This window comes from Lagenorhynchus albirostris, chromosome 11 (genome assembly GCF_949774975.1).
Source record: "Lagenorhynchus albirostris chromosome 11, mLagAlb1.1, whole genome shotgun sequence".
Taxonomy (NCBI): domain Eukaryota; kingdom Metazoa; phylum Chordata; class Mammalia; order Artiodactyla; family Delphinidae; genus Lagenorhynchus; species Lagenorhynchus albirostris.
The window spans coordinates 40,340,766-40,917,481 of record NC_083105.1 but is presented as its reverse complement, the minus strand read 5'-3'; the positions used below and the strand labels follow the sequence as shown (position 1 = coordinate 40,917,481).

General features: G+C 36.9%; 1 protein-coding gene and 1 non-coding gene across 5 annotated transcripts; both read left to right on the top strand.

Moving 5' to 3' along the window:
* The first annotated feature begins 46,858 nt into the window (after positions 1-46,858).
* Positions 46,859-46,965, top strand: LOC132530078 (U6 spliceosomal RNA). Its single transcript, XR_009543642.1, has one exon. It is a non-coding gene; the product is annotated as a U6 spliceosomal RNA (small nuclear RNA).
* A 74,401-nt stretch (positions 46,966-121,366) lies between these two features.
* Positions 121,367-485,869, top strand: NAV3 (neuron navigator 3). 4 transcript variants are annotated; one of them, XM_060164530.1, is made up of 41 exons: positions 121,367-121,609; positions 232,662-232,779; positions 233,408-233,460; positions 260,962-261,034; positions 264,881-265,064; positions 287,450-287,518; positions 290,682-290,821; positions 301,188-302,214; positions 316,230-316,345; positions 332,523-332,631; positions 333,298-333,681; positions 343,988-344,107; positions 394,230-394,362; positions 395,018-395,288; positions 396,206-396,914; positions 398,951-399,439; positions 403,424-403,465; positions 404,865-405,025; positions 410,109-410,297; positions 413,198-413,250; positions 418,895-418,918; positions 421,103-421,180; positions 430,219-430,302; positions 444,530-444,641; positions 450,303-450,424; positions 451,386-451,406; positions 452,086-452,258; positions 452,534-452,599; positions 453,828-453,981; positions 455,445-455,619; positions 460,512-460,609; positions 463,121-463,216; positions 463,494-463,662; positions 464,810-465,045; positions 471,329-471,483; positions 472,529-472,600; positions 473,185-473,381; positions 474,321-474,439; positions 478,467-478,670; positions 483,263-483,394; positions 484,940-485,869. In XM_060164530.1, exons 1-40 carry the CDS (start codon positions 121,367-121,369, stop codon positions 483,380-483,382), a joined length of 7,158 nt encoding a protein of 2,385 aa, XP_060020513.1. In that variant the 3' UTR covers positions 483,383-483,394; positions 484,940-485,869. The 4 variants fall into 4 exon arrangements, with proteins under 4 accessions (XP_060020513.1, XP_060020511.1, XP_060020515.1 ...); XM_060164528.1 differs by having other exon boundaries at positions 483,263-485,869; XM_060164532.1 differs by lacking the exon at positions 452,534-452,599 and having other exon boundaries at positions 483,263-485,869.
* Positions 485,870-576,716: the final 90,847 nt, after the last annotated feature.

Sequence of the window (576,716 nt, the reverse complement as noted above, 5' to 3'; positions counted from 1 at the left end):
TTAATTCTGCCTGGTCTCTTGACCCACAGGAATTGTGAAATAATAAACGTGTAATTTTGAGCTGCTAAGCTTGTGGTAATCTGTTGAACAGCAATAGATGATTAATACATCAGGCTAGCCTTTGGCAAAATTGGGAGATTAAATAAGTAGAACCAATTTGTCTGTACTTACATGCTGTCTCCCATCTTCCCCTGGGACTGTTCTACCTCAGGCACTGTTCTCCATGGCTGGTGTGCTCTCAGTAACGAATGCTGTGACAGCCGCCTCATCCCTGCAGTGAATTTTGTTCTAGAATAGCCACATCCTGGACTTGGAACTGTAGGTGTTTGGTAGAAAGTAGGTGATGCTCATGGACCTCTTGTACCTTTCACAGAATGAGAACCACTAAAGAGGATTTTCAGATGATTCCATGTCTACTCTTGGGCATAAGACATTATCCCATCTATCAAAGGGCTCAATATTTGATGGAGTAAATGAGGGCTTGAGCACCATCCATGCTTTCTGAATTTTCTGTAGGAACTGTGGCCAGTACAGAAAGACCCTTAACTGAGTGCTTCCTGGTTTTAGAGACTTTCGCTGTCTTCCTAACAAGTGGCACTGGCTCCATCCTAAGTAGGGATTTCTAGTAAGTCACAGCCCTTTCCCTGAAGATATTTTTTAAATTCCCAAACGTACCTAAAGTAACCTTTCTCTGTTGTTGCTAAGTAAGAATCTTCTGGTTCTCCAGTATGTACATGATGTGATGCTCTTGTTCTTTTTCCTTTGTGACATGTGGCAAAAGACTCTGAGCTCTTTGCGTGCAGGGGCCATTCCTCTTTCTTCCTGCTGGAGTCACAAGGTGACTCTCCTTGTGCCTGAGACATGATAGGTGCGAATACATTTGCTGAGTGAGTAAATAACGACATGGAGTGATGTATGCATAGGCTTCGTACACTCATCTGTTCGCCTGTTTATAATCTAATGCTGCTTGAACACAAACATACTGGAAGCAGTTGTGCTTTATCACTAACTCATGTACATTGTGTAATTATTTCCAACTACTGCCAATTCAAAATCAGGATATATTTAGCTCACTAGCTTCATCTTTGGCGATACAATCGAAAGCCTCTTGCTGGTATCCTCCGTCAGCTGAGCTCTTCGCCTTATTACAGAGCGGCATTTCTCTGCTTCTGACCCAGTTTCCTTCTCGCAGGGGAGTCAGCACATCTTGGTATCCTATGTAATTCTCCTGGCTTGCAAGAGCCTGGGTTGTGTAATTAGCTCCCACAACCCTCTTACCTTCCAGTCACCTCTCTCTCCAGGCTTCCTTGAGCCCATTACTCTCCCAGCCCTCTTTGTGCCTCTAGATGCACCATTACTGTGTCATCATCCGTATCTTCTTCCTTCTCCCTACAACTGCCCTCAGGCTTGTCTTGGGGCATCTCCCGACAGCGATGAGCAGGTTGAAATGGCTTCAACTAACTGACCAAACATGGTAGCTAAAATCAGGGACATTGGAGTCAGACTGTCCTAGATATAAATCCAGATTCCTTGTGAGTTATAACCATGACCAAGTTGCTTAATCTTACTTTCTCAGTCTACTTGTCTGTAAAAGGAAGATGATGATTCTTTGTGTTTTGGCCCCAAGTTCCACTTCTCACTTTAAGCTGGCAGAAATGCCCTTTTAATTTCATATTTTCATTGTTTCAGAATTGTGTACACTCATGGGTTTGCATTTCACTTTGACTCGTTCCCTTAATCACTCATGCATTAAATAAAATTTTAGTAAGTGCCTACATATAGCAGATCTTATGACAAACACCATGGATAAAAGGAGTAATGAGATGTTATTCCTGCCCTCAAAGTACTTACAGACTAGAATGAAAGGAATAAAATCATATACAGAGGCATAAGTTAAGAAATAAAATATGTGTCAAGAGCTTGAGAAGAAAGAGATGGGAACAGTAAGCTATGGATTAAGGGCTTCCCAAAAGAGATGATAGATAGTTGAACTGGACCTTGAAAGATGAGACGGAATTTATAAGTTAAAAAGCAGTAGAGATGAGAGTATAGTTACAGAAAACAGAATTTGCTTTAAGTTACTAATTTTTCTAGCTTCTTAAATTAGGAGCCTGAGAAATCATTTTTTCTAATATAAGCATTTGAATGTATAAATTTCCCTCTATCACTATTTGGGGTGCATCTCACAAATTTTTCTATGTTGTATTTTCATTATTCTTGAGTTCAAATTATTTTCTATTTCCAATCATGATTTCTTCTTTGTCTCATATTTTTTCTTTTGTTGTTTGTTTTTTTTAGTAGAGTGTTGTTTAATTTCCAAATTTGAGTGGCTTTGCTTTGTATTTTATTGTTATTAATTCCTTAAATTCAAGTATTTTAGTGGCCAGAGAACATATTTTGTAAGATTTAAATTTTGTTATGACCCAGCATATGGTTTACCCTGGTGAATGTTCCATGTATACATGGAACGGAATATTTAGTTATTGGGCATAATGTTACATAAACTTCATGTAAGTCAAGTTAGTTGATAATACTTATTCTTCTTATATCCTGTTGATTTTTCTAGTTCTATCCATTGCCATAAAGAGGGCTATTAATATCTCCAACTGTGATTGTGAATTTATTAATTTTTCCCTTTATTTTTCAATTGCTTTATGAATTTTGAAGTTCTGTTGTTAGGTGCATTCACATTTAGGATTTTTCTGTCTTTTCGATGAATTGACCCATTCATTAGTACAAAACGTTCTCCTTTAACTCCAGTAATATGTCTTGAAACTTTATGTCTTGAATATTACTTTGTCTGACATCAGATAGTCATACCTGCTTTCTGTTTGCATAGTATGTGCCTACTGTTTGCATAGTATAATTTTTTCATTTCTTTTCCTTTTTTTTTAACTTTGTACCTCTGTGTTTTTCTATTTAAAGTGCATCTCTTGCAGAGAATATAATTAAATCTTGCCTTTTAATCCTGTCTGGTAATTTCTGCCTTTTATTGGAGTATTAGTATATTTATACTTATTATATTTATTCTTATGCTTGGCGGTAAGTTTACTATCTTAATTCATTTTCTAGTTGTCACATGTATTTTCCCCCTCTGTTATCTTCCTGTTTTCATTCAGATTAATCAAATTTAAAATTTTTCTACCATTATAATTTGTTTACTGGCTTTTTGATTATAGCATTCTGGGTTGTTTTCTAGTGGTTGCCCTGGGGATTGCAAATATTCATCCTTAACTGTCGCGGTCTACTTGTGGTTAATATTATATCACTTCACATAAAATATAAAAACCATAAAGAAGTACATTTATATTTACTGTTGTTCTTTGTGCTATTGTTGTCATATATTTTAGTTTTATAAACATAAAAAAATTTCACTATAAATATTAGTTTTGCTTTAAAATAAACATATGCCTTTCAAATAAATTAACAGGAAGAAAGTAGATAGTATTTTATATTTTCCTGTATATCAGAAATTTTCATTTCTTTTTATTCCTACCTGGTATTACTTCCCTTCAGCCTGAAGAAGTTTCTTTAAAATTTTTTTGCAAAATTGCAATTTTTTTGCAAAATTACTTCCCTTCAGCCTGAAGAAGTTTCTTTAAATTTTTTTTGCAAAACTGGTCTGCTAGTGACCAGTTTCCTCCAGTTTTGTTTATGTGAAAAAAAAAAACACCTTTATTTTTCCTTTTTTAAAATAATTTTTTTATTTTACAGGTTTATTCATGCATACCTAAAAGTCATTCTTTAAGCTGTAGAGTTTGATAAGTTTTGATCAATATGTATAGTCCTGTGTCCACCATAGTAATCTAGATATTCCTTATAATCTAGAACATTCCCTATTCCCTCAGAGTTTTCTCATGCATCTTTGATCCCCTTCTCCCTTCCTAGCCTCTGGCAACACTGATCTGTTTCCTGTCTCTAAAGTTTTTCTTATTCCACAATGTTATATAAATGGAATTATATAGTATTTAAGATTGTGTCTCCCTTTACTTAACATATTTTTAAGGTTCATCCATGTATTGCATATATCAATAATTTATTTACTTTTATTGTGCAAGAGTATTCTATTTTATGGATTTACCACAATTTATCCATTCATCAGCTGTGGGTGTATGAGTCATCTCTGATTTTTAGCTATTCTGAATAAAGCTGCCTTGAACATTTGCATACAGATTGTTTTGTAGAGGAGTATTTACATTTATCTTGGTAAACATCTAGGAGTAAGTTCACTGGGTCATATGGCAAGTTATGTTTAACTTTATAAGAAACTATGAAAATTTTGCAAAATATTTGTAACATTTTCCATTTCCATGAGCAAACTATGAGGGATCAGATTCCTTAGGGAACAAGTCTAGTTGGCCTGGTTTCAGCCATATGTGCACACCTTGGTCAGGAGAGAGTAGAATTCCCTTTTGGACAATTCCACAAAGTTAAAAATCATTGAGAAAGCAGTAATTTCTAAATGAAATAAGATCCTGACAATAGAAAAATGGTTGCTGAATGGATGAAAATAGTGATATTTTCTGCAGTGTAAATCACTTAAAAATGCTGCAGAAGCAGTAAGACAGTTGGACCACAGGATTTGATTTTAATACTACTAGTCTTGCCAGTGATCATTTGCATGACCTTCTATACAACACTGGACTTCTCTGTGTGACGTTTCTCTCAATTGCAATGCTAGAGGAATGGAATGGATGATCTTGGTGACATCCCTGCCATTTTGAGTTTAATCTAAGCCATAGTAGATCAATTAAACATGTATTGAATGAACACATTTAAAAGAATGTTCAGAGGATCTTTTCTATTCTGTTTTCTTGCGTCTTTTTCATTGTTCCTTTTAAGTTGGATAAAGACTTTTTTTCTCTGTTAATTTTAATAATATTTAAAGCTATTAAAAAGCCTTAAGATTAGAGACTTGTTTCTCTGTGTGTGTGTGTGTCTATATATGTGTATGCGTGTGTAGCACTTAAAAATAATTGGGAAGTGATTCACATAGATTGGATTAGTAGCAATAGTGCCAATCTGAGTTTTCAGATATTTACAATATCCATCTTATTTCTGATTTTAAGTTGCATATTTTCACATGTATTTCTTTCTTCAGTTGGAATAAGTTTTTGATATGTTTATCCATTTTGATTGTATTTTCCCCATCAAAGCTATTAGCATAAAGGTTGTTCTCACAGTCCATGATATCTATAACTGAGAAAGTACAATTCTTTTATAAAGGACAGGAAAATTATTATTGAACAACCTCTAGCTTTTATGATTCATACTTCAAATCAAAGAAGATTACCCTGTTGTGTAGCTGAGATATGATTTAATAAAAAGCTAATGAAATTTCAGGTAGACTTATTACTGTGCAGACTCCAGAAAGCCTGGTTAATCATTTTGGCGAACTCAATTAACATGAACAGATCTCCATTATGAATGGTGAAAAAATAATATTAAAACTTTAATGAGTAAATTAAACTTCTAGAAGTACATACTATATTTCCGATAGTTGTTCATAGACTTTGAGATCGTTCTTTCATTTCCATGTAAAAAGACTTTCTTCAAATTAGGGACAAACTCAACCTGTTGATCTGTGTCCTCCATCCCTTACTGAGACCTGTTTGAAGCTCGACTTTTAATGTGCATAGTCTAATATCTGCCAAGTGGTAAGTTATTGTGATTGTCTTCCCTGGCCCCGATCACTCTTCTCACACTGGAAATCAAAAGATAAAACAGACCAGGATTAGAATATCTGGGGGAAAAGGTGTGCTTTTTTTGCATGCTGATAGTATGCAGGTCTATGCATGTTTTGCCTGCTTTCATTTATCTACTAAATTCCTACTCTTTTTCAAGGGACCAGCTTGAATTCTACCTTTTTTCTTTTTTTTTTTTTAACATCTTTATTGGAGTAAAATTGCTTTACAGTGTTGTGTTAGTTTCCACTCTATAACAAAGCGAATCAGCCATATGCATACATATATCCCCATATCCCCTCCCTCTTGTGCCTCCCTCTCACCCTCCCTATCCCACCCCTCTAGGTGGTCACAGAGCACCGAGTTGATCTCCCTATGCTATGTGGCTGCTTCCCACTAGCTATTTCACATTTGGTAGTGCACATATGTCAATACTACTCTGTCACTTCGTCCCTGCTTACCCTTCCCCCCACATCGTGTCCTGTACCTTTTTTCTTTTACTACTAAGCAGTTTTAACTTTCTTTTCTTCTATGTTTCAAAGCATTTTCAGTTACAATGACTGGGTGCCTACTGTGTGTCTGCTCTGTAAGGTATTTTGTTTGTAAACATCCAGTGCCTTTAAGAGACATGCAATAGAATGGAAGGGAAACAGTATAAATATAAATTCAGTAAAGTATTTTAGGTGCCATAAGATAGTTGCTAGGTACAGCAAGGGATTATATCAAACGTAGTGTTTTAAAAAGTCCTTTATGTATGAAAAGGACTTTCTGCTGAATTACAATAAAATTGTGAGTTAGGTATATCCACACTTGATCATTTAAAACCTGAGATACTGAGAATTTGGAACATGCCCATTGTCATGGTCTGGAATGGACAAGGTGGTGGCTCAGCCATTCACAGTGGTCAACCAAGTAGGCCTGTCAGCAAGGAATACTGTGAGGAATTACATACCCATTTCTTAGCTCCCTGGAATCATAAATTTAAACACATCTTAGTATACTTCCCTCATGCCCTTCTGCTGTATAAAACTTAATGCTATTAGTTGCCCATTCTTGATGTTTTATTTCAGGGTTTTATTTACTTAAAATACATTATTTATCTGACGTACAAAAAAAAAGTATATATATGTATCACTGAATCACTTTGCTGTACAGCAGAAATTAACACAACACTGTAAATCAACTATACTTCAATAAAATAAATATTTTTAAAAAGTGGAAAGAAAGGATTTTGAATATAAGCACTCTTTCTACTGCACTTGTTTCCTACTCTCCTGTTAAATTGCAACCTTCTCAATACTGATTTTGTATTTCCATCAGTTAGCATTGTGCCTGACATGGAGTAAACAATAAATGCTTGTTTAATTAAAAGGTGTGTGTTTTCCTTCCATATATATTTTCCAGCTATCTTTTAAATCTGTCTCTGTTCAATTTGTTAATGTTAAAGACTGAGCCAAACTCAATATACCCAGTTATACAACATGACCCCAGAAGAACTATCTGGAATCTTGAGCTCTTCTAATGTGGACCTCATATGAGCATCAGCAGAGACAAATCTCAGCTTGCATTACTTTTTTCTTTTTAAATTTTTATTAGAGTATAGTTGATTTATATTGTGTTAGTTTCAGGTATACAGCAAAGTGAATCAGTTATACATATACATATATCGACTCTTTTTTTTTAGATTGTTTTCCCATATAGGCCATTACAGAGTACTGAGTAGAGTTCCCTATGATATACAGTAGGTTCTTATTAGTTATCTATTTTTTAATTTTTTATTATTTTAAAATTTTTATTGGAGTATAGTTGCTTTACAGCACTGTGTTAGTTTCTGCTGCACAGTGAATTAGCTATATGTATACATATATCCTCTCTTTTTTGGATTTCCTTCCCATTTGGGTCACCAGAGAGCACTGAGTAGAGTTCCCTGTGCTATACTGCAGGTTCTCATTAGTGATCTGTTTTATACATAGTATTGTATATGTGTCAATCCCAATCTCCCAATTCATCCCACCCCCCGTTTTCCCCCCTTGGTGTCCATATGTTTGTTCTCTACGTCTGTGTCTCTATTTCTGCTTTGCAAATAGATTCATCTGCAACATTTTTCTAGATTCCACGTATATGCGTTAATTATCTATTTTATATGTAGTAGTGTGTATATGTCAATCCCAATTTATCCCTACCCCCCATCCCCTGGTAACCATGTTTGTTTTCTACTGTTTTCTACAGCCAGGACTCACTTCCGTTTTGTAACTAAGTTAATTTGTACCCTTTTTTTTTTTTTTTTTTTGCGGTACGCGGGCCTCTCACTATTGTGGCCTCTCCCGTTGCGGAGCACAGGCTCCGGACGCGCAGGCTCAGCAGCTATGGCTCACAGGCCTAGCCGCTCCGTGGCATGTGGGATCTTCCCAGACCGGGACATGAACCTGTGTCCCCTGCATCGGCAGGCGGACTCTCAACCACTGCGCCAACAGGGAAGCCCGTACCCTTTTTTTTAAGATTCCACATAAAAGCTATATCATATGATATTTGTATTTCTGTGTCTGACTTAACTTCACTAAGTATGACAATCTTTAGGTCCATCTATGTTGCTGCAAGTGGCATTATTTTGTTCTTTTTTATGGCTGAGTAATATTCCATTGTATATATGTACCACATCTTCTTTATCCATTCCTCTGTTGATGGACATTTAGGTTACTTCCATGTCCTGGCTATTGTAAATAGTGCTGTAGTGAACCCTCCTGCACTGTTGGTGGGAATGTAAATTGATACAGCCACTATGGAGAACATTATGGAGGTTCCTTAAAAAACTAAAAAAAGAAGTACAGTATGACCCAGCAATCCTACTCCTGGGCATATATGAGAGAAAACCATAATTTGAAAAGATACATGCACCCCAACATTACTTTTTAAAGTAATTACTTTTCATAGTAGTGTATATCTTAGAAAGCTGCATTTTGAAAGCCAATAGTTATTAAATGGATCCTAACCGGAAAAAAAATCAGTAGATGATTATTCTTGTTAGGGTGTACACCTTCTTCTTTTAAATATCCTAATGTATTTCAAATATAAACTCTCTCCAGAACACTGAAAAATCACTTCAGAAACAAAATGCTTTTGCATGGACTCTCTTGATTATGAAGCAAAAATTGTAAGTCTGAACATAGACTTAGTTCGTAAATCTAAAACTTTTGAGTTTTCCTGGACTTGATTCTGGGCAACTGTTACCTATTTGGAACTCTTGTCAAATAATTAACAATTTGGATGCCCTACAGTTTATTGAGTCTCACGGATTAAAAGCAGAAGTAGAAGACTGTTCAAGTTTGAATCTGCCAGTGTTCTACGTGAGGTTGAAACTCACTTGTCTTCTTTGTACCAATTTTTACATCTGGTAAATGGATGTTAATGTGATTTATCTTGCTTTCCCCACATAGGTACCAGTAGAAATTACTTACAAGTGCTTAGAAATATATTACACAACCAAAGTTTAATGAACAAATTAATAGAGATGTTATTCTGTAACTGTTCATGAACAAAGTCCTGGAAGAATATCTCTGACATGCACATAGACAAGAACTTGTATTCTTTGTTCCAGCTCTCTTGAATCTTCATAGAATTCCACTAACATATTAGAGAGACAGCACTTCAAGTTACTTCTATTTCTAGAAACAATTCGAGTGTTTTCCTTGTTCTAGCTCTTGGCAGTGGATTAAATGAACTAATCTAATATACTTGGCAAAATTTCTTTGAGTCGGGTTTTCTGTTTTTGGCAGCTACCTTTAAACATAGTTTAAAAAATTGTTTCTAAGAATTTTTAAGTTATTCAATTTTTGTTGGTCAGAACTTTTGTACCATATTTCTTGATTCCATTTCAAACCAATGACCTTATAAAACAACAAACCCTCTTCAAATACTGTGTCACTTTGCACTTCTCAAAGAAATAAAGTAACTAGACATTGTGCATTTTGGAAATAATTGCTAATTGAACTGTCTCAATATACAACAAAACTCTCTGAGTGCTTTGCATTTTGTGAAACATCAAACCCACTTAGAATCCCCCAGTCATCTGCAGACCCTCTGTGACTTTGCATTAGAATTACTAGTGGGAGCCTCAGAGACTCATGTGGTCTTCACTCTTGTTAATGTGACCTAACCCCATGCTGTGGACTGGAGTAGGCTTTTTTTGTTTGCTTGTTCTTTTGTTTGCTTTTTTTTAATTTTTATTTTTCTATTTTTTGCTGTGACCTCTGCCTGCCTTTTGCTGTCTGTGCATCACTAGTCACGTGGGGCACTTCCAGTCTTTGCTGTTAGTGTTAACATGTTACGATTTTCTTTCCCTGACTGTAAGGGAATCAGTGAAAGCAGAAAGCGTATCGTGATAATTTTCTTTTCTCGTCTCTTTACTTTTAAAATCTGGGAGAAGGGGCAAGAACTTTGAACTGATTTTGAAATTGTAGCTTAAAAACTGGGGGAAATTACAAATAGGATCTGATCTCTGGCTGTGGCATGGAGTGTGGTGTCAAGGGTAGCTAAAGGGCAGGCACTCCTGATGTCCTGTCAGTCTTGTTTAAGCTGCCTGTAGAAAGTTGTCCAGGATGTCAGTGGGACAGGGGATCTCTGAGGGAGGGAGGTGTCCACAGACTGGAAGCTTTTAGCTGGAATCCTCATAGCTGTGAATCTAGTGATAATTTTTTATCACCATCCCCTGGGAGACGAAAGACGGCAGCTGTCCTTTCAAGCCCTTGATGCCTGTCTGTTGCTTCTCTCTCTCTTTCTCTCCCAGGGGTCCAAAGCTGTCCTGTAAGTCCTTGAACCTTTCTTCTCACAGAGGGAGGAAACTGCAGAGTGAAAACTATATTTGCTTGTAGTAAATCAGATGTAGTTACTTGGTTATACCCAGTGAGATGCAGGCATGCAATGTTTGACAATCTGCTTGGGGATGCTACTGTCATTCCTTTTTACCAGTTCTAGGCTCTCATCTTGAACACTACTCGTGGACCAAGCTCTTTTTGAGCTATAGGTTTTGGGAAAAGATGTCTTCATTTCCAGTCTTAGATATCCTCTTGTAGCTTGAGATAAAAGCCACTATCCCAATAGCCACTAATCAGCCACTAAATCAGCTCTCAGGAAATTTTCTGATTAGTCTTCTGGTACTAAGCCTCTATGCCAATAAATAGAGCGGAGGTTCTTTCCCCCTTCAACATGATCTTCCTGTTTTTTTATTCATTGCCTCCTGTGTTTGATTTTATCCTTTCTCTGGTGGGCTGTTTGTAGAGCTCTCTATTTCCAGTGAACCCATTCTGCCTCCTCTCTCTCTTTATTTTATTTTTTTCAAACCCCACAACTCCATATAAAAGCTTTTAGTTCTTCTGACTTAGGGCTGTCTGCATCTATCCTTCAACCCCCCTGTCATTTAAACCACCTGTAACTTGAGCATGTTAGAGGCAAACAGTGGTTTTAGCTGTCTTGTATTATTTTCTATTATTGCATTTTATCATGTCTAGCTTTGGTACACACCTTAATCCACAGTCTCCTTTTCAGAGAGATAGAGATACGTTTTTATGAAAATAAGCAGCAGAGACTAAGGGGAAGCCAAGAAGAAAAAAATGCTGGACCAATGAAAGATACTGCAGCTTAAGTAGAAGGGAGATACCATTGTATGTTTATTATATAATGTTTTCCCCTTTTGAATTTGCTCCACTTGTAAGAATACTCACTGTTTCCAGAAAGTACCAGTTTAAATGTACACAGGCTCCCTCCAAAGTGAAATATATTTAAAGCCCTATCTTTACATCAAAGCTTAGGAAACAGGAAGATGCCAGTCTCTGATAAGTATAGGGACAACAAATGTTGGGGTCCAAAACGTGTCCCCAGTGAAAGGCCACTTCTAATTAGAATTGAGACTTCAGTAAGATAAGTATTAATCTGATGTCCTAGCCAGAATATGTTTACAGTGGACCAAAGGTGCTTACAATCTTAGTTTTGCCTGTTGGGTTCTTATTAACTCTTGGTTGTAGTAAGTCCACAACCATGGACATTTCTTTTCAAATGGGGCTTAATTAACTCATATAAAGTGCCAAGCAATTCAATAGCTGTTTTTTTTCAACACAGTGAACAAGTGACTCAGTCCTGTGGGACTGTTTCTGTGATGGTTCTTCCAGAGTTCATGGCCACTTGGGGCTGTGGGCCCAGATCCGTTTAGTTCAGATATTGACTGTCCTACCACCCTCTGGAGTCAGGTCACCATGGACTCTAGGTCAGGCCCAGTGTTCTTCCACTGAGGCAGCACTGAGACTAAGAAATGGCCCTTTTGGTTGGTTACAGTTGACTTAAGCGCCATACCTATGCATGCCAGCTCTGTGTGTTCACTCATTCATTTAGGTGGAAGAAAACAACAAGCAATTGATCTCATCTTAAAGAGGGAGATTGATGTGTGTATGCATTGGTTTCTGATTTTTTTTCCAGCATTTGCTTTTCTATCCAGTTATAAAATTATCTTTACTGACAAAAATATGGTGTGTTCAGAAATTATCTATGCTATGTATACCCTGAGAAAACCATAATTCAAAAAGAGTCATGTACCACAATGTTCATTGCAGCTCTATTTTCAGTAGTCAGGACATGGAAGCAACCTAAGTGTCCATCTACAGGTGAATGGATAAAGAAGATGTGGCACATATATACAATGGAATATTTACTCAGCCATAAAAAGAAACAAAATTGAGTTATTTGTAGTGAGGTGGATGGACCTAGAGTCTGTCATACAGAGTGAAGTAAGTCAGAAAGAGAAAAACAAATACTGTATGCTAACACGTATGTACGGAATCTAAAAAAAAAAAAAAAAAAAAAAAGGTTCTGAAGAACCTAGGGGCAGGACAGGAATAAAAACGCAGACGTAGAGAATGGACTTGAGGACACGGGGAGGGGGAAGGGTAAGCTGGGACGAAGTGAGAGAGTGGCATGGACATATATACACTACCAAATGTAAAATAGCTAGCTAGTGGGAAGCAGCCACATAGCACAGGGAGATCAGCTTGGTGCTTTGTGACCACCTGGAGGGGTGGGATAGGGAGGGTGGGAGGGAGATGCAAGAGGGAGGGGATATAGGGATATATGTATATGTATAGCTGATTCACTGTTTTAAAGCAGAAACTAACACACCATTGTAAAGCAATTATACTCCAATAAAGATGTTAAAAAAAGAAATTATCTATGCTATATATCTGTACCTATCTACTCCTGTAGTGATACAGTTTTAAAATTTGACTTATAATGAATATTCAGTTTTATATACTGTTTAAAACTTACAGAGTGAACAGTTTTTGCATTGTGAAATAGTATTCCAAAGCTTGATTTTAATAATACATCTATTCTTAATTACATATTTAAGTGAAAGTCAGTGAACTGAGAAGTAAAAATGGTGTTGAGTAACCTATAGAGTACATGAAGCTCATGAAATGTTGAGTGGAAGCATTCATGCTTATTCTATTTTATACTCTTTATCATGTTTTAAAGTTTCCTTTAATGAACTTCCTTCCTGATCTTTTTCTTTATGACCTTTTGATGTCTTTATTTCCCCTGTTGCATCCTTGCTTTTTATCTCTCTCTAATCTAAGGTTAATTATGGAAATGTACAAGCCAGAAATGGGAATAAAACAAATGTATATCCTATCTTGTGGTGGGTAACAGCATGGGCTTTATAGTCAGAAAATCTGGATCTGAATCCTGTCTCTAACATTTATCAGTTCAGTGGATATTGTGGACTAAGTAATTAATCATTTAGATTCATTTTCATCATTTCTAAAGTGGGGAAAATAATATTTCCTAGCAAAATTAAGTGCCCAGTAAGCATTAGTTGCTGTTATTGTTATATAATTTTTAAAAAAATAAATTTATTTATTTATTTTTGGGTGCGTTGGGTCTTCGTTGCTGAGTGTGGGCTTTCTCTAGATGCAGTGATCAGGGGCTACTCTTCGTTGCGGTGTGCAGGCTTCTCGTTGCGGTGGCTTCTCTTGTTGTGGAGCCCAGGCTCTAGGCGCGTAGCCTTCAGTAGTTGCAGCACGCAGGCTCCGTAGTTGTGGCTCTCAGGCTCTAGAGCGCAGGCTCAGTAGCTGTGGCGCACGGGCTTAGTTACTCTGCGGCATGTGGGATCTTCCCAGACCAGGGCTCGAACCCGTGTCCCCTGCATTGGCAGGAGGATTCTTAACCACTGCACCATCAGGGAAGTCCCAGTATATTTTTATAATATTATTACATTGAGGAAATACTTTATCTTTTTCTGCATGGTAAAAAATATTCTATTTTATGGAGATAAGAAAGATAACATTTTCTCAGTTTTCTTCTGGGAATATAGTTTATTATATGTATAATGCATGGCTTGTGACAGGCATTTGGTGAAATTCCAAAGAAATTGATGTTACAGACTCTACTTCTCAAAATCTTTCTCAGAGATCGAGGGTATAAGGCATAGAGATGTCAAGTATGTATAATGTAGAAACTTGAGAAATGAAGCTATGAAGTAATATCCAAAATAATACCACACGAATGGATAGAGAAGCAGATCCATTGCAACTCTAGCCTATACTCAGGTTTATCCTGGGAAATTCATTAGCTGAGGCTATTATTTTGTTGTTTTTTCAGTTTGCTAGCTACATGCTTAACTGTAATGAGCCCTGTGCACAATCTCTGATTAACAGATCTAGTTCCTGATCTTCTTGACTTTATTCAGCTTTTTGTCCTACAGCCTAACAGATCTCTTTAGAATTGAAGGGACAGCCCCGACCTATGGGTGAGATTATGTTCTTATTTTATTTCTCCAATATAGATTTGAACACCACCTTAGAACCACCTTAGAACATTGGTTTCTTTAGGGATTTCTGTAATAGGATCTAGTAAAAGACATCTGCCCATTAGACATCGAAAAATTAAAATATGTTAGATTCAATAGCATTTGTCTATGGTTTTGTTTATAATAAAATTTCTAAACATCCATGAATTCCATTTTTAATTAAAATTTTTGCTTTCAAATCTCATGTGCTAGCTGGAAGGAAATTTGCAAAGACACTCCTTTTATAAAGTATCCCTTTACAATTTGGGAATGTTTGCCTTTTAAATTGACTGTAGAAAGTGAGTTTATATAAAAGTTATTAAAAGTTCCACTTGGCATAAAGAGTTAAATATGTTTAATGTGTATAACATATTTTTCAGATTCACAAAGTATCTTAAGAATGTATTTACTTTTCATAATTTTTTAACCCACAAGAATTTAATTTAGATTAATACTAGGGTATTAAGTGCCATATAAGTATAGATAAATGGCAGGTCATATTTGGCTCTAGCACTGAAATTATAACAGTGAGAATTATAAAACGTTAGTTATAATCCTATCTGTCAACAGGATTGTTTTGGTATTCCAGCAATTGTGATGTTAAATTCATAGGACAAAAGGGAGTATTTCATAAGAAGTATGATTTGACAATTAAACTTGAATAAAACACTTCTTTTTTGAGGAATAATTGACATATAACATTATATTAGTTTCAGGTGTACAACATTAATGTGTGAATATTTGTATATATTCTGAAATGATACCCACAGTAAATCTAGTTAACATGCGTCACCATACATTGTTATAAATTTTTTTCTTGTGATGAGAACTTTTAAGACTTACTTTCTTAGAAACTTTCAAATGTGCAGTACAATACTTTAACTATAGTCACCATGCTAAAAATGTATCGTGTCTATCATACCATAGAAAATGACCTCTTTAGTCGGTTAATATTCATTAATATATAGTTGGTGTATAGTGGAATCAAATGTTAAGTAAAAAAATACATATTTCAGGTATTAGACTTTGAAACTTTGATTTCTATGTTTGTTTTATATCTACATCTATTTTTATTGCTTTTTTAATATGAATGTCCAATATTTTAAAAAATGTCCAAAACAACAAATGTTTATGTATATATACACACTTGTGTATGTATGTAATAGATTATTAAAATAGCATTTTCAAAATCTGTAGCTGATAAAATATGTTTACCCCAAAAGAATTTTGAAGGATTATTAAATTACTCTGCTGTAGATGTTATTGAAATGAACTCTACCATTACTGAGGACACTAGTTTTAGATATTTTAAACCATTGATAAGTTTTGAAGTAAAGTCTGTTTTTCAATGCCTTTTGTTACTGTATGCAGGGTATCTCATTAAGTAGGCGCATATGGGCTGAGTAGCAAAGCTTTGCTGACTCGGTCATTTTTTTACTTCTTGTGTATTTTTTCTGTGTAGTGTGCCATTTTGTTGAATGGTGAAAAAGTTATGGTAGCCTTCAGTCATTTTTGTAGGATGCCATTTATTTACATCATGAGAAAATGAGGTCTTTATAAAATTATACCTTAGGTTTATTTATAGGTACCATTTCATACCTACAGTGCAAATTCTCAGAGCTGTGTAGAGCTGAGGCCATTATCAAGATTTAGAGGCAAAAGAAAAATCATTGTACTTTACAAGTACAGTATATTTATATTTACAATGTACAAAACCTGTAACTGTAACTCTGAACCTCTTAGAATTTGTCAAATTCTTAAAATGAAATTTAGTCTCATTTTTCCAAGTTGCTTTCTAATCTATATACATCTTGAGGTCATCAGTATTTTTTTCTAAATAAGAGGTTAAATTAACTATTATAATATCTCTTTTTTAAGATAAGTTTTGGAGTTCAAGAAATCTAATTGAATTTCTCAAAAGGAAATAATGAGATTTTCTTTTCTTTACACATCTGGGCAATTGCATCTAGAGGAATAGCAGAAATTATGACCTTTAGTTTTCCTGCACATTTTTCAGTCATGACATAGAAATTTATAAGCACCTTATCAAAGAAACTGAAATCATTTTTCATTCAGGGTCATATAGTAACAAAGCAAGTTACCAATGAATAAGTCTAAATTCTCAATTTTTCTCTTGGACAAAAATCGTGGATAGAATCCTAGACTAGAGTTCCGCGTATCTAATTTCAATCTAAACTATGCTATTTATTCCCTCTTAACATTTATAAGCCTCAACTTTCTTATCTGTCAAAAGGGAGGTACAATTCCCACCACACCAGATTTTGATGAATATTAAATGGGATATGCATGAAGCACATTCCATCTGGGAAGCAAATTATACACCTCATATTGACAGCAGAAATCCTATAGAATATGGCTTTCGGGAAACTGCCTGTAATGTTTATTATAAGGGAGCACTGTGGTAAAGAGAGTAAAACAACTGTGTTTCGCAGCTTGCTGAAAATTAAACATATGTCTGTGCGTCAGTGTGTGCATATGTGTATATGAAGGGAATTATTGAACATCTCTGATTTTTTTTACGCTTCTTTTTCATTGTAGTAAAAACACATAACATGGAATCTACTCTCTTAAATTTTTAAGTGTGCAGTACAGTATTAACTATATGCACATTGTTGTACAGCAGATCTCTAGAACGTTCTCATCTTAAATGACTGAAACTCTATGCTTATTGAACAGTGACTTCCCATTTCCTTCCCCACCAGCCTCTGTCAAGCACCATCCCATTTCCTGCTTCTATGAGTTTGACTACCTTAGGTACCTCATATAAGGGGAATCATACAGTATTTGTCCTTCTGTGACTGGTTTATTTCATTTAGCATAATGTCCTCAAGGTTAATACATGTTATAGCATATGACAAGATTTCCTTCCTTTTTAAGGATGAATGATATTCCATTACCTGTATATATAACATTGTCTTTATTCATTCATCCATCAGTGAACATCTAGATTGTTTCAACCTCTTGGCTATTGTGAGTAATACTGTAATAAACATGGCAGTGTAAATATCTCTTTGAGAGCTGTTTTCAGCTATCTTTTAAAATAAATACCCAGAAGTGGGATTAATGGGTCATGTGGTAGTTCTATTTTTAATTTTTTAAAGAACCTCCATGCTGATTTCCATACTGATTGTACCATTTTGTATTACCACAAAGAGTTCACAAAGCTTCCAATTTCTGCATGTCCTTATCAACATTAATTAGTTTCTGTTTTTATTCCCTGCAGTGGCCATCCTAACAGATATGAGATGATAACTCATTGTGGTTTTGATTTGTATTTTCCTGATGATTAGTGATGTTGAGCATCTTTTCATTTACATGTTGGCCATTTGTATGTCTTCTTTGGAGAAATACCTATTCAAGTTCTTTGCCACTTTTTAATAGGGTCATTTATTTGCTATTGATTTGTAGGTATTCCTTACATGCTTTGGATATTAAAACCCTTAGCAGATACAGGGTTTACAAATATTTTGTCGCATTTCATAGTTTTCTTTTATACTCTGTTGATTGTTTCCTTTGCCGTGCAGAAGCTTTTTAGTTTAACATAGTCCCAGTTGTCTAGTTTTGCTTTAATTGCTTGTGCTTTTGGTATCTAGCCAATAAATCATTGCAATGTTATGTTCAGACTAATCTTATGAAGCTTTTCTTTTATGTTTTATTCTAGGAGTTTTATAGTTTTAGGTTTAAATCATTTATCCATTGTGAGTTGATTTTTGTGTATGGTATAAGATAAGGGTTCACTTTCATTCTCATGCATGTGAATATCCAGTTTTCCCATTACCATATGTTGAAGAGACTGTCCTTTCCCCACTGTGTAGTCTTGGCACCCTTGTCAAAGGTCATTTGACCAAATATACATAGGAATATTTCTGGGCTTTCTACTCTGTTTCACCAGTTTATATGCCAGTACCACACTCTTTTGATTACTACAGCTTTGTAATATGTTTTGATGTCAGAGGGTATGAGGCTTCCAGCTTTGTTCTTTTGTCTAAAGGATGTTTTGACTATTCAGGGTCCTATGTGGTTCTGTATTAATTTTAGATTGTTTTTTCTATTTCTCCAAAAATGCCATTGAGATTTTGATAGGGATTGCGTTGACTCTGTAGATCACCTTGGAAATTTTAACAATATTAAGTCTTCCAATACCTGAACATGGAATGTCTTTCCGTTTATGTGTCATCTTTAATTTCTTTCATCAGTGTTTTGTAGTTTTCAAAAGTGTATGTTCTTTTGCCTCCTTGGTTAAGTTTATTCCCAAGTATTTTATTCTTTTTGGTAGTCTGTTCCTAAGTATTTTATTCTTTTTAGTGCTGTTGTGTATGGGATTGTTTTCTTAATTTGATTTTCATAATATTTGTTATTAGCATATAAATGTGCAACTGATTACTATATGTTGATTATGCATCCTACAGCTTTACAGAATTTGTTTTTTCATTAAAAGAGTCTGTGTGTATGTGAATCTTTTTTTCTACATTTGAGATCATGTCATTTGCAAACAGAGGTAATTTGACTTCTTCATTTCTAATTTGGATACCAGTTTTTTCTTTTTCTTACCTAATTGCTCTGGCTGGGACATCTAGACTATGTTGAATAGAGATGAGAGTGGGTATCAGTGACTTGTTCCCGATTTTAGAGGAAAAGCTGTCAGTTTTTCACCACCGAGCATAAGCTGTGGGTTTTCATATATGGCCTTTATTATGTTGAGGCAATTTCTTTCTAGTCCTAGTTTGTTGAGTTTTTTTTATCGTGAAAGGTGTTGAATTTTGTCAAACACTTTTTCTGCTTCTCATGAGATGATCATGTGATTTTTATTATTTGTTCTGTTAATATGGTATATTACATTGATTGATTTCCATTGTTGAACCATCTTTGCCTCCTAGGGGTAAATTCCACTTGTTCAGGGTGTCTGATTCTTACAATGTGCTGTTGAATTTGGTTTGCTAGTATTTTTTTGGAGGATTTTTGCAAGTATATTCATCAGGTATATTGACCTGTAGCTTTCTTTTCTTATAGTATCTTTGCTTGGCTTTGGTATCAGGTTAATTCTGTCCTCATAAAATGAATCTGGAACTGTTCCCTTCTCTTCAATTTTTGGAAAGAGTTTGAGAAGAATTCGTATTAATTCTTCCTTAAATGTTTGGTAAAATTGACCAGTGAAGCCATTTGGTCTTGGATTTTTCTTTGATGAAAGGTTTTTGATTACTGACTCAGTCTTACTAGTTGTAAGTCTGTTCAGATTTTCCATTTCTTCTAGGTTATTCAGTTTTTTTAACATGTAGTTCAGAGTATTCTTGTATAATTCTTTTTATTTCTGTGGCATCAGATATATATAATATCTCCTTGTTCATTTATGATTTTGTTTACTTGTATCTTCCCTTTTTGTCCAGTTAGTCAGGGTAAAGATTTGTTAATTATATTATCTTAAAAAAAATCAACTCCTAGTTTTGTTGGTTTTTCTATTCGCTGTTTTGTTTATTTCTGCTGTAATATTATTATTTCCTTTCTTCTGCTAACTTTGGACTTAATGTGTTCTTCTTTTTCTGTTTCCTTGAGGTGAAAAATTAGGTTGTTTATTTGAGATCTCTCCTCTTAAATGTAGGCATTTACCACTCTAAACTATCCAATTTGTGGATTTTTTTTTTGCTGCATATCATAAATTTTGGTATTTTGTGTTTTCATTTGTCTCAATATATTTTCTAATTTCCCTTTTGGTTTCTTTTTTGGTCCATTGGTTGTTCAAGAGTGTGCTATTTCATTTCAACAAATTTGTGAATTTTCCAGTTTTCCTTCTATAATTGGTTTCTAGTTTCACTCCAATGTAGTCAGAAAAGATATTTGGTATAATTTTAATCTTCTTAAATCTGTAAGACTGGTTTGTGATCTAACACATCATTTATCCTGGAGAATATTTCCTGTGCACTTTAGAAGAATTTGTATTTGTATTTATAATTTTTGTATCTTCCTTACAAATTGACTCTTTTAAAAAATATTTATTTATTTATGGCTGCATTGGGTCTTTGTTGCTGCGCATGGGCTTTCTCTAGTTGTGATAAGCGGGGGCTACCCTTTGTTGCGGTGCACGGGCTTCTCATTGTGGTGGCTTCTCTTTGTTGTGGAGCATGGGCTCTAGGCACACGGGCTTCAGTAGTTGTGGCACACAGGCTCAGTAGTTGTGGCTTGCAGGCTCTAGAGCGCAGGCTCAGTAGTTGTGGCGCATGGGCTTAGTTGCTCTGCAGAATGTGGGATCTTGCTGGCCCAGGGCTCTAGTCCCCTGCATTGGCAGGAGGATTCTTAACCACTGTGCCAGCAGGGAAGTCCCTAACTTGACTCTTTTATTATTTTATAATGTTCTTCTTTGTTTTGTGACAGTTTTTAAATTTAAAGTTTATTTTGCCTTATATAAGTGGACTACCCCTGCTTTCTTTTGATTACCATTTGCATAGATTATGTTTTTCCTTCTTTCCCTTTTAGCCTACGTGTGTTCTTAAGTCTGCAGTGGGTCTCTTGTAGAGAGCAAATAATTAGATTTAAAAAAATCAGTTTAGTCATTCTATGTCTTTTGACTGGAAAGTTTATACATTTAAAGTAATTAATGATAGTTACGGATTTGCTATTGCCATTTTTGAATAGATTTCTGCCCAGTAGTTGTTTTGTCCATTTTATCTTCTCCTGCTGTCTTTTTCCTTTTTGGTTTGTTGATTTTCTTTTAAAGTGATATGCTTTGATTCTATTCTCTTTTTCTTTTGTGTATCTCCTATAAATATTTTCTTTGCAGTTTCCATGGGGTTACGTAAAACATAGTTATGACAATCTTTTTTAAACTTATAACAACTTAACTTCAATCACATACTAAACTCTGTTGTTTTACTTCTTACCCCACCTATACTGGTTATTGATGTCACAAATTATATCTTTATGTATTATTTATTTATTAACATAATTTTATTATTGTAGTTACCTTTTATACTTTTGTCTTTTAACTTCTATACGAGAGTTAGAAGTTATTTATGCACCACTGTTATAGTGTTACAGAATTCTGTATTTGTGAGCCCAGAAATGTGGTTTGAATCTGATTTAGAGATAAATTCGATTTTTTGTTTTTGTTTTTGGTAATAGGATCATGGTCCACATCCAGATCCAGTGGATCCACTCTAACTTGGGGAACAAGGGACAGTCATTTAACGTCTCTAAAACCCTAATCTCCTATTTGCAAAATTTGGATACTAGTTGAATATTCATCAGTTACTTTTGTAAGTCCATTGTAAGGGTGTAAAACATGAAACTAATCTTATTGTATGTCATGACTATATTCTGAACACATGGATTTTTACCCCAGCCTAATTGATCCAATTGGCTCATTTTGACAGTAGCTACTTTGCCCTGTGTTAGCATAATAAAGAAATTTGAGTTTACTGCAAATTCTGAGTAATTAAAATTTTAAAATTTCCTTTTTATATTTGTATTAATTCCCTCACATATGTGAATGTGTCCATATCCATTTCAGATATTAGAAATCCTATAATTCAATAATTTAGGTAGATATTTTACGCTTAAATTAGTGCTAGTTGTAAGTAAGAAACATGGGTGTAAGAACATGAAGCATTGAATGGAGAGTAAAGAGAGTAGCTTTAGTTGTTGATCTTTTTAAAATCAGTAATCCTTATTATGCATCCTTTATATTGAAATTAAGATGTTACATTAAAGGGCTTCCCTGGTGGCACAGTGGTTGAGAGTCCGCCTGCCGATGCAGGGGACGCGGGTTTGTGCCCCAGTCCGGGAAAGATCTCACATGCCGCGGAGCGGCTGGGCCCGTGAGCCATGGCCGCTGAGCCTGCGCGTCCGGAGCCTGTGCTCCGCAACGGGAGAGTCCACAACAGTGAGAGGCCCGCGTACCGCAAAAAAAAAAAAAAAAAAAAAAAAGATGTTACATTAAAGATCTGAAATGCTGAAAGTCATGTCAGCCCATGAACAGCCATTTTTGGAAAGTGCTCTGTAAGAAGGTAGCAATTTACATAGCACATTTTTAAGCCACGCAGAGCAGTTCATGACCATTATCTGATTCATGGGAGGTAAAATCTCAAAGTCTATTAATTAAAGGAAAAGAGGCTTTTCTGATTCAGGAGAGCCAACCCTAACCAGATCTGGAAACCACTGCACTGCTCAGGCTTTCTGTGGGCAAGAAATTCAAGAATAAAACACTTGGAAGAACTGTGATTTTCACTCTGTGCCAACAGTTGCCATAAACCATGTGCTCTGTGTGTTTAAATGGAACTAAAACTCAATTTTCTGCTGGACAAATGTTTGCACTGAAAAAAGCACTGGTGGAGCTCACAAACAACCCTTTCAACATGATGCACATTTTTGTTTATTCTCTTGTTTTATTGTGAAAGTGAGATTTCTATACAAAATGAAAGACATGAAAATGACTCCAGTTGTGTATGTTAACTATTTTTCTACACTGCGAACTGGGCTGTGACTGACATACTTCATTTGATAGGAATGATAAACACCCTTTGTTGAGGAAAAAGGGGGTTTAAGACTTCCTGTAATTAATATACTTGTATCCTTTCAAGCAAAGTACATGCTGTGTATTTCTATGTTAAAGTACCAGGTAGTGTAAAAAGTGTTGTTGATGTGGTATGTGGTAGCTGAAGCCTTTTGTTTAAACCTTTGCTTCTATAAAGCATTATACTGGTAATGCTGTTTAGCAATAACTTTTGATTACTAAAGGGCGGTGAGACTTTTTTTCATGGGCAGTATTCATATTACACATAAATTGCACAAATGGAAAAAATGAAAAATATTCTGCTATAGTCTGGGAGAAATTTTGTTAAATAATGTTATTATATGGGTCGTTGAGTTCTTTTAGAGTCTTTTGAAGAGCGTCCAGGCTGTTTCCATGCTTTGTTTATATGGGGAAATGGTTTAAATAAAAAAATCTGAACTATTCTTGAATTAAGCCAAATATTTATCTTATGGCATTATTGATAGAAATTTTGTCATGTTCCTTGGAAATCATGCAATGTTTACGGGGATAGCAATTTTCTAGCCAAAACCTTACTCATGAAGTTCAGCTCTCCGACTTCTCAAGCGATTGCTCTTTTTCTCCTTCTTTGCCATGCATATTTGGCATGAGCCTCAATGAATCTAAGTCCAGATGAATGTGTGCAGAGTTTCTTTCTGTTTCTAACTCTGTATAGGGGTACGGCTGTAGCTTTTGTGTGACAAGCTTTAGTGATTTTAAATTGTTCTTCTGCGTTTCAGAATCTTAGTGTTTTTCTAGTTTGTGATTAACTTTCTGTAAAAAACATAAGCTGTTTCATATATTTATTGTTCTTCATTCTTCAACAAATATTTGATTGTCTGTCTACTATGTGCCAAACACTGAGTGGGTTACTAGGATGTGACAATGGCATGGTCTCTGCCCTCTTGGGAGATTGCGTGATCTACCAAAACATTTCCTCTCAGTCCCCTTTCCAACCCTGCCTCTAACTGAAGTGCCTATCAATACAGTAAACACTGTATGCATTAACCTTTCACTTTTGCAGAATCGCACCACTTAATTGTTACACTTAATGCTACTGAAAAGTATTGAACATATTTGGCTGCATAGGATGGTAATGTGTGAGGGGTTATGAGATGTTCCTTGAGGAGGCCAGCAGGCTTCAGAGGCCCTGTGGAGTCGTTGAGCAGATATTGAGCAAGTCGCACTGTGTGCCCAGCAATCTGTCCGCTGTTGGGAGGTCAGTGATAAACCAAATAGAGATCATCTTTTTCCACTTAATGTACATACATTTCAAAACTTAAATTACGACAGATACTGTGAAGGTTTTGAATCTTCTGGCTTATGTATCTTCTCCCTGCAGGAAATCCAGGTACAAAGCCAAATTTTAATTCCTTGGATGCTTAATGATCATAGAAATGGAGGATTAATGGGCAGATCCTGATCACTAGCCAGCTGATGCCCTTTCTGTGTCTTCATGCAGATTTAGGGGCTTATCTTCTTGGCAATTCTGACATTTGGTACATTTGTATCTATTACGACAGTTCCTATGATATTTTTTCATATCTACCTTCTGCAGCTTATACAGTAAATGCTTTCAATATAGTGAAATTTATCATGTTAAATTCCCAATGTTTGGTCCCTCATATGTACATGATTTGAAGTAGTGAATACATTTATCCATTCATTTATTCTTTGAATATGAGAGTACATTTGAGTCTCTGTCTCTTAAGTTTTTCTATTCATTATTTTTAAATATGCCAAATAAATTATTACTTTTCTGTATCCATCAAATGTAGATAATAAACACACACACATATATGTATATTTATGTATCTCATTAGCTTATTGTGTAACCAAATGAGATTGTGTATAACATATTTTAAATTATTCCAGGCATTCATGTAAGAGCTCAAGAAATGTTAGATATTATTGACACTAAATAATACCACATTCTAAATCTAATAAAGAAAAATAAAAGCACATTTATCTTAAAATTGCTTCTTTCATCTATAATCCAGGCTGAGACCACATACGTGGGTACTTATGTATTTGTCTACAGTCCTGTTATTTGGTTCTACCTTATCCAATTTTATTTTTGAGTGCAGACATTCAAAAAATTCATGGTACCTGCAAATAAATTAACTCAAAGTTCTGGCAGGAATTTTAAAATTATCTTTTCTGATATGATCATATTATGAACGTATAACAGTAACTACAGAAAAAATTAAAAATATATTTAGACTGCTTTGGGGGAGAATCAAGATACTGAGCATTAAATAATGTTTGCAGTAAATTCTTTCTGTCCATACTAGAGGATTCAGCAATACACCGCGTTTACCACCAGAAGGTGCTAGAGGGAAATGAAACCAGCTCTATGGATGCTTTGCACTGGTTTTTTTCCCATTTGCTTGGTGGTGTTCTTTCTCTCTAAATAATTTCCTCCGTTCAGTGACAGGTTTTCATATGGTTTCAATATTATATCTACAGAGTTTCAGGGATTTGTCCATGTGCAAAAAACAAAAGCAGATTTTTAATCTGTTTATTCACCAATAAATAACTAGAAAAGGTTTTAGAAAAAAAAATTGCATGAATTGTTTGAGAACATAACAGTCATGTAATTGAAGATAAATATTTTATGCTTCTGTGTAAAAATTCATCTTTTCAATCAAGTTTATAAGTAAACCATATGTTCTAATTTCAGATCTTTCAAAGGTCAATTTACACTCACTTCAAAATAAGATAGAATTGAAAATGGTATTTTTAAAATAAATTTATTATTTATTTATGGCTGTGTTGGGTTTTCGTTGCTGAGTGTGGGCTTTCTCTAGTTGTGGCGAGCAGAGGCTACTCTTCATTGAAGTGTGCGGGATTCTCGTTGCGGTGGCTTCTCTTGTTGTGGAACATGGGCTCTAGGCACACGGGCTTCAGTAGTTGTGGCACGTGGGCTCAGTAGTTGTGGCTCGCGGGCTCTAGATTACAGGCTCAGGAGTTGTGGCACACGGGCTCAGTTGCTCCGTGGCATGTGGGATCTTTCTGGACCCGTGTCCCATGCATTGGCAGGAGGATTCTTAACCACTGTGCCACCAGGGAAGCCCAAGAATGGTATTGTTGAATGCATAATTCTAAAGTACATTTTCTAATCTTGTAAGTAAATTGATTAACTGTAAAGACTTCACTGACTTCCAAGTTTCCTAGATATAAAGTAGTACCAGGTATCCACGTGTATTTTATTCAGATAGCTTATTTCAAGATAGTTTAAGCATCTAGGAGATGCTGGCATTAAGAAAAAATTCCATCGAGGATTTCCCTTTTCTTTCCCATTAGGAACTAAAACATGCTCCTCAGATTCCTAAATCCAGTGCTTATTTTCATTACTTCTATAAAGGCATAGAAAGAGGATAAAATAGTAAAAGGACAATAATACTATCCTAGGAACTGTTTCTGTCTTTCAGTGCTAAAAGTCTTCCAGCTATATAGATACTTTCTAAAGTCCTTTTGTAATATTAATGTAACTGATGAAAATTTATTCATTCATCATTTTAGCAAGAAAAACTATGCAATTTCCCTGAATATTCTTAGGATATTTGCCATCTACATTTTCATTTAACATGTGTTTAGAAAAAACAAACAAAAAAAAAACTTGCATCTGTAAGCCAGATAATTTCTCCAGGTTTTTAAAAAAATTTCATGGGTTCAGTAGAAATATGGCAGTCTTAAGCACAATGCTGCCAACTGGTAAAATGGGGCTAAAATCAGAGAAAGGAGAAGCTGCAGAGAGCTTGCCTACAAAAACGTACAAAATATGAAAACAAAAACATGTCAACTCTCCTATCCTCATATACCCTATTGTATTAGTTTCCTATTGCTGCTCTAACAAATTACCACAAACTGATGGCTTAAAACCCTAAAGTATTTTATCTTACAGTTCTGGAGGTCAGAAGTCCAAAATGGGTCTCACTGGGATAAAATTAAGAATGCAAGGCTGCATTCTTTCTGGAGGCTCTGGAGAGAATTTTCCTGGCCTTTTACACCTTCTAGAAGCTGTCCCCTTTCCTTGGTTTGTGTTTTCCTTCTATCTTCAAAGCCAGCAATGGCTGATGGAGTCTTTCCTTTCCTACTTTGCTCTGACTATGACTCTTGTGCTGCATCTTCCACATTTAAAAGACCCTGTGCTTACACTGGGCCCTGCCAGATAATCCAGAATAATTTCTTTATTTCAGGGTCAACTGATTAGCAGTCTTAATTACCCCTTCCCTTGTAATATAACATATTCAGAGTTTCCAGGGATTAGAATGTGAACATCTTTGGGGAGGCGGGGGTCATTTTTCTGCCTACCACATCTATCTTCTGTGCATTTTTTACTGAATTGAAATACTATGTGTATAATTTAGCATTTTCTCGCATCAGCAGTTTTTAGCATACGTCCTTTCACAGCCACACAATACTACGATGGAAGAATTTACTGTACTCACCTAATGTCGGCAGTTTCACTTACTCAAAAAATATTTATTGTGTTCCAGTTATGTTAGAGGTATTCTGCGAAGAAGTGAGGCTTTAGTCATAAATAAGACAAAGCTTCTGCCTTTCAGGAACTTATGGGAAAATGGAAAAGAAAGGAAAGAAAGGGATTAACCAGAGAATTAGTTCATTAAAATTGTGACCTGGGCATGAAAATGAAAAACAGGGTGCCATAAAAATGGGAAGAATATTCTTGGGCGCACTTTCCCTGATAAGTGACATTTAAGTTGACTGGAACGCTGGAATGGTTTATACGTGTTAGGAAGTGAGGAGGAGGGTTTGAGGCAAAAGGAGGAGCACGGGTAAAGACCCCACGTCAGGAAGCTACTTAGCAAATTGGAGGAATCTGAAGAAGTCAGAGAAATCTCCTCCTTGGTGAGGTGAGCAGAAGAATGGCTTAAGATAAAAGTGGAGAGGTGGGCAGGGTCCAGATCATGCAAGACGTCACACTGCCGGGGTGAGCATATTGGGCTTTGTGTTAAAGACAGAGGAAAGGTATGGAACCCTTTTAATCAAAGGAGAAATACAATAAGATTGCATTCAAAATGATCCCCCTGGCTGCAGCCATTCATGAATGAAGGGAACAGAGATGGAACTGGAGAAGGGAGGCTGTGTTGAGAAATGTCCACAAGTTGATGATGAAGTGAATAGTGAGGGTGGCAGGAGCCATGGGGAGGTTGTCTCTGTTCATAAGAGCAAGTATAGGCAGAGAAAGAGCAGTTGTAGTAGGAAGATTGAGTTCAGCCTTGGGTATATTGAGTTTGAGAGACCTTTGAGTCATCAACGTGGGGTTTCAAGGGGGGAGTTTAATAATTTTTTCAAGGTCTGAGAGTTCACTCTGGGCTGGAGCTGTATCTGTGGGCATCTTTAGTCTGTATAAAGCAACAGTAAACATGGGACTGAAGTAAAGAGGAGGGGAAAAGGGAGCCATTTCCTGTTTCAGCTCTTAAGAGGAACAGTTAAAATATTGCATAAATCTTTGACCTTTTTTTTTTTTTTTCTGATATCATTTAGAAGTACCATTACCAAGTTTAGGTATAAATATTTTAATACTGAAATGAAACTTACATGGCACATAGACAAAACTAGGGAAGGGCTTTCCAGGGAGAGAGAACAGCGTGAGCAAGGGCCAGGAGGCATGAAGATATGTGCTGTTCAGCATAGTCTGGAAGTGTCAGTATGAGGAACGGGGTAAGAAATAATGCTGAAATATTAAGCAAGGGCCAGGTCGTAATGGGTTTTCTTTGTCATGGCAAGAAGAATTTGATTTATTTATACATGACTCATGTTTGTTTATTACTTACAACGAAGCTGAGACTGTTGTAAGAATTTTACCCTTATTAAATCAACAAGTCTATGAAGTAATCACTGTCCTTAGTCTCGCTTTTTATTTTAGACAAGTAAGGCACTGAGACAGTAAGTAACTTGCCCTAGTTATACAGCTAGGGAGATGTGCTGGAACTCGAGTCCAGACAGTCTATATTACACAGCGGGATAAATGCTGTTGCTCGGCGTCCTTCTAATTATTCCTTTTGTGGGAAGCCACTCCCCTATTCATTCCATCAATCGTCTGCGTTCCCACTGGCTATCAGAGTAGGCAAGAAACCCAAACTGGCCTCATCAGTATCTTTCCTTAGGATTAAAAGTGGGAATAAAAGGGTACAAATCCTTATTCCTCTGGGAGCATAGCTGGTGGAATGTACGCTCCAGATTGCAGGTGACTATGATTCCAGCCTCGTGGGCATCGTCAGTGAAGTTCATAAACCTAACACACCAAGAGAAGCAGAGAAGAGATCTAGTGAGTCTTTTGGAGGTATTCCAATACCTGATTCATTCCAGTCTGTCGGGGGCAAGCATCCCATTTTGGCAGTTTGGTCACAGAAACCAAGGAATGCCTAAGGTTGTCTGAGTTGGTTACTCTAGCTTGTGATCAAAAGCGTTCTATTGCATTTTAGCACACAGTGGCATGGTTAGATTTGTGTATAGGAAAACACTCACTTGCAACAGTATGGAAAATGCAAGACTAGAGACAGAAAGAATATAGCTTGATTATTTCTGTAACCCAGATACACATTGCTTAAAAATGGACTAAACCATTACCACTGAGGATAGAGGGGAGACAATGATATAAAGCACAGTAATTTAGTCACACCTATTGAATTGTTTTATTAGTTGGGGAAGGATGAGGGAGAGGGAGAAAATATCCAGGTCTCCAGCTTGAGTAGTAAGTTGAATACTGCAGTGGTATCGTTTAAGGCAGTAATAGCTTGAGGGCAGAGGAAACAGTGAGTCCAGTTTTGTAAATGATGTCCAGAGCACATTTGTATATGTTTACTTGAAGAGAGGCTTTGGCTTCATATATATATATATATATATATATATATATATATATATAGGTTTGGAAATCATCAGTATGTTGGTTTTAGAATGTAAGATGTCATTATTGATCCTTGCTAAAACAGTTTTAGCAGCAAGAAAGGCATAGAAGCCTGATTTCATAATTGGAAAGGGAAGGGAAGTCTTCTGCTTAAACATGGAAGATTGAGTTCACATGTTTATTTTCTCAAATCTCACTAAAATGTTAGCAAAGAATAAAAACCTAACAGGAAAGAGATGGGAGAGGATATGAATAAGCTCTATGGCACGTTGAAGAGTGAAGTGCAAAGGAAACATGGTTAGTAGAGTACAGAAAGCTGAAATATAACTACCTGAAGAAGGAAGAGCCAACGAGAAATAGAGTTTTGCCTCCAGACCCTGGAGGAATCGGAGATGACAAGAATCACTGAAATGGGGGATGAATGATAGCTGAAATTCCTAATGAGCTATTTAGTCTCCCAGATTCCCTCTGCAGCCATGTGACAATTCCTCCTCAATCCTGAAATAAGGCAGGAGGTTTACTCCCTGGTGAAACTGAACAGAAATAGTATCAGACACACTGTTGTATCTGATACAATAATTTCAGACACAACAGAAAGCCTGAAAACGAGATAAGTAATTGGCAATGTAGGTTCTAAATAGAGAAACCATGAAATCCTTCCTTTTACAGAATGCTGCATCCAAGCTTTTAGCTCCCTTAGTGGGAGAATGATAGATTTCTTTCTCAAGAAATGAGAGTGGGGGAAAAAAAAATCAGGAAAAATAGCTCAGAAAAAAATGAAAACATTTATAATACATATAGCAAAAGAAAACTTAAAGAGCAATCATTGATAAGCTCAGAGGGGAAAAAAGATACATGAAATAAGAATAGGATGAGATATTTAAAACAGAACATTTAGTGAACAAACAAGATTTTTAGAAATGAAAAAGTATAACTCCAAGAAATTTTTAAAAAAATAATGTAAGGTTTGGCAGTTAAAAGTGAGGAAGACAGTAACAGCTAAAAAAGACACAGAGAACCATAATAGGAAAGGAAAGTAAACCAAGAAGTCTAGTATCCTAATTAATATACTCAGTCAATGTTTATTGAGCATCATTATGTACCATCTATTGTTCTAGACGCTGGGCTATTGCAGTGAATAAAATAAAATTCTATGATCGTGAGTTCCAATGAGACAGAATTGAGAAGATATAAGTAAAAAAAATTAGGAGTGAAATAATACATAGATAATCTGGCTTGAGTTATTGAGGTTCCAGATTGAAAGTGCCCATTGAATTATACAGTATAATGAATTTTTTAAAAAAAGAAAAAGAAAGGCACATCATGATGAGATTTTGAACAGTCATGATAAAGAGAAAAATGTAAAAGCTTTCAGAAAAGAAGGTAACTTTCAAAAAAGAATAAAGAATTGTGTCCATCTAGAGGGCTGGGAAGGTGGGAGAGAGGGAGACGCAAGAGGGAGGAGATATGGGGATATATGTATATGTATAGCTGATTCATTTTGTTATAAAGCAGAAACTAACACACCATTGTAAAGCAATTATACTCCAATAAAGATGTTAAAAAAAATGAATAAAGAAGACCTTTCTTGAAAGGGGTGCTAGAAGCCAGAAAAAAATGGAACAATTCCTGCGGTACTTGAAGGAAAATGTTTGCCAACCTAGATTTTGATATTTAGCTAATCTCTGAATAATATGAGGATTAAAACAAAAGAAAAAGAAAGGTATTTGAGCAAATACATGGCATTGAAATTTTTACCACTCACCTCATTTATGGTCCGTCAAATCAAGGGAATAAATCAAGAATGGTGATTACGTGAGATTCAGGAATGAAGAGATCTAACCCAGAAGAGAGGTGAACGTAATTCCTAGAAAAATGAAGTTGCAGGCAAGGGTGACACCTGTATACCAGACCTACAGAGCAACCAGTGATGACTGTTGGAGTATAGGGGAGGGCTCCAGGGGAAGGTCTTTCAGAGGAAATGAAAAGTTAAAATGATGGATTAGCCTACGTGCTCCCCCATAAAGGTTCACAGAAGAATTTAGTGGCAGGAACATAGAAAACTATGCAGATATTTTAAAAGAGGCAATTAATTCCAAGGAAAAAAATTATAATAAAGTAAACGATTTTATGATGCAGTGCATGACCCAGCAGTAAACAAAGTTACTTAGTTACTGTAATGTAAACACCAAACAGTGATTTCTATCCAAATTGCGATGAGAGAAAGCTCATTAGGGAGTAAACTCATAGGAGAAAGAAAAATCCTCATCTTCCGTGTAAGAATTCAAGGGATTCTTGAACTTTGAAATAATAGGAACTAGCACAGCTATTGTTTGTATCTTTGAGATAAATTACAGAAAAATTAACTAAGAGTTAAAATGATCGCCTTTCAAGGAGTTGAACTCCATGTTGACACAGAGGACTGCTGTTCTTATTAAAATCTTCCCAGCATTATTTAACTTTAAAAAAAGTTTGCATATAACATTTTGAATATAAAATTATATTTAGATTCTATTAATTAAAAAAGAGGAGGAATGTTTGAGGAAGAGTCTGAAATGTGCAGTTGTCGCTAGAATTAATCCATAAGGGGCAGAATAAAGAGAAGTGAGGATCTATTGCTGCCTTTAGCAGCTTTAGCGTGGGAGAGGTTTGAATCGGTTTATAGGATACAGAGAATGAAATAGTAGAGAGGAAGAGTTTGAAAACCAGGCAAAAAAAGATGAGAACCCACAAATGAAATCCCCCAAATAGTAAAGTTTGCATTGGGACCACTGCAGTGGACTGGAGTCCCTGCAAGTTAATATTCTTCTCCCTCATTAGGGATCCCTGGTGCCTTTCCCACCCAAAATTCAATAGCCTACTTTGCAGCTCTTGTGCAGGGGTGATGAAGTAGGGTTGTATCAGTTGATGAGCGTTTACCAAAAAAGGTTATGGCGTTGAAATGGAATGAAGACAGATGAAGAGGAATTTAGGAAAGGAGCTGGACATTAACTGAACCTGAGAAGAATTTGACTGAAAGAGAACATTCATCTATGCAGGGAGATTTGAAGGAAGGCTCTTCTCATTGTTTCTGAAGTTGCCTCCATGGGTTAGTGGAACCAAGCTACAGGACCTCAACATTGTGTCTCCGTTGCTTGATTATTTTGGTGACATACTCCTCAAACTGGATAGAATTCAGTCCTTCCTACAGATAATCATTACAAATATGTTTGGCGATTACTGCTGACATTAATGAGAGGTTATTGCTGCCATATTTTCATTGCTTCATATGGAATGTATCATCTAATCCTTGTCACAGCTCTACGAGGTACACAGAGTTCAATTAGCAAACTGTCACCAAGCCAGTGAATGGAGGAGCTGATATTTAAATCTAAGTAGCCTGACTCCTGATCACGTGTGGTTAGTTATTATCCTATGTTAGCTCTAACTAGATTGTGGACAGAGGAATAGCAAGTGCACAGGTTGAATAAAGGGAGGGTATTTGGGGAATTGAAAGTAATTAAGCAGAGCCAGAGCATAGGATCTAGGATGCACATATAAAGGGGGCATGTGGGAAACTGGTAGAAAAAAAATCTGTAGACATCGGAGAAACTAGTTCATGAAGAACCTTTTTGTCATATTGAAGACCTCTGGGCTTTAGCCTGATAGCTAGAAGGAGCCATTGAAGGATTTTAAGTAAGAAAATGATGTGATTAGATTTATTTTAGAAAGGGCCCTCTGACATTATAGAAGATTGTTGGAAAAGTCTGAAGAGGGGATATAGGGATGAGAGCATTTAAGAAACTGATGTTGATAGAGGTAAAAAGTAGGCACAGAGAAGAGGGGACAAATAGGACAGGCATTAAGGAAGTACATTTAATCAGTCTTAGTGAAAGATTGGAAGAGGGGATGAAGGGTATGATTCCTTTGTTTTTGCCTTGAGTAACTAGGTAGGTGAAGCACCATTCACCTATATAAGAAAACCAGGAAGAAGAGCATGGGGGAGAGAAGGAAAATATGTCTTCAGTTTGAGATATAGCAATTCTGTGTGACCTGGGAAGCTTCTAGATGGAAATGTGCAGTGGTTGGTTGCTTGAGTGTGTGTGTGTGTATGTGTGTGTGTGAGAGAGAGAGAGAGAGAGAGAGAGAGAGAGAGAGAGAGAATGAATATGAATGAATGGATGTGTAACCTGTGTATTTGAGCCTGGGTTTAACCTGTATAAATCACCTGCACATATTGGACATGGTTGTAACTGTCTCAGGGACATAAGCAAAGTTACAAAACATCATATAGGGGACTTCCCTGGTGACACAGTGGTTAAGAATCCGCCTGCCAATGCAGGGGACATGGGTTCGAGCCCTGGTCCGGGAAGAACCCACATGCTGCAGAGCAACTAAGCCCATGAGCCACAACTACTGAGCCTACACTCTAGAGCCCGCGAGCCACAACTACGGAGCCTGCGTGCCACAGTTACTGAAGCTCACGCGCCCTAGAGCCCGTGCTCCACAACAAGAGAAGCCACCGCAGTGAGAAGCCTGCGCACCACAACGAAGAGTAGCCCCTGCTCGCCACAACTAGAGAAAAGCCCACGCACAGCAAGAAAGGCCCAACTCAGCCAAAACAAACAAACAAAAAAACATCATCTGGGATCATTTGACAGATGTAAACTAAATAGTAAAGAGGAAATGTAGTTATAATTGGGGGAAAATCACATTTAAATGATAGCTAGAAACAAAGACCACAGAGGAGATAGAAGGGGAGCCAAGTTCTGAGGGAAACCAACAAATAATGGTTTCATGAAAGCTTGAGAATAGTGAGTAGAATTTCAAGGAGAGAGTGATCAAATTTTACTGAAAGGCCACTAGACCTTTTGGCACTTAGCAAGCCATTACTGACTTGGTTTAGATTAGATTCATTGAGGAAGTTGGGTTAAGAGCTTGTTTTCAGTTTATAGATAAAAGAGAGGTGAGGAAATAAATCCAACTTGTGTAGACTAGACATTTCCCAAAGCTAGGAGATAACGTGAGGAAAAATAGGGTAAAAGATTTTTTTTAAGATGAGAGAGACTCAAGGAAAAGAGTCAGAAAAGAGAGGTGAATTTGAAGATTCTGAGCAAAAAAGGAATCGTGGAGGAACATTTCAGTGGGAAAAGATAGCGTCCAGTGTACAAAAGGGGCCATTTGACTTAGAAAACAGTTGAGATATCTTCGTTCACTAATGCTGTAAGGATGAAAGTAGGAACGTGATGGAGAAGGTCTAGCAATCTGTCAACTTGATAGACTCTACTTTTTTACATCCTATCCTGTCTTCCATGAACCAGTCGTTTTTCCTTTCTTGGATTCCCGTTGTATTTGTGGTCTTTTCATTTGCATACTTAAATTGGTTCTGATATTTAATAACTTAATTGCATACTTAAATTTCCAGTGCATGTGGGGAGACTCTCCTCAACTCCAACAAGCAATTCTTCGACACCAGCAGGGTGTCCATGAATTCAACTCAATTCTGACGGTTTACCCAGAGATAGCATCGATTCCACAGGTTTAAGGGTCCAGTTCTACAAGACTGCATCCCCATTTCAGACGTTGCAAGCCCAGGTTGTTATCTTTCCTTCCGAGCTACTGGCTATAAATCAGAGGTTCTCATAACATCCTTCTTGGGTTTAATTAATTTGCTAAAGCAGCTAATAGAACTCAGAGAAATATTTTGCTTACTAGATTACCACCTTATTATAAAAGGATATAACTCAGGAACAGCTAGGTGGAAGAGAGGCATAGGGCATAGTATGGGGAAAGGGCACAGAGCTTCCATGCCTTCTCTAGGTGGGCACTCTCCCGCATCTCCATAGTGTTCACCAGCCCAGAAACTCTCCGAACCTCATCCTTTTGGTTTTATGGAGGCTTCATTATATAAGGCATGATTGGTTAAATCGTTGGCCACTGGTGATTAATTCAACCCCCAGGTCCTCTCCAGAGGTCAGGGAGTGGGACTGAAAGTTCCAACATTCTAATCACGTGGTTAGCTCCATTGGCAACCAGCCTCATCCTTAGGTCATCCAAATGACCAAATACATATTCCTTATAAATCACAATATCACAATACTTTTTTATCTTGGAACCAGAGACCATGTCCCTTTGTCCTTCTAATTCCTCAGATTCAATATGTATGCTAGCCATGTGATAATCTTTAATCTTTGGCTGATACCTTGATCTGTACATGAGAAATACCTGGCATAAAAAAACCCCTGAGTTTTGAAGCATTGGCTGATGACCTTTATAGAAGTCAGAGTCACAGCAACTAAATTTGAGGTTTTTGATTTGCGTATTTGGATATAATTTTGCAGTCTGAGCAGATGATCTACAACCTGGCCTCAGAGATCTGCCTGCAGTAAATTGTAAGATGTGCCTTCTTTTTTTTTAACCTCCAAAAGTGGAAGGGATGAGTCAGCCCATCTGGGATTTTAAACAGCCAGTTCCAGGGACACTGCACAGCCCAAAGCCATGCCTCCAGCAAAGCACTATTAAAAATATTCTCTGCTAGGCAAGACCGCCTAATGTGTCAACCTTGACTGCTTCCTGTAAGTAAAAGGAAATATTTAGAAGTAAAAACAACAGAATTACTATTGAAGGCAATCATAAGGTTACTTCCTTCATTTGCCTTTGAAAATATGGTGTGTGTTTTATTCCCTGATAGCCTTGATGTTTTACATGAACAGTCAGATGTAACTCATTTTACCAAGGACGGATGAAGTTGAATCAATTTTCTCTCTGAAAAAGCTAATAATGTGTAAATTGATATATAAATGTTGGTGATATATACTGTATGTGCACTGGAATGATAGTATAAGCTTTTTTCTGCACAGATATCAAGAATGTGATATTATTCACATAATTGCCAAGATTTAGACACAACAGGACAAAGAGATATTTTAAAGAAAAAAAATGAGGAATCATACAAATTTTGACAGGGTCTTTTAATGTCTGATAAGATATGTATTGAAAATTAGTATACTGAACATTGTTTATAATATTAATAATAGGGCACTAGAAAATGAGAGTTACCTTTGACTATAAACCCTTTGTTCAGTTATTCTTAAATAGGATTTTAATGTCAGTACCAGTATGTGCAAAATATTAATAATAAATGAATTAACATAAAGGAAAGTGCAGGTCACTGTTCACAGTAGGAGCTCAACAATGGTTAGCTGAATTTGAATGATATAAAGATAAGAGGGAAAACATGTTAAACCCTCCTGTAAACAGCAGATGACCCCTGGCAGGAGTCCCTTCTTTTTCTTAGCTTGATTAAAGACTTTCTTACTATTTAGGGTGATTATTTTTCTTCTTTAAATTTTCCAATATTCCTTTAAATTTTCTGCCCTGTTAGATATTTTATTATTATCATCAGAAATATATATATATATTTTAATCTTGGAAAGACAAATTACTTCCTTATATGCAGTTTTACTTTAAAGTAATGGTGCATGAAATACCTGTTATTTGAATCTGCTGTTATAACTCCAGACACAGCCTTTCATAAAATGAAGCGCCATGTGCAATAAATGAGCGCATATACCACTACATAAGCTTAAAAATAAAACAAAATCTTTACAAAGAGTTACCAAAGTCACAACAACATTTTTTAACACCCTCATTCGTACGTTTAATTGGTATGCCTGTATCCTTCCGATGTCTACACTTCCCATCTGCTACTCAAGGACAGATTCACGGGGGGAGGACTACAACAAGGCATGAATACTGGAACCTTTGGGTCCTGGGGGGCCACCAATGTCATTACTGTTCTAAAGAAATTAAATTCAAGATGTACTGTGTATTCTCATGGCTCTCAGAGACATTGTCGGTCACCATAAGAATTTTGATGTTTGCCCACGATGGGTGAACCCATTGCATGGATTTAGGTAAATGAGTGAAATTGTCAGGCAGGTCTCTTGGGCAGCACTGTGGAGGACGGATTTCGGAAGAACAAGATTAGTGTTAATGAGGCCAGTTCAAAAGTAGTGCAGTAATATTGAGGTAAGAAGCGATTTGAGCCTAAAATTATGCTACTTCTATTTTTTTCCCTAAAATTTCGTTTGGCCTCCATTGAACTCTGGGAGTGGGTGAAGAAATAAAGATATGGAGAAAAAGAGAAATTCAGTATGATTCTGTGCATGGTTACACCATTCATTCAGATGAGGAAGGCAGAGGAAAAAAGATGTGTTGAGGTTGATGTGTCTTTGGAGGTACAGGGAGAAATATGTACTGGTCACATGGTATCCGGAATGGAGATGAAGATTTAGGAGTCATTAGGGTGCACCTGGTTTTTGAAGCCTTAGGAGAGATTGAGCTCATCCAAGGAATGCGTAGAACAGTGTTTCTTAAAGAGGAGGGAAGAATAGCAGAATCCACTAAGGGTCGTTTGCAAACTCTACGTTCTGCTTCCCAACATCGCAGGGGTGGAGAAGGAAGCATGTATACTTTGAAAAAACTCCCAGGTACTTCTTTGATATGCCGTCCTCTCCCAAGGGATGTGGACACTGATACAGTTTTAAAAGTTCTCCAGGAGATTCTGATGTACACCCAGGACTAAGAACCACTAAAGGCAAGTGAAAGGGGAAGAAGGGTGAGCATTCCATCTAGGAGAAACAGAACTCAAATGAACAAGGCCAGACCTGATAATGTTCTCTAAAGGTGACAAGAACAACTACAGAATGTTAGCAACTGTCACAAATTAAAGGATAACTTTATATATGTAATTTCTGTGAAGGACTCATAGCCATTTATCGGGCTCTTCAACTACTAGTATGCCATCTGCCTTGTAAGAATTCAACAGCCACTGCTTTTCTAGAGATAACCGGTATTTCCAAGTGTTTCGCATTCATTTGGTGACTGAATCTGACCACATTCTAGAAACTTTCAAACATGCTTTCATGTGTTTTTCTAGTTACCTTTTGAGTGACAGTGAATTTCACTAGCTTTTCCCTTGCTCCCTCTTCTCTCTTTACTCCCCTTGATGTCCCACCCCATCCATCTTAATTTTGGCATCCTGTAAGAATATACGTCCTGTCTCCAACTTATTCTTCCTCATTGGGTTCCTGGATGTTTAACTTTAGCTTCTTTCTGTTTGTTCCATAGTGAATCTCTCAAGATATACAGTCTAGTCCATATCCAGTTGGATTCTGATGGCAAATCAAATATAAATGTGAATTATGGAATTTTTTCTTGGTATTTTAAAATCTCTCCTAATGTCCATCTTGTCATCTCTTTTTATCTCTTTATCTTTTTAATTGATCAGTTGGTAGAGTGAAAATGCCAAGTCTCACTGCTTCCGCCTTAATTTTTCTGCACTTCAGTTCCTATTCTGTAAAATGGAGACAATTGCAGTAGCTTCCTCATGGGGCAATTACGAGGCGTATAGAAGGCTTTAGTTGTTATCATTACTTCCTAATGACACCTCCTTTTCTCCCCAAAGTTTATAAATGAGTTTACCAAGATATAATTAATGGAAGCCAGACCCAAAAGTGCACAAGTGCACACACATCCACAGAAGCACACAGGCACACGTACATATGTCTTGATTTGGATGGTGGTTACACAGGCATATACATTTGCCAAAGTTTTTCAAGCTGTATACTTAAGATGTATACATTTTCTAGATGTAAATCATACCTCAATAAAATTACTGGGCGGAAAAGGTGTAATGAGAAGCAGAGCAGTAGAGCAGTTAAGATTGTGGGTTCTGGAACTGGATTTTGGTTTAAACCCTGGCTCCAGTACTAACTGTTGGTGTGATCTGAGGCAAGAGATTGGCCTCTATTTCAGTTTCCTCATTAGTTAGATCTGGATAAAAGGACCTATCTCATAGAGTTGTTATGAGGACTAAAGGAAGTAATCTAAAATAGTACTTGGCACATCTTAAATAGCATATAAATGTTAGCTACTGTTTTCTCATATGTTTTCTTAAAATAATGGCGTTACATATTTCTAGGGTATGTGTCTTCTTTGTATATCCCATATCTTTACTTAGGTAGTGTCTTTTTCATGCAGAGAAAAAGGTTTTATACTTTTTTATTACCTCTGTGTATGTCCAGCATTTAGCCTGATGCTACATTTAATAGGAGCAAAATCAACAGTTATTGAACATTCACCAAGAAGGTCATACCAGATCAAAAGACAGTTTTTATTGTAAAAACTGATTAAATTGGGTATTCCTAACTAGTAGTGAAAATTGTGTCTGACTGATTTAAACCAAATCTACCCAAAGAATAATTATTCCTTTAGCAGCAAATTTTAAAATGGTATGAAAATAAGTTTGTGAGAAGTAAACGGATTTTCTTTTAACCTCAACTATTCTACTCAACCTTTCAGATCCCAGAAAATTACAGTAATAATAAATTGGAATAATGTCAGATGATGGAAAATTCAAATCCACATGGATAATTGTCTCTTCTAAGTAGAGAGTGGCTATGGTTCTGGAGCTTTAAACATTTAAATCTAAAAGACAAATGTCCTCGTGTTTTAAAATGATTCACACAGTGACCTTTTTCATTATGCATTTGAATTGTTTAAATCAAATTTTAATATGAAGTACAAAATCTGTTTGATTTAACAGTCATTTGTATGAGTTAAAAGAATGTCATCAGTGCCTTAAAAGAAAATTACAAAGTTTATTTTTTTAATTAAATTGATGGTAACCGTATTATTAACTAACAACATTTTCTATTTGTTCAGTTACACAGTAAAGAGAAAAAAAGATCCCACTTGATTCCCAGTTCTTGGATTAGAACTGATAATTACTATTTATTGCATACCAATTATTTTTCAATTCCTATACTTGGTGGATTTTACAGGTTTTATTAAAACTGTTGCAATGTAATAATTATCCCCCTGTAGACATGAGAAAACTAACAATATAGCACTCAATTTAAAGCTTAAACATGCTTCACTGAATGTGTGGATATTTTCCTCTTTAATGTGAAGTTTCTAATATGTGGAAAACTGGTACGTAGAACCGGAATGCTTTAAAAAGTGTGAAAATAACCGTCTAGAAAGTGATAAGGTGATATGTAACCAAAAAATGGGCCATTACAGAAGTCAAAAACATATATTATTGGTTGGATGAAATCTGATTTTGCAAAAATAAAAAAGGGGGGGGGCTTCCCTGGTGGTGCAGTGGTTGAGAGTCCGCCTGCCGATGCAGAGGACGCGGGTTCGTGTCCCGGTCCGGGAGGATCTCACGTGCCGCGGAGCGGCTGGGCCCGTGAGCTATGGCCGCTGAGCCTGCGCGTCCGGAGCCTGTTTACCTCAATAGGAGAGGCCACAAGGGTGAGAGGCCCGCGTACCGCAAAAAAAAAAAAGGGGGGGGGGATGTTTATGACATATATGGGGTGAAGGGGAGAGTTATTCTTTTACAAATTAATTTTGAAATAGTATGTTGAATAGTTCAGTTTGAAAAAATAACAATGAAATTAGGACTCATCATACATTAATAAAGGTATATTTCCAGTTAAAGGGAGTGTTTTACCCATGGTACTGTGCTGATGAATCCCATTCTGTGGTCAAGACCACATCTGAAGTACTGAATCCATTTCTTGGGGTCATTTTCTAAGAGGATAACTGGAAGGGTAAGAGGTTTTTCATGTTTTCCAGTGAGGATAAGCTGCTCTGATTACCCTGGAAAGGAGAAGCTTGCCAGTAGACTACATGATGGCGGAAGAGGAACAAATGGGTGAATAATACTGGGAGGTGGAAGAGAAGCATCATTTTCTGTTAGCGCTATGCAACCATGGTGTAAGGTGGTTTGCAAGGAAGTTAACTTGCAAATACTGTGACTACTTCAGCAGAAGCCAGGTGACCCCGTGTCAGGGAATGTGATGACCGAGGATTCCTCCTTGGGAGAAAGGGAGTGGAGGACTCCTAAGCAACTTTCTGACCCTTAGCCTTTCAGACCAACAGAAGTGCACAGAAGTTTGCCAGGTAGATTGTATGTTATCAGTTTAGGAGAATCCGATATTTAAAAAAAAAAAATCATTTATGGGGAAAGTAGTTTTTGAAATGTTATTTTTTCCTGGGTATAAAGAATTGGAACTAATATTTCTTGATTTTAGAAATACCAACAACAAAATTTAATTGGCAAAGATAGTAAGAGAAAGAAAAAAATGAGAATAAAAAGGAGAGACAGAGAAAAACAAAATCCTTATAAAGTGTGATACATTTAGCACTTTTTCTTTACCTGCCCCCATCAATTTAGTCATTATTTTCCATTGTTTTACATATACATACAATAATCTGAGGTTTAGGAATTATGTTGTTGTTACAAGCTATTAATTTTTACATTATATATTTGTATTCTATAAACAGATATTTTAAATTTTTGTGTTGTCAGTTTTTTTTTTTTTACTATATTTACTACAATTAAGCAACTTTTATTTAACTGGTTTTTATTCTCCCTGCCAGTATTATATGCCATCACTTCCTTATTTAAGATCTCTTAAATTTGACTTACTACTCAGTCACCTAGAGTATGTATTCAAATAGCTTGTGTAATAAATAGGAAGTTTGAATTACTGAAGAAGTCTTTCTCTTGCCTTTATATATGACTAAAAATGTGGCTAAATATAAAATTATTGGTTGGTCATTAAAACTGTAGGCAGTGCTCAGTATTTTTTTAGGAATTCAGTTTTGCAGATGGGTATGATAACAAATTGATGTCTTTCTTTTTTCATTAATAACATTATTTTCCCGACTTCATGATTTTTTGACATTAGTTTATCATTGTACCAAAAAAGAAAAAATTAACAAGTGTATGGCTCTTCTTAGGCAGAAGGGTTAAAAAGCCTCTTATTTAGTTAATTTGAATTTGTTAAGAACACAGTGAACTTCTTTTGATCTTCATATAGTTTCACCAAGTTTTCTTTCATAATTACCACTCATTCTTCAGTAAATATTGAGACTTTTATTGCTTATTTTTCTGGTTTCCACATTCAGTATACCTAAAATCTTTTATTAATGATCTGTTCTGCTACCCCTATAAAAATTTTCTTCTGAGGTAAGTTTAGCTCTTTGCTCTTTTTCACTCTGCTTATGAGTTTTTCAAGTTTGACCTCTATGTTACAGTTTTAACCATCATATCAGTTGTGTCCTTAATCCCGCTGGTACAATGTTAATATATATGTAGCCTGTCCTGATTGAAGTGATTTGTCTCAGCATATTGCTTTTGCTGGTGGCAGTGTAAATGATACACCATCATTATAAAATTAAGCGTATACCTCTCAAATGACACAGCACTTCACTCCTAGGTATTTATCCTAGGAATCAGAAACACAAGACTTTGAGTTTTGAGTTGAGACAGAAAGCTATAGGAGTAAGTGAGAAGCCTCGTGTATTGTGAAAGGACTTTTCTGTTTAACAAGTGGAAGCATATATAAGACACATTATTTTTCCTCAGCCTAATTTCAGGGAGCTTGTAGAATATAGCACTTCTTAAAATTTTATATAGGCTCTTTGCCATACTTAGTTTTTGATTGTGGTGGGGTTTTTTTTTCAGTGTTTTTCATAGTATATTAATTTTAAAAAAAAGAAGTCAGGGGAAGGTGTGTCAGGAAACTAATATAATAATATTTATTTTATGTAAAATTAAAAAATCATAATGGGCTTTTTGGGAAGATATGAACTTAAGAATGTAGTGGTTCTAAAATAGGTCATGAGAATATCCTTGGATACTAAGTAGCTCCATCTTTCTGTGTAAGAGTTGCATTTCAAGGGGTGAACAATAACTGTATTTCTGTGTCTTATTTTGTACAGTGAGGTGTTAAATAAGTGGGATGAGGAACTCCCTATTTTATTTAAAAAAATTTATAATCTGGGACTAAGGTGTTGCTTTTGGTTAAAAGCTAGTGTTACAGTAATTTTTGCTGATTTTAATATTAATCATTAGACTTTGTCAAATGAGTTAGTAACTAAAACCAACACATTGTTCATGATATTACATCATTCATTCTGCATGAAACTGAGGCTGTCTCTTGTCCTCTTATTATCCCAGTAAGAATTTACACCACTTAGCCAGGTATTAATCATTGGCTCTTGTGAAAGCTGGGAATGTTTGAGTCAGTTGGATGATTGCGAGAAACAAAAACAGTGATAAAGGAGCAAAAAGCCTTTGATGGAACAAATTGCCTATGAGAAGAATGGGGATAAGCTCAGGAGCCTTGGAAGGTAGAGCTCAGTGAAAGGATACATGCAGAAGAAGCCAGCCACATCGTCAGGTGGCGAGGAAGGAGACTGCAAGGTGTTGTTTCTAGGGGCTGTCATCTTCTCTGTAAATTTAGAAGCAAGGCCATCTTCTCAGTAAATATTCCTGGAATGACTTGAGGGTACTGAGAGAAGGAAGAAAGACTGAAAAGTTTTGATGGTAAAGTTTGGGGTCAACTGTGGAGGAGAATGCACTAAGGAGTCATTCGGGAGAGAATTAAAGGCTTGCTGAGCAATAGAGAGGTCTTGGTGTGGTTACCTGTGTATTCTGAGTCAATTACAATGGCTTTACAACCTTTCTGGTAGTCCTTGACAGAGGGGGACAAAGGAAAATAAAATAACTGGGACAACAGTGAACTCTCAAGTGGATAGGAGACCAAGGAATTATATGGGAAAATGGAACAGGGGTCAGGAAGGCCTGATACTGAAAACAGACTAGAAATCCGTGTAGCTCCACAAGATTAGCTAAATACTTAAGGTCAAGATATAAGAACATAATCTAGGAGGCATTAGTAAAGAGTGGTAACCTGTTGCCCAGTTGGCAAGCTGATAATGACAGCAGTAGAAGAGCAGTCAAAAGAAAATCTATCAGGTTATCCTGTCCCATTACTCCTGTTAGTTGAGGGCTACTCTGTGTTGTGTGTTTTGCTTAAATCCAGGTTGGCAAACATTTTCTTACAGGGCTAGATAGTATATATGCCTTAGACAATATGAAAATGCATTTAACCTGAAAACCACAGGTGGTTGCCCAGGGACACTTGTGTGAAATCCCCATTAGAAGTCAAGGTAAAAAAAGTATCAGTATAAACAGTGTTGCAGTCCTTGTAAAAATGAACTTCCTAGCCTCCTGGATGTTGAAGAGCTTGTTTTCAATCTACCTACAGGTATCTATGTCTGTATATATGTATGTGTGTGTGTATATAGGTATTTGATACTATATACCTAATACTGTTTTAGTCCCTATGAGAAACATACAGAAATTACAGAAATAATCTGTCTTCCAAGAAATGCCAATCTATTTGGAGAAGGAAATGGGAAAAGGAAGACTGGAGGAATGAAAATACTTATAAAATATCATATAGTTGGACAGTGAGTTACTGCTACAAAGGTGACTTAATGACTTTGAGTACAGAATTGCCTGTATACCAAGCAGGAAGATTTCTCTGCCTTTGGACTTGAGGTTTGAGTCAGTAGCCAACTGGGAACTCTCTTCTCACATGTAGCATTTCAGCTACTCTCGTGCTTTGGAAAGATGAAATGACTCATTTTTCCAAGATTATTATTTCTATTGCTTAGTTCTGCTAAATGTCATAGTCTGAATAGTTATTAAAAGTTGGAAAAATAATTAAATGGACACTTTTCAGACTCAATCACATTTTGACTGGTATGATAATGGTCTCCCAAAATATTTGATGCCTTGAAAGTAGTGTCCTGCTGTATTTGATATAGACTCCTTTTTCTTCTTTTTAAATATTTTCTTGAATTATAAAATAAATTTATGTGGTAATAGATTAAGTCTGTTAATTCTATTTTGGGCAGTTATACCTAAGAAAAATAAAGACCAGTGGATAAATCCTATTTAGTGTTTGACACATTAAAGTGGTCATTGAAAATTGTTAAACCATATTTGGAAAGTAATCAGAAAGCAGCATGTAAAAAAAAAACAGGATTATAAATTTGTTTCACTTTGATATCATAGAACAGTATGTTGGAAGGGCCTAGTGCTATCACTTCCTAACAGTAATTTTACAGTAAAATACAATCTGGGATTCTAGATGGAAAATTACATCATCAGTTGTTCAGTGGCATGGTGGTGTCTTTGTAAATCTGCCCGAGCAATTTGGTTACTGCAGTCAATTTGTGTTTTACTTTGCTCATTGTCAAATTCAAGATTTCTGTTGTTCTAGTTGAGCAAAAATTTTTGTATATCACGATTTCAAGATGGTGGGTAAGATTCAAGTTGGCCTTTTAAGTTAAGATACATGTGATGTTAAGCCATCCCACAGTGTTGACAATAAACTTTCAATGACATAAAGTGAAGTGGGAAACATTCTCCCACCCTAATCTTACCCAGGGCTATTGAAAAGAGATGTTCTTCTTTAATGATGACAGGCACGATGAAGGAAAACTTGGTATGAACTACAGTTCTAAAGAGAGTGATTCTAACCAGACTGTACTGATGGGCATCAGATGAACAGAGAAGGAAATATAATTGTAAACGGAAAAGGTGGGACTTTTTGTTTCTAACGATTCTGTTATGTTGAGGGATATTTGAGGATCTGACCACGAAGGATTCAGCCCTGAGACTGGATTTAACATTTTAAAACATTTTTAACTATTAAAACTTAGATGAAGTCATAAAAGGTATGTAATTAACTTTTGCAGATGATAGCAATATGGGAGGGAGCATTAATATGATGGATGAGAACATCAGTGTACAAGGTTAATAGCTTCAACTGATGGATTGCATCAAATTATGGGATTAAATTTGAATGTAAATATTTATTGTAAAAACCAGTTTGGACAGTTTTAAGGTAGTGGAAACACAGCTTGATAGCAAATGATGCTTTTTAAAAAAGTGAATCTGGGTATTTTTATATGACTATAAGATTAATATGAGCCAGTAGTACGAAGCAGCTGATAAAAAATAAAAACCTTAGGCACGATAGAAGCATAGTAAAGATCAAGAGAAGTCCTAGACAGTGCTCGCTTCAGCAGCACGTATACTAAAAATTGGAATGATACAGAGAAGATTGGCATGGCCCTGAGCAAGGATGACATGCACATTCGTGTAGTGTTCCATATTTTTACCTCACACCAGTCAGAATGGCTATCATTAAAATGTCTACAAATAATAAATTCTGGAGAGGGTGTGGAGAAAAAGGAACCCTCCTACACTGTTGGTGGGGATATATTTTGGTGCAGCCGCTATGAGAAACAGTATGGAGGTTCCTCAAAAAACTAAAAATAGAGTTGCCATATGATCTAGCAATCCCACTCCTGGACATATATCTGGAGAAAACTCTAATTCAAAAAGACACATGCACCCCAATGTTCATAGCAGCGCTATTTACAATAGCCAAGACGTGGAAGCAACCTAAGTATCCATTGACAGATGAATGGATAAAGAAGGTGTGGTATACATGTACAATGGGATACTACTAAAAGAATGCACTAATTCCATTAAAAAGAATGAACTACCCATCTGCAGCAACGTAGATGGACCTAGAGATTATCACACTGAGTGAAATAAGTCAGAAAGAGACAAATATTGTATGATATCACTAATATGTGGAATCTAAAATACGACACAAATGAACTTGTTTACGAAACAAACAGACTCACAGACGCAGAAGACAGACTTATGATTACCAAAAAGGAAAGGGGGTGAGGGAGGGATAAATTAGGAGTTTGTGATTAACAGATATCACTACTATATATAAAGTAGATAAACAATAAGGACCTACTGTATAGCACAGGAAACTATATTCAATGTCCTGTAATAAACCATAATGGAAGAGAATATGAAAAAGAATATATATCTATATCTATCTTCCTATCTATTAATCTATTTATCTACCTACCTACCTATAGTATAACTGAATCACTTTGCTCTACACCAAAAACTAACACAACATTGTAAATGAATTATACTTCAAAAAAATAAACAGATTAAAAAAAAATTCCTAGACACTTTGCACACTGTGATGTGCAGGCCGCATCCAGAGGGTTGTGCTGCTGTCTGTGAGCCATGATTTAAGAAGAGTGCTTAATATGTCAGAGTGGGTCCAAACGAGGCTGGAGGCTGACCAGTTTTCTTCAGATATTCAAATTGCCGATGGAAAAGATGCTGGAATTATTTTCTTTCAAGTAAAAGCTTCAAGAAGCAGACTTGATTCTCCTGGGAAGGCATGGGCCGCCACTGCCAGAGAGATATAATAAAGAGGAATCTTTGGTTCGGTAGAGACTAAAAGGAATAACTTCTATTTTCCTTTTAAAAGTCGAAGATGCCATGATTATGGCATTATTGATGCCATAATAAATAATGCCGTGATTATTGAATATAAATCTAAGATTTGGGAAAGCAAAAAGAAAGACAATCCTGGGTAAGAACTGAGATAGGCTGTGACTGGAGGGTCTCACTCTTGATTAGCTTCTGGGCCTATTTTAAAGCATGTTGTTTGGACCTCGGCTCTCCATTTAAAGCCTGAATTGGACTTAATTGTGATACAGTGTCAAGTGATAAAGGAGCATATCACAAGGCGTATACTGTTAGCGTTAAAAAGGGAAAGTCAGAAATAGCTTCACGTGGATTTTTTTCCCAAATCAAGCAACGCAATGAAGTACAACAAAAAAGGCAGAACGCCGAACTCACAAGAAATGATGGTCTATCCCTTTTGAAGGTTTTCATGAACTATATATAACAGGATTATAGTTTTTTACACTGTAGTTCACTTAGAATTGAAAATGAAGGTGCCTTCGGCTACCTGACTGCCTTTATAATTCTTAGTGATTCCTACAGTCTCATGGCAAATTGTAAGAATTTTCTTTTTCTCCTTCTTGTTTATTTTCAGGGAGATGGGTTCTGTTCTTTAGAGTTTCACAAAGATGTAGTAGATCTTAGTTTGAACAAATTGATCCTCTTATTTCTTCAGAATCTGTTATGTGTATGAAAGTCTAATTTGGTGTGGGTCAGGGCAAAGGAAACATAACGACACTGGGTAACAAAAGAGACAAAAAAGGATGACTGATGTGTTAACACCCTTATAAGCCTCTCTACTTCAAAAATACGAGTCTTGGATAAAGCTATTGTTGAAAGAATGCTTTTTTCTCCCTCAAGTCCAATATCCAGACACACACAAGTATACGCATACTGTTTTTATAATCTAGAAGTGTTATAGGAATCTGAGAATACATTTTCTATTATTAAATGACACATTGTTCAAGTCAAGGTTTTGTTTTGTTTTTTTCTTTCACAACCGAGTTTATAGTCAATTGTCCTGTGACATTAACACATTGTAGGTATTCTTAGTTTGTTATTAAAGAAAATATTGGGAATATTAGACATCTTCAGGGAAATTTTTTAAAAATATTACTAGATGGGTGAACATTTATCCTTTCCAAGAATAGAAAATTTGTGACTCATTTTTATCTTTGGTTTTCCACTGTAAAGAATGGGTGTCAGCTTCCTATGTAATTTTGATTTGTTTATCCAGCAGTTTTGTTTGTCTGTGCAGTTTTCTATGTGCCAATTGTGGTCAATATTTGGTTTCCATAAAAGGTATGAGTTTTCTTTGAGGCTATCTTTCTTGCCATTGCCAAACCCACAACTGATGCACCATTACTTTGACTTTTGTTCTTAATTTAAACTTGGCACAGGTCCTGTCTTTGGTGTAAAACATGAAGCAAACTCCATTTTGACCTGGAGTCTGGGGAGGAAACTATTTGCTTGACATTCTCTAAAGAGACATATAGACAGGATGTTTGTGTTGCTCTTATAGGGATAGAAGTGCTACCTGAATGTGCCAGTACCCACAAGTTCAGGGTTGGCACTGCTATTAAAAAAACTCTAGCCAAGTCCGTTTTTCTCAGTTTATAGGTAAAGGCAGGTAAAGACACATCAAAATGTCTCTGTTTAATGGAATGCAAAGCAATCCATTTTAAAAGGCCGGAACAGGATTTAGATCCAGACTGCCTGAGTTTGAATTCTGACTCTACCACTTATATGCCCAGGCAAGTTATTTAACCTGAGTCTGTTGTCTCAACTGTAAAAATGAGACATCAGAAGTTTCAACCTCATGGAGCTCTTGGAAGGATTAAGGTAAGTGACTTAGAACAGGGATTGACACAGAGTAGCCTCTTCCTTCTTCTCCTCATCTCTCAGAATTGAATATGCAAGTTACATTCCTTTTTGGCAAGAGTATGGGATTTAGGGTCTTCAGAGAGTTACCTTTTGACATTCTGGCCTCATTGTCACCCTGCTCTAACTTACCTAATCAATGACTTAGTCTTTACTTCTTATCTAGCAAACTGAATGGTAACCCTGTGACCTGAAGGTGCTAATACATCTCTAAGATGTGAACCATTCAGTCATATTTTATGAATAATTTAGGTCTCGTAAGCTCAGTTCATCCATACTTTGGAAATTTTTCAATCTTCTGTAAGAGCTACGTGGGGCTAGAAATTGAAACCACATAAAACAGTAAAAAAGAATTCCGACCAACTTTTACCTGTCAAATAAAGCCATTTATTCATATTTATTGAGTGTCTAGGACCTTCACAGTGGAGAAAACTACTTAATCATTCTCATGAGCTCCCTGCCTTGCACATTGTAGACACCTAATAAAATGGTTTTTTCAATTGAAGTTTATGACCAAGCTTTTCACAGTGAAGATTCCTTTTCAAATATTCTCTAAATCTCTTCTTTTAAAAGTAGATACCCAGTCAGAAGTGGAGAAGTAGCAATTGCTGAGCTTAGCAGTAGCCAAAAGCAAACTTCATCCCTAAGTCTAATGACAGCTTCTTGGATGCAGCTCATGTGTGTTTCTCTTCTCTCTCTTTTTAAAGACAATCCCTAGGTTTGGATCTACTGCTGATTTTGCAGTTTTTACTGGTTAGGTCATATTGAGAATGATGATAGCATTAAAAATGAAATGTTGTATTCTTTTTTAATCCTTTGCCCCAGATTAGTTGAAAAGGGAGAGAGAAGAGGGGGAGATCCATTACTATTGTTCTGCAACACTGAACTAATTGCTTCTTAAGAAATAGCATGAAAGTTGTACACATTATATAAAAAATTATTGTCTAAAGTGAAATTATTTTACAGATGAAGATAATGAGTGCTTATTGAGGTAATAATGCATCGAATTATATTCAAAGAAGAATTAAATAAAAGCTGTTCCGTCATTCTACACATGGTTCACTAACAGAAATTCAAGATTTTTCACATTGGTAAGACAGCCACTTTTAGTGCCACTAAATTTTGTGCCGCTTTTAGCGCCACATAATTAACTGTGATTTTTGAGTCTTCACATATGGAAAAAAATTAGGCTAGTACACTTGTTTGTTTCAGAAACAGTTAATAATTTTTAGTTTATCACGGAAATGATATATATTTCTGAATGAGCTTCTCCAGAGGCATGTCACAGGCATCTCATCATTCAGCCTTTCTGTCAGTTTTAGCCATTTAGAGCCGCTATTTTGGCCATTAACTCTCAGGTCCTTCACTCTCCTCAAGCTGATCTTGACACAGGATTAGGAATACCAAAGCTTCCAGTCACAAGGAACCAGTGTCAAAGAGATTAACTGAATTATCTGTTGGCTTAATTCCCCATTCATGCTCACATGGGAAGGGAATAACTATATGTGAGAGTTCTTTTACAGCTATACTCCAATACAGGCAATGGCTGTTACCACTTCCTTATTTTGGATCATTACGGTGACCTTCATGGCTCCTAAAGAACTCCTTTACCTAGTCTTTCTCTTCCATGGTCTCAATTCGTAGCATACAAATGTAGTTCTCTGTTTCTGTACAGCCCAGACTTTGAGGTTAATTGAATATCTAATTCTTACCTACTAAAATTGGGTAGCTGCAGAAAGCAAGCTTCTTAATCAAAATTTCGTGTTTCTTCCTGCTACTAAAATAGGCAGGAAGGCAGGCCTGTTAACCGGTATTAGTGAGACTTTATGAGAATCTCAGGAAAATGTTAATGTGCTTTTGGCTGTGCTTCCAATGAATTAGCTGTTTATGTGAAACTTTGCCTGTATTGCTCATGAGACCAATGATGCTATGAGGTTTTTTCCCTCTGCCTTGGAAAAAAGTGTGGCCAGAGTCGTGTTCCTTATGATATTGTTACTTTGCTCCTGATTTTGCCCTAAACTCAAAGACGTAATCAGGTAGTGTTGGGTGAAAATTGTTGGCATGAATAGAGAATCTTTTATCAAAAGATTTAAATATGATATCCTGAACGATAAGTTTCTTTCCTGAATTAAAAAACAAAAACCCAATAACTTAATTTTCCTTTATTTCTCAGTTAGCTGTGAAGGTAAGCTACAGGTAACCTTTTCATACAGATGTGTACCTCACCATCTTGGTATTTCTAAGCCTCTTTTTCCTGAAATCTGTTTTACTCAGACTTTTTTTTTTTTTCCTAATAGACTATTTGTGGAATTGATACAGATCTCTTATATCACAATTAATAATTTCCAGTTTATTTATTTCTAATAAGGCTCTTCTTTTATTATTATTTTTTTTAATTGGAGTATAGTTGCTTTACAATGTTGTGTTAGTTTCTGTTGTACAACAAAGTGAATCAGCTATATGTTACATACATCCCCTCCCTCTTGGACCTCCATCCCACCCCTCTAGGTCACCACAGAGCACCTAGCTGAGCTCCCTGTGCTATACAGCAGGTTCCCACTATCTATCTATTTTACACATGGTAGTGTATACATGTCAATCCTAATCTCCCAATTCATCCCCCCTCCCCCTCCCCCTCCCCTCTGTGTCCACACGTCCGTTCTCTAAGTCTGCGTCTCTATTCCTGCCTTGCAAATAGGAAATACATGACTTTAATTTAATACAGGCTACATATATTTTGGCCTGTTTGCTCATCCATATCTACCATCTACCAACTATGTACTGGGCATGTGAAGGGTACAAAGCCCTCTGCCTTTATTTGGTGGGAGTTACAGTCTCCTTTTTGAGAAGATATTGGAGAGTAACATTAATGGGTTAAAATTATGTCAAATTAGAAATCCTTTTAAGACATATTTAAGGATAAAAATTACTTTAAAGATCTTAATACACTATAGGAAAGCACAGGAAAAATCCTAAAATACTAACTTAGAATGGGCTTGGGAATAGAAATATCAACTTTGGAATCCTAGCACTGTTACTTAACAGGCACAGATTACACTTGCCTTTTTGCATTCTCATTTTGTTTTCCCTAAAAAATAGAGGTAATAAAAGTATCATCTTTATAGAGGTGTGTGAGAACTATGTGATATAATATGCACAACTACTGCCACCCAGTAGGTTCTTAATGCATTTTGCCTTTATTTTTATTACCAATGTTATTGAAAACAAGAGTTTATGGAAATTAAGTAGACTTATAAAAATTAGAACATTATAGGATAGAATAATCTTTCAGAATGTTGGCTTATATGTCTTTTTAAGTTTATGTATGTCATACTTATTTGACTGTCAAATTTATTTTTAAACTTTCAATTCCCTCTTATCTCCAGGAAGCATGTATTTTTATTTTTCCACGCAGTATGTTGTCCTCCTTATTATTCTGGACATGGAAATAAAGGAGTGCTTGGAAATGTCTAGATTGTCTTGGCCATTCTCTTGTTACATTCAGTGATGTCAGTAAGACAGGCTCCTTCAGGAGCTGTGTACTTTATGAGTCTGCAGTGTCATATAAAAAAGAAATATCCATAACTCTATATTTTATGGCTGGAGGTTATATAAAGATTCTTGGTCGACTTTCTTTTGAGATTGAGTATTTCAGTAATGGTTTAAAATTGACATTCTGAATTATTATGTAATTATTTTGCATTATTCTTATTTTCTTATTTGAAAGTAAAGAGCTCCTAATAACCAAAATATAGATGTACTTTGGACATCTTTGACATATACAGTGTCCACCAAATCTTTCCACCTATCGTTAATAGGTACATTTCAGCTACACTGTTTTTTTTAAGGCTAATTCTTTTTTACTTTATCTTATTTTTTTTATCATCTTTATTGGAGTATAATTGCTTTACAATGGTGTGTTAGTTTCTGCTTAATAACAAAGTGAATCAGCTATACATATACATATATCCCCATATCTCCTCCTTCTTGCGTCTCCCTCCCACCCTCCCTATCACACTCCTTTAGGTGTTCACAAAGCACCCTCCCTGTGCTATGAGGCTGCTTCCCACTTGCTATCCGTTTTACATTTGCTAGTGTATATATGTCCATGCCCTCTCACTTTGTCCCAGCTTACCCTTCCCCCTCCCTGTGTCCTCAAGTCCATTCTCTACGTCTGCATCTTTATTCCTGCCTTGCCCCTAGGTTTTTCAGAACCTTTTTTTTTTTTTAGATTCCATATGTATGTCTTAGCACATGGTATTTGTTTTCTCTTTCTGACTTACTTCACTCTTTATGACACTCTAAGTCCATCCACCTCACTACAAATAACTCAATTTCATTTCTTTTTATGGCTGAGTAATAAGGCAAGAATATACAATGGAGAAAAGACAGCCTCTTCAATAAGTGGTGCTGGGAAAACAGGACAGCTACATGTAAAAGAAAGAAATTAGAACACTCCACAACACCATACACAAAAATAAACTCAAAATGGATTAAAGACCTAAATGTAAGGCCAGACACTATAAAACCCTTAGAGGAAAACATAGGCAGAACACTCTGTGACATAAATCACAGCAAGATTCTTTTTGACCCATCTCCTAGAGAAATGGAAATAAAACTAAAATAAACAAATGGGACCTAATGAAACTTAAAAGCTTTTGCACAGCAAAGGAAACCATAAACAAGATGAAAAGACACCCCTCAGAATGGGAGAAAATATTTGCAAATGAAGCAGCTGACAAAGGATTAATCTCCAAAATTTACAAGCAGCTCATGCAGCTCAATATCAAAAAAACAAACAACCCCATCCAAAAATGGGCAGAAGACCTAAATAGACATTTCCCCAAAGAAGGTACACAAATTGCCAACAAACACATGAAAGGATGCTCAACATCACTAATCATTAGAGAAATGCAAATCAAAACTACCATGAGGTATCACCTCATACTGGTCAGAATGGCCATCATCAAAAAATCTACAAACAATAAATGCTGGAGAGGGTGTGGAGAAAAGGGAACCCTCTTGCACTGATTGTGGGAATGTAAATTGATACAGCCACTATGGAGAACAGTATGGAGATTCCTTAAAAAACTACAAATAGAACTACCTACCATATGACCCAGCAATCCCACTACTGGGCATATACCCTGAGAAAACCATAATTCAAAAAGAGTCATGTACCACAGTGTTCATTGCAGCTCTATTTTCAATAGTCAGGACATGGAAGCAACCTAAGTGTCCATCAACAGATGAATGGATAAAGAAGATGTGGCACATATATACAGCTACACTACTTATTTCACTGTTCCCTGCCATTTAAGAAAAAATGACATTTAGTAGTTTTATGTCATTCCTGAAAAGATTCTTCTTTGTTATTTAACTTGCTAGAAACTCCTAACTTCACTCTTAGCTTAAGAGTTCAGTTACTACTTCCTTAAGACTAAAACCTCCCAGTTTGCAATGTATTGGACACACCGTTTACGTCTATTAGGTGGCCTTTCCTAGTTTATACTAAGTAACAAAGTTAGAGCTTTATTTCTTGCTCATGTTCAGTATTGTATGAGGCTCCCATTCATGTACCTTCATGGTGGGACACAAGCTGAGGGGCAACCCTTTCCTGGGCCATGCCAAGATGGTGACAGATTGGAAAAAGAGATTGTGAGACTACATGCTGGCTCTTAACAGCTTCTGCTCGTATGAGGCCTGTGTCTCATATCTTTTCCACTCATATTTCATGAGCCAAAGTCAGTCACATGGCCAAGCCTGATGATAATGTGATGGAAAATATTGTTTCCTGCAGCAGTGGGCCTGGTTTGTAGGGGAGGGGAGCAGCAAAAATGTTTAGACAAAATTATAGTCCACCACACTACCTCAGTATTGCTCTCTTGACATGTTGAAATGTGCCTTCCTCGCTATAATTCGAAAATACCACGTATTCACTTTTTAAACATATATTGAGCATTAACTATTATATATTCCCCATAGTCAGTGATTGTACAGACTTTAATATTAAGGACCATAAACTGAAAGAAGAGTCTACTGATGTGCTTAGCTCTTGTCCTCCTGATATTTCTATACATATTCAATAATTTTCATAATGTTTTCCATGATACTCTTTTCACTCACCTTTTGTGATGCCAAAAGGTGACTTGGAGTTTTTAAAGAGAGATGGGATTGGAATTCTACCTCAGTGATTCATTAGCAATGTGATCTTAGTTATTAATTCTCCTTGATCTCCCTTTTCCTGAATACTCTGGGATTATACAAAACATGTGGATCACCTGGTCAATCACCTTGATGCATTATAAATTTTCAAGCAAGTCATATCTTGTATCACTTCCACCATAACCCTCTAGGAACTCTCATTTCACTCAGAATTAAAACAGAAGCCCATTTTGTGTTCTACAAACTTCACGATGATCTGTCCCCATGGTTCTCACCCTTGCTTACTTTGCTCCAACTATGTTGGGCTTCTTGATAATCCAAAACACAGAAAGCACAGTCCAGGCTTGGCACTTCTGCTACTGATGTTCCCACTGGAATGTTATTTCTTTAAATATCTACAAGGCTTGTGTCATCATTTATTTCTGCTTAAATGTCATCTCATTAGAAAGACCTCTGGCCACTGTGTTTAAGATATCACCTCTTCTATCACTCTGTAACTTTTTATCTTGACATATGTTTTCTATTTTGATTTATCATCACTAGACATATATATATGTATGTGTTTGTTTACTGGTTTATGATTTTTTCGTCCCTCTAGAATTTAAACTTCATAAGAACAGAGACTATTTTGTATACTGTACATTCTACCACCTACAATGCTTCCTGGCCCATAGTAGGTGATTAGTAATTGATGAGTAAATAAATTTAACTTATATCATTCAGGAGAATAAATAATAAGGTTAAACAGAGAAAAAAAGACAGGTTCCTCGTATCTTCTATTTATTACTCAATACCAGAAAAGGTGACTGAGACATAATTACGGAATATCTATATTTATCTTCCAAGTCGCTACCCAATTTTTTTTTTGAATTTTATTTTATTTTTTTATACAGCAGGTTCTTATTAGTCATACATTTTATACACATCAGTGTATACATGTCAATCCAATTCTCCCAATTCATCACACCACCACCCCCACCTGGCACTGCTTTCCCCCCCTTGGTGTCCATACATTTGTTCTCTACATCTGTGTCTCAATTTCTGCCCTGCAAACCAGTTCATCTGTACCATTTTTCTAGGTTGCACATATATGCGTTAATATGCGATATTTGTTTTTCTCCTTCTGACTTCACTCTGTATGACAGTCTCTAGATCCACCCATGTCTCTACAAATGTCCTAATTTCTTTCCTTTTTATGGCTGAGTAATATTCCATTGTATATATGTACCACATCTTCTTTATCTATTCGTCTGCTGATGGGTATTTAGGTTGCTGCCATGACCTGGCTATTGTAAATAGTGCTGCAATGAACATTGGGGTCCATGTGTCTTTTTGAATTATGCTTTTCTCTGGGTATATGCCCAGTAGTGGGATTGCTGGGTCATATGGTAATTCTATTTTTAGTTTTTTAAGGAACCTCCATACTGTTCTCCATAGTGGCTGTATCAATTTACATTCCCACAATCAGTGCAAGAGTGTTCCCTTTTCTCCACACCCTCTCCAGCATTTATTGTTTGTAGATTTTTTGATGATGGCCATTCTGACTGGTGTGAGGTGATACCTCATTGTAGTTTTGATTTGCGTTTCTCTAATAATTAATGATGTTGAGCAACTTTTCATGTGTGTCTTGGCCATCTGTGTGTCCTCTTTGGAGAAATGTCTGTTTAGGTCTTCTGCCTATTTTTTGATTGGGTTGTTTGTTTTTTTAATATTGAGCTGCATGAGCTGTTTATATATTTTGGAGATTAATCCTTTGTTGATTCGTTTGCGGATATTTTCTCCCATTCTGAGCGTTGTCTTTTCGTCTTCTTTGTAGCTTCCTTGGCTGTGCAAAAGCTTTTAAGTTTCATTAGGTCCAATTTGTTTATTTTTGTTTTTATTTCCATTACTCTAGGATGTGGATCAAAAAAAATCTTGCTATGATTTATATCAAAGAGTGCTCTTCCTATGTTTTCCTCTAAGAGTTCTATAGTGTCCGGTCTTACATTTAGTTCTCTAATCCATTTTGAGTTTACTTTTGTGTATGGTGTCAGGGAGTGTTCTAATCTCATACTTTTAAATGTACCTGTCCAGTTTTCCCAGCACCACTTATTGAAGAGGCTGTCTTTTCTCCATTGTATATCCTTGCCTCTTTTGTCATAGATTAGTTGACCATAGGTGTGTGGGTTTATCTCTGGGCTTTCTATCCTGTTCCATTGAGCTATATTTCTGTTTTTGTGCCAGGACCAGATTGTCTTGATTATTGTAGCTTTGTAGTATAGTCTGAAGTCAGGGAGTCTGATTCCTCCAGCCCTGTTTTTTTCCCTCCAGGCTGATTTGGCTATTCGGGGTCTTTTGTGTCTCCATACAAATTTTCTGTTCTAGTTCTGTAAAAAATGCCATTGGTGATAGGGATTGCATTGAATCTGTAGATTGCTTTGGGTAGTATAGTCATTTTCACAATATTGATTCTTCCAATCCAAGAACATCGTATATCTCTCCATCTGTTGGTATCATCTTTAATTTCTTTCAACAGTGTCTTATAGTTTTCTGCATACAGGTCTTTTTGTCTCCCTATGTAGGTTTATTCCTAGGTATTTTATTCTTTTTGTTGAAATGGTAAATGGGAGTGTTTCCTTAATTTCTCTTTCAGATTTTTCATCATTAATGTATAGGAATGCAAGAGATCTCTGTGCATTAATTTTGTATCCTGCTACTTTACCAAATTCATTGATTAGCTCTAGTAGTTTTCTGGTGGCATCTTTAGGATTCTCTATGTATAGTATCATGTCACCTGCAAACAGTGACAATTTTACTTCTTCTTTTACAATTTGTATTCCTTTTATTTCTTTTTCTTCTCTGATTGCTGTGGCTGGGACTTCCAAAATTGTGTTGAATAATAGTGGCAAGAGTGGACAACCTTGTCTTGTTCCTCATCTTAGAGGAAATGCTTTCAAATTTTTCACTATTGAGAATGATGTTTGCTGTCGGTCTGTCGTATATGGCATTTACTGTTTACTGAACCTACCTACTGTTGAGATAGGTACACTCTATGCCCACTTTCTGGAGAGTGTTTATCGTAAATGGGTGTTGAATTTTATCAAAAGCTTTTTCTGCATCTATTGAGATGATCATATGGTTTTTATTCTTCAATTTGTTAATATGGTGTATCACACTGACTGATTTGTGTATATTGAAGAATCCTTGCATCCCTGGGATAAATCCCACTTTATCATGGTGTATGATCCTTTTAATGTGTTGTTTGCTAGTATTTTGTTGAGGATTTTTGCATCTATATTCATCAGTGATAATAATCTTTAATTTTCTTTTTTTTATAGTATCTTTGTCTGGTTTTGTTATCAGGGTGATGGTGGCCTCATAGAATGAGTTTGGGAGTGTTCCTTCCTCTGCAATTTTTTGGAAGAGGTTCAGACGGATGGATGTTAGCTCTTCTCTAAATGTTTGATAGAATTCACCTGTGAAGCCATCTGGCCCTGGACTTTTGTTTGTTGGAAGATTTTTAATCACAGTTTCAATTTCAGTGCTTGTGATTGGTCTGTTCATGTTTTCTATTTCTTCCTGGTTCAGTCTTGGAAGGTTATACCTCTCTAAGAATTTGTCCATTTCTTCCAGGTTGTCCATTTTATTGGCATAGAGTTGCTTGTAGTAGTCTCAGGATGCTTTGTATTTCTGCTGTGTCTGTTGTAACTTCTCCTTTTTCATTTCTAATTTTATTGATTTGAGTCCTCTCCCTCTTTTTCTTGATGAGTCTGGCTAATGGTTTATCAATTCTGTTTATGTTCTCAAATAACCAGTTTTTAGTTTTTTGAACTTTGCTATTGTTTCCTTTGTTTCTATTTCATTTACTTCTGCTCTGATCTTTATGATTTCTTTCCTTCTACTAACTTTGGGTTTTGTTTGTTATTCTTTCTCTAGTTCCTTTAGGTGTAACGTTAGATTTTTTATTTGAGATTTTTCTTGTTTCTTGTTTCTTGAAGTAGGCTTGTATAGCTATATACTTCCCTCTTAGAACTGCTTTTGCTGCATCCCATACGTTTTGGATTGTCGTGTTTTCATTGTCATTTTTCTCTAGGTATTTTTTGATTTCCTCTTTGATTTCTTCAGTGATCTTTTGGTTATTTAGTAACGTATTGTTTAGCCTCCATCTGTTTGTGTTTTTTATGTTTTTTTCCCTGTAATTGATTTCTTGTCTCATAGAGTTGTGGTGAGAAAAGATGCTTTATATGATTTCAATTTTCCTAATTTTATTGAGGCTTGATTTGTAACCCAGGATGTGATCTATCCTGGAAAATGTTCCGTGTGCACTTGAGAAGAAAGTGTAATCTGCTGTTTTTGGATGGAATTTCCTTTAAGTATCAATTAAATCTCTCTGGTCTATTGTGTCATTTAAAGCTTATTTTTCCTTATTAATTTTCTGTTTGGATGATCTATCCATTGGTGTAAGTGAGGTGTTAAAGTCCCCCACTATTATTGTGTTACTGTCGATTTCCTCTTTTACAGCTGTTAGCAGTTGCCTTATGCATTGAGGTGCTCCTATGTTGGGTACATATATATTTATAATTGTTATATCTTCTTCTTGGATTGATCCCTTGATCATTATGTAGTGTCCTTCCTTGTCTCTTGTGACATTCTTTATTTTAAAGTCTACTTTATCTGATATGAGTATTGGTACTCCAGCTTTCTTTTGATTTACATTTGCATGGAATATCTTTTTCCATCCCCTCACTTTCTGTCAGAATGTGTCACTAGGTCTGAAGTGCGCCTCTTGTAGACAGCATATATATGGGTCTTGTTTTTGTATTCATTCAGTGAGCCTATGTCTTTTGGTTGGAGCATTTAATCCATTCATGTTTAAGGTAATTATCAATATGTATGTTCCTATTACAATTTTCTTAAGTGTTTTGGGTTACTTTTTGTAGGTCCTTTTCTTCTCTTGTTTTTCCCACTTAGAGAAGTTCCTTTAGCATTTGTTGTAGAGCTGGTTTGGTGGTGCTGAATTCTCTTAGCTTTTGCTTGTCTGTAAAGCTTTTGATTTCTCTGTGGAATCTGAATGAGGTCCTTGCTGGGTAGAGTAATCTTGGTTGTAGGGTCTTCCCTTTCATCACTTTAAGTATATCATGCCACTCCCTTCTGGCTTGTAGAGTTTCTGCTGTGAAATCAGCTGTTAACCTTAAGGGCGTTCCCTTGTATGTTATTTGTCATTTTTCCTTTGTTACTTTCAATAATTTTTCTTTGTCTTTAATTTTTGCCAATTTGATTACTATGTGTCTTGGCATGTTTCTCCTTGGGCTTATCCTGTATGGGACTCTGCACTTCCTAGACTTGGGTGGCTGTTTCCTTTCCCACGTTAGGGAAGTTTTTGACTATAATTTCTTCAAATATTTCCTCTGGTCCTTTCTCTCTCTCTTCTCCTTCTGGGACCCCTATAATTCAAATGTTGTTGCATTTAATCTTGTCCCAGAGATCTCTTAGGCTCTATTCATTTCTTTTCCTTCTTTTTTCTTTATTCTGTTCCACAGCAGTGAATCCCACCATTCTGTCTTCCAGGTCACTTATCTGTTCTTCTGCCTCAGTTACTCTGCTATTGATTCCTTCTAGTGTATTTTTCATTTCAGTTATTGTATTGTTCATCTCTGTTTGCTTGTACTTTAATTCTTCTAGATCTTTGTTAAACATTTCTTTCATCTTCTCGATCTTTGCCTCCATTCTTTTTCCAAGGTGCTGGGTCATCTTCACTGTCATTATTCTGAATTCTTTTTCTGGAAGGTTGCCTATCTCCACTTCATTTAGTTGTTTTTCTGGGGTTTTATCTTGTTCCTTCATCTGGTACATAGCCATCTGCCTTTTCATCTTGTCTGTCTTTCGGTGAATGTGGTTTTTGTTCCACAGGCTGTAGGACAGTAGTTCTTCTTGCTTCTGCTGTCTGCCCTCTGGTGGATGAGGCTGTCTGAGAGGGTTGTGCAAGTTTCCTGATGGGAGGGACTGGTGGTGGGTAGAGCTGGCTGTTGCTTTGGTGGGCAGAACTCAGTAAAACTTTTATCTGCTTGACTGCTGATGGGTGGTGCTGGGTTCCCTCCCTGTTAGTTGTTTGGCCTGAGGCAACCCAACACTGGAGCCTACCCGGGCTCTTTGCTGGGGTAATGGCAGACTCTGGGAGGGCTCACGCCAAGGAGTACTTCTCAGAACTTCTGCTGCCAGTATCCTTGCCCTTGAGGTGAGACAGAGCCACCCCCCGCCTCTGCAGGAGACCCTCCAACACCAGCAGGTAGGTCTGGTTCAGTCTCCTGTGGGGTCACTATTCCTTCCCCTGGGTCCTGATGCACACAGTACTTTGTGTGTGCCCTCCAAGAGTGGAGTCTCTGTTTCCCCCAGTCCTGTCGAAGTCCTGCAATCAAATCCTGCTAGCCTTCAAAGTCTGATTCTCTAGGAATTCCTCCTCCCATTGCTGGACCCCCAGATTAGGAAACCTGATGTGGGGCTCAAGACCTTCACTCCAGTGGGTGCACTTCTGTGGTATAAGTGTTCTCCAGTTTGTGAGTCACCCACCCAGCAGTTACGGGATTTGATTTTATTGTGATTGCACCCCTCCTGCCGTCTCACTGTGGTTTCTCCTTTGTCTTTGGATGTGGGGTATCTTTTTTGGTAAGTTCCAGTATCTTCCTGTCGATGATTGTTCAGCAGTCAGTTGTGATTCTGGTATTCTTGCAAGAGGGAATGAGAGCATGTCCTTCTACTCCACCATCTTGAACCAATCCTCACTACCCAATTGAATGCAATCTTAATAGCTATAAACTGCTAACTATAAAATATACATGATTATATTACTTTTTAAGATAATTTTTTAAAATGTTATTTCTTATAGGTGGAAACTGGTTTATTTGAAATGTAAACTGCACTTAAGCAGTTGGGCTAAAGACGGTAGTAAAATTGCTTCCTTTCTTGGAAAATAGGTAAAAGAAAAAAAATCAAGCAGTACTTTGAATTTAGAGCAGTGAATTTAATAATGAAGTTAAATTTCACAATATCTGAAAAATTTAAGAACCTAAGCCATTTTACTTAAGGAGCTAAGACTTTTCATTTAAGCCAAGGTGTAATTTCAATATATCATCAGTATAAAATTGTTAATAAGATAATTTATATTTTTAATATTAATTCTTTGAAATCTGATGTGTATTTAGACTTACCACATTTCTCAGGTTGGATTGGCCACATTTCTGGTGGTTAGTTGCCATTTGTGGCTGATAGCTACCATATTGGATCTTACAGTTCCAATCTAACCGGTCATACCAATACAGGAGGATTCTAGCGAGGGCTACTCTTCGTTGCCATGCGCAGGCATCTCAATGCGGTGGCTTCTCTTGTTGTGGAGCACAGGCTCTAGGTGCACGGGCTTCAGTAGTTGTGCCACGTGGGCTCAATAGTTGTGGCTCGCGGACTCTAGAGCGCAGGCTCAGTAGTTGTGATGCACAGGCCTAGTTGCTCCAGGGCATATGGGACCTTCCTGGACCAGGGCTTGAACCCGTGTCCCCTGCATTGGCAGGCAGATTCTTAACCACTGCACCACCAGGGAAGCCCCTCATTGCATCTGTATTTCACTGCTATCATATTATTTTTTTTCAAGTTTAATAGACAAAAAACAGCATTTCATTATTTTTAATTTATTTTTGATTCGCAGGAATATTTATCATAACTAATAGTTATTGAGAGCCACCTGTGTGCTAGGATTGTAGTAGTTGCTTTATTAATGTTATCTAGCTCTTCACAAAGATATGAAGATGTGTTAAAGGGTAAAGGGGTCCCAGAAGGTTTCCAAAATTTGCCAGACTCACACAGCTTTAAGTGGCGGAGCTGGGATCTCAGATCTTTGTTTTTGACTGACTTAGGAATTTATGTAGGGCCAGTGGTCTTGAGATTCCAGGGAGCTATAAATTGAACTTTATTTCATAGGCAATGAAACTATGTTAATTGAAATGAGTGTGAAACTCTAAATATAGTCCTCTGATTCTTAGGTAACTCCTCAAATAAAATCATCTCTGGTGCCCAATATAGCTGAAGTTAACCTGAGAAATGGGCTCTAAATGGATCAAATGTCATTATTTTGGTTATCTGCTATGTTTGTTCAAATGAGCAAGTATTAATTAACTCTGTTGTAGATATTCACCACTCTACTAACAAATATGCAGTAGTTAAATAAGGTTGCTTATTGATGAAGACCGTCTGATTTTAAAAATATTTCCAGATTATATTTCATTTTGATTCTAGAGGAATCGAGGACTTTTTCCTAGTAGTCCGTCTGCCCTGTACGGCTGTTTTTCTGGATTCTAAAGCACTGTCACATAACTTCTGCTTGAAGTTATGCCTCAGTATGCAGAGGGTTCCTGTTTGCAGCAGAAGCCCAAAGAATGAATTGAAAGTGTCCTCTTTGTTTGTATATATTAATGTATAAGTGCTTCTTTCCCAGGATCAGTTTTACATCCAAGGGAGCTGGAACCTTTTTAGTGGTGATTTGAACCTCCTAGACTGTTGAACATTGTGAACATCAGAAGATCTCTGGTATAGAATATGTTTAATATTTTGAATCTCCATTAGCACCAATATGAAATCCAGATATGGCAGGAAATATCCATGTGTGTGAGGAAAGCAGCATCTTTTGAGTCACTGAGTAGCCATGTAAAAGACGTTTTGAATCTTACTCTAAAATAATTTTCCTTTTGTCAGGATTTTAGTTACACATTCAGGTGGAGATCATTTTTATGCTGAGGAAATACCTTGGCCTTGGTCCCACTGTCCTGAACGGAATAGGAATGGGCAGATGGATTTCTGGGAACCACAGAGCAGCATGCAAGTTTGCTTTGGAGACAGGGTTTCTTGCCATGCGTGTGAATTTCAAAGTGAAATGTTAACCTGCCTTAGCATCTCTAAGCCTTCATTGTTGGTTTTGGCTATTGTTTAGTGACACTTGTACTACCAGCAGTTGGAGAGTTTGCAAAGGCGTCTGTAGCCTTGTTTTTAATATTACTCTAGCTGTCAGTAAGTAGAACTTCAAAGCCATCATTTTGAAGAAGTTGCATTGAAAATGAACTCCATTTTAGATGAAATTCCTGGTCAAAGCAAGAGAAACATTATCATAAAAGTTTTATGACTTTTTCAGTGTTGACTTACAGGGTAGGATTCAGTATGAACCCAGGACAACATGGAGCATACAGAGACTGGAAGGAAGGTAGAAGGTCACAGCCCTGGGCCACTAGGATGCCAAAACTTCTACCAAGCTCAAACGTGATTCAAGAAACTGTGTGTACTAGGAGTTAGGACCATAGTTAGTTCTTAGTGATAAGGTTTTTCCAGGCAAATGGATTTCTAGGAAACAAAGTTAAGTAATGTTAAGCTCTGACCACTTTAAAAGCAAAAGAAAACTCACCCTCCTACTGCTATCTTTCTGACTGAGGCCTTAAAGCTTACCCCAGGTTTCAGGTCAGGCTACTTAGCATTAGCAAAGATGCGAGAAACTAGAGCATTCTGGAAGAGGCCATATCCTCCACAAAGATTCTGTGGGCTTCCCCAGGAAGCGAGAATTTCTAGTTACATCTCTGCAAGGGGTCCGTTTTTTTTGTTTTGTTTTTTTGATTGAGCATATCAGCAGGAAGTAAAGGTATACAGCAAGTAGCAGGTATTTGACAGTGTAGGCTGGAGATGGGGGACATATTAAAAGCAAGGTACTAATCCACAAAGAGTGCTTCACATACATTAGAGGGGTTTCTGAGTGCCCATCACTAAATGTTCTTGTCCCAGAAAAGTCCGAAATCTCAGGCATGGTCATGAATCAGGGAAACTTCAGGGGAAATGTGGCAGTAGCCCAAGTCTTTTTGCAACTATAATAGGGAATATCAGGAAGACTATCTCCCTATGCACGGATACTGGTTGATACAAGAAAAGAGAGGGGCGATCCAGGACCCTGTATGTATGAGGAGCACCGTATCCTGGCAGCTGACCATAGGACTGACTGTAGGAGAGTACTGATAATCTAAACCAAGGTTGATCCAGGCACACAACCTGAAAGTCAGTGGTCGTAGTGACCCCTGCTGTGATTGGTTGGCATGGACATAAAGAATACACTGGCTCTCTACTAGACCTAGTAGGAAGAGACCAGGCGTATCTATAGATCACCCCCTAAGGTAGATCCTAAAAACAATATAAATAAGAAAAACAGTTTACCATTAAAAAAAAAAAAAACCAATCAGAGATTATATTAGTACAGTGCTTAACACGTTCACTAGCTCAACTTTCCCTCCTTTCACTCTACTGGTCTCTGCTAGGTTGTTACATGTTAAGAGAACAATATATAGTGACACTGTTAATAATTCCATTTGAATTCAAATTTACTTCAAAATCAAATATATATCTTTAAAAATAAAGAGATGGCATATTTGAGGACATCTTAGGCTGATGATGATAATGATGTTTTTGTCCAGAATACTTAGACTTTTACCTGCATAACGGTGGAATTACATGAAGGTAGTGATGGAACTGGATGATTCAGAGGAGAGAAGAGTGAAGGAAACAGAATAAACCACAGATTCTAGAAACTACAGTGCACAGTTTCCCCTGTTACTGTAGTAGGAGCGCTCACGGTCATTGCACAAAGCCATGTGGCTTAGTTAGCTTAACAGAATAATGGAAGAACAACAATCTTAGAAGGTTTCTAAAATTCTGTTTCAATTTTTTCCCAAAATTGACAGCTTATGTGCATATTAATATTTTTAACTCATAAATCTCCATCAGCTTCATACTTTTATTTTGAGAAACCCTAAGCAATGCCTTGCTGAAACCCGGAGTTACATAGAGAACTACTTTGAAACCACTTTGGGGATTCCACTGTCCCTCCCCAAGGAAGGGGAGATGGAAGACTGTTATAATTCTGTAGCATCCTGAAGATCATCTGTTTCACTGTGCTACGCTGTGTGCAACTATCAAATCCCAACCTCCCTGATGTTTGTGTTCTTTGAACTCTCTTATCATGGAAATGTTCAAAAGATGACTATTCCACATATGAACAGGGATAACTGCTACAAAGTTCGTAGTTGACAGAGCTCTTCCTCCTTAAAATTCCACCCATCTCTTCAAGTTCTTTATTGTTAAATGGACAATTTTATGCGAATTGATTATTCCCCACTGTGACACGACCGTTCTTACTTTCAGTGCCATAAATCTTCAGAACCTATTTATATTGAAACAACATACATATTGCCTCTACAGTTCCATGATGCCCTTTATTAAATGCTCATTGGATTATTCACGACACTGTATTATCCATTGTTTCTCCCATGAATACTGGCCTCTGGTGGCTCCCTCAGAGGTTGTTCCTATAAACACTAATAACCGTGAATGGACCTCTTACTCAGAATGTAGAGGGAAATGCAAACCATAATTTGTTTCCTAGTCATGTTAAATTTAGAATTTAGAGTGTGAACTGAGAATAACACATCCATCTTTCAATTATATCTTTTCATGAACTCTTTTGGCCATAATAAGTGCATCCTTAGATTGTAATCTTTTTTTTTTTTTTTTTTTGCGGTACGCGGGCCTCTCACTGCTGTGGCCTCTCCCGTTGTGGAGCACAGGCTCCGGACGCTCAGGCTCAGCGGCCATGGCTCACGGGCCCAGCCGCTCCGCGGCATGTGGGATCCTCCCGGACCGGGGCACGAACCCGTGTCCCCTGCATCGGCAGGCAGACTCTCAACCACTGCGCCACCAGGGAAACCCCGATTGTGATCATTTTGAATGTTAACCGTGCCCCTGTGTTCTACACAAGTCCACCCATAGGTCAGGGGTGAGGGGACCTTGGGTAGAGAGAGAGAAGTTGCCTCTTCATACAAGGAATATCTCTCCCTTGGCCATACAGCTGGCGACCGACCTGGGGAAGCACATCAGTAGGAAGTAAGAGAGGATATTGATCCCAAGGACTCATTAGCATTAGGGAAAAACGGTCTTGAAAGGCCTTTGAGAAGATAGATATGGCCACTACTAGAGGACTGTCTGACAATTAGCAAATGGGGAGGGATGGCAGCTCTGCATGCAGTAGGCAATGAGTCCACAGGATAGAGTGCCTGCTGCTACCCCCTGCTACCCTTAAGTGCTATAGACTAGCAGCATCACCACAGTTGGAACATGGGCAAACTGATGCATGGGCCCACGAAGCTCAAGGCTGGTGGTAGACCTTTGGTTGCCCAGAACCTGAACTCGCCCTCTGTCCAACATGAATAAACATTGTTCAGGATCATTTATGTTTGCACCATTTTTGCAACCTAACCTTGTACAACCTTATGGAAGAAATAGTACACTGACCAGTGGGAGGGATCCTTTTCCAGGCTGCTCTCCTGGAACTAGAACAAGGTCACTAAGCCCTGAAATAGGTGTGAATCCCTAAACTAATCGGAACAACTGGTTCACCCCATACTTGGGATAAAGCATTGGAGAAGACCTCAAATAGAGGAAAACAGGAATAGGTCCAATACAGTTCTGGCCTGAATTCGAGGGTACCACACCCAGATAGCACTGCAGACCCTGGTACACTCCAGGCACCAGAGAAGGGCTTCTTTAGAAAATTTCAGTGAAGTGGTGTAATGTTTTAGTTATGCAAGAGGAATAAGTTCTAGAAATTTGCTGTACAACATAGCACCTATAGTTAATAATACTGTATTGCACACTTAAAAATTTGTCAAGGGCTTCCCTGGTGGCACAGTGGTTGAGAGTCCGCCTGCCAATGCAGGGGACGCGGGTTCGTGCCCCGGTCCGGGAGGATCCCGCATGCCATGGAGCGGCTAGGCCCGTGAGTCATGGCCGCTGAGCCTGCGCGTCCGGAGCCTGTGCTCCGCAACGGGAGAGGCCGCAGCAGTGAGAGGCCCGTGTAACGCAAAAACAAACAAAAAAACAAAACAAAATTTGTCAAGAGGATAGACCTCATGTTAAGTGTTCTTACCACGCACACACAAAACAGGAAGGAAACTTTCAGAAGTGATGGATATATCTGTTACTTTGTGTTGATGGCTTTCTGGCTTTATGCATATGTCCAAACTCATGAAACTGTAAATCAGATATGTGTAGTTTTTTGTATATCAGTTATACGTCAATAAAGTTATTTTAAGAAGAAAGGAAACTTTCAAAGAAGGCACTTCAAGTGTGGGAGCCCCTGAAGACTGGGGCCCAGGACAGGGGCCTCACCTGCCTGGTTGTAAAAGGTGGCACTGCCCATTAGAGCTGTTTAATTGTGTAAAAAGTTTTCTTCTTGGTTCTAAGTCATCTTTTCTTGTCCTTCTCAATTTCTTCCAGTCTTCCCACAAGTGGATGAATGCCTTCTGAAGTATAACAACATTGTAGATGCCATTCCTTTATGTGTGTGACCGTCTGTGTATGGTTACTGTCCTTCCTAATTAAGCTGTACATAACTGTCGTCTGCATTGTTTATATGTTTGTTTGGCATTCATATCCTTAGTAATACAATCTGTTCAAAATCAATAAAATCACCCCAATTGTCACTCATCAAATGCTAATATTACCACATAGGCAATCATAGTTATTTTGGTACATGTTTTAAGGCCCATACAGAGGACTCTGGGCATTTTGTAATTGGGGCCAGTCATTGGTTATTTTGAAAGGAAGATAGAAATGAGCTATTCTTATATATTTAGGAGTTTATAAAGACAAATTTAATCCTGAAGTGTTTTAAGATCACTTTACTCAAGTTGCAAAGGAGAGTTTAACCTCATTTAAGTTGGTATTTAGTTGATTTGAACATGAAATTAATTTTCTTTGTTACTTCATGAGATTTAAAAAAGGAGACTTTTATTAAATTGGTTTTATACTGTTTTTAAACCCAATAAAACTGCCTTGTTGTTAGCTGTTGGGAAGGAAGAAATTTTTTTCTACTCTTCTAGGTTCTTCTGGCTGGTCTAAGAATTAAATGGACATGAGACAGATTAATAAGAGAACATCAATCAAAAGTTTAATAACATGTACACACGGGAGAGACACAGGAAAACTAACTTGGCAAAATGGCCAGAGCCCTCACCTTAAATACCATCTTCAGCTAAAGCCAAAAGAGAAAGTTGGAGGTAGTGGTTTGGGACTTCAAAGGACAGGAAGGCAATTCACATGGAGATGGAAAAGCAAATATTTGGTAAACAAACGTTGGCTGGTCCGCGCAGAGACAACGGGACACAGAGGGGAATTCTAACAAACAGACTATGCTAGATTCCTCCTGGTATACCACACCTAGTTCATACTATAGTTATCTACGGTGTTAGTTCCTTTCCTGGAATAAATCCTCTATCGACATTCTTTTAGGCAGTTAGGGAGAAGGCCAAAGGTTCTTCCTGATTCTCTTGGGCCTTGATGATTTTCAGCTCGAAATAATCCACATGCCAAAGAGACCCATTTTGGGTGGTAAATTCTGCTCTCCTACATGGCTTTATTGCATTTTGTTCTGCTTTAACTATTTTACCATCTTATAGGAGGTCTGTAGCTCTGAATTAGCTAACAGACCTCTCCTTTATAAATGGAGTGAGTAGGTACATAAATTTCTGCATATTCATGTCAATATATAAGTGACATTTGTGAAAGCAAGTCTGGGTCATTGTTTTGGAAGCTATCCCAGTTCACATAACATATATACCTCATCCAGGAAGTATCTGCGTATGCATCAGCAAGCCAGTCTTCCCCATGCCCTCTTGTAAAATCTCTTAATGGTATGTTGTCAATTATGCTAGGTTAAGAAACCTGCTTAAAAGTTTTCATGAACATAAAACGTTATGAAGGCTATTAAATTAAAAAATGTGTTTGGAAGGTGGAAATCCCCAGAAATCCTAATCTTTCAAACTTTCTTCTTGATTCACATCTTGTTGGAAGAGGCTAGTATGTTCATACCCGGAGCTGAAGGAAGACTTTTGACAACAGTCTTGCTGCCAGACCTGAATTCTTCAGTCTCCAAAGTTCTTTGACCTTTCTGAGACCCTCAGCCACAAATCTCTTTTCCAGCCACTTTGGCCTCAGCTCTGTGCTCTTGTGCCTCTCTAAATGTCAGTGTCAGCTGCTTACCCCATGACTCCAATTGTTCACTGATCAGACTACCAAGAACAGATTGTAGACGGGTCTATGGTATCTATGTATCATACAGATTGCTTAGGCTATGAAGGTAAATGATCTATTTCAAGGAGGTGCCTTTGAAGATCACATTCCACTGGAGGAGAGGTCCCATTACAAAAGAAGGTGATAGGTGCTGCAGAGACTTTTGAAAATATAGAAGCAGCAGCAGCTGACTGTGTTTCAGGCATTCAGTTAAGATGATTCTTAAGCTAAGTCAGGAAGCCAGAGAAGAAAAGGGCCATGCAAATACAAGGAGTAACATGACCAAAGGCTGCAGTTCTGAAAGAACATGGGGTACGGGAGGAAGAGTATGGCTGGAGTCTAGAGTTCACGTGAGAGATGGTCAAAGCTGATGCTGAAAAGGTAGAGCCAGTACCGTGGAAGAAAAGGAAATTCAAGATAGGCACACAGACTGAGAATAGAAGGAAGGCCAACAATGAAACCTGAAGAAACTGACTACATAAGAAGAGGACACCAACATCAAAGAATGACAGAAGAAGAAGAACCAAGAGAAGATTATAACACAGAAATAAGAAGAGGAAACTGTAATGAAGGAGGAAAGAATCATTGGTGAACTCTGAAGGAGGGACATGAAACCAAATGAGAAGTGTGCAATGATTATTGAATGTCAGAGCTAGATCTGTTTCAGCTGACTGGTTGGGAAAGAAAAATGGCCATAGTTTGAGAAATTTAAGGGACATGAGAAAGAAGAGATGTTGAGTGGTCAAATTTGTTGAAGGAGAAAAGAGAGCAGGGAATTGGGAACTGGAGTCTCATCCAGACAGGCTACTTTTTTGCTCCCAGATCGAAAAACTTAGATCACATTTATCCCACAAGGGAGAAGAGCTAGAGGAAAGGAAGATGGTGAAGTTATAGGAAATAGAAGAGATTGTAATTACTTTTAAAGGAGGTGTGGAAAATCTGTCAATTCCTTTTGCACATCAACACCACCTTTTTCTCTCCATTTCCTTTCCAAGTGAAACTTAACTCCCCCTTTGGCATGACTGTAATCCACCAACAAAGGTATTCTTTTTATCTCAGTCTCGGAACCTGGCTCAGCACTTTCCTTAGTGGCTGGCCCTTTCATTCCCCAGTTATCATGGCCTCATACATATTCATCGAATCGCTGTCTAATATGGATAATGGCCAAGAGAATGTTTTTAACATTGAAAGAGGATGGTTTTCGTGTAAAAAACATATTGATATAGTTGAAGAAAGTAAAAAATAGGATAGCCACATGGCCTCAGGACAAGTCCCTTAACCCTCTGAGCTTCAGTCTCCTCCTGCTTTTTTAAAAAATATATACTTTTAGAGAAGTTTCAGGTTTATAATAAAATTGAGGGAGGCACAGAGATTGCCCATATACCCCCGACCCATAGTCTCTCTCATTATCAGCATCACTCTTGAGAATGGTACATTTTTTACTAAGGATGAACCTACATTAGCACATCATAATCACCCAAAGTCCTTAGTTTACCAAAGGGTTGCCTCTTGGTGTTGTACATCCACTGGGTCTGGAAAAATGTATAATGACATATATCCATCACTATACTATCATACAGAGTGTTTTCATTGCCCTAAAATTCCTCTGTGCTTTGCCTGTTCATCTCCCCTCCCTTCAACCCCCTGAAACCACTTATCTTTTTATTGTCTTCATAATTTTTCCTTTTCTGAACTGTCATATAGTTGGAATCATACAATATACAGCATTCTTAGATGGCCTTCTTTCACTTAGTAATATGCGCATAAGTTTCCTTCATGTCTTTCATGGCTTGATAGCTCATTTTCTCTTCTTTTTTTTTTGGAATATAGTTGCTTTACAATGTTGTGTTAGTTTCTGCTCTACAGCAACGTGAATCAGTTATATGTATACATATATCCACTCTTTTTTAGATTTCCTTCCCATTTAGGTCACCACAGAGGATAGCTAATTTTCTTAAAATGCTGAATAATATTCCATTGTCTGAATGTACCACAGTTTGTTTATCCATTCATCCACTGAAGTACATCTTGGTTGCTTCCAACTTTTGGCAATTGTGAATTAAACTGTTGCAAAAATTCCACGCACAGGTTTTTGCGTGGACATAAGTTTTCGATTCCTTTGGGTAAATACCAAGGAGAATGATTGGTGATAGTATGGTAATAGTATGTTTAGTTTTATAAGAAACTACCAAACTGTCTTCCACAGTGGCTGTACCATTTTGTATTTGAATCAGTAGTGCATGAGAGTTTCTGTTGTGGCATATCCTCACCAACATTTGGTGGTGGTAGTGTTTCAGATTTTGGTCATTCTAATAGATATGTAGTAGTATCTCATTTTAATTTGCATTTTCCTGATGACATATGATGTGGAGCATCTTTTCATATACTTACTTGCCCTCCATATATTTTCTTTGATGAGGTATCTATTAAGGTCTTTGGCCCTTTTTTTTTTCCTTTATGGCTTTTGTTTTAAAGTCTATTTTGTCCGATATGAGTATTTCCATTTGTGTGAAATATCTTTTTCTATCCCCTCACTTTGAGGTTGTGTGTGTCTTTCATCCTGAAGTGAGCCTCTTGTAAGCAGCATATTGTAGGTTCTTGGTTTTTTTTGTTGTTTTTTTTTGTCCAATCTGTGTATTTTGGCCCATTTTTTAAAAATTGGATGGTTTGTTTTCTTATTGTTGAGTTTTGAGAGTTCTTTGTATATTTCGGATATCAGTCCTTTATCAGGTGTGTCTTTTGCAGTAATTTTCCCCTGTCTGTGGCTTGTCTTCTTCATGGAGTAGCCTTTAATTTTAATGAAGTCCAGCTTATCAATGATTTCTTTTATGAGCCATGTCTTTGTATCTAAAAAATGCATCACCATACTCAAGGTCATGTAGGTTTTCTCCTATGTTATCTTCTAGGAATTTTATAGTTTCGTATTTCACATCTATGACTGTGACCCATTTTGAGTTAATTTTAGTGACGGGCATAAGGTCTGTCTCCTCTTATGTTTAAAAATGATAATTTTGTATATCTTCTATCTAAGATGTATTCTAGCTAAAAATTCAAGGATACTAAAATTAAGCAATTAAGAATTTTATGAAAAGGGATGAAATAACTAGTAGGAAGTATGGTGGAAAGTCAAGGGGTCACAGGGATAGGTTCCAATCTTGGCTTCTGGTATGGTAGTTTTGTATCTCTACCTAAGTTACTTGAACTAAGTCTCAATTTTGACATCTTCATAATGGGTAGGTATAATTTCCTACAGGACTGTTGTGAGAACCACATGAGATGATCTGGATAAAATAACCAGCACAGTTGTGGCACATGATGTGTGCCTAGTGAATATTTGTGATTCTCTTCTTCCTAAAGTTAATTTTGCTCAATGGTAATGCCTTTTCTCAAGAACATATTAATAGCAGACATTGAATGAAAATTTACTATGAACAAGGCATTGTTTTAAGTCTTTTACACGACTTAATGTATCTAATCTTCTTTAAAAACCTTTTGAGGTAGGTAGGTATTATTTTCATTGCCATCTTATAGTTGAGGAAACAGGCGTAGAGAGGTTAAATAATTTGCTAGGGTCACTCATAAAGTAAAGAACTAAACCCAAATTGAAATCCAGGCAGGTCAGCTCCAGAACCTGGTTTTAAACTACTACATATAGTTGCTGTTTATTTATGAAATAATTCTTAGTCAAATATGTGTTTGATATAAATTACATTTGATATAAGGCTCAGTTATATATGGCTTCCAAGCTTTCAAATATAATTTCTAATATAACTTCAGACATATGTAAAATGCCCAGTTTGTCAGTAATAACTAACAGAAGAGCACAGATCCCAGAGCAGTCATGCCATCTGTCAGAAGCATTTTCTGATAGTGCAGTAGTTACTGTATTTGAAAAGAGGAATGTTGATCTGTTTTGTATGGTTAGCCAGATAACTCCTTTGACATCTGAGACTTTTTCTGTACATTTCCTTGCCCTAAAAGAATAAACAGTAAATTCATCAAAGAAAAGTCACAGGAATGTTTGAAGAGACAATTCTGATCATGGGTTAGTAAACAGGAATTACTACACTTTCGTAAATTAGTAAAGTAAAGCTTGAATCATTAGAGTAATTTAGTAATGATCTCAACTTAAATGGTTTACTTTTGTAATTAAGTTAATGTCTTTGATGCTAGTGTTTGAAATATACTGCCATTATAGAAAGTCAGATGTCTCAATAAGGAATTGATTTTAAAAAGTTATAATGATGACTATTAGACATTAATTGAGCATATCCTATACTGATATTTTTTCAGTTAACCTGGCAGTGAATGTTATTAATTTTTAAAAAACTGTCAGTTCCTGTTTTGAGATGGTAACTTCTTATCAGTATATCTAGTGAAATGAATGTTTGACCAATAACTGGGATATTCAGGTTAATTTTTTTTTTTAATGGAGTTAAGGAAATAAGAAGGAGAAATTTGTTTTTAAAGAAGATGATGGGTTTGAATTTGGGTATGTTTTATTGGATGCCAGTAGGAATATGAAAACACAAGACACAAGAAACTTGTTCATGCTAGAGTTCTAGATTTTATTTTTTAGTTTAAAAACCTTTTTTTTGTCATTGGAAGTATTAAGAGGCTGGTGGCGAGGGTCTTTCTTTAGTTTATAAGAAAGAATATTGGCACTGAGGACAACATTCATAGGAGTGGAAAAATCAGAAATGAGAAAGCTAAATCTCTGTAGGAGGAGCGTAGATTGTCAGTTTGCAGTCTCAGAGATGGAGCAATTCTAAATGAAAAGAGGTTCTCTCCTGAAGTAGCCTTGGACTTGGATGTCACTGGGATTGAGCATGTCAAGGAACTGAGCCAGTCAATAAATTGTCCTCCCAAGTAACCAGGTGAGTGTTGTTTAGTGAGGACTTTTGCCTGAACTACTTAAGAGCTCTTGAAAAATAGACCTAGAAAGTTGAATTTGACTTAGAAGTGGCTTGTCTCAACAGTTGCCAAGAGCTTCAGGTCTGAGTAGTTAATGAGAACCTAGCAATCACACCTATACCACAGCTTCTGGAGCCTGCCCACCCTTCCTTGCTTTTATGTGAAGTCTAAGACTTTACCATTTGGATTTAGGTTAGCCCAGGATATGATCAAGTATGAAAAATTAATACTATATATTCAACATTGGTACCTACTAATAATACTGAATATGTATCATTCTTTTATGATGGACCAGACACTGTGCTAAGGGCTTTGCATAATGATCTCCTTTAGACCTTACCTCAACCCTGAACTGGATATCATTAACTCCATTTACAGATGAGAATACTGGGACTTGGAGAGGTTGTGTGATTTGCTCCAGGTGACAGCACTAACAAGGGGCAAAACCAGTATTGAAACTTGGGTCTGTCTGATCTCTAAGTTATACTGATTCTGTGAAGGCTTTTCAAAAACTTTGTATGCTTTGTACTCTGAGCGACAGACAATAAAACACAAAGATGATTTCAAAATAAAAGAAGAGATTAATTTTGAAATCTTTTAATTAGGAAAAAGCAATGACTTATCACCAAACTAAGTATTTTTATTCATAAATTTTTGACTGTACTTGTCAATCCTTTTATGAATAGTATATGTCTTTCTGTAAGGAAATCTCAGAATCAGATCCTTGCTGAAGCTAATGATAAATAGTGTTAACACTGAAATTGACTTCACTGAGTAAAATTAGTAAGGAGATGCTAGCAATTTTCATATTAAAAGCTGCACTGAGTTTTTTTTTTTTTGGCTATCCTTTTATCTTAAATATAAGTTCTTCTTGGTTTGATAGGTTCTATTTCAGTGGGTAAACTCACAGTCACATGAGAAGCTGTTTTAAAAGGAAAATCCTTGATGGTTCAAGCAGTTGGAATCTGTGTTGAATTCTTAACTGAGGTTTAGGATGACTGTTGATGGGCAAAATGTGCTTGTGGGACACACATGTTACATGATAGCACCCAGACCTGACTTAATGAACTAAACAGATTGCTGGTCTTTCCTACCAGCTGTTCCAGCATTTTTTAGTTGTTTGCATTATGACTTTTCATGAACAACAGATAAATCTGGGCATTTCAATAGCATATACATTATGTGAAGAAACTGTAATGGTAAAAAAATAGGCTAGTTTCTGACACTGTATCATTCCAATATTTAATCATCCTAAATGGCAGAAACAGATGAGTTCTTCTATTGGCTACAAAGCCATCCAATGTCATAGACATGACATCATTATGGGATATATAGCTGGTTGGCATGCACTTCAGTAATAAATAATCAGAGATTGTTTTCCCCCAAAGTGTTGATTATTTACTGTATCACGTTATCAGAACTCCTTTTGCCCAAAACCATCAGCTTTTTATTGTTTTCTCTAGTGATGATCCTCAGGGATAAGAATGTACTGAAATTATTGTAGACAAAAGCAGAAAGACTGTGATTGTTACCACTAAGATTGCAAAAGAAAAGCAATATAAACAATAACATCTTCCATTGGAATATTCTACTTGATGTCCCTATTAGTTGACTTTGGATTTTGCAAGGTGTTCTATGTATTTTAAAGAAAATTGACTGCAGGTCATTCTGTTTATTCTGTTTATTCACAGATATTTATCGAATACTTACTAAGTTCTAGTAAGTAGTACTTACTTACACATGTTGGAAATATATAATCTCTGGCTTGGTGAAGTGGAAAAATAATTATTGTCCCAATGGAGTTTAAAATCTAGTAGGGGAGTCAGACAATAAGTATGTTAGACGGTGTATCTAACATAATATGTTAGATGGTGATAAGAACTATGGGGAAATATAAGGCGGAAAAGGCAAATAGAGAATGCTGTTGGGGAGTCTGAGGAGGTGCAATTTTAATAGATTAATTATCAAAGATTAACTCTCAGATATGTCTTTTGACAACTTTATATGCTGTTTTTCCCAGTGTACATAATATGTAACTTTGATATGTTTACTTAATTATGTCATCACACTATATGCTATTTTTATATTTACGTCAACCGACCCCTGCTGTTTTGTTAATGAACAAAAAATAAGTAGGATTTGGCAGATTCACAAGCTGCTGTTCTATCTTAGGAACTGGTAGGCATTAGATATGGTTATTTTGCAGTACTTTGTATTATGTTGCCAAAAACTCTGTTAGGTTTTTGTTGTCCTTACCTTGCCTGTTAAGCTCACGATCAGGGTTGGTCATGGGTTAAAAATGCTTGAGTTCACACGACATTTTTACATTAATATTACTGAATTAATGTGAATGAAATAATTTTCTTGCGAATTACGTAGCAGTTTCTAGTTGCGATTTTCATGCTCAAGTGAACAGTGATGCATAGCTGCCTGCCCAGCTATAGAGACTAGAAAGAATGAACATATCATCTTTTACTCAGATGCTCGGATGGTTATATTCTCACACACTGGGAAAGGCATAACAGGAAGTGTCTGCAGTTATCCAATCACCGCCCTCCTTTGCTCCACTTCCGTGAAGAGGGAGGGTAGATTTTGTTAGCTTTCATAAGTAGATGCTGGTCATAGTCTTATTTTTCTGTATAATCACGGCTCAATCAGCAATGTATAACAGTGTATTCAACGGACTTCTCAGAGCATATTATTTTGATGTCACTGCTCCAAATGTTTAGCAAAAGCTGGAATGAGAAAAAGAGTACTTATGGAGGATTCCTTGAAGGAGGCGCAGATCATCCACCCCTCTAGACTAGTAATTACAGACTTAAAGGACTAGAGAAGCCAAGAAAGTAACAAAATTGAATGAAGGCAAATATGTGACCTGTGGCCTCCTGGAGGGTCACATGCCCATCTAGGGACAGTTATTCCTCACTCCACAAAACACTTTTTGAAGGTTGATTTCTGCAAGTAGATGACCGTGCCTTTAAATGACCAAAATCTTCCTCTGATTACAATAGGCTGGTATCTGATTAAGATACCTAAACCACATTTTTTCCAATCTCTGTTAAAATATAATTCTGAATTCTAATGTGTTGTGAATATAACAGTCTACATTGAGGAAGTTAAAAAATAAAGATTTATGAAGCCTGCCATTCTATTTACTATATTTATATATCACAGAGTACTCCTATGGGGATCCCTGGGAGAAATTTCTGTCTGATCTTAGTACCAGGATTAGTTGAGCTTATACTGTGAACAAATGAATGATTTTATCTTATGAATAAAATAAGTAAATTTGTACCATTATATAGAAGGAACTGGTGGCTTTAGACATGGATATTCCACTTAAAAGAGTCTATTTGTCAATTTCAGCTGTCTCTCGCAAAATGTAAATTCATCACCAAGCTCTAGCCAGTGGATCTCATCTTGCAAGGTGTACTTGTCTGTCACCTTCACTCCTGACTTTATCTTACCTTTCTTATTCTCATTTTCCCTCTGATCTATTTCCTCATCTATTTATTTAAAAATTTATATTTTTTATTGTATATAACTATATAGACCACCTTCGAACTTTGGGAACAGGTAAGATTAAAAATAAATGAATAATCAACTTCCAAAATCTATATTGGTTGACATTTTTCTTATCACAATAGCATTGCATACTAGTATATCATCAGGTCAGTCACAAATGCCAATATTTTTGTTACCAAACATAATTAAATAATAATAGCAAAATATTTACATTTTGATATGTATTGATAATTACTAGATGGTCCTTATAATGATATCTTAAAGAAGACCATCGTTCACTTTCTTAAGTTTGATAAAAGAGGTAAATTTACATCTAATGCTGGGAGTAGCATGTCAACGCAAGTTTGTCCTTGTGTGTATACATGACTGCCACTAGCCCATGTGGTACCTTTCTATGGTTTAAAAAAGGACATTATGGGCTTCCCTGGTGGCGCAGTGGTTGAGAGTCCGCCTGCCGATGCAGGGGACACGGGTTCGTGCCCCGGTCCGGGAAGATCTCACATGCCGCGGAGCGGCTGGGCCCGTGAGCCATGGCCGCTGAGCCTGCGCGTCCGGAGCCTGTGCTCCGCAATGGCAGAGGCCACAACAGTGAGAGGCCCGCGTACCGCCAAAAAAAAACAAAATAAAAAGGACATTATGTCCTCTTAGAGGATACAATCTAAGGTCAGGTCTCATACTTTTGTCCTCAAGGTGTGGCAAGGATTTTGGTCCCCATCTCTCTCAGACCAGGAGTTATTTGGGAAAGCCTTAACCTACCAGGCCATTCATGGAAACCTTACTAGTGTGTTACATGTGAGTTTCATCTGCCACATGTGTCTGGCCAAGGAAAACTAGATTGAGATCTGATGGGGGTAAATTCTAGGTTGGTGACATTTTATAAACACGTGAACAAAAATAAGCACTTCTAATCTCACAGAAAAGAAAGATATGACAACAGGGTGCATATGTGTCATATAACAGATTAGTAACTTTTTGATATGTATTGAACTCTTCCTGCATTTAATAGCTAAATACTTTTTGGTAGGTCATAGACCTCTTGAGAATCTGATGAAAGCTATGATGTCTCTACAGAAAAACACACAAAGGCATAGGTGTATATATATATATATTTTTTTAATTGAATTTATACAGGTTACCAGATGTTCAGAAACAAACCCCAACTATTGATTTTGGAGAGCTCATTCATTCTCAGTCCTTTGTTCAGAAGGATGATGATAACCTCCTTATGAAGGTACTGCACCTCTCTGACACCATATCTCAAAATCATCAATCCCTAAGCTCATCAAAGCCATGCTCTGGGATTGCACCACTGATAAATATGGCCTCTGAACAAGTCTAAACAGGAGCAGTTTTATGCTACTCACACAGTGATTAATAGAAATGAATGTGAAGATTTCCTTGTCCATGTAATCCAGTAGTTCAGATTCCACTTAGCGTATTCTGATGCTTAAGCGTATGTTTAGGAAAACAAGGATTAAGTAAATCACTGTACATTTATTCAGTGAACTATTATATAGTCACTTAAAAGAATGAAAAGAATTAGTAACCATCTAGGGAAAAATGCTTGGTGTATACTGTTAAGATAATAAAGTAGACTATGTAAGTGCTTAATCAGTATGATGCAACATTTTTTTCTTAAAAAAAGTATTAAAGAAACTAGAAGATACTACACCAAAAATATTAGCGATTCTTTGATAAAATTATAGATCATTATTTTTTTGTTACACCATTTTATTTTCCACATTATTATAATGAACATGTATTATTTTATATGAAATGGGAAAAATTTTTTAAATTATAAAAGCAGTTTGCTGGAGAAAGGAAATTGTATATATTAGTAAAGTATAAAATTGTCATCTTCAAGCAAAAAGAGTTCTCAATCCTCACTAACAAATGTGTATATAATTACATAGCATCAACTGTTGTCTTTGGGACAAAGAAAGATCAATTTAATGATTATTGAGATTGAATGTCTCAAATGACTAAGTTAAGCTGTGATGTATATTGGAATTTGTAATTTTCTCAAATTATTAATAAAAACACACATTAATAGGCTTTGAAAATGTAAATTAAAAAAGAGGTCTGTTTGATACTAGCCTGTGCCACTTTGCATATGTGAGAATAAATTATTGGAGTCTATACTTATACATTGCTTTGTAATGACACTTTTGTGGCAGTTGGTCACATTACTTATTTCTGCTACAAGTGTCAATTTTGGATAAATGTTATAAAGCAACTGAGATTTGTGGTTTTGAGTTGAAATTTTGTCACGACACTGAAAAATCTCACCCAGAGGGTATGAATTAAACTTTTGGCTTCTACCCATGAGTAGGGCGAAACTAAAACTAAAATAATATCTCAAGGGGTATAAAACCAACCATTCCAGTAAAATGGACATACAGGCAATGCCTTGTTTTATTGTGCTTCGTTTATTGCTCTGCGCAGATACTGCATTTTTTTGCAAATTGTACGTTTGTGGCACCCTTGTGTTGAGCAAGTCTACAGGCACCATTTTTCCAATAGCATTTCCTCACTTCATGTCTCCATGTCACATTTTGGTAATTCTCACAGTATTTCAAACTCTTTCATTATTATTGTTTGTTACCGTGATCTATGATCAGTGATTTTTGATGTTATGATTGCAAAAATATTATAACTCACTGAAGGCTCAGATGATAGCAATTTTTAGCAATAAAGTATTTTTCTATTAAAGTATGTACATTGTTATTTTAGCCATAATGCTATTGAACACTTAATAGACTGTAGTACAGTGTAAACATGACTTCTCTACGCACTGGGAAACCAAAAAATTTGTGTGATTCACTATACTGTGATATTCAGTTTATCATGGTGGTCTGGAATTGAACCCATGATATATCTCCAAGGTGCCTGTACTCTGAAATTGAAGTTCTATATAGCCTGTATATACTCAGACCATCCAGGACTGCTGAAAAAGAGAATTTACAACAATCTTAAACTGCTTGTTGGAAAGAACTAATATATACAGCTGGGCCACCATGTTGCACAACTCAGTGAAGTTCAATGTGAATAAAGTATGAAAAGTAGCTTCCAGAATTGGGCAAACACTGGGTGGACTTAAACAGTCAAGGAAGACTTTACTATTCATGACTATTAGAGGTCAAGACTATTGCAGTAAGATTCAAGGTTATACAGTAGAAGAGAGAGATTGTTTTAATTCTGATGAACCAAAAGGCAGTAGATTTTTTTTTTTTTTAAACCCCACATTTGTTTATTTATTTATTTTTTTTTGCTGTGTTGGGTCTTCGTTCCTGTGTGAGGGCTTTCTCTAGTTGTGGCAAGTGGGGGCCACTCTTCATCGCGGTGCGCGGGCCTCTCACTATCACGGCCTCTCTTGTTGCGGAGCACAGGCTCCAGACGCGCAGGCTCAGTAGTTGTGGCTCACGGGCCCAGTTGCTCCGCGGCATGTGGGACCCTCCCAGACCAGGGCTTGAACCCGTGTCCCCTGCATTAGCAGGCAGATTCTCAACCACTGAGCCACCAGGGAAGCCCTGCAGTAGAAATTTTAAATGCTGGGATGAGCTAGTGGAATGTGGGACATTTGTGGGGAGGTTGGTCAATGTGTTTGCAATATGGCAGTTTACCTAATCTAGGCTCCTACCCTCCCACTGAGAGTGGAAGATTGAGGCTCAATCTTTCTTGATGATAAAATTTCAAAGGGATGTTTCCCAGGTCCTTGAGAAAGACTTTCCTAGGTAGTAGTGTGAGCTAGAGGCTGGGAAAAGATTTATATCTCAAAGGGGCAGAGAAAGAATTTACAAATTCAATTTTTTTAAAAGCAAATCCTCTAAGAAAAGAGAAGGCAGAGACCAAAAGTCAGGAAGAAACCTGTCTAAAGTTTAGTGATGCTGAGGGGATTCTTAAGGCCATCTTTGTTACATTCATTTTCCTTGGAGGCAGCATGGAGATAGAGAATCCTAACCATAAGAGGTAGGTTTTGTCCTTGGCTCTGCTTAGGTGTATTTTGGGGATGTTAGTTTTTCTCTATGAGTTTTCTATACTGTGTAACAATTACCACACTTAGTGGCTTAAAACAACACACATTTATTTATCTCACAGTTTCTGTGGGTCGGAGATTTGCTTAGGCTCTGTTGCAATCAGTGTGTTGACCACAACTGTGTTTTCTTATAGAAGCTCAACTATGGAAACATCTGCTTCCTCCACTGGCATGGTTCTTGGCAGCATTCCTTTCTCTTTGGCTGTAGAATTCATGGCATTTTGCTTCTTCAAAGTGAAAAAGGGGAGACAGGGATCCTAGAGCAAGTTGGCTAGCAAGGGAAGTTTTGCATAACATAGTGTAATCCTGGAAATGACATCTCATCACCTTTGCTGTAGTCTATTGGTTAGAATCCTCACATCAATGGAAGGCTTTTACATAGAGATGTAAATACCAGGAGGCTTCTGTAACAATCTATGCGCCACATCTTTCATTTGCAAAATTTAAGCAATTTCACTAATAATAGTTTCCTTCGATGTGTAGGAGTCCTCAAGTTGCTTCTAGAGAGGTTTGGTGATGGAGGTGATGTCTTCATGTTACAGAGCTCTGGTTCCCTATATCTACTTTAACCTAAACAAACGTGTTGAGGTTCCTTATGAAATTTGTCTCTTTCTTCTCTTTTTTCTTTCCTTTTTTTTTTTGATGAAGTTTTTCTGTTTCCTTCAAAATATGATAAAAAATGCACCACACCAGATAATAATTTTGATCACACTAGCTGGAAAAGCTATGATTCAAATAAAATTTAAAATGAAAACTTTTCTCATGAATTAAAGCTTAGCTTTATGAATTTGACCAGTCATGTAGTTATGATGTGACTTGTCCTAGAGAGAATTTAAAGATCCCCTAGCTTGAGCAAACAGCCTATAAGCTGGCAGCTTATTTTGCACAGAGTTTTTATCCTCTGCGTATCCTTGCATCTTTCATAGCTGTACCTTCTCAAAGAAATTACCCCACTCGAAATAGGAAAGTAAGAAAGTTCTAGCAGAGCTAAAAGTAGTATCCAGATGAAAAAGGACCAAGTCATATGTTGCTCTCATTCTAGACTGTTTATTGTTTAGTTGAGCTTTCCACATTTGAGAACATACTTTAATTTTTCCCCACTTTTTATTTGCAAAGTTCTCTTTTCTTAGTGTGAAAATGGAGCATATGCTGATACAATATCCCAGGCTGTGTTTACAGACTCTCTGGAGGTAATGTGGAGGTGGGAGGGAGCATGGGAAGAAGCAGTTCCTTAGCAGTTGTTTTTCTCATTATGTTGTTAAGCAACCCATCACAAGTTATCCTTGGAACATATTTTTTACATTCACTTATACCACTGACTCTATATATGATTATTTATTTTTCAATTTATAATATTAAGGTGCCATTTTAAAAGGTGCTGTATTAACTCCAGTTTGGACTATAGATTCCAGCTGCTTCTTCATGTTTTACTTATTAAGACTGTTGGAACCAATCCTTGCCTTTGTACTTATAAAGTGTAAGCACATGACCTTTCCGGGCCTGGTGGGAGAACCTCCCCAGACGGAGCACATGGAGCCTGCAGTTGTGAAGAAAAAGGAGCTAGTGCAGGTCTGGTGGCCTTGTTCTCAGGTGGCCTGGGCCTGCAGCGGCTTGAAGCAGGATTGCGGTTCCCAGCCAGAGATTGAAGTCAGGCTGCAGCAGGGAGAGCGCTGAATCCTAGCCACGAGTTGCCAGTGACAAGGCCCTGGCCCGTACGGCTTTGCAGAAAATGAATTTCCACGAAGAAATGGAAAGTAGTGAAACAAGTAAAGTGTTTATTAGGAGGAAAAGGGGTACGTGTAGATAGGCACACGGGTGGACTCAGAGAAAGAGTTGCATTGTGGTGGTAGTTTGAATCATGTATATGGGGCATTTCTTCCGGGTTTCCTTTGGCCAATCATCTTGCTTTGCCTGGTTCTGTTTCCGTATTTGGTTTACCTCAGGGTCCTCTCGTGTGTGCGTGCATCTCTTAGCTAAGATGCATTCTAATGAAGAGGCCTGTGGGTAGGTTGACATTATATTACTCCCTTTTTTGACCTCCAAGAAGCCTTTCTGCACATGTAGAGTGGGGAAGGTCTCCTTAACCTTGAGAATGAGAAATCTATGGTCTCTTGCCTGGGCAGGGCTCAGCTTCACTCTCACTCCTGCTATTTAGGAGTATCTGTCCACAGGGGACAAACTCCAGCTGCTCAGCCTGGGGCCTGTCTATCTCCTGCCTCAGCCTCTGATTGCTAGTCTGTCAACCACATTGCCTTCTCTCAAGAAGTGCTGGGAATGTGATCAGGCAGAAGCACACTTAAGTGAATGCAACAGTGGAAACTACCAAGGAAGAGTATGGTACACAGAGAAGAGTATGGAGAAGAGTAGACCATAATGTGAGCTTCCAAGGAACTCGGCATCTTGTTGATATGGAGGGACGTGGATTATGTAGAGAGTAAATAAAGTGTTACGGGAATTAAAATAAGGGGCCAATTTTTTTTTTTAAGTGGGGGAATGGGGCAGGATTCATGGAAAGGATACGTTTGATCTGGATCACATGGAATGAATAGGACTGAAAATGGAGCTTATAAGGGTGAGAATGTTTTACATTAGAGGAAACTGCATTAATAAAAGGATGGCCATCTATGGCTTGAGGTGTATAGCTTATTTGTAGATACATGCATTTCAATTTGCCTGGAGTTCAGGTTCCATGTGGCTGAGCTAGAGAGGTAGGGGCAAAGGGAGAGGTGACTCTGGAAAGGCAAATAGAAGCAAATCATAGGGGGCGCGGGGGTGGGCTCAATGACCAGGTTAAGACTTGTTGATTTTTTTCATGGGTGTGTGTGTTGGGAGCAGACTAGAGTTATAGTATAGTGATTCAAACCACAGACTTTGGGATCAGAGTAACTTGGGTTTCCATCCTGACTCTGCCATCCACAAGCTATGTGAACTTGTATAATACATAATGTTTCTGACCTTCAGTTTTCTCATCAATAAATGAGGAGCAATAATGCAAATTTATTTGAAGCATTCTGAGGATCAAATAAGATTATGTACCTAAAGTGCTTAGGCTGGTACCTGCCACTCAGCAACATTCTGTGAGCGGCAGCTATGATCATGCTAAAGAGAAGGATGGAAATACCACTAACTTCAACACAATTATTCTCTTCAGTTGTTGGTGGAGATGTAACATTCCCTCTCTCCCAGATAAGTAGAAGCTGTCCCTGCTGTATTGAGCTTATTGCCAAGTGGATTAGAACACTGGACTGAGCAGGGAGTCCAGTGATCTCATGGAGAGAAACGTAAACCAAAGTCATATAGAAGAGTGTACAACAGAATTATCAATGAAGACAGGAAGGATCTAGAGATGAGGCAACAGAAAGCACAGGGAAACTAAAGGAGATGGAAATCCTGTGAATTCAGAATGAATTCCCTGAGGTATCAAGGCTGGGAGAGATTTTTTTAGGAGCCTGCAACTATGAGTTGTTCAAAGAGGAATCTATTATGGTACTTCCTTGGTCTGGATAGAAGGGAGTGATGGTTCTTTATCCTTTCTATTAACCTTTGATTATCATTCTGAATAACACTAGGAACTTAAAACTGATAGACTTACTAAGATACACATCATGAATGGAGGTTCAAACTACATACTGACTAAAGTCAGAATCTGAAAGTATTGGTAGTTGAGCAGATACAGCTGTCAGAAGTTAGGCTACGCAGGGACCACAAAACTAGGACAATGTTACCTAAAGGAAGGATGATATAACTAATATCCCATCATCAAAAGCAGGAAGTTACCTGCTAAAGGCATGTCAAGGTTAGCGGTGCAGTGAGAGTCAGTAGTAGAACTCAGCCTATGGCCGGAATCAGTTTGGTCAATGAAGCAGTTCCTTGAACTAGTATCTTGTATTTTCCATTTCTTGTATGGCTGGAGGAGCAATATGTTGGAAGGATCAATTTGGGTACATTTGACATTGGGAGATGTGTCTGTCAGTGATCTTAGTACCAAGCTTCAGAAGCTAACTCACAAAAATAAAATGGAAATTAATACGGATAATGTAAGTTCAGTGAATTAGTGAGAAGGATACTGCAAGTTCAGTGGATCAGTGGGAACCTGGAGGTCCAGACTTGGAAAATGGACAGGAGCTATAGGCACAGTACAGGTTGAAGAGCAGGAACCACAGTGAAGGTCACGTGGTCTTCATGCCTCCACTCTGAACTCCAGTTATTCCCATGTTAATTGTTGTATCACTTACTCAACACTGAAAAACCTCAGAGAGCCTCAGACTGACCGGGACTCTGCCCGTGCCTGGCCTCTTTCTGTCCTGAACAGGGTCGTGAAGATATTTACTACTTTGACGTCCTTAGTGAGAAGTAGTCACTATTTCCTAAGGCAACGTGCAATGGGGGAGGATGGAGATCCCCTAAACAGAGATGGATGCTAATCGGAAAAGGGTTTGCATGTTACACAGATGCCTTCCTAGGAGGCACTGAGGTAAAGAAGTAGGAAGAGGGGGAAGGGAGCTAAAGAGGGTAAAGGGAGACAGACAGAGGAGGGTCAGAGTGTTCTTCTTGTACTGGCTGTTTCTTAAGTAACTAATTCAAAATCATCAGTATGCCAAAGTGGCATTTTGGGGGCAGCCTACCCTGAACGCCATCAGCAATAATGGTAGGCTCCTATGGTAGCTTCAAGATGCCTTTTATCAGGGGGCAATTTTCTAAGTACATACTTTGGAAACCCAAGAAACCTGTGGCCATTCCTCCTTCCAAATCCTTTAGTAACAGAGCTTACGTATACTGAGTTGAGGAGAAGTTTGTCATGTTAAACCTTTAAGTCAAGGCTTAGCAGGAGCTGAATGATCTCTTTTGATGAGTGCAGATTTATAAGAATTTTAGCTTGGGGTTTGAGATCAAATTCTCTCACCTAAGCTGTGGGAGCCCATGAAATCTTTCCAATAAAAATGATTGCAGTTGAGAGTTTTGCCAAATAGGGCCTCTTAAAAAGAGTCCCTATTTAAGTCATTTCTCAGACATAATTGAAAGTGGCTATTTTGTTATGCTCCTAACTGCTGTGTGGTACCACTTATTTCTTTTCGAGAAGTATGATAGAGAATAAGATAATTCTGATGATGGTGAAATACGAAAACACTGATATTATTTTATTGGGTTTTTTTTCCCTGAGTTAAAACTTTATATTTTTGGATTGTTCATCATATACCCCTTTGCCTGCTATCATTTCCAAATGGTGACTATTATCCATGTGTTTTAATATTCTTCATATGTCATTTTAATGTTGTTCATATGTTAAAACTGAAGGGACTGCTTTTTTTTTTTGGTCTTTGTAATACTAGGATAATTTAAAGAGAATGTTTTTGAAACATCATTCTATTTTTTTGTGAAGTGGGCCAAATAAAATATTTTTGTTCATTTGGGCAGCATGTCAACAGCCACGTAGTTCAAATAATAAGTATAATTTCTTTGAACATTTTGAAGCAGTTCAGATGGAGGCAGCATACAAGGTGGATCCTTGGAAAAGCCCCTGTTAAAAGATCCTATTTAAAAAAAAAAAAAAGATCCTATTAAAGCTGATGTTGAGAGTTGGGGTTACAGATGGAAGGACTATATAGAAGAAATCCCTGAATCTCTAACTCTTCCCTTTTTCCTATCCCCATATCACCAGCTTTCATCATTTCTGACTGCTCAGGGTCTCTCTTTCTGAATGCTACGAGCAATGGTATTAAGGTCTTAGAATCACATTGTTCTTCTATAGGATGTCTTGGCCTTCTGTCTCTTAGCACATATTATCCTCAGTTCCATCATGCCATTTCTCTGCTCAAACTGTTATTCCCCATTATATCAGAATACCCAAGAAGAGCTTTGATGTTGAAGAACTATTTATTACTTTAAGTTGATGGAAAAGTACTCCCTTTATCCTCTCGTCTTATTGGACAATGTCATCCTGAGGTTGAAGAGCTGGTGAACACCAGGCACAACTGTGGAGAAACAGAGTTCTTGTTTGTGCGGCTCACCCGTCCTACCTGTCCTTTAAACCAGCAGCACTTGCTTAGATGCCCAGAAGGTAGCTTCGGTACAAACACTGATGTGACCTGCGAATTTTACTGGCATTGTTTCTTTTAGGATGTATTCATTGTCTAATGGATTAGAATTCATAAGCCTCCACCTCGTAGCGATTCTTTGAACTAAGTTAAGCAGTTTTTAAAAATAATCTTCTTTGTTATTTAGCAATTTTTTGGGAAACTGTTCATTTTATGTAAATGTGATTTACCAAGATGGTTGGGTAGATCATCATACAGTTAATATGGAGTGTGCAGTTTGATAGTTCTACAGATATACACATTTTAAAATTGTTCATGGACTTTTCTTGATAATGATTAGATCTAGATTTAAATGACAACGTGTTTGAAAATATTTTCAGTATTATTAAAATATTTCATTAGCCCTGTTAGCTTGAGAACAAAAAAAAGGAGAGAGAGAGAGAGATGACTGAGAGACGGTATATTATACAGTTCAAGATGCTAGAGCTAGATTCCTAGTGTTCCAGTCCTAACTTCACGAATTATTAACTCCGTGATCTTGGGCAAGACATTTCACATTGCTGTGCCTTGCTGTTTTCATCAAGTATGCATAATCCTCATGGGATTGTAGTGAGTATCAATAGACCCAAATAATGTCTTTACTGTGGATTTTATGGAAGTGTATCACGTGCATATACGCAACTTTCTTACTGTTAAGAGTTATTCAGAATGATGTTGAGACGTTTGTAGTAAAATTAGAAATCCTGGATGTTAAAAAGAAATGCAGCAGGTAAAAATGTGCTGCGTTCATTTCTCAGTCTGTGATGGTTTGGGCCTTAAGTTAATGCCGAGTGTGGTCAGTGGAGGCAGAAAGCCTGGCAGGCACGGAAGGATAGTCCTGAGATGGGCTCCCATGTGTGAGCTTGGCCAGGTTTCTTAACCCCTCTGTACCCCTGTTGTCCCATCTATAAAAATGCCAACTTGGACTACCTGATCTCTAAGGTGTCTTTTGGCTGTAAAAGTCTATGAATCTTTCAATATACTTTGACTTAATGCATTTTACACATGGAATGTTCTTGAAAGCATTTAGCCTTTTTCTTAAAAAAAACAAACAAACAAAGGCTTTTTCAGGTGTTTCCTCTTCCTCCTCCTCCTTCCTGCCCGCCTCTCCTTCTTCCTTCTATTATGTAGAAGAGATACCAGGCCTGACTACTGCTTTCAGGATGGTTAAATGATAGGATTTCCATTTCTAAGACATAGTAATTGAGATTACATGAGATTAACTTCTTCTAGTAGATTGAAACATTTGGTTTATTGAAACCAAATAAAAAAATAAAACTAAACTTGATTTTGTCTCCTAACCGAACTTCTCTTCTCTGTTTCCTGGCTCCCCAAACTCAATCCCTCCCCTGCTTTCCCTCACCTTGTGCATGGTATCCCTTTCTACTCCATCTTCCCCAGCCAGAGAAATGGAAGCCACAGTAGAAGTGTCCCTCTAACCTCCTACCCCATCCACAGTAATCCAGTAGCCAAGTCATGACTCTTCTATTTAACATACGTACTAGTCCATCCTCTGCTTTCCATTTCCTTTTGCCACTGCCTCACTTCAGACTCTAATCATTTCTTGCTTGGATTATGCTAACGAACCTATTTTCCTTATTCTGATCTCAAATCCTTCCAATAAATTTTCCCCTTCTCTCCCAGAGTGGGATTTCCTGGAAATTATGTCTGATTGTCAAATCCCTCCCCTAATAAATATCTCCATTTTCTTACCAGCTCTCCATCAACTGCCTCCTGCCTACATTGCCACTTAGTTTATTAGTCATTAATTCCTCTGTCCCCTGACCCTCTACCCTCTAGCTGTTATTGAACTACTTTCTTTTCCTTAGTACTTTTCTTCTGGTACCCACTGCCTAGCTTTATCCTCCTGTTCCCACTGTCTGGAATACCTTACTGTTCTTCATCTGCCCACTCACTCGCATCAGCAGTAACAAGCCTCTCTTTGGTGCCCCTACTGTCATTTGCAATATAAATAACCATAAAAGAAATGATAGCAAATTTTCTCATACTACAAACTACAACTGTGATGCACAGTGGACACGTGCTTTCTTTTTTTTTTTTTTTGCGGTACGCGGGCCTCTCACTGTTGTGGCCTCTCCCGTTGCGGAGCACAGGCTCTGGACGCGCAGGCTCAGCGGCCATGGCTCACGAGCCCAGCCGCTCCGCGGCATGTGGGATCTTCCCGGACCGGGGCACGAACCCGTGTCCCCTGCATCGGCAGGCGGACTCTCAACCAGGGAAGCCCGACACGTGCTTTCTTAAACTGAGCTGGTGTCCTTCACAAAGGCCTACATCTTCTGACTTATCAGAAAAAAATAGATAAGATATATGCAACTGGCTCTTTAGGTGGTGCTCGGCATCTCTAGGAGAAAACATTCAATGTTGGATTCAGGCCTCTGCCCCATTTTAGGCTTTTTTCCTAGATTGGTCTGGGTATAAGGTGTTGAGGAATAAATGACTTGCATAGTCTTATGGGTAAAGAGTTGAGGTTCTTGGGTTCTGAAACTTCTGTTTCCTCTGACCCCTGGGTTGATTACCCTTGTCCACCTGGTGGCTGGTCTTGGCAGGTGGGGACAGCTATTAGTGTAGTTTCCAGTCTGGCTTCGTGGCTTGGGCAGGGCCGACCTTTGCCCCCCAGTTGACCAGGCTTTGCTTGTTTCAGAGATTTTCTGGCCTTTGAGGCTCTGCACCATCCTCTGTATGGTTTGAGATCGTGGACATTTATCTCAGCCTATAAGATTCACTACCCAGGGGGCCCCTCAGCAGGCCCAGTGACTCTCAACTCACTGTCTAACGATGTAAGAACATTTCAGGAGTGAAAACTAGAGCCTCTCTGCTGGACCACTCCACTCAGGCAACCTCTGCAGACTAGGTCCTCCTTACCTTACTGCTTTCCTCCACTTACCTCATGTTTTTAAAGTCATTTCTCTCCACCACCCCCTTCTCCCCTTATACCCTTTTAGGGTATAATTTCAAAAGAAGAGGAAAAGGAAGGAAGAGAAAAAGGCAAGAACCTTGACCTCAGTTTGGTGTTTTCTTAGTTCCTGTAAGACAGTAAGAATGGTTTCCTTTTGTTATTCTTTCCTTCTGACTCATCCTTATGGGTGGGTCCTAATGATAAAAGAGTATTTTCCTGGCATGTGGAACAGGTTCTCTGATGAGATTGAACCCACTTAGCTCTTAGAAACTTATGATGGGTGCTTTAAACATACCGTCTCATTTAGTCTTCATAAGTCCCTTATGACATAGGTGCTGTTATCATTTCTATTTTCAGAAGAGTTGCTGAGGCTCACAAAGGGTAGTGAGTAGCCCATGGCTTACCACAGGCATGCGGCAGAACCTAACATCTGGTATGTACTGCTGTAAAAGCCACCTAAGCACAAAGCATCTTACATTTTTTTTTCATCAACATCATCTAACATTAGTATCATTCTCACTTTGTATGCTACTGCCAGACTTATTTTCTTCCAATTCCTCCAATTTTTTTTTTTCTTTTCCATCTGCTTGGAATTCCTTATCCTCCTACAAGCAGCAAATATAAAGCTCAGTTCACAAATGCAGGTGCCAAGCAATAAAAGTCTTGGTTTCATAATTCAATTTGTTACTTTAACCAATTAAACCTCCTGTTAGGCTGGCAAAATATTTAATCTTCAGCCTTTTTTAGGGCCCCCTCATACACCCACCTACATGGTACCCAAATATCATGTAGGGCTAAGGCTTTGGACATGGATCGTGGTGGCCATGACAATACACCTCTCAGACCATAAGCTACAGGGAGCATCACTGAACCAAGTCCCCTGCTGCTGTGCCCTGAACTCCATCAGCACGTTGACACAGGCTTCTCGGGGGACTGCTCACAACCAGTTACTAAGCACAGCAGGGATCTTAAGGCAGGCCTGTTTCATGGGATTCCTTTGATGGGCAACTCTGGTTCAAGGACTCTCCACAACCTTGCTGAACTGTCCTTCGATTGCCCAGCAGCCTGAGGCACTTTCACTCCCAAATGTCCTTCCCTCTCTCCTCCATTGGGATCAGACTGGTACAATCTGAAGGCAGGCACAAGCTTTTAAGTCTCCCTCCCTATTTTCTTTCATAGATGTTTCCCATAGTAAAATCTTAGCACATTTAATCCTGTCTCGGTGTCTGTTTCTAAAAACTCCCTCACTAATATATAGGGGATTTGGACATCACCAAATCATCACTTCCCACCAGTTACTACCAAGAGGCATTTCTCTCAGTGGACATGTTACTGTGGCCCTTCAAATCTGCTGTCTCTTAGCTGGTTCATTCCATGATTCCAGTGCAAGGGTCTTCAGAGAGGCAACCTATGGCCCTATGTGCCTAGTTACCCTAAGAAGCTAAAACCTTTCTTGGGCCTTGCAGATGTCAATTGCAATTGTATGGTCCACCCATACACCAAATGAGACTGACCTCTATGAACTTAATTTCTACTGAGAAAGCACAGACAATAATGAAATGAAATGAATAAATGAGTGAATAAGTAAAATAATTATAGCTGATAGTTAATCTTGTGAAGGAAAAAAACAACAAAAGAGGTATAATAAAAAGAATCAGGCAACATTATATTGAAATCAGGAAGGTTTCATTGAGAAGGTGGTATTTTGTCTAAGACTGAAAGAGAAGTGATAATTTCTTAATGTCTTCTGTTTAAGGTGTTAAGGTAGTTAAGTTGTAGCTTCCAATTTATAATATAGAAGAAAAGCACTGAACTTAAGGTCAGGAATCTGTTTATAGCCAAGTTTTCCTCTCAAACTATCAAGTAAAATCTTGGGCAAATAAGTAAATGTCTTAGGGACTCCATTTTCTTATTGTTATTTAAATTAGGTGGTTTTTAAGATCACTTTACTTCTAATGGTCCCCAAATTGAAATCAAGCTACCACCTAACTATCGAAGGAGAAGACTGATCTTGCCAGCTATCTATCTAAAACCATGTCATTTTAACATCAACCTTTATATTTTTCAGAGCACAGTGCAGCAAAGTCAGAGATATTTGGGTTTCAGTACTGGTTTGCTTTCACCTAAGATGTGTGACCTTGGTACAAGTTTTCAACTTCTTCTTACTATAAAATGAAAATAATAGTGCTTTTCCATATTGTGTGTCAGAATGGAGATTATGTGTGTACAATGCCTAGCACAGATAAACAGTATCTCTTGTTTTTTATTTCATTTACAAAATATTCATGGAATATACATTATTGTCCTATTTTTACAAATTAGAAAACTGAGGCACAGAGAACACAACTTACCCAGGTCATATCAGAGCTAATAAGAGTATTAATCAAGGTCTTAGGAACCCGATTTGTTTTTTCTATAACCTATTATTTACATGTGGTGTTCTTTAAAAGCATCTTTTGTGGGTTCTCAATATATATGTGTTTGTGCATGTTAAACTGATTCAAAAATTATGATGTGACTATTTCATTATATACTTAGAGTAAGTAAATCTGTAACTAACACGTTTGCTGATTTAATTTTCTGTACCTAAGGATTAAACAGAATTTTTACAAAGTAGAAAGTTGTTTAAAGATAACGTATTCAAATACCTTCATTTGATAAATGAGGAAGAAACTAAGTTCAGGATAGGTAACACACACTGCATGTTTAACAAATTTGCTTTAGTAAAGGCAATTTGAAGTTAAGCATTTCCATTGATCTCTCTCTTTTAAAACTCATTGTTACTGTGATATATAAATACATTTAGTCTTACATAACTTTTATATATGTATATAGTTAGTTATATAACTGTATGTAGAAATTATGGAAAATCAGTGCATTTAATAGCTGTGTGACAGACAAATTATTTAACATCTTGAACCTCATTTTCCTCACCCGAGGAATAAGAATACAAGTAAAACCTTGTTTATAAGGCTTCGTGAGGATTAAATGAGATAATGTATGGTGCTTGAATATGTAAATTTTAATTTTATAATTTTTAATGCTAAATGATAATAAAATATCATAACTGTTATGAATACAGTTTTTGATGGTTACTATTTATAAAATGGAGCATTTGACCCCGAAAGTCATTGGTGTGATATTAGCCTTAGTTTTCTAATATTTCCTAACAAAGAAAATAGGCATTTTTCTTGTCATTTTTAAGTATAGTAGGTACTACTATGGTCTACAAACAATTTATGATTTTATTTAGAAGTGATTATGTAACTCTGCTTTTAAAATTAGAATTAACAGCAGACTTTGGCATCTGTGGAGGTGGCCTACGTATCTGAGTTTATATCAGAATGAGTTGTCAAGAATTAATTGGGGGAATATTTTTAAGACCTGCTTTTTAGGGCTTCCCTGGTGCCACAGTGCTTGAGAGTCCGCCTGTCGATGCAGGGGACACAGGTTCGTGTTGGGGGGGACTTCCTTTCCTCTGACCTCATGTTGCTATGAGGAAATTCTTGAGGGCAAGATTCATATAGGATTTGACTTTGTTTTTCAATGTTTATATACTATAAATAGGTATCAGTGAACAAATTAATGAATTAATGAAATGGAACTTCTCTTTGATCCAAATAAGTAACTTAGAATTACTTCATTGGAGGAGAAATACCTTATCAATTAGCTTTTAGTACATAACAAAACACCCCCAGACCACCATTCATTAACAAATTGTTCTGTGGCTCAAATGGAATGTTTTTTGTCTGCTCCGTGTGTTTTGGCTGTGTTCAAGCATCTGCAGTGAGTTGGCTGGTCCCTCATGGCCTCGCTCACATGTCTGTTGGTTGGTACTGGCTCTCAGCAGGACCACATGTCTATACAAGGCTAGCTTGGGCCAGAGCAACAAGAGATGGGGCACACCCCAGTGTGTAAGTACCGTTCAGGCATCTGTTTGTATAGTGTTTGCTCTTCTTCCATTGGCCAAAGCACATGTGGGAGGAGTCAGTGTGAGAGGAGATAACACAAGGGTTTGGATAGCAGGAAATATGATTATTGGGGCTCTTTCTTGTAACAGGCTACTACAAATATAACTTTTGAGCCTCCCTTGCTTTATTGGATTTTTAATTTATGTTTAATGCTTTGCTTAGCTTTCCTGTTAATGAAGTAAAATGGATAGATCATTGAACGTGATTTTAAAGTCAACATGATCCTTTATTAAGAATTATTGCCTCATTATAATTTTTTTTTTTTTTTTTTTATTGTGGTACGCGGGCCTCTCACTGTTGTGGCCTCTCCCGTTGCGGAGCACATGCTCCGGACGCGCAGGCTCAGCGGCCATGGCTCACGGGCCCAGCCGCTCCGCGGCATGTGGGATCCTCCCGGACCGGGGCACGAACCTTTGTCCCCTGCATCGGCAGGTGGACTCTCAACCACTGCGCCACCAGGGAAGCCCCTCATTATAATTTTTAAGTCAGAATGTGACTGAGCCAAAGTTTAGTTGCTATGACTGGCGATAAATACTAAGAAAATTTATTCCTCCCCCAGTGATGATGATGCTAATGATGGTGACAGCAGCTAACAATAAATGAGCTCTTAATATATGTCACACACAATGTTAAATTCTTCACATACATTCTCCTATTTTAGCCTTATCATAGACTATTATTTTTCATTAAAAAAATCAAACAGGAAAGTGAAATACTAGGAGGCTAATAAGTTCTCCCAGAGTTATATACTAGTAAGCGGTAGAGGTGACAATTGACATTTGTTGGTCTGACCTTAGAACACAGACTTCTGTTTTATACTATACAGTGTCACAAATTTTATATGTGTATACATATATACATGGGTTTGTATACATATATATTTTAAATATGAAATGAATGTATGTAATTACAGTGCTTTACGTTATCTGTACTTAGTTATAATGCTGTTATATTATTTGATTCTTCCAGAATCTCAACAGTAATCTCAGTGAGTCAATGTCCCAAAAAATTAATGACACAAGTAGAATACTGTGTTAAAAGGCATCATTCTCACCATCATATGTACTTGCTTTCTGAGAGGTATAACAGTTAAAACATGTCAAACCATGGGTTTGGATAATAGTTTAATAGTAGGAGACTTGGACTTTCATGGAACATCAACAGTAGTGTCAGGAGATGGCTTTTGAGGCCTTGAACTTGGCAGCCACTGCAAAGATTCAATTTGGCCAGCAAAACATAGGTAAAGGCCAAAAGGGAAGAGGGTAAGCAGGAAGGGACTGGCTGTATTTATGGGTGGGCTTTAGAAATGAAACTCTCCCAAAGCAGAAATCGAACATGGAAGTCAACTGCCATAGCTAATAAACTGAGGTATTTAAATCTACAAATCACACGTGTTTGCTCTCGTGGTGTAAAGTAAATGGGTTCTAGTGAGTGTATAATGGAATGTTCTTGGGGCTCATATTTTTCTTGAGAGAATGTGAAAATTTTGATGGTTACTATTTATAAAATGGAGCATTTGACCCCGAAAGTCATTGGTGTGATATTAGCCTTAGTTTTCTAATATTTCCTAACAAAGAAAATAGGCATTTTTCTTGTCATTTTTAAGTATAGTAGGTACTACTATGGTCTACAAACAATTTATGATTTTATTTAGAAGTGATTATGTAACTCTGCTTTTAAAATTAGAATTAACAGCAGACTTTGGCATCTGTGGAGGTGGCCTACGTATCTGAGTTTATATCAGAATGAGTTGTCAAGAATTAATTGGGGGAATATTTTTAAGACCTGCTTTTTAGGGCTTCCCTGGTGCCACAGTGCTTGAGAGTCCGCCTGTCGATGCAGGGGACACAGGTTCGTGCCCCGGTCCGGGAAGATCCCACATGCCGCGGAGCGGCTGGGCCCGTGAGCCATGGCCGCTGAGCCTGCGCGTCGGGAGCCTGTGCTCCACAATGGGAGAGGCCACAACAGTGAGGAGCCCGCGTACCGCAAAAAAAAAAAAAAAAAAAAGACCTGCTTTTTAATGGACACAGATGTGTGAGATAAAACACATAATAGAAAATTCCTCATTTATTTCTATACTTATTCACCCAGGATACTCCTCATGATTTTTTAAAACATTGCAATTATTCACAGTGGATTCTATGATTTTATTAAAGAAGCAATTAGGGCAAAACATGACAACAGTCTTTTCTTACCAAAAATGATATGTTTCTTTGCTTTGCCTACCTGAGCATTAGAATCTGAAAAAGATTAGTTTTGAATTCAGATTCTAATTCATCTAGATTTACCTTGGGTACAATATTGAATCTCACAGAGTTTTAGTTCCCTACAACAAAGAACTGCTATTATAACCTAGCTCAAAGTATGGCAGTCAGGATTCAATGAGCTAAGTATATGACAGCAACGTGGCAGAGTGGCTGCTGCATAGACATCACTCAGTAACTATTCGTTCCTTTCCTCCATTTACATGACTACATACTGTGCTGTGTGTGTGTGTGTGTGTGTGTGTATTTACATATATGTATATATATATAATGTGTATATATATGTGTATATATATAACAGATATGTAATACTGTATATGTAATTTATATCATTACATAGCATGCATTAAAAATACTGTCATTGTGAACAAAAACTAAACCTTACCTCAAAGTGGTTTTAGAGATGTAATGGATTTTAAAAATTAATTATACATGAATTTTAATTTCTTCTCCTATTTTTAAAATTCACATCCTCAACATTTATTTGCAGCTCTCTCACACAAACATACATGCTGAGGAAGAGAAGGATATTTGTTTTTCCCGTGATTTTAGAATTTCTGTTTTGACACTGTGTACTTACGGTATTGATTTTCAGAGCCTCAGAACGCATTAATATGTTTTTTTGCATTCTTTCTTCCTTTGATGAATAAAAATGGAACTTGGGGGATATTTTATTTCACTAAAACTCAGAAAAAGTAGTGTGCTCCATCCAAATTGGAAAACTTAGTATAGAAAACTTAAATTTTTGTTTCTTGGGTTTTTTGCTTAATGATAAGTCAACCTGGAATGCTTGCTGTGACTTGCTTCCCAAGACTTCAGTTTAATGCCTGGAAAAACTAAGAGCTGCCCCTCATGTCCAAAATTCTTCATTCTTCAGCCCTTTGGGGGTAACTCCCTTAGCCCATCAGAGATGTTCATCTTCACTCTTTCATGATTTCTAAGTGAAAAGGTCTTGTCTTAGCTTCCTTTTCAGTTAGTAAGCTACTGAGGGAGAGACGACATTCCTTACATCTCTCTCTGCTCTTCATAGCACTTTTGCTTATAGCTGCTGCTGACTCAATATTTGATAAATGAATGAATGGTCATGTAGTCTCTCACGGGCTCCATGTTGAACATCCTAGAATTGTACATATAAATATAAAAGTGGGCTAAACCACTCTTTAAAAGAATACATCATTTAAAAGAAGCCTTTGGCATTAAAGTGTTTCCATGAATATAAGAATATGAGAAACACAGTAACGGACTCTAGGAAAACCATACCTAAGAGATTTGAGAAGTTAGGTATGTCATGAATTTCGTATTAGATTAACTGTGTGGTTTACATTTATAGCTCAGTCAAGCTTATCTCTGATTTTTAGGAAGGAAAGATGGAAAAAGAAGAAATGCTTTGGCTATTATTCCCAGGGATTCAAAAGGAAAACAGTTTCTCCTGAGAGAGTCAAATAATTGTTTTCTGTAAGTGGATACTAGGGTAATATAAATGTGTTTCAAGTAACTGTGTTAATGAAGCCCCAAAAAAGCTTTAAAAATTACATTCTTCTTGTGTGCCTAGTACTTTGAAAACTCCTTCAGACAATTTAAAGGGTACATTTATTATGCAACATCCTATATTCGATGATATTTTAATGACAATGTCACATTGTCTAGCTTTCTTCCTTGGTATATTGTTTACATTTTAGCCAGTGAACTGAGGAATGAGTTACTATCTTTCTTGTTTTTTTGTTTTCTTTAGTTATGAAAAAATGCAGAATAAAAAAGTACTTTGCTGATATGGGTTGTTTATTCTTTATGTTTGAACTCTGTCCTTTAAATTGGGTTAAGTTGCTAATTTCAAATTCATAGCAAAACCACCGTTGTGTGGCTTTTTCCATGGTGAATTACAAATCATTTTGGCTTTAATGTTTGGCAGATATGTACTTGGTCTGTGTATCAGATCTGCCTTTGGTTGGGTTCCTGGTTGCTCCAGTGCAGCAAAAATTGAATTGCAAAATATTTTTATTGGCTTGTCACCTTTGTTGTTGTAAAAATACTAAATCAAGTATCTATTAAAACCAGATTCTCAAATGCCTGACTATTCAAACTGTTCTGCTCAGGATTGATCCGGGTTTTGCCTTCTTCTTCAGTTTAATTCCAAATTCTGTTGGTCAGTTTTCTGAACTTATCAGAACAGTTATTCTGAACTTATAAATGTCATTTTACACATTTTTTTTGGTACAAGATCCATTATATGTTTTAGTGAATAATTGATTGTTATTACTTGTGAGTAACTGATTGTTTTAAAGTGATATTATATGATTCCATTTATAGACTGATAACTGTTTTAGAAAAAGAAAATACTTTAAAACTTAGCGTAATGTTGCAGACCAACAAGGCTAAGCAGATTTTTCTTTCCAGGGTTAAATACTTTAGGGCAATTATTTAAAATAGAGCTAAGACATTTGACATTCGTCAACAAATATGTTTCTTAAAAATTTTTTTAATTCTTTTCATTCCTTAACAAATATTTCTGCCAAGCCATTATGAATAAAAGTAGGCCAATATTCAAATTGTCTTTTTTTTTTAAATTGCCACTTAAAAGATTTATGTTAAATCAGCTTTATTAAGCTTTCTTATTTTAATACAAAAATACTTGCTCATTTTAAAATATGCAGTGAATGATAAAAATAAACAAATAGCTTTATATCAGATTCCCCTGCTGTGACTACTGATAATAAATATTGAAGGCAGTTAGATTTCTTAAAGGGAAAAATTGAACCTTTTCAATTAAAAAGATTTCTCTCAAATGGGATGTAAATGTGCATAGTAGATAAATTTTTAAAACTTAAAGAATAAAAGTGTTAATTAGTATTGTAGTTATTAGGTGGTAGTGTCTCTGTCCAGTTCTTCAGCGTCTACTCCTATAGTCCATGAATATCTACTGATCATCACCCATTCTTCCATTCTTTCAGTATCATTTAAGAGCATGATAATCTGCATAGTATTTGGCCTTGTTTTCTAATATATGGGAAAGCTAATTATAGTAATTCATAATTAAGAGAATATATGATAAAACAGGTATTAAGAGAACCCTTTCCTGACAACCTCCATCCCCAAGCCTCAGTCAGATTATTTAGTTATATGTTCTCAAGGAATGTTTCTTTTTTTCAAAATACTTTTATTGATTTGATGCTAAGCCTTCTTTAGTTTGATAATATAATTCTTCTCATTTGTTGTGAGGGGCTCACCAAATTTTTCCAGAACTTAACACAGTGCCCTGCACATAGTGGGTGCTTAACAAATATTTGTTGACGGAATGACTGAATATGAAATATAGTATAAACACTCAGAGAAGTGAAAGTTAACTTGGGGTTGGAATTAACAAGGAAGGTCTAAATCAGTAAATGACATGTGAATTGCCTTTCTAAGAAGAGAAGGACATGGGTAGGTGGAAAGAAGAAAGAAAGGCGTTCACTGGAAATGCTGTAAAATAAGAGAAGATAACATAGCACAAAATTAACCATTTTGAAGTGGCATCAGTGGCATTTAGTACACTCACAATGTTGTGCAACCACCAACTCAATCTAGTTCCTTAAAACTTTTATCACCTCAAAAGGAAACCCTGTACTCATTAAGCAGCTGCTCATTTCCTCTCCTCTTCTTAGCCCCTGGCAACCACCAGTTTGATTTCTGTCTCTATGTATTTACCTATTCCGGATATTTCGTACAAATTGGAGTCGTATGACATATAACCTTTGTATCTGGCTTCTTTCACTTAGTACAATGTTTTCAAGGTTCATTCCCATTGTAGCATATATCAGTACTTCATTCCTTTTACAGGCTACATCTTTCATTATATGTATATCTACAATTTGTTTATCCATTCATCCATCTATGGGCCTTTGGCCTGTTTCCACCTCTTGGCTATTATGAGTAATGCTGCTATGAACATGAATGCACCTGTAATTTTTAGTATATTTTTTTCATGCTTTGAATTTTCTTTTTTATTTATTTTTACTGAAGTATAATTGACTTACTATATTATATTAGTTTCAGGTGTACAGCATAGTGCTTTGTACACTATGCTGTACAAAAATGTGTTTTTATACATTATGAAATGATTACCCTAAGTTTTGTTACCATCTGTCACCATATGAAGTTCTTTATAATGTTATTGACTATATTCCCTATGCTGTACATTACATCTCTGTGACTTATTTATTTTGTAACTGGAAATTTGAACCTCTTAATCTCCCTCACCTACTTCTCTTCTCTTCCCACCCCTCTCCCCTCTGGCAACCACCTGTTTTCTTTGAATCTATGATTCTGTGTCTGTTTTCTTAAGTTTGCTCATTTGTTTTGTTTTCTAGGTTCCAAGTATAAGTGAAATCATACAGTATTTGTCTTTCTCTGTCTGACTTATATCACTTAGCATAATGCCCTCCAAGTCCATCCATATTGTTGCAAATGGCAAAATTTCATTATTTTTTATGCCTGAGTAGTATTCCTCTGTGTGTGTGTGTTGTGTGTATGTGCACCACATCTTCTTTATACATTCATCTGTTAATGGACACTTAGGTTAATTTCATATCTTGGCTCTTGTAAGTAATGCTGCAGTGAACATAGGGCTGCATATATCTTTTCTAATTAGTGGTTTTGTCTTCTTCAGATAAATACCCAAAGTGGAATTGCTGGGTCGTATAGTGGTTCTATTTCTAATTCTTTGAGGAATATCCAGACTGTTTTCTACAGTGGTTGTACCAATCTATATTCCCACCAACAATGCACAAGAGTTCCCTTTATTCTACATCCTTACCAAAACTTGTTATTTGTATACTTTTTATTTTATTTTATTTGCGGTACGCAGGCCTCTCACTGTTGTGGCCTCTCCCGTTGCGGAGCACAGGCTCTGGACGCGCAGGCTCAGCGGGCATGGCTCACGGGCCCAGCCGCTCCGCGGCATGTGGGATCTTCCCAGACCGGGGCACGAACCCGTGTCCCCTGCATCGACAGGCGGACTCTCAACCACTGCGCCACCAGGGAAGCCCTGTATACTTTTTGATAATAGCCTTTTTGAAAGGTGTGAGGTGATATCGCATTGTTGTTTTGATTTGCATTTCCCTGATGATTAGTGATGTTCTGCATATTTTCATGTGCCTATTAGCCATTGGTATATCTTCTCTGGAAAAATGTCTATTTAGGTTCTCTGCCAATTTTTTAAATCAGATTGTTCATTTTTTTGATATTGAGTTGTAGGAGTTCTTTGTATATTTTGGATATTAACCCATTATCAGATATATTATTTGTCAGTATCTTCTCTCATTCAGTGGGTTGCCTGAGGAGACAGATCCAAAAAATATTGCCAAGATTCTACTAGGAATCTCACAGCTTCTGGTATTACATTTGTCCTTGAGCCATTTTGAGTTTATTTTTTCATATGGTGTAAGGTCCAGTTAACTTCTATTGTATGTAGCTCTCCAGCTCTATTTATTGAAGAAACTTTTTCCCCGTTGTATATTCTTTTTCTTTTTTTTTAAACTTATTTATTTTATTTTTGGCTGCGTTGGGTCTTTGTTGCTGTGCGTGGGCTTTTCTCTAGTTGCGGTGAGTGGGGGCTACTCTTCGTTGCAGTGTGCGGGCTTCTCATTGCGGTGGCTTCTCTTGTTGCGGAGCTCAGGCTTGACTCTAGGCGTGTGGGCTTCAGTAGTTATGGCTCACGGGCTCTAGAAGCACAGACTCAGTAGTTGTGGTGCATGGGCTTAGTTGTTCTGCGGCATGTGGGATCTTCCCGGACCAGGGCTCGAACCCGTGTCCCCCGCACTGGCAGGCAGATTCTTAACCACTGCGCCACCAGGGAAGTCCCCATTGTATATTCTTGCCTCCTTTATCATAGATTAATTGCCCCTATAAGTGTGGGTTTATCTCTGGGCTCTCTATTCAGTTCCACTGACCTATGTATCTGTTTATGTTCCAGTACCATATTGTTTTGATTACTGTTGCTTTGTAGCATAATTTGAAATCAGGGAGAGTGATACCTCCAGCTTTGTCCTTCTTTCTCAGGATTGCTTTGGCTATTTGGAGTCTTTTGTGTTTCCATACAAATTTTAGAATTATTTGTTTTTAATTCTTTAGGTTATCTATTCAGGAATAAGATTGCTGGATCATATTTTTATGACATTATGCTGATTTTAGGGCATATTATGACCAAATATTTGATATCCTAAGATAAGATCATTTTTTGAATATTATGACTATTCATTTTGCTAATTTTTGCATTAATGGAAAAATTATTTTCAAGTTTATGATTATTTTATTCACAAACATATCTTATTAAAATTATTTTCTACTGTATGTGAGTTTAAAATCAAAGTTTACTTTTTGGTTTGTTTTAACCCTTAAGCCTTTTATCTTCTTACTACTCAGATGAATAACCTGGTAAGGTGATTCTTGACTTTGGAGATGCTGATTAATTTCAGAGCCTTGATTCCATCATCACATTTTTATTTACACTTAACCTTGACATTTCTTTATAATATTCTGCAAATTGGTAAGCATAAGCATAGAAAATTTTATTCCATTCTTCTAGGATTTCTTCATTCAGTGAGACATGTATTTTCCTCTGTTTTCTTTTACTGCCCTAGCCTGAAATAACAGCCCCACATCCTGTTGCCAAACTCCATGCCATTCAAATTCTTTAATTGTAACAAACTTCAGCTTCAGTTCTATTCCTTTAACTTACCTTGTACTCTCCTTGGACTGGAGATACCTGGATAGCCTATTCTGACGGGAATTTAAGTGATTGGCTAAATATGAAGATAAATAACTTAAATAATGAAATGCTATTTAATAAATGATTCTTTTCTACCCACCCTGACTTCCATGATTATTTCAGAGATCAGAGCTTAGTCCCTATGAAGTATAGAGAAACTTTTTTTTTTCCTAATGTAACAAAAATCACATTTGCTCATTGAGCAAAACTCAGGGATTGACATAGACAGTCTTCATAAATAAAAAGTCACCAAACTCTTAAGGGTCCTGGAATTCTCTCAGCCATTGGTTCCTGGGCAGAGTTTACATACAAGCAAGGAGCCTGTGTGCAATGGACATCTTTTGTTTTCACCTGCCAACATTCATTACTCATTCTTTTGCTAACAGCACACTCATTTTACTTTGGGGAACCAGCCATCAAAGACATTGGATACTGTCTACGATATATCAAGGTACTCTACTTTTGCTGGCCAAGGACTAGGGATGTGACCCAAGTTTTGTGAATCAAGTCTTTTTTTCCCCGGAATGCAGTCCTTGAACAGAGTAACAAAAAGTCTGAACTTGATCTTAGGAAGCCCTGAAGAAAGTACCCATCAGTTCCTGCCACTCAGATCACCAGACCTGATTGATTTGTTTTGTTTTATTTTTTTCTCAGTTCTGTTTGTATCTCCTCTGCATCCTCCTTCCAATGGTTATATTCATACATGGAGAGGCTATCCCAAATCCTAAAGCTATCCTACAGAAAACAGCCTGGGAGAAAGATGAACCCATCGAAATAAAAGGGCTTAGGGAAGACAGAATTAAATGTGTATCTAAGAGATTGTTCATAGGGAATTATGAAGGATAGGACTAGTCACCAGCCACAGGGCCGGTACTAGATTGGTTCACAGGACTGACAGCAATTACTCAAAAAATTGGAGTCTGGCACTAATCCAAACTATTTCAGGAAAGGTGGCAAATTCTAGAACTTCAGTGTCTTCATTTCCTTCAGTTATTTTTTTTTTTCTGGCATCTAGTATAAATACATCTAAGTTATTCTCAAAAGTAAACCCTCTTTCTTGCTCTTGCCTGTGTTGCACACTACAAAACAGTGGTTCACAGAGTGCGGTCTCCAGATCAGCAGCATTTAGGAACTTGTTAGAGAAACAAATTCTCAGGCCCCACCCCCAGATTTATCATTTCAGAGACTCTAGGGGTGGGGCCCGGCCAGCTGTGTTTTAGCAAGCCCTACTGGTTCCGAAGCCCACTACCATTAAAGGACCACTGACCTAATACCATGCCAGAGTTTGGTGGACACTCACAAGTCCAGTATCCCGGGGGAATTAATGTGTCATTGTTCAGGGAGACTCATGGCCCTTCATAGGTTGAGGAAAAACTGACTGGGGGAGAACATTTCCTGCCCTGTGATAAATTTCTCAAGAATCCTTTGGGATGATGTGGTCTCCAAATCAGGCATTCTGCTTTCTCTGCCATGGCCTGGCATTGAACTCTACTTCCACCAAACTCTACACCATGCAAATCGGAAGAGAAATAAATAAAGCAACACCAAAGCGATGGAGATCTTTATTTGAAATGTTATACCAAGAAAACAACAGGGAGAAAAGGTTGAATTCAAAGCGAATGAGTGGGTTAGAGCCAATAAAAACAACTGATTGTGGTAAGCAGAGGCAGTTACTGAAACAGGGAAAACACTGGATCCTGTGGAAAGTACTAAAGAAGTGCGGAGAAGCAGTTTGTAAACTGAGAAAGTGAGTCCTCATGAGCACAGGCCTACTTTCCTCCTTAATTAGACTGGAATTACTCATTAGTGGGACTCACCTGTGATTAAACCCAACAAAACACAGTCCGCTACTTGATGTGCAAGCTTGAAAACAAGTTAAGACTGTTTTAAGATGGTTCATGGTTTTAAAATGTTGATTAGAAAGTTGCTTCTGCTGGGGCTATTAATCAGTGCGGTTGGAATGTGAGTCCCCAACTTAGGGAGAGGAAGAGATGTTTTGTTTTTTTAATTTTCCCAAAGTATTTAGATGTATGCAGCAAGATGTGCTGATTTTGCTATCATTTAAGTTGGCACTGTTAATGGAGGGGATCCTTGAAGCCTGCAGGGGTGGAAACTGACATGAACATCAGAGCATGGCAATGTAATTGACAAGGTGGTGAGTGCTGATGGTGGAACGGGGGATACACGTTTCTTGAATTTTAGTTCTGGCTCTATTCACTACCAGTCAGATGTTCTTCGTTATTTCAAAGTAAAGCTTGAGGCTGAATAAATAAATAATACAAAAGGCAAATAATTTGTAGACAGTAATTTTAGTAATAACTTACTATTTAGTTCAGTGCAGTTTTTTATTTATGGCATGACAGTTACTTATATTGTTTATATTGAAGCAATTAAGGATCTCCCTTGATCTGGAGGATACTAGAGTGGGCAGAGATACAATTACTTTAAAAATCCAAGTGGTGAAACTTGAACATCTTGTTCTGTGAAGATGCTGCTATGTTATTATGTTACTATTTTCTCATTACTAGAATTACAGCATATGCATTTTCAGGAGCACATAGTAAATACTGACCTTTCATTTTAAATATTTGGGTAGGCTAACGATCTCTACTATGAGTTGATAGGTTAAATATGGTACATTAAAGCAATCCTGATACACCCCTTGATGTATGGCTTTTTAAATTATCATGTATATCATCTCCAGTAAGTTGTAGCTTTTAAAATTACGTTGTAGTCTCATAAAATTATCGCTTTATATTAGAACATCTTAGTTCTAATATAAAGTGTGGTCATGGCTTCCTGAGATGTCATAATTCATCAAATCTTTTTTCCCCTACATCTCATCTCCACATCCTTTCTGAACTGTACACTGTAATTTTTAGATTGCCAAGTATGACCTATCAAAACTAGAACTTGGGTGTGGTACTTAGTAATTTTTGGATATTCCAATAAAATAATAATCTGATGTCTAAGGAGAACTGGATACTTTTCTATCGATATTTTATGGTATTTTGGAACCTCTTAATATATGAGTATGCACTAGCAGAGGTGGGGAATTGAAATACATTATATTATGTGTCAAGCTAGTCTCATATGTCAAATGATTTGAGAGGACAGGGAATAAGAGCCAGGAGTACTGAGGAAATATAAGATAGAATTTCAAAGGCAGGAAGAAACTTGATGGGAGAGTAATTAAGAATGAATTGGTGGAGGTTTGTGTATAATTACAAGGCATGTTTGGGGGAAATGAACACAGTATTCTTTGGAAGGGGTTAAGAATGAAGACTGTTAAAAAATGCTAGAAGCAGGAAGTCTGGAAACATAGGCTGTTTTTAATGATGTTTTGTACTGTAATATCCATGTACCATCTAATGTATTCATCTATATTTTCAGACTTGATGACCACCCTCCACTATGATCAATATGTAAATAAGTGGTTTTAGCTCAGTCAGAGAAGAAGGTGCATTTGTACAGAGAGAAGGAATTTGTCAGCCTTCTGAAAAGTAAACACACTGGAAAACCACTGTTTTCACTTTCTGGGTAGAATTGGTACTAGGTCAGTATTTTCAGATCAGCTCTAAGATAATGGCATTTATATCCCTTTGCTCCCTTTCCTGTGAGTTTATCATCCAGGACTACCTAGAAGTTCTTTATCCAATGTGAGCACAAATGACTAGAAAAAATGAAAGGTGAAGCCACCAGGTAGCCTGTGACATGCAGTGTTACTGCCTCTCTCTTAAATGGTGCCCAGCTATGGACCCTACAGTCTTTGTGCCTAGTCAGCTTTGAATTTTACTTACAAACACGGTATCTTTTTCCATTTAGCTTTATGTTTACTTCGTTTTATTATTTGCCACTCCTCTCCCCACTTCCCTAAGCCAGAATTGGAGGAGAAAAATTTATATCAGTAGGCAAATAGTTTAAGTTATTTGAAGTAAATAATGTGGGTTTGGGGCTTTATGTTTCAGCTCACTTCTAAACATCTTTATGATCTCTAACCTATGGAGGGAATTTTCACTGTTTTCCAGTGAACGTTTAATGCTAAAAGTTCAGAGAGAATAATAAAGTGCCGTCTATATGGTAACAATTCTATGAATTCTTGCTGATTGACAAACTGAATTTTGTGACTCTGTGTCTGCACAGCTGGTATCTTACATGCTTCCGTCAAATTGTGGTTGCTCCTGTTGATTTCAATTTTTTCATTCTCTTTTCCAATTTATTATACTCTTTCCATCTTCTGGTTGGCTAGTTATTGATGCTTAAACCTAGTTTACTGTGTACACGTTGGTGATCAGTTTTTGGAAGGATGCTTGTAGGAGCTCAGATACTGAGAAAGAAAATATACCAATAAAATGTAAACTGGAGAGAAAGAAAGTGGGCAACCAAACTTTAAAGCTTATCTAAATGGAGCTCACTGTTTTAAGATTGTGAGCCTGGAATGACTGTACCTACTTTAAGGTTTACTAATAATTTTACCCTTTTAGTGAATATTCTGTGAAGGAATAATAAGCCCTGTTCTTTGCCATAGATGCGTTGTTTAAGTCAGATCTTTTGGAGAAAAACTCAAGAGGAGAAGCTGCTGAGTTTACCTGAGTTTTGTTTTTTTTTTACTTTAAAGTTTCCTTGACGGCACTGCTTGTTGATTAAAATGCTTTGAAAAGTTCTTCCAGTGATTCTGTCAAGAACACACTCTACTTTTTTACTGCAGAGGCAAATGTTAACCTCTCTTCAGGATTTTCTCCTTTTCAACTCTTAACATTGCCAGATGTGCAATTAAATGGTCACTTCACCTTTATTATAGTTTTCGTGGCATGTTATTGTCATTATTTTTCTTGTTTATGTACACTATAGCAGTTATGGTCTCCATATGCTTGTTTTGTAAGATAGCTTTTAAAACCCAGCTGAGAGATGCAAGCTGGTGGGGAAAAAATCACCACTGGTCTCTCATTTATCTCCTTTTAACCCTCAGAGGTAAATTCATCTGGGTAAATGTGTGTCTAAGCATCTTTCAGGATCAGGCAATGTTGTTGTATAGTTCCTCTCTAGAAAGAAGAAAGAGGGCTACAATATAGAACCTGATCTTATCACTTAATAGCTTTGGGCTATTGAGGTAGCACTTTTTAGATAAGATACAATAAGCAGATGAATTAGAAGCTGAGGTGTGGTGAAATAAATATATGTAGAAACTGGGCTTTTTGTGTTTGGGGAAGAGGGCATGTAAGGATTTCTTCCTGATGAGTATAAAGAAAAACGACTTCAAAGAACATGGGAGTTTAATAATTTAACTAACTTAGAGCAAGCCATACAATTGAATTGAATTGATTTCTCATAATGGTCTTCTTAGAGAAATCCCAAATATCTTGTTTCATGAGAGTCTGGGATATGTACAATGCAAGATGCAAATATGCCGTTATTGCTGAAAGAATTACAGAAATAAAACTTCTAGAATGCACATCCTTTGGGGCATGGTTTTTAAAACTGTCCTATGAAAATGATATATTTCTAATGAGTAATTTTAATGCTTAATAGGAAACAGGGAAATTGGCTTTATGGGAGAAGAATCTATCCCATCCAATTTGAATTATGAAACTTTCCATTTACGTTTGTTCAAAGTGTTTAGTCTTGTTTTGTTTGCCTGTTTTTTGTCAGAAAGCGTGGAAAGTTGGAAAGTGTGGAAAGTTGGCAGTGTTGTCCCCAAGACTAAGACTATGTGAACCCTTTGTTTTCAGTGACCTCATCCAGGTTAGCATCCGATGGTCTCCATCAGACAGGGTTTAGAGGAGAGGAGACAAATAACACATTACCTTTCATCGTTAACATTTCCTCTTTCATCCTGCCTGCATCTAAGAGGAGACAGTTCTTTTCTGTTAATTCCAGAAAATATGTGAGAGATTTTGTTTTACTTATGGTAAAGAATATGAAAATACATTTATTATAAGCCAAGTTTAAGTAATGAAAAGTGAGATTATTTTAAAACTTAGCAAACTTTTCATTCCCCTGTTTCTGTATTCCAAGTTCACATGTAGGATGTATCATGCCAGTTGATAGATTTCAGCCCATCCCATTTTCAGCAAATCTAATAGTATTTTATTCTATTTTATTTTGACTGTGCAAATTTTCTCCATATTCTTAAAATCCATTGAAGGCATTTTCAGTGACTAAGGAGATCTCTGTCAGTGATAGTGGAATTGATTGATTTCAAACCTTCTTGGTACTGTTACAGAACTTGGCAAAGAGAAGACTCATGGCAGCGATAGATGTTTCTGTGAACTTTTTATGAGACCAGTGGGAAACTTATAAATTTTTTTGGTGATTCCCTCTCCCCTCACCCTCTTTTTCCTTTTTGTCTGGACTGACTGTTAACATCACCATGGTATAAATATGCTACTCATGCTGAAAGTACAAGAATTGACTAATAGTGAGGATTTTAAGCTGACGTTACTAAGTCAAACTTCCTCTTCTATTAGATGAAAATCTACCTTATCACCAGCTACTTAGTAGCATGTTATTAGCAAATTTTAAAATTCTCATTTCTTCTAAGTTTGAGGAATCTAATTCTTAAAAATATAGCTATTGATAAATGAAAACTAGGCTGACGTTTTAGATACCAAATTTAGTTATCCTTTTTTTTCCCCCTATTCTCATCCTTGCCTAGCCCCTAACGCTTATAAAAATTTTATGGAAGCATTGTGGGGGGGATGAGAAACAAAATGTTTTTGTGAAAATATTTAGCAAGAGAATATGGGTACAAGGAATAAAATGAGGAAAATAAAACAAAACATCTTAACCTTAGCCTAAATTTTCAACTTTGTTAAAAATTAGAAGCTCCTCATGTATATCTTATGTTGATAACAATAAAGAATTTCCTAAACTAAATTAATTAAAATTAATTAATTAAAAGTCATCTTTATAGAAATCTGTCATACTTTATCAACAGTATACTTTTCTACTCAGCCATGTTCAAGGTTCAAGCAATTAAAACAGAAAAGAGGAAGATATTTAGGGTAACATATGTGGTGTTCATAAAAACAATGACCAAAAATATGTAAGAAAGATTTAGGCAACTCTTTCTACTGCTGTCAGAAATCATTCTTCCTTTGTGAAATTTCAAGAAAAGGAACCCTTGAGATTCAGATAATGTGGAAGTGAAGGGAATGTATATTTGGACATCAATATTTTAGTAAGAAAACAGATTGGGAAAGAAAACAGATGTCAAGGTCAGGATGAATACAATGTCTAAAAGGAAATACATAAAGGAAAACTATTTTGGTGAAAGGCAGATAAGAAAGAAAAAGAAAACTGTGAAATGTTCCCTCAGACTTTTTTAAGAATGTATTTGAATCTTGCATCTTTTATGGTGTATTTTCTATATATTCTGAATCCAATGGATTAGATGTCCCTGATACAAAAACATGGTTTTCCTGTTATTAGTCTTATTTTATTTCTGGGCTATTGAGAATAGGACCATTGCATACAGCTGGGAAGATTGTGCACTGCAACAATCCAGGTGTGAAAGGCTCTATAACTACAAGTGGTGGCCCTGGATCATTACTTTTGTTCAGTGGAATAAACAGATGATCTTAATGTATATGTAATATTACGTTGCTGACCAAGCACCTGAATAAAATACTCAGGATAGTAGGAGAACAATCCTTAGACCTCATGTTTTCATCCTCACTCTTCCTAATTCCCCATTTCTTTCTTTCTTTTTTTTTAAGATGTTGGGGGTAGGAGTTTATTAATTTATTTTTTAATTTATTTATGCTGTGTTTGTTGGATCTTCGTTTCTGCGCGAGGGCTTTCTCTAGTTGTGGCAAGCGGGGGCCACTCTTCATCGCGGTGCGTGGGCCTCTCACTATCGCGGCCTCTCTTGTTGCGGAGCACAGGCTCCAGACGCGCAGGCTCAGTAGTTGTGGCTCATGGGCCCAGTTGCTCCGCGGCATGTGGGATCCTCCCAGACCAGGGCTTGAACCCGTGTCCCCTGCATTAGCAGGCAGATTCTCAACCACTGCGCCACCAGGGAAGCCCTCCCATTTCTTATTTTCATGCCTTCAGGTAGGATGAATAATAGGGAAACTTGCTGAATCTCTCAGTATTTCTCCTCTCCTCCCCGCCTCCCTCCCTCCCCGCCTCCCTCCCTCCCCCCTCCCCCTCCCTCCCTCTCCCCCCCCCCCCTCTCTCACACACACACACACACACACACACACACACACACACAGCTGTTTTGAAATATCCCCAGGGTTCCTAGTAAAATACTGTATGACGTGATAAAGACCACCTTTGCAAAGCTATTGATTTGGGTGGGTTTTCTGGGTGGTCTCCTAGAATGGAGATGAAAGTTAGTTACATCTGAAACTCCCTTTGCTAAAACTAAGGGACATATCTCCTGATCACAGGCAACAATTAATTTAACTCACTTTTTGGGTTAAAATTAAAAAATAAAGTTAAAAAGAGAACTTTAGAAAATATTTCTTCTGAATTCCTGAAAGAATCCCGGTGCACCCTCAATATATCTGAAATAAAGTAGGGGATAGTTAACATTTTTATTCTGAAAGAGTAAGAGCAGTGGTTATATATCATGCCCTAGGATGCTCAGGATATGAAAATGTGTAATGTTCCAAGTGATATTCCTACAAATTCTTCACAACTAGTAAGTACAACCTTTGCAAACAACATTATTACTGATACCTTTTAAGCAGTCATCTCTTTGTATTTTAATCAATTCATATTTATATATAATATTCAAAAATAGCTGAAAATAATGAAAAGTGGCAAGAAAACAGTAGTAAAGAAACATACTTTTATAAAAAAGTGTTTTTACATATTGTTATGCCTAAAATTATTTGGCTGCATTTTCCAGGACCAAACTGTCAGGACGTGGCTTAAGTTCCCTTTCTTTACCTTCATAACACAGTGTGTTTGTGTACTTATATGCCAATAGGAGTAGTCCTTTCAAGTGTAACTATTTTTAAAGTTATTAATGTCCTTTTTCAGTAAGGTCTGCTGTCTTGTTGGAGCACTGAAATTTATCTGGCAAGACTATCAAAGAGATTTTTGTCTTAATAAAATAACTATCCTTTCTCCAGATGTGTATATTTTTGACTCTGGGGGATGATATTCTGAAAGGGAGAATATCAGTGTGAAGTGCCATTTCAAAGCTCACTGTATTTGCTTTTCATTGTACTTTGTGGTTAAGAGGCCTTCTGAATTTGGTGAATTTTATTTGCTCAATTAACTATGTCAGTAGTATATTGTAAGGAAGCCTGTAAGATGCTAAATATTTGCCATAGAGCAAATACAATTAGTTTTCATCTCTCCTGAATTGTTCCTCATTTTAGTGGTTATGACGTGCATTTCCAAATGTCCATTAACTTTTATTATTGGTTCCTTTGTACTCCTCACCTACCTTTATATTTGAACCAGCTGGTTTACCTTCTTTTCCCCTGCTTAATACCACAATAAAGGCATATCTCGGCTTATTGCTCCCTCATGTATACTACATGGCTAATACTTCTCTCTGCATCAAATTTTTCTCAGATATCTGAAAAAAAATGGTGCCAATGGGGATTCTGGAAAGACATTCTAAAACAGATCTTAGTGTTTTAAGTGCTTCAAGCCAAGTTTGGAGAAGAGTTTTAACTCCATACTCGTTGTATCCTGTATTAGTTTTTATTATTTGAATTTTCTCATTAGAGCTGGCAGACAGTCTAGCCCAATCAATCAAACATTTTGCAAGTTGTCAGTACAAAATATTTCTTCTCTAAGGTTTAAGGGAAGTTCTCAGCTAAATGAAGGAGGCTAACAAACCAATAAAGGTTTTGAGGTATATTGTGAAAAACTAATAACAGTAAACAGTTTTCAGGATAGATTGGAGAAAAAAATTAAGATCTGACTCTTTACTTTTGCTTCTAACCATTATAGATTAATAGGGATCTGATTTAATCTTCTGTCTTAAACAACTAGAAACTGGACAAGAGTATAAAAAAAATATTATTCAGCCATTGGATAAAAGGCAGCACAGGTCTGTGATACCCAAGGGAAGGGTAATTAAAAACCAGTCCTATTATTGTGCCAGCTTACTGCCTGGAGGCAATATCCAGATCCCAGAGACGGTCTGGAGAACCCACGTAGAGTGCAGCCATTGTGCTGAGTTGTAGAGACTGAAATCAAAGTTCAGGAAAGCCTAGAGGTCTAAAATTTTCAGACAGAGTACCAGGAAGGAAGGAAAAAATGAGAGAGAGAATGAGAATGAACACTGGAAACTTACAGGGGCGTTTCCTCCAGTGTTTGGTAAAGGTACTTGTATGAGAAGAAACAAGCAAAGGTCAAGGAAAGAAGTACCAGAAAAGAGTATGCTAAACAATTCCCAGAACTCGCATAAGTCTGGGGACACTGGGTATTTCCCCCAGCTGGAGTGGAGAGGCCACTTAATAGGCATTTGTTTGAGTTCAAAAAATTGTATTTCTTTAGGAGTGGTGCTAAACTAGCCCTAGACAACAAGCTGCTCTGTACCTTTTTAAAAATAGCTTGTAATAAAGTCTCAAAAGGAACTTAATTGTGCCATTACAAAGTCATACACCACATGAAATCCAGCACACAACAATGTATAACTCAAAATGTCTCCCATCCAGGAAAAAATTACCAGACATGTAAAAAGCAGTATAACATGACTCATATTCAGGAGGAAAAAAAAAAAGTCCATTAATAAAAACATACTCTGAAATGACAGAGATGATAAAATTCATGTATAAGAATATTAAACAACTAATATTAATATTCCTCATAAATGCAAGAAGGTAGAAGAGAACATAAATACGGTGAGAAAAGAAATGGTGGATACAAAAAACACTCAATGGAACTTCTAGAGAAGAAAAATGCATTATCTGAAATAAAATACACTAGATAAGGTATAGCAGATTAAATATTATAGAAGTAAGTAAAGGTTGGTGAACTTGACAATATAGCAATAGAGGTTAATTGATTGCAAAATGAAAAACAGAGTTAAAAAGACCTAAAGAATAAATGAAAGCATTAGTAACCTGTGGTACAAAAGAAGATGGTCCAACGCATATGTAATTGGAACCCCAGAAGGAAAGGGGGAGGCAACAAATATTTTTAGAAATAACTGTTCTACATTTTCCAAATTTGACAAAACTCTGAAGACTGCCAATGAACACAAAACCAAAGAAGCATAACAAAAGTCAAATTGCTAAAAATGACTAAAATGAGGAAATCATAACAAAAGCTGGATAAAATAGCCACAGTACACAGGGAGGAGCAAAGATCAGAATTACAACAGACTTCTCCTTAGGAACTATGCAAATGAAAAAAAAATAGAGTGACATCTTTAAAGTATCAAAGAAGGAAAATTTTTAACTCAGAATTCTATACTCAGAAAAAAATTTCTTTTAAAAACGGAGGTGAAGCAAACTCTTTTTCAGCCAAATGGAAGCTGTCTGAGACAGTTAATCACTAGCAAATCTGTAACAAAATAAATTTTACGGAGGTTGTTCAAGGAGAAGGAAAATTATACCAAATGGAAATTTGCATCTACACAAAGTAATAAAGACCACCGGAAACAGAAATTATGTGGATAAACATAAAATGCATTTTTATTCATTTTTGTTTTTCTTTAAAAGGAAATTGACAGTTTAGAACAATGTAATAATGTGCTATTTTAATGAATGTAAAGAAAATGTATGACAATAATAACAAAAAATGTGAGGGGAACATGAAAATAAAATACTGTGAGGTCTGTACATTATACATAAAGTGGTTTAATATTATTTGAAGGTATATTGTAATAAGTTAATGGTTTAAATTGTAAACCCTAGAGCAACCATTAAAAAATGTTGACATAGAACTATATGTTATTAAATCAATAGCAGAGATAAAAGGGAATCATAAAAAAATGAATCGATCCAAAGAAGACAGCAAAAAAGCGGAAGAAGAATAAAGAAAAAATAGAAAACTAATGGAAAGATGGTAGACTTAAACCAGTCATATCAATAATTACATTTATCTGAAGTGGTCTAAATACTCCAATTAAAAGGCACAGATTATCAGAACTAATAAAAGAACAAGATTAAAAATGTATACCCTAACAGAAATCCACTTTAGCTTTAAAGACACAAAGAATGGAAAAGTTATACCAAACACTAATCCAAAAAAAAAAAACACAAAATATTGCAAAAGTAGACTTTAGAATAAGAAATACTAACAAATATAAAGAAAGTATTTTCATTATGAATGTTAAAGGAGACAGCTAGCTCATCAAGAAGAAATAATAATCCTAAATGTGTATGAAGCCAGTGATAAAGCTTTAAATACATAAAGCAAAAACTGATGATATTGTTAAAAGACAATATTAAGATAACTAAAGGGTGTCAAGAACTATAAGGCGTCTGAGACTTTACTCTGTTTGAAAGCTAATAAGTTAACCTGGCATATATTCATGGGTGTTGGCAGAAGACATTAGACTTCTCTGTTAGAGACCAGAGATGGTTTATTACTTAGAGCAATAGCAGTAGCCAGAATATCGTATTTTCTTCTGTAGGTTTCTCTAGCCTCAGTTCCTACAGGACAGTGTGACAGGGGCCAGGTGATGTCTGCATATGCAGTAGGTTGGGTTACAGGAGAAGAACTTTGAGCCTAGGGAACACAAGTCTTTTATAATTAGTTGTAAGCAAACCTGTGTCACCTTTTTTTCCTGGAGGGAAACATGATTTTTATTAGAATATACAGCAAATAAATCTACTCTTTGCTTCAGGGGAAACACCATTCCTATCTTCCAAGGCTGTTTGCTTCTAGATAGAAGTCTTCCGAGGCTGTTTACAACTCAGAATCCTAGAAAAGATAATTTAGCATAAAAGGACAGTTAGTTATGGCCTCTGCTCTCAAGACTGCAAAATTGTGAAAAATATATAGAGAATTTTCTCCTAATGAAAGGCAATCTGTATACTAGGAGAATATGTTTTTAAAAATGTATCTAAGAAAGGACCTGTATCCAAAATATATAAAGAGCTATTAAAACTCAATAATAAGACAAAAATATTGGTAGACATTTTGAACAGATATGTCACCAAAGATGGTATATGGGTGGTATGGCATATAAACATATGAAAAGATACTAAATAAATTATTAGAAAAATTCAAATTAAAACTGCAGTGATGCACTATGCACCTCACTAAAATGGCTAAAAGATTGACAGTGTGAAGTATTGCCACTGGTATGTTTTGGAAAACAGTTTGGTAGTTTCATATATAGTTAAATATATGCTGATCCCCTCCTAGTTATTAATCCATGAGAAAATAAAATCAACACAAAACATATACACATATTTATAGAGGTTTGTTCATAATATCCTCAATCTGGAGACAAGTCCGTATGTCCTTCAGCTGAAGAATGCATAAACAAATTGTGCCATACCATGCAATGGACTACATCTCAGCTATACAAAAGAAAGAACTGTTGATACACATAACATGGACAGATTTCAAAAGTATTATGCTAAGTGAACAAAGTCAGACAAAAATACTGCATGATTTCATTTAAACGTGTACTTGAAAAGGCAAAACCAGTGTCAGAAAGCACTTCATGGGTTGCCGGAGTTGGGTGTGGGATGTTGACTACAAAGGGGCATGAAAGAAGCTTTTAGGATGAAGGAGATACTCCACATTTTGATTATGGTGCTGGTGACATGAAGTATTTCCTTAGAATTTTATTATGTGTAAATTTTACTTCAGTCAAGCTGTTAAATATAGGAGTGTGACTCTATCTTAGAAAATATCAAGAGTTGACTAACCAATCATATTTTTTCTTTTCACAAGCGTGTTTTTAGTGTTCATAGTAGTTCTTTTTTTCTCTCTCTTATAAATGAATAATAGCAAATTGTCATGTCATGAGGTTTTATTATATATTTTCAAAACCACTGATATTAAAATCTAGCCTGGTTAGGATTCTCTTACTGCCTTCGACTTAAGCTTGGCTTTAAAAGGCAGTATGTTTTAGGAGTCATTGCTGCTTTTCCTGTTAGGTTTGATGGGAAAAAATGACTATAAATTTATCTCATTTTTATTTTCAGGATTTTACCGAGTTCGGTTATGTTAACTCTATGATCCTGGCCAATCTCTTCAATTACGCCTCTTGACCTTACCTCAATAATTCTCAAGGCTATTATATTTCTAATAACATTAATACCTAACATTCATTGAGCACTTACTGTATAGTAGACTCTGTTCTAATGACTTCATCCATTTATTTTCTTTAATTCTCACAACTACCTTGTGAAAGAAGCACTGATTTTTTCCCATTTTACAGAAGATGAAACTGAGTCATAGCAACTGTCAAATTCATACAGCTAATAAGTGAGGAAGCAAAGATTTGACTACAGGCAGTCAAGCCTTTTAGAGTCCATTCCCTGAACTGTAAAGCTACAAATTAAGTAAAATACAGATCATAAATTTTAGTGTCTAGGAGAATCAATCAATTTATTTAAATTCAGTTCTCAAACTTCTCCCTCTCCCTCCTGATTCTTATTTGGTTGATTTGGGATGAATTCAGGAATCTATGTTTTTAGCAAGCACTCCAGGTGGTGGTTTGTTGAACCCAGTTTGAGAGACCCCATTTTCTGTGACCTTAAGCTAATTACTTCTAAGGGCCTTTGTCTCCTATTCAAAGGTGGATTCTTTTAGGATGAAGTGCTTGCCCGGTAACTGCTATGTAGTACATTTCCCATATGTATTAGCTGTAAATATTTTTATTATCACCATTATTAAATTTTAAATGATTACTATATATCTGGTGCCCTGTTCTCTGTATTTACTATATTTCCATAACCTAGGCAGGCATAATCTGCTGGATGAGTTAGCAGCTTTAGCTGCTATTGCATGAATTTAACCTGATTTCATGGCATGAAACAGAATGAACACCGTGGTTCATGGCTGTCAGTAGTGAAAAATAGCTGGAAATCAGACAAACAGCTTCATTGCTGGGATTGTTTCCGGGCTAAAAGTTCTTCCAACAGCTGTTTGTTTTGGCCATTTATCGTGTCCATTCTTTTTTTTTTTTAAGCTGGGGGAAATACAATTTTCTTTAAAAGGAGAATGCAGGCTGGTTATTTCTGAAGTTAGGAAGAATGCCTGTCCTTCCACTATTGTGGTCTTTTGGCTGCTTTGACAGTTGGACTGAAGGGCTTTCCTTTTGTTCTTTTTCACTCTCAGTGCTCAGACTCAGACTGTGTAGTGAGAAGAAAAGGTAAAACTAGGATCTTTAATCCTAGAGAAGGAGCTTTGTAGCAGTTACCTTCAAGAAAAGTTTCCTCCCCAAAGGAATATTTAATATTACATGGACACTGAACAGAGAGAGAGAGAGAATGGATATATGAGAGAATGAGAATTCAAGCCAGCAAGAAAGAAACTTAACTAAAGATGAAGGGGAGTTTTGCCTCTTCCTGAAAGTTATATTATTAGTTGTGTTTTTTTCGTTTTTTTTTTTTTAAATCATGTTGACTGCTAGTTTTGTTTAAAGTATTTATTCTGGAAGTACTAAAGTTGGAGTCTACCAGACTGAGGTTAGAAGCATTTTCTTTGGCAGCAAGAAGATACTTTTATAGAAGCCATGCCTGTACTTGGGGTTGCCTCAAAACTGAGGCAGCCAGCTGTTGGGTCAAAGCCTATTCATACTGCTCTTCCGATACCAAATTTTGGCACTACTGGGTCACAGCACTATTCTTCGAGACCTCTGGAACTTACTGAATCAGAGAGCTCAATGCTTTCTTGTCAGGTCACATTACAATCAGCCTGTGAATTTGAAGAGAAGAAACCCCTCCAAGGAAAAGCTAAGGAGACAGAAGACAGCAAGGTTAGTGGCTGAAGGTTACCTACAGACTTATAAAGCTGAAATGCAAATTTCCTTTTAGGTAGAATATAAAACATGCTGTGAAGTGGGGAGTAGTAGAGGAATACCGGTGTAAGAAAGTAAGTAGTTTGAAAAGCTGAATATTTAGCCTATGCAGAACTGTATTTATAATTTATGGTTGTAAAAGTTGTGAACGAAATTCTCTGAATATGCCTGTGTTATCAGTACTACTTACTGATGAAGTGCCTAGTTAAATCCTAGCTAACTCTCTTACTGCTAACTGTAACTGATCACAAATAGGAGGAAAAGGGGAGCTATTTTCCAGATATAAAGCAAAAAAAAGATTTATTTGTGAAAACTAGTACAGACACCTTCACTTTTCTCTAAATGTCTTTTGCATTTTAAACACTTTCTGATTGAATATGTGACTCCTAGCCTGCTTAATTCATGAAGCAAAATGAAGTATGATTTTCCTTGATACTGCACATTTGTCTGGGTTTTCACTTGTAAATTGAAACCCTGCTCTTTTACTTATTACTGACATCTTTTTCAATCATTTAATTTATGACATTTGTGAGCAGTAGCTCATAGCTTTTGGGTTTTAAGCCATACTACACTCATTTTCTCCAGATGCTGAGGGGTAGCATGGCCCTTCAGTTGGTGAACTTAACGGGGACTCCTTTGTACCTTGATGAGCATCACTTTTTAATGCAGCATTAACTATGACATCAAGCTTTACAAAGTCACCATTCTCACCTCTGGCTCCTTAGGGAATGATTTGATTTTACTCTCCCGCCCAAATGTAATTTAAAATAATTTAAGAAAAGGCTTCATATGGAAATCAACTCTACAAGTTAAAAAGGAAGTCACGCTTTTTGTCTGAAATGTCCATTCAGTCTTCACCTGTTCAAATCCTCTCAGGTGCAGCCCAAATGCAGCTTTCTTCATAAAGTCTTTGCTAGTTACCCTTTCCTTTCCTGTGGTTATTCATCTGTAGTAATGCTTATGACACCTTAATTTATATTGCGTTTTAATTATTTGGATAATTTATTTCTATCCCCACTAAATTGAAAATATATAGAACCTAAGACCTTATTCTGTGCTACAGCTCCCTCTCCTCAATGCTTTAGGCATAACAATTAGTAATTGAATGGATTGATACATGAATGAATGAATCAATGAATGAACAATTATACTGAGAAAGATTTAGTTATGTTCATTAGTCTCTTTGGATCATTCAATCTATAAAACGTAAGGTTTAGAATGAATGATTTTTAAAGTACTTCTAGTTCTAAAATTATTCCTTTTGTGTTTTAGGACAACACTATCTACCCAAGAAAAAATCAATTAAAATAAAATAGTTAATTTTAGGCTTAGAGTTCTCAGTCCAACATAAGCAATTCAGGGTAAAAGTAGGGAAGTGTAAATTATCAATAAAAGACTAACAATATTTAACTTTATGCAAATAATTAAAACAAATGCATGCTGTTCTCTTCTAATATTCTGTGTACCCACAATGACTTGTCTGGATTAGATGGAAGAGAAACCACTTTTCTCTCCTGACCATGGCTATCATCTCTGCAGGTTTACTCAAACTTGTACTTTGATAAATGGCCTTGGCCTAAGACTTGACCACTGTAAGTACTATTTGCAAGAGAATTTTGGTTGGTCTCTTTGGTTAGCAAACATAATCAATCATACATCTGATATTCCAATAAGACTCTGTGGTAAGCAATGTTGTATTTATAGAGATGTTTTCACCATGCTGCTTATCAGATGGAAAACTTTTTCAAACAAATGTAAAGAATACCTGGTCAGCATTTCAGAATATTTCTAAATGTTAGAAAAGAATTAAGATTTGTATAAACTTCTGAAAAAAAAAAAGAACTAAAGAAAACAGCAAAAATGATCAAGGTCGTTGTGTTAGAGAAAATTAGATTTGGGTGCAAATAGTAAAAAAAAAAAAAAAAAAAATCAACATAACAGCATAAATAAGATAGGAGTTTATTTCTTTTTCATTTAGAGGATATCTGGAAGTAAGCCATCCATGACTGGTATGGTGACTTCATGCAATTGTCAGGGAACCAGGCTCTCTCTTTTTGTCTACCGACGTCATTTTGGCATCCATCTCTCAGTCTTGAGTGGATAATTGAGTTACACTCAATTAAAAAGACACATCCTGGGCTTCCCTGGTGGCGCAGTGGTTGAGAGTCCGCCTGCCGATGCAGCGGACATGGGTTTGTGCCCCGGTCTGGGAAGATCCCACATGCCGCCGAGCGGCTGGGCCCGTGAGCCATGGCCGCTGAGCCTGCGCATCCGGAGCATGTGCTCCGCAACGGGAGAGGCCACAACAGTGAGAGGCCCGCGTACCGCAAAAAAAAAAAAAAAAAAGACACATCCTGTTCCATTAAGGATTCTTCCATATCCATTTGGCCTGTTGATAGTTCCAAGGCTTTATCTAGTTGCAGTGGAGACTGGAAAATGTAGAGTTTATTCTAGGCCCAAGTAAAAATTATGGGTTCTATTTCTCAGGAAAAGAGACCATTGATAGTACCCACAATAGATGACTGTCATTAGGAAACACTTACGTGGAGTATTCTGCTGGTCCTTGCACCAAACAGCCTCAGTCTGGTGAGAGAGAACAAACCTGTATACGACAGTGTCAGAAATGTATCTTCAGTCCAACACTCCCTTCTCCTATCCTTGTTTTTGGTTAGTGTACATGCCATCATTCCAGGCATCTAATCTTGAATTCCTAGTCTGATTTCTGGTGATATACATCGCTATTCCACATTCCATAATTTGCTAGAAATTGGAGATTTTGCTTCTGTACTACAGCTTGGATTTATCCCCTTATGCACATCCTCATGCTTTGGCCCTTGTTAAATTTTCTGTCAATTACTGTAATCATTCCAAATTGGTCTCTTCTCCAGTGGCTCTCCATCACATCATCCAAAACATTTACCATTCTGATTAAAGAAAAAACTTTAGTTTCTTCTCCTGTCTCACAATTTTTTTTTTGGAGCGCAGGCTCAGCGGCCATGGCTCACGGGCCCAGCCGCTCCGCGGCATGTGGGATCCTCCCGGACCGGGGCACGAACCCGTGTCCCCTGCATCGGCAGGCGGACTCTCAACCACTGCACCACCAGGGAAGCCCTGTCTTACAATTTTTTAATTCAGGCATTTCAGTCTCCTAATTGTTGTCACTTCTTCGATCATAGCTCTATCTAGCTACTCTGTATCTCATTCTTGGGTGTCCCAAATTTTTCAGATTGCTTAAACAAATGTTTTTTTTTTTAAATTGAAGTACAGTTGCCGTACAATATTATATGAGTTACAGGTGTACAATATAGTTATTCACAATTTTTAAAGGCTATACTCCATTTATAATTATTATAAATTATTGGCTGTATTTCCCATGATGTACAATATATCCTTGTAGCTTATTTTATACCTAATAGTTTGTACTTCTTAGTCTCCTACACCTATATTGCCCCTCTCCCCTTTCCTCTCCCCACTGGTAACCACTAGTTTGTTCTCTGTATCTGTGAGTTGGTTTCTTTTTTGTTATATTCACTAGTTTGTTGTATTGTTTAGATTCCACATATAAGTGATATCATACAGTATTTGTCTTTCTCTGTGTGACTTATTTCACTTAGCGTAATGCCCTCCAAGTCCATCTATGTTGCTGCAAATGGCAAAATTCCATTCTTTTTAATAGCTGAGTAGTATTCCATTGTATATATATACCACATCTTCTTTATCCATTCATCTGTTGGTGGACACTTAGGTTGCTTCTCTATCTTGGCTATTGTAAATAATGCTGCTATGGATATTGGGGTGCATGTATCTTTTCAAATTAGTGTTTTTTAGGGGGTCTATATACCCAGGAGTGGAATTGCTGGGTCATATGGTAGTTCTCTTTTTACATTTTTGAGAAATCTCCATACTGTTTTCCATAGTGGCTGCACCAATTTACATTCCCACAAGAGTGCACATGGGTTCCCTTTTCTCCACATCCTTGTCAACGTTTGTTATTTGTGTTCTTTTTGATGATAGCCATTCTGACAGATGTGAGGTGGTATCTTGTTGTGGTCTTAATAAATAACTTTATAAATAAAGTGGTCTAAATAAATAACTTTAATTACAGATTCCATGGCCTATTTTCAAATTCCACCATGATATCTAAAAGGCATATTTTTTCTATTTACCTCTTGTTCTGATTTCTTGCTTTCCTTGAATTTTCTAGAGTCTCTCCTCATATGGATTTGTTTTTCCTTTCTTCCTGGGCGTTCACCCAAATGAGAAAGAGAGTAACTTTGCTTTGGAAACGTTACTTAAGAATCTGGAGATTAAGGTTAAGAAAGAGTGTTTTACATTGTCATGGTTCACCAAATAACATACAGTTGAGCATTAGACATCCTTGTTCATGAAAGTTCCTCAGCCATACCTACCACTGAAAACTGGCCTTCACTGTTTAATCCCCATCCTCCTTTCGGCTTGATCTGTCACCTAAATTTTGCCCCTGTTCTCATTTCTAACTTTTTTCAGACTTGGGCTTGCTCACCCCTTCTTTCTTGAAGTACCTATGCAAACTCAAGATTCTTTTTACATTATTATAGAAAAGAATTAATTTTTTGAGCACCTATCTTGTACTTTATAGGAAATTTCTCATTTTATTCTCACAATGTTTCAAAGAAGGCACTGTATCCACATTTACAGAGAAGTAATCTGAGGCCTAGATAGAGTGGGAGACACTCGTAAGATCAGACAGTTAACTACCAGTTAATTTTGATACTACTAGTATCAAAATCCAGAATTTGAATCTAGATTTGTCTCTACAAAGCCTTTATTGTCTTTTACATTACACTCTCTCGTCATGATATATTTGCAATATTTTTTCTAGTTATAACCTTTTCTCCAAGTTTCACCTATTTTTTTTTAAGACTCACTTCAAAAGTCAAAGAAAATAATCAATAAGTTGTTGTGGAGGTTAAAAGGAAGGAAAGTTTATATCCAGTTGGGGAGATATAAAGGAAATTCTTGAATGAATAGTGGAATTTATATACATGGTAGAATGGATACTTGCTTAATGTTCTTACCCTATTAGTTGTAAGGACAATCAAGATAGAGATTATTGCTTACTATTTTGTTCATATAGTGCTAACAGTAATGCTTTGAAAACAGAAGATACTCAAAAGCATTAAATTGAATATTTTTTAAAACATAAATTGTGATATAGACAAGCAAATATATGGATAATATTGCTAATGAGGGCAATTATTTCATAATTTACATTTGAGAGAAATCCTGTTTGGTTGGAACATTCAGAAAATACTTCATCAAGTAGTTGTAATTTAATGGGCAGATAGGGCTCATATAGAGGGAGGAAAAAGCATTCTTTTGAGGAGAGGGTTTCATAGAGGAGTACCCAGAGAGTAAGCCATCATGGTTTGAGCAGACTATTAGTGAAAACGAACAGTTTGGGGTCAGATGATAGATGTAGGCAGACTTCATTAGGAAGACAATGAGGAAGGCTCTTCAGTAAAAATGAGACAAAATTACACTGTCAAAGACATTTGGGAGAAGTAATAGCAGAAAGGGACTTACATTAACTAATGTCTATAGAGGCTTGCCATATGCCATTTACTGGACCAAGCATTTCACGGAGTATTGCATTCAGTCCTCACAATAGTCTTATAATATAAGCACTGTTATCATCCCCATTTTACAGTTGAAGAAACTGAGGCTGAGGTTAAATTACTTGCCAGTATCCCAATGTGGTAGAAAATGGATTCAAACTAAAACTGTGTGATTTCAAAAGATGCTACTCTTAACCAATAAACAACATTGCAACAATGGGGACTTCTGGTGCCAGGGGGAGAGAAGAAGTGCTATTGGTTGACTTGATTTCCATATATATATATATATAAAAGTAAGGTTTGCTGTAAGTATTTAATTAGCATTGCTCCTGAGTTGCAAATAAAGCATTGGTATGCCCAAGTGCCTAGAATTATCAGAAGACAATTAAGTGGACACAGGGTCTCCACCGAATTGTTTGAAAAACAGAAATAAATAAAAGAAACCCCAGAAGAGACATATATAGCAGCAGATGTCAATAGAGTAGATGACAGGCTCTGGGCTCCAGCTGTTTCCTTCATGGCAAAGATGCCTGATTGCTGAGGACTGTGGACACCCCTGTTGGCTCGCTCACATGGTAGCACTTCCAGAGCTGGCCAGGCCCACAGCTGCATAGGTCAGCCCTCAGGTCTCTAGATGATTCCGCCTGCGTTGCCTGTTTCTGCTGTGCTTGCACATTTAGTTATTTGTATTTAAAGAAACATGATGATTTCTTTTTCTGGTTATACTTCATGCTCCAAGTTTTATAGTGAAGCTGTTAATGGTTGTTTTAATTGTTTTTGCCTTTGTGGTAGCAGTAGTGTAAAGAATGCTGTAATGACCCTTGAATTTTAACTTTTTCTCTGCTGGAAGAAGGCTCAGATTTTCAGTATCATACATTTATTTCCCTTAAGTAACAATTTATAGAAATGTGACAGTCTAATACTATTGTCTATTATTTTTGTTTGTGCTTTACAACGTCTTTAAAGAATTATATGTAATGCTTTAAACTATGAAATTACCAGAATTTCTGGTGTAAATTACATGTGATTAAATGTTATTCAGAACCTCATACAACTTTTAAATTGTTCTTCTGCAAGTGTCAATATTGAGTGTATATTTGATGCTGATTTGCCAAATGTATTCTTCTTAGTTTCTTCCTTTCCAGTGTTATAGACATTTTTCTTTCCTTTAATAAAAAGGAAGGCACTAAGTATATTGTTTATGGAGACATAAAATCATTAGGTATGTCATAATTTTTAAACAAAATAATTGTTTCATGGTTGATATTTATGCTGTCATATCTCCAGCAATTACCCTCAGTCAATCTTGAACTTAAAATACTAGGTGTCATAGTTAAAAGAACATCAAATTAGGAGCTCAAAAGATTTGAATTAAACTTCTGCTAGATTTTGAAATGATAAGTCACTTAAACTGTCTCAACTTCAATCTCTGTTATCTGTAAAAAATGAAAGAGAACTGAGGACAATAGTTCTTGGTAAAGCTTTTCTAAGGAGAATATTTTTATTATCTCTTCCCCTTCTTCTTCCTGATTTTTGTCTTATCAGTTATCACATTTCTCTTATTTTTTCAATCTCTTCCAATCCAATGGATTCTTTGGACCCAGATTTTTCAAGCTTGTCACATTTTGGAGCTGATAATTCTGTGTTTTAGGGGAATAGTCTTACTATTGTGGGATACTTAGCATCATCCCTTCCATTATCTACTAAATGCTAGTAGCGTTCTCCAGTGTGACAGCCAAAAATGCCTCCAGACTTTGTGAAATGCATCTGTGGGGAAGGTGAAGTCAAACTCCGTAGAGAATCACTGCTTTAGAATCAGCTTCCAAAAATGCTCAGATCTTTACTATTTTTAATAATAATTATTATTATGTCCTTCAACATGCTTCAGATGATCACTCTTTCTAACTTTGCACATACATTTCTTTAAAGAGTACTTTGTGTCCATTGCCACTATTCCAAGGTTTACATTTGCTTTACTTTTCTTTATTTCAGACTTCTGTTTTCTGAGAGGTTACCAGTGGCTTTTAAAAAGACATCTTTTCTTTTTTTGCCTTATACACTTCTAAATTGCAGGGATTTTTTTTTAACATCTTTATTGGAGTATAATTGCTTTACAATGGTGTGTTCGTTTCTGCTTCATAACGAAGTGAATCAGTTATACGTGTATCCCCATATCTCTTCCCTCTTGCGTCTCCCTCCCTCCCTATCCCACCCCTCTAGGTGGTCACAAAGCACCGAGCTGATCTCCCTGTGCTATGCGGCTGCTTCCCACTAGCTATCTATTTTACATTTGCTAGTGTATATATGTCCATGCCACTCTGCCACTTTGTCCCAACTTACCCTTCCCCTTCCCCACATCCTCAAGTCCATCCTCCAGTAGGTCTGCGTCTTTATTCCCGTCTTGTGCCTAGGTTCTTCATGACCATGTTTCTTTTTTCTTAGATTCCATATATATGTGTTAGCATACGGTATTTGTTTTTCTCTTTCTGACTTACTTCACTCTTTATGACAGACTCTATGTCCATCCACCTCACTGCAGATAACTCAATTTCGTTTCTTCTTATGGCTGAGTAATATTCCATTGTATATATGTGCCACATCTTTATCCATTCATCTGTTAATGGACACTTAGCTTGCTTCCATGTCCTGGCTATTGTAAATAGAGCTGCAATGAACATTTTGGTACATGACTCTTTTTGAATTATGGTTTTCTCAGGGTATATGCCCAGTAGTGGGACTGCTGGGTCGTATGGTAGTTCTATTTTAGTTTCTTAAAGAACCTCCATACTGTTCTCCATAGTGGCTGTATCAATTTACATTCCCACCAACAGTGCAAGACAGTTCCCTTTTCTCCACACCCTCTCCAGCATTTATTGTTTATATATTTTTTGATGATGGCCATTCTGACTGGTGTGAGATGATATCTCATTGTAGTTTTGATTTGCATTTCTCTAATGATTAATGATGTTAAGCATTCTTTCATATGTTTGTTGGCAATCTATATATCTTCTTTGGGGAAATGTCTATTTAGGTCTTCTGCCCATTTTTGGATTGGGTTGTTTGTTTTTTTCATATTGAGCTGCTTGTAAATTTTGGAGATTAATCCTTTGTCAGCTGCTTCATTTGCAAATATTTCTTCCCATTCTGAGCGTTGTCTTTTGGTTTTGTTTATAGTTTCCTTTGCTGTACAGAAGGTTTTAAGTCTCATTAGGTTCCATTTGTTTATTTTTGTTTTTATTTCCATTTCTCTAGGAGGTGGGTCAAAAAGGATCTTGCTGTGATTCATGTCATGGAGTGTTCTGCCTATGTTTTCCTCTAAGAGTTTGATAGTTTCTGGCCTTACCTTTAGTTCTTTAATCCATTTTGAGTTTATTTTTGTGTATGGTGTTAGGCAGTGTTCTAATTTCATTCTTTTACCTGCACTTGTCCAGTTTTCCCAGCACCACTTATTGAAGAGGCTGTCTTTTCTCCATTGTATATTCTTGTCTCCTTTATCAAAGATAAGGTGACCATATGTGCGTGGGTTTATCTCTGGGCTTTCTATCCTGTTCCATTGACCTATCTTTCTGTTTTTGTGCCAGTACAATACTGTCTTGATTACTGTAGCTTTGTAGTATAGTCTGAAGTCAGGGAGCCTGATTCCTCCCACTCCGTTTTTCCTTAGAAAGATTGCTTTGGCTATTCGGGGTCTTTTGTGTTTCCATGCAAATTGTGAGATTTTTTGTTCTAGTTCTGTGAAAAATGCCAGTGGTAGTTTGATAGGGAGTGCATTGAATCTGTAGATTGCTTTGGGTAGTATAGTCATTTTCACAATGTTGATTCTTCCAATCCAAGAACATGGTATATCTCTCCATCTATTTCTATCATCTTTAATTTCTTTCATCGGTGTCTTATAATTTTCTGCATACAGGTCTTTTGTCTCCTTAGGTAGGTTTGTTCCTAGATATTTTATTCTTTTTGGGAGTGTAAATGGGAGTGTTTTCTTAATTTCACTTTCAGATATTTTCATCATTAGTGTATAGGAATGCTAGAGATTTCTGTGCATGAATTTTGTATCCTGCTACTTTATCAAATTCATTGATTGGCTCCAGTAGTTTTCAGGTAGCATCTTTAGGATTCTCTATGTATAGTATCATGTCATCTGCAAACAGTGACAGCTTTACTTCTTCTTTTCTGATTTGGATTCCTTTTAGTTCTTTTTCTTCTTTTCTGATTTCGATTCCTTTTAGTTCTTTTTCTTCTCTGATTGCTGTGGCTAAAACTTCTAAAACTATTTTGAATAATAGTGGTGAGAGTGGGCAACCTTGTCTTGTTCCTGATCTTAGTGGAAACGGTTTCAGTTTTTCACCATTGAGGACGATGTTGGCTCTGGGTTTGTCATATATGTCCTTTATTATGTTGAGGAAAGTTCCCTCTGTGCCTACTTTCTGGAGGGTTTTTATCATAAATGGGTGTTGAATTTTGTCGAAAGCTTTCTCTGCATCTGTTGAGATGATCATATGGTTTTTCTCCTTCAGTTTGTTAATATGGTGTATCACATTGATTGATTTGTGTATACTGAAGAATCCTTGCATTCCTGGGATAAACCCCACTTGATCATGGTGTATGATCCTTTAATGTGCTGTTGGATTCTGTTTGCTTGTATTTTGTTGAGGATTTTTGCGTCTATGTTCATCAGTGATATTGGCCTGGAGTTTTCTTTCTTTGTGACATCTTTGTCTGGTTTTGGTATCAAGGTGATGGTGGCCTCATAGAATGAGTTTGGGAGTGTTCCTCCCTCTGCTATATTTTGGAAGAGTTTGAGAAGGATAGGTGTTAGCTCTTCTCTAAATTTTGATAGAATCTGCCTGTGAAGCCATGTGGTCCAGGGCTTTTGTTTGTTGGAAGATTTTAAATCACAGTTTCAATTTCAGTGCTTGTGATTGGTCTGTTCATATTTTCTATTTCTTCCTGGTTCAGTCTTGGAAGGTTGTGCATTTTTAAGAATTTGTCCATTTCTTCCAGGTTGTCCGTTTTATTGGCATAGAGTTGCTTGTAGTAATCTCTCATGACCCTTTGTATTTCTGCAGTGTGAGTTGTTACTCTTCCTTTTTCTTTTTTAATTCTATTGATTTGAGTCTTCTCCCTTTTTTTCTTGATGAGTCTGGCTAATGGTTTATCAACTTTGTTTATCTTCTCAAAGAAGCAGCTTTTAGTGTTATTGATCTTTGCTACTGTTTCCCTCATTTCCTCTTTCATTTATTTCTGTTCTGATCTTTATGTTTCTTTCCTTCTGCTAACTTTGGGGGTTTTTTGTTCTTCTTTCTCTAACTGCTTTAGGTTTAAGGCTAGGTTGTTTATTTGAGGTGTTTCTTGTTTCTTAAGGTAGGATTGTACTGCTATAAACTTCCCTCATAGAAGTTTTTGCTTTTGCTGCATGCCAAAGGTTGTGGGTTGTCGTGTTTTCATTGTCATTTGTTTCTAGGTATTTTTTGATTTCCTCTTTGATTTCCTCAATGATCTCTTGGTTATTAAGTAGTGTATTATTTAGCGTCCATGTGTTTGTATTTTTTACAGATTTTTTCCTGTAATTGATATCTAGTCTCATAGAGTTGTGGTCGGAAAGGATACTTGATACAATTTCAATTTTCTTAAATTTACCAAAGCTTGATTTGTGAACCAAGGTATGATCTATCCTGGAGAATGTTCAATAAGCACTTGAGAAGAAAGTATATTCTGTTGTTTTTGGATGGAATGTCCTATAAATATCAATTAAGTCCATCTTGTTTAATGTATCATTTAAAGCTGTGTTTCCGTATTTATTTTCATTTTGGATCATCTGTCCTTTGGTGAAAGTGTGGTGTTAAAGTCCCCTACTATGATTGTGTTACTGCCGATTTCCCCTTTTATGGCTGTTAGCATTTGCCTTATGTATTGAGGTGCTCCTATGTTGGGTGCATAAATATTTACAATTGTTATATCTTCTTGGATTGTCCCTTGATCTTTATGTAGTGTCCTTCTCTGTCTCTTCTAATAGTTTTTATTTTAAAGTCTATTTTGTCTGATATGAGAATTGCTACTCCAGCTTTCTTTTGATTTCTATTTGCATGGAATATCTTCTTCCATCCCCTCACTTTCAGTATGTATGTGTCTCTAGGTCTGAAGTGGGTCTCTTGTAGACAGCATATATATGGGTCTTGGTTTTGTATCCATTCAGCCAGTCTATGTCTTTTGGTTGGAGCATTTAATCCATTTACCTTTAGGTAATTATCAATGTGTATGTTACTATTACCATTTTCTTAATTGTTTTGGGTTTGTTTTTGTAAGTCTTTTCCTTGTCTTGTGTTTCCTGCCTAGAGAAGTTCTTTTAGCCCTTTTTGTAAAGCTGATTTGGTGGTGCTGAATTCTCTTAGCTTTGCTTGTCTGTAAAAGTATTAATTTCTCTGTAAAATCTGAATGAGATCCTTGCTGGGTAGAGTAATCTTGGTTATAGGTTTTTCCCCTTCATCGCTTTAAATATGTCCTGCCACTCCCTTCTGGCTTGGAGAGTTTCTGCTGAAAGATCAGCTGTTAACCTTATGGGGATTCCCTTGTATATTATTTGTGTTTTTCTCTTGCTGCTTTTAATATTTGTTCTTTGTATTTAATTTTTGATAGTTTGATTAATATGTGTCTTGGCATGTTTCTCCTTGGATTTATCCTGTATGGGACTCTCTGTGCTTCCTGGACTTGATTTACTCTTTCCTTTGCCATATTAGGGAAGTTTTCAACTATAATCTCTTCAAATATTTCTCAGTCCGTTTCTTTTTCTTTTTCTGGGACCCCCTATAATTCGAATGTTGGTGCTTTTTTTTTTTTTTTTGGCGGTACGCGGGCCTCTCACTGTTGTGGCTTCTCCCGTTGCGGAGCACAGGGTCCAGACGCGTAGGCTCAGCGGCCATGGCTCACGGGCCTAGCCGCTCCGCGGCATGTGGGATCTTCCCGGACTGGGGCACGAACACACGTCCCCTGCATCGGCAGGTGGACTTTAAACCACTGCACCACCAGGGAAGCCCGAATGTTGGTGCGTTTAATGTTGTCCCAGATGTGTCTGAGACTGTCCTCAATTGTTTTCATTTTTTTTCTTTATTCTGCTCTGCAGTAGTTATTTCCACTATTTTATCTTCCAGGTCACTTATCCGTTCTTCTGCCTCGGTTATTCTGCTATTGATTCCTTCTAGAGAATTTTTAATTTTATTTATTTTTTTGTTCATCATTGTTTGTTTGCTCTTTAGTTCTTCTAGGTCCTGGTTAAACATTTCTTTTTTTTCGCCATTCTATTTCCAAGATTTTGGATCATCTTTACTATCATTATTCTGAATTCTTTTTCAGGTAGTCTGCCTATTTCCTGTTCATTTGTTAGGTCTGGTGCGTTTTTACCTTGCTCCTTCATCTGCTGTGTGTTTCTCTGTCTTCTCATTTTGCCTAATTTACTCTGTTTGGGGCCTCCTTTTCACAGGCTGCAGGTTGGTAGTTCCCATTGTTTTTCGTGTCTTCCCCTAGTGGCTAAGGTTGGTTCAGTGGGTTGTGTAGGCTTCCTGGTGGAGGGGACTGGTGCCTGTGGTCTGGTGGATGAGGCTGGATCTTTTCTTTCTGGTGGGCAGGTCCACGTCTGGTGGTGTGTTTTGGGGTGGAAAAGGCATCGTTTCTTGATTCATATTTACCTCTTGTTTTCATCCTGTTTACAGCACTTGACGTCTGCTGACCACAATTCTCATTTTAGAATGCTCCAGTATTCACTATCTAAGTGACCGTGGCAAGTCAATTAATACTTAAGTCTCAGCTTCTTCATCTATAAAATGAGGACAATAATGTAAACTAACCACATAACATTCGCATATAAACTGTATGCTGACAGAGTGCTGTGCATAGTTGGTGGTCAACTTATTACCTATTATAATACTATAAAAGTATCTAATAGTTTAATACCGAAAGTAGTAATATTAAGCATTGTTAGTAGAACAAAGGAGACAGTGACTAATTTCCACCTACGAGTAAAGTAACATTTCAGCCATGTTTTGAAGAATGAATTTTTTTAACTAAATAAATATGGAAGAAAGAACATCTTAGGTAGAATAGCATCTATCAAGTTATGAAATACTGTGCTATGTTTAGAAAACTACAGATTATTCTCCAATCCTAGGTTTTAGATAAGAGAGATGCCGTTGAGATGAGGCTATGGGAAGATGATATTAAATGCCCAGTAAGGAGGTTGGACTTAGTCTATAGAGGATGGGGGGAAGGATGTCAAAGAGATATGATCAAGTCTGTATTTTAGAAGGGTGAGGATGAAATGAAATGTGGAAATATCCAGTAAAAGGAGAGTTCAAAAATCAGAACATTTAGGAGTGTGTGATGGAGCAGACTTTTGTCTCAGATATCCCTCTCAAGAGCAATGGAAGAGGGACACATCTAGTGAAATAAGCTGTAGCTGTTTGAAATAACTTATTAATTATCAGCAAAACACAGAATTCTGCGTCTTGAAGAACACGTACATGTTTCTTCAAACAAAACTTAGTTTATTTGGAAATGATAATTTGTGAACTTGGCAGCAAGTAGCAATCAACCAATGATAATTATTAATACTTTCTGAGTATCTACCACATGCTGGATGCTATACCCAATTTATTTTTTTTACAATTAAATATATGTAGAAACTGAGCTCAGAGAGGTACTAGGATAAAGCGGGAATGCCACCCTAGGTCTGTTTGACTCTTAAGTCCTTGCTTTTCAATCTCCCTCTCTGTCTCTCTCTCAGAACAATTTATGAACCACAGTCAAAATCAATGTTATTATTTCTTCTTTTTGTGGATTCTGAGTCACATAATGGGAAAACAAAGAAAACTGTGGATTCTTACAGGGGGGCTGAATTAATCTTTGACAGATTTCACTTTGCACTCTTCTTCCTCCCACTGTTACTCCATTTTTGCTTTAAGAAGTGCTTTTCTTTGGACTCCTAGTCACTAGAGCCAACAGAGAAATTCAATATCTGTGGGAGAGATCATTAATTGGACACATAGCAGGATTTCTCCACTGTTCCCAGGAAATGGAATGATTTGTTAAAAAGTGTTACAAGTCTGCCTGGAGATAAAGGCACCAGATGAAAAGGCAGTGGCAAAAATTTACCTAATTTTTCCCAATAACATAACATGATCTGATCTCCATCAAAGAAAAAAAACCCAAAGAAACAAAAACAGCAGGCCATCTCTTTTTGCTGTATTTGCATGTTGTCAAATTGATGTTCACTCTTGAAGTTATTCTCTGATGTTTACTCTTTTGTAAAACTGAAAACCTGAGGTGGGCATTTCCCATCAGGACATGAGTTAGAGTAAACTTCGTAAACAGTGGAAATGGCATTTTATTAGTCAAGGTAATGCTAACTTCTCTAGCAGACAGATTCAAGATCTCAGTGGCTTCACACAGTAGGAGTTTATTTTTCGTTCTCTTGGCTGTTTGTATCATCAGGGGTAGACAAACGGTGGTCCATAGGTCAAGTCTGGGTTGGCACCCAGTTTTAGTGAGTAAAGTTTTATTGGGACACAGCCAGGACATTTGCTTCTGTGTTGTCTACGGCTGCTTTTGTGCTGTGACAGCAGAGTGGAGTGGTTATAATAGAGTCAGTATGGCCTGCAAAGTCCGAAATATTTACTATCTGATCCTTTATAGAAAGTTTGCTGACACAGGTTTATGGTAACTCAGGAAATCAGATTTTTTTTTTTTTTTTAGCTTGTGGTTGTACCATCCCACCTTTAACTAACCATCAGTGAAAGAGAGAAAATAGAGGATGTGTAAGAGACTTAGAAATTCCACATATCACTTCTACTCAGTTCTATGGGCCAGAACCCAGTCATATGATACCTAATTGCTAGAAAGGCTAGGAAGTATAGTCTAGCTGTGTGCCCAGAAATGGTTTGGTGAGCTATTAGCCAGAATTTAGTTAGCCCATGACTGTCTAATTAGTCAGATGTTCAACATTAGGCAAAAAAATTGCCATATGAAAAATATTCTAAGGGCCCAGAAGTGGCTTCCAGGTTGTCAAAATGTTGCCTTGAATGATAAGAACATGTCTTTAACAGCAAAACATTGAATGTGTGGAGGACCATAATTGTATTCAAGTTTCTCAATATATAGAAAGAAAATATCTTGTAGTTAACTCTGCTTTTAAAAAATGGACCAGGCCCATCTACACAAGTGTATCATACAGAAAGCTCACTGTGGTATCGTGACTCCTCAGGCTGCTTCCCACTTGATGATTTTGCTAACCACCTTCAGTTTCTCCTGTTCCAACCTGGTGATCCAAACTCACATCCTGAAAGCAACTCTCTCTTGGTCCTGTGCCCTTGTTTCTACTCGCTTTACTACTCAGCTTGTAGCATTCTTCTCTTGTGGGACCTGGAAACTCTCCATCAAGCTGGGAGCCAGAAGGGCCAAGACAGTGTCAGATCTGAATTCTAGAAGTGAAATTTAAAGAGTCAGGCTGGAGTCAGGCGTCACAGCAGGAAGGAGGCATTTCCTGGCTTCTAGATGTCAAATGGGTGGCTGTGTAGTTGTGTGAGGGAGTATCTGCTCCCTTGGCCTGGAGACACCATGTAGCTTCTGTCACTACATTGCAGATTGGTTCCAAAAAGGACCTAGTGGGAAAGTATGAATGGGTCATTGACAAACCCACCACTGGTATTGAAAGAAGCAACTCATATTACAATCCTTTCAGACCTTGGTGAGCAAATATAAAGCAGAGTGCATAAAGCAACCTCTTTTCAAATGCAAGGTAAATTTCTAAATGACTTAATTGGTCTTTAGATTCAGTTGTGCATCTGGGATTATCTACTCAGGTTTCTACTTCTCTTTCACAGTGTTTACTATTTAGCTTTAGCATGGATCAATTTAAGTTGTTCAGTTTTTAGACTCTGAAACGTATGCAGGTAACAGACATTTCTCTTTACTGCCTCCGAATGCTTACATTTTTAATCTTGCTGTGCCTTTCTTTTTTTTGGCAATTTGTTGGATTTCTACAGAGTGATATTTTTGCCAGAACCATTTATGTTATTATTTTGACCCATATATTTTTTTGGATTCTGTTTTACATTTCCTTTCTCTTCAAACCATCTGCTTTTTATAGCTGTTTCTTCCTTCCTTTGGCTGACTTTTTGATATCCACATTTGTGTGTTGCCTTCTTCCATTGAACACAAGGTTTATCATCTGCAACAATATGTTCTCTCTGCTCTTTTCCTCTCATTCAGGCTAGATCTATTGTATTCTAAAACAAGGTGGCTATTGCACAAATGTAAATCCTTCCAATTTCTACTTCTGCCTCTTATCATGGATCCTAGTTGACTTTTCTTATCTTTATTTTGTTTTAAAGAATCATCTTTTTAAAAAAATTTATTTATTTTTGGCTGCATTGGGTCTTTGTTGCTGCACGCGGACTTCCTCTAGTTGCGGGGAGCGGGGGCTACTCTTCGTTGCGGTGGGCGGGCTTCTCATTGTGGTGGCTTCTCTTGTTGCGGAGCACGGGCTCTAGGGCACGTGGGCTTCAGTAGTTGTGGCACATGGGCTCAGTAGTTGTGGGTCGCGGGCTCCAGAGCGCAGGCTCAGTAGTTGTGGCGCACAGGCTTAGTTGCTCCGCGGCATGTGGGATCTTCCCGGTCCAGGGCCCGAACCCGTGTCCCCCTCATTTGCAGGCGGATTCTTAACCACTGCGCCACCAGGGAAGTCCCTCTTATCTTTATTAATCAATTAGTTCATCATCAACTATTCATTGTTTACTTACTATGTACAAGGGGAAGTGTGTGTGTCTATGTGTCTGTGTCTGTGTGTGTGTATGTTTGAAAGCTCATTTTGACATGATAGGCTTTATGGGAAATATACTAGCAACAACTGGGACTCTTTTTAGGAATTTATATTTATTATATGGGGCAACATTAAATTCCTGTTTGATATTACCTAGAAATATCAGAAACAATTATTCAGATTTCCAGTAATCATAACTGTGATTATACATTCGAGGAATGTTTGTTTTATTTTGAACAGATTTATTCTCTCCAGTTGTGACAATCAAAAATGTCTCCAGACGTTGCCTCCCCTTGGTGGGGGAGAAATTGCCCTCAGTTTAGTATCACTGATTTAAATACTGTCTCTTTTGAAAAAAAGATTTAGTAGAATTTTTTTAAATGCAACATATAAGATTTCAAAACATGTGCAAATAAAATAGGATTATAAGAAGAAAAGAATAATAGAATAGGATAAAGCCAGAGGAAAGAGCTGGTGTATAAAATTTGTGCTGCAATGTTTTGTATAGTTACTAGGGGTCATCTGCACATTTGGATACGAGCTTTTGAGTTGGTGATATGTAAAGGTTAAGCAAGTGATGTTTTAATCAATGCCCAATGCATGAGCTAATATTTGCTTAGGAGGTTCACATCTTTGTCTGCTTTTGGGTGTGCAAGAAATATTTCCTAGGGGCATACAGAGACATTACTGTGTAATTTAAATAAAAATTTTCTTGATAGCTTTTTTATTCCAGATTTTACTTACTGTTTTCTCCCCTGACCCCCATTTTCTATAAGCAACCATTAAAATAAAAGAAATTATTGAGTCTACATAGAGTGACCAGCTATAGTGGCTTTCCCAGAACTGTCCTGATTTTAGCACTGAAAGCTCTTGTTTTGGGAATCTCTCAGTCCAGGGCACACTGGGATGGTGGGTCCCACTAATTCTCAATCAGATTTTCATGTGTTCCTCTTTAATCTTATTGCATTTTTGTCTAATTATTAATTCTAATTTTGTAGTAGTAGAAAATGTATTTCATATTTATTGATTTTAAAACATTGCCTCGTTTGATTAAAAATTCATTGCCAGACTGTCTAGTGAGAGTTAATAGAACATGTCCTTTCTTGAATGGCAGTTATTCAAATTAGAAGTAGTTTCTGTGGAGGTTTTAGTTATTCAAAGAAGAAATTTTTTTTTGAGGTTCAGATACTTACATCTGCTCCTTCCTTATCTGTGTCATTTTAACTAGTGTTGGCAATAATGAATGTCCTGTTGTTTCCTTTTGTGTGAAAGACTTAGAGTTGTCAATAAAACAAACATACTTAGCTCCCAGAGTTCATCAGGTAATTTCCACCATAAGTCCTATAGGTCCTGAGTTGAATTTAGAGCTACCTTGAGGTTGATTTGTTTTCTCTCCACCTTAGAGACTACACAGAAAAACAGGACTTTGATTTTACTCCAGCAGCATCCTTCTCCATAAGACAGACAGGATGTGGTCTGGGAGAAAGTCCACACTTGAACAATAGACCATTGACAAAATGTTGGGGAAGTTCAGAGAGCATCTGTGTACACCCAAAATTATCAGAGGCATTTGTGTATGTGTGAGAATCTTAGGTTTCAGAAAAATGTTTTTTAAGGTCACCCTTTTTCTGTCTCTGTTTTTATTGGATGAGGAAGATTGCCTTCAAGATAACACAGCATTTTAAATTCAGGGGAGGAATTGCATCACACTTTGTCTAGTTATCCTAGGCAGAAAATTAATTCCCTCAGGCACTAAACACATTTTGTTTAGCTCTTATGTCTGGTCTGTGTGAAGCAAGCTGAGAGAATTGAAAGAGCGAGAAGATAAAATCCAATTGAAAGATAAGGCTGCAGAGGTTTCAGCAGGAAAGAAGTCCTTTTAGGCCAATAGTGGACCAGGTGCTGACATTATCTACAGCTCACTCTGCATGAAATATGAGAAAAGATGCTACACGGAGTAAGGGTATCACAAGCACTGGTATGTCCCTTTGTCTTCTGCAGCCTTGATCAAGGAATAAGTAAACTTTTAATTAAATTTAATATTTTAAGGAGTTGCAAGAAAATCTTGGACATCATATCCCTGTGTTCATTCTGCTGCATTTGTAGCTCATTTCACCTTCCAGAGGAAAGTTCCTGTCTATACCACCCTATCACAATGGTGACTCAGGAACATATCCAGTTGGTGCAGCTGCCTTTAAGTTGAAAGGAGAGTTAGAACAAGTCCCAATGGCTGCCTTGTCTTTTGCTTTCTTCTTCTCTAGTGCGGTTGTGTAGAACTTTTGTTCACATGTCTTACCACCTGGATCCTCTTGTAGATGTGTCACTACTCTCCAAAGGACTTGGCCACGGTTAGTTCCTGTTGTACAACAGGCTTTCCTTTACAGGACATCTGTAAAACCACAACATGAATAGTCATAATAGCAAAAACGGCCTTCTAATAAACATAGTAAAATTTCAGAGCACATTCTTGAGCCAGGGGAAAGTGCCCCAAAGAACAGATGTGATTTAGGATGAGTAAGGCATAAGTCAAGGTGCGGGTCTTATACTCTCTACCAGAAAACAACACTAGGATTTCCTGGCAATACAATTATGTAATGACTGTGGTTTCTTTCTGTAAACTGTGTTTCAGACAGGGAGGAAGAAGGAACCAACTGGATTGTGTAACTTTATAAATAGAAACAGCCATGTTAAAATAACAGGACTGCTCTGAGTTAAGCCTATGAATTTTGCTACTAGTGGCAAAGCTGGGCCGCTGAATGAATATAAGATCCATTCTGTGGAGTAATTTCTCAGGTTTGCCCAAGAATGCTTAATGGGAAAAATCAGTGAGAAGTTCTTACCCTCCTTCCATTGTATGCCAAGTATTTTAGTCCAAGTAAATCAAAACTTTTCTCTGCTGGAAACAGTCAAGCTGGAGACATACAGGAACTTTGTCCTCCACTACAAAAAATAAATAATGAGCTCACACCATTTTTAATACAACACATAATTTACTAAATACTTGGAACAGTTTGTTCTGGCAGTGGCATAAAGGATAAAGAGGTACCTGCCTTTTTATCTGTTGAACAAAATGAGTGCTACTTTTGCCATATGTTCTGGAACACTAGATGATTTAAATTTCATTGCTGTTCTTTATTTTAGAGGGCAGAACCCAGGTAAATAGAGATAAATTTCTTTAATAAAGACTGAAGCCATCAGTCTTCTCAGCGTGATGCCATTCGATTTGATATATATTCCAAAAAAGATTGTGCTATGTTGCCAGTTCACTGAGGTTTATAGATCATAAGTTTAGAATCTCTCAGGAATGACTGTATAATAGCAATGTTTTCTTTGATTTTTGTGGCTATAAAAGTGATACTAGTCCTTCCTAGACGCTGTTGACAAATTAATATTCCCTAGCACAGCGGGGAATCTTGGCATTCATTCAAAGTTCTCCCTAATCTAATTGAAATGAATTTTCTCATTTAAACTCTTACTTTAAGGAGAGGCCTATTTGATTCATGTTTATATCCCCTGAGATCCCTAACACAATGCCTTGGGTACAGTAAGAATTTAAACATATTCATTGAATTAAAAAAATCAATAATGACTTTTGTAATCTTATTTTTTTCAACTCATGATTTGCCTTCTGAAGACTTTGTTTCAAAAAGAGCTCTCCTAGAGGCTGTTCATGATTGCTAGGATATAAATATTGGCTCTACTGTTTTGGTATATTTCTGCTATTGGAGTAATTCAAGGTCAAAATCTTCCTAATTTTAGCTTTAGTATAGTATACTAGTCCATCTTGAGTGAATCTATCCCGGTTCAATGGTCGTTTCATATATCTCTAAATCTATATCATGAAATGTATCATATTAATAGTGGAAGGGATAGTGGAGGGTATTCTAATACAAGTATCTCTTTTTTGTACATTGATAAAATCAAGACCCAGCAAAGTGAAATGGACCATCTTAAAGCCATATAATCTTAAAAAGTGAATATAGAAGTCTTTGACCTAAGTGTCCCAGTTGTTGTTAACTATTACTTAGGTTACCCTAAGAATCCGGCTTGAGAAAAATGATTATGACTTTAACATCAAATCCAAGACTCATCGTTTCACAGAAAGCCAGCCATTGCTTTGTGCTGGAGGACCAGTAAGGAGATGGGAGGTGTTCCAGGCATGCTCCAACACGTCAGATTATCTTGGCATTCTTTGATTTCCTTGTCAGTTAGAACATAATTGATGAGATCAGTCTATTCATCAACCATGTCCATGCTCTATCGCCAGAGTAGGTTTATGGATGTTAATACAGTTTTCCTTGTCTAGGGTGATGTATGATCTGGATCTTCCTGTAAGTAATCACAGGTCCATTGTAGTGTAGTAAATTCAGCCAAGTGCCTTGTAATTTGTATGTTTGACTTAAAGGGCTTTAAGATACACTACTTCTCCAAGGTATAAAAAAATATAATTCAGTATCTTCTATAACATATCTCTTCTTGCTCTCCAACCTCCATTCCTGCTGATAGTAGTAGTAAAGGTTGGTGAGGATGGGAGAAACCTAAATTAGACTCCTTTTTCTGTTTGTTTGCTTAGGAAAGCCTCATTAGAGTAAATATTTAGTAATTTGAAGGTGAAACTTCTTGTCAGTGCTGTTTTCCTTTCTCTATGAGGTTTCTCTCTTCTTTTCTCATTTCTGAAATGGCATCATCTGACAGATGGACACAGTATGTTTAGGGAACTTTGTGTATCCTCAAGGTAGTAGCAGATGGAGTGGGAAAGGCTCTCGGGTTTGCTTGCAACCATCTATATCCTTACTGGTCTGTGCTGGGATGGCCCCATGCAGCTTGGTCACTGGGCGTGCTGTGCCATTTTCTGCTGAGAGTTGGGCTTTAGGTACTGTGGACACCCACTGCTGGTTGCCGTTGCCCAAATTCTGCATCTGCCTTGCCGTAACGCTCTCTTTGGGTACATAGTCCTGTCAGCACTGTTGCATATCCCCACTGGCATACATAGAAACTCTGGATTTGGTGCATATCAGGAATGCTGTTTCAAGCTCTGTCTGGCTAAATGTGTCCTGTTGCCATTTTCCCTGTACTTTGGCTATTGATATTGGCAAGGGGCACCCTGCATTTTCGCCCTCCCAGCTACCAGATGGGAAGTGGAATGCAAGTCCTCTTAGCTTTCACCCTGATCCTCAACGTATCTGGGAAGTCTTCTTAACCAACAGTCAATCCTGGGACTACTCCCCAGGGTATGGAGTCATGGTCTTCCATCTCGGATCCTAATGGTATCGTATTTTAGACATAGCCCTTCTGAATCTCCTTGCTTCCTACCTGCTATTGGAATTTTTTAAAATTCTCACCATCACAGTTAGTCTCTCTGAAAATATCTCCTGCATCCTCTGCATTGTGTTTTATATGAACTCTATGTTCAGGTTTTCAATGTGGTAGGTAAAAGGTAGCTTTTGCAATCTGGGAAATGGTCTCATTCGATGAATCCTAACTTTCAAAACTATTTTGTCACTATGGACTTAAAAAAATATTTGAAATACAGTTGAGCAATGAGTTCCTTGTCATATGCTGAATTCTGTCTTCTTGAAGTAATAAATATCATTGTTTTAATGAATCGAGGAACCATATGTCAACTAAGAAACAGAAATAAATAAGGACAAAAATATGCTGTTTTGAAATCTCAAAAATACACTCCCTCCTACCTAACTACAATGAATATATGTTATGATTAGGTAAAATTCACAACTCACTCTTAAATATTTGTTTCCTAGAATGTTGAAAACATTTTCTAATTCTGGCCTCAGGGTCTATTATATACCTCGTGAAGAATACTACTAATAATTAGTTATTAATGAAAAACATTATTTGAGATATAAAATTGAATATGTATAATATATTTCACAGCTGCTTTGTAATACACACACACATTTATAAATTACCAAACTGTTCTATTGTATAGCCTGAATTTCAGTATATTTTTTGCGAAAAAAAATTAGTGAAATCATTATCCAAAAAATCTGCTAAAATTGAAATATCTATGACTGTTATTCCCTTGACTACCAACTTAGTAACACTGTCACAAAATGAAAGAAAGTTAGTTTGATAGAATCTATTCTTAGTGAACCTATGCTATCCCTAAAGGGCACTATATATTTTCCTATTTTCTCATAAGGTCTTTGTTTAATGACTTTGTGGTATAGTATAAAAATCCTGCATGACATCGTAGCTCCTCTCATCAAAGTGGGGTGCAGGATGCTACCCCCATTTTGAATCTGGGCTGACCTTGAAATTTACTTCTAGCAATAGGATGTAGTTGAAGAGACACTCTAAGAATTCTGAGCCTAGTGGGTTTCCCACTTGCTGCTCTTGGGAACCCTAGGTGACTAAGCCTGGACTAGCCCACTGGATAATGAATGGCAAATGATTCAGGTACCCAGCCAACAGCTATCTAATGCCAAACTCACTCAATGAGTGAGACATCGACTACCAGCACAATGCAGATACTTGAGTGAGACCAGCCAAGATCAAGTGAAGAACTGCTCAGCTGAGCTTAGCCCACGTTGTCAACACACAGTGTCATGAGCTAAAAACTGGTGGCTGTTTCAATTTACTAAATTTTTGGTAATGTATAATATTTTATAATAAATGCTAACTGATACTGATATGTACTGGATTTTCATAATAATGTTATATAGTTTATCTCCATGTACGTTTTATTATTAAAATTTCTTTTTCCTGTACATTTTGGAATATTACAGTTTTCACGTCAATATAATTTTTCTGAAATTCATTTTTTCTGGCACATATGCCATGGATTACAAAGGAATGCTTTATAGTTCTTTTTACCAATGGATGCACATTAAGATCTTTTAAGTCCCTGCTGTTTGTTCTCTTTTAGGAAAAACGTAGGGCTTGTAGATCTTGGGCTTCTATTGACTAGAGTATTCTTATTATTGTTCATGTTACCTTTAGCTGTTTAAGTCTGAACATAAATACCAGTTTATGAAATGATAATGACAGGGTGAAATTAGGAGAAAATACTGATAAATTGCTCATAAATTATGAAAGCTGGCTGTTGGCATCTTCTGAGCCCCAAGGGCTATGTTCTCACACAGAAGTTCCACCCGAAATTTGTTGTCTTTATTCTAAAGTGTAAAGATACACACTGGAAATCTAGATTTGTTTCAATTAAGACTATATTGGCTTAACTTAATGTTTAAAGTTCTTAAATCCAAAAATAATTGAAAAACTTTCCCTTGGAAAATTTTGTAGTGGAAAGAATGTCATCACAGAGTTTTAAATTGATGTAATAAAAAGTAAAATAGTAAAAATAAAATTCTTACTATTATATTATTTTACAATTTGGGGAAATAAAGAGACATTAAAATGTAAAGTTGGAAAGAAGAAAAATAAAGTTAATTATCTACTTTCTTTTCTAAAATAACATTAAATATTTGAATATTAGGGAATGGCTTTTTAAAAAAAATTTTCCCAGACATTGTGAAAGTAAACATTTGAACTGTTTGAGTTGAAAATAAGCAATGATAGTTTCTGAGGACTTACCTGGCAGTCCAGTGGTTAAGACACCCTTCCACTGCAGGGGGTGTGGGTTTGATCCCTGGTTGGGGAACTAAGATCCTGCATGACGCATGGCCAAAAAAAAAAAAGAAATGATAGTTTCTGAAAATAAGATTTTTACAGATCTTAAAATGGTTTAAAATTTTTACACTTACTTTGGACAGTGAAGAGATAGAATGGTTAAGTTCTAATTGTTTAGACTTCATTTAGCATTATCAAGTATTTAAAACTATTTTTCTAGTTTTGCATAGAATACATCTTTAACTTTTTTTAAACAAATGCATTCATTTTGATAATCTGTAAAATGAGATACCAATTAAGGGAAATTCAAACCTACATGTTTCTGATAAATTTGCAGAGGAATTCAAGCATGAAAGTTGGAACCAGCCTATTTTACACATAAATTCCAGCCCTGCCACTTATTAAAGGAGTAACCTTGAATATATCATTCAACCTCTCTGTGTTCCATGTCCTTTCTCTCTAAAATGGAGATCATAATATGACCTTCATGAAGTGTTTTTAAGTGTTAGATATCTTTTTATAGTGATTGGAATAAATTGAGCCTTTAATAATAATAATAATAATAGCTATTGTTATATACTCTTAGATTTTAGTTTCAGTTTTCTTTGAACTTATATGATAATTGTGGGATTTCTGTTTTATTTTTAGTGGTGATGGTTGCATGGAATAGAAAGGTTGTGACAAAAATTTTTTAAAAAAATTAAAAGTCTCATTAATTCAGCAACTAAAATCAAAATGTAATCAATTCTGTTATCTTCAAATATTCAGCCATACTTGTAATAGTGAATTTAAAATATCATTATTTTGATTCCTAACAGTTCCTTTTTTCTGAATTTTAAACCATTATCTTTAGTTATATATGACATTTCTTGGATTTTTTTAAGGACATGAAAAAAACAAGGTTTTGGAAAAAGTCTTCCCTGGATAATCTTTTCCTCAAAGGAATTAATCATATTTAAATGTTCTTGCAAAATATTTAATTAAATGCTCAGATATAAAGCCATGTCTTAAAACTGAGGATAATAAAAATCTGTATCATGTAGATGTATTATATAGCTGGAAAATGATCCACCCCATAAACTCTTATATTAGCAATGCTATGGAGTTGGTTACATTTTTGTGACACAAAGTTGATGAGTTTTGTTGTTGTTTTATTTGCCTTACTTTTTTTTTTTTTAAACTATCTTTGTAAGGACATGAGTGTAAAATTCACGTTAGGTAACAAACGTTATCTATGCATTTTGCCGAGACTAAAAGCACATTTTACATTTGAGACAAAATACAATCCATATTTACTTCGTGGGTTTAGGAATTTCAAGAGGTCGCTTCTATAGGAGAGTTCTAAGGGAGTTAGGAATCTGGCCTGTGATTTTTACTTTTGGCAGTGGCTACTGAAATAAAACACAATAGCTTATAATATTTCACAAAGTTATCCATCATTCACACTGTAAAGTACATTGCAGTATTTTAAGCTCTGGAGTATGGCTTGAAAAATTTGCTATTCATGGGGGGTGGAAAACATGAAAAGAAAATGAAAATGGGAGACAGGGGGTTTAGGGGGATTGGGTTCCATGTGCATGAAGAATTTGACTCAAAATACATATGTTCCAGGAAATGTTTCGGGCGGACTGTGTTGTTAATTAAGATTTACAAAGGTTCAGCAATACCTCAGGTACTCAGGAAGTATGATGCGTACAACCACCATGTTAAAGTTAATATCTAAGACTCCAGCTGTTTATATACACAATTGATTTACCAGGAGAATTGGTGAGAAAGCAGCTCTGTTGAAGACAGATTGGGAACTCACAGCCATATTTTATTACCACTATCTCATTGCGGTTTTTCACACTGTGGGAATTCTGCTTCCAGAACTAGGGGAGCCTCTCTACTCTCATTTCAGTCTGACCACTTTTCTTCAGGGAAAGCAAAAGCTCACAAATCAAAAATTTGTTCCTGTTGAACCCCAGGAAAATATTTAAAAGGAAAATCCTGCTGTATAAGCATGCTTATCCACATAACAATAGCTGCTTTACCCAAACCCAAACCAATCCAAATAAAATCTTACAAAATCTCAGTAAGTATACAACTGCATGTGCAGTGCTTAGCAGAGGAGTTGCCCTGGATAATTCTGTTATGGTTTCCTACTGAGAGAGATGCAAGCTTCTTTACCCCAACCTAAGATCATAAGCCTTTTGTGTTTATTGACTGGCATTACATATCGACAGGTATTTCTTCCAGTTTATTTTCATTACAGCTGTAGAAAGGGTAGCTCCTTACTTTGTTTTTAAATGAGTAAGGGTATGTCATTCACAATAAAATAGTTTTGGTCATCCTATCCAAGAATGAGAAGTAGAAGTTGTAAAAAACTGGTTGAGATCTCTTTTCAAGAGATCTCTTTTCAAACTGGTTGAGATCTTTTAGAGAAGGCAATAAAATTTCAGTTTAGCTGTGATTTTTCTTTAACTCATGAAACTTCTAGCATATCTTATTATACTCGTAAGCTTTCCTTGGGATACAGTTACATTCCAAGATTGCAACCTTAGAGATTATATTGTAAGACCCTGGAAACTATTATTGCAAATGTGTCTTAGAAACAATTTAAAATATAACTCCAGTCTTCAAATTTTTCAGTTTTGTCTAAGAGAAGTATACAGTCCCTAGAGATATGTCTTTTGGCCCTCAGGGCAAAGGTTCTATGACAGAGTTAGTACTTTTTCAGGCTTAAGGAAAATCAGATGTGGCTCTCTTGGGAGAAGAGTTTTTTGATAGCAAAGACTAAATTGATAACCTTTCTTGCAGTATCTTTCTGATATTCAAGAAAATATTTAAAATGGTAACTTAGCCTTGAACTTGAACTCTGACATGCCTTGTCATTCTTGTATTTTTTCCTTCTCTTGCTTACACTGTCACCATTTTATTTTTATGCTTAATTGTATTTCCTCATAAGTGGAATCAATTCCTGCTAACAAGTGAAACACATTTAAAATATTTCCCTGTTCATTAAAAAATGTGGTTGATCTACATGTACTGATAATGAGTTAGACTCAAGATATGTTAACTGGAAAGAGTAGAATACATAACATGGTGGATAGGATGCTTCCATTTTTGTAATCAAATACACACAAAATATATTTGCATGTATATGTACATATGTATTTATTTATGCATATACCAGCTCTGGAATGATACATAGGAAAGTAGTAACAGTGATTGCCTCCAAGGAAGGAAGGGAAACTGAGAAGCTTAGTGCTCAAGGGTAGAGGTGGTCTTACTTTACTGTAATATATAATAATATAATATACTGTTACACTGTTATATATTTATATGCTATATATATAATTTATATATATAAAAGTAAAGTACACACGTAATTATACACATACATACATATAACACACATATATCTACAAGTATATATATACACTTATTACATATATAAAGTTATACATGTAAACACACACACACACACACATATATATATGCACTTTGTACTGTTTAAAATTTTATTATGCACATTATTTAAAATCAAAGAATATTAAAATGTTGCTGAGGTTTAAAAACTAATTGTTAAATCTTTTTTCATACTTGAATTAGAAATAGCCATTTCCAAAGTAGTACTGCACAGCAGCAATCATGAGTATTCAAACAAACAAAAAATATTTATTTTTCTAGTTACTAGAAAATATTTCTCTCTCTTTTTTTCTTTTTACATCTTTATTGTAGTATAATTGCTTTACAATGGTGTGTTAGTTTCTGCTTTATAACAAAGTGAATCAGCTATACATATACATATATCCCCATATCTCTTCCCTCTTGGGTGGGATAGGAAGGGTAGGAGGGAGGGAGGAAAATTTTTCTCTTTTGTTAAATGTTTTCTGGGTGTAGGGCACAAATTGCGAGTATTCAATAAAGCATTATTACTTTGGGCTTGGAATAAATTGCCATTATTTTATTTGAATAAAATACAATACTCCCAAGTCTGTATTTGACATTTAAACTCCCAAGTCTGTATTTGACATGAGGTTAGTTTTTACTGTCAAAATATTAGGTGCAGATGTGAATGCCTAAAGTCAGGTTTAAAATATTAAATAGAGCTCCACATGGGTTTCAAATTGAATGGGAAGGGATGCTGGCAGTGTCTCATACAATTTCGAATGGCAGTGAGCTTAGCATTTCAGTAATTCTTGGTCAAACTGCTTTAATTGGCCTATAAAAGGGATATAAAGGGCTTGAGGATCAAAACTGCCCTTCATAGAATGGGTAAGCATGATCATTTTAGTCTGAATTACTTAACTGTATGATACAACATTCATTTGATATGTGTTTGTGAAGAAATGACAAAGAGTCATTTAAAAGCAGAGCATCGGTAAATCCCATTAATTCCTTTCTTGATCACAGAGACATTTGTTCGGGGCATTCGTATGCTTCATCTTGATGCCATAACCATGATTGTCTCTTATGTAGTAGAGATAAAATTAGCAAGTGATTGCAATATCATATAGCCCTGTGGTATTTACAGGGTCATAATTGTTTAAAATGTTTCCTGGCTTAAAAAGAGAAACTCAAATTTTCTTCCTCTTTTTTTTCTTCTGTTTTATGCAGATGATTATATACATTCATCTGCATGAAATTCTCTTAATTAACCTCAACCAACAAGAAGTTTTGTGACTTTTTGTCCAGTTTTCTATTATCATATGGCATCAGTCATGATCAGAGATGACAATATTTAATGGGTTAAATTAATAACATTTACATTCTGGTCAAATGCTAAGAAATTTGGAATGATGTTCTAATGAAACCAGTTTGTATGTCTCTCTTAAAAGCACACTAAGAAAATGCTTCAGCGTTGCAAGTGGAGTTTCATGTTGTATCCTGATAAAATAAATCAGACAGTTAAATAACATGAAATATGGCCCCCTGAATCCCCTGGACTTTTGCAACCTGCTATATAAGCAATAAGATGTCTAAGTTAAGAGTTTCTGTTACCTTTTGGCTGGATATCATGGAAGCCAATTTGGCTTTAAGCTGTTGGGATTGGGGAGGGGGTAGATTATGGGAAAAAGCTCCTGAAATCTTAGAGGAGACTATAAAATGTCCTGAGATCTTAAATAATTTTTCTGAAGGATGTTTACTAGTTTATATTCTATTACATATTATATTTAAACTCCATAATTCTACAAATGAAGTTCATTTTTTGAGCCATTAGAAAAATAGTCACTCCCTTCCCAAGCTAATATCAATGTGAATAAACATTAGGTAGGATTTCAATCATTTTTATCAATTGATATCAGTTGTGTTTGTCTAAAAGTACTTTTAAAATATACAGTGAAAAAAAAATATACAGTGAAAAGTCAAGAAAGAATTCAACACACACAGAAAGATACTTTTCTGCTGCCTCATTTCTGACATGTTTTCTAATTTTTCCAATGGATAATATTGTGATGATTGTTATTTTAAATAACAGGCAAATACAGCTCTTCAGAGGTTTCTGCAGATGTGGGATACACATTAAAATGAATTATGTTTCTCTTCATGGGTCTTTGGAGGAGTACTGAATAAAGTAACAGTCTATTAATTTTATTTTTTATATCATTAAAATAATGTTTTTTAAATGTTTTCAAGTTAAGTGTATAGAGAACAGCAGTTCATCAGTTATCCCTGAAGAGCCTTTTGAACAAAGGAAAATTTGGTGTGACATTTTAATTACCTAAAGTTCAATGACAAAGATTATAAAGTATCTTGCCTTCCTTGAGTCAGTTCTGCTTGTCAACAAGATGAATTTGTTTCCAGTTTTGTAATGCCAAAGGAGTTTGGGGGGAGGTGAACAGAAAGTTGGACTATCAACTGAAACTGATGCAGAATCCGCTATGGCCAGCCTGTAGAATCTGTTGAATAATTTGAGACTGTTTCCTTTGGCTTGATGTTCTATTTTGAAATGGAACCAAAAGTAAAAACATGTATTAAATTCATAATCCTTCCTGTAATCCTTCGTAGCAAGGTCCAATGAGTGTACCAAGCAAATGATAACAAAAAATTATTAAAAAGACAGCATCATTATTCTCCTTTTGTTGGAATTCATCAAACAAATGAAAGCCCAAAGGGAAAGTATTGTTTCATTGGTGGTGATATGTGACCTTTTTTTAAAACATTATTTTGATTAAACGATAGCTTATCTAATGTTTCCATATTAATCAGGCAGAAGTTTCTTGGATGAAGCAACTATTTATTTTAGGACTTGAATGGGGACAGGATGAAGGAGGATACTGTCACACTCAATTTTAGAAGGTCATGAAACCTTTGCCTTCCTTTTTTTCTCATCTTTAAAAAAAGAAAAGAGGCTAAAGCATTCCCTTTCTTTACTTGTATCATAAACACTGCATGTTACCATTCTGAATTCCCTTTCTTCTTTGCTAATGAAAACTTTTTGCCAGTGACTTGATGAATTGTATTCATAGTCTTAAGAAATGGACATCTTGAAAAATCTGTGTTAAATTATCTGCATCTGCTCATACCAAATACAACAGGTTTATATTTAAAATGTAAGGGCTGGGAGTGCCAACTAGAGAAATGAAGTGCAAAGTGTAAACAAATAATTCCGCTAAAGATAGGTATATCAGAATACATACTTGCTTGACAGAGTTAGCTTTTAACTTATTTATCTAAGCCTTGTTAAAATGAATCATCTATATTTAAAGTCCTAGAAGCTCAGTTCTCTTCAGATGTCAGGGGATATGTTGAGAAGATACTCTGACTACTGGTTAAACTTGTACAAATCACCCAAGTATTTTTTAATCACTTCATATTTCCTTATTTATAGTCACTATTTGGTAGACAACTTTTTGAAGGCCTCCTAATTAAGTATTTTAACTACTTTTTTTCTAAAATAAATAATAGCATAAGTTACTCTACTGATCATTTTAGCAAGATATTTTTATCTGGTTTGGGTCGTGATATGTCTAACTCTTCAGTTTTCTTTTTATTATGATCCTTTGCGTTCCCCATTGGCATAAGTGTGTATGGGATTCATTCAGTTTGCATTATTCTTATAGTCTTAAATTATCCTTTTGAATGAAAAAGTTTGAATTGACTACATAGGGAAAAAAAGTTTTTCTATAATCGGAGAGAGTCATATTTTAAGGCTACAGTGAATATTTGACTGACCTTTGAAAGTAGGAAAATTGAGAACTAAGACATTTACTTAAAGACAGTTTTCTCACAATTTAATTTTATGTGTTTTTTGTTTGTTGGTTTTTAATAATAGGGCTATTACACCAGAAGACAGGAACAAAAATCATTTAAGGGAGTCACTCAGGGCAATCAAGTTAATAGTAACAGATCCCCAAATTCTCCAACATATATATTAATATTTCAGTTCATCTGTCTCTGTAAAAATATGCCTCTTATGGCAGATATTATAATATAAATGGGGGCAGGACTAATGGGTGTCTTTGGTACATCTTAGAAGATACCTAAATACAAAGATTTGTTTAAATACTGTGATTAGGGCATCTCAAATTTGATTTGTACTTTCATCCTGCTATAGCTTCTTCATGCACCCCTTGTTTATATCTTCTTTTTCTATTTTCAGTCCTTTACTGAGTTCTACCAAGTTATACTTCCCCTTTCCTTATCACTCCCTCATCTTCTCAGAAGTAGGGCCCAGTGGTTTGCCAATGTATGTAAGTGTAATAGTGAAATTTGTTCAAACATGCGTCGTTATGAAATAGCTTTGAGTCCTTTTCATAACAAGTAATCCTTATTTTAACTACCTTACAAATATCACATGTCCACTAGCATATGTTCACTGCAAGAATTTCCCTGGTGCAGCAGAGTGGAGGAACTTGCTAAACAAATGCTACTCTCTATAGTAAGCATTTATAAAGCTTTGATGCAGTTGGTTATAATTTCTGAGATGGCTGAGAGAGCAAAGATTATAGAAATTCTTAAGGCTAGTTTGAATAGAAGTAGACATCCCTCAGAACTATATATACCAGTAGAGTCTCTGCTCACCTCTTAAGCAACCCTTTTCCTATCTAAAATTCCCTCTGCCCACCCACTATGTGTCATGTTACCTTTTTTTATTTCTTTCTTGGTATGTACCTCAATCTGTAATTCTCTTACTCATTGTTTTGTTTGTTTTAGAATTATGCACCATGAGGGGAGAGGCCTTGCCCATCTTATTCTTTTTCATCCCAGACCCTCTGTGTCTTGAGTGGTGTCTTGCACAAAGTTGGTGCTCAATAAATATCTATTCAAATAATAAATGGAGGAATGCATGAGTGAGCTAAGCCGGGAGTAACCCTAAAAGGGTTCAGAATGTTTACTCTTCTCCAGGATTAGCCTGCTGGCATCAGGCACGTTTTATGATTGATTTTGATTCTTTATGGCCATTACATGCATCATGATAAAATCTATGAGAAAGGCATTTTTATGTTGTCAATAAATGATGACTTTGATGAAATGTGAATAGTTGGTGAGGAAATATGTAAGGTATGTTTATTTACATTCGCTCCTTTTTAAAACTACATGGTTGAACTAAAACATACTCTACAGTTCAAAACTCTTTCATAGTTCATGTAGATGAGTCTGTATGTTTTCATCCTGTTTTTATTTTATTTTACTTTGAAATGGGAGGAAAAACTGATACGTGAGACATTTCTATTGAACAAGAAAGAATAGATGCTTCCTTTTACTCTCATAATGTCCATAAGGACACTGAATATTTCAAATCCTTTTACCAACAAACATAATAGAACTTGTTTTTGTTTTCCAATCTTCTTTTATTACAAACACATTTTCCAAGGGAGATTTTGAGGTTCTTTGGAACTATAGCTATCTCTGAGATACAGGAAAAATATTCATTAGTTAATGTTTGAACCCTTAAAATGTATTTAGTCACTGCCGTTGATAGTAGTTAAATAGTTTAAAAAATTAGCTCTGTTAAATAGTCTATGTATTATAATTTAAGGGAATGATATTAAGAGTAATATTTGGGGATGTTTATAAGTTTTAAGATAATGTATTTAACAACAAACAAATGAATGTACAAAACCTCTACTATGTAACTTTCTACAATATAAAACAACCTATTGCTTTTATTATCCTACGTGCACATTTTTGTCATCCTAATATGTTTGCTTAGTGACTACTGTGAAACAAATGTTCCCATTTCCCCCTTTTTCCCTAAGCTTTGAGATCCTTTACTTTGTGCCTAGTAAGTAATCAGTATGCACTTCTTTTTAAAAATGCATGAAAAGACAATCCACTGCTCTTAGGGATGTTCCCATTGGCCTCACATGATAGGAGTTTGTCAGTTTGCCACCAAAATAATATGTGATAACATTTTTCCAGTATTTGTTTACCAAATACATTTTATGAAGAGTAATTAATAAAATTTTAAGCATATGGTTTGAAACCACGTTTTAACTTTAAAAAAGTAAAAATCCAAACACAAAAGAAAAACATAATTCTTGAGCACAGTTATATTGATGTTGAATGATTTGTCAACTTGGATAAAATATGAATAGTGGTAGAGAAATTATGGGGATATTAGAATATTATCTTTCTACATTCTATTGGAGAATTGAGATTGAATACATAAGGCTTAAGGTTTAATTAGAATGGTTTTGAGGTTTACGCAGTGCTGCTGGATAGAAGAAGGGAGTTTTTATTTATTGGGTTTTTCTATTTTTCTTTTTTATTGAAGTATATTTGACATACAATATAATATTTCATATGAACAACCTAGTGATTTGACATTTGTATACATTGTGAAATGATCACTACAATAAGTTTAGTTACCATTTGTCACCATACAAACTTGAAACAATATTGATTATATTCCCCATGCTGTACATTACATGCCCATTACTTATTTATTCTATAAATGGAAGTTTGTAGGGAAGGGAGTTTTTTAAAAGACTTTGGTACCACAGGAACAAGTTAGCCTAAGTGGCTGCTGGCTCATGCAAATTGTACAGGCCTCCTGGTCTATGGGGCCATAAGGGCACTTTGATTTGACTCAGAGAAGCCGGAGGATCCAGCAACCACAGGGTACAGAACCAAACATTTTCTTCATTTAACATCAAGACCAATAACTAAGGTTAATTATAATCACAGAAAAATTTTGAGAAAGGCCTAGTGACAGATTTACTCTGTTGGTTATTTATAAGAAGTTTGCCATTTGATTAAGATTTAAAATCTCTTAAGTTTGTGGCATAGAAGGTATATATTTGCTCTATATTCTTCTTGAATAACTCAGCGAGTAACTTGAATAGCTCATTTAATAATTATAAAAGGAAAGAAATCCTCTTAATATCCAATCAAAGCTTTGGTCTATAGCTAAATTTGCCCATCAAATAACAAGAAACATAGATTCCCAATGAAGATAAATTCTTGAAAATGTCTCATTTATACTTAGCCTCCTCTTCAATGTAACCAAATAAAATTATTAACAGCTACATTTATTCTTTAGAACATGCCAATAACATGGCAAGGATTAAATTTAGTAATGTGACAGTCAAAACAAGCAATAAATTTAACAGTTTAAAAGGAAGTCAGTGTTTAGACATGATAAATGCAATTGTTCAAGTTGAAAGTGGATGAGGTCCAAGATACATAATTATTCTTTTTTCCTCTTGACTGTTGTATTTCTTAATACATATTGATTTCCTCTAAACTTTTCTCTAAAAGAATATTTGGCATTTCTAAGCTGAAATGCATATGCAGGGCTAAAGTACATTTAAAAAATATGTGAGTTATTAAAATATAGGTTAGTATATAAAATCCTAAGGGTAATTGTTTAAAGTAAGTGAAATTAAAATTTAGCTGAGCTTGATGGTTACAGGGAGATGAGTGTTGAATGATCCTTGAAAAATAATGAATAGATGGGTGTGAGGAGCGGAGTGGAACACACGACGTGCTTTCAAACAGAATCAAAGCTGTAGAATATTCTACAGTATGAGAATAAAATGTGAACATTCCCAAGCATGGTAGGCAGGCCGTTCCTAGAGCTGTGACACTCAACCCTTGAGTAGACCCAAAGGTATAATAAAAACTAAAACACTAATTAGTTTGAGTAATTGTAGTATAGCAAAATCTTTCTTCATGATGATAGAGTAAACCCTAGGGTGCTGTTGTGACCCCACCCCCTCAGGCCCCAAATAGTATAAAAAGCAGGCAGCCTACAGTTCTGGGCTGCACTGACCCAGTAGATTGCAGGGTGCCGAGGCCCCTCAGGAGTGGATGTGTTTAGGTAAATCACTGAGGAAAACCAGGGAGTGGAGTCTGCTCGCCCCAGATACTGTCCTTCATCTCAGGCACAGGTTCTGCATTGTGGATGTGCTGGTTCTATTGTAAACCAAAGTTTGTCATTTTCTTCTAGTCTTCAAACTTTTTAGTTGGCTCTAACCCAAAGAACTATTAATATTTGGAAGAACTTGAGAAGAAAAAGCAGCATGCTGGGATCTCTGGATTATAATGTGGAGAGAAACAGAGCCAGGGGAATATGTTCCTATGGACTAAAAATAGGTACTCCTAAAAAACTCAACTCTTGCATGAAATCTGGAATTTAAATAATTGTTATGAGAGCCTTAAATGTCACTATGCAGAAACGACACTTACAGATCTGCACAAGCCATTTAAAATGATTATTTAAGAAGAGTGAGAATGCTCTGCTCTACTACTGAGAATGCATGTTTTAATTGATATGGTGGAAATGAGGTCAAGTGGAAAGAAGCTGGGCTCTGGGCAGGGCTGATTCTATTCTTAGGTTTGCCCCTTACCAGCCTTATAACCTTGGGCAAATTGCCTAACCATTCTAAGCATCAATTTCCCAGCTGTACTAGGATTCCATTAAATAACAATATAAAGTTCTTGACATATAGTAAGTAAATACCCTATTTGGGGAAATAAATGTCAAGTCAAAATAATTTTGCATTGAAAATATGTTTTGGTAGTGATAATTTTTTCTGAAACACATCAGCTAATGTACTGACATATTATGCCTATGATCATTTGTTGAGAAAATGAAAATTTGTCTTAATGGATGTGAACCTGACCATGTCAGCCATTTTGAACATGGCATTCCCCTCCCTCTTCAGGATTTTTGGAAGTGCTGTTTGTGTTTGGAGTTTTCTTCCCTTGCTCTTAACCTGGTTAACTCTTACTCGTTTTCAGATTTTAGTTCAAACTTTACTTCTTCAGGGCCAACTTCCTGGACCACCTGCCTCCACCATCCAAATTTAGATTAGTTTCCTTTGCTTTATGCTCTCCTGATATCGTGTTCCTTTCATTGAAAGCCCTTATCTCTATTTTTCATAATACATTTATTAGTATAATTATTTATTAAATATATTTTTCCCACTAGGCCACAAACTTTATGGGGGAAAAACCTGTGATTTTTTTGCCAACCAATATATTTCTAGTGTTTAACATATACAAGGTGTATACTGTTTGATGAATGAATGAATGATGTGTGTTCAATTCTGTTTTGTGTATCATTTTTGTGTTGGATAGGAAATAAGTAAATACATAAATAGTCTTTTGTTGTTACCTAACTCAAATTTTATATCTATGACAGTTTACCAAGAAAAATATCTGAATATGTTATTGCAACATACTATATAAAGATAGGCTATATAAAAATTTCTAATAATCATCACATCTCTATATAATTTTGGGCAAGAATGTATAGGGATCAAATTACTATATTTTAGGTGATTGAGTAAGTCAGAATAAAACCTAGATAATTGGAACATTTTCTTTCTATTAGTGAGACATTTAGGAATAGAAATCAGGGAGAAATATTGGGTCTGGAAATGAAATTTTATCAAGTTGATGAGTCAGTTAGTCATGGTGCTTCTGTTACAGGTGCTGGAGAATGTTCGGATGGGGAATCTGCCACACACTGGGAAAAGGAAAGGAAGTGAGCAGAGTGGGAAAAACAACCAGTATTTAAGGATAATTCTGTAGAGGAAAATAGTGGGAGACCTGGCAAGAAAAAGTTAATCCACGAGGATCTTAAAAACCAAACCGAGAGAGGCAAAGAATTTAAACTGAATTCTGAAAATCACCATTTTTCACGAAATTCAAGGATATACATCATCCTCAACTTAAAAGCAAGGTGAAAGCCTGTGTGAATATGGTAGAAAGTCCATTTATGATAGCTTTAGCTCTTGAATCCAATCATTTACAAGGGTATTGAAAAATGTGTATGCCCAGCCTCACTTGTTAGGAGCTTGTAGTCAATTTAAATACGTGAAATAGATTTTAATACAGAACTAAGTAGATAGAATCTTATGCATTATATCTCTTATTATATCTCTTATATGAGAAAGAACTTCTATATATTAGCATATAAGTAGAAAATAAACTTTTGTAAAAATTGTCTTTGAGATTTTCTTATATTGAAGACTAGCACACATGATACTTTTGTGTACTATACTAGCTTACAATTTATTGTTTTCTTTTTCCTGAAACATGAGTGCAGATTGCCTTTTCTTTAATCATTTCATTGAACATGAAATAAGGTAAGCTTATATTTGAGACCAGCTAATATGAAAAATTAAAAAATAAATGGCATAGGGATTTCCCTGCAGACCAGTGGTTAAGACTCCATGCTTCCAATGCAGGGGGCACGGGTTCAATCTCTGTTCAGGGAACTAAGATCCCACATGCTGCACAGTGTGCCCAAAAATTAAATAAATAAATAAATGACATACATGATGCTGCCTGAGTGGTATTTGTGTTCATTTTACATATACTGTAACTTCACTTTAAGTTCTAAATTTCTGAGAAACAAAAGCATTCAGAGAATAACCTGATGTGGGTATTAGTGGAAATGCATACACTAGAGCTGAGGGTACACCCTGAAATGTTGGTACTTAGTGAAAGACCGTGGTCTTGGGAAAGAGACCTCAGACTCGGGAAAGCTCTGGTTGGAGATTCTAGGACACAAGGCCAAGTTCTAGGACAGAGCCACTAGTTAATGACAATCCTGGGGAACCAAGAAAACATATAATAGAGGCACAACTACTGAGAAAAGTCAATTGAAGCATTTTATTTTCTTCAAGCTGAGGTCTTGGCCACTGCAACTTAAATCATCTTTGCCAAGATATTAATATTACTCTTTTGTAGACTTTTAAAAATTTGGAACCCTCTAAATATGTGATTATGGCTCTGGCTTTAACCAATGTGGATCTGTTTTTTTATATCATTTTTCTATTGTGTTGAATAAATATAATGTATGCTCATTTCAGAGAACTTGAAAAATATAGCTGAAAGTTAAAAAAAACCTCTAACCCCATTTTTCATATGTTACTTTTAAAATTTATTAGAGTAATTACCTTTAGTTTTAACATATGAGAAGATATACATTTTGTACATATTTTATCCTTTTAAACTAATATTTAAAAAATATTTCTCCATATCCATACATATTTTGAGGAAGTTGATTTTTTTTAATTGAAGTATAGTTGATTTACAAGGCATGTTAGTTGTTTCTGGTGTATAGCAAAGTGATTGAGTTATAAGTGTGTGTGCGTGCTTGTGTTTGTGTGTGTATATATTCTTTCCCAGATTTTTTTCCATTATATAGGTTTTCCCGAGATACTGAATATAGTTCCTTGTGCTGTACAGTAGGACCTTGTTGGTTATCTATTTTATATAAAGCAGTGTGTATCTGTTAATCCAAAACTCCTAAGTTATCTCTCCCCTGCTTTCCACTTTGGTAACCAAAAGTTTGTTTTCTGTGTTGTGAGTCTGCTTCTGTTTTGTAAATAAGTTCATTTGTATCATTTTTTTTAAGATTCCACATATAAGTGATATCATCTGATATTTGTCTTTCTCTGTCTGACTTACTTCACTTATTTCACTTAGTATGATAATCTCTAGGTCCATCCATATTGCTGCAAATGGCATTATTTCCTTTTTTGCGGTTAATATTCCACTGTGTATGTATATACACACACAATGGCATATATATGTATGTGTATATGTATACATACCACATCTTATTTATCCATATGTCTGTTGATGGACATTAGGTTTCTTCCATGATTTGGATCTTGTAAGTAGTGCTGTTGTGAACACTGGAGTGCATGCATCTTCTGAACGGGGAAGTTGATTTTTAATGACTGAAAGAATTCCTACCATAGGTCTGTTAAAATTTCTCTCAGTACGTGCCTAGTGTTCAACGTCTGTTACATGTAATTTTTGTTTGCAAATTTTTATAATGTCATAAAGAACCATGACTATTTTTTTTATTTAGGGTAAATATCTAGAAGACCAAATGTTGTTAACATTTTAAAAGCTATATATTGTATCATATTATAGCATGTTAAATCATATTATATTATATGAAATTTCTCTTTCTAAATATTGTTTGAATTTGTTCTTTGAATAACAATGTTGTAAGAGTGTCTGTTTCTCTATAACTTAGAGAATACTAGGTGCTAACATTCTTTTTAATCTTTTCAAATGGGTTGGGTAGATTTTTAAAACACCCAAATTTAGTTGCATTTTATTAATTACTGGTGAATGCTTTCATGTGTGTAGGTTTTAAGCTTTGGAATCTCTCAGAATGGGTTTATATACTATAATTACCTTTTGGGAGTCCCTCTGGAACAAGTTACAAAAGGCTGTGATGCTTTAGGTTTTTGATCTCTAAAATGAGGTTAATAATACCTACCTTATTATGTTATTATGAGTAAATGAATTAAGCATACAGGGGTATCTGGCTTAATAAATGATTATTTCATTCTCCTTACTTGCTATAAATTTGGTTACTCAATTTGACGTTAACAGCTTCCATGATAAATATATAAAATATACATTAGAGGAAACTCACAAAAGTCGCACAGCAGATTTATATTTTCTTATAGGAAGAATGCATTTATTTTAACTTTACAAATAACAAGCCATTGGGCAAGAGTAAAGTTTTTCACGGCAAGACATTAGCTGCCACCAGTAGAGGTGAAAGGAAGGTCTTTTTGGTCATTTGTTGGTTTTTATACAGAAGAAACATTTTGAAAGTATATTTTCTCCAGAAGTGTTTTTTGGAAAGCCCCTTTTTCTTCAAACTGCCAACAAACTACAGTGTAAACATTTAAATTACTATTTTACACTATTAAACACTCCATGCATGATTGCCTCAGGAATTCTGTAATGATTGTTACCCTTAGGTTACCCAAGGCTCATCTCTATATTTTATACAACTTTCTGCTCCAGTGGCACCTCATCAAAAAGATCTTCTCTGACTACACTTCTCGAGAAAACACCTTGTTGCTCCTTATTATCCTGTTTGACTGTTGTGCTTGATAAGTGACAGTACTTATCAATACATTATAATTATCAATTAACTTCCCCATTGGAATGTGAGCTGTATGAGAACAAGGAGTGTTCACTATTGTGTTCTCACTTCCTAAAACGTCACCTGGCATATAGAACAGCCACAATACATATTTATTAAATGAATGAATTTATGAATGAATGAATGAATACGTTGAATCTAGTAATAATGAGAAAAGAATTCTTATTTGGTTATGGAATTTGATTAAATCGACAGTATTTTGATTGTATCCCTGCTCATATGAGTGATGTATTTTATTGACTACACGTATTTAAGCTGTATGTAAATTACATGGTAGATAATACATTGCAAACACGTTATTAATGAGTAGCCTATAATATTCTTTGTCTCCATTTGCATGTTCCTCTATCAATAGGTAATACTTAGAGAGACCCACAATAATTTCCTCTTTGCCCTTGTATCTTTTGAGAAAAATAGGACATACTGGAGAAACACTTAGCATTTCAGGTTAGTCCTTTTGCAAGGCATAGGGTAGCATGACAATGGCGCTGTGAGCTGTTATTGTTCTTATTTCCATCAAAATTCTAAAATAGTATAGATATGAAAGTAAATGTGGAAATGCAATTGGTTTATGTTTCTATCACTATTTTGTAGCCATGGTCTGAGAAACGTGCAGAGCCAAGAGGACCTAAGCAGACATACCAACTAAAAGTATTATGGTAGCCTGAATGAGAGCCTAGAACAGGAAATAAAAGACGTTAGTCAAAAACTAAAGAAATAAGAATGAAACACGGATTTTAGTTGATAATAACATATTAATATTGATTGGTTGATTGTAACAAATATACATAGTAATGTAAGATGTTAATAAAAGAGGAAATTGGATGCTGGGTATATGGGAACTCTCTGTACTGTCTTCTCAATTTTCTGTAAACCTAAAACTATTCTAAAAAACTGTCTATTAAAAAAAAAAGGTAATGTGATCTGATTAAAAGGTCTCTGGCAAGTGGAGCTTAGACATTCTGGTTACATTTGTTTTATTTTAATTGTATAATGGTTGTTAGAGTTCCCACGGTACGTACTCTTTGCTCTCAAAGTAGCTTTTGGCCATCAAATTCTGACCTGAATTGCTTTCTGAGAATGGCTGAGAAAAACTAATCCTCACCTCTGTCTCATAAAGTTCAATAAGATGTTTACGGGGAGAGACGTGAATTTGTAGATTTTCAGTCCCCATTGAGCATATTTGTGACTATGTCTGCACATGCTTTGTCTCAGACAGCCATTTCTTAGTTTTCAATGACTCGTAGCAGGAGGCAGCTCTCAGTGGGCAGAATGTGGCAGTGCCTGGAGGTCGGTAGCTCTTTACCACCAAATATAGCTGATGCAGAGGAACTATTTATGAGTTAGTAAGGGAGAGTTACAACACAGTCTAGATTAAGCAAGTAACCCTGGAAAGTCCCCAGGCTCAAAAATTTCTCCTCCATACCTTCAGAGAACCATAGCGTTTTAAAACAGCAAGTTGTTTAGTAGTCTAAATCAAGTCTCTACATAATGTAAGATTCATGTTCACAGAATTCATATTAAATGGGAATTAAAATAATATTTGATCCACAGGGCTATGTGAGCTGAATGAGATCATGTATGTGAAAATTATTTTACCACTGTAAAGTACTCCATATGGATGTACATAATTATTATGTGTAATCATCAGAGTTCACTGCCTCACAAACCAGTTTGTTTCACTGTTAGTGAGCTATAACTTTTTAAAAAGCACTTTCTCTTGTTAAGTCAAAGTCATCTTTTCCAATAATGATGAAGTCCCACAGATGTGGGTTCAAATGCTGGCCCTCTTACTTACTAGTCAGGACCTTGGATAAATGATTTAAGCTCTCTACTCTCATTTTCCTCATTGATACATAATGGCGATAATCTCTGCCTTACAGCAATATTGTAAATGTGATAATATTTGTAAAAATGTGCCTATCCTAAGTGCCTAATAAATGGTAGGAGTTACTCTTATATGAGTTTTCCTTTTACGATTCTACAATAGGTAAGAGAGAGTGAATAGGAGCCCCAAGCCTTTCCGGCCTCCCAATGGCACTTCATAAGAATATGCCTGAACTTCCATTTCTAAGTAATTAAGACACAGTGAGTGGCATAATTCTGTTCCTCTTATTGTATTTCTCATTCTAGGAAGAGAAGGCCTGAGGGAGGAAATCCTTCTTTGGCACATAGCTTGTCTCATAGCGGAGTCACATCTTGTAAAATGTGGTTTCCCCTAATTGTCAGGAAAATGGACAATTCCGTTAGTATGCAGTACTTTTTCCTTTAGAGAGGTTCCGTATTTGTTAGAAGTGGGATAAACCCTGCAGGCAAGTAGTACTTCTTCAAACTTCTCCATCCAGGGCCTCAGTGTTGTGTTGCTCCAACTTTGGTAGATACTATCTATTGATACATAGACAGCATGTAAATGGCATCCTCTGGAGTTGTGCATGGCATTGTTGCTGTCTCCACCTACCCTGCCAATTAATGACCAGCTATTTTGTAGTTGTTTTGAGGCAGAATGCCTGGATAGCTGTGCTTTCCTTTAGGCTACCTTTGTGGATCTCAAACGTAAGCGTGAATAAATATGAGTTTATTATCAGCATAACATTTTTTAAAGGGATTTTTTTGACATGGTGATTTTGACCTTAGGAGCTGGCTTTAACATGGGTCTCTCTCTCTCTCCTTGCCCCATTCTAACACTTGGCTCCACTGTGCTGCCAGGTGAAATCTCAAGTCATTACAGTGTTTGCAAATGGTTAGTAGCTCAGTTGGAATCTTCCATAAACTGCGTATCAGGATCAGATTTCATCATCCGTCAGCATTCATGGAAAATGGCAGTTAGTCTTTTGCAGCTTTATCCACTGCTCAGCAAAATCGTTTGATATACTGTTTGGGTAAACAGCTATTTTCTTCTAACATGTTTACTGAGAGAGAGAGTGCGAGAGAGAGGATGTGCACTGACTAACATTTCACAGTAAAGAGACTTATTTTCTCTTTTCTTTTCCTCCAAGATGGTCTCTGCTGCATTACGTTTTTGCTGCAGTTACTTGGTTTTTCCCTTTCTCTTAACTTTCGGTATACCACAGGGAAATTGGAAATCACAGGTCCAGCTGGAAATCTTTCCTAGAAAAGATTGATTATACTTTCATGCCATATTTTTTAAAAGAGGTACAAAAATTACATTTGGCCACCTGAAATATTTTTTCCATGTGATCTTGTAGTAATTTGAAATAAAGCCAAAAGTAACCTCTCTGGGAGGCCCAGCACCTACTATAGCTTTAAAACTTTATCGCTCATTCAGCTAAAAGGCAGAGCTGGTTTCTAAAACCAGTTGGTTCATTTAATAACCGGGTGCCATTTAGCATGGTGCCTAGAAGCAGCTCCAAATGATAGCTCTGATTATTTCTTTATTTCTGGAATTCTCAGATTCCCCATCAATTCAGTAAAACTTTAGAAGAAGGAAATAAATGTTGACAATGCCAAATTATTATGAGATGCACCCCATTTTCAGAAATGCTAAGTATGGTTTATCATAAGAATAGTAATAAGGATGATGATGAAAGGATGGAACATTTCTGGAATCTTTATTGTTAGAAAAGTCTATATTCATGGACTATAAATCTACCATGGAGAGTATATCCTGTCAAATTTTGTGTCATTTACTTTAAAGTAAAGGAGGCTAACCATTTAATTGTCTCATGGTTGTTCCTGGAAACATGAGATTATCCTTATAGAGAGTAGGGGAAAAAATTAAAATATTTAAGCTTTTTTTCTAGGAGTTAGTGTTTTATTACAGTGAAGTGTGTCGATTTATGTCAGAGTCACGGAGTCAGAGTTTGAAAGGCCCTTAGAATTCAGTGGCCTAATTGTACAAATGATCAATCTGAAGTCTAAAGAGACTACGTAGTCACAGCTTTTACCATTACTTGTTTTTTTTTGTAGCTATATATGCATATGTGCCTCTTATTTTCAGAAAAAAATGTAGCCATGCACAACAATACCTTGTACAGAACAGTGCTCAATAAATGCGTATGTTTGTTGTATAATAAATATCTACATAGAAATAAAAGTTATGTTGGTCATATATGAAGCTTCCCTTGCTTCTTACAGGTTGTATCTGCCCCAGAGGAGTATTTTTGTGAATCAAAATTTTTAAGACTATGCTCTGATCTTTAATTGGAAGTGATGTCTAATATTCATTCTAAATTTCTCTGCCTATGCCCATCTCCTTCCATTAGTTTCTCAGTTGAGTAGTTATCGATCATTAACATGCACTTAAATACATTGGAGTGGTCACATTCTTGAAAGAACATTGCTGAAGCAAGGAACCAACTTGCAATTTGAGTCATTCTCCAACTGTCCTGTTGCTTAAGACTAATTTTAATCCAAAGCGAGATATAACTCTAGCTCCATGAGCCTTCTCACCATTTTTGACAATGGGAGCAACTAAATCTTTCCGTTTAAGAATATTTCTGTTTAAACAAGCAATAAATTATTTTTGGCATTTCCTCCTCCCAGTTAAAAGTGGCATCATTTATCTATTTAAGCCAAATATCTATTCTTCATTCCTGGTATCAAATTAGTCACCAGATCCTGCTTATTTTATGTCTTAAATATTTCTTCAACCCTTCCCTCTCCCATTTCTCTCTTTATCACTGTCCTGCTTCCCATCATCGTAATCGCTCATCTGTACTCTCTGAAGTCACCCTGTTGATAGTCCCAATCCAGTCTTACAGCCTCCCAACCAATCTTTCAACTGTTGCCTGAGAAATGTCAATTTTACCACACCACATCCAGGTGAATGCTCCCTATTGCCACAGGGTGAATTCCCATCTACACAGCATGGTATACAAAAAAGCCATGATCTGGTCCCTGCATTCATTTATGACATCATTTCTCTGCTCTAGTAACACTGAATGGCTTCTGCTCACACAACCTGCTGTTCAGTGGTTCAGTTTTTTTTTCCCTCTAGCTCCTTTGAACTTCTGTATCTTCCCACTATCACTACAGTGTGTCTATATCTTAGACTTAACATATTATGTTTATTTATATTATCTTTGTCTTAGTCTAACACAGACTATAAGTCCCTCAAGTATAGTAACCATGCTTTGTTCATATTTCTTCAATGAGGGTGTAATTTCTTTTCGTTTGAAAATATCTCAAATTGGTCTTAGATGTCATTTAAGCATTTTGTTGCTTCCACCCCTGGATAACTTGTTGCTGAATTCTTCTTTCTCAAAGCTGTAGTTACATCCCACAGTTTTTCTGATATTCTTGTTTTTAACTGTTGTAGCTTGCTGAATAAAAGCTGCTAAATTTGTTACACGTTTAATGTCATTTCCTTCATCTTTCTGGAATTGGAGGTACTTTTTATTTTTTTTTTTAATTTAACATCTTTATTGGAGTATAATTGCTTTACAATGTTGTATTAGTTTCTGCTGTATAACAAAGTGAATCAGCTATACATACACATATATCCCCATATCCCCTCCCTCTTGCATCTCCCTCCCACCCTCCCTATCCCACCCATCTAGGTGGTCACAAAGCACCGATCTGACCTCCCTGTGCTATGCAGCTGCTTCCCACTAGCTGTTTTACATTTGGTAGTGTATATATGTCCGTGCCACTCTCTCACTTCATCCCAGTTTAACCTTCCCCCTCCCCGTGTCCTCAAGTCCATTCTCTACATCTGCATCTTTATTCCTTGGAGGTACTTTTTAAAAAATCTGATCTTCTTAAATAAATATCTAGCACAGTGCCTACCACATAGCCAGCTCTCCATAAATAATTACTAGGCTGAAATGAGGTATATAATTGTGGTTCTAGTCTGGTGTTGCCTTTTGACATGATTTATATACAACTTACCCCTTGATTTCAGTCACCATAGTCAATTTAAAATGTCTTCGGGTGAGATTTTTCAATTGTTTTCATTTAGTATGGATTCCAAGCTTTTTGAGAAAGAAAAGTTCTCTTCTAGACTCATGGAGTTTTGACAACAGTTTTCCATGCTAATTAAATGAACAATTCTTAAGTTCCAGCTACGATGTTAGATGCTAAGAATATAAATTTGATCTTGCTTTAAAGAAGATCCTGTTCTCAAGAAACAGATGCACCCCTCACAGTGGTGTCCCATCATAGGTGCATTTAATTTAGAATACTTTATTTATAGGCACTGGTGAAAGAGAGAAACTGGGAGTAGATAATGAAAGAAATTAATTTAAATGCTGTGGAAAATTCAGCTCATCATTCCATCATGAGATGGAAGAGTTGAATCCCTTCTTGGTTTCAGTTTCTACATGACGAATAGAATAGACTTGTATACTTAAAACTATGCATCTTCTACTTTAGCGGAAACTTCAGTATTTTTCAAGGGAAAAGTTGAGTATGAGTAATGTGTGCCTTATGTGGTAACTTGAGAACCAGTATCCAGGGAAAGACAGTGACTCCTTGTGTTTAGGGATGTAGTAAAGTTCTATCAAAATTTGTATTTATTTGTGCGATTATGTGATGCCTATTTTCTCCACTAGATTATGTTCCATGATAACAGAGACCATATCTACTTTGTTTACTCTTACATCATTAGCCTTTAGTAAAATTCCCCAAACTTAAGGATTAGAGGAGTTATTACATGTTAATGTGATTTTCCCCTTCAGTAGATTTATTTAGATATTTATACTGCTTTTGTGATCTTTAATTCTGAGTTCGTGTTTTCTGTAACTTGTGACTTATCTTTTTTAGATACTAGATATCAATATATATGATTTAATTTATTTTAAAATAAATAGTAAACTTTAAGAGAAATACAACACCTCATTTTATCTTAAAAATTGATATAGTTTAGAAAGAACATCCACCTTTTGGGTAGCGTGATAGTTAATTTTAGATGTCAACTTGATTGGGCCACAGGGTCCCCAAACATTTGGTCAGATGTTACTCTGGGTGTGACTGTGAGAGTGTCTATAGGTGCGATGACGTTTGAATTGGTAGACTGAGTAGAGATACTCTCCCTAATTGGATGAGCCTCATCCAATCAATTAAAGACCTAAATACAACAAAGGTTGAGTGCTTGAGCTGGGACATAGTATTTTCCTGCCCTTGGACTAGAACTTACCCCTTTGGTTCTCCTGGTTCTCAGGCCTTTGGACTCAGACTGGAACTACACAACCCACTCTCCTGTGTCTCCAGCTTGCTGACTGTACACCTTGGGATTCTCAGCCTTCATAATCACATGAGCCAGTTCCTTATAATAAATCTCATTATATGTATACCTTCTGTTTCCATGGAGAACCCTGACTTATACAGGTGGATTTAGCTAGGATTAAAATTTAAACGCTGGACAATCCATGGTAAATGCAACTATTTCAACTACCATAAATTATTTCAATGATGACTCAGTAAATATTCTTTTACTCTGTAATAAATAATGTTATACTGAACTCAACAAATCATGTTATACCGAACTTAAAGAATCTTGTCATTAATCTTGATCATCATTAATTACAGTTTAGGGTTAATGGCTGTTGAGCTGTTGAAACCCAGTTGTTATTAGAGATCTACATGAACCAATAACTTTGGGCTCTTCTTTTTTTTTTTTTTTTACCATTGTTTCTCTTTTTTTTTTTTTTAATGTCCTGATATTTAATGACTTACAGACTGCATTTTTAAGATATCTTTCCTCCACCCGTTCCCATCTCATTCTCACACATATACAGTTTCCGTCAGGAATGCAACATTCGAGAAGAAATGGCCTCATGTTTTAGATACTTAAAAAAAAAAAAAAGGGCTTTATGTTGTTGCCATGACACCCAAACCCTCTCCTGGGCTCTTCTTAATATCATTCCTAAGTACAGTTCATATCTTTAGGGTGAAAGAAAATTCTAGTCCTCACATAAGCATACAAAAATATGTCCAATAGTTATACCATTTATCTGCATTTGGTAACTTCTCCGGGATATATGAAGAATAGCTATTATAAATTTGGATTCTATAAATACATGCAGTAGTTACCACTCTTATCCTGTAGCTGTCTTAAGCCTGTCTACTTATTCATAACTGAAACCAAACCTAGTGGGTAGGTAGAATAAGAGAAAAACCTAAGAATTAGAACTTAATCTTTGAATTTTATGTTATGTTAGTCTCATAAGCCTTCATTTTATAAATTCTTGTTCTAACAAATTATAATTCATGTTCAATCAAATCTTAGCTCTTGGTTAAATTTTTTTGTTGAATGACCTTCCTGAGAACTTTGCTATTTATAGCCTATTTTGATTTCTTTAATTTTAAGGAAATTATGAAGTAAAGAAATATAATAAATATAATTTTTATGCCCTAGCTCATCTCTAATTCATATGTGGTTATCCATGGCTGGAATTAGAAAAACATGTCTATTTTTTACCTTTCCTTTTTAATTTAGAGAACATCTGTTATACTTCGATATTTATAAAAAACCTCAGAGGGTAAATAGCCTGTTCTATTTTGACTTAGAAAGATATCCCTAAATCTCAATATACCAGCTATAATATTAGAATTTAAAGTATTGGATATGAAGATGACTTTTTGCCCAAAGTAGGTACTCCACAATGTGAATATATCCCAAAGTGTCTTAAACAGCTATCTGTAAGCTCTGTAGAAAAGCTTCAAGTTCTTTTGAAAGTAGCGTCAAGTCACATCAACATCTGAAATGCCTATATAATGTTTCAGAAACTAGTTCAAAGGGAGGGAATCATGCCCAGTATTCTAATATGATAAATGATTTAATAACTGAGACACAAGATAGTTCTCCAAAGTAGCCTGTGCTTAGTCAAATATTTTCTGCCCTTTCTTCTCTTAAGCAAGATTGTCCTGTTTTATAAATAAGACTCCTTGTTAATTTAGCATTCCTGATGAAATATTAGCACTTTTCCTTGGTATTTCTGCTTTAAAAATTGGTAAGTGAAACAAAATGAAATGACAAGATAACTTAGATCAAATATATTTTCTCAGTGATCTAGATAGGGTATTCTGTACCTATGCTGTGATTCAGTATAAGTGTACTACCAAAGATTATTTTGATAACAACTTAGTAAATGTTTATGTGATGAGCATTGTTTTCATATTATGTTGAATTCAAAATATTCCACAAGGCACTTTTGCCTCTCACCTCCTTGTTTATATTCTTGGCAGACAAATATACGTATGTTGTCTATTTGGGGTAAATGCAATCTTGTTTCTCGTACACTCAAATCTAGATGCAGACATACCTTGGAAATATCGCAGGTTCAGCTCCAGGCCACCACAATAAAGCAAATATTGCAACAATGCAAGTCACAAATTTTTTGGTTTCCCAGCAAATATAAAAGTTATGTTTATACTATACTGTATTCTATTAAGTATGGAAGGCATTATGTCAAATAAAAATACCTACCTCAATTAAAAAATACTTTTTTGCTAAAAAATTCTAACCATCATCTGAGCTTTCATTGAGTCATAATCTTTTTGCAATTGTAACATCAGAGATCACTGATCATAGATCACTGTAACAGATATAATAATAGCAAAAACGTTTGAAAATTACCAAAATGTGACACAGAGACACAAAGTGAGCAGATGCTACTGGAAAAATGGTACCAATAGGCTTGCTTATTAACACAGGGTTGCCACAAACCTTCATATTGTAAAAATTGCAATGTCTGCGAAGCGCCATAAAACAAAGCACAATAAGATGAGGTATGCCTATATATTTTTCAAGAGCTCTTTAACAAATTTCCACTCCTATTATTTGTGGCCCTTTACATTTTTTGAAACAGTAATAACCGAAGTTCAGTGATATAATGCACTTTATCGTGTATATCACAAACAGCTAGCAATTTTTTTTTTTTTTTTTTGGCGGTACGCGGGCCTCTCCCTGTTGTGGCCCCTCCCGTTGCAGAGCACAGGCCCTGGACGCGCAGGCTCAGCGGCCATGGCTCACGGGCCCAGCCGCTCCGCGGCATGTGGGATCTTCCCGAACCGGGGCTCGAACCCGTGTCCCCTGCATCGGCAGGCGGACTCTCAACCACTGCGCCACCAGGGAAGCCCACAGCTGCCAATTTAACAAACACTTGTTCATTGAAACAATTGGAGTTGAAGGACTTATGCACAACTCCAAAAGCCAGCAGCCATAGAAACGGCATTGGACCCTGCTTTTCAGTCTAATAGGCTTGTTTAACACTATACTGCCTTCCAGAGACAAGACATTCATCCTAAGTGCCACTGTTCCCCTGTCCATTGATTTTCCTTCACAGGAAAGGTGTCATTGATTCCATCAGTTTCTCCCCTTTGCTGCTCTGTGACCAACAGCCTTGCAGGTGTAATTCCTCATCTACTAGTCTAGCAGAAGCCTCTGGGAGGCTAGTCATCCACTCTGCAACTTTCATGGGTTTAGAGACATTGACCTACACCAACATTTTTCAGGTGTATTTGACCATGGAACAGTTTTATAATTATAATTTTTTTGTTAGATTACTGTATTAACAAGATACAATAATAGAGGGGAATAATTCAAACTAACAGAGGGTAAAAATGGTCTCAAATTAATTGCTTAATAAATTATCAAAATGTGACACATTTTATATATCAATACAATAAAGATACTAAAGTTGTAAGCCTATGTCATAGCCTGTAATCACTGAGAAGCGTTTAATGCAAAGGTGAGTTGATGAATGCTTCATATATCTTCTTGCTGATGGAAAATTATTTCTTTATATGTCAGAGGATCACCAAAGGTTTCCCTAAGTTCGTAAGGGAGGCAAGCAATTGAATCAGAGTCTCTTGTTTTAATTTCAGCTTTACCATTTATCAACTGTTTGATTTCAAGAAAATTATTTAAACCTGATAAGCCTCATTTTCTTTATTTCAAAATGAGAATAATGAGAAAATAGGAATGAAGTGCTGATACAGTACCTGGTACAAAGTAATAAATATATGTAGCTATTATAAAGGAAAGGAGAGCAGGGTAATGAATATTTGGTAGGTAACTAACTTTGATATTAATTATGTAAGTAAGGAAACAATATCATAAGTGATGAGTTTCATGATAATCATTCAGTGCCATTGAGTAACAAATATTAATATCTCAGTGGATGTTAGTCTTCTGATCAATGCTTAGAAATACTGACAGAGTTATAAGAACTTTATATCTAACTATAGCATTTTTCTTACATGGTGTGGAAAATGTCTTTATAAATATAGGATTCAAAGGAACTAAGGAAAGAAATTTGTTATCTTTAAGAACCTCAGAAATGAGCTAAATAGCCAACTACAACTTACATCATGCTGCAAATCTTCTAATGTCAAAGTTTATGGAGGTCCCCTTCTACGAAATTAAACTTTTTCTTAGGAGTTTACTGTTAAGTCAGACTTCCTCTGCTGCTCAACATGAACTTTTTCCTCAAGCATAAAACTCAGAAGAGTAATTAAGATTGTTTGTTTAAATTGTTCTTATTTATTTACATATTTATTTTTATTGACGTATAGTTGATGGACATATTTTATTGATGTATAGTTGTGTTAGTTTCTCTCGTACAGCACAGTGATTCAGTTTTATATATATATATATTCTTTTTCAGATTCTTTTCCCTTATAGGTTATTTCAAAATATTGAGTATAGTTCCCTGTGCTATACAGTAGGTCCTTTTTGGTTATCTATTTTATATATAGTAGTGTGTATAAGTTAATACCAAACTTTTCATTTATCCCTACCCCTCCTTTCCTCTTTGGTAACCATCAGTTTGCTTTCTGTGTCTGTGGGTCTATTTCTGTTTTGTAAATGAATTCATTTATATCATTTTTCTTTTAGATTTCATGTGTAAGTGATATCATATGGTATTTGTCTTGTTTCTCTTAGTATGATAATCTCTAGGTCCATCCATGTTGCTTCAAATGGCATTATTTCATTCTTCTTATGGCTCAGTAATATTCCATTGTGTGCGTGTGTGCGCACGCGCATGTGTGCGTGTGTGTGTGTGTATGCATGCCACATCTTCTTTATCCATTCAGCTGTTGATGAACATTTAGGTTGCTTCCATAAGATTGCTTTAAAATAAGAAAAAAGGAAAGATCTAGTAGAAGTCCATAATGCCAATATATTCATATTAGAGTTGAATTGCATAGAGTACTTATATTGGCATGATCACATGCACATATTAGTAAACAAAGCATCTTATTATAAGTGAATTGATAAAAACAAAGACTATTATTGTAAGAAAAATCAGATACCCAATCTAAGAAAAAGTGAAGGGGGATTGAAAATTTGAAATTGTGTAGGCAAGCTTAATCTGACTTTTAAAGGATGAGCCTTGCTCAAAGACAAAATCAGGGGGTCAGGATCGTAGAGTTAGGAGGCAAGAATGGTACCTTGCTCCAGTAAGGCTTTGGAATAGTGACTTCAGCAACTTAAATCAGAGTTTTGTTTGTTTGTTTGTTTTTTTGCGGTACGTGGGCCTCTCACTGTTGTGGCCTCTCCCGTTGCGGAGCACAGGCTCCGATACGCAGGCTCAGCGGTCATGGCTCACAGGCCCAGCCGCTCCGCGGCATGTGGGATCTTCCCGGACTGGGGCACGAACCCGCATCCCCTGCATCGGCAGGCGGACTCTCAACCACTGCGCCACCAGGGAAGCCCTAAATCAGAGTTTTTGCAGTGGTGTTTAGAGCAGAGTGAGTTTGTCAGAGCTGGAGAAGCATCTTCAGGATGCTCAAAGAACTTCCTTTTAGCTCTTGAATGAAAACTTCAACTGTAATTATAACATTGCTCTCCTAATTGACATCTAGTTACACTAACATATTCTAAAGAGTAGACAAACAGCTACCTGTTTTCTGCAGAAAACACCAAGGATGTCAAAGGCAACTTGTTTTTGCCCATCTGTTGCCTTTCTCTAACTCTTGGCACTTACCTGTCCCCTTTCAAATGCGTGATTTGATCTCATGGGTCCCAGAACTTCAGCTCCCCTCTCACCTCCTGACTTCCTGAAACTATAGCAGTTTTACTTTGGTTTGTTGACTTTGGAAATTTGCCCAGCACTTTCCTAGATATTTTTCCAGTTGACTAACACTGTGGTGTTGTCACTGCCCTCTCAGCATGACAATTATGAACGTAACCTAGAAAGGTTTCTATTTCTAAAATAAGATTCAAAATAGTTTATAAGCCAAGATAAAAGTTAGAGAAAATATACATCTGTTATAGATCTTTAAATCTTGCTGTAAGTGGTATTTCATGTTAATATAAAATTTCAGTAATTTGGGTTTGGAAAACAATAATCTACAGAAAGTGAAGCAGGATTGATTATTAGAAAAAAACCAAATCCTTGGCATTGCATTATTTTAACCAACCCTACCAACTGTAGCTAGCTGAATTAGAAAGCATTAGCCAATACCTAGTACGGGAATTGTAAAGTCAAAGAAATGTCTCTAGGGACCAGACAAGAAGAGGTAAATATGTGAAAAGGGCTGATGATATGAAACTACAGGTAATGGTGAAGAAGATTGGTTAACTGAAAAGTGGTCCTTATTGACATGCAAGAATGTGGATCTAATGCTGCTACATCTTCCCATTTCTCAAAAGAAGCCAGAAATCTGAAATAATCTGAGTTTTAAAAACTAGCTAAAATCTTTTTAAAACACTGTGTTTGCGAAACAAAGCATCTTTGGAGGGCTTGCTCCAGTTGACTGCCTACCTCTGCGCTCACAGATATTTCTCGCACATTCTTATTTTCTTGACACCAAATGCCTCACTTGTACAGGAGTAACTCATTAAAATATTAGCATATTAGGGCACATTTGAAAGAGACGTGAGATCTTGGGGTCTGATCAAAGAAAGAGGGATAAGAAAAGGACAGCGATGTTTCTTGAAGAATATGTCATTTTCCTGGATTCCTCCAATGACTGCCTTGCATGGCTGGGACCACTGTGATGGGGTACGATGAAAGGAATTGAGGATATGAAATACGAACAAACAGAGTAATAGAAACAAAGAGTGAGAAGTCAGCAGAGACTTGCTGGTTTGTCTGGGACTGACCTGATTTTAAAAACACATTTTAAAAAGAAGGGGAGGGCTTCCCTGGTGGCGCAGTGGTTGAGAGTCCGCCTGCTGATGCAGGGGACACGGGTTCGTGCCCCGGTCCGGGAAGAAGATGCCGCGGAGCAGCTGGGCCCGTGAGCCATGGCTGCTGAGCCTGCGCGTCCGGAGCCTGTGCTCCGCAACGGGAGAGGCGACAACAGTGAGAGGCCCGTGTACCGCTAAAAAAAAAAAAAGAAGGGGAAGTGTGTGTGTGTGTGTGTGTGTGTGTGTGTGTGTGTGTGTGCGCACACGCACGCGCGTGCGTGCATTTTGTGGGAAGGAGGAAAGAAGGGAATCGTAGACTGTGGATGGTAGAATGTTCAAAACTTTCTGATCCGTGCTTTCATGATAAACAGTAAAGGGAACGGTTTTTGAGTCTTGGACATGCTCCTGAATATAAAACTTATACTCTCCAAATACAAGATAAGTATTTTGATTAGAACCTGCCTTTCTATTATTTGGCTTTGACTTTATGTTGTTAATGTTCTCAGCGGTTCTCAGTGCAAAATTTTACTCCGGAGCTTTGTATAAAATATTTTAAGTTTTATGTTTTCTTTTGTAAAAAAAAAATATTTTAAAGTATCTGCTTTAAGTAGGCATCATGATTCTGTTTCAGATCTGCCTTCCTTCCATATGCCACTCCACCCTATACCAACATATATATATATGCACACACACACATTAAAAAAAATTCTGTCTGGAAACATTTACACAAATGTTCCTTTTTAAACAAAATACACAGATCTGATAAGGGGAGTTATGTTTCCCACTCTTTTGCAAAGAGCTCATATAAAAGTATACATTATGATTTATAACCACTGAAAGTGGGATTTGATTTTATTCTGAACTTTTGTGGTCATTTAGTTTGTCTTTTGATCTCAATTTCCAGTTAAAAAAAAAGATTCTGTTAATGCTATTCTTAGGACAATGGAAATCTGTCACAAAACAGAGAAAGTGGTGCTAATGTTAGAAAATTAATGAAGTAAGCAATTTATAGTAAAGTTGTGCGTTTAATTTTATCATCATTTCTGATAACAGTAAGTAAGATCTTTTTCAGGATAGCTATAGCCCTATTCTCTAGTTTGTCAGGCCACAAAATTCATCTAAAAGATTGACTGTGAATCTATAGATTCACTGTAGGCAGATGTAACTATAGCTCATGGATCTGCCTGCACATTAAAACCAGTGGAAATACTAATGTAACAAAACAGGGTACTGCTAAAGGAGTCCAAAAGAAGGCTCTTGATTCCAAGTCTCTGTTTTCTATTAGCAGTTCATTTCATATTACTGTTTGCCAGGCTCTGTCTTAGGTACTAGAAACAGATAGATGAGTAAAACCATGTATTTCAAAGTCAAAAATGTGAAGGGGATTGGCAGATAATATAAATGATTGATATGGAAAAAGTATACAGTGTGATACAACTAGGTTTACATTTGTTTCCTCAGTTTTGACAGACATGGGGATGGAAAAATATCTCTCTTCTAAACAAAATCAACATAAAAATTGCATGATGAATAGAAAAATGGTCTCTGCCTCTGTCAGGGATGTACTTGGTAGTGAAGGAGGCTATTGGCAATTGGATCAGACATGCCTCCTCTGAAGGGGTAACTTGCCCACCCCTCCACTGTCAACTGATGGTTGACAGGTGCAGTGATGCCAGCTGTCTTAAGATTCTAAGAGAACCAGGAAACCCAATCTTTACATATAGTCTCGTGCTTTCTCATTGTAGACTTTAAATTGTGTGGGCCAAACAGAGCAAAGCTGTAGGTCTTGGGCTGCAGGAGGCCAATGACCAGCCACAGAAGACCCACGTCAGGCTTTCCAGTTGCTGACACACCAGTACCTCACTGGTTAAAGTGTGGACCAGTGGTAGAAGCATAACCTGTCGCTTGTGAGCTTGTTAAAAATGCAAAATGTCAGGCTCTGCTCTAGATCTCCTGAAGAGGAATCTTCATTTAAATAAGTCCCAAGTGATTTGTAGGCTCATAAGCATTTGACAAGGTCTGGCCTAGGAAGCATCAAAAAGAAAAAAATTGACTTTTCTCTAAAAGTCGTGACTTTGAACTTTGGGCCCGTTCCTTTTATTTCTTCTGGTGCTTTTTCTATGCCCACTGACCATTTTCATTGATTCTTGGTCTCTCCTAGAGAACAGCTCATCTTAACTTGCATGGAAATAAATCTTCTGAAACCATTACAGGGTGTTTCAGTAAATGACTAGTACATGTTGTCACATCACATCATTCTTTAACTTGATAGGATATTCGAGTATTTACTGGCATTCTCCATGTCATCCTGGAGCTCTGACCTCGTTCTTTGTTGCCCTTTCTTGCCAGTTTGCCTCATATCTACTCTCTCATATTTATTTGACTCAGAAACAAAGTGGTCTTTCCCTAGCTCGGCCTTGGGTACACCTCTGTGGACTTCAGTTTCCAGTTACTTTGTCACAGCAATTTGAATGACAAGCCTGTAGGCTGCCCTGGGCTTAGTACTGCTCTGGCTTCTGTGGTTCTTTCTTCTGCTTTCTTTCATCGTGAACTGCACTGGTAGTCTCCATCAGCCCATTCTAAGCTCCTATTTTGTCCTGTTTTTCTTTTATATTGGCATATTTTTTGTTCCGGGGGCTGGTTGGCAGGTGTTTAGGGTGTATGTTTATATAATATGTCTGTGTTCTTTGATCTTCATGGTGTTCAAAGTGCTGTGGGAATTGTACAATTCCAATGAGGTCTCAAGAGAGAAAATCTATGTACATATTTTATTATGGATCCTACACTCATTGAGCTCAACGTCCAATCTCACAACCCTGTTTCTTTATAGCTCTGTGTCCAAGTGGTCCACATCTCAGCTGACCTAATACTGGGACATCTCATCAATAATTTCTATTATAAGTACATATTCTTATGTGGCTTTTCGTTGCTTTTGAAATTTATACTCCGTTTGTTTCTTATAATAACCATTACAGGTTAGGTGTCCCTATATTCCCATTTCATAGAAGAGAAAATGATGATTATGGAAATTAGCTGAGTGACTAAGATCACACACACTTGAACCAACGCTAAATTTCTGGCCTTTGGTACTTTTTTGGAATCATGTTATATCACATATTCTCTGGCAAGCATATACAGAAATATCCTTATAATCCATTTGCATTTCATCTCATTTCAATTATCATTAAACTAGTCAAACTGAATGAATATGTTTTTGTCCTGTTAAATACATAGTTAAATATTACAAAGGTAAGGTTATCAGAATTTGCTGACAAATGGTGCACAGGATATAAAAGGAAGAGGGGAGTCAAGGATGACACCAGGGTTTTAGAATGGCCAGTTGGAAGGATAAAATGAGATGGGACAAGAGATGGGGGAGAATGCAGGAGGAGCCAGTTTCGGTAAGGTAGAGATCAGCGGCTCAATTTTGGAAATGTTGGGTTTGACATGTGTATTAGGATTCTTCAGAGAAATAGAGTTCTTCTTTGTTGTTGTTGTTGTTTTGCGGTACGCAGGCCCCTCACTGTCGTGGCCTCTCCCGTTGCGGAGCACAGGCTCCGGACGCGCAGGCTCAGCGGCCATGGCTCACGGGCCCAGCCGCTCCGCGGCATGTGGGATCTTCCCGGACCGGGGCACGAACCCGCGTCCCCTGCATCGGCAGGCGGACTCTCAACCATTGCGCCACCAGGGAAGCCCCAGTAGAGTATTTTATATGCATTATATTTATATCACATATATAATATGAGATTGCTTATAGAGATTTATTATTTATTAAAAGGTATTGGCTCACAGTAGTATGGAGGCTGAAAAATCCCATTATCTGCTCTCTGAAAGCTGGAGACCCAGGAAATCGGGTGGTGTAGTTCAAAGGCATGAGAGCCAGAGAGCCGATGGGGTAGATTCCAGTGCAGGTCCGAAGACCTGAGAGCCAGGAGTGCTAAGAGCAGAGGACTGATGTCCCAGCTTATTCAGTCAGGCCGGGAGCAAATCAGCCTTCCTCTGCCTTTTGGTTCTATTCAGGCCCTCGGTGGATTGGATGATGCCAGCCTTGCTTCCCCCACACACACACACATTTTGGGGAGGGCCATCCGGTTTACTCAGCGCACCAATTCAAATGCTAATCTCTTCGGAAACACCCTCAGACACACCCAGAAATAATGTTTTACCAGATATCTGGGCATCCTGTGGCCATGTCAGGTTGGCACATAAAATTAACCATCACAAGATGCTTTCTGGATATCCATGTAGAGACAGTGGGTTGGAAGTTGGATCTGTGAATCTGGAATATAGATGAATATATCATCTCCCTAGAGATGATAATTATAGTTAATAATTTTGGAGTCAGTAATGTACAGGTAGTATTTAAAGTCATGAAACTTGATGAATTCTCCAAAGAAGAAAGTGTAAATTGAGAAGAGGTTTGACTACTGATACTGGAGAACCATCAGTGTTGAAGGGTCGGGGAGATGCAGGAAAAAAAAACCAAACATGTGGAGACCAAGAAGGAGCAGTCAGGGAGGCAGGAGGAAAACGTAGAGAATGTGGTGCCCTGGAAGCCATGTGAGGAAAGGGTTCAAGGAGGAGAGAATGATCAACTACATCAAAAGCTGCTGATATGTCAAGTGTATCAGAATGAAAAAATGACCCATGAATTTAACACTTGGAAGTAATTATTGACCTTGAAAAAGACAGTGTACAGGGAGAATGGAAGATGGGTCATAAAATGCAGTGGACTGAGTTTTATGAGGATTAGATGCTAGAGGATGCAGGATGATCTGTCCAAGCCTTCTTGAGGAGACAGATACAAACTGATCGTTTCTGAAGACGTAAATGTGAATTTTGGAGCAGGGAAGGGTGCAAAGTCTAAAATTTTAATGGTATCTGGATCATAAAATGAAGCATATTTTATGGTTCAAATTTTTAAAGTTTGTATATCTTTTTCAAAATAAACTGTTCATTCACTAGCTACAAAAGTCCCGTAATATAGTCAACTTAATTTCTGTTCCTTATATCTCTTTTTCTTCTGTTTGTTGTCATGTTTTCTTTGTCATGTACTAACTGTCCTTCTTTTCTTTGGCTGCCTTCTTGAAATCTTGACCCTTTTGTTCCTTTCACTTCCAAATATGCTAAATAGACTTTTTGTTCTCGAAGTCTATTTAGCATATTAAATATTGTCTATTAAAAATAGACAATTTTGTTCTCGAATTTCTTTTACGTTAGAATCGCATTAAAGCTTCCGCAGGTTGGACCTGGTGTCTGCCTCTTTGCTTCTTTATAGAGGGAGAACTTGGCCATTTTATTGTTTGATTTATTTGATCTTTTCAATATGCTGCCCTTAACTCTGCTCTCACAGCACTGTCCTCTTGAGGGCAAGAGAGGGCACAGATTCTGAACATGAAGGGAATTTAACACAGGTAATGTCAGCAGTTATAAAGTCCACCCGAGCTGAATGTGGAAAATGAAGCTCACCTGGAGATTGCTCACACTGTACAGCTTCCCATACCTGGACTTTTCTTGCCATAGATCCTTCCTTCTCTGGTTCTCTGAATCAACCATCAGTCTTTCCTGTAGCTCTATCCTTCTTCTCTGCTTCATATTCAGACTGAGCCGTTGCTACCGTTTCTACTAGTCTCAGCTGAGCTACCCTGGCTCTTTAAAGAGGAAGATTCTCTTCTTTCCTTTCTGTTTGGGGTCTCTGGGTTTGCTTGAGTATGCAGCTCTGAAATTATCTAGTGGTGTCTTTCTGAGTGGCACGTAGAAGTGCCCTCTGGACTTAGCAATAGTTGTCTACCATATGATTGTATGTAGGGTGCTTGTGGAAGAAGAGATGGTCCTATAGTAAATGATTTCTTTATAATTATCTTTACTCTTATTTCTCTCTCTGAAACAAGTGATTTATATTCTTATTTTTTTTTCTGGCATTACATTTTAGTTGTTATATGTTGTTTTCAAAAATCGTCTCCCGACACTTTGACTAGATATTTTATTGGTGGTGGAATTTCTCTGAATTATCTCCCTTACTTAATTATCTTTAATTAGGATGTACCTGAAATTGGTTTCTGGGAAGATGATGCCCACTCTATGAAGTGGTCAGTCCCACTGAACCAGTAGTTTGGCTGGTGCCCAGCCATTTGATTGAATGAACCATTGTGTTGTTTTTACGTGTGTAGACAGCCCCTGTAATACTGGGCCTGTGAAAAATGCACTGAAGATTATCCCAAAAGGTAGTGGTCATGAAAACCAAGCCAACAGGGAATAGAAGGGCACAGCACTACTTATTAAATTTACTTTAGAACTACTGCCAGGTTCTCTGAATTCTATCCTAACTTATTTTGGGTTTAGGACCAAAAGTTGTTTTCATGATTATTTCATTGTACGTCTATCTACTCTAATTTTCCTTCTATGCTTTATCTGCACAAGTGTTGGTGTTTTGTTTTCCGGCTGTGCTGGTCATGCCATATGGTTGCTTTAATTTGATCAGGTACTTTATTTTTTTAAAAAAAATACTAAGAAAGAGATCTGAAATAAGTATGTATAAATGGTGCCAATGCATAAATCAAGGAATGAAAAGTTATTCTCATACTAACTGCTACAGTGATACCAAAGTCAATATGCTATCCCCCTGGTCTGTAAACGCCTTTGAATATATCTGAAATTATTTCATTAAAAACTCACCTTTTGGCATAGCGAAATGTTATCTATGTCTTCAGGGATTTGGTGATTTTTAATACCAACTGAGATCTCAATATTCAGATTCAGAATGGATTGATATATTATAAGCTATAAAAATTACTTTGGGGGGGCTTCCCTGGTGACGCAGTGGTTGAGAGTCCGCCTGCCGATGCAGGGGACACGGGTTCGTGCCCCGGTCCGGGAAGATCCCACATGCCGCGGAGCGGCTAGGCCCGTGAGCCATGGCCGCTGAGCCTGCGCATCCGGAGCCTGTTGCTCCACAACAGGAGAGGCCACAACAGTGAGAGGCCCACGTACGGCAAAAAAAAAAAAAAAAAAAAATTACTTTGGGGGAAAAAACAAATATATCTACTTGCATTCATTACTGGTTGTATGCAAGTGGGAAAAAGTGTTTTCTTTGCCATGCATTTATTTCTTTATATCATCAGTGAGTCATTTTGTTTGAAAGAAATTCTCTAGATTTTGTATCATTATCTCAAATATTACATGTGTATGGGGGAAAAGCGTCATAGTTTTTAAAGTAGGGAGACCTACAAATTGCATCTGTCAAATTATAGGTTGGCGAGGACCTAGAGAACTTGATTGATTTGTCCAAGGTTATAGAAGTTTGGTGCCATAACTGTGTGTATTCTTTTTCCTTTTTCACATTTACTTTCAAATATATTAAGTTTATATTTTCAGTTTACATTTATGTTTTCAGTTTTCAATTATATATTTACCTCCCACTGGATTTTATCTCCAAATTTAATGCATTTCTCATTCTTGGAAGCTTTTTGAATTAATAATAATGTAACTCAGTATAGAAATAATATGTTTATCTTTTATAGCAATAGTAATTATATTATTGTTTAATAAAAGCTATATTAACTGTGGCTGACCAGACCCAAAACAATATTAGCACAAAAATTACCACAGTGATTAACTTTTGTGTGCTGATCACAGTAGAAACTTTCTGAGCTAACTAGAACATTTTGGATTGGTGTTGAATACTGAAGTAGACAGGTCATGGGTACCTGGGGCTTCCTTCACTTCACTGAGTACTTTTTCCACAATCTACTGAGCAGGCAGCATGCCTTGGAACATTGCTTCCTCTGGTTACTTCTGTTTAGATAAAGGGTGGATTTTTGATCCAAGCTCTGCCAATTCTGTTTCTTCTCCCTGAAAATTGTAGACCATGAGTGTAAGTAGTTAGCTTTAGACACTGGATTCATTAGTTCAAAAACATCAAACCTGTATTTGCCATAGACCTGCAGAGCTGAGAAAGTCAATCGACCCTCATGAAAGAAGGCAGAAAGACATTAAGGGGAGAGGAGGGGAGGGAGGGGAGTCCCCCAGATTAGGCATCCTGTTTCCAGGATCCCTTTGATAGCTTATCTATAGACATGCCAATAAACTCTAGTGTCCATGCTTTCTCTACCACTCTAGAGCTCCATGATATGAGAAGAGGATGACTGAAAATCAGATTGCAAAGGATTGCAGAGAACTTTAGATTTGAATTCAGATTTTAGATTCTTTGGTGGATGAGTAACAATCAAGATAACTGATTAGAGAGGAGAGGAAAGGGAGGGGTAGAGAAGATGGGCTCAGTAGATATGAAAATCTTCCCTGAGAAGATATGACTCAAAGAATGTATCGAGGGCTTCCCTGGTGGCGCAGTGGTTGAGAGTCCGCCTGCCGATGCAGGGTTCGTGTGCTGGTCCGGGAAGATCCCATATGCCGCGGAGCGGCTGCGCTGGTGAGCCATGGCCGCTGGGCCTGCGCGTCCGGAGCCTGTGCTCCGCAACGGGAGAGGCCACAACAGTGAGAGGCCCGCGGACCGCAAAACAAACAAACAAACAAACAAAACAAAGAATGTATCGAAAAGCAAAAAAGGGCCTTCAAGTCAGAAGGAACAGAATGCAGAAAAGCCTGAGTTCAGGAGAGATGAGAGTTCATTCAGATAGCATGTAATTATTCCCAGTCTGAGTCTTTGAGAGTTTTATTCATTTCTGTGGAAAGCCATTCCTCCCTGTCTTTCTACAGGCTGAGCTTTGGTTGGTGTGGTTTCTAGTAGCCCCCAGATGGGAACTGCTGGTAGCTCTTTCATCTCATAAGATTTTGCTCAGTCCCATCTCTTCTATGCAGCTTTTCTCACATGCTCCAGACTTCTCCTGGTTCTGCCTTTGTGATGAATAGTAATGCAAGTCACTGGTTATCTCTCTCTTACACTTTTATGTGGTATTCATTTGTTTTATATATACATAGAGATAGGGAAACGTGTGTGTGGGGGGGTGTATGTGTGTGTGTGTATATATATGTGTATATATATATATATATATATATATACATATATATACACACACACACATACACCCCCCCACACACACGTGAGTCCTCACAACAACTCTGTATAATAGGTTTTATTACACCTGATTTTTCAGTTAAGAAAGCTAAGACTTCAGCACCATCTCTTAAGACTGTAAACACCTAAGAAGCAGCTCATATATCCAGTATATTGGACATAGGCATGTTGCTGGGCAAGTGAGCGAGCTCAATAAACATTAACTGACAGCAGTATTTCATATCTGAATGACATTACATGTGTGCCACATACTTGTAAGTAGGTGTGGATTATATGAACTTTTCTTTCACTGTGTGAGTGGCTGAATAAAGTTACTGGCCTGTGTACTAAACACAGTGATCCTCACATATTTTCTTCCATAATATTCTGGAAAGCTAGAAATAAACCACTCTCACATAGAAACTATAGAATTATGGTTAGCAGTGGTTTTTAGCTTGTTCTGTTATATTTTATTCATTATTTTAAAACATAATGAGGCCTTGGTTGTAAGTAGCAATCACAAATTATATATTTATTTGTCAGCAGGCTATTCCAAATAACTTGTATTCAGAATTGCTTATTTCCACATAGACTACTAATTACATATTGGAAAATATACATAAATATTAAAATCACCATATTGTAAATATGGTATAAAACCAACAACATATGCTTCTAGAAAGTATTGGAGCTGACATATTGTTTATGACTTCGTATGGGCTAAATATATTATGCTTCACTGGAAAGTTTGGAAGTCTTTTATTTATTTATTTTAGAACTATAAGATAGTTTCCAAATGGGCATCACTCAGCAAAATGTACACAAATGTATTTGTTAGAAGAAAAAGAAACAATGATACAAATATTTTTAAAAGGGAGAAAACGCAGTTTAAAAAGAATATATCCTTGTTAATCTCTAGCTTCTGGTGTCTAAACAGTTTTTGGTGATCATATGAATTCTATTTCATAATAATGTTTAGACTTTCTACTATTTTTTCTGAAAATAATATTCATCATAAAAATGCATACTTTGCTTTGATAAGTGGCTTAGATATAGTTAAAAGACCTTGATTAATAGTTGGATTTTTCCATTGCTTTACTATTTACAATATTTCAGAGAAGCATTCAGCATACCATTCTCAGATTTTTTTCTCCTTTGCATAATTTATAGATCAGATTGCTCCTTCTGTATAATGACAGCACTTTATCCTTGCCTGTAAAAATAGCTTGAATAGTTTGTGTTTAAAGAATCTGAAAGTCAAAACAAACCATACATAGTTCAGGGAAAAGAACATAGACTATAGATGTGGAAATAGGCAGACTGGATTCAAATCATGACCCATCCATTTGATGTTTTTTAATCAATTTATTTATTTATTTATTTATTTATTTCTGGCTGTGTTGGGTCTTCGTTTCTGCGCGAGGGCCCTCTCCAGCTGCAGCGAGCGGGGGCCACTCTTCATCGCGGTGCGCCGGCCTCCCACCGTCGCGGCCTCTCTCGTTGCGGAGCACAGGCTCCAGACGCGCAGGCTCAGTAGTTGTGGCTCACTGGCCTAGTTGCTCCGCGGCATGTGGGATCCTCCCAGACCAGGGCTCGAACCCGTGTCCCCTGCATTAGCAGGCAGATTCTCAACCACTGCGCCACCAGCGAAGCCCCCCATCCGTTTGATGTTTGACGCTGCTCAAGCTACTTAATTTCTCTCAGCCTCAGTTTCCTTATCTCTAAAACAGGACTAATACTATTTGCCTTATAGTTTTGTTGTGAGGGTCAAACTAGATTCTCGATATAAAGCCCCTAATACAGTTCCTAGCCTGTAGCTGGTGCTCAAAATGTGGCTACTGTTATTATCAGAATTACATTTGTAGGTATAAGATTTTATAACTATCTGATCATTAAAGATGACGTAAACTTTAAAACAGGAAATACAAATCAGTAAATGTATCTGAACATATATAGTTGAGAAATTTTCGGGGACCTTTTTCTGCTTTGATCTTGCTAAAACAGTGGTGCAACTTAGGCCTGTTTCCAGCCAGATAATGACTGCATTCCCCCCGGGTCTAGGCTGATTCACAGATAAGAGGAAGGAGCACAAGAGATGCCAACTCAAAGTCTATAAAGAGAGAAAAAATGTTATGAGGAGATTGTGGTACTACATGCTAGTGATTGTCGTCACAGAAGAAAAGGCAGACCAACTTGTTTATTCTCCCTTAAGTAGAACTAGTTCTTCAATGGAACATAAGCAGTTCCTTAAATGAACACAAGTGTTTTGCCTTTTAAAATCAGCTACTGGCATGAAGTTGTCACCTTTTGAATGTGTCACCCATTATCTAATGTGACTCAATGGAAATGGAGAATTTATTTTATGATTCTCTTATACAGATAATTTTCATGAATGCTTATATATTGTGGAATAATCTCTTCAATCTTTATAACTATCAGATGCTATTGAAATGATTGGATTAATGTCAAAGTCTACAGTTACTAGGTACATTTTTAAAGGTATAGCGATTTACTTTAAACAAAGAATTGAATATCTAAAAATGTGTTTAGGGGACTTCCCTGGCAGTCCAGTGGTTACGACTCCATGCTTCCAATGCAGGGGGTGTGGGTTCGATCCTTGGTCAGGGACGTAAAATCCCACATGCTGTGTGGCACGGCCAAAATAATAATAATAAAAAACAAACAAAAAAGTGTTTACATTTGCCCTGGTGGTGTGGATACCTTTAGGGGCTAAAATACCTCATGATATTTAAGCTATCATTTAAATGTTTTCGCTGTTGTCGTTTTTGAGACATCTTTACAGTGTTCCTACTTTTTTTATTTTAAAGTTCTTTTCGGAATAGCACTATTTTACTAGTAAGGCATTCTTAAACTATGCCCCAGAAGGAGTTCAGTTAGAGAGGATGAATAATATTTGGCTATTATAATGTTCAATAGAATTGGAGTAGTCTTAAGTTTAACAGATTGCTAATAAGGGTATCATAATCTAAAAACTCTCTCTTGCCTTTGTCTAAGTATGTTTGCTTTGAACTTCAGCAACTTGCTAGGACCTGGTCACAAGAAACATTAAACCCTCATATCTGAGAAACTGTGGTTCCAGCAAGTCATTCTGCACCCGAAATTGGTGACATGGAAAGCCCTGGGCACCCCAAACAGATGACCTCTGTGGAAGAATAGAACTGAAAGGCTCTAACAGATTATGTCCTATTATCTATATTCACGAGGTTCCCCTAGAGCTCAGAGAGAAAATGGGCACCCAATAGGCTGATGATGTGTCTCTGAAGCCATTTTTGCTTGAAAGCTGAGGGATGAAAGAAACATGAGAAACAATAAACCATGGGGTGTGGGGATTGGGGAGAGAGAGAGAGAGAGTGCAAGCAAGCTAGCTAGATACTGAGGTAGTATAGATACTAATTAGTAGAGAGAAACAACAGAAGAGCAGAGGGGAAAATTCCCAAAACTTCTCTATTTGGGATAGAATTGAATGGCCACCTCTTTTATACTTCTATCAGCCTGTAGCATAGTGCCTAGAAGATAGTATGGGCATAATAAAGAGATGCCAAATGAAAGAAATAAAGAAAGGGAAAGGAAGGGCAGGGAAGGGAAGGGAAGGGAGGAGAGGGGAAGGGAGAGGAAAGGAAAAGTAGGGAGGGGAAGGGAAGGCATAAAAAGGGGAGTGGGGAGAGGGAGAGGGAGAAGGAGAGGGAGAGAAGGAGGGAGAAAGAAAGAAAGAAAGAATTAATCTGTTAGGGCAGTACTGTGTTATTTCAACCAAACACTAGCTGTTGAATAACTTAGTACCCACGTGTCCAAAGAAAGAGAGAAGAGCCATCTTGATGAGATAACTGATCAAGTACCTCGAGACTTCATGATAAATGAAGGTTAGAAATGGGATTTATACTAACCTTTAGCTGTTCTAGAATTTCCTTGAGGAAATGGGATTAGAATCTGGCATTTTCATAAAATTTATCCAACTTGTTGACTAGTGAGAGCATGAAATTTTGCCGTGAAAAATTTGTCTCTTGATTTATCATACCAGAATTGTTTTAAGATTTTCACTCAATCTTGTGTCTTTGTTTTTGTTAAAATATTAACTAATAAGAAGAGAAAAAAGATATTTTGGTTTATTATCAATTTAGATTCAAAGAATGGAATCCTATCCAGGACTTTCTGCAACATCCGGCAAATGATGATCCATCCTATATATTAAAACAAAAAAGAACAAAAAACAAAACTATCATTCTGGCAATGTTTCTCTAATTATTTTTAATTAATTTCAAAAAAATAAAATATCTACAGACTGATGGAATGAATATTTACTTATAAGAGTTTGCCAGAAATCAGTTCTCCAGACTTGTTTTGAAGCTAAAATTATTTATGATACCCTATGTGAATTTAACATTCCGTTACAAAATGTGTTGATTTTAAAATAAAATTAATGTTTTAACTCACTTATCATTCGATAAAGTTAATTTCCATGAAAGATACAGCATGTTAATCAGAAAGGTTTTTATACCACCAATCACACATTTCATTATCTCCAGGATGTTCGTACCCCAGTTTCAGAAACAAAGGCTTTGTAATCAGGTACTTCCATGTTTAAATGAGACTCAGCCTCTTACTTGCTGTGTCCTTCCAAAAAAGTAAATTAATCTTAACAAGCTTTCTTTTCATCAGTTAAGAGGGAGTGATGCCTACTCCACAGAGTTTATGGCAACCATTAATTGAGGCAACATAGTGTCAATTACCTGGAATAAAGTACTATTGGGGATTGAACTGTGACCCCCCCCAAAATATATGTTGAAGCCCTAGCCTACAGTACCTTATTTGGAAATGGGATCTTTGCTGACATAATCCAGTTAGGTTGGGATCATACTAGGTTAGGGTGGGCTGTAATCCAATGACTAGTGTTCTTATGAGAAGAGGGAACTTTGGACACAGACACATAGGGAAAGCACCATGTGACCATGGAGAAAGAATAGAGAGATGGGTCTACAAGCCAAGGAATGCCTAGTAAACCTATTACAATGATATGGTGTTAATTTGATTTGTTCCTAGTAAACAGTCTGACTGCTAGAAACATCTTTTACTATGTAAATACTCATAAATCAATTACTTAGTACTTCATGCTAGAATTTTTCCATAAATCTGCATCAAGCTAGTGATCTGCAAATACACATTTTCCCCCATTTTGAAAAATTGGATCAATCTCTGTTTCTGAAAAGATGATGATAATGATTATCATGGTCTAAAAACATGCTTTTTTCCCCAAGAACTTTGGGAAATAGCAATGTGTACTTTAAGACTTTAGTATAAAGTGTCTAGATAATTTTTTTTTTTACTGTTATTTTCTATTATCTTCTGTTATTTCGGTGACCCTCAGTCATGTTTTTCCATTTCCAGGTTACCAGTTACATTTGAATCACTCTTTTGTTTAATGTAATTTCAAAGTCCATTTAAGATAAGAAAAAAATGTGCCTAGTGAAAAAAAATCCTTAAAATAGTTTAATTGGCCCCAATATATAATGTGTACATGGTATGTGTCATATGTACACATATACTTTCACTTTGTATATTATGTACACAGCAATTCTTATACTCAGAGGAGAGCCACTTAGCTACACTAAAGGAAAGAACAGAAGGAAAGTCCACATGCCTATGACCAATGGCACTCAAGTCACTATTGGTGATTGGGTTGCGGGTAGAAAACTCTCAACAGTCCCTGAAACGTGTGCTCCATCCAGTAAACCACTAGAAGGTTAATGTATTTGAATAAGAAGAGGTAAGATTATGATGATCATCACAGATAACACTTATCTAGTATTTAACCATGTTCTAGGCATTATTCTAAGAGTTTTGTAGGTACCGTATTAACTCTATTCAATTGATTTTTTTTTAGTTAGGATCATTTGACTTAGGTTGTAGTTTATTGGCAGATTAGATTCTGAATTCAAGGAATATGTTTGTGAATGAGGCTTTAAGAGGCTAGAAGCAAAATAGGATTTGCATGTTTTTATCTTTTCTCACTTAAGTTCTATCTTTAAATATAACTAATTAAAATGTTTACACAATTTTTATGCTGGGCTTCAGACATTTTTACAGCTGATTTTTAAAGTGTTTTCTTAGTTCTGTGCCTCTTCTTTCTGTCTGTTATACATATCCTTTTTCAGTCTGATGTGGATCTTGGATTTCTCAGGCAGCTTTTTTTAGCACTGTGCCTAGAATATAATACAGATTCATTGAATGTTAACTTTTTTTTTTCCTTAATTCTTTGTGGGCCTTAATCATATCCAGTGCAGAAGTCCCTCTTTACCTCTGAGCCATGACATTTTAAGGAAGCCAAGTCGAGGTTTTAAGATGCTCTGCTTTTAATTGAATGAAAATTTCAGCAGATGTTTAGCTGGTTAATGTGTCCCACAATTTTTACATTTTGTATCTATGCCAACTTTTTAAGCTGCTTCAGGGGAGAACCATCCAACAATCTCTTCTGCAGATGAATGCTTATTGGTCTTATTGGCATGTGAAGAGAGTATGCCTTTGATTCACTATTAGAAGCTTCAGTCGTTTATTCACTCATCAAGCAGCCCATCAGTCAATCATGAGAAAAGGTGTAAGATGTTTTGGGGGGTAAATTTCTACTGCGTGTACTGCAGCTGGCCTCTGAGTTTAGCAGCTACTTTGATATCTTAGTGAGGGGTGCTCTCTAGTGTTTTGCTACAGATGTTTCTGTGTCATGAAATTGCAAGATAAATGATTTTGCTTTTATCTAAAAGTCATACTTGAAGGATGACTTCTTGTTTGGGGGATACCATTAAAATAAATTATGGTCACAGGCACAGATTAAATTCCCTCAAAGGGTTAGCTAGTGCCCTATGGGATAACCTGTATATCTTGCTTTTATTTTCCTTGCGCAAATATGGAGTGACAATGCATGGGATCTTGCCTAGTCTGTTCTGCTCTAAAATGAATGTTGAATAGTTTGTAGAAAGCAATTTTCAGATATCTGTTCTCATTCATAAAACAGACACTTAAAACTCAAAACAGTAAACTTAAACCTGTTACCAGGTTAAGAAATGTGTAGGTGCTTTGTCTCTGTTTCAGGATCTGGTGTTTTTCCATTTTATGCCTAATGCGTGTGTTGCACATGCGTATTATTTTACAATATAAGTCATTTAAATGGCTTTTAAAAATCCAAGCTAAATGCAGCTCATTAATTTCTGAAGATCATTTAGTTTAGTTATGCAGTGTATGTTTAAGAGATATTTTGCATCTTTTTGATTCCAGCTGTCAGAATCTTGAAAACACCATAACAAAACCTAAATGTCTTCCTTCATGCCTTACAATCCTCCTCTCTTCCTGAGCTCTGCAGAAATTTCTCCACCCTGGATTTACTTCCTGACCAGCTGCAAATTTTGACTTTTGCCTCCTCCCAGAGTCAAGTGGCTTAATTTCAATATGTAATTAATTTTTTTTAAATACCATAGTGGACACATCACAGAATTTCACATTTCATGCTTTATGCAGAAGAATGCATCAGTAAGTAGCCATTTGTGTGTACATTAAATAAAACCTAACATTTATATAATGGCTAAAAATTCTTCCTGGCATTGCATAGCGCTGTGGAGTTTGTTTAGGGCTTTTCTGAAATTTCCACTTGTATGGCCCTCTGGAGATCTGTCAAATAAATAACAGATGTAGAGATTATCAGTTACTGTTGAATGTTTGACAAAAACAGACATGCAAGCCAGGGATTTCCCACTGGGTCTCTTCATGTTAAAAGAAAGAAAAGATCTTCCAGCCAGAATCAAGTAATTCAACTGAATAGTGTATTCTTTGCATCTTTTTATGTAATTTTTATCATTTTACATCTGCAAAATTTGATCAGGACCAGGAGGGTAAATTTTTTCTGATCTTTGAAGATAGTCACTTTATCTCTGAGAAATAGTTAAATTGACTGCATCATTGTCTTCTCCAGTAGAACTGTAAAGACAAGGAAGTCGTGAAATTGGTAAGATGTTTGCTACGTGTACTCTGTGGCCACATGCGTTCCTCATTCATTCATTTTATCCCATCAATATTTACTGAGCACTTCCTGTGGGCAAGACCTAGTCCAAGAGACTAGAGATGCAGCGGTGAGCAAGACCATGCTTGATGACATGAAACTTAAATTCTAATGAGGATGTGGAGGTAATTGGGAGACAAATCTTTAGGGTATCAGGTGACATTAAGCACTTGAAGAAAATAAAGTAATATATAGAGTTAAGCAGTGACAGAATTGGGATGGCGAGAGAGTATTTTATCAAGAAATTTAAGGAAGGCCTCTCTGAGATGGTGATTTGAGCAGAGACATGAATGAAATGCTTAAGGGAACAAATGAATGGTTAAGTGAATGATTTATTGATGGAAAAGCATTAGGAACCGAAGGAGCAGTGAATACAATGCCCTGAAGCTGGATAGGACTTATATGATACATAAATTGCAGCAATTTTTATTTAATGCTGCAACTAAAAGACTATTTATTATTTGAAAATCATTGGAAAATATGTACTACCGGTCCAATGTTTCGTTCCAGGAAGAAGAAAGAATAAATCCAGAAAACTGTTTTGAAGGGAAAGACTAAGGCTCCTTTCTGGTTGTACCTTGTGGGAGTCCAGTTCCTTCACCTAAAAGGTACCAAACCAAAGAGGAAGGAATGGTTAATCCTACCAGGAAAGGGACAGATGTTGTAAAGATTGTATTAGAAACAGAGTAAAGGCTATATTAGGCATTAGTTGAAATAGGAGGGAGGCAGGTTTTCACTAGATTTTAGTGAACATTTCAACAAAAGTCTAAAGTACAGAATCTACCTAATATATTTTTTCCTGTTGTATTCAGTATATTTTAATCTTTGAACACTTGTGGATGGTAGGTTGGCATTTTATGCAGTGAGTGTGTCTTCTCTTCTGTGGTCTCATATCTCGTCAGTTGTAGCTTCCATCAGTGAAGTCTAGCTTCTAGGATTCAGCAATACCACACCTCTTTTCCCCTTTGCTGTAGAGGTGATAATGGTTTCCTGCTCTTGCTAAAATCTGGATTAAACATTCTTTATTTGTCTTCATGGCTGTTCAGTGGCCACAGATTAGATTCTTAAAGTCTTACTTCTCTAGAGTGATTTCTGTTTTCCTGACTGTACGGACCCTGATTCATACTGTGATTTTGCATCTAAAGGCAGTGACCAAATGGATCCTTTTAATCTGTAGTTTCTCTTCTGAAACGTGGAAAGCATGGGATGGCATTTAGAAAAACTTTAATTTACCTGCACATTGTCAGCAGCATTGTTTTCTAGCAGAAGAGCTAACAAACGATGTGAAGTCCGGATTGAACTAATCAAAATTAAGCATTATCTTATACCTAAAGAACAATATTCTGTCTTTCAGTATGGAATGGTCAGTTGTGATATTTTTCTCTTCTTCCTCGATCCTAGGGATTCCCCTTGCTTTAATTATTAGAGCTCTTCTTAAATGAGATATATTAAGCACCACTTTGTGACCCTTCTTTTGGACAAGTTTTCATGGTCAAGGCTCTTTTCTTTTAGGGACTCTGTTATCTTGCACATGACATCTACATTCTGTTAGCCAGTGATCCATAAATAGAAACTATTTGGCTGAGTATGATTACAGTCTATATTATGGGGACTTTTTTTTTTTTTTTTTTTTTGCAGTACGCGGGCCTCTCACTGCTGTGGCCTCTCCCGTTGTGGAGCAACAGGCTCCGGACGAGCAGGCTCAGCGGCCACGGCTCACGGGCCCAGCCGCTCCGCGGCATGTGGGATCCTCCCGGACCGGGGCACGAACCCGTGTCCCCTGCATCGGCAGGCGGACTCTCAACCACTGTGCCACCTGGGAAGCCCTATTATGGGGATCTTTTACATCAGCTAGTCCAGAGCTGTTAGCTACTGATTCTGTTAGCACATCCATACCTGTTTCGAGTTATTGGAAGATGTATCGGGTAGCTTTTGCTGCAAAACCAACCCAAACTCCCTGTCTTAAGACAACAACCATTTATATAGTTTACCACTTTGTGGTCGACAATTTGGCTTGGGCTCATCAAGGCAATTTAACTGTGTTCCATGGGTCACTCATGTTCGTGGTCAGCTGCCAGACAGCTAAGTGATCGTTTTTGAGAGTTGGGTGGCTTTTGTCAAGCTGGCCCACTGTGGCCTTATCTGATAAAACTGGGATGACTGGGACTTCATTCCACATGGTCTTTCCTTATCCAGCAGAATAGTCCAGGCTTGTTCACATGGCAGCTCAGAGTTCCAAGAGCAGCAAGCAGCAGTGTCTATTGCACAAGTGCTTTTCTAGGCTCTGCTTGTGTCATGTGTGCTAAAGTAATGTTGGGCAAAGCAAGTCAAATGCCCAACCCCAATTCAAAGTTAAAGAGCGACTCCATGTCAATATGGGAAGAGTGGACAACATTACTACACTCTACCACAGAAAATGTGTACAAATGGCCAAGTGATTCATTCAAGGAAGGGGAAAGAATGAACCCAAGCGCTGGTTTGAAGGGAACATAGGAGAAAGAATACTTTCAAAGACAACAAGATAGAGGAAGAATTGGAATCTTTAGTGAATGAACAAGGGAGAGAAACTTAGGTTTGGAATGAGTATACATATCACAGAAGGAGAATAAACAGAACAAACATTTGTCGTCTATGGGCAAAACGAAACGGATGCTTGGCATGCAGGCTCTTAATCATGGATTAAGGTGAGGGGGGGTTAAAGTGTGATCAAAGATTTCTTTGCTCTGTTAAATCTTGACCAGGTGTCCACATGAATTAAAACATGGGCCAACAAATGAAGTAAATACATGTGAATTAGGTCATTTAGACCTCCTTATCAGAAGACCCACATGAGTGTTGTTAATTTAGACTTCAACTACTGGGGTGGAAGTGGAGGAGGAGAATTCAAATATTGCAGTATAGACTTTAACTATTGGGGTCCAGCTTAACTTCTAAAAATACTCAGGCAGAACTGTTGCAGCTTTGCACAAGTAGAACTCGGGATAGCAAGGAATACATCATGTCTAAGTAAGCCATTGCCTTGCGCCTTACTTTTTGATGCCCTGTTTTACCAAAATACATAATTTTTTAAAATTCAAAAGTCTGTAATTTGGCTTATTTCTTTTTTTAAATTTTTTTAACATCTTTATTGGAGTATAATTGTTTTAAAATGGTGTGTTGTTTCTCCTTTATAACAAAGTGAATCAGTTATACATATACATATGTTCCCATATCTCTTCCCTCTTGCGTCTCCCTCCCTCCCACCCTCCTTATCCCACCCCTCCAGGCAGTCACAAAGCACCGAGCTGATCTCCCTGTGTTATGCGGCTGCTTCCCACTAGCTATCTATTTTACGTTTGATAGTGTATATATATCCATGCCACTCTCTCACTTTATCACAACTTACCCTTACCCTTCCCCATATCCGCAGGTCCATTCTCTACTAGGTCTGTGTCTTTATATCCGTCTTATCCCTAGGTTCTTCATGACATTTTTTTTTCTTAGATTCCATATATATGTGTTAGCATACGGTATTTGTCTTTCTCTTTCTGAATTACTTCACTCTGTATGACAGTCTCTAGGTACATCCACCTCACTACAAATAACTCAATTTCGTTTCTTTTTATGGCTGAGTAATATTCCATTGTATATATGTGCCACATCTTCTTTATCCATTCATCTGATGATGGACACTTAGGTTGCTTCCATCTCCTGGCTATTGTAAATAGAGCTACAAAGAACATTCTGGTACATGACTCTTTTTGAATTATGGTTTTCTCAGGGTATATGCCCACTAGTGGGATTGCTGGGTCATATGGTAGTTCTATTTGTAGTGTTTTAAGGAACCTCCATACTGTTCTCCATAGTGGCTGTACCAATTCACATTCCCACCAGCAGTGCAAGAGTGTCCCTTTTCTCCACACCCTCTCCAGCATTTGTTGTTTCTAGATTTTTTGATGATGGCCATTCTGACCGGTGTGAGATAATATCTAATTGTAGTTTTCATTTGCATTTCTCTAATGATTAATGATGTTGAGCATTCTTTCATGTGTTTGTTGGCAATTTGTATATCTTCTTTGGAGAAATGTCTATTTAGGTCTTCTGCCCATTTTTGGATTGGGTTGTTTGTTTTTTGATATTGAGCTGCATGACCTGCTTCTAAATTTTGGAGATTAGTCCTTTGTCAGTTGCTTCATTTGCAAATATCTTCTCCCATTCTGAGGGTTGTCTTTTGGTTTTGTTTATACTTTCCTTTGCTGTGCAAAAGCTTTTAAGTTTCTAGGTCCCATTTGTTTATTTTTGTTTTTATTTCCATTTCTCTAGGAGATGGGACAAAAAGGATCTTGCTGTGATTTATGTCATAGAGTGTTCTGCCTATGTTTTCCTCTAAGAGTTTGATAGTTTCTGGCCTTACCTTTAGGGCTTTAATCCATTTTGAGTTTATTTTTGTGTATGGTGTCAGGGAGTGTTCTAATCTCATACTTTTAAATGTACCTGTCCAGTTTTCCCAGCACCACTTATTGAAGAGGCTGTCCTTTCTCCACTGTACATTCCTGCCTCCTTTATCAAAGATAAGGTGACCATATGTGCGTGGGTTTATCTCTGGGCTTTCTATCCTGTTCCATTGATCTATATTTCTGTTTTTGTGCCAGTACTATACTGTCTTGATTACTGTAGCTTTGTAGTATAGTCTGAAGTCAGGGAACCTGATTCCTCCATCTCTGTTTTTCGTTCTCAAGATTGCTTTGGCTATTCGGGGTCTTTTGTGTTTCCATACAAATTGTAAATGTTTTTTGTTCTAGTTCTGTGAAAAATGCCAGTGGTTGTTTGACAGGGATAGCATTGAATCTGTAGATTGCTTTGGGTAGTATAGTCATTTTCACAAAGTTGATTCTTCCAATCCAAGAACATGGTATATCTCTCCATCTATTTGTATCATCTTTCATTTCTTCCATCAGTGTCTTACAATTTTCTGCATACAGGTCTTTTGTGTCCTTAGGTAGGTTTGTTCCTAGATATTTTATTCCTTTTGTTGCAGTGGTAAATGGGAGTGTTTTCTTAATTTCACTTTCAGATTTTTCATCATTAGTGTATAGGAATGCCAGAGATTTCTGTGCATTAATTTTGTATCCTGCTACTTTAGCAAATTCATTGATTAGCTCTAGTAGTTTTCTGGTAGCATCTCTAGGATTCTCTATGTATAGTATCATGTCATCTGCAAACAGTGACAGCTTTACTTCTTCTTTTCCAATTTGGATTCCTTTTATTTCCTTTTCTTCTCTGATTGCTGTGTCTAAGACCTCCAAAACTATGTTGAATAATAGTGGTGAGAATGGGCAACCTTGTCTTGTTCCTGATCTTAGTGGAAATGTTTTCAGTTTTTCACCATTGAGGATGATGTTGGCTGTGGGTTTGTCGTATATGGCCTTTATTATGTTGAGGAAAGTTCCCTCTATGCCTACTTTCTGGAGGGTTTTTATTATAAAATGGTGTTGAATTTTGTCAAATGCTTTCTCTGCATCTATTGAGATGATCATATGGTTTTTCTCCTTCAATTTGTTAATGTGGTGTATCACGTTGATTGATTTGCGTATATTGAAGAATCCTTGCATTCCTGGAATAAACCCCACTTGATCATGGTGTATGATCCTTTTAATGTGCTGTTACATTCTGTTTGCTAGTATTTTGTTGAGGATTTTTGCATCTATGTTCATCAGTGATATTGGCCTGTAGTTTTCTTTCTTTGTGATATCTTTGTCTGGTCTTGGTATCAGGATGATGCTGGCCTCGTACGATGAGTATGGGAGTGTTCCTCCCTCTGCTATATTTTGGAAGAATTTGAGAAGGATAAGTGTTAGCTCTTCTCTAAATTTTGATAGAATTCGCCTGTGAAGCCATCTGGTCCTGGACTTTTTTTGTTGGAAGATTTTTTTTTTTTTTTTTTTTTTTTTTTTGCGGTACTCGGGCCTCTCACTGTTGTGGCTTCTCCTGTTGTGGAGCACAGGCTTTGGATGTGCAGACTCAGCGGCCATGGCTCACGGGCCCAGCAGATCCGTGGCATATGGGATCTTCCCGGACCGGGGCACGAACCCGTGTCCCCTGCATCTGCAGGTGGACTGTTAACCACTGCGCCACCAGGGAAGCCCTGTTGGAAGATTTTTAATCACAGTTTCAATTTCAGTGCTTGTGATTGGTCTGTTCATATTTTCTATTTCTTCCTGGTACAGTCTTGGCTGGTTGTGCATTTCTGAGAATTTGTCCATTTCTTCCAGGTTGTCCATTTAATTGGCATAGAGTTGCTTGTAGTAATCTCTCATGATCTTTTTTATTTCTGCAGTGTCAGTTGTTAGTTCTCCTTTTTCATTTCTAATTCTATTGATTTGAGTCTTCTCCCTTTTTTTCTTGATGAATCTGGCTAATGGTTTATCAATTTTGTTTATCTTCTCAAAGAAACAGCTTTTAGTTTTATTGATCTTTGCTCTCGTTTCTTTCATTTCCTTTTTCATTTATTTCTGATCTGATCTTTATGATTTCTTTCCTTCTGCTAACTTTGGGCTTCTTTTGTTCTTCTTTCTCTAATTGCTTTAGGTGCAAGGTTAGGTTCTTTATTCAAGATGTTTCCTGTTTCTTAAGGTAGGATTGTATTGCTATAAACTTCCCTCTTAGAACTGTTTTGGCTGCATTCCATAGGTTTTGGGTCATCCTGTCTCCATTGTCATTTGTTTCTAGGTATTTTTTGATTTCCTCTTTGATTTCTTCAGTGATCACTTGGTTATTAAGTAGTGTATTGTTTAGCCTCCATGTGTTTGTATTTTTTAGAAATCTTTTCCTGTAATTGATACCTAGTCTCATAGCGTTGTGAGCAGAAAAGATACTTGATACAATTTCAGTTTTCTTAAATTTACCAAGACTTGATTTGTGACCCAAGATATGATCTATCCTGGAGAATATTCCGTGAGCACTTGAGAAAAATGTGTATTCTGTTGTTTTTGGATGGAATGTCCTATAAATAACAACTAAGTCCATCTTCTTTAATGTATCATTTAAAGCTTGTGTTTCCTTATTTATTTTCATTTTGGATGATCTGTCCATTGGTGAAAGTGGGGTGTTAAAGTCCCCTACTGTGAATGTGTTACTGTCGATTTCCCCTTTTATGGCTGTTAGCATTTGCCTTATGTATTGAGGTGCTCCTATGCTGGGTGCATAAATATTTACAATTGTTTTATCATCTTCTTGGATAGATCCCTTGATCATTATGTAGTGTCCTTCTTTATCTCTTGTAATAGTCTTTATTTTAAAGTCTATTTTGTCTGATATGAGAATTGCTACTCCAGCTTTCTTCTGATTTCCATTTGCATGGAATATCTTTTTCCATCCCCTCACTTTCAGTCTGTATGTGTCCCTAGGTCTGAAGTGGGTCTCTTGTAGACAGCATATTTATGGGTCTTGTTTTTGTATCCATTTTTTCTTTTGGTTGGAGCATTTAATCCATTTACATTTAAGGTAATTATCAATATGTATGTTCCTATTACCATTTTCTTAATTGTTTTGGGTTTGTTATTGTAGGTCTTTTTCTTCTCTTGTGTTTCTTGCCTAGAGAAGCTCCTTAGCATTTGTTGTAGAGCTGGTTTGGTGGTGCTGAACCCTCTCAGCTTTTCCTTGCCTGTAAAGGTTTTAATTTCTCCATCAAATCTGAATCAGATCCTTGCTGGGTAGAGTAATCTTAGTTTTAGGTTTTTCCCCTTCATCACTTTAAATATGTCCTGCCACTCCCTTCTGGCTTGCAGAGTTTCTGCTGAAAGATCAGCTGTTAACCTTATGGGGATTCCCTTGTGTGTTACTTGTTGTTTTTCCCTTGCTGCTTTTAATATGTTTTCTTTGTATTTAGTTTTTGATAGTTTGATTAATTTGTGTCTTGGCGTGTTTCTCCTTGGATTTGTCCTGTATGGGACTCTCTGTGCTTCCTGCACTTGATTAACTATTTCCTTTCCCATATTAGGGAATTTTCAACTATAATCTCTTCAAATATTTTCTCGGTCCCTTTCTTTTTCTCTTCTTCTTCTGGGACCCCTATAATTTGAATGTTGGTGCATTTAATGTTGTCCCAGAGGTCTCTGAGACTGTCCTCAATTCTTTTCATTCTTTTTTCTTTATTCTGCTCTGAAGTAGTTATTTCCACTATTTTATCTTCCAGGTCACTTATCAGTTCTTCTGCCTCAGTTATTCTGCTATTCCTCCCTTCTAGAGTATTTTTAATTTCATTTATTGTGTTGTTCATCATTGCTTGTTTCCTCTTTAGTTCTTCTAGGTCCTTGTTAAATGTTTCTTGCATTTTCTCTATTCTATTTCCAAGATTTTGGATCATCTTTACTATCATTATTCTGAATTCTTTTTCAGGTAGACTGCCTATTTCCTCTTCATTTATTAGGTCTGGTGGGTTATTGCCTTCTCCTTCATCTGCTGTGTGTTTTTCTGTCTTCTCATTTTGCTTAACTTACTGTGTTTGGGGTCTCCTTTTTGCAGACTGCAGGTTCGTAGTTCCTGTTGTTTTTGGTGTCTGTCCCCAGTGGCTAAGGTTGGTTCAGTGCGTTGTGTAGGCTTCCTGGTGGAGGGTACTAGTGCCTGTGTTCTGTTGGATGAGGCTGGATCTTGTCTTTCTGGTGGGCAGGTCCACATCTGGTGGTGTGTTTGGGGTGTCTGTGGCCTTATTATGATTTTAGGCAGCCTCTCTGCTAATGGGTGGTGGTGTGTTCCTGTCTTGCTAGTTGTTTGGCATAGGGTGTCCAGCAGTGTAGCTTGCTGGTCGTTGAGTGAAGCTGGGTCTTGGTGTTGAGATGGAGATCTCTGGGAGATTTTTGCTGTTTGATATTACGTGGAGCTGGGAGGTCTCTTGTGGACCAGTGTCCTGAACTTGGCTCTCCCACCTCAGTGGCACAGCCCTGACTACTGGCTGAAGCACCAAGAACTTTTCATCCACACGGCTCAGAATAAAAGGGAGAAAAAGTAGAAAGAAAGAGGATAAAATAGAATAAAATAAAGTTAGATAGAATAAAGTTATTTAAAAAAAGTAATTATTAAGAAAAAAATTTTACATTAAAAAAAAACAACAACAACAACAAAAAAACGGACGGACAGAACCCTAGGACAAATGGTGAAAGCAAAGCTATACAGACAAAATCTCACATAGACGCATACACATACGCACAAAAAGAGGAAAAGGGGAAAAAATAATCTATCTTGCTCACAAAGTACACCTCCTCAAGTTGGGCTGATTTGTTGTCTGTTCAGGTATTCCACAGATGCAGGGTACATCAAGTTGATTGTGGAGATTTAATCCGGTGCTCTTGAGGCTGTTGGGAGAGATTTCCCTTTCTCTTCTTTGTTTGCACAGCTCCCAGGATTCAGCTTTGGATTTGGCCCCGCCTCTGCGTGTAGGTCACCTGAGGGCATCTGTTTTTCGCTCAGACAGGACGGGGTTAAAGGAGCAACTGATTCGGGGGCTCTGGCTCACTCAGGCAGGAGGGAGGGAGGGGCTCGGAGTGCGGGGCAAGCCTGCAGTGGCAGCGTCCTGCATGACGTTGCACCAGCCTGAGGTGCACTGTGCATTCTCCTGGGGAAGTTGTCCCTGGGTCCCGGGACACTGGCCGTGGCGGGCTGCACAGGCTCCCGGGAGGGGAGGTGTGGATAGTGACCTGTACTGACACATAGGCTCCTTGGTGGCGGTAGCAGCAGCCTTAGCATCTCATGCCCTTCTCTGGGGTCCGTGCTGATAGCGGCAGCTCGCCCCCATCTCTGGAGCTCCTTTAAGCAGCGCTCTTAATCCCCTCTCCTCACGCACCAGGAAAGAAAGAGGGAAGAAAAAGTCTCTCGCCTATTCTGCAGCTCCAGAATTTTTCCCGGCAAGCCGTGGTGCACTAAACCCCTTCAGGCTGTGTTCACGCAGCCAGTCCTCTCCCGGCGCTCCGACCAAAGCCCGAGCTTCAGGTCCCATCCCCCGCCCGCCCCGGCGGGGGAGCAGACAAGCCTCTCGGGCTGGTGAGTGCTGGTCAGCACCGATCCTCCGTGCGGGAATCTCTCCGCTTTGCCCTCCGCACCCCTGTTGCTGTGCTCTCCTCCGCGGCTCCGAAGCTTTCCCCACTCCGCCACCTGCAGTCTCTGCCCATGAAGGCGCTTCCTAGTGTGTGGAAACCTTTCCTCCTTCACAGCTCCCTCCCACTGGTGCAGGTCCTGTCCCTACTGTTTTGTCTCTGTTTTTTCTTTTTTCTTTTGCCCTACCCAGGTACGTGGGGAATTTCTTGCCTTTTGGCAGGTCTGAGGTCTTCTGCCAGCGTTCAGTGGGTGTTCTGTAGGAGTTGTTCCACGTGTAGATGTATTTCTGGTGTACCTGTGGAGAGGAAGGTGATCTCTGCGTCTTACTCTTCCGCCATCTTCCCCCTCTACCTAGCTTATTTCTTAAACTGAAATATGTTACATAGCAACCACTGAAGGACATCTTTATATCTTTCAAGGCAGAATTCATATTATTTTATCAAACATCTATTTTCGTAGGAGAATCAATGTGTTTCCATCGAGACAATCTGCCTGGACAGTGTTCTCAATGGCAATTATACTCTCTTTGCTTTTTATTTGATCAGATCAACAGAATTCTGGCTCTCAGAGGGCCACTGTTTATTCAACTTTATGAAAACCTAATTGAGCTTTGATTGTCTGGTGACCTTTTATCACTGTTGGGCTGTGTGGTTAGAATTTTTTTTTTTTTTTTTTTTTTTTTTTTGCGGTACGCGGGCCTCTCACTGTCGTGGCCTCTCCCGTTGCGGAGCACAGACTCCGGATGCGCAGGCTCAGCGGCCATGGCTCACAGGCCTAGCCGCTCCGCGGCATGTGGGATCCTCCCGGACCGGGGCACGAACCCATGTCCCCTGCCTTGGCAGGCGGACTGTCAACCACTGCTTGTGTGGTTAGAATTTGAAGGGAAGGAGCGATGATTTCTGTAGAGGGCTGAACAATCATTTGTATTTCGTTTTGGCAATGACACTATACATACAGCAAGTTTAGAACTTACCACCGTTTTAGACATTATTTATAAAATGCATTTAAAATATAACATAGTAGTAAATTTGAATAGAGAGTACTTTGCTCTATATTGTACGTAATTTTCTCAGTTACTTTATCCAATTCAAGCTGTTTTCTGTTGTTTGAAAAAAATTGGAGTTTGTTTTGGGAATGAATGGTCTAACATTGGACATGAGGAAAATGGAAAAGATAAATTTAAAAAACACAATAAAAAGTTCCCAAACTATAAAATGAAGTAAGTCCTAAGTGACCTTTTTACTTAGAAAGTTCATAGAACAAATGAATACTACATAGCATTTTTCTGGAAACATAATTAATTTGGTATTGTGGAAGATTAAAGTTTTAGAGAAATATATATTGTGAAAATTAGAACTATCGGAAAGACAAGTACAAATATATACTTGTACATATTTGGTACATTGGCAAGTGTACCAATGCTCAAACACCTTCTTGCTCAGGCAGCCAAATATTTGCCATTTTTTCTACTTGATTTGAAAGTATAAATCCTAATATTAACAGGATTATTTGTCACAAAAAGTTATATTAAAAAATTACGCAAGGGCTTCCCTGGTGGCGCGGTGGTTGAGAGTCCGCCTGCCGATGCAGGGGACACGGGTTCGTGCCCCGGTCCGGGAGGATCCCACATGCCGCGGAGCAGCTAGGCCTGTGAGCCATGGCCGCTGAGCCTGCGCGTCCGGAGCCTGTGCTCCGCAACGGGAGAGGCCACAATAGTGAGAGGCCCGTGTAACGCAAAAAAAAAAAAAAAAAAAAAATTACGTGAGATGCTTCTTGTCTTGAGAAAGACAAGATTATCAAAGAATAAGGTGACACTGACAATTGTTTTACCTTGTGAATGTGGAGAGTATTAGACTTTTAAAGGTCACTGTTCAGGTTCTTTTGGGTTATCTGCCCATGTCCTTGTCAAAAAAGGGAATGGAAGACTGTAGGTATTTCTGAATAGAGAATTTTGGTTAGGAAAGTGGGCTTCTAATTATTCCATCTTACGAACATGAAAAGGACACCCATTCCCAAGACTCAACTGCCAGTGAAGAAGTTGAAATTTAAGAGTAGAGGTATGTGAAGTATTCAGCAGACTTTTTGACAAAGGCTTAACCTTAAATTTAGGCTAGTTTGAGAAAAGATGTGAATTTTTTTTTGTCATCATAAATCTAGTAACTGAGGACATGTATCTTCAAGATATGGAGTTCTGTAAATGTTAATTTTTATTCAAATTTTAATTTGAAAGTTTAGAGACTAATAAATGTTCTGCTAAGTCCATACCAACTGCATATAGTTTGATGGAGTCATAGAGATGAAACTCAAATTTCAATTTTACTATTGATAGAACTGTTGAAGAATTATAGCCATGTGGCAACAATATACTTTATAATCCTGCACCCCAGAATTAGCCATATATACCCTGTCAGAGATACTAGCAGTCTGGAATAATCAACAAATTGTGATCATTATTAATCCAAATATATTAGAGCAAAAACAAATGCTATTAATAGCTGCAGCTTGGAACTGATTTAGGAAAGAGTGTCCAACAGTAAGTTCTTTGTCATAGCTAAGTCCTTTTACCATGGAGTTAACATGAGCCTTCTAATGTGAAAAGATGAAAAATGTATTGGAAAACATAGAGTTAAAGTGACATATTCTTAAAAGACCCAGCTATTTTATGGGCATATAAAGGCAGTACCAGGGCAAACATTTTGAACATTTTTATATTACCCTTTTTTTGTTTGTTTATACCAACAGAGAAGATGGTATGGAGTCATTGAAAACATATGGGTATAGGAGAGAGAGAAGCAGTTTCAAACCTGGCTCTGTGACTTACTATTTATAGACTTTGGCGAGTTGGTAAAGTGGTCTGAGCCTCACTTGTCTCCTGTGTAAAATAAATCCAGTGGCCTCTCGGTGTCCATGAGGAATTGGTTCCAGGACTCTCGACAAACACCAAGCCCTCGTATAAAATGCATAGCACAGTCAGCCTCCATGTCTACGGATGCAACATCTGCGAATGCTGAGGGCCAACTATATAACAATGCCCATCTCATAGGATCCTTTGGAAGATGTAGGAAATAATACCCGTAAAGTGCCCAACTCGTGGGAATAAATGCTGTACTGGGGCGGGTGTTCTTCATGTCTTAGTGGGAACTGTGGCAGTTTCTTTTTTCTTTTTCTTTTTTTTTTTTTTTGCAATACGCGGGCCTCACTGTTGTGGCCTCTCCCGTTGCGGAGCACAGGCTCCGGACGCGCAGGCTCAGCGGCCATGGCCCACGGGCCCAGCCGCTCCGCGGCATGCGGGATCCTCCCGGACCGGGGCCCGAATCCATGTCCCCTGTATCGGCAGGCAGACTCCCAACCACTGCGCCACCAGGGAAGCCCGGAACTGTGGCAGTTTGATCAGAGCATGTTCTGCATATTTGCGTCAGTGAACTTTGAGTACAAGAGCTTCTAGTCATTTGCCTAAAGAAAGCTACTGGCTCTGTCAGCCCTGAAGACACTCCTAAAATCAGCCATCAGTTCCAATTACCTCCTCTTCCTGAAAGTGCAGAATAGCCACCCTGGGATGGTTCCCTGCCTCAGTGTTTTAAAATCTCTGAGCTGTGAAGCAGAGAGATTTCTGTTTTTAAGATTTCTGCCCTTTTGGAGGCTAGTGGTTTGTATTCAGTCTCCTAATTGCTTTTCTGGTCACCGTGCTCTTATGAACATCCTGGTTCTTGTCTGATCCCTTGATCTTCTAGTTCTTCAGTTGCCTCCACGCCTTTATTTCTGGGAAATTCCCTCATCAGTATTTCTTCCAACTTTTGCAGCTCCCTTGTGCCCGCCTTCTGCTGTTATCCTGCAAAAGTGTTGGTCATAGATGGGCCACCCCGAAGTGCTTTCAGACTACTTGCCAACTTTGGCGCCTACCTTTGTCCAGAACTGGCTTCACTCTTGTGCCCTTGGTATGTGTCCCTCAACTTTATGTGGTCCCAAACCCCTCTTGTTACCTATAGTTCTCTCTATGGGAATGATAAGTAGTAATGAGTGTTCATATCACTGCTTTGAATTCAAAGTCTCACTGCATCTTCTTTTTTCAAGAAGACCAAGAAATGCTCTTAAAGTATTTTTACTAATCTTATATACCTGTGCAGTAATGATTTCAAATCAATTTTAATTATATGAGAAATGTAATCTTACAGAATTTTGTTAAATATAGACAAAAATCTGTAAATCTAATCACCCTCATTACAAATACTGTTATTCCCTGCATTTGCTTCTAGTATTTTTTACATGCACATCTAAAGATTATCTTATAGTCTACTTTTTTGCATCATATTAATACTTTTGCATTTTGATATATAAGCATCATAATTTCTATTTTTCATGGCTACTTAATATTTCCTAGGGTGAATAAACTTTAGTAATAATAATTTACCTATTGGGTTTTATTTTAATTCTTATTTTTAAATACTATAATTCATATTACAAATGACATTTTCTTGGCACATAAATACACATTAAAAAGAGAATAAAGAAGATCATAGGGGTGTATGGCAAGCCTAAAGACAATTTGAGAAAAAATAATGCAAAAACATTCTATTACTCCAGAATTCTACCACCTAAATTATGATAGTGAAGAATTCTGAATTTTAAAAACCAGTGCTTATTTTTTACATAATTTATAAGCCACTGAATTTAATTTCACACACACACACACACACACACACACATCAGAACTAAAATAGATGAGAGGCTGTGATGGAATTGATAGAAATTGATCATCTTCCAAATTTTTAAAAATGAATTTTTAAAAAAATGTATTTTACTGAAATTTGGAACCACCATTGCCATAGAAACAATGTTATAAATGATGGTTAATTTTCCCAAACAGTGCATCTAAACCCATATTACCCCTTCTGTAGGTCTGTAACGTAGGACTATAATTATAACACCTTCTCTATTCAACTCCAAAGAGTATTGTGAGGGGACTTCCCTGGTGGCACAGTGGATAAGACTCCACACTCCCAATGCAGGGGGCCTGGGTTTGATCCCTGGTCAGGGACCTAGATCCCACATGCATGCCACAACCAGGAGTTCATATGCCACAACTAAGGAGCCCATGTGCTGCAACTAAGGAGCTGGCGAGCTGCAACTAAGGAGCCAGCGAGCTGCAACTAAGACCTGGTGCAACCAAATAAATAAATATTAAAAAAAAAAAAGTATTGTGAGGAGCAAGTGAGATGACTCACTTGTAAATTATAAAGCAAAATTGGGATATTAAATATATTTAGGACTGGGGAGCTTCAAGATGGCTCAAGAGTAAGATGCAGAGATCACCTTCCTCTCCACAAATACATCAGAAATACATCTACATGTGGAACAGCTCCTACAGAACACCTACTGAACGCTGGCAGAACACTTCAGACCTCCCAAAAGGCAAGAAACTCCCCACATACCTGGGTAGGGCAAAAGAAAAAAGAAAAAACAGAGACAAAACAATAGGGACAGGACCTACACCAGTGGGAGGGAGCTGTGAAGGAGGAAAGGTTTCCACACACTAGGAAGCGCCTTCGCGGGCGGAGACTGCAGGTGGCGGAGTGGGGAAGCTTCGGAGCCGCGGAGGAGAGCACAGTAACAGGGGTGCGGAGGGCAAAGCGGAGAGATTTCCGCACAGAGGATCGGTGCCGACCAGCCCGAGAGGCTTGTCTGCTCCCCCGCCAGGGAGGGCTGGAGCTGGGAGCTGAGGCTCAGGTTCAGTCGGATCGCAGGGAGAGGACTGGGGTTGGCTGCATGAACACAGCCTGCAGGGGGTTAGTGCACCGCGGCTAACCGGGAGGGAGTCCGGGGAAAAGTCTGGAGCTGCCGCAGAGGCAAGAGACATTTTCTTGCCTCTTGTTTCCTGGTGCGCAAGGAGAGGGGATTAAGAGCACTGCTTAAAGGACCTCCAGAGAGCTCCTTAGCCGGGCGCGAGCCATGGCTATCAGCGCCGACCCCAGAGACGGGCGTGGGACGCTAAGGGTGCTGCTGCCGCTACCAAGAAGCCTGTGTGCACGCACAGGTCACTATCCACACCTCCCCTCCCAGTAGCCTGTGCAGCCCGCCACTGCAAGGGTCCCATGAGCCAGGGACGACTTCCGTGGGAGAACACATGGTGCGCCTCAGGCTGGTGCAACGTCACGTTGGCCTCTGCCGCTGCAGGCTCGCCCGACATCCGTATCCCTCCCTCCGCTCGGCCTGAGTGAGCCAGAGCCCCCGAAGCAGCTGCTCCTTTAACCCCGTCCTGTCTGAGCGAAGAACAGAGACGCCCTCAGGCAACCTACACACACAGGTGGGGCCAAATCCAAAGCTGAACCCCGGGAGCTGTGCGCACAAAGAAGAGAAAGGGAAATCTCTCCCAGCAGCCTCAGGAGCAGTGGATTAAATCTCCACAATCAACTTGATGTACCCTGCATCGGTGGAATATATGAATAGACAACGAATCATCCCAAATTGAGGAGGTGGACTTTGAGAGCAAGATATATTATTTTTTCCCCTTTTCCTCTTTCTGTGAGTGTGTATGTGTATGCTTCTGTGTGTGATTTTGTCTGTATAGCTTTGCTTTTACCATTTCTCCTAGGGTTCCGTCTGTCCGGCTTTATTTTGTTTTTTACTTTTTAAAAGTTTTTTCTTAATAAGTATTTTTTATTTTCATAACTTTATTTTATTTTACTTTATTTTATTTCATTTTATCTTCTTTCTTGCTTGCTTGCTTTTTTTTAATTTTTTTTGCGGTGCGCGGACCTCTCACTGTTGTGGCCTCTCCCCTTCCGGAGGACAGGCTCTGGATGAGCAGGCTCAGCGGCCATGGCTCACGGGCCTAGCCGCTCTGCGGCATGTGGGATCTTCCTGGACCAGGGCACGAACCCGTGTCCCCTGCATCGGCAGGCGGACTCAACCACTGCACCACCAGGGAAACCCCTTCTTTCCTTCTGTCTTTTCTCCCTTTTATTCTGAGCTGAGTGGATGAAAGGCTCTTGGTGCTCCAGCCAGGCATCAGGGCTGTGCCTCTGATGTGGGAGAGCCAAGTTCAGGACACTGGTCCACAAGAGACCTCCCAGCTCCACATAATATCAAATGGTGAAAATCTCCCAGAGATCTCCAACTCAACGCCAAGACCCAGCTCCACTCAATGACCAGCAAGCTACAGTGCTGGACACCCTATGCCAAACAACTAACAAGACAGGAACAAAACCCCATCCATTAGCAAAGACCTTGCCTAAAATGATAATAAGGCCACAGACACCCCAAAGCACACCACCAGACGTGGACCTGCCCACCAGAAAGACACGATCCAACCTCATCCACCAGAACACAGGCATTAGTCCCCTCCATCAGGAAGCCTACACAATGCACTGAACCAACTTTAGCCACTGGGGACAGACACCAAAAACAATGGGAACTATGAACCTGGAGCCTGGGAAAAGGAGACCCCCAAGCACAGTAAGTTAAGCAAAATGAGAAAGAAGAAAAACACACAGCAGATGAAGGAGCAAGGCAAAAACCCACCAAACCTAACAAATGAAGAGGAAATAGGCAGTCTACCTGAAAAAGAATTCAGAATGATAGTAAATATGATCCAAAATCTTGGAAATAGAATGGAGAAAATACAAGAAACGTTTAGCAAGGAGCTAGAAGAACTAAAGTGCAAACAAACAGTGATGAACAACACAATAAATGAAATTATAAATTCTCTAGAAGGGATGAATAACTGAAGGCAGAAGAACGGATAAGTGACCTGGAAGATAAAATAGTGGAAATAACTACTGCAGAGCACAATAAAGAAAAAAGAATGAAAAGAATTGAGGACAGTCTCAGAGACCTCTGGGACAACATTAAGTGCACCAACTTTCGAATTATAGGGGTCCAAGAAGAGGAAGAGAAAAAGAAGGGACTGAGAAAATATTTGAAGAGATTATAGTTGAAAATTCCCTAACATGGGAAAGGAAATAGTTAATCAAGTCCAGGAAGCACAGAGAGTCCCATACAGGACAAATCCAAGGAGAAACACGCCAAGACACATAATAATCAAACTATCAAAAACTAAATACAAAGAAAACATATTAAAAGCAGCAAGGGAAAAACAACAAATAGCACACAAGGGAATCCCCATAAGGTTAACAGCTGATCTTTCAGCAGAAACTCTGCAAGCCAGAAGGGAGTGGCAGGACATATTTAAAATGATGAAGGAGAAAAACCTAAAACCAAGATTACTCTACCCAGCAAGGATCTGATTCAGATTTGATGGAGAAATTAAAACTTTTACAGACAAGCAAAAGCTAAGTGAATTCAGCACCAACAAACCAGCTTTACAATAAATGCTAAAGGAACTTCTCTAGGCATGAAACACAAGAGAAGGAAAAGACCTACAAAAACAAACCCAAAACAATTAAGGAAATGGTAATAGGAACATACCTATCGATAATTACCTTAAATGTAAATGGATTAAATGCTCCCACCAAAAGACACAGACTGGCTGAATGGATACAAAAACAAGAACCGCATATATGCTGTCTAGAAGAGACCCACTTCAGACCTAGGGACACATACAGACTGAAAGTGAGGGGATGGAAAAAGATATTCCATGCAAATGGAAATCAAGAGAAAGCTGGAGTAGCACTTCTCATATCAGACAAAATAGATTTTAAAATAAAGACTATTACAAGAGATAAAGAAGGACACTACATTAATGATCAAGGGACCAATCCAAGAGGAAGATATAACAACTGTAAATATTTATGCCCCCAACTTAGGAGCACCTCAATACATAAGGCAAATACTAACAGCCATTAAAAGGGGATATCGACAGTAACACAATCATAGTAGGGGACTTTAACACCCCACTTTCACCAATAGACAAATCATCCAAAATGGAAATAATTATGGAAACACAAGCTTTAAATGATACATTAAACAAGATGAACTTAATTGATATTTAAAGGACATTCCATTGAAAAACAACAGAACACACATTTTTCTCAAGTGCTTATGGAACTTTCTCCAGGATAGATCATATCTTGGGTCTAAAATCAAATCTTGGTAAATTTAAGAAAATTGAAATTGTATCAAGTGTCTTCTCCGACCACAATGCTATGAGACTAGATATCAATTATAGGAAAAAATCTGTAAAAAATAAAAACACATGGAGGCTAAACTATACACTACTTAATAACGAAGTGATCACTGAGGAAATCAAAGAGGAAATCAAAAAATACCTAGAAACAAATGACAATAAAACATGACGACCCAAAACCTATGGGATGCAGCAAAAGCAGTTCTAAGAGGGAAGTTTATAGCAATACAATCCTACCTTAAGAAACAAGAAACATCTCAAATAAACAATCTAACCTTACACCTAAAGCAATTAGAGAAAGAAGAACAAAAAACCCCCAAAGTTAGCAGAAGGAAAGAAATCATAAAGATGAGAACAGAAATAAATGAAAAAGGAAATGAGGGAAACAGTAGCAAAGATCAATAAAACTAAAAGCTGGTTCTTTGAGAAGATAAACAAAGTTGATAAACCATTAGCCAGACTCATCAAGAAAAAAAGGGAGAAGACTCAAATCAATAGAATTAGAAATGAGAAAGAAGTAACAAGTGACACTGCAGAAATACAAAGGGTCATGAGAGATTACTACAAGCAACTCTATGCCAATAAAATGGACAACCTGGAAGAAATGGACAAATTCTTAGAAATGCACAACCTGCCAAGACTGAACCAGGAAGAAATAGAAAATATGAACAGACCAATCACAGGCACTGAAATTGAAACTGTGATTAAAAATCTTCCAACAAACAAAAGCCGAGGACCAGATGGCTTCACAGACGAATTCTGTCAAACATTTAGAGAAGAGCTAACACTTATCCTTCTCAAATTCTTCCAAAATATAGCAGAGGGAGGAACACTCCCAAACTCATTGTACGAGGCCACCATCACCCTGATACCAAAACCAGACAAAGATGTCACAAAGAAAGAAAATTACAGACCAATATCATTGATGAACATAGATGCAAAAATCCTCAACAAAATACTAGCAAACAGAATCCAACAGCATATTAAAAGGATCATACACCATGATCAAGTGGGGTTCATTCCAGGAATGCAAGGATTCTTCAATATATGCAAATCAAGCAATGTGATAGACCATATTATCAAATTGAAGGAGAAAAATCATTTGATCATCTCAATAGATGCCGAGAAAGCTTTTGCCAAAATCCAACAGCAATTTACGATAAAAACCCTCCAGAAAGTAGGCGTAGAGGGGACTTTCCTCAACATAATAAAGGCCATGTATGACAAACCCACAGCCAATATCATCCTCAATGGTGAAAAACTGAAACCGTTTCCACTAAGATCAGGAACAACACAAGGTTGCCCACTCTCACCACTATTATTCAACATAGTTTTGGAAGTTTTAGCCACAGCAATCAGAGAAGAAAAGGTAATAAAAGGAATCCAAATCAGAAAAGAAGAAAAAGAACTAAAAGGAATCCAAATCAGAAGTAAAGCTGTCACTGTTTACAGACGACATGATACTATACATAGAGAATCCTAAAGATGCTACCAAAAACTACTAGAGCTAATCAATGAATTTGGTAAAGTTACAGGATGGAAAATTAATGCACAGAAATCTCTAGCATTCCTGTACACTAATGATGAAGAATCTGAAAGTGAAATTAAGAAAACACTTCCTTTTACCATTGCAACAAAAAGAATAAAATATCTAGGAATAAACCTGCCTAAGGAGACAAGAGACCTGTATGCAGAAAATTATAAGACACTGATGGAAGAAATTAAAGATGATACAAATAGATGGAGAGATATACCACATTCTTGGATTGGAAGAATCAACATTGTGAAAATGACTGTACTACCCAAAGCAATCTACAGATTCAATGCAATCCCTATCAAATTACAACTGGCATTTTTCACAGAACTAGAACAAAAATTTTCATAATTTGTATGGAAACACAAAAGACCGTGAATAGCCGAAGCAATCTTGAGAACGAAAAATGCAGCTGGAGGAATCAGGCTCCCTGACTTCAGACTATACTACAAAGCTACAGTAATCAAGACAGTATGGTACTGGCACAAAAACAGAAAATATAGATCAATGGAACAGGATAGAAAGCCCAGAGATAAACCCATGCACATATGGTCACCTTATCTTTGATAAAGGAGGCAGGAATGTACAATGGAGAAAGGACAGTCTCTTCAATTAATGGTGCTGGGAAAACTGGACAGGTACATGTAAAAGTATGAAATTAGAACACTCCGTAAAGCCATACACAACAATAAAGTCAAAATGGATTAAAGACCTAAAAGTAAGGCTAGACACTATCAAACTCTTAGGGGAAAACACAGGCAGAGCACTCTATGGCATAAATCACAGCAAGATCCTTTTTGCCCCACCTCCTAGAGAAATGGAAATAAAAACAGAAATAAACAAATGGGACCTAGAAACTTAAAAGCTTTTGCACAGCAAAGGAAACCATAAACAAGATGAAAGGACAACCCTCAGAATGGGAGAAAATATTTGCAAATGAAGCAACTGACAAAGGATTAATCTCCAAAATTTAGAAGTAGGTCATGCAGCTCAATATCAAAAAAAGAAACAACCCAATCCAAAAATGGGCAGAAGACATAAATAGACATTTCTCCAAGAAAATATACAGATTGCCAACAAACACATGAAAGGGTGCCCAACATCATTAAAGAAATGCAAATGAAAACTACAATGAGATATCATCTCACACCGGTCAGAATGGCCATCATCAAAAACCTACAAACAATAAATGCTGGAGAGGGTGTGGAGAAAAGGGTTGGTGGGAATGTGAATTGGTACAGCCACTGTGGAGAACAGTATGGAGGTTCCTTAAGAAAGTAAAAATTGAGCTACCATACGACCCAGCAATCCCACTACTGGGCATATACCCTGAGAAAATAATTCCAAAAGAGTCATGTACCAAAATGTTCATTGCAGCTCTGTTTACAATAGCCAGGACATAGAAGCAACCTATGTGTCCATCGACAGATGAATGGATAAAGAAGATGTGGCACATATATACAACGGAATATTACTCAGCCATAAAAAGAAACGAAATTGAGTTATTTGTAGTGAGGTGGATGGACCTCGAGTCTGTCATACAGAGTGAAGTAAGTCAGAAACAGAAATACCATGTGCTAACACATAATATGGAATCTAAGAAAAAAATAAACAAAGGTCATGAAGAACCTAGGGGCAGGAAGGGAATAAAGACACAGACCTACTAGAGAATGGACTTGAGGATATGGGGAGGGGGAAGGGTAAGCTGTGATAAAGTGAGAGAGTGGCATGGACATATATATACACTACCAAACGTAAAATAGATAGCTAGTGGGAAGCAGCCATATATCACAAGGAGGTCAGCTCAGTGCTTTGTGACCACCTAGAGGGGTGGGATAAGGAGGGTGGGAGGGAGGGAGACGCAAGAGGGAAGAGATATGGGGATACATGTATAACTGATTCACTTTGTTATAAAGCAGAAACTAACACACCACTGTAAAGCAATTATACTCCAATAAAGATGTTTAAAAAAAAATGACCAACAGAAACATGATACCAAGTATGTCTAGACTTCATTTTATGTGACATTGAGGAGTTAAATAAATTTGATGATATAAAGAAAAATAAATAAATTTAATTCTTAGTTCTCTTTTTAATCACCATTAAGAAAAAAAATGTTATACCAAGTTCTAAGGATTCCAGTTGTGGAAATTTCACCAACGTATGCCCACATTCCCATCCCAGGGACCGTAGCAACAGGTTGAATGGAATTGCTCAGGACCCAAGGTCAGAGCTTCACAAGGAAGAGAGAGGCATTCCTAATGATGAAGAGCCCATAATAAGTGCTCAAAAGGTACACATGAAATGAATTAATGAAAAGATTATCAGGAATGAAGAGAAAGTCCTTGGTAAGGACTGTGGGTACAGGGCAATGGTCTCTGGAAGGGAAATAGGAATATTTCCTATTTTCTCCACTGGCATCATCATCAAATTCTTGGACACAGGAGATTTGTTCTGTGAAGAGTCTTCGGCTGCAAGGAGAATGTCTGTAATTTAAATTAACATCCGTCTGTAACAAACACCTGGATTCCAGGGGCTTAGCACAGTAGCTGTTTATTTCTCACTCCCACAGTGAAAGGTGTTTCCTGCTTGTTGGTTGTAGAATTAGGGCTGCTTTGTTTTGGACAGTCACTCAGAACTTACACTAATGATAGCTCTGCCATTTTCATCATGTGGCTTCCATATTCCACCTAGATATGAACTTCCAGCTGCAACGAGGGCAAAAAGGATGGAGAATACGGTGTGGGGTATTTTTATGGGCCAGGCTGGGAAGAGATGAATATCACTTCAGTTCACATCCCATTGGTGAGAAGGAGTCTACATTTTCCTACCTAAATGCAAGAAGAGGAGAGCTGGAAATGAAATTCCTGTGTGAGAAGCTGCTTGCTAGAGGATACTCTATGCTGTGGGAGGTGGAACACCAGTTTTGGTGAACAGTAGCTAAAATGTAATAGGTTTTCTGACAAGGGATAGGAGTGGGGTCACTTATAGTCATGAAGCGGCTGGAAAGGCATTGCTAGTTAGGTCAGCTCTTCATAAAAATCATCCATTGTCATAATACATAGCTGATGTATGACCTTTATTGGAATAGACTAGGAAATACATCAGATATGGGCAGAGAAGAAATTCGCGATAAGGGCATTTTGTGGAGATAAATTCGTTTCTGTGTCTCATTAATGCAATTAAAAAAGAAAACATAATTGATCTCAGTATGCATGTGCAATAGTTCTTTGAAATGATTCTATGTTTGTTTTGGGGGAATATGTTTTTAAATGTGATTCATGGGTAACATGTTTCATGGATTATAATAATGATGCCTTATTTTGTATAATATATTTTGCTTTTGCAAATGTTTTCTATTACAGTTAATCCTCACAATAATCCTCTGAGATAGGCAGGGTAGATAAGGATATGATCCCTGCATTAAAGAGGAGGAAACTCAAGATCCAGTAGTAAGTGGTAGAACTGGGAAAGGAGCCCAGAATCTCTGACTCCAGGCTCTACTTCTGAAACCCTTCAAAAATTTAACTTTATTTTTTTTTCTCAGAGGGATTGGGAGTTAGAGAACAACATCAGCTGAGATTGGCTTACCTGCTTAGTGAGAAGTTTTACTTCCTGAGTTGTCCATGTTGGGTGAATGTTCTAGACCATGTTTCACATCCTCTTGGGAAACAACTTCAATCACTGGAATAGGTTTATAAGAAAATAGATTGTAAAATTTGGTTTGGGGGCTTGAACTTGAAATATTGGCCCAATTAGAATCTTTGATTTCTATTTGCTACCTTGCATTTGTATATAAATACAGTATGAAATCATATAGTGAGCAGTCTGCCTTTTTTTTTTCATTTTTATTTTCCATTTTACTTAATGAAGTGTAATAACTTATAAGGGATTTAAATTGAATCCTTAGCAGTCTACCTGTTGTGGTACATTTAAAATGAAAGGATTTCAGAATGAAATTTGGAGATTTTTATGGTGATTGTCAATGTGATGACTTCTAAAATCTTGGTGCTCTTGTCGGGGTCAAGAGACCACTAGTGTGGTTGTCCAATTAGGTGAGCAGGTTTACTCTGCAGCAGGACAGAGCTGTACAGTAGATGCACTCCAGCTGATGGTCTTGGAGTTATGTGTCTCTAGCCCCTACCTGTGGTGATTTGGAGCTACAGCATGTCATTGTAGAGAAACCACCTGCAGGAAGCCGATAAATAATTGTGTCTGATTGGAATATAAATTGGATCCATCAGAGTGTCCTTAGCAAACAGCAAACTACATGGCACATATCACCATGTGTCGTGTGTACTACAATGCATGATAGTTTCAAAATTTTCAAATATTTATGAAAATAGGATATGGCCCCATGGGGATCAACAAAATCTTCCAAAATGTATTGTGTTTGCTTAGAATTCATGTAACAACGACAAAAAGAAGATGGCAAGAAAACAAATATTTTTAAAAGTCTCTCTTTGTCCCCAGAAATTTCACTCCTGCAGACTAGCAGTGGCTGGATGGATGTATCAGTGCCCCTGGGGTGATGCATTTCTATTTCCATTGCTCCTCATTGCAGCTTTTTAGCACAGCAGGAAGTGTGTTCTCTCTCAGCTTCCAAGTTTTATGTTTTTAGCCTAAGTAAATAGAAACCACCTGTTGTTCACCTCCTTGTAAATAGATTTTTTTAACCTTGATAAAACTTTGAAATGGATACCTACCTTTATTACTAAAAATTTAAAGATTTTAACATAAGAATGAATGGTTTGCAAAGAGCACTTACAGTCAGTATTTTCTGGGCTCACTGCGAGGTGTTTTTTGGTTTTGGGGGGTTTTTTTGGTAGCAGAATTTTAGGAGGTAAAGGAAAATACTATATAAGCTGTGAGTCTTTTGTTACTTTTAATTTACATTGAAATAACATTCTCTTTACAGTGAAACACAGTTTAAAGTGCTAGAAATAAACCCATTTTTATGTGTGAACATCATTGTCTATGCCAGTGGTCCTCAAATATTAGCTAGCATACATCAAAATCACCTGGAGAATTTTTAAAACTCAGATTACTGTTCCCACCTTTAGAGTTTCTGAGTCAGTGGTTCTAGGGTGAGGGCTGATAATTTGCATTTCTAACAAGTTCCTAGATGACTCTGATGATGTTGGTCCAGGGGCCATACTTTGAAAATTGCTGGTCTATGCTTCATGTTTCTAACAGTCAATTCCTCACTGTTAATTATGGGTACGTGAGTGGAAATACCCAGGTCAGAAGCCTAGAAACTGAATTGCTAAGACTAATCGAGGTTTATTCTCTCTTACCTTTGTGTTTCATTAATATTATTTTCTTATACATATTTTTCTGCCATATTATTTCTTCTTTGAAGGACGGTTGCTAATATTTACCTTGAACTTAACTTACATCAATTATCAGACTGAGATAAAAAGAAGGTAAAAGAATTTCATGTATCATGCTTTTTTTTTCCCCCTAGAAAAGTATGAGAAGTAACTAAGTTCTCTTAACCGGTTTTCTAAAATACTCTTTGGTACAGTTTAATATGCAGGTTTTAACACATGTTGTCACCTGGGTTATTAGAATTTTGCAAGCAGTTAGGATGGATTCCCCATAGAGCATTCTATAAATGTAGTGGCAATGCGATTGAAGTTAAGTGAAAAAAATTTAAATTAGTACCAGAATTGTACTGTATGGTTATAATATCCAACTCCTTTTTCAGAAATTTACAAAGTGTCATTTTCTCTGTAGAAGAAAAGATCATTAAAAAGCGCTGAGAATTTAAGACAGGGTAGATGGTTCTTTATATATTTCATTTCTGGCAGAGTGTTTATCGGATTGTCCACTGATGAGGAAATTGCCCACGATGATGGTGACACTTAAGGTTAGAGGAGAAAATATGACTCAAAAACCAAAACAGTCAGTACATTTGGAGTGGTCAGAAGGATCAGAGAGTGACATATGTGACCGCAGATAAATGCCAGGGAGTCTTCACAAGCGTGTGGGGAGTGATGATTTGGAAAAAAGATCGAGGTAGCTGGAATGTCACCAGATAGGCAAGGTGGAGAGAGACGAGGCAATCATCATTGCAAGGAACACCTGGTGGGTTCTCAAAATTGGCTAACCTGCTCCCTGCCCAGTCCTTCCTTCCCTCCTCAGGGACAAACTATGTGTCTTATCCTTTTTAATGTGGCCACAGTACCCAGCACAGCGCTGTGCAATCAGTGTTGGCTGATTTGATTTGATTATGCATGCCCCAGTTTGTATTCTGGTTTCATTATTTTCCCTACAAATAAACTGCAGGTTAAAAAAAAAAAAAATCAGGAATACTGTAGTTAGCATAGTAAACTCTATCTCTTGTTTTCCTTTTAGATTACATTTAGGTCTGTTTCTGCTCATCTAAAAATTTCTTATTCCTATATGAAAATACAGGCTTACCTCGTTTTATTGTTTCACCTTATTGCACTTCACAGGTAACTGCGTTTTTTGTTTTTTGGGTTTTTTTTAATGAATTGAAGGTTTGTGGCAACCCTGCCTTGAGCTTCCCGAGCAGCATTTGCTCGCTTCGTGTCTCTGTGTCACATTTTGGTAATTCATGCAATATTTCAGCCTTTTTCATCATTATTACATTTGTTATGATGATCTGTGATCAGTGATTTTTGCCGTTACTATTGCAAAAAGATTACGACTTGCTGAAGGCTCAGATGATGGTTAGAATTTTTTAGCAATGAAGTATGTTTTAATTAAGGTATATACATTTTTTTTTTAGACATAATGCTATTGCACACTTAATAGACTACAGCATAGTTTAAACATAGCTTTTGTATGCACTGGGAAACCAAAAACTTCTTGTGACTTGCTTTATTGAGATACTTGTTTTATTTAGATGGTCTAGAATCGAACCCATAATATCTCCGAGGTATGCCTAAAAGGAGATGTCATTACATTCCAAGCTAATCACTTGGGCTATAAATTTAAACAGATAAATGCAGTTGTAAATGAAAATATCAATATAATTTCAGTTTCTATAAAATCTGAAACTTGAATCAAGTGGTACATTTGACAGCTGTGTGCCAGGGAAGTGTCACTGGGATGGGTAGGGTTGCAAGCATGAAAGTTGAGAATATTGATGTTGATTATTTGCTCCATCTGGCTTACGGTCAAAATAAGTACAGTAGGCAGCCAAGGTATATTCTTTTCTCAGGTAGGAAATAACTCTCAGAGAACTTGAAAGGTTAAATGCAGTAATAATGGAAAGTGATATTTTTGCATGTATATGAATTTTAACATTTATTTAAGACTGGTGATCCCTTCACATGGAATATATTATTAGTATTATATGTGACATGGACCAGAATTTTGATATACTAATCATCATTAAGAAGTTTTCTTTTTTGTAACCAAAAATCAAATATTTTTTAAGAATTAAGGAATATTTGTATTTTCTTAAAATCTAAAAATGAAAGCATCATGTATATCATGTATATATTATGTATATGGATTGTGTATAGATGGACCAAAAGGCTGTGAGCCAGGCTTTTTTGGGCGTCTATTATGTGGTAGACACCAACATTATAACGAAGTCTTATTCTACTCCTGCCTTTGACACTGTTTTATTCTTTTTTATCTACCCATCTGGTGTCTGTATTTTATTTTAGAGGATTTCATCAAATGTATGGTAACCTTCAACTCTGCATGTATCAAGTGTGAGACACTAAAAAGCTATGTTCACACATCCACACATTTCTTAGTGTCCTCTGGGATTCACTCTAGGTCATCCACTGGCCAGCTGGTTGATCCACTGGGTACCTTGAATGATGATGTCTGTTGGTCTTAGGGATGGTAATTGTTGTCCGAGAAGGACTTTCCATTTCTGGCTGGAATGCAGATGGGGCAGATATAATCTTGCATTTCTGAAGGAGAAAGAACCTAGGACAGGAAGACAGTTGCTGGAGTCTCAGTATCAGGATGCATAATTTCATTTAATCCCTCATTTTCATTCCTATACCTCCACCCTCCTGTCTGACTGATATCTCTAGTCTGGATTTTCCCTGGTCTGTAGTTCCTGCCTCTTGATGGTATGAGGGAGAGGTAAAGTAGCTCTTGTCTCTGGTTTCGCCCCCCCCCCAACTTTCCACTTGGTCTGTTGCCCACACTTCCTGAGCTGTTCTGGGATTCTATGGGAAAATCTCTTTGCATTGCTCTGATGTCTCCCTCCGCAGGCTCCTGTGGGCTTGATGTTCCTTTACTCCTCTTTGCTAAATCATGTATCACTCTTTCAGCTGCTTTCCATATTCATATACTGTAGTCATAGGAGATTGAGTTTGAGCCTTCGGTTTTTGTTCTTGCTGTCTTAAGGGAGAATTCCTAGAAAATACAGGGTGGAAAAGTTTTCATTTTACCATCCAGAAAGTGGGAGTCTTACATCTTAAGTCTTAGCCTCTTAAGCAGTCTCCCTTTACTGTTTTTCTCTATCCCTCATAGCTACACCAGAGCTAGAGTTTAGAAATACAGCCATATCTGTCATTTTTATGCCTTCTACATAAAAATAAGCTTTTACCTAAAATATTGATACAGCCCTCTTTACTTTACATAGGACCCCTACCTCATTCCTGTCTTCTCTCTAGCTTTTCCATGTGCCTCTTCCCCGTGCTCTGACCAAATGGAATTATTCAGACCAAATGGATTCAGAATTCAGAATATGAAATACACCTCTGCCCCTTAATAAGTTTCACTCTCCCTCTTCATATATATATATATATATATATATATATATATATATATATATATGGAATATGCTTTCCCCTTCTCTCTGCTTGTCAAAGCTCATCCTTTTGGATGGCATTCCTCAATCTTTCATCATTCTTCTAGGACCTTCATAGTTGTGGCTTTCTTTTTTCTCTTTTTATTTTTTTGGCCATTTTTCTTTAAACAAATTCACTTTTTTTTTTTTTTGGTACGCGGGCCTGTCACTGTTGTGGCCTCTCCCGTTGCGGAGCACAGGCTCCGGACGCGCAGGCTCAGCGGCCATGACTCACGGGCCCAGCCGCTCCGCGGCATGTGGGATCTTCCCAGACCGGGGCACGAACCCGTGTCCCCTGTATCGGCAGGCAAACTCTCAACCACTGCGCCACCAGGGAAGCCCTAAACAAATTCACTTTTAAGAACTGGAGTAAATTGGCTTCATAAGGAAACTTTTATTCTGAAGTCAAGTGGGAGCTATCCTGTGATTTTTAGGTAGGAAGGTAAATTACTTTATCAGATTTGCATTTTAAAGCAGTCCCTATCTATAGTGTATAGAATAGTCTAGTGCATACCCTGCCTAATTTAGAGACAGTTTCTAGGACTTTTAAAGCAATTTGGGTGAGAGATGATGAAAAGCTGAACCAGAATAATTACAGCAGTAATGGAGCCGAAGGGTCAAAAGATATTAAGGAGATAGAATTAACAGAACTGGCTCAGAGATTGGGTGTGAGAAATAAAGAAAAAAAGCAAAAGGAAATTATTAGAGTTTATTTTATGTTTACTTTAGAATTTACCTGCTTTCATAGACCTTCTTCTGATTTTCTGGGGTTGCTGACTCATCAATATTCACTTTTAATCAACCTTCAAACTTGAAATTTTTTTTAAAATTTCATTAACGGTATTTTCCTTGATGTAAAAACTGAGAAGTAAACTAGCTGAGTTGAACCATTTACTTGGTGAATCTATTACATATATTGTGATGATGTTTATATTATCAAAAGCTTTTAATGGGTTCATTTTATACTATCCCTCATAGCCCTCAGTATTGAGATTTCTAGAAGGTCTGCAAGAGTCGTGACATTGAACTCCATGGATCTTTTGGGCATATCAGTTCTGTGATAGCAACTGAAGATCCATTCTGTGATCAAATTTCAAACTGAGTAAAAATAGCATGTTTCAGGTCTTAATTCCATACTGTAATTTTTCTAATCTCCTTCGCCCAACATTGCCTATCACTCATGGATTTTTGAATCATACACTGAGGTGTACAAAATTATAGCTTTTAAAAAGAATATATAGGGAATTCCCTGGCGGTCCAGTGGTTAGGACTCTTCTCTTGCACTGCAGGGAGCCCGGGTTTGATCCCTGGTCAGGAAACTAAGACCCCATAAGCTGCGCAGCGTGACCAAAGTAATAATAATAGGCAAAGAGATAGATTCTATTTCTTTTTTTAAAGAATATATATATAAGTTCACCTCTCAAATTTCTATTTCTGTACAGCAGGAGAAAATTTATTTTTCCCAATTCAAAGTATTCAGTTACTTCTGGTTTAAAGTTCAGTCCTATCAGAAAAGGCCCAGTCAACTTCAGATCCTTCTCCTTCCCTTGTACATCTTTCTCCCTGAAGTGATAGTCTGGGGAGGGTTGGTGAACAAGGGTACTTACTTCCAAGGCACCATGATGCCACATCTTATGGGCCGTTGGTGCCCATCAGTGCCACTGTCTGGTAAGTGGTGAAATTTATGATGTCTGTCAGACTGGAGTTATCATAACCTGTGCTCACATATTTCTTGCTTTTTGTCCTTTCCCATATTAGGTCTAAGCATCCTTCCTGTCCTGATTTCAAATACTCTCTGGGCTCACTTGCTTTCCCTTAGAAAATCCCATATGATTCTCAGGAATTGGAAGAAAAAAATGGTTGCTCTCCCATAAGCTTTTGGTAGATGTTATGCTTTGTGAGTCCTTCTCGGGTCCAGATGCTATGAAACTCCACCCAGAGAGGTGGCCTGTTAGGTCGAATCTTAGCACCTTCCCTTCCTTCCAATTCTCTTCCCAGGACTAATTCTTCTCTTTGTGGGAAAAAACACTTTCATCACTGGTCACTCTTCCCTAATCTACCATTTATGGCTTATCTTTTATGTGCTTAGTCCTTTGCTGATTTATGTAATGTGAAAACCCAATTATTACTGTTGAAATTGTTGGTTTTCAAAACAGTTTCTTTCTGCTATGGATTAGAAGAGCCTATTTGACTTCTCAAAACCTATAATTTGAATAAACCAGAGAGCAGTGCTTACGGGAATATATCACTACTCCTTGAATGTTGGGGAGAAACTAATGTGTATAAATAAATGCAGGGTTGAAACCAGCTCAAGTGATATTTAAAATTATCTGACTTCATTTATAATATTTTCTAAGTAGGTTATAGGTTAGTGTCTTTCTGTTAAAATAGGCTCTTGACTGAAGAGTCTGTCTTTCCCCACCTACTTCTCTACATTTCTTTGATCATTTAGCACTCATTAAAAATAAATTTGTATCTCATTGGAACATTTGTATACCTCAGTGTGTAGTATATGCAGTAACAAAAACAGTCATAATAATTTTTATATAACTGTCAGGTTACTTATAATACACTCATCAAATACTGAATTATGGTTAAAAAATTCAGGAGCAGTTTGCTGTGATACACAAAGGCAGTGCATTGTGTTGTCAGTAGTGAAAAAAAAAATTCATCATAAACAAAAGTTTAAGACTCCATGGAGAACCAAAGTAGATCTTCTGATGTTGTTTTACTGTAACAGGATAAAAGCAATATGATGTCTATATTTTGTCTTCTATTTTTGTTTGTTTGTTTTACAGCATATTTATTATTTATTCATTTGCCGTTTTATTGAGAAATAATTGATATACATCACTGTATACGTTTAACGCATACAGCCTGATGGTTTGGTTTACATATACTGTGAAATTATTACCACAGTACGTTCAGTTAACATCCAACTTGTCATATAGATAGATACAGTAAAAAGAAAAAAATGGGAGGGGAAGTCTTCTTGTGATGAGAATTCACAGGATTAACTCTCTTAACAAATTTCCTGTGTATCATATAGCAGTATTAACTGTAGTCATCATGCCACGCATTACATCCTTAGTGCTTATTTATCTTGTAACTGGAAGTTTGTACCTTTTGCCACCTTTCTCCAATACCCCCCTCGCCCTCCACCCTCCGCCTCTGGTAACCCCAAGTCTGATCTTTTTTCAATGAGGTTTTTTCATTTGTTTTTAGATTCCACATGTAAGTGAGATGATACAATATTTGTATTTCTCTGTATGACTTATTCCACTTAGCATAATGCCTTCAAGTTTCATTCATATTGTGGCAAATAGTAGGATTTCCTCATTTTCTATGAGTGAATAACATTCCATCGTGTGTGTGTGTATAAATTTATATATCTATATTTTATATATCTATGTATGTACCACAACTTATTTTTCCATTCATCCATCGATGGACACTTAGGTTTTTTTCTATGTCTTAGCTATTGTAAATAATGCTCCTATGAACACGGGGTTGCAGATATCTTTTTGAGTTAGTGTTTCTATTTCCTTTGCATATATTTCCAGAAGTAGAAATGCTAGATCATATGGTAGTTCTATTTTTAACTACTTGAGGATCCTCCATACTAATTTCCCTAGTGGCTATACCAATTTAAAATTCCACTAGTAGTACACAGGGGTTCCCTTTTCTCCATATCCATGTCAGCATTTGTTATCTCTTGTCTTTTTGATAACAGCCATTCTAACAGGCGTGAGGTGCTATCACATTGTGGTTTTAATTTGCATTTCCCTAATGACTAGTGATATTGAACATCTTTTCTTATACCTGTTGGAATTTTGTGTATTTTCTTTGGACAAATGTCTATTCAGATCCTTTGCCTATTTTTAATTGGGTTATTTGTATTTTTGGTATTGAACTGTACAATTTCTTTATATATTTTATGTATTAATTCCTTTATCAGATTATACTGTTTGCAAATATTTTTTTCCCATTCCATGGGTTGTCTTTTCACTTTGTTGATTCCTTTTGCTGTGCAGAAGCTTTTTAGTTTGGTGTAGTCCCACTTGTTTTTTGTTTTGTTTTGTTTCTTGTGCTTTAGATGTCATATCCAAAACTTCATTCCCAAGACCCATGTCAGGGAATTTATTCCTGTGTTTGTTTCTAGGGGTTTCATGTTTTCAGGTCTTAATCCATTTTGAGTTAATTTTTTTTAAGTGGCATAAGATATGGGTCCAGTTTCATTCTTTCACATGTGACTATCTTAATTATCTCAGCAGCATTTATCGAAGTGACTGTCTTTTCTCCATTGAGTGCTCTTAGCTCTTTTGTCAAATATTAGTTGATTATATATGCATGGTTTTATTTCTAGGCTCTCAATTCTGTTCCATTGGTCTATTTATCTGTTGTTATGCTAGTACCATACTGTTTTGATGACCATAGCTTTATAGTATAGCTTGAAATCAGGAATATTGCCTTCTATTTGACCCTATTATTTTATAATTTACAAATTAGCACTGTAAAAGAAATATTATAGGATCAAATAATTAAGAGATCATTACAATTTGCAGCAGTTTTCCTTAATTAGTTAGGTCAACTACCTTTGGGTGGACAGCTAAGATCTAAGGATTTGACAAAGATACTGTTTTATAATGCTAATAAACCAATTATGATTAATGTAAATATGAAAATGTGAACTAATAATACTATTTGACATTTAACAAATATTTAGTAAGTGAAAGGCCATGTTCCAAAAGTATAAATTTATTAACTCCTCACAATAATCCCATTAATAGGTAATACTATTATTGCCATTTTACAGATGAGAAAAATCTTACACTGAGAGGAAATAAATGTTCAGTCGGTATCCACATGGATATTGAGTGGCAGAGCAGAAATTCCAACCGTATAGACTGTTCCTTAAAGAATACCTGCTGTTGCATAATAGGCCCTAAAACCCATGCTGATAAATATGAAATATAAAGTATGCCATGGTGCCTTAAATTTCTATTATTTTAAATTACTGTAAATGCATTATTAAACATACAACTGTGCTAGAGTTTCTAAGTAGCACTTTGGTAAATGTAATCTCATTAATTCTTCTGAATTAACTGAAATATAATTATTACATGAGATGACATTTATATTCATAATATTGCAGTTTAAACATCTGAAGCCAGCTTTCCTCAGATGTTTTAAGGTAAATGATATTTAAAGCTTTGGTCACAACCTTGATGACTTAAACACTCAATGGCCCTGTAGAAAATACCAAATATTGATTTACGATTGATATGATATTATTTTCAATTATATCAGTTTCTTCACTAAAAAAAACAACAACTATAATTCATACCATAATCCTACAAAATAAGTACCACACATTTCACTCATTCAACTGAGGCTAAGAGGTTAAATGCTGTGATTATTTTTATGGGAATGAATCAAGGGCAACTTTGGAGCTCAGATCCAAAATCCGGACATGATTTCACCATTCTGTTGTGTTTATTTGAACAACAGATTCTAATGATGATTGACAAGGTTGTTTGTATCTTCTCTCATCAGGTTATTACAGAAAGTTTATTGATGAGTTTTAAATATATATATTTATATACCATGTGTCCTTTGCTTGAAAACTGTCTCCTTAAAGACACAGTTCATATGTCCACTTTTTTAAATTTAATTTTTTGTTTTTTAAAAGACAGGAAAATATAAGTTTATATATACTTAATTTTAAATATATGTATAAGTTGCTTTGTAATTATTTTATATTTCCTAATCTAGATTATAATCCTTTGAAAATCACTGATTTAACTTGAATCAGGTATCTTCTACACATGTCTGTTAGAAAGAGTAAGTAAATAAAGTGCATGGGACTTAGTTTTTAAATTCATTTATTTAGTCTGAATAGATTTTTCTGATTGCAGCTAAGTCAGAGCTACTATCTGAGCAAAGTTTCATGTGTTAGAGATGCTGGACGAGTCAAAGCACTCAGGCTTGGGATTCCTCTAGAAGGAATCCTGGTTCAAGTGAAAACGTGTTTCATGAGCTCAGCCAGAGGCTATCCCAACAAGATCTTGAAGCCAACCAGCTGGTTTCCCATCTGTTTTCCCACCTGAGTCCCAGGAGGGATTTGGATAGAGACTAAGGCACTGTTGACATGCATTTGGAAAATAAAAGTATTATTGTTTTTATTTTTAATACATTCCATTCCGTGTATATTTAAATAAGTTAAATGAATATATTTTCCATAATTTAATGCCTTCATCAAAAAAGAGGAATCCATGCAACATGGAGTTTGTTGGAGGTTGTGTCATGATGGAGGCATTGCAGGCCTGGATGAGAACATCACAGCCTTAAAATTGGCTGCATTCCTCTGAGTTTGGATGGCAGACAGATCTGTGGCCCCAGTGAATTAGATAGCAGGAGTCAGAGATGTGAGTAGCGTAAGAAAGCAACGAGTACAGTTTCTCCAGTCTTCAACTGCCAATACTTTCAAATTTTTTAACCTTTGCAAAATGATAACATCAACACATATTTGTTGGAAAGCCATCATAGCAAATAACACTTAGATGCCATAAAATGATAATAACAGCAGACCTTTTTTCAGGGCTAACTCTGTGACAGGCACTTTACAAGTGCTATTTTATTTATTCCTGACACAATTTTATAATGTAAGTATTATTATTACCCTTATTTTTCAGATGAGGAATCAGGTTTAGAAAGGATAAGCAACTGGTTCAGTGTCCCAGGGGTGGCAAGCAGTCTGCTGGGCCTCAAAGCCAGGTCTGCTTGACTACAGAACTCATGTTCTTCATCTTTGTGGATCCTTTAAAGTCAATTAACTGGTGCTTATAACTCGCTGCCTAGGGGACAGGCACAAATCAAGCCTGGCTTGCCCTGAAATTTCTACTAGAAACCAAACAATTAATGCTGTCATTTGATTGATGTGTAGATGAAGGAAAAGTGCTCAATTTTTTATATTCTAAACAGTATAAATCCTTATAAAATTAAAATTTTACAATAACACAAGCAGACTAAAATCTTGAGGAAAATGATCACCAAATAAAAGTGTCTATCTAGAAATCATGTGTTTGTTTTCTAATTCAGGAGACAGTTGTGCAAGTGATTTTTCTCACACTTTAATATCTTCAGTATAAAGAAGATCATGAACATGGAGAAAGATGTAGTGTTGCTGTCATATATGTTTTTCTTATGCAACAGGATGCTTCAAATTATTTATGTCTTTCAGGACACTTAATACCACTACATATGCATTAAGATGCCACTTTGTATTTTCTAAAATAAAGAAACACCCTCTTTTTCTTCTATGTTGTATTTTGGAATGTTTGTACCTAGGATACATTAAAAAAAACTTAGTGGTCCCACTTCTAGGTTTTGGTCCTATAAAAAATACTAGTATATGAATGTGCCAAGATACATATATAAGATGTATCTTACAAATTTAGATGCAGTGGAAACATTTTTAAAAAAATTAAATATCCTTCAACAGGGGATTGATATTATGTATAATATTACATCAAAAATAATGAGAAAATATATGCAAAATGGTTTTAGAAGTGTTATTAAAATACTGTTACATAAAAAACTGAAAAATGCAGTGATAAGTAAAATTGAGCTAGATTTGGTTACGCATTCTATCATGAGTATGTGTATGTGTGTGTAATATTGTGTCATGTGGTGAAGTGTGTAGGCGTAGAAAAAATTCTAGAACTATTTATACCAAGTTATTCAAAAGTGGGTGGGGTTGCAAGTTGTGGGGAAACCTCCATTTCTCAGTTTCTACACTTCTATTTTATTTTATTTTTACAAAAACATGTATTAGTTTTGTTAGAAATAAAAAAAGCATTTTTTTACATTTTGCTTGGCACTCAGTGCTCATGACTACAAGGCTCAATTTACCTTTCCAATCTAATTTGTCACAATTTCAGGCATCCTGCCTTAATTATATAACTTACAACTGTGCCCTTGATTCCTTTTTTCCTCTGCCTTTCTGTATCTTGTCTCCTCTGGGGAAAACCCTTTCCTTCACTTCCTATCTTTAGGTTCTATTATGTTTACAGTTCTAATTCCAGTGCTTCTATAACACATTTTTATGTGTATGTTTCTCAGTTAATTGTCCTCCTCTATTCTCATTTCAAATTTTGCATTCTTCTATCATATCACATATTATAGTCTGCCTTGTAATAAATGTATTAATATGTCCATATGAGCCATTCATGAAATTAAAGTCTTAACTTATTTATTTCCTTACATTTAGATTACATTACATCAGTAAGTACCTATAACATTTGAAAAATCAGTAACATTTTATTTTTGTGAAGTTTTTGAACAGTTTCATTTTTTCTTCTATCATAATCTGTTATTGGAGAGACACCTCTACTCTATGTAGATTGCCAACCTTATGGCTCATAATCTGCTCCTCGATTCTGTATTATAATTTCTATGTAATAACTGCATTTGCTTCCTCTATTCTCTTATATAAATGCATTTCAAGAGGCTGAAATGGGATATGACAGTTCAAATAAAATAGCTTAGGCATTTGCAATTATTTCATAAAATGATGCCAAAATATTGTCACATACAGTATCTCACATGACAAATTTAATAAAGTCTTCTCAGAGAAACACACATTTTTATAGTAAGATTCTGGTATAAATCAATCCAGGTGGCTTCCTTTTACAAGAACAGGCAGATTATTTTCAATATGATAGAACCAGGGGCGAGAGAGTAAAAACTCAAACTGATTTGCAAACAGGAGCTTCCTCAGTAGTCATCCAGGAAGGAAGTTTTGCTGTGTCACAAGTGACTAGTCCCGGGTTTTGAAAAAAGAGTGAGTCATCCCCCTTTGAAACAAGAGATAAGTGGGGGAAAGAGCTGTTTAAAAATTATTTTACAACTATTTCCTTTGGAGCTATGACTCCTTAAGCTGGAATGTGATCCAGAATAACTTCCCTTTGAATCCAACATTTGTCTTAAGCATTTTTATTGCCTCTCCTTTCCCTCGTCCCATCTCACTTCTTCCCTCCCTCTGTTCAACAGATTTACACGGACTGGGCCAACCACTACCTGGCAAAATCGGGCCACAAGCGGCTGATCAAGGATTTGCAGCAAGACATTGCAGATGGAGTGCTGCTAGCAGAAATCATCCAGATCATTGGTAAGATCTGCCCTCTGAGAAAAGCCATGAAAGTTCCTGCGCCCACGCACTTTGGTAAAATACAATTTAATTTGGATGCTTAGGAACTTGGTCCATGTGTCTCTGAGATTAATGCAGCCCTCCCCGTGATTTAATTAAAATGTTTATGTGAGAATGTTTGAAAAAGGCAGTTTGGCCATACTTTTAAATGGCTAGAACTGTATCTTTACATACACTGAATTGTCAGAAATGAACGCTTCATTAAACCATATGTCTCCCATGTGTGCATTTCGTTAGCTGGAGCAACTCATACACTCTGAGATTCCTTGAAACTATATCCTGATCCAGCAGGGACAATTGTGAAAGGTTTCATGCCAGCAGTCATTTGGCACAGGCTAAGGAATTAGCAGCAACTTCCTTCTCACTCACTTTTTTTTTTATTTGCCTGATTTGTGCATATGGACCTGGCGGCTGCTAACAAGAGTGTCTTCTTGTACACGGCTTAGGAGGCAGAGTGAATGTAGCACCAGCATTTTGCTTGGTGTTTTTTTTTTTTCTTTTTTTCTTAGTCTCCTTTTTTTGTGTTTCACTTCATGGCTTAAGCATGTCGTTCTTTTTTTCTCTCTTTTATTTTATTTCTTGGCTTTAGCAAATGAAAAAGTTGAAGATATCAATGGATGTCCTAGGAGTCAATCTCAGATGGTAAGAATCATGTTTATTCTGAATATATTGCTTGTCTTCACTTCCAGAGTTAACTGCATTTATAAATGGACTAGAAGTTTCTTTTGCATGTCTCTCTCCTTGTTTAAGAAACCATTTGATCATATTCTATCATATATATTTCTTTGGGTGCAATTTAGGAAGAAGTGATAACAACAATACAGTTGAATATGTATGACTTCTGAAGAACCAATCTCCAGATGTTTTATCAGATTCTTGACCTTTTTTTTTTGTTCTGATGTCTGAATAATTTAACACTGGTCTTGGTGGCAATAAATCCCATTTCCAGTTTTAAGTGGAGCCTTATTGTCTGAACAACTGGTTTGAAGAAAACCAAACCAAAAGAAAACCAAAGTTGCCATGTGCATTTTAAAAATATATGAATAGTATTTTCTTCGCTCATAACAAAGTCCAATGTAAACACATTGACTCTTCAACACTTTTGGAAATAACTCTAAGGGCAGGCTGCTGGAATTTTGCTGAGCAGGGACTGACTAGGAGATATGATTCATAGCCTTTTCCAGAAAGTTGTCGATCTAGAGGTCTGTCTGTCCCCCAGCCCTCTCTTATTTTTACCACTTGGTAAAGCCTAGAGTTTTATAATAAAATAATAGATTAATAAACTGCTGAGATAAAAACCCACCCCTTTCTTAATTAAATAGCCACAACTTTATTTTATAGAACAATATGAAACCAAAATGCCTTAACTGAAGTTATGTCAGCAGATATAATCAGGAATGACAGCCAAAATCCACAAGATGAGGTTTCCTCCAAAACTCTTTTTAGCATAGAATAGGCATTTAAAATAAAAATAATGAGTACTTAATTGACAGAAACTGGAAGAATGAAAAAAATGATGAACTGTTTTGACCTACTGACCTGCTTTATTTAATGTCAGAAAACTGAAATCCAAAATAATAAAAAGAATTTATTTTTAAAGAGTGATTAACTAGCATGTCTGGGTGTGTGTGAGTGTGTGTGTGTGTGTATGTGTGTGTGTGTTTAAGCACTCCTCTAAGGACCTACTACAATGTCATGAACTCTGTGTCGCTCTTGTGAAAAAAATCACTATAAAGATTCTCTGTAAAACATTTCAGTTTTAAGGAAACTTCCTGATCTAATTACTCTGGGCACAAAGACGACTCTATTAAAATTAATTATAGTTATTTCCTGAAGTTTTACTGGAAGTAGTTATAATACCTTTAGGCCCTGCTATAATAAAAGCTGCACGATGATGGGAAAGACATGTAACTTCTCTGAGCCTCAGCTTTCTCATCTGTAAAATGAACCCTAATTATGATATGATAATAACATATAATTATGGACATTCTTTACTACCTAAACTGATATGGAAATGCAGAATAGTATTGCTACAAACTTTATAAAGAGCACATTCATGAATTAATACCTGTTAAAAGATTTTTAAGGCTTTATATTAAAAAGCTCTATAGTCCCTGAATATCATATGTTATTTCTCAAACCCAGCACTGTTGGTTTTACTTCCATTATTTCAACCATAAAGAGATGTTGGATACTAAAACTCTTATGTTCTCTGCTGGCATTCCAATTTGATTCTGATTACAGTTCAATAAATAGCCAAGCTATTACTTCATGACAGATAATAAACAAATAAACCTTCAAAACTCATAACTATAGATAGAGATGCGGTCCTTAGATATTTATCTGAAACATCTGTGCCTAAAATTCTACAAATCTAAAAATATTCTCATGGGTATAAGACTCTCTTAATTTTATTACTTCCTGTTCCTTATTAGCCCCCAAATGTCATGCAACATCTAGTATACATGTTATGTTGATATTTCTGCTTCTGATTTAAAACAAACAAGCAAACAAACAAACAGAAAAACCAGAACCTGAGAAATGCAAATGTTATAAAATAGGTGATTATTTTTTTCCAGCCAAAAAGTTTTAGTCAGAATTACACTGAATTTTGAGTCACAATGTGTTGTAACCTCATTTTTTTTGATGTGGTTGAATTTCTAACCTGAAATTGGCATGCCTTCAATAAGGTGATTCAGAAGAATACATATGACACAAATGTAACTTTTTTGGCTGAATTATTTTTGCCTTTGTTCTTAAGAATTGGCATCGGTACTATGTTATTAATGAATAAAAATTCCAGATTTTAACTGAGACAAGAAAGTAGAAGAAAGAGAATTATGATAGCATGACTAGGCTTATAAATTTCATACATCTTTTCCAAACAGGATGTTGCCTGTTTCTTTATTGTGTAACAACCGAGCAGTGCTGTGTTAGTAACAGTGAGCACTGTCCTTACTTATAGAACTACTTGTCCAATGCTTTTTATATATCTGATTTTTCATGGCCTTTGGTTGGTGTTCATGTTTAATAACAAAAGGTAAGGTAAAACTAGGTCTGCTACTGTTTCTAGTTACAAATTGTCTTTTTTTCTTTTTTAAATTTCAAACTTGGTAACCTTTATTGGATTATTTTCAGCCTTGAGTAATAGAAGTTCTCTCATGGTACGAATGTATGGTATATTGATGAATAACAGCCAGCTATTCATATTTAGGCAATATTAACTGAGCACATAAGGCACCAGGTGTAGGGACAATTGAGGATCAGAGGAGCAAATATTCAAATAAATAATAGCAACAGTGTTAATAGGGAAGAACAAAAGGAATGTGAAGGAAGTGAGCTTGGTGTGTTCCAGAAGCAGAAGACGACTGTGGTTTGAGCACAGTGAGAGGTGATTGGAGGGGATGATGGAAGCCTGATTATGTAGGACCAAAGGAAGGAGTTTGTATGTTACTCTAAGTTGATTGAGGAGCCTTTGGAGGACTTTTAAAGCTGGGCTGTGTTGTGATTTGATGTAAATATTAAAAATGATCACCCCAGGTGCTTTCTGGGCATTGTAGAATACTTAAGTGTTGGCCTTCAGTTGGGTATGGGAGATGAAAAATACAGGGACTATGCAGTGGTCCCCGATTTTTTGGCCTGAATGAGTAAGTAGTTACCATTAAACCAGATGATTATTATGGAGGGAGAAAACAGGCTAAAAGATGAAGAAGGGAAGAGGACAAATTCAGATTTTGACAAGTAGAATTTGATGTACCCATTGGAATGTGAAGTAGGAGGTTATTGGAGGCAATTAGGCATGTGATTCTAAAGGCCAGAAGTAAGATATTGGTTAGACGGTTAAAGCCATGGCCAAGGATGAGATCTCTACTCCTAGAGATCTGTGTAAAGTCAGAAAGGAAGAAAGCTGAGGTTCTCACACTGAGGAATACCAACATGTATGTGATAAGCAGAGGTGAAGGAGTCAGAAAAGGGTGAAAAGAATGGTGAGAAAGTGAGCCCATCACTGAGAGAGTGGATCAACAGATATGGATTGTTAATCCTTAGGGTAGCTATCGTAGCTTAAGCTGTAGTGCATACTCAGACTAACCCAGTGGGACAGGGCAATGTAAGATGAGGAAAATGTGGCAGATGCTGTCAAATGCTACCTAGTCAATGGGTTGGTATACCAGAAGGCAGGAGAGTTAGTTTTGGTAATTAGACAGGCGTTAATGACCTTCATGTAAACATCTTCTGTAGAGTGATCATGTGTTCAAGAATAGCTGAGAGGTGCAGATATACACTGAGTCTTGAATGATCTTTCCAGGACTTTCCTGTTGAAGGATGAATAAAAAATATATAGTTTGAGAGGAAGTCAAGGTGAGGGGAGTTTTTGCAAGTGCGGAAGTAGGCAGAGAAGGAGGAAGCAATAGGGAAAGGGGAGGATCCAGGGGGATGGGGAGATAAGTGACCATGCCAGATCCTCAGGGATGTGGCAGAGGAGGAAATTTGAAGTCTGTGTGGAAGATTTAATGTTGGAAAACAATGGGGATACACTTTCCTTTCATAAGGGGATATGATTGCTTGAAGAGGTGGTATTTGTTAGTGGATTACATAGAAATGGAAGGAATTCAAATAAATATGATAATGACTTCAGACTATTAGATAATATTACTGTGCTCTTTTTCATGTCATTCTCTAATGGTTACCTTATAATATAAAGAAAAAACATTGATTATAGTATTTTATAGCAGATAAAGAAAATTCAACAAAAATTCTTTCAAATATCATTGGCTGAAGGGCACATATTTAAGAAAAATATGAACTTGTCTTTATTAGCAGGATTATTGAGAGGTTGATTCATATTTATTCCAAGTTTCAACTGCTATCTATTGCTATCTTTCCTTAATAAGTTTGAGACCAAACTCATCCTGAAAAACACAGAACTAAGTTGGTAGGAGCTTATTCAACACTATATTTAACCTCATCCAAAGATGAAGTTACTAATGTGGATGACACCTGTTAAGTAATTTCTAGGTGGGTGGTATCAGGATTCAAAATATATGCTGCATGCCACAACTCTGGTGAGATTACATGAGGAAATAAATTAGCCAACTATAAATACCAGGAACATCCAGAATGCCCAGCAGATTAAAAATAGCAGAAAAAAAATGCCCAACATGTATTTGAAATGCAGAGGCACAAGTGCAAGGTTCTTAGACAAAAATGTAAGACACGTAGAGGAAACGTTGTTTTGAAAACAAAATTTTCTTTATTTTAAAATAGACCATTAGAGCACTTGGCCAGTTAGCTCAGTTGGTTAGAGTGGGGTGCTAATAAACTAGGCCATGATATTTAATAATCTTCATAAATGCATGGAGGGGTTAGGAAATTTGATCATGTGAAATAGTTGCAAACCAAGAATTAGATGGTGGGGCAGAGGTGAGGGTGTGGTTCCCAGCCTGTCCTTCCTCTTCGCTGCTTCCTCCCTTCACCTCACTCTAATAGCTCGACTGGTTTTTTCAGCCACAACATTCTCCCTTCTTTTCTATCATTATCATATTGTTTAAAATTTGCTGAGATGCGGATTTTGGGAAAACTTGTGCCTCTTACCCTTTTCTATTCCTAGGAGATGAAAAATTAGGTTTTAGTCTTCCCTTAATTCTCTGATTCCATGTCCCACGGGGTTATGGCTGCCACAATAATTACCATCATGGATTTCACAGGCATCTTTATTCCATTTCTATAGTTTACAGCAATCCAGACAGTGAAACTATTCTTGACAGAAAAAGTATCCTGTTCTTTTATCACCACGCTGTCCTTTTAAGTTTTAATTCTTTCAGCCACTGCTTGTTATTGCTGCCCTTTTAAAGGATCTATTTAGGTAAGATAAGAAGATGAGGCTCCTAACCAAATAGGGAAGAGATAAAATATTGGAATGCTCTAAAGGTTTAGTAAAATCTTATAAATGGCACGCTGCAGGAGTCTAGCACTATGACTCAGAGGAGTGGAATATTGCTAAGTTAGTCCATTCACATGATCCCCTGCCATTTTGAAACTGTTCATCTTCTGGAATGTCTAGAAAAAGATAGCTTAATGAAGACAAATGCTTTCCTACAAATAGAGCTCTGATCTCTAAAGAAATACTAACTGAAAATCTCTACTTTGTAGTTCCCTTAATGATTCATTATTTTTATTTAGGCTTACACTTCAGGAGAATAAGCATAAACTACAAGTATTAGGAAATTTATATTAAATGATGAGAGTATCACCCTGATGATTTTTAAAACTGAGTTTGTCTCTAGAAGTTGCTCTGTGTACTTGTAAAGTTTGAATGAAGTAATTGAAATAACATGGGGGTGCTGAGAGTAAGTGTGTCATGTTGAAAGGACAGTGGTCACTGGAATTCTAATTCTGATTAGATGTTCCAGGAAAAAGAATTCAGTAAATGCTCAGAGTTTTCACTCATTTCTGCAATGAGGAAATTAGACTGATTAAAGTCTGTTAGAACTCCGACTTGCTAGACTGATTTAATGAAACACCAAAGACCACGGTTTCTGTTCAATATGTCATCTTATAGATATACCTGGGTTTTCAATCTTTATAGCTTTTAAAACCACATTCATAGTAAAGTAAGAAAGACATTTCTTAGAATATATTACGTCTAATTTACAACGAAAAACAATATTTTTATGAAAGTTATCTGGTCTGCCATTCAGAAATTAAATAAATGCTGAAGATACAAGAATGCTTTTCTACATTAATTTTATATTATAGAATAAATAGTGTAAATGTTTTTCTTATGAGTATCAATATTTAAATTGGTTTGTGCCGTTAGTAGACATTGAAGTTAAGTAACTCCCTTTGGGTTGGACACCAGATTCCACATACAAAGTTTTTTCCTTCTTTCTGGAGACAAGATATAAAATATTTCTGGTTTTGCAGGTAGTTATTAAGCTTTATTCTGTACATAAAAAATTGCAAAGGTACTTAATATTTCTACTATATATTTAAATACCAACCACTTTCTTAAACATTTAGAATGTTCTTTATCCTGATAGTTTTGACTTAAAATGCTGTAAGTTGTTTCCCACTGATAAGCCACTATCTGAGTAAGCACAAAATACCATCATACCTCGTATTAGAAAACATATTTTGTAGCAATCCTTTTGTAACTTTAGTTTTATTACCCTCACTAATCTAGTTTTTTTTAAAAGAACTTACTGCTCCATCTTTTTCAACCCTTCTTGAAATTAATAGAAAATTAACTGAGAAATTTAATACTCAGTACTAAAAAATATGAAATAAGAGCAGTTTTTAAAACCCTAGTTCAGAAAACCATATACTAAGATATGAAGCCATTTTAAATATGACCTATGATATTCTTAGCTTAAAAACCTATGGTGATTAAACAATGTTTTTAAAAAATACTTCCATAGGACAGAAAAAGGAAATGAAATGGGGGAATCTTATTCAATTGATCTCAGTATAATCATTTGGCAAGTATATCTTTGATAAAATAAATTATTTGAAAATCAGTAGATGTACCCAACCTACTTGTTTTATGATATTATATTTAAATGATTTTAATATGAATTAAATTAAACTGACCTGTGTGGATAGCCACAGACAAAATTCATGACATGTCTGGTTACACTTTGAAAAATTATATTGCCCGTTTGATTTGTATTAGCCATGTTTCAAACATTAAAAGAATATTATGAAATCATATCATAGAAGCATCAAATTTTAGAGATGGACCTGAGAGTTCAGCCATATCAGTATCGCTTATTGATTCATCTGCAGGTTGAATGTCAGCCATCTTTATCCAGTGCTGTACTAGATGCTTTGCTTGCATTTTTCATTGAGTCATCATAGCAAACCTACAAAAGAACTTGTCTCACTGAGGCTGCCTGTGTCCCTATTTAGTAAGTGGAAGAATCAGTGTTTGGTCTCATGGCTATTTGAGTCTAGGCCAAATTGCTTTAAAACTTATTAACAAATGCATTTAAGAAAATACGGCCTGGGACTCAAGTCTTGAGATTTTGATCTCTTCCTCTTCTTCCCCCTCCCCCTCCTTCTCTTTCATCCCCGCCTCCCATTCTTCTTTAAAGTTTGGATCCCTCTCCCCCCGCTCCAAACTTGCAATATAAATGAGGATTTTTCTTTAATATTATGCTTGTTTCTTCCATCTATGACAGGAATAAAAGCTTTGGTTAGGTTGGGAGAGGGTGTGGGCATATGAGATAAATAATGATTTATAAATTTTGTGGTGAAATTATGCATTTGGAAAATAATTGTTATATGTAACTTTAGCCCTATATCTAAACAGATATTATTTGTTTAGAATGGTTTTGTAATTTCATAATAAAAGAGTAAGTTTCCTTGTTTTGTTTTGTTTTCTGAAACAAACCGAGAAGCAGGAATTATTAAAAACCTGCAGAGTATATTTTCAGGTCAATGAGTACTGACATAGTATTTTATAATTTTATATTTATAATACTTTATATTGGCAATTATAGCCTATAATGAAGATTTAATGTCATCTATAATTGGCAACTAATATTAAATGATGTTCATTATTCTCTAATCACCAAGTCAGTTAAAGCAGAATATAGAATTTTAAACAAAAAATAATTTTTATCTGATAAAATTCTAATAAATTTTCCATATCTGTACCCTTATCTATCTATCTATCTATCTAGTCACATACACACTTCTGTTATATATGTGTTTATATAAAGCATTCCTAGTATGAAAATTTATACATACACACATGTACACACAGACATAGATACACATAGATATGCCTAGTATGGAGCTAAGCTCTTCATAAACATCTGCAATCCTCACATAATATATTGTGTGGAAACTGCTTTCATTCTCATTTCACAGATAAGGAAGCTGAGGCTTCAGCAGAGTAAAAACTTTATTTCTAACAGCGTGTAAATTGCATAACTATGATTCATATAAGACTGCAAAACTTTAAACTATTATACTATAGTGCTTAATTAATGAACTGACTCCTTGTAGCTAACCCCAGACCAACTAAACACAAAAACAAACTGAAGAGCTAAACAAAATTTCTATCTCCTACCTCTCCCTATCCCACAACACAAACTAACGAGATAGGAGAGGAAAACATGGGACATAGCATTCAATGACATGAAATACCTAAACTGTACCTTTCACCTCCCCTCCCCACAGACTTAACAAATCAAACCTCAGAAGGCAAGGCCTAGAGCTCTGCATGCTTACAGATCCCAGCTGACCCTTAGGCTTGCTAAAGTTTGGGGATCTACTGCTCTGCTGCACTAGTTTCCTGTGACTGCTATAACAAATTATCACAGATGTGGTGGCTTCAAACAGTAGAACTTTAATCTCTCACTGTTTGGATGCCAGAAGTCTGCAATCAGTATCACAGGGCCAAAATCAAGGCTTCAGCAGTCCTGTGCTTCCTCCAGAGGCTGTAGGGGTAATCCATTCCTTGCCCATTCCAGCTTCTGATGGCTGCCAGCGTTCCTTGGCTTGTGGCCACATCAGTCATTCTGTATGTTCATCTACCGGGAGATAAAAATGCATTGGTTAGTTGTGACATAATTTGGAATCATTTAAACCTTATGAACTTAGAATATGGATGGAACAAATAGATTTTGCATACTCTTTCTGTCCTTCCTTTCACACGACACAATTTCATCCTTACATTCAACCACATATTTATGGAGCACCTATCTTGTACCAGGCTTGTATCCTAACTGCCTGTCAATCATGTAGAGAGCTTGAGTCAGAAGCTGGAAATGGCTCAGTCAGAATGTCTAAATTATAGTGGTAGAAAGCATAATGTAGCAGAAATGGTGATTTCATTGGAGGCTGACAGGGTTGAGTTTGAATTCTGTCTCTGCTATTTATTAATTGCGTAAACTTGTACAAAGTATGTCATTTCTAAGCCTCTACTGAATGGCCAAAATAATATCAAATTTACCAGAGTCTATGGTAAAGATGAAAAAAGCGTTTTGCATTTGCAGTAAATAACACCCATGCTTAAAGCTGTGTATGGGGCTTCCCTGGTGGCGCAGTGGTTGAGAGTCCGCCTGCCGATGCAGGGGACACGGGTTCGTGCCCTGGTCCGGGAGGATCCCACGTGCCTCAGAGCGGCTGGGCCCGTGAGCCGTGGCCACTGAACCTGCGCATCTGGAGCATGTGCTCTGCAACGGGAGAGGCCACAACAGTGAGAGGCCCGCGTACCGCAAAACAACAACAACAACAACAACAAAAAAAACTGTGTATGAACTCCCTTCCTGTGCTGGGTTAAGTGGTGAAGGAAAAAGTGGCTTTCAAACCATTTCCCGTGCTTCTCTTCTTGACATGTAGTGTCCAGTTCCTCACAGTGCAGCCTGTTCACCTAGTGTGTTATGAAGTTAATATTTTACAAATGACATATTAAAATTAAATACACTAAAATAGACTTTTTAAAAATCAGAGTGCATTGCAGATAGAATGGGTAGAAATTGACTTGTGAAACTTTTATTAATTTCTATCTATAAACCTATGTGTATACTGTGTGGTCATATAAAATAGATATCGTCAGTGCAACGCTGACCATTTCTTTCGCATCAGACACACCATTAGTGCCCTGAGCTCTACTATCAAGCCCAGGCCCTTAGCAAGACGTGGAAGATGTTCCACATCTAGCCCCTGTTTATCTCTATGGCCTCGTCTTCTGCTGCTAGATTTTCCAGATCTCAAGATACTTTTTCCTGGAGTCTTTCTGCCTGTTCTCTCCTCCAGCATAGTTTCTTGAAACCTACTGAAGGCCACCAGCCTTTGGAGGGGCCTGTTTTCGCATTGATAAACAAAGATGTTGTGGAGAAAGATTTAAGTGGGGTTCAACTCTTAATATTCCTGGCTATTCTGAATTCCCCAGTCCCTTAACTAACGGTGTTTCTCAACCCTGACCAGCTCACATATTGCTCCTTCTTTGGGTTCACTTCACCCCACATCCTGTTATTTGGTTAACCCTTCCTAACCTTTCAGGGACTAGCTCAGGCTTCCCTTGAAGCAGAAAAAAAAAAAAAAAATGTGGGAGTTAATGATACAGGCTCTGTTTTTCACATATTCTCTCTGTATATCCTTGAACATCTCAGTTTAATTCTCTAATCAACACTTTTATCATTGGAAAAATGCTATAATTATGGCAACTTCAGAAGACGGTATCTTTGTAACCATGATAGAGAAGTCTTAGTTACTAATAACTTTCTCCTTTCCTGGTCCCTTTACCTCTGATCATGAATAGACTGTTCTGCATGCTTCTTTAGGAGTCTGTGTTTCTCTGATTATAACATTCATCACATTACATTGGAATTATCTCTCCTGTGAGACTATATATATTTTTAAGGGCTTGGACATGTCTCAATGAATAAATAATCGTTATGGAGTGAATGAAAGCAAACATCTTAAGAATATTTAACCAATGCAAAAACGCTGTTGCATTTTACTTTAATTCTTCAAACATTTATATTTAAAAGAGTTATATTAAAATCTTTGGCTAAAATCTATATAATTATTTGAATTTTATGATAGGATGGGATTTTGCTCAAACTGAGCCATCGTATCTATTTATTTTTGGTTGAAATCAAATGTAATTAATTTATATAATGATACTAGCAGTGTATGTTTATCATGAAAAATAGGAAGAATCGTTAATTAAAAATAGCACAGGTCACAAAAGAACTTACCATTGGAGAGAATGAAAGTTACGTTTGCTTTATATTCTTCTACACATTCTCTGTGTATGATTCACAGCAGCAGTACCTCAAACATGCCCTAACCAGGATGCACTGTGTCTATAGAGAGAACTCAGTCTTTGAAATATTATGCCTACTACCTGTTTTACAATTATTTAACTTTTTATATTGCAGTGGTTTTAGGATCCCAGGGGGCATCAGAGCCTTTTCAGTTCCAGGCCAAATTCAGCTCTGTAAACATAATTGCAGAAAGGAAAGGCTGGCATGGTCTGTTTTCAGGCATCCTTTTGAGCAATTGTGTGTTGCTCTAAGCTGCTCTGCTGGGCATGGCTGCTCCCCCTTCTGAAGCTTGTCTAACCTTCTCAGAATCAGACTTCTCCTGTGCATCCAAATGACACTTCTTCTTTGAAGCTTTCACCAGATCCATAGTGAAAACTGATAAATCCATCCTCTTCACTGCCTTATAGTGTTCTCTATAATTCTTTTTTGGACTGTTACGCCTTGTGTTATGGTGATTTATGAATCTTTTTTCGTCTCTTCAGCTATTTTACAGCTCAAAAAGCTCATAAAGGCAAAGACCTTATGGTCATTTTTACATCCTTTAACCATCTAGTAGAGCTGTTTGCCCATAATAAACAGTCAATAGTGGCTGAATGAATTGATTACTTGTTGTTAAGTGTTGGTGCCGTGGTTAAAATTTAATCACAAACTGATCTCAGTTGATACTAATCACACTCAGAATGTAATTTCCATTAAATATCCGTAAGTAAAAATGAAAGAAACCTATGAATAGGCAAGGCATAATTTTGTTAATATTGTGAAAGATGCCTCCAATTACATCTTCCAAAACAGATTATCCTAGTTTTGTAGTAAAAATACTAAAAGGATGGGTGGCATCAAACGTGCCACTTAAAGTTCATGAGTTCAATAATTGGGAGATTGGGATTGACATATATACACTATACACTAATACGTATAAAACAGATAACTAATGAGAACCTGCTGTATAGCACAGGGAATTCCACTGTACAGTAGAAACTAACGCAACATTGTAAAACAACTATACACCAATAAAAAATAAATAAAGTGAGTCTCTTGTAGACAGTGGAAAAAAGAAAAGAGTTGTGCTAATTAAAAACACTACTCTTTTTTGGACTACTTCATTCAACACTGAAATGAATAAGTCCAAATATATGCAATACACACTCTGCGTTTAATATGTTGAGAACACATATTGACCCTCAGGTTTAAAAAATATTTGAAAGCATGCATACAATGATGACTGTCTAGAGTTTTCATAAGTGAAGATAATGAAAACTCTTGTTCTCCTCATTTGAAATCCAATTTGTGATTTAACAATTAGCCATGTTCATACTGAGCAAGTTCATAAGGGTCAAGATAAATGTACAATTATGAAGTCAGACAAGCAAATTTCTGAAAAATGACTCCCATTCTTTGTGGGAATAGTGGAAAATACTGGAAAGAAATCAATGCTCTTTAGAATATACGAGAATAGTGGCTATATCTTGAAATTTATATCTGTAGCACCGAGTACAATTCCAGGCATAAAGTAAGTTTAATAAATGATGAATTGGAGACCTTCAAGATGGCAGAGGAGTAAGACATAGAGATCACGTTCTTCCCCACAAATACATCAAAAATACATCTACATGTGGAACAGCTCCTACAGAACACCTACTGAACGACGGAAGAAGACCTCAGACCTCCCTAAAAGGTAAGAAACTCCCCACGTACCTGGGTAAGGCAAAACAAAAAACAGAGACAAAAAATAGGGACGGGACCTGCACCTCTGGGAGGGAGCTGTGAAGGAGGAAAGGTTTCCACACACTTCCTGGGAGGAAGCCCCTTCACTGGTGAAGACAGGGGGTAGGCGGGAGAGAAGCTTCAGAGCCACGGAGGAGAGCACAGCAACAGGGGTGCAGAGGGCAAAGTGGAGAGATTTCTGCACAGAGGATCGGTGCTGACCAGCACTCACCAGCCCGAGAGGCTTGTCTGCTCACCCGCCGGGGTGGGCAGGGGCTGGGAGCTGAGGCTTGGGCTTCGGAGGTCAGACCCCAGGGAGAGGACTGGGGTTGGCTGCATGAACACAGCCTGAAGGGGGCTAGTGAGCCACAGCTAGCCGGGAGGGAGTCCGGGAAAAAGTCTGGACCTGCCTAAGAAGCAAGAGACCATTGATTTGGGGTGCGTGAGGAGAGGGGATTCCTTCCCTGTCTGCCCACAGAAGGCAGAGCACCGCCTAAATGCGCTCCAGAGACTGGTGTGAGCCACGGCTATCAGCGCGGACACCAGAGACGGGCATGAGATGATAAGGCTGCTGCTGCCACCACCAAGAAGCCTGTGTGCAAGCACATGTCACTATCCAAACACCCCCGAGAGACTGTGCAGCCCACCACTGCCAGGGTGCCATGATCCGGGGACAACTTACCCGGGAGAACACACGGCGCACCTCAGGCTATTGCAACGTCATGCTGGCCTCTGCAGCCGCAGGATTGCCCTGCATTCCGTAGCCCTCCCTACCCCCCGGCCTAAGTGAGCCAGAGCCCCCTAATCAGCCGCTGCTTTAACCCCCTCCTGTCTGGGTGGGAACAGATGCCTGAGGGCAAACTACACGCAGAAGTGGGGTCAAAACCAAAGCTGAACCCCAGGAGCTGTGCGAACAAAGAAGAGAAAGGGAAATCTCACAGCAGCCTCAGGAGCAGCGGATTAAATCTCCACAAGCAACTTGAGGTACCCTGCATCGGTGGAATACCTGAATAGACAATAAATCATCCCAAAATTGAGGAGGTGGACTTTGGGAGCAACTGTAGACTTGGGGTTTGCTGTCTCTGACTGACTTGTTTTTGATTCTTACGTTTACCTTAGTATAGTTTTTAGCGCTTGTTATCATTGGTGGATTTGTTTATTGGTTTGGTTGCTCTCTTCTTATTTTATTTATGAATGTATTTATTTATTTAAATATTTTTTATTTTAACTTATTTTGTTTATTTTTTTATTTTTTTTCTTTCTTCTTTCCTCCCTTTTCTTCTGAGCCGTGTGGCTGACAGGGTCTTGGTGCTCCAGCCTGATGTCAGGCCTGAGCCTCTGAGGTGGGAGAGCCAAGTCCAGGACACTGGACCACCAGACACCTCATGGCCCCACGTAATATCAGTCAATGAGAGCTCCCCCAGAGATCTCCATCTCAACGCTAAGACCCAGCTCCACCCAACGGCCAGCAAGCTCCAGTGCTGGACCCCCCCATGTTAACAACTAGCAAGACAGGAACACAACTCCACCCATTAGCAGAGATGCTGCCTAAAATCATACCAAGTACACAGACACCCCAAAACACTCCACCAGACGTGGCCCTGCCCACCAGAAAGACAAGATCCAGCCCCACCCACCACAACACGGGCACCAGTCCCCTCCACCAGGAAGCCTACACAAGCCATTGAACCAACCTTACCCACAGGGGGCAGACACCAAAAAAAACAGTAACTAAGAACCTGCAGCCTGTGAAAAGGAGACCCCAAACACAGTAATTTAAGAAAAATGGGAAGACAGAGAAATATGCAGCAGATGAGGGGGAGCAAGGTAAAAACCCACCAGACAAAACAAATGAGAGGAAATAGGCAGTCTACCTGAAAAAGAATTCACAGTAATGATAGTAAAGATGATCCAAAATCTTGGAAATAGAATGGAGAAAATACAAGAAATGTTTAACAAGGACCTAGAAGAACTAAAGAGCAAACAAACAATGATGAACAACATAATAAATGAAATTTAAAATTCTCTAGAAGGAATGAATAGCAGGGTAACTGATGCAGGAGAATGGATAAGTGACCTGGAAGATAAAATAGTGGAAGTAACTACCACAGAGCAGAATGAAGAAAAAAGAATTGAGGACAGTCTCAGAGACCTCTGGGACAACATTAAACACACCAACATTTGAATTTTAGGGATCCCAGAAGAAGAAGAGAAAAAGAAAGAGTCTGGAAAATATTTGAAGAGATTATAGTTGAAAACTTCTGTAATGTGGGAAAGGAAATAGTCAAGTCCAGGAAGCACAGAGAGTTCCATACAGGATAAATCCAAGGAGAAACACACCAAGACACATATTATTCAAACTATCAAAAATTAAATATAAAGAAAGAATGTTAAAAGCAGCAAGGGAAAGGCAACAAATAACATACAAGGGACTCTCCATAAGGTTCACAGCTGAACTTTCGACAGAAACTTTGGAAGCAAGAAGGGAGTGGCAGAATATATTTAAAGTGATGAAAGGGGAAAACCTACAACCAAGATTATTCTACCCAGCAAGGATCTCATTCAGATTCAATGGAGAAATTAAAAGCTTTACAGGCAAGCAAAAGTTAAGAGAATTCAGCACCACAAATCCATCTTTCAAAAAGTGCTAAAGGAACTTCTCTAGGCAGGAAACACAAGAGAAGGAAAAGACCTACAATAACAAACCCAAAACAATTAAGAAAATGGTAATAGGAACATACATATTGATAATTACCTTAAATGTAAATGGATTAAATGCTCCAACCAAAAGACATAGACTGGCTGAATGGATACAAAAAGAAGACCCGTATATATGCTGTCTACAAGAGACCCACGTCAGACCTAGGGACACATACAGACTGAAAGTGAGGGGATGGAAAAAGATATTCCCTGCAAATGGAAATCAAAAGAAAGCTGGAGTAGCAATTCTCATATCAGACAAAATAGACTTTAAAATAAAAACTATTTCAAGAGACAGAGAAGGACACTACATAATGATCAAGGGATCAATCCAAGAAGATACAACAATTGTAAATATTTATGCACCCAGCATAGGAGCACCTCAATACATAAGGCAAATGCTAACAGCCATAAAAGGGGAAATCGACAGTAACACAGTCATAGTAGGGGACTTTAACACCCCACTTTCACCAATGGACACATAATCCAAAATGAAAATAAATAAGGAAACACAAGCTTTAAATGACATATTAAACAAGACGGATTTAATTGATATTTACAGGACACTCCATCCAAAAACAACAGAATACCCTTTCTTCTCAAGTGCTTATGGAACATTCTCCAGGATAGATCATAACTTGGGTCACATATCAAGCCTTGTTAAATTTAAGAAAATTGAAATTGTATCAAGTATCTCTTTCCGACCCTAATGCTATGAGACTGGATATCAATTCCAGGGGAAAAAAACTAAAAATACAAACACTTGTAGGCTAAACAATATGCTACTAAATAACCAAGAGATCACTGAAGAAGTCAAAGAGGAAATCAAAAAATACCTAGAAACAAATGGCAGTGAAAGAAGATGACCCAAAACCTATGGGATGCAGCAAAAGCAGTTCTAAGAGGGAAGTTTATAGTAGTACAATCCTACCTCAAGAAACACGAAACATCTCAGATAAACAACCTAACCTTACACCTAAAGCAATTAGACAAAGAAGAACAAAAAAAAATCCAAAGTTAGCAGAAGGAAAGAAATCATAAAGATCAGATCAGAAATAAGTGAAAAAGAAATGAAGGAAACAATAGCAAAGATCAATAAAACTAAAAGCTGGTTCTTTGAGAAGGTAAACAACATTGATAAAACATTATCCAGACGCATCAAAAAAGAAAGGGAGAAGACTCAAATCAATTGAATTAGAAATGAAAAAGGAGAAGTAACAACTGACACTGTAGAAATACAAAGGATCATGAGAGATTACTACAAACAACTCTATGCCAATAAAATGGACAACCTGGAAGAAATGGACAAATTCTTAGAAAAGCACAACCTTCCGAGACTGAACCAGGAAGAAATAGAAAATATAAAGAGACCAATCACAGGCACTGAAATTGAAACTGTGAATAAAAGTCTTCCAATAAACAAAAGCCCTGGACCACATGGCTTCACAGGCGAATTCTGTCAAACTTTTAGAGAAGAGCTATCACCTATCCTTCTCAAACTCTTCCAAAATATAGCAGAGGGAGGAACACTCCCAAACTCATTGTACGAGGCCACCATCACCCTGATACCAAAACCAAAGATGTCACCTAAAAGGAAAACTACCGGCCAATATCACTGATGAACATAGATGCAAAAATTCTCAATAAAATACTAGCAAACACAATTCAACAGCACATCAAAAGGATCATACACGATGATCAAGTGGGGTTTATCCCAGGAAGGCAAGGATTCTTCAGTATACACAAATCAATCAATGTGATACATCATATTAACAAACTGATGGATAAAAACCATATGATAATCTCAGTAGATGCAGAGAAAGCTTTTGCCAAAATTCAACACCCATTTATGATAAAAACTCTCCAGAAAGTAGGCATAGAGGGAATTTTGCTCAACATAATAAAGGCCATAAACAACAAACCCACAGCCAACATCATTCTCAGTGGTGAAAAACTGAAACCATTTCTTCTAAAACCAGGAACAAGACAAGGATGCCCACTCTCACCACTGTTATTCAACTCAGTTTTGGAAATTTTAGCCATAGCAATCAGAGAAGAAAAAGTAATAAAAGGAATCCAAATCGGAAAAGAAGAAGTAAAGCTGTCATTGTTTGCAGGTGACATGATGCTATACATAGAGAATCCTAAAGACTCTACCAGAAAACTACCAGAGCTAATCAGTGAACTTGGTAAAGCAGCAGGATACAAAATTAATGCACAGAAATCTTGTGCTTTCCTACACAGTAATGATGAAAAGTCTGAAAGAGAAATTAAGGAAACACTCCCATTTACCATTGCAACAAAAAGCATAAAATACCTAGGAATAAACCTACCTAAGGAGACAAAAGACCTGTATGCAGAAAACTATAAGACACTGATGAAAGAAATTAAAGACAATACAGACAGATGGAGAGATATACCATGTTCTTGGATTGGAAGAATCAACATTGTGTAAATGACTATACTACCCAAAGCAATCTGCATATTCAGTGCACTCCCTATCAAACTACCAATGGCATTTTTCACAGAACTAGAACAAAAAATTTCACAATTTGAATGGAAACAGAAAAGACCCTGAACAGCCAAAGCAATCTTGAGAAAGATAAACGGAGCTGGAGGAATCGGCCTCCCTAACTTCAGACTATACTACAAAGCTACAGTAATCAAGACAATATGGTACTGGCAGAAAAACAGAAATAAAGATCAATGGAACAGGAGAGAAAGCCCAGATATAAACCCATGCACAAATGATCATCTCATCTTTGACAAAGGAGGCAAGAATATACAATGGAGAAAAAACAGCCTCTTCAATAAGTGGTGCTCGGAAAACTGGACAGATACATGTAAAAGAATGAAATTAGAGCACTTCATAGCACCATCCACAATAATAAACTCAAAATGGGTTAATGACCTAAATATAAGGCCAGACACTATAAAACTCTTAGAGGAAAACATAGGAAAAACACCCTTTTTTTTTTTTTTTTTTTTTTTTTTTGCAGTACACGGGCCTCTCACTGTTGTGGCCTCTCCTGTTGCGGAGCGCAGGCTCCGGACACACAGGCTCAGCGGCCATGGCTCACGGGCCTAGCCGCTCCGCGGCATGCGGGATCTTCCCGGACCAGGGCACGAACCCGTGTCCCCTGCATCGGCAGGCAGACTCTCAATCACTGCGCCACCAGGGAAGCCCAAGAACACTCTTTGACATAAATCACAGCAAGGTCCTTTTTGACCCATCTCCTAGAGAAATGGAAATAGAAACAAAAATAAGCAAATGGGACCTAATGAAATTTAAAAACTTTTGCACAGCCAAGGTAACCATATACAAGACAAAAAGACAGCCCTCAGAATGGGAGAAAATATTTGCAAACGAAGCAACTGACAAAGGATTAATCTCCAAAATATACAAGCAGCTCATGCAGCTCAATATCAAATAAACAAACAACCCAATCCACAAATGGGCAGAATATCTAAATAGACATTTCTCCAAAGAAGATACACAGATTGCCAGCAGACACATGAAAGGGTGCTCAACATCACTAATCATTAGAGAAATGCAAATCAAAACTACAATGTGGTATCACCTCACACTGGTCAGAACAGCCATCATCAAAAAATCTACAAACAATAAATGCTGGAGGGGGTTTGGAGAAAAGGGAACCCTCTTTCACCGTTGGTGGAATGTGGATTGATAACGCCACTATGGAAAACAGTATGGAGGTTCCTTAAAAAGCTAAAAGCACGGGCTTCCCTGGTGGCGCAGTGGTTGAGAGTCCGCCTGCCGATGCAGGGGAAACGGGTTCGTGCCCTGGTCCAGGAAGATCCCACATGCCGCGGAGCGGCTGGGCCCGTGAGCCATGGCCGCTGAGCCTGCGCGTCCGGAGCCTGTACTCCGCAACGGGAGAGACCACAGCAGTGAAAGGCCCGCGTACCGCAAAAAAAAAAAAAAAAAAAAAAAAAACGCTAAAAACAGAACTACCATATGACCCAGCAATCCTACTACTGGGCATATACCCTGAGAAAAACATAATTCAAAAAGAGTCATGTACCAAAATGTTCATTGAAGCCCTATTTACAATAGCCAGGACATGGCAGCAGCCTACGTGTCCATCGACAGATGAATGGATAAAGAAGACATGGTATATATATACAATGGAATATTACTCAGCCATAAAATGAAATGAAATTGATATATTTGTAGTGAGGTGGATGGACCTAGAGTCTGTCATACAGAGTGAAGTAAGTCAGAAAGAGAAAAACAAATACTGTGTGCCAACACATAAATATGGAATCTAAAAAATACCCCCCTGGGTTTGCGGGGGAAGGGTAAACTGGGATGAAGTAAGAGAGTGGCACTGACATAGACACACTACCAAATGTAAAATAGAAAGCTAGTGGGAAGCAGCTGCATAGGACAGGGAGATCAGCTCGGTACTTCGTGGCCACCTAGAGGGGTGGGATAGAGAGGGTGGGAGGGAGAGGCAAGAGGGAGGGGATATGGGGATATATGTGTACATTGAGCTGATTCACTTTGTTATACAGCAGAAGCTAACACAACATGGTAAAGTAATTATACTCCAATAAAGATGGTAAAAAAAATTTGAAAGCCAAAACTAAAAAATAAAAATAATTTAAAAAATGATGAATCAGTGAATGCTTTGATTTATTGAACATAAAATTAAATGGTATTGCTTAAGATACTAATATTGGTTATAGAAATTATTCATGTCTAAAAATATGAATCAACTTCTGTTGAATTTATTTAGTATCTTCAATTAAAAAAAACACACAGTGATCAATTTACTTATTTACTCTAGAAAAACTGTGTTTTGGTTTAGGCCATTGTGATAACATTATTTTCATACAATCCAAAAGCCTGAAGGCTCAGTGTGCCCAAATATTTTTTTTTAACTCCCAAACATTTTAAAACTTCTGAAAGTATTGATTGTATCTAGAATTTAGAAACTTTTGGTTTTATTTTCAGTATACAGTCAATATTTTTATAGTTATTTAGCCATCCTCAAGTTTAGCAGGAAAAAGAGAGGCAACGTAGGTGTTCCATGCCAATAAAATGTAAGCCACAGACAGAAGGACCCAAGAAATAGTGCATGACATAAAATAGGCAAGTAAAAGTCCTGGGAGTTGTCCATGAGCTGCAGATATGAGTGTTACCTGAGCCAAATGAGAAATGGGGTGTCCAAAGAACAGAACGCATTTCTTTGTATTACTACTACAAAGGCAAATATATATTTTAATACCAAAGGAATAAGTATAAAACACATGAATTATATAGTATAATGGTTCAAATACACAAAAGACAATATAGTGCTACAGTGTGAACAGTGCAATTCTTGCATGCACATGGGGTAAATAGAAATTATATTCAGTTACTTTCTTTGAAGAGCATAGGTGGAAGCTTTGTTTTCCAGGCATTGCTGCAAACTGGAATCACCTGGGGACTTTGAACAGTTTTTGATAACTGCTCTCCACAGGCATTCTTATTTAACTGATGATGGTGTAAATTGGGCATGTATACATTTAAAGTTCATCAGGCGATTCTAATTGTAGCAAAGTGCAAACTGTTGAATTAAAAGTTTGGAAAGCAGGTTTTGTGCAGTGTGGATAATTCTCAGAAAAATTGCTGTAATACCAAAAGCAAAAGATGCTATGATGCTATTTTATACCACTACCACCTGCTATTAATTTTTTTAAATTTATTTTATTTACTTATTATTTTTGGCTGTGTTGGGTCTTCATTGCTGTGCGCGGGCCCCCTCCAGTTGCAGCGAACGGGGGCCACTCCTCGCTGCGGTGCGCGGGCCCCTCATTGGGGTGGCTTATCCCGTTGAGGAGCACGGGCTCTAGGCGCGCAGGCCTCAGCAGATGTGGCCCGCGGGCTTCAGTAGCTGTGGCTGGCAGGGCTCTAGAGCGCAGCCTCAGCAGCTGTGGCACACGGGCTCATCTGCTCCGTGGCAGGCGGGATCCTCCCGGACCAGGGTTCAAACCTGTGTCCCCTGCATTGGCAGGCAGACTCCCAACCACTGTGCCACCAGGGAAGCCCACCTGCTATTAATATTAAAGACTGTTACAGTAATCACAGCTACTTTTTTATTCTTGAGTTTATTAGAGTTCTTACTATGTGCAGTGCATTGTACTATGTACATAGTTATGTGCAATTTCATTGGGTCCTCTGAGTAATGATGTATATTATCTGTTTCTCATCTCATTATTTAATTTGGAAAGGTCAGATAAGATGATCTTTATGGGCTCCTCAATTTCGGAAATTCTTTTAAATTATTTATTTCTATCAATCCTAAAATATAATGTCAACAAGTTCCCATAGACGGGTAGATGGGAGAGGGGAGATGCTGGATCCCTCCAGTGTAGATGAGTGTGATGAGCATTAGAGAGGAGAAGCTTAGGATGCTGCAGAAGTCTAAGTTGCCTGGGCAGATAACGCTAAATTTGATTATTAATAGTATTATAAAGTATTATTTATGTCTTTTTTTATTTGAATAATCTAGGCATAAAACATCATTTTATCCCTGTATAGTTAATTCATTCCCTCAACAATTGTTGATAGCGTGCCTAAGGTACTCTTACTCTCTCTATGTGTGTATACATATACAGAGAGGGAGAGAGAAACAGAAAGAGAGAGCCCAAGTGCCAGCAAGCATGAGAGGCCGGGAGTAGTAGGATTGAGGCTTTTATGAGTTGATTTATTTAATCCTAAATCTAAGAGTCAGTTCTTAGTTCTCATCTTACTTACCAGCTGCTTTAGCTAGAGCTCATGTCTCCGTTGGAGTTAATGTACTTTCTTCAGGTGCTTTTCTGTGTCCCATACTCTCCTAATTTGCGTGACATGTCACTGGTTGCTTTTCCTCCATTTCCTCTGTTGGTTCCTCCTCTTCTTTCCAGTGAGTCTCCTCAGGCCCACTGTTTGTTCCTCTTCTCTTTTATAGCTACACGCCCTTCGTGATTTAATCTAGCCCCATGGCTTTAATTACCTTCTGTATGAGGATAACCCTGAAATTTAGATCTCTGTTCCAAAACCTCTCAGTTGAACTCCAGATTGTGTGTCTAAAGGCCTGTACATCCATTTGGGTGTCTAAGAGACTAGATAACAGGTCCAGAAATTAACCCCTTGTATCTGTCTGTGGCTTTTCCCATCTTATGGCTGGAGATGTCATCCACCTGGCTACCGAGGCCAGAAACCTTGGCGTTATCCTTGACTGCTCTCTCTTATGTGCCACATCTTCCCATTAGATTCCTTCAAAGTATATCCAGAATCTGATCCTTTCGGATCCAGGTGATCCTTTCTCATCACCTCGCTGCCGCCACCATTGTCTGAAACACTATCATCTTTCACTTGAATTACTTGCACGAGCTACCTGACGGGTTTCTATACTTCTATCTTTATATGCCTGGAGTCTATTCTCAACAAAGCGAGGGACCAATCATTTTATTTTTATTTTTAATTTAAGTAAAACATACATAGAAGAGTATAAATACTCTAATAGAATTTGAGGTAAAGCAAACATAAAAAGTGTATAAAATACTCCAGTCTTAAATATATAGCTGATAGATTTTAAATATCTCTACACCTGTGTACTCACCACTCAGATCAAAACAAAGGATACTTCTAGCATGTCTGTTCCCCTTGTGCCACTTTCCAGACTGTACCCCTCTAAAGTTCATCACTATTCTAATGTCTGTTTTCGTCGTTTAGTCTTGATCTTGAATTTCATAAATTGAGCATCATATAGTATATACTCTTTTGTTAGCTTCCTTTGCTCATCTTTTTTTTTTTTTTTCCCGTACGCGGGTCTCTCACTGTTGTGGCCTCTCCCGTTGTGGAGCACAGGCTCCGGACGCGCAGGCTCAGTGGCCATGGCTCACGGGCCTAGCCGCTCTGCGGCATGTGGGATCCTCCCGGACCGGGGCACGAACCCGTGTCCCCTGCATCGGCAGGCGGACTCTCAACCACTGCGCCACCAGGGAAGCCCTGCTCATCTTTATGTGAGACTTTCTCTGGAGGTCAGTTGCTTAATCTGTAAAGATGAGGGTAGACTAAAAATGAGATTAGGAGCTAAAATTTGAAAACAAACTGATGTCCAATCCCAACTCACAGAATTTCTGATTCTTATTGTCTGGGGTCAGACACAGGGAAGTAGTATATTTTAAAAGATCCCAAAGAGAATATAACATGTAGCCTCTGGATCAAATGACTCTCTGTCTTCCTCTATCTCTATCTCTGTCTCTCTTTTTTTTTTCTTGGATTCATTTTTTTCCAAAAATACAAGGACCAATTGGCCAACACTCCTTTCCTCCCTTCTTCCTCAAGTATGTACTGTGCATCTATCAGACACCAAACACCATGCTAGGCTGCCAAAGGTGCACGAGTCAACAAAATTCAGTTCTTGTCTCTCAGAGGCTTAGAGCTTCGCTAAATCCATGTCTTCATAAAAACAACAACAACAACAACAAAAAACCAAAAAGAAACTGAATGAACAAATAAATAAATAAAACTATGAAAACTCAACAAACATCTCTATTTACCTGCAAACCAAATAGAGGGAGTGAGGAGAGAGAGATCAAGAAACGATTGACTTTGTTAAATAACCTAGTAATTTTGAAATAGTTGTTTAAATTTGGTCAGATAACTGATTGCTTATGAAAGATTGACTCAAATTTCAACTCAGTTGCTTTCCTTTTCAAAATGATTTGGTATCTAGACAAAGGGGATTGAAAAGAGTTAAAATTCCTTTTCCAGATCTTGAACAGAAGGGTGCCATTTTTAAACACATCCTAAAAATTAACTATGTGATTATATAACCAGTATTTTGAATATTTTGTTTTTGTTTTGCACCAGTTAACTGATGTAATTAAATCCATGCAGGGACTTCGCTTGTGAGGATAATTTTCCACTTTCTGATTAGTCATTGAATATAACGCCCACCCCCACCCCCCAAAAGAAAAGGTACGGTAGATGTGTCAATACTCTGGTCTTCTTCAGGGCAGTGTTTTTCAAATTGTGGATTACTGTCCATCAATGGATCCTGAAATTCATCTAGTGGATTTTAACCAATATTTAAATACAGATTAAAAAGCATTAATTAATTAATGAAAAGAGAAGACAATGTTATTAGTAGAAAGCATCACAAGCGATTTCATGTAGCAAGTGTAAGTACTGATCTATGAAACTTTTGTTTCCATTATATTTAGGTAACTGTGCATTGGGTTGTTTATTAGTTTATTAAGTACATGAAATTATTCTAATTAAAAATTGACCCAAATTATTAGCTGTTAAAATTACAGTTTGAATTTTGATAGCTTATTTGGTATGTGATTCAAATAATACTGAGAAAAAATAAAACTCACTTCAGTTAATTGGATAAATTTGATGGCAAAATCACTTTTATCTGTTTAGGATTTCAAAAATGTTTGGAGGTTTTTAGTTCAAACAACAGTTGAGGTTTGACATGACAGAAAAATTAGGAACTAAAACAGTATTTATAGATATTTAACTGGGAAATGTGAGGGGACAATCTATTATTTTAAAGCAGGAATTTTGAGAAACTAATGTCTCAAATTTATTAAAATAAAAATAATCATTAACCAAAATATATTATTATATAGGTAGAAAGTATTCTCAAATTATTTTAGAGTATGCCTGTGACAAGGAAACTAAACATATAAATGACATTTAACAACATCTCTCATAGCCATTTTCTTTTATTATAACATCGCTGGGTAAAAAATGTAAGTAGTACCAACAAGCATGACTGAATTTATAGATGACTTTGGAGTTAGGTAGGGAGAGGATAGTATTTTCTTAAGTTATGTTTGTTATGTTGTTACATTGTTGGAAAATTAATTATGACCGAAAACAAAAATTGGTGAATAAATAAAGTGTAATGAACTATCCTTTAATAGTCATACTGGAGATTTTGTATTCAAGTACTTATTCTGTTGCTGTTACTTACCTGCTATAGTAAGATGGGAAACAGAATTAACTACCTCAAATTGTTAGTGCTCATAGTGAATGACTGTAAAGGACTATTACAAAAGGTTGAATGCTTCTGATAAATAGATATGAAAGGCATGTAAGGTATATTTTGAGTATTTTTTTCTTTCCTCTACTAGGACCCTTTTAATTTCCCTTTCTAATTTATGGTGCATATTGAGAGAGAGTTGTTTGTCTCTAATACCCAATCTAGATAGCAGTTTTATTTTTTATTCTGTTTTATTCTGTATGGCCAAAAAAGCCATTTTACACTTAATTACAGACACTGTTCATGAATATTTTCTTGGTCTTCCAATGAACTAATCTGTTTATGTATAATAAAAATACATTTTGCAGTAAATTATATATATTTGGGCCAGAAATCTTCTTACTTTCTATAAAATTCATATAATTGGTGTAAAATTAATAATATCAATAATAATTGTTGCAGCAAACATTCAAAAATACTCAGCTCAATTCTCTGTCTTAATATTAGGCCACAATAATTATTTGGCATCTTTTATTTTTAATCAACCTGAAAAAAGTTTTTTTAAAGAAAGAACACACTGGGTAGACACAGTAGTATATTCTGTTTGTTACACTTTTCTTTTTCTTTCCTTTATGTTATCTTATTTTCTAATAGCAAAGTGAAATGTGAAGGAAAGAATTTGAAGTGGATTCCAGAACCGTAGATTTTTTGGGTATTCAGACATTGACAAGTAGAACGAGAAGGTCCACTTGGTCATGTAACATTCAGCGTCTTCAACTCTATCATTCTTTCAGTAAAACTTATTTTGAAACGAATCAAGAAGTTATTTTTTTCTCAAAGCAAATGTGTATACCTTGGCTGCAATCATTTTGAAGTAAAGAACCTCTCATTGGATATTATTACTTTAATTTTGCACAAAATTACATTTAAAAAGGAACGTAAACAGTTGTCCATTTTATAAAGACAGATTCTGGAATATATTTTTTTTCTTTTTATTTTCTTTAACAGACATTTTGACCTTCCTATGAAGCTCAGCTAAAGAGGACATTGGCAAAACTTTGTATGTCCTCCTGCATAGCTTTTGATGAGAATTTAATAAGACAGAAAACAGTACCTTGCCAAGTATTAACTTTAAATCTCTTATTTACTTTAGAATTTCAAGATTTATGGAATACCACAAAACCCAGGGAGATGACTCACAAAGAACTGGAACTTTCTAGTTTCCTACATTCTTTTAAAAAGTCTTAGCTATTTAACTTTGCTACATAATGCCATAACTAATACTGAAATCAACCCATGAATTAACATAAATTAGTCTTTTTTTTTTTTTTTTTTGCTTCTCACCCTAAATGGTTAATCACTGGCTATCATGTTGCAAGGAACTGTTCAAAAGCAGTGGCATCACTCTTTTAAATTACAAAGGCAATACCTATATTTAAGCAGAGAATTAGCAACTGTAGAAGTACAAATACAGTTTTTAAAATAAAGAATTTCTATGATTTAGGATGAAAATATGCTTCATTTCTTTCATGTATATCAACCCTTATCTTTTGGCATACTTACCAAATATTACTGTTCGAATCTCAGTTACCCACATCCTAGTATTCTAACTCACAGAAACAGGAGTCTCCTCCTATTTGGATACTTGAGTTGAGACTTGTTTGTGAAGCACAAAATCAGTCTGGTTTTATGTTAAGTAGGTGGGTTGCTAATCTGTAAGAATGCCATTCTTGGTCAGGCCTTTATGAATTGTTTGTAAGTACTAAATCGGACAATGCAATCTTTATATTCATTCTGCAGTTAGCCAAAATAATTCTAGTTAAACTCTGGTTAAAGATCTCTAGTATGAAATGAATGTAAAATATTCATTCTTTCTTTATCTTTCTCTCTGGCTTCATTCTAGCTCATTTATTTATTTAAAAATAACCTTCTAAGTTACTTTTTCACTGCTTTTCATGTTGCAGATTGAAAATGTTGATGTCTGCCTTAATTTTCTAGCAGCCAGAGGAGTAAATGTTCAAGGTCTATCTGCTGAAGGTAAGAAAAAGCACAGTTGTCACAAATGGATCCATGTTTGTAAAAGACTTTTTATAATGCTAGAAATGTAAAGTGGGAGTACATAGCCCCTAATACAAGAAAGGAAATCAGTAAAGTTTCCAAAATAATAGAAACATAAATTCAATGGTTATTAATGTACGCCTTATGTAGGTATGTTCCAGATTTTGCCAAAATTGTTCTTTACATTACCGAGTATATGGGAGGGGGACATACTAACAAAATATCTTTATGTTATTACCAGTTGGTAGTGTTTGTAGAGTCTTAAGTAGATGGATGGATAGATAGATAATGCTGGATAATAAATACAGTAGATGGACATAAATACAGTTAAAATAGTGTAATTAATGCTCAAATATTTTATCAATAACAATTCTATAATTTGATCAAGTTGGTAGTACAAGTCTAAATATTTGTTAATTTTAAATAAGTCATCAGGAGTTCTTACTTAATTAGCACTAACAGTATTAATAACTGTTCTTTGTAAAGGCCTTAAAATTATTAAATGTTTAAAAGATCATCACTGACATTGAAATATAGAAAAGTGGAAAAGAAAACTAGATCTGTTATTTTTTTTCTGCATTTCTTTTTCTTCCACATATATTTTTAGGAAGCCTTTGCAAAATTTTCAGTTTAGTACTATTAACAAAAAACAATTGCTAAAGTTATGAAATACCAAGTCCTTTGAGATCTGTATCAGCAACAACCATTTTTAATTAGAATTTTATGATTAAACACTTTTGACAATTTATGTTGCTTCTTGTTTCTACTACAGTCAGTTTACTCTGAAAATCCTTTTACCCCACAGATAGTAGAAATATTAGACAATTCTAAGCTGTTCAAAGTTTGCTGCCATTGGAAAAAGAGGAATTGTGTGACTTCTGAAATATTATGGACATGTACTAGAATTATTTACGTTTGTCAATTTTTCTTCACTATTTAAATTTTAAATTTCTTTAATCCTTTATCTGTATATGTCATCATGATGTTTAATCTTAAATTACATATTTAATGGCAAAAAACTTATGTTCAAATCTAACTCATGGTTCTGTTACTTAGAATAAAATTTGATAAAATCCTCCAGGATAATACTTTATTTTCTAAGTGGTTAAAGTTGGTGAGAAATGTTACCATTTATTCGTTTTATGTCTCTTCCGTATAACATGACATCTTTTTGTTTGGCTTTGTTTTGTTTCTTCATATTCTTTTTTTTTAAAACATCTTTGTTGGAGTATAACTGCTTTACAGTGTTGTGTTACTTTCTACTGTATAACAAAGTGAATCAGCTATACGTATACATATATCCCCATATCCCCTCCCTCTTGCCTCTCCCTCCCACCCTCTCTATCCCACCCCTCTATGTAGTCACAAAACATCAAGCTGATCTCCCTGTGCTATGCAGCTGCTTCCCACTAGCTATTTTACATTTAGTAGTGTATATATGTCAATTCCACTCTCTCACTTCATCCCAGCTTACCCTTCTCTCCCAAACCCGTGTCCTCAAGTCCATTCTCTACGTCTGCGTCTTTATTCTTGTCCTGCCCCTGAGTTCCTCAGAACCTTTTTTTTTTTTTTAGATTACATATATATGTGTTAGCACATGGTATTTGTTTTTCTCTTTCTGACTTACTTCACTCTGTATGACAGACTCTAGGTCCATCCTTTTCACTACAAATACATCAATTTCATTTCTTTTTATGGCTGAGTAATATTCTATTGTATATATGTGCCACATCTTTATCCATTCATCTGTCGATGGACACTTAGGTTGCTTCCATGTCCTGGCTATTGTAAATAGGGCTTCAATGAACATTGTGGTACATGACTCTTCTTGAATTATGGTTTTCTCAGGGTATATGCCCAGTAGTAGGATTGCTGGTTCATATGGTAGTTCTGTTTCTAGTTTTTTAAGGAACCTCCATACTGTTCTCCATAGTGGCTGTATCAATTTACATTCCCACCAACAGTGCAAGAGGGTTCCCTTTTCTCCACACCATCTCCAGCATTTATTGTTTGTAGATTTTTTGATGATGGCCGTTCTGACTGGTGTGAGGTGATACCTCATTGTAGTTTTGATTTGCATTTCTCTAATGATTAGTGATGTTGAGCATCCTTTCATGTGTTTGCTGGCAATCTGTATGTCTTCTTTGGAGAAATGTCTATTTATGTCTTCTGCCCATTTTTGGATTGGGTTGTTTGTTTTTTTGATATTGAGCTGCATGAGCTACTTGTATATTTTGGAGATTAATCCTTTGTCCGTTGATTCATTTGCAAATATTTTCTCCCATTCTGAGGGTTGTCTTTTCGTCTTGTTTATGGTTTCCTTGGCTGTGCAAAAGCTTTTAAGTTTCATTAGGTCCCACTTGTTTATTTTTATTTCCACTTATCTAGGAGGTGGGTCCAAAAGGATCTTGCTGTGATTTATGTCATAGAGTGTTCTGCCTGTGTTTTCCTCTAAGAGTTTTATAGTGTCCAGTCTTATATTTAGGTCTTTAATCCATTTTGAGTTTATTTTTGTGTATGGTGTTAGGGAGTATAACATGATATCTTTTATTAACATAAACCTCTTGCTTTTTATTTATCTCCTAAAAATATATGAATGCCCAAAATGATTTTCTAAATTGATTAAACATGCATAGTAATAAAATAAGAAGTTAAAAAAACCTCTTTCAATAAGATCATTCAGGTTTACAGGAGAAAATTAATACTTTCTCACTGTAGCTTTATATTGAACAAGCCAACACTTATATGTTATGACCCCTGTGAGGAAGATTGGGGGCTTATAACAATTCAGCCTCATTTTATATGAATAATTCCACGGCATAGTGTGTGTGGCATTATAAACCATCAGAGAGCAAGAAATCTAAGTAGTTTATTAATGTTTCTAAATTCCAAAAAGGAGCCATAAAACCTTGACCTCAAAGGAGGATATATTTTATTGCCAATGGCAAGTTTCATTTAAATTATGATTATAGGTTGTGTAGCATTATATCAAGCTTTACTTGCATCTCGTTTTCTAATTTTAAAATTATAACTGCAGGAGGAAAATGTAGGCTCATGTTGTAGCCTACTTTGTGCATTTAATTTTTTATTCAATATTAGAAAAGCTTACACAGGAGCCCCATGTGTTACAACTAGAAATTCCACTTACATTTATTCAATTATGTTATCTAAAGTCATGAGTAAGGTGATCTTTAATATTTATTAATATGTAACATAAATTAAAAATAAAAGAATTGTAGCATTAAAAATGGATACCTATGATGTAGTCTGCTTTTTGGAGGACATACACATATATTTTTGAAAATAACTTGGTTGGTGGGTGATTTAGAATTGTGCTAACAGTTATAAATCTAGTTGCTATTATGAGGTGCACCCGTAGCATCAGTATTTATAATGTAAGACAACCAGCATTTAAGTGGCTTTCTTTCTCTAGCTCATAGCCACCACCGTGTTGGTAACAGCTGTGTGTGTCTGTGAGGGAAGCAGAGTGCTAAACCAAATGATTAGCACAAGACTGAGAGCCCATCCATTTCCATGAAGAAACTAACTCTAGAGAAACTGTCATTCAGGGTCAGCAAAGACCATCACTTGAGTAAGCTTTGTTCTCTCTACGCTTCATCCCTTCCCTCTCTCCCTGAAATTTCCAAGCTATTTGGAAATGCTAGCGTGTTTCAGAGAATCAGATTTGCTTAAATCTGTGACTGAGAAAATCAAGTTGTATTTCTGTCTCCGTAGATTTAGCCTAAGAGAATTGCTTCTAGAATTTCATTTGTAAAAAATAATCATCTTCTATGATACTGTTTTTATATTTTCCACTTGATACAGAAATAAGAAATGGAAACTTAAAAGCCATTCTAGGGCTGTTTTTCAGTTTGTCTCGCTACAAGCAGCAGCAGCATCATCAGCAGCAGTATTACCAGTCCTTGGTGGAGCTTCAGCAGCGGGTCACCCACGCCTCCCCTCAGGCAGAAGCCAGTCAGGCCAAAACCCAGCAAGATATGCAGTCCAGGTAAGGAAGGGAAGCGGGGAACGTGTTTAGAATGAATTTCTCTTGATACAGCTTGTTTTTAATAAGTTTTTGTTTGCGAGTTTGGAAAACATATTTATATAGTTGTATCAAAGTGATGGGATTCTTTGATTAACGTTATAGAATTTAAAACCACTTTTCTATTGGTTGGATGACCAACACTTATCACTTTTTAGGTGAAATATTTGTGTGTGTTTTCTGAAGGTGATTGTGGTTTGTATGAAAATGTGTGAAATGTCTTTCTTGTAAGTAGTATATCAGAGTTCCTTCCTTCTACAAGTTATTGTTTAGAATGTGCTTTTTGAATCCTAGTCTCCAGTTGTGTAGTTTTCTTTGGTTGATGCTTTTGATCGATTAAATCGTTACATCTGTCAAAAATTTCAGGTCTGTTAAACATAGGAGTTTGAGTGTTTGGGAACATACCATTTTGATGTGAGATTGTCTGTGCATGCACGTGCGTGTATACGTGTGTGTGAGTTTCTATACACACATTGTTTGTCTGACTTGAGTCTGTGGGTGCATGTAGACACAGCTGGTGTGGGGTGCTGGCAAACCACTGCAGCTTCCTTTACTCTTTCGTTCCTGCCTTTTTTCCAGTTTGGAACTATATCAGTCATGATTCAGCTAGAGAAGCAGAATCAGTAAGAAAGAGTGCAAACAGATTTATTTTAAAGAATTGATTCACATGATAATGGGGTCTGGCTAGGCAAGTCTGAAATCCTGAGGGCAGCCCAGCAGGAAGACAGGCTGACACTCTTAGCACGAGCTGAAACCGCTATAAACTGGTGGAATTTCGTCTCTCAAGGAGGCCACACTCCCACTTTTAAGACCTTTCAAGGAGTGAGTCAGGCCTACTATCCTAGAGATAATCTAGGATTATCTCCCTTACTTGAAGTCAACTGCTATGGACTTTAACCACATCCACAAAATGCTTTCACAGCGACACCCAGATTAGTGTTGAGTGGAACTAAATAAACCTAGCTAAGTTGGCACATCAAAAGATGATCACAGAACGTAATTAAGTTAACAGGTTTCATGCAAATTACTCATATGTTTCTGATCAATTTTCGGGTTATCAGATCATTAGCTCTATGGCATACATAGCTATGATCATTTTTCTTAAGGAGGGAGAATGTCCAGTATGAAAATACTCTTTTATCGTCTACTAAAATATACACACTGTATCACACATATGTAAATATTTAACTTTTTCCATCTTAGAAGCCAAGCCTAAAACCTAATAATACAGTTTGCCTTGAGTTTGTTTTTGGCAATTAGTATTGACTCAGAAAGCTAACATAAAATTCCAAGATACATTCACAAACCACTTCCCACTTATTGTCAATATTCAGCAGCTCAGAAATCCCCTTCTCTTTCATCTGTCAACCATCCCTCACTTCACATTAAGCAATATTTCTGTCTCTGTACAGCCATGTAAACTCATTTCCTTTGGCAAATTTTACTCATTAGTGAATTATTAATAAAGAAAAATCACAGTTTCACCAAAAAATATGGAGTGTACTACAAAGGCCATGGAATGATAAGGGATATTTGTTTTTACTAAGTAATGCAGATGTGCTTCTGTTCTTTAAGCTTGTCTTGGTATTTTGTGATGTCATGTGAAATTGTGCAGGAATCAAAGTGAAAAAAACATTCTCTACAGTATAAGTTCTTTAGATTTCCTTAAGAATAGAGAAGGAGAAAAAATAAAATATATTTTTTATTATTAATTTTTTGGGGGAAGTGGTGGTTGGTAGAAAGAGATCTAGATTTTGAGAACTGCCAGAAATAATATTTCCTAGAGTTTGGTTTAAGTCATTTGAATGGACAAGAAACAAGAATGGTAGCTGGAAAAATATAGGAAGTAAAGTGGTATTGTGCAAAGGATGTTGACTCTGGAAGTGAGATGAGATATCATTTGTCATTGCTTTCCCTCACTCTATTTCTGTATCTGCCATGTGGAGTTTCTTGCCCCACATTTCTCAGTGGTTATGACCCGTTGGGGGAAATTTTTTTCTCTTCTTGCTGGATATGCATGGATATTATGAAACTGTATTATATTTTAAAATATAGACCTATGTATAATAGGCATGGTCATTTTATACCATCTTGGGGAGGGCTATCTTATTTTTTTTAAGCTATCTTATTTTTTTTAGCTTATGAAAAGCATTCTTTTCACCAGTGTCCTTTAATTCTGAGATAGAGTCTTAAATAATTTTTTCTTTTGATAAATTGGATTTGATTACTTTTTGGATTGTTAATTTAATAAATGCAGAGTAGTCACTGTACTAAAGGTAGTGTAGTACTTAGTTAGCACCGTGATAAAGAGGAGCTCCAAGTCTTCATTTTAACAGAATTTATTCTATGTTTTGGAGAACATCATATTTCAGACATTAATACTTATTTCCATTTGTATAGATTTGACATAGTGAAATAGTGTATGAATTATAATCTATGTGAACTTAAATATAACAATGTACCTAAGCATTTTTCAAAGCCTGTATTGATAGTATACATAGGAAAGGAATAAGTGTCTCTACAATAGAACCAAGATAATTAACATGGAAAAGAATCTCAGTGACACATTATCTTCATTTACATGAGATGAGAGTCATAAATCATGATTTATGAAGCCTTTCTGTTGATTCCAAAGCTCTTCCCAAGTGAATAGCTTGAATGACTGGTGGCTATATTATTCTGGATATTTAGCCAGAAAAATGTTCTTGTATTTTTCTCTGTAGACCTAAAATAATTTTAGTGCACATTGTTTCATGAGAGTATTTTTGTTTTGTTCTCTTTGTTTATTTAAAGTAAATTGACATAACTCCACAATAATTTCCACAATATTTATTTTATACATTAAGAATTGCTAATTTGTTTTACTCTTTTGAGAATAACCCCAAATGTTTTCAGTCAATTTGAACATCTTTCATTTAAACAGACATTTTGATCTAAAGGTTAACAAGTAAAATATACAAGAGAGAAAATAAAATGTGGACCAAGAGACATAGAATGTGGATAACAAGCTCTCCTCTTTTGGCTTCTCAGCTTGCTCTCCACTCTTGAGTATGTGTGTGGGGGGGGGGTTTGTGCACATGTGAGCGAGCATGCGTGCCTGTGTGTGTCCTGTTCAAGGACTGAATATCTCCTTGTTAAGAGCTTACCTCTAGGGCTTCCCTGGTGGCGCAGTGGTTGAGAGCCCGCCTGCCGATGCAGGGGACACGGGTTCGTGCCCTGGTCTGGGAGGATCCCACATGCCGCGGAGCGGCTGGGTCCGTGAGCCATGGCCGCTGAGCCTGTGCGTCCGGAGCCTGTGCTACGCAACGGGAGAGACCACAACAGTGAGAGGACTGCGTACTGCAAAAAAAAAAAAAAAAAAAAAAAAAAAAAAAAAAAAGAGCTCACCTCTAGAATCAGACTGACTGCACTTGGATCCTAGTTCCACCACTTCCTAATTGTGTGACCTTGGGCAACTTACCTAACCTCTCTATGCTTCAGTTTCTCATCTCCTAAAAGGGTATAAAAAATGGCATCGATTTCATGAAATCGTTCTGGGGGTTCAGTGGGTCAGTAGCTACAAAACTCTTTGAACATACCTGTCAGATGTCACTCTTTTGCTCAGAGCCCTGCCATGGTCTCAAATAGACTAGGCTTGCTCCCCGCTTAGGAAATATGCTGTAGCTGATTCCTTTGCCTGGAATGCTCTTCCTCTGATAGCCACTTGGCTGAATCTCTCACCTCCTGCAAGTCAACTGCTCCAGTGTTGCCTTCTCACTGATGCTGACCTTACCTTCTCTTTTAACACTGCAGTGTGCCCATCTGCACTCCACATCATGGTTGCTGTAGTTTTCCTTCTTTTCTGTAGCTCTAACCCCTCTCTAACCTACAACTTATTTATTATATTCATTGTTTATTATTGCCACTTCCTCCCCTCTGGAATGTAAGCACTGTGAGGACAGCAGTATTTTTACATTTTAACCACTTCTGTATTTCAAGGGATTAGCCCAGAACCTTACACACAGTACGTCCTTAGTAATGATTTCTGAAATGAGTTAAGAATGAATGAACCTTTATTATAGCTGCTTCTAAATTTAGGTAGGAAAACTTTCTAACATTCACAATTGCAATGGTACGTCATTTAAAATGAGAATTGTGTGTATTACAAAACTGCTATAATAAAGATAAAATGTTCTTGATTCTTGGGTGGTCATGATATTGAACTACAGTTAGTTTCAGAATGATATGTAGTGGAACCATCAGACCTTATCCAAGTCTGATGGAACTATTTGCTTCCATCCTTGTTGATGCCTGACTATATACCTCTTTGGTCTTTTACCTATTTATTATAAATATTTTGTTCCCCTTGTTTTCTGGCTGTCATTCATTAATTCACTGCTATCAGTGTTGCTGCCTCTGTGGAGTACCATTCCTTTACCAATATGTGGTTTCTGTTTTGCGGGATAAGAAAGCAGATTACCAAGATCATTAGCATTTTGGTACCACGAAAAGTAATAGGTAACATGAGTGAAGTGTTTGGGCTATGAAATATCATTGATAGCTTAAAGACTTGCATGTTTATAACTCCTGTCTTCTCTGTCATGTTTGGTTTAGACAACGAAAGAAGATATCTGATCTAGTATTAAGAAATGATGCCTCTAATTTGCAGCTAGTGCAGAGTTTAAAATTTTTAATTAAAGGCTGGTTAAAAAAATGAATGCCACAACTAATCCGACACAAACGTATTATCTTTAAAATGTCCAAATTACTAATTTGTTTTGTTAATAAATAATATTAATACAGAAGTCCTTACCTCGTCAACATAAACTAATATTACAAAGGGAAAAATACTGTTGAAAGACCTATGTTCTGAATTAACCCTAAAATAACATATGGTTGGTGTAAGTTTAGTGATGACATGTGAGGGCAGTCTTGTTCCTTGATCACTGATCTGTTTATCATTTGACTTGAATTATCTACTTGTAGTATGTGTATTAAAATAAAGCTGCGACTCATTCTAAATTTCCTCAGTCCTTCAGCAATCTCAAAAATTTGAACATATTTCATATAAAAATTAATTTTTCTCTATTTCAGTGATCTTTGGAAGGACTTAACATAGGTAAAGTTGAAACATTTTGCTATATTAAAGAATGTTAAGTATCCTGTTTGCATTTATTTAATATAAAATATAAAATCAATTTCTTTTATTTTTCTGGTGCTTCATTTTATTTTGAAAAGAGTATATTAAAGGCCCTTTGTCTAACCAACTGGAAAAAGTATGAGAACTGTTTTAATATAAAGTACTAAAAATCTTATGTAAGAGTTGTGATCATAGTTATCTTCTATAGGCATTAACCAGGAGATGGGGAAAATAGTACTTCTTATTCAAAAAACAAGGTAGACATGAATCCTATAATTTTCAAACTCAGAAAATTTATTTCCATCAGTAAATATGTCATAGACATTCAGGATATTTCTGCTAATCATATTTTTACATATTTGTGTTTTGGCAGAATTCTAGTTGACATAAAAAGTAACAGAAAGTTCAATTTCACCAAAACTGTACACAGTGCCTGGCACATGAGACCAGCCAGCACTGAGCAGAAATCATGTCATGAATGTCTAATTTTCCTGAGAATATCTAGTAAAACATTATAGTGAAGGAAAATTATAAAATGAAAATTCATTTTTCTTATGTACTGGTCTGGTTATACATGAGATGTTAGGGTAATAGTATACATAAAAAATGTTTTCTATTTGCTAAAAGTTTAAAAAAGGGAGGTGATTTTCCTTAGAATACAGGCCTTTTAGCTTAATTTTTGTCTACATTATTAAATGATTTCCCATCCCGTTATTAAATAGTTGGTGAATTGTACCAATCCCAAAACAGTGATTTTTGAATCACATGAACACGTATTTTTATATTATAGAGAATTAAAACATGTAAAAAAGAAACACAATGCATGTGAAAGTGTAGGTAAGAAATTAGATAGGTGATAGAGTGTTAAAGGCAGTGATAATAAGTCTTTCTCAACTAAAATAAGAGCTATTTGGGGATTTGGGGAGATTATGGTCTCCACAGAAAATCATTTGCCCTTCTGCTTTACATTTGGTAGGAGAAAGTCAAGAATGTGTCCACTTGCTGTTTAGATAAATTTGCTCCTTCCTATAGGACTCACAAGTCAAACTGCAAAATCTCTGGGCACGTGCTATTTGAGTGACTTGTCTATTCCCTTCGCAGCCCCTTCTCGAGGCTCCCATGACCCCTGCCACACACATTGCTTTTGGAGCCTTCTTCCATGGAGGACATTTGCCTTCCTCTTTTCCAGGAAACATCATTTCCTTATGGGAGATTCACTCTGAAACTGGGATGGTTTACAGCTTTTCAGCCTGGGGTTATAAATCTTGAGAAGTATATAAGGAAGTTTAATTTAAGATGACAGGAAGGCTCTGGTAATTTAAGCCCTCATGAACCTGGCTTCAATTAGTTGCTTAATTGAGCTCTGTGTTGTGGCCTATAGTGTGCTCTTCATAAAAGACAGTGAATCAATTAAACTTTAAAGAAAATGAAACAAACAAAAACGACATTTATGAATCTCCTTTTAAATAACAGAATTTTTTATTTCTAGAGAGAAATAATTGAAGGGAAAGAAATTATTCTTTAATTGACTGATCGAGGAAACCAAGAGAGGGTGTAATACTAAGAGTATGTACACACACACATACACACACTGCTTATGTTCTGTGCTTCTAGTCCATTATTTTCAAAGCTTGACAACCACTCATGGTTCTGTTGTTATGATGAAGCAGCATCTGTATAGTGTTGGTTATTTTAGAGTCATGCAAACATGGTTTTCAATTCTGCCAACCAATTCCCAGTGATGTGGCATGAGGCAAGTAATTTTAACCTGCTCAAATACGAGGTTTCTTACCTCATATTAGAATAGTGGTAACCTTCTCAAAAGGGTATTGAGAAGACCACCTGACATAATTTGTGTTTAAAGTTCCTCCTTAGCACAGCCCTTAGCATGTAACAGGCACTCAAACCAGCCACTTTCATCTTTCCTCCTCCCACCTCTAGTTCATATCACATATATAATGAAATATATTGACCCACATTAAAAACCTCAAGTCAACTTCATCACTGTTCCTTCCTCTCACTTTCTCTGATCAATTCTGTCCATTACACTTCTAACGTCTATTAAATACATAAATGTAATTCAAAGTAATAATATCCTTATGATTTAAAAATGACGGCCCAATGCTCAGACCTTCCCAAGCCTGGTCTAGCTACAGAGAGGTAACCCCATTAATTATTTTAGGTATTTCCTTTAGTAAGTATTCCCTTATAGCTAAATAAAATACTACTACCACTAATTTTATTCATTAATTTGATCATTATCTTTTGATGTACACACTCTCCCATCTCTCCCATCCCCCATTAATATAGTCAACAAATGTTTATTAAGCACTTAGTGTGTTCCAGGCACTCTTCTAAGTGTTGGAGATACAACAGAGGCCAAAAGAAATCGAAGAATCCTTGCCCTTTTGAAGCTTACATTTAGTGATAGACAAACAATTAAAAATTTAAATATGTACTAGTAATTGGACAGCTGATGGTAGAGAGGCATAAATCAGAAATAAGATGTGTAGGAGCCATATTTCTGCACATTTCAACAGGCTTCTGGGAAAGTCCTCACTCAGATGATACTGAGCAAAAAGGGTCATAGAACCAGCAATTCCATTCCTGGGTATCTATCCAAAAAAACCCCAAAACACTTATTCGAAAAGATACATGCACCCCAGTGTTCATAGCAGCATTGTTTATAATTGCCAAGATATGGAGGTAACCTAAGTGTCCATCAACAGATGAAAGGGTAAAGAAGATATTGTGTGTGTATATATGTGTATACACACACACACACACACACACACATAGAGTGGAATATTACTCAGCCATAAAAAAGAATGAAATAATGCCATTTCCAACAACATGCATGGACTTGGAGGGTATTATGCTAAGTGAAGTAAGTAAGGCAGAGAAACACAAATACTGCATAATATCACTTACATGTGGAATCTAAAAAAACAAAACAAACTAGTGAATATAAAGAAAAAGAAACAGATCCACAAATGCAGAGAACAAACTAGTGGCTACCAGTGGGCAGAGTGAAGGGGGAAGGGGCAAGGTAAGGGTAGGGGATTAAGAGGTACAAGCTACCATGTATAAAATAAATAAGCTACAAGGATATTTTGTACAGCACAGGGACTATAGCCAGTATTTTATAATAACTATAATTGGAATATAACCTTTAAAAATTATGAATCACTGTGTTGTACACTTGAAACTTACTGTGTATCAACTACACACTTCAATTTATTTATTTATTTGTTTTAGAAAGTAATTCTAATTTATTGGTTATCTGTTTTAAATAAATATAGCAGTGTGTACATATCAATCCCAAACTCCCAATCAATCCTCCCCCTCCCACCCTTACCCCCTGGGGGAAGTTTGTTCTCCAAGTCTGTGAGTCTGTTTCTATTTTGTAAATAAGTTCATTTGTATCAATTTTTTTAGATTCTACTTATAAGTGATATCATATGACATTTGTCTTTCCCTGTGTGATTTACTTCACTTAGTATGATAATCTCCAGGTCCATCCGTGTTGCTGCACATGGCACTATTTTATTCTTTTTAATGGCTGAGCAATACACTTCGGTTTGAAAAAAAAGAATAGGCCATAGCTCCTTTAATGATGTTCTAGAGGGATGTCAGTCCAGGTATATTGAGAGACCCCTCTTTGCTGGCATTTTTTTCTTTGATTATTCAGTTATTATAGTTAAAATCGCTTCTTGTTTGTTTGGATGGTTAATTGGTTTGTTTGTGTCTGGCCATGGAGTGGTCATCAATAGTAATTGACATGGATGTTCGATTAATCTCCCTCTTTTTATATCCCCGTCATCTTATCTGAAATTTCCTAGTCCAGCCTCCCTCGTTCTTACAGACTGAATCCTCCCTCCATGCGTATAGTAGGATGAGGCTTCTGTGTTCATTTTGATGGAGAACACATGGAGGCTATGTGTTCCACATCAAAAATACTTCATTTATTTTCAGTTCTCCAAAAGCTGCTGAAGTCTCTTGGTCATTGATGGCCCCTTTTATCTATCATGTTATCCTTTGATGTTGTGAACTTAAACCTTAATATTGTTTATCAACATGCTAATGGCATCACATTCATTGACAGAACCATTCTTCATTCTGATAACTTTTTTTTTCTTTAACTAAGTAAAAATCAATTAACTGAGATTGATTTCTCCAGGTAGAAAATGCAAACATCACAGTTATACTCCATCTTTCCAAGGGAATGGTGAGAATATAATATATATTATAAAGTATTAGACTCACTCCTAATTTAGAGAATTTGACTTGTGCTCTCTGACATAAATGTCTCGATAAAAACAATGGTAAGCCAATGTTTCATAATTTTCTCTTGTAATTGCCAAATATGCGATCCATGTATCATCACAGAGCCGTTACTCAGAATAGCTAATTTGTGATTTATTTCTTTAACATTTTACTCCAGGACATTTTGATATCCTGTTTATATATTGCATGAACATTGTCTCCCAAACACTAGACATTGTTTGGTTCTATTTGATCTTTACTATTTCTGGGGCACTCTCTTCTCAAATAGAGCACTGATAATGTAGAGTTGATTATTATATCTGCAATTTTATACCATATGAAATTATTATGTATTAATCTGTTTTCCACTAAAATCTGTCTCAAAGTTTCAACTTATTGTCTTACAATGGAAAAATGCATCTGTCACAAAAACTATAATAATTGTGTCAGTATGACCATTGAATGTTTTCCTGTCACCAGGTCTACAGAGAAAGACAAATTGTAATCAGGGGATGACTGGGTGAGCATAGAATTGAATTTGGGGGACTTGCATGTTTCTGCAGCTGAGATAGTCTTGCCATTGGTTAAAAGTCCTTCTTCATTACAAAGCGCACTGTCAACATTTGCCTCTTCACACTCCCATTTCCTGTGCTTCTGCTGCTGACCACTCATAGCATCCACCCCTTTCTAACTGACTTCTCAGTCTCAAAAGATGTGTAAATAAAATCAGCTTTCTCTCCTCACAAGTGGGGGCAGACTCTAGACCAGATTCCACCATCGGAGATGTTTTGAGACCCCAGTTATCCCTAAATGATATGAAACTGACTGTATTAATGATTATATTTGCTTTGCAGTAAATTGAGAGGAGCCCAATTATAAGGACTCTCTAAAATAGACTTTCTTCTAGATCTTCAGACATTTATATAATTATTTTATAAGCATAATAATTAAGTTTATTTTCATGAACATGGGTACTAGGAAATAGTTTAACATAGTCTGTGCTTCCTACAATACTTTTATTTATTTATTTTATTTTTGGCCACATTGGGTCTTCATTGCTGCTGCACACGGGCTTTCTCTAGTTGCGGCAAGTGGGAGCTACTCTTCGTTGTGGTGCGCGGGCTTCTCAATGCGGTGGCTTCTCTTGTTGCGGAGCACGGGCTCTAGGTGCCCAGGCTTCAGTAGTTGGGGCACACGGGCTCAGTAGTTGTGGCTCGCGGGCTCTAGAGCGCAGGCTCAGTAGTTGTGGTGCACGCGCTTAGTTGCTCACAGCATGTGGGATCTTCCCAGACCGGGGATTGAACCCGTGTCCCCTTACTTTTTAAATCTTCAGAAGTATTAAATAATCCATATTTTTTCACTCATCAGGGTAGTCTTTGCCAAAGTTTGCTTACATTTTTAGCTTAAAAAATAGTAATAACCTATATGGGAAAATAATCTGAGAGAGAATGGATATGTATATCTAAATCACTTTGCTGTACACCTGAAACTAACACAACATTGAAGTCAATTATATCCCAATATAAAATAAAAGTTAAATTAAAAAAATAGTTTTGTCTAGCGGTATTCAGGGTCCAGTTTTTTTAAGGTGGTTGCATTAAATTGGGCTTTTAGAATGGAGCACTGAATGCATTGAGATATAATTTTACTCCACACTGAAGGTTGTAAATGGAAAAGATCCATGCAGCAGCATAGTGTTTTGAGCTACATGTAAGTAAAAGCAGTGTGAAAATCTAATTTATGGTAACAGTGTGAGAGAAATGTGAGCCTGGTTTCCTGAGTTCTTTATCTTGAAGTTCTCCATTCCTAAAAGAGCATGAGACTTTGATGCAGTAATATCCTAGCCAGGCATCTCCCTCTTCAGTTACTGTTTTGAGATCCCTCAAAAGCAGACCATGCAGGTGGCCTTATTAACTGTCAGTTGAAATTTAAGATAAGACAGAGGTTATAATAGATTTACATGCCATCTTTCACTAATGGGATAAGTTATCACAGTAACCTGTCTCACATGTAATCAGGATGATATTTCAGCCACCCAGCTGCTAAAAAGAAACACATGTGGATGAAGGCTAAGCTTCTGACTCATTTATGGATTAGGCAATAACTGTTTTTAGTGATGTCTCAGCAAAATTTATGTATAGGGACAACATTTTTATCACGTACTCTGATGTGAGTATAGTTGTTACAAAATGTCTTAAATATTTTTGAAGGAGCGTATATGGTTTTAAGGTACAAAAGATATTTTGCAGAAGTGGCCGAACACTTTCCTCTTTTTTAGAGCTACTAGCTTGTCAGTTATCATTTTATAACATTGCACAAGGACCCTACAGAAGGGAAACTGTATATACTAAAGGAAGAATTTGGTTTAAAGAATTCTTTAAATATTAATTCTGAAGATACGGTTTCATTTTTAGCAATCATAGGATATATAAGGAAATGTATTTCAATCTATCTCAGCCTTAAAAATTTTAGTGAATGTGTTCTACTATCTTCAATGTTTGTTATTTTATATAAAATCCTTAGTTTAAGACTTTCTTCCAATGTGCTTAATTATAATACACCTTGGGTAATTTATCCCTAATTTTCTCTCAAGCCATTTTTAGTAAATTTGAAAGGAAATAATTCCTGTCTTCTTCACATGATACCATCTTACAAAAGAAAAGTAAAATTGGGAGGTTAAAAAACTTCCACCAAAATTTATGCCCAAGAAATTTCTTACCTCATATTGTGTAATTTGCTTCTTTGTATTCCTCCTTGGTTCCTTGGGAATAGTGTTGTTAGTAGAACAAATGTGATTTTATGCTTAAGCATTTTTTCTCTTTCTTTGGGAATCAAGAGTACTAAAGGTGTGACTGTAGAGGGATTCTGTATAGGGATTTCCACTCCTGTTTGTGTGACTCCAAGGCTGAAGTCAAGTAGACTGAAGGGAGGAAAGATGGTTGATTCTAAAACAATTTTCTGTAAAATCTCTTAATATAGATGAGGAGTTATAAAAACCTACATAATATGAAAGATTGCTCTGATAAACATAGTGTATTATCATATTTATATTAAATACATCCATTTTAAAAATTACTGTTTTGTGCTTATTTTTATGTTTTGATGAACCAGTCACTGTGCGTAGTCCGTGAATACCACGTGGCTTAATGAAAAACAATATTGTTCTAGTGATCTTTCATATATTACCTTAGAGCACAGGGTTCTTTCTTACTGGTGGTTTGAAAGTTCAGGTGTGACCTTTCAACAAATAAAGATTCAGCCCCCACTATGTGCCAGGAATTATGCCAGATGTGCAGCTGAGATCTGGTGATGCTTTAACCTTTTATTTCACCCATCATCTAATAGAGGACCTAGATGTTTAAACAGGTGGTTCAGTGAGGTGTGCTAACTACTCTAACAGAGTACAAAAGCCCATACAAAGGCACTGATGAGGAAAATGCCATTTCACTTTCAGGAAACTGCCACTTTTGGGCTGAGCAGAAAGTGAAAGTGGAAATGTGTTCTGGGTATCTCTTGCTGTTTAAAATATATTGGCACAAAACAATAACGATTTTATACTCATGGATTTTGTGAGCTTAGGAGTCAGACAGGGCACATCAGGAATGGCTCGTCTCTACTCCACTATTTCTGGAACCTTCACAGGGAAGGGTGGAATGGCTGGAGTGTCAAAGGCTGCCCCGAGGCAAAACACCTGTGGTTGGAGAATCCACTTTTGAGGTGATTTCGTCACTCACGTGTCTGGAACAGTGACTACATATGGCCTCACCAGCATGGCTGTCTCAGGGACATTGTACTGTGACCCAACTGTATTGTGACCCAACAGATGAAGGACTGACAATTCCACCCAGCTTCAAAGGGAGGGTGGGTGGGATAGAGATCTCACCTTTTAATGACAGGAGCATCTAATAATTGATTGTAGCTCTGGGTTTAAATTGCCACAGGGCATGATGAGAGGGAGGCTAGAAAAGTAGGCAGAGGCCAATTCATGGGGGCTCTGGATGCTCCTTCTAGGAGCTGGGAGTTCTTTCTTGAAGGTAAAGGAAGTTGCTTCAGGAATTTTCTTAGCAGAAGGAAAATGAGGCTGCTTATAACTTAGGGACATGACCTTGGTGACAGGGTGGAGAAAAATGTGCTTTGGGGAGAAATGTGAGAGGGTCCAGGTTTGTCATACATTATAGCTATAGAGACAAGAGTTTAAACAATCTAATGTTAATAGGCATGAGGGTGGGACTGAGGAAGATGGATTTGGGGACTGTTTGGAGGTAAGGGCCAAAGAAATCATCACATTTCTAGTTTTGTTGACTCACTGGTGGTGATGTATTTCAACAAGGGAAAAAATAGTAATGCTGTGGTGGAAACAGATGAGAAGGAGATGAAGAGAGGAAGTTCAGCTTTGGCCTTCATGGATTTGACATTTCAGTGGGACTTCTAGATGGTGATATCTAATATGAGGCTCTGGAGCCCAGAAGAGTGGTCAGGGCCAGATATATGGACCTGGGAACATCGGCTTAGCAATGTTTTGTTGATTGAAACTATAGAAATGGAAGAGATTACTCAGGAAGAGAGTATAAAGCTAGGGAAGAAAAGGAGGGCTCAGAACAAAACTCTGGAGACTACAAACATGTATGGGTCAAGTGAGCAAACAAGAGAATTCCTTTTGTTGTTTTGCAATATATTCAGAATTATGGAGGCCTGTTTGCTACCTTCTTAAAGGCAAATTATTTTTGTTGTTGTTATCGAGGACTGCCTCAATTTCTGACACATTTTACTCCTGTCTTTCAAATTAGTTATGACATTTAGAGTGCAAATCTAACACAAAACTGTGGTTGAAATATTAAAGCAAATATACTATAGCATTAAGCATATCAAAACTATATTTTCATCTAATGACTGTATCACAAAACAGAACATTTATGAAATTCTGAATTTGAGATACTTTGGGGATTATGTACAGTTTTGAGAATTGTAGATTCTGGAAGGCTCATCCTGTGCGTGTTGTTTTGGGAATGGTGGTTCTTGGATGTCCTATTGGGGCAATTTTCTGATGATTCTTTATAAGATTAGGACCTATAGGGCTTGATATTGTTGAGTTTAGAAAACAAGAAGAGTGAGTAGTATCCAGAGAGGTCTGAGGGAGAATAAGACAATTGTATTTGCTTGCACGAAATTGGGTCTCAAAGTAATTATAAACCAGGAGATTGAGAGCCAGAGTTAAAAGCTCAGGCACTGTCCTGAGATGTCTGTGCTTGTGGGTCTTAGAGTAAGAACGTAGTAGCATCAGAAGTGACAGGTGGGGGCTTCCCTGGTGGCACAGTGGTTGAGAGTCCGCCTGCCGATGCAGGGGGACATGGGTTTGTGTCCTGGTCCGGGAAGATCCCACATGCTGCGGAGCGGCTGGGCCCATGAGCCATGGCCGCTGAGCCTGCGCGTCCGGAGCCTGTGCTCCGCAACGGGAGAGGCCACAACAGTGAGAGGCCCGCGTACCACAATCAATCAATCAATCAATCAATCAATCAAAAATAAATGTATGTATGTAAGTAAGTAAGTAAGTAAGTAAGTGATAGGTGGGGCCAAAGAATGTGGTGTGGTGTTGAGAAGACAACCAAGCACAGGAGGGCAGGATAGTTGTAGGAACATAGGAAGTTATGTTTTAATGAATTCACCAGACTATTTATAGAGCCTCACATGGGGGCTTAGTAAACCCAGGGACTCCCAAACGTACATCTGAATCCCACTGAATTTTCTTTTTAACTGTTCCAGCACTTATTTCTACCAGACACCCTTGTAAGTGATCTACAGTTTAATCCTTATAAGAACCTTGAGATAGATAATATTGTCATCCTTATTTAACCCCTGAGAACAGCTGAGCTGGGATTCAGGTAGAGTATTCAGGCTTTAGAGTCTGTGCTACTAACCAATATATTAGATCTTTACTACTGGCATTTCAATTTAATAATTCACAGAAGGTAGATATTTGAATGTACCACTTTTTGCACACTTGCCTGATATTGTTTCGTTTCTTCTTCCAAGGTTGAAGTCAGTTCAGTTTCCATTAAATATCAAATTATATTTTTTAGGAAGGGTTTTGAGTTGGAATACATGGTCTGAAGGGTTATACTTCTCAGAGTGAAACAGTCATCCCTGCATTCTTAAACCTAATTTTCCCAAATTAAATCGTTCTAGCACATTGCTGATACATGCCGGTGGTCAATAAAATCCTTTTTAATGATTTATTAATTGGTGGATAACGTCAATCAATATACGCTTATTAGAATAAGTGGAACACAAAACTAAATCCAATTTCTCAATATCTATGTCTGTCTGCCACTTTAAATACCTTAGGAGTGTGAAGTCAATTTCTTATTTATTAATTTATTCAATATCCAAAACTATTATGTGCTTTATAAAAGAGCTATCATAATATGACCATAAAGTGATCTTTACTTTTTCTCTGCTGTGAAAATGGATTTATTCATCTGTGAATATCCATCTTCCTAGTATTTCCTGTTACTTTATTCACCCTTTGACTAATGACATAACTTAAAAGTGGAGTCTTGATTTTTTTTTCTCATTTTACACTCTATCAGGGGTGTTAAATCTCTTTTTCCTGCCCTCTGTTCCCATGTAACTGTACTGCGCAACCCAAGCCAGAGGCCCCAGAGCCATCTTAGATTTTTCCCTTCAAGTCCTGTGTCCATGATTATAACTTCTCTCATTAATCATTTACTCTTATTTCCTGTGCCTCTGCCTCCATTCAGGCCCTCATCAAATCTTTCCTGAATTGTAGCAGTGATTTCCTATGTGGTCTCCTGGTTCCAGGCTTGCTAAATATCCCAACCTCTTTCGTCCCCCCAATTTCTTCTTTACATATCAAAGAAAATGATCTCATTAATCTGGGAATTTATTATTTATTCTGCAATTTAAACCTTTTGGTATTCTGTGCTGGGGTCATGACAAAGGCTCAATTTCTTAGGAAGTTACTGTGGCTCTCCAACTTTTTACTTGGGCAATTAGTAGTTGTTAAAAGAATATTTTAACTATCATGGGAATTAAATAGCAATTAAGGCAATTCAAATATTAACTGTCTCAACTGAGATTTTTTTTTTTGAAAGAACCTTGATAGTAGCCAATGGAGGTAAAGAATGATAGACGTGTGAGGCTCAGATATTATGTTTTGGTGACTTTTAATGACGCACATGTCTTTGTATCTGGGTCCAATTTGATTTTTGAAAATGAAAGCTAAGGAATAAGATTACATAATTTTTACTTCTGCATGGAAGTCCACTGGTAGAATAACTACAACAGAAATAGAACCTTCCACAAAAATCTTGCACTGAGCCACTCAAAATCTTCTTAACAATATCTGAGGAAAGCATAAGGAAGAGATCGAGTAAGTTTTACTCTCATTCTAAGTGTTCTGATTAGTAAGGGTTGCTGGAGTCCTAGCCAAGGATTTTGAGGCTACCACAGGACTCAGCAGAAAAAAGTTCTGTGATTGATTAATTAGTCATGTGTGCAATGAACATGGGAGTGGCAAGTTATAAATAGTATGCCATAATTTTCTAGCTCTTACTAAAATGTGGCTTAAACATTTAAAAAATAGTGTTTACTTGGAAGATTTTTGAGAATTGCTTGGACACTAAAAGCATCAGACCATTTAAAATTTGTTTTACTGTTTATTTCCTATATCTACATAAAGTCATCTGTTGAATGAAATTATTTAAAATTCCCTATCTAAATGCTGAAGAGTATCTATTGAAAGTAGATTTATTTGACACCGGAAGAGATGATACTCTGAAGGCAATATAAAGTTATTATCATGATGTCTTGGAGATACAAATCCAAAAGACAATGAATTAATAGCAAAAGAAACATTAAAGTATCACAAGTTGTACTTTGCAAGAAAATGATATGGTATAGTAGAACATAGCACAGCTTATAGAATCCAACAGAAGAAAGTTTAAATTTCAGTACTATTATATATAAGATGTGTAACTCGTACAAGTTACTTAATGTTTAAAGGCGGTTTCATATTTTTCAGTCAGAAATGGAGTATCGCCTTTGCAGGACTATTGTGAGGAATAAATGAGAAAATAAATGTAAACTGTCACTTAATAAGGACACAGTGAAGACAAGTGTCTTCCTTTAATATACTTCTGATAATTCCATTCTTAAAAAGATTTCCCTTGGTTAAAAGATGGTGGTATAACATATCATTTTTTGATAATACTACCCAGTTAATAGCAATCAATAGTTAATTACTGAACACATACCAACCCATGATAGGAACTGAGAATGAAGAAATGAACATACCGTAATTCCTGTCCTGGTGAACAATGCAATCTGTTCAGGAGATAAGCATTTACCCTGATAAATTTCCATGTTAACCTAATCCTTAGAGATGAATAAGGACCTGGGGACTAATGGAGGACAAAACTAACTCTACAAGACTTGAGAAATGCCTCAAGAAGGAGGTGACACTTGAGCAGGATCCTAAATCAGAAGTAAGATTTCATGATGTGGGGAAGAGAAGCCATGGTGTTGCAGATGAAGGAAACCTCATGAGAAAAGCCATGGAGCCGGGGGAGAAGAGGCCTCAGGCCAGAAGCAGAGGTGTGATGACAGTGGAGAACATGGGATGCAGGATGTGCAGAGGAGATGAAGCTGTAAGAGAGTCTGAGGAGACACACGGAAACACTCAGTAAACCAGATCACAGAGCTTGGACTATATCCTACAGACAATGGGGAGTCAACAGCAATTTCAAAGAAAGAGATTGACATCTATTCTCTCTTGGGAAGTTAGTTGACTGTGAGAAGAATGATTGGATTTGGTTGGCAATAAAAAAGGGATGATAACAAAGAGACTAGTGGAGGGGCATTATCAGAGTCCATGAGAGAACTGACACAGAGGTAGAAATGGAGTGGGTCATGTCAAAGGAGACAACTCTTCTTTGTTCAATGGAAAAATAAAAAGTTGGTGACACTAAATTTAAATAACAAAGTCAAAGAGAGAGAGATGATTTGAAAGAATAATGAGTTAAGGTTTGAACATTTGGGGGATATCTGGGAGAAATATAGCTGATAGATCCAGGTAGAATATGTAGGAGATAATGAGATACTTAGAAAAGAGGCTCTGAGTTTAGAATTGAGATTGGAGTATAAAATACAGATTTGATATAAAAAGAATGGAGGGATATACCAGCTGAGACCTAGGATTATGGTTTTGAAAATATTCGTGGGCATAGTACAAAATTTAGAAGGGGTGATGGTGAGTGGACCTGTGTCTTGGAAGGAGGAGGAGTAGCTCAAGAGACAGCTGTCGTGTTAAGAAAGCTAAGTGAGTTGAGGATTTCTAGAGGAAGGAGGGTGTCAGCGCTATTTAAAGCAGCAGCAGCAGAATAGAAAATGAGGCATGGCTTGAGATGTTTAGATTATGCTCTTTGACTTTGGAAACAGGTGTTTTTCCTCCAAACTTGGACATCTGTGGATGTTCTGTAGAACACAGCTTTTATTATGCGTAGGAATCCTGTTAAAATGCAGATTCTGATTCAGTAGATTTGGGATGAGACCTAATAATCAGTATTTCTAACAAGGCCCAGGTGATGCCATTTTGTTCGTCTGTGGACAACACCTTGAGTAGTGAGGCTCTGGTGGTCAATGATTGCAATTATGATCCTGATTGCAATTCAGGGTCGGTTTACTTTGAGAAGTTTTCTTTCCTTATAATAAATGGATATTACAGTTCTACATGGGGGTTTGCACTGAAGCTGTATTGGATAGTTCTGGCAGTTTGGATCCTTCTGTGTATTGAACACCAGATGAGTTTCATCCTTTTTTTTAATTGACTGTCTCTAATCTCCTCCTCTTCCCTTCCATGTTAGGGGAAATAAAAAGCTTTCCCTTGATATTCTACTTTACAGGATAGATGAGAAGATACTTCCTTTAGTAGAACCCACAGTGTGTCTCAAAATATTTATTTTTTTATGCTTTTGTTTCTGATACTTTTTGCCGCCCATTAGCTAGAAAGACTTTCATTTGACAACATTTCAGGAAAAGAATACATAATCTTCTAACCAGATGTCTGCAAATCCTTAGTTTAGTGGTGTTCTGACTCTATTTATCTGCCCCCACTTGCCTCAGAGCTGTGTCTACATGTCCCTTGTGTCTGTTTCACTAATAAACTGCTTTGGCTGTACCTACTCACTTGCTTTGTTACTAGCCCATTTGTAAACCTGAAATTAGGGACATGGTATCACAAGCACTGTGGGGAAAGAAATTCATTTCTGCTGCATAGAGAGCCAGGGCCAGATAAAAAAGGAAGGAAGAAAGAAAGAAAGAGAGAGAGAGAGAAAGAGAGAAAGAAAAAGGAAGGAAGGAAGGAAGGAAGAAAGAGAAAGAAAGAAAAAGAGAGAAATAAAGGGAGCTAGAGGCATTGTGAGAAGTGTTGGGGCTTGAGTTAGATGGTAAACATGAAAATTGAAGGAGGACATAGATAAATTTGTAGAGGTCAAATCAGCGTGGCAGGGTATTGATTGCACATCTACAATAATTAAAAGGAAGGAAAAAGGGAAGAGTTGACAATTGAGGTTTCAAGCCCAAACACCTAAAGAAAATGGTGATCCTGTGTACAGAAATCATGAAATGAAAGGAAGGATCTGATTAGAACTTGGGGGATTAAAAAAAGGAAAATGGTGAGTTTGATGTGGTAATTGATTTTGAAGGTCATGGAAATGGATGTCTTTTATTCAGTTGATATTGATGACTGGGAGTATGATGCAGCTATTAACTCTAGTTTCTAGTAGAGTTCACCTGAAATCTTAGGTAAGAATCAAATGAAAGAATGCATACAAGTGTTTGAGGAAAGATGACATATGAAAAAGCATGCTTTTAAGAGATGGGTAAGGGGAGAGGGCCTGGTGAAAGAAAGAGAAAATGGACAAGAATGATGGTGGGCAGATCAAGTGAGTTTATTAGTATGACAGTCTGTGAAAGAGAGAAATTTAAAAAGGCAGAGAGAAAAATAGGGTCAAATACAAAAATATTAGAATATGGTGAGAGTTGAATCAAACTCTTCTTCAAATAACAGTTTCACATTTGTAAGGATAGTATAGGGCAGAAGCCCAGTTTCAAAGAATTAAAGTAGGATGGCTTGGTACAAAAATATAGGCAACTAGTAGAGTATTCTCATAATAATTAGAAAACACAAGTGGGCAATAAAATCAGACTGATTTTGACCAAGTCGATTAACCTCTAGATTTTGTTGTTGGTTTTCTACTTGTATACTAGAAATTATGATACATCTTTAAAATCATGGAAGAAAAAATCCATGAGGTGGCTTTAGTTCCCCGAGGGAAAGTACATTGTTTTATTGGCATCTCTCCTGCTAATATTTGTGTTCAATTTGGAGGGTACAGGATGGAAGACATCATGGTGAACCTGTAGGTAGTTCTCTTATTCTTGGGTTGACAAAGCAGACTGACATGTTCACAGAAGATTCTTTTTTTTCACTTTGGGTACTTTTAGTTTTAATTTTTGAATTAATATTTCATTGGAGTGCTTTGGTTTTTACTTTTAAATTGTCCTCTGATATTATTGTTGCTGAGGTAGTTTGGCCAGTTGTAGCCAGTTGTCTCAGTGTCCAGTACAGTTAGAATACAGAATGCACTCTCTGCAAATAAGAATATATCACATATCCACTTGAAAAACAAGTGCTCTGAAAAGCTGTCTAGATATGAGGAATTCTTTATTCCTCTCTAGCCAGGCAGTTCAAAGGCCTGCATACTCCCACCACAGACTGGCTGCATGGAGTAAGAGTTTACTCAGGAAACATGTCACCATCTTAAGGGATCCTTCCCTTGGTTAAATACCCTCTACTTAGCAGCAAAGCAACTGGATTAACAGCAGGGCTCCACATGACCCTTCCACCCTGACTCCAACAACCCCATGTTGTTCCTGTTTCCTTGGAGGCCTTGGAAACTGTGCATGTACAACAAATGTGTTCATGTAGAGTCATAACAATTCACCAGCAGAGTGATTCTCCACTCACACATCAACCCATGACAATCACAGCACGTGTGAACATGTTTAGGCCCACTGAGTCTTACTATAGCCTTCAGAACACTAATTTCAGAACCGTTAGGTAATTCAGAAATCAGTTCAAGTTAAAGCACACATGTTCATTTCATTTATAAAGTATCCACTGCTCTTCAAAACTTGGTTTCCATAATGCTTTTTGGTGTGTTTTCGACCAAAGATTGTGTTTTAAAAAATCATTAAGAATTGTAATTCAAGAATGCCCAGAAATTGTCATCAGCCGTTGTTCAGTCCGTTTTTGAAGAATTTGACTCCATTTTAATCTCAATTTTTTGCATAGATCTTTCTCTAGAAAAACATCTTGTATTAATCACTTCCATAATATATTCTATCCAGGACTAGAGATCAACAATAACTTACTACACAGAAACCAGATATTTTAATCTTTTGGCTTTCAAAATAGTATTTAGGTTAAAACAGCAGACTAGAAGAGTTTATAAAAGAAAATAATGACTCTCATTTCATACTCTTTTTTCCATTTGAATCTTTTTGAGAAAGAGATCTTGCTATGGTGTTAAGTCAAACTTTAGCTCTCCTGAAGTTTTCACTGTCATTTACAAAGGTTGAATTTTTTTCTAAGATGGAATAATATTACTTTAAAAATATTAATATTGTCACACAACCATTTTTTAAAATTCATTGATGACACACTTATTAAGGGGTCCACAGCATTATTTATTTCATAATATGTTCATAATCAAAGGTCATGGTATATGTGTTACATTATCATAATTTTCTAATTTATTCTTTATACATGTTTGTACATGTTCTAATTGCATTTCATTAACTCATAGTTTTCTTGTAAGTTTGTACTTTCTTTCCATGTTCAAAGAATCTCTTTAATTCAATTTCTCTGTTTCTCCTCATACAGTCTGGCAGCCAGATATGCAACTCAGTCTAATCACAGTGGAATTGCAACCAGTCAAAAAAAGCCTACTAGGTCAGTTAATATCTCTAATTTATTGCTTGTTAGTGATAATAAAGTAAATGCCCAGTGATATTTTGTCCTATCATTCTAACCTTTTTCAAAAACTGACATACTTCTGGATGAAAAGCTTAGAGTACCGAATTCTTCCAAGTAGATTTCCATACGCCTTCTTGGGGGTGAGCATGTTTGTGTTAGATTATGAAATGGGTCTTGGGTTCTTCTAATTCAGTTTAGTTATACATAGTGCTATGACTGGGCTGAAGTCTAGGTTCTAGGCTTAGAGAAAGTCAAGGGGAAAAATTGCTTTGAAGACCCCATTCTTTCCAGGCCACAAATCTGGAAGTAAAACAAGATTGTAATTGCTTTTTGAAATGGGTATGCATTAATTATTGCACATTTGGAAGCAGAAGTGAGAAACATTGGCAGATTTTTGTGGGGAAGTTAGCACCAGCTCAGCCTGAACCATTCTTTTATCTTTAATCATTTAAATTTTTGCTTCTTTATATCATATGTATTTTAAAGGCAGTCTATTATAATAAATGACAGTGTATTCTATACTGTTTGGAAAATACTGGTACAGAAAAATGTGTGGAAAGTGACTTTTTTTAATGTTAGGTTACTGGAGGCATGATGGTACAGCTAAGTGAAGCCACAGCAAATGTGTTTTGCCCCCCTGATTATTATGTGATTATATGTGCCATCTCACTCACTGGGGAAGTATCTCAGTGGTGGTTTACTAGTCACTACTCTAATAATTAATCATATTGTGCAGTATTTGACCACAAGAACTACTTATGATGCCTTGACTTGAGGTTATGTGCTTTTCCCCTTGCCTTGGTTTCCTAAGTTATGTTCATTTCCATAGTAATTAAACTGATTCTGGAAAGGCAAATTAAAAGGGTATTTAATTAAAAATCAAAAGAAATGATATAAACTAGGATGCGCAAAGAACAGTGACCTGCCATGTTCAGTAAGCATTTTTTATTATTACTTCTAAGACTTAATGAATATAAAATATATTTTAAGTACTTCTTTGATTTAATAAAACATCTCTTTTTTTGGCTTCATTCTCATTTCTCTTTTTATTACTTTGATGAATGATCTTGAGCTCTGGCTGACTGTCAAATTAGGGTAATGAGAAGAGCAAATGGATTTTTTAATTTGTTTTAATTTGTTCTTCTGAGAACTAAATGTCACTTGGCTTCATGGGTCACAGTCAAGATCAAAATGCATTTTAATTGCTTTCTAGAAACAGGTCAAGTTTCATTGCAAGCAGGGCAAATTTTGTGACAAAATTTGTTTATAAATGTGAGTTTGGAATGAACTTTCTAAGCCTATGGCTGTGTCTATAGGACTAGTCTCAGATTTATTACGATGGGACATTTGGCCAAATTAATTAGTTGAGTTCCTTCTACATAGTGCAATCACTGGTACTCAAAATTCCTGGTGTCTGTGGTTATTGTGCTAGACTTACAAACCCTGTAGATCCATTTGAGTAAAAGTTAAATGCTGGAGTCATTTGGAAAAGATTCTAATCTTGTGCATGACACAACCTCTAATTAGCAAAATAGCTGAAGGAACTATTTATTAGCCATATGTATTTAAACTCCAAAATACAGTCAACATTTTGAAACTATTAACTATTCCAAGATATCAACATTTCTGGTCTTAAGCTGGCGTGTGTGTTTTCCTGATGTTCATTCCATTTCGCAATACCTGTTACTATTATAAAATATTTATAGTATACATTTAAGAGTTTGATTTCCTGATAATCTATGGAAATAATGTGTCAAGTAGTATAATAAGGTGAGTTAAAATTTGAATATTGTAGCAACTGATTGTGAAATGTTGGGTACCAATATACTAGATATAAACATTCTTTTATTTTAAACATTTTGTATAACAAGAAAAAATTATTTGCTACATTTACAAGTTATGGATTGTTTTTGTTATTTTTCTTTTAAAATAGAACTTATTAGAGCAGTACACGGTGACATTCACATGGTGGCAGCAAACACTAGCAAAGATGCTGGCAACCCTTAATATCATGTTTTTAAATATGTCTTAAGATGCCAATATTAATTCTTGATTTCTAGTTTTTCATTTATGCGGACTGAGTTTACTATACATACACAATATACATTAGTATTAGTATAAAATAAAATATAGTAATTGCGTATTTTACGCACAGTTCTTGAAATAATTGATACCTGAAATTTTAATATGGAAACTGTTTAAACAGTGAAATAAATGATCCAAACTGATGTTTAATTATAGTTCAAATAAAATAACTGCAGATGATTACCTCCTATCAAACTTCCCCTAATTCTAATACAGTCTACCTACATTTCCTCATGTCTTGTCCTTCATACACAACGAGTAGCTAAAGCTACTATCACTGTAGGTGTGTTTTAAATTGTCATTCTACTAGCATAGATTTTCTTCTAGATTTTCTTCTTCTGAGACCTGCATCCTTGTCGCATGGCCTGTGTGATCAGTTGGCCACACTTGTGAGATAACCAGCTAGAGTCTAGGTGCTTACTTTTGGCAAGAGAGTGAAAGTTTTTATGTGAGACAGATCAGTCAAATATGAACAAACTCATGACCTTGGTCTCCACACCATGTTTTTGAGTAATTAACTAGCTTAGATATTCAGTAAGCATTTGCTATTTGCAATTTGTATGTAACTTTATTCTTCTTTTTATTAATGTACAAGTTCATCTAAGATACAGCCACCTAAGATAAAAACAAATGTCCCGTATATTGAAAAGAACAACTTAACAACAACTGCAGGCAGCTGGTTAATACCCTGAGAATATAATAGATTCTAGTTAAGTATTATTATTTCCGTTGCTTTTCATGTAATTGTTAGAGTACCTTTAAATCAAAGTTTTATTCATCAGGTACATATAGGCATGACTTTTTAGTTAAAATTACTTTATTTCTAATTGTCCTGCATTATTAGTATACTTTGGAGGCAAATTATATCATATGAACCAAGATTTTTCTGAAGATTTTCAAACCTTGTGTTTAGCTATTTGTCGCTTAAACCAACATTTTCTGCTGAATGTCATAAATTATGATTTTCCCATTAACTCTTCCCTGCTCAGAACCTCCTGTTCCCAATGTTTTTATAATGTACAATAATGATGTAATTTTTCTTGTACTATTTCAGACTTCCAGGTCCCTCTAGGGTACCAGCTGCAGGCAGCAGCAGCAAGGTCCAGGGAGCCTCCAATTTAAATAGGAGAAGTCAGAGCTTTAACAGCATTGATAAAAACAAGCCTCCAAATTATGCAAATGGCAATGAAAAAGGTAAGTGTTCGCCCATTACATCATTAAGGCACAAGTGTAACATATGGGCCTAATAAATTACATGCTAAATCTGGTATTTAAGCAGTGTTACAGCATTTGGAATGGAAATGTTATCAGTGGACTTTCTTACATTGTCTAAGTGCCTCCTCCTGAATTCCAGCTTTTTTCAGGACCTTTCCAATCTGAAGAACACTTTAAGGAAATATAGTCATTTATATTAAAGTGGTTAGTGATTATCCCCAAGTATAAAATCTGTTTCTCAAAAAAAGTTCCTCCTGGATGCATGTAAATAGCATTTTCTTTTGTTTTCTCATGTTTTATGAGCACTTATCTTGAAATCATAAACCTATATGAAGTGTTTTCAAATCCTTGGTTTTAGTTAACATTAAATGCCATACATGTTTGAGGAAGTTAAGGTTGGAGCATCAAAATTTAAGAAATAATTATGAAGGGTACTTAGTCTTTGAGAGCAGCAGGACAGATAAATATTATGACCTTAGTTTTTCCTATAAGAGACAAATTATTCATGTTTGTTTTATTTTCTTGAACGAGTATATGATAGAAATATCCAATCACACGATCAGGAAGAAAGGACACAGTGGAAGTGTGTGTTAAAGGCAGATTATATATTAACTACTGTATGATACACAGTTCTCTCCAATGTGCACAGTGCATATTTAAAGAGGTGCTGGCTTGATGCATATCCCTGTGGAGCTTGCATCCGAACGGTAGGATGTGTAATTTACATCTAAACCATGAGAAAATCAAGAACCTCTGCTGTTGGGAGCAGTGTGACCCTGTGAGGGACTAGGGCATGTTGCGGGATTTTGAGGTAGTATTTTCTAATCAATAAAACTTTAACTTCTCTGTGTAGTATTTAACTCTCCATGCAACAAGACATGAAATTCCAAAGTGACAAATACACTTAGTAGAACAGCTGGCAAATTTGGTTTGACTAATTGAACCAGGTAGAAACCTTTTGGCTCAGATTAGATCATTTCCAATTGTTTAATATGGATTATCTGATTAGACTTCTCTTACTCAGACATGAATTGACAGGAGTGATCTATGAATTATACACTTTCATGAAAATTTCCTACCCATTAAAACAAAATTGGACAGACTGTAAATCCCTGTAAGCAAAGCAGTGTATCTTGATCCCTGTAATATCCCCACTTCTTGAGTTGAATGGAAAAAGAAGAAAATAGTATGTGTTTGGAAGTTAGGATTTTCTCTTTAAAATAAAGAATAAAACCTTTGATTGGAGAACCTAAGAAATGTTACTGAAGACTTACGCTTCTCCTGGAGAGAAAGGGGACAAGAATTTCTTATCAGAAAAACATCTCCCTCATTTTGTGACTTTCCTAGAAAGCATCATACAAAGGCCTATATATGCTATGAAATACTAAGGGAAAATAAACATGTTTAGACATTAAGATATGCTGAGTGGACTGCTCAAGTGTCTGATTTTAGCTACATGAGACTACAGTTGTATAAGAGTTTTGCAAAAAATGACTAATAACATTGGCAAAGAAACCTAGAAATGCTTTAGATGACCCAACGTTTTGATATCATAATGTATTTTTTGATCATGTGAAATAATTTTTGTATTTCTGGTGTCTAAAAGTAAAAATCCAGAGGTAGCCAAGTATTCATATCTTTCCATAGCCATTTAGCCTCTCTTATGTATGTCTAAGAAGTAGTGCAAAATTAGAAAGTAGCAATATTTATAATAACCACAAGGTGGAGACAGATAACACACATTACGAGGTTTTTGACCATAAGCAGATTTCCTTAGGTCGGTATCAAGAGCAAAAGTTTTCATGGTGAATTAGCCATTACTTTTAATTCCAACAAAGTAAAATTCCAAAACATTTAAAGTGTATGATCTCACATTCACAAATATTTATAATATTATATATCAAATGTAGGCATTAAATGTCTGTAAACTGTCAATCATAATTAAAGCATAAATTGCATTATATAATACAGCCTTCTAGAATTTGTTTTGCATGCTATATGGCATTTTCTATTAATGTGGAATCACAGCTTCATATCAGTATATCCAGTATCATCTCTAAATTAATCATTGTGTCATGCTATTTTATATTTCCAAAATATTAGCTTAAATTATAGAGCAAACAAAACAAATATAAACATCACATATGAAACAGTTTATAATTTATTCTTTAGACTATTTGCATGGTACATCTTTTTGGGTAAGAATGTTTTATTTAACCTTTGACATGGAGATTTTTCATGTTAACATAGCATATAAAAAAATAAGATTCCATCTGACGACAGGTTGATCTCTGTGACAATATAGTTCATACATATCCTAGGCATGGCTAAATAAGGTGAAAATTAAACAAGAATTTTCAAAGGTTACAGTATTATAATAACAGAATTCAGAAATTACTAACTTGAGTATTCTAATTGCCATTCCTTTTTAGTTATTAGAAAGTATAACAGTTAAATTTAATAAATTAAGATATGGGCTCCCCTGGTGGCACAGTGGTTGAGAGTCTACCTGCTGATGCAGGGGACACGGGTTCGTGCCCCGGTCTGGGAAGATCCCACATGCCGCGGAGCGGCTGGGCCCGTGAGCCATGGCCGCTGAGCCTGCGCGTCCGGAGCCTGTGCTTTGCAACGGGAGAGGCCACAACAGTGAGAGGCCCGCGTACCGCAAAAAAAATAATAAATAAATTAAGATATTTTTACTCAAAAGAAATAATCACACTATCTGTAATGTGCTCCCTGAATGCTTCTAAGTGAAAATGTACTTTCTGCTTTCTTTAAGAAGTCTTAAATGTTGAGTTATGTGAATCAATTGGGGAATCTCTAGAATTTGTAATAGATACTAAAGGTTTATTCACAATTAAAACAATTTCACTTCCTTATTAAAAAACATACTGTTGAAAGCACAGTAGCTTCTCACATGTATGGAATGGTAAAAATAGCTTATTTATGAATTGTGTGGCTTATCTAATAAAGGGAAATCAGAAGAGAATCACAAACTGCACTTCAAAAGATACCTCTAATACCATTTTAATAGTAATCCAAAAAATAGTGTGCTCATTTCACCAAATGGATTAAAATATCGGTGAACATGGCCATAGATTATCACTTGCACAGAAGGCTGCAATAGAAATGTTAAAATAGAAACCAATGCCACCCCACCATTCTGTTGAAATGGAATGTAGGAACAAATTTCTCAGAACAAATGGTGAAGTGAAGATAGTATATTGTTTGTAGAAAAGCATTTCTTTGGGGAGTCCAAGTTTCTTCCCTTGGTGACCTGACATGCAGAGACTGACAATGAATAATATGTTCTGACACTAGCATTTATCAGTTTGCCCATGCACCCTATGAGATTACTCTAGACAGATGTATGCTTTAAAGAAAAATCAAATATCTTTTCAGTGGAAATCAGGGATCTTGTGAAAAAAAAAATGCCCTGGTTCATTTGGGCACACATTTTATATGCCTGAAGCAAATTATCTTCAGAAATAATTCTTGTTGTGTAAAATCGACATGATAAATATGAAAAAGGCTTAACAGTTCAGTACTATTAGGAATGTAAATGTCCCTAGCTCTATTTGGAATTCACTTTCTGAATTATGATCTGTAACCACTTATTACTTGGCAGAGTTCTTTAGCAGAGAGATGTTTTTCTCTGTTGCTAAGAAACATGCCACAGTACCAGAGGGCATGCTCCCATCTCTTTATTGTTTCTCCCGTGTGATTCTTACATGGTACCTGTACATCTGTGGAAGAGGAGATTTCCTTTCTGTTCTCCTGGGTTCTAATGAAGTAGCTTCTGGTGTGAAAGTGTTTTCTTTCATTTACACTCAACATAGATTTAGTATGATTGATATGGAGAATTTAGCAAAATTGAAATTGAACTTTTTAAAACTATAGGTTTAATGTGAATGTTGCATTAGTCGTGGAGTTTTGACAGCTAAAACATAATTATCTAGTTCTTAAGTACTTTTTTAATTACTCTGAAATTACACTTAAGACCACAGAACTGAACTGTTTTATTTCCTTTTCAATGCAATGCAAATACGTTTTACTCATTATATCTCTTTACGGGTGATTTCATTATGTGTTCCACCATGACTTTTTGCTTTATTTCCTTAATAATTATATAAACCTATAATGACATAATTTCAAGTTAATCTTGAGGATGTTTATGAGGTAACAATTAAGTACATAGGTCAAGTGATATGACTAAATAGACTTGGGCATATATGTTGTTTACTTACGTATACATGCTTACATATTGAGGTGTACATGTATTTTATATGCCCGTACATAAATTACATACTTTAAAAAAATCTGGCTGGTGAGTTAAAGCTTCCCTAAATTTTTCAATGGTCCACAAAGTGGCACTCTCATGTTACTAATGGTACAATATATGCATGTGCAGAATGGACAGTGCCCCTACAATCCCTGTAATAGCATTCCATGTTTCTGTTCAGCATAAAATTGATGATTGAGGCATTTCGCAAGCCATCATTTATGGGAGACAGTGTGGTGAGGTAAACAAGGGGCCAGTTGGTAACAAAACAACTGAAAACAAATTTGAATGCTATTTTTTTTAACTTTCGAAACGTTCACTGCATTTTGGTATATTATTGTAAAATGAGAGTCTTAAGTTAGTTATTTACCAAGCTAATTGCCGTCACCACATTGATCAGTCATTTCCTTCCTTCCGTAATGATCTGTGATGCTGAAGTCGTTCTGTAATTAGCAGGGACCATACATATCACTGAGCACAATGCCTGCGGTACAGTGAATACTTTCAAAAGAGTGGTGCCATTGTCATTTTTATTGTTGTTGCTCCTTTCTGTGTTGTTACTTTGTGAACTGAAAGCTGGTTTGCTTCCATCCAAACAGTATACTACTCAGTGAGGAAGAAGAAATAAACAACTGAGGATGTTCCCTGGTCCTTTCTCAGGCTAGTAGCACCATTGGCAACGTAGCAGTGAGCTCGGAAGCGAACCTGCCAAATTTCCATGGAGAATCGTCTTTATCTAAACTTCCCATATGCCTGTTGTGACTGCCACATTTACCTCCGTGTATTAATTTTAGAACTAGATTGGCATTTTTCCCAGGTCATCAAAGTTATTTTTTTTTGTATATGAAATAACTAAAAATTAACTCTCTGAATTTAGATGTTTTCTAAGCAGGAATTAAAATCTTTTCTTACATCAACTCAAAAGGATGGTGCCAGTAGGAGATAGTATAAAGGTAACTGAATAGTGAGTATCTTGTATCATGTTCTCCCCATTTATATTCTGCTCATTGAGGAAGAAGGAACCCAAATTTCGGGGAGTTACCCAGTTGCCTTCACTGTTGTGACAAACATGTGACTTTCTGGAGAACCGAACCGGCAGAATTTTTGGGTGGGCAAGCAAACATATGGAAAGAAGGGAGAGTCAAAAGCCTCCAAATTTTGTAGTCACATAAACCTGGGTTCCAATTTTGGTTTTGTCTTTTCTAAATTTTACTCTATGCCTGATTTGGAGCAAGTTACTTTCTCTAAGCTTCAGTTTTCTCATTTATAACAAGAGAAATAATATGTATATTATAGACTATTATGAGTTTAAATAAGAGGCATATGGGTAGAAGCTCTAAATGTGATACCATGTATCAAAGTACTTGGGAAAAGTAAGCAGTTGATAAATAATATTATTTGGTTGCAATGGAATTGGTGGTGGTGGATGCGAGGTGGAAGAAGAAGGGGAGGAAAAGGAGAGGGAGTGGAAGAAACTTTCTCTTTGGAGGCTAGAGACAAGGAACCAGCTATAGGCAGAGAGGCCCTGCAAACGCAAGATACAAGTTTGTTGCAGGAATGCCCTTAAATATGTGCATTAGATACCTGTGCTTTTCCGCCATACCCAGCTAACAGTTCATTTATAGTCAGAAGCTGAGTTAACAACACTCAGCAATGCATCAGTTGAGACCAGGCTACTTACTATTGAATATGTAAATCGCACAGATTGTGCCGACCCCTGCTCTGTCAGAGCTTCAGAGGCTGCCATTTCAGCAGCTGTTGTTCTGCACCCTTTCTTGTGAGGTGTCCAGAGAGACACTCATTATTCTAATGCTCTCCTGATGCACAGTGACTTATGATTTTCACTCTTCATGCAACGTGAAGCACCTCATTGCTGATTATAGAGAGGAGCTGGGCACAGATTGAGAGTTGAGTTCAGAGAAGTGTCTTCTATGTGTGTACTTATCTGAGAATGATTTTATAGCTTTTGCTGTGACCGTTACTGTAGGCTGGATGTCGATGTCATAATTTGGAGTCCCTCCTGTCTCATTTTTGGGTGTGATGATGTTGAATTTCCTCTGTACTTGAACTGCGGTAGCAGTCTATCTAGCTAATGTCAGCACACTTACAGAGCATCCTGACTGGTCCTTTTCTGCCCTCTTCTCTCATCCTCACCAAAGCTCCCAGGCATACAGGGGTAGGAGTCCCCTGGCTTCTTAACCTAGTTGCAGAAACACAGAAGATATACACTAAGTATGTGGCGAAAATGATGAAATAAAGGACATTCGGAAAACCTCTTTTGTTTTTAGTGATCTCTCACCACAGATTGCCACGCATCCGGGGGGAATGCAGAACTGACAGAGGTTCCAGAATCCCACAGAACGAAGAATATTAATGCTGCACAGCTATGGAACATTTAATGAATTTAGCCGATTTGAACACTGTCATAAGAAATAACTCTTTAAAGCCAAACATGGTCTGTGACCAGCAGCGTTGGTATCATGTGGAAGGTTGTTAGAAATGCAGAATCTTGGGGCCTCCTGCAGATCTGCTGAAGCACAATGTGATGTACATTCAGTAGGATCCCCAGTGACTTAAGCACACATTAAAGTCTGAGACCGTTATGTTAAACACTTAAAATGTCAGACATTCTACGATAATTATAGAGCTTGGGCTCTAGAATCACACATGTGGGATCAAATCCTAGCCACACCACACATTCCTCACTAGCTGTGCACCACTGAATGAGTTGTTTAGACCCTCAAAGCTTGGGTTTCCACAAGTGTGAATTAGAAATAGGAGCCCTTCCAAAAAAAGATAGGCAAAGTGATTATGAAATTGTCACACACACAAAAAAATAGGAGCCCTTCCCATCTCATCAGGCTGTTGTGAACACTAATGTGAGATAATATAGTTAAAGAATCTTCAGCAAAATGCCAGTAGGCATTATTATATTTGTAATAATTATTAATATTATTTTCATTATAGAATAAGAAATATTGCAAATAACTTTTGAGATCAGTGTAAGAAAGTGAAGATAAATTCAATATGAGGCCATTATGTTCCTCTTAACAATACTACAGCAGACTATGATTTCATTTTGGGGGTACTTTATTTCTAGCTCTGTGTCCCAATATACGTATGTACTTTTTTTTTATAATTTATTTTATTTATTTTTGCTGTGTTGGGTCTTCGTTTCTGTGCGAGGGCTTTCCCTAGTTGTGGCAAGCGGGGGCGACTCTTCATTGCGGTGCGCGGGCCTCTCATTATCGCGGCCTCTCTTGTTGCGGAGCACAGGCTCCAGACGCGCAGGCTCAGTAGTTGTGGCTCACGAGCCTAGTTGCTCCGCGGCATGTGGGATCCTCCCAGACCAGGGCTCGAACCCGTGTCCCCTGCATTAGCAGGCAGATTCTCAACCACTGCGCCACCAGGGAAGCCCCGTATGTACATATTTTTAAAATGTAAATAAATAGAATAAATTTTCACATAGTTTCATATAAAAATTCTATATTACTCCTGCCTTGAATGCCTGCATATCTCCCTTAGCTCATCTGTCTTGATCTTATTTAATGTTGTACAGCCCTTTGTGCACTTCTGATCTCTACCATTTTCTTTCCCACCTCCTACTCGTTTAACGTTTAATATATGCCATTCATCTTCTGTGAGTCTGATTTCTTTCCTCTGACTATATTGTAAGGTGTCTTGGGGAGTCTTACACAGAATAGCCACTCAGTAAATATTAACAGATGTTATGCCTAGATTCAAGTCCTAGAGATTGTAGGAACTGAGTAGCATTGATTAATATTTCTGGAAATAGTAGAAAAATGGAGGCATATATGTTGGACAGAAATCTGCAAAACAGTAAGGTCACTGTGTGAAATGCACGGGCACATACACAATTCACTGAACTTGAGAAAATGCATCTTGTTTGGAGATGTTCTTAGTTTCCAGTTGAATCTAGGTAATCGAGAAATAAAGTTTACTTGACAATTCTATTAAAGGCATGAATTTGACATTCACTATTTTTTGTGTTTCTAGAGTCAAGGAATAATGTTATAACTGATAAGCCATTGAACTTCTTGTACATTTGTAAAATCATAGTGATTGACAGAATTAACTTAGAATCCCAAGCTAAGTTCAGTTCTCAGACTTGTCACTTACAAGTTGTGTAACTTTGGCCAAGTTCTTTTACCTCTTTGTGCTTCAGTTTCTTCATGTGCAAGTTGAGGGTAATAATGAAAATTTTATGCAGTTGTTGGAAGGACTGAGTTAATGTATTTCAAAAACTTAGTTTAGTGCCTGTCACACAGAAGGTGCTTTGTGTGTAATGTAGAACTATGCATTACTGGTGTGGTCTTTGCTTTCATGGACTGTATCAACGGTGCAGTAGAGGAAACAGGCAATCACAGTGAAGTTATCTACGTTTGTCTATACTATTGGCATTGTTAATATAAACTTCACAAATCTATTATATTGTTTTAGGCACACTTATTTTCTTTTAAAAAAACCTAACTCACACAAATATTTAATGAAGAATTTAACCTCTTTTCCTATCTCTTTCTTTATTAACTTTTTAATGTAAACAACTTCTTCTGAAAAATGGGTAAGACAAGTATTCTATACCAATTGGCTTAATTACCTACTGTTTATCATGCATTTTTGATACTGTTGGAAAAAACATTTAAAAGTGAAAGCATTGTAGTTTTAGATCTATGAATATTTAATGGAATTTAATGGTCTCCAATTCCTGAATATTATGAAAGGATTTATTAATAAAATATTTCCTTTGGACATTTCATTTATTTGACAATATCTAGTATGTTAACAGTATCAACGTTGCCTCTTTTACATAAATATCTAATTTAATCATTTATCCATTTTTTTCTCCATTTCTCAGAAGAAAAAGAAAAAGAGGAGGGAAGAGGGAGGTATTTATGGTAGATGAAATTTAAGGTAAATGACATGACCAGAATTATATAGTTCTCCAGTGTCAACATTTATACTGAGATCTCTTAACTCCAAGCTCAATTTTTTTTTTATTCTATGCATTGTTATAAAATCTCTTTTTGGTTTAGTCTTTCATGCTTAAAAATAAGACTTGTAATCAAGCATTAATCAGTGCTATAACAGTCGTATAGAAATTCATATCATAATGAGATTTCTACGTGGAAAGTAAGTGAACACTAGTGCATTATAAGTACTTATATGATAATTGGCCTTATTTTCTTATAGCCCCCAAAAAGTAGCTTGATTTTTTTATTAGAATTTAAAGTTTGTTCAGATCCCTACAGGAACCTGCAGGTGTGCTAGTTAAGAGCACAGGCTTTGAAATCCGTTCAGGTCCAGGCTGGATGATTTCGGACAAGTTATGTAGAATTTTTTAAAATTATTTATAAAATTATTATTTGTAAGAATTATTTGTAAAATATCAATACATACCTTGTAGGGCTGTTATAAGGATTATACATATTATGTATTACACATTTTTTAGTATTAAATATTTGTATTACATATTTTATATATTTCTTAGTAGATTATCTGACCCATGTAAACATCCCTTTCAATATTTATTTTGTACAAATAAAAAGAATATTAACAAAAAGCTAAATTATGATTCAAAAGCATATTTAATCAGATAAGAATAAGCTAGGCTCCCTGTAGGTTAAAGCAATCTCTCAGTATTCATTATTCTTATAAGGCAAGGTGGAATATCCATTCACTGCTATGAGCTACAGTAGTAGCTGGAAGAATACAGAGAATTGCTTAGGGGAGGGATAGTGTTTTATTCATCTATAGACCTCTGTGACCAGCAAAATTCGTTTGGCTATGAATAATTTTAGAAGGGGAAAAAAGTGTTGTGGTTTTTTTTTTCCCCAACATCACTGTCCTTCAGACACTGAATGTTTGATATCTGGTACAAAAACCACCACATTACAGAAGTGATTGATGCCACATAGCATGTCCGTTTCCAGTTCAGAGGAAAGAAACTTCCTTGTGCCTACAGTTAGAAATACTCAGTGGTGTGACATAAGTGATCAAAAACTAACCAGCCTTTTTAAAATGTTTCTTCTTAACCACGTCCAGATTCCTCCAAAGGACCTCAACCATCTTCAGGTGTGAGTGGCAGCACGCAGCCCCCCGGCGCCGCTGGGCAGCCCCCGGCCTCGGCCATCCCGTCCCCGAGCGCTAGCAAGCCGTGGCGCAGCAAGTCCATGAATGCCAAGCACAGCGCCACCTCCACCATGCTGACCGTGAAGCAGTCGAGCCCAGGCACCTCTCCCACACCATCTGCAGATAGACTGAAGCCCCCTGCCTCGGACGGGGGCAGAGCAGCTCCCTCGGGACAGAAATCCATGCTTGAGAAGTTCAAGCTGGTCAATGCCCGGACTGCTTTACGCCCCCTGCAGCCTCCCAGTTCAGGACCCAGTGATGGTGGGAAGGAGGACGATGCCTTTTCTGAATCTGGTGAAATGGAAGGCTTTAACAGCGGTCTGAATAGTGGCGGCTCAACAAATAGCAGCCCCAAAGTGTCACCGAAATTAGCCCCTCCAAAAGCTGGAAGCAAAAATCTCAGCAATAAAAAGTCTTTGCTACAGCCAAAGGAAAAAGAGGAAAAGAACAGGGACAGAAATAAAGTTTGCACTGAAAAACCAGTCAAGGACGAGAAAGATCAGGTGGCGGAGACGGCTCCAAAAAAGACCTCTAAAATTGCAAGCTTCATCCCAAAGGGCAGCAAGACGACAGCAGCCAAGAAGGAAAGCTTAATCCCCTCTTCCAGTGGGATTCCAAAACCGGGCTCAAAGGTGCCAACAGCAAAGCAAACTGTTTCACCGGGAAGCTCAACAAGCAAAGAGTCTGAAAAGTTCAGGACTACCAAGGGAAGCCCTTCCCAGTCCTTCCCTAAGCCCGTAACGACTGAGAAAGCAAGCACATCCAACTGCCCTGCTCCTTTGGAAGGAAGGGAAGCTAGCCACGCCTCTCTGGCGGGTTCCTGTGCGGGGTCAGCGGCGCAAGGCAGTGGGCAGAGCGTGGGAAATGGTGCTGTCCAGCTCCCTCAGCAGCAGCAACACAGCCACCCAAATACTGCCACCGTGGCTCCATTCATTTATAGGTAAGGCGAGCTCCGTTGGTCCACAGCTGTAAACACTGACAGGTCTGCATACTCAGAGTATACATAATAAGGAAGGTTGGGGAGTCCTATTTCACATAGTCATTTTGGAACAGTATTTCATTCTGGAGAGAGAGGCCTAGAATTAAAATTTTTAAAAGAAAGCCTCCCATATCCTCCAATCTATTAGTCCTCATCTCCTTCCCCTCCCCCCTCCCCTCCCCCCCCACTCAAGAACCGAGGCCTTTGAAAGTTAACCTACTTGCCGTCAAAGGCAAAATAGAACCCAGATGTCATGACTTTTCCCCGTGTCTATTACTTTTACTACTATTATTTCTATTATTAGTCTTTTAAAATAATTCTCATTTTTATAGAGTTTAGAGATATTTTTGTTTTCACCCATGAGAAAACGTAAACCATAATGGTTAAGGGGGCATGCTCTGGGTTCAGGCAGATATAGACTTAATGCCCAGCTCTGCCACTTACCAGCTATATGCCTTTGGACAAAGAATTTAACATCTCTTAGTCTCATTTTCAGCTGTCAAATAGAAATAACAGTATCTACCTTGTAGAGTTGGGAAGAATAACAGGCAAAATGCATATAAGATGCTTATTGTATACTGTGGCACATTGTACATGTTTGTTAACTGTTGTTTATAAGGCGTTGCTTTCCCAGCATAAAATTTATATTAATTTCCACAGCTAGGCCTGTTGTTTCCAGGCAAAAATACTAATCTATATAATTATTATATTTAACTTTATTAACTTTTTTGTTATATATTTATATTATTTTTCATTTATTGAAATACATAGCACATGCTATATTTTAAAATATATATCCTACTAAACAGTTGTAGTGTAAACACATTTTGCCTATTGTCTTGTGGTAAGTTTTACTCGATTAGGACTATGTCAGTGCTGCTGTGTCTCCGTTTTTATCTACTGTCCTTTCAGTGAAGAGGTGGCTAGGGAGGAATAATGCCTGCGACTTTGGCAGGTGTACAGTTCATCAACAGGAAAAACAGGATGTAGGATCTGCTGCAAATAGGAAAAGGTCAAGATTATATAGTTTCAAATTTTATTAAATTTATTAAATATGTGAGTTTTTAAGTAAAGAAAATAATTATAATGATTTGTTTTCCCTCAGTGAAAAACCTAAGTGCTTTAAGTGATTTTTTTCTGGGGCTTTATATACTCATCCACACAAATGTATAATTATTGAATTTCAGGTCTACCTCAAATAGCTACCTCATTTAAGGCTGCTATTCTGACTTTAATAGCAAAAATTCATTTAAAACCTTTGTATCTGCATCACATGGTGTTACCGAGCCCAAGCTTGCTCTGCTTGCCACATGGCAGGCCAATAAATCGGGAGATGAGTTGTTGGGGCAAGGAATAACGACTTTAATCAGAAAGCCAGCAGACCGAGAAGGTGGCACCCTAGTCGCAAAAAAACATTTTCCCTCAGTCCGCATTCTCTGGGCTCTTTTTCTACAGAGAAGGGGGAGGGGGAGGGGCCCACTGCAGTGCCAGCCAATGGCTGAGTGTGACCACTAACAGTCAGTTGCTCACTGACAGTTGCTCACTAACGGTCGCTCGCTTGGGGGAGGGGCCCAGTGCGAGGCCGACCAGTGGCTGAGGGAGACTGCTCTAGGTCGTGCCTGTCCCACCTGTATTACAATGGGAGTCTGCAGATCCTTCTAGCTCCAGAGACCCTATCTGACAAAGGAGAATTTCACATGTCAAAATCATAATCCACGTTTCAAAAATATAAGAAAAAATTATAAACTTTAAAATATGTCATACTCAGCACACTTGTCACTCTCAAATGTATTCTGTAAGAACATCTGTCATTTCAAATCACCATGGATGAATTTCACAGGAAAGTATAAATCTAAGCAAAAAGAATATATCCACCAGTTTAGCAAGCTTCTTTCTATAAGTAGCAGCAGACTTCTTTGGTTGTTTGCAATAACATATCCAGTGGGTACAGATTTAGTGATTTTCATTTGGCAGTGTAACCTTTGCTATCTGAAAGAGGAGGCAGCACAGTTTAGAGGTTAAAGTGTGAATCAACCATGCGACTGCCAAATTCTCCAGCCTCTTTGAGTTTCTTTTTGCCCTGTTTAAAACGGAGATTATAAAAGTGAGGTAATATAGCCGAGTAGCTAGGACTACAGGCTGTAGAGTCCGTTTGCTCTACCATGGTTCCGAAACTGCACCTTGTATTATTGAGACAATGGCCCCAAGAGCCAGGTTGCCTGGGTTGGAATCATGATGACACCATTTATTAGTCATGTGACTTTGTGTAAGGCATTTAAAGACTTGAGACTCAATTTTTATAATCTGTAAAATGGAGATGATAATAATAGAAGCTTCCTCATAAGGCTGTTTTGAAGATTAAATGAGTTGATATTTATACAGGGTTCAGAACAGTACCTGCCACACAGTAAATGACCTTCCCCAGACTTCAGTTTCTAATTCTGTAAAGTGTGGTAGAAGAATATCTACCTAATTTGGTTGTTTTAAAGATTAAATAAGGCAATCAAGATTGTAAAGTCTTTAGCACAGAGCCAGATTCAGAATAAATTGCTTATAAATGTCAGTAATTATTTGTTTTATTATCAATAATATAAAGTAGTTGAAAATAAATAAAACCATCTAATAAGAAATGTCACATCATAGTCTACATATGAGGAAAAGGCTGCTTGGAGTCTTTTATAAATTCAGAATAATTTTATAAATGATAATATAAATGCTCTTAAGGTTGAGTAGTCAATATTCAAGTTTCTTAACTGTCAGTGAAAGAGGTATCGTAGAGTCATGTCATTTGGCTTATGTGACCCCTGATGTCCTTTCCACTCTGACTACTCCAACACCATTTAAGAATTTCTCTTGCAAAATCCCTGGCAGACTTTTCTGGAGGTGCTAATCATTTGATACAATAATAGTAATAATTTACTATTTTATAATGGTTTTTGTTGAGTGCTTACTTAGTACAAGTCTGTATTACAAAATTTACGTTAATTTTTTCATTTAAACTGTGTCATCAACCCATGGCAAGGGAATGTTACCCCATTTTACAGAGATGAAGAAGCAGCGATTTCAAGGCAGGATCATGATAATCTTTTACAGTCACAGGCCTGGCAGGAGTTTGCCTTTGAATCCGTATATGCCTGAGTCTGTAGTGTGCCCTCCTTTGCTTAGCAGTTCTTGCTGTATGTGTAGAAATAAGAGGTATTGTTACTAGGAAAATTCTGGCTGGGAAAATATCAATAGCAGATTTGCAGATATCATTTATATTGGGAAATAATTGCTTTTAAGTAGAATAACTTTAAAATACATATATATGTATGTATATGTATAAACATACATACGTTTGATATTTAAAGAAAATTAAATAACCTCTATATAATGGGAAGATCCATGGGTGATGGTGATATTTTTCCCCGGTTCTCAGCCCACTTCTAGGTCATGCTGGTTATTAATTATTCCTTCTGGGACCTTATTATATGCTTCGTAATACTCCTTCGTGCAAATTGAATGTTCAAAGTCCTATAAATGTAATGTTGAGTTCTGGAAGTTAATGAATTTCATTTTAGTCCTACTTCCTGCACAGTGCAAGGATATTCTATATTAAGTTTTTATAACTCATTTATCACTACTATGTGATAAAAGTAGTTTTGAATTGGGCATATCTTTATCCATTTAATGAGTGGATATAACTAAAATCAAAGGTGAAAACTTTAAGAAAAGTTTAACTCGCTATAAGAAGTTCCCAATAAGTAGACGTGTGAATGGATTAGCCTGCCTTTTTTAAGTGCTGCAGGTGGCTGCCGGAGATTGTTAAGAAGCGATACAGTGACCAGTTGCCATAGTTTAAGTTAAGGGAATTCACCAAATATCTTTTTTCTTTTATGTACTCATCACTCATTCTGCAAATACTATGTAATAAGAATTACAAAGAGTAAAAAAAAAATTATCTGCTCTCTGGGAACTCAGTTTTATTGGTGATAATGAAAAGAATTTAATCAAGAACTTAAAACATCACTGTTGTCATGGAAGTGTATGCAACAAATAAGGTAGAAGAGTTTTCCTGAATCTTACATGAGGGTGGAGTCAGTGTATGCATTACAGAAGAGGTAAGAGAAGAGATGAGACTTAAAGGATGAGTTAGAATTTGTCAGGTGGAAGGAGGAATGTTATGGCATCATCCAAATTTGACATTCTACAATTTTACAATCCAAGCATGTTGGAAAAACTAACAGGCAAATTACGAAGTGCTATGTAAAATGCTAGTAACTAAAACTGCTAAAGACTAGAGGTTAGAACTCATGATTACTTGAATGGGAGACTAGGAAGAAAATTTGGAATGAATCCATACTTTGTTCTTCTCTTCGCTCACTCCCTCCCAACACATCTTATTTTCAGCTAGTCCTGTTGGCTCTTGCTGCAAAACATACCCTCAGTTGGGCATTTCTTTCCATTTCCACCCTGCCTTCCCGTGATCAGGGCACCACCAATTTTCACCTAGTTTCCAACGAGTCTTCCAGCATTCACTTGTGGTCCTTTCCGGTCGCATCCTTCACACAGCAGGGGCTCTAATCTTTTAAAAGTATAAATTGTATGTCATTTAAATTCATGAGACCATCTACTGGCTTTACATTACACTTGAAAAGTAAAACCTAAGCATCTTACCAAGCCCTACAAGTTCCTACATAATCCGGCCCTCTCTCTAGCCCTTAAACTACGCTCACTGCCTCCCTGCCTTCATTCTGTTTCTTAACAAACTAACCTGTCCTGCTTTGGGGACTTTGTCATAGATATTCTCTCTGCGTATAAGGACTCTCTTCTGGATCAAAGCAGCCTCCTGGGACTTCCCAGGTGGCGCAGTGGTTGAGAGTCCGCCTGCCGATGCAGGGGACACGGGTTCGTGCCCCGGTCCGGGAAGATCCCACATGCCGCAGAGCGGCTGGGCCCGTGAGCCATGGCCGCTGAGCCTGCGCGTCCGGAGCCTGTGCTCCGCAGCAGGAGAGGCCACAACAGTGAGAGGCCCGCGTACCGCAAAAAAAAAAAAAAAAAGCAGCCTCCTTCTTCTCATCAGAACTCTGCTTACATGCTACTTCTTCACACAAGCCGTTTCCAACCATCTAGTCTGAAGGAACACTCACAATGCCTTTTGCCAGAATTATATGCCATTGTCCCCTTGTATTTTATTCATAGAGGTTATCACCATCCACTGGGTTTTTGTTTACTTATTAACAAGTGTGATTTCAGCCACCTCCGACTATAACATAAGCTCATTGAAAAATAAGCATCTTGTCTTTTTTTATTTGGTAGCGTAATTGCCCAGGACAGAGCCTACCTACAATAGGAACCAACTAAAAATTGTTGAATGAAACACCATCATCATGGGTTAGACTCATCTGCTATAGAAGAATAGAAACACTACCAAAAATGTACAGTGGAATAAGAAAAATTCAGAAGTCTTTTATTCCTATAAATGGTAGGGTTTAGTTGAAATATAAACGGCTTTAAAATGTTTATAGAATGAAACCATATCTTCTCTTCGGGACCTTCATTCACTTATTCTTTTCCTCTTTCGACTACCTACTAAATACATTTACCGTGTAAGGCATCAGGGTTAGAGTGAAACATCACACATCCCATATGTTATTTCCCTTCCATGGTCCACAATGTAGTAGGCAAGAGACTGACTGAAACATGACTACAGAATGAAGCAGGAAGTGTAAACCCCCCAAGCAGTGAACCAGATTTGGTATACTGAGACTTCAAAACATGGAAAATGACCGCTAGTTGTTGGAATCAGAGAAAGTGGCTTCTTGTGCTTCAGAGATATGTGAAGTAAAGTTATGAAGTGATTCCTTAGTCACGGAGGAAAGAAAGACGTGCACATTTTCTCTAAACCTCAGTATTTTTAACAGCCCCCAATAAATTTCAAAATAGCTACTAACCAGATTCATAACTTGCTAGTTTGAGGTCTACATGCTCTTTGTTATTTTCTGACCATTTGTAGTAAATGTCAAGAAATCAGTGCATTGGACATAACGCAAACATCTAAAGGCAAAGGGAGAGAATCAGGGTGAGGACAGTTCACAGAAGAAAAAAAAGGAACCCAACCTTTAGATAAGGCAAAACATTGTTAAACAGAGAAGAAAATCATTGTGCTTCTTAAACCCATTAATTAAATATAAGCAGAAACCCTCTGTACACACTTGATTTGTAAAATTAGGTCAAGAAAGTCTGAATTTAGAGGTTTCCTTTTGTTACTCATATGTATATGTATATATATAATTGGTATAATATGATGTGTCTTATATAACAGCATCAAGGGTTCTCAGGAAAGATTGTTGTAACAGTTTTTGTGAGATTTCAGATTTACCTAGAAAGTGACATGGAAAATTGGCCCTTGAATATATTATATTCTGAAAGGCAAAGAATACAAAACATTAGTTTTGAAAATGCTTACTCACATGGTTTTAAGTTTGGCTTATTTGTTGAACCAGTAGATTCAGTAGGCGGATCTGTGAGTCTATGAATTTTGAAACGTGGAGCATAGAACCGTCTTGCAGATAAAGCTTTTGTAAGCCCTGCAGCTATTATTACAGATTATACTGCAATTGTGGTTTTATGTGAACTGGGCATAATTGGTTATCAGCACAAACTAAAGCTTACTGAATGCTTGTCTTGCAAACTTGTCTTTTGCTGTGCATTGTATATCTGTGCATTGGGTAGCAGTTTAAGCTCCCTCACACAGCAGTATTTTTAAGCTGGAATGCAGAGCCAATGCTGGAAGAGGGTCTGTTGTGTAGAAGACTGCTATGAGTTGGCATTCTCCCCACAGAGAAGCTTGATAAACTGCCCTTTCTGTATTTAGCTTACGAGGTTCAGCGCCAGATTGCCCAACCAAACCACAGCTGTTTCTTTTTTCTGTATTTTATCTTCTCTTGGAAAAGCTGTTAACGTTACAGAAAATTTGCAAGAATCGTACAAAGAACTCCCATATACATTTAACTCAGAGCACCCAGAGACCTTTTTCAAGTTTCACAAATTGTCCCAGAGATAGCACTTTTAGCGATTCAGGATGAACGTTGTACCCAGTCGTCATGTCTTCCTAACATCCCTCGATCTGGAACAGTGCTTTAATCTTTCCTTGACTTCCGTGACATTGATACGTTGAAGGCAAGCATTTTATAGACTGTTTCTTAATGTGGGTTTGTCTGATATTTTCTCGTGATTGCAGATATATGTATATAAGTGTATATATATTTATATATATATAATGTCACAGAAATGATACTGTGCTTTTCCATTGCCTTTCTACCAGGTATCAACATTATTGATATTCCCCTTTCTGGTGGTGTTGAATTTGATTGCTTGATTGGGATGATGTTTGCCACAGTGGGTCTGCTTTCACCCATAGGTTTTAGCATCCATTGATGTTTCTTGCCTAAATTAATAGTTTACTCCAATGGATGTCATGTGATTTCTAATTCCATTATTCCTTCTGCATTTATGCCTTGCCATTCAACTTTAAGAAAATGATGTCCCTTTCTTATTTTTCTCCTCCTCCCCCCTCCCTCCTTCTCCTTCCCCCTCCCCCCTCCTCCTTTTCCTTCTCCTGTGCTCTTTCCCTCTCCCCCTCTTTGAATTTTGTGGACTAATGGATTCCTACTGTCTTCAGTGGATTATAATCCATCAATATGACTATTTATTTTGATGTTTAGAATTTCCCAGATTTGGTTGCTGGGATGCCCTTCAAGCTGGCTTCTGCCCCATTATTCTTTGAGAACTTTGTTTCTTTTTGGCTCAAGGTAATCTAGGCTCACCTTGTTCTCTCACTGCCTTGGCTTCAGCTTTTATCTAAGGTGCCCTGATTTCTTTTGTGAAGAGTAATATTTAGGAACCAGATCTCACTGCTCCTAGCTTTCCTAAATAGTAAAATATATGTAGGTACACACACACACACACACACACACACACACACACACACTCATACAGACACACACATATTTTTGCAAACCTATTTCCTTTTTTAAAAATTAATTTATTTTTGGCTGCGTTGGGTCATCATTGCTGCGCGCGGGCTTCTCTAGTTGCGTAGAGTGGGGACTACTCTTCATTGCAGTGCGCGGGCTTCTCATTGCGGTGGCTTCTCTTGTTGTGGAGCACGGGCTGTAGGCACACGGGCTTCAGTAGTTGCAGCACGCGGGCTCAGTAGCTGTGGCTCGCGGACTCTAGAGCGCAGGCTCAGTAGTTGTGGCGCACGGGCTTAGTTGCTCTGTGGCATGTGGGATCTTCCCGGATCAGGGCTTGATCCCATCTAGCCTGCATTGGCAGGCGGATTCTTAACCACTGCGCCACCAGGGAAGTCCCTACACACATATTTATCTCAATATCAACGAGCTATCTATGAGAGAGAGAGAGATGGGTATATAACCGTAAATTCACAGTGCCTCCAATTCCAAATCAACACACAGAGTTTATTCTTGCTTTCTCCTTTCCATACTTGCACCTTCCTTTGTCAACTGAGAAACCTGGCTCCCATTATACTCAATATGTTTTCTTATTTGCTCAGCCCCCCAACCCCCAGCATACAAATCTAACAAATCTCTCATCCACACTGGGCTACTCTTCACTCTGACAGATTCCTGGCCTTGGCCCTGGCTGTCACCTGTCTTCCTTCCCACCAAGAAAGAGAGAGCTGGTTTGGGAAAGATACTTGTTTGTCTTTCTTTTAGGTTGGGTTTATAAAGCAGGAACTATAAGACCATTAGTTATTGTTGCTGACTCAAACCAGTTTTGTTTGTGTCCACATTTGTGACTAGTATAGCCATATCAAGATCAATTCACATGGCTATATTTTTAATATAAACCAATATGCAACACCCCTATTTATGAAATTGGAAATCTGAAGATTGCTAGTATCTAGGTGTATTGCTGAATTCCTTTAAATGGCATGTATAATAGCTTCCTTTTCTTAGGAGTAAAAATTTAAGGTAGTAAAATTAAGGTTAGGCCATTGGGTATTGTCACATTCAAATACTGTCTGTTAATAACTTAGTGACTAAGCTATCTGTCAGCTAAGGAGACATCACATACATTAACATGCTCAGTGTCCAGAGACATTTGGAATTAAATGGAATTAAATTGTAGGGTAGTGGTTAATAAAACAATATTTAGAAGCTTCCAGATTTAAGTACAGGTTAAGTATCTCCCAGCTTGTTACACAGGGCAAATTATTACATCTCTAGAAGCCTCAGTTAATCCACAGCACCTAAATTACAGGTGTCTTAGTCTGTTCCAGCTGCTCTAACAGGAATACCATAGACTAGGTGGCTGACGCAACAAACATTTATTTCTCATAATCCTGGAGGCTGGAAAGTCTAAGATCGAAGTGCCAGTAGATTTGGTATCTGGTGAGCTCCTGCTTCCCGGTTCATAGATGACCATCTTTTCACTGTGCCCTCACATGGCAGGAGGGGCAAGGGAGCTCTCCAGGGTCTGTTTTGTAATGGCACTAATCCCATGCATGAGGGCTCTATCCTCATGACCTAATCACCTCCCAAAGGCGCCACCTCCTAGCATCATCACATTGGGGGTTAGGTTTCAACACATGAATTTTGGGAGGAAACAGATATTCAGTCCATAGCAACACAATTGTTGTGAAGTTTGAGTGATATGCCCTAGATAAAACACTAGGCATAGTACTTGGCATATAGTAAGTGCACATAAACAGGAACTAGCTTTTATGTTAATTATTGGTGAAACCTAGACCTTTAGCTACTAGGACTCTTAGTAACAGACACTAGCACTAGCTTATTAGAACTCTAAATAAATTAAATGGTGTTTTTGCAATGCCCTATCTTACAGTTTCAGTAAGTGCTTATAACATGTTGACCATGTTGTAAATGCACAGTAAGATAATCTGCACAGGATGATGTCTTCTAAATATTTTGAATCATTTTTTCCTTTTCCCAGTCAATATGAGAGGAATGCAGTATTGGTTTACATGGGAACAGTGAATGATGCCACTGCAATATCTACCTTTTGGTTAGAAAACACTATTGATTCTGAAGTCTTCGTAAATTGTTTTATGAATCAACCCCAAAACCTGTTATTTTACTGGAATGAAGCATGCACAAAAGTAGAGGACATGCTTAGAGCCTTCAGAGATTAAACTGAACTTCTTTGATCATTTATATAAAAGTTAAATCTTTACCAGTTACCTTTGATTGTCCCTCTAGAGACTGGAGTTAAACTCTTATTCCACTTTAAAAAATAATGAGGTAGAAATCCTGGGGAAATCGATGTCTTGTAACATATATAGAGCAGGGGATCTGGACCCATTTACATGTGAATACAATCCAAAGATAATTTCTGAGATCTTTTTATAATTATTTGTTTAACTTCACCATATTCCTTCCCTTGATCAATCTGTTGCCCTATCATTTCTAATGTAGGTAACTCAGATAGGGAACACTGTGAAACATATACCAAAGAACTTGAAAATACGGTATAAATAAGATTTTCTCTTGTGACCTAAACTAAAAAAAGAAGTTAAAGAACAAATCAGCCAGAAATGTTCACTGCCACATTAAAAAACAAAGTAAAACAAAGGTTTCCAAGACCAAAGTTTGAATACTTTTTTATCAGAGGGTGGGGACTTAGACAATGGAATTGAGTACTAGGTTTCATACACTGAGAAAGATAGCCGCACACTGAGAAATATTTTTTAAGATCTGTATATTTGCAGCAAAGAAAAAAGTCTACTCCCAAAACACATTCTGAATATTCTTTTGCTCCATAGAGATTTTCCTAGAGGGAGATGCTCTGCATCTTTATAACTAACATAGCTACAAGTATTCTGGTTCCTGTAATTGCTCTGGTCTTGTTCTAGTAAAAATCAGTTGGCATTGGGCTTTAGACAGCCATCCCAGTGAACTACTTTATGTGACTCAGCATCTGAGAAACCAGTCTGTGAATTCTGAGCCTGTATGACTGTAGGCCAACCCTGGCTCCCAGCCAGTTCACCCAGGCACCATGCCTCTCTGAGGCTTCTTGGCAAGCAGCCAGTAAGCTTTCCCTGGGGTGTCCTATCTTACTACATACTCTCCATTTAAATGGCTTCAGCAAGTAACAATCCTTAGAAATCTTCAGAGGAATTTTTTCCCCTCGTTCATGGACATTAGGCTAAGGAATAAGCCAGGGAGGTGCAGTGGCTCACAAGAAAAGAGCCCAAGTGGAAGAATAGATGATAATGAACTTTAGAAGTGAGTGGGGAGGGGCAATAGACAGGGGACATAGGAGACCCTGGGGGCCAGAGAAGAAAAGAAACAGCCCAGAGAGCCGGATATATTCCCCACATTATAACGTTGACCAGAATCCCACATGCCTCAGGAGAATGCCTTTCCAGGCCTTTGGTAATAATAACACTTGAGCTCACAATTATTTTGTGAGGAGCATATTTTTCTTTGCCTTTTACACATAAGCAAATTGAGGTTCAGAGAGGCTAAGTCACTTAGCAAGGTCACATGAGTTAACAACTGTTTAGCGAGAGAGCTAAGTTTTACAACCAAATGCAGAGCATGTACCATTATACCGTGCTTCCTTCTGTATGTTTTACCCAACAATGACACTGTTTTATGATCATATATTTGAAGAGTGCAGCATATCTGCTAGACATGTGGCTAGGCATTGGGGTGCAATGATGAGCTTAAACATCGAGAATGGACTCTAGTTTGGAAGATGAACATTTATCAAATAATTACACAAATGTCATGTTACGAGAGTATGAAGTGCTCAAGATAGGTACAGGGAGAAATAAGTATTTGTAACTTGGGACTTCACCTGAAAATTTGGAATTGTTCTTTAAGAAAGAGTCACTTGAGCTGAGACTTGAAGGGAGAAATTTAATTGGATGTCGTGGGAAGGAAAATATTCAAGTAGAAAGGACCTGTTGAGGCCAGGAGCTATAGGATGTGGGTAGAAGATTCTTGTGACCACAAGGGAGAGAGATAAGGGGAGTCCAGTGCAAGATGACACTGGAGAGGCAGACAGAGATCAGACCATGCAAAGCCTCTTAGGCTCTCTAAAGGTTTCACCCAGGGGCACTATGAACAAGGACCAGGTTTGTTGAGAAAATATCACAAGTTCAGTTCTGTACAAGATGGGTTTGAGTTATCTCTGTGATAATCAAGAGGTAATGTCTATTAGACAGTTATGATTCACATCTGGAATTCAGAGAAAAATTCTGGGTTAGAGTTTGAATTTGGACTTCATGTGTGGATAGGCAATCACTAATACAGTGGGTATGTTTGAGATCATCTGGAGAGACTGTACAAGGCAAACTGGAAGAAGCCTAGGATATTGCTTTGAGGAACCCCCAACTTTTGCCCTTCTTTTTTACTACCGACAACCATGACATTTAATGATTGGGTAAAAGAGAACAAAGAGAAAAAAAGTAGCATCCAGAGAGAATGGGGAACAAACTGGAAAATTTTTATTGTAGAAGCCAAGGAAGGAGAGTTTCGTGAAGGGAGGAATGGTCTGCTATTCTAAATGCTACCAAGATATCAAGGAAGGTGAAGACTAAAAACGTCTGTTGATGTTCACAACATTGAAATTTTTACTGGCCTTAATGGTATATCCTGTCATTCGAACAGCATGTCCTCTTCTGAATTTTGCTATGCTCCTTATATTTAGTTTTAAGTTACAATAAGCTAGGAATGTCTGCCAGAAACCACTGGAGGTCAAGGCACAGCTTTGTATGAATTCTTGCATGGCTCTATCTTTCTTTTAATATGTCAATTCCTATATACATACATACATACATACAGCATATAGTTTTCCATGATTTATTAAAATCCTAATGAGCGTTTCAGAGTTTTTAGATCCATCAGATAAATAGAAAATATTTCTGGCATCAATGATTACACTTTATTTTCTCTCAAACAAAACCAGGATTTAGAATAAAAGTAACATAGTAAGCGAAAATTGATTTAAAGATTAACTGAATTTTTCTTTCACGTATAAATATTCTCTTTAGATTTTTTTAAAGTAAGAAATACTTAGTGATCACTTGCCATGGTCTAAACTCAGTACTAGGAATGGGACTCCAAGCAAATGAGATAACTATAAAGAACAAAGTCCAGTGTACAATGCTGTACTGTCTTGTCTCCTTCTTTCTCTTATAGTTCACGCTGTGGACTTTCTAAAGATGTGGTGTTTTTGACCAAATATATGTAGATTTTGAAGCTGCATAAGGAAAGATAGTGCCTCTTAAAACGTTTGCCTGTGCATAAAAGGAAGAAGCAATGCATGAAGATTGGAATATCAAAACGTATGCAGTCCCTCTGTGGAGTGCTTTTTATTTGATTAGACCTACTCTTTACATGTTAATCACACACACAAATATATACCCATGAACATATATACACAACTATAAAACGTATTATAAAAGAGGGTTGTCAGAATGAGAATTTGTTTTTGATTGACTTTAATTTTTCTGAAATCAAGACATCATAGTGACATTTATAGCCCATAGCAAAGTCAATATTTATTTTACTTATACTTTGTATTTTAGGATATATTTTATAGAATATGCATGGAAAAAATAATTTTAGGGGTGTTTTCGGTGCTTTTATCATTCTCAGAAGGGCACAGTTTAGCCAGACTTCCTCTAAGACAGCAAAAAAAAAGGAATCTTTTCTAGTCTTTTGCCCAGAAAAAGTGCAGTCAATTATTGGTAATTACAAGCTTTCAAACTTAGAAAAGTCTAAGAAATCTGATTTAATACCTCACTACAACTTGGGTTGTATATGAAAAGTAAGGAAATTCTCCTGTAGATAGACAGCTTTGGAATGTCCCAGACATAAAGAAATGCTCACTTACCTTCATAGAAAACTTTCAATACATTGATTTCTTCTTGTACTAGAGAACTTTGATGAGTCGCTGGTGACAGCAATTGGTATTTCTGTCTTCTTGGTTAATTTCAGAGCACATTCAGAAAATGAAGGTACCTCTTTACCATCTGCCGATTCCTGTACCAGTCCTACTAAGATGGATTTATCATACAGTAAGACAGCTAAGCAGTGCCTAGAGGAGATATCCGGTAAGTGACCTGATTGGTGGGTAGGTCAAACTCAGAATTTTTATGATCTCTCCATAAGTCTTTTTATTAAATCATATTTATGCTATACTGTTTTCCCTTAGGCATAAATGGACTGTGTACATTTCATGCTTCAGAGATGCTTAGGTATTTGACTGTTCTGCTTAGAATGGTCTCTTTGTTGCTCTGTAATGAATTCTGTAAAGAATGGTAGTGCTCTCAGAGGCTGAGATTTTAAGTCATGGTTGCCCTCAGTCTAGTTGAATACTATCAGAGAAGACCTGGAGAATCTTCTATTGTTAATAAGGCAGTTCTTGAATATATCTAGAGATTTAAAAAAATATTAATGATCAGATGGCAATGTAAAATTTCCAAGGCCTCCAACCCTGCTCTGTCTACAATTCTGTGTTATTTTGAACATTTCTACATAGTGGCTCCAAATGTGTGTTCTGGGAAAAATCTAATTATGGAAATATTTCATTATATATAAATAATGTAAGAAAAATGACATGTACATACTCCAGACCCAATTTGTCAGATTCTCAGCTTTAGTCCACTATTTTTCCTAGGATCCGGATAGGCCTAGGCACATATGGAAGCCCTCTGGTATAATTTTATTATATATAGGTCCATATGGACCTATATAATGTATAATATAGGAACTAAGTAGGCTCTTAACGTGATATACTGCTTCCAAGGGGAAAGACAGTTTAAGAACATTTTATGTGTTTCCAAGTATAAGAATGCATGGCAGTAGAGGTATGTCTTTTGGTCCAATAAGTCTCTGACTCAGCCCTTGTATATTCCTAAGGAAAAGACTAAAAGAACTATTTAAATTTTAAAAATTACTATAGTACTCCTAGAACTCAAAGTATTGCTCTGAAGCTCATGAGCGTAGCCATATCACAAATTTGGAGGTTAAGAAACTTCCTCACTTAAGCAGACTTGAAACACTTTGGCGAGCATTAGCAGTTACTGCAGTATCCATCGATGGATATTGACAACAGTGACAGCGCCACATCCCAAGGGTTCCTTTCGGAATTAACATCGGTGGTATCATAGGCTTCAGAGTTTTCATGTGGAGATGACAGTGGGCCAGTTCAGGGTAAGGGCAGAAATGGTAATGCAAGGCATAGCTATAGGGATACTTGTAGATTTTTCAAGCACTTGGAGAAAGTGTTGGTTTTCCCTAGCCCCTGATAGCCCCTTGGTGAGTGATGATATGTATCTGTATTGTGACTGGATATTATTTAAACACAGTGTGGAACGTTTCACACGTTTCTTTACTCATGCATGTCTTCAATTAGTATCAATATGCCTACAAAATACTAGAGCTCAAATCTGTAGGAGAAAATGCATTTAAGTACACTTTGAATTCTAATTATGTGATTTTCACAAAGAAACCTTGTTTTTCTGAAATTAGTTTATCGCTTAGTATCTCTGATTGAATCAGTAACCCATGTTTGATCTTTTTTCCTCCAGTTTCTTATTCTTTTGACCATTTAATCATTTTTTATACATCCAATTAATATTTCCATTTATGTAAATCACATCATTATGTTATACACCTTAAACTAATACACTGCTACATGCCAATTATATCTCAGTAAAACTGGAAAAAACATTCTTAATTTCCATTTAATGTTCTGATTTTTAATAGAATATTTGAAAGTGAAAAATAAACTAGACTTTAACATAATACAATAGTCTGATGGATTTATTAGAAGGTATAATATTAATTTATGTCAATAAGTATTGATATAGAATCATAGATTTGAATCTATGATTTAGATAGAAATAAAAGAAAGAAAACAGCATATAAGTGCTGAAATGAGGCTTATCTGATTATGTCATTCCTACGATCATTTGTTTAAAATGAGTCTATAGTGGAGTACCAAAAATTTCTCTCAATGCAAACTTGAGATTTCATGAAAGAAAGATATTTATGATTAGAAAGCTATAAATTGAGTACCATAATTGGAGAAATGTAGATGAGAGTATACTGGTGGACGAGTGATGAGAGGATGACAGTCATAGGGAAGTAGGCCAGTGACAAGAGCAGAGCTGGCATACCCTGGCCTTTCTTCTAATGATCTTGCCTTCTAATCCCTCCTTGAGCTACTTATTCTCCTGTTCATACCCTACATCTGGGCACCGTCGGAATCTGCAGCTTCTCTATAATCTCACTTCCATGCATCCCACTCTTGCTGATGACATCCTCCTATCCTTTCAATGCCCTTCCTTTCATTCTCTGACTCTGACACTGGTCCTACTAAGATTTGCAATTTATTGATCCCACCACCATTACTTACCCTCACCAAACTCTACATATCCTTTCTTCCTTCCTTAATCAGATGATTCCTATAGTGACTGAATGTGATTTTACTTTTACATATACCCTTTACTCCCTTACACCTCTTTCACTTCATTGTTCTCATTGGATGAAACCACAGACCTAGTAACATTCAGGTCTCCACCTAGTCCGTACCAGCAATGAATGAACCTGGAGAAAAACACATCACGTGTTGATGTGATTCGCTTTACATTCATGGCCACCAACTTCAAGTGAGTAGTTAATGCTGCCCGGCAATCATTCTGTATTTCTCTGGCGCATTTACTCATTTTTTTGTCATCTAAGAACTTGAGATTGTTCTTAGATGACAATTTTATACCTTATCTCTTCTTTACAAAGCTACAGTGCCACTTCTCCCATCCTTTCTCTTAACTGATGACCTTGATGTCACTAAAAAAAATTTAAGCAGAGAGAAAAGAATTTCACAACCCCCTGCCACCATATCTACCCATGTACGGCATTTTATACCTATTTACTTCACTTTTCCTTGGATTACTTTCTTTTCTACCTTATCTCCCTCTATACCAAACCACTCTCTTTAGCCCCACAGGATGCTGCCATCTCTGCAATCTTAATTTAAAATAAAACAAAACAACTTTCCTTGACCTGTTCCACAGCTTTCTTTCTCTATCTAATTTCTCTTGTTGCTACTATATTCTGGCTGCTAGGGAAACCACAAACCACATGCACACTTGAATTTAATGCCACGTCTTAGACTAGCCCTTAGAATATTTCTTCAAAGAAAGCATGAGATATGAGCAGGTAAGTGTTCTAGGAAGTAGAAAAAATTAATCCTGGCCTCTGCACTGCCATTATTTTGTTGTTTGCATTGTCCCTTAGTTCCCTTTTTTGTGAGGTGACTGTAGTGATGCTTAATAAACTCAGGATTATTGTGAGATACGGTTTTGTTCTTCCATCCATCTTTTGAGTAATCATTGCCAGGTACGTTATAAATGTCAAGCATGCCAAGGATTGGGAAAACAAACATGACTAAGACATGAGTTCTCCTATGGAGGAATAAGAGACAAATAAACTTTAACACCACAAATAATTGAATTACTAGATTTATGGGAACAACTAACTTAACTGTAAAGATTTATACAGGGCCTAAAAGAAGATCACACGTGTGTATAGTAGAATTCTAATGGGTAAAGAAATCAGGAAATAATATTTCAGGAAGAAACAACTTCAATGGAAGTAATTTGAAAAAAAGTTTTACTTGTTATTTTTGTCTGTTTCTTATTATAAAAATGGGTACTTTTGGGATTTTGGTAGCTCAGTGATTTTCAATGCCAGTTTCAATGCCAGTGCTACTGTTGAAGCCTTATTGCTAAAGGTTGCTGTGGGGACCTCAGTGGGGAGTAAATCTGTCCTGTTCCCCAAGTGAAGTAGCCTAAATAATAGAGAACTCTGATGGAGTTAGTCTTGGCTGGATAAGATCCAGGTTTTGTGAATTTTTGAAGCCTATACAATTTGGAGGAGCCTGGAAATAATTTAAAAAATACAAAGTTACATTGGCTCAACTAAGTTAGAAGCTCTGTATATTAAACACCACTGGCTTCACAGTAGACGTACCTTGATGTCCTGGTATCGTTTTGCCTGACCAGCATCCATTGCTGCGTCTGCTCATAACAGCCCCTTGATTTTCTTTTGGGGAACCATAGCCCCATCAATCTCTGTTCACGTAGTTCAAATGAAATTGACCCAAGCAGATCCAATCAGAACAACCCATCCCGTTGACCACAGTGACTCTTTCAGGAGTGGACAACTGACCCAATTCAGTTCAATCAGAACCAATGAGAGTCAGTCTCAGAACTTTTCCTGGCTGTTAGGAAAGAGACACTCCGTTTTTCCACTAGACCTGAAGCTAATCAGAAGAAAGCTTGGAGCTGCTGGCAGTTACCTTCACCCTCGAGTGAAACAAACGTAGAGAAAACAGAACCTAAAGCAGAAGAATATTAGCTCAAGGTCTTTGTAGAAAATGTCTGAGCCCCTGAACAAGCCACGTCAGAGACTCTGCCTCCCTCCTTCCCTGCACTTTTCTGTTGTGTTACCCAGGGAAATCCCTTTTTGTACTTAAACAAATGTGAAAAGCATCCCTATTGCATGACCTGTGAGATGCATGACATGTAAGGATCTATGATACTGTTAAGGAGAAAGCTTGAATAGTTCACATTGAGAAGCAGATTTGTTAGGAGGCTTAGCTCTTTACATTTCCTCTATGCAGTAACTCATTTGAATTTATAAGAACAGTGTCTTCACGATTAAATGGTAGCAGAAGTTAAAAACGTAGTTAAATTGTGGTGTGAAGATAAGTATCAGAAATGAGTTACACAATAAAATGGCATATGCTGGAGAAAACTCAAGACTTTTACAATTTGGAGACCTTTTATCCCTCCAAAGTCTTTATGTATCTCTCTCAAGTTTCCCATTATTTGTCATGTTCTTAGGGAGGAAACTGTGATATTTACCCAATCTGATGATGGTGGGTCTATTAATTATTACAGTCAGGTGATATGCATTATATAATTTGTGACAAAGACCAAGTGAGCTTCTTGCTTCCAGCTTATCCTTAAGATTCATGCCATGACCTCAATATTACAAGTCCAGCTGAACTGATGGTTTAGATTTTACTGCTTTGGCTTGGGTTTTATTCTCTCATTCATTGACAAAAAGAATCTGGCTTCAGAAACCATCCCTTTCATCAAGTGCCAAGAGATCCTGCCAAATGCAAAGTGAGCTTTGTTTTTCATTCCACTGGAATCATTCAGAAAGTTTTTAGATTTTTTTTAATACATAGGTTCACACATGCCCCTTGTTTTGCATAAGACCGTCTACCAACATGTGTAACATTTATTTAATCCACTTTTTAACCTTTATCTAGAATTTATATTCCACTGAAAAATGGTGATAGATGCGAGACTGAATCAGAATCAGTGAAGCCAATATGTCATTTGTAAAAAAGTAATTAAATAATTGGATGAATTCAGGAAATCATTTTAGAAGTAAGAATTTAAATTGAACAGAGAGATAAACTAATGGTTACATGTGTTTTTTTCTGACTTCCCAGACTTTGTATTGAATAATGGGAAGTATTTGGTATTTAAGACCTGTGTAAATGATCACTTATTTTGCCTTTATCTTGGGTGTTTATAAAGATTAAGATGATCAAGCTCAGGTCATTTTAAATCTGTTTAGATCTTTTACTTAAATAGCTACTTTGTAATTATGTTTACTAAAGAGCTCAAAAGCATTCCTTTTCAGAACATTATAGTAGCTCTACTTTATGTGAGGTCTTGGCTAAATTAGAGCGATTCACATTTTCAGTGTTGATTGGGCGTATTTGTCTCATACACCGAGGCTTCCTCCTCCACCTTGTGTAACATACATTTCTGAGCATGCTCTCTGGAGCCCGCGAGCCACAACTGCTGAAGCCTGCGCGCCTAGAGCTTGTGCTCCGTAGCAAGAGAAGCCACTGCAATGAGAAGCCCGCGCACCGCAATGAAGAGTAGCCCCCGTTCGCCGCAACTAGATAAAGCATGTGCGCAGCAACAAAGACCCCACACGGCCAAGAATAAATAAATAAATAAATAAATCTATTAAAAATAAATAAATAAATAAATGATTGAATACAAGTAAGTATAAATACACCCATGTATGACTGTACACCCAAAGCAAGCAGAGATAACTGCCTCTAGAGAAGCAATAACTGGGTTCCCTGCTGTTGTTCAAGGTAAACTTAAGGACCCATGTAGTTGTTCCCAGGGGAAAAGCTACTATAACTACAAGTTGACAATACCTCTAAACAAAGAAACAAGCAAAAATGCCCTTTTGGTGCTTTTCTCTGTTCGGGTTATATCTTCAAAATAGCCAGCCTCTCGCTGCTGTCTCCACTGGACTTAGTCCCTTCCTAAATTCACCCCTACAGCTGTGTTATACTTTTTACCCAATGAATCAGAATGGACCATGTGATTTCATTTGACCAATGACATGTGAGTGGAAAAATGACATGGGCCATGAGCAGAAGCTTAGGTTTCTTATCTCTTTTTCCCTCTGTCATGATATCAACCTATCCTAGACTGAAGTTGCTCTTTCAATATGGGTCTTTGTATAAAGGGTACCTGGATCAGAGCCACAGCCAACATAGAGTGGACATTAATGTGAGCCAAGTGCATCTTTGTTTCTGTAAGCTGCTGAAATTTCTAAATCATTTGTAAATACAATATAGTGTAGTCCAAGCCAGAATTTCTCAACCTTGGAACTGTCAACATGTAGTCTGCATAATTCTTTGTTTGGGGAGTGGGGTTCCTGTCATTATAGGGTGTATAGCAGTATCATTGGCTTCTACCACTCAGATGTCAGAAGCACCACACCCACCTTTGTGACAATCAAAACTATCTTCTGATACTGCTGAATGTCCCCTCGGGAGGACCCAGTTGAAAACCACTAGTCTCTAGTCTCACTCTAGAAGTTCTCAGAGTGGGGTTCGTTCGAGAGCTAGCAGTATCTATATCACCTGGGAATGTGTTAGAGATGCAGCGTCTCAAGCCCCTTTCAGACTAACTGAATGAGTAGAGATGGGGCTGGGGCCCAGCAGGCTACGTTGTATTAAACCCTCAGAGAGGTTCTGAACATTCAAGTTTGAGAACCACTGGTCTAAGCTGAACTGGTACACAAGTATCCTTGTATAAGGAGAGGGCATCTTTATTGCTTTCACTTATAATGCTCAAGTTTAACTTTTGATGCCTAAAGCGTAAGAATTCCATTTTTTGTGAATCTGTAAGACTTTAGAGGATGCTGCATGTGTCCTTTAGTGTAATACATATCAAACACATTAAAGTTTCATAACCTTAACAAATTTACTCTAGTCTTATAATCTGCTGATTTACTGGATCACAATAACTCCAAATGAATAAAAAATCCAAAGTGAGGCAGCATCTTGATCTTTTGAAAAACACTTTATAAAATGATGTTTTTAGAAGGATAATTGTCAGTTTCTATGATTCAGCCTTTGTACCCTCATTTTATTTAAGCACATTTTGTATAAACATAGATTATTTTTGAAGAATGAAGAATTGAGAATCAGTATTCATAATTCACAGGTTTGTTTAATTGCAAAAATTTTTATCATGAATGATTGCCCTTCCTTCCATCTAATACCCTTTTACATATACCCTTGAGCTTGAGCATAAGGAATAATTAACTTTGCAAAGTAAGTTGTTATCATATGTAAAGGTATAGGCAGTGTACATTATAATGCTAATTTACATAGTTAAAAGGCTGAGCATTCCCCCTAGCTGAAGTTAGCAACAGGAGGTTAAAAATCAGAATTAATTTGATGATATTAGCTCAGAAAATGCTACGGAATTATATCAATTTGAATGACACGAATATTTTAATCTATTTCTCCTTGCTGCCCCCTTTTAGTGAGGAATGTTTATGGGCAGAAAAATCTGAAAAGCTTTTCCTTGATGCTCTTCTCATTAGCTCTCAGTGGTACATGGTCTCTACTATACCTGATAAGTGTTTTAAAAGTTTTCCTAAAATCAGAATTTCAGGATGGTAATTATAACCAGTACAAGATAAATATAAGAAATTTACCCTTTAGGTTTTCTGCTTTTTATCAAAATATTAAAGAGCTGATTGTACAGTAATAGGTTTATGGAATAGACTAAGAAAAATGCTCTATGTCAGAAAACATAATATACGTTTTATGGGTTTTGTCACATCATTATCTTCAATGTACTTGGCCATCAACTTTCAATTATACGCTTTGAGTGAAAATATTCATTCTCAAAAAGAAAAAAAAAACCGTTTGAGGTTTTTTTTGCGCTATTTTTATATAGGAATAAATCTTGATTTTTATTGTCAGATTAGGATTGTACTAAATATCTTCAGAATAAAAAGCCCTTGGATTTGTTCTTTAAAAGAGGAGGTGAAGTCTTTCCCTTTAAAGCATTATCTGTCTGCCGGCGGAGAGTGTCACGCTCCGTTTTTTAGGTCCTTTACACTCTCGAATTTGATTTGTGCTTTTACAGCACAAATCCCAACATTCAGAAGACAGATCTGCCTGCTTCAGCTGCCTGCAGCTATAGAGAATTAGTTTGTCGTTCTCTGTCGTGGAGTGTGTGTTATGTATGTGAGTGAGTGTGTATGTAGTGTGTGTGTGTTTCTCTCCGTATCTGAGGCGGGGTAGCCGAGAGTGATTTAAACATGCATGGGGTTAATCGTGTAGCATCTCATTCAGGCTTGGCTTTGAAACCTGTGGCATGCTAGGCTGGACAGCCTCTTCTGTGCCTCTGTTTTAATTTAGCAGGATGTTTGCTGCCATGGCAGCCAGCAGCATCCACTGCAGCAAGGAAGAGCCACAGATCTGAGAATGCAGGTGGAATACTAAAGCATGAGAGGCGCGTGCAGGGCTGGCTTCAGTGCTTGATCTGCTCTTACGGGGCTCTGATGTGGAGGCTCTACATGCTGCACCTTGTCAGCTCCTCTAGAGTAAAGGGCTGCAGACCCAGATAGATCAGTGAAGGGCTGGTGAGAGGCAGGGAAAAAAAGCAAAGCCAGAGACATCGCTGGTGCTTCACTACCTCGCGTTTGGGAATACAGAAGCGATAGAGGGAAATGTGGACCCATCGCCCTGCTGAGACATGTGATTGGATAAAGACTGGAAAACGTAGTTGGCTTCCTGTGCTACTTTTCAGCTGGAGCAGTGTCTTTGATGAACTCTTTTCTGCTTCTGATATATACAAGCAAAACGTTTGTAAGTACTGCTGATGAGGGGCATGACATGGCAAGCTGAATTGTGGGCAACTCATTGATTGTACTATAGCTCTAGAATCTAACGTGAATGTTTGAGCCTTGCCTGAGCTTTTATTGAAGTGCAAGTGTTAATTAAAACCAAAAGGGCCAGTTGGCATCTCAGTGCAGAAAGACAATATGAAGTCCAATTGAAAAAGAAGAAGCCAGTAAGGAGAGCCATGCAGCGGCCAGCTGAACTCTCTGTGTTTCAGAGCAAAGTAAGGCCAAAGGGAGCTTGCCTTCAGAAGCAAAAGTCTCTGACCAATCTGTCCCTCACCAGTGAGGGGGAGAGGCGACCCACTGTGCGCATTTCCAACTGGTTTGGAAATGCCGCCAAGGCCAGCCAGAGAGAATCCAGCTATGCAGAGAGGCGCTCTCTGTCCAGATTCTTGTCAAGGTCCATGCAGTCCCTGTACCACAGCAGAGGCCCAGGGGCCTGGAACCTGCTGCCCACCAGCCATGCAGGCAGTGAGAGCTTAGAAGAGTGGTCTTCCGGAAAAGGCTTGGAAGGTGAGAGTGATGAAGACAGCCGGTCCGAAGATGAAAATGTGTCCTCCAGGCCTGGCAGCATCGGCAGGAGCTGGGCCGAGGAGGAGGGCGAAAGCTGCCTGCGGGAAGGCACAGCTCATCTGGACGAGGATGTGATCCTAACAATGCTGGGCGACCTGGAACAGGCCCTTTACACTGACTTGTTAGGTAAGTTGGGTCTGCTCCTAAAAGGAGGATGAAATTTTCAGAAGCTGCCTCTTTGCGTAAGCCAAATAGCTTCTGTTCTTCTGACTGATGTTTTCGAAACCGTAGTTACTCAAAACAGTTTTAAATTCCTTGTTTCTTGAAATGATTGTCTTCAGAAAACTGAACTGTGAGAACTAGTTGTAAAGTGTATATGGAGAAAGTAAATAGCAACCACCTGCCCTGGGCATTATTGGCCTAGAGTCTAGTACACTCTAGACATCCATAAATAAGTGTTAACATTTTAAAACTCCAAATTTGTTTTTTACTTAGTCATTAACGGGGCCTATTTATTCAACTTCCCTCAAGGCGACCTCACCACAGATTTGGAATGAAGAATGAAGGACCTTGTGGGTAAATTTTTTGTATGGTCAGGTTTCTTCTGCTGCCTCAGTGGTGTCTGAATAGATGGCCTTGTTTGTACCTCGGTGACAAGTACCATACATTCTAGTTATACTTGAAATGCAGAGGCCTCTTCTGACAGCTTTACTCACTTACTTTTTTTTGAAGTGTTGGGCAAAAAATACTTCGGAGTGTGTACATTGTAACTATTTAAATTACTATGTAGATGCATGTGAACTGTTCTGATACTTTACAAAGTAGGCCTGTTTTGATGACATGATTCTTAGGAGTAACTTCTGATAATAATCTTTAATTAATTAGATGTGACAATGTCTGAAGTAATTCTTCAGTCTTGCCACCTGCCTGAATAGCTAAACTGTATACGTTTTAATTGTTATATCTAAGTTCAGCGCTCTACTGTAGCATATTTATATCATACGGTGCCTTCTTCAAAAAGTCATAAGCATTAAACCATTGACCACATCCTCTTTTATGTCAGTGTGTATTTCCACAAAGGACTTCATATAGGACTCTTTAAATTCGAAAGAATTAAACCAGACCAGTGATCCCTTTGTTTCTGATTCATACAACTGAAGCCAAATATAGGTTTGTTTTTATTCTCTATGTAGACCCTCCTGTTACAAGAGGTTTTATGAGATTTTCTGGAATCTTAGTGAACCAGCTTTAGAAGAAGAAAGCTTAGAGAGACAGCAGAGGTGAATATCGCTCAATTTTTCTTGTTAGTTTAGCTTTAAAAGAGTAATGTTTCCACAGTTGCGGGAATAGTGATTTCTGAATCTGAATACACCAGGTGCTCAGACACTGAAGATTTACTTCTTCACCATTGTGTGCTTTCCGTGATGAACTGCTTCTCATAAAAAAAAAAAACAAAAAAACAAAAAAACTCTGCATGCAGTACAAAGGCAAGAGGGGGAGTCTTAATCCTTAAGAATCTTTTTTCGTTTCTTGATCCTCTGAAACGGTAGAATCAAATAATATTTGTCCTTTGCCTTGAAAATGGTAGCATTTATCTTGTTCTAAGTACCTCTTATGTAAGTATTTTCAAAGATATGACCAGAGTAAAGTCCCCTGAAAGCATGTGTTGGTTGTTCTGTTAAATTATAGCATGCTGTGGCTGGGTGTGTATATGACATACGCCTGTTTGTACATAAATAACTTGGAGCATTACTGTCAGAGGGTCATCTCTCAATAGGTGTCTGTGTATTCCATGGTTTTTAAACTGAGCATCTGCTAATTTATTTATGGGATTATTCTCCTTAAGGCTTTTTTCTCCCCCAGCATATGCCAGTATTCAAAGATGCAAATGAGAAAGTAAGAGGAAGAGTTTATTCAAATAGCTCTGATATGAATAATCATATCAGGATAATGAAGCATTGCAATGCAATTCCCTAAATAATGATGCATGTTAAGTTGGTAAATATATCCAAGCCCACAGCACACAAGAATTGCAGGATTTCTGCTACGTGCTTGACTAGGTTCTGCTTCTGACTCAAAATGGCTTCTTCCAAGTTAGTTTTTAGGCAGAGTTCCCTGAGTTCAACTCTTTATTCTTGGATATCCTAATAAATCAGACAGAGTAGGGTCTGTGCTATAACTATATAGGAGAATATTTAAAAGGTAGTGGTAAAGCTGTTAGCCATATTTTGCTATTTTTCCCCCAAAGTGTCTGGTTTAACCTGATGGGTTGAAAAATTTTCTATCCAACTCACCTTTGGGGTCATCCACAAAACTAGGGTGATTTCTCCAAATAAATCAGGCAGCTGTACTCTAAAAAATAACATTTGTAATATAGCTGGTGTAGAGGACATAATTCTCTGTGAATCAGGTTCATTCATATGTAATTTGATTTCCTCCTAAAAGATGACAAAGGCTGGCAGTGTTATTAATTACAGTGTGTGTAATTAAAGCTTGAAAAGTAAGGGCAGGACTGCACAGATTAAATGGTCTGTCTGCCATTAAGTAAAAACGCAAAAGCACCAAACTGAGCCTGTTACTCTGTCCTAATAGAAGAGATGTTACAAGCAAGGAGAAAGTAGTTTGCACTAATGTGAAAAACTCAAAGCAAATTGCAGAATATGCCGTTCTGGAAAATGTGTGTAAGCCCTTACTATTTTGTCTGACAGGAGGCTTCTTCCAGGAATAATAGCTGGCTTTGAGATTATAAAAGTGAAAGGGGATACATTTTTGTGACTAAATTTCTCATGTGCATTTTTCTGCTCACTTTTATTTGTTACTAAGTGTTTAATGGTATTTGCGCTTTTACATTTGGCCTTTTCACAGTTGTGATTCTCTCCCTGCCCCCATTTCTCTATTTATTTATGGGATTTGGATACAAATTTACAGGATATTTCAGGCTTGTGCAATCCTTAGGGGGAGTTGTAAGTGCATTTAACTTTATCTTGCCTTTCGTGGGTCATTGAGAACATTTGCTGCAAGAAATTTTGATTTGGTTATTATCTTTCCTGACATGAATGAGGCAGCAATTATGTTTTGCTCAGTAAGTGTTGGGAGGAAAAGATCCATTTGTCTGATTGTCATGAGTGGTGCAGTGTCATGAGTAGATGTCATGAGGAGAAAAAACAATGGAGAGAGAGAGAGTGATGGTTCTGAAACATGAGGGAAGCTGTATAAAGAAACAGTGGATTCAATTGGAAGAATCCAAGGATCTAAGATGCCTGTTGGATTGGAAGAAGGAAATTTAAAAGGAGATAAAGAAGGTGTTAAAAAATACTGAGTGAAATGGATGTCGGAAAATACACTGTTCTTAAAGTTTATGTAAAAAAGGTATTGAAAGTAATTCAAATATCAGTGTTACTAATATTATGCAATTGGCAAGTAGTTGAGATGCAGCTTGATTACAAAGTCAAAGTTCTCCCCAAAGGAAGGGGCTAGGAGATAGGAGATAGGGAGCTTGTAATGGTGTATTTTTGGAACTTGTGTAAGGGCAATGACTTGCCTTCCTTACTCCCTCCAATAAAAGTCATCTCAGCACTTTCTCCTTTAAGACTTTTCTCTTACCATCACTTAGAATCTTAAGGCTTCTCTACTGTGTGAAATCTTAGATAAACTACTGTATATTAGCTTTAATGTGTCTCTAGTTTGGTCTCATCCTTCACTGTTACTTTTGCCATTTTAAGTAAAATCTCTTCTTCACCTCTGCCTTTCCTTTGACTGTAATGATATTTTTTTCTGCCCTTCAAGATTTTCCTTACAAAGCCTTCTTTTTCTTTCAGCCTACTGCCAGATTGTTTGGAAATAAGAGGTAGACTTCTTTCTAGCCATTTCTCAAATATGCTGTGTTACATTTATGAGGAGAAGGATGGGAAGAATTTCCAGAGAAAATATAATTAGAGTCTTAAGGGTTATTAACAGTTCTGAAAAATAATGTTAATCTATGAGGTTAGAAATTGTATGACTTGAATTAGGGTTAGAAAAGTTGTGCCATGTACAACATATTCTTATTTCTTTTTTTTAATTTCTTTTTTTATTGAAATATAGTTGATTTACAATGTTGTGTTAATTTCAGGTGTACAGCAAAGTGATTCAGTTATACACGCACACACACATATATATTCTTTTCAGATCATTTTCCCATATAGGTTATTACTAAATATTGAGTATAGTTCCCTGTGCTATACAGTAAGTCCTTGTTGTTTATCTATTTTATATATAATAATGTGTATATATTACTCCCTCCTCTGCCACCTTTCCCCTTTGGTGACCATAAGTTTGTTTTCTCTGTCTGTGAGTCTGTTTCTGTTATATAAATAAGTTCATTTGTATCATTTTTTTAGATTCCACCTATAAGTGATATCATATGATATTTGTCTTTCTCTGTCTGACCTACTTCACTTAACATGATAATCTCTAGGTCCATCCATGTTGCTACAGATGGCATTATTTCATTCTTTTTTATGGCTGAGTAATATTCCATTTGTGTGTGTGTGTACACACACAGGGAAGTTAGGGAAGTTTTTCAGTACTTTCTAAATCTGAAATAATAATACAGTTATTAAGCACTTCAATCATTCAAATAATTGGTAAATTAAAAGGAAGAGATTTGCAGACTGGCAGCAGAGTGGTGGTTGTTTTGGCAACCATTCAAGATGAAAGATAATGAACAGTATAGTAGTGTTTGGCTGAAGAAGAAATTAGCATTTGTCTTTCTGAGTGGCTGCCATGGTAAAGTGATATAAAATTATTCATTTGGTTTCAGAGCCATTGCGACCCCTGGGTGGAAGTTAAATGGGGGCAAATCATTATTCGTCCTCAGAATTGTTTTTATAATGAGACCTAATTGGCCTAATATTGGAAAGAGTCACCTCTTACTGGAGAGGAGGAAGCCTTTCCAATCTTGGCAATTTTAGGCAGAGACCCATGGCCACCTCGCTAGTGACACAAAGAGTTTTCCCTCATTGGCTGAGAGGTGAGGCAAGACAGTCTCTGAAGTCCCCATCAACTCTAAGATTCTACTATAGATGTTAAATGTGTGCATCTGTTATGTGTGGTTTTTTTTTTAACCTGGCGTGAATATTGTGGAAGAAGAATGAACAGGTTGAATATCTCCCTGTATTCTTAAAACTGATGGTAGATATGCATCTTGACTTGTCTATGTGACAGTTTTCATACTGGAATTTAATACATGCCATTTTCTACCATCACTTTTCCTTCTTTTTTTCTCTTCCTTCCATCCCTTCTGCATTCCTTTCCCTTCCCTACCATCCCCTCCTTTGCCATCCTCTTCCTTTTCTTTCTTTCCTATACCTTCTCACCCCTTAATCCATTCATTCCCCTTCCTTCCTTCCCTTTTTTTATTCCTTCTTTCTTTTTATTTAAAATTCCTCGGGCTTCCCTGGTGGCGCAGTGGTTGAGAGTCCGCCTGCCGATGCAGGGGACGCGGGTTCGTGCCTCGGTCCGGGAAGATCCCACATGCCGCGGAGCGGCTGGGCCCGTGAGCCATGGCCGCTGAGCCTGCGCGTCCGGAGCCTGTGCTCCGCAACGGGAGAGGCCACAACAGTGAGAGGCCCGCGTACCGCAAAAAAAAAAAAAAATTCCTCATCACTGGACATCCTCCTGAGTCCAAATTGAACAGAATTAAGACTATGTTTCCTCTCCTTCCTTTCCATGTTGTTCTTACTATCCAGATTCACCAGTTTCAATGGCCACTGGCCTGGGAATTATTACATGGCCATAAACAAAATGGTTTAATGGCACCTCTGCCCCCAAATGACAGATAGAGGTTGAACAAGGCCAACAGTTGTCACCCTGGCAGAGCTGTTTATTTTATGTGTAGACTTATTACTGCATTAGATGCCTAAGACTTTACTGGCGCTCTGGTGTCACATGTGGATATTTTGGTTCCCTGTAGAAAGTGGAGAAATAGTTTAAAATAAAGCTATCCAATTCTTGGATCTTGGTTCATGAGTCTAATAAAATAAAAGACTTAAAAAGGTATTGCTTCTATGAGAAAAGGCCTCTGTCTGATCCCCCAGAGTATAAATGTATACTTGCTACATAAGTCAAGTTTGTCTCAGCTATTCTGAGCACACTTTGAAATAGGTGATTATGAAAGTAATTAGGATCCAGATAGTTTCAGATATTTAAATTAAGCTTAGAAACATGGAGCACTGTACAGTATATTTCCAAATGACTCTCTCATTTTGCAATGATTAAGGTCATAGACCTACGAAATACTGTTGTATTATCACCACTTCAGATTATTACTTGTAACATTACATTTGTTTCTATTCACATTTTATTTGTAGAAAAAAATTATAATTTCAGATAATAATAGTCATTTGGAATTTTCTACCTATTATTTTACTTTTGCGAAAAGGAACTCATATCTATATCTATATTATAATTATTCAGATTATTCACAGGACAGTAAATGGCATGAATAAAAAACTTATTATTATGTTACTTTTCTAGGTGAAGACCCTGAAACAAGAAGAATGAGAACAGTTAAAAATATAGCAGATTTGAGGCAGAATTTAGAAGAGACTATGTCCAGTCTTCGTGGGACCCAGATAAGTCACAGGTCTTCTTCAATTCTGCCTATTTGGGGGCCAATAAAGAAAAAATTACAATTAAGCATTTAACTTCTTGTAATGATAAAGAAGGAATTTTAGTTTTCCTTTACTATTTTCTCACTTAAATTTTATATGACAGTGAACTGGTGACTTCTCAGCCCTACCCAGTGATTTTTTCTCCTATCCATCTCTTCTTCAGTATAATTTTCCATTTAAACTGAATTAGCTACTGAAACTAACACCATCACTGCTAAATGGATTTTCACGCCTGCCTCAAATAACAACGGTGGAAGTTGTAATTAAAATGCATCTGAGGAGAGGTGGTAGAGAGTCTTTCAAACATAATTGTAGTTAACTTCCAGAAAAGTTCTGGGAAGGCTACAATGGGTTAAATTAAGGGTTGGTTGAGAATGTGAAACAATATTTTGTTTTATCCAAAATGTAATGATAGCGTTTCTTTTGAAAGCAAAAAATCTGTGATGAATGCCCCTTCCTACATTTTGATACCTGCAGAGGTGTTTAGAATCTCAAAATGAATGTATAATTTGACTTTCATGAAAATGGACATACTTCTAAGAAATGACTCTCAACTGTAGGCGTTCCTGTCTTCATGCATTCTGGGTCTATGGCCCCAGGTGAACAGAATATAGTGATTTCTCTATTTTATTTGACAGCACCCTGGAGACAACATTTGACAGCACTGTGACAACGGAAGTGAATGGCAGGACTATACCCAACTTGACAGGTCGACCCACTCCCATGACCTGGAGGTTGGGCCAGGCATGTCCTAGACTTCAGGCTGGAGATGCTCCTTCCCTGGGTGCTGGCTACCCTCGCAGCAGTACCAGTCGTTTCATCCACACAGACCCCTCCAGGTTCATGTACACTACGCCTCTCCGTCGAGCTGCTGTCTCTCGGCTGGGAAACATGTCACAGATTGACATGAGTGAGAAAGCAAGCAGTGACCTGGACATGTCTTCTGAAGTCGATGTTGGTGGATATATGAGTGATGGTGATATCCTTGGGAAAAGTCTCAGAGCTGATGACATCAACAGCGGGTAAGTGGCCCTGGGCCCCGGTCTCTAACAGAATTGCGTAAAGAGAGGTGGTCTACTACAATGCAGTAGCTGTAGGAAGGGGATATAGGTTAGTTAATAAAGTCATTAGAAAATGTGAGAAATCTAAGGTTATTTGGGGGTATTTCAGCCTTCTCTTCTAATCATTCATGAACCGTAAAATGTCCAAAATTTCAGTAAAGTCTTTTCATTATAATCCATTAACTTTTTCTATTGTTAGTTCAGAGAAACACATGTGCCCTGTGTTTTTCAGAGCGATTTTCACATGCTTCTTAAATAACAGATTTTGTAGTGAAGGACGTGGGAAGGAGATAGGAGGAGTTCTGCTGAGCTGCTTGATTTTTTTTTGGCTTGTCAAAGCTGCCTGTAACTGCTTTGAGGAACACAGATTTTCTAGCATTCTTCAATTATATACCTCCAATCTAACTTGAGAGAAAATCATTTTAGATCTGAAAATTTCAATCTATTTATTCTCTTTTGATGGCATCAGACTTTTTGTATTAACCCCTGCTTTCCTTCTGTTTTCTGTTACATTCCAAAAAGAGTTGTGATTATAAAACTCTCAAAAGCATTTTGGCAATTTGGAATATTTAGTTCAATCTGAGGATGAGCCCCAATGGAGGAAATAGGATATTCAATTAAAACTGCTTCTATTAAGAACTGTAGTTGACATGTTGAAAATTTATTACCTACTTCACTCTTTTTAAGTGCTTTAAGGACATTAATTCATTTAACCCCCTCCCCGCCACCAACCCTTATGAGGTAAGTATTTTTATACCTGTTTTACAGATAAGGAAACTGATCCCACTTGGCCCCAACTGTATTAAAGCTAAGCAAAGACTAGACTTGCATTAGGACTCAGATACATCTGACTTCAAAACCTAGGCTCTATAATAAAAGGAAAAGCTTCCCAACTAACTTTATCTATATTTTTCATGCGAGTCCAGGTTTTTACCTCTTCTTTGTCCTTATGCATCTGAGAGGACTGGTCTCTGAAATCATTCTTCTGTACAAGTAACCTTTCCTGACTTCAGTCATGAAAAGCTTGTTTGAATGGGAACAAGACCTTAAAAAGTACAAAAAAGCTTTTGATCAGACTTAACAGCTCTGCTTTGATATCCTGATACCCACCAGTTCATTCCTGGTGGCCACCTTCTCTGAGTTTCTAAAGGTCTACAATTAGGGAGTCAGGTTATTGTTAATTAGGGTAGGAAGCAGTTGAGTTGCCCCTGGAGTTGGAGTGTCTCAATTAAGTTTCTTTCTACCATTTTCTATCTGCCAACTCCTTGAGAGCTTAATGTATCCAAATTCCTTTCCATAATAAGGATAAAATTGCAAAATCTTCATGAAATTGTTAAGAATGAAGAAAATAACCCACAAAATTGCACTTAGCACAAAGCCTGTCACAATATGTGTTCAGTAAATTATCATCATCATCACAATTACATTTTTATCACTAATAATTATTAACCTAATGATTAATAACCTAATAATCATAGGATATGATCTTATATAGGAGATAGTAGAAATTATGAGAGGTGTGAAGAATCCTGGGAAAAGAATAGAGAAGAGAGATCATGAGCTGAATTATGTATGTGTGTATGTATGTATGTGTTCAAAAATATTTGTTGCATTCTTCCTATGTGCCAAGCAACATTCTAGGCACTGTGTGTTCAGTGGTGAACAATATAGACACAGTACTGGCCCACATATACTCACGTTAGTGTTTTTATATTTTTATAGTTGCTCATTTATTCAATAAATGAATAGTAATATGTGTACATATGTATGTACGTGTGTATGTATATACATTCTTAGATAAGGGGTTTTTGAAAGTCATTTTTTAAAAAACTGAGTTCTGCTTATAGTAGTATATTTCACCAGCATACCTATAGTCAGGAGCATTTTGTATTTTCCAGGACTCTAGCGGTATTAGGCAACTAACTTCTGTAACACAGAAATCTCAAAATCTCGGTAACTTAACACAAAGAAGTTAATTCCTCCTTCACATAAAACCCCTCCTAGTGTTTCTGATCATCAGTTAGGAACTAAGATGGATGGTAGGTAACTCTGCTATTATCCAGACTGCCGACGTCACCCGGGGTGTTGATTTCAACAGACCGATGACAAAAGAGAGAAAGAACCATGGTGTAAGAATAGTTCATATGTACCAGGTCTGCAAGTGGGGGTTATGACTTCTACCCACATTTCCTTACCCAGAACTGCTGCAGCCCCATCTCACTGACAGCAAGGCCAGGAACCAATGTTCATCTTTGTGCCCAGGAGGAAGAGGAAATTGGTTTGATGAGAGCTGGCTAGTCTCTGCAGAACTAATGAGAGATTTTTAAGATACTGGTATATTCTTTGTACTTCCTACTTGTTTCCTGCCTCACTGGAAACCTGATTCTCACGTCTGTTCTCCAGTTTTGTTCTCTGTTGGCCTTTCAGAGGAGGTCTTGAATAGTCCCACAAATGAGTCCATGTAAGAACGCATTAGTGGTCTGCATGCTTTGTGTTGAGTCTTTCATACTCAGTGTCTAAAGCAGAAGAAGAAGAAAAAAAAAAACTAAGTAAAAATAACACAAATCCTATTTGAAAACTTCCTCTGATGATGTTTACCTGCTTGGCCTTATACATGTTCTCTTTCCCATGATAGAGTACAGGACACTGAAATTTAAAGAATGACTCAGAGTTCTGTCCCCTGGATGGAGCATGACTAGACGTGGTCAGCAGGCAGTGTCACCGGTCTCAGCTCAAGGGTGACTGGGGTGTTATGGGGAGGACACCCAGGATATGCTGTACTTCCTCATTGCTCACCAGCAGATGTAGTGTACCATTGTCAACATCAGTGGGATGCAGCCCGATTTGTCAGCCTAAAGTTAAAAGATAGGAAGATATCCCAGGGGAATTTTAATTTGATGTTTTCTTTAAGAAAAAAGGGCATAGAAAAGTCTGTGCTACAATTCACGAAAAAAATTGAATCACAAAGTTAACTGTCTGTTCCCAATTTTTTAAAGTATGTTTTAGTGATTAAAGGGACAAAAAAGGCTCAAAAGACAAAGCAATGAATGAAGATGTTTAATCTTGGATATTCTTCTCATGCAAGAAGGAATGTCATGAAGTAAATGGGAAAGGAGTTTCATTTTTTTTGTTGTTGTTGTGGTACGCGGGCCTCTCACTGTTGTGTTCTCTCCCATTGAGGAGCACAGGCTCCGGATGCGCAGGCTCAGCGGCCATGGCTCACGGGCCCAGCCGCTCCGCGGCATGTGGGATCTTCCTGGACCGGGGCACGAACCCGTGTCCCCTGCATCGGCAGGTGGACTCTCAACCACTGCCCCACCAGGGAAGCCCGAGTTTCATTTTTTTCACATACTTCAGGTAGAACTCAGAAAATTAGTTAATCGGCATTCTGAGAATTCGAGATTTCTTGAAGCATGCAAAGGCTTATCTCTTTCTTCTCTTCCAAAAATTACTTTAAGCACTTGGGAATGTGAATCTGCCAGTAATTAGGAATTAGTCAGAGGAAGGCTTCTTACTTATAATGAATCTCTTTGAAAAAGTCTCCATGTGTAAAGCAAAAAAAAGGAACATCCTGGAAAACTGGGGGAACAGTTACATATTTTAATTGGGTGGAAATTGAAGTTATCTGCAGGTGTCACAGTGATAAATAGTTGGGCCAAGAATATAACCTAAAATCCTGCTTTAAATGGCCCAAACGCAAAGTGATTTAATTCTGGAGAATGACACTTTTTAAAAGGGAAGTGGATACTTTAATGCTGCTTTAATCCCCTGATGCTCCCACAATTCTGCTTTAGGAAACTTTGTGATAACTGAAGCGTTCAAGACATTGGGAAGGGCAGGGTTACTTGAGTTGGGTTAAAAGGATGTACATGGGAAACCACATATTCCTAATCACAATGCTTCTATTCATTTCATATTCAAGATATGAGAGTTATTTTTAGTGAATGTAGAAATGCTAATGGAAAAAATAGCCAGTAACGTTAGTCGACACTTATATAGCACTTATTATGTGCTAGGTCACCATAACTGTAAGAGATAAGCATATCATTACTATCTCCATTTTACAGATGAAACAACTGAGGCATGGGTAGGTTAAGTAACTTTAGGTAGAACTCAGAAAGTTAGTTCATTGGCATTCTGAGAATTCAGACTTTCTTGATGCATGCAGTGCTGGACTTGAACTTAAAAGCAGTCTGGCTCCAGTCTGCACTCTTAACCATCTTGACATACTGACCCTGTGAAGTTGTCTACATGTCTACTTGCCCACATTTCTCTCCTAGGAGTTGATTTTTACAAACAAACATAACAGAGCTTCACAGCAATCATTCATTATTAGTATAGTTTTCTTAGCTAGCTAGCACCTTTGATCAAGGGGACAATCCTTAATATTATCTGTGTTCATGATCTGTGTTCTAAGCGCTGAACTAAAGTTCCTTAGAGGTTGAAAACACACACACACATTTTAGATGCCCTGTGTTTTCATGTCATAACGAATAGCTAATTGTTATATACAGTTTCTGATATAAGATATTGAATGTAAAAACAGAATTCTAGGAAGCTATGGTAGGGGCATAGGTGAATCTTTCCAAATACCCACAAAAATAGACAAAACAACTAGATAGCAAAACCACGGGGAAAAACCATGATCGTTGTTGAAAAAAGATGATGACAAGGTATCACCTCAAACCCCAGGTATAAGCAGTGAAGGACAAACAGTCAAGAGCCAAAGGAGCAGAATGATATCAGCATCTGTGTACGAAGAAACAGAAGGTAGTAGTGGGGTGTCTGATGACACTGAGAACAGAAGAACCACAAAATTGCCAAGAGAAACTGACTAGAAAACACACAGGGCTTATCTGAAGATAGCAGCTGAAGCTGGGAAGGTTTTGACCACTTGACCAGCCAGAGACAGTAAGGGCTGAAGGTCACATCTGAAGGGAGTGGAGCAATCTTGTCCCCATGTATTCATTAAACTCTCCAGCCACAGCTCCCTTCCAGGACAGGACCCCACACTGAGGGAAAGCTTCCAGGAGTAGAAGCAGACTGAACAGGATGTAGCAATAAAAGTGAAGATAGAGAAGGTCCAGATAAAAGTGGGAGATGGGAACAGAGTCCAAAAATCTCAAAAAAGCTAATTATCACATTCTAAAACACTACACAAAAATAACAGAAGCATTTACCGTGTGTGGTTAGAAAGGTATCTAGATCAAGTTTCTTTTTATTCTGAAGAATTAATTTCACATAAAAATAAGTAAGAGAAAAATGTCAGGATAAAACCCCACATAAGCCACAAACATATACAAGACGTACAACTAATAAAGGTATACTATCAATGGGGAAAGAAAAAAATAAAACTAAATATAGAATCCAATAGAAAAATGAGCAAAAGTCATAAACAGACATTTCACAGACAAAACATAAATGGCCTATAACAAAGTAAAAATTTGATCAACCTGCTTGGTAATCTGGAACTTGTAAATTAAAGCCAACATGAGAATTCTTATTCATAGACAAGTAGAAGTTTATTCTGAAAATGTTTTGAAAACTCTTTGGCATTGACTAGTAGGGTTTGAATATGTGCATGTATCCCTTTTGACCCAATGATTCCTCTCCTAGATAGAGACCTTTGACAAGCTCTTGCCTGTGAGCATAAAGAAATGTGCATATACAGATGTTCATGGCAGAGTTGTTTGTAACAGCAAAAAATCTAAAAACAGCTCAAATGTCTGTAATAGTCAAACAGATAAATAGACTAGTGTGCTTGTAAAACAAAGCTGTATAACACTAACATTAAAAATGCAATAATACATATCGAGATAGATGATTTGCAAAAATGTAACTTAGAGTGAAGGAAATAAGTCACAAAAGAATATATACAGTGTGATTCAATATATATGAAGTTCACATGCATGAGATGCTAAACAGTGTATTTTTAGGAATATATGCCCATGTGGTTAAACCGTAAAGGAATGCTTAACACAAAATCCAGGGCAATAGATATCTCTAGAAGGGAGGTTTAGAAATGTAGGACTGGAATGAGCCTATATGGTCACTGAAGAAACTGGAAATGTTCTCTTTCTGAAGCCAGGTTATGGGTACATGAAAACTGATATTATTTTTTAATTATTTAATGTGTACTGTTACGTTTTATACTCTTGCAAAAATATGATGTATTTAAATATGAAGCTTTTTTTGAAAAAGCATGGAGTTGCTGTGGAGGTGGAATTGTATGTATTTATGTTGATTCAGAAAATGAGATTGAATAGCATACAAAAAGAAGATGTTTATAGTTTCTTCCTATTTCAGTGAATTCCAGACATAATGAGAACAGTGATGTTGATTCACAGGTCTGAACAGACTCCATCCTGTAGTAATTGAGGGTGGTGAGTGACATGAAGAAAGTCACTTACCTAGATTGTTAACTAGGCGGATGGTGTGTTTCCCTATAACTGTATTAGTATATACAAAAGGAGCACGAGCTTTAGTGGTAAAGGCAATATATGGTCTGTTTATGCTGTATTTGAGGTGGTTATGGGAAATCCACGCATCTGTGCACAGGAAGCAGTTTAATATCTCATTCTAGCACAGGGTGGAGCACTATGGCCTGGAAATATTAATATGGAAAACACACACCTAAAGAAAATGTGCCAAAGTATGCAGTTTTTCTACAACAGAAGGAAGACGAGAGATGGCAGTGGAAGGGAGGAAGAGTTAGAAATGCTCTGGGAGACTATTGCGTTTTTTATGTGAATCATCTTATAGCTTATGGAATTTGAACATGGCTAAAATTATCCTAAGACTTCCATAGTTTGAGAGATTTTACTTTCTGTCAGTAACCTTCACAAATTTCCTTTGCAACTTTTTGTTTGTACCAATCATCCTGTGACTATTACGTCTTAAACTCATCTTAGCTTATGGTTTAGAAGTTCAGGTATAACATTATTAGGAAATCTTTTTTTTAAATTTTACATTATTCCTTCAAAATGATCTCCTAACATTTATATTTCCTGGATTGTAGCAATTTTTTCTAGAGGAACTATGAAATGCATGTTATTTTAGATTTTTAAATGCTTCAGAAAAACTGAAAAGAAGGAAGAATTTTCAAGAAAAAAATTTAAATGAGAAATTTGCTTGTGTGATGCCCATATATATTTTTCAAATAACAAACTTTTCTGTTATGAAAATGCCCTACCAACATTCCAATGCGACAGTGTCTGTAAACAGAGGAAATAGACACTGATGACTATTTTTGGTTCAATTAATACCTGTTGTAAACTTATTTGATATTACCTGGAAAATCCCAGGGTCAAAGGAAAATGAGTATCCTTTGAAATGCTTCCTAAAAAAGTTGGGTTTTTTTCTTAATTCATTGAAATTTTAAAGTTGTTTTTTTCTTTGTAAAATTAGTTTTCAAAGCATTTAACCTTTGTCTGTAGAACTTACTCTTCTGTAAGCACTGAATAATTGAAAGCTTATGTTTCTAATAGAAGTCATCTTCCATCTTATTTCTTGTTTACATGCATCACCATTATGGCTAAAGTGCTGAGATCTGCTGTCATGGTTTCTTCCTGCAGTGGGGAGGCCTTTTAAATTCAGCTGAACAAATGTTTAATATATTTGTTGGTACCAAACTATATACAAAACACTTCACTAAACACGTTTAGAGATACACCAATGAATAAGACAGACCAATAAGATGTAAAACTTAACATGTATACATTGTTTTAACTTCCTCCTGAGGTTAAGTTTAGGATCAAGCATATTGATAGTTTTTTTAAAAAGGAGTCTCTCACTTATCTGGAGAGAACATTTCTGCCATCCCCAAACTTTTAAAACACAGTTTCAGGGCTTCCCTAGTGGCGCAGTGGTTAAGAATCTGCCTGCCAATGCAGGGAACACGGGTCCGAGCCCTGGTCCAGAAAGATCCCACATGCCGCGGAGCAACTAAGCCCGTGCGCCACAACTACTGAGCCTGCGCTCTAGAGCCCATGAGCCACAACTACTGAAGCCCACGCGCCTAGAGCCCATGCTCTGCAACAAGAGAAGGCACCGCAATGAGAAGCCTGCACACCGCAACAAATAGCAGCTCCCGCTCACAGCAGCTAGAGAAAGCCCGTGCACAGCAACGAAGACCCAACACAGCCAAAAATAAAATAAAATAGAAAAATTTTTTTAAAAAATTCAAAAGGAGAGTGAATGAGAAAAATGTTTTTCACTAAACACTTTATCAGGAATTTCATATACTTCACCTTAAGAAAAGAAGCAATAAAAATATTTAGAAGTGGGCTTCCCTGGTGGCGCAGTGGTTTGAGAGTCCGCCTGCTGATGCAGGGGACACGGGTTCGTGCCCCAGTCTGGGAAGATCCCACATGCCGCGGAGCGGCTGGGCCCGTGAGCCATGGCCGCTGAGCCTGCGCGTCCAGAGCCTGTGCTCCGCAATGGGAGAGGCCACAGCAGTGCGAGGCCCGCGTACCGCAAAAAAAAAAAAAAAAGATAAGAAATTGGAAGTAAGAGTAAACAATAGAATACTGACAGCATCAATATGGCAGCTGACAAATTAAAAAGTACGAAGGACAAATATCCTTTAATCTTTAATTGTCTCATTTAGTATCACTGTATATGATACAGGAAATTGATGCTCATAATCATGAATTAGTTATCAAAAAAAGTTGTCATATCTAGTATTCCATTTAAAAGAGTATGTCAGTCTTCAGCACATTTTGGAATCAAAGTACTCTTTTTTTGTTCTAATTTTGGTGGGATTAAATTCTTTGGTTATCAGGAAAATTAACCATGTAGAGTACCTTATGAGGATAATACAGCATGACTTTTTGTTTTGTGTATAAAATTCATATATTTCCTTTTAAACATGTTGGGAGAGACTTTGTGAATAACAAGTCACTATTATTTATAGGGTTCTCATATTAAGAGCTTTATGTATTTCTCCTTTAATTACCATAATATCTATCTTCAGTAAATTTTATTCTTCGCATTTTGAGGCAGAAATTGAGGCACAGTTTAAGAAATTTGTTTAAGGTCCTTCAACTAATAAGGACAGAATTTACTAATCATGTAAGCAATTAGCCAACTTCATAATCGTAGTTTTAACTATTTGGTCGATCTTTAATATGGTCATGATTAAATTTTTTATTCCAAATAGTGAAATTAACTCGAATTTGTTTAAGCAAATTGGGGATCTTATTACAAGGAAGCAAGGATATCTCCTAGAACCCCAGGAGAAGTTGTGAAGCTGAAACCACATGGCCAAGTGTGCTTTTTGTGCACCTGTGTCATTCTTCCTACTTTGCTGATCAGCTTTCTCTGTGCCTCTGCATCTGGTGACGATAAATACCCAAAGCTCCTGGGTTTTCATTATCATAAACTCTTTCCACATAGAAAGACTGATGAGCTATCTGTTAATCCCATTTCTCAAGAAAGAAACATTTGATTAGCCCCACATGGGGTAGGAGATTAACACCTGTTCTAATCCCCGATTGCCAAGAAAGGATTATCAAATAGTCACATGACTATGGGAGTCTACCAGCCCTGTGTGAAGATGGTGGTCCTGTGATAGCAAGGAAGTAGTTCTCAGAGACAGGAAACGGGCAGGCCGTGTGGTCCTTCAGTTCAGACAGCAGTGCATGGTGGTTAAGGTCATGGTTTCTGAAGCTGACTTTCTAGATTTATTCTCAATTCTGCTGGGACTGGTTGAGCGACCTTGTGTAAGTCCTTAACCATTTCGTGCTTACTTATTTTCTTTATCACTAATGTGGGGATAGTAATGTTATTACATGTAAACTATATAGAACGGTTCCTGACAACATCTTAAACATTTAATACATCTTAGTAATTATTTTATGATAGTGGTCAATTGCTGTATATATTTTATTTATCAAATAAATTAATCTAATTTTAAGATTACTCCTGTGACCTTCAATGCTTCAAAGATAGTGTTTACAAAATGAAATAATCATGCTCTTATTTTGCTAAGAGTTACATTATCTCTAAGTCTGTTCAAAATATTGATAACAAAGCGGAGAAGAAGGAAGATCTTATAATTGGCTAGTTACTTGTTGCAGTAAGGAAGATTAATTTCCTAATAAGATTTTCTAATACTTCCTGGTGAGTAGAATATTCATATAGAAAAACTATAATAGAGCATATTTGCATAATTATTAAAAATTTTGCACACCGTTTGTTTATTAAGTTAAATTATACAGCTGAGGTCAATTAATTTTCTGTTGATTAATTAGGCATTTATTTTCAGGTACATGACAGATGGAGGGCTCAACCTGTATACTAGGAGTCTGAACCGAATACCAGACACAGCGACTTCCAGGGATGTCATCCAGAGAGGGGTTCATGATGTGACAGTGGATGCAGACAGGTAATGTCATCAGCATATTTGATGGTGAGGAATGCATAAAGCAATTTTATAAATGAGATCCTAGGAGTTTTACAGTATTAAACCAAAGGACTTTTTATTTTGATATAATAATTATTTTGGAACATTTTGAAAACTACGGTGTTTTTGCTTACAAGACTTTTAGCTCTGTACACTGAAAGAAATTGCATTGCTGTTGAGAACATTTAACAAATTTCAGGTTACATGGTGGCAAATTTTAATATCTGCCAAAGCAAAATTATAAACATAGACTTCTGTTCCTTACTTGAAAAGAACCCTGGCTGATAAATTCCTTTCAATTCAGATGCTCTCAGATCTACCTGGGGGCTAATGACATAAAGATGAAAACATAATTCTAATTATCAGGTAAAATAAGTTTGATGCTTTTCTTGAGGGGTTTCTTGAAAGCATACAACTCTTGCTTTAAGCTAATCTCTTTCATATCTCAAATTGCTTACAGGTTTGTGTGTTTCATATACTTGTTATTATTTTGCTGGGAATTGTTTTGCAAATTTTATCAGAATCACTGCTGTTTGACAACATTGTCTTTGTGAAATAATGTTGTAAGACATATTTCTGACCTGATTTTGCCCCCTCTTCACTCAGAATTTTTAATTTCTTAAGCAGGAAGGGATTGCCTATTTCCAGAGCTACTGTATATCAATACCTAGAGTAGTTCTTTAGTTCAACATTTATGAAGGGGACGAAAGGGCAAGACCTAATGTGTCCACATTCTGAAATAAGAAATGTGTACAATTCATAGTGCATTTTAGTATAGCCGACTCCAAAGGCTAGGCAGTGAATTCTGATATTCGTCGTCAATTCCTCCTTACTCAAATGCTGTTGATGTTTTAACTCCTGTCGGCCAGCTCTCATCCTGTATATACGCTAGTCTCCTAGGCTGTACACAAGGTGTCTGTGTGAAGCATGTGGTTACAAAAGGCTTATGAAAAATTTTGCTCACTCCACCCCCACCTGAACTATTCTTCAACTGTTTTCCCTCACTGACTCTCACTAACTTCAAACACGATGGACTTCTGCTTTCACATTGATGCCTCCTCTGCCTAGAATGCCCTTTTCTACATTCCTTGCATTATTGCCTCCATCATATTTCTGTTTCAGCTTAATGTTACCTTCTTAGCGAAGTGTTTCCAGAGTAACTAAGGTACATTTCATTTCCAGTCACTTTCTTTCCCATTATCTTATATTATTTTCTTCAATGTACACATCACTCCTAATTATTGTTTACATGTTTTATTTTGTATCTCCCCCATTACAGTGTAAGCTCAGGAATGCAAACTTTTCATCATATTTACGATACATTGAGCTTTTAACAAATGCTTGTGGAGTGAATGAACAAAAGAATGAATATAGGCTATATATTCATATAGGCTAGCGATAGCATCCAGTTGACTAAAGAGACAAATAAGACTGGGAAAAGAGACAAGATACTGCAAGGATATTATGTAAGAGAGGGAACGAGTTATGTGGGAAAATAGGAAGGAGTGATTAGAGGGAAAGAAATCCAAAGTGTGGGCCACATTTTGAAACTAATGACCAACTCATTGTTAGCTGACAGTGGAAAACATTAAAGGAGAGGAAAAAATCTGGTGGTCTTTGGGAAATGAGATTTATGATAGCAGAAGCTAGGAATCAATACAAAGGTGACTTACTTTGGAGGCATTTGGGATAACCAGCTCTCCAGGCTCCAGATTGGAGCTGGGCTGAGGAACCTCAGACCAACGGAAAAACCCAGGTATTCAACTAATAAATTGGGACCCGCAAAAGCCATAGTTCTTAAAGTGTGGTACCGGGATCAGCAGCAGCAGCATCACTGGGGAACTTGTCAGGCATGCAAATTATCAGCTCCATCTAAGACTCGCCGAACCCAGTGTCCAGCCATCTGAGCTTTAACCAGGCGATTCATGTATACACCAAAACTACTGAAACACTATCTTAAAATGAACAAATAGATGCCAGGCCTATGAAAACGTAAACATTTAACATAAACATGTAAACATAAAAAATAACATTTGGAAAATTTTACTTCATTAGCTGTGCTTTGTCAAGTGAAAGAGACTATCAAAATAACAATGGCATTAATCTTTAAATTAGATCAAATAATGATGTGTTGCACCTGAAATAAATTGTCTCAGATTCAGATTTTGAGAAGTATGTAGAAGGTTTTTGAAAGAATTATGTAATTTGAGGAATACAAAAACGCTTTGGTCACATTTATATATTAAACAGCAATAGGGTTATAGTGAAAATCCTACTATAGGAGTTTTAGGATTTTCTCTTTTATTATAGCTAAATCTCAAGCTCTTTTAAAATTGTATATTCAGAAAGTGATTCAAGATGTTATTGTTTTAAAATGCATAATCTTAGATATTAAAGTTGTGAAAGTCCTGTTAATTTATAAAGGATAACGTTTCATAAAATTTTCTTAATTCTGATAGTCATTCCAAGTAGGATTGACAAGAATAGCTAAAGGTACTGAGAAGTCCTGCAGTTTAAAATAAAACCTGCTTAACTTTATTTAATTCATTGCTCCTTAAGTTTTTTTCATCGATTCCCCCACCTTTTCTCTATAATGATAATTTGTTCCTATAATGTTTTAAGAAATGCTCATTTAGCCTAATGCTCTCATTTAGTGGATATAAAAGAGTGAGGAGTTAGGTCTTTTACTCCTGTACTTCTAGTTTCCCAGCTACCTTAGTCAAGGTTTTTAAAAAATAATAATATAAAATGTATTAGTGATTGGTTCATTTTAGCAAATCGGTAAATAATAGGGCTTACAATAGTTCACTGATAAGAAAGCTTAAATGCAAAAAAAAATCATATTTCTTAGATATTCTTTCTAAAAGGTATATCAGGGAAAAATGCACTTATATAATGGCAAAGTACCCAGCTGGCTAGTATGGCAATGGATTTGAATTGTTCGTGTTGCTGTAGTGAAGGTTATATGCTCCCCTTTGATCAACTTCTGGAGAAAATGTGATGGGCAATAGAGAATAGCTGAATTCATCTTCTCAGCAGATTGAAATGGCCCCAAAGAAAAGAGGAGGGCTTCCAGCAGCCAACTGTATTACTCAAAGACATTGCAGAACAAAAGCGGGGCATCATTTCGAGAGGAACTTGGGTTTGGTCCGTATGTAGTACTCTGCTCGGACTGCCATAACAAAGTACCATGGACTGGGTGGCTTAAACAACAGACATTTGTATTCTCACAGTTCTGTAGGCTACACGTCCATGATTACAGGGCTGGAAAATTCATTTTCTTATGAGGGCATTTTTCTGGCTTGCAGACAGCCACCTTCTCACTGTGTCCTCACATGGCCTTTTCTCTGTGCTCTCTTGAAGTGGAAGACAGAGATCTTTAGTGCCTGTTTCTCTTCTGATAAAGACCCCAGTTGTATTGGACTAGCCTCCTCCCACCATTATGAACTTATTTAACCTTAATTACCTCTGTAAAGGCACAATCTCCAATATGGACACATTGGAGATTAGGACCGCACCATATGAATTTGGTGGTGATGGGGGATGAAGGGACGGGCATAATTCAGTCCATAAAACTGTGTAACTCCCGGGTGGTTTTATCCTTGGAGATATAGGTTCAGTGTCTCTATAAGTGCTGGATTAAAGTAGTGAATGTATGTATTATGCATATCATAAGCCCAGACCCTACAGGGATCAGGAACATCACATGAAATGAGTGAAGCAGAAGAGACACATGGTAAACATGGCCAGTCCAAGTGGGCATCTACCCTCCACTGTAGAGGTCGCTGCCTGTGGAAATGCACAAATGTAGAAAGGAGGGCTGAGGATTGCAAACCATTTGATTTTTTTAATTTAATTTTTATTTTATATTGGGGTATAGTTGATTTACAATGTTGTGTTAGTTTCAGGTGTACAGCTAAGTGATTCAGTTATACATATATACATTATTTTTCAGATTCTTTTCCCATATAGATTATTATAGAATATTGAGTAGAGTTCCCTGTGCTATGCAGTAGGTCCTTGTTGATGATCTATTTTACATATAGTGGTGTGTATATGTTAATCCCAGACTCCTCATTTATCCCTCCCCCACCCCCACATTTCCCCTTTGATAACCATAAAGTTTAGCCAAGAGTCTAGACTCTTTTGAGAACTCTCCGAGTTTTTAAGTATTGGTAACTGTCTTAGCACATCTGTGAGATCAGTAGATAAAGATACACATTTTTTTCAAGTTAAAGATACACATTTTTTTCAGTCAGATAATCTAGGAAATCACAGAGAAGCTTATATAAAGCAAGAAACCATGAACATTCTCACATATGGTCATGTAAACTTCCTAGGTCCATTAAATTTTCCCAAAGAAATACGCTGGTGGTGATACCTGCTATACAGAATGAGAATGCTGCCACTCATGAGAAGCCTGCCCGGCAGGTGCAAGGAATTGTGGCAAAACTAGCTAAGCATGTTTCTAAGTTTTTAATACAAGATAAGACCAATCTAAGGTCTGTATCCCAGCCATAGCATCACTCTGGAGGCTGTGAGGCCTGTTATGGCAGCAACTATAGTTAATTTTGTTGAAAACACTCTGAGGATTAACACTGTGCAGACCAAAAGCTCATTTGGATCGGTGATGCAGAGAGAGAAAACAAGCCTTGAGAATGAACCCTTGACATTTAACAAGGGAATAAGGGAAGAGCAGTCATTGAAGAAGGTAGAGAAATCAGCTCTAACACAAAGGTGAGGACAAATAGGGTTAACTGGTACTTTGAAAATGGAGAGAAGAGGGAATAGGCACCAGTGTCAAATTCCATGGAGAGGTTAAGTTAGGTGAAGAGAGTTTATGCCAAAAAATAAAGTAAAATAATATGAAGTTTCACATTTGAGAGGTAAAGTTTCCTGGATGATTTAAGCAAGCTGTAAGTCATTGCCTGAGAGACTAGAGTAGAATGGTCATAGAAGTCAAAGTTCGGTTATGCAGATGATTTATCCAGGTGGCCATTAACTCATGATGACAGAATGAGTCTCAAAAGAGAGGAAGACAGGGCTTCCCTGGTGGCGCAGTGGTTGAGAGTCTGCCTGCCGATGCAGGGGACACGGGTTCGTTCCCCGGTCTGGGAAGATCCCACATGCCGTGGAGCGGCTGGGCCCGTGAGCCATGGCCGCTGAGCCTGTGCATCCGGAGCCTGTGCTCCGCAACAGAAAAAAAAGAGATGAAGACAAAGCTCCAGGTACCAGTCTTTATTGAATACTGACAAATTCCTCAAATTGCAATAATAGATTTCACCAGGTCTATTCTGGATTGTCTATTACATTGTTATCTAAAGTATATTCTTAAATATAGTGATTGCTTATTTCAATTATAAATGAATCAATTTAACTATTCATATTTTTACTTATTTTTTGCATGTTTAGTCATGACTTTTTGAAAATATAAAAACAATATATCATAGAAATTATTATTGTATTGTATTAAATGACAGATTGATTTCATTTATGATACTATAATCGAGAAACTAAGATCACAGCTGATGAACGAGTTTACAAAAGACGTTAAGGATATCATATTACATGCCTCTAGATTGTCAGTCATTATAACTTACTATACTGAGGGAGGTCTAGTTCCAAGCATCTAGTCATAATGAATCCCCTACTGGAAGAGGAAATCTTTTCTCTTAGGTTTAGTGGTTGGTGGCCTGCAAATTACTCTGACAGAAAAACAAGAGGCAAATTTTTATACACATATGTATGCAGGAAATCACAGAAAGATGTGATTTAAGGGGAGATGGTTAGAAATTGGGACATCTTCATAGGGAAAAGAGGGCAGGGAGAAGGACACTTTTGGGAAAACAAATGACTTTCAGGAAAGATAAATGGGACCATAGAAGAAGAGATGGGAGATATGATCGTTTTGTGACAGTGTCTATTTGGGCAGTTTCTTACTTGGTGCCCTTTGTCTCTGGTGATAGAAGTCAGTCCTGTCTGGTGTGAAACCCCCAGGGAGGAGATTTATGACAGTTGAATTCTTTTGGGAGACACTTTCAGGCAGACAGGGGGAGTTTAGGAAGAAAGGAAAAGCTCTTTGCAGTGGTATATTTTGGATCCCTTCACCCTAAATCTACAGTTTTCATCAATGTGTAGAAAATTGCACTGCCTCTACAAAAAGGCTCAAGGAAAATTCTCATAAAATCAGGTGGGGAGTCATTTCTAAGGGTAGGAGGCCTTTGGTATTTTCACGACTTCTCCAAACAAGAGAAGTGAAGGCAACTGAGATTCCTCCCAAGCCACCAAGCAGATATCTCCAGAGTCTGAATTCATGATGCTTGTCACTAGTTTATGTACACTCTAATACTTCCTTCTATTCTGTGTTGATTTATTCCCGCATAATCACAGAAACAGTATATTCCCATATCTGAAGTATTTTCTTCATTAGCTTACTGGCTTTCCATAGTAATGAAAAGCAAACACAAAACAGATTAATAGGCTGAGATTAAAGTAGTTAAGTAAATATAATTATTCCATTTTATAATTAAATGGCCTGCCATTTTGGCCCTCCTTTCTTTAAGTAGGGAGAGATGACTGCAAAACACTGGAGAAGTGGAAAAAGTTTTATTTGCCCCCCTCAACTTCCCTTTGGTACCCTGCTCATCTTTGCAGGCTTATGCACTGGTGCTAAACTTCTCTCCTGTGTCCTGATTCTCAGCATTACCTGACCTCATTGTGAATAATCTTACAAACTTCCAATACTTTTAAGTAACACCCCTCGTAGAATTAATTCACACTGTACACATGTGAACACATTGTGTGCACGTGTACACAACGTGTGCACGTGTATTGAGACCCTGCTCTCTGCCAAGTTCTGTGCTCAATCCTGGGGGACCCTGTACTCAAAGGTCTTACATTAGAAGGGCTTTTTAGGCTTGATTAATTTAAAATAGGGATTAATGAAGCCTAAAAAGCCATTGAGATTCAAAGGATACTTAGTCAGTACAACTAGCCCAAGTTGTAGATATTTTTGATTGGGATACCTTTTAGTATTTTTTTTTTTTTTTGGCGGTACGCGGGCCTCTCAGTGTTGTGGTCCCTCCCATTGCGGAGCACAGGCTCCGGACGCGCAGGCTCAGAGGCCATGGCTCACGGGCCCAGCAGCTCCGCAGCATGTGGGATCTTCCCGGACCGGGGCACGAACCCGTGTCCCCTGCATCGGCAGGCGGACTCTCAACCACTGCGCCACCAGGGGAGCCCTTTAGTATCTTTTAAAACATACATACAGGTGGCTGTAAGTTTTACCACCCTTTGTATGACTGCCCCTGATATTAAACTTGGCCATGGCTAAACTTTACCATTATAGAACACATCTCCCAATAGAGGAGATGGTCCCCAGTACTCTTATTTATGAAGTAGTTTTACATTATCTCCTTCCAAAACAATTTGCTTATGAATCTTATGAAGATGGTGATGATGATGTTGAAGACAAGGAGGAGTCATGGCTGTTACAGTAAAAATAGCCAGAGTATGTCTCTGTATTGAGGATCGAGTAGTGCAACCAACATACCATACTAGTTAAGTACGTTGTTCTATTTTACCTTTATGGCAGCCCTGTGAAGTGCACTTTATTACTGCCGTTTTATAAGTGAGGCAGACAGTCCTTTGATCAAGTAACTTGCCTATAGACACTTTGTTGATAAATGGTAATGGTTGGATTTGAATCCAGTTCCTGTACTCTTACTGTTATTCATAAAATTATTAATATGGATACGGGTTTTATCATGCCTGGATAACATACTCTGATTTTTAAAATTATTTCAGTTGTCCCTTTCTGGCTAAACATACCTGTAAAATATGAATAGATCTTTCTTATTCAGCTTCGTAAATGTTGGTAATTTCCTTCAGCATGTAATCATTTTCTATTTCTACTGCAGATTGTCAATAAATGTAAAAACACGATTGACAGAACAATATTTTCACATGCATTAGAGCTTCTAAAAGGCTGGCTAGTTTGTTAATCAGTAACGCAATTTAGCAGTGTTTTGTTCTTTTATGCATGTAAATCTATCCTAATCTTGAAATCTAATGTCTTTTGAAATATCTATTTCTAACAGGCTCAAGGAAATAATAGAAAAATGGAAAGGGGAGAAATATGATTCATCCTATATACAGAAAAATACTAATAAAAGTGTACTTATATGAAGGGAAAAACAATGTGGACCTTTTATATTACATGATTTTTTTGTCCTACAAAGAGCAATAAAATGGGAGAGGTTTTTGTCAATGAACTTAATTATTTAATTTGATTTAAGAGTTGCATCTATACATGAAACAGTTTTTTCCCCCTTCAAAAGCTACGGATGAATTCTTTTTTTATAGGCTAACTAATGGGGTGAGACATTCAACTTGGGATCATTAAACTGAGGTCTTCCGGCTGGCAGCTGATAAATTCTGCACCTTCCTCATTTCAGCTGTTTGAGTGGGTGGCATGGACATACTTATTAGAGTCATATGTGCTCCGTTTATATTCATTTTTCTTGCTTGACTTAATTTGTGTTTGAAACGGTTAAAGTTATCTGCAGTGAGCTGTATTTTTTCTTTTTTCAAGCATCAACAGAGCGTCCATATGTTTTTTTAGATAAGTTGCAAATGAAAGTGTTTTCATTACAAATGAGTGCTTATTCTCTGAATTAGTTATTTTGCTATTATAAAGCTTTTCTGTGGTTATTGAGAAAAGTTCACAGAATAAGTAAAAGTATAAAGAAGAATCTAAAAATAATTCATAATCCTCCCATCCCCAGAACAACCAAGAATATTGCTTCGATGTATTTCCTGTCAGGCTTGCTCATCCGCTCTGTTTGCACAGTTTGGGTTATACCATCTATACAATAGATTATCCTGCTTTCTTTACCTACTTATGTAATGAACACTACCCCATAATATTAAACATTTTTTTAAAATATGACTTTTAATGATTGCATGCTCTTCTATCACATGGGATAAATTTTATCTAAGGAGTTTGTGTAATCAACCATAAAATTTTTAAGACATCCATCAAATTTCGGATATTATTGGCAAGGCCATTAGGAGAAACTTATCTGATTGTCTGTCTATATGTATTTTTTCTTAAAAGGTAAACACCTCACATATGCACATGTGCATATTTGTATATATATGTGTGTATGTATATACACAGGTGCATTTGAAATTTAGTTTTATTTCTCCAAGTAAATCTCATTCCTTAAGATTAAGTTTTATAATTTACTTTTACTTTAGGTTTTTAAAATTTCAAGTGTATATTTAGGGCTTTGTAAACTCTTAGAATTCATGAGTTTGATATAATTTTAAAATACTTTGTCAGCCAGGTTTTCTTACAAAATAGGTGGTAAATAATATTGACTGAAACTGTGTTGCTTCTTCTTCAAACATAAGCAAATATCCAAAGGGGCTTTATTTCTTAACAGAACAAAACCCTATCACTTGTTTCTCTAACAATATAATGTGTTCTGATCCCAGACAGTTTGTACAAGGCACATCCACTTGATAACCCAAATATTTACTGGATAAAAATAAAAATAATTATGATAATAGTGCCTTTATTGAGTGTCTCATTAGTGCTAGACATATTTCTTTTTTTCATCTTTGGAGATGTTAATATACTTCTTTCAGTCACTCATAGAACAAGAAGACACCCCCCCCAAAAAATCAATATATAGAAGATTTGACCCATACAATAAGAAAGTTGACCTTATGTACATGTATAGAACACCAGAACCAAGAATAGTAGAATTCATTCTTTTCAAGTACACATTGGATATTTACAAAAAGATGTGTTGGGCCATGAAGTAAGTCCCCACAGATTTCAAAGAACTGAAATACTATAGAGTATGTTCTTTGGCCACAGTGCTTTAAGCTAGAAATCATTAACAAAAAAGATAGACAATCTCTGTATGTTTGAAAATTAGAAAATGTACTTCTTAATAACATTTGGGTAAAAGAAGAAATCACAATGGAAATTAGAAAATATTTTGTTCTGAATGATAAAGAGAACACTACATATTAGAATTTGTGGGATATAGCTTCAAATCATGTTTAGAGGGAAATTTATAGCCTTAAATACTTATATTTATAAAACAAACAAGAAAGGCTGAACATCAATGAGCTAAGCTTACAAGAAGTTAGGAATTCTCCAGTTCAAGGAGTTAGGAAAAGAAAAGCAAATTAAACCCAAAGAAATAAGGAAATATACATAAACGCAGAAACCAATGAAATAGTTTTTAATACTTCACATGCATTAACTAATTTAATCCTCATAACAACCTTCTGTATTTGGAACTGTAATTGTCATCTCTTTGCAAATGAAGCGTCCATAGCACAGAGAGATTAATCATTTTCTTCAGTTCACACCATTAGTAAATAGCAGAGCTAGACTTAAACCCAGGTGAAGCAAAACAAGTGGATTGTAAAAACAACACTCATAAGTATATATTTTTTAATTTTTACATCTTTTCGAGCTTTAGTTTTGACTAAGTAATTTGATTGTCCTCTGTCCTTCTTGTCTAAGCCAGTTTGATGGGCTGTTGGCTAGAACAGGTTGATCATAGTAAAAACCAATAGAAATTCTGCCCAAATTCTATTTAACTACTACCTTTTGAGAATATGTTGGTGTAGTTGATTTTTAAGATTCAGATATCATACCAGCTCTGCTGCTACTGAAACTCTCCAAATATTTTAGTGAAAAGATTTTTAAAACACATAAAGCCACAATGGTCAGAGTACAGTTGGCCCTCTGAATCCACAGGTTCCCCATCTGGGACCATTTTATGTAACAGAGTTGAGCATCCTTGGATTTTAGGAGGGTGGCTGGAACCAATCCCCCTGCAGATACCAAGGGACAACTATACAGAAGGCAGCAATAGCAGGAAAGCTGGGAAAATGGCAAGACAGAGGGAGAATGGTGATTGATTTAACAGCCCTGTGAAAGCACGGAGCGTGCCAAGGGTGAAGGCAAGAAGCAATGCAATTTACACCATGGGAACCCCCAAAGGCTTGGGAATTTTAGGATTAATTACCTTGGGATTTAGGGCTGAGTATGAGGTAAAAATAGGAGGAACTGGGTTAAAAGGTTTTTAAGAAGCAGTCAGATCCCCAAATACCCAACCCAAATGTGAATAACTGGGCACCTGCCTCTTTTCTATCTTAGCAAAAGACCGGAGATTATTTTCTGGGGAGGAGAAAAGAAATAGAATTTGTGTGGGACACAGAGGAGGACTGACCACAGGGTAATTAAATGAAGTTTTCATAATAAACACGGAGATTCCCAGCTTTTCCTCCAGTTTAGACCCTAAGTCTAAATTTAGGCAACCAGGTATGAGTCCAGCTAATGAGGACCATCGTTTACCTTCTACTTTCCCCATGTACCTGCCATGTGCTTACTGGTTACAAATTCTTAAATCACTATAGGCAGTATACATTTGGAAAAAATATGGTATTGTGATCTAGAATTTAGCATAATTAGTTATTAAAAAGGGTTTTGAAATTTGGATTCCTGGCTTCAGATCGCAGCTAAACAATGGCTGTTTGTATGACTTTAGAAAGTTACATAGCTCTCTTAGCCTCATTTTTATACTTATAAAAATGAATGATCGGGCTTCCCTGGTGGCGCAGTGGTTGAGAGTCCGCCTGCCGATGCAGGGGACACGGGTTCGTGCCCCGGTCCGGGAAGATCCCACATGCCACAGAGCGGCTGGGCCCGTGAGCCATGGCCGCTGAGCCTGAGCGTCTGGAGCCTGTGCTCCGCAACGGGAGAGGCCACAGCAGTGAGAGGCCCGCGTACCGCAAAAAAAAAAAAAAAAAAAAAAAAGAATGATCTGTTAGTAATAACTAGTTACACTCTTAGGCCTCTTTTAATTGTAAATGACAGTCATATTAAAACTGAATTAAGAAAAAAAGCATGCTCTGTTCCAATAACTGAGAGGTCCCTAAGTATCTCTCAGTGAAAAGAAGCATTTTCACTGCCTAAGTTCTTACTTGTATCTTAATGTGCTTAATCTATACAATTACCATCGCACCCTTTTTTTGACTCCTTCCCTTCTTCTGTTCCAAAGCTGGGCATCCTGGCGTCTTGCCCACAGCTTTACCTCATATGAGACCTTGCCTGACCTCACAGTTTATGCTTTGGAAATATTGAATTATTTATTGCTTCCCCCTCCACACACATATACACATATCAACATACTAAAATCAGCTGTTCCATGTCTTTGCTTAGGCCTGGAATTCCATACTCAACCCTTCTGTCTTCCTTCATAATGCTTACTCATTCGCTGAGAGTTACTTCAGGTGTTGTTTTTCTCTGTGAACTTTCCTCAAAACCTTAATAGGCTCCGTGTTCCTTCTCCATGTACTGGGTGTACTTCAATCTTAAAATTCATCATATTATTTTGAAGACTCTCGTTATGTGTCTGTCTCTCCCACAAACCTATGATATATCCAAAGACAGGGACCGTGTCCTATTCATCCTCTTACCCCAGTTTCAAATACAGTTCTTGTCAATATACATCTGTTGTCCCGAAACCCCATTTAATCTTGTGCATTCTTGTATTATACAATACTCTCCACATGGTATCGAAAATATTTTTTCCATGTCTTATCCAATGTTATATTTTCAGCATCTAACACAGAGCCTGATACACTGTTAGTACTCAATGTTTACTTGAATGAGTGAATACATGAAATGCTTTATTTTATGGAGAGCTTGTTTTAAAACTATAGGTAGAAAAAGAAGCGTGTAAATAAGAATGTTAACATTGAAGGCATTATGGAAGAGTTTATTACGTGTGGATGTCTTTGAAAATCATTATCATCCAGAATATTGCTATTTGCTTCTTTTTGTAAATTGAGATATAATTGACATATAACATTGTGTAAGTTTAAGGTGTAAAATGTGTGGATTTGATTCTAGCTGGTGATCACTTAAAAATATTTTGGTCAAGACACTCAAACCAGAAATTTGGTCCACAGTCATAATTTGGTGATTCCTGTTCTAGACCATTCTTAGGCCTGACATTTATTCTCTGTATTAGTTTGCTAGGGCTGCTGTGACAAACTCCCACAAATTGGGCACCTTAAACAATAGAAATGTAATGTCACGGTTCTGGAGGCTAGAAGTAGGAAGTGCAGGTGTCTGCAAGTTTGACTTCTTCTGAGACCTGTGAGGGAAGGACCTGTTCTAGTCCTCTCTCCTGGCCTTGTAGATGGCTGTCTTCTCTTCATGTCTTCACATTGTCTTGCTCTGTGTGTGGGTATCCAAATTTCCCCTTTTTATAAAGACATCAGTCATATTGGGTTAGTGCCCACCCTAATCACCTCACTTTAACTTAATTTCTTCTGTAAAGACCCTATCTCCAAGAAGGTCCCATTCTGAACATGCTGGGGGAATAGGACTCTGCTGTGTGAATTTTGGCTGGGTGAGGAGAGTGGCATACAGTTCAACCATAGCATTCTCATTCTCTTTGTACTACATCAAACTTGATTGCCACCAGGAGGTAGAGTAACACGTACTCTTTCTGTCCTTCTAAATGTCAAGCCATAGCTTCTCTCTCAGTAACACTGCACGGTAATAATAAACAAATAGAACTGAACCAAGAAACTGGAAAGATGACCCTATAAGGCTTGCCATTTCAATCTTACAAAACACCCAGAAGAAAATATGGCATCGTGTCAGTCATCTGAATATTTAACCACTTTAGAAAATGGGCAGCAATATGTAGAAAAATAAAATTATAAAGAAAATTATTGTCATCGTACTTCTAACAAATATTCTGCTGGTTAAGATCCTTAACTCTGTGATTCCCTAAAAATATCAAGAATAAGACCCACACAAATCACACCCTCCTGTGTCCAAGCAGCAGACAGAATTGACTCTAAAATAAAACTGTCATTTGAAATCCCCAGCTGTGAATGTGCCTTGTTGTTAGGAAGTGTCGTACCTTTTGTAACTAGAGCTGTCACAGCATGCAGAGCCGAGATGCCATTGAGTCGTACAGCTGGGGCAAGGATAGGTTAGCACAGGAATTCTAAAGAGGTTTTTTAAAAAATTTTAAATGAAAAGACCATGTGAGGTTCTTTGATATAAAAGCTTAGATTTGTAGCTTATATACCTGAAACTGTCTTTGGAAAAATTGGTCCGTAGTCATCAATTTTGAAAGAAATGTGCTTTAAAATAAAGCATCGTATTCTATCTCTTTGAAGTCTTATTAGGCTGCCATTGTTCCATGTGTTATTTTCATGACTGATGACATTTTTCTCAGCAAAAGGAAGCAGTATATTTTGGTATTTGTTGTTTGATATTCAGCATTTGATACCTGCTCCATCATCCCAAATCTACTTTAATAGGACAGTTGTAATCTTATATAGTGCCAAGCACAATTTTTTTTCTTTCTCATCACAGAAGTGTTAATTTTTAAAAACTCTCCCATCTTTAAAAATAAGGAAACAAACATGAGACCTCTTTAATTAGCTAGAGAATGACTAGATACCCTGGTGCACTGACCGTACCTCTAGAATAGAAGCATCTTCAAAGAGAACACTGGAGAAGTGATTAGGCCTGTCTACCAAATGGAGTTTCCGTCACTCCATGCAAGGTAAGTGATGGTTACTCCCTTTCCTGCACATGGCAGTAGAGAAATGGAAGGGGACTTACATTGTTTAACTACAGGCCAGATGCCATGCCAAGTATCCTATATTCATAACCAAAGTAATGTATTCTGCATTTTGCAGATGAGGGAACCGAAGCATGGAGATTGGACACATTTACCACGCCAAATGCGTTTTGTTTATATCTTAATACCTTATGAACATGATCCTGCCCTCTCCCACACACACACATTCTGTTGACAGCAGAATCTCAACTATATCCACATACCTGGGCTTTCTTGACTGCTGTTTCAGACTAGAATAGTTTAGGGATTGGATATAGTTAAGAGTTTTCTAACTTACAAGTATCCCTTCCATAGTAGGTCCTCACGTGGTGTAGGTTGAGGTATAACAGTACAAAGAACCAGTGGGAAGAGGAAAAGGAGAGTATCACATCCCCTTAGCAAGCAGGCAGCAGAAGTAGAGCTGGCCTCCTTCTCCTGTTTTCTAAAGACAACTTAATTTTTGTAAAATTAAGTTGTCTGTGTGATATATGGAATGAGCCTTAAATTAACTTTAAATGTTTTCTATCTTGAAACATGCTTTTAAAATAAATTTTCACCTGAGTAAATGTTCTCTTTGGATTAAAGGCTTAATCACCACACTTTGAAGAGATAGTTTTGCGGTACGCGGGCCTCCTACTGCAGTGGCCTCTCCTGCTGCGGAGCACAGGCTCCGGACGCGCAGGCCCAGCGGCCTGGCTCACGGGCCCAGCTGCTCCATGGCATGTGGAATCCCCTGGACCGGGGCACAAACCCGTGTCCCCCGCATCGGCAGGTGGACTCTGAACCACTGCGCCACCAGGGAAGCCCATGACTTTTATTTTTATTTTTTAACTTGAGATATCTGGTTTTTCTTTTTTTTTTGAATTTTACTTTATTTACTTTTTTATACAGTAGGTTCTTATTAGTCATCAATTTTATACACATCAGTGTATACATGTCAATCCCAATCGCCCAATTCATCACACCACCACTTTTGCCTATTATGGTTTAATTTCTGTCTAAAATAGATCATAACTCTTGATTGGCTGCTACCTTGGAGTTTTTCCAAGATATTGGACTCATGGTAAGATAATAGTGTTCAAATGGATACTGATGGTCATTAGGGACTCAGGACTGTTTTCTCCTACTGTGATGCTCTGTTTTGCAGAATGCAATGGTATGGGTAGTCTTCACTGCAGAAATAATCATGAGAGTCAAGTGCATGCCGCAGGTACAATCACCACCATCTAATTGTCTCAAAGTTGTTTGTCTTATGACTTTATTTAGCTGAGCACATGCACACAATAATAACAAACAGGCTAATTCAAAGTCCTGTCAACCGCAGGCAACTTAGTCATCATAAACGTGGTCTGGTGCATTTTAGAGATTGTATCTACTTGACAAGCTAGCAGATATGAAGAGGAAAGGCAATAAGGCAGGAAATAGAGAAGTCAGAATTTGATTTTTCTCCCCCTTAGGAGAAAAGCCTATCAAGATCTATAAGTCTTCCTTCAATGTGTACTTGAAACATTCAGTTACTTACACTGTTACAACATCTCTAATATCTTATAAACTGTATAACATTATAAGATGTTAAGAGAAAGTGAGGTTGATTTTTCAGACTCAAAGGAATGTTCTTTTCTTTAAAGAATCTCTCTTGGTCAGAGTCAGCAGACACTATGATGCCTTTTATAGGTGCAGCTAATGAGCCTGTTACTTCAGCTCTGCAAGGCTCGTAGCAGCCCTGGTACAGACGCAGAGCTTGGGGCTCGGCACACCTAAGGGCCCCAAGGTGGTGACTGCAAACCTTAACAGGATGTGAGTGGCAGGAGATGCATGGGGGAAGTGCTGTCTGTCCTTCACGCTCCTCTAAGCGTATGTCAGCTGTCTGTCTTGCTGACAATCTCTTGTTCACTGTCCACAGTCATTTCTTCTCCTTGTCTCTTACTTCTTTCTCTCTTAAAACCCTGGCCTAGGCCTTTTTATACACCTGGGAAATCTGAGAGGGTCCAGGCTGGAAGTGGGAGAGAGGTTTGTCTGAGGCACTGTGCTGTTCATCCTTTGTGGAAATGATGATGTTTCTCCCAGTCCCAAGAGAGGGGCTACCTGGGACGCTCCCCAGGGTCCCCAGGGTCAGGCATCTTGAGTGCTGAGCCTTCCACATTCACCAGCCTCGTGTTTTTGTAACCTGTGCTGTGTGTTTCTGCCTCTGACCACCTGTAAAGATAATGTTTCATTTTAAAATGCAAAACTTCCTGAAGACAAGCACGTTGATGTGTCATTTCCCTGGGTGCTCTTTAATTTATCTCATTCCCTGGCATATGCGCGTTTTCAAATATAAATGTAGGGGCCGATGAATTATTTTGCCTCCATTGTTTTGCCAAATGAATGACCCGTTTTGAAAATATCTGTGCACGAGTTTTAAGGAAAACATGTTATTTTGGGTTAGTTAACTTTTTTTCTGCTAAGTTTTAACATGAGGGTAACTAGTTATACCTTGACTACTTTGGTATTTTGTTCTAGACACGCTCCGTGTGGTCTCTGTTCATCTATTATTAAACAAAAGCAGTGTGTGATGTAGTCCTCCTACTGTTAACATTTTTTTTTTTTTTTTTTTTTTTTTGCGGTACGCGGGCCTCTCACTGCTGTGGCCTCTCCCGTTGCGGAGCACAGGCTCCAGAGGCGCAGCCTCAGCGGCATGGCTCAGGGGCCCAGCCGCTCTGTGGCATGTGGGATCTTCCCGGACCGGGGCACGAACCCGTGTCCCCTGCATCGGCAGGCGGACTCTCAACCACTGCGCCAACAGGGAAGCCCTACTGTTAACATTTTAACAAAAGATGTTTGATTTACAAACTGTGTTGTTACATACATCAAACTTTTCAAGACATACATTTAGTGTGACAATTAAAAGTTTCTCCCTCATACCTATACCCCTCGGCTATATAGTCCTGTAAATCCTTTTCAAACTCAAGTTTTCCACACCTTCCGGATACCGGAAATCCTTTCACCACACTTCTTAGAATTTAAAACCACTGTCAGCTAAATTGCCTCTGTCAGTAATCTCTTCTTGAATCACACCCTTCACCGTCTTTTCACTCTAAACTGCCTCTCCCTCCAGGCTTCTAATTCCATACAGTTCTCCGCCCACAGACCTCCTGCGACTGGGCCTGGATGTAGGTTCCACGTCCTCCTTGTCTACCCACTCCCCTGTCTTTCCAACAGACATCCAGTTTTGAAGCCCCTACTATCAGTCTAGACCCCCTGCTGCCCCTTCTTGGTGTTATCATTCCAAGAACCTTAAGCCACTCTCCCTCAGGTATGCAAGATGTTAAGTCAGTTTTTGTCGCTTTCTCTTACACTACTCCTGTCATAATCCATTATGGTATCAGTGTCTGCACACACTTTCCAACAGCCTAGCTTCTCAGGACCTTGATACCTTACCTTGCAGGGATCTTGCCTTCCATTCTCTCTTAGCACTGTCTTAGTGCTCCCAGTATCCCCTCCTAGAACTTGCTGTTGATAAAAGTTTCACCCTCTGCATTGGAACCGTTTTGAGTATCATGATAACAATCGCTCTGACTCCTCCAGTTTCCTCCTTTTATTATTCCAGCCCCAAGAGTAATATGATTCTACCAGGACCTTTAATCCCTTAATTCCAAACTTGTCAGAATCCCACACCTTCGCTGTGTCCTCATACTCTTCGTTAGACTATGGCAAGTTAGATTCCATGATTCATCAAAAAAAAAAAAAATCCCTTTATTGGCTATAGATGTCCCCCCTACTCCACTGCCCCCTTCTCCCTTTGCTTATTTGACTAGCAAAACTTCAACCTGTAGTTGAATCCAACATTTCCTCTACTCTGCGTCTGCCCAGCTGAATGTGGCCAGAAAATTTCAAAAATCATGCCGACTGATTTCATGGCAAATTCATGACTAGTGATCTCAAGTGGACTCCTAGTATGCCCGGAAACCCTACGTTCCCTTATTCCCTCATCCTTCCATTCTCTTAACAGATAATTCACCCCTCTTCTTTCTCCTCATACTCCTATCTCCCCTTCCCATTTCGACTCCCAGTTAGCAGGCCTGCCATTCCCCTGAGAAAATGGAAGCAATTCAAATAGAACTCCCACCACCTTAGGTCTCTACTTACTTACCACTCACTTATATTATCTTCTGTTAGTCTGTCTCAGCTATTATACAAGGCCAAACACTCCAGTTAAGTCCTGGATCCCATCCCCTATCTTCTGTTCAGACTTTTAGCTCCATTACTTCTAAGCTGCCTGGATCTTCAGATTTTTGTTTGTTTCCCCTAGGTTATTCTTATCAGCACACAGACATGTTGACATTTATCTCTCACTATGAACAAATAAGGCAAAGCCCCCTCTGCAAAGTCCATATTGCCCTTGAGCCACTACCCTCTCCGCTCTTCTTTACACCAAAACTCTTGAAACATTTTTTAAAATTCTCTTGCTATCTCCAGTTTCTCTCATCCTGTTGACTCTTGACTCCACTCTTGCAAATCTTTTCTTCCTGAGGTAATAAATGACTTTCTTATTAGGGTTAGCAATGACTTTCATTGAGGTCAAATACATGTTGCTAAATCCAGTGTTCATTTCTCATTCCTCTTCTGACTGGACCTATCAACACTATTTGATAAGTGGGTTACTTAGTCTTCTGTGAGATCTTTCCTTCCTCTGCCCCTTAGAAAATCATATATGATGTTTGTGAGATGCTCAAAGTTCACTTGAGGAAGAGTCATCTTGTTAGAAACTAGAGTAAAAGACAGGCATAAGGAATTGCAGATCATCAAAAGGGATGGTAATGATCAACATAATTAGGATAGTGGTGGTGAAAATGTAAAAAAAAAAAAAGGATGGAAGATACATTACAAATGTAGAACTAATGGAAATTGCGATCGATTTGATGTCAAGGTGAGAGCAAAATGAAAATGTATAGCTGCAGTTACAAGAAATAACCTACTGATATCAGTGTCTTACAATAACAAGCATTTATTCCTTGCTTACAAAACATGCCACAGTTGTGGCTTGACTGCCATGGCTTGGCTTTCCTTTGTTTTCTCATTCCTAGATCCAGGCTGAAGGGGCAGCCCCTGCTTGAGTATCTTTTCTTAAGACAGAGAGGAAGAACAAGAAAGCCAGCAGAAATGTGCACTGCTACTTAAAGGATGTGTCATACGTCATGTCTGCTGACACGCAGTTGGCCAAAGACCATCACATGGCCAAGGTCAAAGTCAATGGGATAAACATGGATAAGCCACAAAAAGAGAAGGGGGATAGAATATTTGTGAACAAGTATACCGTTTACTATAGGGGTAATTCAAACTACTAGTTTCTATCCTCCTAAGTGAATGTGAAAAGAGTGGGCAGAAACAGAAAATCTAGTAGAAAGGATGGATTTGGGAAAGAAGAAGATGAATTCAGTAAGAAACATATTTTGTGTAGGCTGAACATCCAGGAGCAGATGTCAGACAGGCAGTTTGAAATGGAAAACTAGCACTTAGGGAAAAGGTCAGGTCTAGAGATTCTGAACAAAGCCAAGAACAGATCATTTGGAAACACCTACATTTTGGCAAAAGGAGATAAAGGATTTAACTCTAAGAAATAGAGTAGGTGGTTCCCAAATTACAAAAATCCAAGCTCCGAGTAAAATGTATTCTGATACAAGTGTGGATGGGTGATTCACTATCAAGTTGCCTAGACTTACTCAGCAAGTAGGTTCTGAGTTTTGTGAATTTATCAGAAAGACAATATGGCATAAAAATTAAAAACATAAGCTCAGGAGTCCAAGATACAGTTTTACCTTACCGCTCAGCCATTTTGTAACTCTTTCAGTTTGGGCAAATTATTTCACTTCCCTAAACCTGTTTCCCTCTTTGCAAAATAGTGACAATAACACTTACCTTATAGGATTGTTGAGAAGCTTAAATGAGATTTTGCTTGCAAAATGCTCAGACAGCTTCTGGCTTGTTTTAAATATTGAACTGGTGATAGTAATGCTGTTAACAAAATTACAAAAAGAAAACTTTAACTCTGGCATTATTTACCTTTGCTTTTCTCAAAGTCTTTTCTTGAAGCATATGTTTTTTTATTTACTTGTGTTAATATTTCTTTTGACAACTTAACAAGAATGGCTGGAATTATTATCCAATTATGTGAAAAATGCAAATAAGGTTAAATTCAATTATAATATGTGTGCAGCACTTTGAGTAATAACATTTATTTTTAAATTAATTGCACCCAAATGCTCACTTCTTGCTCCTTGTCAGAGTATGGCTGTACAGCATGCATATTTACTGCTACCAATATTTTTATTACATTGACACTCTGAAAGGCTATTTGGATGGTGTTGGTACTATTTATGTTCAGCTTCTTAAGTTTTTATGCTTCATAAGAAGTCATGGTAATGAAAGAATTTTGAAGGGATGAAATATTGCTGAAGGACTATTCCATTTAGCTCAAAGAAATAAATGAAACAACTCTTGAAAGTTGGCTAGAATTAAAAACTTGAAAAGATATATCTGTTTTACTGTCAGTATTTCTACAGCCCACTTGTGGCCCAGATTCACTTTACATTTTGTTCTGCATTATCATTTCTTTCCATTGAGATGTGATTTCCACTGAGATATATCTGTGTGTTGGGGTTATCATGGCTTCACTGGCCATCTTTCATACTAGTAAAAAAAATTAAATACTCTTTAGTGAAGAAGATTCTCTTTATGACACCAACACTTTTCCCCATTTTTTGAATTAACTGACTATGAAGTGTTAACAGTTGTCAGTGAAACAAGATGTATTCTAGAGTCTGTAGCCCATATTGCTCTTTTATACTATCTTGCGGTTTTCCTGTGAAATGGTTTTTGGTGTTTATTTTTTTTAAGCATCACTAGCCATTTTTTAGACTGCACGGCTAATTAAAACCCAGACTCCCATATGAGGCTTACAGATGTTGCAGAATTAAAGGAAATTAGCTTCAGGTCTGGCAGTGATTTTCTAAAAATGGTTCTGTTGATCTCACTGATATCGAGGATTTCTTTGCTAAGTTGCCAAGATACATGAATCTATGAGAGCTGGTTTTGTAACAGACCTTGCCGTGTATGATCTAATTCTAGAAATCAAACTTTTAACTGAAAATCAACAGCCTCAGTGAGGATTAAAGGTTCTCTTGCTATCCACGTGTGTATTCTGTCCTGTATTGGGCAGATGCATTTGGAGGTTGTACATTCAGAAGGAATCCAAAAGTATCTGTACATTATCACTATAACCTCCCTGACCTCCCCTTCCCAGCTGCAATGCACAGCCAAGGAATGAGTGTTTAGAAGGTGGGGTTGTGACCTGGGTGGGATTTAACATGCAGTTTTATGTTGTTTGACTTTTTTTTTTTTCAATTTAATGACAGCCACGTTAGTGGGTGGTTAAGTAATCTAGCAATGGTCAAGTAGACTTATCATGAAGTATAAGGTCTCACCTTCCTGTCTGCTTCTAGAAATAATAGTTTATAAAATGCAGCCTCTAAAATGAATTGTCCTCTTTTGACTGTTTTCCCTGTATGTTATGCAATGAGTATTTTAGAATCAAAATGTTCAGCTAATTAATTTTTATAGTCTTACAGAGACTTTATATTTAATTAAGGATATATTTATTTTCCTTACTTTTGCAGATGAAATCCTAATAGAAAATTAATTTGAATATTCACTTATTGATCAACGTGATTAATATGAACTATTATCTTTTATTGCAAAAGCAGTGTAACATCATAGAGAACTTTTGCTAAATAGAAAAAATTCCCACCTCTTGTTTAAGCACAACTGATGTTATCATTTTTCTTTTCTAATCTTTTTTCATATGCATATTTCTATTTACCTACATCATAATGTATAAGTTTCATTCAATTTTATATGCTGCTTATTCACTTAACATGTAAGGCTTCTTATGATAGTTAGAATTGATCTTTATTGTCACAGCTATCTAGTTCATGTAATACATAAAATACATTAAAATCAAATAGTGATTCTGAAGTGCATGTGAAGAAAAATAAATCTACAGGTAGCATATTATCAACAAAATATAACAGGATAAAATATAAAATTCATTCAAGCATTGTCTTTTCTTTCCAAACACCTTTCCAACAAATCGTAAAATTCTATTATTATAGAATGTGTGAATGGATTATCACTGCAAACAATATTATCTCAACTAGGCAAACAAAGGGGGAAGACCCAATGATCAAATTAGCTTGGCAACTTTTACTTTTGAAGTTCAGTGCTTAATTGAAATTCACTGTCACATAAACTTACAGGCAATGCTAATAACGTCCTCTCTAGAAGAGAAGATCGAAAGTTCTTCATCCCACTTCTTTCTCCTTTTGTTTTCCTCTCAAGAGAGAAACTCAGGAAGCAACTAAAATAAATCCTTTTATCCAGAACTCTACGTAAATGCTACTGCTCTTTCAACCACTGCAACTTTCTAGGTCTTGTTTCTCTTAGGCAGCAACTACTTGCTTTTACAGGGGTCCCCAGAGAATTTGAAGATGGGATGGCTCACCCAGAATCTGAGAACATGAGTGGGAAGATGGCTATGTGTCCCAAATCACTGCAGAGTGGATCCGAGACAGACATGTTGTACTAGCAAAGATGGGATCCAAAAAAAAATTTATATTACAACCCCCAAAATCTCTTACTGGCATTTAGATTAGGAGTTCTAACTTCTGACCTTTCATAAGAAACTATGCAGTTCATCGTCAGTAACTGCACGTTGATCTCTTAGAATTTGAGATTATTAATGGATTCTACTCTTCATATATTTTGAAATTGGCATGAGAGGCATGTTTGTGCATTGCACTCTCTTTGCAAACATGGCAGGTCTGATCATTTAAATTTATGATTTAGTCAACCAGCTGATTCTCTGCCCCCCACCACCCCTTTCCCCATACCCCTCAAAACAAAACAAAACAAACCTTATAGAATTCACCTATTTATAAGCTCAGATTTCTTCCCTCTGAGATTTAATTCAAGTGGAGAGAGAAAGCTAATACAGGGGAAACAAATGAGAAAGAGATAAATGCTGAACCATATGGAGAAGGCCATGATTATTAATAAAATATTCAGATAAACATGTTAACACACCTAAGAAACTTCATTTTATTTAACGTATGAAAAGAACCAAGGCACTTTGCCTTGGTTAAATAGGCATAACTGTTGTTTCTGATTTGTCAAAAAATAAGCTATAAATCTCCAGAGTACTTAGCCTTTTCACAGATATACTACATTTGGTTTTCCAGAGGTTTCCTTTCTCTAATTTCCTTCCCTTATTTTTAAGATGAAGTAAACTTCATTTCAGTTGTTTTATTAACTTGGATAATGGCTTTTAGGTTTAGCATTCTGAATGACTTTTGAGATATTAATCCTATTTGAATGCACTAATTAGTGGCAGGGTCAACAGTGGAAATTAGGACTCTGGGGTTATGATGAGAGATGCTCGGTGTTTTATGGGAAGTTGGTTCCCTTCTGCCTCCTCACCACATGTAGATTGATGCTTGTGGTCACCAGTCTACATATATACTACCTGGCAATACTTCCGTAGCTACTATACCTAACTCATCTAATCAAAAATAATTTCAGATCCCTAATGTTTCAGTGTATCATCACCTTCTCAAACTCTGACTTAAGCTTTCTTCTGCTCTGCACTGCTTGACTTTTATATGATTTTGTTTACTTATTTTATGAATTGAACTCTGTCACCATTTTGCAAAATTAGAATCATACATAGGTTTCTCCTTCTCTTGTATCTCCATCATCCCCCGCATCAAGCGATAACTAACATACTCTGTATTCAGGCCCCTCCAAAAAATATTTTGAAAGTTGAATTAAATTGCAAGTGTTCCTATATCCATACTTCTTTGGTTCCACTACTGCAAATAAATGTGGATGTTATAATACTAAGCTATGGAAAATTCAAAGGTGTTAAAAAATTTTATCCAAGATTCTAGTTTAAGCTTGTCTGAATTTAAAGCCTCTGCTACTAACATTAACCATATTGCCTGATGATGCCTGTTAGAATTCACTGTAGGAATTGCACCTTAAATGATTCCAAACTGTTAGATAATATAAAGTATATGGTGAGTGAGCTTCTTGGAATATTTTCCCACTGATCATGGTACCATTGACATTAAATAGACCTTTGTCGTCAGTATATTGTGGACTTTATTACAGAGTAACCCTAGGCACTGCTTTTATAGGTTCTTCTTAAAATTACCTCCACATGTTTTTAAATTTTCTCTAAAACAGAAATTGCAATGGTTGACGCCCCATACAAGTCTTTATGACCTATCTTTAAAGTGATAAAGACAGTTCTACAGTAGTTGCTTTCATATTTCTAAAATCCATTGATTTCAAAGATAAAAGTTAAAAACATGTGAAAATCCCTCTGCATGGAGTCCATGCTTTCACTTTCCAAACTCTAACAATAAAAGTGAAAGATGAATGGCATCTTGCAGAGAGTTGGAGCTATTTCTGAGCTTTGTGTGGGCATGTGTGTGTGTGTAAGTGTGAACATATCCAAAGAGATACAAATTTAGCTTTTTACTCAAGTAACTATTATATTGTAAAATGGCATAATATAATTGAAAAGAGTGCAGTTTATATCTTAAAATGCCTTTTTGAAATACAATGGATTACTAACCTAGCGAATTCAGGAGACCCTACTTAGGTTATGTGCTTGAAGTGTTAAAGATCATATAAACAATACCTATTGATTCTTACTGATGTTTTGACTTTTTTTAAACATCTTTATTGGAGTATAATTTCTTTACAATGGTGTGTTAGTTTCTGCTTTATAACAAAGTGAATCAGCTATACATATACATATGTCCCCATATCTCCTCCCTCCTGCGTCTCCCTCCCCCCCTCCCTATCCCACCCCTCTAGGTGGTCACAAAGCACTGAGCTGATCTTCCTGTGCTAAGCGGCTGCTTTCCACTAGCTATCTATTTTACATTTGGTAGTGTATATAAGTCCATGCCAGTCTCTCACTTTGTCCCAGCTTACCCTTCCCCCTCTCCATTTTGTAACCTGCTACTTTACCAAATTCGTTGATTAGCTCTAGTAGTTTTCTGGTAGCATCTTTAGGATTCTCTATGTATAATATCATGTCAGCTGCAAACAGTGACAGCTTTACTACTTCTTTTCTGATTTGGGTTCCTTTTATTTCTTTTTCTTCTCTGACTGCTGTGGCTAAAACTTCCAAAATTATGTTGAATAATAGTGGTGAGAGTGGGCAACCTTGTCTTGTTCCTGATCTTAGTGGAAATGCTTTCAGTTTTTCACCATTGAGAATAATGTTGGCTGTGGGTTTGTCATATATGGCCTTTATTATGTTGAGGTGAGTTCCCTCTATGCCTACTTTCTGGAGGGTTTTTATCATAAATGGGTGTTGAATTTTGTCGAAAGCTTTTTCTGCATCTATTAGATGATCATATGCTTTTTCTCCTTCAATTTGTTAATATGGTTTATCACATTGATTGATTTGCGTATATTGAAGAATCCTTGCATTCCTGGGATAAACCCCACTTGATCATGGTGTATGATCCTTTCAATGTGTTGTTGGATTCTGTTTGCTAGTATTTTGTTGAGGATTTTTGCATCTATGTTCATTAGTGATATTGCCCTATAGTTTTCTTTCTTTGTGACATCTTTGTCTGGTTTTGGTATAAGGGTGATGGTGGCCTCGGAGAATGAGTCTGGGAGTGTTCCTCCCTCTGCTATATTTTGGAAGAGTTTGAGAAGGATAGGTGTTAGCTCTTCTCTAAATGTTTGATAGAATTCGCCTGTGAAGCCATCTGGTCCTGGACTTTTGTTTATTGGAAGATTTTTAATCACAGTCTCAATTTCAGTGCTTCTGATTGGTTGGTTTATATTTTCTATTTCTTCCTGGTTCAGTCTCGGAAGGTTGTGCGTTTCTAAGAATTTGTCCATTTCTTCCAGGTTGTCCATTTTAGTGGCATACAGTGGCTTGTAGTAATTTCTCATGATCCTTTGTATTTCTGCAGTGTCAGTTGTTACTTCTCCTTCTTCATTTCTAATTCTATTGATTTGAGTCTTCTCCCTTTTCTTCTTGATGAGTCTGGCTAATGGTTTATCAATTTTGTTTATCTTCTCAAAGAACCAGCTTTTAGTTTTATTGATCTTTGCTATTGTTTCCTTCATTTCTTTTTCATTTATTTCTGTTATCTTTATGATTTCTTTCCTTCTGCTAACTTTGGGGTTTTTTTGTTCTTCTTTTTCTAATTGCTTTAGGTGTAAGTATTAGGTTGTTTATTTGAAATGTTTCTTGTTTCTTGAGGTAGGATTATATTGCTATAAACTTCCCTCTTAGAACTGCTTTTGCTGCATCCCATAGGTTTTGGGTCATCTTTTTTTCATTGCAATTTGTTTCTAGGTATTTTTTGATTTCCTCTTTGACTTCAGTGATCTCTTGTTTATTTAGTAGCATATTGTTTAGCCTCCATGTGTTTGTATTTTTACAGTTTTTTTTCCTGGAATTGATATCCAGTCTCATAGCATAGGGGTCAGAAAAAGATACTTGATACGATTTCAATTTTCTTAAATCTACCAAGGCTTGATTTGTGACCCAAGTAATGATCTATCCTGGAGAATGTTCCATAAGCACTTGAGAAGAAAGGGTATTCTGTTATTTTTGGATGGAATGTCCTGTAAATATCAATTAAGTCCATCTTGTTTAATGTGTCATTGAAAGCTTGTGTTTCCTTATTTATTTTCATTTTGGATGATGTGTCCACTGGTGAAAGTGGGGTGTCAAAGTCTCCTACAATGATTGTGTTACTGTCAATTTCCCCTTTTATGGCTGTTATCATTTGCCTTATGTATTAGGTGCTCCTATGTTGTGTGAATAAATATTTACAATTGTTATATCTTCTTCTTGGATTTATCGCTTGATCATTATGTAGTGTCCTTCTCTGTCTCTTGTAATAGTTTTCATTTTAAAGTCTGTTTTGCATGATATGAGAATTGCTACTCCAGCTTTCTTTGATTTCCATGTGCATGGAATATCTTTTTCCATCCCCTCACCTTCACTCCGTATGTGTCTCTAGGTCTGAAGTGGGTCTCTTGTAGACAGCGTATATGCAGTTCTTGTTTTTGTATCCATTCAGCCAGTCTGTGTCTTTTGGTTGTAGCATTTAATCCATTTACATTTAAGGTAATTATTGATATGTATGGTCCTATTACCATTTTCTTAATTGATTTGGGTTTGTTATTGTAGGTCTTTTCCTTCTCTTGTGTTTCCTGCCTAGAGAAGTTCCTTTAGCATTTGCTATAAAGCTGGTTTGGTGGTGCTGAATTCTCTTACCTTTTGCTTGTCTGTAAAGGTTTTAATTTCTCCATCGAATCTGAATGAGATCCTTCCTGGGTAGAGTAATCTTGGTTGTAGGTTTTTCCCTTTCATTACTTTAAATATGTCTGCCACTCCCTTCTGGCTTGCAGAGTTTCTGCTGAAAGATCAGCTGTTAACCTTTTGCAGATTCCCTTTTATGTGATTTGTTGTTTTTCCCTTGCTGCTTTTAATATTTGTTCTGTGTATTTAATTTTTGATAGTTTGATTAATATGTGTCTTGGCGTGTTTCTCCTTGGATTTATCCTGTATGGGACTCTCTGTGCTTCCTGGAGTTGATTCACCAATTCCTTTCCCATATTAGGGAAGTTTTCAACTATAATCTCTTCAAATATTTTCTCAGTCCCTTTTTGTCATCTTCTTCTGGGACCCCCTATAATTTGAATGTTGGTGCATTTGATGTTGTCCCAGAGGTCTCTGAGACTGCCCTCATTTCTTTTCATTCTTTTTTCTTTATTCTGCTCTGCAGTAGTTATTTCCAATATTTTATCTTCCAAGTCACTTACCCGTTCTTCTGCATGTTATTCTGCTACTCATTCCTTCTAGAAAATTTTAAATTTCATTTATTGTGTTGTTCATCATTGTTTGTTTGCTCTTTAGTTCTTCTAGGTCCTTGTTAAACATTTCTTGTATTTTCTCCATTCTATTTCCAAGATTTTGGATCATCTTTACTATCATTACTCTGAATTCTTTTTCAGGTAGACTGCCTATTTCCTCTTCATTTGTTTGGTCTGGTGGGTTTTTACCTTGCTCCTTCATCTGCTGCATATTTCTCTGTCTTCCCATTTTGCTCAACGTACTGTGTTTGGGGGTCTCCTTTTCGCTGGCTGCTGGTTCTTAGTTCCCATTTTTTTTGGTGTCTGCCAGAGTGGGTAAGGTTGGTTCAGTGGGTTATGTAGGCTTCCTCATGGAGGGTGCTAGTGCCCGTGTTCTGGTGGATGAGGCTGAATCTTCTGTTTATGGTGGGCTGGACCACGTCTGGTGGTGTTTTTTGGTGTGTCTGACTTTATTATGATTTTAGCCAGCCTCTCTGCTAATGGGTGGGGTTGTGTTCCTGTCTTGCTAGTTGTTTGGCATAGGGTGTCCAGCACTGTAGCTTGCTGGTCATTGAGTGGAGCTGGGTCTTAGCATTGAGATGGAGATCTCTGGGAGAGCTTTCGCCATTTGGTATTAAGTGGAGCTGGGAGGTCTCTGGTGGACCAATGTCCTGAACTTGGCTCTTCCACCTCAGAGGCACAGGACTGACACCTGGCCAGAGTACCAAGACCATGTCAGCCACATGGCTCAGAAGAAAAGGGAGAAAAAGAGAAAGAAAGAAAGGAAGGAAGGACAGAAGGAAGGAAGGAGGGAGGGAGGGAGGGAAGGAAGGAAGGAAGAAATAAAATTAAGTTATTAAAATCAAAAATCAAAAATAATTATTAAAAATAAAAAAATTTTAAAGTAATGAAAAAAGAAAAAAAGAGAGAGCAACCAAACTAAAAATAAATCCACCAGTGATACCAAGCGCTAAAAACTATACTAAAACAAACAAAAAAACGGACGGACATAACCCTAGGACAAATGGTAAAAGCAAAGCTATACAGACAGAATCACACAAAGTAGCATACACTTACACATTCACAAAAAGAGAAAAAGGAAAATTTCATATATATATATATATATATATATATATATATATATATCACTGCTCCCAGCGTCCATCGCCTCAATTTTGGGATGATTCGTTGTCTATTCAGGTATTCCACAGATGCAGGGTACATCAAGTTGATTGTGGAGGTTTAATCTGCTGTTCCTGAGGCTGCTGGGAGAGATTTCCCTTTGTCTTCTTTGTTGGCACAGCTCCTGGGGTTCAGCTTTGGATTTGGCTCTGCCTCTGCCTGTAGGTTGCCTTAGGGCGTCTGTTCCCGCTCAGACAGGACGAGGTTGAAGGAGCAGCTGCTTCGGGGGCTCTGGCTCACTCAGGCCGTGGAGGGGGGGGGGTACGGAATGCAGGGCGAGCCTGGGGCAGCAGAGGCCGGCGTGACGTTGCACCAGCCTGAGGCACGCCGTGTGTTCTCCCAGGGTAGTTGTCACTGGATCACGGGACCCTGGCAGTGGCGGGCTGCACAGGCTCCCGGGAGGGGAGGTGTGGAGAGTGTCCTATGCTTACTCTCAGGCTTCTTGGTGGCTGCAGTAGCAGCCTTAGCATCTCATGCCTGTCTCTGTTGTCCACGCTGATAGCCATGGCTCACACTTGTCTCTGGAGCTCATTTAGGCGGTGCTCTGAATCTCCTCTCCTTGCGCACCCCGAAACAATGGTCTCTTGCCTCTTAGGCAGGTCCAGACTTTTTCCCGGACTCCCTCCTGGCTAGCCGTGGTGCACTAACCCCTGCAGGCTGTGTTCACGCAGCCAACCGCAGTCCTCTCCCTGAGATCCGACCGAAGCCCGAGCCTCAGCTCCCAGACCCCGCCCGCCCTGGCAGGTGAGCAGACAAGCCTCTCGGGCTGGTGAGTGCCGGTCGGCACCGATCCTCTGTGCGGGAATCTCTCCGCTTTGCCCTCCGCACCCCTGTTGCTGCGCTCTCCTCCGTGGCTCCAAAGCTCTCCCTACCCCACCCCCCACCCCCCACCCCCGTCTCCTCCAGTGAAGAGGCTTCCTAGTGTGTGGAAACCTTTCCTCCTTCACAGCTCCCTCCCAGAAGTGCAGGTCCCATCCCTATTCTTTTGTCTCTGTTTTTTCTTTTATCTTTTGCCCTACCCAGGTATGTGGGGAGTTTCTTGCCTTTGGGGAAGTCTGAGGTCTTCTGCCACCTTTCAGTAGGTGTTCTGTAAGAGTTGTTCCACATGTAGATGTAGTTCTGATGTATTTGTGGAGAGGAAGGTGATCTCCACGTCTTACTCTTCCGCCATCTTGAAGGTCTCTCCAATGTTTTGACATTTGAAAGCTCATTTGAAGATGTAACATTTAATAATAATCTTAGCTTTGTAAACAAAGTTGGTTTTAGGAGAGGATTATAATCAGTTCTTTGGAGGTGCACTATTGGCCCTTTCTTGCTAAAATGCATTGTTCTTTGATTAATGTTGACAGTTTTAAAATTGTTGAAAATTAGTGATTCAGGAAATAATCCTATGATAAATCCTCATTACTCAGCACGTTCAACAGATCAAAAACTTAACTCAAGGTAAATGTTATGTGAAAACAGTGTTTTAATCAGGGTCTAGCAAGTAATTCATCTGTTCTTTGGCTACATTTCTTATTGTTCCTCCTTTTCTTCCTTTTTGAGTTTTCATTTTAAAGTCTGGACAAAATACAAAGAATCACTATCATGCTCAGTTCATTATCAAAATAGCACTCACTCACTCTAAGTTAAAGAGCAATCATAAGGGTAAGAAGGAAAATGCTTATTTAATTTTCCTGATATTTTTCAGCCTGTGACATTCATTCATTATTATTCCAGCAAATATCCAAACCTAATATATACAAAGTGCTGGGGAGCTGGGGATATAGTAATGCAGGGCACAGGTTCCATATAGCCCAGATTCTTGCAGAATTTCCTGAATTCATGCGAAGTTCACATTCAAGTTCAAGGATATTTTAAGTAACATTTCACATTGGTACCTGTGAAAATTGGGAGACAAGGGAGCAGGGAGTGGTCAGCCCCATCTGAAATACTTGGCTTATATAGAGGGAGTGTTACAGTGTATAAGATAAATGCATCTTTAAAGATGTGCTCATGCTTGGTATGGTAATATTTTTCTAATGCCAGGAAAAAGGACTCATTTTAACCTTTGAAAGTATTATTTTCTCAACTGTTTCATCCATATTCACTTGGGCCTTAAACCAAGTTCTAAGGCTATTCCATAGTAAGGAGACGCAGACATTTTATGTCTCCCTGTTGCATAGTGCAGAGTAAGGTATGTATTTGGCTTTCATATATTGATTAAGTATTATCTGGTTGGTGGGTCAAATCCCCCAGAGAAACTTGCCAAGTCATGTTTACTTCCCACAATAATTTCCAATTGGTCAAATCCTAGGGGGCTGGATTTTGTTCCTTTCATCTTCATAGACTGAATAAGCACCTAGCAAATCCTTGGAGCATGAAGGAATAAATGAAAGTAGAAATTATTTTATAAACAATGAATATGATTCATTAAGTAACATTTTCAAGTTTCTGTGGCTACATCTGTGACTGCCTGTTTTGGGAACAAATTCAGGGGTAGATTTTCCATAACGCATTCTTAATTTTCTGTCATTGACTAAAAATAAGCTAAAATTCAGGTTCTCAGTTATAGATATTTACCCATCTATATTTTTCCGCATCCTATTTGCTTATTGAGGACACAATCTCATTTTTGTTTATTATTTTATAACAGCAATTAGTATGGAGCCTGGAACTTAGAAGGCGCTCATAAATCAAGAATGGAATAAAAGAACAGAGGAGGCATTTTAAGCTTTGATTAGGAAATCGAAAGTACCATTAAATCTCATGGTATATGAAGTTGTGATGGAAGTAACACAACAAATCCAAATATTAAATGTTTGGAAATAAAACACACATCACTGTAGTATAAAGATTTGCAGAGCACTGGAAAAGCAAGCTGTAGGGGCCAGAGGCCATATGCTTTCTGTGTCAGTTTGACAAAACACAGGGACTCTAGGGACTAACACAAACAAACAAACAAAAACAGTGGCGCATTAAGCAGGAAAATAGACAAGTTTCTTCTTTCCCAGTAAACATTATTTCCTACCCCAAATCATCTTTCCTTTTACATTAGAAGATATACTTATTCTAGGGCATATTCAGAAGACTGTCGTTTACCAAGATGTCTTAATAATCGTTTTCTTACTATTTGTATTTTTGAAGAGAAATTCTAAAGCAACAATTTTGAATACAACTGGAGGAGGAGACATTCATACCACATCCATTCATTTGAGTTTATCTAAAAACACTGTGAAGCTGATTGTTTGCGAAGACTTGGGCCAGATTGGAATTTCCTTCCAACATAGCTATGAAGTCTGCTCGTCCTTTATCCCAAAAGCAATCTAAAAAATACGAATTTCAAATGCCCAAGGTATAACATTATGTCTAGTTTGTTAAGTTATGGGCTGTTTATTTTTAATTAAAATGACTCAATGGATATAATGATATCAATACAACATTTTAATGAGAAGAAAATAATTCTCCAAATCAAAAAACTATACCTGATAAAGTAGCAACAATTACTGAGATGATTGCAAATTACATATTTAAACTTGGAGGATGACATTAACCCTGTCGTATCATTAGGAACATTCTAAATCATTTGATCTTTTAAGGTCATAATTATAATACTTTGTAACTACACAATTATAAATGTGTACTATTTTAGTTATTATTAGAGAAAGCCCTCAAGAATATGAGGAAGAGTAAAGAAAAAGTGTTTTTTATTGATAATTACCATATTATAAGTCAGAAGCACATAACACCTAGTTTTAGTGTCTTGCACATGAAAAATATTTTTAAATATTTCTTGATATGATAGACAGCATATTGCTGTATTTCATACTATGCATTACCTCTGTCAATACCAAAGTTCCAGAGAGCCTTGCAAGTTAGGTAGGCTCCACAGGAAGGTATTCCAGTTGCTGAAAGTGACTTCTGTAAACTTCCTCAGTCAATTCAAACTCAAGGATTAAAGAAAGTGTAAGGGTAAAAGAGAGAAAGAATATGAACATATATGTTTATAAACACAATTGAAGTGTTCCTGGTGTTTTTATTTCACCAGTCCACTCAAAGAGCCCAGACCTCGGAGTGAGCACAAATGGGAGAGTTCTGTCTGTAGAGTGAGACAAGCAATGATTCTAGGATTGAAGATAGTTTTCTTTCATATATTTTGGCCCCTCAGTAAAACCTAGCTGCTTCCTATGAGGCTGAAGTGAATAAATTGCAATATGTTGTAATGAGACTGAATGAGACCACCTTGGGATAAAGAAAGGAAGATCAGTAGAAAGGCTTCGGCTTAGGAATGCCAAAATCTGCATCTTTTGCCTTATTTGAATTCTTACTGGACTCGACTTAGTCTTTTATGTGTTAACATTTGAAGAGTAAAAAATTACCAAATTGCTGCATTTCATTTTTCAGAGATTTTGTCTGAAGGACAGGCAAAGATTGGGAGATTGTCATATTTTAGCTTTTTGAGAATGAAATTTCCCAATCTTATATAAATGTATTGTTAATGTAACCCATGATATTTGTACAAGCTTACAAAATTTATTATACATGTAATCAGAAATTACCTTCAAGCAGATCACATCCCAAGGAAAAAGATAGATTAAAAAAATAAGTAATATCAATTTGGTGAGAGAAGTGCTATAATGAGGAGTATAAAAATTTGAATTGGATACTCACAGAATACACAGGAGGGTTATGTAAGAGCCTCAGGTGTTTGAGAAGGTTTTTGAGAAGGAACTAAAGACATGTAACAGTCTGGGGGAAATGTACATACAGAAAAATACATTAAGGGATGCATGAATTTATGAAATTGAGAGAACACTTGAAAAAGTGCAAGGTAGCTCCACATGACTATAGGTAGAAAAGCAATGGGAAACTAGGCTAAAACACAAAGAGCAGACTTCGAAGAGTCTTTGTACGATGCTAAGTTCTTGGTAATTTATTCTGGCTTTTTGGAGGATGCACTGGATCAGACCAGAGGCCGAGATGGCAATTAGGAGATAGTAGTACTAGTCTACTGGGAAGTAGTGGGATCATTAATTAAGACAGTGGCATTGGGGATGAAGAGATGCAAATGGAGGGAATAGAGATCAGATTGAGCTTGGTGACAAACTGGATTTAGGTCGTACAAGATGGAGAAATCTAGGTTTTTGTCTTGGGCATGTGCTTCCATGATCATATAGGATCATACAAGTTGTATGCTTGTACACACAGCTGAATGACTGTGCAGCTGAAATCCAGACCACACTGCTTTCAAAGCCATGCTTCTGTGGAGCTATATAAATACACTTGCTACATAGGCTATTTTATTTATTTATTTATTTATTTATTTATTTATTAGCTGCTTTGTGTCTTCGTTGCTGCACACAGGCTTTCTCTAGTTGCGGCGAGCGGGTGCTGCTCTTTGTTGCGGTGCGCAGGCTTCTCATTGTGGTGGCTTCTCTTGTTGTGGAGCACGGGCTCTAGAAGCACGGGCTTCAGCAGTTGCAGCACGCAGGCTCAGTAGTTGTGGTGCACGGGCTTCCTTGCTCTGCGGCATGCGGGATCTTCCCAGACCAGGGCTCAAACCCGTGTCCCCTGCCATTGCAAGGCAGATTCTTAACCACTTTTGCCACCAGGGAAGTCCTACATAGGCTATTGACAGCCCTAGATGTAACCCAGATGGAATATAGGAAATGCAGTAGATTTGGTTTAAACACTACTGAAAAAATTCATTTTCTGACCCTAACATTTTAACTCATGCAAGCCTGAGAAGAGTCTTCCATATATCTATCTTATGCCTGAAGCTAAGACAAGACAGTATTAAATCTACTATGTGGAAAAGAGAAATACAATTCTCAAAATCAATCCCATGAATCAGTACCACATAGGACATTCCCCAAGCAATTACCTGACTTCCTCCAAGCTTATAGAATAAAACCTAGTTCTCCTCTCTTGAGAGGACTAAGGAATAACATCATAACCTGCATCCCAAACTACCTGAAAAGGAGATGCTTTTCTCCACGGCTTTACATCATTCCCTCAGGCTCTTCTGTTTGCCCTCACTAAATCCTGGGAAATTGATTTCTGCTCAACTGATAAAAGTGCTCTCTGTTTCAGATGGAAGACTGACCCATTTGTCAAAATCTTTTTTTGTTACTGAGTATCACATTTTTTTTTCCTCCTGTTTATGTTCTGAGCCTTTTCAGCTCCTATAAATCCACTCCCCAGTGTGCGAGGACTCAGTGACCTCTCTTGCTTGCTTCTGTTCTGCCCTCTTTCTTTTTGGTGTGCCCTGACTCCACTTTACCTGCCTAAGGTGAGAGATGGTCTGTTTACCAACCACTGCCTCGTCTTGAAGTGTCACCTTTTCTGAATCCTCAGTTCCTCCTGGGTGGGACACAAGATGAATCTGGTCAGAGATTATGATCCAGGATTAGCAACAAAAACCTGTGGATGAAATCTTCATCTGGAAGAAGACAGAAACCAAATAGAAGTTACTAAGCCGGGCTCAGGGACAGAGACTGATGTGGAAAGTGAGAGAGTAGATTGGGAGCAGCTGGCAACGTTTCAGACCCGGAGATAGTTTAGGCAAAGCATCAGCAATAAGTTAGGTGCCTGGGAAATCTCAGGAGACTCAGACACCTAGCCAGGGTCACATCATCACTTCACTCTTGCTTTTAAGGTTTAATCCTTTCCCTGTCAAGGCAATTTAACTGTCATTCTTGCACTTTTTTCTCCTTTCTATCCATGCATACGATACAAGGAGACAGCAGTTAGCTGTTTGTGGTGGGAAATATAAATGGCTATTTTGAAAGTGTGCCAGCCAGGGTCTGCTGCAAGTTTTCCTTGTTACTGCTGCCATCTGTTGTTCTTCACTGCTGGGATGTGAATTTCCTGGCAAACATCTCTCTGACTCTGAACTATCTTTCACCCCCTCCTAGAGATATTCACTTGCTGGAGTGGCTTGTAAAACAATGTTCTTTACCAAGGCAGCTTTCCGAAAATTGAATGGAAGAATCTGGAATGTTTTTATATAACATATTTTATGTATCTCAGAGCAAAAATATGTCTTCATTGTTAATAATATTTCTCTTAAAAATAAAAATATCTTATTGAGTTCTTGTTACTTTAACGTATGCTATCTCAAGCAAGATAACATGGAACAGATTTCCATTTTCAACCTTGTTTGCCGTTAGGTCTGTAGCTAAGTTGTTGGGTTTTATCTAAGTTCTTTTATCTCTACATAACGTTTCTGTTCACTCAACCATGAGATTATAGTAATTTGGGGACTTCTCTTCTCCTGAAAGATGGCTAATGCCAAAAATATTTCAAGTGATAAAGGAGGTTTTAGAGAGGGGAGACAATTTAGCTGAGGATTAGTAGCTGTGATTGCTACTTATTAAGTAAAATGTCTATAACTAAATGTTCAGATATCAAAAAAAAGTCCGAGTTCTCAAAAGTGAGAATTACACATTTTCTACATTAAAGGAAAAGTTATGTCTCTATAATATCTTTTTGATTTCTGTATTCTCAGTATTTTCCATAATGATACCATTCAATAAATGTTTCATGCACTAATTAGTGAATAAAGCTATACATGGTAATAATTTTTTTAGAAGAATAGCTAATTACTATAATTTTGAGAAAGTTTTTTAAAAGGCTTGAATTCTTAGTTAAATATATATTTTTAAGTTGCAGTCTTTAGTCTTTAAAAAAAATATAAAAAAACCTCTGGACCTCACTATACTAGAACAGCATGGTATTACATGTATGTATGGTATTACATACATAATCATTTAAAAATAGCATATATTGAGACTTGATAAGTGAACTATAATAATAAATAGAAAGGAATAGTTATCAATAAATGATCTCTTTGAAATTCACTGTTTGTTTAAAAAAATAGTTTCTTACTTTACCATAACAATGGAATATAAAAAGGAGGAGGAGAAATCAGATTATATATGCAAATTTTTCTGGGAGAAATTGTAGAAGAAAAGATCAAAGATTGATTTTTTTGAACCCTATATATTAAAATATAATAAATAAAACTAAAAACCAAGAAATAGATTGAGAAGAAGTACTTTAAATATATAAAAATCTAATACCTATATGTTGTTTAAACTCTATTAGAAAAATACACGAAGGACATAGACAATTTATAGATATAAAACTAACAAATAAACCTATAGAAAATTTAATCTCACAATTGCTCAATTTAATTAAAACTACATTAAACAACTATTTCACATTTCAAAATTTTTGAATTACTGAAGGAAATCACATACCTGAAAGTATCCAGGTTTTGTAAGATTGGCATTCACATGGCTGGCAGGAGTGTAAAATGATGTGTTCTTCATTTATTATGCTACATCTGCAGTGTTTCAAATGTTTGTATTCTGTGAATCACTAATTCTCTTTCTAGGAATTTATCCTAAGAAAATAATCATAAATGTAACCTGAATACTTTCATGGCAGTATTACTAACAACAGTAAAAAAAAACTATAAAGTATTTCATATATCCTAAAACAGAAATGGTAAAATATATAATAATTCATATAATATACTTGTGTCAAAAAAAATTTAAGGATATTAAAAATCACTATAAGGTGATATGAAATAAATGAAGAAGGTACAATCAGATATATAATCAGGTATAATCAGCAAGGTCTCAACCAGGTATGTTACATATGTATATATTATACATCCAGAAAATGATTGGACAGAAATTATAAAATGTTACTGGTGGGTACTTCTAGGTGGAATTACAGATTAATTACTTTGTCTCTTTTATACATTTCTGGACTTCTGAGTTTTCAACAATGAACACGTATTGGTCTTTTACTTAATACAAAAAGATACCAAATGGACCTTAATGAATCCTGAGTTAGCTTTCATATGAGTTATATGTTATATTCTCAACTTGTCACTAATAGAAAACCTTTAAATAAACTTGTACACATTTCAACCATATAACAGCATTGTGAAAATGGGCTTTGAAATAAACTAGCGAAACCATAATAAAAGCATCGTTCCAGTGATGTGGTTCAGCAAAGTAATTTTTAATAAGATTATTTTATCTCGTGATTTCAGCCCATATAGTAATAAACACAAAAATAGATGTTTCTTATCTGCCTCAGATAACATTAAAACAAAAAATCTGCCTGATTACATAAATTCATTTCAAGCTAACACCATTCATCACATTTAATCAAATCTATGTAGGGCTTCCTCTTATAAAGAACAAGAGCTTTTTCTCTTTTGTTTATCTTACCCTATCTGATGCCATAATAGAATAGTTGTAAATATTCATTATTTGTTTTCTAGAGAAAAGAAAAGGGAATGAAAGGTCAATGCATAGGGTTTATTGATGCTCTCCTTACCCAAAATCCCCACAGTATTTATGGTGGTCTCTCTAAATATTTCATGGATAAATATATAGCATTTTGTGCACACTAAAAATAATGAAAATAGACTTTAACCCCGTGTTGACGTGAATTGCCAGTTTTGTAAAGAGTTATACACTTAAACTATGATATTGTAAACTCATATAAGCTTCCCTTGATATATGAAAATAATGGTACTAAGTGCAAACAAAATTTAAGATTAAGACTATGCAAGAGATCTAGAGTCTTTTTGTTTTCTCTTTTACCACATTCCAATTAAAGAAAAACTGTTTTCTATACAACCTACTCACTAAATACTTCTGACACCAAATGTTTGGGGGTTTTTTTCCCCACACCAACTAATTCTTCAACACCAGCTGCGCACCCTACAGTTCAGTTCAGCTCAGTGCTGGCACTATTTACCCAGAGTTTACATCTGATCCCACAAAGTTAAGGGCTCAGTCCCATAAGACAGCCCCACTTCAGAAGCCAATTGTAAGCCCAGACCTCCCATATTTCTGACTGGCCTGCTGTAAATTGGGGGCTCCCATGATCCCCTCCACAGGTTCAAAAATTTGCTAGAATGGCTCACAAAACTCAGGGAAATATTTACTTATATTTACTGGTTTATTATAAAGGATATAACAAAGGATATAGATGACCAGCCAATTGAAGTGTTACATAGAGCAAGGTATAGAGAGGGGCATGGAACATCTAAGCCCTCTCTTGGCATGCTACCCTCCCAGCACGTCCCTGTGTTCACTTGGAAGCTCTATGAACCCCATAAATTATGGATTTTTATGGAAGCTTCATTATTCAGGCATAATACATTAACTCAATCTTCAGCTTCTCTCCCTCCCAGAGGATGGAGGTGTGAGATAAATCAATAAATGATGTAGTCTTACAAAGTCACAAACTAAGGCCTTAATCTGTGATACATTCACTCATTCTAATATGTAAGTGTGCAAATAGTTATGAATTGTGGTTTTAAACTAAAGACCAATGGGCTATCCAGGAGCCAGCCAAGAGTTGTCTTATTAGAACAAAAGATGCTCCTGTCACCCAGGAAGTTCCAAGGGATTTAGGAGCTCTGTGTTAGGCACCGGAGTCCAAGACCAAATATTAGAACAAAGGTCTCTAATATTAGAACAAAAATATTAGAACAAAAGGTTCTAGCACATCTATCACTAAGAAAATTACAAAATTTTCAGTAGCTCTGAATCAGCAACTGGGGACAGAAAGCAAATATATATATCTTATTATGTCACACCATCCAACAGCAAATCTGTCCTCTCTACCTCCAAATATATCTTGAAACTGCCTTCTTTTAATTTACTTGTAAACCCCTCATCAAAAACTGAAGGATGTTGCAATAGCCTCTTCATTGAGCTTCGCACTTCTACGCTTCTTTACCTCTAATATATTCATAACACTAAAGTATGTTTAAACCCTCTATCTGCTCATGTCGTTTCGCTGCTTAGAACTATTTGATGAATTTCTGTCATATTTCTAAGGAACTCTCATGTCTTCGCATTGTCTAGAAGATCCTTGAAGGGCTGCCCCTGCCTCCCTTCCCAGTCTCAGAACTGACACTTTCCCCTTGCCTGCTGCTGCACAGTCCTGCTGCCCTTTGACCTTTGTGGCTTCTGAGTCTTTACACTGGCTGTCTCCTCTTCCTGTACTGCTGTCTTCTCCACCCTTTTCACAGATGGCTCTCCTTCACCCTTCAGTTGTCTACTTAATGACTGTTTACAACGACCTCCTCACAGGCCGTTCTTTATTCACCCAGAAGTAGTAGGTCTTTCTGATTAGTTTTTCCTCACATAATCACATTGATTTTTAACCACAGTCCATAATTATATGCACATTTGAGTGTTAGAATGAGTGAATGAATCACAGATTAAGGCTGTAGTTTGTGACTGTAAGATAGATAATTTATTGTGTCAATTGAAAAAAATGCACAACCTAAGCATGGAAATTGTGTTTTATTTGGTAGACAAAACTGAGGACTTAAGCCTGGACACAGACTCCTAGATAGCTTTGAGGGACTGCTCCAAAGAGATAAGGGCAGAGCCAGGATATATAGGAGTTTTTGCAACAAAGACCAGGTAGTCAGAACATCAAAAGATGACCGTTAATTAAAGAAAAGCAGACATCTCAGGTTAGTGAATTTAGTGCTTTTCTACGTATAAGAAGATGCAAAAGGCTGGGCTCATTGAAATCATTCCTTTGATATGTACCTCAGCTATCTGGGGCTAGTATCCTGTGTTTTCCCATCCTGAGTCTCCTCAGCGTGCACCCTTGGGAGGTGGCTGCAGGGCTGATGGCTTGATGGTGGGCATGCTGTTTCTATCCTGAGGGGCAGCTCTAATGTGATGGCTTGATGGCTGCAACATCCTTTGTTTACTGATATGGCAGGCAACATTTTTTCACTCACAATTGATTTATTCCCCAAATACTAGGAACCTATCGTGGGCCATGCCAACCTGAGCACTGAAACTGCAAAAGAGAAGTCGCTCTATTTGCCCTCAACCGCAGTCCTGTAGCTGAACCCACTTTGCAAGCTGATAATTTACAGAACAGTGGGAGCACACTTGTAGTAAATACAGACATGGAAGAGTTAATGTTTCCTTGGAAATCATGGAAGGATTCATAGAGGAAATGACGTTTCAACTGGATTATAAACCAGTTGCTTATGCTCCACTGCACAGTTAAACAGTGGAAGGACGAAACACTTTAAAAGTAGAAGGAACTTTTTTTAAAACTGCAATAAAGACCATGTTCAGTGTATAGGTTGAAAGGACTATTTTTAACATAAAATCATGTTTAGTATATTGATGTTGTTATATACTTAGGTTTCTACAATTCTGAAGTCTTTTTTAATGATAGTCTTTTTTTCTTGGTAATAAAATATTTTTCCAGGGAAATGCTGAATAAATCGTTGTTGAAATACACTCCATTGCTTTCTATCAATGACCCTGAAGTAATATAGAATTTACACTTCAGCAGTTGCAGTGCTCAAATGTGGCAGGTAGTGTATTGTGTTTGCTGATTAAAAAAAAAAAAAAAATGTATGGCATAGGTCTAAGTGGTTTTGTGCTCATTTAGTCTTAAGGAAAATATCATTGACTTAACATATTAGTACCAAAGTGCAAAGCCTAGACAGTTGACTCTCAGTATTTTAAAAATTATTATTGCAAAGCTCATTATGTCTAAATAGTTTTAAGATACCTGTATCTCCTTATGTGTATTTTTCAAATTGGCATAAACAATGGTAATGGAAAACAAAGCTATCCTGGAATGTGATAGAGTTTTGTTTTAAGTGGTGACTTTATTTTCTTAGGCAAATGTTATTTACTTTTCCCTCAGAAACAGGAAGCATATCCAGAAGTTTTTACACAGTGATCTTATGGATAGCTACGGAGACTTCGTTTTTCTTTTCATGAAATAATTATTTGTCTTAAGAAATGTTTAGTAAAATCCTTAGAACTTATGCTTTATCATATCTTATTATGTTTTCCAATATTTAGGTTGGAAGAGAGCAATTTTTCTCAGTATGATTATCTTATGAGATTTTTAACACTGAACCTCTAATATACCAATGAAATGTTAGGAGTTTGTATCCCCTTTTCTTCTAGCCTCTAGATTTTTTTCTGTTTCTGCTACCTCACTTACATCTTTAAAAATCCCCATTTTATAGTAGACACTTGTGGAATAAATGGGAATCTCCACATTCGTCTTAAGTGTCTGCCCTTAAGTGCCCAAATACTTCTAGTGTATCAAACTATATGTTTGTGGAATGTCCACAGGTCTCAGACTCTGGAATGAACACTTTATTTACATTATCTGCATTATCTACCAATGGCAAACTTGACTCCAGAATTTTCGTTTAAATCATATATAAAAAATGTTGAATTTGCTTAACATTTTAAAACTTTTTATGTTCTTAAAGTACTTGAAAATGGAACCAAGGATATATGAGTTTTAATTTAGAGTTCAGAATGAGGATGTTGTGGGGAAAGATTTAGGACTTGTTTCGAGACCTGTCCTATATATCTAAGTGATATTCAGAGGACTGAGATGTAAGTGAGAGTGGCATCCACAAATCTAAAGCAGTGTGCAGTAACCTATGGTTGGTGATACATGTAGAGTCCGACCAGGTGATTACTGTCAGCATTAAGAATCAGGTACATATTGCAAGAATCATCGTGAATGAGGGAGTAAGACATGCTGGTACCCTGGAGGAAGAACCTTATGTTGATGGTAAACCTCAGGCACTTGGTTCCATAGTGTTCCAACAGCATTGGCCTAAGAACACTCAGATACTGACAAATATTAAACATCCATATTTTCTAAAAAACATGCAATGTATAATCAAATAATTTTAAAAGATACACAAACATTGTTTATATGGCTATTTCTTATTTTAACTTTTAATAAAATAAGCTAACAAAATAGTATATTGTTAAAAGTTTAGGTATAAGAAGGTGTTTTTATAGCAATCAGAGATAATATCACCTTAGTGGGCAGCATTTCCATGATTGTAGTTGAATTAGGGTTGGAACTGAGTACATCTAAAGGAAGCATGTTTGTTTATTTCATTAATGAAATATTTAATGAGCTGGCAAATTGAGACTGAGGTTACTGTTGAATGCCTGAAGTATAGAAATTAGTTTTTATTGAAAGAAAATCTCTATGTTTTATATGTATATGTATAAGTAGTACAGTTGACCTGCCAATATAAGCTATCAAAGAGCCTGATTGAATACCTGCTAAATGAAGTGCTACCACACCAAAAAACAGGAGTGTGTTGAAAAATTACTTATAAACAGGACTAGCATTTTCCTCTGGAATTAGATTTAAATCTGCAAAATTATTTTAATATTTATTTACTTAATATTTCAGAATTCTTCAACATAAAAAGCAAAAAAAAAAAAAAAAAAACACTCTCAATATATAACACATTTGTTTTCAAGCAGGTCTGCTTCTAAATGTAACTCCAGGGGTGAACGTAGGGGTCAGAGCCACAAATGCACAACCAGATAAATAAAATAGATCCCTGGCCCCACTGAGTTATTAAGCATTAAAAATATAAATAGTAAAAGGCATACCAAAACAATCCTTTTCTTCTTAGATTAATGAGTAATCTAGTGTATATCCAAATTGTAATTTATCAACAGGTTAATTGGCTACATTTGTTTTTACTTTACATACAGTGTTTTTTTCTACAGTTCTAAGTTTTGACATATGCATCGTCATGTAACAGCCACCACAAATCTTCCCACACTCCCATCCACTGGCAGTCACTGATCGGTCCTACATATCTATAGTTTTGCCTTTTCTAGAATGCCACATAAATGGAATGTATGTGAATGTTAACAGCTTTATTCATATTTTAAAACTGGCAATAACTCAGTGTGTAAATGCAAACTATGTGGATAAGATACTCAGATTTGTAATTTTTTAGCCATCCTAGATTGTTGAGAAGAATTTAGCAGATCAATAGATCTGTAACTTGGAGACAATAAAGACTTGCCGTTTTATAAAGAATATAGTCAAGAATTCTTAGCACTTAAGGAATTTAAAGATGAAAGGATGAAGAAAATATATTGATGGGTTTGAGACATACTACTCAGGGCTAATTATGTGAGTAAATTAACATTTTTGTCAGTTAGAAAAACTATTTTCTATGAAGTTTTTAACTTAATTAAGTGTTCCATAATAAGCAAGATTAATTATATCCTACCTAGGGAGAATTCTGGCTCTATAAAACCAAAGATGAAAGTCAAAACACAGAACCTTAAGATAAGGAAAATGATGTTGTCATCAATAAAAATTTGTTCCTTTAAGATTGTTTAGCAGAGAAATATGTTGAACACATTTTTCTCAAATTCTACATTTATTATTGCATTCAATCCGACTTAACTTTATTGGATAGAAGCAGTATTCTAAGTAAAACTGCTTCATTTATTTAACAAACATCTACTAGTCATCTATTCAATAGTTGACACCATGTTGCATGCTAGAATTATAAAGATAAGTGTCACACAGTCTCTGGCTTCAGGTAATTCAGATTATGGCCAAGAAGATAGAAAAACACCAAAATAGTGGTTATATTGTAACAAGTGATATATGCTGTAATACAATGGTTAACATTTATTTCCTCTGATCACTCTGCAGTATCTCTGTCATGAAGAAATGCTTGAATTCTTCAAATGAGTGGTAGTGGCTCTGTCCTGCCACACACTTAACATTCATCTCTATTACAACACTTGCCATTTTGTATTATAACAATTTGTTTAAACTTCTGACCTCCACAATAAGCAGTGAGTTCTTCAAAGGAGAGGAGCTGTAATTTATTCATCACTTAATGAATAAGAGCAGATTCTTACTAATAGCTTTTATGGAAGGAGGGACAGGCATGCACAGTGGCGATGTGGAACAAACACAAGGAGGGCCATGTCACCTATAGCTGAGATGGATTTTCAAGGATTAGAGACAACTTGATTAACAGTGGATCCAGGTGAGAGAAGAGAGGTAATAACACTAATATTTTATGGCAGAAGGATAAACAGGCAGTCAGTAACTGAAAGGGAGAAGAATTGTTAACGAGAAATGATGGAATCTAGGTAGAGTGAATTTGAGATGTTGACAGGACATCCTTGAGAAAGTGTTCAGTAGAAGGCTGGAAATGCTGATCGATTAATCAGGAAAGAAGTCTGGATTAGAGCTGTGAATTTGAGCGTCATAATCATGGAGGTGATATTGAAGTTGTGAAAGACTAAGAAATTTCCAAGAAAGAATGTCTAAGGTGAGTTAAGATTAAGTACTGAATTTTGAGGAATTCAAAGGAATCCCAAAGAAGAGGAGAAAAGTAAAGGGTTCTGTGGACTGGTGAAGTTTGCAGAGAGCCTGTAAAGGCGCATCATTGGTGTATTTCAAGGTAAAAGGGGTGAGAAGGTGGGAGGCAAGGGAGTGGAATACTGACCAAGCTTTGGGACATAATTCCTGGGTTCAAATCCCAGGTCCATCATGGGCCTTGGGCACATCATTCAAACTACCCGAACCCCTTTATCTTTACAATGCCTGTCTCATGGTTTTGTTTGGGATTAGATTATATAAAATATTTAAAAGAGTAGGACACGTAGTAAGCACTCAGTCCATGGGTTTATTGACCTCAATGAAAGCAGTTTCACTAAAGTATTAGAAGGAAGATCTTGGAATCCAGAGGAAGAAGAGAGAAACAAAGCTATATCTTTGGAATTTGAAGAAAACCACTTTTGGAGTAGGCAGAATTTCTTAGTAGCACTGAGAAATCACCTGAGGTTAGATAACTTGAATCTATATGCCTTCAGTCATTATAATTATTATGTATTATGAAATATACAATAATATTGTTATATTAGTCATTCTGATTAGTTGAATTTGCTGTCATTTTCCAAAATAATAATGGAGAAAATATGTTTAATTAACATAGAGACAGGACCGGTATGGAAGACCATTATGGTGACAAGAACTAGAACAGAGTACTGGTTAGATTATGACTTTAGCGATCCTTTTGTTCCAGCATCTTTGGATCCTGCATCATTTGGTAAAGAGTTCAGTGGAGTAAAAAACACAAGAAGGCTATTAAAAGTAGATAATAGGAAGTAGCTATAAACTAGACGTAAAAATTAGGAAATCAGTAGATTTTAGAGCACTGGAAGTGTAGAAGACTGTGATCAAAAAATGAGATTGCAGAATTTGAGATCTTAGAGGTAAAGCAGTTTGAGGAGATGGAAAAATGTGAAGTATTATCAAATGGTTCATATAAATGATTCATTTGCTTCCCACACTAATCTGTGAGATAGGGAGATCAGAATAGCAAGTTTAAGTGAACATACTAGCCACGTCCCTCTAAAAAAGGCTCAAGTGAAAGGCTTTAACTTTAGGAATCCATGTACTTTACATTACACCAGGATAAATTTGGAAATTTGTTCTTCATGTCTATGATGTTTGTTAGTTTGATATATTTTTATTTTTCTCTCAAGAGATTGAAACTTTCTATCTTATTTTGGGTTCTTTCACTTATATCATTTTAACTACAAAGTCATTGTGTTCATTTGAGTCTTTAAATGGTTTTAAAACAACTGATTTTTTAAAATTCTAGTAAGAGTTGATGCATTTACTTTCAGTCGCTAATGCTAGGATTTACACTGGTAAACGCTATTATTAGAAATATTGATTCTATCTTCCTTGCCAGAGAAATAGTTACTTTAAAAATATTCATTTTAAAAAAACGGTAAAATTTCCTCTTTGTTTAATTTTGCTCTTTGAGTACTGAATATATTGTGGTAAGTATTTCTTAAAAATTCATTTCATGTGACTATGAAAGGTGACCTCTGTAACTGCCTTTCTTTTAATCTCAATAAACCATGAGAATTTATTCAACATTTATGTCAGCCATTGCCATAAATAGTAGAAATTAAAAGAAAAATACTCCACAGTTCTGTGCTTAGAAAACTCACAGGCTAATGGTCCATTTTGACACGTATTTATAGATTTATAAAACAATGTGCTAAATCCAGTCCTATAAGTCTGCATAGTATTATGGCAGTGCAGAGGGGAAGCTACCTAATTCATCCCGACAGCGGCAAGTAAAAGGGGCTTCCCAGAAGATGGATGCTAGAACTGCATTATAAGATAAGTATGGGTTAGTCAGGTATGCGCAGGGGTGCCTTGATTGAAGACAGAGGTTGGAAATAATGTGATGGTGATGGGAATTGAATGCAGCTCTAAGTCAGAGTGCACAAAGTGAGGCAGGTGATGTAAAGAGTTTAAGCTCGAGAGGTAAGGTAGGGCCACATAATGGAAAGCCTCGTATGTCTTTTAAAGGAGCCTGGACTTTGCTTTAGACTAGTGATTGCCCAAGTGTGTATATTTATAATTTTATGATTATATGCATGCATTCCTATGAGAAGATAATATATGTATTACACTATATATATATACATGAAAAATTTAAAGATAGGTTAAAGAAGAAATAGTATTTTTAAAATTATGAATGTATTGATAGAGGTTCTTGGTTGCAAACTACAGAATCTACTATCTAATTTAAGGAATGAAGTGATATAAGAAGGCTCTCTGAATAATTGGGGTGATTGGAGAACCAGGCTCTTTGTAGGTGCTTAGCCAACCATAGCTCTAGGGCATCACTGCTTCCTCTGCTTGGCACCTCTGACCCTTGGAATTAGAGACCAGATGTCTGCCAGTGTTTACAAGAGAAAAATTGAATGATTGCTGCTGTGTTTGCCAGAAGATTTTCTCATTTGTGACTCTGTAGGCCCTTTGTTATATGTCATATCTGTCTATAAGGGAGTCTGGAAATGTGAGTTTTTTGCAGTCTACCTTCGGAAGGTAAGACTCATAATGTGGGAAATTATCAAAATAAGATGTAGGGAAGATATTAAAAAGATTTGAGCAGCCGCAAATGGCAGGTATTTGCTACAGTGGTACAAAATACTCTTTTGCTGTCATTAAAAATACAATTATTATTGGTAATAATATGATTTATAAATGTGTTTGGTCATCATGTTTTAAGCTCTCAGTAGCTAATATCTCAAGCAAAATACTAACCTGGGGGGAGATCATCATTAATATTTTCTATAAGTTCAAATTTCAAATGTTCTTCTTGATAATTACTTTTCTAGTTGGTTTGCTATATGATCTCAATACGTCACTTTCATTTGGAATGTATGGTGGGACTCATAAAGTACACATAGCAGAGTAGGAGAAGTTACCGGTTTACCATTCCTTTATGGTTAGCTTGCGCTTTCGTTACAAATATTCTCTTCAATGTGTGGATTATTTGCAGGCGGTTTTTTTAAAGCCACTTGTCTATTTTATGAGACTTAACTTTTGTCTGTATCTAATATCTGTATCCAGTTTACCTGAATTCAATTAATAGAGTGCAGGTGAGCAGCAGTGTATCATAGGAGACTGAGAACCAGCCAGTAAGTGAGAGAACCATGGTTCAACCCTTCACCCTGTGGAGCTCCCATTCTCATTCAGGTGACCCTGCTCACCCTACATTACTTCTGCATCTTCTGACACACTGACTAAGTGAGGGTGCCTATGTTAGCCTGCACATGAATATTAATATAGCTTATTTTACTTCTTCTTTAGATTAAGAACAGATATATTCAGAATTTCAGATATTTTTCTTATGCCCCAAGGGATTACTTTGTGCACCTCGCAGGGCAGGTGCATTACATTTTGGAATCTACTACCTTGGTAAAGAGAAGTCTTTGAAGAGTGGTACATAAGGAAATGACATGGCCAGATGTGAACATTCGAGCACTGACCCAAATTTATCAGATGAAGTTTATTGAGAAAGACTGAAGGCAGGAAGTCCAGATAAAAGAATATTGTATGTTGCCCAGGCCAGAAATGGCAGGAGGGATGATATGATAGAATAAGTCTCAATCTTCAAGATTTGGTAAATGATTGGGAGTAGTTATTGGTAGGAGAAAGAATGAGGAATGATTTTCTGGTTCCTGACCAAAGCACAGTTGTTTTGTTTTGTTTTGTTTTTAATTTTTAACACAACAGGTGAATTCTTATATGCTGTGTGAATCCTGATTGCCTCCTCAGGGGAAAAAAAAGGTTATGGATAATGTTCTTCTTTCCTGATGCCATGAAGTATTTGTAGCAGTATTTTCATTCATTCTATAAACATTCCCCTGGATCTGCTCTAGACACTGATTCTTAGCAAACCTCCGATAAGATTACTCTCAGGTTTGCGCTCAGTTCTTAGCAGTATGATTTTCCAAAAATGGAAAGTGCACATTTTTCATCATAAGATTAAAAAAATAAGAATTCTCTTCCCAACGCGTGACACACGTTAAATGAGAGTGTGGGTGACTTTTGCATCTTGCCTCGTGTGCTTAGCTCATTACTGCTGCCTGTTTTGCCTTTAGCTGGGATGACAGCAGCTCGGTTAGCAGCGGCCTCAGTGACACCCTGGATAACATCAGCACTGATGACCTGAACACCACATCTTCCGTCAGCTCTTACTCCAACGCCACTGCCCCGTCCCGAAAGAACATGCAGGTGAGAATTGCCCTCTCTGTTTCCCCAGGGCTTCTGCCACATTTTCCCCCAAATTATGTTGCATTGCATTAAAACATAGCACAACCTCTTAATCTGAAGAAATTGCATAAACTGAAGCAGCTTATGTATATATTTTTTTTCAGTTGATTACAGTCTAACCCAGAAAGCCTTATGTTGCCATATCTGTCTTTATAATAATATGTGTGTCTAGAACTCCAAAAATGATTTTAATAGTCTAATTTTGGATAGTTCCTGATTAATTTTATACTGGTCTGTGAGACACATTGCTGGATCTCTTGTGAATGGTGAATCGAGAATGAATATTAGGTAATGAAGTTTTATTTTGTCTTACTTTTCCTTTTTAGCTTTGACATAGAAAGTGCCTTCCTCTCTGGAGTGTTCAGTTGGGGTTTTCTGCACACATTTCTTCTAACATTCTCTAATATGTGCAATTGAGAATTATAGGGCTAAAATTAAGGAAACTTAAATGAAGACACAGATAAAAAAAATAGAGGAATCTTCAGAACTCTTTTGAAATACAAATCACTGCTTCTTTTTTTTTTTTTAACCAGTTATCTGAAAGGACATTCCAGGGCCCAATTCACACTTGATAAACTTTTCTGCACAAAGTTTTTCTGTCCTATTTTCTTCATAGCTGAAGACAGATTCAGAGAAACGATCTGCAACCGATGAGCCCTGGGATAGTACCGAGGAGGTGAAAAAAACAGAGGAGGACTTTGATAGCCATGGGGATGGAGGTGGCAAGTGGAAGGGCATTTCCTCCGGACTTCCTGAAGACCCTGAGAAGGCAGGGCAGAAAGCCTCCCTGTCTGTTTCACAGACAGGCTCCTGGAGAAGAGGCATGTCAGCCCAGGGAGGAGCACCACCTAGGCAAAAAGCTGGAACCAGTGCACTCAAGACCCCTGGTAGGCTTGTCATCTGGCAGCTGTTATGCCAAATTGTTTTATTGTTTCCATTCGATCTTTTTGTCTTTCATAGTAGCTTTTCTTAATTAAATCAGATTTTCCTTCATGCTAAATTTCTAAATTTCACATGCTTTGTCACGTGCATCCACATGACTGTAACATTCCGGGCATCCTCTAGAGGGCACCCTCATACTTTGGTGAGTGTCTATTTTGCCACAGTCATTTCTGATCATGTGGAAATAAAATAAGCCTACTTATTAATAAACATAAGATTGCCTTCATTCTGACTTTCTTATGAAAGTTTGGGATATTTATGTTAACTCTGCCCCTACGTTTCACTTCCAACTCTAAGAGAAAGAGCAGTCACGCTAACCTACTTGGAAGGCTGGAGATTTGAAACATCATTTCTGAAGTAGACTTGATGCAAAAAGGGAGTGAAAGAATTGTGCAAATTGTACTATCCTTTTTTTAAAAAAAGACTCTCTCCCTATTTTAAAAATGGTTCCTCATTTTAAATAGTGCCACCTGAAGTACTGATGTAACAGGGTACTCCAAATACAATCATCTCAGAGATATTCAAATGAATTCCTTTCTGAGCACTTAGTTTGATGAGATTAAGTGCTATCTTTATAAAGGAAGGGAGTTGCAAGATATAAGGCAATAATAAATAGCAAAAATAGGTGTTTTCATTTTATCTCCTTGATCTCTCTTCGCTTTCCTCTAACAGCCGTATTTTTGTAGCTTTGTAGTTAATCCTCTGAATGTATTAAGAGGACATGCCTATTTAAATCTAAAACAGTGACTATTTAGGAATTGAGGTAATATAAAGATGTATTCACATTTTACACTTTGTTTAAAGAAATATTGTGAAATCAAAATGTGCAGACACATAAATTTGTGTATTTTTCACTCATTAGGGAAAACTGATGATGCCAAAGCTTCTGAGAAAGGGAAAACTCCCCTGAAAGGATCGACTCTACAGAGGTCTCCTTCAGATGCAGGAAAAAGCAGTGGAGATGAGGGGAAAAAGCCCCCCTCGGGCATTGGAAGATCAACGGCCACTGGCTCTTTTGGATTTAAGAAGCCAAGTGGAGTGGGGTCATCTGCCATGATCACAAGCAGTGGAGCCACCATAACAAGTGGCTCAGCAACACTGGGTAAAATCCCCAAATCTGCTGCCATTGGTGGGAAGTCAAATGCCGGGAGAAAAACCAGTTTGGACGGTTCACAGAATCAGGATGATGTTGTGCTGCATGTCAGCTCGAAGACCTCCCTGCAATACCGCAGTTTGCCCCGCCCATCCAAATCCAGCACCAGTGGCATTCCCGGCCGAGGCGGCCACAGATCCAGCACCAGCAGTATAGATTCCAATGTCAGCAGTAAGTCAGCTGGTACCACTACCTCGAAACTGAGAGAGCCCACGAAGATCGCCTCAGGGCGCTCGAGTCCCGTCACTGTCAACCAGACAGACAAGGAAAAGGAAAAAGTAGCAGTCTCAGATTCAGAGAGTGTTTCTTTGTCTGGTTCCCCCAAATCCAGCCCCACGTCTGCTAGTGCCTGTGGGACACAAGGGCTCAGGCAGCCAGGGTCCAAGTATCCTGACATTGCCTCACCTACATTTCGAAGGTAAGAAAGCATAAAATGATGCTGAGAAAATATAAAATGCTGTATCTTAGGATATATGTGTGTCCTATATCCTATCGTAGAAAAGATGTATATCCTAAACATATATGTCCTAAGTATATATATTCTATGACACATATATCTTAGAATGTTTTATTCAGTTTCTGAGTAAAATGCATTTTATGAAGCTGATGATATAAATAGCTAGTGAAAGAAATATCGTGCATTTTGAGAAATGCTTCAACTTTGTACTTTCACTATCATTGTCGTATTAGCAACACAAATAGCATTTATGAGAGACTTAAAAGCAGATGGCAATACCTAGGGGGAGTGATAAAACAGGAGCTTGCAAAATTTCCATAGATTTTCATGTTTCCACAGTTAAAAATAAAATAGAACGTTAATAGGTCTTTCTGACTATTGGTATTCATTTCTAGTGTCTGTATTATCTTGCTGGCTCTTAATGAGCTGGTGATCATGAGTGTGGATGAAGTTGTGTTCCTTGTACAGTACTGGATCACAATGGACAGATGTATATAGTACCATATCTTGACATATGAATGAAAATCAAGGTATGATATGATTGACAGAATTTGAAAAACTTTGGATGTTTGATACAGGATTATAACTAAGAAATGGGCTAGGTTTTCTAACTCTTCATCAGCTTTCTTTGATATGACTCTGATAAGCAGCAGGACTTGGTTTCTGCACCGGGACTGTCTTTGGTATTGAATATGCAGAGTTCTCCTTCGAGATATCACTGTTTTAAATACTGATGTGTTTTAAGTGGCAGGAAAATACATACAGTGAAAGACTTGGGACAAACAGTCAAACCTCTCTGGGTCTGTTTCCTCATCTATGAAATGATAGAGTATGATTTGTCTTTCATGACATGTTAAGTATTTTTAATGTTTTTATTATACTGACTAACCCAAGAACCTTGATATCTGGGAGATACCAAGGGTCTTGAACCATTTACTTTTATATTTCAGGCAATCTCAGATACATGGCTGTTTGCAAAACCTAGAGGTTTTATATCTCTCAGTAGCAATATTAGTCCTGAAGAGCTGGTTTTTTGAAATGTTGCCTCGTGTTGCAAAGAATAGTCGCTAGTAGTGGGAGTAAATATCTATGTTGCTTAAGTAGAAGCCAGTGGTGTCCTCCAGTGACCTTTACCTATGAAACAATTTCTCATATTCGTCACAAAATGTTTCACTATAGGAAATACGGATTCCACTGCAACTTAATTAGTCATCGTTATGCCATTACTTCATGTCACTTTATTTCCATATTTACATAAATTCGATTATATCATCTGCTTCATTTACAAAACTAAAATGTTTTCTGAACTAAACTCCAGCGTCTAACTTAGCACCAACTGTGTTTCAAATCACTATTACAGATATGTATTTGAATAGCACTGGCAACTGACGTAAAACCCTTTGGTCTTTCTTGGGGAAAATACAGACAAACCCACATGTTGCTGTCAGTGTCCAATATCGTTTCTAACCAAATGCTCTCTGAAAGTCAATCAGGCCACCAGCTATACAACATAACCCCTAAACCTTGCCTTAAGCATTCCTTTTAGATTTTGAATAAACTTTAAAATGAAAAGAAAAAAAGAAAAGAAAAATAATTTACATGTTATACACCGAATGCGTAGAAGTTGTTTCATTATAATGGTTCTGTAAATAGGTAGCAGCAAGTACGTGCAAACTATTTAAGTTTTGCAAAAGATTCTCATGATCGCTTAATTGTGAAAACCAGGGACTTTCATGTTTGATTTACAGTTCCTTTTGTTTGGCCCATGTCCCCCCACCACTGGGGTGGCAGCCCAGGACCGACTTACCCTTTTGGCGATATGAGAGATTTTTGGCACTAGAAGTTCAAGCTTATCAAGTTCATTAACATAGAGACAGGAAGTGCTCGGTAGCTCGGTCCACCAAAGCACACTTGGCTCTATGTACTGTAACCCTAAATATTAAATGTGGTTATTAGTTTCTCGGAACAACTGAAGTTGTTATTTGTTTTTCTTTTAGGTTGTTTGGTGCCAAGGCAGGTGGCAAATCTGCCTCTGCACCTAATACTGAGGGTGTGAAATCCTCCTCTGTAATGCCCAGTCCTAGTACCACATTAGCGCGGCAAGGCAGTCTGGAATCACCGTCGTCTGGTACGGGCAGCATGGGCAGTGCTGGTGGGCTAAGTGGCAGCAGCAGCCCTCTCTTCAATAAACCCTCAGACTTAACTACAGATGTTATAAGCTTAAGTCACTCGTTGGCTTCCAGCCCAGCATCGGTTCACTCTTTCACATCAGGTGGTCTCGTGTGGGCTGCCAATCTCAGCAGTTCCTCTGCTGGCAGCAAGGACACTCCAAGTTACCAGTCCATGACTAGCCTCCATACGAGCTCTGAGTCCATTGACCTCCCCCTCAGCCACCACGGCTCCCTGTCTGGACTGACCACAGGCACTCACGAGGTGCAGAGCCTGCTCATGAGAACGGGTAGTGTGAGATCTACTCTCTCAGAAAGGTGAGCTCTCCTGGAGGCGTCGATGAAGTCCTCACCCCCTCCTCCCTGCACTGTACCTCCCTCTCCCCACACCCCGCTCAATTCCCTTGATTTCAGTGGAAGTGCCACTTTGCAGAGGGACATCAGATTGATGAGTCTGGCTGGACCTTTTCTTTGGTCTCATTGCCAAGTTTGTAGAAGGAAAAAACCATTAAGGATCCATAAAAAATTGAATAATTAGTTTCTTAATATGAATGCATACATATATACATATATATACAATAGGCAATTTAAATAAAATTCATAGCATGTATTTATGTATTGAATGATGTTTCTCAAGACATGTCAGTGATTTGGCTTGAGCTCCAGGACAGCACAGCTCCTTAGGATAATTTAAGCATTTTTAAAGACCAAATTTAAATGGATTCTACAATTATGCTCAGAGTAAAATGTTCAATTGGCTTTATTAGTATTTCCATGGAAAAATAGCAAATCACTGGGAATCCTAGTTGAAGTGGAAGAAAGATCAGTTGTCAGATATGAATTCTTAGAGAAAATTACAACACTGGTGACATTTTTAGTAGGCCCTTTAAAAATAAACCACATTACAAGGTGTTTCTCATTGATTTAATGAATTACTGTTTTCTTCTAAACTTAAAATGAATACCTTAATGAAGCATGCCTTACCTAATATACTTACCAGAAAGCATCTCTGTTGACCAAAATGGCTCTAGATTCTCTTCCCTAAAAAATCCTTTCTCAGATATTTTGGTACTGACTGTTTCCCTCAGGCACATGTCTTAAAACTGCCCCTTTTTTCCTGATGAACTTAATGCTATTTGTTTCTTGGCACACCTAAAGCTTTCAGATATGGTCTTGTATGTATATCTTTTTTTTTTTTTTTTTTTTGCGGTACGCGGGCCTCTCACTGTTGTGGCCTCTCCCGTTGTGGAGCACAGGCTCCGGACGCGCAGGCTCAGCGGCCATGGTTCACGGGCCCAGCCGCTCCGCGGCATGTGGGATCTTCCCGGACCGGGGCACGAACCCGTGTCCCCTGCATCGGCAGGCGGACTCTCAACCACTGCGCCACCAGGGAAGCCCTGTATATCTTAACTCAGTTATTTGTGAAAGCACCACTGGTCACTGAAAATGCCTGATACCTTTCCCAAACTTTTGTTCAGTCTATTATTGATGCTGACATATCACCTCAAAATAAGCACACGGCAAATAGGTTATTGTTTGTTAACCAGAATCAACCTCCAAGATACTGATTAGTTTTTAATCATGAATATGACTGCAACAAGTTGACCGTTTAACCATCAGCCTACTTCTTTGGCATTGATGATACATTAAAAATACAGAAAAGTGGTCAAGTAATTATCTGTAACCAAGTAACCCTCAAATAAAACCAGATGTTAAGATTGATGAGTTTTATGCAACATAAATGCAATGTTAATATTTTACTTTGATCTATATTTTAGCAGAAGTCTATATATATATATATATATATATATATATATATATATATATAGTCTCACTATAGAAATACACTGGCAAATACACAGTTACATATTCTCTTTAAGCAAATCTTTTCCTTTTTTTCAGTCTTTGAAATAGACCAGTTTTACAGATGGATGTATTATAAATAGCCAGATAAATAATTTTTCTAAAATAAATTTTAAATAAATTAATTTTGAATAAATGAATGTTCTACCGTTGATTCTTAGTAAAATATATTGATGAATATTAAACTGTGAAAAGCAAATTATCTTCATAGGTATATTATATAATATAAACATTTAATTAGTTTCTTCCAATAGATTACTAGATTGAAATAATTTTTGATATAAGAAATTGTGCCTTTTCTTTCTTGCGAACAAATTTGCAAGCGATAGCAATTTATTCTAATCCTTGAAAGTACACCCAAGAACTTTATGATCCCTTGAAGAGAAAATTAGATCCTATCAGAGATCCTGGCTTAATCATAATTAAGTCCGCAGAATGTTGGGAACATCAGGGAAACCAAAGAGCCATGCCTAAGAGAAAATGTGCCGAAGTGTAATATTTAAGACAGAGTAATTAGAAAGACGTAATAGAGATGTATGTAAGTTCATGACTTACCTGTTTATCTACGATTTCAGAAGACTTTATTGATACTCATTATCCTAGTACTGTTAAGTAGTTTTTCATTCAGATTTTAGTCTAAATTTCTTCTCATTAAAATATCATAAACAAACAAACAAATTCTTTAACAGTTTTTCCTCTAACTGCTCTAGATCATTGGTGGCCTTTGGTTATAACTATTAATAGTTCACATTTGTTTTGTTCATTTTGTTTTTTGTGACCAAACCAAACCTTAAAAATAATTTAAAATTGTAGCCAAATTTTAAATTTTCTGGCTTGTTTTTAACTATCATACCTGGCTCCCCTGCCTTTATAACCGTGCACTGAAACAGTGCCTGTCTTCTTCAGACTGTTGGTTAAAATTCCTCCTTCACTTGTGCAGGCGTAAGAGTTTTCGACTTTTCAGGGTTTGAGAAAACTGTCTATATTATAAAATCATTAATATCCAGATTCAAACAGATATTTCTGCTTAAAGTTTTAACTTATATTGGTAAACTTAAATTTTTTTCTGATCTTTCTTTCATTAAATTCTCTGCATCATACAAACACGTAATGTTTATACAATTAATAACATGGGCAAAACAATGCCTATTTTCAATGTACTCTGAAATGTTAAAATTGAGTAAATTTGCACACATGAAAGATAATCTTTAAAATGGCTTATGACTGTATTAATGTTTCAGCATTGTGTAGTTTATACTTAGAGGTCTCTTATATTTGTTCAGTATGATTCCTTTTTGTTTGTTGGTTTATCTACACTATTAAAAACACATCTAAAAAAAAAAAAAAACACATCTATAGTCACGATGTATGCTAGAACTGGCCTCTACATAATATAGTAATTACCCTATGTGGACATTCCCAAAACATAAGGTAAAAGTTGTATGATGCTTTTGGATGCTTTCTATTGCAGTGCTAAATAATGGAGTACACATAGAAGAAAACATTTTAGCTTTGATTTTGAGTGATTAAATTTCAAGTCAATGTGTTTGTATTCATGTTGTATCATCCCCATTATGCATATCATGTGTATTTAATTTTGATCACTTGAGGTTCTAATGGAAGAGATGTATCATTCTGCAAATTCAAATTAATTTTATTATTTGCTTAGCCACATCAAAGATTATAACAGAAATTCCTAGACTTATCCCACCTAGTTGTTGACACCCTCTTCCTTTATTTTTAGGAAGGCCACTTCTCATTTTCTCCAGACACATTCTTTCTTCCCCTTCTAAGACCAAATGGGAATTTTTAAAAATAGAAACTGAAAACTTATAGCCTTTTAAACATCTAATTTATAATTTCTAAAAGGTGGCGTCATTTAATTTCCTTAAAATATTTAAATGATGCCAGAAACATTACATTTCAAGCAGATATTATGTATTATTTTTCCTCTCTGATGTGTAAGTGGGATTACATCTGCCTTTATTTTTATTAAAGATCGTTTAAATACAAAAAATAAGTATTAAAAGGTGTTTTATATCTTCTCTGTCCATTGGAAGTTGTCACTTTAACTTAGGCAGAGAAGATCTTTCTTATTTCCTCCTCTATGATTCTCCTGCATGTGAAATCATAGCAGAAGTCTAGTTATTTGCATGGGGAAGGAAAAACTACCACAGGACTAGGTAAATAGAATCTAGAGAAGAATTATGTTAACATATAATCTATCTTCTCATAGTCCTGTCACTAAATTATCATCGAAGGTGTCACAACAATGGACATCTGGTCTCCTTTGGTTGGCCTTTTCCAATGAGTTAAGCATTAAATATGTGTTACAAAAAGACTTATTTTGTGTAATTCAAACAGAACCATTTATGTTGGATGTGTAATTTCGAAGTTTTGTTTACATTATGTCCTTAGGGGTTTTCTTTGTTTTAACAGCATGCAGCTTGACAGAAATACACTACCCAAAAAGGGACTAAGGTATATATTTCTCTCAGCACAATTGCTGCCTTTCTCTGTTGTTACGTAAACTTTTTGTACTGTCTCCTTACCTCTTTCTTTTTTTGTTTGCGAAGAAGCACCTGACATTGAGGATGAAATCACTTTTAATCCTGATGTTTTCTCTGGCCTGAGGAGTTGGTGAGATGGCCCTCAGGTAGAGATTATGTTAGAGGCCAAAACTCAGTAAATTAAATCTAATGTAAAAGCCATTATTTGGGGGGCAGCAACTTTTAGTTGAATTCAGAACTCACTTCTGAAAATTAAAACAAAATTTTAATTTTCCTAACATTTGCATCTTGGAGGCATATGCTTGCAAAACCTCGCCCCATATAGTCTACAGATGTGGCCAGTGAATGTTGAAAAGTTGAAGGATGCTCTAATTTGAATCAAAGAAAACATATTTTCATCGTCAGATGACAAATACTGTAATTAAAGTATAATTTTTAAAGAATCCTTTTGGTAAAAACTCAGAAGAACTTTATTTTCTATTTTTCAGGAGTGCTGGTATTTATCAGATCAATATAGGCATGAATTAGTCTAGTATTACATCATAATATCAAAATAATTATTCAGTTCCTCATAAAAAATAAAATGAAAATTTAATGCATGGCCATCCTTTACTGTACACTTTTATCTGATGAGAAGATATGGAAGGAACTATGAATAGAGATATAACACTATATGAACATAAGTCAACTGCTCTTTGGTACTAAGAATTGACTTACTCTGGTAAAAGTGAATTCTGGCCAAATAGGTCTCTCTCTGTTATCCTCCTCCTCTCCACTTTCTTAGCAAGAGCAAACAGCTTGCAATTATTCCATTCTAAGATTTCATTCCAGAAATTTATTTTCCAATAAAGGAAGCCCATTTCTCTCTCCATTTTTTAAAAATAGATCCAGACATGGTGTCAAGTGGCATTTTAACCAAAAAAGTGTTTTTCCTTTTTTTTTTTTAAATGATCTGTCAATTTGTGTTCTATTTCCTATGTCTTCCTGTGAGCATCACTGCAATTCCCTTGGCTTCTGGCCTACTACTGTCCACCATATTTAGTCTGTTTTTCACCTTCTTCATATCCTTCTAAACACTGTGCTTTTGAGCCCTTCTCAGTTAACCTGGCTGTCTGCTCACTGCTTATGATTTTCAACTACATATCTCACAGAAGCATAATTTTCTTTTCAAAATCCTTTATTTTTTTTCCTGTGAGATTCAAACAGATGGTGTCAAATCATCTGGAAGAACTAAGCAATTATAATTAGATTCAATCTGTTTGAGAATGTTGCTCAGTCTGACTAGTAAGCTCCTCTCAATTGTTTTCTCGTCTCAATATTGCCTTGCCCTTGCAGATGTGCTGAAGTGTCTTAGCTGTGCTGTTTTGCAGATATACTCCGTCATCTCGGCAGGCCAACCAAGAAGAGGGCAAAGAGTGGTTACGCTCCCATTCTACTGGAGGGCTGCAGGACACTGGCAATCAGTCGCCCCTGGTCTCCCCTTCTGCCATGTCATCTTCTGCAACGGGAAAATACCACTTTTCCAACTTGGGTAAAATATTCTAAAACATCAGTTTCATCTTGTTCCTTTCACCACATACTCTCCCAGGAGCCCTGGCATCTCTCCATAAGAATGGTTCATTTAAAGAGGAGTTAAATACACCTTCACAGTACCTTTTATTTGTATGCTTACTGTCCACAAAATAATTTCCAAACATTATGCAGTTTATTGCTCATGACAACAAGTTGACATAGGTAATACTGTTGTTATTTTATAGTCTAAGATCCAGAGGCAAAAAGAGATTATTTGACTTAAAAAAAAAAAAAAAGGCTCACCCCTTGTAAGAAGCAGAGGCAGTAATTGATGCCAGAACACCTGACTTTAAGTCTAGGGGTTTTCTCAGAGTCCTCTTAAAAACCAGTAAAACACCTCCTTATTTTCTGTTTAATTTTTTTTAATCCTTATAAGAAAATGAATTGTCTTTTTGTAGAAAATAGAAATAATTAGGAAGAAGAAAAATATGTGATTCCATGACTCCACGATCACTTCTTTGATCATTTTAAAGTTAAAACTCTCCTTAAAATGCATATGAGAATTCCTATTAAGATAATACCCTGTGAACATTTTTGAATAAATGCACTGAAAAGAAATGACTATTTGAGCCATTGGATTACTTTGTGTTTAGCATAATTTGTATGAAATATAAAATCATTTGTGTAAATGTCATAGAAAACACAGGGAAAGTGACAAAATAAAGTCTAAACATGACAGTTATCATTTAATAGATCCAATGCTTTTAAAAATAGATTTCTTTTCTATAAAGTCACATATAAAATAGTGTCCTTTTTTTTCTCTTTTCACTTGAGAAGTTTTTTTGTAATGATAGACCAACAAATTGTCCAAATTCTTTAATAATTTGGGCTTTTCAACTTTCCGCCCTGTAGGGATAGTCAAAGCTATTTCTCTTCTATTGTAACTATTCCTGCTATACAGAATAGAGCTTTTGGCAATGAAAAACACAATTATTTTGGTCATGGTTCCACATGCACTAATGAATGTCTATCAAACACCAAGTTTTTGTTGCTAAACCTGCACAATGATGAGACTTCTTTGCCTCATAATGGCAAAGAATGGTATAACTTTTACTTTGAGTTGTAGTTGTAAAACACAGCAGGAAGCTTAAAACTTTGACTTCAAAAAATGAAATAAAAATGTTTTTATAGAGTCATAGGCATATGAAACAAAATCTAATTTTATACAACATTGGAATCAAACCCATGTCACCTAGTTTGCTAAGTTTGCTGGGTATCTCATGTCTCCTGTCAGTCTTTTCATTACTTGACATTAATTTGAGTATTTGAATCCCCACTCCATTATTTTCCCATTGTTGTTATTCTGACTCTATCTAGTCCATCTTTCTTTGAGAAGAAAAAAAACTCACTACTTACTATGTCTGATCTTAGCAAGTCATTTAGCCTCAACTTTCTCATCTGTTGAATGGCTTCATAATACCTAGGTTATATTGTGAGGCATGACTAATGTGTGCAAAGACACAGGAGATTATCAGACTTGGTGGACTCTGCTATATCATCATGTTTATTGGAAAGAGATGTCTTACACTGTCAGAGACAATTGCAGTAGATTTCAAATTGATCTTACTGCCTCTACTCAAATCTCTCAACATTTTCACCCAGTGGGACTTACGAAGAAAGATCTTCCCATACATGTCAACACACTCTCATGTGCCTAGCCATATTTTATAAGCATATGTGGATTCAAATCAGGCTTCTGAGATCTCTATGTTGTGTTTTTTTACAAGAGAAAATGATGACTAATTTTAAAATCATGAAAATTACTTTTAGAGAATTTGGGTTGTATTTCCAGATCACTGGAACTTATAATTATTAGGCAAGAAAGTAGATACTATTAAAATGCAGTCATAAATAAGAGTTACTTTATTATTAAATTTTAAAAATATATCAAATATAGCTCTTTAATTTGAATATGGATAGCATTGTCCTACATTTTACTTTGGTCATCACTTGTTTTCAATTTGATCATTATTTCTTCTGAATGATCAGTAAGATAAGTGATTATTACTAACATTCAAGAGTTGCAGTATCCATGTTTTTTTATCCTTACCCATTAAAAATATGTTAATACATAAAATTTTTAGAAATATTACTGTAAAAATCACATATATATAACAAACATTTAAAATTTAAGATCACTACTATTATGTCATTATTAGTAGACTACTGTGAGCTACTGCCAAAGTAAACTCTGATTTGTATATAGTTTCTGGCATGATAGCTATGTTAGAAACCATTCCTACCCAAGAAAGCATAACAGAATATATTTATATAAAAAATAATAAATTATTGGGTGCAGTTTCATTTACTATTGGTCACAGCCCTTGTGAGGCATCCCATAACCTAGTGAGACTCATTGTCATAGTCCCACAAGTGATGATAATTGCTCAGATTCATTTTTCACCTTGCCTCAAGGGTTACCATGTAGAAGCATTATTATCAACCTGTCACTTTCAAATTCTGTATATTTGATGGACCCTTCTGCATACAGAGTGATGTTTAAACACCTTTGTATAGGAAGTTTCTTTGCTTTACTCCCAAAGGTCCCTCTACCTCGAATGTCCTTCTACTCCCCTCTCTGTATTCACCCTTCAAGCCATTCAGAATTAAGCCCTTTCTTCTATACTTATGGAAGAATAGAATCTCAGAGTTGGAAGAGACCTACATCTGGTTCAATCGTGCATCTATTATGTAAATCCTAACGACAGCTCTAGCTTCTCCTCTAAACCCACCAATGACAGAAACTACCTAAATCTAGATATATCACACTTTTGAAGTTCTTTAAATGATCAAATAAACATTTCTTGAATCTCCACCTAGTTCCCAGTTATATTCCCAAATTCCACAAAATAAATTAAAATTAAGTTACATATGACAACTCTTATTAAAACAACATCATAAACTCACTAACTGATGTGTCTAGATGTGGCAGCAAAGTCAGGGGGCAACTTGGAGGTATTTAAAAACCCACTCCATATTTCTGTCAGTTCCTATTCTCCTCAAATCATTACAAATAAACATATAATTTAATAAAAACAGTGGCTTTGGTATGATATATAGCTTAAGACAAAGTCAGTAGTCCTCTTTTCCCTAATACATAGTCACACCTATATCTGTCCTATTAGAAATGTTTACATGTCTTCTCCTGGCTTTGAATGGGTCTTAGAGGCCATTTATTCTGCCATTTTTATTTTTTAATTCATGAAGAAACTGAAGGGTAGAAATGGAGGTATTTGCCTAAAGCAAATGGAAAGCAAAGCCACCACTAGAAGCCCTGTACTAATTTGTGTCCCATTACAAAAATTCTCTGTCTGTCATACTTTTGTCTTCTATTGCATAACTTTTCTCAATCTGTTCTATGTTATTAATTTCTCTACCTTTCAGTCACCTCCCCTAGAGGTCACTCTTGAAGCCAGGGATCTTGCCATATTTATCTTTCTATTCAACCACAATAACAAAAAAACAAACCCGTCATAGATTTTAACTTAATTGAACATTCTTAAATAAAATGAATATATTTCCAATGGAGAAGCTATCAGAAGTGCTTATAAATACAAACTATTCCTTTTAAAATCTACCCTAATCCTCATTACTATTTCACTTTGAATGAGCTAAGTGTTATGTTTTAAAATTATAGAAGGATACTTACTTGGATATCTCTGCAACCATTCTGTAAGAATTATGCAAAGCCAAACAATGAATGAAATGTCTTTCTAACCTCTATATTACATATATTAAAATGATGTACTTCTTTGCGTTGAATACTTCATTTATTTAGCAAAAAGTCAATTCATACTGTGGACCTAGAAGAGTCTGATTTACCCCACTCCAGATACCTTAAACATAAACATTCAAGTCTAGAATGTCCTTTGGAGTATCTTTTGGCTGTCCTCAGCAATCAGATTGATTGTCACTGCTGACTGAAGGAATGTGCCTGAAAGATCTCTCTCTCTTACTCTCTCGCTCTCTCTTCTTTTCTTCTTTCTTTCCTTCTTTCCATCCTTTCTTCCCTTCTTCCAATGGATTGGGGACTTTGCAAATCCCCCGTTTCTTTCTTTCTTTATTATGTGTCACATATGCACACATAGGTACAGTTCTTAGGCTTTTTATTTCTTTTCTTGGTCTTTTTTTACTGTAATTCATAGCTAGCTGTATCAGAGTTGTTCTGTGTATTGATTCATTAATACCTGTAAAATATCCAGCATAGTGCCTGGCAAATAGGAGATAATCTCCTTAAGTTATCTCATAGTATGTACTCCTCCTATTTTAGTTTGTTCTGAGATCCAGTAATTACATTAAGAAATGTAGTCTCTGTGTCACAGAAAAAAATAGCATATTCAGTCAACCACATCTTTCTTTAAATTGATGATTATCAGTTGGCCTAAAAAGTTGAGTGTCATTAGAACTATTTGGCAATAAGCACTAGGTAAATAAATTCATATTCCAAATTACAGACTTAAGGTACTGCTTTCGAAAAACAAGTTTATGACTTTTGACAGTCTCACCATGACATTCTCATCTTAGGCACAGTAGAAAGTAGCTTTATGTGATAAACCTCAGATGAGCTATGGATACCACATACATTAGATTATATTTCATTTTTATTTGCCTCTATTATAACCTAACTTTGATAATAATGATGGTACTGATTATGAACTGACAAAAATTTAGAACTCAAAATGACTGAAAGTCTTTGGTTGGAAGCTTCAAACGTTTCTTCCTGGGAAATTTAAATTTCTTGTATTTTATATTCTTTTCTATTTTTGCTTTCCCCATTAAAGTGATCTATTTTTCTCTAAAAAGAAATGTGCAGCTTCTAGGAACACAATCTTTTCTTCATAATGGGCAGCAGGAAATACCATGTTATTTCTAGCAAAAAACAGTAGAGGTGACTCAATGGTTTTGTTTAATACTGCTTTAAAAATTGACATACTGCTTGCCATGAAAGTGCTAGAAAAAAAGAGGACTCCACTGTAACTGCTATTGAAAATTTCAGAGGCAGACATCCCAGAATAATAGGCTGTGTGTGCTTTGTTTTTCAGTGAGCCCGACAAATCTGTCTCAATTTAACCTTCCTGGGCCCAGCATGATGCGCTCAAACAGCATCCCAGCCCAAGACTCATCCTTCGATCTCTATGACGACTCCCAGCTTTGTGGGAGTGCCACATCTCTGGAGGAGAGGCCACGGGCCATCAGCCATTCAGGCTCATTCAGGGACAGCATGGAAGAAGGTAGGCATCGGGGGAAATAAAGTTGAAGTTACTTTAGTTAACTCAGACATGAGAACTATCACATCACTCACATGACAAAGATTCCCTCAACAAAGTAAATAAGTATAACTCTCACTTGGGAGCCCTGAAGCTTGAAGAAATTTTAGTCTGCATTAGCTTCTGTTTCTTTCTGTATTTGGAAATATGCCAGAAATTGTTTCGATTAATACTTGGCTATAGAGCAGTTCAGAGTAAGTCTGGTGTTCTCATACAGAAATCTGTGTAATTTTAGAGACTATTTACCCTGGTGTGCCAAATATCCAAGTGACTGTTTTGTTTGACACCTCAGTTTAAAAACCATAAAAGATACATAAACCAGAAAAAATTCTCTTATGAAACAACCACATGCTGCCGACTTTTATTCTCAGAAACTCCCCCTGGTGTTAGTTTTTATTATCATATTATTTTAGAATTCATATTGTGCCTGCTTTTTGCTTTATAAGTTACATTTCCTTATCCATTACATTAAGATTCTCACCGGACCTAATAAATGTCTTTGTAGTTGTAAAGTTCTACATGAATACTTTATAACAAAAACTCTTTGAAAAACTCAGGAGGCTTAATTGATTTTCAAATGTGTGTAATTTTCTAAACTGTATAACCTCAAGTGTCAAACTTGATGATAACATTTGAGAGATTTTCTTCTTTGATTTAATGAATGATTTTTAAGTACCCACACAGGAAAATTGTGGCACACATATTATAAAGCATATCAGCTAAGGATAAAATAAAGGTAAACACAGAAGTTCAAATAGATTAGAATAAAATCAGACGTGTAATCAGCCCTACTCTCCTAGTCCTTAGTAAGTCTGTATAAAAAAGGGACTCTAGATCTTGAAGCATACCAAGGGTTTAAACCTCTGGTCATCCATTTATCTGTGGTATGAACATGAGCTAGTTTTGTAACTTTATTAGTCCTGATTTCTGTATGTGTAATTTCTAAGGATGAAAACAGAGTCAAGAATAGTTCTGTTCCCTTCTCTTTCCCCTTCCTAGCTTCCTATTTAAAGTATCTTCTGACTGTAATTGAGGTAGCTGTGAAAATTGACTCCTGGTCTTCAGGTCACCGCTGTACATTTATTTAATACGTTGGTACTAAATCAGTTGACCGTAGTTGCCACTGCCTTTTGGGATATTAACCAAACCACTGAATTCACCATGACAGGTAGTGAATTCTACCCTGAGGGTCTGCTGATTGCTTCAAGTGTAGACAAAATGTAATTAATCTGAAATGTAAAGTCATCACCTTTCTGAAATGGTTCTATCACTCTCTTCACAGACAGCCCTCTTATATACTGGAAAAATGATTTGCTAAGCATACTGATGGCTTTCTAGGGTGCCTCATTGACAGAGCAAATGCTCTTTATATGCTGGGAAATTCTGGCCTTCCATGTATGAGAATTAAATAATCTGAACTGTTGAAAGCCAGCCCCAGTGGGCGAGATGGCTTTTTGATGTCTATACATTGAATACTGAATTATTATAATTATTAAATTATGCTCTAAAATCAAGGACTTGTTGGACAGGAATTGTAAGGGACTTTATTGATTCCCTGCCCGGTGCTCACGGTGAATGATGAGGAAACTGAGCCACAAACTTTAAGGTTATAGACCTAAGCAGCAGAAAAAGGCTAAAAATGGGATCTCCTGATTCATCGTCCACCTTCCTACTGGTGTACCATGCTAACAGTCTAAGTTCACACCAGTGTTATTAGAAGTTGAAAGAACGTGCTTTTGTTTAAAGATGACTAGCATTTTTCACACCTCACAGAGTGATTTGCTCAAGCTAGGACTCTGGGAGTCGTCCTTTATTCCACTTTTGACCCACATCAGTTTTAAAGAGGTTCTTCCTGGTGTCTCTCAAATTCATCCCTTTATTTTCATCCCAACTGCCTCTATCCTACACAGTTTTCCTGGTCCTCTCCAGAACAGGTGTGAGCACCCCCAGGTGCTTTTGTAGTACCCAGAACATTGCTCTTAATAGTATTTATATGACCCTGTTGTGATTATCTTTTTAGTTACATATCTTTCTACTTCTTTTTGGGCTCCTAGGATTGTGGCATTCAATTTTACAGTCCCAGCATCTAGCAAGGGCCTGTCACATTGTGTGCATTTGACTAATGAATAAGCAGAAATAACCTTATATTATCCCACAATGAAAAGAAGAAGAACTTTTCTACAAATATAATTAAGCACAATTTTATCCACCTTTTGGGCTTAATATTGTACATTGAACTTGCAGAAATATAAATCATTCTGTTAACTGTTTAAGATTGGTATTTTGATGCACCTACCTAAAAGACAGTATGCAATTTCCATCCTTAATTTCAATGAGACACCACCTTGAAATAAGAAGTACTTTCTGTTACTAAAATTATGAAGGAAACCATACTTCTCCATTAGAATGGGTATAGTCAGCTCATCACAGATAATGTTGGAAGAGCTTGTTTCCCTGAAAGTTTATGGAGAAAAAAATTGAAAATGGATCTTTGTTGTATAAAAATGAAATTAAATAAAATACATAAAGTTTTTTTAAAGTTTAAACTTTCGTGGCAACTTTAGGTGTCCATGGTTTTCGGATTATTTGTTATGTGGGAGTTTACTCTAGTTTTCAATACGTGCAAAGCATGCTAGAAGGGCTTGCACTTGTCAGTTCGTCTCTGTAATGTGGTGGAGGAGGTACTTTAGGGACCTTTCCATGGCTCAACATTTTCGATCTCTAAAAAATGACAGCAGACTTGTTCTCAGATTCTTATGTTATTTTTATTTCCTTAATCACCTATTCTTCACTTTTCAGTAAAGGTCTGGTGGTTCTGAGCAGACTTCATTACTTCACCTCTTGTTCTTTTTTGCTTTCTTCAGTTCATGGCTCTTCATTATCACTGGTCTCCAGCACTTCTTCTCTTTACTCTACGGTAAGTGTTGACTGTTAAGAAAACGCTTTTGCCTTTGCCAAGCACACAAATGGTTAAATACGTTGGCATTTACACAGAAGCCGCACAATTAAATTAGGATGTACTCTAAGCTCCTGCATACTGATAAGGTGGTGGGTGCTCTCCCAGCCCTTCTATGGCTCACTTGTATGTGCTTCCACTTGACTTTTATGTACTCATTGTAATCAACGAGTGGATAGAAAACTGAATCTCATAAAACCCGATGGGCTGTGACTCGGAATCCCGGAAACCATTTATGATGATCCACCATAATCTTATAATCCTGACCACTTTTCCTTGTTCAGTTCCCTGAGCCATGACTGGTAATTGTTCTATGGTATCTTCTCCATTTTCTTTCATAAGTTCATTTTTTTGAGAAGATCACACCAAAGGGTAAAAGCGTAAAAGGCTTGGTGACTTTTTAAACTGTATCTTCTGAAAGAGTGTGATTTTAAAAACTTCATTTCTTAAGAGAGAAATGCCAGTGTATCAGCGTATTTTCCCAATGTGTGAAATTATATTTTGTTTTTGCCAAGATGAGTTTTCTGTCCACTTATTAAAATTTCATCATTTTCAAAAAGTCTACAGGCAGTTACGTTTTACGAAAAGTTTCCTTCATCCTAGGTTAGAGCGGGGTATATTTTAGTTTATGAATCTCACTGAGTCTTGAGCACTATGAATAATCCCTAATCCTGTATCGAAAGGTTCATGAAAAGTTCAAAGCCTCAGCTGTCACTGAATAATTAAGCATTAAGGGCAATACTAATTTTTTCATTCGTTTTCATTAAGTTCAAATGTTGTGGCCCTCTTTTTATATTTATTGCTTTAAAGTGTTACTCAGGATCAGACTATCATTGGCAGAGGCAATATTTTTCTTATCATTTCTCCTTTTAATGATTAACATTGCCAATCGATTCTATGAATAATGAAATCACTGTTAGCATTTAGATAAATCTGCTGTTTTAGGCAAACAGATAAAGAAGTGAGAAATGTAAAAATGCATCGGAAAAAACACAAAGAAATATGTCGTGTTCCTCCCATTGGGCCAATGCCACTGCTTGACGGGAGATATATTCTGACTTAAACCCTTGCAATTGAAGTCTCTATATAACATTAAAAGATGCAGCATCATTATAGTCATATTTTAAATATATAGGAAACAATATTTGGATAAGACACTACCTTCATGAAGCCTGAGAAAAACTCAAGAAGAAAAAGAGCATGGGTTGAGGAAAAACAGATGGCTAATTAGTATACAAGAGTCTAACAGACCTTTCTGTGATAATAAAATTATTCTATACCTGTACTAGATTATACAGTAACCACTAGTCACATGTGACTATTGAGTATTTGAATTGTGTGTGGTATGACAAAGGAAGTGCATCTTTTATGTTAAGTAATTTGAATTTATATAGACACGTGCCTTGTGGCTGCTATACTAGATATTACAGGTTTACAGGGAACAAAGGAGGTACATTGAAAAGATTATAGATTTATAGGAGCAGATGTCAAAATAATAAGGATAAATTAGAAAGTATAAATGAGAAGTATTAAGAGTACAATATGAAATAGGCACAGAGATGAAAATAAAGAAACTATACACACATATTTATGTGATGAAATAGACCCTCATGTTAAGTGTGAAAAGAATGGATTAGGTGATCAAATCACATGAGAAGGTGATATTATTAGGAAATTAAGAAATTTAAATAGTTCTATTGGAAATGATGGAAATTATATAATTGAACTGACAGCCTGTAGTAAGACAATTAAAATAAATGCATATGTGGAGGAGTAATAAAGAGAAAAATCGCAGGTGATAGAGGAGTCATTTCTGTCTCCAGTCCCCCATTATCATGCACTGATAGTTAATTGGCAATGAAAAGATATCTGTGAAAGTGCTTTTCAAACTATGAAGTGAAAAGTCAATTTATCATTTTTCTTCATGCCTCCTTAAGGACTCAGGATGAAGGATCAGTTGATTTACATTTTTGCCTGACTCTATCAGGAGTTATTGTGTGACATCAGGCAAGTTGCTAAATTTCTTTGGGCTGTACCTGCAACATAAAGTTGGCAAACAACAGCCAGATCTAGCCCATCTGTCCCAAGGGATTTCTGCAATAGTTAGAGAAGATAAGGTTCATTACATACCATAAATTACAGAAAATTATAAACTGCATGGGAGCACCATTTATATCATAGTCTTTGTGATTTGCACCTTTTGAAGTTATGCCATGTGCAAGTAACACAGTTGTGCATGATATCCCTTCATAAAATAATTAGGGAACTTGCCAGCAGTCCAGTGGTTAGGACTCCGCACTTCCACCGCCAGAGGCCTGGGTTCAATCCCTGGTTGGGGAACTAAAATCCCGCAAGCCACGCGGTGTGGAAAAAAAAAAAAATTAAAGTGTTTAGGGGAAAAAGATTATTATTTTTTTTAAAGGACTATTAGACACTATTTGCTATTATGAGGCAATATACTGCTCTTCCTAACCATGAATATAAACAGTCTTTAACACCATCATTTATGCAACTTACAGAATTATATGTTTTGATTAAAAATATTAAACTAGGGCTTCCCTGGTGGCGCAGTGGTTGGGAGTCCGCCTGCCGATGCAGGGGACACGGGTTCGTGCCCCAGTCCGGGAAGATCCCACATGCCGCGGAGCGGCTGGGCCCGTGAGCCATGGCCGCTGGGCCTGCACGTCTGGAGCCTGTGCTCTGCAATGGGAGAGGCCACAACAGTGAGAGGCTTGCGTACCGCAAAAAAAAAATTAAACTAACAAAGATGACTTGTTGTAAAGAACATTTACCTGTCAAATTACAATACAATAAATCCAATTGAAAGGATTGTTTCTTCACATATAACTCTTGAAGTCTCTACCAATTATAATTTGGTAAAATTTTCCAAAGTACCTTGTTATAAAGCTGAGTAAATCATCTTACAGAATTTTTGAGCAGAAAGATCCAGGGAGATTACACACTGGTTGGAAATCACAGAGCCAATCTGACCTGCCAAGCTGTTACCTTTGGCAAACTTTGAGTTTGTGTGTTTGTTTTTAAATCTAAGCCAACACTGAAAAAATATGGAGTTCTACCTAAAAATTCAAATTTCTCAGTTCCTTTTGAAAGTAATCGGAATATCTAGCAACACGGAAATGAAATTCCTCCAGGTTTACAGCATCGCCCCTTTTCGATGTTGGCATGTGAATTCAGGCAAGACCCAGCCTCCACCAATTCTCTTCCTGACACTGAAGCTGAGTTTGCACTGTTAGTTATTATTGTGCTGTTGCGTTTATTGCAGGAAAGAAATACTCCTCAGTATCCATATCTGTATGAAAAGTGGGGAAAACAGCTAACCTAGGAAGGCTGTGTGATTTTTTTTTTTAATACCCAGGGCTCTTTTTATTCTTTGTATGTCTAGTCCTGTTAAACATTTAAAATTTTGATCCTTGCAATAGATGTTTTCTGAGTGGCTGTATATTAAAAATTGTATTGAACCCGTTTTGTACTTGGAATCTAATTTGTATTGATTTAATAAGAGTGAGCGAGGGCTATGTTAGTTTATTGTGGAGCCCTTCAGCATATTTCCTAACACATAGCTAATACTAAAGTAAACATTTTTTGATTAGTAAATTTGAAAGGATGAATGAATGGCCAAGTAATGGCTTACAGAATAAAGAATCATCTAATATATTTTTATTTAGGCAAGGTGTTTTATATTGTTTACCACCCTTGAGGACATTGGGCCAGCTTCAAAACCATCATTTAAAAATGGCAAGTAATCATATTCCATCATAATGTCATCAATCCATGCCTAACCCACTGAAAGAAATATTAATATTCTGGCTCATTGCTTCAACTTTATGGTAACACCTACCCAGTATTGCTAACCACAGGATATGAAAGAAGGCAAAGATTAAAGAAAAAGCTAGTTCTGAAAAGTCAGCAAAGAGAAAGTCATTCTGTACAGTATATATAGAATTAATATGTGATGGTTATGCATGTAACTAGTGTAACTTATTCAGGGCTTTTTTAATGAAAAAATGTGATGACTGTCTTTCTTGACTATTTTTTTTAAATAGCATACAATGCTCTTTTCAATATGCAAGTTACTTACTGAGTATCAGTTCTGTATAATCCTAGCAAGCCTAGAAGCAGGATTTGGACAGAATAAACTGGCAGTAAATATGCAAAATACCAGGGAAACCAAATAGTCAAAGTTAATCGTACCGTATGTCTCAAGGCAAGCAACCTCCAGCTTTTGATCCATGAAATTTTTATCTTAAAATTCCTTCATTCTGTCTGATTCAAAAATCAAACTTTATATGAAACATTGAAATTATTATAACTTAAAAATATTGAATCTTCACTTTAAAAAGTTGAGATATAAAACATTAAAGCTTTATGTCAGAATTTGTTTTTAAAACAGTTTTCTTATAAAGGCTATTAGGATTCTACTAGTTAACCACTCTTCATTTAACCACTATATTAATAACTGTACATATTTTTTAAGAATAAAGAAAATATAAGATAGAAAAAAATCCAGTTTAAAAGAATGCTTATGCATAAAAAATATCCTGAGGGTTATTTTACTTTGTTTTAGTTTATGTTTTCTGGAGGAAAAGAAGAGATAAAAAATGGTTTAGGTACTTCTGTGTCAATTAATCAGGAAATGTCTCAAAAGGAGAGATAGGAGATAGGAGATTGTCTTTCAGCTTTGGATCTACTCAAGGCAATGAACAGACTTGTAATGTTCAGCAATATTATGCATTCTCCAACTTTTTCCAGAATGAGGGAGCTTCCCAAATACAATGGCGCACATAATTCATTTTCTGGCATTTTGTAGCCCAACGTGAAGAAGAAAAACAGAGCTAGGAGTTTTCTACAGCTGAGGCCAAAACACCCCTCAAGGTCCTACAGCAGTGCTCATTTCCATTATCTGTGGAGCCGATGTTTGTCAGCCACTTTTATCACTGCCTTACCACTGGGGGTTTTAATGTTTTGCTGACTTGGAGCCCAATAAACTTATTTAATGATCATTAAGAAAAGCAAATAAAATAGAAACTAATCAGCAGATTTTCTGTGATTGTCAGTATAGGTCAATATTTTTCCTCTAGTCTTATTTGGCATTCTTTATAATCTATATATCACAGAATAAAACTCCGACTCCTAGGTCTTGGCTAAAAATCTCTGTAATTTCATAGAGTATAAATTTCCTAAAATCTGTATGAAAAAAAGATCTACTCTATTATTTTTTTCTGCACTCATATTTTTTAAAGTTTAATTTTATACCTTTTTGTTGTTTATGGTCTGGATCTTAGGGTAACACCATTTTTTAATTCTATCCTTTGCTTTCAAGACATAGTACATATCCATAAATCAAATAACTGATATTTTTTAAATACCGTTAGGTTTATATATAACGAAATATTCATTTGCAGTCCTACAGGTTCCTGTTTTTACTGTTTTAATTTAATAATATCATATATTTTACCATGTTCTTATGTTAGACCAAAATAACATTTTAAATACACAGTATAATTATTTTATTCTTTTATACTTGTAGAATGAATTGACACTAATTATTTATAGTTAAATTCTTTTTCCTTTTTTTCTTTTACAGGCTGAAGAAAAGGCTCATTCAGAGGTAAAAACCTTGTAGCATTTTTACATTTGACTGTTTTCGTTTACATTTATGATGAAATGAGTATTTCGACCACTAGAGGGCTCTATGATACAACCCATAACTCTCCAACACTGCTAATAGAAGTGACCCAGCTAGTGATAAATGGTCTTGGATATTTCCTCTTAAAAGAAAATGAAACGAAGTTTTTAGAAGCAAACTCTTTTCTCATGTTCTAGCTTGGAGTCTTAACTCAACATCTAATAAGTTGTCTCTAGTAGTAAGCACTTACAAATCTTTGATGGATGAATGAATGAATGTGTGGTCTATTATATTATAGTCTCTTCCCCCACTGCCTGTTAGACTAAGTGCATAGGATTAAGGCAAGTATTGAATTTGAGGCACTAGACCGCCACAACACAATTTACCAGTGTCCCAACCCATCTATTATTTGGTGCCAGGACTTTGCTGCTTCTAATCACTTGATGTATACTGTAGTATATTGTTCTAATCACGTACAATTCACAAATATTTCATTGCAATCACGTACAAATCAGATTGCAGCCTGGAGAGAACATTATTTTTCTTTCCCTTTGTATAAGAGTTGTCCTGGCCAAGGAGAGCAGGGAGACTTTAATTAGGCCTTTATTCAAGGTGTGCTAATGACTATTTGATTGGTTTTACCATGAGCAAAGAAAAATGCATTGGTAACAGCCTCTGCAAAGGAACTCTTCCCTTTGAAGTTTTATTTTATTAGCCTTTTAAAGTAAAATTTGGGCTGTATTTTTAAAAAATTGAAAAAGTATAAATTATATCAGTTTTATCTTTACAATTGCGAGACCAAAGAGTAAATACGGTTTTGAAAAACCTAAACTATTTACATCTCACGGACATGGCAAAATTCTACCATCGACCGCAATACGTATAGCTACTAAGGCATAGAAATACCACATCTGTTTGCCGTATTAGTAGTTATCCACCTCTCCTTTAATTATTTATGCCCCATAGTAGGTTATGGTTCTTTTTTAATGATTTATATTACTTTAAGTTTTCCTAGATTCTATTTTAAAGGAAATCTGATCATGTGATAGAGACTCTTAATTTGAGAAAGCCTCTTTGAATTTGTATTGTTTTAAGAATAAAATAGATGTTCTCTGCTTTCTGGAACCATTTGCAGTCGTCATCATTTGAATGCAGCTCAAATGCTCTTTGGGTCTGGGTGTATCTCTTTTTTTAAAGGACAGGAGCCAAATGGAATCACATTTACTAAAATTATGTAAATGTCCCCTGTCTCTAATTCCAGTTTAAAGTTTAGTTCTTCTTTAGAGTTTTTTCAGTATTTACCACCATTTCTTCTCCACAAAAATTTAATGGGTAGGAAAAAAAAAGACAGTTAATGAACTGTGTCAAGAATGCTCTTTCAAACTTAGGTAGTGTTTTGAAAGTCTAACTACAACAATAGAAGACTTGTTTTTGAAGAAATGAGAATCATCAGAGTAGAATGTTTGGCACCTAAGTAACTAAAATCCCTTGAGACCAGAAGTATACTTGTAGACTTAGTCTCAGTTGCTTATAAATATCTTAACCTTACTAATCACTGTCTATATTTCATGGAAACATGAAACATGAAGATTAAACTGTGGAAAGTGCTTAAATTAAAATTTTAAGTATGATATATGTACTCTCATCTTTTTCTGGTTCACTTTTATTTGAGTGTGGACCTAACCAAACAGGAAAACATTTTAGCATATTTATGTTGGTGGTTTATCTAGCCATTGTATTACTGATTTTTCCCCTTTGAAACTATGGATAATCTATAACAGCATTTCTGCCCAGAGCTCATAGTAACTCCCTGAATAAAGGACATTATAACAAAGACTTGGGAAGGCTTCTCTAAGTGTTAGGAATTAAAACTCCAGCCAATAAAATTATTTTCAAATATGGAATCATTAAACGTTGAATTGGAGCCAACTTTCAGTGACTGCAGGATATTCTACAGCTTCTGAGAAGTTGCCAAAGTATAGGAAATAAAAATAAACATACCAAAAAATGGATAGAAAAATAAAAAGACCCAGAAAAAATATATATGTCTATTTACTGGGGGTAGGATGAGCTAATTATAGTATTGGCTTTTTTGGATTGAATTCTTAGTTTTAAGTTAAAATCTACTAGCATATTGATTTGATTTTTTTTTTTAATTACATTCAGCAAATCCATAAACTACGGAGAGAGCTTGTTGCATCACAAGAAAAAGTTGCCACTCTCACATCTCAACTTTCAGCAAATGTAAGTCACTTTTGATTTTTTTTGATATATTAAAACAGATGTTTATATAGTAAATGGGATAATTTTAGTAACAGACTCACAAACTTTAAATGTCCAAAATTATACAGACTTTAGGTCACTAAATAGTGGGACTTTCCTGCACGCTGGGTAATCAAACGTAAATCCACATTGATGAGGAATCACAATGTGGTTAAAGTGGCTTTTTGTTTCATGTAAAGTTGGAAACATTAGTAAAAGCTACAAGTCTTATTTCTTTTCTTATTTCTCATTGTTACCAATGCCCAGCCCCACATACGTAAGACTTTCTTCAGCTCCAAGACAATGAGAGGTTGACAGTGATTAACTGTGGAGTATAAAAAATTCTTGTGCCCTGTCTCCTTCAGCACAATTTATTGGACAATTAGTTAAGCAGCCAGTTAATTCTCTAAATTTGGGTTTCTTAGCTATATTATAAATGAGCTAGAGTTCTCTCAAAAACCTTGGTAGCCGCCTTATAGCAGTTAAAGCAGCTGAGGATCGCAAAAAATGATGATGGCAAAAACCATCAGTTACATTAACATTTACTGAAGATCCTTCAGTGTGCCCCGGAGTATACTCAGAGTAGGAGCAGAAATAAAGGCGAACATGTGGCATTGTGCCTGGCCCTAGGGAACAACAGTGTTAGAAGCAGCAGTGAGGGGTGAGGAAGCTCCCGCTATCTTGCCATATGTCCTGACACCTTCACTCAACATCAGTCTGCTCACTTCCACCGGGTGGCTTTGAGCCTGTTCCTGCCTCACCACTCTGCTCTTCGTGGAGTTCTTCCATCTGCTCAGCAAAGCTTAACACAGCAAGAGTGAGCAAATGTGGGCTCACTGGGTATGATTTAAATAAGAGATTTTTTTTTTTTCGGTACGCGGGTCTCTCACTGTTGTGGCCTCTCCCGTTGCGGAGCACAGGCTCCAGACGCGCGCAGGCTCAGCGGCCATGGCTCACAGGCCCAGCCGCTCTGCGGCATGTGGGATCTTCCCGGACCGGGGCCCGAACCCACGTTCCCTGCATCGGCAGGCGGACCCCCAACCACTGCGCCACCAGGGAAGCCCTAAATAAGAGATATTTTAAGAATAAAAGTTATTGTGCAATATATTGGGTTGGCAAAAAGTTTGTTTGGGTTTTTCCGTACCATCTATAACCCAAACGAATTTTTTGGCCAATCCAGTACCTTCCACAGTATATAAGTAAGTCATTTCACTCACAATGCATTCATTTTAGCACTGTTTTTGAATTGACTTTATCTTTTTAACTTTGGGAGAATCAAATGAATTTGGGATTGGCTATATTTATTTTTTATAGATGTTGTCAGGGGATTCTTAAAATAATAGCAGGTTTTAGAGAACTGTTTAGACAATACTGGAAGAGAACAGTAATATTTAACCCATATTTTTTGTCTAAGAATAATTCTTAAATAGTTCAGAAGCCACTGTAAATTTTATACTATAGGCTATATGTATAGTAGTATAAAGCACTCCTGTCTAGATCCCTGAATTTGTACCCAGAGGACATATTGCAGTGTAAAAGCCGGAACACACTGGGTTGTGTTTGTCTGCAATGAGGAAGGCTCAATGACAGACCCTATGCGCTGGATAGTAAAGATATAAATGTCTTGAACGATTACTCAGAGTTTTGTTTTATTTTGTAAATGTCTCTTGCATGGACTTACATATCAGTTGTTGGATTAATAAACGGCTGCTATACATAATGGAATTTGGGCTTTTACTCAATAATGTTGATACTGTCTCCATTTAAAAAGTCATACGGTTGACCCTTGAACAACACGTGTTTGAACTGTGCAGGTCCACTTATGCATGGATATTTTAAAAATCTGCATGTAAGTGGATCCACACATTTCTAAATATCTGCATATAACTGGACCCGCGTAGTTCAAACCCGTGTTGTTTAAGGGTCAACCGTACACAACCCATGGTTGGTTGAACCCTGGATGTGGAGCTCACAGATGCAGAGGGCCAACTATGGGACTTGAGCATCCACGGATTTGGGTCCTGGAACCAATCTCCCACAGACACCAAGGGACAAATGTACATGTATATTGTATTAAAAAGAAAAACTGAAATTAAAAGAAGTGTTTAATAAAAGATATATATTCGTTTTTCCCTCTGAGATTCCCATTCCCATTCTTGGTTATTGATTTCTTTTGTTTCCTTTCAACATTGTTCTTCTGTATACCCCTGAATACATATATACAGTACACATTTGCAAAGGCTTATACACATACACAGTACACATTTTCAAAGGCTTATACACACACACACACACACACACACACACACACAGAAGGAGCCAAGTTCTAACATAGTAGGACAGTCCTGGGGGACAACTCGATGCCATTGTTTGGAAAGGTACCAAACATTTTACAAAGATGTCAGCCATTGGCTATCTGCCACTTCTCTCAAGTCATGCATGCCACACTATTTTCACTGTTGTGTTTTCACGACTATGGACTGTGTATTCTCAGCTGGGCATTGATATGATCGTCAAAGCATAAATAGTGTTTCTTATGGTGGGAAAAAAAAAGTACTCTTTTTTTTTTAAAGTACTCTTTTTATGCATAAAGCACAGATATATACAGAGTACATAAACAGGTATCCAGCATATCTGTGATATTAAAATGGCCATGGAGGAAGGGGACAATTAGGAAAAAAAAAATCTATAATGTCTCCCTAGAGGATGATAAAGAAAAAAAAAGTAAGAAACATAAAATTAGAAAAATCGGTGCCAAACTGATAAATTTGTTTAAAAAGTGCTAGTCTTGGAAAAACTATCCAAATATCTCCAGCCTTCCCTGTCCACATCTGTGTTATCATTAGTAGTACATTTTGCGCGTGGATGGGAGCTTAATATATATCCTATTTGGTATGTTCTTCTTCTTCTTTTTTTTTTTTTTTACTTCATAATGCATTTTAGAAATATTCTCAAATCACCTCAGACCCACACAGAAACCTGTACATAGCAGCTTTATTTTTTAATAGTGCAAAAATTGGAAACAACCAAAATGTCTCTTAATAGGTCCATGGATAAACAAACTCCGATAGATACATCCATACCATGGACTGCCACTCAGCAGTAAAATTAAATAACTATTAATACACACAGCAACTTGGATGGATCTCAAGTGCATTAAGCTTAGTGAAAAAAAGACCAATTTTAAAAGGTCGCATACTATATAATTCCATTTATTCAACATTCTCAAATGACAAAATCATAGAAATGAAGAACAACTTAGTGGTTGCCAGGGTTTAAGGAAGGTGGTCACCTCTCTCCTGAGAGTGGGTGTAACTATAGAGGGTAGCAATAGGAAGAGCTTTGTGGTGATGAAAGGTGGTTATTTACATGTGTGAATCTTCATATGTGTACCAATAATGAATTTCTGGTTTTGATATTATACTATAATTTTATAAAATGTAACCATTGAGGCAAACTGAATAAAGGGGTACAAGAGTCCTCTCTGTACTCTCTTTGAAACTTCTTGCGAATCTATAATTATTTCAAGTTTAAAAATTAAACACCTAAAGATCTATCACAATTTTTTAAATTGATGTCTAGGTTTTAATTTCTTGGGAATTTAAATCTTATTTCACCCTTTAGTGCTTTTTTTATTCAGTGGTGATATGGATTGTTACAGCTTTTTACCATCAGATAAACGTATTGCTGAAACTGTCAAAAGATAAAAGTCAGAAGATTCAGGTAGTGAAGATATATATTATCTTCTAGTCTTTTACAAAGCAGTTTATCAAAATTTACTTTAAAACTATTGCAGTAACTAAGAACTTGTGTAAGTGGATGCCTGTATAAATGTTTATAAAATAATTTTAAGGTCAGTCCTATTTTAAACATTTAATAGTATCATTATAATTACTAGGGATGGAATCTTGTATATTTATGTTCCTTTGTATCTTTAAGGATATAATCTCCTTTACACATTCAGAAATTTGAATTATTTATAAGGCGCAAACCATCTTGAACTCATTCTCTTTAGCACTTAGTTTAAAATGTCACTTTAGATTCCGTGCACCATTATAAGTCATCAAAGGATTTACTTGAGAAAACACTTGGTTTCTCAGTTCTAAGAAATACTGCATTTAAATTTCATTCAGAGTGTGTTTCACGTCATTGCCTCTGAGTTAACATTTGTTGATGTATGTAATATATGCATATATTTTAATATACTTGTACAGAAATGAAATTAATTATAAGACTGAAAAATTTTTCTGTCGAGTTTCTTCAATGTAAGTGAAAAATTTTTTTTAATCTTGTACATTTCCTGTTTGGAGGTAAAGATATGCCTTTTATTTATTATTTTATACAGACCACGAGTAAACTTTTTACTTTTTGGTGAAATGGGATCACTACGATGACCATTGTTGTATAGAAGTGTAATAGCCATGATTTATAAAGACAAATTACAATGTTTGGTTCTGTAGAAAATATCATTAACTGTTATTATTATCGTTTATTTAGTAATCATTTTAAGATCCAGCTATTGAGTTTTACTCAATATATGAATAATTCTATCAGGACTTAATTGGTTTTCCTTAATTTGGGCTTTTGGGTTTTTTTTTCTTTTTGTAATTGATGTGTCACATGTTTGGACCTGGCAGCATGATTATATTTATATGGAGTCCAGACAATAATCTGTGTTTTAATATTTAAATTTGAAACATCTGTTTCTCTGCTTTTTCTCCCCCTTTGTTAAAAGGGGCAGTGGTAAGTCAGAAAGTTATTCAGTCAGCTCACCTCTCATTTGCCTGACAGAATATGACCTCCATTCAGTAGAAGGTACGCTGAGCCTTTCCCTCCCCTTGCGAAGTTCTCTGAGCAGAGCTGCAGAAAGCCTGGGAAGCCTCTTTATAGAGCTGTGTCCACTAGGATGTCTGGAGAAAGGAGAGAGAGGGTATGCTGGCCAGCGCTATTGCCTGGCCTTCTTTGAATCAATACCCCACCAACAAACAGGAAGAGAACAGGAGCCCCACAGTCCAAGGCCCCCGGCAATGTATGGTCACATCAGTCAGCCAGCCAGGTGCCCCCTGGCCTCTCACCCATACCTTCATGCTGCCAAGCCAGGTGGGATGCATTTAATGTATTTCTTACAAATCTCAGCCCTTAGGTGATCTGGAAATGGGCACTAAGGCTAGTTATTACTACCAGTTTTCAAAAATATCGCTGAATGAATGTGTAACCAAAAAAAGTTTTTTTTGTTTTTTGTGTGTTTTGTTTTCTTGCCTTTCAGTGCATAAGTCTTGTAACCACAGATCTCTCAGGTGTTATTTTCCTTGGGATTGTGTCCTATATCTTTGCGCTATTTAATATTTTTATATAATCTGGCAGTTACTTTTGTTTTTCTACATCTCCTTTAAGGGAAAACTATTTTGCACATAATTAACAATGACAGACACTGAAGGGACAATTTTATACAGTAAAAGAAATATGAAATCTTATTTATGATAGTTTCAGAGTCATTTTCAGTTCATCTAACTATTGAATTTCAAACGTAAAGTCATCTATTTCTGTCTATCTAATCTGTCTATCTATCCCCATATACATCTATGTAAAGCGTATGTTTTATTCGGCTGATGGGCTGTCACTGAATTCTGAATGAACAAATGCAATGCAGGCATTTTTCATAATGATATTCCATCTTATTGTTTAGTACCACAGTTTTTTACATGTCTATTCAGATTATGTGATTTCAAAACTAAAGACAATATGTATTAAAAATATTTTCCCTTAACTAGTATTCAGTCTTGTCTATTTTATTACCTTCACAGACTTCACCTAACACAAGTAGGAAATATTCATCAACATATTGATACAACTTTACTGTGGCTTGAAAATTACGCAGCTGCTAAGAGAAAAGTCAGAACCATGTAAACTATGATTAACAGTCCCCCTAAAAATCCACAGTTCTTTTAAAGTTATCATTTTATAAAGTTTTTAGACAAGATATATTTTCCTATAGTTTAATCAGTCTTACATTCCATTTTTTTCTCCAGTAAGGTGACAAACATTATCACTGGTATAAATGCCTTCCTTTATTTTACCTATTGTAGTGCCTTTCCATGAATCCAATTGGTGCGAAAGTTGCCCTTTTATTAACTTCAAAGTAACAAAGCTATTATGATAAACTAAGTTAAGGGGGCATAAACTTAAAGCAGCATTTCACAAACATACTTTTAACAAACTTTTCACGGAGAACAATGTGACTCAAATTAAAATGTTCTTTTGTAACTAGTTTTATATGTTCTTGTAAATAATTAATGAAGAGCAATTTTCCAAAGATTGAAAACTGACCTTCTAATGGTGAACATTTTATATTTACTCATAGATACCAAATATAAGCAATATATTTGTGCAGCGTATTCTTCACAGTCCTGCTTTCTTTGTCATATTTTTAATTCCTATTAAACTGATAAAATACGCACAGCTGGTAAAATGAAGCAATTTTCTATAAGTATATACATTCAAGGACTCATTGTCCAACAATTAAACCTTATAGTTGTTTGGGAGAATTGAAACTTTTCAATGTTACGTAGAGTCTTGCACTTCTTGTAGTGAATATTAACAAAGTTCTTCTATTTTAGAGGAAAACAAGCAATTTTAGCTTTAGAATTTAGTAACCCATTTTATCTTCATAGCAGGATTATTTTTAACAGTCTAAACTGGAATCAGCACTAATGGTCGTCATGGACAAATAAATTATAAATCACACAGAGCAGTGCTTTACAGCAAATTCTAACTCCTGCTGCATACCACATGGATGAATCTCAAAATACAATGTTAAGCAAAAGAAAACTGTCACCAAGAAAATCATGCCATGTGATTCCACTCGGATAGTTTTAAAAATAGGCCAAGCTAAAACATAGTGGCCAAACTATATAGGGAAGCAAGAAAATAATTATAACACAGGTCACTCTAGTGGTTATCTTCTCGGAAGGGAGAGGGGACAGAGATGAGGAAGGGGCAAGGGAGGACTTCCAGGGTCTTCAAATCCTCTTTCTGAGTGCATGAATATTCGCGACGATGAACCAGTGAGCTGTACATTTTCATTTTGTTCACCTTTAACATAGTGTGAAGGTTAAGTATAAGAGAAAGTGGGACATAACCTTATGCTAATTTCTGAGGGTACTAATTCTGATGTAATGACATTCCTTGTCATTGGAAACGTTTTGAACTATTAGATACGATTTGTTTTTTAAAAAGAGTGTTATTTATCTGATTAAACCTGCTAACAAACCTTGGAGTACAGTTCTCAAGGTCGTGAGTATGTGTGTGTCTGAGAGAGAGGGAAAGGAGGAAAGAGGGAGAAGGGAGTGGAAAAGAATAGAGGCTTTTTTTGGTTATTTAAAAAATTTTTTTTATTGAAGTAGAGTTGATTTACAATGCTGTGCCAATCTCTGCTGTACAGCAAAGTGACTCATTTATATAGAAATTCTTTTTTTATATTCTTTCCCATTATGGTTGATCACAGGATATTGAATAGTTCCCTGTGCTATACAATAGGACCTTGTTTTTTATCCATCCTATATATAGTAGTTTGCATCTGCTAACCCCAAACTCCCAGTCCTGCCCTCCCCCACCCCCCTCCGCCTTGGCACCCACAAGTCTGTTCTCTATGTCTGTGAGTCTGTTTCTGTTTTGTAGCTAGGTGGGAAAGAATAGAGTTTTACTTACTGATGGACTGGAGATTAATAGCATCTTCTATAAATCATCTTTCTCTATATTATAGTGTCAGGAAAACAAAGGCATCCCAGGATGAGCTCAGAGCTAGGAACAAAGACACCTTTGTATCATGATGCTAATGCAAGGGACTTGTACATTCTAGCTGTTACCAATAATGGAATAAACTTCTGGCTGTTACTAATAATGAAATAAACTTCTAGCACCCTAATTCTTAGGACTCCTGTGATCCATTTGATAATAGGTACCTTAGCCTTTCAGCTCTGCTAGAGTTACAAGGCGATTTATTTTAATTGCATCCTCTCACTCCCTTCTCTCAAAAAAATAACCTTTTGGCAAATTTTCCCCCACACATAGTTTATTATAGATGTAGGTTGTAAAACATTCTGTACTTGTATCTTTTTATGGATGCGATAAAATTGGAGAACATACCTGTGGTTCTACATCAAGCCACAGTGAGAGGTTGACGTGTCTCTTCATGCATAATATTCTGTGGGTCAAGCTGTTGCATGATAGCATGTCAATAGGAACTGGCCTATTTTAGAACTAGAATAAGATTTTCAAATACTTCTTAATCGTAAGAGTTACGGTTATGTACTGCAATATGTATAATTCTCTGAGATTTAAAATAAAACCCCAGAGCCACAAAAACTTAAATAAAATATAACTGAATATTATTTCTAGCTGGCCTACCTACATTTCCTTAGTGGAAGGGAAAAAAGTAGGAATAAAAGCCCTTTTTATTGAAAAGAGTTTGGAAAGTGAAGACAACTCTTTTCGATTCAATTTTTTGTTAGTAGAAAAAGAGGAAAGATAATGCTATAGCTGTCAGCAGATTTCCGGCACTTGGAAGAGAGCATCATTTCAATAGAGGAGCTAACAATGTCTTCAAAGGTCATCATGCAGGTATAAGAATGAGGAACATTCGTCCATTGAGTATTGCCGCAACCTCCTCTTGGGCTTTGAGTCTAAAAACTTGGCAACTCAGAACTTTATCCAGTATTTTGGGTATCAAATCCTCCATGATGTGCAAGTTAGAAGGTGTTTTTATTTGCAAAATAGCATTCCCTTTCAGAAGTTGAACTCATTAAATGTCAAGATTGAAACACTGATTTTTAAGCTGAAGTTTAGAAATAATAGATGAAGATGTGTGTTAATGGAGAGTCAGCACTGAAAGCCAGACATGGCAGTCATAGTATTTAAAGAGTAAGAATACCTGAAATTAAGCATTTTGTGAAGAGAAGGGTTTTCATCCATCCACATAAGGTTCTGACATTTAAGATATGTTCCTTCTGTTTTGTTCACAGGCTCACCTCGTAGCAGCTTTTGAAAAGAGTTTAGGGAATATGACTGGCCGACTGCAAAGTCTAACCATGACAGCGGAACAGAAGGTATGTTCAGGAATTGCCACTGGGGCTTGAAATAAGATAGGAAGTTGCATAGTGTGTTAAACAATACCTGAGATGCAGCTCCTTAGAAATAATACTGAGAGGATCCATTCTAAAGTAAATTGGAACAATGGCAAGATAATACCTTTTCTTTTCGGATTTTAATTTAAAGACTTATGATTCCGATTAACCTATATTGGAACACACACACACACACACACACACACACACACACACACACACACACACACGTTCTTTTCAGGCAGTCTATTATTTTACTTCTGACTGGAACTATTGAAAGCATACCAAATGTTAAGAAAAAGAAACAGGAGAAGAGTTAGAATATTCTAGGAATAATTTAACGCAGTTGATGAGAATTGCACTCTGACAAGAATTTTCACAAATTCATGGTCTATAAGCCCAGTTATAGACCATGGCTGTGATCTGAGATACTCATGAAGAACGCCTGAAATAGAGGTTAGGGCTCTGTAAAGTAAGGGGCCTTACGTTACAGTATCCACGAGACAAGGAACAGTCCTGCATAATTTTGGAGTAACAAGACTAGTTGGCATCTGGGGACGCTGTCTTTGAAGTAAAGCTAAGCTACATCAAAAGCTTTAAAGCAAACCTGAAGGATTTTATGGAGTAGAAGAAGGAATGGTTTAAAAAAAAAAAGCAACAGAGAACTTGGTTCACAAAGGCAGAAATATCAAAAGGTCCACACTGGATAGAAAGAATCTGGACACTTTCCATATGATGACCAGTAACTTACCTCCCTGCCATTAATTTGGTGGCCCTAACCTGAGTCCTTGGATGAGTGTCTAAAAAGTCTTTAAAATTGTGTGGAAACATTTGTAAAAATGGCATATGTGCATAATATGAGCAGATTTCCATGGTTTTCATCTAATTTTCAAAGAGATCCATATCGAAATAGTTTTGGATAATTTCAACTGATGTAGAATCAGTTCCTATATCTTTCCATAGGGATGGCTTCGATTTTGGCTTCAGTTCTGTAAAGTATGGCTTTGGCTTTAAAGAACTAGCATGTGTTATTGAGTTTTGTCAGTTTACTACTTTTTTTAAAGTTAAAAAAACAAAACAAAACAAAACTAAACAGTCCAATTAAACCAAAAGAGAAAATCAAATATTCCTGTAGTTGCCTGGTATAATTATAGAACTGTATTCTGTTTGCCCTTATCTTTCATTCTCCCATTTCGTAGCTCTCCCCTGCCCATGAAAGAGAACACTGTCCATCCCTGTCAAGCCTGTTCTGAAAGAGAAGATAACAAACTCCTTTGACCACATAAATTTTGTCTTAATCTTTTTGGGGGTGATACAATTTACCATTTCACTATGTAACATAAGAATTCAGCAAATAGGATTACAAGGCCTTTTTAAGGGCATTCAGGTGGGAAAGATTATAAATGTTGGAGTCCAGTAGCCTCAAGTTTGAATCTCGGCGAGGTCTCTCAAGAGCTGGAGAATCTCCCTTTCGTAACCCTCAATTTTGTCATTATAGAAGTGGGAGTTATAATAACTACCTTGTAGAATCATTCTGAGGAGTGAGATACTGTAATATGTCACAGGTAGTGGATAGTCAACAAATGTTACCTTTCTTTATATTTCTCTCCTTTTTTTCCTTAAAAAATGTAAGATAAACCAAATTCATCATTGGTCATATGCCAGGCATATTGCTAGAAATCATGGTTAGTATTTAAGTCTCAATATCTTTAAGAAGTCAAAATTTATATATTTTGCCTCTCCATATTTCCTTCAGCTCTTTTTTATTTGTAGGCAAATTTCTCGTAGAAATTGGAAATATATACATGTTTGTTAATTTATAATGTCTATGAAAAATTCCTGAATATTTTAGAATACATCTCCATAATACAAAGAATTGTATAATTGTTGCACATTATCCTTGAAGTAACATTGCCAAAATTGTAAAGTTTTCTCAGAAGATATCATGATGTCTGCAATTGCCCTTGCCATTTTTTTAACTGAAAGTAGAATGGTTGCTCTTTTAATTGAAATATGTATACACACAAAACGATGCTTATTTTATTTTATCAACATTAGGTTTTTTAACATTCACATTAGCATTGTATTTTATTAACAATGTTTATTTCATTATATTATTTATTTAACAATGTTTATTTTAGTAATCTGAGATTTATAACTTGCTTTTTTCCAGAGTGGTTTTGAGAATCTTATAAAGTTTATTGGATTATGATATAACACAATTCAATGACAGAATCTAGTGAAAACCAGTAGAGGAATGTATATAACAAGATACTTGAGCCTAGGTAATTACCACCCCAAAGTAGAAATTCACTGAACTGAATTGATTCTCAAGGAAGCTAAGGCACAAAGGGAGATTGCTTGGCATGTTTAGTTTTCATTTTCTGACCAGAAGAGCATAATTTAGATTGAAGAGACAAACTTTCAGACACTGAATTCAAGGACAAATTTATTGTAAAATTTCTTCAATTGGGGTCATGAAATAACAAAAGACAAAATCTCTGTTCAAATAGACATTTCTCTAAAAGCTGAGGGCATAACATTTAATCATATTTCAGGAAAGCCATTTTCTTCAGGGAGCTGAGATAAAAGGGCATATTGTTCTCTGGTGATCCAACAATCCTGGGAAAAAAGAGCAGAGAATATAAAGCAGAGGTTTTGAAATTCTGTTCTAGACTTCCAAGGTTCCTTTGTCCATTAGTCATGCACCAAAGTTATAATGAATTTCTATTGTGTATGAGATACTGTTCTAGCTACTGAGAATTCAGCAGTGAAATACACACACACACACACACACACATACTTATATCCTAGTTTATAACCGGTTATAATATAAAATAGAGTTTATATTCTAGTAGGTGACAGAATATGATAAAAATATAATTCAACTATATGGGAATTTCAGGTGAAGGTAAGGACTACTGAAAAATTTAAAGCTAAGAATGAGTATATTGGGAAGCAAGTTAGGATGCTAACACATGAAGAACCGAAGGCCAAGGTGGTTGCATGTGCTTGGGTATCTACTTAAGAAATAGATAAACTAGGGAAAAAAAGAAAGAAAGAAAGAGATAAACTAAACTAGGACTCAGATCCAAGACTCCTGCTTCAGTGTGTGATTTTCAACAATCATATGGCATTAATAGCCTGAAAACTGTATCAAAATTTTAGTGAGGTTCATAGACCAAAATCACTCCCTTGAATAATGTTCTAAATTTTTTCCTTGCTTCCAGATGCCAAGTCACACCGATTCTCTTGCTAAATATATGTGCCAAAACACTGCTTTTATATACTTGTAGCCTGGTAAAAATAAATAAACAAATAAAAATAAAAGAAAGAAAAGACATGTATGAATAACTCAGGAGGCAGAAAATATGAGGTGCAATTAGAAGTATAACAGGACAGTGTCCTGAGTGTTCTCACAGAGAACCATTGCATTTTCACACTAGTTTTGGTGTGTGGGGGGGGGGGTTGGGTTTTTTGGTGTGGTTTTTTGTTTTGTTCTGTTTTTTATTGAAGTGTAGTTGATTTACAATGTTGTGTTAATTTCAGGTATACAGCAGAATGATTCAGTTATATATATAGTTATGGAATAGTTATATCTATTCTTTTTCAAATTCTTTTCTCTTCCAGGCTATTACAAAATATCGAGTATAATTCCCTATGCTATACAGCAGGTCCTTGTTTGTTATCTCTTTTTTATATGGTAATGTGTATATATTAATCCCAAACTCCTATTTTTTCCCTCCTCCCCTTTCCCCTTTAGTAACCATAAGTTTGTTTTCTATGTCTGTGGGTCTATTTACATTAGTTTTAGAGGAGAGGTGGCCAAGAGGAGCCTTGTCAGGCTCTGGGAGGATGAAAAAAATTAATTCAGGAGAGATGGAGGGCCGCTTGTCATAGAGGAAGGAACACCATGAGTGTGAACTGCAAGGAGGGAAATTATGGGAGACATTAAGGGAAAAAGAAGGAATGTGGAGGGAAATGTGGAACCAAGGCTTGAAGGATATCTAAGGAATCCGGTCCTTGGAAACAGGGAGCCATTCAAAGATTTTTGACACTAGGCTCACATGATAAAAGTTAGTTAATGAAGATCAGTCTAGCAGCATTTCCCAGTAGTTTAACAGCATTCCCTGTAGCTGCCAGAAGACCATGTGTTATGGAACAGTAAATCTATAAATAAGAGTAATTAAGATAATTGTCAGTAATGCTGCCCAGAGGGTGACACTATCTCTAGGTATCCCCTATACCTAAGGCTCAACAGATTGTGATGGTGACATAGTTTGATCAAGAATTTTACCTGGATTTCAGGTCCTTGTCCCTTAATTAGTACTTTTCCACCAAGATTCTTTAAAAGAATTAAGACCGAATGCCCTGAAGCATCTATTATATGTGATGAAACGGCTTCTTTTCAGTGCATCTAGAGTGGTACTAGCTACATACCATCCGTATCAGAAATGAAAAAATTGTCACTCAACTTATAGTTCAGGGTTTTATTTTCTTATGCTGCAATAAAGGTCATCAAAATGATAAGAATTCTGCAAATCTATATTTTTATGAATGAAATTTTTACACAACTACTGCTAAATCCTTGCAAATTTACTAAGACTATATACTCATTGACAATTAGAAGACTTTCAAATCACTTCCTTATATCTGTAGTGCCAGAGGCAATTAGAACATATGTTAAGGTCTGGTAGGTTAGTCTTGTTAGAAGGTCAGAGCATGACAGAGGAATATATTTTTGTTTGAGTAGTGAAGCTCAGATGTTGATTCTATGCTAACTATAAAGTCTAGGGTTTGCTCATTCTTACCTCTGTGAAACTACTTTTTTGGATGACTAGATGAATAGACACTTAAATGTTAAAACTTAGAAAATTCAAAACCAACTCTCTGGAAATAGATAATGTAGAAGCTAAAATTTTAGTTGAATTGTATCTTTACATTAACTCCTAGTTCAGGTTAAATATTTATCATCTAGAAGTGTTTTTAAAAATTTATCACTAGACTCAGAAAATACATTCATTAGCCTTTTACGGCATAGGATAATTTGAATCTGTAAGTTACTTATGGATTCAAGTTACTTGTGGTACTGGGGTTTGATGAATTCAGTTCATTTAGTTAGAACCAGGGCTGGCCAGGTTCTTTCAGCAGAAAACTTCACAAAATTTTAAGACACATATGAAGGGGTGGAGAGTGGGGTGTGTTCAAAGCAACTATAGCTAGATAATGTGAGATTAACTGTGTCAGTGTGAGGAAACAAAAGACTGGTTTAGTGGAAAAATTTTAAGAGCCTTGCCTAGAAGGTCAAGTAGAAGGTCAGGCTGGTTGATGAGATTTGTTGCCAAGCTGTGAGATTCTCAATAAGGCCTGTGTCCAGGAGAAATTTGGAAAGAGGTCAGATGTTGTTAGGAAGTTAGGTTGGAAAAACACGGAGCAACGCCAGTATTATGACACAGTATTTGATCATTTGATCACTTTACTTTGAAGCATTTCAAGTCTGACCTTGATAGCTTGTTTAGCCTCAGAGACATGTAGAAAACAGTTAGAAGAGATACTGACTCCATCCAGCCTCTTTTACACAAGTAACTCACATGGACTACATTACTGGAATCTCACGTGGTCAGCCTATGTTTGGGGCATCGTTATCTTGAATGGCTCATTGTAGGTAAATGAAATTTGAGTTCGGTTCTCATGTTTTAAAGTATCATTTTTGAAAAGTGGAAAATATCAATAAAATATTATCTGATCATCTTATTCCCAAGACCCTCTGAAGAGTTACTCCAGCCCCAATCTTCTCTTTGGGAGAAGAGTAGGAAACTGAAAACTACTAAATTAGAGGAACAAACTTCAAATTCATCTCTTGATGGTATCTACATTTTCCAGGTTCTTTCTGAAGGTTTAATAGGGATTCTCAAAACTTAAGTTATCTTCTATTAGGTCACCTTTAAAATGAAAAGACTATGTGAAAATGTTTCAGATTATCAAAAGATTTTATAGTTGGTTATCTCTGGAACTCACTTCTAATTATTTTTCTAATCCACACTCCCTGCCACGGCCAAAACTAAAGCAGGGAGACCATAGTTGTCCTTGGCGGCAGCACTGCAAGCTCCATGATTATAGACATCTTAGAGAATATGTACCTTAAAAATAAATGTGAGCAATCAGCTATAACTACAAAGGGGAAAAAAGGAAGGCTAGAAATAAACTATTTAGAAATTTCTTTCTTAGTCCAGTTTTCATTCTAAAATTCTTTATATTCATAGCTATACACTTTTGGAAAAGAGAGAAAGGAAAACCCACTTTGTTGCCATCCAAAGGAAGTGATTCCACTGATTTAGCCACATTGAGACTTTCAGTTTATAATGAATAATAAAGTTATTGACGTTTTTAGTATATAGCATCCTAAGTGATCAGACACCCTCTTGTTAAAATATGCAGTAGAGTTGAAGTTTTACATCATTTTTTGAAGGGAAGAAACACCTGTTTAACATAGACCAGACATTTGAACAAAATCGTCCCAACATTTACTGAGATTAGATCATAAATCAGGTGAAAAGATAAACTCTCCGACAGATAAATAAGCTGAATGCATTAAATGGTCTGGATGCATAGAGAAGGAACCTGTTCATTTTTCCTCAAAGGAAAACTAAGAGGTGTCATGTGGATGGAGACGTGTCACCATGGCCCTTAAGGGTGAAGGATATTCAAAGCACAGGAGGAAATCACATGGAAAGACTCAGAGAAAGAGATAGTGCTAGTTTGAATGATGGTGAGGGTGGATCTCATTAACTGAAGTAAGAAAAAAGGAAGGGACTTTTGCAGATATGGAGAGATAACTAGTTCAGGTTTAACACACTATCAGTGTAGAATTTAACTATCTTTGTTTTTTTTAATTTAATTTTTTTATACAGCAGGTTCTTATTAGTCATCAGTTTTATACACATCAGTGTATACATGTCAATCCCAATTCATCCCATCATGACCCCCAACCCCCGCTGCTTCACCCCCTTGGTGTCCATACATATGTTCTCTACATCTGTGTCTCAACTTCATCCTAGAACACCGGTTCATCTGTACCATTTTTCTAGGTTCCACATATATGCGTTGATATATGATATTTGTTTTTCTCTTTCTGAATTACTTCACTCTGTATGACAGATGTTAGATGCATCCATGTCTCAACAAATGACCTAATTTCATTCCTTTTTATGGCTGAGTAACATTCCATTGTATATATGTACCACATCTTCTTTATCTACTCATCTGTCGATAGGCATTTAGGTTGCTGGCTATTGTAAATAGTGCTGCAGTGAATACTGGGGCTCATGTGTCTTTTTGAATTATGGTCTTCTCTGGGTATATGCACAGTAGTGGGATTGCTGGGTCATATGGTAGTTCTAGTTTTTTAAGGAACCTCTATACTGTTCTCCGTAGCGGCTGTATCAATTTACATTCCCAACAACAGTGCAAGAGGGTTCCCTTTTCTCCACACCCTCTCCAGCATTTGTTGTTTGTAGATTTTCTGATGATGCCCATTCTAATTGGTGTGAGGTGATACCTCATTGTAGTTTTGATTTGCATTTCCCTATAATTAGGGATGTTGAGCAGCTTTTCATGTACGTACGTCTTCTTTGGAGAAATGTCTCTTTAGGTCTTCTGCCCATTTTTGGATTGGGTTGTTTGTTTCTTTCATATTGAGCTGCATGAGCTGTTTATATATTTTGGAGATTAATCCTGTGTCCGTTGATTCATTTGCAAATACTTTCTCCCATTCTGAAGGTTGTCTTTTCGTCTTGTTTATGGTTTCCTTTGCTGTGCAGAAGCTTTTAAGTTTCTTTAGGTCCCACTTGTTTATTTTTGTTTTTATTTCCATTACTCTAGGAGGTGGATCAAAAAAGATCTTGCTGTGATTTATGTCAAAGAGTGTTCTTCCTATGTTTTCCTCTAAGAGTTTTATAGTGTCCGGTCTTACATGTAGGTTTCTAATCCATTTTCAGTTTATTTTTGTGTATGGTGTTAGAGAGTGTTCTAATTTCATTCTTTTAAATGTAGATGTCCAGTTTTCCCAGCACCACTTATTGAAGAGACTTTCTTTTCTCCATTGTGTATCCTTGCCTCCTTTGTCATAGATTAGTTGACCATAGGTGCGTGGGTTTATCTCTGGGCTTTCTATCTTGTTCCATTGATCTGTGTTTCTGTTTTTGTGCCAGTACCATATTTTCTTGATTACTGTAGCTTTGTAGTATAGTCTGAAGTCAGGGAGTCTGATTCCTCCAGCTCCATTTTTTTCCCTCAGGACTGCTTTGGCTATTTGGGGTCTTTTGTGTTTCCATACAAATTTTAAGATTTTTTGTTCTAGTTCCGTAAAAAATGCCATTGGTGATTTCATAGGGATTGCGTTGAATCTATAGATTGCTTTGGGTAGTATAGTCATTTTCACAATATTGATTCTTCCAATCCAAGAACATGGTATATCTCTCCATCTGTTGGTATCATCTTTAATTTCTTTCATCAGTGTCTTACAGTTTTCTGCATACAGGTCTTTTGTCTCCCTAGGTAGGTTTGTTCCTAGGTATTTTATTCTTTTTGTTGCAATGGTAAATGGGAGTGTTTCCTTAATTTCTCTTTCAGATTTTTCATCATTAGTGTGTAGGAATGCAAGAGATTTCTGTGCATTAATTTTGTATCCTGCGACTTTACCAAATTCATTGATTAGCTCTAGTAGTTTTCTGGTGGCATCTTTCGGGTTCTCTATGTATAGTATCATGTCATCTGCAAACAGTGACAGTTTTACTTCTTCTTTTCCAATTTGTATTCCTTTTATTTCTTTTTCTTCTCTGATTGCCATGGCTAGGACTTCCAAAACTATGTTGAATAATAGTGGTGAGAGTGGACATCGTTGTGTTATTCCTGATCTTAGAGGAAATGCTTTCAGTTTTTCACCATTGAGAATGATGTTTGCTGTGGGTTTGTCGAATATGGCCTTTACTATGTTGAGGTAGGTTCCCTCTATGCCCACTTTCTGGAGAGTTTTTATCATAAATGGGTGTTGAATTTTGTCAAAAGCCTTTTCTGCATCTATTGAGATGATCATATGGTTTTTATTTTTCAATTTGTTAACATGGTGTATCACATTGATTGGTTTGCATATATTGAAGAATCCTTGCATCCCTGGGATAAATCCCACTTGATCATGGTGTATGAGCCTTTTAATGTGTTGTTGGATTCTGTTTGCTAATATTTTGTTGAGGATTTTTGCATCTATATTCATGAGTGATATTGGTATATAATTTTCTTTTTTTGTAGTATCTGTGTCTGGTTTTCATATCAGGGTGATGGTGGCCTCATAGAATGAATTTGGGATTGTTCCTTCCTCCACAGTATTTTGGAAGAGTTTGAGAAGGATGGGTGTTAGCTCTTTTCTAAATGTTTGATAGAATTCACCTGTGAAGCCATCTGGTCCTGGACTTTTGTTTGTTGGAAGATTTTTAATCACAGTTTCAATTTCATTATTTGTGATTGGGCTGTTCATAGTTTCTATTTCTTCCTGGTTCAGTCTTGGAAGGTTATACCTCTCTAAGAATTTGTCCATTTCTTCCAGATTCTCCATTTTATTGACATAGAGTTGTTGTAGTGTTCTCTTAGGATGCTTTGTGTTTCTGCGGTGTGTTGTAACTTCTTTTTCACTTGTAATTTTATTGATTTGAGTCCACTCCCTCTTTTTCTTGATGAGTCTGGCTAATGGATTATTAGTATTGTTTATCTTCTCAAAGAACCAGCTTTGAGTTTTATTGATCTTTGCTATTGTTTTCTCTGCTTCTATTTCATTTATTTCTGCTCTGATCTTTATGATTTCGTTCCTTCTGCTAACTTTGGGTTTTGTTTGCTCTTCTTTCTCTAGTTCCTTTAGGTGTAAGGTTAGATTGTTTACTTGAGATTTTTCTTGTTTCTTGAGGGAGGCTTGTATAGCTATAAACTTCCCTCTTAGAACTGCTTTTGTCACATCCCATAGGTTTTGGATCATCGTGTCTTCATTGTCATTTGTCTCTAGGTATTTTTTGATTTCGATTTCTTCAGTGATCTCTTGGTTATTAATAGTAACATATTGTTTAGCCTCCATGTGTTTGTGTTTTTTTACGCTTTTTTCCCTGTAATTCATTTCTAATCTCATAGTGTTGTGGTCAGAAAAGATGCTTGATATAATTTCAATTTTCTTAAACTTACTGAGGCTTGATTTTTGACCCAAGATGTGATCTATCCGGGAGAATGTTCCATGCACACTTGAGAAGAAAGTGTAATCTGCTGTTCTTGGGTGGAATGTCCTATAAATATCAATTAAATCTATCTGGTCTGTTCCATCATTTAAAGCTTCTGTTTCCTTATTTATTTTCATTTTGGATGATCTGTCCATTGGTGTAAGTGAGTTGTTAAAGTCCCCCAGTCTCACTGTGTTACTGTTGATTTCCTCTTTAACTGCTGTTAGCAGTTGCCTTATATATTGAGGTGCTCCTATGTTGGGTGCATATATATTTATAATTGTTACATCTTCTTCTTGGATTGATCCCTTGATCATTATGTAGTGTCCTTCCTTGTCTCTTGTAACATTCTTTGTTTTAAAGTCTATTTTATCTGATAGGAGTATTGCTACTCCAGCTTTCTTTTGATTTCCATTTGCATGGAATATCTTTTTCCATCCCCTCACTTTCAGTCTGTATGTGTCCCTAGGTCTGAAGTGGGTCTCTTGTAGACAGCACATATATGGGTCTTATTTTTGTATCCATTCAGCAAGCCTGTATCTTTTGGTTGGAGCATTTAATCCATTCACATTTAAGATAATTATCTATATGTATGTTCCTATTACCATTTTCTTAATCGTTTTGGGTTTAGTTTTGTAGATCCTTTTTTTCTCTTGTGTTTCCTACTTAGAGAAGTTCCTTTAGCATTTGTTATAGGGCTGCTTGGGTGGTGCTGAATTCTCTTAGCTTTTGCTTGTCTGTAAACCTTTTGATTCCTCCACCGAATCTGAATGAGGTCCTTGCCGGCTAGAGTAATCTTGGTTGTAGGTTCTTCCCTTTCATCACTTTAAGTGTATCATGCCACTCCCTTCTGGCTTGTAGAGTTTCTGCTGAGAAATCAGCTGTAACCTTTTGGGAGTTCCCTTGTATGTTATTTGTCTTTTTTCCCTTGCTGCTTTCAATAATTTTCTTTGTCTTTAATTTTTGCCAATTTGATTACTATGTGTCTCGGCATGTTTCTCCTTGGGTTTATCCTGTATGGGACTCGCTGTGCTTCCTGGACTTGGGTGGCTATTTCCTTTACCCTGTTAGGGAAGTTTTCAACTAGAAACTCTTCAGATATTTTCTCGGGTCCTTTCTCTCTCTCTTCTCCTTCTGGGACCTCTATAATGTGAATATAATGTGAATATTGTTGCATTTAATGTTGTCCCAGAGGTCTCTTAGGCTGTCTTCAGTTCTTTTCATTCTTTTTTCTTTATTTTGTTCCGCGGCAGTGAATTCCACCATTCTGTCTTCCAGGTCACTTATCCGTTCTTCTGCCTCAGTTATTCTGCTATTGATTACTTCTAGTGTATTTTTCATTTCAGTTATTGTATTATTCATCTCTGTTTGTTCTTTAATTCTTCTAGGTCTTTGTTAAACATTTCTTGCATCTTCTCAGTCTTTGCTTCCATTCTTTCTCCGAGGTCCTGGATCATCTTCACTATCATTATTCTGAATTCTTTTTCTGGAAGCTTGCCTATCTCCACTTCATTTAGTTGTTTTTCTATGGTTTTATCTTGTTCCTTCAACTGGTACATAGCCCTCTGCCTTTTCATCTTGTCTATCTTCTTGTGAATGCGGTTTTTGTTTCACAGGCTACAGGATTTTAGTTCTTCTTGCTTCTCTTAACTATCTTTTTAATGAAAGACAATTTATACTTACAAAGTTCTCTAAAAGAACTGCTAATCTGAATTTGGCTAAACTAATTATTTCATTTATTTTTTTCCCCACATTATATAACAAATATATTTCTTACTTAGTTATTCTTCTTTTGGGCTTATTGTGCCACACTGAGTAACAACTACCCTGCTAATATCTGTTGTTGTTAAAAATATACTTAAAATTTTAGAAAGTGATCATTCTTCTATTTCATTAAACACAGTTTTCTGAAAAATCAATATTACCTGAACATTTTACTTCTAATTAAAAAAAAATAGTTTTTAGAAGAGATTTCTCTAGAAAAGGGTAGAATTTTGACAGTAAAATAAGTCAGCCAACCCATAAAATTAAGCTAAGTTTTTAGACATTTGTATGAGATTTCAATATCATTTTTCCTCTTTAAACCTAAAGCCAAATGTTTTAGCAGATTTTTAATCCAAAGTACAAGCACTGTTAATTTTAAATTCAAGGACGAAAATCTGACTTTATTTAAAATTTAACATTCATCTTAGTCTATATGTTATAAAATTAACTATTTAAATTATGTGATTCACTAAGTATGCACTATAGGTATTCTTTCGTGAATAAATTCCTGGTAAAAGCAGAATGGATTTCCAATAAATATTTCATCACTTTGGAGATTTATTTTAAGTGGGAAATAGATTCAATTTTGGTACAATTATCTATTACTAGTTGGACAAGTGACAGAATATAGATAAAACTCAGAGGGACTGAGAAATTATGATGGATTGAATTTGTCATGGTATTGGCAGTTTTCACAAACCTGTTCTTTTTCCTTTATGATAAGTAAATGCAAATGAAATTGTACTCAAGTATCTGAAGATCCATCTATGAATCCAGGAGGTCGCTATTGATTTTCTATTATGAGATTCTTTGACTTATAAGCTATTAAAAGTCTGTAAGAGGGTTTGTTTTTTAAAAATACCTAACTGTCTTCTATCAGGAGTATGCCAGATACTCAGAGAAGATAGATATGTGAGATGCCAAGGAGCTAGTCCAAACTTGGATATCATTTCAGTTAGCACCACCTATCTTTTTTTTAAAAAAGTGTCTAAGGCTGGAATAGTCATTGGACATTCTCATGTATGAAGCAGTTTCCCGCAGAGGTAGTTGTCATGGTCCTGCCTTTTTTCATATATACTGGGAGACATTAAGTAGGGATAAACTGCTTACCATGGAGTGAAGAACCCAAGCCTGATTCTTTGGCTTTCTGCCGAAGAAAGAAAATGGAGAAAATGATGAATGACAAACACGTTATGGAGGAATTCTCCCCCCCCAGAGGCTGACAAAAATTCTAATTTTTAGGCTTGCTATCACTGCCAAGAAGGATACTCCTTGTATTTGTGCTCCTGATGGAAATATTGCTTCTGCTGAAACAGCACTCCAGTTCCTTGTTGTTGTGTTGGTGCTGTTATCTTATCTTCCTAATAGTGAGTCCTTTATTTCTGATAAAGATATTCATTTAAATGACTATGGGAGATCAAATTTATACACGGATTTTCGTTGAGACATAGCTTAAAATTACCCTTAATTCAATAAGAAAATAGGTGTTTTATAAAAATTTGATTTGTAAACTTTTTAAATAATTTAACTATTTTAAGGACTATACATTACATATATTTCTATTCACTTTTTTAAAATTCCTGTATTGCTTTGGCTTGGTGAAACTAGATCTTCATAGTAGGAATTTTGTTGGATGAACAGTGCCAGAATCTAAGATGACATATGGCATTTAATAGGAGTGAGTTAGGAATTAATTCTAGGTTTTGTTCTTGAATGTAAAGAATCTATTTCCTAAGGGCAAAATAAATGAGAAAATCTAAAATCACTCATTTGACAAAAACTCAGGGTTTCCAGTTAACAGTAAATGCAATATGATGTACCAATGCAATAATAGTATTTATCTATGTAATATAATCATGGGTAGTATTAATAAGTTTGGTATCTGAAATAAGCAGTGTGATATCTTGCTTTTTATGGTACTGGTCAGCTCTGGGTACCACCCTTTAAAGAAATAAAGACTGTTCAGACCACATGTATAAGAGAATAACTAAGACATTATTTTTTAATTCTCTATTGCATTTACCTTCTTACATTTACAAGTAAGAGGTTGTAAGACACAACTTGAAAGGTCAGCCACGCATCTAAATCTACCAGGACATTAGCACTACATAAAATCAAACTCATTTGATAGTGAGCTATGAATAAGAATCTTTTACTTTTAAAGCTCCTAAATTCTGTTTGTTTCACAGGAATCTGAACTGATCGAACTAAGAGAAACCATTGAAATGCTGAAGGCCCAGAACTCTGCTGCCCAGGCAGCCATTCAGGGAGCGCTCAATGGTCCAGACCACCCTCCCAAAGGTATGTTTAGAAATCTTGCCATTTTTCATCCAATCTGCTAGGAATCTATTTTTATTCATTAATTAGAGCAAAGCTGCTTTTACTCAGTCGCACTGCCTTTTATAATATATCAGCATAAGTTGCTACTAATGCAGTCAGAATCTCAGAATTTAAGAACAGGAGGCTTCAGTATCAAACTGACCTTAAGGAAATTGCTTCTATAGTCCAACACTTTTCTCTGAGGAGGTTGGTTAATGTATTCATATCTGCCTTCAAGCAAAACAAACCTGGGAAGGAGTATGGAAATCTAGATCTGTATGTAAAAATACAATAATCAATATGGTGAAGTAGTGGATACTGGGAGCAACTTGTCCTGGGTGGGGGCAATAAAAAGGTACATTTTCTGTAGACAACTTAAAAAACAGTAAGAAAATGGACTAAACATTGGTGTATTTTTAATTATTACTGTGCTTCAGTAATTGGAAGCAATGATAAAATAATCTTCTCTGCCACCACCCTACTCCTTAAATTGTCACTGAAGAAATACTCTGTGATAATGTCATGTCATTATTTTCTTTGCATAGGTTGTACTTATTCCTATTCTGACTCTTTTCAGTAGCATTCAATATGCTCAACTCTTGACCAGCTGAAAAATGTTTTCCTAAATCCTGAGTGCTCTGTCATCTCTCTTTGCATTTCCAGATGAATTTTGGGAAAGCTTGATGGAATCATTCAATGTCTTCAACAGCCAGTTACACTTCAGACCATGGGAGTGTGGTTTCTCTTTCCACTACTCCAGCAAAACTGTTCTCTCCAGCATCAATAATGACTTAGATGACTCTAAATCCAGTACAAAGTTTAAAATTCTTATTGTATTTGTTGTGCAAATAGCATTTGATGCTGATGTCCACTGCATCCTACTTGAAATATTCACTTCTTCTAATGCTCATGACATCCACATTCTTAGTTTTTCTTCTGCTCCTTTGAAATTTCTTTCAGTTTCTCTTGTAGATTCACTCGTTTGTATGCATTTGTTAAATGTTGATGTTTCTTAGAATGCAGTCCTAAACTGTCTTCCATTATGATTTTATACATTATGATTCTCTTCATCCTATCTAAAATTTTGTACGAGCTCATCTAGTACTCTACCTATAATTATTATTTGTGTTGATAACTGTCAAATATATCTCTCCAGGGCAGGCTCATCTCTTGAGTTACAGATCTGTATATCCAGCTGCCAAAGAGAAAACTCCATTAGGTTATCTTCGGATGTCTGTTTGTCACCTGAAAGTCAACATCCCCAAATTTGAACTTGTCTTCTTCCTTCTCAGACCTGCTTTGCCTTCAGTGTTCCTTTCTCAGTAAACAGCATCACCATCCTTCCACGTGGCCAGAAATCCTCCTCTTCGTACACAGTAAATCACTAAGTTCTACTGATTCCATCCATTAAATATATCTTGTTCCCTTTTCTCTGATCCTGCTATCACCATGCCTCATATCTCCCCTGAACTATGACCACAAACTCCTAAGTCTCAAGGAGCCTTCCTGCTCTTCATCTTTCACCTCCTTATGCCATTCTTCACACTGAGACCAGAGCAGTTGTGTAACAATATATATTTAAAAGGTATCCCATTGCCTTTGGTTGAAATACTAACTCCTTAACATGACATAATCTCTCTTGGCCAGCTTCGTTCATTCAACAAGTACTTACTGATATTACCATTTATGTGCTAGACACTGTTCTAGACCTTGTGTCTTGCTATTTTGTCGTGTTGTGTATTTCATATTTCAGCTATCCAGAACTTCTTTCAGTTCTTCAAAAGTTCTTTATATATTCTCTTTATTCTACTTGGAACTTTCTACCCTGTTTGTTCAGCATAAAAACTTTTTGAGATCTTGCAAGAGTTAGCCTAAACATGCCTGCTTGTGCCTAAGCTATATGAGGTCCCTCTATGATGTGTTTCTGGAAATAACTGTACTTCCCTCATCAAAATTTGCATTAAGACACTTTGGTGCCTTAATTTGTTTATGGTCTGCCTTCCCTGGTCGATGGCAGGGTGGTCTGTTTTCTTAATCCTTAATCCTGGCCGTAATGATGGCTTGCACATAAAAGGGGTTTATTCAAATTTTATAGAAAGGACTAATACAATTTTTTAAAACTTGAAATTTAACTTATAGGAAAACAGTTATATAAAGTGAGATATACTTAAATTGAAGGACAAACTAGTTCTCTAGGGGCTACTTCTGTTAAGAATTTAGCAACTTTCCATGTGGGGGAGTTAATGTATATGCTGCATGGAAAATTACTGCATATTTAAAGCTTATCTTAGAGCTATAATAAAGCAGCTTATGTTCTAAATCTTCATGTCAGTAAATAGGTCCAGAAGGGATTTAAAAAGGCTTAATCCTTTCTTTACCACAGTACAAGTCACTGAAGTAAAACTTTCTGGAAAGATTCCTTTTATCTCAGGCAACAGGTAGCTTGATATATCTACTGGAATTGAAAAATAGGAATTCCTTTGCTCAGAAATGTGGGAGGGATACCTAAAATGAACAAAACGATAACAGTTAATATTCAACTTGGCTAAGAAAGATTAAAAAAATAATTTTATAAGATTTAAAGCTAACAAAAACAAATAGTTATAAAGGGTTGAATGTATATAGAATATCCAGATTGTGTTTCTGTAGTAGTAAAACTCATATCAAGGCATATTGTAAATATTTAGAGAAGAGCATTCCAGGAGGGTCTTGAGACAGAAAAGAGATTAGTGTCTTTATGGAACTGATACAAGGAAGATAATGACCAAAGGTAAAGTAAGTAGAACCAGGTTGGAGAGATAAGTACTGACCAGATTACTGAGGAACATTTGGGCCATATTTAAGAGTTGAGGGCTTCCCTGGTGGCACAGTGGTTGAGAGTCCGCCTGCCGATGCAGGGGACATGGGTTCGTGCTCCGGTCCGGGAAGATCCCACATGCCGTGGAGCGGCTAGGCCCGTGAGCCATGGCCCCTGAGTCTGCGCAAGAGTTGAAATGTTTTCTATTCTTATTGAAATGGAAATCATTGGGAAGTCTCAGGTAAGGGAGTGATGGTGAGGTTTTTCTTTAAAAAGATTTCTCTAACTCTGGTTTGTAGAATGGTTTGAAGGTGAGTTGGACAGCTGTTCTTTCTTAGAGCAGGTAGGTGATGTTGGTGGCTTGAACTAGAACAGTGACGGTGCAGAAGGTGGGAAGTGGAAAATGAATGAATGAATAAACATATAACTGAAATAGATATTTTTAAAATAAGCTTCTCCATTCATTCAGATTGTTGATATTCATTTGGTCACCCATTCTTTACTGAGCTCTGCAATGCCACATGTACTCAGTCAAATACTTACAAACACTAGAAAAGAATTGCCAGAGAAAAGTAAAGTGCATTCCCTTCATTCCATGGTATTATGGAAATTATGCTCTTGCCAATCTTTATTGGAAATGCGGTCATAATTGAACATAACGAATACCTCCAAGGACTACTTTTGACCTACGGTTAACAAGAATTTACCTATCTTTTTAAAATTTGGGATTACTTGAAGTCAAATATAATTTATTAATTCTGGATATAATAAAAACTCTGGAATACTTTAATGCTTAATACATCTGTTTTATTTGTAAAAGTCAGTTATGAAGGGAAAAATAGAAAATACTAATCTTGTTCAGAAAAGCTTATAGCCAACTGTAGCAGAAATTTAAAACACAGATACCTACACATGTTCTTTTATTGCTTATTCATATTATTTCCATATTAGTTGATTAAGGGATACTGTGCTCCTTTATTGTTAAATCAAAACAACACACATAAATACCTTGATTTAGGTTTTGGTACTAGTAATGTTTTGGACATGCAAAAACAGTAAATGTTCTCATCATTAAAAAAAAAATACTTTTGGACCAAACTCTAGGGATTCTTAAAAACAGCTCTGTTTTTACCCTCCTGTAAAATTTTTCAACATGGTTTTTCTCTTAATGGAAAAATTAAAGTACTTATTGTTATGTATGTACATGAGATTAAGGATGGAGATATGTATATGCATATTATACACCCACACATATACTTACTTATTGTATGTTTTGAAAGTAACCAGTTACAGTTCCATTGCCATCAGCCATTTTACTGTTAAATTAGTCAACTGCAAAGCTTTGATTATATACTATTATTTCTATGGGAACTTTTTGAAAGCTATATAATAATTTCTGACATCTTTTAAGTTCCACTGAGATTTTTTTTTGCTTGGATAATATGCATTGATACCAATTATATATGACAATAGAAATGGCCTAAAAGCATATTTGACCTTAAAATAATTTTATGAATTATTAGTGTCTCCACTAACACTTAAGTTCACTGTGAGTAGAAATCATTTCAATTTTAATTTTAATGACTATAAATAAATCTTATAAGCTGATTGTATGGAGTAAGTGAGTATGTTCAAAAAGTGATTTAGGGGGCTTCCCTGGTGGCGCAGTGGTTGAGAGTCCGCCTGCCGATGCAGGGGACACGGGTTCGTGCCCCGGTCCGGAAAGATCCCACATGCCGCAGAGCGGCTGGGCCCGTGAGCCATGGCCGCTGAGCCTGCGCGTCCGGAACCTGTGCTCCGCAACAGGAGAGGCCACAACAGTGAGAAGCCCGCGTACCGCAAAAAAAAAAAAAAAAAAAAAAAGTGATTTAGTATCAAATGGTATCCTCTTCAAAATATCGTATTATCTAGAGAAGCACTCCATGCTTTTTAGGAGTATATAGAGGTGATATCACCTGGCAATTAGTACAATAGACAGTAGGATACTTCTAAGTCTCAAGTTGGCTCCACTGTTTTTCAGCTACGTGACCACAGGGAAAATTTAATAATTACACTCATTTCAGTGGTTTGCTTTAAAATTACGTACTCCCAGAGCAGAGTAGTAAAAGCTAGCTTTATTATTACCTGTTATTATTGTTACTACTATTACTCTTCCAAGTCATGGACAGGGGTTAGGGGTATGATGGAAGAATTACACTGTCTTAAGTATGATTTCTGTTTAATTCACAAATGCAGTCTACCCACATTCTCTCTTGAGGACCTTCGCCCCATTCGCTCTTTGACCTTGGTCAAGTTACCTAACTTCTTTGCGCTTCAGTTGCTCCATCTGTGGTATGAAGTGCTTAGATGACTTGCAGGGTTTGTTTTGGCTCTAACAAGGTATGATTCCATGAAATGGAAAGTTAATATATTTGGCTTCGGTAGCTTTATTCAAAGGACAAATATTAAAAACACACAATTAATTATCATGCTATTAAGAGTTTCCTTTTACTCCATGGAACAAATCATTTGGAATAAATCATTTTGGAAGTGCTGTTTGATCCAGGTATTCAGTAAAAATCACTAGCATAGCATTTCATTTTGGGACAAAACTCAGAATTCATTAAAACACCAGTGCTACAGACTTACTTGAGATTCCCATTGAATCTTAATATGGATAACCCAGTTAATTAAAGCAAATATGGTTGTACTTTATTAAGCTTATAAAACCAAAACTGCATTGAAATAATCTGTACAAAGCCATGTTGACATTTATTAGAGGACTTCCTCTCAGAAAGCCTAAAAGTCTTGTTTGTTCAGATTGCAAGTTTTTATGAGTAAACATGATACTGTCTATCTGTGGCTAGATCTCCGCATCAGAAGACAGCATTCCTCCGAAAGCGTTTCTAGTATCAACAGTGCCACGAGCCATTCCAGCATTGGCAGTGGTAACGATGCTGACTCCAAGAAGAAGAAAAAGAAAAACTGGGTAAGCCATTACCATTCATCTAATTCAGAAGCTTATTACTACGCAGTGAGTCAGGCTTTTTCCTTTTGGGCTTTAGAGATCCACAGCAGTTTACAGTGTCTCATTCAAGTGACTGACACCTCAAAGGCTACACTCATCACCAAGATTAGGGCAGCATGGTGCTGAAGAGCAAATGTTTTGGAGTTGGCACTAACTTAACTTGGATTTGAATCCCAACTTTGACACTTACTATTTGGATCTTAGGCAAGTGACCTCACCTTTTTGGGGAGCCTAAATTTTCTCATCTGGAAAAATTGGTTAATTAATACTGACTTTATAGAGATACTGTAAAGAAAAATAGGGTAACATGTGTAAATAAATGGCTCCGAGCAGGGGCTTACTGTGGAGGTAGAGATGAAGAAGAAGAAAAAGATGATGGTGATGCTGATGGTGGTGGTGCTGGTGGATGGTGGAAGTGGAGAAAAAATGGAATAAAAAAAGTAAAAGGGAAAGAAGAGACCTTGAAAGCCTCTCCACCCCTTGCATCAACAGGGTTTATAGTGTGAATGAAGTGTCACTGTATAAGAAATCAACTTTATGTATTTCTACCAAGAACATAGGATAAATATAAAAATGTACTTTAACAGAACTGTCCCTTAAGTTTGCTAGAGATAGAATTTATGATATTAAGTAATTGCTGAAAAAACTGAGGGGAAGATGCTATCACTGCAAAATGTTTAAAAACAATGAAGTAAAGGATTTCTTTTAATGCCATGCAAGAAAGGTAGATGTTACATAAGTAGAACTCTTGATGAAATCCAAAATATAACTAGCAGAGGATTTTACTGGAGTGCTTTCTGTAAAGAATGAGAGAAATAGCTTTTCTGTTTTAAAAAAATGTTTATGTAGGTAATATTTTAAAGTACTGATCAGCCTTCATTCCCTTGATTTGTAATTCCACACTCTTTCATGTTTCTGCAAGGTGAACTCTAGAGGAAGTGAGGTGAATATAAACCATGGACAATTTGGCATGCATCTATAAAAATACCCACCCTTGGCATGAATGCTATTCATTTTGGCAGGAGGCTTTTATACCTTTTAAAAACAGGTTACCTTGTATGTCTTTTCTTTGTGTCTTTTCATTTTAATCTCCAGTTTTAAAGAGAAGTAAAACTACTTTCTGAATAGCGCTGTAGGCCATACCAACTCTGGTTTCTCATAGTCCGGGAACTGAAAATTTGAATAGAAACTCACAATTAATGAAGTGTTAGGTGAATTTGATTTCATTTTGCTTTTTAAGTTTATATTGTCAGCAGGCCCTGACTTGATTGTAGCGCTAAAGCAGCCATTTAAAACAAATTGCCTTGAAGAGAGGAGCCTTCTGAACGGAGATCCCTTCAAGGTACTTCGTTTTAAATGAGTGCTCTGACAGCCATGCCCTTGACCCTGCACTGTTTAAAAGCCTTCCATGTTTGCGCTGCGCTGGATTAATACAAGAATAAAACAAAAACACAAAACACGGTATCTTTGTTTTTTAGAGATACTGTGCTGCAGCTGTTAATCCTTTGCTTATACATACTGACCCCAGGCAGTGGCTAGGATGGCACCTGCAAACTAACGGCCCAAAGCAAGATGCCCCCAGTGCAAATAGACAAGGAAGGTAATTTCTGTCCTTCTTGCAGCTGAGAAGCTCATTCAAACAAGCCTTTGGGAAGAAAAAGTCCACCAAGCCTCCATCCTCACATTCGGACATTGAAGAGCTTACTGATTCGTCCCTTCCAGCGTCCCCCAAGTTGCCCCACAATGCGGGTGACTGTGGGTCAGCCTCCATGAAGCCCTCGCAGTCTGCCTCAGCGTAAGTCGCTCCCTCTGCCGGTTGCGGAAGTATTTGTTAAAGACAACTTCAGGCCAAGCCTAGATCTGTGTTCTAAATGGAACTGCAGCACCATCTCTATACCAATTATTTTCAGATCTTCCTTAGAATAGTAGACAGCATTTGTTTCTCTTCTGCTTTCCATACATTAGAAATTGAGTGTTCTTGATCTCATTCTCCCCTTTTCTAAGTTATTATTTTCACTTCTTTTCACTTGCATTTGTCCATGTATCTGTCTAACTGTGCATTAAATGCAGGTTACCCCTTGTCTGGCCACCAAAGAAACGGCAAAATGGCCCTGTGATCTACAAGCATAGATCCCGGTAAAATGGAGTGTGATGCATGAAAACTGCAAAGATCCTGGTTCTAACCTAAGCAGTGTTCACTCTTGCTTTTTCTAAAATCACTCGCATGCATTTCAACAATGACTACCTTCTCTGTCCTCCTGTTTTGGAAGTAAAATTTGGTTTCCTCAAGCCAAACTTCAATCCTTTGTTCTTTAATTGTGTTAGATAATCTAGCATAATTTTTTATAGTATCCCACTAGTTGATGTTACAAGAAAGAATAAAACATTTAGAATGTAAAACATGTGCTCTGATAATTCTCTTTGTTCTATATACTATTTAAATGAGATTTCCTTGTGTGCCCAAGACAGTGGCTCACCCAGAACTCATATAAAGCAGGGCCACTATTAGAACCATTTAAGACCCTTGTACACCCTGTATAATTTCCTGACTTAGAGGAAAGAACATAGCACTATCATTTTGTGACCAGCAATGAGTCCTCACATTTTAAATGGAAAAGATATTCATTAACATAAAACAGATTCTTTTGACATACTTCCTACAAAGCTGTCTATAGAACAACAATAGGATATAATGTATATTACCTTCAGGCAGCCCCCAAGTAGCCTGCTCATTTGGGTTGAAACCTGTGATTCAGTTTCATTAGCTGATCTCCTAAATCAGCTGAGCCTACCAGGAGGATTATATAACACTCATCCATTATTTAAATATCCAAAACTAATCTCCCTGATTTATTTTCTACAATATTTACATTGAATTTGATCGTAACCTGAAGATAGTATTGTGGCAAATAAGGTTATTCTTTGCAAAATTTTACAAAACAAGAAATCAACATTTTAAGGACATAATAACTTTGCTTTAAACAAATTTCATGTTGCAAATAGAGGCTCAAGTCCCTTGAAAAATGGTAGAATGAGATGTAGTAATATTATGACTTTTCAGCTCCATAAACATCAGCAACAAGGGAATTTTGAGGATCACTTTATATACAGTAAAGATAGATTGTTTTTAAACTTCAGAAAATAGGAAGAAAAGATTAAAAGAGACGGCTACTATTTTCAGTTTTGAACCTGTGAATGTATTACTGTCTGTAAAACTCTTTTTCCTTTTCTCTAGGTATTGCCAGCAGCAAATAATCTATGTACCTGCTGGATAATATTGCAGTTCAGCTTTTAAAAGAAGCATTGCCTTTCATAATCCTCTGGCTTCCCCAACCACTGATTTTGTGCTTGTTTCTTTCTTCAGGATCTGTGAATGCACAGAGGCTGAGGCAGAGATAATTCTGCAGCTGAAGAGTGAGCTCAGAGAAAAGGAATTAAAATTAACGGATATTCGGCTGGAGGCCCTCAGCTCTGCTCATCATCTCGATCAGATCCGAGAAGCCATGAACCGGATGCAGGTCGGTCCGAAAGCACCTTCAGGGAACAAACAGGAGAGATTTAAAATGCTGCTTATTCTCTTCTCTTAGTTATTATAAAAGCAAATCTCATGTTTAAATCCTTTTCGGAAATGCACTCTGTTTATTCAGTCTCTGCACCTCATTTCTCAATACTGGATGGAGAATTTTGTCAAATCCAGGTTTGGAAGTGGAAGTGCAAACTGGCCAGTTGCACTCAAGGACCATTGAAGGCACTGTACTAGAGCTAAGGTTTTAGAGAAACTATTACAGCCCTTGCTTCTTCACTTTTCCATGATTTACCCTTATGGTAACTTTTTCCTATGCTTTTGAAATCTGACTTTACCTGTTTTCTATTGAAAAACAAACGTAATGAGGAATCAACAGAAATATAACACAAACTTTCTAAATATGAAAGTAAGTGTGATATAGAATGCCATCTGTAAAAGTAAAGCTTTTCTATTTTTTGGAAGCATCTGAAGGCTAAATTCAGAATCAGTCTGTGCTCAGACTAAGTTTTCGTTTTATTATGGTCAACCAGTAATCGCTTGGTACCACAAGATGACTGAAATAGGAAAAGCTTATTGCTGAGCAGATTCATCTGCCAATGGATATATTCATCAATAGGCTTGTGTTGTTTTTATGAGCTTAGTGCCCCATTTTGAAGGAAAAAAACCTTTTTCAGACGTTAGTTAGGATCCTGAGGTGGTAATTTTAAATCACCTTATTTATATTATTTTTGTTTTACTGTGGTTTTCAACTCTCCCTGAATTCAGAGTATTACAAACAGTATTATTTTCTACGAGATTTTAACATTACTTTCATTTAAAAATTTTTTTTTAAGTTTTTTTAAATGTTTTATTTTATTGAAGCATAGCTGATTTACAATGTCATGTTAGTTTCAGGTGTACAGCACAGTGATTCAGTTATATGTATATAACTGAATATATATATACATATATAGATTGATATAGATATAAAAAGATATTCTTTTTCAGACTCTTTTCCCATATAGGTTATTACAAAATATTGAGTATAGTTCCCTGTGCTATACAGTAGGTCCCTGTTGGTTATCTATTTTTATATATGTAGTAGTGTGTATGTTTACTTTTAAAATGAGAAATGGTATGAACTCTTCAATTATGTTATTCTTAATTCACATAAGACCATGTCATATTTGGAAAACTCCTCAAGTATATGATAGATTTTTTAAAAATTATAAACAATTCTACTGGTTAGTGTGTGTATTTGTGAATAGCTGAATATGTGTATGTGAGAGACAGAGAAAGGGATTCCTTTTCCTTCTTTGGAAGGAAATCCTGTTTTCATAATTTATGTTTGTTTATTTAATATGTCACCACATGGTTTATTTAATACATGAACCGATTGACCCTGTTAAAAGAGTTGGTACCCTTTTCTCAATCAGGCTAGCTCTATGTTTTTCATGTTTTCCATCTTCACAACAGAATGAGATTGAAATACTGAAGGCTGAAAACGACCGGCTGAAGGCAGAAACGGGGAACGCTGCGAAGCCAGCTCGGCCCCCGTCTGAGTCCGCAAGTAGCACTTCCTCCTCATCCTCACGCCAGTCCTTAGGACTCTCTCTGAACAATTTGAACATCACGGAGTCTGTTACCTCAGGTGATTTTGTGCACACACCTGCCTGAATCAAAGCATGCCTCTGACTTCACAAGCCCGGAGACCTCGAATTTGGAGACCCTTACCCAAGCTGCAGCTCTCACCCATACCCTCTTAAAAATGTTAACGTCCTAGCTCTCAGAAATAGTCCTTTTTCCTCTTATAAATTTATTTTACTTCATTATCATTTTAATTTCTTTTATTTATTTATTTTTGGCTGCGTTGGGTCTTCGTTGCTGCACATGGGTTTTCTCTAGTTGTGGAGAGCGGGGGCTACTCTTCGTTGCGGTGCGCGGGCTTCTCATTGCGGTGACTTCTCTTGTTGCAGAGCACGGGCTCTAGAGCGCAGGCTCAGTAGTTGTGGCACACGGGCTCAGTAGCTGTGGTGCACGGGCTCAGCTGGTTCACAGCACGTGGGATCCTCCCGGACCAGGGCTCGAACTGGTGTCCCCGGCATTGGCAGGCGGACTCTCAACCACTGTGCCACCAGGGAAACCCCTTCATTATCATTTTAAAAGAACATTCTGTGTGAAAGAGTAAAAAGACATAGAGATATGGTTTTCATATCATTTTTTAAAACAGTTACTTGTGTTTGAGAAGTACTTCCTCCAGGGTTACAAATAGGATGAGAAAGTAATATTCTCAGTGATGATTGTTAGTACTAATGAATATAATACTCAGAACCCCATGCAATTTGATAGTGTTTTAAGTGTACGAAGCCCGTATACAAGTGTATCAGGACCTATTCCTAAATTTGACTAGATGATCCTGCATGATGTGGCCCAGGGAGAACATAATGCTACTACATCACCCAGACTGCAGCTGTATTAGATTTTCAACAAACAAAAAGAACACACTGGATTCTATTATTGTATTCAATGGTACTAATGATGGAACAAGGGTACAGTTTTATTCAATTGCAAATAGAATCATATGACATAATGTTGTCTTAATAGCTGATGAACTATTCAGTTATAAAGTATAAGTGCTCCTATGGCATCGAATCATTCTATGTATATAAGACTTAGCTGAGGAAAGATTTACATGAGGATCTGCAGTGATTGCAAAGCACAGCCACTAGATGACACTTGGAAACCAATAATATGTATACATGTTCCTGGGCAATTTTAGATCCCGTGATAGAATTGAGAAACTTCATGGCTTACCTTAAATTACACCAAAATATAGAAAAAGAAGATAAAGATGAAAACGAAAAAGAAGAAAAAAGAAATACAGCAAGCTGATATTGATGATATTTTAATGAATCATATCTCTTGCTTCTAAAAGGTCAGAATTTTAAAAATTCTACTAATTACATCTGCCCTTCATGGTGTAAAATGAATGGCCCAAATGCATACTTGCTTTCTTCTTATAAAAGGTAACTAGAAACTAAAAGGCAAGTAGGAATTTCCTGAAGTTCATGAAAACAACGTTTATACCATTTGGCAGTGACTGGGGAAGGAAAATGAATTTTGAGAATACTCATCAAGTAAAAGAAATATTGGTAGCTAAGAAAAAACAGATGTCATAATTAAATGAGCTTATAAATCATTAGGTAAAATAAAACTACAGAAATATGGTAATAACTTGAGTGTGTAAGTTGTCTATGAAGTGTTATCATCCACATTCTTCAAAAGACGGGAAAAAAGAAAGAACAAAAATTTAAATGTATAGAATCTGAGAGTCCTGAGTCACATCCTATACATTGGCTTGCCGGTGATGAACCTGAGAGAGGTGAGGTAGGAGCCACACCTAGTGGCAGTCAGTGCCTGCCTATGTCCTGGAGCTTCACTTCTAAGGAGAGAAAAGGACTGGTACCTTATAGGATGGCTTAATGGTGGGATTTTACTGCCTGTTACATGATTTTAGTTTAGCCTATGGAAATATGATAAGGCCTGAAGGAGGCAAATTTAGTACTGAAGGTAGTTTAGGAAGAACAGCCATATAAAAATGAAACCAAAATGAATGTCTAGGAAAGACTAGGACTCATAAAGATAAATATAAAATCAAAGAAATTAAATTTACATTTTCTGTGTCCACCTAACTGATGGCCGTGATTCAGAATTTGGGGCAATTTGGTGAGGAGAGGTGTTTTTTTTTTCAAAAACGTGCTTTATAATTACCCGTTTCATGGTTTATTTTTAGTCCTATATTATTTTATTTCCTCAACTATTTTTCAGTAGCGATACTTGTGTCTGAACTAGCAAGAAAAATGTAAATCACTTGACATCACTTGACTAGGATACTTTTCAAGTCAAGTTTTCATTGCCTTCACTCTTGTTTAGTGGGTTCAAAATTGGAAATCAAAAGTGCCTTTATGCTGAGACTTTTTAATAGAAAAAGTTTCTAGAGTTCATGGTTTTTTTAAAAAAAAAGAAGTAGGCAGGAGAGAGGCTAATTGACAAATGTCCAGTTCCTGAAATAATAGTGCATGTTCCGTACATCCAGTGAAGACAGAAGTTTGAAACACCTTCAGTTTTTGTCGGAATTTCACTTGACTGTAACCAGAATGGCAAATCTTTTTTCAAAATGTTGACGGAGGACTCTAACTTATTTTCCATGAAACAACACAGAGAACCCTTATCTCAAACTGGCTGTTATTTGTATTTACTCAGAGTTGTTTGTTCAGGCAATCATCCCGTCAATGTAATGTGGGTGGGGGGTGTATATTGACTCACTCACCCAGAGTGAGTCATGATGTGCTCCTTCCACTGTCAACACAAGGAGTTAGAATAAACACACAGGGAAAAGGAGTAATGGTTAGAACAGATAAACTTACTAAACACGGAGGATAAAGTGCTTTAAAAGTGTTTTCTGTTATGTTCTCAATAACCCTACGAAGCTGGTGCTTTTGTGTCCCAAGAATTAGGAAAGTGATTATGATAATTTTTCAAGATTATGCATCCAATATGTGATAGAGCTAATATTTGAGCCCAGATCTGGATGATTCCAGTGCCTGACTCTTAACTACTGTATTCTTTTTGCTAAAGCACTTAAAACATTAAAGATTACCTTGTTGAGAATGTATACTCCAAAAGAGCAGGGAATTCATCTTCCTTCTCACCATGGTATTCATTCCCAATGCCCAGCACAGTTCCTGATTTCTTTTTTTTTAATACATTTATTTATTTATTTTTGGCTGCGTTGGGTCTTGGTTGCTGTGTGTGGGCTTTCTCTAGTTGCGGCGAGTGGGCGCTACCCTTTGTTGTGGTGCGTGGGCTTCTCGTTGCGGTGGTTTCTCCTGTTGCGGGGCACGGGCTCTAGGCACACGGGCTTCAGTAGTACCAGCATACGGGCTCAGTAGTTGTGGCTGGTGGGCTCTAGAGTGCAGACTCAGTAGTTACGGCGCACGGGCTTAGCTGCTCCGCAGCATGTGGGGTCTTCCCAGACCAGAGCTTGAACCCACGGCCCTGCATTGGAAGGCAGATTCTTAACCACAGCTCCAGCAGGGAAATCCACAGCTCCTGATTTCTGTGATGCTTAATAAACTGTGAGCTAAAAATAAATATTTTTGAATATTTATGAAGTTATGAATAATTGAGCAAAGTACTAAAGAGGTAATTTGGTCATGAATTACAAGATATTTAGATGTGAACGATAAGCCACTTTAAACTTTTGAGAAAAGGAGCAAGAAGAGAATTAAAATGACACTTAAGGAAGAGGTTTGAGTTGGATAGGAAGAATGGCGAGAGACTGGGAGGATGTTAATCTAGTAAAAAAAATAAATAAATTTCAGTAAGGGAGATTGTCTGACAATTTAAAAATTTCTAGCAGAAAAACTCCATATTCCTTAAACTCTAAATATGCTTTTGATTGTTATGGTGTTATGGCATTTTTTAAACTCCTTCCTTTGCAAAATTGCATATTCCTAATTATTATATATATTATTATTATATATTATAATAGAAGCATTTTATTTTCAGAAGGCACTTGATGAAATTGTTGCTTCTGTAATGGTACAGTCACAGTCCTTGGCTCTCTAAATTTACACTTTGAGCAGTTGAGTCCTCTTGTCACCTGGCACATGTACTCTTCAACACGTAACCAAGTTTTCTTTGTCCCCAGAAAACTATCTTCATATTAAACATAATAGCATCCTTGTCAAATGAAAACATATATGTGGGATAGTTTGCCTTAATCATTCTCCAAACTGGACATTAATCTCATATATTTTGAAAATTAATCTTTAATCACATTTTAAGGTTGGTGGGTTAAAGGTTAGCTAGCTTTATCATGCTTCTGTAACTCTTAGCTGATTACTAGAAGTATTATTTTGGTTTTGAAGCTATAAGCATAAAGAGAACAGGAAAGCAATAATTAATATATTTCTGCGGGGAAGTATAATGCCGTGGTTGAAATTCAAAACATTACCTAAAATTATCGATACAAGGTGAGTAGTCATATAGCAGGGAATGTGCCAAATGCTTGAAAATCATTTCAGTTTCCAGTCAGTCTCACCACCTTTGCATTCATAACTACATGGGTGATGAGCTTGGATGTTTTCGGTTGGATAGAAAACTCAGATTGCTTTTCAGTTTGTCACAGTTATAATGGTAACTATTACTCAGGTATTACTCATACCTGTGCATAATAGAAAAAAGGAAACCCCTTATTTCCTCATCTAAATGCAATGGGTGCCCAACACTTGGGTGAAGATCTTTGGAAGCAGAAATAAATTCTTAGATGGAAACTTTAACCCAACACAGTCACTCACCTTCTTGGAAGCTGAGGTTTTTCAAACCAGTTAGGTTAGAATGGGTGGCAGAAAATCTGAATATTCCCATCGAAAGATGTAAAACTATGAGGGAGAAAACGATGACAGTAAAGACATCCAAGCTAATGTGACTCTATTGTATGTGTGTGTGTTTGTGTGTGTTTCTTTGAAAATTTGGTAGATATTTTGCTCGATGATGCTGGTGATGCAACCGGACATAAAGATGGCCGCAGCGTGAAAATTATAGTCTCCATAAGCAAGGGCTACGGTCGAGCCAAGGTATTTCTTTAACCTTAAGTTCTTTATTACTAAAAGATGAGAATGACCATGAATCAAATAAGTATTTGTCATAAATATACTATCAGCAATGTTTGTCTCGGCATTGGCCTAATCTATTATAAAAGCATGAAAGTTAGGGACTCGAAAGAAATGACATCATCCTATAGGTAAAAATGTGTCTCAGTATGTCATGTTCATTCACTGAAAACAATATTGGCTGTCAGCCACCCTCATTTCTAAAACCAAAAAAGCACATTGCTTTCTTTGACATTAACATTTTGTCTAACTAAATACAGGTGATATTTATGATGTATAGAAACATGTTGCTAGAGCTGCCAAGATGGTCTTTGTACAAAGAAGAGACTATAAGTTATATGGCTCTTCTAGACACTGGAAAGATATATTTTATTGAACTCACTATAACAAATTCCATTGACGCTACTTGTGTGTATCATTTTAAAGCAAGGTCTTAGATGATAAGGCAAATATTCTAATTTTTCTGGAATCAGATATTGCCTTCAAATTGGCAATACCATTCTGACCCTAGCCTCTTCTTGAAACTAAAACTATTATTTCAAGTTGAAATTGTAGTTCAGTGGCCAAAACTACAAATTTATAAGTATCCAAAAATGTTTTATCAGACAGAAAAACAAAAAAATCTTCAGAATTTTAAGATAATTGCAGTATTGAAGTTTGAAAAGTGAGCTAGCAATTGTGAATTTTTACACTGAGCATATATTCCAAGAATTCTAATGCCATAAACTTTCTGCTTGAGCTGCAGATCTGTGCCTGAATTTCCCAAGTGGGTCTTTATGTAAAAGACTGTAATAGTCTCAGTGAAGCTTAGATAGTCTAATGATCTCTGATTTGAAAGCAGCTGCTTAAAAGCACTGTATGCATGTCCGTTTTGACTCAGTTACAATAACGCTGTAAAACAAGTTTTCTTTTTCAAAATAATTCTGAAAGATAATATTTTTGAACATTGGAAAGTAGTTGTCTTAGTCTTCTTGGGTTACCATAACAAAATACTATAGATTGGGTGGCTTAAACAACAGAAATTTATTTTCTCACAGTTATTAAGTCCAAGATCAAGGTGCTGGCTGATGTGGTTCCTGGTGAGGGCTCTCTCCTTGGGTTGCAGATGACTGCCTTCTTCCTGTGTCCTCACTTGGACTTTCTTCAGTGTTTGTACTTGGGGAGAGAGAAAGAGATCTGTCTCCTACTTCCCCTACTTAGAAGGCCACTAATCCCATGATGAGAGACCCACTCTCATGGCCTAATCTAGCTCTTATTGCCTCCTTCTGGCTCCATTTCCAAATACCATCAATTGGGGGTTGAGGCTTTAATATATGAATTTGGGGGGAGGGACACAAACATTCAGTCTATAACAGTTGTTACAAAATAAGAATGGTTTGCTGTGAATTTCTCAACTTTTTCTGTAACAGATATTGGCTTCAGGTTATATCTAAATAGTGCTGATAATCATTTACCCTTATAAAGTTAAATGTTGCAGATGAAGAAATTGAGGCTCTGAGCCAGCTAAGTGACTTGAACTAACATCACATTTCTTAATTACATGGTAGATGTTGTGTGTTGTGGAATCCATGTCTTCTAACACCTGACTCAGTTATTTTTCCACCTCTTAAGGACTATGCAAGTTGGTGACTAGAATCAGGATTGTGATATATCAACTGTCTAATTATATATACTGGTGTCATGATCACTATCTCATGTAACCATTCCAGTCAACATAAAAACGGCTTCAGTTAGACTATAAATTGAATTGCTTACTTTTCTAATATATGTAGAAATTCCTCAAAATCCCATCCTACAAAAACGATAAATTTGGGACATTTGTTTGTCTTATAAAGGAGTTCTTTGCTTGACAAAATGAGTCCTGTAGGATTCCCTGGCAAGTTCTTCTAAATATTGAATTTTCTGATACATTCAAAATGGGACCTGTGTTGTGAATATGTGAATGCCATACTACCATGGATAACTTATTTTTCAAAGCTGGACTGGATATTAGAGATAACCTAAATAAAAAAACAAACTGAGTTTTGGACTTAACAAAGATAAGATCACAAAAACATTAAGATGAGGCTCTAGGACTCATGATATAGTTCTGTTCCATCTCTATCACTATTTCCCTCCTACCAAGTTGCTTCTCTTCAGGAATGCACCCACTGCATTAAAACGGAAGACTTGTTCTCTCCTGGCCCTTTCCCTTCTACTGAACAGGTCATGAATCAGTTTTCCTTGACCATACCACTTCATCTAATCTCTTTCTCTCTTGTTTTTGTTGCTATCCTGTTACTTTGTTAGTTAGTTTGTTTGTTTGTTGGGGTATTTTGTATAATCCACTGTGTATGTCTGTTATTATAAAACCCATAGGTTTAATCTATATTTTAGTGTTAATCACCACTAATATTAATATTTTTAGTAGAAGATATCATAATAAAAAAAGACACACAGTTGGATTTTATCTTGTTTTATTTTGTTCTTACTTAGGATCAGAAGTCTCAGGCATATTTGATAGGATCCATTGGTGTCAGTGGAAAAACCAAGTGGGATGTCTTAGATGGTGTAATTAGACGTCTCTTTAAGGTAAGTTGTGCAAGACATCCTGATATTAATTTTCAAATGTGTTTCATTTTGGATGCTTCCCTTAGCTTTAATGGCATAGAGATATCTGCTTTTCCTCTCTTCCATTTCAAATATTAAGGAAAGTTTTCTCTCTTTATGCTGTTTGATATTAATTGTTCTTATATTACCCATTTCTAAAATTCTTGATAGCTAGCTTCACATCCCCATGAGTTTTGTATTTGTTGTAGAGGAGTTGGACCTCTGTTTTGACTTTCATTTTTTGTGTATACCATTTCAGGAATATGTATTCCGAATTGATACATCCACTAGCCTTGGTCTGAGCTCTGACTGCATTGCCAGCTACTGTATAGGAGATTTAATTAGATCCCATAACCTAGAAGTGCCTGAACTGCTGCCTTGTGGATACCTTGTCGGCGATAATAACATCATCACTGTGAACCTGAAAGGTAAGAATAAAAATGAAAAGCACAGTTGTATTTTTTTACCAACATTTATTTTCTTTTCTTTTTTGCAGTTTCCCTTCAAATTTTCATATTTGAAAACTATGTTAACCACTTTGATAATTTTGATATGATATGAGCTGTATTTATATTTAAAACACTAAAATCCTACTAAAAACACAAAAATCCAAGTAAATGAAATTCTTTGAGTTTTGAGATGTAATTTCGAAGTTTCTCCAAGACTCAGAAAAACAAATGTGATGTAGCGAATTTCAATTTTCTAGATTTTCCCCATTATCATCTTAGATTTAGGGGAGATTCAAAAAGTTTATTGCATATTCCAAGGTAATATATTCATTCTTTTACCTTTAATTTTAAAATATGTATACCCAATAAGTACCCACTGGGGATAGAGAATGGAAGTTAAGAATCAGGGATGAGAAATTCTCTTTGCTTTGAATAATGTGACTAATTCTAGGCAAATGGAATATCTAAAGTATGCTTGTATCCATAATTCCTTGTTCATATATGTTAAAGAGTCAGAACACATCTATATAAACTATAGATTAATAGAGGGATTTGTCAATATTTGATTTTATGATTAAGGTAATTGGGTGAGTAAAAGGAGAAACTGTTGCTCTCCTTCTTAATTCCTTACCAAATACCTATTATATTTATATTCTTCAAAAGCTTAAGGGGTGGTACAGCTGGGATGTATAATGAGAGCTAGAGGGAAATAAAGAGAAGGAGGAAAGAGGAAGAAAAAGAGAAGAACATACACACTTTTATACTTTTAATTTTTACATTTATTCTTAACAAAACTACCACCTTCAAAGAGAAGGAGGATTTTATGATAGAATTCATAGTAATGCTTCCATCTCTTTGTGGAAACATAAGTGAGAAGCATGAAATAGACGAGGGAAGTCTAAGCAAAGAGGAAAAACCTGCTTTCATTTGGATGTTCACTCTGCCTTATTACTGATGTTTTCTGTCTTAAAATAGCAACACACGTGGGATCAAATGTCAAGGAAAGTATCTTGCAAGGACTGCATTCCAGTGGCTAACAAAGCCCAGTTGCCAGTTGACACTCTATTTTAATTTCAAGCTTATGTAGAACAATAAGCCACACTCTTCCCTTTGTTTCTCCCTTCAGGGGTAGAAGAAAACAGTTTGGACAGTTTTGTTTTTGATACGCTGATTCCTAAACCAATTACCCAAAGGTACTTTAACTTGTTGATGGAGCATCACAGAATTATACTCTCAGGACCTAGTGGTACTGGAAAGACCTATTTAGCAAACAAACTTGCTGAATATGTAATAACCAAAGCTGGGAGGAAAAAAACAGAGGATGCGATTGCCACTTTTAATGTGGACCACAAGTCTAGTAAGGTAAGTCAAGGCTCCTAAGACAACTGCTGCTATTTATCTGTGTCTTAAGCAGCTGAGCTTTAAGATTATATGAAACTTCCATATTGTACATGGAAACATATCCAGCTCTTCGGCTGAAACTAGAATCTGGTGAATGACTAAACCCTATTTCATGAATTTGAACAAGACTGCTCAGTGACATTCAGGTATCAGGTGTTCACAAGCATTGAGAATGGACAGAAGAAAAGGAGAGAGTCTCTGATGTCTGATTTCTCGTAGACATCATTTAGGAAGTATTAGAGCAGAAAGAGATCCATGCAAATACAACAGAAACAAGAGGCCATGAGTCTTCCTGCAGGAATCAGAGCTTTATAAAAGCCAATACTTGGTCTAGGTCATAATAAGTAAGTAGGAATTAACTGAGATGTTGCAGCAATGGGGATTTGGGTGTAATTAATATATTCTAAGCAGAAATTCTGGGAGCAGCAATTTGTTTACATCATATTTCTATAGGATTTCTGCTTAGGAACCTTAGGAAATTGAACAATATTCCATTTCACCATCTGCTAAGGTTTAATGTACCATAATCATCCTGAGTGCTCTCAGCTCTTAAATAGGCATGAGGGACTATAAAACCCAGCCAGTACTTTCGTACATTCACAGTGAAATAAAGAATCCTAAGAAGGAAATAGTTGATGCCTAACATATTCCTAACACTGGACTATTTTTGCCTATAGTTATTTACATTCTCAATCAGTGCAACCTAAGGTTCTCTTAGGAAACTACATCTGGTATAAGCAATACCTTGAAGATATCCAGATGATACTGGGTTCTGTTGTTTTTCTAGAGATAACCTGGTTAGATGATCTAAACTGACCCAGTCTTGCAGAAACCTCTGGCCTGCAAATTTTTAGAAAAGAAACATGACTCCCCAAAGCAACCCAAACCCACTGGATTCTTGACATAAACAAGACATTTAATCTAGTGAACAAAAATTTCTTAAAGGAGTAGTTCATTAAGTCCATATCACTGACCAACTGTGGGACCTAGGGCTGATTGTTAAATTTCTTTGTGCCTTACTTTTCCCAGCTGTAAAATGGGAAAAAATAGTGGGGTTGTGGTAAGGACTAAATGGGTGTGTATCTGTGTGTGTGTGTGTGTGTGAGAGAGAGAGAGAGACAGACAGACAGACAGAAAGACAGATAGAAGCAGGGAGAGGGAGAGAATAGTACAAGTAGCAAGCACCACCTAAGGGTTGCCTGCAGTTATTAATTATAGCTCTTGGTTCCCAATACTGTAACGGCTTCTTACACAAATACACACAGACACATACAGACCACCCACCCCCATCACATACACAGATCTTTGTTCAAAATTGGCTTATATGTATTTTTCAAGGAGAACAAAGGTGTGTATAAAGCATGATGGGATCTCTTAATGTGGACTCAATACAGCACATGAATTCCGAGTGTTTCTTTGGAACTCAACACTATTTGGATTGTGGTTGAACCACCCATTCTCATTTCAAGTAGAGAGAGACATGGCATCTGAGGCAGAATATTGAACTCCCTTTTTTTTTTTGCGGTACGCGGGCCTCTCACTGTTGTGGCCTCTCCCGTTGCGGAGCACAGGCTCCGGACGCGCAGGCTCAGCGGCCATAGCTCACGGGCGCAGCCGCTCCGCGGCATGTGGGATCTTCCCGGACCGGGGCACAAACCCGTGTCCCCTGTATCAGCAGGCGGACTCTCAACCACTGCGCCACCAGGGAAGCCTTGAACTCTTCTTTAAGCAGAAGCAGGAAGAGCACAGTTGTTTGCTTCAGCCTACACCTTTAATGCCTCCAGTGAATTCTGGGTCTCCTCATAGCTTTATTTAAAAGCTTTTAGCACATTTTGTTTTCTTTTCAGCCAAAATGATGAAAGAATTGACATCTCTTAATTACCCTCAGTGCTCTCTTTGGTGTTTCCTTAATGTTGATGTGACAGAACTCTTTAGAAGTTACTTCTGTTATGAAAAAACAAGTGGTTGGAAGATGAGAGAAGAATAGATTTATTAGAGGAAACAGGCATTTTGATAAAGTTGGAGAATCACTTAAAATCAAGTTTCGAATCAGATAGATTGACTTGGATATAATTCGACATGCTAAAATAAAGTAGGGTAACTTAACATTAGTTCTAAAATTTGCCTCACTCCAAAATATACTGTTATATATAAGTTCTTTTTATTTCAGTTAAAAAAATGTTTAGTACTTGGAGATATTCTTAATAATAATTTATATGTCCTTTAAAATTTGATCAAATATATCCAGCACTCTTATTTTCTACTTTTTCTGAATAAAATCACTTGTGCCATTTTGAGTTCAGTTTAATCTTTGTTATTACAAACTGATGAAAAATGAAGCTTGCCAAGAGCCTTTGAACAGAACAAATGATGCTAGTAAACAGTAATAGGAAGAAATCCATGGACAAATCACATGGCATTCATCACCAAGAAAGCACAAACTACAACTAACAAATGCTTATTGTTTCTTTAGGTTTGTAAGATTTGAATGAGCTGTCAGTAACGTTGCATACCAAGTCATGGCCAGAGAATTTGGCCAATTATTGCCAAACTGTCAGAGAATCCACACTTTATTTTCGGGGGGTTGATGGTATGTGAGAGTGGTATAGAGAAATGGGGATGACAGGTTGGGATTGTAGGAAGGATGCTGCCAAGTGTAGATTTGCTTAAGTAAAGGGTGAATGAGGTACGAAATAAATTCTTTTCCTGAGAAATGGAACTGTGTAACTGCTGACATGCTTTCTGCTATGCCTTCGATAGCTCTGAAGAGACAAAGCCACAAATCACTCACTGATTCCGAAAAAAGCCAATAATAAACCATCAAATGAAAAAAATCTTTTCATGTTTTTGTTCCCTCTGCATTTTAGATTCTTTTCCTCTTCCCACTCTTCAAGCCCTCTCTCGAGTTGCCAGCTGGAATATTTTGATTGAAAGCAGGACACATAAACAGTTACACTTTGTGACATTTGATATGGTGGGCCCAGAGGCTAGAGATGGATTAAGTAAAGAATATGTGGCCAACTGAAGCCACTTGGAAGGTTAGGTGGGAAAAGATCAGAAAGCTGAACTTGGCAGATTCATTCTGAGTGTGTCTGGAGTCAAAATCAGAGATAGCAATGATCAATAGTTTTTGTATAACTGCTGTGTTCTGTGTATATTTTCAAAGCATGGGATTCACCTCATTATCAATGTCCATCTAGTAGATATACCTGTTTTTTTCTGCCCGATTAGATCTTGGACATGAAACTTCTAATGCTAATGTATCAGTACTTCAATCTAAGATTTTACCCTGATTAAGCTAGAGTGGGGATCATGAAGTGATTTCAGAGAGGTTTGAGAAAACTCAAGTTGTATGACCAAATTATTTGTGTATGCCTGTTTCTACTTGTGACTGGTCCGTAGCTTTCATTAGATTCCCAAAGGGATCTACTACCCTTCTCAAGATGACAGAGGACCACAATAGAATCTAATGGCCCTGTTTTTCCAAAATCACCCGGTGCTGCTTCTTTACCAAATTCAATTCAAACTTCTCCCCCTCCCCTGCCCCCTTCAGCTCCACCACCTCCTCCTCTCCCCCCACCTCTCTCTCCCTCTTTTGATCCGTATATACTAAATTGCTATAATTGATCCCCCCTTTCTAGAAATTGTTCTGATTTTCATGATTATCATTCTCTCCTTGTCTCCTTCCTACCCTCTAGTAAGCTGCTGCTCAGTGCCTTTCACTGACTGTTTTTCCTTCACCTTCCAGTAAATGAAAATATTCCCCAACATTCTGTTCTCTCCCACCTCTGTTCTCATCTGGATAACTCCCTTGTTTCAACTTGTATTGGCTCCAATTGGACACTATTGGCCATGCCCACTCTTCCATATAGTAGGCATTTCTATTAGCTTACAAGTATGTTTTCATTAGTGTACTAAATATACATGTTTAGGGATGCCAGTTTCAATTCTTGTATATTTGTGATGTATCTGTGAAAATATATCACAAATCCATCTTCTTTCATCCATCCCTACTACCATTACCCTCCCACCCAAATAAACACTCTGTCACTTACTTGGACTATTGCAATTGTTTACTAACTGCTTGATTTACAACTTGCATTAAATCCCCCTCCTCTCTCTGCCTCTTTATCCTTGCACCTCATGGAAATAGAATGTCTTCTATTCATTCATAATTCTTCTTTCATAATTAAAAGCTGACCACATTAAAATCCTGCAGTGTTTCCCCACTGCTTTCTGCTCTAGGTCAAAAATCTTCCCATACTTCTACTATTTCTCTTGAGTCCCACAGTGTCTCTTGGCTTCAGCAATTTCAGTATCTCTTGACTGGTTTCTCTTCCTCCTTTGCAATATACTTACCACACTTTGAAATCATGATTCTGACTACATCACTCAGATCCCCAGAATAGTCAATGTTTCTTCACTGTCAGTAGGAAAAGTCCAGTAGTCTTACCAACCATTCAAGGTTGCAAACTTTCCTTTCCAATTTATTTACCACTCTTTCACAAAACATATACTACTGGGTTTTTCCTACATGGATATCATATTTTTATGTTTCTGCCTTTGTTCTTCTCCATCTATGAAGGAAGCTCTTCTTCCATTTTTAAGCATCACAGTATTACCTAATCTTTAAAATAAAGGGTTAATAGCAAATAATACACCACCACAAAGTCTTTCCCAGAAGCTGCAAGTAATCTTTACATGCTCTGAACAAAATCTTTAGTGTATATTCTTTTGAGGTAACGTATTAGTTTTCACTGTGAATTTTAGTTATCTATATACATGCCTAACCTATTCTGGGCAGTAAGCATCTTGAATGTGTTTTCCATTTCTAATTAATCATCCTATCCTTCACATGTATGTCTCCTTCGATAAATAAATTTCTCTACCCTGGGGAAAACAACAACATATGAATGGTGCACATGTTTATATAGTAAAATCCAAATTCCTCTGCATGGATTCAAAGTCTTTTCGATTTCCCCTTTCATTGAGATCACTACTGCCATGGACCATTTCTCTTGCAAAAGCAGAACACCAGTATTTCTCCCAACACATCACACACTCGTATCTTCCACCTCTTACGCTTTACTCTTTATTCTTCAATTACAGCTCCTGCCCTCATACGCTATAGTTCTATGAACCTTAAATCTGGATTAGATGCCTCTCTTTAGTTTTTCTATAGTGTTTTATGCATTTCAGTTATCACATTGCCTTGAGACTTCTTGTTGGCCTGCCTTTCTATCAGCTCTAATGCCTGAATATAAAAGTAATATAAAAGTACCTGGCACATAGTAGGCGCTTGCTAAAGCTGTGTTGAAAGAGTAAAAAACTACGTACTTATCATTTGGAATTCTATTCATTATTCAAGATCCATCATGAAATTGTTTTTTAACCCTGCTCAAGATGTACAAATGGAAAATGTCATTGTGAATATGCAAATATTATGGAAATGCTCTTACTGATTAGGATAATTCTAAGAAATCTAATTATATTTCTGGCCTACCCATCTGTGAGAGCAATCAGTGAACTGGTTATCATATTTAGATTAAAAGCTATTAGAAAGGAATAATATCTGTAAAGAACCAAGAAGCTTAATAAATGCTAAATGCTAATGTCAAGTGACCTAATGAACTATAACACATTTTGTCTGTTGTTATAAATTACAACAATTGCAAGCAGATAATAAATAAATAACAAATCAACCAACCAACCAACCAACCACAGTTTTATTTGAGTCCCAGGCCTGTATTTTCAGATGCACCTCATCAAAATGAATTGGAATTAAAATATTTAAAGTCTTATTGGAAACTTAGGGGGTACCATTTTGGATTTAGTGTATACTTGAAATTATAAGGTTTGCTAAAATCCATCTTTATCATTGTAATACCAAAAACAAGAATGAATCTCAGTATTTGTGGTTTATCCTAAGAGCTCATATCCAGAATTCTTTTTTTTTTCACTTTTCTTCCAGGGAGAAAACAACTGAGGAGTGTGTCCTTGTGTTTACAGCTTTATATTTACTTCAGGTGTCCTGTACTGGCTTTTCTCTTTCCTTTAAAAGTGTATCCTCTCAACATTGGATGTTTTTTTGCTTTGTAGAGTAAGGTTTTATATCAATGGAATGATCTGTGAGTTTTAATCAAAGAACCTGGATGGACGACAAAATGTATCATTCCTAAACTATGAATTGCTTTCCATTGGTATAAATTTCTCATTAACATATTTGTTTTCTTTTTTTTTAAAGGAATTGCAACAATATCTAGCTAACCTGGCTGAACAATGCAGTGCGGATAATAACGGTGTAGAGCTTCCAGTTGTAATAATTCTTGATAATCTTCATCATGTGGGCTCTTTGAGTGATATCTTCAATGGTTTTCTCAACTGTAAATACAATAAATGGTATGCTTGTGAAATATTTCGAGTGATAAGATATGAAAAAATGGTGATCAAATATGCATTCTTGTGCCTTTATACCTTTTAAGACGCATAGTGGATGCTATTAATTTGAGAAGCCTTCATTACTATTATACCATATTTCCAAAGAACCTCTGTGTGTTCATTAGAACATCTATTTATTCATTCAACAACTGCGTCCCAGGCACTTTTATGGCAACATTACTTACTTGATGATGTTACCTTCTACAGGTATGCTAGAAGTCTGGGAGACCATTATCAATGATGGAATGTTTGAATCAGGGAAATTAAGAACTAGAACGAAGCTATAGAGCTCTTGTTTCACTCTTAGTCCATTTAAAGTTTAAATTCAGCCTTCCTATAGAAATAATTTTAATACATTCAGATATACCTCTCTCCACTAGTGATTCTAATTTTTAACTATTTACATGAAAGAAAAGGTTAAAGTAGGGTATAAAAAAAATCTGAAAACCCACTTAAGATTCACTATAGTATGGCCTCTAAAAAAAGACATATAAGAACAACAACATAAATGTTAGTTTTAATGGTGCAAGTAACCCAGTTATCTCTGCTAGAGATTTTTTAAATGTTAAAAATTAATCAGCATAAAATAAATATTGAAACAAGAATACAAATTCTTTCATGTTATTAAGAACCTTTGAAATAATTATGAAACAAAAGAAAAAAATTAATGAATTAGATTATAAGCACAAGAATCATAAGATGTTGGAGTAGAGTGAGATCACTGCGATTATTCTGTCTAATCTTTTCATTTCATAGATGAGAAAACATGGGATTAGAGAGGGAAAATGATTTGCTTAGGATGCCAGATCTGAAATTAGAACCCCAAATCTTAATTTCCAGTTCAGTGATCTTTGTCATTTTCCAACCAAACACTACAAAATTACCCTTTTACAGCCTAATGTTAAAATGGAAAAATCCATATTTATCTAAATTGTTTTCGCAGACAATTTTAATGTATTAATCTCTTTTACCTTTAGTACATATAAATTTTCTTTTTTTTCCCCAGTCCATATATTATTGGAACAATGAATCAGGGAGTTTCTTCATCACCAAATCTAGAGCTGCATCACAATTTCAGGTGAAGATAAATTGAATTTTTTTAATATTGTCTCATTTCTGTTTGCTTTTGGTTATTGTTTTTTCCATTTGTACGTTGAGAAATCCTGCCATTGGTGACCTGGGGTGTGAAAATAATTCTCACTTCTTCTGACACTCTTTCTCAAGCAGACATTTTGTGATCCTCAATCTGTAATCAGAAGTGTTTCTTTCAAAAAGAAGAAAAAAAGAAATGTTTTTTCTGCTCACTATGTCCTGGCTAAAGTAGAGCACTTTTTTTCTAAGTGTGAGAAATGTGAAGACAGTTCCTATTTCAGGATTTGTGATTCTCCTACAGAAGAGTGCTCAGCCTGTACATGCCCACTCACTGCTGTGACGCACATAAGCTTCTCTTTAGCTCAAGATGAAAAGTTAGTTACAGTATAGCTCTAATGCTAATAGACCTTCTCATCCCTTTGATCATTAACATATGGCCACCAATTAAATTAGGAACATTATTACTTTATATTGGAAAGAGAATCACTGTAGACTTAAAGTTTAATTTATATAAAAGTTTAATTTATATAAAGATTTCTGAGTTTTTGGTTTTTTTCTCTCTTTTTGTAGGTGGGTACTATGTGCAAACCACACAGAACCAGTAAAAGGCTTTTTAGGCAGATATCTTCGAAGGAAACTGATAGAGATGGAAATTGAAAGGAACATACGCAATAATGACCTAGTCAAAATTATAGATTGGATTCCTAAGACATGGCATCATCTCAACAGTTTTTTGGAAACACACAGTTCTTCTGATGTTACCATTGGTGAGTTCCAAAATTGCAATATGCCATTTTCCAGGAACTACGAGTACGTGGTAAAGATGGCCAGATTGGAGGGCAGAAAATAACAAGTGAAGCTAATGTTTTTCAAACTTCCAGAGATTTAAGTTTTCATTTTTTTTTCCTTCTGAAAGTTTGCCTTCTTCCAAGCTTTGCATAAATATTTCTAATTAGATTCATTTTGTCTGACTATTATGGTTTACTAAGATTTTACTGACATCGAATAAGTTTAATATAGACAAATATCTAAAAATCAGATAACCATTTGAAATAAATTGTGTCTGTTTAGAGTACCTTTCTTTATGCTAAAAACAAATATTAGCTTATGGCTCATATCAAATATAGTTGTGAGAGAAGATTTTAGTTAGAGATAATTTAAGTGTTTTACATTTTTCATGAAGACAAAATTGTTTGAATTATTTTCTTGAGTTGGCATAAAGATGTTTGTTTTTGTATTCCTTCTTAAATTGCATGAAAAAAATGTCCCTTTCCCATTGCGGTGGATCATAAAGACATACTCACTAAAGACACAGGGTAAATTAGAAAGAACAATTCTATATTTGTGATCAGAAGACCAAGGCAGAGACCCACTTCTGCAAATAATGACATATTTTGTATTTGACAATTCATTCCAGCATAGTTTTGTCATTTGTAAAATGGGGCAGATTGACTGGATTATGACCTTTAAGGTTTCTCCTGATGCTAAAATGTTACATTTTAGATGAAGGTTTTAGTGTAAAAAGAAAGGAGGGTCCTGGAGATTGGGTCTTCAGTGAAATACACTTTAATATAATCAAACTGGCCAAGATTATAATTTTCTAAGAATCCTATAAGAAACATTCCCCCCAAATGGTGTCTAAATATGGGTTTAGATTGCTACATATAATGGTTCTTAAAAATGTTTTGTTATTTGTTTCTTCTCAGGTCCTCGACTTTTCCTTCCTTGCCCCATGGATGTAGAAGGTTCTAGAGTATGGTTCATGGATCTCTGGAACTATTCTTTGGTACCTTATATTCTGGAGGCAGTGAGAGAAGGTCTGCAGGTATAGTACTCAATTTTCTTTACTGTTTTAAAAAACTAAGTGAAAAAAATCATCCTTTAAAAGCAAAAATAATTCATTTCTCTGAGTATTTGTGCAGAAAAATAAGGCATGAACTATGTAAATATAGTGGTAAAGTTTGAAAGAACAAATAGTATACACTACTTTTTTTCTGTTCTGAGAATAAATATGTAGGAGAAAGAGAAAGCACAGTTATTCTAACAAGTACACATTGAAGGCCAAATTTATTGCCATAGGTGTTTACAGACCTGTTTTTTTAAAAATATTTATTTATTTATTTATTAGCTGCACTGGGTCTTAGTTGCAGCACCCGGGATTTTCGTTGCGGCACGTGGGCTCTTTGTTGCAGTGCGCAGGCTTCTCTCTAGTTGTGGCACGCAGGGTCATTAATTTCGACGCGAGGACTCTCTAGTTGTGGCACATGGGCTTAGTTGCCCTGCAGCATGGGGGATCTTAGTTCCCTGACCAGGGATCGAACCAGCGTCCCCTGCATTGTAAGATGGATTCTCAACCACTGGACCACCAGGGAAGTCCCCAGACCTGTGCTTATTAGATAGTTAGTTAATTGCACAGTTCTGCATCTTATAAGAAAGGCATGTTTATATGGACCTTGATCATTTATTCCCTTCTTATCTAATCTGCAACAAGTAGTTTTTGCTTATAGTTTCCTTGCTTTAGGATATTTCTTTGTTTGAAGCCCTTTAACGTCACTTGTAAGATCCTTTACTATTTATGAGAGTGCTCTAAATCTAAGGCATTTGACTTTTTAAAATCTATGGCAGGCGGGTTTAGGAGCGCCCCTGCTGTCCCTGTCATCCACCTGTCATCCACCCCTTCTATTTACTCTTCACTAAGAAGTCAAAATATATCACTAATAAGAAAACCCTTTTTCTTCAATAAAATGTATCATCCCTTTTCCATCACTCTTGATTTTTTCCTTATGTTGAAGTTGAAATTTCACGAAATTGTAGAATTATAAAACTTACGTGTGAATATTTTAAGATTGATATTGTATAATTACCACACTTGTGGCAGAAAAATCCAGGCATCTTTACAATAACTTAGCTAAGGTTTAGGTAGTATTTTGCTTAGGCATCTCTATTTCTGGTTATCACAACGGCTGCTAGAATCAAGACATACTTCATGCTTTTCACATTTTGTCATCTGCATTACTGTGTTAAGTCTTTATTTTACTGTCTGAAAAACTGGTTTTCTATTTTACTTCATTTTGCTTCCTTTTACCATCATGGTTTCCTCACCTAGTAGAAGGTGATTTAGAACTATCATATTATGAGGGTGTTCTGAAAATTCAGAGGTAATGATCCTAGAGAATGCTATCAATTGGTTCTAATCCATATTTAAGTAACTCAATTTCATATTTTTAAGGGTATAAGCCAAACTAGCCCCAGAAAGTGTCTCCAACAAAATTAAAGACTCTACCAAAGGTTTTTATTTTTCAAGTATAACATAGCACATGTGAGGATTCCTCTAAAACTATTATGCTATCTCAGATGTGAGTTGGGTCTCTTGATTTCAACCATTTTTACTAAAAATATATATATATTTTTTTTTATGAAAATGTATTTAAAATATTCACAGTCATAATTTTAGAATAAGTATTTAAATGAATTATTTGTTCTCTAGATACTATTTCAGTATTAATAAACTATGATCCAAATCTTTATATGTGAAATTCTCCTTATTTCGTATTCATTTGCTAATATCTAGAAAGAATTAGAAGCGTTTTAAAAACTCAAAAACCATAATACCTAAAAATCCTTAGATCTCATTTTTTTAACTACATAGTGTTTTTAATATTTAAGTCAATATTATTTATAAAACACTGTCCTGAGAATTATCATACTATAAAGCTTCCATTTAAACAAAGGCATAATCACTAAGGTAATACCAGTTTCCCAAACTGAGAGATACTTCAAAAAAATTTTTTGAGGTGGGATTAAAAGATCTCAAGTTTTTTGCTGTGGTTCTAGATGTTTAGTAGTAGGTTAGTGTGAAAGCTGGTTCAACCATGATGTAGGGAGTAGCTGGATGTTGGTGGGGGTTGGTGGCAGGAGGCAGGAGGAATTCAGCACTTGAGAGAAAAAGGAAAACCCTTTGGTGAGTAGAGAGTTCTCATTGCTACTGAAGGATATGCTGGACCAGAAGTCTGTTGGCAGATGATGTCCTTGGGATGGTCCATATGTGACTTCCGGAGGAACAGGAAAAAAAGGAATCACACATGTCATGAACCATTTCCTTGGATATCCTGGCAACAAAGAACCATGCATTGGAACAAGAGGTGGAAAAACAAAGCATGGTTACAAAGATGAAAATCTGAGTTGAGAGGAACAGAAAAAGCTCTCTTCAAATGAAGGCTGATACTTTGATGGAGAACCGTATGGGGAATACACTTTACCAGATGTTCTAGTTGAAAAAAACACTGGTGATGCACTGGATTTCAATTTTTATTCTGATGATTCTATCTTTCTTGAAACATCAACCATCAGATTATCTCCTTCTGAATGTTTAAATTTCATTTCTTTCAATTCTTCTTCTATAGCATCTATTTTACTCTGAAATATAGAATTGAGCCTGTTTAGCTTTCTATTGGTCACCCCCAATTTTGCTGTCCCTGATGATTCTTTAAAAGGCTGGCATCTTTTCCTTTCCAAGAATTATATGCTTTCCTTCAATTAGTTTAAGTTGTAAAGCAAGCTATGTTTTACATCCTCTATAAAGTAGATTTTTAACTGAGAGAAATTTTCTGCTCTAAAAGAAGAGAACTATTAAAAAAAAAAAAAAAAAAAACTAACCATTGCCACCCCTACCATCATCTAAAGAAATGCACAGCTATCAAGACCTGAACTTTTTTTTTTCTTAAGACAAGCTGCCACAATGTCATACAACTTCTCCAGGAAAAACTCAAAAGACAGTTCCAAGGCAGCCATGGGCTTTCATGGCCTCAATGTCCGCCATTTTGCTTTTGTCTCACTGAACCACAAGAAGGCACATAGAACACTTAACACGGTGTTCTGTGCCATCCACGACCAAGATGTGTATACACCTAGTAACCAGGATTGCCCTCAGTGGAGTAGGAGAGTCCATTAAAGAACTAGCGTACCCATGTTACTGTCCTCTTCTCTTAATTTTAACTTTTCTTTCTGTGCCCCTGTGGCTTGTACTTTTTTTTTTTTTTACCAAATCCCATCAACCTCTTTCTCCTCAGTGTGCCCTTCCCACTTTGGTTTTGGCTTTGCGTTCAGCTTAAAAATTCTTTAACATCGCTTGGATTCATCTGCCCTCTACTCCACTGCCAGTACTTTAACCAGGCTTTATAATCTCTTTCTATTAATTTTCTCCCTCCATATGAGTTTTGACAAATCTTTCATTTCCCATGATTCTCCTCTTTTACTAGTGGCCTTATAAAAAAAAATCTAAAAAGAGTTTTAATGGGAAGCAGTGAGATTATAGAGGAAGTTAATCTGAGGGAAATGGTTGTCGGAGAAAGGATTCTTATTTTCAAGGAAAAATTTGAGTAGAATGAAGTGGACAGAGAAAAGAAGTCTCTTTTATTCACCATCTTTCCAAAGTGCACTTTAGTAAAGAAAGCTATTTAGTGTCTAGCTTTTTAATTTTTCCATTACTGGAACTTTCCTTTCTCAATGATGAGCTTTCTTTTAGTTTGTAAAATTACTAACAAAGATAAATGGGGCAGCCATTTCTTCATGTATTTAAAATAAAGCTCCCTCATGCTCTCCCCCAAATGTTGATAATCTATCCCAAATGTTCAGCTTTATTTTGTCTCAAGCTTTATTTTGTCTAGCCTTCAAGTTTTAAGTGAACTATATAGAGAGATATATGTTTAAAATCTGGAAAATTGTGTATGGACACTTCATTCCCCTGAGTCCCATAGGAACTCAGTGTGCAAAGGAATCAATCAATTAGTAGTCACCTTTTGTACTGAATAGAAATGCATTTGATATGTGCTAAATTTGTGATCACTTTTTAGATGTATGGGAAACGAGCACCCTGGGAAGATCCCTCAAAGTGGGTGCTTGATACATACCCATGGAGCTCAGCATCTTTGCCTCAGGAGGGCCCAGCATTACTTCAGCTGAGACCAGAAGATGTTGGGTATGAGGGCTGCATATCCACAAAGGAAGCTACAACCTCAAAGCACATTCCACAAACTGACACAGAGGGGGATCCCCTGGTAAGAAGCTGATGTTTGGTTCCTCCTATATAATCTTGACTATAGTGTGCGGTCATTAGTATTTATGCATCAGAGACATTAGTTATCCTAGGTAATATTTGAAACTGTCCTGATATTGGTACTCAGTTTTAAAATTTTTACCTTTGGCCTAGTTTCATTGGGTGAAACTCTTAAAATGAAAGACCAAACTCATATGCTTAAAAATAATCAAAAAACACTGAAACCAGGCTGAACTCTGCGACCATAATTATTCTTTTTTATGCAGAAAATTGTGTAAATAAATCAATAAATTTTAAACATTCAGTACTCAATTCATTAGGTATGTAAGAGAAAACTGAATTTTGTTCTAAAATGAAAGAAACCAAAAGAATATAATCTAATGTATGCTTGAAGAACTAAAGAATGTTTTACACGTATCTGACTAAATTTAGAATTAGTCCTCTGTTGGCAACAGTAGGGAAGAATAAACTGACTTGAAATCAAAGGGATGTTATTCTCTGCCTTGCTCAGTTTGCAATCATGAAAGGCTTAATATAAGTCAGTAAAACTCCAAAGTATGAATACTCTGAAAATATTAAGTACATGATAGGAAAATGACTTTATTTTTGTATGTATATTTTATTTTTAGAGATGACTTTCCATAGATTGGTATCAAACGTAATGTGTTTGTTAGCTTACTATTCTCTGACTAAAGGGATCACTGGGAAACCAATACAGAAAGAAGACATGCTGAGATAAAGGTCATTATGTTACTTAAAACAAACAAAAAAGGAAATGATTAAAATCATAATCTATAACTACACCTAAAGACAGAAAATGACTTGCTATCTTGTGGAATACCCTTATACCAACAACCCCGACATGTATATGTCGTCATCATTTCAGCTGATCATTCTGAATATTTGGGGGTTTATATGTGAACCATCTGATAAAGTTTCATGATTTTTTTCCCAACAAAATGGACACACACAGAAGATTTTGCATACTATTTCAAGAAGTTCCATAAAGTCACAGAGATATAAACATTGACCTACTTAGAGCCCAGGTATCTCTTATTTAGGAGTTTTGATCTAGGCTATAAACTTCTTAAGGGCCTGGAGTTGTATTTTTATAACAAGTGTCTGGCCCTTTAGCTCATACGTAGCTAGAAATCAACAGTGGTGGTGGAATTGGTTTGAATTCTGCATAATTGTGAGCAGACACTAAGTAATTCCTTATAGGATGATTAAAATGTAATAGAGTAAAATTAAGCCTTAGAGGACAAATATGGGTTATTTCCTCTGAATTTTTTATAAATTCCAGTTCTCCTTTTGCAGATTTTAATACAGTTCCTGATAAAGGTGAGGTGTTTATAAGGTTTGTTTTCAGGGTTACTCTACAGAGTATGGGACATTTAAGGGATATCTTAAATTTTCCCAATTCCCATAGTCCTGGTCAGCTAAACCCATTAATCACTCCTTTCCCTGGCTCAGAATGCTCTTGTCTTCTAGTATGGAAAAGAGATCAGGATCTCCACATTTTGAATGAGAATTTGGGTAAAAAATATCTCTGATTCCTAACCTGCTGCTCACCTAAACATCTTAAGGAACAAGGGGTTATGATATCTGACATGTTAAATGACAAAAACCTTATCATCTAAAAATCTTTGAATTAGGCACATTCTCATAGAGAAGTAAGTACCTCTCTGCATTTATTGCTCTATATTTTTATAATTATTGACATAGGTAAAAACCTATTTGCAGTCCAATCTAAATCAGAAAAAAATCTACTATTTAATGTCAGTAATATATTTTTGAATCTGAACACGGATGCAAGTGTTTGGCACATCTCACAGTGTTTAAAAATATAATGTGTATTCATCGTCAACAAACTCATTAATTTCATTCATTCAGTAAATATTAGTAAATAATAAGTATGTACTCAAGGCTAAGACCTGGTGATCAGAAAATAAATTAGATCTCATTTCTGATCTTAAGAAGCTCACAGTCCAGCCGTGGAGAGAGACATGTATATATATAAATTATAGTAAAATAATGATAGAAGTATATCCTAGATAGATATATCCTAGATAGAGTTGTGAGTCTGTTGAGGAAGTGATTAGGAGAAAGCTCCAGAGGAGGAAAGGCTTGAGCTAGGTCTGGAAGGATGAATAGAACATCATGGGGTTGGGTGGGGAAGATCCAAAATTAAGAAAATAGCACGTGAAACGTGATGGAACAGTACAGTAAAAATAATGAGTTTAGGGAGCTGTATACAAATTGTTGGGATTAGAACAAAAGGGACGGGAGGAATTACAGCTACAGAAGTCTGCAATTGTAAAATCATGTGAAGCCTTGTTTATCTTGTAGGAAGTTAAAATTTTATCACGCAGACAGTGGGGAGCCACCAAAGGTTTTTGAGCAAGGGACTTACCTCATTAGATTTGCAGTTTATAAAGATCACCTTGATAATAGAATAGAGGGCAGGTTAAAGGAGAAGGATGGAGGCTGGGAGACTAGCAGATGTGTAAATACCAGGGATGATAAGGACCTGACGGAGGTGTTACAACTGTAAGACGTTATATTTCTGACCCTGGGTATGGGAAAGAAGGAGGGGGGAAGAGAGCAAGGAAATACTTTTGTAGAGAATAATGATCTATCCGAGTGACTGCTGAATGGTATGGAACCTTACCTCCCTCTTGTAATCTCCTTTGACTTGAATATACAACCCTATGAGCAACCCTATGAGAAGGCAGAGTAAAGCCTTCATATGTATTTATTATGAATCTGAGATTCTGAACTTATTCTAATAGAACATATTTACTATATGGCACCATTTTCAAAAATTAAGACCTTAATAATACTGTTATTACACGGTAAAACTTTTACAACAGTCAGCATTCAAGTGATTTCAAACATTTGTGACTGAGATAGAAGCACAACCCTTGAAACCATTTCTGCTCTGGGAAGGTGCTCAAAACACAATTCTCTTTTACAAATCATCTTCACCCAGATGCTTGAATATACAGCCGGCTACTAATAAGGGAGGGATTGACAAAAGAAAGGAAAAAGAGAATATGAATGTGCATGAAGGTAGGGGTGTGTGTGTGTGTGTGTGTGTGTGTGTGTGTGTGTGTGTGTGTGTGTGTGTGTGTGTGTGTGTGTATGCACTCACACGCTCGAGAGAGACAGAGAAACGAAGAAGAGAGGAGAGAGAGGGCAAGAGAGAAACAGTATATTGATGGAGACATTTAGCTTTTTGACTCACTGGGTTTAAGAGGTTATCACCAACTACTTTAATTTCATATCTTTATGTAGCTAGTTTAATAAATTCAGGGAATTAGACAAAAAATTATATTGAAAAATATTGTCCTGAAGAATATTAAAATGACTTTAAAATATGCTGTAACTGTAGCTTCTTCGTCAGAAAGGCATCCTTGCTGGAATTGGTAATTACCAGTTTGTCATTTTATTTCACAGCTCTTTTTTGAACACACATTTTACACTGAGCATACAAGCATGCAGAGCCTAACATATGACTAAGGAATCCTTTTTAGATTTCTCCTTTCTTTGGGATCAGATTCCCTGTATTTCTAAGTTGGAAACAAAACCCAAAAAACTTTGATTACATTATGAAATAGCAAAGTTAGCATGCATTAAACAATACAAACATTATTACAATTTACAGAAACCCTTGATAAGAAAACAACCCTCCCGAAGGCATGTGCCATTTTTTCTGCACTTTCTAAAACTGTTGAACCATTTATTCATGATTCACTTTTAAACAGTCTTTCTTTTTCCATCCCTACCGGTGGATCTGCAGATCTATCAAAATCCAAGCAAGGTGGCTGCCTTTTATTTTCTAATACATGGAAATGCTAGCTGTCTTTCTCCCCAGCTGCTTTCACACCTACGTCCCTTTTATGAGAACAAACGTTGCCATTGTCCTATAAGGCTGGGAAACTTGAGACAGCCGCTCTTGTTCCAGAAGGTGGTTGTAGTTTTCAGTGAGTTATCCATCATATTTTAGCCAGACACTCAACAACCACAGAAACTTGACAGTGATTCTTCCCTTTTCCCTCTTCCAACGTTCATGGTCGGCTTCATTTGGTCACCTCTCAAAGTCAGCTCCTAAGCAGCAGATGGGGGGCTCCATTCCACTCCATCCCCACCTCCTCTCCAGGGACCGTGTCCAGGAGCCCGTGTGTGCATCCGCCTGTAGGAACATTCAGGACTTTCAGTTGTCATTCAGTGCTTTCTGCTTCTCGCAGCCAAAGAGCTGGGCGGCTTGGTGTACTCTCCAGCCACGAGCCCAGATGTCCAGCTGTGATACAGTTTCCTTTCCCCTCTCCCTGCTGGAGCTGTATTCATTTACAACTGCAAATAAAAGACTTATGCGGAGGCCCTATTTTGTCCTTATGGTTTGCTGTTGTAGTCACGTTTGGGAGAAACCGTGTAGGAGCCAGGGGCAACTAGTAAAAATCTAAAATTTTTTTCCATTTCCCTTGGAGGGGATGAGATGGGTCGTCCGTGTGGCTCGGGGCCGTGTGTTTTCTGGGACTGGCTTCCTCCATGCATCATTGCCTCCATCGATGTCTCCTTTTCTTTCTTCAGATGAACATGCTAATGAAACTCCAAGAAGCAGCCAATTACTCGGGCACACAAAGCTGCGACAGTGATAGCACCAGCCACCATGAAGACGTTCTGGATTCGTCTCTTGAATCTACCCTCTAGAGGGTGAAAAAAGTTAGTGGAAAAGACTATGCTTTAGAAAAAGAAAAAAAGGTTAAAAAGTAAGGTATTTTCACTAAACCACTGACAATATGAAAGCACCCTGTCCAGGACCCTGATCCAGGGCCGTGGTCTCCGAGGAGGCAGTAGAACTAAGTTTGAACCGCCAAGATGCTAAATTGACACAGAAGTGTAACTTGCTTTCCTTTCTAGGCATTTTTATATCCGTGGAGTGATGTAAGGCTCCATTACTCAACTGGAAAGGACCCTAATGACAGGGCAACTGAATAGATTGCACATGGGATAGCCAAACTGGACTTTCTGTTTTTCCTCTTTAAAAGTTTACAATGCAGACCTTTTTTTGTTGTTGTTCCTTCCTTTGGTTTCCTCTGAGGGGCTGTTCTCCCCAAGCAGGGTCCATTCTTCTGATCCGTCCAAGCTCCTTTGTGCCACATGGTGCTGGTCACGGAGCCCCAGTAGTGTTTGTGTTGTGCGCTCACCCCATTCCTAAATGAAGAGGCCAGGCCTCCGCAAGCACAAATGGAATTGTGCAACCGCCAGGGGAAACACTGCTGTGACAAGCTGGAGAAGTGCCAGTGTCATTCAACTGCCATGATCACAGGATGTGCTCCACCCACTTTTTAGTGTCTGAGTCACGGGTTTGATAAGGTTGTTTTTACCACCGTGGTCTTTTTAAACCACCTGCCCACTCCCTTAAAAAGAGTTTTATACCAATTATTAGTCAACACTGATAAAAGGCTTTTTTAGGGCTTTATTTGTTTGAGCCTTGTCAGTGAAAAGAAGCAACATTTCCTATGGTGCTGTCTCACTGCCTTAAAACCAATTTCTACAACAGTTTAACAGTTGGTTGAAATCCTAAACCATGGGTGATTTCCACTGTCTTTTCATTTACACCACCGGTTAACGCAGTAGCCTCATCTCTCTCTATTTTTGTGTTTGTTTTTGAAGAAATGGATAGGAGAAAGATCCGTATTTTTACCTTGTGAATAGATTGCTTTGCCTATCCTCCAAAATACTCAAGTAAACCCAGAAACCCTCTTTGACTGTCACTTAAAAGCGAAGCCATGTGGCTAAATTTCATCCAGCTCTAGGGGAAAGAGTTTCAGAAGGCGGGAGATTGTGATTTCTTATCCAGCAGAGCTGGAAGCACTAGATGCAGCATGAGCACAACGATTCCGCTTTTCTCCCCTATTGTTTTTTTTTTTTTTAATTATTATGAGTTTTGAACATGTTGTTTTGATGGATATTGTTGTACATGAGAAATTCAGCATTCGAGAACACTGATGCAGTGAAGTCACTGTGGATGAGGAAGCGTTTATACTGTAAAAGGACGTTAGATTTGCACAGTCTACTGGGTAGGTATTGTAAATAATCATTTTAAAAACTTGCACAAATCGAAATAAACACACAAAAAAAATTGTATTTTATCCTGTGGGTGTTAAGAGATGTTTCACTTGCTGAGATTTCCTGTACTTTGCAAATACAGAATGCAAACCCTCAACACTGTTATTATCTGGTGTGTTTGTCCTGTATTTACAGTTGTGATGACCATGCAGGAGCTATCAGTGCTAGAGTGAGCATGCTTCAAAACTGTCCATGAAGCCAATCCATTTTCGGAAAAGTAAAAATGTCTGAAAGTGCATCTGTCGTGACAGGCTTTCAAGAGAGTGCATGAAAACTGATGGGAGTGATTGGAGAAGTTCCCACCACACACAGGGGACAGGTTTGAAATTTATCAACCCAAGGGCTAGGCCATGGTGTAGACTTGTCCCATGCATGTGAAAATGTGCTACTTTCAGGACGTGCAATTGGTGCTACTCTCTGTGACCACCCACGGGTCAGTTGCTATAGAACAATAACAACACGAGACATCTGCGCAGTTGTCAGAATGTCACTCAGTCCATAGGTCCTCCACGGTGCTATTGCCCTAAGGGAAATCGGAACTGAATTTATGCACATAGAATGGTCACCCTGACTTTGAAGCCTCAAACGTGGATCACATCTGTGGTGAAGCATCAATATATGTAGCTGGATGAGTGACTAGTGGCCCTTGTATAATATGTGATCTAAGAAAATTGCTAATCTTTCCCTGCCGTTTTGAGAAACACAGTCCAAACACGGTCATAAACAAATTCCTGCAATACATCCCAGTAGGTCCGCCTAGTTTACAACTTAAACTAGTTTGTGAAACATTTGTCTGTATACATTTTATATTTTGTACATTTTTGATGTAACATATCATGTAAATAGAAACAGTGAAATAAATCATCTGAAAAGTTTTGTAGTCTTTGTAAAGCCCCGACAACAAGTACTTGGTGTCAGTGGACATAACTGGGTGATGTATTTTCTATTGGTTGATTGTTCCTCTAGCTTGTAAACCAGCTTGCATATATTTTTTTGCAAATGTGCACCCTGTATCTGTCTAAATTATTACTTTGCCATTAAAGTGGAATTATTTATTGACAACAAGGTGTGGCGTCTATATATGGAGAAAATTGAATAATTACGCACCGGAAGTATCAAGCTTTAAAATGTTGCTTGTACTATTAATATGCCATAAGTAGGGATGTATGTGAATTTTTATTTTTCATTCCTTGTAGAAAGGACCTCATAGCTTTTAAGTAAGGAAATAAATTGAAGGCACTAGGTGTATCTTTTTAAATGAAAAGTATTTATTCAGTGACTATTTTTAGAAAACTCTGACTAAATGGTTATAAAATAAGCATTAATATAAAATAAAATGTTGATATTCACTTAATTATTTGTTTTTATTCCATTAAGTCTTTTTTTTAAGCTTTTAGCTCTAAAGATGCTTTTAACATAAAATAATTTTTCTGGTGGTGCTTTATTTTTAATAGAGATTATAAAAAGAAACAGAACCCCCTTTAAAATGAGAATTTTTTCAAAGCACCTCAGTCTCCAACCCCAGTAATTGGAATGTTTATTTGGGTACTCTAAGTAGGGTTTTAATTCTAAAAACAGGAAATTTAGAATAGTTATGGAGCAAAAAAAGTATATATTAGTTAAAATGGGTCTAGTATCCATAATGGATTAAAATTTAGGAGATTGGGAAATTTCCACAATTCATCTTATCCAGATAAACACTGAATTAATGCAAAACTGGAACATAATTCTGACACATGCAACATCAGGCTGCATAAGTGTGAATCCCAACACTGTCATTCTTCTCTGTGTGACCTTGGCCAATTTACTCACCCTCTTTATGCCTAGTTTCCTCACTTATCAAATGATGATCAGAATAATACCCATTTCTCACAGATTACTGTGTTGTTCAGGGGTTAACAGTATTTAAAATAATTTTTTTAAGAATGCATCTTTTAACCAAGTTTTCTCATTTATAACATGGGGGTAGTAATATTACCTACCTCATAGGGCTGTTGGTAGCAGTGAGTTTAGATCTGTAAGGCACTTAAAACAATGCCTGGCACTCAGGAAACTGAAAAAATGCCAGCTGCTGTATTAGCGCTGCCATTATAATCAATTAATAATGTCAGTAGTGTAACAAATACTCTCAAGATTCAATCTGTAAATGTATTCATGGTAATATTAAAGTCTTATGAAAAGTACATCTTTCATCCAGTTTCCTAATCTGTAAAATGGGATAGTTACAGTATCTACTCATAAGATTGCTTTGAAGATGAAATATTTTATTTATTTTAGATATTTTCTATTTTTTTATTTTTATGTTATGTTATGTTTCATGTATACAGCAAAGTGATTCTGTTATACATATATTCATTCTTTTACAGATTCTTTATCCATATAGATTGTTACAGAATACTGAGTAGAGTTCCCTGTGCTATACAGTAAGTCCTTGTTGGTTATCTATTTTATATGTAGTAGTGTGAGTATGTTAATCCTAAGCCCCTAATTTATCCCCCCCCAACATTTCCCCTTTGGTAACTATAAGTTTGTTCTGAAATCTGTGAGTCTTTTTCTGTTTTGTAAATAAGTTCATTTATATCTTTTGAAATTAGATTCCACATATGAGTGATGTCATATGATATTTGTCTTTCTCTGACTTACTTCACTTAATATGATAATCTCTAGGTCTATCCATGTTGCTGCAAATGGCATTATTTCATTCTTTGTTATGGCTGAGTAATATTCCATTGTATATATGTACCACATCTTCTTTATCCATTCCACTGTCAATGGACATTTAGGTTGCTTCCATGTCTTGGCTACTGTAAATAGTGCTGCAATGAACGTTGGAGTGCATGATGGGTCTTCTCCAGATGTATACCCAGGAGTGGGATTGCTGGATCATACGGTAGTTCTATTTTTAATTTTTAAGGAACCTCTACTGTCCTCCATAGTGATTGTACCAATCTACATTCCCACCAGCACTGTAGGAGGGTTCTGTTTTCTCCACACCCTCTACAGCATTTATTGTGTGTAGACTTTTTGATGGTGGCCATTCTGACTGGTGTGAGGTGATACCACATTGTACTTTTGATTTACATTTCTCTGATAATTAGTGATGTTGATCATCTTTTCATGTGGTTTTTAGGAAGATGGAATATTTTAAAATACATGAAGCGCTCAGAAAAGTCCGTCACATCTTAAGTGCTATATGTTGGCTATTATTATTACTCAACAAATGTTTATATTATACACCTAATATGTGCCAAGCAACTTTCTTAGGCCTCAGAATCATTGAGACTCAGGCCACAAACCTAAGTGACTTACAGTTAGTACAATTGGGTCTCTGCTTCTTATTTTGATGAGTACCTAAGCTCTCTACTATAGAATGACCAATGAGAAATCCAATGAATAGTGGCTAAAAGATATTCAGACACTAGTAGAATCAACAGTACCAGTGGATTGTGTTTAAATTTGGAGAAATTCAAATACCTTTATTTCAGACTTTTGGACTTTAATGTTAAAAAAAAAAATCACAGTATTTTTATAAGAAATAGGCCACCTTAAAAATTGTCTAAATCTATATCTTTGATCAGCTAAGACGTTTAAAAAGCTTCAACAGTGTTTTGCTTGGTGGGCGGGGGTGGGGGAACCGACTGATAGGTAAAATATTGCATTACTGAATTCAATATTAATTTTTAGTTCAGTGGAGATGATTTGGATAAGTAATCATTGGAGGCTCTCTTCTCCACATGAAATATACATTATCTCTTAGTTACTCAGGAGTTCATCAGCAAGAAAACAAATTTATAGAAATTAAACATAGCACTTTCTGAACTAGAATCTTATTAGAGAAAAATGAAAGTTCTCAAGTTGTTTTCCATAAAATTGTAAAAAAACTTGTAAACATTTTATTTATCACTGGAATTTTTAAAGTTTGCCTGAATATTCTAGACTAGCATGGTACAGTTGAAGCTGATGAACAACTGAGTAAATAATTTTTACAGTGATTACATGTTAACATGAAAATACTTTCAGTATATTGGATTATATTAACTGCAGGATTAAAATTAATTCACCTGATTATTTTTCCTTTTTTAATGTGGCTACTACGAATTCTACAATTAAATATGACGTTCATATTTGTGTCTCACTTTATATTTCTATTCCTGTTGGATAACACTACTATAGAAAGATTGATCTTTATAAAACATAAATGTGATCACTTACCTCCCTCACCTCTTTTGCATTTTGTTTTTAGGAATAAGGTTCAAACTTCAAAGGACAATTCTTTGCTCAGTCTGGATTTTGCTTATCCCTTGACTTCCTTTTTCACCATGTCCCCTGCCACCATTTTGGTCTGTTCTCTACATTAGCCTAATTGTAGAACCTAGAAGTAACTGTTGAAACATTAACAACAACTTTCCAGACAATTTAGCTATGAGCATGCCTCAACATTTTCGTATAATCTTGAAGTATGGAAAAAACTTCTGGCATGCCAATTTAAAGGTTTCTCTCTTAGTAGAGAGACATTTATAGAAAATGTAGATTAGACCAAAAAAAAAAACCTATTTAAAGATTCCCAGCCTTTTTTTTTTTTTTTTTTCTTCTTTACGCGGGCCTCTCACTGTTGTGGCCTCTCCCATTGCGGAGCACAGGCTCCGGATGCGCTGGCTCAGCGGCCATGGCTCATGGGCCCAGCCACTCCATGGCATGTGGGATCTTCCCGGACCGGGGCACAAACCCGTGCCCCTGCATCGGAAGGCAGACTCTCAACCACTGCACTACCAGGGAAGCCCCAGATTCCCAGCCTTTTGACTGTCAGGTGGATGGGTGAGTAGATGGTTTCCAAAATCAAATATTAATCCTATAAGTAATTAGGCAATTATTGAAAATTACTAAACATTTATCAATGTTCTAATTTATTCAAAGAAGATTACTAGTTTTATCAAGCAATAACATTTTGTCCCAGACCAGGTTTAGAACAATATTTCTTTTACTGTAATTTACTTTCCTTTACCCCAAGGCCCTTAAACATTCTCAAATGCCATTACCTTAGACAAACCCTCTGATCCCACAGACTAGGTCAAAAATCTGAGTTATTTGCTTTTCTAGATCCACATATATATACTGTGAGTCACTTATCATGTTCGATTTCAGGGCCTAGAATATAGTGCACTCTCAATAAACACGTATTGAATAAAAATATTTCTGAACATGGAGACAGCAACTGAACTTTATGGTAAACAAAAGCAGTAAATTTGAGAAGAACCACTTTACAGGTAGAACTCCCTGGAAAGCCAGATTAATAATTAGAATACTGTTTAATGACCACAGAAGGAGGAGGCTACCTGAGGATTTGTGTCATCCAGCACAAAATACTGCCTCACGCTTGGGATTATTTTTTTTCCCTTTAGATGTAATGTACTACATACCATCCACCAAGTTTTCTTTTTTCTTTCTGCTTTTCAAGTCCTTTGAAGACGTCTTATTGTATATAGCACAATTTAAATGTGTGGGCTTTTTAGGGGAAGAGATAAAATACATCAAGAGGTTGGAAATGTAATGCTAGAGCCCAGAAGACAGGTGGGGACTGGGAAGATCAAAATAAGAATCCTTAGCATAAAAATGAGAAGTGATGTGAATTTCACTTTGGGATGTTTCCCCACAAGAAAGATCTTGACTGAGAGGGCAGACAACAGAAGCAAGAAGAGATACAGTCCTGCAGCATGTGGAACAAAAACCACATTCACATAAAGATAGGCAAGATGAAAAGGCACAGAGCTCTGTACCAGATGAAGGAACAAGATAAAACCCCAGAAAAACAACTAAATGAAGTGGAGATAGGCAACCTTCCAGAAAAATAATTCAGAATAATGATAGTGAAGATGATCCAGGACCTTGGAGAAAGAATGGAGGCAAAGATCGAGAAGATGCAAGAAATGTTTAACAAAGACCTAGAAGAATTAAAGAACAAACAAACAGATGAACAATACAATAACTGAAATGAAAAATACACTAGAAGGAATGAATAGCAGAATAACTGAGGCAGAAGAGCTGATAAGTGACCTGGGAGACAGAATGGTGGAATTCACTGCTGCAGAACAGAATAAAGAAAAAAGAATGAAAAGAAATGAAGACAGCCTAAGAGATCTCTGGGACAACATTAACTGCAACAACATTCGCATTATAGGGGTCCCAGAAGGAGAAGAGAGAGAGAAATGACCTGAAAAAATATTTGAAGAGATTATAGTGGAAAATTTCCCTAACATGGGAAAGGAAATAGCCACCCAAGTCCAGGAAGCGCAGTGAGTCCCATACAGGATAAACCCAAGGAGAAACACGCCGAGACACATAGTAATCAAATTGGCAAAAATTAAAGACAAAGAAAAATTATTGAGAGCAGCAAGGGGAAAATGACAAATAACATACAAGGGAATTCCCATAAGGTTAACAGCTGATTTCTCAGCAGAAACTCTACAAGCCAGAAGGGAGTGGCATGATATACTTAAAGTGATGAAAGGGAAGAACCTACAACCAAGATTACTCTACCTGGCAAGGATCTCATTCAGATTCGATGGAGGAATCAGAAGCTTTACAGACAAACAAAAGCTAAAAGAATTCAGCACCACCAAACCAGCTCTACAACAAATCCTAAAGGAACTTCTCTAAGTGGGAAACACAAGAGAAAAAAAGGACCTACAAAACCAAATGCAAAACAATTAAGAAAGTGGTCATAGGAACATACATATCAATAATTACCTTAAACATGAATGGATTAAATGCTCCAACCAAAAGACACAGGATTCCTGAATGGATACAAAAACAAGACCCATATATGTGCTGTCTAACAAGAGACCCACTTCAGACCTACGGACACATACAGACTGAAAGTGAGGGGATAGAAAAGATTTTCCGTGCAAATGGAAACCAAAAGAAAGCTGGAGTAGCAATACTCATATCAGGTAAAATACACTTTAAAATAAAGAATGTCACAAGAGACAAGGAAGGACACTACATAATGATCAACAGATCAATCCAAGGAGAAGATATAACAATTATATATGCACCCAACATAGGAGCACCTCAATACATAAGACAACTGCTAACAGCTCTAAAAGAGGAAATTTACAGTAACACAATAATAGTGGGGGACTTTAACACCTCACTTACACCAATGGACAGATCATCCAAAGTGAAAATAAATAGGGAAACAGAAGCTTTAAATGATACAATAGACCAGATAGATTTAATTGATATTTATAGGACATTCCACCCAAAAACAGCAGATTACACTTTCCTCTCAAGTGCACACAGAACATTCTCCAGGATAGATCACATCTTGGGTCACAAATCAAGGCTCAGTAAATTTAAGAAAATTGAAATCATATCAAGCATCTTTTCTGACCACAATGCTATGAGATTAGAAATCAATTACACGGAAAAAAAAAAAACACATTCAGGCTACACAATACGTTACTAAATAATGAAGAGATCACTGAAGAAATCAAAGAGGAAATCAAAAAACACCTAGAGACAAATGACAATGAAAACACGACAATCCAAAACCTATGGGATGCAGCAAAAGCAGTTCTAAGAGGGAAGTTTATAGCTATACAAGCCTCCCTCAAGAAACAAGAAAAACCTTAAATAAACAATCTAACCTTACACCTAAAGGAACTGGAGAAAGAAGAACAAACAAAACCCAAAGTTAACAGAAGGAAAGAAATCATAAAGATCACAGCAGAAATAAATGAAATAGAAACAAAGAAAACAATAGCAAAGATCAATAAAACTAAAAGCTGGTTCTTTGAGAAGATAAACAAAATTGATAAACCATTAACCAGACTCATCAAGAAAAAGAGGGGGAGGACTCAAATCAATGAAATTAGAAATGAGAAAGGAGAAGTTACAACAGACACAGTAGAAATACAAAGCATCCTAAGAGACTACTACAAGCAGCTCTATGCCAATAAACTAGACAACCTGGAAGAAATGGACAAATTCTTAGAGAGGTATAACCTTCCAAGACTGAACCAGGAAGAAATAGAAACTATGAACAGCCCAATCACAAGTAATGAAATTGAAACTGTGATTAAAAATCTTCCAACAAACAAAAAGTCCAGGACCAGATGTCTTCACAGGTGAATTCTATCAAACATTTAGAGAAGAACTAACACCCATCCTTCTCAAACTCTTCCAAAAAATTGCAGAGGAAGGAACACTCCCAAACTCATTCTATGAAACCACCATCACCCTGATACCAAAACCAGACAAAGATACTACCAAAAAAGAAGATTACATACCAATATCACTGATGAATATAGATGCAAAAATCCTCAACAAAATACTAGCAAACAGAATCCAGCAACGCATTAAATGGATCATACACCATGATCAAGTGGGATTTATCCCAGGAATAAAAGGATTCTTCAATATACGCAAATCAAACAATGTGATACACCATATTAACAAATTGAAGAATAAAAACCATATGATCATCTCAATAGATGCAGAAAAAGCTTTTGACAAAATTCAACACCCATTTATGATAAAAACTCTCCAGAAAGTGGGGATAGGGGAAACCTACCTCAACATAATAAAAGCCATATACGTCAAACCTACAGCAAACATCATTCTCAATGGTGAAAAACTGAAAGCATTTCCTCTAAGATCAGGAACAAGACAAGGATGTTCACTCTCACCACTATTATTCAACATAGTTTTGGAAGTCCTAGCCATGGCAATCAGAGAAGAAAAAGAAATAAAAGGAATACAAATTGGAAAAGAAGAAGTAAAACTATCACTGTTTGCAGATGACATGGTACTATACATAGAGAACCCGAAAGATGCCACCAGAAAACTACTAGAGCTAATCAATGAATTTGGTAAAGTCGCAGGATACAAAATTAATGCACAGAAATCTCTTGCATTCCTATACACTAATGATGGAGAATCTGAAAGAGAAATTAAGGAAACACTCCCATTTACCATTGCAACAAAAAGAATAAAATACCTAGGAATAAACCTACCTAGGGAGACAAAAGACCTGTATGCAGAAAACTGTAAGACACTGATGAAAGAAATTAAAGATGATACCAACAGATGGAGAGATATACCATGTTCCTGGATTGGAAGAATCAATATTGTGAAAATGACTCTACTACCCAAAGCAATCTACAGATTCAATGCAATCCCTATCAAATTACCAATGTCATTTTTTACAGAACTAGAATAAATCATCTTATAATTTGTAGGGAGATACAAAAGACTCTGAATAGCCAAAGCAGTCTTGAGAGAAAAACCGGAGCTGGAGGAATCAGACTCCCTGACTTCAGTCTATACTACAAAGCTACAGTAATCAAGAAAATATGGTACTGGCATAAAAACAGCAACATAGATCAATGGAACAAGATAGAAAGCCCAGAGATAAACCCACGCACCTATGGTCAACTAATCTATGACAAAGGAGGCAAGGATATACAATGGAGAAAAGATAGTCTCTTCAATAAGTGATGCTGGGAAAACTGGACATCTACATGTAAAAGAATGAAATTAGAACACCCCCTAACACCATACACAAAAATAAACTCAAAATGGATTCGAGACCTACATGTAAGACCGGACACTATAAAACTCTTAGAGGAAAACATAGGAAGAACACTGTTTGACATAAATCACAGCAAGATCTTTTTTGATCCACCTCCTAGAGTAATGGAAATAAAAACAAAAATAAACAAATGGGACCTAATGAAACTTCAAAGCTTTTGCACAGCAAAGGAAACCATAAACAAGACCAAAAGACAGCCCTCAGAATGGGAGAAAATATTTGCAAATGAATCAATGGACAAAGGATTAATCTCCAAAATATATAATCAGCTCATGCAGCTCAATATGAAAGAAACAAACAACCCAATCCAAAAGTGGGCAGAAGACCTAAATAGACATTTCTCCAAAGGAGACATACAGATGGACAAGAAGCACATGAAAAGCTGCTCAGTATCACTAATTATTAGAGAAATGCAAATCAAAACTACAATGAGGTATCACCTCATACCAGTTAGAATGGGCATCATCAGAAAATCTACAAACAACAAATGCTGGAGAGGGTGTGGAGAAAAGGGAACCCTCTTGCACTATTGGTAGGAATGTAAATTGATACAGCCACTACAGAGAGCAGTATGGAGGTTCCTTAAAAAACTACAAATAGAACTACCATATAATCCAGCAATCCCACTACTGGGCATATATCCAGAGAAAAACATAATTCAAAAAGATACATGCACCCCAATGTTCATTGCAGCACTATTTACAGTAGCCAGGTCATGGAAGCAACCTAAATGCCCATCGACAGACAAATAGATAAAGAAGGTGTGGTACATGTATACAAGAATATTACTCAGCCATAAAAAGGAATGAAATTGAGTCATTTGTTGAGATGTGGATGGATCTAGAGACTGTCATACAGAGTGAAGTTAGAAAGAGAAAAACAAGTATTGTATATTAACGCATGTATGTGGAACCTAGAAAAATGGTACAGATGAACCAGTTTGCAGGGTAGAAGTTGAGACACAGATGTAGAGAACAAACGTATGGACACCAAGGGGGAAAAGCCACCAGGGGTGTGGAGATGGTGGTGTGCTGAATTGGGCGATTGGTATACACTGATGTGTATAAAATTGTGACTAATAAGAACCTACTGTATAAAAAAATAAATTAAATTTAAAAATTAAAATAAAATAAAAAATAAAATAAAATAAAAAAAGAAAGATCTTGACCAAGTAGAGAAGACAGAAGAGAGCCTGAGAGATGTGGTGGACATCTTTATATTTCATTTGGCTTTTATTTTTCAAGTGGCATAATATATTTATGCCCATTTAATGTGACATTTCTAAAAGAGGGGTATAATGTAAGGGAAAAACCATTGAATTCAGAGTCAGAAAATCTGTGTCCTAGTCATGTTTTGTGATTTTTTTTCAGGAAGAATCAACTACTCTATTATCTGTGTTCACTAGATTTTATACTCTAAAGATTGTGACAGATAATGAAATGTACCCAATGCAAATGGAGTCATTCTAAACATCATCTGTGATACAAATAATGTGTATCTATCAGTTCCCAGAGAACCATATTCCTGGGAAACAGTAGAAAGTCTAGAAGTCTAGTCATAGCCTAGCCAAGAACACTTGAGTGTTTATGAGTATCGTCGGTAATCGTGTTGAGTGTGATTTGGTCCTACCTTGGTGTCCTGAGTGGAGGTAGCTGAATATAAGTTGATTTTAGAGGGTGGTATTCCAGGTGTAGATTAGAAGCTGGACCAAATGCCCTATAGACACTTCGAATATGGTGGAATGATTGTTTGCCTAACATCAGTATTTTTTGAGGGTGAGCTGCCTAGCTCCCAGGAAAATGGCTTTCTTGGGAAGCTTCACATTCCCTAGTCCAGACCTTTCATGGGTTACCGTGGGACGTAGGTACTGGGCAGGCTCTTTAGCCAGTGGGCAGGCTAGAGACTCAGACAGTGATGGAGCAGTGCTGCCCAGAAACCTGGTATGGGTTGGACTTCTGAGGCCAAAAGCGAGCACAGTGAACAGCCAGAGTCAGGCTCATGGTGGCTGGAGATAAATCCTCCAATCTGGCCATTGCATAAAAGCTAGAGGCGAGTCTTTGCCAGTATCAGTGGTTTCTCAGAGGAGGGAAATTCACCTGGACTCTGCTCACTTGTGAGGCTTCATATTAAACTATTACAGCCCTTCCAGTATAAATATAATGGGAGCCGCACATGCCATTTTACATTGTCCAGCAGCCTTATTACTAAAAGTAAAAATAAATAGGTAGAATTAATTATAATAATGTACATACTTTATTATCTTGACATATCAAAAATATTGTCATTTCAACATATAAAGAAGCTAAAATACTTTTTAATAAGACTTTTAATATTTTGCATTTTTTCCTTTTTTTTGTACCAAGCCTTTGAAATCCAGCATGTATTGTACACTTAGAGCACATCTCAATTTGGAGACTAAATTTTCAGAAGGACTTAATCTGTACTCAAGTTTCAACAATTTGTTAGAAAGATTCACACAGGTAAGCGTTCCAAACATAGTTAACATGAATTGAGTATCGGTTTTAAATTTAAATTTTAGATAATTACCATTAAGGTTAAAAATTGAGTTCGTAAATTGCTACAGCCTGCAAGTGCTAAATCACCACAAGTGGACAGTGGCTACTCCTGAATAAGACAGTCCAGCCCTAGCCTCACCCACAGCCAGCTTTCTCAGATCACAGGTAGAACTTCTTCCAAGGTGCAAATGCCAACACGGAGCTTTAAGTTGAAACTTTTCCAGCGTATTCAGAGACCCAGACTTGTTTTCCCTTCACATGCAGGTGCTGAGTTACAACAGTTGCTTGTAACTATTTCAGTGACCCACTGAGTGAAAAACCATGGAGTCCTTAATAAATGTGTCCACTTCTTGTCTGGACATCTCATTTCATATATATATAATATATACACATATATAATATAGGTACATGTATATATAGTAATTCTATAATTACTATATATAGTAATTATATAATTATATGTATATATGTCTTCATATCTTTACATATATGTATCTCCATATATTTACATATGTCTTCTTAATCCTAGGACAAAAATTGTCTACTCATCCCACACTTGGATGAAAAAGGACCTCTCCTCAAAGAGAGACAAAAGTTCTTTTTCTGACAGGAAAGAATTCTCTTCTCTAGATTAAAAAAAAAAAAAAAAAAGAGGTAGCATCCAAAGACATTTTAAATAGCAGAATGACTCCCAGAGCAAGATCAGAACTTCAATGCAAACCTGTCAATAATATTAACATATATAAATATAAAAAGAATGTTTTTAAGATTGGAAGTAGGAGAATAAGAGAAATATCTACAAATACACTAAAAATGGACACGCATACTAAGTATGAGATAGAAGAAACAGATTAAAGCAGTGCTTTTTCTGATCTGGATAAAATATCCCTCAGGGCTAGCCACCTACTTTTTTTGCCCACATTCACTGTTTACCAAACAACACTAATTGTTTATCTTGCTTTCTAGAAACCCCCAAACCTATAAAGGTATTTCTCAAATGTAACATTTTTTTGCTTTCTTTTTCTTATATATTAAAATTCAGTGACTATTTCTTTCCAAGATCTGAAACCTCATATTTCCTTGACTACACATGGTTGGTTGGTTGGTTTGCTTGTTTGTTTGTTTGTTTTTTAAGATCCGCTACTAGAAATTTAGTTCATCTGCAGAAGCCACAGGGCTGACTATAGAGAACACACTGTAAGATGTCCCCTTGTGAAAGCAGCACAGTAATTAGCCTTATTAAAAAATAGTATACCCTTCAGCTGTTTGCTTTTTTCAGCATCAACCAGGAGTTTTATTAACTAGCTTAAGAGGAAGATGTCTGTTATACTGGGGCACACTCAGAAACTGGAAATAATACACATTAGGGTTTAAGTAAAATGAATGAGTTATCCTATCAAATAAAATTATACTTGGTACTAATGTTATCTTAACTGCAAACCTGAAAATAAAATTTCTATATGCCATTAGCACAAAACAATAGTGGAGGAAAGTTTTCGGGGGAGCCAGTTGGCGGGTGTAACTATGCGAGAGCAATTCCTGTGTTACTCCTTGCAGGACACCATGGATTTGCAGCATACTCTGGAAATTTCCTTCTCACAGAATGATTTACAGAAGATATGCAGGACCTCCAGAGAACTAGAAACTAGATCATGTGCAAACAGAGGAAAACATTTTACCAGCCAGGCAAATATTGATACTGCCAGAAGCCGGCCTACAGTTATATTGTGACTATTAATTTCAAAGAAAGGTCAAGTTGCAGATCACGTCTCAACATTACTAAGGCAAAAACGGAATAGGAGTTTGAACATATCATAGGAAAATACTGTAAACAATTTTATTTATTTATTTATTCATTCATTTTAAGCTGCGTTGGGTCTTTATCGCTGCTCGTGGGCTTTCTCTAGTTGCGGCGAGCGGGGGCTACTCTTCCTTGTGGTGCGCGGGCTTCTCATTGCGGTGGCTTCTCTTGTTGCGGAGCACGGGCTCTAGGCACGCAGGCTTCAGTAGTTGTGGCACGTGGGCTCTGTAGTTGTGGCTCGTGGGCTCCAGAGCACAGGCTCAGTAGCTGTGGTGCACGGGCTTAGCTGCTCTGTGGCACATGGGATCTTCCGGACCAGGGCTTGAACCTGTGTCCCCTGCATTGGCAGGCGGATTCTTAACCACTGCACCACCAGGGAAGTCCCTGTAAACAATTTTAAATCATTACCATTTATTGGGAAATCAACCCATGTTAATTTGAAGAAAGAAATGATCTTGTGGCCAAACAGTTGTAACTTCTAGCATATTATAATGTTAACAATATCATAGAGATCTGTCTACAAGGTAGTGTAACCAATTTTTAGAAGATCTACAAAAATATCTATTAAGTAATTTTATATTACTCTTCATGTAGAACAAGGGACCTAAACTGAAGAAAAAGTGGAATCCCAGAATCAGCACTACTTTTCAATCAAAGGGAACAATTTAGTTAAATGGATGCCTTTTTAATATGTATGGGACACTAATTGGAAAATTCCAAAAGAAACAACAGTGATACTGTGATATTCTGTTTTATGTACACTTTAGCATTTCTAAACAGATATTAAGAATCATCTGTGGCCTCTAAAGGTAAGACATTTGTTTTATCCATTGACCATCCATTATCTTATGAGTGCATTGAGTATACAAATGGCTGATTTCAAGACTTAATACGTGCTAATGAAAGGATAACACTTCTCCTCTCCTCACATTTTGGCCTTAGGCCATAGGGGATAGAAATTTCACCTGGGAAGAGCTGCTGAGAGACTCTTTCTCCATCTCCACCCCCAGGGTAAGGGCCTTGCACAAGTAATGGCCTGGTATTCTGGAAAGGGGGAGGGGTTACGTGGCCAAGTCAAAGTCCAAACAAGTTGTGTTTGTAAAAACCTCATGTAAAGATTATTAGCCAGGTTTCCCTCAGGTTTTCTCCAGGGTCCTAACCTGCTCCTGAAAGCTCTACCCCTTACTTGAACCCGCCCACAGTGGGAGTACTTATGTGAATGGTAATACAAGCAGCTGCTCACATTTATCTGCCAAGGAGGGCAGAATGGTCTCAAATCTACTTGTGTACAGATCCAGTTCACCAGCTTTTATGCAGTAAGCATCCCTGGGCAGGGTCTCTGCAAGCAGTGGGAGGAGATTTTGGAAAGATGTTGAAGTTCCCCAGCTTCTCCACGAGCAACCGAATGAGTCCAACTGTCTTCTGTCTTCAAATTGGCATTTATGTGTGTGATGGTGAAGAAGGGTAGCTAGGAAATCTTGATAGCATCTTTAATGGAACCTATACATGTCCACTTCTAACTACAATAGAAAGATTAAACAAAATGAGGTAGATAGTAAGGGACTCGAAGCCAGCTAGCTATCATATCTTTTTAGTTGTCTTTGTTCTTAGAATTCTATTCATAATTCAGTGCCTTGAACATAATAGGTGTTCAATTAAAGGTGCTGAATAGATAAGGAGAGTCTTATAAGGGCCGCAAGAAAAGGTACTTATTAATTAATCATTTTTATATTTAAAAACCACTTTAGCCAAAGAACATTATTATTTGGACCATGAAGTGAGAATAAATTTATTTCCAGGGCCACTTGAAATAATCTTCTAAAATTTGTTTACCACAAGAGAAACTACCTCTTATAGAATTTTTGAACTTAACTGTATTTACTGTTTGCTATTGAAGCTAGAGAACGTATGGGAATGCCAATTTTTGCCACCTATTTTTAAGATGCTTCCTCAATCAAGAATAAATGAAGCACATCTGTGGATGCATTCAACAAATAGTTTTAAGAAAATAATCATTCCCAATTTATTTTTAGGAAAAAATGTAACAGAAAATTTCCTTCCTCTTGATTTACCTCAATGACCTCAAAGTAACACGTGCAGAAAACATCCACAAAGCCAATAAACTGTCTCTATTAATGCGCTCGCGCATTTCATCACCTTATGATTTCACCCATTATCCAAAATGTGGATAATTTTTATTTGCACTTCAAATCAAATTATTTCTTTTTTTTCCAGTACGTGGGCCTCTCACTGTTGTGGCCTCTCCTGTTGCGGCCTCTCCTGTTGCGGAGCACAGGCCCCGGAGGCGCAGGCTCAGCGGCCATGGCTCACAGGCCCAGCCGCTCCGCGGCATGTGGGATCTTCCCAGATCGGGGCACGAACCTGTGTCCCCTGCATCAGCAGGCGGACTCTCAACCACTGCGCCACCAGGGAAGCCCCAAAAGATTATTTCTTTTAAGTATGCTTTTAAGTGATGACCATAAGAAGCACATTGTATAGTTTGTTACATTACAAGATGGAAAAACGCTTCCATCTGAGCTCATTCACCTCACCTAACTTATAACAGAGGCTGCAAACTAATACCTTCTTGAATGATAAGGTACTAAGTGACCTACCGATGATTTTTTTAAAATTGTAATTGCTTACTGTATTAGTTTTCTGTTGCTGGGTAACAAACAACCACGTAGCTAGTGACCTAAAATCACACCCATCTATTATCTCATAGTCTGTAAGTCATAAGTTAGGCTGGGCTCAGTTCGGTTCTCTGCTTAGGATCTCACAAGACCAAGATGAAAGTGTTGGCTAAGATGAGCTCTTCCTTGAAGGATCTGAGGAAGAATTTGCTTCTAAGCTCATTCAGGTTGTTGGCTGAATTCAGTTCCTTGTGGTTGCAGGACTGAAATCCCTATTTTCTTGCTGGGACCACTCTCAGCTCCTAGAGGCTTCTGGGTTCTTGGGCATGGCCTTCTACAGCTCTGAAGCCAGCAAAGGCTGTCATATCTACCCTTGTCCTGCTTTCCCCCTCTGATGCTATGTCATTAGATTAGGTCAACCTTTTGCCCCATGATATGAAAGTCATGGAAAAAGTATCACATTAACAGATCCTATTCACATTCAAAGGGGATGGGAAGGTCATTGGGAGTCATTCTTAAAATTATGCCTGCCATATTTACCAACATTTAAACATCAGGGTACTTCATATAGATATCCAGAAATCTGGTTTCTCTTAAAAGGAGAATTTCCAGCAACATTGGGTCACATTCCACCATTACAACTGGCTAGACCTGACAAGTGATAGCCTCTCTCAGAAGAGCATTCACCAATCGCCATTCATGTGCATCTACCCACTTTCACTCTGTACATATTTCTGCTTTCAACAGCTGCCTTACAAAATAAACAATACTGCAACACAACCTTCCTGACAGAGTACATATTCATACCTCTTCAAACCTAAATTTATCCTGGAAACTCAATGATCTCTGCACTTTGACAATAACAAGATAATCTCAAGCTGGCACTGATGTTCCTTTGCCTCTCGAGACTGATTCTTGTAATAACATTTCAATAAACTTAGTAATTCTGAGCATGTACCATCTTTTGGTCTGATAAGTGAATAATAGTGCACACATTAAATGCTACCGCTGAGTTAGCCCACGCAAAAGACACAAATGTACTCTCAGTGGACAAATGTATTCCTGTGTCATCATGACCGCAGCAGAAAATGGAATCTGTCATAAAAAATAAATCATCCAAGAGTCAGACCATGTTCACACAACTCAGCACTAAATTTCATTTTCCTTATTCTTCAGCTGAGAGTCTAAACAAACACTTACGAAACAGTCTGACAGATCACATTGTTCATCAAAGTTCATTCAGCCTCAGAATTCAGATGTCTGAAACCGTGGCAGCTGGGAGACCCAGTGCTTCTTGTGTGCTGGTCTCTCTGTGATCACACCTTCATTCAGTTAGGTTTTCCAGTTTCAGAAGGCACAGAGTGCAGAGAGGTGGTGCAAAGCCTGCTGGCTGCTTGTTTTGGGGGGAGTCTGGAGTTGATAAGGGTTGAAGTAATGGAATTAGCTAAAGGTTGTTGTGGGCGAGATTGTGGAGGTGCTACTTGTCAGGGTAAGACATTCAGAAATTATCTTATGGCAGCCAGGGAATCTCATTTAGGGCAACAGAAGAGTACAGTAGTTAGAAGTCAGCCTTTGGAGCCAGACTATGTGGGTTCAAATCCCACCTCTGCCACTTCCTAGCTATATGACTTGGGGTGAATTATTTTTATACTCTGTCTTAAAATCTTAATGTAAAATGGGGATGACAGTGAAGATGTGTTCATATATTTACAGCATTTAGAACAGTGCCTGATACCTAGTAACAATCCAGGATATGTTAGCCATCACTGCTCCTCTAACAATCCATGTTGGGGCTAACACTGAGATAAAAAAGGAAATAAGAAACCACAATTAAAACTTGTTGGAAAAGAACAAACAATTTTTATCCCTTTAAATATGCATATTAGATTCCTCTGGGTTGCCCGGAAGAGGCACAATTGAGTTGCCTCAGTTAATTAGACTTTATTTTAAACCTATGTTGCTTCTTTCTGCCTCAGGTCTAATGTTTATGCAAGACTTACTGCCATATAGCTCTTCATCTCTTTGCTTCTGTTTTCTCCAGTAACTTATTTTCTTGCTAAGTGCTTCACATTTAAATTTAAAAGAAAGGATGTGAGTGGTTTTCCCAATCACCATTAAGTGTGGCTCTTTCAGCTGTGCCTAGCATGGCAGAGAAAACACTTGTAAACCTGTGTTTCCCCTACTGCCTGCTTGTGAAGGGAAGTTGCAGATAAATACATTATTTTGCTCTCTTCTGCTTTTAAGGTCATTGGTGCTTCGGGTTGTGGTGATGAAGAGTCTGTGAGAGAAAAGACAGAAGGGACAACAGCTTTATTGCCAAACTTTTCAACAATAGCAATGAGGAAAGAATAGCTAATTTACTCAGGGGTCGTTAACTCAAAGAACAGCTCTTGTGAAAGCAACATATTGTAGGTGGCGTGGGAGAAGGGGAGAAAGCAGGGCATGGAACGGCATAGAGGATGGGAATAGTTCTGTCAGAATAATGAGAGGCTCAGGAGTGTTTCATGATGTTAGAGAATAGAAGAAGATGGGGAATTTTAGTAAGAATTCTTGTGGATCCTTTCTTTGTTCTTTGAGAGATCAGGCAAAGATAGGAAACATCATTTGTACCATGCTTCTTTGATTGTGAAACTTCCCTAGCCTAACCATGTGGAACACAGTTTAAATAGGCTTATACAAGGGACAGGCAAAGAGGAGTTTGGGCACGGACATCACTCTGAGCCTCCCTAGGAGGGAGCAGTTTAATTAGATTATTCAGTACAGCAATGGATCCTGGAATTCCAAACACCATGCTGATTCTGTTACCTTCTTTGTGAGCATAATATGAATTTAATTACTTGAGAAAGGACTTTTTTCAAAATCTGAAATTATAAAATAACATTTGGCAGCTAACAAATAGATGTTTTAAATGCATACCTTTTGAAATCAACAAAAATTGAACTAGATACTTGCATTTGGTTTCTAAATGTGCCCTCAAGAGATCATGTGTTCAAATGTATAGATGTTCTAGGCAGTAGAGAGCTGTGACTAAAACATCTGGTCCACACAAAGATTGAAACAAATTCAAATGCAGGCTTTTCCACTTCTTAGCTCCATTGCTTTAGATAAGTTAACTTGTATAGTGGATTTAAATTATGTACACAAATTCTTTGACATTCTTCCCTTCAAGAGTTGGAGCTCAATTTCCCTCCCGTTGAGCTTCTGCTGAATGTAGTGACTTACTTTTAATAAATAAAGAGAAAGTAACGTGTTTGGATTTAGAGAGTAGGTCATAAAAAGCACTTCAACCTCCTCTTTAGGATTGCATGCTCTAGAGAAACCCAGTTGCCATGTGTGAGAGCACAGCAAGCAGCCCTATGGAGAGGTCCATTTGGTGTGAAGCCAAGGCCTTCTGCCAACAACCTTGTGAGTGAGCCATTTTAGAGTTAATCCTTTAGCCCCTGTCAGGCCTTCAGATGACTGCAGCCCCAGCATACATCTTCATGAAACCCGGAACCAGAGCCACCCAGCTAAGCTGCTCTCCAATTCCTGACCCATGCAAACTGTGTGAACAAAAAAATGCTTATTGTTTTAAGTTACTAAATTCTGTGGGTAATTTTTGTTACACAAGAAGTCATTTTGGTAATATATGGAAGCCAGCATTTGACAGGGGAGAAAAAACATATAACTGTCCTGGCCATTACAGTAGCTGCTAGCCACATGTGGCTATTTAAATTTGAATTAAAGTTAAATAAAATTTAATATTCAATTGACCAGTCACATTAGCTACATTTCAAGTAACTCTATAGTCACATGGGACTATTGTATTGGATAATGCAGATATAGAACATTTTCATTATCACAGAAAGTTCAATTAGTGTTTCTCTAGAGCAATGAGGCTCAAATGGGAACCTGCAAAGACTTAGGAAAACATGGATACATTTTGTGATCTTTATTTAGATTTAAATATTTGGCATGATGATTTTTTTTTTAAATGCATTCCAGATCATTTGGACAAGTGTCTTAAAACCAAATATTGCTAACTGATTTCTGTTCGTGATTTAAGACCTTGAATTTGGATGTTTATAATGGAGTTCCAACCAGGCAGTGCTACTCTAAATGTTGAGGGCCATTGATAAAAGAACAGAATTTAAGTCTCTGCATAAATAATGGGCACTTAAGATGTCTGTGATATCAACCCATGGTGTCAAACATGCTGACTGAAAGTTCAGTCATGGGAAAATTTGTTTATCAGCATAACACACTGAGAAGTCAGTGATTCACTTTAAGCAAAATAGCATTCTCTACATATGAAATTTATGCTCTTAATTTGACTATCATTGATTATATAATTTTGTTTGTATTATCTTTGCCCTTATAAATGGATAGTGGCTATACATGCAAATATAGTGTTATACTTATCCATGGTTGTCACATTGTAAAAAATTATTATGATCATACTGAGATTCCATGATATTTTCCTCCTTTAAAAGTGTACCTCCATGACTCAGATTTGGAAAACAAAAATCCTGGAGGTATTCCATTCATCTCAATTTGCAATTCCTAATTTCTGTGTATCTGAGTATAAATTATTGAGCAAAAAGATCCTGGCCCAGCTTGAATCATGTATCCCCACTTGTCCAGTGACCTATGATTAGCATGGCAGGTTCACACTAGATAAATATTTCTCTCAGGCTAACTCATATTAATTGAGGTACTTTACAAAGAAGAAAAGCTGGGGAGATACTCCCAAGTTGCCATCTACAACGCTATTAACCGTTAGAGATAAGAATCATGCCTGAAAAAGAAGTCTAGTTTTCCTTTCAGTTAGCAGACTTAACATTTTACCCAAGCCTTCACAGAAAAGAATACCTAAGCCTGAATGACGGGGCTGGGGGTACCTATTTTCTGCACAATAACAAGCCCGTGAGGGAGGTATTTTTAAATGGGGAACCTCTCCTTGCACTTCACAGCATATCCAGTAGGTGGCCCTGCCTATGCTTTTGCAAATGCCCGTGAATACAAGCGCTTCTTTGATGGTGCATTACATTAGCTCTGTGAGACACCTAACTACTTGCAGAGAACAGGCTTCTAAAGAGAGAAAGGCTTTGATGAATGCAGTAGCATTATATTAAGTTATCGGCATACCTTTTGTTATGTTGATTGTGTCCTGGTTTTTATTTGAACTGGATGAAAAATGAAAAGGACTGAATTTCTCGCTCAGCTATGCCTGTGCAATTCTTTGCAAGACCTCACAGAGCTAGGTCAACCCTTTCTGGGTAAAACAGGTTGGCCTTGGGGCATGCTGTTTTCTCCAGTGTCCTCTTTTCCTGTGTCGTGGAGTGGACTTGAGAAATGCCTCTCCCTGCTGTTTATGGGGGCAACCAAACTGCCTTTAGTAACTGCCAATCTCAGTTTCACTGCTGTTGATTCCTCTTTTCCTCCTCTCCTCCCTCAAATCCATTTGCAAAAGTCTTCTGTCATCTCCCACTCTGCCTTGTCACCTTCCCAGGTTCCTGCATTCCTCATCCTTGCTTAGTTTATTTCCCTTTAATTTAAACCCACATCTATTTTTCACTTAGCCTTTTGAGAAGTCTCTCCAGGTTTTTCCTCTTTGAAGGTGTTGCAATTAGCTGTTTTATTAAGTGCTACTGACTTCCCATTGGTGGCATCCATTTAGATGGTAATGTTATCTTTGTGACATGTTTATTCAAAGAGCGAACAGGGCCTGCCTTCAGAGGTCTGAAAGGAAGGAGTTCCCATTTTCTCACAAAATTTTTTCCTGAAACTTAGAATAACTCAGATCTTCTTGAAATGCATCCTATTTCCCACAGGAACAATTGTATGACTGGGTAAGTCACACAGGTGATAACAGACACTTAGTTATGTAAAACACATTTGGGTCACATTCAAGTTCCTAGCAATTCTAGAAGAGTTAGAACAAATGCACCTGATTCTTTGGGGACCCCAGTAAGAAATGAAGTGAAATGAAATCTTACTATGTGTTATATAGTATTAGCTCTCTCATTTCAGTTTTTTTAAATAATATTTTGTATGTGTGTCTCAACACTCATAACTAGAATAGAAACAGTGGATTAGTTTAAGGTACTTAGCATAATGCCTTCTACCTCCATAATGATTTAAAATAGTAAAGTTAGGTGGAAATGCTCTAAATAGGCACACTTGAATCAATCGTGCTTGTTTCTAGTACAAAGATGTCTCATATTCCTTAAAATATTGTCAACAGCCAAACTCTGCACACTGAGTGAAAATAAAAAGCAGAAAGATGAGTTTATTGCAAGGATTTCAACCTGCAAGCTGAGAAATTCAAGGCTACAGGAGCAATGAGTTCTGAATTGCTCACAGGCTAGGGAGTTTTTATGGGATACACGTGGAAGTTACTTGGCTTTTTCAGCTGATTGGTTGCCTGGTGGTCTCCTTCCTCATTTGGATCCGGGTAGCTGAGTCAGGGGAGCAAGGAAGTCCAGAGATGGCGGAAACAGACTTGGCGTTTGGGGACTGGCTGGCATCCTCTGCTGATTTCTGAGAAGCGCTGTAAATTCCTGCAACTTCTGTTAGGTAAAGTTAACTTTCATTTTCTTTAATGCGCCTGCATTGCTTTAAATGGCCAACTCCATTTTGTCTCAGACGTAAGCAACTCTGTTTTAGTTTGGTTCAACAACGTTAAAAAATAAAATTCTACCCATGTGTAGAACTGGGTCACTGGGCATGAAGGATCTATTGAAATTTTATACTGTTAAAAAAACAGAATTCAACTGAGAAAATTTGAGGATTGTGTTGGCTTTGTCCAGTGATTCGTGAATCGGGCAGCGTGCAATCTAGCAGATAGAAAGGAGCTCTGAGGGGCCATACGAAATGAAAGAATTATGGGCAGAAGGGAGCAGGAACGAGAAAGTTATACTACACTAAAAATCAGGTTTGTTATTGCAAGGTCATGTTCCTTTAAGGGATGGCACGGGTCTCTCCAGCAGCTTACCTAGCTAATACTTATCAGGTGATTCCTAATTGACTGGTTTAAGATTCCATTTCTGGAAGAGAAGAAACTGTAATTAACTCATCTCAGTTTGGCGACACTGGGCTTAGCATAAGCAACTCCATTTTGTGCCTATTTTCTTGTTTTTAACAGTATGCTTGCTAAAGTAAATGTCAATTAAAATCACCAAATGGTATTTCTATTGATATTTTAGATTACAGAAGATTTATTTTAAAGGGCCATATCTTTTTTTTCTTCTGTAGAAATAACAACTTTATTTGTCCACACCAGGATTAAGTTACTTAACAGAGAGACAGAGGGTGGTGGGAGGTTGGCATCCACAGCACCATTTACGTCATGGGCTTCTAGAGGCACAGCATCACTCCTACTGTGGTACCACGTAAAGAGCCATATCTTTTGATTGTTGATTCCTTTTTAATAAACTATCCAAAGGAGTTTGTACAGATAATTTCCCCATAGTTAATGTTCAGAGTCTTTTTGTTGACCTTTTAGTGGCATTCACATCTGTGGTCATGCTTTTCAAAACAATATCTGGAAGACTGAATATATCAGTAAAGTATTTTAATAGTTAATGTGAGTTCTTAGAATGCCTTTTGGCAATGAATATATTCTTAAGTTTTGTAGTTAAATTGACAATTTATTAGAGTTCCACATTCAAAAATCATGTTTTCCTTTGGCCTTTAAGCTATTTTTCACAAATTTTATCTTGTCACATAAATCTAATAAATTCTATTTGAGAAAGAACAGTCACCTCTCCTCGTTTACTTATCCTTTAATTAACTTTGATTAGCTCAAGTCTAATGGCTTAAACTCTCTTAAACAATGAATTCCTTGAGCAACTTCGTTAATTAAATCCCCTAAAATATTTTAAACAAAATTTATAATTTTAATATCTTCAATTTTTAAGCACCAACTTGACAAACTCTTGGTGTCTGAAGATGCCAAAAATGGTTTACCTGCTCCTTGCCTGAGTTTGAAACCTATTTATCTATTTTTTAGTTGATTAATTTAACAAATACTTTTATAGTGCTTACTCTCTCAGTCTGCTCTACCCCATAGTCAAGAAGATCTTTTATTCCCAAGGTTACCAGATAAACAATCCACTCCTCTTCCCCTGGAGGGGAGGGGATGGGACAGGGGAGTTATCCACTGGAGCACCTGCAGATGAAAAGGTGAAATCAAGGGAAACATGTTCCCTCACTCACCCAGTCAACACACACATACTCAAAACCTCTGGTCTTGTATTCCTGTTACTCTTTGGGCTTATTCATTAAAGCTATGCTCCAACAGGGCTCTGTTTCCATCAGTGGGGGACATCAGTGTGTGGCCTCTTCAAAAAAACTTGTACCTGATGGTAGAGGAAAAGATGACTTTAAGACTATTACAGTAGTAGTCAAGACTGTTGTAAGAAGGGATAGAGAATGAACTAAATTTCACTGAAACAAACGGTGAGAGAGTTTTAAGCACTGAGGTGAGCTAGAGGGAAAGTACTGGAGGACTTTTGGTGGAGTCGGTCAATGTGATTAAGCCATCTAAGGTTGCTAGCTGGTGCTTATCATGAAGTTAGGCTCCTGTCCTCTCACAGAGACTGGGAGATTGAGGCTCCATCTTTCTTCCTTTTTTTACAAAATTTATTTTATTGAAGTATAGTTGACTTGCAATGTTGCGCTAATTTCTGCTGTACAGCAAAGTGATTCAGTTATACATATATATATATATATATACATTCTTTTTCATATTCTTTTCCATTATGGTTTATCACAGGATATTGAATATAGTTCCGTGTACTGTACAGTAGGACCTTGTTGTTTATTCATTCTATACATAGTAGTTTGCATCTGCTCATCCCAAACTCCCAGTCCATCTCTCTCCCACTCCCCCTCCCTCCTGGCAACCACAAGTCTGTCCTCTATGTCTGTGAGACTGTTTCTGTTTCATAGATAAGTTCATTTGTGTGACGTTTTAGATTCCACATATAAGTGATATTATATGGTATTTGTCTTTCTCTTTCTGGCTTACTTCACATAGTATGATCATCTCTAGGTCGATCCATATTGCTGCAAATGGCATTATTGCATTCTTTTTTATGGCTGAGTAGGATTCCATTGTGTATATATATATACACCACATCTTCTTTATTCATCCATCTGTTGATGGACATTTAGGTTGTTTCCATGTCTTAGCTCTTGTACATAGTGCTGCTATGAACATAGGGGTGCATGTATCGTTTTGAATTATAGTTTTGCCCAGATATATGCCCAGGAGTGGGATTGCTGGATCCTGTGGCAACTCTATTTTTAGTTTTCTGAGGAACCTCCATACTGTTCTCCATAGTGACTGCACCAACTTACATTCCTACCAACAGTGTAGGAGGGTTCCCTTTTCTCCACAGCCTCTCCAGCATTTGTTATTTGCAGACTTCTTAATGATGGCCATTCTGACTGGTGTGAGGTGGTACCTCATTGAAGTTTTGATCTGCATTTCTCTACTAATTAGTGATGTTGAGCATCTTTTCATGTGAGGCTCCATCTTTCTTGATGATTACATTTCAAAGGGATGGCTCTGCATAGGTCTCTGAGAAAAATAATTCTGGTTCTTAATTTTTTTATACAGCAGGTTCCATTTTATACACATGAGTGTATACATGTCAATCCCAATCGTCCAATTCATCCCACCCCCCCACCCCCCACGATTTTCCCCCCTTGGTGTCCATACGTTTGTTCTCTGCATCTGTGTCTCTATTTCTGCCCTGCAAACCGGTTCATCTGTACTATTTTTCTAGGTTCATTTTATATCTAAAAGGGTCAGAGAAAGGAATAAGTAGAAGATTGTAGAAGATTTATATCTTAAAGGGTCAGAGAAAGGATTAAGTAAATGCTCTAAGAAAAGGGGTGTCAGGAGCCTATAGTTAGGAAGAAAACTGTCTAAAATTTAGTTAAGCTGAGGAGTTAGACCTCAGGTGGGTGGTGTCAGTTCTCACCCATAAGGCTCAGAAGTGGCTAAAAACAGTAGCCCAGTAAATCAAATCTGAGTGTGTACCCAAGGAGAAAGAATGAGAAAGAGGCAGCTATTCTCTTGTCCAGGCTAATATTTAGAGGTGCCTAAGAGCTATTTGTGTAATAGATCACCGTAGATCTAATCTCTTCTTTAATGTACTTAAAGTTTTCATTACATCCTTCTGCTGCTTCCTCCCATCTCTCAAATGCCACTTCATCCTCTTCTAGGAGGTGCTTAAAGAAGGTAATAAGAACAGAAGTGTATGCTGATACTTGTTATTCTGATATATTTAGTGAGCATTACAAAGGGTGGAATTTTGATTCTTGATTGAAACGTAGTATTACAAATTAACTTACTAAGATCTATGTTCTGAAGAAGAGGAGGCATTCCCGTTAAGAAAAATTCATACCTGAAGAGTTTAATCTTTTTAAAAAACTTTCTCCAGCAGTCTTCCTCATGATATACTGAGCTTTTGTACCAACCTGCCATTTAATATTTCAGTTCTTAGAAGGCGGCTAAACCTAATGTGGGCAGAGTTAACCAGTTTTGATTTAATAAAAACAGTGACCCTCATGTGGAAGGTGAGAAGAGGTGGAATCTATCCATAAGGGAGGAAATTAAATTTTCAAATTTTGATTCATTCTGGAATCCACACTTCTTGGGGCTAAGTTGATAAGATACTTTACCTGAAGAAAAGCCAGATTTAATAAAATGTAACTGTAAGTATATGCTAATTGAAAAACGTTAGAAAGTGTTAGAAAAGCAATTCATTTTGTAAGTGCACTGATAAAGAAGGTACTGCAAGGGGATTTATGTAAATATAATTAAGCATTCACCTTGCAAACTTGTTAAACAGCAGTAGGCACTTTAGAAGGTGAAAATAATTAGTTCCTCAGCTCCCATGTGAGCCCAAGTCATTGTTACAATTATATTTGTTTATTACTTCAAAATGACTTTTTATTTCAGTGCAACACAGACTTAGAAACCTATAATCACATCACATTTTTCCTAATAATTTTTGTTTGTATTTAATGTACAAACAATAAATTCCCATCTTTCATAATGTTATTGACCTTTTATCTTTATTTATATTGATTGGTTGGTGGTAAGGTAACAGTGCGGTGCTCTAGGAATCTTGTGCTCAGCCTGAAGTTACCATCCTCCACCTGGGTGGAGGTCTTAGTTCCTGTAGAAGAATTCAAAGATATTGTTATATATATCCCTTGAGGAGGAACTGGGGCCAGGGCCCAAGGCTACACTATTGTTTCTTGATTGTTCCTCCTTTGTTTATTCATCCCCTCCCTTCCATGATTAGGTGATTAGCTACTGTTTGAATTTGCTCTTTAGTGTTCAGGAAAGTCTAGGAGGCTGAAGCTTTTATCCTGCAAATAAGAAGCTGGGGACAGGAAAGGCTTTGTACCTAGGAGGGCCCCACAGGGTCTTGATCAGTTTCAATCACATTGGCCTTAAGTTCTTCCTACCCCCAACTTCTTTTTTACCCTAGGCCTTTGCAAGCGCTAATCCCTGTGTTCAGAACACTTCTCACATCTTCCTGTCTTGTTAATTCATTTTCACTATTCTCATCTCAGCTTAAGTCTAACTTTTCCAGTAGCCTTTCTCGAGTTCCCCAAACAGTTCAAATTTCCCTCTTTTGTGACTTTTCCACCCTAACCACTACATACGTTAGTACCGTGGTAGGCTTCTTTATAACACTTTACATAGGCACCAATTTGTTACTCCAAAAGTTAATCACTTATGACCATGTTTAATAGATAAAACTTTAATTTGGCTAAGTGCGCAGGAACGAAAAACCAGTACTTAGAAAATTATAGGTTTCGAGGAACTGTTACAACCCAAGGAAAGAATTTTCGGAGTTATTCTAGACTTCTAGGCAGCTCTAGACTGCATGTTGAGAGCAATGTGAATTATGATCAGTAGAAAAAATAAATAAATAAATATCCTTGTTCCTCTGCCTATCACCACAGAAAGATGTGTTATCAGAGAAAACAGGAAATTAAACATAAGAACCATTCAATATCTTTGCTAGGCTGGATTCACCAAACCAAAATGATTTCATCAAATAAGATTTGTTGCTTGGTCTAGAAATATTTATGCATAATCAAAAATTCTCAGTGTAGGGCTTCCCTGGTGGCGCAGTGGTTGAGAGTCTGCCTGCCGATGCAGGGGACACGGGTTCGTGCCCCGGTCCAGGAGGATCCCACATGCCGCGGAGCGGCTGGACCCGTGAGCCATGGGCGCTGAGCCTGCAGGTCCGGAGCCTGTGCTCCACAACGGGAGAGGCCACAACAGTGAGAGGCCCACATACCGGAAAAAAAAAAAAAAAAAAAAAAATAGTGCTCTGGAAGAGAACATTTAAATTGCAACTGGATTAATAAAAAGTTTAAATTAATGGTTGCTGGGTCTAGACCATCATTTCTTTTTTGCTGTTGTTACTGTTATTAAGCTAAAATGCACACTTTTTAATTAAAAGCCCGTAATTTATTCTGATTGTTATTCTTTAAATCAAAGAATATTCGTACAAATATTATAGCCCTTATATAATACTGTATTTGCTTGTTTGTCTTCCTGCCAAAGTATGAGATCCTAGTGGGTGTATTCTCATTTGTCTATAGGTATCTAATTTTCAAATGAATAAATAAATGTTTGAGTAAATAAAAAATGAAGATGAGGGTAAGAAGTGTGGATAAATTCAGTTTCCTCACAATTTTGCCTTGTTCTCAATCTAGTCCTATCACTAAATATATTTACATTCTGATACAGGGTGATATCAGAATCAGAGAATTTTTATTGGAAACTCATAGAGGTAGAAGGTATTTTAACTTTTTTTGTTTTTAATTAATGCTCTTGAATTCTGGTGGAGACAGAAAGGTTTGAGGTGCTGCAGTATATGCCAAGAGATGCAGAGACAGGAGTGAAGAGAAAAATAAGAGAGAAAGTTGGGCTTGAAGACTCACAATGAGAAAAGTAAATACCTTCCACTCTGACATCGCTCCTGGATTTATATAGCAAAGTGCAGAAGAAGCTCCCAGGCATAGTCAGACAGAAGTCAAGTCATGGCATATTAAAATTGAGAGCAGTAAAAGTTATTATCAAAAGTCAACTTTGTCTTCTATTACCACTTCTTTTATTGACATCCTTGTATTTATAATTAAGAATTTTCCTAAATTTCAAAGCTTATTTTTGTTCTTAAGACAGCAGTTTGCGAGCATTTTATATTAAATGAAAGAAAAAAGAAAGCACACGTAAGAACCTGCTTTAATCTTTTCTTTTAGTAAATTTTCCGCTTGTACATGGAAACACTAAACCTTGAAGAGAATTTAAAAGTCTGTCCTGTAAACATAACTCTCCAATGGCAGTTATGTTTCTTTGACTACCAGCAAACAGAACTTGATTTTGGTGTCTTGAACAACAACAACAAAGTATTTATTGGGTAGCTATGAGCAGCAGTGTATACACTCACAGGGAAAGTTGAACAACCAGGACTCTTAAAGGATAAATCATAGGATAGTTCCAGTACTTTGGGTTGCAAAAAGAAATAATTAGATTTATTTTGGACATTGCTCTTGGGATAAATCAAGAGTCCATTTTTGTTTTAAACCTTTTATTTTGAAGTAACTTTAGACTTACAGAAAATTTGCAAAAATAGCAGTTTCCATACTCTTAACCACATTGCAACTACTAATATTCAGGACTAATTCAGGACATGAACATCAGTGTAAGGTTATTGATTGAACTAAAGACCTTATTTGAATTTGACCTGTTTTTCTACTAATGTTTTCTGTCTGTTCCAGAATTCCATCCAGAATCCCATTTTGCTTTTAAATTTTATTTCTCCTTAGTCTCCTGCAGTTTGTAATAGTTCCTCAGTTTTTCCTTATCTTTCATAACAGTTGTTTCTTGTTCTTCATGATCTTGATACTACTGAAGGCTATTGATCAATGACTGTCAAATCTTCTTCAATTTATGGATGCCTGAAGTTTTCTCATGATTGAATTGAGGTTATGTGTTTTGACAAGAATATCACAGAAATGATATTATGTCCTCAGTGCATCATATCATGGGGTTCATGATATTGATAAGTTTCTTTACTGGGGATGTTGACCTCGATCACTTGCTTAAGGTGGCTTCTGCCAGATTCCTCCACCGTAAAGTTAATATTTTTTCCTTTGTAATGACGAATATCTTTGGGTGCTAATTTGATACTGTGCAAATCCACTTTCTCTTCAAATGTTTAATCAGTAATTTTAGCTTCTATCTGTTGATCTTGTCTGCAACAGTTATTACTGTGGTGTTTGCCAGTGGTGATTTTATATTTCCCTTTATATTTTTAATTGGACTTTGTATTAAAGAGCTATCTTTCTTCCTCATGCATTTATTTAATTGATTGTATATTTGTATCACTATGAACTCATGGATATTTATTTTTTATGGGTTATAAGTTAATACTTTTTTTGTTTGTTTGTTTGTTTTGAGGGAGGGGTCTCAAATTATTCTAGTTTTGGCCATTATGAATTGCTTCAGATTGGTACCTGTTTTTGAGAAGTATTTTTTTGAATACTTTCATACTATCTGATATTACATAATTTTTAGTTTTATCTTATATTTCACTGCCCCAGTCCTGGAATCAACTATTTCCCTAAGGATCCCTGGTTCTTTTTATTGGAGGATAGTGTTTAGAAACCAAGATCTGGGTACTGTGTGTGCGCATTGCTACTGGGATGTCATATATATAGAGAGAGAGAGAGACACACACACACATATACATATATATGTATACTAATTCAGGCATCCTCAAATATCTATATATAGGTATCCATCTCCTTGTATATATATTAAAACCATGAATTTTCTCTGAGATATTGAATTCCAATTTAATAACAAGTGTTCATTTTAGATTCCTTCCTTTGCTCCAACAGTGAGAAACCTGGCTCTTATTATCTCCCATATGGTTACCTATTTGTTTAAATCTAGTATACCCATAGATAGTTTCTGAACTCCTAACTTATATCCCTGTGAGAAAGATTTTTATCAACTAGATAACAACACTTAATGTACAGTTTTTTGGTCATGCTATATCCGGTTTAGACATTGTTTTCCAAAGTTACCTAGGTTAATTTTTCTCTTCCCTATCACAAATGAATGTGGTTACTATTCATTTGTAATACATTTAGAGTTCTTTTGTAGTATTTGTATCCTGTTTTGGGTTCTTACCGATTTGGGTTGGTTTTATTGTTGTTTTTTGTTTGTTTGTTTCCTTTTTTGAGTATGTGAAACATTACTGTGGGTCTCTGGGTTAGAGCTATGCAAAAAAACATATCTACTCAGAGAAGTATCACTCCCTCCTGTTCCTGCTACCTTGTTCCCATTTCTCACTTCTTACAACAATTTTCACCAGTCCTTATAGGTAATATGTTGTTTTTAATTTCTGGTTTATCCTTCCAGTATTTATTTCACACAGATGAAGAGATAATGTGTATATTTTCTTATATTCCTTTTCTTTCTTAAGTGAAGTTTGCATACTCTTTTGTGCTTTGTTTTTTTCACTTAACGGTATATTTTTAAAATCATTCTGTATCAATTCATAAGTGTATTCCTAATTCTTTTATTACAGTTGCATGAGACTCTGTTGTATAGATGTGCTAGAGTTTACTCAACTGCTTTCCTATGTATGAACATTTAGGTTGTTTCAATATCAAGTAATTACAAACAATGCTACAATGAATGACCTTATGCACTTGTATTTCTGTATTATTGGAAGTGTATTTTCAGGGTAGATTCCTAAAAGTGGGATTGTTGGTCTGAAAGATATGTGCATATATACTTTTGTTAGGCATTGTTAATTTCATTTTAGAAGGGCTATATGTATATTTGCATTTCTATCAGTAATGTATGAGAGTGTCTTTTTCCCCATAGTCTCATCAACAAAATGTTCTGTTGTATTTTAAATTTTTTTCCAGTCTCTAAAAGATCAAAAATGACATCTTGCAATTCTCTCATTATGAGTCAGCTTGAACATTTTCTCCCTATTTGAGGAGAATTTTTAATATCTTTTTTTTTTTCAGAAGTGTCTGTTCATTTTTTATGACATTTAAAATTTATTTATTTATTTATTTATTTTTGGCTGTGTTGAATCTTTGTTGCTGCTTATGGGCTTTCTTTAGTTGCGGCCAGCGGGGGCTACTCTGTTGCAGTGCACAGGCTTCTCATTGTGGTGGCTTCTCTTATGTCAGAGCCTGGGCTCTAGGCGCATGGGCTTCAGTAGTTGTGGCACACGGGTTCAGTAGTTGTGGCTTGCAGGCTCTAGAACGCAGGCTCAGTCGTTGTGGTGCATGGACTTAGTTGCTCCGCAGCATGTGGGATCTTCCCAGACCAGGGCTCGAACCTGTGTCCCATGCATTGGCAGGCAGATTCTTAACCAGTGCACCACCAGGGAAGTCTCCATATTTTCTGACATTTTTATTGAGTTTTTGTTTTTTTCCCCTTAATTTTAAGGTTTTTTTTAAAAAATATGCTAGGGATATGAGCCGTCTGTCTGTGGTGTATGTTGTTAATAGTTTTTCCTAGTTGGTTAGTTTCCTTTAGACTTTGTTTATGGTGGTTTTTTTCCATGCAAATTTAAAAAAAATGTTGTCAGACTTACCTGTCTTTTTCTTATTTCCTCTGAATTTTGAGTCATAGTTAGATAGCCTTTCTCTATGATGAAGTTAAAGAGGAATTCATCTGTGTTTTCTCTTATTATTTGTGGTTTAATTTTTTTCATTTAGGTTCCTAATCCATTTGGAGTTTATTCTTATTTAAGGTGTGAGATATGGGTCCAATTTTATCTTTTTTTTTTTTTTTCCCCAAATGGCTCCTTAGTTGACCCACCACCATTTATTTAAAAACATCCATCTTTACCCAGGGATTTGGAATGCTGTCTTTGTCATATATTAAGTTGCCATGTGCATTTTTTATAAATTTATTTATTTATTTATTTAGGCTGCATTGGGTCTTCATTGCTATACGCAGGCTTTCTCTAGTTGTGGCGAGTGGGGGCTACTCTTCGTTGTGGTGCGTGGGCTTCTCATTGCGGTGGCTTCTCTTGTTGCAGTGGCTTCTCTTGTTGTGGGCTCTAGGCACGTGGGCTCAGTAGTTGTGGCTCATGGGCTCTAGAGTGCAGGCTCAGTAGTTGTGGTGCATGGGCTTAGTTGCTCCGTGGCATGTGGGATCTTCCCGGACCAGGGGTTGAAACTGTGTCCCCTGCATTGGTAGGCGGAGTCTTAACCACTGTGCCAACAGGGAAGTCCACCATGTGCATTTGCATCCAATTATGAACTTTAATAACTGCATAGGGCTCATAATTTTTCTTTAGCCATTTTTTCATGCAATTCTTGCATGTTTGTTTCTCCATATGAACTTTAATAGAAATTTGTCTAACTGCAAAAAAGCGTTTTTGCATTTTTATTGGAATTGTATTAATTTTATATATTAACTGAGGGAGAACTGACATCTTTATGTCGAGGTACTCTATCCAAGAAGAGGAAATGTCTATTTCAAGTCTATTTTTGTGACTTTTGGATTGTTTCACAATTTTCCTCATAGAGATCTTACACATTTTATGTTAAATCTATTCCCAAGTATTCTATCTTTTAAAATAAGATTTTAATGGTTTTTCTCTATCTCTATGTCCTTTAACTATTTATTACATGTTTATATGAAGATTATTGATTTCTGTATCTTAATGTTGTAGTTTGTTACTTCACTGAATTATTTTATTGTTTGAGTTAGTTTATCATTGATTCTCTGGTGATTTTCAGGTATACTATCATATTATTTGCAAATAAAGATAATGTCACTCCTTTGTCCATTCTTATTTTCTTGTCAACTACTTTTGTCTAATTGTATTGACTAATATTTCTAGTACAATATCAACTAGGAAAAGAGATAGTGGAAATGCATGCAGTATTTCCCCTTTAAATAAGATAATAGCTTAAGGAGTAAGGTACACACATATGTTAAGAAAATATCTATGTCTCAGTTCTTATTTTCTTGAGGCTTTTTTTTAAGCAATAGTTGGGTGTTGAATTTTGTCAAAGATATTTTCAGCACCTCTGAAGATAATCATAATATTCCCCTTAGATTTAATAATGTGGTGTATGATATTAATAGATTTCCTAATATTAAACTAACCTTACATTCTGGGAATAAATCCCACTTGGTCACAGTGTATTATTTTCTTAATGTGGTTCTGGATTCTGCTTACTAATATTCTGTTTAAAAAATTTTCACCATTATTTATGAGTGCAGTTAGTCTTTAATTTTCTTCCCTTGTACACTTTCTGGTTTAAATAAGTTTATTATTCTTGCTTCATAAGGGAAACTAGGAAGTTTTTCTTCCTTTTCAATGCTCTGTAATAACTTTAGAGTATTAGGACTATCTGGTCTTCAGAAATTTGGTAAAATTCCTCTGTAAAAACCCCTAGGCCTGGTGCTGTTTTATCAGTTTGTTTAAAAAATTTTTTTCTATTTCTTCTAAAGAATGTGTCTGTTTCAAATTTCAAACTTGAATGGGGTCAATAGTGGGGTTTTATTTTGTGAGCCAACTAGAAAATCTTTTTTCTTTTAGTAGGTGAATGTTTTAGGCTGAATTGTGTTCCCCCAAAATTCATATTGAAGCCCTAAACTCCATTATATTGAATGGGATTGAACATGAAGATAGGGCCTTTAAGTAAAATATTAAGTTAAAATGAGCCTGCAAGGGTGGGCCCTCATCCAATCTGACTGTGTCCTTATAAAAAGAGGAGACTAGGGCATAAAGAAAGACACCAGGGATGCAAATGTAGAGAGGAAAGACCATGTGAGAACACAGAGAGAAGGCAGCCACCTACAAGCCAAGGTCAGAATGAACCAAACCTTCTGACAACTTCATCTTGGATTTCTAGCCTCCAGGACTATGAGAAAGTAAATTTCTGTTGTATAAGTCACCTAGTCTGTGGTGTTTTGTTATGGCAGCCCTAGCAAAGTAATACAGTGAATTAAGCTCATTCACAATTATTTTTGTGACTGATATGTTTGGTCTCAATTCTTCGTGATATATATAGTTCACTCATTACATGTGTTGCCCTATGAGAGTATTTCTGTATAAGTTACATATAGTTTGCTCTTTTATTTTAAAAATTTGGGGGAGTATACAGGAAGGTCTATTTTTGTCTAGTGGTAACCTAGTAGTAATCTTTTGAATGCTCTTTATTCAACCCTTTACCACCTAGCTTATCAATTTTCATTTTATTTTGTAAGTATCCTTTAGCACCCACATATCACCTATACAACAAGGAACTTTTTATGTTTTCCTCTTTTTCCCTCTCTTCCCATTTTTAGTTGCAATATTTCTGATTTATCACAATATATAACAGTTGGGTATTAGTCTTACACTCTCACCTCCAACATTATTTTAGTCTTATATGTATATTCCTTTTTTTTTTTTTTTTTTGGCTGAGCCATATGGCATGCAGGATCTTAGTTCCCCAACCAGTGACTGAACCCGTGCTCCCTGCATTGGAAGTGCAGAGTCTTAACCACTGGACCACCAGGGAAGTCCCTCATATGCCTATATTTTAAAGTGCTTGCATTCAGTCCTTTTGCTGAAGTTTTCCTCATTATTATTTGGTTGAATAAAGCTCATCCTCTAGTTGGCAGAGGTCAGCAAACTTTTTCTGTAAAAGGCCTGATGGTAAAAATTTGGAGCTATGTAAACCAAGAGGCCATAAACTGTTTCTGTCACAACAACTCTATCATAGTGTGAAAGTAGATACAGGCACTATGTAAAGGAATGAGTGTGACTGTACCTTACCAAACAGCACCTTGGGCCATAGTTTGCCAAATAGTAATCTGGTAAATTTCTCAAAAAGGTCTGATTTATACAGAATTCCCTAAGTTCTTGTATATTGAAAATTGCTCATTGGCTTTGTTTTACATCCTCGTTATTTGAAGGACAGCTTGGCTGGATACAAAATTTTTGTTTCATATATTCTTTCATTGAATTTTAAAAAAATGAAGTCCCACTGTTGCCTTGCTTTTTATGTTTTGAAAAGTCAGATATCTTTATATGACATTTTGCCTGCATGTCTTGAAGATCTTATCTTCATATTTGAAATTGAATAGTTTTAGCTAGAATATGTCTCAGAATTGATTGATGTGGGTTCACTTTACCAGGTAATTTTTTGAGTTATTTCAGTGTGTATATTTGGGTCTCTTTTTATATTTCGGGAAAGTTTTCTGGGATTAGAGTCTTGAATATTAACTCTGCCCCATTGTGTTTTTTTCTTTTTCAGTGACTCTGATTATATGTATGTTATTCCTTCTTTGCCTGTCTTCTATTCCACTGCTTTCCTTCAGATCCTTTTCATTTCTTTCTTTATGTCATCTTTATTCTCTTGGTTGCTTTCCTGTATTTCTTGAATGTACCTTTTAATTTTCATTTGAGTTGATTCTCCCTTGAGTATTTTAATGCATTGTTGTATTTACACTTTATAAGGACTTAAGTGTTAAGGTGATAAACTAATATCCACATTTTACACATGAGAAACATGAGACTTTATGCACTGAATAAACCATAGACCTGCTTAAAGGAAGTTCAAGAAGTAGAACCCAGAATTGTTGAGTCCTGGGGAACAACGTTTACACACCAATATGCCATGCTCCATGTTAGTGCAGAACAGAAGGATCAGCATAATAGTCACTGTGTATGTCTCTGCAAACAATAGAATGTGAGCTCCAATATCTCGAACAGAGGCTGGCACCAAAGTAGATATTGAAAATTGTTGCTGAGTTAATATTGCATGAGTCATGTCCCCATTGAAACTGCAAAACACCTGATCTTCAGGACACCAAAGAACAGGTGGCGATTGCAGGCTGGCAGTTCTTGTGACAGCTGATATCTGTACTGACCTGCAAACCACTTCTAAGCCTCCCTATTCTCCCAACACCTAGTTTTTTTCACTTCCCTTCAGCTTTATCCCATCTGCCCTAATAGGTACATCTCTCCCTGCCAAATGGTAACCAAAGCTCTGTTGGAAACTTGGGGATAAGACTAAGAGCACTAACCAGATAAGTGGTTTGTGATTTGCTCACATAGATTGTTTTGAATATTTACTAGACAGAGAGGAAACTCTCCTAAAACGATCCCGAGGATTAGACCCTGAAGCAAAAGCCATCTAAGATTATCTGTGGATTTATCTATACTCTTAAAGAACAGAAGACATGTTTGGGGAGGAGGAGGTAGAAATAACCGAATAATTGAGGAATTAACTTTTACAGATTTCTATTCCCCTCTCCATTTTTAAAGATCTCCTTAATTATACAGACCTATGTGGAAACTCTCCTGTCTTTAAATTTGCTTCTTCTCACTTATTTTGCCACTTACTTTTCCGCTGCTTACTGGGGAATGTGTGCAGTGGGAAATGTAGGTGCTTTATGCAGTGAGATAGTACAGTGAAATATTGAATGTGAACTTCCTTGTACACGAGTCTTCCCATAGTCAGAGCATGCACATTGCCTGGAGAATAAGACTGTTGTGCCAGGAGTGCAAATAGAAAGAGACAAGTTTCAGTGTTTGACTTCCAAATTGGCAGTGACATCAGAAATAATAGTCAGCACCAGGAGACTGCTGAAAGCGCTCAGTCTCCTGTTCCAGTAAGCAGAGAGGGAGACAAGCCAAGGCTTGCAGGCCATTGGTGCCACTTGAGCAAGCTCATTGTGTTCCTGGTGCTGGGGGGCCTCATTAGCAGTTCTTGTCAATGCCAGGAGAGTTTTCATCAAAAACTGCTGCTTGAACTTGTCCAGGAGATGCCCACCTGTGCTCAGAGAATTTGCTGACATTTATTTAAATGGCCTCATATAGACCACTCATCCCTCCCCTTTTCTTCCTTCTCCCAGTCGCTTTTTCAATCACCTCGGATCATTGTAAGTCAAATGCTCAAAAACAGAATGCAGTGGGCAATGAAATGCAGAGATAATAATGTTGTAAAGAGAATGTCCATGGTGTATTACTTGGAGGAGATCAAGCAGTGGTGAAACTCTCAACTGTTATATTGGAGGACTTTTTAATACTTTTAGGTGAAGGGACTTCCCTGGCCGTCCAGTGGTTAAGGCTACGTGCTTCCAATGCAGGGGGCGTGGGTTCAGTCTCTGGTGGGGGAACTAAGATCCCACAAACCGCATGGTGCGGCCAAAAAAAAAAATCATATCATCTGAATAAAGACAATTTAAAAATAAATAAAATAAAAGGAAAGACAACTGATGAGATAAAAGAGTGATGTAAGGGCAATGGTGATTTTGCCCTCAGAGCAAACCTATGACTGAACTGGGCCATTACTTGTTGTGATAATAGAACTTCAACAGGCATTTCCATGATGGGCATTATTCACAAAAAAAACAAAAAAACAAAAAAACCCACAAACTTTTAGGTGAGAACAGACATTCTGGGGAGCCTGGCTCTTCAAATTATGAGAATCTAGAATAGGGACATTTTTGAGTGGGTATGTGTGATTTGGGTAGGAGTAAAGAGAAAAGTTGATAAAGATTTATAACAATATCATGCAGCTGTTCCAGTGGCTGGTGTAAGTTCCAGTTCAATTCAGTTTCAAAGGCCAGAGAACCAGGAGAGTCAATGTCTCATCTCAGGCTGTCAGGTCAGAGCAGAGCACTCTTACTGAGCTCTTTCTCAGCCTTTTTGTTCTATTCACCTCTTCAACTGATTGGAGGAGGGCCACCCACATTAGGAAGGGCAATCTGCTTTACTCCATCTACTGACTCAAATTCTCATCTCATTAAAAAGCACACCCAGAATAATATTTGACCAAACATCTGGGCACCCTGAGGTTTTTTTAAATTTTAAAATTATGCATGATATGCAGTGTAGGATATTGTGGGAATGGATAGGAGAGACCACATTCTTCCCAGTATTAAGAAATTCTAAATATCTTAATGCAGCTTTATGTAAAGTGTTAAGGTATAGTAGATTTAAAAGGTGTATTGTGAAAACTTTTTATTCAATAGAATTATGTATCTTTCAAATCAGATGCAAAATATACCGAGTATTTTGGTTGTTTATGTTGTTAAAAAATATGCTTACATTAAAATGGATAAAACTAAATGTTAGTGAAAATCTTAAAAAATAAAAGTTGGTGCATAAAATTAACCATCACAAGGATATAATAAACCCTCTGGATATAGTGAATCAAGATGGAGTTTGGGGAACTGAAAGGGGAGGTGCCTACAACTAAAGGTTTCTACTTTTCCTTCTTTAACCATTTTCTTGGGACTTTTCAAGGAGAGATTAGTTCAAGATGGGAAGGATTAGGATAAATCCTTTCGGAGGAAAAAGCAAAAGAAGTAAAATATGTCCGTCTATCTCTTTTTTACTTTTTATGAGAATGTGATGACGTAAGCACAGAATATCTGTAACAGAGAGCCCAAGTCATGCGAGCTTTAGTGTGAAGTAGCAGAAGAAGAAAAAACATTGTATCAGTTTGAAGGTTGGCACAGAGCTCCTTCTAAGGAGAGAAGAGTCATGTTTGGTCATAAATATGAAGATGAGGCCCTTTGGGCACGAGCAGATGCTTTGTGATAAAACAGAGGGTTAGCTAAACACTTCTGCAGCAGAAATTATCTGAACATTGGGTGGGAGCTCCAGGTGAGTGAGCTTGGTTTGAGGAGAAATGGGGGCAGCAACCTGTTGCAATGCTAAAATCCTAGCAGGAAAAATGGCCACCACAAATTCCCTAGGTAAGTTCAAGGAGTTTCAAGGCCAGAGGTATCTAATAGTCAATGTTAAGTCATTGTCCTGCTGTACAGCTAAGTAAACCTACCTCTCTCCTTGTTATCTCTAAATTCTTAAGTCAAATCTGAAATACACATCACCTTGGGATGGGGGAATTTGAGAGAATAAAGTATCTGCGTGTGACTCAATGGGTCAGTGAGGCATAGAACAAAGGATTGCGCACATAGGAGGTGTAACTCGTGATGGAGGGTGAAAATTAAGCTGAAATGACACAGAGAAACACGGGCTTGCCTACCACATCTCTCCCCAGATAATCATAGGGGATTTAAGAAGTTCAAGCTAATTTCATGCAAATATATTAAGAATATGGTCACCAAAGCCATCTGGAGAAACTAAGTATGTCCAGATGTTTGGATTACAGTGTAATGGAAACTTTTCTGTTTTACTTCTTTATCTGGCTTTCAAAAAAATTGCTGGCCTGTGTTGGAAGCCACACCTGGGGTTAAAGTCAAAAGGATTATGAAATCATGCATTGGATATTTCGATCCACATTTGTCCTTTGGTTCTTTCTCCTTAAAAACTAAGCTCCAACACATTTGCTCTAGGATGTTTTCTCTTCCTTTCTGCGGCTCTGGGTACATGCTGTTGCTTTTATATTCATACTCAGTGGTGTGTTCTCTGAAACCTGTATCAATCAGAGCCTTTCAAAACAGAGCTGATGTGGAGAAGATCTGGAGGTCCACACTGGAGTATCACTTCGTGATGGGCTTGGAAATCAAGCAACAAATGCAAACGGTGTTATTAATCAAAATAGGCTCAAAGAATATTTGCCTGGCAGCACTACAGAGAGCAGTAATAAAATTAAATAAGTGCCTTAGGGTAGTTACATATGAAAAAATATTCCTTTACTTGTATAAGAACAGATAAATGGTGAAGCACATTAGGATTTGAAAGCCCCTTTCAAAGAAGGCTCTCAGAATGGCCATTTACAGACCCCAGCTGGTTGTCAGAGTCTTCCATGCATCCTAATGGCTCCTCTACTGTGGCTGCCAGAGACTGTCATTTACATTGTCATAAAATAAGAGTCAGAATCTCTTCATTGTTCCGAACTGGAGGCTAAACATCCTTATAGGAAGTGGCACCTGGAAACAGGGACTAAGTATTATGCCTAGGATTTGGAACAGAGTTGAGTCTTGACTCTTCAGTTGTTCCATTGGTTCATTCATTTGGCCCACAGATCCTTATTATTCATCATAGGTTGCTCACTACTGAATGATACAAACACGATTTAGATACGTATCCTTACATAAGGGAACTTCCCATTTAAAATGAGAGAGAATGTAGGTACACATATAGTCAGAAGAGCCGCAGATCAGGAGTGCTAAATGTTATGAGAATATTATTAGCTGTATTATTTTCACTATTGCCCTTATTGTGTTTTTCATGTACTGAAATGGATGAGGCACTATAGATTTAAAGGGTCTATACTTTCTGTCTCCCATTCTTTACCTCTTACTCATCCCTTACCCCACTGTAATCTGATATTCATCCTCACTAGCTTCTAAGAAATGTGCTTTGCAAACATCATCAATGACCTCCTAATGCTGAAAACTTCAATACATCTTAAGTCTTCAAGCAACTTGATGTTCAGACCTTCACTTCCTTCTTTATTTTCTGTTCAGTATTTAGAAGGTGGACCAACTCTTCCATCAAGGGGTTGATTGCATCCTCAGCTTCCAAGATGGGCCTCTTCTGTTTTCCCCCTGTGTCACTGGCTTCTCTTTTCCAGGTCTCTTCCTCTGCCTACACCATCCATGAAAGTGATACTTTCATCTTGGCATCCTTTCCTCTTCTCTTTTCTACTCCCTTTTCCTTGAAAACTCCGCACATGAACATAGTTTCTCCTAACAGCTTTATGTTGTGGACTCCCAGATTTCTATCTTTAGTTACAATATTTAACAGTATTTAGTTAGAGTATTTCTAAATCCCCAGTGAGCAAATCCACCTGGATATTTCTCAGGCATCCCAAACTCCTAGTTCTGCAATTGAATTCATTGAACTCCTTCTACATACAATTTCTGTCAACACATATCAGCCCTCATCCTATTTTCTTTATTTCAGAATGGTTCTACCATAACGATATTCAATGGCTAAGCAAGAAATGTAGGGGTCACCCTTCCCTCCTTCTGCTGCTTGACACTTACCAAATTCTTAATATCATCTGAACTCACTATATCCTCTTCATCTACAAAGTTAATTATGGCCCTCATTATATTTTACTTACATTATTAAAATAGCTTCCTAATGAGTCTTTCCATTTTTTAGCCTCTCTTCCAATCCATTCTTCACACTGCTAGAAGAATTATCTCAGGAATTCCAGGTAGTTGAAGACAGTGGTGGCTGCCTATGTCCATATTTCCTAATATTTCTTCCAAAAACAGTATGGATGAACAAGGAGGATAAAATAAAACAATAACTTCAGCATAATTTAGAGATAGAGAATAATGAAATTCATATAAATTCTAAGACAGAAATCTGAAACAGCAAAATCCAGCCTGTGGTCTCATGCTACCATCCAGCACCGCCTAGAGCAAGGCCTTGCAGTAAGCAAAAGAGGCATGGAACCATTCTGGGAGAGGGAAGATGGGAGCTAGAATTGGCCTAGGGTTGATTCAAACCTACCACCAGAAAGACAGCCACCCTAGGAGGTCTGGAAATACTAAATGTGCCTGGTAGATCAGAGCATAGACAACAGGAAGGAGTTTGAAAGTATGTGGGATTTGAAGAGGCAGTCTCTGAAAGGCACAGTTTCTGGGGAGAAAAAAGGGCCAAAGGGAAGGGAGAAAAGCCACTTGGAAATTCGTTTGTTTGGACTGCTATAACAAAATACCATAAACTGTGTGACTTATAAACAAGAAATATTTTTTTTCACAGTTCTGAAGGCTGGAAGTCTAAGATCAGGGTTCCAGCATGGTCTGGCGAAGGCCCTCTTCCAGGATATTTTCTTCTTTTATCTGCACATGGTGGAGGAGTCTAGGGAGTTCGCTCAGATCTCTTTTATGAGGGCACTATTCCATGTGTGAGGGCTCCACCTCATGACCTAATGACCTCCCAAAGACCCCCACCTCCTAATACCATCACCATGGGAAGATTTTAACATATGAAGTTTGGAGGGGACACGGTCATTTTTTTTTCCCACATAAAACATCTATCCTTTTCATCAGATTTTCAAAAACATCCATCAGGCAAAACAGTTTAAGAAACTTTGCTTTTGATAGCAATAGGGAAAGTCTGTCAAGATATGTCAGTACCTTGGGAAAAGGACTGTTAGACAGAAAAACACCATATGTGCTTCGAAAGGAAGTGAATGAGTGGGAGAATTCATTTCATATGGTCAGGCAAAGAATAAACTTACCCACACTAATTAGACCAAAGGTATATCAGTGAGGACTGATACTGTATATATTACCTGATAAAGTCTGGATTATTCTGTCTGCAGAATGATGAACAATAAGGAAATAATTTTAAGATCAAAGGAAATAATTAAACAGAGAGATGATATATTTCTGAGTTATACCAAATGGTGGAAGGCTGAGAATAAGACATTGTATTACTTTTTTTTCCCCAAGGAATGTATGATTTATTTTTTATTTTTTCATACAGCAGGTCCTCATTAGTCATCCATTTTACACACATCAGTGTGTACATGCCAATCCCAATTGCCTAATTCATCACACACCCACACCCAACCCCCGCCGCTTTCCCCCCTTCGTGTCCATAGGTTTGTTCTCTACGTCTGTGTCTCAACTTCTGCCCTGCAAACTGGTTCATCTGTACCATTTTTCTAGGATCCACATATATGCGTCAATATATGATATTTGATTTTCTCTTTCTGACGTACTTCATTCTGGATGACATTCTCTAGATCCATCCATGTCTCTTCAAATGACCCAGTTTCGTTACTTTTTATGGCTGAGCAATACTCCATTGTACATATGTACCACATCTTCTTTATTCATTCGTCTGTCATGGGCATTTAGGCATGTCCTGGCTATTGTAAATAGTGCTGCAATGAACATTGGGGTGCATGTGTCTTTTTGAATTATGATTTTCTCTGGGTATATGCCCAGTAGTGGGATTGCTGGATCATATGGTAATTCTAGTTTTAGTTTTTTAAGGAACCTCCATAGTGTCTGTATCAATTTACATTCCCACCAACAGCGCAAGAGTGTTCCCTTTTCTCCATACCCTCTCCAGCATTTGTTGTTTGTAGATTTTCTGATGATGCCCATTCTAACTGGTATGAGGTGATACCTCATTGTAGTTTTGATTTGCATTTCTCTAATAATTAGTGATGTTGAGCAGCTTTTCATGTGCCTCTTGGCCATCTGTATGTCTTCTTTGGAGAAATGTCTGTTTAGATCTTCTGCCCATTTTTGGATTGCATTTGTTTTTTCAATATTGAGCTGCATGAGCTGTTTATATATTTTGGAGATTAATCCTTTGTCTGTTGATTCATTTGCAAATATTTTCTCCCATTCTGAGGGTTGTCTTTTGGTCTTGTTTATGGTTTCCTTTGCTGTGCAAAAGCTTTGAAGTTTCATTAGGTCCCATTTGTTTATTTTTGTTTTTATTTCCATTACTCTAGAAGGTGGACCAAAAATGATCTTGCTGTAATTTATGTCATAGAGTGTTCTGCCTATGCTTTCCTCTAAGAGTTTTATAGTGTCCGGTCTTACATTTAGATCTCTAATCCATTTTGAGTTTATTTTTGTGTATGGTGTTAGGGAGTGTTCTAATTCTATTCTTTTACATGTGGCTGTCCAGTTTTCCCAGCACCATTTATTGAAGAGACTGTATTTTCTCCATTGTATATCCTTGCCTCCTTTATCATAGATTAGTTGACCATAGATGTGTGGGTTTATGTCTGGGCTTTCTATCTTGTTCCATTGATCTATATTTCTGTTTTTGTGCCAATACCGTATTCTCTTGATTACTGTAGCTTTGTAGTGTAGTCTGAAGTCAGGGAGTCTGATTCCTCCAGCTCCGGTTTTCTCCTTCAAGACTGCTTTGGCTATTCGGGGTCCTTTGTGTCTCCATACAAATTTTAAGACTTTTTGTTCTAGTTCTGCGAAAAATGTTATTGGTAGTTTGATAGGGATTACACTGAATCTATAGATTGCTTTGGGTAGTATAGCCATTTTCACAATGTTGATTCTTCCAATCCAAGAACATGGTATATCTCTCCATGTGTTGGTATCATCTGTAATTTCTTTCATCAGTGTCTTATAGTTTTCTGCATAAAGATCTTTTGTCTCCCTAGATAGGTTTATTCCTAGGTATTTTATTCTTTCTTTTGTAATGGTAAATGGGAGTGTTTTCTTGATTTCTCTTTCAGATTTTTCATCATTAGTGTATAAGAATGCAAGAGATTTCTGTGCATTAATTTTGTATCCTGCAACTTTACCAAATTCATTGATTAGCTCTAGAAGTTTTCTGGTGGCATCTTTCGGGTTCTCTATGTATAGTATCATGTCACCTGCAAACAGTGACAGTTTTACTCCTTCTTTTCCAATTTGTGTTCCTTTTATTTCTTTTTCTTCTCTGATTGCTGTGGCTAGGACGTCCAAAGCTATATTGAATAATAGTAGTGAGAGTGGACATCCTTGTCTTCTTCCTGATCTTAGTGGAAATGCTTTCAGTTTTTCACCATTGAGAATGATGTTTGCTGTGGGTTTGTCGTATATGGCCTTTATTATGTTGAGGTAGCTTCCTCTGTGCCCACTTCTTGGAGAGTTTTTTATCATAAATGGGTGTTGAATTTTGTCAAAAGCTTTTTCTGCATCTATTGAGATGATATGCTTTTTCGTCTTCAATTTGTTAATATTGTGTGTCACATTGATTGATTTGCGTATATTGAAGAATCCTTGCACCCCTGGGATAAATCCCACTTGATCATGGTGTATGATCCTTTTAATGTGTTTTTGGATTCTGTTTGATAGTAATTTTGTTGAGGATTTTTGCATCTATATTCATCAGTGATATTGGTCTGTAATTTTCTTTTTTTGTAGTATCTGTGTCTGGCTTTGGTATCAGGGTGATGGTGGCCTCATAGAATGAGTTTGGGAGTGTTCCCTCCTCTCCATTTTTTTGGAAGAGTTTGAGAAGGATGGGTTTTAGCTCTTCTCTAAATATTTGATAGAATTCACCTGTGAAGCCATCTTGTCCTGGACTTTTGTTTGTTGGAAGATTTTTAATCAGTTTCAACATCATTACTTGTGATTGGTCTGTTCATATTTTCTATTTCTTCCTGGTTTATTCTTGGAAGGTTATACCTCTCTAAGAATTTGTCCATTTCTTCCAGGTTGTCTAGTTTATTGCCATAGAGTTACTTGTAGTAGTCTCTTAGGACGATTTGTGTTTCTGCGGTGTCTGTTGTAACTTCTCCTTTCTGACTTCTAATTTTACTGATTTGAGTCCTCTCCCTCGTTTTCTTGATGAGTCTGGTAATGGTGTATCAATTTTGTTTATCTTCTCAAAGAACCAGCTTTGAGTTTTATTGATCTTTGCTATTGTTTTCTTTGTTTCTATTTCATTTATTTCTGCTCTGATATCTATGATTTCTTTCCTGGACTTGGGTGGCTATTTGATTTCCCATGTTAGGGAAGTTTTCTGCTATAATCTCTTCAAATGTTTTCGCGGGTCCTTCTCTCTCTCTCTTCTCCTTCTGGGACCCCTATAATGCGAATGTTGTTGCATTTAATGTTGTCCCAGAGGTCTGTTAGGCTGTCTTCATTTCTTTTCATTCTTTTTTCTTTATTCTGTTCTGCAGCAGTGAATTCCACCATTCTGTGTTCCAGGTCACTTATCCATTCTTCTGCCTCAGTTATACTGCTATTGATTTCTTCTAATGTATTTTTCATTTCAGTTATTGTATTGTTCATCTTTGTTTGTTCTTTAATCCTTCTAGATCTTTATTAAACATTTCTTGTATCATCTCGATCTCTGCCTCCATTCTTTTCCGAGGTCCTGGATCATCTTCACTATCATTATTCTGAATTATTTTTCTGGAAGGTTGCCTATCTCCACTTCATTTAGTTGTTTTTCTGGGGTTTTATCTTGTTCTTTCATCTGGTACATAGCCCTCTGCATTTTCATCTTGTCTGTATTTCTGTGAATGTGGTTTTTGTTCCACAGGCTGCAGGATTGTAGTTCTTCTTGCTTTATTTTTTTTTGCAGTACATAGGCCTCTCACTGCTGTGGCCTCTTTGTTGTGGAGCACAGACTCCAGACACGCAGGCTCAGTGGCCATGGCTCACGGGCCCAGCCGCTCCGCGGCATGTGGGATCCGGCATGTGGGATCCTCCCAGACCGGGGCACGAACCCGCGTCCCCTGCATCGGCAGGCGGACTCCCAACCACTGCACCACCAGGGAAGCCCGCTTCTTGCTTTTGCTGTCTGTCCTCTGGTGGATGAGGCTATCTAAGATGCTTGTGCAAGTTTCCTGATGGGACCGACTGTTGGTGGGTAGAGCTGGCTGTTACTCTGTTGAGCAGAGCTCAGTAAAGCTTTAATCTGCTTGTCTGCTGATGGGTGGGGCTGGGTTCCCTCCCTGTTGGTTGTTTGGCCTGAGGCGACCCAACACTGGAGCCTACCTGGGCTCTTTGGTGGTGCTCATAGTGGACTCTGGGAGGGCTCAAGCCAAGGAATACTTCCCACAACTTCTGCTGCCAGTGTCCTTGTCCTCACAGTGAGACAGCTCCACCCCCGTCCTCTGCAGAAGATCCTCCCACACTAGCAGGTAGTTCTTGTTCAGTCTCCTATGACGTCACTGCTCCTTTCTCTGAGTCCTAATGCACACACTACTTTGTGTGTGCCCTCCAAGAGTGGAGTCCCCATTTCCCCCAGTCCTGTCAAAGTCCTGCAGTAAAATCCCGCTAGCCTCCACATTCACGTTCTCTAGGAATTCCTCCTCATTGCTGGACCCCCAGGTTGGGAAGCCTGATGTGCGGCTCAGAACCTTCACTCCAGTGGGTGGACTTCTGTGGTACAAGTGTTTTCCAGTTTGTGAGTCACCCACCCAGCAGTTATGGGATTTGATTTTATTGTGATTGTGCCTCTCCTTCTATCTCATTGTGGCTTCTCCTTTGTCTTTGGATGTGGGGTATCTTTTTCGGTGAGTTCCAGTATCTTCCTGTCGATGATTGTTCAGCAGTTAGTTGTGATTCTGGTGTTCTCACAAAAGGGAGTGAGAGCATGTCCTTCTATTCTACCATCTTGAACCAATCTCCCGACATTGTATTTCATATACAGAAAATGTATAACAGTATTGGCTATTGGACTATAGTCACAAGGACAGACTTTGGACAATTTGCAGTATCCTATCAGGTAATAAAGTTTACCCAATAGATGAATCAAATGTACCATTTTCTTTTGAGTTTTTGTTTATTTGCTTTGCTCCACGTAGAAAGTTCTTATTGATCTAATAGCGTAGTAGCATAATGATTATTTAACAGTAATATTGTATAGATGCTAGAAGCTTGACTTTGGCTTTTCTGTATCTAGTTTCATTATTATCATTATCAGAGCTAACATTTGCTTCATGTTTCTTGTCATGCTATGAACTTACATACGTTACCGTATTTAATCCTTAACAGAAGTTCTTATGTAACATATGCTGTTATTATATCAGCTTTAGGGAAAGGGAAATTGAGGCTGATAACAGTTAACTCACTTCCCATAAGGTGGCACACACCTAGGTCTGTGTGATACTGAACTTATTTTGCTACTAGGTTCCTAGCAGAATGTCTCCATTTTAGTTTTGAGAGAGCATTAAAAGAGACAGCACTGAGAGAACCTGACACCATCTTTTGCCTGGAAACAGTGATTCAGGATCATGTATCCTCTAAAAAGGAATAAAGAACATTGATTATGATTTGCATCAAACCTCAAAAACATTGCAAAGTAGCAGGACGGAAGAGTCCTAGAGGAAAATGTAAAGAAAAGGAGAAAAGAAATAGGAGAAAAAGGGAGAAAAGGAAAGGATGGAGAAAATAGAAAAAGTCAGTGAGTGGAGACTAGAGACATCTAAGGAAGAACGGGAACACTGCTGCTTCCCCTTCATTCTCCACCCACATAACACTTGGGCTGAACTGTGTGAAAAATCTGTGAAGTACGAGAAAGAGCCCACAGTCTATTATCATTTTTTTAATAAAAATTATTCTAGAATTCAAGGAAACCATTTTCCTCCCCTATATATTTAGCTTTCTGCCATTTCCCAGTTTTGGACCTTTTATTTAATAAATTTGTGTTCATTTACAAGCTCTCCAAAGTATAAATTTTAACTAATGGCTTAAACTGTTTTTCCTGCATATTTCGTTTATGACTTTTAAAAATCCTTGCCTTTAAAATTTAATCAGTACCAAATAGAATAAAGCAATTTACATATTCCAGAATTATAGATAATTTCCTTTTTAATGAGTTTTAAATAATAGAATCTGATGTCCCTGGTCATTGGCTAACAGTAATAATGGTAGCTTCTGGGTGCGGACAATGGATCAGACTCTGTGCTAAGAATTTAACATGGATTAACTCATTTAACCTGCACATTAATCCTGTGAGGAACATTGTGGCAGGAACCGCAGGTTAGCTACCAATCTAATTTTCCTTTTCCTCTTTTGTACCCCAATTTTATCTAAAGTGACAAAGTGTCAGCTAAAAGATTCCATTTCCAAGCCTACTTTGTAGCTTCACGCAGATATGTGACTGAGTTCTGGCCAATGAGATGTGCACAGAACTGTTGTGTGGAACTTAGGCTGTTGAGAGATGCTTCCTTTTGAGTCCACCCTCTACCCCCACCTTCTCTTTTTTACTCTCTGGAATGCAGATGTGATGTCTAATGACTCAGCAGCCAGCGTGGACTATGGTAGCTTGAGGATGGAAGCCAGTGCTGAGCGTGGGGGAGCAGAAAGATAGAAGGATCCTAGGTTCTGGATGACTTCCTGGAGCTACCCTACCATAAGCTTTGGACTGCTTCTCTCTGTATTTCTTTTATGAGAGAGATGAATCCATATGTGTTTAAGCCACTGTTATTTTGAATAGTCTACTATATGCTATTCAAGAGAATTCTTAACTGGTACACAGGTATTATCTCAATTTTATGAGTGAAGGATCCTATGATTTAACCACATTAGGTAACTTTAACAGTATTTGGATTCAAATTGGGGTCTGTCTGACTCTAGAACCCAACAATTTACTACTAGCTTAATACTGATAGAGAAATTTTATTGTGAATATCCAAGTCATGTAACATTCAACATAATTCTTTTCAAAGCAGCAATAGCAATTCATATAGGAGTAGAGACCCTAGCGAGCCAAGTCAAGGTCATGCATTCCTTTCCCAAGGAAGTCAGACTTATTTCAACAATCTGTTAGTGCCTCTGGCCACTCCTCAGCTCCTGTCCCATGTTGCACAGTAATCATTCAGAAAGCTGGATTAGGGTGTGTACGACTGCTCACCACCAGTGAGAAACGACAAAAAGTACTGTCCATGAGACTCTGCATATGTGTGTGCATAAATCATCTGTATTCCAGACCTGTCAATCAGTTCACCTGCTATCATCCACTTTCCTTCTTGCATATCCACAACCACAGCCATTTACTTCAAGACCCTCCCTGCTCTACTACCCCTCCAGAGGCCGATTACACCAATGGCAGCACTGAAGGTTAGCCAAACCCTGCATGGACCAGGCTAAGTCAGTCAGATTCTCCACTTTAACAACAGAGACCATAGGCTACATGTAATAGCCTAATGGTTGTGTAATTTCCAGATTTGAAGCCATCTGTATTTTGGGTCTCTGCAAAACTTGTAAATAGGCAAAAGAAACTGCATAGGCAGAAGTATAAAGCAGACATGTCAAAAGGAGGGGTTTAGGCCACACACGATTGTACTAATAGAAAGTCCATAGCATCACCTGCCTGGTTCCCTTCTGTTTATTCTTAATATTTCAACCTCAACTTCACTTCTAAGAAGCTTTTACTATCCTCTCAAAATCAACTGGGCTCTGTGTCTAATATTTCTTCTTTGTACAATATTACTAATTTTAAAATATTTTAATTAATCAATGTCTGTGACCCTCCCCCCCAAAACTGTGAGTGCCAAGAGGTCAGAGACAATTTCTCATTTCTGCTGCCTAGACAGTGCGTGACACATAGAGGTTACTCAATATATATGCGTGGTAGACAGTATTACCAGAGAGAAAGAAAGAGTCATCTTAATGCTTGATTTTCTTGTCCTGGTCCCAAGTAGATACAATGGTACTTCAGTTTCTATTTCTGTATTCAATAAACTACCATGTTTATGATGATAAAAATAACCCCACATCTTCTTTCTTGATTTGGCTTCATATATTTCTCTTCTTTGAAAACAAAGGAAACAGAATTAGAGAATGTATGTAAAATAGATGGTTATGTAAACAGAGAAGGGAAAAGCCATAGATATAGGAAAGTGGAAATTACGTCATGTGAAATAATAGCACATGTTCAGTTCATTCATTGCTATATGTTTAAAATGAGTGTAATTATGGTTCTTATGATAACATTACATCAAACTTCTATTTTGACCAGCAGTTTGAAGCATATCCTTGGACACCACACTATTTTAGTAAATGGTGAAGTTCAAATTAAAGAATGGTGTAGATTTTCTTCACTGACATGTTTCTTTACCCAAGGAGGGTATAAGGGTTAACATTGCCAGAAATACACAGAGAAAACTTGTGGGAAATGATGTTTTATAGAAAGCTCATTTGGGTGACTGGCCTGTCCATAAGAACCTCCTGATTGAGGAAAATAATGGTTTAAAAACCTTCTGTGCAACCTATCAACTCAAATGCAAATTTCCATTATATTTTGTGAATTCATTTAGATGTAAATTATAAAAAATAAAAAATCGTAAACAAGTCATGGTGGCAGACAGGGAACAAACAGGTTTTGTCTAGCTCTTAGGAAGAAGGGGTTGCCTGGAACAATTTAAGCTGAGAGATTGTTTCCTTGAAATGATGCTTCATAGGTAACAGATGACGCCACATCAATAGCTGATCGGAGAATAGCATTTGGCATTCTGTCCTCTGGGTAGGAGGAAAGAGTGTTTCAATTTTAAGGGAAAAAAACGCAGCTCATGAGCGAGATTGGCATACAAATGGAGAAAAGTGCTAAGGAAAAGAGTCTCTTTCTTTCCATTCAATATCCAGAGAAGCGTTGAACAAAAATCTGTCAGAGCTCAAGTCAAATGATCATTTCATTTGGGCTTATTTCCTTAGGACTGGTTGTTTGATTTCGAATCACTGGTACTGCTAGGGATACATTCCCTCCTTCCTTGGGTAAACCTACCTAGGATTGTTTCCTTATGTGACTTGTGTTGTAGAAAAATCAAGGGCTGAGGAGACAGTGGGTGCTCAGCCCCACCAACTAGCCCTCTTGTTATAGTAAGTAATACGTCATCAGGAGAAAAATCCCACAGTCTCTTCCCTCTCTCATCCTCTTCTCATATCTCGGGCTGTTCACGCTGACTTGAAGTAGACCCGGTCTCTCAGGTGTGTTGCACTGATGCCACTTCTACCTTTTGTCACGTGCCTAGATCTGAATTCTTCCACCTGTGCCCCCCTGGAGTAGACTGCCAGACATCAGATACTGAGGAGAACATTCAGAAATACTGAATGACAGGTGGCCTGTGGACTTGCTCACTCTGTGTGTGTGTGTGTGTGTGTGTGTGTGTGTGAGAGAGAGAGAGAGAGAGAGAGAGAGACAGACAGACAGACAGACAGAGAGACAGAGAGAGAGAGAGAGTTACTGACAAAGGCTGAAGTTAGTTGATGTTAAGGCTAAAAGTTAGCAAACCCCAGCGGTTTCTATAAGAACCTTGAGTTTATGAAGGTGTCTATGGTGTATTAGCAGAGACTTCATAAAGAAAACATTTATTACCTCTGGCAAAATACAAGCATAGGGCTTCCCTGGTGGCGCAGTGGTTGAGAGTCCGCCTGCCGATGCAGGGGACACTGGTTCGTGCCCCGGTCCGGGAAGACCCCACATGCCGCGGAGCGGCTGGACCCATGAGCCATGGCCACTGACCCTGTGTGTCCAGAGCCTGTGCTCCGCAACAGGAGAGGCCACAGCAGTGAGAGGCCCGCGTACCGCAAACAAACAAACAAACAGATTTAACGTAGAAGAATTACAGCATCTCCTGGGCTTGGCACTGGATTATGAAGGAATCATCTGGGTACATTCTAAATTGTCTAAGAAATCGAGTGGAAAAAGACTTTCGGCAGACTGTCTCCAGGGTCAAAGCTGCATTAAGTTCCTTTAACCATGAGCATGAACATTTTCATAGGCTTCTTGTAAGATATGCACTTGTATTCATCAATATTCATCCATATAATTTATGAGCATTTTATGTATGCCTACATTTTGTTTCCCAAGGCAAGAGCCCATTCCTCAGGTTTAATGGCTAATAACATTTGAATAATGCATACTAGAAATATAGTGTGAACTGGCACGGATTACTGCTTGTATTTTCTTTCCCCACACCCACCCCTTTTCTTGTTTATTTTTAACCAGTGGAAACGTCAAGAAATATTTTTCACTGTACCTGCAAATACGGGAAATATGGGTCTCAAAGGAAGTTCTTTCCCAAAACAGAAGTAGCAATACACAAACTTTTTAACTTTTTTTTGAGCCTTATCCTTTTTTTTTTTTTTTTAATTTTTTAAAAAATTTATTTTTGGCTGCATTAGGTCTTTGTTGCTGTGTGCAGGCTTTTCTCTAGTTGCAGCGAGCGGGGGCTACGCTTCATTGCGGTGAACAGGCTTCTCATTGCAGTGGCTTCTCTTGTTGCAGAGCACCAGCTCTAGGCGCACGGGCTCAGTAGTTGTGGCTCGCAGGCTGTAGAGCGCAGGCTCGGTAGTTGTGGCGCATGGGCTTAGATGCTCCGTGGCATGTGGGATCTTCCCAGACCAGGGATCAAACCCCTGTCCCTTGCATTGGCAGGCAGATTCTTAACCACTGCACCACCAGGGAAGTCCCAACTTTCTAACTTCTAAGAAATTACTATGTACCAAGACATGGCAGTAAGAAAAAGACAAAGAATGCTAGAAAACTATGTCTTTGAGGCATGACCCTTCAAGTTCTCAAGTCTAGTTTACTGCAGGGAGGCTGACAAGTGAGCCATTTTAGGGCACATGCAGCTGACACTTGGTAAAGAGGTTTCATATCCAAACTATATTGCCAATTTATTTGAAAATTATTTCTGTCAATATTTGCTTCTCCTGTTAAAAGACCCTCAGCATATGTCTTCTCCCTGCCCCCTAAAATAGAATATTCAGTTGATCTACTTTCTAGTACACTAGTAGACTGTTACTGGGAAAGAAAGTGACTACAGCCTGTAACATCTTTAATTGGGACTTAGGTTCAAGCAGCTGTCTTTCTGCAGATAGCCTGGGCCCCGGAGAACCTAACTAATGTAATGTTCAGCTTTGCTCACAGCAGCCTCCCCGCTCCATCCTGGGAGCTAAGATTTGCATGCTTCCCCCAAATTAACTTCCTCTTTTAAAAACAAAAATATGTGTGGGGAGCTTCTAATATAAAATGCCCATCTTGTTTCCTGAGCAGAATTCAGTCTTGGCTGAAATATTAGTTCTAGGGTTCGTATCACAAGCTAGTAGAGGACAGAGTTCAGCCCTTAAACGCAACAGATTTCAGAAGTGTGGAGGCTTACTGTCTTGTTACCTTCCTTTTCATTGTACAGTGGTCATAAGGAAACTCTTCCTAGTATGCACTGTTTTTCTCTGTGTTTTGAGAGGCAAAGAATGCTTTTAATGTTATTACATAAACCATGTTTTCGTTATCTCTAAGCATTAAACCACGTTGATTTAGGAAAGGATTTCATTGAATCATAGGATCTAACGGGGTTTATTCCATCTTGTTGTCCTGATGTGAGATTATAGTTTACTACACTGGCCTGATAAAGTTTCTCCTGTTTTAAAGATCTTTAGTGGGATGGTTTTAACCATCCATACTCCACCCCAACATAGTTTATACCATGGTCTGAGGATCAGCAGAATCTGCTCTATCTGAAAGCTTTTAGTTTTAGAAATGCAAATTCTCTGACCTGAGGAATCTCTGGTGGTGGGCCTTTAACAAGGCTTCCTGGTGATTGTCTTGTCTGCTTAAGTTTGGGGAACACTGAGCTCTATGATACATCAGTTGTACACTGTGGATGGTTAAGAGCATAGACTGTGGGGTTTAGACTGCCTGAATTCAAATCCTGTTTGAGTATCTTACTAAACTGTGTCAACTTGGGTAAATTACCTTTCTGTACTCTATGTTTTCTCATCTGTAAAAATGAGATGTTAAAAACACCTAAACTCATAGATTTACTCTTAGGATTAAATGAGTTAATACGTATAGAACACATGGAATTGCGCTTGGTACATACATAGTAAGCCCTCGTAAGTAGTACTCATCATTAGAAACGTACTGTATGCAATTGTTTTGCAACATTTTTGTGTTCACCAACATTTACAGGGAACTCGAAGTGAAAATAAACCTTTACTAGAAATCCAAAGAAATCAGAGGACTTTTTGAGGAATGAAAAATGTTTTGTCATTATTATTATTATTTGATGTGGACCATTTTTAAAGTCTTTATTGAATTCGTTACAATATTGCTTCTGTTTTTTTTTTTGTCTGTGAGGCATGTGGGATCTCAGCTCCCTCACCAGGGATTGAACCCACACCCCCTGCATTGGAAGGTGAAGTCTTAACCACTGGACCACCAGGGAAGTCCCGTTTTGTCATTATTTATTCCAATCAGGAATTGCTTTTCTTATGCATGTCCTGAAGTTCACGTGAATCAGAAAAAAAAGAAAAGAAAAAAAAGGAATATAAGAGAAAACGTGCATAACGTTATAGACTTAATTTTAGGAGTCAGAGTAAGTTTAAGTACAAATTCTACAATTTGTTAGTTGTGAGACTTTATTGATATATTTTTTTCTTTGTAGGAAATGCCTTTTGTTTCCTAAGAAATATTTGTTTAGCTTCTAGGATGCAAAGATTTTCTCTGTTTTCTTCTAATAATTTTGTAGTTACAGTTTTTTTTTAATCTGTAATCCATTTCAGTTAATTTTTGTGCATAGGTTGATGTAAGGGTTAATGTTCATTATTTTTCCTTATGAATATGTAGCTCTTCTAGCACAACTCGTTGGAAAGTCTATCTTTTCCTCACTGAATTACTCTGCATCCTCACTTGACCATTTGTGCAGTTCTCTTTCTGAACTATTTGTTCTGATCATCTATACATCTACTTTACATGAGCATCACCCAGTCTTGAGTACTTTAGCTTTATAGTAAGTTTTGAAAATCAGTAATATAACTCTTCTAATTTTGGAAAAACTTTAACATGGTTTTGGCTATTCTATGAACTTTATATTTCCATATAAATTTCAGAATCAAGCATCTCAATTTCTGCCAAAAAAGCTGCTGGGATTTGATCGAGTTTACTTTGACTCAATATTCCATGTGCTGTACAATATATACTTGGCTCATTTATTTTATACATAGCAGTTTGTACCTCTTGACCCCCTACCCCTATTTTGTTCCTCCCCCAAGAAAGGTTACATATTTTTGCTGTAAGAGTATTTGTAAATTGATGACAAGCAGTGTGATTTAAGAGAAAAATATAATTTTAGCATATTACTGGTTAATTTGGTATACTAGTATATTAACAATTAGCATATTGATATTAACTAGCATATTGATATTAACTACCATATTAATATTCTCTATTTCTTCAAGTTTCATTTGGAAAAATAAAGATAAAGCTATGAGCTATAGCTTTGCCCAAACCAATAAGAAAGAAATAAAACAACAACAAATTCTTAATAGATCAAAGTAGAGAACTGGGCTATGCAATATTCCCCCAACACCTCAACTTTAGATAAATATCAGTTAATCCATATGTTGTCATAGAATTGCTGATTTCCAGATTTACTACATCAACCATATTTCTCTTGGCTATAAAAAGTAATAATAATAATCCTTAAAAGAGCTAAATGAAGTTAGCCTTAACTAAATAAAGTTAATCTGATAAGACTTGTTCTATTTTGTCATGAGCCACCACTTTAAACATTGGTTATAAAATTTTTGATTCAGAACAACATAAATGCCAACTCTCTGTAGGTGATATAGTGCTTATTATAAATACTACAAAAGAGGCTGGGCCCTACTTTTCATTATTATTTCTCCATTGCCTAGTACAGTGTTTGGCATGTAATGGAAGTATAGCATACTTATTAAAAAACGAATGAAAGGACTTCCCTGGTGGCGCTGTGGTTAAGAATCTGCCTGCCAATACAGGGGACACGGGTTCAAGCCCTGGTCTGGGAAGATCCCACATGCCATGGAGCAACAAAGCCTGTGAGCCACAATTACTGAGTCTGTGCTCTAGAGCCCGCAAGGCACAACTATGGAGCCTGAGGGCCACAACTACTGAAGCCTACTCACCTAGAGCCCATGCTCCACAACAAAGAGAAGTCACTGCAACGTGAAGCCCGCACACCACAACAAAGAGTAGCCCCCACTTGCCATAACTAGAGAAAGCCCGCATGCAACAATGAAGACCCAACACAGCCAAAAATAAAAAATAGATAAAATAAAATTTATTAAAAAAAAACAAAAAAAGAATGAAAAATCTGTTTTCTTTTTAAAAACAGGAAATCCTCATTTGGCAAATTACAAGTTCCCAGCATGTTTCTTAATCTCCATAATTTTATTTTTTAACATTTATAATATTTCAAGGGATACACACAAGTATAGATAATACTATGAGGAATACCCATGGGTCTACCATCAAGATTATGAAATAAAGCGTTATAGATATACTTGGAACTAACTACTGTGCTGAATATTTTTAATTTTATTCATTCAAAAGATAGTTTTACTAAATATACACACATAGGTAATATATAAGCATTATTTCGCTTGATTTGAATACTTAAAAATTATATAATTGGTATCAAGTTATACAGCCCTCAAGCAACTTACTTTTATTTTTTCCTCTCAACCTTATATTTGTGAGATTTATCTGTGTTTATAAGCATAGCTCATATTTATTAATTTTTACAGCTGTATACTATTCCATTGGGTCAGTATTCTAAAGGCAATCATGTAATTCTTGAATGTGGTTCCCTCCAACCCTTAATATCATCATTATCACCATCAGCATCATTCTTCTCCTCCTCCTCATTTTAGTATGATGCATAAACAAACTTGAAATGAGGTATCTGTGATAGATTGTCACAAAATGACCCCCAATGAACCACAATTCTCCGTACTCGTACTCTATCTCCTCCTACACTGCATCTGGCCTAGGTATTAGCTTGGTTTAAGCTATAGACTGTTGTAGATACAATGGTGTCTGAGTTCAAATGCCCAAACTTTATGAAACATTGCGCTTGCTGCTTTTGCCCTCTTGAGATTCCTGAAATGCAATGTAAAGAAGCTTGAGCTATCCTACTGAAAAGGCCACACAGAGAGAAAGATTCCAGGGAATGAAAGCCTATGACGGGAAAGAGGTCTGGGAAGCCATCCCAGATAAGGGACTGGACATGTGAGTGAGGCCATCTTGAATTCTTCACCCCAAACTAAAGCCATGTTAGTAAGCCCAGCTGAGGCTTAAGTGAAATAGACAAGTCATCCCATCTGAGCTCTGCCCAGTCAACTCACAGAATCATGAGAATTAGTAATCATTGTTTTCCTAAAGCACTAAGTTGTGAGGTAGTTTATTTGTAACAATTGTTTCAACTGTTACAGTGGAATGGCGAGATTCTGTTATTGACGTTAAAGAAAATACTTCTAATATTTCACTTTTAAGCATAATGTTTTCTGTAGTTTTTTGGCAGGTACCCTCTAACAAGTTAGTTTCCATTTGACCATAGTTTTTAAACACTTTATTTTTTATTTTTATTTTTTGAATGCCTTTCCCATATCTGTTGTAATGATGCTTTTTTCTTTCATCTTTTAGCATGGTTAGTTACATTTTCAAATATTAAATAATCTTGGCATGTCTAAGGTAAATCAAATTTTGTGATATTTTTACGTATGTTGCTGCACTCTTTGCCAATATTTTATTTAGGATTATTATATCTATACTCATGAATATAGTTCTTGCATTATTTTTCTTTCTTCAGTTGTTCATATCTAGTTGTTCATATCTAGTCTTGTAGTAAGGTTTTATCATCCTCATACAATGATTATAAATACAGGCATCCTTTGTTATTAATATGCATCAGATAATATATACCTGGAAATATGCTGGACAGAATATATTTGCATATTATGTGTATATTATGTGTACCATTTAAAAAAATTTTTATTTATTTACTTTTGGCTGTGTTGGGTCTCCGTTGCAGTGCGCGGGCTTCTCATTGTGATGGCTTCTATTGTGGAGCACAGGCTCTAGGCACGCGGGCTTCAGTAGTTGCAGCACGTGGGCTTAGTAGTTGTGGCTCACGGGCTTAGCTGCTCCGTGGCATGTGGGATCTTCCCGGACCAGGGATCGAACCCATGTCCCCTGCATTGGCAGGCGGATTCTCAACCACTGCACCACCAGGGAAGCCCCTGTGTACCATTTTTAAATGGTACAAAAAATGCATTCTCAGACCATCCAAAGCCCTCATCAAGTTTCTCCACATATCACTAAAACTTTCTTAATACATGGCTTTTTGTGTAATAGAAGGAATCTAAAACCACTTATTCAATTATTTTCACTATTAAATAATGATAGTATCAGACGCAAATGGTATTTGTAATGTGTACATACAAAGAATATGTTCTACCATATAAAAATAATCAGTGAAATAGTAGGTTGAGGATATTAATTTTAACTGGACCCAGTTGCTTAGCATAAGCAAACTGTAGTGCCCAGGGCATATGAGAGAACATGTAGTGATTACGCAGAGTCTTTTAAAATAGAAGGAGATTAAAACACTACCCTTGGGGCTTCCCTGGTGGCGCAGTGGTTGGGAGTCTGCCTGCCGATGCAGGGGACGTGGGTTCGTGCCCCGATCCTCGAGGCTCCCGCGTGCCGCGGAGCGGCTGGGCCCGTGAGCCATGGCCGCTGGGCCTGCGCGTCCGGAGCCTGTGCTCCGCGACGGGAGAGGCCACAACAGTGAGAGGCCCGCGTACCGCAAAAAAAACCAAAACAAAACAAAAAAACCCACTACCCTTAGGAGATAATCTAGCGTAGACTGAAGCCACATTACTTTCTATGGCCCTGGGTAGTGTACACATTCAACATTTTTCTTGGTATATAAATGTAGATTTTTAATAGAGAGTTTTGACTCAAATAATGAACTTGGGCAAAAATTTGCAATTCAGCATTTGAATATTCATATCAAGAAAGTTTTTGCGGTGAGCATACTTGTAATGCTTTAGCTTGTTTCACAAAGTTTTAACATGTAGCATCTTCACATTTGAGTATTTTAAACTTATTCTCATTTCTTTTTGTTGTTGTTTTATGAGTTGTTTAGAAATGCTTTTTAAACATTTCAGATGTGTTTCTTAAGTTATTTTTAAAATCATCTATTGCAGTGCTTTATCATTAAGAATGTGTTCTCCATGTTACCTATATTTTGGCATTTGTTTCAAACTCATTTTATTGTTTGATGCTTGATAATGTTTTTGTAAATATATCATGTGAATTTGAAACATTGTATATAGTCTTTAATCTTGGCATGCATGGCTCTATACATGTATCATCATACCAAGTTTGTTAATTGATATGTTCAAATCTTCTATATTCTTATTGACTATCTGCTGAATATTCCAATTACTGGAGGAGGTGTGCAGATTTTTAAAAATTTCCCACAATGGTAGTAGAATTTTTAATTTCTCCAGGTAATTGTCTCAATTGTGCTCTGAGATGTGTTCTTAGGTACATGCTGATTTTAATTTTTTTAATTTTTCTGTTAAGTATTATTATTATGTAGAGAACATTTTTTTTTCTCTTAATTGTGCTTTTTACCTTAAAACATATTGTGCTTAGCCACGCTAGCTCTCTTTGGGTTAACATTTTCTTGGTATTTTAATATCCTTTTTCAAGTTTTGCATCTTACTCATTTTACCATCCAGTCCTCCTCATTGGTCATAATTAGCTTCTAAATGATTTCCCTTAGTTAATACCCCCTCTCTCTGGGAGTTTTAATTTTCAGCAAAGCTAGTATAGAAATTTTCAGACACTCTGTTTTGAATCAAAGGATTCTCTCAACACACTACTAAGTCTTGTGTTTCTTATTCCTCATTTGGTGGCCCTAATCCTAATTTTACCCCTTAACAGAACCCTAACGCTAACACTAACCCTAATGATTCATTCTTTAACTCCAAAGCAAAATCTCATGGGTTAATTATTGTTCTTTAAAAAAATTACCTCTTAGATGTTCTTAAGTAATCTTTACCTCTTAGAATCTTGGTTTTCTAGTGGACATAAAACTATGCCACTCCTCTTCCACTTCTTAGTAGGTCTATTTGCCCTTCTAACACTGTATTCCCGTCTTACAAAAGTCTACCAAGTCTACAAATTGATTTTTTCTTAAAATTTAAATTCACATCCCTTGGGACCAGCACAATGATATATATTTGCATTTGAGGTTCTCGGTACATTTGGGGTTATACTGACTGGTTCCGGGTCCAATTGTTTTCTCATATGACTCACTGGCACCACCCATAGTGTTTTCCTTCCTTCAGTGTTATAGCTACTGTTTTCCATAGTAAATCGATTTACATATTTATCTCCATGTTTTTCTCCTCCCTCATTGCATTTAGTTTCCTCTTGATTAGTTTATCTAGCCTCAAGGCAAACACATTCTCCAAGGAGAAAAAAGTGCTTGAGCTTGACAAAGCTTAGAAAATAAGATGAAAATAGGGAAGGCATTCTAGGCAAAATAAATGGTGAAGAGATAGAAACATAATATGACGAGGGAACACTATATGGGTAATTATGGGATTTCTGAAAGAAAACAATGGGAGTTTAGATAGAAATGGTTGTTATAGGATACAAAATAGCCTTGAATTTTAAGTTGAAAAGTTTAGTTTATCCTATACATTTTAAAACTTCATCTGAAGTTGTTGAGCAGTGTTGCTCAAAATGACATTTTAAATAGATTACTCTGAAAATGGCTTGTAGAAGAACACGGGAGACAGAAATCAAATACACAGATTTGTATAACAATCTGAACTGCAATTCTAGAGAAAATGGACAAGAAGTGAGAAATTTAAGAGACACTGGAAAATGGATAAGAATGAAGTGAGACAGATACAAAGGAAAAGACTTTGGTAAGATTTTTTTAGCTTCTTTGAGAAAAACAGTATCACTGATCCACATAGGAAGTTACATAGGAAAAGCAATCACAGAAAAAGAATGAATTTTTGTTACTCATGGGGAATTAGAGGCACTAATTAGTAGCATTAGTAGCATTAGTAGTAGCATTAGTAGCATTAGTAGCATTAGTAGCAGTGGATGAGAAGTCTGTTAAATGATGCTTTATACTTGATAGAGTTTGAGAGACACAATCAGGGTCTTCTGGATTAGGGAGGACAAATGTGTGATAGTTTAAGAGGGACGCTATAGCATGACTATTTCAGTTGCAAGCGATAGAAACCTAACTCAAATTGGTTTAAGCAATAAAGATTTATTGGGAGAGTACTCGGGTAGTTCACACAACGAAGGAACAACTTTGTTACAGAGCAAGGGTTCGCTGCCCAGTCACATAGAAGCCAGTACTGTGGCACTGGCTTTTGAGAAAAGAAGGAGCTATTGCAAGGTCGACTGGCAAGGAGACAGGAGGCATGGGTCAAATCTGTCTGCCCCACCTGGGGTTCCATCAAACCTTTATGAGTTAGGGAAGGAGGTGTGGTAGGCTGAAGTGCTGGTGGGCTCTGGAACTTGGTCCTTTATGGTGAGATATGGTTAAGAGGCTCCAGAACCACATCTTCTTGGATAATGGACCCTTGGCTTCTGAACGGATTCCGACATTAAGGTTCCAGTCATGCCCCTGTCCTTTGATTCTGTGGAGGGAAAAAGGGAGTGTTATTTGAAGTCAAAATTTTCTCCTCTGCCCGTGCTTCAGTTGTATGACTTGCAGTTTTGCTCTGTGTCTCTGAAAAACAACTCAGTATCTCATTAGAAATAGGATGGGGCCAGATGGGGCTGGTTCTGTGGTTAAAACTTCAGGACTTGGGCAGTTCTGGGGGCTTGAGGACTAAAGCTGGGGCTTTGCCACAACCACAATTCTTTCTGTCCCTCTGTCTTTCCATGTTTGTCTCCCTTTGGTCCTGTTTTCTTCTATGGTAGACAAACTTTTCCCTTGTGATAAAAATGGTAATTGCTGAACAACTTTGGAATCACATCATTAGAGAATTTTTCTAAAGAGGAACTTGTGACCGCCTGGAGGGGTGGGATAGGGAGGGTGGGAGGGAGGGAGACGCAAGCGGGAAGAGATATGGGAACATATGTATATGTATAACTGATTCATTTTGTTGTGAAGCTGAAACTAACATACCATTGTAAAGCAATTATACGCCAATAAAGATGTTAAAAAAAAATAAGTAAAGAGGAACTTCTAGTTCCATAAAATCTGATCTGGGAAAGGTCTCTGATTGATTTGCTTTGGGTCATGAATCTATTCCTGGGTAACTCAGTGTAGTCAGGGGCAGGGGACACTTTGGTTAAAAATCCATCTCTGTGGATAGTGTTGGGGTCCAGGGTAGGCCACCCCAAATGTGCCCCAATGGTATATTGATTATTTTGAATTAAAGTTACTTAAGAAATGGGAAACACTCTGACTCTACTTTCTGTCTCCTTAAAAGCAGGAAATAAATCTCTCATGTGAAGGGTGCATTCCCTGCATCTGCAGGTAGAAGGACACCCTTATTGCCAGAGACAGGGAATTTGGGGCCAAGAGACCTATATAAATATACCTTGTTAATTCTTTAAGTTACTACCCCAAACCCAAACTCTGTTTAGATTCTTCACTAATTGGCCACCCAAAACCTAAGTTTCTTTGCTCTATTAACTCCTCACAAATTTGTTTCTTTCTAAAAAGTATAAAAGCTGCCTACTTTGGCAACTTCTTAGGTTATATTTCTATGGGACCTCCATGCCCATGAATTAAAATTTGTTTCTCTCCTGTTCATCTGTCTGGTGTCAATTTTATTACTGGTCCAGCCATAAGAACTCAAGAGAAAGAAATTTCCCCCTCCCCAACAATAGGAAGGTGGGATGTATCACTAGAAGAAGTGATGGAGGAAAATATGTCTATAGAGAAAAGCAACTATAGTTTTGACTAAGACGGCTCAACTGTACCTCCCAATTTTATGATGCAACAATGATTAAGAGATTTACACCTGTATAATTGTGCTGGATATTAATTCTCATGCATGTTACACTAGTTGACTGCAACCTCATCAATGATGATTAAAAACGAAACAAAACGAAAAACTGATGGGCTGACACTGAAGTAAAAAAACCTAAACTAAGCGGCTACATACTGTGTCTTTTTTTTAAAATTTTTTTTTCATACTGTGTCTTATAGCAAATCTATAGCCCTCTAAACCAAGTAAGGATATCATCAAAGGCATTGTCTTTCTTTGAAGTCATTAGGATCAAACGATGAGACATCAAAGGAGAGGTTTCAGGATGAGCCAAAGAAAGTCGGCTTCAGGAAAAATAAATTGCTTGGTATATGTACCATTAGAGTAGGGTGAAGTCAAAAGCATGAAGACAAAAATCCATCGACCTGTGACAGCTTGACTCTGAACGAGTCAGAAGGTCAATGATGTTGTAAGTTGGACTCATCTGTAACAAAAGCCATGAGGCAACTGATGTCTAGGGAAAGCAGAAGTCATGAAGAAGAGTAAAGGCAGCCAGGAGCAGAATAGGAAAAAGGAAGCGCATGGAGAGAGAGAGAAACAGAAATGGAGCTGTTGAGTTACCATAAGGGTGGGGCAGAAGATAGTTGATAGGTGTTGCTGGAGCTGATTTTAGACATCAGCATCTCATTCCTCCATGAAATTTGACTGTGTGGCAGTTGGAACTACTTCTGTTAGTTCTTACTTTCCCATGTGTGTACCCTTAGGTTAGGCCTTTACTTATTGAAACAATCTCTTCATATATCTGTTCTTTAAAACCTTAACAATCCTCATTTTACTTATCATCTTTCAGGCAAATCTTTTGTTTAAAGAGAATGGCTTCCTAATCAAGTCTATGGATTTTTCAGCACTGTATCCTTGATTAATGTATGTGTTTGCATATTGTTGAGATTTAAGCAGCAAGTACAAGTTGAATTAAACTGAATTTATTTTCCAAATCATTTCTCTAGTTTAACAAGAACGTGCTGGAAAATATGATATGGAGATAATGTATAGTATGGTTTTAGAGCTCTGGACTTTTAGGTCAGATAGACTTGGCTTTCAATTGTGAAAGAGTTCTTCTGTCTATGTCCTCAAGCAGGTTTTCTAAGCTTGAATTTTAACCTTTTTTTTTTTTTTTTTTTTTTTGGCAGTGTGGCACTTAGGATCTTAGTTCCCCCACTAGGGATCGAATCCAAGCCCGCTGCAGTGGAGTCTTAACCACTGGACCACCAGGGAAATCCCAAATTTTAACGTTTTTTAAGTGGAGGTAATAATAGTGCCTCTCTTAGGGCTGTTTTGAAGATTAAGTAAGACAATATGTTTTCAGTAGAATTATCATTACATGGTGCCCAGGAATGTTAGCTGTTAATTATCATTTGACTGGTATGTTAACTATTATTACCTCACATTAAGTTATTGATCTGGAATTCATAAAATTAACTTTTGCAAATACGAATGTCCTATTATATATTTGAATAGTTATTCAGATAATTGCCTTGTTATGCTAAAACACTTGTATGATAGGCTGGCAGCTAAGAAAACAAACGTGAGAAAAGAATGGTATTCGTTCAAGTCCCTTGGTTGTTCTACACATATATAATGATCTTTGCATTACTTATTCTATTTAGCGGTAAATGAATTAAGTAGAATATAATTTCTTCAAACATGCGGGGGTCTGGGAAGCCTAAGAAACAACACTATCAATTCCCTACCTGGAGTTCTGAACAGCTGAGATATAAGACAAAAGAATAAAGCAGTATCATTGATAATACTGATATTGCACATGGTGGCTGATATCTGCAGGAAGGTGGGATGTCTAATACAGAACCACTGGACCGCCGGGGAAGTCCCTCATAGTAGTATTTTTAAACAAGCCTGAAGGACTAAGTCTAGCAAAGTATTAAGATTTTTTTTTCCATATTTTCAAAACATGCATAATTCAGTATATAGGTTAATGAACGAAATGTTCACATATTGAGGTATGGGGAAGCCATTCTGGCTTATACATGATCTAATTCAAATTTTATGCTAAAACAGCATGTTTGTGGTTGTCAAACATACATTGTGCATGTGCTTTAATTATTAAAGAGTACATGGACCAGAAGTAAAAATATACATGTTAAAGATGAAGATTGAATGCCTCCCTTCTTTGGTTGCCAACGCTAGTACTCCTTAGATGATAAGACTCCTGTACACGCTGATCTGGTTTTTTTAAAACCTTTAAATGTTGTATCCCTGACTTGTTTGATGTTCTTTGTTCTAACAAGATAGAAAACTGTACTGAAAACCATGCTCCTCCAGAGTATTTCTTCAGGATTTTATCTGAGAGGCTGTCTCCTGGGCTATAATCCTGTTTGGCTCAAATAAAACTCTTTTCCTATAATAGATTGTTTATTGATGATTTCTATGGACAAGATAATGAGTGGAAAAGTAGATCATTGTTTAGAGCAAAAAGAGGATGGTAGTGTCAAGTAGACTTTGGAAAGATAAAGAAAACAGCACCAAAACATAACAGCCTTAGGACTGTCCATGATGGAGGAGTGTGCAAACCCATGGGTGAGCCAGGTCAGAGCACATGCCTGAGTTCCGCTCTCCTCCTGCATAATCAGGATCAGGGGAAGTCTTGAACCTAGATCCTATGGAGAAAAATATGGATGGGTGAGCTGGAGAGAGAGTTTTAGTTCTGAATTTTCCTCCTTAGGAAATTCATTTAAATGTGATAAATTTCAGAGCAACATTGTCATACCAAAATCTGCGAAAATATCCCTTTCCTCTAAGGCCAAGACTTCACCAGGGGCTGTTTGCTAACAGATGTCTGGATGGGTAAAGATTTGCACTCAGAACATGTGATGGTATACAAATTTATGAAAGAATCATTGATTCTCGGTTGAGAGGTAATATTTTACTACAGTGTCGTATTCATGCAATGGCAAGTGGCTAACAGCTATAAATTTCCTCTTCTTTGATTACGATATTTTTAGATTCAGAAAAGCGTGTTACTTCTTTCACCTAACAAGCACTGCCTTTTTTATAACTTGTGAAAAATGTGATTAGAGGGTGAGATCTCAGCTGAAGGAGGCCTGACTTTAATAGAACAGCCTCTGTGATGTGGCGTTTCCATCTCAGACATTGTGGGAAATTGTTAATAGGTGAGCCTGTGTACTGGTGGTTAATACGATAATTGCTCCCAGCTGTAATGGCTTAAGCTTCAATTCACTCTCAGTGGATTCAAATCGAAATGTCAGATTCATGGAGAGGTAAATGGAAAAGTTCTAAAGGGTGGAATACAAGAATTAAAATCTAAATTAACGTCCTGAAAGAAAAAAGAGGGTGTTGTGTTGTATGTAGTGAATTTTTTATTTTTAATTTATTTCTCAGTGACAGTTAAATTGTTAGGTAATTGTTATATTCTAACAGAATGATATTTCTTCCCAAGAAATTGTCTGTTGCTTATTACAGAGAGAAACGTGACCACTCTAGAAAAGAAACACTACTAGAAAACATTAAATCTTTAAGAGCACTAGAGGAAAAGTTCTGAAAGTCATTTCTTAAAAAAAGACAAAGTGATTTTCACTTGCACCTTGCTTTGCTGCTGAATTCAGGTTTCTAGTTTTTTGGCATGACTCATGGTTTTTATTTTAGTAATATACTATTTAGACATAGATGAGATGCAGGGAATTCTCTTGGCAGAGCTGTTGTTAACAACTGCATTGATGTTGAGAATTATTATTCTCAATAACTAATTCTGATGCTGTTAAATATTTTTCTTTCTTTTTTTCCAAATCCAGTGAGCCTTCCATAATGAGTGAAATTATGGTACAGAAGGGGCTCTCCCATAAACCTAATGAGGGTCTGGGGAAGTATTTGTTATGCATCATTTCTGGTTTATATGAAAGAATATTAGATATTAATTTCCTATGTAACAATTACTTAATCATGGGATACTTACTGTTATTTCACTTTGTTGAGAATTTAAAGCTCCTACCTTCTAAAACGTCACTCCTTAGGCACACAAAGTTGTATTGAAATTAATGGGGACAGTTGGCTAATTAGCAATACACAAAACTTGCCTCTCTTTGTATATAAAGTATTCTACCTGATATAGCTTTTCATTAATGTTGGTTGAAAAGATATTTAGCACTCAGCCCTCTATTCTTTAAAGTTGAGAGGGCCTTTATTTGGAAAAAATTTTTTTTAATATAAAAACATAACTGTGCCACACTGTTGTGCTATCTTGGCTGCCAGGTGAGTAATTCTTATACAGGAGATACTGATTTAGACTCGTTTTATGTTGTGAAACTTCCAAGAGTAGTGACTTAATAAACCCAAATAGAAGGCTGAGACAGGTGGATGTGTTGTCAGCCTCTACTTGGTGTATATTCCACCCTTCCTTCCTTCCTTCCTTCCTTCCTTCCTTCCTTCCTCCCTTCCTTCCTCCCTTCCTTCCTCCCTTCCTTCCTTCCTTCCTCCCTTCCTCCCTCCCTCCCTCCCACCCTCCCTCCCTCCTTCCTTTCCTTCCTTCCTCCCTTCCTTCCTTCCTTCCTTCCTCCCTCCCTCCATCCCTCCCTCCCACCCTCCCTCCCTCCTTCCCTTCCTTCCTTCATCAAGACCTTATTAAGTTGTTTTATTTTTCAAAGATAGAAAATGAGTCAGGGAGATGGAGATCAAAATACTACAGCTTAATTACTAATAAACTGAATTGGAAAATGTATTTCAGATATGTAGCGCCAATCAGGCTTCCTAAGATTTTTCCTTCAGAATATAATCCATTCACTCAGAAATGCAGTCATCTCCCCTTGACAGATACAGAGCCTGATTTCAGAAAGCAGAGAAAGCATGCATCTTGAGGCAAAACTCCTGGCAAGAAATATAGGAGCAGGGATTGACAGGCTCAGGTTCTTACCCCTAATTAACCACTGAGATAAGTCGCCTCTCCTCCTTGGGAAGGAGAGAGAGGCCTCCAGGATCCTCCACACTTTTCTCTCCTAGGTTGCCCACTCTCCTCCCTTTGCAGGAAAAGTATGGGATAGAGAACTGGCTCCAGCTCCCCCATGTCTGCCCTCTCCATTAGTATTTGTTCTGGGCAGGTGATTTGCCAAGTTTGGGGAAATATGCACAGCCAGAAAATTCAAATTCCTTGGCCCTAAAACAATCTCATGTAGGAGGGAAACTGATACCTAAAGTGCTAAGTGTCAGAGACATAAAACGTTATTCCTTCTGGCCTAGATCTTAGGAGGGACATCAAGGTAAGGAGAGCTTTAAGCTGGGCTTTGAAAGATAAGTAGGATTTAGTCAGAAAGAGCCAGATGAAAAGGCATTAAAAATTAGGAACAAACATAAAGTGATGAAAAATCGGAGAATAATAGTTGGACTAGAAAAAAAGATGTAAGGCACTCTGAAGGAAAAATGAATTAGTTAAGTTATGCAACAGAAATGGAGAGAATAAGAATATACCCACAAAAGAGTGGGTTTTAGAAGATTAGTAATTTGGGATTTAATATTCTTGATTCAAATATTTAAGAACTACTCCCAACATTTCATGACAAATTTTAAGTGGAATTAATTCTACCTCATAGGCTTGTTCTGAGGTTCATATGTGCTTATGCATGTGATGCCATTGAAAATAAATATTAATGGTGTGGCCTGTGAACTTGGGCTCAGGTCACTTAGCTAAAGACCAAGCCCAGAATTCACTTCCAAAATAATGGTTGCTGTAAAAGCGGTCATTACCCAAAGTTTTGGATGAATCAATTTCAAAATTTGAAATAGTCTATTATCCTTAGGCAAGAAAGTTAGCATCTTGCTCCCTGAAAAGCTCAGAGCATACTGAGTCTTATTCTCTTTGCAAAATTTTAAACTGTGGCATGTAAGGAAGAAAAAAGCCACACCATATTAAACTTTCTTTAGTTCTTGAACTCTTGAATTTTGTTTCAACTCAAGCCCTTTCCTTTGTAAGGGAGCAAAATCTGCCACCCCAAGGTATGTCTCTTTGGCATAAGAACTCATTTAGGCCGATTATTTTTTAGGCCCAAAAGGCTCAGGAAGAAACTTTTGACTTTCCCCCTAGCTGCCTAAAGAAATGTAGATAGAAGATCTGTTCCATGAAGGGAGCTATCGCCATAGGTAATTATAGTATTAACTAGGTGTGTAAACAGGAGGAACCTAACAAAGTCTATTGCTTAAAATTCCTCTCTATGTCCCATTGTCTCTGTGTGGCCCAGCAAACATTTGGTTACCAAACATTTGCTTTTTCCATCTCCATGTGAATTGCCTTCCTCCCCTTTGAAGTCCCAAACCAAAACCCCCAACATCCTTTTTTTTTGTCTTTAGCTGAAGATGGTATTTAAGGTTAAAGTTTCGGACATTTGAGCACGTTACCCACTTCTCCTGGGTCTCTTCCACGTATACATGTTATTAAATTTTTGTTTGATTTTCTCTTGTTAATCTGTCTCACGTCAATTTAATTCTTAGACTAGCCAGAGGAACCTAGAAGGGTAGAGGAAAATTTCTTCCTCCCTGACCCTTTGTGCACGGAGTATTTTAGCTTTTGCATGACTAGCTCCTACTCAACATTCATGTCACAAGTCAAATGATATGTTCTTAGAAAACCCTTTCTTGTATCCCACTTTAGAGTAGTTACTCTAAACTACTCAAAAAACTAGTTTCTCTCCTACCTTAGACACAGTCTTACAGCATCATGTTTTATTTTCATTCAGAGTACTTACGAAATTATCACTTTTCTGGTCAACTTCTATATTTTCTGTCTTCCTCTAGATGGAAGTTCTTTGGGGTTAGGCAATGTTTCTGTCTTTGTATTCTACTCTATTCTTAGCAAATAGAATGGCTATGAATCCACATATTATCAATAGACTGTTGGATGAGTGAATGAATGAATGAATATATAAACAGGCCATCTATCTGAAGAAATGACAGGTATAAATCCTAAACCCTGGCAAATTTTGGTACCCATAAATCAATCCTTAATATATTCTTATGAAAAATATGAATCGAGTATACAATGTATATGGCTCATTTTGTTTTCATACGAGGATATTGAAGGGAACAGAAGGGTCAAAAAGAAGATATTTCTGTTGTTCTCTTTTGTGCTTTTTCCATTTTTGTCCGCTTTGACATAGGTTGTTCCTAGGGTATATGTATAGAATGGGTAGGTCGATGGCTCTCAAGGAGAACCTGGCCAAAAAATGAGTTGCTTTCTTAACCTGATAACACATACCCAGTGAGGAGAGTGATTGCTGCAGTGACCACATTCCCTTGACTCACCAGGGTACTCCTGTTATCTTGTGCCCTGGCTGTAGAGCTTTGTCCTCTGAGAAAGCTATCAGAGAATGGGTAGAAATAAAGGAAAAACAACAACAAACAAACAAAAAACTTGTGCTGAGTTTTAAAAAATTTTGTTCTAGTGTTTCATCTCTTGAAACAATTGTGAAAAACTTAGTAACTTTGAATACAGCTTTTAAGCCTGTGTTACATAACTTTGAGTACCCCAACTCCTACGATAGTAGTGAAACTGATAGGTGTCGTTTCGGCTTCCGTTACATGGTTTTGTTGCTAAGCAAGTCTGCTTGGTTTCATGATTAAGCAAACCTGCTTTCTTAAGTAATCATTAACTAACAGGGGTCTCCCGTATTTTTTTAACTTATAATCCCCTAGTGGGATTAACTATTTAATCACCTACTTTGTCCCTTTACTCTGTCCCTATCAGTAGGACCATATCCATTCGAGGAAAACATGGGTTTGAAAAATCTGAATACTTAGCATTTTTAGCTATTTTGTTAGGCATCTTGAATTTTACGATAGATGTTAGTTTTTAAAAGTCCAAACACCTGCACTGATCCTAAATGGGTCAATTCACAATCACTATCAGTTTCATGTTGCTGCTTCCACTGTACTGAGGAGTTGAAGACATTAATTGTGATTCTAAAGCTATAGGTAAAAACATTTAAAGCTACACTTTCATCAGAATGCAAAAATGGGAATTTTTTTCTGTTTTAACAAAGCTTATTTTTAGGAAACGTAAATAGTAGTAATTTTAAGATATTTTCTGATTCCTGAAGTAGTTAGATGTTTTTTTCTTTCTTTGGCCACTATATCTCAAGGCTATTGAATAAAGTTTTTTGAGTAACTAATAATGTTTGTTCTAAATTCTCACAAATAATGTTTGTACTCTCAAAATGTTGAGCTATCCTGATATGTCATGATGTGAATTCACATGTCTCAGAAAAAAATTACTATTTTTACAATAATATAATCTACTACAGTTGACCCTTAAAAAATGCAGGGGTAGTGCCATGACGATTCACACAGTGAAAAATCCATGAATAATTTAAAGTTGGCCATCCATAAATATTCAGTTCTTCCCTATCTGAGGTTCCACATCCATGGAGGATTCAATCAACCCTGGGTCATGAAGTACTGTAGTATTTACTATTGAGAAAAAATCCACTTGTAAGTGGACCCATGCATTTCAAACCTGTGTTGTTCAAGGGTCAACTGCATACGTTTATTGGTAGGAAGAATGTGTGCTGGAAGGAAGATAAAAAAATTTTTTCATGTGAAGATGCTTGAGGAGTTTTGAATTTTATTTTCAGTTCAGAGAACACAAAATATTTTTTCTTGAAATATAAGCAATAAGAATACAGCATGGAATTTTAAATGTTTCAAAAACCATACAATATAATGCAAAAGAAAAAAATGAGAAATATGTTTTTGGCCAATGCAACTTTATAAATCAGATGTAATTATAAGGGTTTAATTGAGCAGTATGAGTTATTTCACATTTACTATTTTTCTGTAATAAAAAGGAGGATGAGAAAGCATGGTTGCAAAAGAGAAGAAATTTATTTCATTCATAGAACTTAATTACAAAATGTTTGCTAAATCCAAGTTTACTGAAAGCTAAAGTCAGCTTTTAGTTGTTTATACTCAAGATCCATGATAAGCTTTTAAATCAACTGGCACTGAATTCTTAAGCAAGAAGTGTTTCCTGGGAAATGCAGTTTGGATGAGATGTCTAGAAATCGATGTTCTAGCATTACACCAGGTCTCGTCTTTCTTTCCTTAGGTTTCTGTTTCATTTTCTCTTTTCCTGGGCTTGTGGCTTTTCCCTTTAGCTTATGATCTCACTGTATTGGCACTTTCCTTTCTTTGAGGAAACAATATTATTATTAGAAAAAACATTGCTATGCACATTGAACATTCTCACTCAGTTCTGTAAGCTTGAGGATGTCAGCCTGCTCTCAGCTGTCAAATTGTATTTGCTTCACTGCATTACCTCTCTTTCACAAAGCCCCTTGTTCCAAAGTACAGCCCCAAGATGGAAGTTCTGAAAGAGCTAATCATGAATCACAGTACTTGGAACAGTTTGGAATAAACTGATGAAAACCTATAAGTGGTACCTTAGGGTCTTTGAATATCTGGTTTGAAGTTTTGGTTTCTGCATTGATTGGCAACAAAACATTCACTAGAGCTAGAGGATAAAAAAAGAGAAAGGAAAATCTGCCCATAAAATCTTGACAAGTTCAGGGAAGAAACTTTGCATTTCCTTTCAGTATTCATGGGAAGGAATCTTGACTTGCTCAAAGGCTGGTTGTTATTTTCCAGTTCATTAATCATTGAGTGTTAAAGGGCTGTGGGAGCAGAAGGAAGCTGGGGCCAGCCAGCCAGTAGACAGCCCATAATAATGACAGGTGGCAGAGGTCTTCAGCTGAGGGCGGCCAGCCCATGCACAGGCACTGTGATCATTAGTCGCCATAACCGATTGGGCTTGACATGCCCTCTGCTTTCCAAGGAAGCAATGCTGAAACTCTCAAGTCCACTGATGTACTTGTGTAATGCAAATGGCCTATTTTCCTAGATTTTTCAAAGTAATAAAAGCTGAGACAGACTGAAGAGATAGTGACTAAATCAAAATGTACAAGAATATTTCCTCTCCTTAAATAATTGCTAGTTGATCTACAAAAACATTGCAGGTTTGGCAGAATAATTCTCACTTGTTCAATATTAAATATACAGTCACAATTATTGCACCTCGGGTGTGTTTTCTTAGTTGCCTTCCAATTCTTTACTCTTTGTTTTCTTCCTCACTAAACTCAATCTGCAATAAACATTATACAGATGATTTGCAGAGTTCTTAGGGTCACAAGTCCTGGCTATAAATGCAGAGCAAATTGTACTGTAGCTTGATCAATATAACAGTTGAAAGCTGCTTACATAAATGATTTAAAAACCTCTGACACTTCCTTTGTAAAAGGCTTGTAATAAACACATCTCTTCTTTCAGGGGGAAGTTGTTTATAAGTGCCTAGAATTGAATGCCTTTCAAATAATAATCAGACATTTTTTGATATTTGACAGTTTTATTTCCAGGCTTTGGTGATAGTTTTTATGTTTTAAAGTTTTACTCACCAATAATTTCTATTGTTTTGTGTCTTTATGTAAAGAGCAGTATAATATATTGATAGAAAACTCAGTATTACACATATTTAAATTGAGATTTTATTAATTGAGAATGTATTGTTTTTCATATGATACCTAACGTGAAGTTTAACTTTGCATTTCATGATTAGAAGCTTTGCTAAACAAAATGAGTTACGCAAAGTTAATTGTCAAGGAAATGTTTTAAAAGAATTAAAATGTAATAATGAATGTTGTTTTTAGATACATGAAATTTGGAAACATTTGTTTACTTATGAATAATTGAATTCCTAATTATAAACCATTTTTCTGTGTATTCTATATACCTATAATGAACAATGCTAACCTTTTATAGTCATTCAATTTGCTTGAAAGATATGATTTTTTGATATATGCTAAAATTCTAAAGTTTCTCTTCTTTGGATTAATCTTTTTCCTCATTGAGCATGCAGTAAGTAAGTCTATTTAGAACCACATTTAAAACTTATTTTGATGTGTGTCTTCCCTAAGGAAATTTGTTTAACTATGGCAGTGATAGGATATATTGTCTGGACTTAGCTTTCTGACTGTCCTTATACAATACCATACAGTTCCTACAGAACTGTATCTTAGGCGGTATCAAGCCTTGAATCAGATGTTCTATCTGTCAGACCGATAACCCCAAAATGTACATGGAGGAAAAAATCTAATAAAAAGGAATCTTCGGGGCTTCCCTGGTGGTGCAGTGGTTGAGAGTCCACCTGCCGATGCAGGGGACACGGGTTCGTGCCCCGGTCCGAGAGGATCCCACGTGCCATGGAGTGGCTGGGCCCATGGGCCATGGCCGCTGGGCCTGCGTGTCCGGAGCCTGTGCGCCGCAACGGGAGAGGCCACAGCAGTGAAGGCTGCGTATCGCAAAAAAAAAAAAAAAAAAGGAATCTTCAAAACTACATAGATACAAGGAGGATCTTAATAAGCCAGGAGAGTTGCATATTTACAAAGGGGATGGGCTTTACATCGACCATAAAGTGGTACGTAGACTGACCCTGGGCAAAGCTGGTCAGCAGAATCAAGCTGCTTCCAGTTAAAATCGTCTTGTTTACTAGAATTCTTGATTGGAAGAGCTTTGGCTTTTTTTTCAGAGCTCCCTTTGCCTCTCCTTTGTCTCCCTGACAACTCTTCTAAATGTTTGCTGACATCCTGGTTAAATCTTATATAACTGACTATAGCAAGTGCTCGTGTCTTCCAAATTCTGCCTAGAGCAATACAAAAACCCAGCAGATAAATTATGGGTGAATGAAAGGAGACTTATTACATTTCTAAAAGGTTTCACCTCAGGATTTCTTTAACTATTGTACTTCTCTAATGTAATTGAAATAATTCAATTAACTTAAAAAAAAGACTTTCAGAAAGATATCCATATTTAGTTTTGGTTAACTCTTGTCATGTAGCTGTTAGCACAGTGGTGATGTTTTGAAATACCATTAAAACTAAGTGAGAGCTTCCCAAGTCCTCTCAATGTTTATAATTTGTCAGAATTAGAAATTTCATGGAACTATTCAAAAGTATTTATGGAGTATCTACCAAATGAAAAGCACTGGCAGAATGCAGAATAAAAATATATATACTAGGGTTTCCCTGGTGGCACGGTGGTTGAGAGTCTGCCTGCCAATGCAGGGGACGCGGGTTCATGCCCCGGTCCGGGAAGATACCACGTGCCGTGGAGCGGCTGGGCCCGTGAGCCATGGCCGCTGAGCTTGCACGTCCAGAGCCTGTGTTCCGCAATGGGAGAGGCCACAACAGTGAGAGGCCCATGTACCGCAAAAAGAAAAGAAATATATATATACTAACTGTAACTAAACATTTGGCTTCATGATATATTTATTAATATTAGTATATAAATGTACATTTATTAGTATATAAATATATATTTATTAAGATATATAGGTCAGTAATTAGAATAAAAGGCAAAATATAAGGATCATAAAAGAAATATGTGGCTAGGAATTAAAAAATAAAGATAAGAATTATTTATCTTTGAAAATAATTATGAAAAGTTATTGGAAATCCACAGGGCTAGAGATGTAAACATGTGAAAACTAAAAAGATGGTGCAGTGGAGATTGTAGGTGTCTTAAAAAGTAAAAAATTAATGTTAATTTTTGGCAAATTTATAGATTATTAAAAAAAATTTTTTCATGTCAGTTAAGATTGTGTTTGGCTGCAAGTAACAGAAATCTGAGTACTGTTACTTAATCTAACAGCACTTAATTTTTTTGCAAAAAATGGTAGTCCAGACATTTATGCTGGCTCAGTGATGCCAGCTGTGACCTGAGTCCTTCTCTCATCCTTCATTTGTGTTTTTGTTCCTCATACTTCTTAGATTGTTGGTCTACTTACAGACATATCATGTTTGTAAAAGATGTCTGCCAGCTAAGTGGGTCTCTTTTTATCAGGAAAACAAAAGCAGACATCATCTTCTGCTTGCAGGACTACGTCACATAACCATCCTCCAGCTATACATCATTGTTTCTCACCAAGTGTCATAATTTCCCATGTTTAAACCTCTGCTTTGTCTTGACCAAACTTCAGTCAGACTTCTCTCTTTCCCAGAAGGCCCAGAACATCAGCTTGCCTCCAAGCCTAAACTAGCAGTAAAATGCAGAACACTCCCACCTATCAGCTTATGCTGAGAAGTGGAGGACCACGAGACACATTCCCTGTCCACCCTCACAGAACATAGACTGCATACTCCCTCTTTTTTTGCTGACTTCTCTTACTTATTGCTTACCCCCTCCTTCTAAAGAAAACCCTTTTTCTGTTTGATTTGGAGATTTTGATTTCTGAGATTGAAGAGCTCTACCTATTGCAATAGTCTTTCTTCTAAATAAAGTCTCTCCTTATCTAAGTCCAGATTTGTTTCTATTTGACACTTCAATCTCTGGTTTGGGGGAATAAGGAGAAATGGGGAGTATTGGTATTGGGTATTAAGTCATGTGGAGTGTCTGCTGAAGTTTGTAAGTACTTGGCAGTGTTTAAGCACAAGCTGGCCTATTTACCACCATTGTTATGTAAGGAAATCATTTATACATTGAGAAGAAGCTTAACCTAGATAATCCAAATGTTCTCTCCAAATCTAGCAGAGTGTGATTCTAAGCATGGCTCACGCATACCCTCAAATCAGCTTTCACTCAGAGTTCATATCTAATTTTAGTCAATTGGGAAAACATTTAGAGACAATAAAATTTAAATTAGACTTTAATCATGCATAGAATTTTGATAGTTGAGACAATAGTGTTACACATTTAGGCAGGAAAACACTCAGGATTTGTAGTTCATTGCTATGTGACTGTCTGGAATCCTGTATCTAACCACCAGTGATTTCCCAACTCCCAGCTTTTGTGAAGAGAACAACTAAATTCAAGGTTCCCATACATGTTGGTATTTGACCCCTACAAGATACATTCTTTGGTTAAAAACAGAGCAAAACAAAACTTTATTATTCCCATTTTAGTTTAATCTAGTCTTGGTGAGAAAATAAAACCAGTATGCAATTTTCTTTCCTCTTGGTTCAAGAAAGCAATGTGATAAAACTGTATCTCAAGCTCATCGAAAGTCATTTAAATCATCCCAAAGCATCAAATATCTAATAATGTTTGGAAATAAGATATGAAAAAAATCCTTCACTACTTCTCATGGAAAAACTAATCCTGTTTTATGGGTATTCTGAAAGGTGTTAATACAACTTTCCAACAGAAATATATGTAATTCAGTGTCTTAGCAGAAATGAATGCAGTACTTCATTGCAGTAAGGCAGAGACTGTTAAGAAAAATACATTGATAAAAGTTGAAAAATAGTATTTTCCTCAAAATTCACCTCACTTTGTTTCATAAACACTTTTCAATCACATTAGCTTATTTGTTTCTTTCTGAATGAGTGAAAAAATTGTCACAATTTTTTCATATACTCATCTTGATACTATATATTGACATAATCATTTTAATAAAAAAGGGAGCAGAAAATCATTTTGGAAATTTTTATCTAAGATTTTAATCCTACTGTTCAATTCTCTTTGTATACTTTAAATAGACATTAGTATTTCCTGGTCTCAAACAGCAAGTGTTTTTAGGCAGGCACCCCAGATGAAACATTTCTGTCTTCATTCTAGGAATAGAATTCTTGTCTCAAATTTCACTTATAAAACAGCATTAGTAGGAAATTTATGCCATTGATTCATGAAGTAAAATATATCTTTCTCTGCAGAAACATGAAGCTCCTTTTACTGATTTGTCTTTGTTTTGAAAAGTTAAAAAAAAGAAAAAAGGCAAGGTACAGTAAGTAACATAACAAATACCAGGTGGCCACCATACAAAATTGGCCAATACTGTCATGTTAAAGTTTTGTTCTGTGTATCTCTTCACTTATTCATCTTTTGTGTTCTTTAATATTTTATAATTTTTCTTTGTAGGACTCACATAATTTTTATTAGATTTACTCCTAATAGGTAGTAAAGATAAATATAACTTTCATTGCTGTTGTGAATGCTTACATTTTTTATAGCATTTTTCAATTTGTTATTGCTTATTTATAAGAATTCTAATGATTTTAGTATGTTGTTTTTGTATCCAGCAAATTTACTAAACTCTCTATTAGATTGAATGATGTCTAGGTTTGACTTGGATTTTCTGTGTAAATAACAACTATTTTGTGACTTTAAAAATTTTGGGGGCTTCCCTGGTGGCGCAGTGGTTGAGAGTCCGCCTGCTGATGCAGGGGACGCAGGTTTGTGCCCCGGTCCGGGAGGATCCCACATGCCGCAGAGCGGCTGGGCCCGTGAGCCATGGCCGCTGAGCCTGCGCGTCCGGAGCCTGTGCTCCGCAACGGGAGAGGCCACAACAGTGAGAGGCCCGCGTACCGCAAAAAAAAAAAAAAAAAAAAAAAAATTTGTATGCTTCATTTTTTTTTTTTTAATTAAAATATTGGCCAGAATGTCTAGTGCAGCATTCAATAATTGAATGATAATAAAACATTTGTTTTATTTCTGATATTAGTAGGAATGATCCTTACATTTTACTTTTAATATAATATTCCTATAGATTTTTGTTAGAACTTTATTAGAAAAATGTTCCCTTTGATTCTTAAATTGCTGAGAATTTTTCAAATGATTTTTTCTGCACCTATTTTTCTTCATCATATAACCTTTCAGTTTAATAGATGTTTTATATTGACTTGCCAATTTAAAAAAAAGTGTTGTACCAAACTTGTATCCCAGAATAAACCTTTTTTGGTATTTCTGAGTTCTTTTTAAATATTCTATTGGGTTGAATTTGATTTCCATGATTTCTTTGTATTTCTTCTTGTTTCTTGAAAGGTGAGATTTAACTATAATTTAATTTTTATGCTGTTGCCTGCTTTCCATATATGTTACATTAGATTCACAATATGAGTAAGATAGTTTTTTTATCTTTAAAATATTTTGGTAATATAGGAATTACTTATACTTTTAGGTCTGGTAAAACTTAACTCTGCAATGATCTGGAATGAATGACAATTTTAGAGAAAGGGTTTTTTTCCATCTGATTAAATTTTAATGGCTACTGGCCTATTCAGGTTTTCTACTTATTAAATCAAGTTTAGTAACATTTCTTATACAGTTTTGCTCATTTCATCTATCCTTTCAAATATATTGACATAAAGTGGTTTATAATATTCTTTTATGATCAAAAAACAATCTCTAAACTACTATCACCATATTGCCCCTTTAAGAAATACTGTTTATTTATATCCTTCTTTTTTTTATAAATTTATTTATTTATTTGTTTTTATTTTTGGCTGTGTTCGGTATTCATTGCTGTGAGTGGGCTTTCTCTAATTGTGGTAAGGGGGGGCTATTCTTCATCGCGGTGTGCGGGCTTCTCAGTGTCGTGGCTTCGCTTGTCGCAGAGCACGGACCCTAGAGCACAGGCTCAGTAGTTGTGGCTCACAAGCTTAGTTGCTCCGCGGCATGTGGGATCCTCCCAGGCCAGGGATCAAACCCGTGTCCCCTGCATTGGCAGGCGGATTCTTAAGCACTGTGCCACCAGGGAAGCCCTTTTTTTTTTCTTTTTACTATTACATACTTTTTTCTTTATCAATCTTGCTAGAGGAACCCACATCTAAGCCTGTGACACATACAATTCTCCTAGCCACAATAATTATTTCAGGAATGGACATGTTGGGGAAGAAGAAATTTTCTTCTACTCTTCTAGGTTCTTCTGGCTGGTCCCAGAATTAAATCAACATGAGACTGATTAATAGGACAAAATTAAACAAAAGTTTAATAATATACATGGGAGAGATCCAGAAAAACTGAGTAACTCACCAAAATGGCTCAATCCTTCACCTTAAATACTATCTTCAGCTAAAGACAAAAAAAATGGATGTTGGGGGTAATGGTTTGGAACCTCAAAGGGGAGGAAGGCAATTCACATGGAGATGGAAAAGCAAAATGTTTGGTAAACAAATGTTTGCTGGGCCAAGCAGAGACAGTGGGACACAGAGAGGAATTTTAAGCAGTAGAATTTGCTAGATTCCTCCCTGTTTACACCCCAAGTTCATACTATAGTTATCTACAGTGACAGCTCCCTCCCTGGAACAGGTCCTCTATCTCTATTCTTTAGGCAGCTAGAGGGAAGGTCAAAGCTTCTTCCTGAGTCTTTTAGCCTTGATTGTTTTCAGCTGGGAATAATCCTCATGCTGAAGAGATATTTTGGGGTGGCAAATTTTGCTCCCTTACAAACACATACTCTAATATACAATAGTGATAAAGGGGGGAGAGTTTTACGGAGCTTTTGGAAAATGTGGTCTCTTCCTTAAGAGATAGATACAAAATGAGGTGGTTTCTTCCTTCTGAGCACTTTTGAGCACAGATGTGTGGCCCCAAACTATTCTAACCCGATTAGTATTACCTAATAAGAAATGGCACTGCTGGTTTTATAAATGATGGTCTTTTTTCATCTTACTTGGTGATAATTCAAGCTTTTATTTTCTACATAACTGAGATATTTCTTACTCAAAAACTGTTATTTTCAAAGTAGAACTTTCAACTATAACTTTGAGAGGCAGGCTGTATAGTGAAAAATTATGTTGTCTATTCATTCATCCAGTCTTTCTTTAATATGCATGTATTGGGTGCCTACTAGGTTTTAAGCACTGCAACGGGCACAAATGATACCAAGAAAAATGAGATTCAATCCGTTCTTTGAAGGAATTTACAACGTAAGTGAGGGATACAGACAGAACCATTCATTCTAAAACAAACAAACAAACAAACAAAACAACGAGTAAAATAGAAACACCAAGAGGGATATCCCTGGGAAAACACAAAAATGGCAATTCTGTGTCCTTGATAGTGAAGGAGGGTTTAATTGAACACTAAGTCTTTTGAGGTTCCTTAAATTTTGATGCAAAAGCGGTCAGATGTAGAGTTCGTTAAGACAAGTATCCGTTGTACTCTACCCATGGAAATCAGACTAAAATTGTGAAAGCTTTTACTCAGAGGTACCTAAAAAACATAATACATTTAAATTTACAGTGACTAAGGACATAATTTCTAAAGTGATTTAGTAATTATAGCTATTACTTTAGAACCGTTAGTCATTACACTGAGGACTTGTGGAATAAACTTTCCTGAGAATAGCTAAAATCCATGTTTTCCTTATTTAAAAAAGGATTGGATAAAAAAATAAATAAAATGTTGGCTTGTGTTAATAGACACATTAAGCAGAGAATGACTTATGAGCTAGGAAGCAATTTTTAAATTATGTTAATTTTAGGGTATACGCAAACATATAACATTTAAACATCAACTATTCCAAGTATTTATTCAATGTTAATTTAATAACATTGCCATAATGCTGTATTATTATTTATCTATAACTCATCCTTCCTTCCCCCTCCCTGTTGTGATTCATTGTGATCCTAGTGTAATTCCCTGCCCATTGACTTTGGTGTTGGCCATGTGACTTCCTTTGGCAATGGGATGAAATGATGGTGCAGTGAGAATGTACCAACTCTAAGATGAAGCCTCAAGAAACATTAAATGGTTTTGCTCACCCTTCTTGGAGATCCTTCCCCCCATAAATGAGAAGCACTTGCCCTGGGCATTTGGTGGACTAGAATGACAAATACATGGTTCAGAACCTAATCTTCAGTCTGAAATAGAGCTTTCCCAGCCAACCTGTAGACCTATAAGCATGAAATAAATTCTTGTTTTAAGCCATGGAGATTTGGGGGTAGTTATACAGCATATGTCAGCAGAAACCTGACAAATACAGATCGTTAACTCACTGTCTCTCAAATCTATCTTTGCATGAGGATGATGAAGAGAAAGAAATTAAACTGGTGCATTCTCTGTGCTAGATACTACTTTAGGTATATAACACATATTATCTCATTGGTAGTATAGCTCAGTGATCAAAATCTAAGTTTTATCAAGCTTTATCACTTATCATCTGTTTGTCCTTGGGAAAGTTACTTAACACCATGGTGCCTAGTTGCCCTGTTAGTAAATAGGAAAAATAGCAGAATCTATCTCGTTAGTTCCTTTATGGTTTGTATGAGATTTTAAAAAGACAAGAAAAACAATGGCCAGATACACAATAAGTACTCACCAAATGTTAGCTACTATTACACTAATACTCTTTATCCCAGGCCGATGAGGCAAGTTTTGTTAAATCAATTTTAATAATTAAAGAAGATAAGTAATATTAACTATTCTTGCATGGTTTTGAACTCAGGTTTGCTTTATTATAAAGTTTGTACTTATTACATATACATGTGAGTTAGAAATCTCTTTCCCCTACAGATCCTACATTTCATAAAAATCTATTAAGGCTTTTTTTCATTTAATGCCAGGATGCTTTTGGGCTAAGGTATCTAATTATTTCAATATGCTCTAAAATATATGGAAAAAACTAACTAAAAAGATAAAGAATAATTCCTATGAGAAAATGTAAAAGGAAATAATGGGGTTTTTTTGGAATTTTATTTTATTTATTTTGTATACAGCAGGTTCTTATTAGTTACCTATTTTATACATATTAGTGTATATATGTCAATCCCAATCTTCCAATTCATCCCACCACCACCAACCCCCCTGGAAATAATGTTTTATCTGAGGGAAAAAAAAGGGAAAATGTGGAACTTCTTTCTAATTATACAGAGCATTTTAAGAACTTTTGTGGTTTTTTAAAATATACTAAGGTAAAGAGTGTCATAAACTCCAGTGTACTCATAATCCAACTTTAACAATGCATGTTTTTGAGGCATATTAAAATTCAGAAGCTAATCGTAAGATGTAATAAAACAAGCTAATTGCACTTTGCTATGGATATAAAAAAGTAATTTCATTATCTATTGCTGTATAACAAGTTGCCTCAAACCTTAGTGGCATAAAACAACAAACATTTATTATCTTACAATTCCTCTGGGTCTAGGATCTGGGCACAGCTTAGCTGGGTGCCTGTCCCTCAAGGTCTCTCCTGATGTTTCAGACAGCCTGTCATTTTTGGTCTCATCTGAAGGCTCAAGTGGGGGAAGATTTACTTCCAAACTCAGTAACATGGTTGTTGGTAGGACTGAGCTCCTCACAGAATTCAATTGTTTGATGGCTTGTTAGCAGGAGACTTTCTTCATTTCAGGGGGCAGAATTTAGTTCCTTAACGTTTATTGGCCAGAGAACTTCTTTATTTCCTTGCCATGTGGCTCTTGCCATAGGTTAGCTCACAATGTAACAACACATTGTGAACAAATGAGCGAGAGGAGAGAGAACAAGCACCCAAGGTGGAGGCCACAGTCTTTTTTTACAACCTAATCTCAGAAATGAAAATCTTGCTACTTTTGTTGTATTTTATTTGTTAGAAGTAAGTTAATGAGTCTAGCCCCCACTCAAGGGACACAGTGTGGGAATACCAGGAAGCAGGATGTTGGCAGCCATCTGGGAGGCTGCCTCCAGCAGGTTAGGTATAACTTTAAAGTCTAAGATGTCCAAGACACCAGGTCCATAAATACAGGCAATAGCCATTAGTGAAAAATTCTTCTCTGACTTATATGGTAACTGTGTAATTGGCAGATGGCAACAGGGTTCTGGGCATGGTTATGGAATCTAAATTCTCAAAGCTCTTTAAGAGGATATCATTATTTATCTTATATCAACCAGACCAGCGTTTTTCAGTCAGTGAGCTATAAAATCCTAGTGTGTTTAGAAATATTTTCACGTTTCTCTACCTTTAGAGCCATGAGGTTTATAAAATCTATTTTTTATTGGGAAATTTAAACAGTTAAATCTAAAAAAAATTGTTAACTGAATCACTGAATGAGTGAATAAATGAAACTCACTCCTTTGTCTGTTAGGCATGCTGATATGATGGGTATAATTTAGGAGTCTTTGCTCTGACGTTAGTCATACAAAGAAGGAGATGTTCCTTGAATGAAAATTAATTCTGGTTACTATGCACTCTCTTACAAATTTTCCTGGGACTAGAATATCCAGTAATTGACACAGTATTTTTTAAAAGTTTCTTCTCTGAAACAAATACTAATTTGCTGTTTGCATTCCTGTAAGTTTTCTTTGAAATTATATTGATATTTTGGTTGTATTTGAATGACATGAAGGTTTCCTATGAATTGTGAATGGGTAAGTTTTGCATTCAGGTCTCAGTTATGTTTTCCCAATGATTGATGACATAGTGAAGTTAGGTTTTTACTTTCTAGTGCAAAATCAATTTTTCAACTAGAGTAACTGGCAACTGTAATGAGTTTGGAAAAATCTTTTCTGGTTTTATGCTGAGATTCCGTTATCTGCATTTAGAGATTGCTATGTACACAGATGCACAGTACCAGTGGAATGCTGTGTTGCTGTAGTTGCCCCAAACCATTCAGTGGCATAAAGTTTAAATGAGTGTCCTAAAATTACAGCCTTTGGAGAGCCTTAAAATCCTGGGAACAAATTGTGTCGTGTCAATTAATGTAGATGTCTTCAAATCTGGGATTTTATTTCTCCAGAGTACATGTTTTACTTGGGAAACTTCCAGAAATAATAGGCTTCTAGTACCCAGTGAAGTCTCCAACTAAAAATGTTCCTAAAATGTCTATGTTGAGAGGAAGCTAATTCTTCATTGTTTCTTTGGATGTTCAACAACGCCAAAGCAAAATATATGTATTGCATTTCATAAACTAGAAGGAAATTAGTATTAAATTTTATTTGCAAGTTGCAAATATTTTAGCACTAATATTTTATTCACATTGCCATATTCTTTAGTGTGAATTAGTTCATTTTAAAAATATTTGAGGGCTTCCCTGGTGGCGCAGTGGTTGAAAGTCCGCCTGCCGATGCAGGGGACACGGGTTCGTGCCCCGGTCCAGGAAGATCCCACATGCCGCAGAGCGGCTGGGCCCGTGAGCCATGGCCGCTGAGCCTGCGCGTCCGGAGCCTGTGCTCCGCCGCAGCGGGAGAGGCCACAACAGTGAGAGGCCCGCGTACCACAAAAAAAAAAATAAATAAATAAAAAATTGAAACTGAGTTAATCAAGGGTTTTACTAGTAGCATTGATAGGAAAGTTTAAAATTCCTGTAAGATAAAATTTAACAACTGAAATCTCAAATCTCTATAGTCATGATAAGTGCATTTTATGTATGTATTTTTTCCCATCTCTTTGGCTTTCTCTCTTCGATTGCATCCTCATGACACTAATATGTGTTTAAAAGCAAAATAATTTATTTGGTCAATTAATCCTCTTGTTTACATAATGATAAAATAATCCACTGTTTTTTTTCCACAAAATTTCTTGAAATCACCAGTATTTTCCATCCTATATGGTATTTACAGACTTAGAATGTTTAAAAAAATTGTTCTGAAGTTGACAAAAGGGAAGTCAATTTAGTACCTCTGGGGGGAAAAATAAATCTAGTGCAAAGCATGCAACATGAAGGAAAACTTGTGAAGAAATAATGTTAAAATATCCAGAGGTGAGAGCAGAGAGAAAATTGTATATGACCTTGCATTATCCATCCAACTGAAGCAGGGCTGCGCAAAATGCCATTGAGTTTTCCCACTGGATACAACTCCATCATATTACCTATTAGGGAGGTGACAGACTTTCTATTTATGTTGCCTTTGTGAAAAACCCCCCAGAGTATTAAATTCAGTCCTGGACAAATCAATACTAGAGAAATAGAAAGACCGAGGTGGGGTTTTGAGAAAAACAACACATTGTACGAAATGTCTTAGGATCATAGGGCTGAAAGGAACCCAGAAAGGTCATCTAATCTCCCAGCCTGCCTCTGGGCATGAGTGCATTTAAACCACTGAATCTCCTTTGAGAAAGGAAACTGTACAACATTTCTACTGTTTTAATATTTCAGATATGTATTTGGCACACTTAACCTAAAATCATTAGACTATAACTTTTTTGTAAACTTGTTTGTTTTTAATTGCAGTGAACAAATTTTAGGTTTAAAGCTCCATGAATTTTTACAAATAAATATAGTGGGACTACAACCCAAATCAAAATAAAATACCACATTCTCAGCATTACAGAAGCCTCCCTCAATTCCCTACAATTCAGTATTCCCCCATCACCCCACAAACACACTGAAAGTAACTGCCATTCTTATTTATAGACATATTAATTAGTTCTCCTATTTTTGAACTTAATATAAATGTAATTGTATATGTTTATCTTTGTTTCTGGGCTTTTTTGTTCAATATTACATAATTCAGCTTTGACTAAAGGAATTTTTTTGTTCTATCATATTCCATTGTATGAATATAGTACAATTTATTCATTCTACTGTTGATGAATATTCTTTTTTCCATTTTATTATGAATAAAGTTGTTTTGAGCATTCCTGTGTGTATCATTTCGTAAAGCTATGTGTACATTTCTGTTGGGGAAATACCTAGGAGAGGGACTGCTAGATCATAGAGTATGTGTATGATTAGCTTCAATAGTATCATCAAACTCTTTCGCAATTCATACCTGCATTGTCAGTGTATAAGAATTTCTGTTCTTTCACAGTCTTACCACTACTCGGCCTTGTAAGTTATTTTAAAATTGTAGCCATTCTGGTAGTATATAAAGATATCTCACTGAGGTTCTAACTTGCACTTTCTTGATTACTGATGAAGATGAGTACCCTTTCATACCCTTATTGGATATTTTGATATACTCTTTTTAAATACCTCTTCATGACTTCTGCTGTTTTTAATTGTGCAGTAAGAAAAAAATGTATGTATACGTGCACGTGTGTGTATCTCTTTAGATCTGAGTCTACTTTTGATATAGGATATCCGAGTTTGCCCTGGAAGTTACTCCATGATAGCCAATTAGAAAACAAAAAAGGAAAGAGAATGTAGGATTGCATGAAGATGCACTTATTGGGAAGGCCTGAAATTGATGTTACTTCTCCACCCATTCTATTGGTCAAAATTTAATTTTGCTACAGGAGTTCCATTAACTGTAAGAAGTTGTAATCTTGTTGATTAGCCAGGATGTAGAGACTATAAATTTGAACACCTAGTCAATCTCTGGCACATACTAAAAAATATTTTATAGAAAGGTTTTTAGAAAGCAAGGCATCTCAGTATCATAATTAAGTCAGCCTATCTTGACTGTCTCTCTATTAGAATCAAAGCTAGGTCTGTGCTTACCATTTATTTCTGATTTTGATTTTCTGTATATATGTGTGCGTGCGTGTCTATATGTATATATATATATAATGAATTCATTCCATCTAACTTTTTGTTAAATTGAGTTCCTTTCATATAAATTTTGTTACACTGATTTCTCAGTCTTTTATAGAATCCCAGAGTTGAAAAAGACCACAGAGGTCATCTGGTCCAATCCTCATCCAATGCATAAATCGCCTCCAGCTGGTTAAACTCATTTTTAATTCCAAAGCTATTCTCCAAGCTTCTAGTCATTTCATCAGCAAACTTAATTAACGGGGACTCTATTCAATCTATTGACTCATGAGGCCAGCTTAACAAAATTAATAAATATATAATTTGGCTGACTGCACAGTGAGGTGAAAGATTTCAGAGTAATGTGCATTACTTCAATGCCTGTAATTCCTTCCATAACATTACCAAGCAATATTAGATCATCTTAAATTCACTTTGCTGTGAAAAAATAAAAATCTGTCTAGTTACAACAGCATGCTATTGGGAGATCAAAAATATTGTGCTTGTAGGTAAAATGTGCTAGATGGGCAAATTAATGTTTCAGATGAACCACAGGAAGCAAAGAACACTTGAAATTCAGTAACTTCATGAATTTTTTCTAGAAAAATGTATCATATTTGAAAAGCTACCATGATTATGGACCAAGCTGCCAATCTTAAGTACCACTGTTTATATAAACTGCAGTATGAAAACTATTGATATTTCCTGGCTTGTGCAGTTCACAGACATTTGGTCCTAACCAGTATGTTCATGTACAAAACTCAACAAAGAGTAAAATTAAAAATTTGAATTTGTGTTATGTAACATTTGAAATTTAAATAAGATAACAAAGATGCCATTGAAAGTACCTGATCCCTAGTTATAAAGCAAATTGGGTAACTTTATTTCATGTTGACAAAAGTATTTCCTTTTTCATTAGCAACATGAGTTTTCATAGGTCATACCATATCCAGTGAAGATTTCTGACTGATCAATTGCATGTGAAAACTTGCTTTCCTACAGAGGCACAAGAAAACCCACACTGTGATTGACAATAACTGTTATAAGTTACTTAAGGTGCAGATTATGATAATGATAAATATTTTACCAGCTTTGAAGTTGCTTATTGTTAAAGTACATTTTTGATGGATTCAGAATGACTTTTGCAGACACAAAAGATTATTCAGGGGTCCACTTTGGTTTTTAAAATATATATTTGATTTCTTAGAGGAGCTAGATCTTAAAAATTTAAGCTTAGTTTACAAATTTTTTTTTTTAAGATTTTTTTGATGTGGACCATTTTTAAAGTCTTTATTGAATTTGTTACAATATTGCTTCTGTTTTATGTTTTGGTTCTTTTTTTTTTTTTTGCAGTACACGGGCCTCTCACTGTTGTGGCCTCTCCCGTTGCGGAGCACAGGCTCCGGACATGCAGGCTCAGCGGCCATGGCTCACGGGCCCAGCCGCTCCGCGGCATGTGAGATCTTCCCGGACTGGGGCACGAACCCATGTCCCCTGCATCGGCAGGCGGACTCTCAACCACTGCGCCACTAGGGAAGCCCTTTTTTTTTTTGGCCACGAGGCATGTGGGATCTTAGCTTCCCGACCAGGGATTAAACCCTCACCCCCAGCAGTGGAAGGTGACCTTTTAACCACTGCACCACCAGGGAAGTCCCAATAAATACTTTTATTCTGCTTGCAAGTCTAACAAATATGAACAATCACTTTTAAGAGGGTTTTTGATTAATATGTAGTCTCCTTCCTAAACTTGGAAAATTAAATCCCTTTAAATATTTTAAATTGTAATTATAAACTTTAAAATATTAAATTTCTTCTTTCTGTACTTCAATTACCTGAGAGATAAATCTTCTAATCCATTATAATTAACTTAGGAGGGTCTCCACAAGGAATATTTTTAGGGTTACCTTCTCAGCTAACAAATATTGCTTATCAACCAGAGATCTAATTCGGGAATACAATTTAAAGATGCTCAGAAGCAGGGTGATTTGAGTGTTTTTTGCACTCTTCTGACAGCTCTAATGGAACCCCTTCTTACAGCCATATACCACAGACTCCAAAATTTGAAGAGAACATTGGGTTAGGTAGCCAAAAAGGAAGGTTTGAGCCTTATCAAATTGCTTAAATTACAAGTCAGGTTAGAGTCTGTAATCCTCTGTAAGGTGATTATGCCACTGTTTGGATGTAACTTATATATTTTCTAAAACATTCAAGTCTGAATTCTGTTTATATTTTCTTTCTTATCTGTTAGAATCTTTTCCTACAAGTAATAAAATAGTATCTTACTGAATTTTAAATATTTTCTCCTGATATATTTGTGCCTTATAGTCCCAGCTTTTTTTAAAAAAAATTAATTAATTTATTTTTGGCTGTGTTGGGTCTTTGTTTCTGTGCGAGGACTTTCTCTAGTTGCGGTGAGCAGGGGCCACTCTTCATCACGGTGCGCAGGTCTCTCACTATCGCGGCCTCTCTTGTTGTGGAGCACAAGTTCCAGACGCGCGGGCTCAGTAATTGTGGCTCACGGGCCTAGTTGCTCCGCAGCATGTGGGATCTTCTCAGACCAGGGCTCGAACCCGTGTCCCCTGCATTGGCAGGCAGATTCTCAACCACTGTGCCACCAGGGAAGCCCTAGTCCCAGCTTTTAAAGTCATTCTACTGAATTATAAAATTAAACATTTTTGTATTAATTTTACATGCAGTCATTGGCTCTACTAATTTCCTATTTTATGCCTCAAAGTTGGCATAAGTTGGGGTTAGAGAGTAAGGGTGAAGAAACGAAGTCAGTCTTGATCACCAAACACCTCCCAGTTATATTCTTAGATTTCCCTGGTATTTCATCTCTCTTATGGTTCCAGGCATATCTTACAAGGAACTTTCTTAAAGTAGTATGAGTTTTCTATCAAGGAGCATTACTAGCTAGAACACATCCATAAAATATACTCACACTCTCCCTGTTTATTCAGGGAAGGCATCATACCAAAGCTCAGTTTGAGTAAAGAGACCAAAGAAGAAC

Bases quoted from the DNA above. Each gene is read 5' to 3' on its own strand.
- NAV3 (XM_060164530.1), top strand. From the start codon at position 121,367: ATGCCTGTACTTGGGGTTGCCTCAAAACTGAGGCAGCCAGCTGTTGGG. The intron at 396,915-398,950 runs GTAAGAAAGCAT...TTTTTCTTTTAG, and splicing joins GCCTCACCTACATTTCGAAG to GTTGTTTGGTGCCAAGGCAG. The intron at 478,671-483,262 runs GTAAGAAGCTGA...TTCTTTCTTCAG, and splicing joins ACACAGAGGGGGATCCCCTG to ATGAACATGCTAATGAAACT.